The sequence below is a fragment of the Hyperolius riggenbachi genome, chromosome 11 (genome assembly GCF_040937935.1).
Source record: "Hyperolius riggenbachi isolate aHypRig1 chromosome 11, aHypRig1.pri, whole genome shotgun sequence".
NCBI lineage: Eukaryota > Metazoa > Chordata > Amphibia > Anura > Hyperoliidae > Hyperolius > Hyperolius riggenbachi.
Window position 1 is genome coordinate 172,060,032 of NC_090656.1, and position 505,836 is coordinate 172,565,867.

Below are 505,836 nucleotides of genomic sequence, written 5' to 3' on the forward strand. Positions count from 1 at the left end.
TTCAAGGATTCCAGAAACGTAGTGAATTGATCGTTTGTACCCTTCCATGTGAGAAAAACGTCATCCACATAGCGGTACCAGTGGCCTATTAAGGCCTTGAAGGGATTATTTTCACAGAGGATCACCTCACTCTCCCAACGCCACAAGAAAAGATTTGAGAAAGTAGGGGCCACCGGGGTACCCATGGCAACACCTGACCGCTGTGAGTACCATTTGTCACTGAAAAGGAAAGCGTTATGTGAGATGACAAAATACAAACAATCACATATGAATTGGACCCATCTCTCATCTTTTCCCTGGGACATTAAGATCTCTCCTATCACCTGGGTTCCCAATGTCTGTGGGATGCGGGTGTATAAATTTACCACATCAATGGAGGCCAACTGCACTCCCTCCCCAAGGTCCACTCCCTCTAGCTTCGCCAGGACATCCAATGTGTCAGCCAGGTGGGTCGTGACCTTCTTCAGGAAAGGTCTTAGAGTGTAATCTAGGTACCTCGACAGAGGTTCAGTGAGCGACCCCCTGGCTGACACAATCGGGCGCCCCGGGGGGCAGATGGGGTCCTTGTGGACCTTGGGGAGAATGTACCAGACCGGCTTGATGGGAAAATCCGGTAACAAGTCCCCACCCATCCGCTCAGAAATATAGCCAGCCTCCACCCCTCGTCTCAACAATGTCTGGAGAGCCGACTTAAACTGGCCTGTGGGGTCACTGGTTAGCCTCACATAGAACTGATCTGCACCCTGTAATTGTCTTAAAGCTTCCTTTACATAATATTCAGTTGACATGATGACAAGGTTACCACCCTTGTCAGCTTTTTTGAGTACCACACTTTTGTTCTCCCTTAGCCAGTCCAGAGCCTGCCTCTCCACTGGAGTAATGTTAGGTGGATCTTTGGGAAAAATCAAAGCCTGCATATCTGCTAATACTCGTTGGTTGAAAAGATCTACAACCGATCCCGATGTCGTGGAGAACTCCCTAACCGATTTGCATGCTCTGAACTCATCTCTGATAGTTGTGTCCACATTATCAGCCTCAAGCATGGCACTCTCTGCCAAAAGTTCTTGTAGATTGCTAAGGGCTTCAAGATCGGTCGTGCTGTCCAGGCTGGGAGCAAAGTATCCCAGATTGCTGATGGTGGTGTGACTATTGAGTCTAAATTCCATGGTTTCCCTATCCGATTTTTTCTTTTGCCACAACAAAATGTTAAGTTTCCGTATGCTCTTATACCAGTCAATTTCAAACCTAAATCTGTCAAAGGTTGCTGTAAGGGAAAAGGTTAAACCTTTCTTGAGCACCGACAAACACCCATCTGGCAGGGGAACCCCTGATAAGTTCAGTACCATATGGCCCCCTTTCGGTTTAGGACCCCCTGTACCCTCTTCTTGACTAGAATTCGACCCTGAATCTGTTGTCCAGTATCCCCTAGACTCTTTGTTGGTTTTCCTTCTCCTGCTTCTTTGTCGTTTAGCTGGTTGTCCCCAATCAAAGATTTTTCACTCCTTGAAATCTTGTTGATCCCGTTTGAATTTGCGCAATTTTCTTTCCTTGATATCGTCCTGTATCGGAACCAAACGATTTTCAATTTTGGATTCCAACTTCTGTAGACGTGCAGAATCAGACAGTTTCAAAAACTCCTCTTTCTTTTTTGATATTTCAGCCACAGTAGTGTGATATTCAACTTCCGTGCGTTTCAGGACAATTGCTTGCAGCCGTAGGGAATGATCTAGATGTTCTTGATCCCACTCTCCCACAAATTTGGTGTCGCTCCTGTATTCGCTCACTTCTCTGTAATTTCTGAATCCACGAGATGCAATTTGCTTGTCATTGTACCTCTGCAAGGAGGCAACTGTCCAGAAGAGTTTGACCTCCTTTTCTGACAATCGACTGAGATCCTGTTCCAAAACCTTCACCCCCACTGCTTTACTGGCATCAGAACCACTTGCTGTGTCAGTGAAAAAAGAGACCCAATCCGATCTACCTGCCAACAAGCGAGTGTTGCAAACATTGGCTGTTGCCTCCTGAGTGCCCGAAGTTCCCGGACTCTCTGCTTCAGCTTGTTGCATTTGTGCACAGTATGAAAACACAGGCAATTCAATTGGAAAAGACAGGAAAAAACTGGCACTAAATGCGGCAGTGATGGATGCCAGGTCACACTGGGCTTACTTGCAACGTGCTCCCATACAGTGTAAAGTCAAATTCTATCAAGGAGGAGAGAAGGGCACTGTTGCATAAAATCCCTTTATTGTGACCGGGTCGACACACAGGTACAGCAGTGGGGGGAGGAAAGTTGTCTGACAGCTGTTTCGCAAGGGTTAACCTTGCTTCATCAGAGACAATACGTGAAATGGAACAAGCAGTTTAAATACAGTAGCCATCACGCTTACCACCATGCCGTGCTCCTCTTGGAACGCACGCCGTTCAGGACAGCGGATCCGCCCACCTCCTACTCCACGTGGATGGCTCTAGCCCAATCAGCGAGCCGCAGGTCTCCCCGCTCTGTCATCCAATCCTAATAGTAGACGTCATTGGAGGGCGGCTTCCACCAGCCTATTGCGAACGAACGTACGTAATGCAGGCGTACTTACGTCTGCTCGTCACGTTGCCATGGTGACTTGCCGCTGTCTCCCAGCACATGCGCCCATACTACCCTCATATCCCTGTTGCGTCACAGCGGGTCTCCCAGCTTCAGTGACAACGCGGGATTTCTGTCATTGGGTTTCTGTCGCTGATGCTTCAGGGAGGCAGCGGCAATCCAGCGGATCATTAGGCCATCTGTGAACAATAATAAACATAATATTAGTTGCACATAATAAGAAAAACAAACATTAAAAACATCTCAGTGATTGACAGAAGTGGTCTAAACTGACCATGACAGCTACTCGCATCTATACATATGGATTCTATTCATACTTATTGAGAAAGCAGTGGCGCTCATTTCTATCATTTAGGCCTAGAGGTCCACAAGCATTCGTAATTGAGATTATTCTAGCTTCTTGTTGAAGTAATTTTTGTTCCCGATTGCCCCCTCTATGTGGGACCTCTACAGTCAGAATGCCAGTGAATCTTAGACAATTGGTATTCCCATTATGCTGCTCCCTAACATGTCTAATTAATCTGCCTGCTCCTACCCCAGTTTTTACTGAGTTACAGTGTTCCTGGAAACGGGTACACAGCATCCGGGTGGTCTGGCCAACATAAAAACTGCCGCACTTGCAAATGATGATGTATACAAGAAATTTGGTGCGGCAGTGGATGAATTCCTTAATTTGTAAATCTTGACCACCCACCCGGACGCTGCCTCCCGGCAGAAACTGATGACAATGTGTGCAATTTCCACACTTGAAGGCTCCTACTGGCACTGACTTCTGCAGCCAGTTCAACTCTCTCTGTTGTCCTCTGAACTCACTATTGGTGATAACATCGCCTATGGTTCGAGCCCTCCTAAAAGAAATAAGTGGTCTGGCGGTTACCAAATTAGATAAATGAGGATCATTGCGTAACACATGCCAATGTTTGTACACAATACTCTTAATACGCTCTGCCATGGGGGAATAATCAAAAACACAGGTGAATCTTTGTTAATCTTTTGATTTCTGTTGGGTTTTCATATCTGTCTGTTTTCTGCTCTTTTTAAGGATCAAGTTGCTCCTTTCTAGGGACTCAGCTTTCCTGTAAGCCACATTGACATTATTAAGGTCATATCCCCTACTAGTCAGTCTCACCGCCAATTCTTTTAAAAAATCACAACGTTTAGAGTTGTTTCTCTTAAGGCGGACAAACTGGCTGTAGGGGATAGATTTGATGGTATGGGCCGGATGATAACTAGTACTTAATAGTCCTGCATTAGTGGCAGTCGATTTTCTGTGGCCCCTGGTGAGCAGGCGTCCATCCTCCATGTACATCTCCAGATCCAGAAACTCCAGACGGTTGCCACCCAATATGCCTGTAAATTGCATATTGAACCTATTGGAGTTCAAGGATTCCAGAAACGTAGTGAATTGATCGTTTGTACCCTTCCATGTGAGAAAAACGTCATCCACATAGCGGTACCAGTGGCCTATTAAGGCCTTGAAGGGATTATTTTCACAGAGGATCACCTCACTCTCCCAACGCCACAAGAAAAGATTTGAGAAAGTAGGGGCCACCGGGGTACCCATGGCAACACCTGACCGCTGTGAGTACCATTTGTCACTGAAAAGGAAAGCGTTATGTGAGATGACAAAATACAAACAATCACATATGAATTGGACCCATCTCTCATCTTTTCCCTAGGACATTAAGATCTCTCCTATCACCTGGGTTCCCAATTTCTGTGGGATGCGGGTGTATAAATTTACCACATCAATGGAGGCCAACTGCACTCCCTCCCCAAGGTCCACTCCCTCTAGCTTCGCCAGGACATCCAAGGTGTCAGCCAGGTGGGTCGTGACCTTCTTCAGGAAAGGTCTTAGAGTGTAATCTAGGTACCTCGACAGAGGTTCAGTGAGCGACCCCCTGGCTGACACAATCGGGCGCCCCGGGGGGCAGATGGGGTCCTTGTGGACCTTGGGGAGAAAGTACCAGACCGGCTTGATGGGAAAATCCGGTAACAAGTCCCCACCCATCCGCTCAGAAATATAGCCAGCCTCCACCCCTCGTCTCAACAATGTCTGGAGAGCCGACTTAAACTGGCCTGTGGGGTCACTGGTTAGCCTCACATAGAACTGATCTGCACCCTGTAATTGTCTTAAAGCTTCCTTTACATAATATTCAGTTGACATGATGACAAGGTTACCACCCTTGTCAGCTTTTTTGAGTACCACACTTTTGTTCTCCCTTAGCCAGTCCAGAGCCTGCCTCTCCACTGGAGTAATGTTAGGTGGATCTTTGGGAAAAATCAAAGCCTGCATATCTGCTAATACTCGTTGGTTGAAAAGATCTACAACTGATCCCGATGTCGTGGAGAACTCCCTAACCGATTTGCATGCTCTGAACTCATCTCTGATAGTTGTGTCCACATTATCAGCCTCAAGCATGGCACTCTCTGCCAAAAGTTCTTGTAGATTGCTAAGGGCTTCAAGATCGGTCGTGCTGTCCAGGCTGGGAGCAAAGTATCCCAGATTGCTGATGGTGGTGTGACTATTGAGTCTAAATTCCATGGTTTCCCCATCCGATTTTTTCTTTTGCCACAACAAAATGTTAAGTTTCCGTATGCTCTTATACCAGTCAATTTCAAACCTAAATCTGTCAAAGGTTGCTGTAAGGGAAAAGGTTAAACCTTTCTTGAGCACCGACAAACACCCATCTGGCAGGGGAACCCCTGATAAGTTCAGTACTTGAAGGTCATCTGCTTTTTCAGTTAACAGGAAGGGATCTACTTCCGCTTGCGAGAGCCCCTCCCATATGTTCCCCTGCCCCAGGTAACTTTCCGCAGGTAAGCTTTCTTGTGGGTGGGTTCGACCGCCTCGTCCTCGTCGGACTCTTCTAAAGGGACCTCGACACATCTCGGGCTCTTAATGATGGGTTTAGGTGAAGGGCCCCCTTTCGGTTTAGGACCCCCTGTACCCTCTTCTTGACTAGAATTCGACCCTGAATCTGTTGTCCAGTATCCCCTAGACTCTTTGTTGGTTTTCCTTCTCCTGCTTCTTTGTCGTTTAGCTGGTTGTCCCCAATCAAAGATTTTTCACTCCTTGAAATCTTGTTGATCCCGTTTGAATTTGCGCAATTTTCTTTCCTTGATATCGTCCTGTATCGTCCTTGCATGGTCTGTGTGCTGAAACCTATTGGAAGGCAATTGGCGGTCTGGCCACCAGGGGCTCTGTGACAGGTAATATTTTGGCCACAAGATGGCCACCTTCATTTTTGTTTTCCCTCCTTGTACTTCTCACTAAGCAGAAGTACAAGGGGGATGCGGAAATTTTTCCGGGCAGAAAAACTGAAGCCTCATGTGTGAGCGCTTCGTTTTTTCTGCGGGGGACAGGGATCGGTGATCGGGAACCATGTTCCCGTTCACTGATCCCAGGGCTACCGGCGGACACCACGGGGACACGGGGGCGCGCCCGCGATCGCACGCGGGAGCGCATCAGAGCAGCCGCCCGGACGTGAGCTTCACATGCGGGCGGCGGAAATGGTTAAAGAGTACTTAAATTATAAATTACAATTTTCTTTAAACCTAATAATTTGTCAAGATAATCTAAATCACACATCATAAAGTATGATTTTCTCACCCCCATGGTCTGTATTCCGCATATGAGCTTTTTAAATCCCCACCCCCTGTCTGAAATCGGGCCCTGGCAATTTTTTTTCTTTAATTGCCACAGGCACAAAGGATGCTGGGGGAATATTGTCATGACTGCACCCTCATGTCCTGATGCCCAGCCCACACCCACTGTAAAAAAAAGATGTTCGGTAATCTGATCCAGGCAGGCAGACATCTGGAATAAGAATTATAGTATGCTGTCTCAGATTCCTTATCTTTATAATCACTCTGCTCTCATTATAAAGATGCTGGAGGGGAGGACACAATGCTGAGGGTGTTCTTGCAAGAAAACTCCAGTTGTTATCTATGCAAATTGCCATTGAGCTCCATGACTTTCAAAGTAGCAGAGAGCTGTGTTATCTTAACTGTATTGTTTTTTCTTTTGCAGAGACCAGTTCAGGACAGGTCAAAAGTTCACTGCCTGTTCTGTAAAAAACATTTAGAATGCTGAGCAGTGTGTAAACTGCAAATATTAGAGAATTATGCAATGTTATAAAAAAAAAAGCTGTATAACTGAAAATAAAAATATGAAAATTTTTTTTTGCTACTAATGTTCTAGTAATTATCCGTACTACACAACCAATTCATTATATCATAATTTTTTTTCCGCTTCAGTGTCTCTTTAAAGGGACTCCGAGCTCAGAAAAAAAAGGAAAGGTGTACTCACCAGGGGCTTTTTCCAGCCCAGTGCTGGTCGGGAGGTCCCACGCCGGCGTCCTGGCTCCTCTTCTTCACCCCGCTCCGGAATGGCTGACAGGCCGCAGCCCGGGCGACACTCTCCTGAGTGTCGGGCTGCTCCTTCCGCATATGACGCGGATTACGTCACACGCCGGCCGCCTCGAGTCATCACGGCGGCCGGCGTGAAAGTACTGCGCATGCGCGCTTTGTTCGCGCATGCGCAGTACTTTCACGCCGGCCGCCGTGATGACTCGAGGCGGCCGGCGTGTGACGTAATCCGCGTCATATGCGGAAGGAGCAGCCCGACACTCGGGAGAGTGTCGCCCGGGCTGCGGCCTGTCAGCCATTCCGGAGCGGGGTGAAGAAGAGGAGCCAGGACGCCGGCGTGGGACCTCCCGACCAGCACTGGGCTGGAAAAAGCCCCTGGTGAGTACACCTTTCCTTTTTTTTCTGAGCTCGGAGTCCCTTTAAGGAGAGAGATGGAGGTGCTACTAGCACTCTCACCTTGCAGCACTGTGTCCCTGGTTCGAATAGAATATCGTGCATCACTTATTTCAGTAATTCTAACTTAAAGGACCATTATCATGAAAAATTGTAAAATTTACAATATATGAAAGCACATAAATGAAAAGTACATTTCTCAGAGAGTAACATTTTCTATAAATTACTTTTCCCTGTGAGCTGTCACTTACAGTAGGTAGTAGAACTCTGACAGGTTTTGGATTAGCCCATCTCCTCGTGAGGGAATCTCAGGGTTTTCTCTATTTTTAAAAGCACTTAGGCTGGTTTCACAGTGGGATGTTAAAGTCCCACGTTACAGCAGCCAGTAACGCAGCCTAACTCACAGCACGGTAAAATCAATTGTGCTGTTCACAGTGCATACGTTGCGTTACATAGTAACGCAGCACGTTTAAACAAAATGCTGCATGCTGTACGTTATACTGTTTGCACATGCTCAGTAATGTTGGAGGGGGAGGTCTCCCCTCCTCCGCGGCCAGCCACATGGCTAATTAATATTCACTGCACTGTGTTGACTCATGGTGGAACTGTAGTGTAGTCCGGATCATGAACAAATCGTTCATTTGATCCGGATCTTTTTTTGTGAGTCGAATCATCCGGATCATCACAATGAAAGATTCGGTTCACAGTGGATGTCTGTCTGGAAGAAACAGGAACATACAGAATGTACAGTGCAGGGAAAGTCCTTGTCCTGCTAGTCATTTCACCCCCAGTCTGCTTACCTAGTAAAATGATTCAAATGATTTGGTTCAAAGATCCGGATCTTTTCAATGATCCGATTCAAATGATCCGAATCCTTAAAAAGATCCGGACTTCCTATCACTAACCTGGAGCGGCTGCTTTGAGAGCTGCATAACGCAGTTCAATCTGACGTCCAACTTCAACACCACCATGCGTTGCGTTAGGGGCACGTTATGTGACCATAACGTCCCCTAAAATGCAACGTCTTGGTGGGAAAGTAGCCTAAGTGAACTTCAGTTGCTCAGTCCAACTACCAGAATAGTGTGCAAATAGATGGGGGCAGCTTGCATCTTTGTATAGATCCTTTCCAGGGAGTGTCTTTGTAAAGAACAAATTAAATACTGTGAATCAACCATTAAGAGATGGACTAGTCAAAAACCTGTTGGTTCTGTCAGCTTTAGCTTTCTACTAACTACTGTAAGTGACAGCAACATAGGAGAAAGGTAATGTCATTTTACTCTGCAAGAAACACACCTCTTTTTTGCAAGTGTTTACATGTATTTTAAATTTTAAAGGGGCACTATGGCGAAAAATTGTAAAATTTAAAATATGTGCAAACATAGACAAATAAGTAGTACATTTTTTCCAGAGTAAAATGAGCCATAAATTACTTTTTTCCTATGTTGCTGTCACTTACAGTAGGTAGTAGAAATCTGACAGAAGTGACAGGTTTTGGACTAGTCCATCTCTTCATAGGGGTGGATTCTCAGCAAGGCTTTTATTCTGTATAAAGAAATTCCCTAAAAAAATGTAAACAATGATGCTGGCCAGCTTCCCTGCTCGCTACACAGTTTTTTGGCAGTTGGACAGAGCAACTGCCATTTACTAAGTGTTGGTTCTGTCAGATTTCTACTACCTACCGTAAGTGACAGCAACATAGGAGAAAAGTAATTTATGGCTCATTTTACTCTGGAAAAAATGTACTTCTTATCTGTATATGTCTGCACATATTTAACATTTTACAATTTTTCGCCATAGTGCCCCTTTACATTTTTTCACATTAGTGGTCTGAATATATGAAAAAGGAACCCTTTGCAAGTGATTTGTAATAATTAACCTGCTGGGCGGTCTGGACGAGCTCAGCTCGTCCAGTACCGCCGGAGCCTGCCGCTCAGGCCCTGCTGGGCCGATTTGGCTCAAATAAAAAGCAGCACACGCAGCCGGCACTTTGCCAGCCGCGTGTGCTGCCTGATCGCCGCCGCTCTGCGGCGATCCGCCGCGAGCAGCGGCGAAAGAGGGTCCCCCCAGCCGCCTGAGCCCAGCGTAGCCGGAACAAAAAGTTCCGGCCAGCGCTAAGGGCTGGATCGGAGGCGGCTGACGTCAGGACGTCGGCTGACGTCGATGATGTCACTCCGCTCGTCGCTATGGCGACGATCTAAGCAAAACAAGGAAGGCTGCTCATTGCGGCCTTCCTTGTTTATTCTGGGTGCCGGAGGCGATCGGAAGAACGCCTCCGGAGCGCCCTCTAGTGGGCTTTCATGCAGCCAACTTTCAGTTGGCTGCATGAGTTTTTTTTTTATTAAAAAAAAACCCTCCCGCAGCCTCCCTGGCGATCTTAATAGAACGCCAGGCAGGTTAACTGATTAGAGTCTGACACACTTTGAGCCTAGAATATAGAACATTTTCACAATATTCTAATGGTCTGAGATTTTGATTTTGGGGTTGTCACAAGCTGTAAGCCATAATCATCAAATAAAGGCTTGAAATATATCGCTTTGTATTTAATGAGTTTATAGTAGTTTCTACTTTTGAAAGTTTAGTAAGATTTACTAAAATAAATGAACTTTTGCATGCTATTCTAATTTTTCGTGTTTCGCTGTAGTTTTAGTACAGAAAGTCACCTACTTACAAACGTCTCGAGTCTACAGTATTTCAGAAATACAAGGTTGTCTTCATGTAAAAAATATGCAATACTGCTTTTTAGTACATAGTTTTGTTAAATGGTAGAGGGCGCTACAAACTGTTATAAGTAGTTTTAAGCACCTGCCTGGCGTTCTGATTCCCGCGGCCACATTTTTTGTGCATATTTTTTTTTTGATCATGTAGCTAGCCTAGCGCTAGCTACAAGATTACCCACCTCCCTGCTTCCTCCCTCCCACCCCTCCGATTGCCTCCGGCAATTCTGAACAGGATTTCCTTTAGGGCTTCCCCCGTCGCCATGGTGACGAACGGAGTGACGTCATCGACGTTGTGACGTCACAGGGAGTCCCGATCCACCCCTCAGCGCTGCCTGGCACTGATTGGCCAGGCAGTGCACGGGGTCTCGGGGGGGGGGGGGCCTGTGTTGCGGCGATCGGTTAGGACACGCAGCAAGCAAAGTGCTTGCTGCGTGTTTTTTTTTTTTTTTAAATGTTCAAATCGGCCCAGCGGGACATGAGCGGTGACCTCCGGTGTCTCTGGACGAGCTCAGCTCGTCCCGAACGCTGGGGAGGGTAAAAGCACATTACAAACAACCAATAAGCATAGTTTATACTATACTGTATGTCCAAAACTAAATCCTTTAGCCATGTTTCACCATGTTTAATACAGGACTCAACTTACAAACAAATTAAACTTACAATCTCCAGGAACGGAACCTGTTCATAAGTAGAGGACCGCCTGTATATAAAAAATAAACACGGTTAACAAAGCTGCTCATTGCAAACAGCCACTCCTTTGCTTGGCACCCCAGACCCAGTCAGTCCCCACCCATGCAACGTTGTCAAGCATTCTTTGCGCAGTCATTGGTTTGGATCATAGACCAATGGGGAGTCCCAGCGGGAGGATTTACTGGAGCTCCCTGCAAGAATTGAGTGCAAGGAGTGGAGACACAGTGGGTAGTCCCAGTAGGCAGCGGTGGTGCGGCACATGAACACAAAGGTGCGCACGGTGCTTGGCAGCGCTGCAGGAGCGGGTACCAACAGTGCCAGGTCCTAGCGGGGACTGGCAACCGGGAGGCGACACTTCAAGCAAGATTGAAGGGGGAGAAAGAAGACAGGAGAAAGAAATAACTGAAAAAGCTACAGATGAAAAAAAGGAGAATAAGGAACAAGTTTTTTTTTTTTTTTAATGATCTCAGTTTTGTTACACTAAATAAGTGAGTTGTCAAAAATGACTCCCTTTACCTATTTAAAAGATGGGCATCTGGGGTCTTTTTCGTAAAGGAAACTCCTAGATGACAAAAGAAGCTGGCAGGAGATGTGCGATAGACACTTTTCACTCTAAGCAGGGGAAAGGTTCTTGCCCATTTGCCTTCACTTTTCATGGAAAGCATCGCTAGAACCCAGCAATTAAACTGGCAATTGCATGGGGGTGGGGGGAACCACTCACTTATTGATTAAATCACCCAAGCAAGTTTATTTCTGTCTAGCCAGATGCTAAGTACAGTTGAATTAGGCCACTGTCCCATCACCTTATTTAAGAACTTGCCAGCACTTAACACTGGCAAGTTAGGGAATTGAATAGGACAAGTATTTGGGAAATATTATGCAGAGCTATATAGTATAAAGCAGGAAATGCCAGTGGATAATATGAACAGGTATCTTACACAAGTACATTTACCAAAAATTACAGTCGAGAATAAAGATACGCTGGATGCCCCGGTAACAGAAATAGAGTTTAAAGAGGCAGTAAATTTGCTTAAAATCGGTAAGAGTCTGGGTCCCGACGGCTTCACCTCGGAGTTCTATAAAGCATTCATAGAGGAGATAGCACCTGACTATTGTTCAATGATTAATAATCTGGATGAAAGTGAGACCTTTTCTAGAGAATCAAATCAGGCCACAATCACCCTAATACATAAAGAAGGTAAAGATCCCCTACAGTGTAGCAACTATCGTCCCATTTCGGTAATTAATATTGATGTTAAAATATATTCAAAAATTCTAACATTAAGACTGGAAAAGGTGTTAGATCAGCTACTGGGGAAGGAGCAGATGGGTTTTAGAAAATCGGGCAGACTATCGGATAATATTTCAGCAGCAATAAACTTTATATATAACGCAAAAATTCGTAATGAAGATGCCATCTTAGCGGCCATTGACGCTGAAAAGGCGTTTGATCGTATTTCAAGACCATTTATCTACACAACTTTAGAACACTATGGTATTGGTCCCATCTTTATCAAACGAATCAAAAATCTATATTTAAACCAAACAGCCAGAGTAAAAATCAACGGTACCTTGACACACTCCTTCCCTTTGGGGAACGGCGTGAGGCAGGGATGTCCAATCTCCCCGCTAATATTCAATTTAGGCATAGAAGTGTTAATACGCATGATCCATTCTGACAGGGAGATATCTGGGTGGCATATAGGTAACTATGAAAGTAAACTACTAGCATACGCGGACGACCTTCTTTTGACATTAACCAATCCCCTGACCTCTTTCGAAGAAGCAAATAAAATAATAACTGAATTTTCCAAATACTCGAACTATAAAGTAAACAATTCTAAAACTACAGTATTAAACATAAAAAGTCCCGCCGAAATATTGAGTACCCTACAACTAAGGTATGGCATTCATTATACCAATTCTCATATTAAATATCTCGGTATCAACTTATGTAGTGATTTCAATGATCTATTCAAACATAATTATACACCAGTGCAAAAAGATTGTGAGAAGATACTGAGTAAAATGAAAAATGCCCAATTTAATACAATTGGGAAAATCAACTTTATAAAAATGAAAATTCTTCCTAAAATAATATTTACAGTACAAAATTTGCCAATAAACATCCAAAGGAATTGGTATAATGTCTGGAACAATATATTTCAAAATTTCATATGGAGAACACCAAACCGCAGAATTTCATATAAGATAATAAGCAGGCATAAGAAATTGGGAGGAATGGGGGCACCAAATATTAAACGATATGCCCAATGTTTCCAATTGCAAAGAATTTTAGATCTCAGGATGTGCGACCCGAAGAGATTCTGGACAACATATGAAAGAAGTCTGTTTAATTACGATATGTTGGATTCATGGCACCCCCACACGGTAGCAAAACTCCTCCCTTCTATCAGCCATCCATTATTAGCACCTGCAATTAAAACCCACATGGAAGTTATAAGATCTATGTCAAAGAGCAATAAAATATCATTACTAACCACTCTACGCAATAACCCAGATTTTCAACCTGGCTTAACTTCGGGGTGGCTCAAGGAATGTGGGCTCCCTCGAGATGTTAGAATCCTAGACTTGGTTGGCCACAGAGATTCCACATTGAGGGAGATTTATAACATGGTCAGAATGGATAATGGGCTGTGGAGCTTCCAGGTTAGGAGCTACCTTTCCAAACATAAGGATAATATAAGTAAAACCATAAATATTTATGAAAAGTGTTTTCTTCATTCGAGGGTGGGGAAGGGAATGACAGCAAATTTATATTTTTTTCTTGACAGTTGTCAAACTGATCCTCTACCTAAGTTCTGTAGAAGCTGGGAACAAGACCTAAATCATATCCAAAACTTGGACTGGGGAGCAGTATTCCAGGAAATTTGGACCCCCAGCTATACCTCATTTCAACTTGTTAATTATAAACTCATGACGAGATGGTACTTCACACCCTCTAAGATGGCTAAATTTAAAGGCGGAAATGGGAACTGTTGGAGATGTCTTACTGCGTTTGGTTCACATATGCATATGTGGTGGTCGTGCCCGGTTATACAGAACTTTTGGAGAGAGATAGGAGATTTCATTAAACTTCCTTCCCCTTTTCATCCCAGTACCGCTCTGTTGAGTTGCATGGAACCTGACCGCTTTAGACATGCAAATAAACTAGTAATCCCTGCAGCAATTGTGGCCAGGAAACTTATAGCAAAATCCTGGAAGAACCCCGAAGCTCCCAGTATGGAAGAGTGGATATGGATGATGTCAGATTTTTTGCAAGGTGGCGAGGGCAGTGTAGAAGATGCTGGCACCAACAAACAAATGGAGGAATGGAAAATTGCATGGGAAAAAATAAGTAACATATAATATGTAGTTGAGTATTTGAAGTGGAGGGGATGAGGAGAAAAGAACCAAATAACCACTATATTACCAACTGAAATTGTAAGGATAAATGGATGGATGAATGTGCAGATGCATAGATATATGTTGAAGTATAGAAGGCACTTATATGAATGTGTATGAAAGGTGAAATAAGAGTAATTGCTTTGCTTCTCAGCTTAGATATGTGACCTGTTTGTGCATGAGGCCTGTCCCCTCCATTGGCTTGGTCCGGCCCTGATGGCTCATGCATGGAGGGCATGTCCATAAAATAAGTAGGTGGTCGGAAAGGGATATTAACCACTTAATGTTAAGATGGGTAGGTGGAGTTTGTTTTTTGCTGGTGCTGGTGCTTGTGTTTTTTTTTTTTTTTTCTTACTTTCTTTTTTCTCTCTCTTACTATAATTAGTTTGACCTGAGCCACTGGTGGAATATTTGATATATTGTAGTGATGATGGAGTGAGGGGGGGGGGAGGAGAGGAAAGAAAATCAAACTATGATGCAGACCTGAGACCCACGTATGATGGCTTCACAGCTGTCACATAGTCATATCTGGGTCACATACCGGCTGAGTTTGGAAAAAAAAAAAAAAAAAAATAAAGAAAAAAAAAAAAAAGGGAATTGCATAGGTCTCATTGGCCTCAAATCACTAAGCTTATCTCCTGTCTTTAATAACGTTTCTAGAGTTGTTACCATGGTGATAAGGCATGTAGTATTCAGGAAACATTTTACCTCAGGCAAACCTAAAGTTAACTCTTCTGTGTTTAAGTTAACTCTCCAATCCTTAAAATAACTCCAGAGTTAAAGACAGGCTGTTAATTAACTACATGTGAAAATAACTACAGAGGAGGTAAATTAAGTACAGAGGAGGTAACTTAACTACAGCGGAGGTAATTTAACTACAGAGGAGGTAACTTAAGGAATGAAGAGATAAGATAGCTCTCTCACTGTGTGGAGGTAAGTTTTCTCTTGCCTTATTATCTCCAGCATGATCTTAGTGAATTGAGGCCAAAGTGTATGCATTACAATTACCCATATCCTTTAGTGATGGTCATGTGTAGGAGAAATCATGGAGAAGCATGTGATCAGTTTGGTCAGGTGATAGACCAAACTCGCAAGGGCAGGGCTCTCTCCCCCTCTTGTGTCTTGAAAATTATTATACATTTTATTTATCATGTTACTTTTATCACTGTCATTACCAATACTGTATTTTGTATTCTATATTTTGTATCATTTTTTTGTCACTAATTATGTATCTTGTATATTGGTGTACACTATTGTCTATATCATTATGTAACCCATGTTCGTTTCTTACTTTGTACAGCACCACAGAATATGTTGGTTATAAATCAATTTAATAAAAATAATAATAGATATGTAAGTCTCCGATTTGATAGTCATTACTCATGATGATGTGCTAAAGCAGGATGTGATCACAGCAAATCAGAGCTTTGCAAATCTATCAGCTGATCAAACAAATCAAATGCTTCTCCACGAGTTCTCCTAGACACGACCATCACTAATCTTCTTTATTTTTTTCTGTAAAAGGTGTGTAGGTACTTTTACTTGGTTCTTTTATTGTAACTGATGTTTGAAATCAGTCTTCCATATAGATTAGTCTACGCATAAATGGCCTCATGAAAGGCAACCTTCGTTCATATGCAGATCATTTGTTTTAGCAAGATTGCGGTGTACCCAGGAAATGTTTCCTAACTGCAGCAGAGTGTGCCAGGTATGAGCTTATACAGCTGTATCTGTGGAAGCAGAACACATTATTCCATAGCCCGGTGCCAAGGTCACTACCTGATATAAGATGGATGGTTCCCACTCTAAATTTCTCATTGTGCCAACATGGAACGTCGTGTATTCCTGACTCTGCTCCTATCAGGTAAGGCTTCTAAAGTAAAATGTTTTAAGACATTCTACCAATAAATTAACGACTTTTTAACCACTGTTAACATTTTAGGTAAAGTATATTCTGAGAAATAACAGGGAAAAAATCGAGAAATAATCCAGTAAAAAAAAATAACAGTATATTAAAATGTAAATAGCACTGTAAAGGTGTCTATTGATAAGTTGTTGTTTATTTCAGGAGATGGTGGTCAAGCATGTGTACAGAGCAGGCTGTGAGAAGAACAGGAAGCCAATGGTGTTGCTTTCTTATGTTATAAGCTAGAGCAGGTCCACAACTGTAAATATTGGCGGCACATACGTTGTGCCAGGACTCCTGCTCAGACCCAAGGAGATTGATGCAAGGAATGTTCTAATAATCTGTTTTATTGCAGTTTTGATAGGATCTTGCCGATTTTTCTTCACCTCATGGTTCAAAAGCAATGCCATGAGAAAATGAGAACAAATTTGGATTAGTGCATCCTTCTGTTTTTATAAGTGAACACATAGGTGTAAATTGCACAAAACTTCTGTCATTATCAGTGTTACCAAGTGATTGATTGTCATTTGGGGATAGTGAAAACCACTCGATTGATCATAAATGAGTATCGCAGGAGGCGAGGGGAGCTGCTATAATGCCCCAGATGCATGAATAGACTACTGTGATCATAGTTTGCTAGACTTGCTGAGTCTGATTCCGTGTGGGGAGCAGGGCCGGATTTGTACTCTTTACCGCCCAAGGCCACTGTCACCAACTGCCCCCCTTCAGTATAGGTAGTGAGATGACCCCCTTTCCTCTAATATAGTTAGCCAGATGACCCTTACCCCCTTCCCTCTAGTATAGGTAGCCTGATTAACCCCCCTCCCCCCCAGTACAGGTAGCCAGATGACTCCCTTAATCCCTCACCCCCCCCCCCCCCCCCCCCGGCCTTTGCAGTATAGGTAGTTAGCTTGCCTTCACACTGCAGCAGCTATCAGTGCCACTCATTTCTCCGCTCGTCTCCAGTGCAGAAGCTTCCTCTTCCTTTCCGTCTTCAATGCTGCCCAAGTTCATATTCACCGGCCACAATGCAAAGGTGCACAGAGAGCAAGGTCGCTGCTGCACAGGTGGCTAGCAACAGAGTACCGTGGTCAGGCGCTCGCCTGATTTCCCTGCATGGCAGCATTTGCAAGCTTGCAAATGCTGCACCAGTTTAGCCTGCTGCTTTGGTGCCCGTGCTCCTGTGGTGCCCTAGGCCATGGCCTAGGTGGCCTTGGCCTAAATCCAACCCTGTTGGGGTGTGAGCACCTGTAGCCATTTTTTATGGAGAAATAAGCACACAAGTGATATTGAAGCACTGCCTGGAACACAAATTGCAGTGGTATATATCACCAAGACATTAAATCTTATATGTTACCAAATAGGACGTCTTTGGATCAGAATTGTTTTTCCAAAGCACACCACAGGCACGTAGAAAGTGGTGACTGACATTCAATCAATCTCTAACAGATTTACCTTGAAACACCTTGTTCTACTCAATATTTTTATTTAAAGTCAAAATGTATTAGTTTTATCATATAGATACAACATAGGGTGGACCCAGCAGTTATGGATCATTGGTTCCAACCCACAAAATGGTTACATCAACAACAACCAAAACAATAACGGAACACAATATCTGTCTGATGTTATTGCTAGTACAGACTTAGCATATAAATGACAGATTAGTCTAAATCTATATCATGAAGATCAAGCCATTTCGCACAGACTTTGTTGATTTTTTTAGGAATTTTCATTTGTTCGTAGACCTGTTTTATAATCCTGATATAAGCCTCCCAACCCTGTATTGTGGGAGGGTTTTCTTGATTCCACCTTAAAGAGACTCCATAACAAAAATTGCATCCTGTTTTTTATCATCCTACATGTTCCAAAAGCTATTCTAATGTGTTCTGGCTTACTGCAGCACTTTGTACTATCACAGTCTCTGTAATAAATCAATGTATCTTTCCCCTGTCAGACTTGTCAGCCTGTGTCTGGAAGGCTGCCAAGTTCTTCAGTGTTGTGGTTCTGCTATGAACTCCTCCTTTCTGGCCCCTCTATGCACACTGCCTGTGTGTTATTTAGATAAGAGAGAAGAGAGAAGCTGCTCTAATCAGCTGGATAAATCGTCCTCTGAGCTGGCTGGGCTTTCACATACTGAGGAATTACAAACAAGGGCAAAGCTGTTTGCAGGAAGAAAAGAGCAGCCTGAAACTTCAGTGCATGGGGGAAAGAAACACACAAATGATCTCTTGAGATTCAAAAGGAATGCTGTATACAGCCTGCTTATGTATGGATGTATTTTCTATGTGTGGACATACTGTACATCAACCTACTTCCTGTTTTGGTGGCCATTTTGTTTGTTTACAAATAAACTTTTTAAAACTGTTTTTAACCACTTTTAATGCGGCGAGGAGCGGCGAAATTGTGACAGAGGGTAATAGGAGATGTCCCCTAACGCACTGGTATGTTTACTTTTGAGCGATTTTAACAATACAGATTCTCTTTAAGACAATTACTTTCATGGCATAAAAGGCTAAGTTTCTGAATAGTAAACATTTTGCTTCTACCTTAACTGCATCATTAAAAGTACCTAGAAGATAGTTTCTGGGGGCATTTGGTATGGTGTGGCTAGGGTACATTTCTTGAGTCCAGGCAGATAGGACCTTTTTTCCAGAGCACACCACAGGCACTAAGCAAGTGGTGACTGACATTCAATTCACCTCTAACAGATTTACCATGAAACACCTTGTTCTACTCAATGTTAGATTCGATTCCAGATTTATTATCACCGGTGCCCCTCTTTAAAACAATGAAGAGTTCCCGCATAGCAACACAACGCATCGTCAGCTCCACAGCTGACAAGTGTGTGCAACCCAGTGATGTCACCCAAGGGGATCAGCTCCTGATCCCAGACCGACGACATCTGCCAAACCTGTATACGCACCTTAAAGAGACTCTGTAATAAAATGTTCAGCCTTATTTCTTCTATCCTATAAGTTCCTATACCTGTTCTAATGTGGTCTGTCTTACTGCTGCCTTTCCTAGTTGCACAGTGGCTGTATTATCTCTGTTATATAATCTAATCTTCTTTCCTTTGACGGCTTTGTCGGGCTCAGGCAGGAATGTGCTGCTCTGCTTGTGATAGGCAGAAGCTATACACACCCTCTCCACGCCCCCTGCAGGCTCTGTATGAGTCACAGACTGATCTTCTCTCAGCCTATCACATGCTGGTTAGCAGGCATGTTTTTTGTTTGTAAACACTGCCTAAAACTGTTAATTACAAGCCAGGATTGCAGCAGGGAGTGGCAGAAACAGCACAGAGGGGCCCAGGAGAACATAATGAATAGAATGGTATGCTCTTTATTGTAAGAATTTTAGAGTACAGATTCTCTTTAAGACTGGTCGCAAAATCAGGCAAACAAATGATATCTACCAGATTTACTTGGACTACACCTTGTTCTACTCAATATCAGAGTAGTTTCCAGATCTAATATCGATTACATTAGTACTGCTAGCTTTTAACTGGTCAATTAAAAGAGTGCCTTAATTTTTAGTGAACAGTGCCATCATTTTTAGCATCATTTTTAGTGAATATGTACATTTGATGTTTTTCAGCAAATTTAATATGGAATCAAATAAAAATATTAAGTGACGTTTGGATAATTTTAATTGAAAGTTTCTTTGACATATCAAAGATGCTAAAAATGACTTTTCTCCAATGTAAATACTGTCTTTGCCCCATAAAAGGTAATTTCTTGTATTATAGTCTCCATTATCTAAAGAAAATGAAATCTACTGTTAACAAGCTTGTGTACCAGACATACAGTATAGCATCAGTAATTGTTTCATCTCTCCACAGTGGCTGTCATGTCTGCACCACCTGAGCCCAGGAACCTCTGGCAGTTCCGTAAAATAATAAAGTGCACAATACCGGACAGCAAGCCACTGAATGAGTACAACGGATACGGGTGCTATTGCGGATTTGGGGGCTCCGGTAATCCCATGGATGAGCTGGATAAGTACGTTTTTATGACACTGGTGAAGTTTCTCCGTTACTGCACTTTATTCCTTCTTTACCCAAGTTCTGCGCTGACATGTCTGACAAACTATATAGCCTGTAATATGGGGTAGAGTCCTGCAAATGTCTCTTAAAGCACAACTGAAGTGAGAGGTAAATGGAGGCTGCCATACTTATGTCCTTTTAAACAATACTAGTTGTCTGGTTCCCTGCTGATCATCTGCCTCTAATACTTTAGCCATACCCCTGAACAGCATGCAGCAGATCAGGTGTTTCTGATACAGTTGTCAAATCTGACAAATTAGCTGCATACTTGTTTCTGGTGTGATTCAGACACTACTACAGCCAAATAGATCAGCAGGGCAGCCAGGCAACTGGTATTGTTTAAAAGGAAATAAATCTGGCAGCCTCCATATTCCTCTCACTTCAGTTGTACTTTAAATCTGAGCGCCAAGCAAAGTTTTTTCAAAGCTGACTGCATTCTAGTTTTAGAAACAAATGATAAGAAAAAAAAGTGTTCAAAAAAACCTCACCTCCAAAATCAAAAATATTGGTTGGCGAATCATTAGCAGACTTAAATACAACACACTTCACCAGTTATGCTGACTTCTTCAGGTAAATGAGTGTGACCATCTACAAAGACGATTTGTGTTTCTCTCTTGAGGATCCTCAGGACATTTTTCAACATTGCCAGAATATTTTAGCTGAAGAAGTCAGCTTGATGGGCAAAATGCTTTGTATTAGTCTGTTAGTGTTTCTCCAACAATAATGTTTGCTGAACTGTTGTGATATAGGTTTTTTAAAGTGGACCTGAACAGTGCACAGGACAGAAGGAAAACATACAGAATTGCACCCTAAGTCCTCCTCAGTTGTGTCTAATCACAAATTGTAATTTGATCAATCCCTCTGTCACATGACTGCCATGGCAGGGATGGCAGATAAGCTCACTGGAAAGCACAGGATGTGAACAATATGTCTGCTTCCATGAATCAGGAAGTAGAAACAGTGCACATGTATTTTAGAATTTGTATCAGCTGTAACAAAGAAATGTTTTTGTTTAAAGTTTAGAGACAAGGCTATTTAAGCAATAGTAGCTGCCTGGGCTCCGTGCTATTACGCATGTGCGGACGGGCTCGAGCTTCTAATGCGCTGCCATGAATGCGGAAGAGGAGCCGCGTGGCCCTGATGTGGAGGGCAGCTCAGCAACGGGGGGCTTCCAACAACCAAGGGAAGCCTCAATTGGATCCTAAGGCTTCCCTCTATTCATGGTATGTATCTGTTTTTTAACTTGAGCTTCGGCTCGGGTTTAAAGGTTATTATGCTGTTGCATATATTTTAAAGTAGAGAGGATGTTCTGAGTTCAGGTCTGCTTTATTTCTCAACACAGATTGTGTATAACTGAAAGATGGTGGTGTTCCCCTGTCCTCAAGGCCCACCAACAGTGCATGTTTTGTATATATCCACAGAGGTAGTAATCAGCTCTGCTGCAACACTAATTACCCCACCTGTGACTTTGTGTGGTTTCCTGCAAAACATGTACTATTGGTGAGCCTTGAGGACAAGGTTGGGGAACTCTGATGTACAGAATACATTTATATCCACAGTCCTGGAGTTTATATGTAAAAGAAACCTTTATTGAGGGGGATGTTAAATTTGCATCATTATTCGGTTTTAAAACATGCCATTTGCCTGGCTATCATGCAGGTCCTCTGATAGTAATATCTTCTCAGCCACTGGCCAGGAACATGTAAGCATATCAGATGTTATGACTCAAGTCTGGCTTTGAGGGCTGCATATTTGTTGCAGCGGTGTGTAGATTCAGAGCCCATTATGACACCTGGCATCGGCTTCTCAACTGCAATCTTGACCATGCTATACTCTTTGCAGTGGTGGTTTTGTCAGGTCTTGCTCCATAATTTGGAGAACCCTTAACCAATTCCTTGCAATTATACCCCCTACTAGAGGTCAACCCTTAACTTTGACCCCTTCCTCAGTCCTTACACCGTATCCTAACTGATATTCCTACATACACTAATCTACCCCCTAACACTGCTTATCAACACCTAGCCTCCCTATTAATATAAACCCCTTGCTGACACCTAAGACTAACCCCCAAACCTAAAACTAAGCTCCTTCTGATGGCTAAAGCCAACTCCAACATTCACCTATCCTAAAACATCAGTGTGGGTCTTTCAGCTGTGTAATTGTTAAATGCATGCACCATAATCAAGCCCTCCATAGCTAGAGCTCCAGCATATTGACAAGCTTGGGGAAGCTGTGAAATCCCTTGTTGCTGTTGCCCAAAGTAAGACTAGCATCTTATATGGGATATTAGGAAAAACAAAACACACCTCTATACCTAAAATATTGTTTGAAGCCCTAGTTGGCAATTTCATTAGGAGTGTTTAATCAGAGCGTGGGGAAAAAAGTAACTTTCGCCAGCTAACATGGCAATGCATACCCAAGCACCAATGCCCAGGTGAACAGCATCAACTTTATATGATTTGTTGTTGCACATGTATGAGTCAGGAACCATTGAAGTCAGAAGGTTACAATGATATTGATAGCCAAACAGTTATTATTTTGAAAAAGTAATGAGTGTATTCTTATGCCTACCACTAAGGGTCTCCTTTAACATAACCTGACTCCATACTTGACTTAAAACCAACTTACTAATATTAAATATTCACAAAAAGTAAAAATACATCAAAAAGCAAAGATATGAATACTTGTCATGTGGAATTAGAAACAATTGATGTATAGAACTATTGCTATCTCTACATTGTGCTAACAGAACTATTGTACTAGTCAATCAGATATGTGCAAACTTTGGACAAAGTAGATTTGCAAGAGCTCCTGGTCAGTTTGTACGAGAAGACCTGGATTTGGTCACCTTAATAAATACAGATCATCATTGAAAAATGCAATGACTTGCTGCTTTGTAGCATGGTTTGACTGTTAAGAACACAAACAAAGCACCAGTAAGGAGTGTATAAAAACCTAGTATAGATTGCTTCTAATCTTCTTCTATAGTGATTTTTAAAGACCTTAAAACAGCCCATGTAGTGATCCAGTGTCATATAATGATTTACACAATTTATGAACATCATTGCAGGGAAAATTGGACCTATTTCCAGAATGAATGCAACATAATTTCTTAATTTTCATCAGATTGTCAATTTAGTTATTACACACCTAGGACTCTTACATGATCTCTGCTTGAGTTCAAGTATTTCATATTCATCATTCACACAGAAAATTATAAGCAAAGCAAAACCGTAACATGCCATTCACAGCTAAAAGGGGGCCCTGGACATTCACAGGTTCTGGAAGAACTTCAAGGTTATGAGCTCGTTTGGGCAGGATCTATTTCTCCTCCTGTTTCCTAGCCTGAGCCAGATCACCCACTAACCAACCTAGGCAGGCACTTAGGGCTTAATGTGTGTACAGTGACCTGGGTATCATCTACCCTAAGACTCTGCCCTACATGATGTTGCCAAAAATGCCAGGTGCAAAGCATGGGGAGCCAAATATGCTACCTTACCTAGGGGCCCATGCCACCGGAAAGTGTACTTGAAGCAGTACAGCAATAAAGTGAAGCTGATCCTATATAGAAGTTAGAACGGTAACTGTACTTTTAAATAACAATATCTATTTCCTCCATCTTATTAGTACAGCAAAGTAGTCCACTCAGCCAAGCTCCAGGCAAACCCAACTGTTATGCTGCGAATACACGTTACGTTTTTCGCAGTCGATTCTCTCCACGATCTATTAGCCTTTTGATTCTTTGCTCGATTCTCGTATCTTCCGCTCGTTTTTCTTATCTTTTTTCCATTCACTTCTATGGGAAATTGAGCAGAACAGAATCAAGCGGAGAATTGGACATGTCGGAATTTTATCATTGAAGGCATCTATCGGAACGATTCTCCGCAAAAAAACCTAACGTGTATTCCCAGCATGAGAGCAGCGTTGGGTTTGCCCAGAGCTTAACAGAGGGGATTATGCTACTACACTAACAGGAAGGAGGAGGAGATGAATAACACTTGTTGTTTTATCTTAATATGTCGATGTTCAAAGTTTATACTTCATATGCATGTAATTCTGTAATTTTTACCTGTTATTATTCTCATTATTTATTCTATCATGCCAGTATTTTACAAACTAATAATAATAACTAGATTTTTTTCGTCCTTTGCTGTTCTTTATGTAAGGATGAAAAATGGTACGAAAACAACAAATATTGCAACACAGGGGTTCCTAGTAACAACCATTACATGCCTTGTAATTACTAATAACACTTCATACCCACCATAGTATGAACTGTGTACACATAGTTAAGGTTTTGTGGAGGTTTCCCTAGAACATTTTATTTTCTGTTCTTTGTTTCTGTACAGTTGCTGCCAGATTCATGATAACTGTTACGGTGGATACAGGAACATTAAAGACTGCACTCCCATATTTGATAATCCATACACAGAATCCTACTCATATAGCTGTACGGATAATGTTGCGACATGCGAAGGTAAGCCTTGTATTATGTTATCACAATTCCAACTGTGAAATAAAAATATGGATTTAGGAAATTAGAATGGGCTTAAACGGAATATAACCCAGCATTTCATCTTTGCTCTGAAACATTATTTACACTATTAAATGCAACCAGCATTTTATTTTTACTAGACCAGCATTGGAAGGGTTACACACAGAGCGTGAAAGTTCAGCGCAGTGAAATGTGGACACATCCGAAGTTGTAGATTACGTTATCTTGTGTTTAATTAAATGTATCAAGTGAGGAATGTGACACATTCTCTGACTGTGGAGAAGCAGCTCGACACAGACAGAGAGTCAAAGCATGTCTGCCTTCAATACATAATGAATAAAACCAGTTATTAATAAAATGCAGTCAGCTCACAAAGCAAAAAAAATGTACTTTTGGGAACCTATAATTCCTAAATGAATAACAATACTTATGCACAAATGCAAATATGATAACCGTATGGCATATACAAAGTAGGAAAACATGTTTTTATTGAATATTATATCAGGGTTTTAAACCACTTTAATACACAGATTTATGTCTATGTCATTAAAGGATACCAGAGCTGAATTAAGTAGGAGAAACGGGGGGAGCAGGCAAGGCATATACTGGCAGCTGTCCTGATGCCCACTACACCATTCTCCTTCCTGCCCCCTGATCCTACCTAAATGCCCCCCGGCAGCCTCTTGCCGGTCGCTGCATTTGGGCATTAGTGCGTAGACGCTGGTTGGACTGCCCGTCCTACAGCGTGTGGCCAGGAGCACACTGCGCATGCGTAAGATGCTCTAGGACGCGTGCAGCCTGGCCAGCACCTGCGCACTATTGCCTGACTCCAGCGACCTGGAAGAGGCTGCCGGAGGGCATTTAGGTAGCATCGGGGGGCAGAGAACGGGGAGGGGTGGGCATCAGGATAGTTGCCAGTATTTGCCTGCAACCCCCCCCCCCCCTTCCCCCACACCTTTTCCTCCTACTTAATTTGGCTCTGATATCTTTTAAGACAGGAGCAAATTAAGAGTACCTACAGTTGGACCAGAAGCAAAATATAATTTTCTACTGACTTTTCTGTAGCTTGTATAACGGAACTGCAGTATCATTTTATTCTTTCCCTGAGAATGCATCCCTGTCCTGGCAAGCTACACTGGAAATCATTACATTACAGTACAAGTAAACCCAGACGCTAAAACTCTGAAATCAATCATGTTGATTAGTGTAAATTATGACTATTAATTTAGGAAATTAACTTTTCTGAAGCTGTGCATGACTGCAACACCAAACCTCTTCATACAGTCTCCGAGGTGGGTTTGTCAAATCATATTAGGACACAGAGGCATGTTCTGTATACAATGACCTGCCTCTGTGTCCTTCCAGTGTGCCTCCAGCCCCCCCCCCCCTCCCAGGCTCTGCTGTCCCTATTAAAAAAAAGCGACAGGATAGCGACACACAGATTGTCGCTAGCCTGCTATTTACCTCTGCCTGTCATTCACCGCTCTCCCCCGCTTCCTGTATAGCGTGGCTCCCCGCCTGTGTCCTTTCCCTACCCGCCTCCGTAAGCTTCCTCCAATCGGCTTATGGAGACGAGGAGGGAAAGGACACAGGCGGGGAGCCGCGCTTTACAGGAGGCGAGGGAGTAGCGGTGAATGACAGGGAGAGGTAAATAGCAGGCTAGTGACAATCTGCGTTTCGCTAGCCTGGCGCTTTTTTAAATGGGAGACAGCAGAGTACGGGGGACTGGAGGCGCACTGGAAGGACAAAGAGGCAGGTCATTGCTTCTGTGTCCTAATATGATTTGACAAACCCACCTCGAGGTCTCTTTAAAGGAAATAAATACCTAAGAAGAGGGATTTCTCTGGAAGCTGTAGAGGCTTCCAAACGGCGTCCCCCATTGCTGCTTGCGGACTCCCCAAAGATTTCAAACAAGGGCTTGTCTGAAATCTTCAAACTGAGCACCTATGAGTCTCACCTCTGCTATCCCTTAGCCAGGTAGCAACAGCCAAGTGCTCCTCTTCTGCAGGTACACCACTCCTGCAAATCAACAACGTAATCCAATATGTAGAAGAAGGCACTCCACAGGCTCCAAACTTGCGTTTGACTTCTTTATTCGAGCAACAGCACACATGTTACGGGTACTCTGACCCTTCATCAGGAGTAACCACCCACCACCACACTGGTGGTGGTGGGTGGTTACACTTGTCTGAAATCTGACTGGGGCTGCGCTCCTTTTCAGGCTCAAGTACGGCTGTACTGTATCTGCCTGCCATCTGCCTTCCCTATTCTTCGGTAAGTATTTCCTTTTTGACCCGAGCTTTAGCTCAGGTTCACTTTAAGACCTCTACAGGCTTTTATGTCCTATTAGGGGAGACGTTGTCTTATGCAATTTCCCATCAGAATGACAGGTAATCTAAAAGGAAGTTGAATCATGTGTACATGTCCAAACTGCTGCCGATGGATAGCAGGATCCATCAGGAGCCAATCGGGCATGTCGGAAATAATTGGTTCAATCCCGTCGATCGTACGGGAAGTTGTATCGTGTGGACTAGTTCCCACCCCTTCACACAGAAACACGGTTTCTACTGTAATTCTGGGATTCTTAGAAAGTCGGGCAACTATTACTCTTCCTTCTTTATGTGTCACATGATCACACTTGACTGACCCAACATGCAGCTGCAGCCAGAGGGGAGAGAAAGTGAGCTGTACTGTAGTTGCAGGACCTGAACCGTTATCCTGTCCATTACTTTGCTTCTGAACACTATATTATTGTTTTTGTTTGTAAAGCACCAACATATTCCCTAGAGCTGTACAACATTCAAAGCATATTCACTTATAATCATGATTGCTGTTAGAATTTGCCTTGTTTAACTGTACGCTTAGCTGAGCTTTAAAATACAGGGTGGGTCATTTATATGGATACACCTTAATAAAATGGGAATGGTTGGTGATATTAACTTCCTGTTTGTGGCACATTAGTATATGTGAGGGGGGAAACGTTTCAAGATGGGTGGTGACCATGGCGGCCATTTTGAAGTCGGCCATTTTGAACCCAACTTTTGTTTTTTCAATAGGATGAGGGTCATGTGACATCAAACTTATTGGGAATTTCACAAAAGAAAAAAAACCAATGGTGTGCTTGGTTTTAACGTAACTTTATTCTTTCATGAGTTATTTACAAGTTTCTGACCACTTATAAAATGTGTTCAATGTGCTGCCTATTGTGTTGGATTGTTAATGCAACCCTCTTCTCCCACTCTTCACATACTTATAGCAACACAGAAGAAATGCTAGCACAGGCTTCCAGTATCCGTAGTTTCAGGTGAAGCACATCTCGTATCTTCACAGCATAGACAATTGCCTTCAGATGACCCCAAAGATAAGAGACCTTGAGGGCCATTCAACTGGCCCACGACGACCAATCCACTTTCCAGGAAACTGTTCATCTAGGAATGTTCGGACCTGACACCCATGATGTGGTGGTGCACCATCTTGTTGGAAAAACTCGGGGAACGTGCCAGCTTCAGTGCATAAAGAGGGAAACACATCATCATGTAGCAATTTTGCTTATCCAGTGGCCTTGAGGTTTCCATTGATGAAGAATGGCCTCACTATCTTTGTACCCCATATACCACACCATTGTTTTTTCAATAGGAAGAGGGTACGAGGTGTGCAGCACCTGAAACTACGGATACTGGAAGCCTGTGCTAGCATTTCTCCTGCGGTGTTGCTATCAGAGTGTAAAGAGTGGGAGAAGAGGGTTGCATTGACAATCCAACACAATGGGCAGCACATTGAACACATTTTATAAGTGGTCAAAAACTTGTAAATAACTCATGAAAGAATAAAGTTACGCTAAAACCAAGCACACCATTGTTTTTCTTGTGAAATTTCCAATAAGTTTGATGTGTCACATGACCATCTTCCTATTGAAACAACAAAAGTTGGATTCAAAATGGCCGACTTCAAAATGGCCGCCATGGTCCCCACCAATCTTGAAAAGTTCTCCCCTCCCATATACTAATGTGCCACAAACAGGAAGTTAATATCATCAACCATTCCCATTTTATTAAGGTGTATCCATATAAATGGCCCACCCTGTACATTAAATTCTAAGTAGAAGGAACAGCCATTCTCAGGACCCTCTCCTAATGGACAATGGAGTAGTAGAGTTTGCAAGGGCAGGGCTCTCTCATCCTTTTGTGGCTTGGGATTTGCTATATATTTTGTTAATCATGTTACAGTTTTCACGTCTACCAATTCTGTATTATGTACCATGTTCATACCATTGTCTGAATTACTATATACCCCATGTTTGTCCTTACGCTGTACAATGCCATGAAAAATGTTGGCGCTTTTTAAAATAATAATAATAAATGCATGGTCTACTGTGGTGTTGGTGTCAGGAGTTTATGCAGTGGAGGTAATATACTTGCATAGGTATAAGGAATGTTCTGTTCAATTCAAGGGAGTGTGAGATTGACCCTGGGCAATTTTTTCCCCTAGAGTTTAGAAAAACTCCAGGAAACCAGTTAGATACATAGAGGTGAAATATACCATATTAAATTGTAATTCTACCCTTCTTAACATCCGATACGATTGCGGAAATGAAATTGAAATATAGGAAAGGTCAATTAAATGCTAATAATTCCAAGTTGATAAAAATGTATGCTAATTTATGTAGCTTGGCTACGGACCAATCCTTTGCACAAAACATTGACTCAGAATTTCAGTATTTGCAGCTTATTGACAATCCAAAGCCTCTTGCATTGGAATAATATGGTGCTCTATATTCCAGGGAAACTCTGGCTAAACTTAAGATAAACCGTATCCAAGGACCCCAATCACTAGCTGATACTCCCTTTCCCATGCGAAATCTTTTCGTACAGGAGGACTGTATGGCTGTGTGATGCCAGCACGCCGCAGGCGAAGTACGAAGTTTTCTCGTACTGTGCCTGCGTAGGAACGCTCCCAGGGTTGTAAGCGGGAGCTGCGCAGGTGCAGTGGCGTTCGTCTCATTAGACAAAAAAAGGGAAAGTAAGCCATGGCGGGGCACATGAGGATGCTTGAGGACCGGCGTGGGCAGGACACTGCTGGGAGAAAGTTTTCTCGTGTGGTGTGAGCGGAAGCGAGGATATGAAGCCCCAGGTAAGTGTGGTAGAAGCCCTAGGTAAGTAAAAATTAAAAAACAAAAAAAACCAAAAAAAAAACCCACACATTAAAGAACTACTTTAATAACCCAATGACTTTCACATTCGGGCCCCACAGCTGTATACTGGAGGTGCTGGGTGATGGGAAGGGTTAAATGCATTATTAGACACTAAGCAAGGAGAAATTGTAGCTGCAGTACTGGCTACAAAGAGTAAATATCTAAGCACAGAGAGAAGGTGAATGAGTCAGGCGATGGCTCTGTGCTAGAGAAGCAACTCCCACACTGCTGATCGCAAGGAACTACAGGATCCAGCAAGCCAGATCTTCTAAATATATTTACTGCAAAAAGTGCAGACCTACTATGCAAAAAAAAGGTATGCAATACAATTTCATGCAAATTACATGTACAATAGAAAAATGGTAAGCTGAACAAGGCCTTTACCTGCTTGAAGGCTGTTAGCTCCTATATTGCTGTGGTCATTCATTCTACAGTTGTGGGGCTATCCCATTCCAACGTGTACGTTTTCAGTACCGTAAATAATGTAATTGTACCAAAAGAGGACTGTACCCATACATAGCTTCTCCAGCGTGAACAGAAGAAATGACAGATTAGCAAAGGTACTATAACATCTTAGTTTTACATTTGGCATGCATAGATATGACATGTCAAGGTTTTTTACATTTTGGCCAGAGTTTCTCTTACCTCACATACAGTGGTTGACGTCAAAAGTAGTAAATATTTTTTTACATGTGGCTCACAAGCCATTGGGAGGAAACACTGTTCATCCATATTGATGCTCATATAAGTCTAACCCTACCATTGTGTTATCTCACCATACAGCTGATAACAACCCATGTAAGATGTACATTTGTGAATGTGATAGGAAAGCTGCCCTCTGCTTCTCCAAGGCATCTTACAAGGAGGAATATAAGGACCTGGACAAGAAAAAATTCTGCCAGTAGCAACAGGACATCCCGCAGAAGACTATGATGATACCATTTGCATAGTAGACTGTCACTGCCAAAAGGCGTTTCTTGGAGATACATTATGTAACAAACTTCCTCTTCCTCTAGCAATAAATATTGGAAAATTAAATCATCCAGCAAACAGAGGTGTTGTGGTGTCATTGCTCATATCTGAACATACTATATTAGTAATTTTACTTACAGGCTACACCTAAGCTTATACACAACAATGTGTTGTCTTAAAGCAAACCTAAAGCAAAAAAAATTGCATCATACTGTCATAGTTTAGTTAGAATAACTAAACCTAGGTGTGTCTATGGTGCAGGGGCATCTCATGAAACTTTCTCCCTAAAATGACTCTATCTAAGCTAGACTGCCAACTTATGCTAGCCCCTGCTACAGTACACTAGACTTCACTTACCCATGTTACCCCACCAACTACACTACACTAACCCCTATGCCCACTAGCTATACTATACTAACCCCTGCTGCTATGCTACACTGCACTACACTACACTTCACTGTCCTCTGCTGCCTCCACCAACTACACTACACTAAACTTCACTAGCCCCTTACGTCCACCAGCTACAGATACTACACTATACCATTGTTTAACATCTCACCTGATCCTGCTGCCGAAATCCTCTCCTCTGTTTAGCTCCAGTCATCCACCCTCCTTCAGGATCCCAGCCACCACGATGCTCTTCACCACAGTCTCCTTTTGTGGGTTGCAGCCACGGCACATCCTTCCCTTGTCCACACACCACCGTCCTCCCTGGTTACAGTTCCCTACACTGAGTGACCTGCGGTGCATGAGCACTCCACGTCATGCATGACCCCAGCGTCATTGCACCATCAGGTCACACAATTTAGGGAACTGTAACTAGGAAGTGCCAGGACGCTGTAACTAGAAAGGATGGCCTGCACTTTGATTGGCCAAATAGGCTGCCTGTCACTTGACAGGAAACTTGACAGGCAGCCTATTGGACCAATCAAAGTGCGGGGATAATGTCCTTTAAAGTGATTGGACCCGCAGGGGCTCAGGGCAGGAAGGGTGGAGCTCTCGTCATTGCCAATTAGCAGGCATACGTTTGTAGTTGTTGCTGTGCTACTCTGATAAGACGTACCCACTCTGATAAGGCATGCTATTTGTTATAGTGAATCAAGCCCATTATCTCATAAGTTTAGCTTCAGGTTTGCTTTAAAGAGAACCCGAGGTGGGTTTGAAGAATCTTATCTGCATACAGAGGCTGGATCTGCCTATACCGCCCAGCCTCTGTTGCTATCCCAAACCCCCCTAAGGTCCCCCTGCACTCTGCAATCCCTCATAAATCACAGCCACGCTGCTGACAAACAGCTTGTCAGAGCTGGCTGTGTTTATCTCTATAGTGTCAGTCTGTTGCTCTCCCCGCCTTCTGCAGAACTCCAGTCCCCGCCTGCATCCCTTCCCTCCCTGCTGATTGGAGGGAAGGGACGGGGGCAGGGACCGGAGCTATGCAGGAGGCGGGGGAGCAGCTGAGACTGACACTACAGATGTAAACACATCCTCACAGCATGGCTGTGATTTATGAGAGATTGCAGAGTGCAGGGGGACCTTAGTGGGGTTTGGGATAGCAACAGAGGCTGGGCTGTATAGGCAGATCCAGCCTCTGTATGCAGATAACATTCTTTAAACACACCTCGGGTTCTCTTTAAAGTAAACCTTTGAATTTTCTAAAGTAAAAAATGTATACTTACCTCAGGAGGGAAAAGCTTCTGGATCCTAAAGAGGCTTCCTGCATCCTCCTTAGCCAGTCTGATTTATTCAAAAATAGAGAAACAAACCACTGGCACCAAAATGCAGCAGGGAGGACAAAAACCACAGATGGTCTTACCTGCAGCGTGCTCCACAAAACGTTCACGTTGCAGTCCAAAAAAGGTGAAAGAAGATGGGCATCAGCTGCATAAAAACCCTTTAGGGCCTGTCTCCACTACACGCAGATTGGATGCAGAATGGATGCAGAAAAACTGACTCCAATGAAAGCCTATGGGCCTGTTTCCACTAAACGCAATTTTTCTGATGCAGTTTTTCCCATAGGCATTCATTGGAGTCAGTTTTTCTGCATCCATTCTGCATCCAATCTGCGTGTAGTGGAAATAGGCCCTTATTGTGGTCGGGTAGACACAGTGTTTACAGCAGTGGGGGGAAAACACTGCGGTAACCACTGTGTCTACCCGACCACAATAAAGGGTTTTTATGCAGCTGATGCCCATCTTCTTTCACCTTTTTTGGACCTCAGCCAGCCTGATCCAGCGCTGAAACCTCCAAATAGTGGCCTCCTTGTGCACACGCACTAGCAGTTATCTGCTCAGGCTCTGGCATAAATAGCCAAGCCCTATAGGTCCGTGCTACTGTGCAGGTGGCTTGCACCGGTGCAGTATTGCAGTATTGCAGACCTGATCTGGTCTGGCTATTTCCAAAGAAAGCTAAGTGTGACCATGCTAGAGTGTCTGCGTGAGCTGTCAATAAGCTCTTTTTTTGGTTGTCCCAGCACTGGAACGGGAAGCCTCTTTAGGCTCTGCAGGATCCAAATGCTTCCCACTCCCCAGGTTAGTACACCCAGGGGCACTTTTTTTTGCACTACAGGTACACTTTAAAGAGAAAGCGTATTGAAAATAGCATAATGAATAACATTTCTTATTTTGTGTACAATATTCCTTAATAAATTGGCCAGTGTTTGCCCCTTGTAAATTATTTCCTCAACTTGATTTACATTCTGAAATTTATGATCGGTGGCGACATCTTTAGTCCTGTCAGGTGATCTCTGCAGAATGTTTGCTTACTGAGAGTTCCGAAGTCATTGCAAAGGATACCTGGTCTCCCAGAATGCCCGGGAGTGGGGGGTAGGAGAATGAATTCTGCATAGCTAATCAGCCTAGGCTAAACATTACTGGGAGGACAGGGCTACATTCAGTATACAGCAATATACAGGAAGTATGCTGAAACCAGGAAAAAAGTGGGTGTCATGAATAATATACTGCATTGTACTATATGTCACTACAGTGCCTCTGTAACTTCAGAAGTACATTTCCAATATGTGAACTGGAATTAAGATTATCATGACTATTTAATACAGTCAGCACAATAATGCATTTCATTTTTTTAGTAAGCCAAATATAAAAAATAAAAGTACCTGTGTTGGTGAATGAAGGATTCTGCTGCTCAGTGTGGAGAAACCACTTCCCACATGCAGGACTGATCCATACTAATGATGGATACTGGACTGTATAAAAAATAGTGGTCTAGCACACAACCCTTTATTGCACCCACTTTCATAGGAAAATGATCAGTAACCCACTTTAAGCTCAACACACACCATACAATCTTGGTTGTACATATTTACCAAATCTATGTAGTATAAGGGCCAACAGATAGAAAAAACCTTGAATGATTGATTGGATAAGCTCTAAAGGGGCTCATACACTGCTTGATTTAGGCCAGATTCTATAGAATCGATCTATCGATCACAAATCGATTCAATCAAATTCCCCATTCGATCGATTTGCGGCCGATTTTGACCGATTTGATCTATCTGACAGGATGGAATATCTAGGTGGATCTGTATAAGGGCCAACAGATTGAAAATACCTTGAATGATTGATTGGATAAGCTCTAAAGGGGCCCATACACTGGTTGATTTAAGCCAGATTCTATAGAATCGATCAATCGATCACAAATCGAATCTATCAAATTCCCCATTCGATCGATTTACGGCCAATTTTGATCGATTTGATCTATCTGACAGGATGGAAAATCTAGGTCTGGCAGCAGATCGATGGCCCATAGAGTTGCATTGGATCTAATGGTCCAATAATGCATTTAGATCGATTCCCAATAGATTTCATTCTGAAATCTATTGGAAATCTGTTCGAGTGTGTGCCACACATCAGATTCCTGTCAGATTGGACATGACAGGCATCTGACAGAAATCTATCTGATGGTCGAATCTTCTGTAAATCTATAAGTGTATGGCCACCTTTATACTACATGAAAGTGGTAAGATTGAACAACCAAGATTGTATGGTGTGTGTTGAACCTTAGAGTATGCTGAGGTTTTCTGCAGCCAGTATAGCAAATTACAATAAACAATCACATGATAATAAGAATGTTGGAGACTATTAACGACAAACTCATTGGTGGAAGGTGGTGGTGGTATATGTTCTCCTTGGTGCTATCTTATGCGTGGTACACACCATGCAATTTCCCATCAGATCGTCTAGTCGAATCGAGAGTTTCTGACGGGTCCGATAAGGTTTCCAATCGATTTTGTGCAGGAGTGATCGGAAAATCGATCGGAAACCTGACCGGACCTGTCAGAAATGATTGATTCAACGCATCAATTTGACAGGACATTGCATATTGTGTACCAGGAAGACACTGCAGCAAACCAAAAACTGCATACGCACCTTTTATATACAGTGGCTTGCAAAAGTATTCGGCCCCCTTGAAGTTTTCCACATTTTGTCACATTACTGCCACAAACATGCATCAATTTTATTGGAATTCCACGCGAAAGACCGATACAAAGTGGTGTACACGTGAGAAGTGGAACGAAAATCATACATCATTCCAAACATTTTTTACAAATAAATAACTGCAAAGTGGGGTGTGCGTAATTATTCAGCCCCCCTGAGTCAATACTTTGTAGAACCACCTTTTGCTGCAATTACAGCTGCCAGTCTTTTAGGGTATGTCTCTACCAGCTTTGCACATCTAGAGACTGAAATCCTTGCCCATTCTTCTTTGCAAAACAGCTCCAGCTCAGTCAGATTAGATGGACTGCATTTGTGAACAGTAGTTTTCAGATCTTGCTACAGATTCTCGATTGGATTTAGATCTGGACTTTGACTGGGCCATTCTAACACATGGATATGTTTTGTTTTAAACCATTCCATTGTTGCCCTGGCTTTATGTTTGGGGTCGTTGTCCTGCTGGAAGGTGAACCTCCACCCCAGTCTCAAGTCTTTTGCAGTCTCCAAAAGGTTTTCTTCCAAGTTTGCCCTGTATTTGGCTCCATCCATCTTCCCATCAACTCTGACCAGCTTCCCTGTCCCTGCTGAAGAGATGCACCCCCCGAGCATGATGCTGCCACCACCATATTTGACAGTGGGGATGGTGTGTTCAGAGTGATGTGCAGTGTTAGTTTTCCGCCACACATAGCGTTTTGCATTTTGGCCAAAAAGTTCCATTTTGGTCTCACCTGACCAGAGCACCTTCTTCCACATGGTTGCTGTGTCCCCCACATGGCTTGTGGCAAACTGCAAACCGGACTTCTTATGCTTTCTGTTAACAATGGCTTTCTTCTTGCCACTCTTCCATAAAGGCCAACTTTGTACAGTGCATGACTAATAGTTGTCCTATGGTCAGAGTCTCCCACCTGAGCTGTAGATCTCTGCAGCTCGTCCAGAGTCACCATGGGCCTCATGACTGCATTTCTGATCAGCACTCTCCTTGTTCGGCCTGTGAATTTAGGTGGACAGCCTTGTCTTGGTAGGTTTACAGTTGTGCCATACTCCTTCCATTTCTGAATGATCGCTTGAACAGTGCTCTGTGGGATGTTCAAGGCTTTGGAAATCTTTTTGTAGCCTAAGCCTGCTTTAAATTTCTCAATAACGTTATCCCTGACCTGTCTGGTGTGTTTTTTGGACTTTATGTTGTTGTTGCTCCCAATATTCTCTTAGACAACCTCTGAGGCCGTCACAGAGCAGCTGTATTTGTACTGACATTAGATTACACACAGGTGCACTGTATTTAGTCATTAGCACTCATCAGGCAATGTCTATAGGCAACTGACTGCACTCAGATCAAAGGGGTCCGAAAAATATGCACACCCCACTTTGCAGTTATTTATTTGTAAAAAATGTTTGGAATAATGTATGATTTTCGTTCCACTTCTCATGTGTACACCACTTTGTGTTGGTCTTTCGTGTGGAATTCCAATACAATTGATTCATGTTTGTGGCAGTAATGTGACAAAATGTGGAAAACTTCAAGGGGGCCGAATACTTTTGCAACCCACTGTATGTTGTCTGATAGGATCTAAGACGATCCTATGGGCAACACTGCGGGGAAATGAGCACATACAGAGGAGTTCCTCAACAAGCAGTGCAGGAGACACCTGTTCACATTCTGGATTCTCTGATTGGCTGCCTCGGCTGAGATTCGTCTAACTTGTGTACAAGGCTTGAAGGTGCGTACACACATACAATTTTAACTGGTTAATGATTTGGTCAAGTTTACCATATCCATGTAGTATGAGAGCTTGCCTACACAATCTGTTCATAGTATTCAAAATCAGTTGACCCTTATACAACATGGAGATATTAAGATTGGTTAATCAAAATTTGATGTGTGTTTGCATACACACATCCAATTTGATTCACCGATTTTACCACTTCCATGAAGTATGAGAGCTTACTTAAACAATCTGTTTATAGTATTATATATCTGTTGGACTTCATAATACATGGAGGCGATAACCATCTTGCACACTACATGCTATCCCGATTATTTGATTCCAATTGCTTCCTGAAATGACCTTGTGCTAGTTTTTGACCACTATTTGTCTCATTACTTGTACCTGATATTGTCTATTGTGTATAACCTTGGCTTGCTAATTACGATAATGCTCATACCTCTGACTGACCACTTGAGACCTCTGTATGATTCTGGACTGTTTTTGACTATGTTATTTGCCTGTTTCACAGCTCAGTGAGTACTCGAGTCCTCCAGGCCTTAGTCTCTATACTTTGTATGCTAAGTCATGGGGGCAACCTTAGTTGGGCAGATGCAACTTGTCTCCCATTCAAGCAGGGGCTAGGCTTTAGGTGAAGATTATGGTGTCTGATTGGGGCATAAGGACTGATGGAAGATGAGTTATCTGCCAGGACTTACACACTTGCAAGATTTCAAATGAAGTTAAACGGGAAGTAAAAAAACAAGGATTTCCCTCTATGGCACAAAGTTCCATACTTCAACTGACAAGAGTGGAGGCTTCCCACACCCTCCTCCGGCACTTGCACATCACAACTGCACTCTTCTTCATGCATGAGCACAGCTGTGCTTCAACCGCACAAGCACAGCCGCGTCTGCATAGTAGCACGGAGCTGTTCATGCAAGTGGCTATGGCTTACGCTACATGCATGGCCATGCTTGCGCAGGTGCAGTACAGCTGCTTGAAGAACAGTGCAGTTGTGAGCTTGAAATCTGAAGTTTGTGTCAAATAAAATCCCCGCATCAACATCGCAGAGAATTACCAAGTAATTATAGCCATGGATTTCATTCAATGCAAGAAAGGCATCCCTTTAAATGTAGATACAGGTACAATTTACCATAACTACTTCCTGTGGCAGGAATTCCACATTTCAACCACACTTCTTTAAAGAACCCCCAATACATAGGAAAAATGTTATGGCTAGAGCAGATCAATGATGGTCACTTCCTCACCACCTGATATTCTGCAGCCTTTCCATTCTCTACCCAACAGCTGCCTGTGACATGGTAAAGTCATGGGGAAGGCAAGGCCATCTGCATTCTTGGCCCCCGTCAATGGAAAGTCTATCAAGAATTCGGGATGTATTGCTGCAGTGGAGTTTGCAATTAGTCCCACCCTTCCATGATGTTTGCCATGTTACTGTTTCTTACAGAGGGGCTTTAACAAGGACTATAAAAAACAGGTATGAAATATAGGTGTAATTCATGTTTCTCAACTTGCTGATCAGTAAGTAATTGTATATCACCACGGATAGGCTGATAGATATAAGTCGACCTCACAACTTTTGGCCCAAAAAATAGGCCAAATGAGCTGCCATAGCCAAGCATGCAGTATGCACATTGGAGTGTGCCGGTGGATGCAGAGCACGCGTTGGGAGTGTGCCGATGGCTGCATAGCTACCTCTCTTTGCTCCATCTTGCATCTTCCTTTCTCCCCGGCAGCTTCTGAACTGGCCTCTAGAGCTCCAGGCCCATTGACATGTGACCGCAGTGAGCCTAGAGCTCTAGTGGCCAGTTTATAAGTTGCTGGGGAAAGACGAAGATGAAAGCTGGAGCGAGCAGAGGTAGCTATGCAACATGCGCTCTGCATAGAGGTGCCCTGCACATAATATATCACCTGCAGATACGTCGACACCTCCCACTTTACACCCAAAATGTTGGTGAAAAAAATCTGTGGTTATGTTTGACATATGGTAACTTCAGTCATCTGCTACACATACCCAAATCCCTCACTATGTACATTAATATAATGCATATGTATGTCTTCTTCCTGAGCTATGTATTGTGCCAAATCCAATTCCGGGCATAACCCCGTTATGCTTGGCGAAATAAACAATTCTGATTCTGAAATTAACACATCCAACTACAGAATGCTAAAACAAAATACAGCATTTATTTTGATAACTTCAAAACAATAAAAACTTTAAAAACTCTACAAAAAGTTAAATAAAATAACATTTATGTGGCTGGATACTTAAATCTAAGTAAGCTTAACATAACTTAAGGCGAACCTGTAACTTGAAAAAAAAATTAGATATTTACATAAGCAGAAGTAAGCCTCTGCATAGTCTAGAGCAGGCATGGGCAAACTTGGCCCTCCAGCTGTTAAGGAACTATAAATCCCACAATACATTTACCTTTATGAGTCATGACTGTGGCTGTCCGACTCCAGCAATGCATTGTGGGACTTGTAGTTCCTCAACAGCTGGAGGGCCAAGTTTGCCCATGCCTGGTCTAGAGGCTTCTCCATCCATCCCACCATTGCTGCACAGCATCCCTCTGAACATATTTGACCAGAGATCATTTGATATGTTCTTCTGACCATGCTCCCCTCTGTTTACAGCCCTACTGGGCAAGCATGAGTATGGTCACGCCTGTGCAGTAAGCCAAAGCCAGTCGCCCACAAACAAGAAGAGGGTCCCAGCCAGCATCTGTGGGGTCAAGAAGGACGTGGGAAGCTTCTGGACAATCCAGAGGTTTCCCTTTACTTGGGTAAGTATCTAACTTTTTTAAGTTACATGCTTTGCTGTAAGACCTTGATCAGTAATGCAATATACTTGCATTATTTCTTGACATCCTTTAAAATGCAGGTATGTCAGCAGAAGTATGTATAGTATAAAGTAACTGTTACACTGTACTTACACTAATAGTAAACAACCTACATTCTGCGCTGGTTGCTCCTTGAGTAATGCATTTTAAGGCTCAGACACACTATAAGTACTTTTTTTCTGAGCGCTTTTGGGCCCTCAGAGCTTTCTGGGAGCTTTGTAAAAAACACTCCCATTGACTTACATTATCTTACAAATCTCGGTAAAATCACAATCGCAGTAAAATCTTTTACTGCGATTTTAATGTGTTTTTTTAAAAAGCTCTCAGAAAGCTCTGAGGGCCAAAAAGCTCTCAGAAAAGCACTTCATGTGTCTGAGCCCTAAAACTTTCCTCATGGCAATAAAAGGTTTAATAGCCCTCTATATATTCTTAACTATTTCTGCTGTGGTTCTAATAAACACGTAAGCACCGAGTATGGGAAACGGGGAGCTGTTTAGTTATTCCTACAGTGTCAACAAGATAAAATAAAATGGATGTTGGCGTACAAATATGAACAGTAATAGAAGTGTGTTGTATTAGTGATCAGAGCCTCATTTTATGTAATTTTAAGTACACTTAGTCACACATCCACCACCACTTTAAGATTACTATTAAACAAACAATTCCCTGCCTCGATTTGGGTGTATTTTGGCCCTGAGATGAAATAAACTGACAACACTTCCCTGCTTCCAGTCAGGTGTGCTTGGCTTCCTGAGAGAAATAAACTGACAGCACTTTTAAAATCAGATTCAGGTGTGTTTGCCATCCTGAGAGGGACCACTTCTGTACTTCAATAAGGAGACAGGAATGGCCTGAAAAACAAAAACAAATAAAGTGTTGTCATCTGTTTATCACTTTAAGAGGATAGATGATGTAACAGATGTTTAATTTCTACTTTGCGGCTTTGGCAAAATGCAGCACAAATGATCAGCCTACAGAGAACTAGTGCTATGCAGAATTCGGAAGTTTTATAAGTAGTGCAGTGTGGAGTTTTGGGGTACACCCAGCCACACCCTAATCCCATTTAGTGTTTAGCACCGCACAAAGAAAGTTCTGAACTGGCACTGTGATGTCACAGGGAACTGAGGCCCTGTCTACAAAAGAAGACACCTGAAGACAATGAACAGGGAGCACAGATCATGTGGCAATTATTTTCCACTTAAAGTTCAGTTACGGTACAGCCTTCCTTTATAAAGATACATAATCATAGCATATTCTGTATATTGGCTGCCTCCATCGAAAGCTTAAAATATGCTCAGAATGAGAGATGTAGTGTTGTGAAATCACAAATTGTCAAGATTTTTTGCCATCCATCAGTTTTCCGCGTACGTCAAAAAAGGATGTCGGGAAAAAAGGGCGCGGGGTTTAAACGATAAGCATGAATAACGTTTAAAAACAAATTGTGCTATATTTCATTAAAAAATAATGTTTTATAAAGTTTTAAATCATTAAATAATGTGTATGAAATTGGCAATTGTGAAAACGTTAATCTACCCTGTTTCAAAAGTTAAACGTATAATAACGTTTTGTAAAAAATTAGTAAGTATTACTAAAATTTTACTAAAACTATACCTAACCCCACTCTCACACAGAACCCTCCCTGTACCTACCCCTAACCCCTAGACCCTCCTGGTGGTGCCTAAACCTAAGTCCCTCCTGGTAGTGCCTAAACCTAACACCCTCGTGGTGGTGCCTGAACCTAAGACCCCTGTGGTGGTGCCTAAACCTAAGACCCCCCTGGTGGTGCCTAAACCTAAGACCCCCCTGGTAGTGCCTAAACCTAAGACCCCCTGGTGGTGCCTAAACCTAAGACCCCCCTTTGTGATCGCTTTGTTGTGTGGAGAATAATGTTTTAAAAACAGTAAAGGATAAAATATATTACAATTTACATTTCATACTGATCTCTTTATTTTGTGAATAATAATGTTTTACAAACAGTAAGGGATAAAATTGTAATATGTTAATGACACTGATTGTGGGGAAATGTGGAAAACATAAATTAGCAAAAATGTAATGATAAAAAGTTATTTTAGGCGGGCGCCCTTTTTTCACGGTGGGCGCCCGTCAAACGATAATTAATATGGCAGTCTATGGCGGCGCCCTTTTTGTCCTCTTGCCTCACGCGCCCGAATTTACTGTTTCCCAGTTTTCCTGCCTGAGCAAAAATGGGAGAAATTGAAAGGCTAGTGACAACGCGGAAGAGCCGCCGCCATGACCCAGCGGCAGGCGGCTCTTTCCGCGCACGGACGCGCCACACACGGAGAGGCAGCCGCCTCCTCTCAGCATGAGGCGGCTGTCTCCGTGCAGGCGTCTGTGGAGCACGGAGAAACCGCTGCGTCCAACGTTAGTGCCCATACCCCCGCTGCGGAGACACCGCAGAGCGGGGCTGCTGTGGCTGGGACTCGTAGTCCCTCAGGTTTCAGAGTGACGCGCGCGCGCACTCAGGCAGGATTTATGACACTTAGTAAGGAGTCAGCTGACCAGGCTGGTCAGCTGACTCTAGCTCCACTTCTCATTGGTCCAGCACTTAGGGAGGTGCTGGGGGGACACCTGTGCATATAAACTGCTACCTGGTCATTCCTCTGGTGTCTGGCGTTGCGATCACATATGTGGGAGCACCCAGATCCGTAGTCAGATCCGCAAGTGTGCCGGGACCAGCTGGAGCTGTAATCCTACACTTAGCTAGATTCTGTTGATAGCTAAAGTACTAGTTTGATTGTGATTATCTGTTATGACCTATTGCCTGCTCGACCTTTTTCCTGAACTCTGATCTTGTACCTCGATATTTCTGATACTCTGTTGCCGAACCCCGGCTCGTTCCTAGACTCTGCTTCTGCCTCCTGATTTTGTACCCTGATATATCTGATATCCCGTTGCCGAACCCTGCCTGTACTTTGACTCTGCCTTTGCCTCCTGATCTTGTACTTTATCTGTCCGTGTGTGTACTACCTGGCTTGTCCGACCTCGAGAACCGACCTTACTGTTGGAGGCGGTTCCTCGTTCTGTTAGTGACCCTTCCGCCAGAGGGTTACTTTCAGTATATCCTTCCTGCTGGCAGCCTGACTCCTCCCGTCTTGGAGAGCTCAGGTTTGCGGAAGGAATCTGTACAGTACGCCTTGCTGTACTGAGGCCTAGTCCTCTAAGTGTTACTGTTACACTCTACTCAGGTGAACAGAGGTTAGCGAGTATATTGGATTATCGGTGATACTGCAGATCACTTATAATCTGGTATACATCTGTATTCCCCGTGATACTGCAGATCACCGGTAATCAGATCCTCTCTGTGCTTCACCGATCGTTACAGCTAGCTTTCTCCTTGTTCAGACCAGGGCTGTGGAGTCGGAGTCGGAGTCGTGGAGTCGGAGTCGTGGAGTCAGGCAATTTTGGGTGCCTGGAGTCGGAGTCGGGAAAAAATGCACCGACTCCGACTCCTAATGAATTTGTAATTGTAATTAAAATAGAAAATATGATAAAATGTTCTATTTCTCAGATAATAGTCATTAAAAATAATGTATAAATACAGTATATATACAGTAATAGCTGTCCACAAAAATGAAATAAACTAGAGATGGGACGACGAATCCGGCGAATCCCTCGAATATTGGGAAATATTCGAGATTCGTGGATTCGAATCCCGACGCCATTTTCCACTTTACGAATCCGCCGAATCCCGACGCTGCATCGCCGCGCATCCGCCGCTCGCACTCGTCCTCCTCCAACCCGCGCCTCCTCCGACCGCCCCGCGCCTCCTCCGCCCGGCCGCCCGCATACTTTGTATCAACTCACCCGTCCAGTGGAGCGCAGACAGAGCGGCAGACCTCTCGCTGACTTCCTGGTTCCCTCTAGTGACGGCTTTTACAATGACGTCATCAGTAAAAGCCGGTCCGGCCACTAGAGGGAACCGAGAAGTAAGGACGAGGTCTGCCGCTCTGCGCTCCACTGGACATGTGAGTTGATACTTATGCAGGGGTGAGCGAGGAGGCACGGGGGACGGAGGAGGCCATGGGGGTGAGCGGAGGAGGCACGGGGGGGGAGCGACACCTACCTACCTACCACTTTACCTACCTACCTGCCACTATACCTACCTAAAGGCCCCCTATACGTACCTACCTACCTACCGGGCACTATACCTACCTACCTACAGGCCCCTATACCTATCTAAAGGCCCCCTATACTACCTACCTACCACTATACCTACCTACCTACAGGCCCCTATACCTACCTAAAGGCCCCCTATATGTACCTACCTACCTAAAGGCCCCTATACCTACCTAAAGGCCTCTATACCTACCTACCTAAAGGCCCCCTATACGTGCCTACCTACCTAAAGGCCCCTATACCTACCTACCTAAAGGCCCCTATACCTACCTACCTACATACCTACCTATACTTAAGGCCTTATACCCTGCTACCTATACTGAAGGTCCCTTTAACTACCTACCTACCTACAGGACACTATACCTACCTACCTACCGGCCACTATACCTACCTACCTACCTACAGGCCACTATACCTACCTAAAGGCCCCCTATACGTACCTACCTACCTACCTACCTAAAGGCCCCTATACCTACCTACCTACCTAAAGGCCCCTATACTTACCTACCTACCTACCTACCTACCTAAAGGCCCCTATACCTACCTACAGGCCTCTATACCTACCTACCTACTTAAAGGCCCCCTATACGTGCCTACCTACCTAAAGGCCCCTATACCTACCTACCTAAAGGCCCCTATACCTACCTACCTACATACCTACCTATACTTAAGGCCCTATACCCTGCTACATATACTGAAGGTCCCTTTAACTACCTACCTACCTACAGGACACTATACCTACCTACCTACCGGCCACTATACTTACCTACCTACCTACAGGCCACTATACCTACCTAAAGGCCCCCTATACGTACCTACCTACCTACCTAAAGGCCCCTATACCTACCTACCTAAAGGCCCCTATACCTACCTACCTACATACCTACCTATACTTAAGGCCCTATACCCTGCTACCTATACTGAAGGTCCCTTTACCTACCTAAAGGCCCCTATACCTACCTACATACCTACCTATACTTAAGGCCTCTATATACCCTGTTACCTATACTGAAGGCCCTATACCCTGCTACCTATACTGAAGGTCCCTTTACCTACCTAAAGGCCCCTATACCTACCTACATACCTACCTATACTTAAGGCCTCTATATACCCTGCTACCTATACTGAAGGCCCATATACCCTGCTACCTATACTGAAGGCCCCTATACCCTGCTACCTATACTGAAGGCCTATATACCCTGCTACCTATACTGAAGGCCCATATACCCTGCTACCTATACTGAAGGCACATATACCCTGCTACCTATACTGAAGGCACATATACCCTGCTACCTATACTGAAGGCCCATATACCCTGCTACCTATACTGAAGGCACATATACTCTGCTACCTATACTGAAGGCACATATACCCTGCTACCTATCCTGAAGGCACATATACCCTGCTATCTATACTGAAGGCCCATATACCCTGCTACCTATACTGAAGGCCCATATACCCTGCTACCTATACTGAAGGCCCATATACCCTGCTACCTATACCGAAGGCCCATATACCCTGCTACCTATACTGAAGGCCCATATACCCTGCTACCTATACTGAAGGCACATATACCTTGCTACCTATACTGAAGGCCTATATACCCTGCTACCTATACTGAAGGCACATATACCCTGCTACCTATACTGAAGGCACATATACCCTGCTACCTATACTGAAGGCCCCTATACCCTGCTACCTATACTGAAGGCCCATATACCCTGCTACCTATACTGAAGGCACATATACCCTGCTACCTATACTGAAGGCACATATACCCTGCTATCTATACTGAAGGCCCATATACCCTGCTACCTATACTGAAGGCCTATATACCCTGCTACCTATACTGAAGGCCCATATACCCTGCTACCTATACTGAAGGCCCATATACCCTGCTACCTATACTGAAGGCCCATATACCCTGCTACCTATACTGAAGGCACATATACCTTGCTACCTATACTGAAGGCCTATATACCCTGCTACCTATACTGAAGGCACATATACCCTGCTATCTATACTGAAGGCCCCTATACCCTGCTACCTATACTGAAGGCCCCTATACCCTGCTACCTATACTGAAGGCCCATATACCCTGCTACCTATACTGAAGGCACATATACCCTGCTACCTATACTGAAGGCACATATACCCTGCTACCTATACTGAAGGCCTATATACCCTGCTACCTATACTGAAGGCCCATATACCTTTCTACCTATACTGAAGGCCCATATACCTTGCTACCTATACTGAAAGCTACCAATATTGAAGGCACCCATACCTAGCTAGCTATACTGAAGGCACCTTTACCTCGCTACCTATACTGCGGGCAACTATACCACGGATCGCACAATTCGTATGTGCAGGATTCGTTAGATTCGGGATTCGAAAGGTTCGAGATATTCGAGAACCTTTTTAGATTCGGATCCGGATTCGGATTCGAAGAAATTGTGGATTCGTCCCATCCCTAAAATAAGCCAATCAAAATTAGTTACTTGTGCTGCTTCAATAAAGCAGTTCCCGTATTTTTAAGGTCAGATATACATATCTGATTGTGACTGTACAGTATATATGATGTGTACACAAGAATCTCTTATATATACTAAATAACATCTATGCTGTAAGTATAAAGCCTAATGTGTAGCTGTGTCACTAATAGAGATGGTCAATGAGATGGAAATAATTGTGCACTGATGCTGATTTATGCAAATGTATGCACTCCCTTTGCTGATGAAATCAAAAATTTGATATGTTGTTAAAATTTGGTTTGGTGACTACAAATTAAAGGGTACCTGAGACAGATGAAAAGTAAAGTTTTATACATACCTGGGGCTTCCTCCAGCCCCCTTCAGGCTAATCAGTCCCTCGCTGTCCTCCACCACCCGAAACTTCTGCTATGAGTCCTGGTAATTCAGCCAGTCAGCGCTGTCCGGCCGCATGCCGCTCCCACAGCCAGGAACATTCTGCACCTGCGCAATAGTGCTGCACAGGTGTAGTATGCTCCTGGCGGCGGAGTGTGTGCATGCGCACAACGCCCGACTGGCTCAAGTACCTGGACTCATAGCAGAAGATCCAGGTGGTGGAGGAGGACAACGAGGGACTGATTATCCTGAAGGCGGCTGGAGGAAGCCCCAGGTATGTATAAAACTTTAATTTAATCTGTCTCAGGTTTACTTTGTTACACAGTAGTACTATACTCTACATATGCACTCCCCACAGAGCTGCAGGGAATCCACTGAGAATGCTGTGCACATTGAACACAGAGGTGTTGTCTGTCACCCATAAACCTTGTTCAGATTGTGCATGAAGAATGTGTAATAGAGGAAGAATCTCCTCATTCCCCTGCAGAGTACCTGCACATCATTCTTACATGTACCCACACTTACATTGCCTAGGGCCTGATAGATGTTCTTTGTTCCGGTTTGTACCTTTTACAAGTACTCTTACCAAGGACTAGTTTTAGTCTAAAGGGAATAAATATAGTAGTCTACATATCCTTCTCACTTCAGTTGTCTTGTAAAATTCCTAGGCGTTGGCGCTTAAGAGACGAATTTCATGTTATATACTTTTAATCAACAAACTTGTAATATGCAAATTAGAGGAGTCGGAGTCGAGGAGTCGGTGGAATACTAAACTGAGTCGGAGTCGGTGGATTTTTGGACCGACTCCACAGCCCTGGTTCAGACCTCTCCTTGTCAACTGATTCAGAGGCCCAAATGCAATTACCTTTTTCTCTTAGGTGATATTTTTAAACTTGACAATAAAATGCCTTTTAAGTCACCAGAAACAATATAATTTTGATTGGACTTTTTCACCTACGTTTTCAGTACGGTTTCAATTGAAAAGTGCTGAAAAGTTACTTTAAATAGAAGATGAAAAATTATCTCCTAGGAGAAAACACGGGAGAAAAAGAGAATTGGATATGGCATAAGAGGGAGTTGAAGATACACGTTTCTGACTCAGATAAAAATTAACGTTCCTTTTTTTCTTGGAGGAAGAGGAGGTGGTTTGAGATGATCTGCACTTTGTTATATTATTTGATACAGGGGAGCCTCTAGGCATAGGCAGTAAAGGCTTTTGCCTGGAGTACCATTGGTCCTGGGGGGCGCCATGTTGCTGGATTAAGCCATGCCCCTGATTAAGCCCCGCCCCCACGGGTGTTCTATTACTTCCTTCTAATGCATCTGCTTAGCGTAATTTGCAGGCAGCTGCCACTGTGTCCCTCTGTGCCTTATGCATCCTTTTTTCCCACTTTGTGTCTCCTTCTGTCTCCTTGTGCCTCCTTCATTCCCTTGTGCCATGTCTGACCCCGTTTGTCCTTCTGTCTTCCTTTATGCCTCCTGTTTCCCTTTGTGCCTCCTTCTGTCTTCATGTGCCTCCTTCAGTCCCCCTGTGCCACCTCTGCCTCCTTATGTCTCCTTGTGCCTTTCTTTTGCCTGCAGGCTCAGACGCCCCTGATTTGACATCACAAATACAGTCACTTGGAAGCAGAGACAGAGAGTTCTAACTAGCTAAGCAGGAAACACTACAATGGTTGTTCTGATTCTGCATTGCCTTTTATATTTTGGATGGTGTTAAATAATAGGATACCTGTGACCTCCAAGATGGACAGGGTCGGGGTTGTTTCACTACTTGCGCTTCATGGCATGTTTTATGTGACTCTGATGTATCCTCCTTCTAAAGCCGAAAGAAGGAATCATCAGGGTCACATGAAAAGTGCTGTGAAGGGCAAGTAGTGGACTCCCCCTGACCCTGTCCACTTGTTCAGTACTGATGGTGCTGAAGTGTGGTGTTCAGAAATATTCAGGTGTTCTGAATTGGATAAGCCAAATTCAAGCAAACACACTACCGCTGCGCTGAGCTTCACAGTCTTTGACTCAAAAAGGTATTAAGTTACTGTTGGTCTTTGGGTTGAGCACAGCCACACTATAGTGTATGAGGCCCTTGTTGTGATAATTTTTTTAAAGCAGAGGTCCTCAATAGAGATGGCTCGAACCTCCAATTTTAGGTTCGCGAACCTCGAATGCGAATCTCCACAAAAAGTTTGGTTCGCGCAAACCTTTTGAACCGCAATAGACTTCAATGGGGAGGCGAACTTCAAAAACTAGAAACATTTATGCTGGCCACAAAAGTAATGGAAAAGATGTTTCAAGGGGTCTAACATCTGAGTTTTTGCATGGAAGAATGGGATACACGCCAAAAGTCCCCGGGAAAAATCTGGATTTGACAAAAGGCAGCGTTTTAAGGGCAGAAATTACATTGCATGCTAAATTGGAGCCCTAAAGTGATTTATTCTCCTTAGCGTTTTGGACGAGCCAGGCTCGTCCAGAGACGCCGGAGGTGACCGCTCAGGCCCCGCTGGGCCGATTTGAATATTTCTTTTTTAAAACACGCAGCAAGCACTTTGCTACCCACTGTGATACAGGGCCCTCGAGGGCCGAGACCCCGTGCACTGCCTGCCCAATCAGAGCCAGGCAGCGCTGAGGGGTGGATCGGGTCTTTCTGTGACGTTACAACGTCGATGACGTCACGATGTGCGTCGCCACGGCGACGGGGGAAGCCCTACAGGAAATCCCGTTCAGAACGGGATTTCCGGACGGGCCATTGTGCTGGCGGCGATCGGAGGGGTGGGAGGGAGGGGGGAATCATGTAGCTAGCGCTAGGCTAGCTACATGAAAAATAAAAAAAAAATGTGCAAAAAACGTTCCCGCAGCCGCAGGAATCAGAACGCCAGGCAGGTTAAAACATCTTGCATGTGTTTACATCAATCAGGTAGTGTAATTAGTGTACTGCTTCACACTGACAGACCAAACTCACTGTGTAATGCAACGCACACAGCTGTTTGTGTAGTGACGGCCGTGCTGGACTGGTGCGCACCATGACGAGAGTGCAGGAGATGGCGGCATTCCAGCCCATATGGTCGGCGGGCTGAGGTAGCTCAATGACAGAACAGTGACTGTCCAGCTGATCGAATTTGGTCTGTCCACAATGAAGCAACTACCTTATTATCTTGGGTGTGACCCCCCCCCCCTCCCGAGACACTCATATAGCCAGCGGCGGTCATTGCTTCATTGTGATACGCAAGCCCCTTCACCGCAGCAAGGTAACGATCACGAAGGGGAATTGACACATGTACATGCCTTTTGTTTTGTTGTTGCAGCTGCAGTGCAGCCAGAAAAATTAGGCAGGCATGTACACGCACCAGAAAAATTATTATAGTGGCTACTGCTAGCAGCGGCCTTAAAAATTCAGGAATCTGCCTTAAGTCCTGGACCCTGTTGGTGGTGGCGGAGAAGGCAGTCAAACGGCCTGCAGGCAGAGATGCTGTGTGGGGGCCGACTTAGTCATGGGGCAGGCAGTCACTTGGCGTGCAGGCAGAGTCTTCGGGTGGGCAGTAGCCCTCCGGGATCCATGCCTCATTCATTTTGATAAAGGTGAGGTACTGAACACTTTTGTGACCTAGGCGACTTATCTTCTCAGTGACAATGCCTGCAGCTGCGCTGAAGGTCCTTTCTGACAGGACGCTTGAGGCAGGACAAGACAAAAGTTGGATGGCAAATTGTGACAGCTCTGGCCACAGGTCAAGCCTGCGCACCCAGTAGTCCAGGGGTTCATCGCTGCTCATAGTGTCTACATCCACACTTAAGGCCAGGTAGTCGGCTATCTGCCGGTCGAGGAGTTGGTGGAAGGTGGATCCGGAAGGTCTAAGGTGAGACGTTGGACTAAAGAATGTCCGCATGTCCTACATCACCATGAGATCGCTAGAGCGTCCTGTCCTTGCCTGCGTGGACATGGGAGGAGGAGGATCACTGGCAGTGGCACCTTTATTCCGTTGTGCTGTGACATCACCCTTAAACGCACCGTAAAGCATAGTTGCCAGCTTGTTCTGCAAGTGCTGCATCCTTTCTGCCTTCTGGTGATTTGGTAACATCTCTGCCACTTTGTGCCTATACCGAGGGTCTAGTAGCATGGCCACCCAGTACAGCTCATTCCCCTTGAGGTTTTTTTATACGGGGGTCCCTCAACAGGCTGGACAGCATGAAAGACGCCATCTGCACAAATTTGGATGCAGACGTACTATCCATCTCCTCTTGCTCTTCCTCAGTGATGTCAGCTAAGTTCTCCTCCGCCTCCCAGCCACGAACAATACCATGGGAAAGTTAAGCAGCACAAGCCCCCTGTGACACCTGCTGTGGTTGTTCTTCCGCCTCCTCCTCCAAAAAAACACCTTTCTCATCATCTGATTTCTCTTCCCCACATGACTCTTCCTCTTCCTCCTCCTCCCCCCTCTGTGCTGCCGCAGGTGTTGAGGAATCATCTTCTTCTGCTGAGAATTGATCCCCCAACTCTTCCTCCTGTTCCTGGTCACGCTCCTCCACAGCTTGATCCACCACTCTACACACGGCACGCTCCAGGAAGAAAGCATATGGGATCAAGTCGCTGATGGCACCGTCACTGCGACTCACCAGGTTTTTCACCTCCTCAAACGGCCGCATGAGCCTGCAGGCATTTCGCATGAGTGTCCAGTACTTCGGCCAGAACATCCCCATCTCCCCAGAGCATGTCCTTTGACTGTAGTTGTAGAGATACTGTTTGACGGATTTCTCCTGTTGTAGCAGGTGGTTGAACATCAGGAGCGTTGAATTCCAGCAAGTCGGGCTATTGCAAATCAAGCGTCTCACCGGAAAGTTGTTTCTCCGCTGAATGTCGGCAAAGCGTGGCATGGCCGTTTAAGACCGCCTGAAATGCCCCCACACCTTTCTGGACTGCTTCAGGACGTCCTGTAAGACTGGTTACTTAGACACAAATCTCTTGATTCAGCACATATGCCATGCAGGGTACATGTGTCAACTTTCCCAATTCAAAGCCGAGATTGCTGCCATTGTCACACACCACGTTGGCGTTGGTGCGGGGTCAGCCACTGATCCACCTGTTTGTTCAGAGCAGCCAGGAGAGCTGCTCCAAAATGACTCTCCGCTTTGAGGCAAGACATGTCTAAGATGGCGTGACACCGTCGTACCTGGCGTCTTCCCATTGCAGTTTGTGCCTTTTCTCCATGTGCCTTCATAAGGCACTTGTCCCTACGCGGCTGTTGGCCTTTCCACGGCTCAATTTTTGGTGGCAGAGAGAACAGATTGCATTGCTCTGATCTGAGGCAGACACACGAAAACATTTCCACACCGCTGAGCCCAGGGGTGTGGGCACTATGGTGGCATCACCAGTTGACATTGAAGGGCATGTTGGATGGCTGTCCATCGGTGGAGATACATGGCTCCGGACACTGCCACCAGCTGTTGCTGATGACGAGCTCCCCTGCTTCTTTCAGGAACTTGTCTCCTCCTACTCCTCTCATCCTCCCCAGATTCGCTTGCCTTAGACACCTCATAAACTGCACCAACAGCAGGTACTTCATCATCCTCCTCCTCACACCTTACGTCCATAGTGTCGCCTAACTCAGACATATGAGGTGGTGTAACTTGCTTAGCGCCTTCATCTTGTTGTAACAATAATGGCTGTAAATCAGTTAATTCCCCACCAATTAACTCCTGCGAAGTGTCAAATGCAACGGATGTGGTGCCTGTAGTAGCGCTGGTGGCTGCGGAAGATAAGATGTTCTGTGTTAAATAGTCAACCACGTCCTGACAATCTTGGGAGTTGATGGGATGTGCCTTCTTCAGAGCACTATACTTCAGGCCAGGGCCGCACAAAATCACGTCTGCACGACCTCAAACAGACCTGCCAGGTGGCCTCCCTCTGGGTCTGCCTCTGCCTGTTGTTTTGTTCATATCCGTGAAAGGTATGCACTGACATGACTAATACAATGTGCAGTCACACAGGTATGCAGTGACTGGTATTACAATACAATGAGCAGCTGTCACACAGGTGAAGTAAACAGGTATGCATGGACTGGTATATTACACAGTGTGCGGTCACACAGGTACTGTGAACAATTATGCAATGACTAGTATTAAAAATGTGCAGTAGTCACACACACACAGGTACCGTGAACAGGTGCAGTGACTGGTATATAACACTGCCTTGCGGTCAGGTAGGTAGTTGCACTACTGAACAGGTATGCAGTGATTGGTATTACAAATGTGCAGCGGTCACACACACAGGTACCATGAACAGGTGCAGCGACTGGTGGTATATAACACTGCGTGCGCTCACGTAGGTAGGTAGGTGCACTGAACAGGTGGGTATGCAGTGATTGGTATTACAAATGTGCAGCTGTCACACACACACAGGTACCGTGAACAGGTGCAGTGACACTGCGTGCGCTCACGTAGGTAGGTAGGTAGGTGCACTGAACAGGTGGGTATGCAGTGATTGGTATTACAAATGTGCAGCTGTCACACACACAGGTACCATGAACAGGTGCAGTGACACTGCGTGCGCTCCTGTAGGTAGGTAGGTGCACTGAACAGGTGGGTATGCAGTGATTGGTATTACAAATGTGCAGCTGTCACACACGCAGGTAGTCACTGAATGTGCTGGGCCTGGCTGTGGCACAGTAGGAATTACCAAGGGGCCAAGGTCCCAGCAGCTGCGACTGACTTACAGGGCTGTATATGCAACACAAATGTCTGTGGGACACACACACACACACACACACACACAATAGATCACAAGAAGAACATTAGCTCTCAAAAGAGCTGTTGAGGATGAGGAGTGTTTTTTAGCAATAAGTATCAGCAAGAATGAGCAACCTAACTAGCCTAACACAAGAGCCTAACTAAGCTTTTCCTATGTGAGCAGGTTCTCTCCCTTCTCTAATTTCTGCAGCTACACGAGTGAGTGAAAAGGCCGATGCTGCATGCGTTTTATAAGGGGGGGGGGGCTCCAGGAGGGAGTGTAGCCTGATTGGCTACCCTGTGTCTGCTGACTGTGATGTATAGGGTCAAAGTTGACCTTAATGATGTAGTATAGGGGGCGGGTCGAACTTGCATATAGTTTGCGGTTCACCGCGAACGCAAACCACCGAAGTTCGCACTAATAAATTTGCGGTCGGACCGTTCGGGCCATCTCTAGTCCTCAAGTTTCAAAAATGCCAAAAGATTAAGGCCCGTTTCACAAGGATGCATGCTGGCCGGTAAATGATGGCTGCAGCACTCCTTGTTTAAGCGACGTTCATTCAAATGAATGTGCAGCACTGGTACTGTCATTTGCACAAACCCCCTCGACCAACATGCCTCCATTTCCCCCTGCAGCAAGTGAAAAACGCTGTGCGCCAACAAAAAGTCGCCGAAAGATGCCAAATGCTTTTTTATGACCCCCTGATTGGCTCGCACCCCAATAGGCTGCCTTTGCCACCCATGCAGAGAGAGCATTGGTGCGCACCAGCGAGAGCAGTATGCACTGCATAGCATGCTTCAGTATGTATATCTACCTGTCCTAGCCCCGGCTTGCATCCTCTAGTGTCCTGTGCAGCTTCTTAACTGCCCCCTGACCATTAGAGCTCCAAGCTCACTGCCATGTAACCACAGTAAGCCTGGAGCTCTAGTGGCCAGTTTGGAAATCTGCCGGGGAAACTAGAGGATGCAAGCCAGAGCAAGAACTGGTAGCTACAGTATGCTGAAGCATGCTCCTTAGCACACTGTGCATATGTGGGCCCTTAGAAAATGTCACCTGCGGTATATCACCTCGGACAGGCCAACCCCGAGCTTTACACCCAAAATTTGGGTGTCAAAAGTCAGTCAATAGCAGTGATATACAGTAAATAACATGCACTCATTGGGCCTATTAGAGAACTGAAATAATGCAGAAAACCTCATCTGCTTGTTTTTTATCTGCTATTAGGTGGTGAAAGAGCGTAATACTCATCTGTATCATATCAGATCCTAGTAAGTATTGCTGGAACATAGGTGAAATGGGGATCAGGCAATAAAAGTCACATGTCCACACATGCAGAGACATGTAATTTGTAATAAATTCATCATGACATCCTAGATTTATGATAAAACAAAGCTGCAACAGGAGATGTAGAAGATGTGAGGTCCTATAATAGTATTCCGACAGGTTCTTTTTTATATCTGCTATGAGAAGAATGCAGTAGAAGTACCTGTAAGTGACTGAAGACCAAAAACTCTGGTTCTGAGATGGATAGTCTTCCTGGAATCTAAGACAAACGTCACAAACAACAACTTAGCAATTTATACACCTCTCTCTGAAAAATCTGCTGACAAGGAGAAAAAAAACACACAAATTAGCACGAAGTCGGATGTGTCAGACCACAAGCAAACACTGCCCTGATGTATGTGTGATGCACCAATAAACTGGCTTTTGGATTGAAACTTTGGAGTGTGGGAAGTGAAGTATGGTTTGGTGTTAGTCGAGAAGAAGAAATGTAGACAACTAACCAAGAAAGGTTGATTCGGGAAATACCTTTAATGACTAATGGTAAATGGTTAATGCAAGCTTTCAAAACCTTAAGTTTCTTTTTCAGGCATTATACAGAACTGGATCAGAACAGTGAGCCTGACCGTTATGATCCAGTTCTGTATAATGCCTGAAGAAGAAACTAAACATTTCAAAAGCTTGCCATTGACCATGTACCAGAAAGGCTCATGCACACATCCAACATAATGCAATAACAACCGCTCAACATGACCAACCACACAAAAAGTTGTTTACAGGGCATGTATGTACACACGCGCCAACCAACTAAACAACCAACTCACATAAATAGGCAGGCAAGCTAAACAACAAACTGCACAACCTGTCCTCATTCAAAGACAACAAAGTTGTTCAAAAGACTTGTGCACACGTGGCCAACCTGCATAATAGTTGGGCAGGTTGATCCACCGGTTGGATCTAGCAAACACATTTAATGCAGTAGAGGTAGTTTTAAAACTTTTCAGAACTCATTGGCCTCAGTTAACTAAGGGCGGTTCGTTAAAATGATTTTGGTCGGTAAAATACAGCTTTCAGTATACACATTTTTTTCAAATTCACTAAGATTTCCTCACATTCTGTAGAAGTTTGGTAACTCACCGAACATACATATTTCATTTTACTAAGCCCTGCTCAGTAAGTCTCACTTACCAGCTGTGGAGCAGGTCAGTGATGAGGCAGGACACTGTGTGCATGAACTCCCTACTAATTGAACATAATTGTTTTAATATACTGTATATAATATACTGTATGCAGTGTTCCATTTGGCTTGGGTATAGGCTACATTCCTGTGTTATCCTGTATCCTAGCTTTTTGGTAAATACAGCTGTTCACAGTGAGATCCCGTGCTCACCTCTATGATATTAAACATACAATTGTGATATGCGTGTCAGTTACAAACTGGCATTTTTTAAATAATTTAAGGGTCATTGTATTGGATTTTTTAAATAAATTTTGCAGTTTGAGCAGCAGATACTGGTTTGTTATTTCCTTTTGGTTTTTTTTCTATTGTCTAATACCAGTGCTGGTACCTGCAATAATACCTTACCCTGCTGTTATATACATTATTCCACCCCGAAATCCCTTTAACTTTTGTAACTGCCTGGCTCTCCGTAATGGCTGCCTGTCAATGTTACCACATGGAGAGTGTGAGTTACCGGCTGCTAAGAGCTGGAGAAAAATACTGAACACTTTTGTTTGATTTTCCGAATGCAGAAATCTTTTTGAATTGCAGTTTCTTGACATTTGTTGAGGCTTTTACCACACAAGTCGGTAATTTACCTCATTAGTCAGTAATTTCTATTTTTTGTGCGGTAATAGGTTTAGTGAATTGGCATTTCGGAAGGTGTTCAGTAAAATCAGCTGTTTTCTGCATTACCAAATGCAGTACTGCTTAGTGAATTGAGGCCATAGCATGCTAGATGGAGGGGGGCACCCTATAATAATTCACTTTTGATAAGTAGTCAAAGGCACAGTGCATAATCTATCCATACTAATCATTTATCCTACATTTTTACTCAGGATACCTTACTCAACAGAATTGCATTTGAAAGTCATTGTTTGCTTGTTTGCCTACACCCCAAATTTGTGTTATTTGTAAGACAGCTTGGATAATTCCTTGCACACAAGCTAGATGGTCCTTGGCCGAGACAGCCGGTCTGCACTGTCTCCACTGAGAATCTACCGTATGTACAGCCTCAGCCAAGCACATTGTTCCCCTCCTTACCCCTCCCACTGAAAGCTGCCCCATTGTGTGCCATGCCATTATCCCTGCTCCTAACTAATTAGGAACACAACTGTACAGCACTTGCCCCCAAATAGCAGCCTTCTTCAATAGAGGAAGCCCCCAGAGCAAGCATTACTAAGCGATGGATGAGCATGACATGGACGGAACAAAAGAAGCCTGGGGCAGGAGGTGATAGGCCAGCTCAGGTAAAGGTAAACACAGGAGGCAGGGCAGCCAGGTGAATTACAAAGCAGGGGCAACGGAGGTTGGTACTGGTTCTAGCAATCCAAAGTCCGCACAATCCTTTAAAGTTCAATGACTTTTATTCATGCAAAATGAATAAAAGTCGAGGCGCATGCGCGGCGATTTCAAGATGGCCGCTTAGGCTCCGAGCTCCAGCCCACGCCTCTGCTACTACAGGCCGCACGCAGCCGCCGCTCCGCTCCAGTAACGCGGCCAGCACGGGTCCAGCTCCAGGACACACACAGGCACAGATGGCCGCAAAAAATAACCCTAAAACTCCCCCGCAAACCGGCTCCATGGACCGTTTTCTCCGCCCTCCGCCTTCCCAAGATGGCGCTGGCCACGCTCCGGAATCCGCCGCTGCACAGTCATCCTTTCCTCCGCAACAAGCTGCGCACCTCACTGAGGAAAGCTCTGCCTCTCCAGACCTTACCCCACTCACCTCAGCAACACTGGAGATGGCTCTAGAGAGACATTATAGAGCCCTACAGGAATCGCTCCAGCAGGTAATCCTTGCAGCGGTGAAGGACCTTAAGGGGGACATAATTACACTAGCAGATCGCACCACCTCCCTGGAGGTGAAAATGGATGCTATGTCCCTTAAACAGCAGGACATGGAGGATGTGCAACGCTTAATCCAATCTGACCTCAAAGCAATAAGATCTACACAGGAGGACTTTGAGAACAGAGAGAGGCGGCAAAATATCCGCATTAAAGGTATGTCCATGTCTGTGACACCTGAAAAACTTCCCATGCACCTCCTAGAATTATATAAATCAATCGTCCCTGACCTCCCCGACGAAATGTGGAGGATGGACAGAGCACACCGTTCACTAGGTGAGAGGAGACCCACAGCCCAGCGCCCTAAAGATGTTATAATTAGGATGCACTATTATGAAGCTAAGGAAGCACTCCTAAGAGCCATCCGTAACACATCCACAATCTCCTTCAAAGGCGATGAACTTTCCATATATAACGACCTCTCCCTTATCACACTGACCAAGAGAAGAGCTTTCAGACCGATCACCCAACTTCTGAGAGATGCTAAGATTCAATACCAATGGGGATTCCCCTTTCGCTTAATGGTCAGCAGAAATGGTGCGCGCTTCTCAGTCTCAGACCTGGATGATGCACCCATGTTCCTTAAACAACTAGGCCTCCGCCTCCCTCATCCACCCAACCTACAACAAGATCTTACCCTGTCCCCGACATCGCCACCAAGAAAGATTCGTCACATGAATGACAGATCCAGAGGCTCTCTCCGCAGTCTCACCTACCCGGAGGCCTCTGAAGACATGGAAGCTCTTCCCACTTGATTAGCAGAATCCTGTCATGGCTTTTTCCTGATCCGGACACACACCATGTCCAGACGTAGATATCACTTTCATTATGTATTTCTTGTCTTCCCTCCCAACCTGTTCTAGTTTGTTATCTTAATTTTCAATGATATTTACCATCTGTGCCTAATTGTAATTGTTATTGTTACTGGCAATGCTTAATATATGACCCTTTTATCTGTTTTTGGCTATATAGCAGAGGAGATCTGGGCGACCCTCTTGGCTCACCCGCATGTACCTCAGGAGAGCTGCCACACTCTCCCATAGATTTTTTCTGGGATGGTGTCTTTTTTGGCAGTTCTTATCTCTGCAACTTGTTACAGTTGCCTCATCACTGTGCCACATATTTTACAGTGGCTGTTTCTTTAAAAATGTTTATCAACCGCTGTCTCATATAACTTATGTCTTATGGATTCTCACTCTCTCCCCACCTGTACTCCTACTTTCCCCCTCTAGACCGCATCGAATACTCTCGGACCTAATCTACACATTCATCTATACTATGACCAATGATTAATTTCTGTACACTAAACACCAAGGGCCTGAATATACCGCAAAAAAGGTCATCCTTACTACGAGACCTTAGAAAACTTAATGTAGACCTGGCTTTCCTGCAGGAGACCCACCTAACTTCTAGTGACTCCATACGGCTCACAAACAAACATTATCCAACTGCACACTTAGCATCAGGACCTAAAAAACGTGCTGGCCTTGCTATTTTGTGCCAGAAAGACCTCCCGCTTCAGATTGACAAGACTATAAGCGACCCACGAGGTCACTTTCTGATTTTGGTCAGATCCCTAGCGGGAAAGCCAGTCACATTGGCCAATGTATATGTACCTAACTCACAGCAAATCACTTTCCTCACTACATTTTTTGTCAAACTTTTTAAGGTACTAAAAGGCACCCTTCTCTTGGGTGGTGACTTCAACTTGGCTTTCTCATCCTCAAAGGACAGAAGTGTCTCTCACACCCCCTCCTCCCAAGCCTCTCATGATAGAAACTCACGCAAATTTAGAATTCTCCTCAGGAAATACAAACTCTTTGATCTATGGCGAATAGCTAATCCTACTATTGTAGAATACACCTTTTTCTCCCCTCCACACGCATCGCATTCTAGGATCGATTACTTTTTTGCTAATACCCCAGTTCTTCCCATCCTCATTTCCTCTAATATTATACCAATGGCCTGGTCTGATCACCATGCTGTCACTATTGAATTAGACTGGCTTTCTACACCTCACAAGCCCTTACATTGGAGGCTAAATGAGTCGCTTTTTAGAGACAAAACATTACTATCCAAATGTGCAGATGAACTCCAACACTTCTTTTCCACAAACCTGGACTCAGTATCCTCTTTCGGCTTGCTTTGGGAATCCCATAAAGCCTTTATAAGAGGTTTCTTCATTGCCGAGAGTTCTAAACGCAAACGTTTCTCTTCTCAGAAGCTGACTCAGCTCAACTCTTCCCTTACTAAGGCCTTCTCCACTTATAAAAGCTCTCCCACCCAAACCCACTTTTCCAACATCCAACGAATTAAATTAGATATTAAATCCCTCCAGACCTCTCAATTAGAAAAAAGTTTAAAGTGGACGAGGCAACTATTTTTTGAAAGAGGGAACAAACCTCACACTATCCTAGCCCGCAAACTAAATCCTAGGAGCTCCTACCAATCTGTCCATTCTTTAAAAGACCCCCAAGGCACCCTGCACCATGACCCCTCAAAGATTGCTCAAATCTTTACATCCTTTTACGAACAATTATATAACCTCCCAGACCCCTCTTCCTCACCCGAATATGACTTAAAAGTCCTATCATTCCTGACCCCACTTGACCTCCCGAAACTCACAGATCAGGAACGCTCTGCTCTCAACTCTCCTATAACCATAGATGAGATTACAGAAGTACTCAAAACCCTTCCCTCCTCTAAGTCCCCAGGTCCTGATGGCCTCCCTTACTCATACTATAAAAACTTCAGCTCCATCCTTGTCCCACACCTTGTATCTCTAGCTAATAAAATTATGAATGGGGACTCACCCCCTAATTCTATACTTTCCTCACTTCTTACAGTTATAGCAAAGGAAGGAAAGGATCCCCACCTACCACAAAGCTACCGCCCCATCTCCCTTCTTAACTCCGACCTTAAGATAATCACGAAAACTCTAGCCAATCGGCTCAATCCTATCCTCACTAGAATAATTGATAACGACCAAGTGGGTTTTATCATGGGGAGACAAGCAGGAGATAACACTCGTCGAGCTATAAACCTCATATCTATAATGAACAAATCAAACCTCCCCTCTGTGCTCCTTAGTTTAGATGCAGAGAAAGCTTTTGACAGGCTCTATTGGCCTTTTCTATTTCATGTCCTGAATCACCAGGGTTTCTCAGGTCCTTTCCTCTCCATGATAAAATGTATTTATTCATTCCCTTCAGCCTCAATAAAACTTCCCTTCGCCCCTCTTTCCTCATTCCAAATCCATAATGGCACTAGGCAGGGTTGCCCATTATCCCCTCTCCTATTTGCCCTAAGCATAGAGCCATTAGCCACAGCCATTAGAAAAAATACTAACATTAAAGGAATCTCCCTCGATAAACGTGAATACAAGATCTCACTGTTCGCTGATGACATACTCCTAACACTTTCTAGCCCACTTACAACTCTCCCGGCCTTACATGACACACTAAAAATTTTTGAATCCCTCTCAGGATTTAAACTCAACCAAGATAAAACCGAGGCTCTCCCCATTAAAATTCCCCCTCAACTCCTTGCTTCCCTACAATCTTTTTTCCCCTACAAATGGCAAACCCGCTCTTTAAAGTATCTAGGAGTCTACCTCACCCCCTCATATAAGTCACTCTACACGTCTAATTTTCCCTCCCTAATCCAAAAAATACTACAAGATCTGCACAAATGGACAGCTTATAAGATCTCTTGGTTAGGTCGCATATATGCCCTTAAGATGAATATTCTCCCCCGTCTCCTATATTTATTCGAGACTCTCCCTGTTCTAGTACCCACCTCACAACTGTCCGCCCTACAATCAGCTTTCTCTAAATTTATCTGGAATCACAGATCCCCGAGGGTCCTACAATCCATCCTTCTTTCGCCTAGGGACCAGGGAGGTCTAGGAGTCCCCCATCTACGGTTTTATTACCAAGCAGCACACCTGAGGCAACTAACAGAATGGTCCAATTTAAAAGTATTTACTAAATGGGGCCTTATAGAGGCGACTAGCATCCTCCCTATCTCACTTGCATCACTCTTATGGACACACCCCTCTCCAAAAATCAATGATCAAAACTTACTCCCCACCATCAAATTTACTCTACAAATCTGGAAATCCTCTGTCCATATTGCCAAGTTGAGGTCATCACCCTCCCCTCTCTGCCCAATTTTGGGAAATCCTCATTTTCCCCCTGGTCTCTCCAGACCTTTTATGACTAAATGGTACGGTTTGGGATACTTCAACCTTAATGACTGGCTCAACCCCCTCACAGGGAAGGTTCATCATAAATCACATCTGGAAGAAAAGATTCCCTTTACGCCCCAAACGACTATGCAATACAATCAAATTTCCCATTTTCTACAATCTCTACTAAAAAACTCAAGCCACACAAAATCTCAATTTGAGAGGATCTGTAGCCAAACTGGACACCAAAAAGGTCTGATATCCCAGATCTATGCCATTCTACATACAAGATCCGGAACACGGACCCCAAACCACCCCTATATGCACAAATGGGCAAACATAATACCATCCCCTATCACGTTAGAAGATTGGTCGGAAATATGGAACAATGCCAAGCACTCTTCACAATGTATCCAAATCCGAGAAAACATATATAAGATTATTTTTCACTGGTATCTTACACCTGATAAACTAGCAAAGATCTATCCGGGCTCATCAGACCTCTGTTGGAGAGGCTGTAATAATAAAGGAACTATAGACCACATTTTCTGGTCCTGTCCACTAATAGTTCCTTTTTGGTCCAAAGTTCAGGACCTTATCAAATCAACAACAGATCTTAGGGTACCTCTTGACCCCCTTTTTATGATTCTGGGTAGACCTTTGAAAAAAACTAATAAGTACACTAACCGCCTCATCACCCACATCCTAACTGCTGCTAGACTAGCCATAGCCTCTAACTGGAAAAAAATAGCCCCCCCAGATATCTCAGAGGTCATACACAAAACAGACTGGACCAAAAATATGGAACAACTTACAGCCTCCCTTAGAGATACTGAGTTAAACTTTCATAAAATATGGGACGCTTGGCCATACGCTTCACCTACTTATCACCCCCCCTGAAAGGCCACAGAATACCTCTTCTATGCCCTCTTACCCCTCACCACACAATTGTTCCCCCTATATTTGACATCACCACCCCCCCCTTCCCAAACCTCATGCCATCCCAGGCCCTTGGTGTCATAATATCAGATTGCCCTTTTAACATTCAATATGGTCCAGAGAAGTATCGATGTGGTCCTACACCTATAATCTTCTACTTAGGAGATATCTTTATCCCCTTCTACTCTCCTGTCTAACCTACTCTTCCATACGTTCTTCTCTCTTTTTCTGCGTATGCCCCCCCCCCCCCTTCTCTTCTTTCTCCCCACCGTTCTACAGAGGGCTCCCCTCCCCCCTTCCCTCCTTTTCAGCAGGTACTCCAAGAACACATAACTGGAAACACATGGACATTTCTCCCTCCAAAACCTCCAGCTCTCTATCTTGGACTTGTCTGAATCTATCTCACTGAGAATGGACTTGCCCTCAATTCTAAACTAAATTGGAGATTCTCCAAGAAAGCTACCGGTTATTATTCTGTTCTAGACTACACTTTATTCTTCATATACTGTATGCTATGGGTATTTACCTATCTGTAATCTTTCTATAACCACATGTTTGATTGTTCTACTTGACACTACTGTTATATGACTTGTGAGAACTCATTATTTTTCAAAATAAAAACAAGTATAACAAAAAAAAATGAATAAAAGTCATTAAACTTTAAAGGATTGTGTGAACCCTCTCTTGGACTGTGTATGTTTGTGTGCATGAGAACCTTCAAGAGGAACTGTAGTGAAAATAACGTAATAAATAACATTGCTTATTTTTTGACAATATTCATTTATACACTAGTCAGTGTTTGCCCATTGTAAAATCTTTCCTCACCTCAAATCCCCCATGAAGAGATGGACTAGTCCAAAACCTGTCACTTCTGTCAGATTTCTACTACCTACTGTAAGTGACAGCAACATAGGAGAAAAGTAATTTATAGCTCATTTTACTCTGGAAAAAACGCCATAGTGCCTCTTTAACTGCTGTCAAATGCAGCTCTGCGGGATGTTTGTTTCTGAGAATTCTGAAGCCAGTGAACATAATGCCTGATCTGCCAGAATTCTGCATAACTAAACATCACTGTGGGGGTGGGGCTACACACCAACATATAGCAATATATTGCTATAGATAATGTTTCTGATGCTGAGACAAGGAAAATTACCATAAAAAAGGGTATCCTGAATAATTTACTGCATTCTACTATATGTCATTGCAGTGCTTCTTTAAGAGTCTTATTCATGTTAGTTACCTGGGTGTGGTTTTTAAAATGATTCAGTCTTCTAAGCTAACTGCCATAAATGATTTGACTAATCAACAGGGAATTGCTATTAATTGATGCTATATTCTCCACTACCCATAATTTATATATTGCTTTATTTATTGTAAATGCATTCATAAAAATCAATTTAAAGGGGAACTGAAGAGAGATATATGGAGGCTGCCATGTTTATTTCCTTTTAAGCAATACCAGTTGCCTGGCAGCCCTGCTGATCCTCTGCCTCTAATACTATTAGCCATAGCCCCTGAACAAGCATGCAGCAGATCAGGTGTTTCAGACTTTAAAGTCCGATCTGACAAGACTATCTGCATGCTTGTTTCTGGTGTTATTCAGATACTACTGCAGAGAAATAGACCAGCAGGGCTGCCAGGCAACTGGTATTGAGTAAAAGGAAATAAATATGGCAGCCTCCGTATACCTCTTACTTCAGTTCCCCTTTAAAAGAAGAGCAAAAGATTGAAGCTTTTTTTTGTACAGCACAGTTAGGAACTCACCTGAATGGAATCAAATCCTTCTGGTGGGCATGTCCTAAAAATAACAAGACCTATAAGGTGAAGGCGTAACAGCGGTGGGCCTTAATTTCGCAAATGAGAAATTTTGCATCGAAATTCACATTTATGCATTGTAATCGTAATGCGAAATTTCAGGGAAAATTTTGTGCCAAATTTTGTGGTTACTAGCAAAGCCCCCATACAAGCTATTGCTACCAAAATGGCTACATATGTTAAGGAGAACATTGGGTACAAGTCAAAAAAATAATTTTTAAAAAGACATTGTAGTTTTTGAGAAAATAGATTTTACATATGCAAAGAAAATTGGTTTTTAAACTGTAATTTTTTAGTTTAACCCTCCTGGCGGTATGAAACATTCCGCCAGGAGGCAGCACAGCAGTTTTTTGTTTTTTTTTTCTTTTAAATCATGTAGCGAGCCCAGGGCTCGCTACATGAAAGCCGCTGCTCAGCGGCATCCCCCCGCCCGCTTCGATCGCCTTCGGCGATCTCCGATCAGGAAATCCCGTTCAAAGAACAGGATTTCCTGGAGGGCTTCCCCCGTCGCCATGGCGACGGGGCGGGATGACGTCAGCAACGTCGTGACGTCATTGGGAGTCCCGATCCACCCCTCAGCGCTGCCTGTCACTGATTGGCCAGGCAGCGCACGGGGTCGGGGGGGGTGGCGCCGATCGGTGTGCTGGCGCAGCTAGCAAAGTGCTAGCTGCGTCCAGCAAAAAAAAAATTATGTAAATCGGCCCAGCAGGGACTGAGCAGCACCCTCCGGCGGCTTACCCCGTGTCACACACGGGGTTACCGCCGAGGAAGTTAAAAAACATTTTTTCTTTGCATTTTTTAAAATTGATTTTCTTTGGAAAACTTTTTTTGCCTTGTACCCACTATTCTCCTTAACATATGTAGCAATTTTGGTGGCACTACCAAGTATGGAGTCTTTGCTATTTACTGCCAAAGTCGGCACGAAATTACGCAAAAATTACCAAACATTTTAGGCGAAATTACGAATCACGATACGAAATCAATTGAATTTGCAAATCGTAATTACGTATAAGCGTAAATGTAAAAATGTACGTGAAATTTCGCATAATCGTAATTAGCTGATTATGATCATCACTGGTAATGAAAATTATTACATTATGAAGCAAGTTTTGTAGATGGCTGCATAATACTTATCATTTCTCTGAATTCTCAAATCTTACAGTACATGTTCTGCAGCAATATACACTTCTACTTAATTTCCTTATGGATATGGCATTCTAGGTTTCTGCATCTGATCATGTTATAGAGGTATGACATTGGTATGCATGCATCCAATCATCTTGCTTCTGTCATGTTTCCAGTTCCATGTGACAGATGCAAGATGATTGGCTGCATGCACACCTTGATGTCACACCTGCAGAGCGATTGGTACCACTTACAGTGGAGCTTAGCAGACTAACACGGCGGGCATTGCTTTGGGAAACCGCAGTATTGGCTGAGAGCTCCAAACAAAATGGTAACTGATGCGGGCTGTTTATGTCCCGCCCGAGAAGGCATTGGATCCAATCAATAAGCAGTTGCTCTCTTTTTTGGTGTTCCAAATGAACGGTCATGCTGGATACTAGTTGGATGCCCACCTGGGATGTTTTATAATGCAATTGGCTGTAACTTGCAGGGAGATTATCTGGGATATTAAATGGAGCCCTTATTGGAGACAATGGTTTATTGGTAAAGAGGAAGCGTTCTGCAGACAGAGGGGCACTCTTCTTGTGTCCTAATAGGTAATAGATGCAGGAACACCTTTGGATGCACCCCCCACTTTTGGAGGAGAAAAAGTGCATCTTATGGTCCGAAAAATATGGTAGTTGTTTTACATGATATGTGCAGTGGCATAACAATAGGGGCTGCAACCTTTGCAGCCGTGGCCCACTAGGGCCCGGTCAGGGCCGTTGTGCGGGGCCGGAGGGGTCGCACTATGAGGAGAGAGCATGGGCACACATCGGCGGGGAGGGGGGACAGTCCCCCCCCTCACCTCGGGCTCTCCACTCAGCGATCTCCTCCAGCATCTATCAGCAGCAACAGGCGGCGGGCAGGAACACATACCTTTATGTATTCCACCGCCGGAGGTTCCCCTCTCTAAGTGTCTGAGGATACTTCCTGTTTAAACAGGAAGTTGCATGAGGCACTTTGCGATCAGACCTCCGCAGTGGATGGAGGTATGTGTTCCTGCCCGCTCTGCTGCCACTGATAGATGCTGCAGCAGAGCGCTGAGGGGAAAGCCCAAGGTGAGGGGGGGGGGGGGAGGGACTGTCCCCACCCACCCTTCCCACTGATGTGTGGCCAAGCTCTCCCCTCATGCTGCTACCCCTCCGGGCCTCCAAAACGCCCTGAGCGAGCCGGGAGGGGAAGGGGGGGGGGGGGCTTGCATTCAAATTTTTACAGGGGGGGCCCGGCGATTTCTGGTTACACCCCTGGATATGTGTAAATTTATTGTTTTCATAGTTGGTTACACCTTGGCATCCACCATTTAAAAAAAAACGGCTTGATTTACAACGCTGAACACACTGATGTGCATTTATCTTTAACAACTGTAACTAATCTACCGTTTAAAAGAAAATTTCTCTATTTCTATTGTATTCTCTTTATTCAGTAAAAAAGAAGAATTTACATTTATTAATTTATTTTTCACAATGTTCTACTTTACTTTTCTGTTAACACTATTTCCAGCCTATTCTATATATAAATGAAAGAGCAAGTGATAGATGAACATTAATTCAACTATATCACACAGCCATCCTATATTCTTTTTTTAACATAGTACTTTTATGTAGCAGCAGAATAATGGTAGCAATCTGCAATTCAAGTTTAACTTACTTTAAAAAAAAGTTGAAAGCAGTTTGAAACAAACAATAGTGCTGAGTTATACAGTACATACAGTATATATCCACATGTTATACAGTATGACAATGTGCAAGTGCCATAGATTCCATATGACAAATCCCCAAGCCATTATTGCACACTTGCATCCAGAAGGCCTCTAGGGCCCTTGCACTTGAGTTGTATATATACTGTATGCCAGGGTAAGATACTGAAGTTGTCCACTTCAGAATCTGGCCGACCAATACATGTGGCTACTGCAGTCAATGTGAGAAACGGCAGTGGGTTGATGTTCCTCTCATGCCTGCAGGGAGGAAATATACAAAGCAGCCTGTGCCGCGTGCACCTGCACTCTCTCCCTCCCTGCTAAGTCTGCGAGTGCGTAGTGTCTCCGGCTTTCATTGCAGCCTGTATTAAAGCAGCAAATACTGGCAACACAGGCTGCAATACAAGTCCACGGAGACACCACACACATGCACACACAGCAAGGAGAGAGGGAACACTGCAGGCACATTGGATGGGTTGCCCTGTATAGCTCTCCCCGCATGCAGAGGAGATGGAAGGACGCGAGGGGCAGGGAGCGGTTCCAGGGAATACAGATTTCCTTCTATCTTCTGCCAAACATGCTGAAACTGTGATGATCTTGACTTGTTTTGCACATTGGTGGAAATAGTAGAAGGAATAGCAGCAGCCATTGGATAAATGGCTCAAGGGTTTGTCAATTATTATTTAGTATTTATATAGCACTAACGACTTCTGCAGCGTTTGAGGATATTGTCTCACAGTCTACCATAGTAATATGTTTATGTATGTATCATGCAGTTTATGTATTCAGATCTAGGGCCAATTTAAGGGGAAACCAATAATACCTTATCTGTATGTTTTTGGGATGTGGGGGAAAACCGGTGTGCCCAGAGGAAACCCACGCAGACAGAGAACATACAAACACCTTGCATATAGTGCCCTAGCTGGGATTCGAACCGGGACCCAATGCTGCAAGGCAAGAGTACTAACTTTTACGCCACTGAGCTGCCCCTTGTTAAAGGGGCACTACAGCTAACAACTGTAAAATTTAAAATATGTGCAAACATGTACAAATAAGAAGTTCATTTTTTCCAGAGTAAAATGAGCCATAAATTACTTTTCTCCTATGTTACTATCACTTACAGTAGGTAGTAGGAATCTGACAGAAGTTACAGGTTTTGGAATAGTCCATCTCTTTGTAGGGGATTCTCAGGGATATATTTATTTTCAAAAGCACTTGAATGGCAGTTGCTCTGTCCAACTGCCAAAAATCTGTGTAGCGAGCAGGAAAGCTGGCCAGCATCATTGTTTAAATCCTTTTTAGAGAATATATTTATAAAGAATAAAAGCCTTTCTGAGAATCCCCTATGAAGAGTTGGATTAGTCCAAAACCTGTCACCTCTGTCAGATTTCTACTACCTACTGTAAGTGACAGCAACATAGGAGAAAAGTCATTTATGGCTCATTTTACTCTAGGAAAAATGTACTTCTTATTTGTATATGTTTGCACATATTTTAAATTTTACAGTTTTTCGCTGTAGTGCCTCTTTAATCTACATTTGTGCCACCATGAAGGGCTGAAAAACATTTTTTTCTGGACATAGTGGTGACTGAAAAAATGGTGAATAATTACACAATGTGCAATCACACGCCTATGCATGCGGCTGAGTAAATGGGTGAAATAGAGTTTTTGCCACATCAATGGATTGTCTAGGTTCACTGCTCATTGTAATTTTAGTAAATCAGGCTTAGCCTCTTTTTTTTGCAAGGAACATAAATAAAAACATATGAAAAGCTCAAAAACTAGAAATTAGTTACTTCAAGCACTGTTTACAAAGTATTAGTTTAAACTAAAGATAATGTGGAATTGGAATCACCTACCTGTTTGTTGGCTTGACTCCATCAATCTGCACTTTACCAGTATAAACATCTGCTACTAGAACACAGTAGTGCTGCTGAGGCAGAGATTATTATAGGGAAATATTATACTTGGAAGAGAGAAACAACTCAGTTTGTTTACAGTCAAATTGTTTACAAAGAAAATAAAGTGTATAAAGAACATAAAGGACTGCATGCTCTTAGGAGATGTTGCTTAAAGTGGTATAGTACTTAATAACTAAGTAAGCTTAAAATAACAAAAATAGGTGCCCTGGTTAAATAATGCAGTATAATGTACTTATTTGTCATCTTTTTTCATTACATATATTTTTATTCTTTTTATGTCACCCCCAATTTGCAAAGTGTAAGCTCTGACACTGTACTTATACGGACAGTAAATAGTCAACAGTCTGTGCTGGTCTCTACTTAAAGTGGTCTGAAAGTCAGCATTTCTACTTTGCTCTAAAAAATTTCTCACAGCTTTAAAGCTACTATACCAGAATTTTTTTTAGCAGAACATCACTGAAATGGTTAAACAAAGCACTTTGTCCTGCTATTCAGCTTCAAATCCACATCCAAATTGGAGAGAACAGTATCTTTGTTTACACTCCAATGTTGATACATGTGTGTGTAACAAGTAAAAACCACTTTTTGAGAAGCTGTCTCTGCTTCAGGCACAAAAATAGTTCAGAACAACTCATTAGAATATTTTAATATATAATAAAAAGCAGTTAGAATAAAATGCAATGGCAGCTTTCAGGGAAAGATAATCTACACTTTGAAAGCTTGTAACTTGTAGACAGACAATATTACTTATGCACAAAAGAAAATATGATAACTGTATGAATAATAAAAAGTAGAAAAACACATTTTTATTGAATGTTATGTCAGAGTTTCAGACCACTTTAAAGCGGACTTGAACTCAGGAGTCCTCTCTGCTCTAAAAGATACACAATAGCATAATAACCTTTAAACGGAAAACATTTCTTTGCTACAGCTGATACAAATTCTGAAACAAATAATTCTGCACTATTTCTACTTCCTGATTCATGGAATCAGATATATTGTTAACAGCCTGTGCTTTCAAATGAGCTTATGTACCATCTTTGCCGTGGCAGTCATGTGACGTGGGGGAGAGATCAGATTACAACTTGTCATTAGACACAAATTAGGGGAAATTAAACAGGCTAAACTCTCTAAATACATACCGGGTACATTCTATATGTTTTCCTTCTGTCCTATGCAAGAGTTCAGGTCCACTTTAAGTAATCTGGCTTAAACTTTCCTCACTGCCTGCACAACTCACTTTGTATACTCTGCAATTATCTGTCTATTCAAGTCCTCATAAAATATGTAAACACTGTGTATGGAGAAGGACTAATGCTGAGACATTTCTGCAACAAAAGCACTAGAAAACATGGCCCTTGTTCAATTCCTCTTTTCTCCTAATATTTCTCCTAGGACATACATTTTTCATCCACTGTTTAAAATAACTTTTCAGCACTCTGCAATTGAAAAGGTCCAAAAAGTTGATGAAAAAGTTCTGTCAAAATCATTGACATTATTTTATTATTTTCTTGCTTTCTGGTGGCTTAAAAGACATTTTATTGACAAGGGGCCATATGCAATTCACTTTTTCTCCTGAGTTTTCTCCTTGGTGATATTTTTAAACTTGTCAATAAAATGCCTTTTATGCCACCAGAAAGCAAGACAATACAAAAAAAAAATAAAAAAAAATTATAGTATTTTTTCATTTACATTTTGGTACTTTTTCAGTTGAAAAGTGCTGGAAATTTATTTTAAATAGAAGATGAAAAATTATCTCCTAGGAGAAAACTCAGGTGAAAAAGTCAATTGCATGTGGCCCTAGGTGTGAAAATATCACCTAGGAGTAAACTTAGGAGAAAAAGTGAATTGAATTAAATAAGGGCCATGTATGTTAAAGAAAAAGCAAAATAAGTGATAACCGTACAATATATTGAATATTGATGTGAATCTGATTTTATATTAGTAGCGGCATACTTGGATATGAATACACAATCACTTTAATAAGTGTGTCCTACATTGCTGGGAGATTTAGCAACCAACATTGTGCCAAATGAGCTACATCAGGACGTACAATTCGGAATATTCTAATCTAAGGGCATCTTCACCTGATGAAAATCTTGCTTTGTTATGCCCTTGCAGGTCAAGGATGCAACCCGCGCCACTGGGTTATTGAACACCTATAGCCTTAAACTGACATCACATTCAATAAAAATGTGTTTTCCTACTTTTATTATACAAACAGTTACCATATTTGCTTTTGTGCACAAGTAATATTGCCTGCTTACAAATGACAAGTTCCCAAAGTACAGTTTATCTGCTCTGAAATCTGCCATTGCATTTTTTTCATAGCTGCTGTATTTACTGTATATATTACAACCTATCTAGTGATCATTTCTCAGCTCTCTCTGAATCTCAGCTCAGTTCAGTTCTATTTCAGCAGGCTGCTGGCTGTATACTATTAGTAGCAAATGATCCCACTAGAACATCTTGGTCACTCTCCACAACTTAAAGGGAAACTGAGACAAAAAGCGTTTCAGGTTCCATACGTACCTGGGGCTTCCTTAAGCCCCCTTAGGGCTGCTCGTCCCTCACCATCTTCCTGGTTGGCCTACGGTCCCCAGCAATTTAGCCTGAAAGTTTGACCGAGTCGCACTTCGTCGTGCAGTACTACTGCGCAGGTGCAGATTGCTCCCAGGGATGGGAGCGTGACTGGGCGGGCCATGCTTGCGCGATGAAGTTTGACTCGGCCAGGTTTTCGAGCTGAATTGCCGGGGACCGGAGCCACCCGGGGAGACGGCGAGGGACAAGCGGCCGTAAGGAACCTGAAGCGCTTCTTGTCTCAGGTACACCGGTTAGGCGGCCGATACCGAAGTGGTTAAACAATGTGCACAAGAGATGGATGTCACACTTAATCAAGTACTATATGGACACCACATGCTCTACTTTAAGACAAAGGCTTGTAATTCACAGAATCAAAACCTGCTAACAGGAAATTACATTGGCAATAATGGTCTTAAAGGGAACCTGAGGTGAGTGACATATGGAGGCTGACATGAATTTACTTTTAAACAATGCACATTACCTAGCTGCCCTGCTTATTCACTGCCTCTAATACTTTCAGACTTAGACCCTAAGGGCCCTTTTACACGTAATGCATTGGTATGCGTTAGTAAACATTAGTAAGCCTTGGTACGCTTTTTGTTTTCCTCCGTAGCAGTGCATTGTGAAAAAACTTTCAGTTAAAACACGTATAGGCTATCATTCATAAAAGGCTGTGCGGTAAAAAAAATGTGGTCGGGAAAATACTGCATTTCTGTAACGATTGGTGTCAGCAACTCAGATTCTTCTGATTATTGGTGATCTGCAGTATCACCAATAATACAGATGCTATACCCGATTATGTGTGATCTGCAGAATCACCAATAATACTAGTATAGCTAGACACAGGACACCCAATGTGATATAGTGTTTGGTGCAACAGTAATCAGAGAAGTTATCTCCCGTGGGGCGGGAGATACAGATACTACTGCAGTCAAGGATTCCCTGAGGAGCAGGGAACCAGACTGCACTGTAGCCAGTGGACCCCTGAGGGGCAGGGTCCCACTGACTAGGCTGCAAAGAGGACCGTTGGTGGAATGAGTGATTATGATTAGGCTGCAGCCAGGGACTTCCCAAGGAGTAGGGAATCAGACTGTACTGCAGCCAGTGGACTCCTAGTGATAGAGACCACTGGCTGAGCTGCAAGATGGTCTCCTGAGGAGCAGGTGACCCTAAACCTGTGCTTGCAGCTGGTGAACACCTGAATAGCAAGTGTCACAGATAGTGCAGTAAGGCTGACCACCCAAGGGTTGGGTGACAGCCAGAAAGGTCAGACAAGCAGAGTCAGCAACACACGGACAGATAAAGTACAGAGACAGAAGACTGATTCGATATCCGGGTACAGGCAATGTCGGCAACAGGTAGTCAGATAGGTGAAGGTACCGAATCAGTGAGCAGGAGAGAGGTCAGGAAAGACAGAGATCATAACAGGTAACAGAATATAAATAACAATCCTGGTCTTAGGTGTGAGGTCCTTGATCTCAACACCTGGGAACTAGTCTTAACAGATAAACAGTAGCAATGTAGTAATCTCCTAGTCTTACGTGTGAGGTCCTTGGTCTCAACACCTGGGAACTAGTCTTAACAGATAAACAGTAGCAATGTAGTAATCTCCTAGTCTTAGGTGTGAGGTCCTTGGTCTCAACACCTGGGAACTAGTCTTAACAGATAAACAGTAGCAATGTAGTAATCTCCTTGTCTTAGGTGTGAGGTCTTTGGTCTCAACACCTGGGAACTAGTCTTAACAGATAAACAGTACTTTCAAGGTAACACCGGAATCTGACTAACTGTGAATTCCCAGCTCCGGCTGGTTCTAACACACTGTAAGATCTGACTGGGGTCTGAGTGCTTACACGTAAGTATCGCAACAGCAGACAACCTGCAACTGACAGGCAAGTCCTATATATACCTAGAGCGCTCCGCAGCGCCGCCCCAGTCACTCAGCCAATCCAGAACCTAGCTGAAGTCAGCTGATCGGCATGATCAGCTGACTCCCCTTCTGCTAGCATAAAGGTCCTGTCGCCTGGCGCGCGCGCGTGTAGCTCTCAATCTGTGTGCACTAGAAGGACCAGGCGAACCAGCAGCATGTTGCTGCGCGGCAGAAGCCGCCGGTTTGGAGGCGGAGATAGCCGCCATGCCGCTTGACCACGCGGCGGCATCTCCGCTATTCATTACAATTTGGTATTTTACACTTTTGTGTGCTAATACATAAAAAATTTCACAGCTGCGATAGAAGTGTGGGGGTTTACCGCTGTCAGTAACATCAGAAGAGTAGCTGCTTGTGTTGTTACATTGCTGTTCTAAGTGCAGAGAATGCATTACAATAAAAGACGCATCCCAACTTTCCTTTAGATGTACATGTTTTGTTATACTGCCTCTGCTTGCCCTGATTCTGCTCTGAATCTGTCTATTCGTCTTTCTTAACAATCTATTTAATTGATACAGCTTAGAAGAACTTCAAGAAACTTTACATATGGCAGGCTTTGTGATGTGAAATACACATCTTAAAAGCAGGAACCCAAGAGGTTAAACATAGCCTAATGCTGGGAATACACTGGTCGATTCTGGCCCCAATTGTTTTGCCCGCTCCATTCTCTTATCTTCCGCTCATTTTTCTTATCTTTTTTCAATTCACCTCAATGACAAATCGAGCGTCAAAACGATCGAACGGTGATCGGACATGTCGGAAATTATCTATCTAGCCATCTAATCAGCACAGAATCGAGCCGTGTATTCCCAGCATTAGGTATTCAGGGGAAGCCTTGTTTGTTCCACTCTCGCTGCTGCTGAAGCCGGGGGGGGGGGGGGGGGGGGGGGATCTCACTGCTTCTACTTGTGAGTCTCCATTAACAACACACAGTCCTGCTTAGACTTCACTCTTTTACCTCTCTTATCGCCTCTTCAAAGCAGGTGGTATGTTTCGTGCCATTACCGCCTGTTCTAATCTTTATGAATTGATATTCACTGACATGTGTTGAGGTAATTACCGCACAAGTCGGTAATTTATATCAATGCTGAATAATTTCAGCTTTTCATGTGGTAACTGCTTTTATGAACTGACATTTTGCTAGTGCTCTGTAAAGTCAGCTGTTTTCTGCATTACCGCATGCGATAAGGCTTTATGAATGATAGCCATAGTGGGAACTGAGTCATCATAGGAAAACATGGATATTACTTTGAAAATCAGTTATCTTTCAGTTATAACTGAGAGCAACTGATTAAGTGTAAAAGGACCCTAAACAAGCATGCAGATCAGGTGTTTCTGATAAAACTTCTTATCCCATTAAATACTGACACATCTAAGTTATACAGGTCCCAGGGCTATTCACACATAATCAGTGCCTAAAGGGCATCTAACTAGACACAAGGCATGTATAATTCATATGTGCCAGTATTTAACCACTTTACCCTCCGCGGTACGAATTTCTCCGTACCTTTTCTCCCCCCCCCCAAAAAAAAAGAAGGGACGAAGAAATCCGTACCTTCCACGCTACCACCGCCGCTCGTGCGCGCACTCCCGCTGCTCATGCACGCCGCCGCCCGCTCGCCCGGAGATCAATGAACGTGAAAATCCATTCCCGTTCATTGATCTAAGCCCCCGCAATGATCCGCTGCTTCTATTAGAAACACCGCGATCATTGTGATTTTCCCAGCCTCGTACTGCTTCCTGTAAACAAACTCACTGTGGCCATCTTGTGGCCAAATAGCAAAACTACACCCTAAAGCATTTTACATATACAAATACATTAGTTTTCCACAATAAATTAACTCATTACCTCCCACACTCCCCAATTTATTTATTTTTTGTAATTAAATTTATATATATATATATATATATATATATATATATATATATATATATATATATATATATATACACACACACACAATAAAAAATACATAAATAGTTACCTTAGGGACTGAACTTTTTAAATATTTATGCCAAGAGGGTATAACACTGTTACTTTATAAACTACGGGCTTGTAATTAGGGATGGATGCAAAACTGAATAAAATGCACCTTTATTTCCAAATAAAATATTGGCGCCAAACATTGTGATAGGGACATAATTTAAACGGTTTTATAACCGGGACAAATGGGCAAATACATTTCATGGGTTTTAATTACAGTAGCATGCATTATTTAAAAACTATAATGGCCAAAAACTGAAAAATAATATTTTTTTCACAAATTTTTTCCATTTTCCCATTAAAACATATTTAGAATACAATGATTCTTGGCATAATGTCCAACCTAAAGAAAGCCTAATTGGTGGCGAAAAAAACAAGATATAGTTAATTTTATTGTGATAAGTAATAATAAAGTTATAGACGAATGAATGGAAGGAGCGCTGAAAGGTGAAAATTGCTATGGTGTTCAAGGGGTAAAACCCCTCAGTGGTGAAGTGGTTAAAGGGATGAGGTGGCAACTCTGTTAGCTGCAAGCTTGTTTCAGGTGTGTGATTCAGACACTACTGACCAGAATGATCAGCAGGACTGCAAGGCAACTGCCATTGTTTAAAAGGAAATAAGTATGGCAGCCTCCTTACGTCTTTCAGCTTTGGTTCCTTTTAAGTGAAATATGTATACTAATCAGCATGATTACTTTGAGAATAGGTTGAGGTTGACCTCAATTTTGGGTTTTAGTTTGGCCCTGTACAGACCTTAGTGGCTGCCTTTTTTAGTTGTAATAATTAAGGTATAAGCCATAGGCAAACGCAGGGGGGGGGGGAGGGGGGATTACAGCTGCCCAGAATCCTCCCTCAGACCAGGGCTGGTGCAGTGTCTAGGGACAGGCACAAGTTGAGACACCAGGATATCTTTAGGTACCCTGCAGCTCACAGCACTGCCCCCTTTCTTCCCCAGGTACAGTTGACTTTGGATGTAGCAGCAGCGTGTGTACAGAGCATGGAGCAGCAGTGTGTGTACAGAGCATGGAGCAGCATGTGTGTACCGAGCATGGAGCAGCAGCGTGTGTACAGAGCATGGAGCAGCAGCGTGTGTACAGAGCATGGAGCAGCAATGTGTGTACAGAGCATGGAGCAGCAGTGTGTGTACAGAGCATGGAGCAGCAGCCTGTGCACAGAGCATGGAGCAGCAGCGTGTGTACAGAGCATGGAGCAGCAGCGTGTGTACAGAGCATGGAGAGGCAGCGTGTGTACAGAACATGGAGCAGCAGTGTGTGTACAGAGCATGGAGCAGCAGCGTGTGTACAGAGCATGGAGCAGCAGCGTGTGTACAGAGCATGGAGCAGCAGCGTGTGTACAGAGCATGGAGCAGCAGTGTGTGTACAGAGCATGGAGCAGCATGTGTGTACCGAGCATGGAGCAGCAGCGTGTGTACAGAGCATGGAGCAGCAGTGTGTATACAGAGCATGGAGCACTCTGGGGAACTTAACAGATTCAGGTATGAGCACAGCTCTGTTCCTTGCTGTGTGAATGCTTCACTTTCCCCTTCATTAGCAATGTCGGCTGTCCTCATTATTATCTGTATCCAAACTGCTCCTGATCGGACATTTAGGAAATAATTGCCAGATCCTGTCAGTCGGATGGTAAATTGCATTATGTGTACCTAACATGATCTCTTACCATATTACTATACTGTATTATGCGTGGCTGTATGAGACCTTCCAGTAACCCCCCTCCCCCCCCGCAGTAACCCCCCCGAAAATCCTGTGTTTGCTCTGTAAGCAATTGTAAACAAATAGGTCCCTTTTCACCTTTTTTGCCAAAGTTTTCTCCTAGGAGAATTTTTTTGCTTGCTGGGGGCTTAACAGGCATTTTATTGATTGATAAGGTGAGAAAGGCTATACGGCACAGCTCCCAAGCGTCCAGGGACAGTCCCTCTTTGGGTATCCCTGTCCCTCTTTCCTCCCCATTTGTCAATCTTTCAGGACTTTATCCCTCTTTCTATGTAAATATATGTATTTCTCTAATGTAAAATGTGTTTAATTGGCTCTAAACTTTAATCTCATCCTTGAAATTGATATATTTCTTATTTTCAAATGTTAATATGAAGAAAAATGAGCCAGGATAGAAAGGACCAGTGTGGTTTGTATGATAAAATAACATATTTTCTTATGAAATCTTTATGGGATGCGTGCCTAGGGGTGTGCCAGGGGCATTGTCAGGAGTGTGTAGGGGTGTGGCTTAAGTGTCCCTCTTTCTCATCTCAAAAAGCTGGGATGTATGATACTGACATATGTGGGTCACCAAGAGTGACCAAATGGTCAAAACAGAATGATGAGCAACTATTCTCTAAACATAGACCTACCAGTGACATAGTGATAGCAGTTGCTAGGCTGGTTGAGAAGTATAATCCCGTTCCATACTCTTCTTGCTGAATATCTGTATTTAGAAGAGGAATTTAAAAAGAATTGCGCAGCTCATAATGACACAGTACAGAAATGTAACACTCTCAGGGTACTGCTAAGAACAAAGAAACCCATTGCTTCCCCACTCTACAGTGGGGGTCCTCAGTAATAACAGTCAGTGTTTCCTATTGCACTATAGCTTGCATCGTATGACAAACTGATAACAGTCTGATGTGAAAAAATATTGAAATTTTAAGATTACATCGTAACATAATATTTCCCCAGCAGATGTCACTGCAAGACAAATCTAGAAAGTTCAAGTCTCTGCACAGATAAAACCTGAAAACTTAAAGGACCACTTGCGGAAAAAAATAGGCAGTTAAAGACAGAACCGACAGGTTTTGGACTAGGCCATCTCCTCATGGGGGATTCTCAGGGTTTTCTTTGTTTTCAACGCCATTTCCTGAATGACAGTTTAACTGCCAAAATAATAAGATACCAGCCAGCCTCCCTACTCCCTTGCACACTATTTTGTCAGTTAGACTTTGCAACTGCTGTTCAGGAAATGCTGTTGAAAACAAAGAAAACCCTGAGAATCCCTCATGAAGAGATGGACTGGCCCAAAACCTGTCAGTTCGGTGAGATTTTAACTGCCTACTTTTTTCAAGATAGTGGTCCTTTAAAAAATGCCTATATTTATACACAGATAAATGATAAAATAAAACTGAAAATGAATGAATGAATACTCTGCCAAAAATAGCAGTTATTTTTAAAACAATAAGTTTTAGTGGTGCAAAATCCTGTATCAGGATAAATGGATCCTGATGTAACGTATACTTTGCTCTAAATATTCACGAAGAGGATAGCGCTCACAGCAAAACCCTAGTATTAAGACAAGAATTAAGAATTAAGAGAACACCTGATCGCCTCCTCTTTTCTGTAGTAAAATTGTTTTATCAAGAGGTGGCACTCAAGGTGTGCATCATTTGGTAAAACAGCCGTTCATCTGGATAGTAGACCAATATCACACTAAGGGCTCGATTCACAAAGCGGTGCTAACCCAGTTAGAGACTTTAGGCATGATAACCATTGCACCACTCTGGTGAAAAGCCAGTTTAGGTGTGATAAGTTTAGGCATGATAAGTTTAGGTGTGATAAGTTTAGGCATGCTAAGTTTAGATAAGTTTAGATCGCTTGCAAAGTCCCGCACGCAAAGCAGCGCCATTAAACTGTATACGAAGTGCACCAGTCTTTGCTAGCGTAAAACTTTTGATCAGCTGTGCACTGTGGTGCTAACGCAGTTGGCGCTTAAACTTATCACACCTAAACTTATCACACCTAAACTTATCATGCCTAAACTTATCACACCTAAACTTATCACACCTAAACTTATCATGCCTAAACTGAGTTTAGGCATGATAAAGGGCTTTTCACCAGGGTGCTAACTGTTAGCACCGCTTTGTGAATCAGGCCCTAAATGTTCAAGAAATACTTAATAGTAACATAAAAATAGGAAAATAATTCATCACAAAGTCCCTATAATATAATAACTAAAAGTCCATGTGCATATGCCCTAAGAGATTGAAAGGGTTGGAAACCTGGATAGACAGATATTATTGAGGGATAAAGGAGTGGAAGAAGAAAAGGGTGAGTATGATCTGGCCTTTATTATAGGGTTTAACACCCAATATAGACAACTCCAGAATATAATTAAACAGCATTGGGGGATCCTGGAAACGGATCTGACACTCAGGAGCATTATCCCACCCCAACCAAAATTTATTTATTGGAAGGCCCAAAATTTAAAACAAATCCTCGCACCAAGCTGTGTGGAGCCTAAAAAGGCTCCGCGCATGCAGGGATGGCAAACAGCTGGTTTTTTTTCCCTGCAGAGGCTGTAAAGCCTGCAGGGAAGCTAATGGCATAAAAACAAACAGGGTGGTATCTTTTAGTAATGGTAAGAGCTTTAAAATCCAGGAATTTATTACCTGTAATGACAGGTTTGTCGTATACCTTGCCTGATGTAAATGTGGATGGCAGTACCGTATATTGGTAGAACCACACGTACCTTTAAGGAACGGATGGGGGAGCATGTCCGTAATATTGTGAAGGGATACCCTGATCATGATGGTCTGAACATAGACATTGATCTGGTATGCTTTCTGGGGGATTAGAAGTGTGATGTGTGTGCATGCACTCCAAACCCAGGTGGCCTAGTAAATCTAGAGACTTAATGTTTTTCCCCCTGTAAGGGCAAAAATTGGTATTAGTTACTGCAAATGGGGAGTTATGAAAAACCTAGCAGGGAGCTATGGAAGGAATAAGTGGGGTATAGGGCATGTATTATTTCTTGGGGGGTGTGGGGTGTTATATAATGACCTAGTGATATTGTAAAGGTGCTGGCATGCAGTCTTGCTCCGTGATATAAGATATATATGGGATGATGGTGGGTGGGTATAACAAATTATATAGGAATAGGGGGATGGTAGGGATTAAGTATGGGAATGAGATAGTCATTTTTTTGTATATGTGGTGGTGAGCAGAGTGCATGAACACACTTAATTGAAGTGTTTATAGGTTTAATGAAGCCAACCATTTTGTTTTTGGGATGTGGGTACCCCCCTTGCAGCATGGGGTATGTTTATATAAGTTTCCCCGATTGAGGGGGCAACTGTGAAACGCTAACAGTATAGGTAGACTATGGTTCACATAAGGATAGACTAACAGGCTGTTTTAGAATGTGTTTTTTAAAGAGTAACTGTCAGGCTGCAAAAGCTAATTTAAACCTCTATTCTCCTGTGTTAAACAGTTTAGAAGGAAGCCAAAAAGGCAATACTGCAGTTAAAAATCTCTCTTACTTTAGATGTTTGCTGACAGCAAGGCTCCGTATTCCCAGGCTCCTAAGGAGGACGCAAGCCGAATAACAGATACTGCAAAACATTCTGAGGCCCTCCTCTGGCTGCTAGTGAGGCTCAAGTTTCAACAGCATGTAACAGTCTAGCTCACAGCACTAATAAATCTCGGGCAGAGTACACTGCAGGAGTCCGCTATTGTTCCTAGCCACATGGCTAATTAATATTCACTGCACAGTAGTGTTATTCATTGCCAGCGTTTGTGAGAGTGGAATCATCAGGAAGCAGGCAGGACATGACGACACATTTGGCTTCATAGGAGACAAACATGAAACCTGCCATGAGCTGTCAGGAGCATCATTCTCTGCAAATACTATATAAAAATTATGTGAAGTACAAACGTGGACAGTGAAATGCAATGTAATGTAAGTACAGCCAATCTTTAGCTACTGATATATGTGTTTATTTTCTCTGAGACTTTATACCTAACAGCTCCTCTTTAAATTGCCCTCTAGATGGCGGCAGATTGGCAGGCTTTGGAGGGAAGTTAGGGAGGTTGCGCAGAGGGCGCGTCAATGGCCATAAGTATCCCCGCTGTACGCATCTGACTCCATGCCCCTGATGAGTCACTGAGTGACGAAATCGATAGGGCGGAGTCTGATGCGGAAGCGGGATCGTACACATCGTACACATCCAGGGTGAGCGGCGGGGAGGAGGCACGGGTGGCGTATCTGATCTCCGTGCGTGCGGCGGAGAAGGAAAGGGACACACATAGACGAGCCTGCCAGCCTGGCCACCTGAACGGGGGAGAGCCCGTATATAAATTACTCTGTGCGCTGATTTTACTTCTTGACATGTGAGTGCAATTGCTTTTTATTATTAAATGACTTTTAGCAGTATTACGCTATGTGGGTTTTTTTTTCACTGAGGTTTAAATAAGAAGGCTGCTTTATGCGAAGAGGTGTCTGACTTAACTCGTGATTCAACATACTGATCGAGAGGTGGGGGACGACCCGGGAACGGTCCCAAGGTGCATATAGACCATTGGTTGAGTGGACCACAAAGAGTGTTGGTGGAGGCAGGCCCATTTCTTGGGCAGTGCGGAGCGTGCTGCTGTTGGGAGGGGGACGCTGTAATGGAGGGGGGAGCCGGAGCCGCGGGGAGGGCAGCCCGACCTCTCCCTCTCTCTCCTCTCCCGGGCCGCCCTCCTTGCTCCCCCCTCCAGACTGCAGAGTAATGCGCAGGGAGCGCTGTATACAACATACCTCCCTGCGTTCCAAGCTTTCTCGCCGCCGGTCTCTTCCTCTCTGCCTATACGATCATACACACGCTGCTTCCGGCAGGGTGTGTATCATCGTATAGGCAGAGAGGAAGAGACCGGCGGCGAGAGAGCAGCGCTTGGAACGCAGGGAGGTATGTTGTATACAGCGCTCCCTGCGCATTACTCTGCAGTCTGAAGGGGGGAGCATGGAGGGCGGCCCGGGAGAGGAGAGAGAGGGAGAGGTCGGGCTGCCCTCCCCATAGCTCCGGCTCCCCCCTCCATTATAGGGGGACAGCTACCTATCTAACCTATACTGGGGGCACCTACCTAATCTAACCTATGCTGGGGGGCACCTACCTAATCTAACCTACACTGGGGGCACCTACCTAATCTAACCTACACTGGGGGGCAGCTACCTATCTAACCTACACTGGGGGGCAGCTACCTATCTAACCTACACTGGGGGACAGCTACCTATCTAACCTACACTGGGGGGCAGCTACCTATCTAATCTATACTGGGGGGCAGCTACCTAATCTAACCTACGCTGGGGGCAGCTCCCTATCTAACCTATACTGGGGGGCACCTACCTAATCTAACCTACACTGGGGGGCAGCTACCTAATCGAACCTATACTGGGGGGCACCTACCTAATCTAACCTATACTGGGGGGCACCTACCTAATCTAACCTACACTGGGGGGCAGCTACCTAATCTAACCTATACTGGGGGGCACCTACTTAATCTAACCTACACTGGGGGGCAGCTACCTATCTAACCTACACTGGGGGGCAGCTACCTATCTAACCTACACTGGGGGGCAGCTACCTATCTAATCTATACTGGGGGGCAGCTACCTAATCTAACCTACGCTGGGGGCAGCTCCCTATCTAACCTATACTGGGGGGCACCTACCTAATCTAACCTACACTGGGGGGCAGCTACCTAATCGAACCTATACTGGGGGGCACCTACCTAATCTAACCTACACTGGGGGGCAGATACCTATCTAACCTATACTGGGGTGCAGCTACCTATCTAACCTATACGGGGGGGGGGGGGGGGCAGCTACCTAATCTAACCTACGCTGGGGGGCAGCTACCTATCTAACCTACACTGGGGGGCACCTACCTAATCTAACCTACACTGGGGGGCAGCTACTAACTAACCTACACTGGGGGGCAGCTACCTATCTAACCTACACTGGGGGGCAGCTACCTAATCTAACCTACACTGGGGGGCAGCTACCATCTAACCTATACTGGGGGCACTTATCTAACCTGTATTGGGGGCACCTACCTAGCTAGCCTATACAGGTGGCAACTATACTGGCTACCTATATTGCAGGCACCTACCTAAATAACCTATACTGGGGGCACCTACCTATCTAACCTATGCTGGGGGCAACTATTCTGGCTACCTATATTAGAGGCACCCACCTAGCTACCCTTTACTGGGACACCTACCTACCTAACTTATACCGGGGGCGCCTGCCTATCTAACCTATACTGCCGGCAACTATACTGGCTACCTATACTGGAGGCACCTACCTGGCTAACCTATAGCGGGGGCAACTATACTGGCTCACCTATGCCTGGCTACCTATACTGGGGTACCTATTCTTGGCTACCTATACTGCGGGGACCTATACTATGTGCAACTAGACCTGGCTAACCTATACTGCGGGCACCCATACCTTGCTCGGGGGGGGGGGGGGGGGTGCAATTTTTACACCCTCGCCCTGGGTGCATTTTAACCTAGAAACTGCACTGGGTGGAGGGTCCACAATCAGGAGAATTAACATCTTTAACGCAGCATAGTCTCATGGAGAAGAAATTTTTCCTTGAAACCAACTTTAGGATTTTAGGGCATATGCACATGGACTTTTTTTTTTTGTTATTATATTATAGGGACTTTGTAATGAACTATTTTCCTATTTTTATGTTACTATTAACCACTTGCCGACCGCCCTCAGCCGATGGGCGGCGGCAAAGACTGGGCCTAAATGACCGCAATACGCCCATCGGCGGAGGCGGCTTAAGCGGCAATCGCGTCATTCGGAAGGGCCGGCGGGTTACTAGCACCCGGATCGCCGCACGTACATAGTATAATAGGCTTTGTAATGTATACAAAGCCTATTATACTGGCTGCCTCCTGCCCTGGTGGTCCCAGTGTCCGAGGGACCACCAGGGCAGGCTGCAGCCACCCTAGTCTGCACCAAGCACACTGATCCTGCCCCCCCCCCCTCCCTCTGATCACCCACCCACACCAATAGATCGCCTGCAGATCCGACGTCAGATCACCTCCCAAGTGCAGTGTTTACATCTGTTCTCTACCCTAAACACCCACTAATTACCCATCAATCACCCATCAATCACCCCCTATCACCACCTGTCACTGTTACCCATCAGATCAGACCCTAATCTGCCCCTTGCAGGCACCCAATCACCTGCCTACACGCTCAGATTGCCCTCAGACCCCCCCTTATCAATTCGCCAGTGCAATATTTACATCTGTTCTTCCCTGTAATAACCCACTGATCACCTGTCAATCACCTGTCAATCAATCACCCCCTGTCACTGCCACCCATCAATCACCCCTTGTCACTGCCACCCATCAATCAGCCCCTAACCTGCCCCTTGCGGGCAATCTGATCACCCACCCACACCAATAGATCGCCCGCAGATCCGACGTCAGATCACCTCCCAAGTGCAGTGTTTACATCTGTTCTCTACCCTAAACACCCACTAATTACCCATCAATCACCCATCAATCACCCCCTATCACCACCTGTCACTGTTACCCATCAGAATAGACCATAATCTGCCCCTTGCGGGCACCCAATCACTCGCCCCACACACTCAGATTGCCCTCAGACCCCCCCCCCCCCCCCTTATCAATTCGCCAGTGCAATATTTACATCTGTTCTTCCCTGTAATAACCTACTGATCACCTGTCAATCACCTATCAATCACCCCCTGTCACTGCCACCCATAAATCACCCCCTGTCACTGCCACCCATCAATCAGCCCCTAACCTGCCCCTTGCGGGCAATCTGATCACCCACCCACACCAATAGATCGCCCGCAGATCCGACATCAGATCGCCTCCCAAGTGCAGTGTTTACAACTGTTCTGCCATCTAATCACCCACTGATCACCCATCAATCAGCCCCTGTCACTGATACCCATCAGATTAGACCCTAATCTGCCCCTAGGGCACCCAATCACCCGCCCACACCCTCAGAATGCCCTTAGACCCCAGCCCTGATCACCTCGCCAGTGCATTGCTTGCATCTATTTCCCCCCTCTAATCACACCTTGAGACACCCATCAATCGCCTCCTGTCACCACCTGTCACCCCCTAGCACACCTACCCATCAGATCAGGCCCTAATTTGCCCCGTGTGGGCTCTTGATCACTCGGCCAAACCCTCAGACCCCCTTCCGATCACCTCCCCAGTGCATTGATTGTATCTATTTTCCCCTCTAACCACCCCCTGAGACACCCATCAATCACCTCCTGTCACCCCCCTAGCACTCCTATCCATCAGATCAGGCCCAATACAACCTGTCATCTAAGAGGCCACCCTGCTTATGACCGGTTCCACAAAATTTGCCCCTCATAGACCACCTGTCATGAAAATTTGCAGATGCTTATACCCCTGAACAGTCATTTTGAGAAATTTGGTTTCCCGACTACTCACGGTTTTGGGCCCGTAAAATGCCAGGGCAGTATAGGAACCCCACAAGTGACCCCATTTTAGAAAAAAGACACCCCAAGGTATTCTGTTAGGTGTAGGACGAGTTCCTAGAAGATTTTATTTTTTGTCAACAGTTAGCGGAAATTGATTTTTATTGTTTTTTTCACAAAATGTCATTTTTTACTAACTTGTGACAAAAAATAAAATCTTCTATGAACTCACCATACACCTAACGGAATACCTTGGGGTGTCTTCTTTCTAAAATGGGGTCACTTGTGGGGTTCCTATACTGCCCTGGCATTTTAGGGGCACTAAACCGTAAGGAGTAGTCTAGAAAACAAATGCCTCAAAATGACCTGTGAATAGGACGTTGGGCCCCTTAGCGCACCTAGGCTGCAAAAAAGTGTCACACATGTGGTATCGCCGTACTCAGGAGAAGTAATGTGTTTTGTGGTGTATTTTTACACATACCCATGCTGGGTGGGAGAAATCTCTCTGTAAATGGACAATTGTGTTTAAAAAAAATCAAAAATGTGTCATTTACAGAGATATTTCTCCCACCCAGCATGGTTATATGTAAAAATACACCACAAAACACATTATACTACTTCTCCTGAGTACGGCTATACCACATGTGTGACACTTTTTTGCACCCTAACTGCGCTAAGGGGCCTAAAGTCCAATGACTACCTTTAGGATTTCAAGGGTCATTTTGCGGCATTTGGTTTCCAGACTACTCATCACGGTTTAGGGCCCCTAAAATGCCAGGGCAGTATAGGAACCCCACAAGTGACCCCATTTTAGAAAGAAGACACCCCAAGGTATTCTGTTAGGTGTATGATGAGTTCATAGAAGATTTTATTTTTTGTCACAAGTTAGCGGAAATTGATTTGTATTGGTTTTTTTTTTCACAAAGTGTCATTTTCCGCTAACTTGTGACAAAAAAAAAAATCTTGCTTACTCAGGGGCTGTGGCTAAAAGTATTAGAGACTCAGGATCAGCAGGAGAGTCAGGCAATTGGTATTGTTTTAAAAGGAAAAATCCATATCCTTCTCTGTTTAGGTTCCCTTTAAGGGGGCTAGAGTGGTCAGACCTGGAGGGGTAGCTACCTCTGTGGATTTTTACAACACATGTATTGTTGGTAGGCCTTGAGGACAGCATTGAGAAACACCAGAATGATGAGGTAGTTAAAAATTGGCACATTCTAGTGCAACTAATTAATTTTCAATGATCAAATCAAAAGTTGCTGATTTGTAATGCAAACAACTGCTCCGCTATCACTTCAGTTTTCTTTGAAACTACCTTTATCAAGTTGTAGCTTGTTTAGACCGTAAATGGTTAATTGTGTTCATTTTCTTAACTATGTTAGCTGGCTATAATATGGTCTTACTGACCTTTTCAGCCATATTACATTGTTCAAAGGGACATGAGGAGTAAAGCACTAGGCTACATGTAAAAAAAACCTACAAAACCATACATTTAGATCATAATTATTACCTAGGAATTAAAATCAATTTCTAAATTAACACAAAGGTCAAGTAAACTTGCTTCAAATATACATGTCAATTCTTTTTTTTTTTTTTTTGAGACTTCTCTAAGTTTGTTTCATCCTGTCCAAAAATAAATCACTTCTTCTGTTACATAATCAGATAAAGAGCCTTGGATTGTCCTGAAAACCTAAAGGAACACTATTGAAGTTTACTTTTTTTCTAAACACCTTAAATAGGCAGTAGGGACTTTCTGATAACGTATAGTGGTAGTAAAAGAAAAAAAAACATCCTTCCCCTTATCAGACCTTCTAGAACAGGGCCGGCGCTACCATAGAGGCAAAGGGGGCAAATCCCCAGGGCCCCTGAGCACTGCATGGTCCCCCCAGGCATTCCCCTGACTTGTGCCCTCTAAGATCCCTGCACTGATTTGTCAAGAATAGCAAGTCACCTATCCAGACACGCTGCTTTATTCATGCTCCCTTTCCTCATCCCCACTGTCTGCCTTTTCTCCACGACCAGTTATTATGCAATGACAAGCACAGAGTCATGGAAAATAGGTAGCGGGGATGAAGACAAGGAGCATGATTGCAGCAGTGCGCAGGGATAGGTAAGTTGCTATTCTGACAAAAACAGTGCAGGGACCCTGGGGAACATAGTACGTTTGAAGAGGGTGAACTGGAGCAGTTTTTCACACAATGCATCTCAATCCCCATAGCCGTGTATGTCCCGACTATAGTGATTCGGATTTGAATTCACATCAGCACAGGTGCTGTATCCGTTTTGGGAACGGATGTGGCACACCAGGTACTAAATCCTCATATAGCTCTTTGCCAAATTGTATGCAAAAAAAAAAGTAAAAACTGTTGTGTTCACTAGTCACGAAGGCAAGATAACTGAAACTAGGTTTATTTACAGCCTTCAACTATCTACATTAAAGTGTTCCTCCGGACTAAAAATCTACTCAGCAGAACTGAAAAGGCTCGGTGTTTCTTTAACAGTTTCACAGCATCAGAACTTTGTTTTTCTTGCCAAAGCATAATTTGTAGCTGCATTTTTAGCTAAGCTCCACCCATCAAAGAAAAAAAAGCCCGGGCTTTTTTTCCCTGATGCTGTGCAGAGCATGATGGGATTTCCTATGTTGTTATTCACATTGCCTAGCAACTGGGAGAGGTGTTTAGGACACAGGACAGTTGGAACTGTCTCTCATGCTCCGTCACCTCCTTTCAACCAAAAAGATGGCTGCCATTATGAAATCACACATTTGCCTGTTCTTTTAAAACAGGGTGGGTAAGAGATTATAATACCTATCTAATTTAATTTACATATCTAATGTAACTTAATGACAGTATGTTTGTTTAGGCTGGAGTTCCTCTTTAAGCAATACTTTCCTCTGTCTCCACCATGTAGAGACAGGAACCAACAACCTACAACAGTACAGATAATCTTATCGGTTTTTATAAGTAGCATGGTGCCATCTACAGGCCAACTGTATGAACACCACAAAAAGTACCACAGTAAATTGGAAAGCTGTGAATGGGGTTTCTTCCTGCAACAACACAGGAAGTGGCGTACACCTACAACAACAGACTGCATAAATTATAGAAAAGGCTACAGTAACAAAATCAGCAGCGGAATATATATCTGGAGCTACTTAAAAAGTTTCTGTGAAGAAAGGTTTCAAAAGTTCCGTTCACCTTTAAATTATTTCCTTACTTCTGAACCAGCAGAAACAGATATAAGGATCGCAGTGAAATACCTTTTTTTTTGCCTACTATTACTATAGAAACTCTATTGCTGGATCCTCCTTGTCACCATAGCAACCCATTTTTGGCAGAATGGAACAGATGCTGTCTATGAAGTCTAACATATTATGAAAACACTAAATGCAGTAGGAAAATAAAATGAAGAAAAAAAAAAGAATTGGACCTCAGGCATAGTTCTGTCTTCCAAGTTTCTACAGCTGATGAGAAAACTAAATGGAGAATATTTTAACTTCTTCATGAGCCCTTATTAATGCAAAAGTATATACATATACGAGAAGTGGCAAAAAAAAAACAAGTGCAAGGCTGCATAGTACAACTCCTTAAAACCCTACTTTTAACATTCCTTCTCATAAATTACACTGGGGCTAATTACAATTGGTTCTTTACAAGTATGGTTTTATTTTCTTTTGAGTTTACTCAAGATCTTCCTCAGTCTTGTTCTTCTGGTATTTCCAGGTAGTAGAATAGTTAGTATTAGAGGATAGAGATAGTCAAAAAGTAAGATGCAAATAATGGCAACTTGCATGCAAACTCTGAGAAGTTTTAAATGGCACAATCCCAAGCTGCAGGCAATTCAAATAAAATTTGCATGTGAGTTGGAATTATTTGCGTCTCATTGACGATGTCTGTTGGAGAAGGCTGAAGGGTTTTGTTTAGGCAAACAGCAGTGATTATGGTTAGGGGTAGGCACAGAATTTTTAGATGAAAGATAGGGTTAGACCTAGGTTAGGTAGAGGTGAACCATTCATGTAGCAGCTCTAACAGGCCGGCATAAATGAAGAGTATCAAAAAGCAAAAGACTGGTGGAGGGGCATAAAAAGGATGCCAGGTAACTGGTATTAGTTTAAAAGAAATAAATATTACAGTCTCTATATCCCTTTCACTTCAATTGTCCTTTAAGGGCCTGAGCAAACTGACGCAGTTGTGTCCGCTTTTCCGTTACACATCAATGTTAGAGATACTGAAAGCCGGACAGAAGCGGATTCAACTGCATCAGTGGGCTCAGGCCCTAAAGGAAATAAACAAGGCAGCCCCCATGTACCTCTCAATATAGGCTCACTGTAAAAAAACCCATTTTTTATTCCTTTGATACAACATTAATGGCTCATTAACTAGTGTTACTATGAGTCCTCTACCATAGGACTGGTCATGCATGGTGATGGAATCAATCAATTCTGTGCTCAACTGGCTTAGCTGCCAAGGATTTGAATGTTTTCCATCTTCCTTTCTATTCCATGCTAGCTGTGAAAATGAAGGGATTCATCATTATGAAAATAGTTTTGATCAAAAACATCAAAAACAGTAGGAATGACTCCTTAAAAAATGCCAAAAACAACCACTTATAGCGTACAACAAATGGTAATGTGTATTGAAAGCTTAAGCGAGCTGCCAACTTTACTGCTAACCTTCTGGAGAGAAGCCGTTGCTGAGGATGTCCATCAGTGGCTGCAGCTGTCCCCGTCTGTCGCAGTAATACAGTCTCTGGTACACATCAGGGTCATGCAGTTTGGCAGTATATGTTTTGATTTCTTCAATCGCTTGCTGTGACAGAGCAGTCTGCCAATAGAAACACATCTAGATTCAACCAGTTCTGTGCAGGGAGGAGGAAGCTTTAGGGCTCGTTTCCACTATCGCGAATCCGCATGCGTCCAACGCATGCGGATTCGCACATGGTATGCAAGTGGATGGGCCTGTTTCCACTGTTGCATTGGTGATGTGCGTTTTTTTGAGCGGTGAAAAAACGCACAAAAGAGCCAACGAATTCGCCTGAGAGTGGAATGCATGCGAATCGCATGCAATGTATTTAATAGAGAAATCGCATGCGTTTTCCCCATGCGGTTTTTGCCGCAAATTCGCATAGGTACCGATGTAAATTCACACAGGCAGTGACATGGTTAAAATCGCATATACCCTCACCTATGCGAATTCGCATGCGAATTCGCGGCAAAAAACCGCATGGGGAATCGCATTCGTATGCGATTTCATCAGCGGTGGAATCCAGGCGATTCCGCACCGCAACAGTGGAAACGAGCCCTCAAGGGGGCCATTAGCGATTTAATGATTTCAGATCGCAGAAGTAATCCAAAAAACTGATTACATTAATCTGATCCAAATGGATAGCGGGAATTCGGCCACTAATGGGCATGACTGATAATTTATGATCGATTTCAAGCGATTGCTCAACCACAGGATTGTACACCTGTAGTGTTAGTTTCCACCATAGGTTGCACTTGCGGCATAAAAACGCAATGCTTTGAGCACATTTTTTGTATGTACTGCAAACCACATTTGTGTTGCATTCTTGCAAGTCTTGCACATTTTTATTTACTTATGTGTTTTGTTTGCGTTTTGCAGAGGAGATATCAATACCGTACAGGAATGATATTTGTATTTTAATGTTGAGGGTTTTAAAAGATAACTAAAGTGAGAAGAATATGGAGGCCACCATATATATATATTTACTTTTAAACAATACCAGTTGCCTGGCAGCTCTGCTGATCTATTTGGCAGCAGTAGCATCTAAGTAACACCAGAAACAAGCATGCAGCTAATCTTGTCAGATCGGACAATAATGTCAAAAACACCTGATCTGCATGTGCTTGTTCAGGGTCTATGGCTAAAAGTATTAGAGGCCGAGGATCAGCAGGATAGCCAGGTAACTGGTATTACTTAAAAGCAAATAAATATGGCAGCCTCCATATCCCTTTTGCTTCAGTTGTCCTTTAACTCATTGAGGACCGTACTGGACTCTGGGCTTTTTTTTATTCTTAAAGAGACTCCGTAACAAAAATTGCATCCTGTTTTTTATCATCCTACAAGTTCCAAAAGCTATTCTAATGTGTTCTGGCTTACTGCAGCACTTTATACTATCACTGTCTCTGTAATAAATCAATGTATCTTTCCCCTGTCAGACTTGTCGGCCTGTGTCTGGAAGGCTGCCAAGTTCTTCAGTGTTGTGGTTCTGCTATGAACTCCCCCTTCCAGGCCCCTCTCTGCACACTGCCTGTGTATTATTTAGATTAGAGCAGCTTCTCTCTTATCTTTTACAAGCTGGATAAATCGTCCTCTGAGCTGGCTGGGCTTTCACATACTGAGGAATTACAAACAAGGGCAAAGCTGTTTGCAGGAAGAAAAGAGCAGCCTGAAACTTCAGTGCATGAGAAAAGGGGGAAAGAAACACACAAATGATCTCTTGAGATTCAAAAGGAATGCTGTATACAGCCTGCTTGTGTATGGATGTATTTTCTATGTGTGGACATACTGTACATCAACCTACTTCCTGTTTTGGTGGCCATTTTGTTTGTTTACAAACAAACTTTTTAAAACTGTTTTTAACCACTTTTAATGCGGCGAGGAGCGGCGAAATTGTGACAGAGGGTAATAGGAGATGTCCCCTAACGCACTGGTATGTTTACTTTTGAGCGATTTTAACAATACAGATTCTCTTTAAACTTCCTGATCACTGTGATTGACTCACAGTTATCAGGAGCTAATAAAAAATGGCTTCTGACCGAGTTATGGAGCTCAGCTGTCTTTAGGCAGCAGAGTTTCGAGTGGACGGAAATGCACTATTCTGTCCCGTGCTCTGGATCGGGTGGTGTTAGAACTATGTTGCATCAGGCTTAGACAGGCACAAGTACGGCGTAGTTTTAACTGCATGTGGTCCTGAACTGGTGTCAAAGGCACTTCCACTGACTATAGCTGTAGTGCAGAAAGCATAACAATGCAACATATACTACACTGATGGTTTTAAAAAATGCTTTCAATAGTACTGAAAATAGTGTTTCTGCTTCTAAAATACTGAGTGCCTTTGGGTGCTTTTAGAAGCCATTTCAGAGCTTTTTGACACCTTCTGCTATGTTAAAGTGGACCTGAACTCTTGCGCAGGGAAGAAGGAAAACAGAGAGAAATGCACCCTGCATCTATTTAGAGAGTTTAGCCTGTTTATTCCCCCTCATCTGTGTCTATTCAGAAGTTGTAATTTGATTGTTCCCTGTGTCACCTGACTGCCATGGCAAGTAAGCAGAAGCTCATTTGAAAGCACAGGATGTTAACAATATGTCTGCTTCCATGAAAGCAGGAAGTGGAAACAGTGCAGATTTATTGTAAGATTTGTATCAGCTTTAACAAAGAAATGTTTTTCTTTAAAGGTAATTATGCTGTTGCGTTTTGAGTTCAGGTCCTCTTTAAGGTTCCCTTTACCATGATAAGTAGCTTTCATAGGTAGAGACTATACATCATTTTATCATTGGTAACATAGCACCATTGCCCTCAAAGCAAATGTAAATCAACAGTTTCTCTACTTATCCCCTAATTAATTCAAATATGTATATTGACCAGCTGGCTAGAGAGAGTGTTGAAAACTTCTTTACTGTAGCTAGCAATATTTGACTAACAAAAACATTTGTAGCAAGTATGCATTATGAATGCTATTCCTACTGAAAACCCAGTCCGATTAAATTACTTTTGTAATAATTTCCTATAAGAGCATAGTTAATGACTTCAACACATCTCAGTAATGCTTACATGTAAAAATATATTTTTACCTTTAAGAAATCAAATTTACAGCTTTGCCCCAACCCTCCTCGCCAATCCCCCCCCCCCCCCCCCCCAAAATGCTATTATTGTCTTACAGAAAAGTCATCATACTGAACAACTAGTGAGCAACCAGCGCCACTTTAAGGTAAGCTAGAAAAATAACACGTAAGCAGTTATAAAGTTGTAACTGAAGAATTACTTTATTACAATAGTAAATGTGGGTTCAAATCCACTTTAACAGATAGTGAAAAAAAAATCTACATGACACAGTGGAAGGTATCAAATAAAGCAAAAAAAACCTGGGTGTTTTAAAGTGGTAGATATCACTAAAGCAGCAAAGATATAACTAACAAGCACATGCTTTCATTAAAATATAAAACAATGACATGAAATTGTACCCATCTATTTAGGTCTGTATCTTGCAACTGCTGTTCCCACAGACGTGTTGATTAACATTTGTTCTAAAGAAACCAGCATCACCTTAATCAAGTGAATAAGTATGACATTGTCCATGACCAGTCACAGTAAGGCTGCGTCCACACTAGGTCCGGAAACGTATCCGTGGCTGCGTTTTTCAAACCTGATGAAAAACGGAGACCCGGATACTAATGTTTAAAATAGCAGCCAGCCTCACCCAAGTAAAAAACGGATCCGTCTGCGTTTGCGGGGATCCGTTTTCAAAACCTGAACGGAAGGTCCGGACCTGCTGCATTTTCACGCAACGGATCAGGACCACGGATACACGCAGGGGTAGTGAAAGCAATGAGAAAACGTATCTCCAGCTCCACATGCAAAAAACGGATGTGAAAACGGATAGCCTGAGCTTTATGATTGGCCCAAAAAATCCTCCCACTCCTTCCTAATGATAGAGACGTTTTCTGTCAGGGAAAAACCTGAACGGAAACTGATGCAAAACTGATGCACTTTCATCAGTTTGCAGTACGGTGGTACTTCCCCTAATCTTCCCCGGATCCGGACTGCAGTGTCCGTCCTGCATCTGTGTCTAGTGTGGACCTAGCCTAATATGGGTATAAATGTAACAGGATGCTTGCTGCAGTGCCATAGTGTTTAATATGATCCCTAGTATTTGCATAAACAGGAGCAGTATGCCATCACATGAATGCTATCAGCAACAATAACTCATTAACTAGACGGAAGTACACAAATCAGTGCTACAAAATACAAATTAAAGTGGTCTGAAACTCTAACATAACATTCAACAAAAATCTATTTTCCTACTTTGTATTACCCATTAAGTTACCCAATTTGCTTTTGTGCACAAGTAATATTGTCTGTTAACAAATTACAAGTTCCCAAAGTACAGTTTATCTGCTCTGAAAGCTGCCATTGCATTTTATTCAAGCTGCTTTTTTATTATATATTACAATCTTCTAGTGAGCTGTTCTGAACTGTGTGCATGCTTGAAGCAGAGAGAGCTTCACAGAGAGCTCATTTTCAGTTGTTACACACAATGTAACAACTGACAAATGTAAAAAAAAAACACTAGTATCCTAAGCTGAATGATCTTTCCATGGCAGTACAAAGTGCTGTGTTTAACTGTTTAAATGCTGTTCTGCTACTTTTTTATTTTTATTAGTAGCTTTAAAGCTGTAAAGAATCTTTTAGAGCAGCCCTGTCCAACTGGCAGCCCGCGGGCCGCATCCGGCCCGCCAGGCCTCCTGTTGCGGCCCGCTCCTCTCCCGAGATGCAGGCATGGCGTGCGCTATGGGCGCCATGCCTGCTCCCTCTTGTGTGGCCTCTCCTGTGTCCCCGCTGCCTCACAGCTCAGCTCAGACCTCACAGATCGCGGCGACAGGAGGCAGACAGAGCGCGCGCATAACACCCGCACGGAGTACGTCACATACGGAAGTGAAATCAATCACTTCCGCATGTGACGTTCTGCCGCGCGGGTGTTATGCGCGTGCTCTGCTTGTTTCAGTCGCCGCGATCTGTGAGGTCCTAGCTGCAGCGGAGCACAGGAGCGAGGCAATGGACGCTGACTGGGGGAAAACCTGTCACTGGGGGGGCACCTGTCACTTACTGGGGGGCACCTGTCACTATCTAACTGGGGGGGGGGCACCTGTCACTCTAACTGGGGGGGCACCTGTCACTCTAACTGGGGGGGCACCTGTCACTCTAACTGGGGGGGGCAACCTGTCACTCTAACTGGGGGGGCACCTGTCACTCTAACTGGGGGGGAACCTGTCACTCTAACTGGGGGGGAACCTGTCACTCTAACTGGGGAAGGCACCTGTCACTCTAACTGGGGGGGGGGCACCTGTCACTATCTAACTGGGGGGGGGGGGCACCTGTCACTAACTGGGGGGCACCTGTCACTCTAACTGGGGGGGCACCTGTCACTATCTAACTGGGGGGGCACCTGTCACTATCTAACTGGGGGGGAAACCAGTCACTAACTAGGGGGGGACCTGTCACTAACTGGGGGGGGACCTGTCACTATGTGACTGGGGGGGGGCACCTGTCACTATCTAACTGGGGGGGCACCTGTCACTATCTAACTGGGGGGGCACCTGTCACTATCTAACTGGGGGGACACCTGTCACTAACTGGGGGGACACCTGTCACTAACTGGGGGGACACCTGTCACTATCTAACTGGGGGGGCACCTGTCACTATCTAACTGGGGGGACACCTGTCACTAACTGGGGGGACACCTGTCACTAACTGGGGGGACACCTGTCACTATCTAACTGGGGGGACACCTGTCACTATCTAACTGGGGGGACACCTGTCACTATGTAACTGGGGGGGGCACCTGTCACTATCTAACTGGGGGGACACCTGTCACTAACTGGGGGGACACCTGTCATTATCTAACTGGGGGGGGCACCTGTCACTTACTGGGGGGACACCTGTCACTATCTAACTGGGGGGACACCTGTCACTATCTAACTGGGGGGACACCTGTCACTATCTAACTGGGGGGGCACCTGTTACTACCTCATCCGGCCACACCACAGCATCACCGCCAGCCCGGCCACAGCAGCACCGCAAGGCCATTCAGCCCACACATCATCACCAATCTGGCCGAAAACACTATTGCCAGGCCACCCAGACACAGCAGCCAGAGAGGAGAATAAAGAAGCCAGGTGAGAGGTGTCTACCATATTAAAGGGGCATTCTGCCTATTTATGTGAAATGCTCTCTATTTATGTGCCTCATAACTGCTGAATTTGTTGTGTTGGGGGCCTCATGATTGCTGAATTTGTCTTGTTGGGGGCCTCATTTGTTGGGGGCATCACGATTGCTGAATTTGCCTTGTTGGGGGCCTCAAGATTGCTGATTTTGTCTTGTTGGGAGCCTCATGATTTGTTGGGGGCCTCATGATTGCTGAATTTGTCTTGTTGGGGGCCTCATGATTGCTGAATTTGTCTTGTTGGGGGTCACATGATTGCGAACTGCGAGACTATGGAAAAGCTGAATCATCATCATGAGACAATAGCATTAAACCTTTTTTAGCTTTTTAAAACGGAAAATAAAACTGGGAATACATTTTTCAGGAGTAGGATGGATGAAATTGTTTATCTTCAGAGTTTATTTTCAACTTGGATTTTCCATAATGTTCATGTATGAGTTAAAACGTTTGTATGTAGTTTAAAATGCTGTTGCCACTTTGCGATAGATAAGTGACTTTTGGGTTGCAGTTTGGGCACTCGGCTTCCAAAAGGTTCACCACCACTGTCCTAATCTAATGTCCTACATTGCTAAGTTCATGTAAATTTGTCTCCACCCGTGGCCACACCCGCATTCTGGACCATGGCCACACCCAGTTTTCGGCGCGGCCTTGTGTTTTCTGGCACTTGTGAAAAGTGCTGCCAATCTAACTGTCCTTTAATTGCATTTTTTCGGGGGGGGGGGGGGGGGGGGGGGGGGATGGGGTGTCTGCGGCTCTAGCAAGAACCTTCGGCCCTCCACCATGGGGTCTGAAAAAAAAATGGCCCTCCATGCCCATGAAGATGGACAGCACTGTTTTAGAGCAAAGAAGATATGCTGAGTTTCATACCACTTTCAGAATATGCCTTGGGCTTCATGTGCAACATTTCAGTATAGCAAGCATCCAGTCATTCGCACACCAGGCACCCAGTACCAGAAATATTATCAGCTTCTATGCAGATACGTATCAAAATGTAAAGAGAACACTAATTGGGAGGGATATGGAGACTGCCATACGTACTTCCATCAATTCCAGTTGCCTGGCTGTCCTGCTGATCTTTCTGCAATCAGTAGTGCCTGAATCACACACCTAAAACAAGCATGTGGCTAATATGGTCAGACTTCAGTCTGAGAACATCTGATCTGCATGCTTACTCAGGGTCTCTGGATTAAAGAGGCAGAGACTCAGCAGGACAGCCCAGCAATGTAAATTGTTTATAAGGAAATATACAGGATCTTCTCAAAAAATTAGCATATTGTGATAAAGTTCATTATTTTCTGTAATGTACTGATAAACATTAGACTTTCATATATTTTAGATTCAAATACACACAACTGAAGTAGTTCAAGCCTTTTATTGTTTTAATATTGATGAATTTGGCATACAGCTCATAAAAACCCAAAATTCCTATCTCAAAAAATTAGCATATTTCATCCGACCAATAAAAGAAAAGTGTTTTAAAAACAAAAAAGTCAACCTTCAAATAATTATGTTCAGTTATGCACTCAATACTTGGTCGGGAATCCTTTTGCAGAAATGACTGCTTCAATGCGATGTGGCATAGAGACAATCAGCCTGTGGCACTGCTCAGGTGTTATGGAGGCCCAGGATGCTTCGATAGCGGCCTTAAGCTCATCCAGAGTGTTGAGTCTTGCGTCTCTCAACTTTCTCTTCACAATATCCCACAGATTCTCTATAGGGTTCAGGTCAGGAGAGTTGGCAGCCCAATTGAGCACAGTAATACCATGGTCAGTAAACCATTTACCAGTGGTTTTGGCACTGTGAGCAGGTGCCAGGTCGTGCTGAAAAATGAAATCTTCATCTCCATAAAGCTTTTCAGCAGATGGAAGCATGAACCCACTTTCGAACCAGAAACAGCGGCAGAAGCGCCTGACCTGGGCTACAGAGAAGCAGCACTGGACTGTTGCTCAGTGATCCAAAGTACTTTTTTCCGATGAAAGCAACTTTTACATGTCATTCGGAAATCAAGGTGCCAGAGTCTGGAGGAAGACTGGGGAGAGGGAAATGCCAAAATGCCTGAAGTCCAGTGTCAAGTACCCGCAGTCAGTGATGGTCTGGGGTGCCATGTCAGCTGCTGGTGTTGGTCCACTGTGTTTTATCAAGGGCAGGGTCAATGCAGCTAGCTATCAGGAGATTTTGGAGCACTTCATGCTTCCATCTGCTGAAAAGCTTTATGGAGATGAAGATTTCATTTTTCAGCACGACCTGGCACCTGCTCACAGTGCCAAAACCACTGGTAAATGGTTTACTGACCATGGTATTACTGTGCTCAATTGGCCTGCCAACTCTCCTGACCTGAACCCCATAGAGAATATGTGGGATATTGTGAAGATAAAGTTGAGAGACGCAAGACCCAACACTCTGGATGAGCTTAAGGCCGCTATTGAAGCATCCTGGGCCTCCATAACACCTGAGCAGTGCCACAGGCTGATTGCCTCCATGCCACGCCGCATTGAAGCAGTCATTTCTGCAAAAGGATTCCCAACTAAGTATTGAATGCATAACTGAACATAATTATTTGAAGGTTTACTTTTTTTGTTTTAAAAACACTTTTCTTTTATTGGTCGGATGAAATATGCTAATTTTTTGAGATAGGAATTTTGAGTTTTCATGAGCTGTATGCCAAAATCATCAATATTAAAACAATAAAAGGCTTGGACTACTTCAGTTGTGTGTATTTGAATCTAAAATATATGAAAGTTTAATGTTTATCAGTACATTACAAAAAATAATGAACTTTATCACAATATGCTAATTTTTTGAGAAGATCCTGTATATGTCAGCTACCATATCACCCTCACTTCAGTTTCCCTTTAAAGGGAACCTAAACTGAGAAGTATATGGATTTAAAATAATACTAGACTCTTCTGCTAATACTGTGTCTCTAATACTTTTAGCCACATCCCCTCAACAAGCATACAGATCAGGTGCTCTGACTGAAGTCAGACTGGATTAGCTACATGCTTGTTTCAGGTGTGTGATTCAGCCACTACTGCAGCTAAAGAGATCAGCAGGGCTGCCAAGCAACTTGCATTGTTTAAAAGAAAACATCCATATCCCACTCAGTTAAGATTCCCTTTAAAGAGACTCCGTAACAAAAATTGCATCCTGTTTTTTATCATCCTACAAGTTCCAAAAGCTATTCTAATGTGTTCTGGCTTACTGCAGCACGTTCTACTATCACCATCTCTGTAATAAATCAACTTATCTCTCTCTTGTCAGACTTGTCAGGCCTGTGTCTGGAAGGCTGCCAAGTTCTTCAGTGTTGTGGTTCTGCTATGAACTCCCCCTTCCAGGCCCCTCTCTGCACACTGCCTGTGTGATATTTAGATTAGAGCAGCTTCTCTCTGCTCTCTTATCTTTTACAAGCTGGATAAATCGTCCTCTGAGCTGGCTGGGCTTTCACATACTGAGGAATTACAAACAAGGGCAAAGCTGTTTGCAGGAAGAAAAGAGCAGCCTGAAACTTCAGTGCATGGGGGAAAGAAACACACAAATGATCTCTTGAGATTCAAAAGGAATGCTGTATACAGCCTGCTTGTGTATGGATGTATTTTCTATGTGTGGACATACTGTACATCAACCTACTTCCTGTTTTGGTGGCCATTTTGTTTGTTTATAAACAAACTTTTTAAAACTGTTTTTAACCACTTTTAATGCGGGGAGGAGCGGCGAAATTGTGTCAGAGGGTAATAGGAGATGTCCCCTAACGCATTGGTATGTTTACTTTTGTGCGATTTTAACAATACAGATTCTCTTTAAGGTGTTAGCAAATCCAGGAAAGAGTTTGGTTACAGGGAGTTGACTGTGAACATCTCTGGGTCTATAAGAAATAAGAAAGGGCCAGTCTTTATCAGTTAGGGTTGGAGGAAAGCATCAAATAAGAATAAGGTTAATAGTAGATCAAGACGTAGCTTAACCTCCTTGGCGGTATGGATGAGCTCAGCTTGTCCATAACCGCCGGAGGGTGCCGCTCAGGCCCTGCTGAGCCGATTTTAATAATTTCTTTTTAAAAACATGCAGCTAGCACTTTGCTAGCTGCGTGTGATTTACGATCGCCGCTGCTCGCCGCCGATCCGCCACTACCCGACGCGTAACACGGCGCCCCCCCCCCCCCCCCGGGTCCAAGACGTCACTCCGTTCGTTGCCATGGCGACGGGGGAAGCCCTAAAGGAAATCGTTCAGAACGGGATTTCCGGACAGGTCTTCGCGCCGGCGGCGATCGGAGGGGTGGGAGGGAATCTGCAGGGAGGGGGGAATCATGTAGCTAGCGCTAGGCTAGCTACATGATTTAAAAAAAAATAGTTCAAAAAATAGTGGGCAGCAGACACCCTGGTGAAATCAATAGAACGCCAGGGTGGTTAACCAGGCCCCTTTAGGACCAGAGAGTGCTGGTACAACAAAACAGCGCTAACCGATCAATCCCCGCCCATAACCCGCCGCTCTCACCGGTTACGCCGTTCTCTCATCGCCGCAGGTCCTTCTCTCTGACGTTGCTGTGACGGCAGAGCTCTGTGCACCGGTCAGGAGCCACTTTCATTGGCTTCTGACCTAGTCCATCAATGTGATTGGCTCACAGTGATCACACGGTCAGGAGCCAATGAAAGCGTCTCCTGATCAGCTCACAGAGCTCTGCCATCATATAGACGGCAGGGCGAGTGAACTGCGGCAGGAAGAGAGTGGCACGATTGGCGGTAGCGGCGGGAGCATACGGCGTGCTAGCTGAAATCCTGTCAGAGCCACGCAGCCACCTGCAGGACATAGATCTCAACCAAAGCGGTACGCATGTAGTTAGTAGCAGTAATCTGAGGAACTGGAACTGGAACCCTAACTGGAAACCCATGGCCAAATTTCAGTACTTTTGCTCCTGGTCCCCTGGATCATTCATTTGCTTTAAAAAATGTGACATTTCCTAAGCCTAGCACAGCTGCCAAGAGATCAGGAGATCCCCGGTGGCCATCTTAATGATGTCACTGTACAAAGCCATTGATTTTTTCATTGATAGCACTTAGATTGCATTTTCATATTGTACTCAATTTGCTGATCACAAGAACATTTGCAAGATAATGGAAATCGCTGTGGCATTTTTACTAACAAGTTTTGATTTTTCTTTCCCAAACACAGACATGCTACATATTTTTTCTGGGTAAAGTCGATGGGAGCTTAAGAAAACTGCATACCAAACATAGTGCTATACGATTTGACTGTCTAAATTTGATTTTTGCTAATTAATCGCCAGAAAAATGCAAATGCAAACTCACCATGAAAACTCACAATTGCAAGCAAATCATGCTAAAGCACTCCCATTGACTTGTATTAAAATTGCAGTAAAATTGCCTCAAAGTTGCCATAATCTTGAATTTTCGAAAAATCACGATTGTGACATTTGTGCTCAGATTTCATTGCAATTTTAATGCATGTCAATGGGAGTGTGTTTTTAAAAACAAAATTGGATCAAATGGATCAAAAAGCGCTCTGCAGTGTGTCTCAGCTCTAAAGGGAACCTAAAGTGAGAGGGATATGGGGATTGACATATGTAGTGTTAAATGATTTATTTATTTATGTATTTATATAGCGCCGACATATTACGCAACGCTGTACTGAGTATTGTCTTGTCCCTAACTGTCCCTCTGAGGGGCTCAATCTAGTCCTTACCATAGTCGTATGTCTATATCATGTAGTGCATGTATCATAGTCTAGGGCTAATTTAGGGAGAAGCCAATTAACTTATCTGTATGTTTTGGGATGTGGGAGGAAACCAGAGTGCCCAGAGGAAACCCATGCAGACACGGGGAGAACATACAAACTCCTTGCAGATGTTGAACTGGCTGGGATTCAAACCGGGGACCCAGCGCTATAAGACGAAAGCGCTAACCACTACGCCAAAATCCTACTAATCCTCTGTTTCTAATAATGTTAGCCATAGACCCTGAACAAGCATGCAGATCAGATGTTCCTAACAAAAATATGGCAAGATTAACTCATGGTTGTTTCAGGTATGTGATTGAGACACTACTGATGCCAGAATGATCAGCAGGACTGCCAGACAGCTGGCATTGTTAACCACACTTTGCTACCATAAGAATTATTTTATTCTAAATGTATTTTAACAGGAAAAATAACAAAAATTAAAAGTCAGTTTTCGGCTATTATAGCTTTAAAGTAATACATGCTACCATAATTTAAACCTACACATTTTATTTGCCCATTAGTCCCGGTTATTGCAACATTTAAAATATTTCCCTATTAAAATGTATGGTGCCAATATGTTATTTGGAAATAAAGGTACATTTTCTCAGTTTTGCATCCATCACTAATTACAAGCCCATATTTTTAAAATGAACAGTAATATACACTCTTGACATACATATAAAAAAAAAGTTCAGTCCCTAAGGTAACTATTTATGTTTTTTATTTTAACTGTCATTTTTTTTTTAATGCAAAACTTTTATATGGGTAATTATGGGAGAGTGTGGGAGGTAAGGGGTTAATTTTGAATGTAAGTGTAGGTCTTTTATTAACCCTTCTGGCGGTCTATTAAAAACTGCCAGGGGGCAGCGCAACAGTTTTAAAAAAAAAAATTTAAATCATGTAGCGAGCCTAGGGCTCGCTACATGATAGCCGCTGTGCAGCGGCATCCCCCCACCCGCTTCGATCAGGAAATCCCGTTCAAAGAACAGGATTTCCTGGAGGGCTTCCCCCGTCGCCATGGCGACGGGCGGGATGACGTCATCCACCCCTCAGCGCTGCCTGGCGCTAATAGGCCAGGCTGCGCAAGGGGTCTAGGGGGGGGGGGGGCACGGGCGAATAGCGGCGCGGCACGGGCGGATAGCGGCTAATCGGCGTGCTCACCTGGTTACCGCCAGGAAGGTTAAGAAAAATGTATGTGGGTGTAATTTTACTATTTGGCCACTAGATGACCTTGCGCATTATTTCCTAACACGTCCACGCATTACAGGAAGTAATGCGTGGACGTGTTACTTCCTTAGGGCTGGTGCACACCAGAGCGGTTCTGGAGCGTTTTTTAAAACGCATGCAGGGGGAAAACCGCTTAGCTAATAAAAGTGAATGGGATGGTGCACACCGGAGCGGTCCGTTTTTTCCAGAAACGCAAACTCGGGGGCTGCAGCATTTTTTTTAGATTTCTGAGGCGTTTCAGCCTCAATGTTAAAGCATAGGAAAGTGGAAAACCCGCTCTGAAAAACGCTAGATCAGAGCGGTTTTCCAGGTGTTTTTGTTACAGAAGCTGTTCAGTAACAGCTTTTACTGTAACAATATTTGTAATCTGCTACACAAAAATGCTCCAAAAAAGTCTCTAAACATGCTTAGAATCGCTCTGAAATCTGCTTCAAAAACCTCTAGCGTTTTGAGGATCTGCTAGCGGTTTTTGGTGTGCACTGGGCCTCAGTTACAATTGCCGCAGGCATCTCATTGATGCCGGCTATCATTGACACGGGGACTTAGATCAAAGAATGGGAACAGCGTTTCCATTAATTTATCCCCTTTCTAACAGGCGGCAGCAAGAACGCGGTTAGGAGCGAGCACAGGAGCACGTGGTAGCCATCCGCCACAATAGAAACTTATCTATGTCCCTGGTCAGGAACTGAAGTCCTGCAGGACGTAGATAATCTGTCTAAAACCATAAAACCACATAAGTGGCTAAAAGGAAATATATATGACATCCTCCACATACCTCTTGCTTCATGTTCCCTTAAAAGCACACTTGAAGTGAGAGGAATATGAAGACTGACATATTTATTTCCTTTTAAATAATGCAAATTTCTTGGCTGTCCTGCTGATCATCTGTCTCTAATATGTTTATCCATAGACCATAACAAGCACCAAGATCAGGTACTGCAGCCAAAGAGATCACTAGAAATCCCATGGATACTTTACAAATGAAATCATGTGAAACTTTTACTTGGACAAACATTTCAGAATATAAAGTTCCATAGTTCCAGGGTGTAATTGTATTTACCATGACAGTTGCCTGTAGCTCCATCTCCTGGCCATCTAGTTCAATCTTCTCATTAGTATTTGGCTTTAAAGTCATAGTTTCCTCCTCCTTGTGCTCCCCTACATCAAACATTCACACACAAGTCAGAATTGTTATAAATAGTTAGTACTATGCAATTCCTATAACTTTTACACGCACTCATAGATTTTGTCTTTTTACAACAGAACTTTATAGAAAATTTCAGTGACACTAGCAAGAGAATCGAGAAGGGACTTGAAATTCCACTTTGTTGCAAACGCAGATCAACCTAGATAGATTGGTTATGTAGATTATTTTACATGGTTCCAATATTAATGCTTTCAGTTATATATAGTTCCCCATTTTGGCACCACAAAATCAATTGCAACTTCCATGCTAGGCAATCCACAAGATGTCATTGCTCATAAGTTGTATTCAATGACAAAAACAAAACAAAAAACAATTCCCTGGCTCCAAAATAATTTTGTCATCACAGCTACCAAGAAAAGACTTTTCTCTCCAGACCATCCAGGATATAAACAAGCAGCTGATCACCAAAAAGCAGCCCAACAGCAAACATACAATAGGCAGGGCATTCCCAATAAGCAAATTGTGAGCATGCTGGCAAAAGCATTTAAAGACCGTTTGTGGTGCTCTCTCTCTCCCCCCCCCCTGCAAAAAAAAATGTATAAGGCACCATTGTGCCCTCCGCAAAAACGCCATCCGCCCCCCCCCCCCCAAATCAGTATTATACTCGTCAGTATAAATAGCCGGATTTGATGCCCCCTATTTGCAGAGCAGTGAGCAGAGTGCAGAGGAGAAGTGACATACCTCTTTGGGTTGATCTACCCGCTCCATCTCTATGATTACAGTGCCCTCTACTGTGACATAACGCACGTGATAAGAGAGGGTGCTGTAGTCATGGATACGAGGAGGCCTATGCTATTCTGTATATTATCAGGGGGCGCCGATAATCCGATTGCTGCTCTGTACTTCAGGGAGACCACCGTGGATTTCCATAAGTCCTGCTGCCAACCCCCTTATCACTGGTCAACGAGACCAACCAGCCTCCTCTTGGCTACGTTCAGTTCCCCATTACAGCTATTTTTTTTTTTACCAAAGAGCCTTAAGCCCTAAATAAACACATTTCCACTGCATATGCGCTTGATCACGGCCCCAGGCAAATGTCACTTTGGGCATCCTTTAATACATTTGGTACCCACTCAAGACTTGATATTTACAATATTTATAGTTACGTATTTGGTTGAGCATTGTTTAATTTGAACTCTTATCATTTTAACCAAGAAACTTATGTAGTGCTTTAAATCACCTTAAAAAATACTAATAAAAAAAGAACAAATGCTTTAAAACTATCTTACCTAGCTGGGAGAAATGAATGTTCTGTAGTTTCTTGACCTGATGCTGAAGGAGTTCCTTTACTATTATAGACAAAAACAGGTTGCATGCAAATTGAATGAACAGCACTTTAACTGGCAAAGTGTCCACATTGTTCAAATACAGCTATAAGTTTTTTTTGTTTTTTTTTTTACATTTTCTCACTTTTGCCACAAAAGTACCAGCTACAGTCTAATTAGAAGATAGCTTAATTAAAGCACCACACCTTTCTTGTCTCCAATGTTATAGGAATCTCAAAGGTGGTCTGGTCCCAGGGAAAATTGACTGTACGCCTCTCTTATAGCTCTGCTCAATGTCATCATGTGCTGATTACAGCCACTTGGCTCTGTCCCTGCTTGCTGACAGATCGGGGAACGAAGGAATGTAAAGTTTTTACTCAGGGGCATAACTGCAAATCATGGCCCCACCAGCAAAGTTTTGATAGCCCTCTCCTAATGTTATGCAAAAAGTGAAGACACCACCATGACCCCACCAAACTTATGACATAGTGGCCATCATTACTCTGACCACCCCTAATAAGTATGGTCACCATAACACTCTTTCTTCACACACAGACTGTATAACTATGTTCCATAAATATGCCTATATAGTCCCCTCAGTAGTGCTAGTCTCCCCCTAGAAATGTCCTCCCCTCCGCATATAGCTTTGTGTTGGCCATGCAGAGCAGTGTACTTTTAGATACTATCTTGGCATACTTCGCAGTCCGTCTTCTCCTCCCTGCCTTATTTTCCCACTGGCCCCCTTCTCCTACAGTCTGCACTTGTGTAATGTAAGAGGAGTATTGACCAGAGGTTGATGTAAGGAGAAAGTAGCCTCCAGGAGAACAATGAAGAAGGGTGGAGGCCCCCAAAAATAAATATTTCTCAGAGTATACGATATAAAGACATAAGTTAATGCATGAGGTATCTTACCTCTCTAGATGAACCAACCCAGAAAAACAAGGGTTGAGATTAGGTAAGCTTTATTCAAGCACAATTAAAAAAGACAACACGTTTCTTGGGTCTCTGCCCACTTCTTCAGGTCAATAAAGTGCCTTAAAGGGAACCTTAACTGAACGGGGGGTAAAGAGTTTTACTTACCTGGGGCTATTACCAGCCCCCTGCAGCAGTCCTGTGCCCTCGGCGCCGCTCTGGAATCCTCCGGTCCCCCGCTGTCACTTAGTTTCGTTTTTGACGACTCACCAGTCGCCGGCCGCCATGCGTATTATTGGACGCATTCACCAATGCAATTAGCGCTATTGCGGACCGCAATGCGTACAAAAATACGCGTTGCCGCATTCCGCACGCGTAGATATGCGGCAACGCGTATTGCATTGGTGAATGCGTCCAATAATATGCATGGCGGCCGGCGACTGGTGAGTCGTCAAAAATGAAACTAAGTGACAGCGGGGGACCGGAGGATTCCAGAGCGGCGCCGAGGGCACAGGACTGCTGCAGGGGGCTGGTAATAGCCCCTGGTAAGTAAAACTCTTTACCCCCCGTTCAGTTAAGGTTCCCTTTAAGGAATTCAGTTTGCAGCGTGTTGACAGAATCGCAACAGTCTTTTTCCAGTTTGCCATTATAATAAAATAACTTTCAAAACTTACTCAGTATTGTTTTCTCCATTCTTTCCTTTTCTAAAACAGCCTTAAGTTTTTGAATCTCCATTTCCTGTGATGCCACCTGCAATATTTAAAACTTATTTAAAGAGGATATAAAGAAAGAATTAAAAGTACCCCCCTACCTCTCGTGTCCCTTCCTTTCCCTCTAGATTGTAAGCCTTTGGGCAGGGTCCTCCTCCTTTTGTGTCCTACCTGATCATGCACCTCCATTACTGTGAACCCATGCTATGCATTTGAGTGAACCTAACTTGCCTAATCTCCATGCTCCCCTCCAGTGACTAAGCATTACCTGGTACTCATACAGTGCTGTGTGATCTGGTTTTTCTTGTATTCCTGTATTGTCATATTGCTGTATGTCACCCCTAAATATTGTCTGTAACCTATATTAATGTCCAGCGCTGCGTAATATGTTGGCGCTTTATAAATACAATAAATACATAAATAAAGTAGTAATTAATTTTTATGCTGGATACCAAGCAGTTTAAACCCTTCTTCTTCTTTTTTTTTTTGTGGCCCTGGGCTTCCGGTACCTCTTCCTGCCTGAATCTATACAATCTATATTTTTTGGATGCTGCTAAACTCAGGGGTAATTATTGGCTTTAGGGAAACCCTGTAATTTCCAGAGGAGCATTGGATGGTCCACCAAAATCATTAAAATGTAGAAAAGGCCAAATCTTGCTTCTATTCAAAAAAAAAAGTCTATTATTAAATAGTCATTGCAAAACATCAGTAAAGAAATGGAAAAACATTATTTGTTTTTTGTCAGGGTGTTATTGCCCAGCCGGATGTGAGGGCACATATCACATCTACAAACTCAGCCACCCTAACATACATGCAGGGATCCCATCCATACACCGCAATAGAGTTTCCACTTAGCTCCGCAAAAATCAAAACTTGAAGTCACTTGCTCCTAGCATATTGTGCAAAGACCATTCCTCCTCGATACCAAAGTTTCAGATAAAAACCTGCTATCTGCCAGGGGTTCCTCAATGGTCGTGGGGGGTTAACACAGCTTGGGGCCAGAAAATCTTTAAGATTTCTAGCCCGCCTATAAATAAACTTTGGGCATTCAGGGATATGGGTCTTCAATACTGAGTCCTGTTGCAGGATACCTCAGTGTTTTTAAAAAATGCTTCAACTTGTCTGTATTGTCGACTATAGCCTGTTAAGAATGAGAAGACAATGTGGTTATCACTACGGGCCCGTGGTTCAAAAGTAAGGGCTCTATTAATTTTCCCAATTTGATCTCGCTGGTGGTAAATCATAGGTGGGTCATAGCCCTACTCAATAAACCTCTCCGCCAGTTTATCTGACTGAGAGTAGTAGTCATCCAAATGGGAACAGTTCCTCCGGATATGGAGGAACTGTCCCCTTGGAATCCCCCTAATCCAGTTAGGATGATGACAACTACTGACTGGAGTCCACAGATCACAACCAGTTTTATGGATTTTCAGATCCAAAAAGACAATAAGGTCAGTGCTGCTAGTAGCTGTGAGTACAATACCCACCTCATTTCTATTAAGTATGGCTATATAATCATCAAAGTCCTGCCTGGGGCCCTCCCACGTGATCATGAGGTCATCGAAGTAACGTGACCATTGTAAAATGGGCTGAGAGTACGGTCTACTCAGAATCTCCTCCTCCCACACAACCATAAAAATATTGGCAAAGCTGGGAGCGTACCCCACACCCATTGCGCAACCGCGCTTCTGCAGGTAGTATGCTCCCGCATACATATACGAAAAAAAGTGCCTGACTCAACCAACCACCTTAATTCTCACTGCCCGCACCTCAAAAGTTTTAGAGGGAGCAACACCTAAACAAAAAATAGTGTACAAATAGAGGAAAAAATAGGCCAGTTGCTCATAGGTATTGTGAAAAAGTTATAAATAGGCTTTAATGGACAGGGCCTGACGGCAGAGTACGGTCGACTGAAGACTGATCTGTCAGCGAGAGAGGAGCAGACCATTCAAGCCAGCATATCCTATTGTGACATTGTTCAGATTTCATATCTGTTTTTTTAAGATAGATACCTGCTGCCCGCAGTCCGTGATCGTAGGGAGCAGTGTGTCCCCCGACACCTGCACCCCGCAAAGAACCTGCAGGGCATGCTTAGTATCTCTTAATAGATGAGGAATCAGTGCCACAGCAGGCTGTAGCATATCTTCGAGGTACAGCCCAAGTCAATGTGTGACAGACCCCATCCCACTGATGATCGGACGACCGGGGGGTCTGTCAGACTTTTGTGGATCTTGGGCATCTGATAAATGACAAGTACACGTGGTGCACTAGGCAACAGGTATTCATACTCCCTGTCATTTAAAAAGCCTGCCCGAAGACCACCCTTGAGCAGTTCCCTCAATTCATCCAGATAGCGTCTAATCGGAGTGTACATGTAACTCGATAGGAGCTGCCTATCCCCATAGAATCTTATGGACCTAGGCATTTTCTAACTTAAATTGATAAATACCATCTTGTGGTAGTTAATATTATTGCTGTGTGCAATATGCGAAGTTTTATAGCACTGATTTATTTTTGTACATCGATTACATTGTATCATTGATAATGATGTCTTTATGATTTTACTTATATATATGCATTTTGATGTGAACGGCGCGATAGAGTGGGTGTCCCAGCAGCTCTATGTGCGCACGCCAGCCCTTAAAAACACGCCGCTCTCCTAGTTCCGCAGCCCCTGAAAAGTTGCCATAGCGACGAAACACGTAGGGCGGAGCAACGGAGCTGCGCAACGTCTGCCGTCACTGGACACGGTGATTGGTCAACGTGCCTACACTGTTTGATCTAGCGGCGGTCTCCGTGGGTTTGCAAGCTGGGGTAACGTTTTGTTAGCCGATCCATCTAGCGCATATAGCTGTTTGGTATCCCCCAGTCCTGCACAGCTGCCTGCCATTACTTGTATTTTAGGCTTTGCCTGTTTTGAAACATTTTTTAATAAACTAAGGGATTAATCCCTTTAGCACTTTTACGCTATATGAAGCTTTTTCTTTACCTGGAGGTAACAGCAACATCCTATCTGGGAAGCAAGCCAGAAGTGGTTGGCGCAGAGGTCCAGAGATTGACGGAGAGGCTGGGGAGGTGGCCTATACCCCTGAGGCGAAGTCGGGCCCACTTAGGCTGTACATTATAGTGAGTCTCTCTACATTGGGGGAGGTATAGCCCCACTGATGTTATGTTGTTGCATTTGCTGATTATCATCTACTGGGTTTGAACACTGTTCTACAGCAGAGACTTTTTTGAGCGCTAACCCAATTAGTTCCTCTACTTCTTGGAGAATTGTTTCTGAAATATTCCTCATTATCTTCTAGCAGACAAATGAAACATACCTCTTGATTAACATTGTGAAGAGAAACAAAATCCTCAGCAGGACAGCTGGAGAGAGTTACTCCAGATTTTTAACATGACTGCTATACTAAAAAAAAAGCATATACCACAAAACGTTGCACCAAGCTAGTTATAATTAGCGTCATCAAAAAAAACCTCCCTCATATGGTTCTACAAGTACCCATGGTACTATGCTCTATCCTTTGCATTGCAAGTGTGTGTTGTGCTACCCTTACCGCAGGGTAATGATCTGATCTGAGGAACCCTCTCAGATTAGACCTGTATGAGGGATTGAATCCTTCCATACACTGTAGGCACTGTAGTGTAGGACCTGCCCTAAAAGAGTCTATCCTGAAGTGGTGGGCGAGCCTACAATGCTACTGCTGTAGTCGTAGTTATGTTGTAGTTACGACTAAGGACCCTGGGGGGTTGGAAACGGCTGTCATGTACCATTGCTGTGTTTTTTTTACTGACCCAATAAAGGATTACATTTTAAATGACAACAAATGAGTATGGAAAACTTTGCTTTGATTCCAAATACACAACAATTGCAGAATATGAAAAATGTACAGTACAATAAATAATACTGGGCAAAGGTGGGCATGGATTACAATCAGTAGGAATTTGGACCAGGAGTATAGCACAGATGTGACAAGAAGCTCAGCTAGACAGAAACTCTGGCAAAGTGCCAGCAACAGGTGGAAATGCAGGTGCATGAATAATGACAGCCTGAAGGCCACCTGCTGATGTTTAATAGAAGCACCCAACCTGTCCAGCACACAATGTTATCAAGTGAAACGGGGAGGTACAAATTCCCTAACTCCGACACAATAAGAAATACCACAGTACAAAATAACTGGGGGTTAAATAGCATAGAATGTAACTGCCTTCCTCACCTGCTTCCTTAGAGCCTTCATTTCTTGAAATACCCTTCTCATAAAGATGGCCTGAGCTTCGTGGGCAGCCAATGACTTCTGGCTCCTGAAAGTACAAACATTCATATACATCAGTGGTCCTCAAACTATGGCCCGTGGGCCGAATGCGCCCCCCTGAGGCTTTTTCACTGGCTCCCAAAGAAAAAATGTATAACTTATAGATGTGGCCCACTGCACCTTTAAATATCAGCAGCTCAGGTATATAATAGCAGTGCTGGCACCACCCATCCACAAACTGTAGGAGCCAGTGAGCAGTCATTCCCTGGCTTCCAATTCAATTTTGCATCAGGTGACACTGCTGTCAGTTGGACTGCTTTACTGTCTGGTGCACAAAGACGTTCTGCAGGCGCTGCATGACTGAATGGCTGCTGCTGGGAGTTCTCCTCCGGGCATGATTGGGGGAAATCAATACCTAGATTCAATGTAATGTTTTTCAACATCATTTTATGTATGTTCCGGCCCCACAGCAGTCTGAAGTATGTTGACCCGGCCCTTGACCGAAAAAGTTTGGGGGCCCCTTATATACATTCATCACTATAAAATACATTGCATTACAAGATCATAAGCTAAACAGAAGTTAATTATGGAACATTTAAATAATTCTTTACAACTTCGTTTACTATGATATATCCCACTATTTTATTTATGAATGTTTCCGGTGTTTATAGCGCTTTGGAGATGTAGTATTATTATTATTATTATAATAATTAGTATCATTATTATATTCCAATATACTGGCTATATTGGAGTGTAAACTGAGATTCTGTTTGCTCCTACAATGGCCCCCAAAGCAAAATCTAGGTTTATACTCAGGTTAAAAAAGTGGTCACCCCTCCCTCTCCCATAGCATGATCTTGGGTGACTAGTGACCACCCTCCCTCTCTCATAGCACATTCCCTGGTGTCTAGTGATCATCTTCCTTCTCCCATGATGTGTTCCCCATCTCCAAGTCTCCTTGCAGAGTGCAGGCAGCGGAGGTGGTGGAACAGTATTGTACCTAATTTGGAGCTAGACCAGGTCTCAGTGTCTTCTGCTGCGTCACATCTGACTTCTAATGTTTGTAGCTTGTGCTCTATTCCTGCACAAGCTACAAACACTAAAGGGTGAATTTAAAGGGACTCTGAGCAGTGCAGAAACTATGGAAAGATGCATATCATTTTAAAGCTCTCTTTCTCCTCTTTCCAATGATATATAAACCGCCGCCCTACGCCTTTTAGTTTTCGCTATTTACGCGGTTGAATTTGCCGCGCCCGCGATTTCAATCGCGAAAATAGAGAAAACTAAAAGGTGTAGGGTGATGATTTAGGTGCCGCCAGAAAGAGGATAAAGAGAGCTTTAAAATGATATCCATCTTTCCATAGTTACTTGTATTACACAGGACGACACTTTCCCCAGTGTCAGCAGCTCCATTCAGCAGAAAAAGTCGCCCTCTGTAATACAATGTAACTATGGAAAGATGGATATCATTTTAAAGCTCTCTTTCTCCTCTTTCTGGCGACACCTAAATCGTCACCCTACGCCTTTTAGTTTGCTCTATTTTCGTGATTAAATTCGCGGTCGCAGCAATTTCAATCGCGAAAATAGCGAAAACTAAAAGGCGTAGGGTGGCGGTTTATATATCATTGGAAAGAGGAGAAAGAGAGTTTTAAAATGATATGCATCTTTCCATTGTTTCAGCACTGCTCGGAGTCCCTTTAAGGTGAAGGAAGACAAAGAGTCCTGCTCAAGATCAGGTAAGATGCTGGTCCATTGCCTCCGCTACCTGTGCTCTGCAAGGGGACACTGTGAGGGAGGGGGGACCATTAAACACCAGGATACTTGGAGATGATTCCTGTGACTGCTAGACCTCAAGGTCACCTGAAGACAAGCAGAGAAACCAGGAGCCCAATGATCCAGTATCAAAGTAGAAATGTTGAAGTAGTAGTATTTTTATACTCACAAAGATGGGTTGCAAAGCCTTCCAAACACTGTATAAGCATGCGAGTTCTACAGGACTGCATGCAAGAACTGTCTTGTCACACTCCTCGGGATCTTTAGAGTTTAACAAAACTATAAAGCTACTACCTCCTATGGAGGTTAGGAATAAGTAACACAACAAGGGGGTATATACAATATACTAGCTGCAATCTTATACATTGAACAGGAGAAGCAAAGCTTATCTCTCCAGAAGAAAAACCCGTGTAACTGGAAATAGATTTTATTATAGCACAAAGTAAGACAACAGATTTCACAGGTGCTTGCCTGCTTCCTCAGGTCAGTTCAACAACAAATGCCTAAAATACAGATACTGTATATATGTATTTAAAAACTCCCATTTACATGCGTTGTCTTGCTTTGTGCAATAATAAAAATAATAAAATCCATTTACAGTTACACTGGTTATTCTTCTGGAGAGGTAAGCTTTGCCTCTCCTGTTCAATATGTAAGATTGCAGCTAGCATGTTGTATACACCAGGCACCTCCACTTTTGTTGTGTCACTAGACACCAGGTACGCTGTATGGGGCAGAGAGGGGGACCACCAGACACCATGGAACACTATACGGGGAAGGAAAGAGGGAAGGGGTCTAGACCACCAGAGAAGTGATAAGGGGATGTTAAATGTTGCAGCCAGGGTTTCCACACTAGGTTCATACTCGAGTCAAACAATTTTTCTGGTGTCTAAAGGAAAAACCAAGTAAGGGAAGTAAAAAACTGTGTAAACAGTGTTCACAGGTGTTGCGCTCCTCCTATTACTTATGTCCTTAAGCCTCTGATTACCGGTTCGCAACACTGTAATGTAGTTACTCAGCAATATATTAATCCAGACCCCTGGATACAGCCAGCATGCTCCTCCGTGTACCGCCTGTAGCTCCGCCCAACGCGTTTCGTCCGTAGACTCATCAGGAGCTCCTGATGAGTCTACGGACGAAACGCGTTGGGCGGAGCTACAGGGTGGCACACGGAGGAGCATGCAAGCTGTATCCAGGACGCTGGAATAATTTGTTATACGCTTTTACCTACATGGAATATGTGAGTGTATTTCTACTTTTTTACTGAATATTAAAGTTTTACTGCGCAATGGAAGTATTTGTTTAGTTTTAAAGGAGCATAAATTTGGCAAGTTGGTGATCAGCATACTAAGGAGAATCATAAAAATGCTTCCGGTTTTTGTTAATGGGCAGCAATTCAGTTTGGTGATCGGTTTGATTTACTAGTGGATCACACATACAGGGTGAGGTGCATGAGTGCTGTGCCAACACGGGGACTCGGTGAAGGTGCACAAAGTTATAAAGATACTGCACTATGTTGTGTTATTTCTCCCCATGCATATGAGGCAAAGGCTGGACCAGGATCAGAAGCTACTGCAGTCAAGGCATAAGGTGCTAGATCGTGTGGTTATATAAAGCAAGCGGATATTGCTGTTTGTAACCGAGCAGCCACCCCATCTGGCGAGATCAGGATCAGAAGCTACTGCAGCCAAGGAAGAACGAGGTTGATCGTGTGGCCATACAAAATAGGCGTATATTGCTGTTTGTAACTGAGCAGCCACCTCATCTGGTGAGCGCAATATTTGTCTATATAAGTGTGCTGCACTAGGTGGGGGTGCGTTGCACGGAAGGTGGAGGTTACAGAACGTTCTTGGCAGTATTACACTATATATTTTTTGTTGTTTTTTTCAATTTATGTATCCCCCCTGAGGGCTGCTCGCACAGAAACAATCGGGATCGGTTGGACTGGCTTGTATGCAGGAAGTGTGTGGGATAACTCCCCAGGATACCGTACAAGCGCTGACACTATTGAACTATTGCCAAGTAAGGGAAGTACCTGGTTTGCCAAGTACTATTGTTGTTAGTAGTAGGTTTACAGATGATTTCATGAGACCACTCTTCTAGTCCCGTTCCCCCCCCCCCCCCCCCCCTTAGACGGACTATTCATATGATTCAATCGTGTCTTGGCTAGGAAAAAAGGAAGTCTTTCAGACTTTCAACACTCACTCTTTAGGAAACTAAATTTAAGCTAAGTAGTTGACTGTATTCAATGTTGAAGTGTATCAATATTACTTTTAAATGCCTCCTTATAATTAGTTTAGACAATTTACTTTTACCTTCATATAGCTTTATTTTCAATTGTGTATGCATGGAAGAGCATAACATAAAAGCTGTATCAAAATTTCCATACTGTTAGAGCAGGGTTTCCAGCCTTTGTAAGCTCACAGCCTTGCTATTGCATCATTTAGGGGGGACATTTTTATATGCACTGTACCGGTTAATCCTTGGGAAGACATGCTCTCTATCACCAAAGGATATAGCCAGTTGCCCCCTCCCTTTGCCACTTTTCCAGACCAAGGGGTTGACATAAGTTGACATAACAGGGATGCAATGTAGTCACAACGGGACCTACCAGAACTCTTACTGGTAATTTTCTATCTAGTTCCTGCCACAGGGAATGTATTTTTTTCTTAAATATTTGATAATAAGAGGATTACTAGACTCTGTGCCCATCTTTTAGTTTTGTTTTTGTGTCTGAATTTGGGCTATGGAACATTGGCAACATTATTATCACAATTAGAAATCTGCTACGATCAGTATCTGCAATTGTTTAATATAAGTAAAGCAATCTATACTGGGAGATGGGAGAAATGTATTTATTTATTTATTTGTTGCTGTTTGGTAAAAACCTAGACTTTAAGGCCACATTCACAGAGGTCCATTGCAATGTAGTGTAAAGGCTGCTTTGCAATGCTGCTTAATGCACTGTAATGCACCAGCTATGCAACGTTCACAGTGTGGTGTGAGCGTTGCAATATGATGAGCTGCAGCATCGTAATGCACTGCATGCTGTGCATTACCACTAAAAGCACATGTTAACAGTAAAGTGAAGCATACTTTTCATTGACTGTATGCTTCACTGTACCCAAAGCAATGCGAGCATAGCATATAGCGCTGCTATCTGTTGCATTCCTGCTGTCACAGGGAACGCAATGGTCATGGTAAAAGTGGTCTGAATTCCTGAATTGACATGTGACATGATGAGAGAAACGAAGGTACATGTAGTACTAGCCTTACTAAGAAATTGTCTGAAGACCCCTTCTGTTTTCCAAGTGTTAAAATTTATCACATAGAAGCTAAAACATTTTCATCTGACTGAGAAAAGGCTGCAATAAGGTTTTAGCACTGAAAAGTTAAAAGGGTCATTTTTTTCTGTGTGATTCTGTGGGGCGAATAGCAATCAGTGTGTGATGGCTGGGGTGGGAGGGATGGGGGGCACACTTTGGTGTCTCAGCCTTTGGTGCTGGAGGACCTTGTCCCGGCTCTGTTTGTCATTTCTGCTGTTAACAATACAATATTAAAAATGGATCCCTTAAACTGAAAATTAAAATATGAGTCTCAGTTCTATGTCCTGTTTACCTTTCATAAAACACATACAATTAGATGTCTGATAAGTTTGTTTTCAATTCATGTTGGCTGTAATTCAGGGATAATGTATGTAGCAAAGAAAATCCCAGCTAAAAGCCATTTGTTTTATCTAGAATAACTATTTTAATAAGACATAAAACTAGCTGATTGATAAAGGTGACAACTGTAGCACTTTGAGCCTTATTTTCCATGTCCTCATCAAGTTCTTGGTATTTGGATTGTGTTAGAAGGACTGATATTGAGGGTGGCATTTTTCATGTTTTGACACAAATATCAGCATGCCTCTAACTGGCAGTAAATTCAAACCTTTAGATAAAAATAAACTGCAGACAGAGCTGACACTGGAGGTAGGATTTAGATATAAAATGTTTACCTTTCAAAAAAATATATAGCTAACTGAAGTTTTACATTGTTCTGAATGTCAAATGTACTTTTTTGAAAGTCTTTCAGAGAGCTGAAAATCGTGCTCCATCTCAAAGCTTCTGCTTAACAATATGGAGGCATCCTCCATCCCACAACTACACAGATCCGAAATGTCACTTACAGTATCAACTACTAAAGAAATCTTGAGGAGGAAACATAAGACCACATGTGAAATATTGCATTTCAGAGGGCAAATCAGCCACAGTTGATTAGAAGGCAGGTTTGTAATTACTGTATATTCTGGCATATAAGAATACTTTTTAACCCAGGAAAATCTGCTCAAACATCGGGGGTCTTATACGCTGGGTGTGGTCTTATGGGGCGGGTGCTGAAACTTCAGCGCCGGATTGAAGAATCTGCGGTTGCTGGTGGGGGGGGAGCTCAAAAACGTCCCCTGCCGCATCCCCACTGTATGCGGGGACCGTATGAAAGCAGCAAGGTACAAGTATGGTAGAAGAAAATCCACTCACCAGGATTCTAGGAAAGAAGTGACTTAACGCGGTCCCGATGACAAGGTGAGGGGGCACCTTACTGGGAAGGTGTAAGTGAAGGGTAGAGCAAGCTGCAGGCGTCCAGGACGCCCAGGGTATGGAAAAAAAGTGATAGAGCAGAGCTGTACCCAGAAAAACACGCCTCTTTCACCCATCTGGCCTGCCCTTGTATCCTAATACCATACCTCTTTCTCTGCCTCTCAGATCTTGCTCCTGAGGATTGCAGTGAAGCGTCACAGACGCACATGTGCGAGATCTGAGAGGCAGAGAAGGAGGTAATAGTGTACAAAAGAGGGCCAGACGGGTGAAAGAGGCAAGTTTGCGCTACCGCTCTGATAGTCTTGGAGACAGGGATAGCTGACCAATCCAAGCAGGCTTTGTATACAGCAACCAGCCAATCGCTGGTAAGGTACATCGATTGCCGTGATTGGCTGGTTGTTGTATACTGGGTACCACATACAGTACAGCACCAGTATCTGTACCTCTTTATACAGTATAGCACCAGTACATACAGTACAGTATACAAATGTCCAAGAGTCAAGAGGGGTAGTCTTATAGGGCAAAATTTATATTTTAGCTGGAAAAGTTGGGTGTCATCTTATTCGTATATACGTTATTATTATTATTATAATACCTGCATATAGCCCAAGAGCATTTTCCGCAGCACTTTACAGAGCAATTTATGACACTAGCTTCCCCTCAAAGGAGTTCATAATCTAACCTCCCTTACAGAGTCTAAGGCCAATTGGAGGAAAAAGTAAATAACCTACTGGTATGGTTTTGGGGTGAAGGAAAAAATTCGAAGAGAAAGAAGCCTGAAAGAACGCGACACATACACAAGGAAGGCATACTAATTCCATGAAGATATTTTTCTTTGTAGTGTGAGTTTTCTTCTCACTGGGATTGTAGATCTCTGCAGACAAATAAGTTCATCTGGGCACACGGTGCCAGCCGCATAGATGACCACACGGCTATAGCAGTGATGCTATAGTCCACGCCCCATGCACGGGTAATTCTGGGATCCAGCGATCGCCAGACCCTGAAGTGCTTTTCCCTCTGAGTTGCTATAACTCGGAGTGGGAATATTATTTAACGCCGCCCGGTATTTCAGCAGCAGCAGGGTGAGCTTTCATTCGGCTCACCCGTCACCAAGCTGATCGTGCAGCCAAGCATACATATTGTACACCTCTACAGATGGTGACCGCAGCCATAAAATTAAGAGACACTTGTTGCTTGGAAGGAAAGTCAAGGCAAGTTTGGACAAGATAATATATAAGGATAGAGATGTCACTTTACCAACAAAGATCAGGATAGTTAAAGCTATGGTCTTCCCAGTAGTAACATATGGCTTTGAAAGTTGGACTATAAATAAGGTCATAGATGGAAAAATTGATGCTTTTGAAATGTGGGTGTGGAGAAAGCTACCGAAAGTTCCCTGGACTGTCAAAAGATCCAACTAGTTAATACTTAAAGTGCACCCGCGCTCTTCCCCGCTCTATCACTTTGAGGGCAAAAAAAAAAAGATGAGGACAGAGGCCAAGATGGATAGACAGCATATGTGAAGCTATGAACATGCCTATGCAACAGCTGAAAGATGCAGTGATTGACAGAGACATTTGACGTTAAAAAGTACGTATGGTCACAAACACGACTCCGACTGAACTAATGAGGAGGAGAGTTTGAGTTTAGATGTGCATCACTTAATGTAATGGCTGCATGCCCTGCAAGTGGTTTGGTTTTGAAACAATAATGGCAAAATAGAACTCAGAAACACGATGATAACCATGCATTGCTTTTATTCTAAAGAAAGGAAGTATTTCAACTTTCTCTCTACCTGGCAAGTGTGCAGAAAAGCTCAGTGGAGGCATTGATTAGGAGACCTAGTATAGCCACCACACAGGAAGGACAGGTGTCTTTTAAGCATTAGCAGCTGAGGAAGGAAGAGGAAAGGAAAGCTATGGAGTTTGTGAAAAACACAGCAATCTTCAAAGATAAGCAGTGTATACATATTTGCTTGCTTGCTCTTACATTTGTGCTCACAATTGTTTTAGATTGCCATTGTGTTGGCATATAATATAGTTTGATAAACTTTTGTTTACTAAACCACATTTCACAAGTGTGATCTTTCTTTAGCGTTCACAGTAAATACATTTTAATCATAGCACAGAAAAAAACAAACCTAGGACTCTAGCACTGTAAGGCAAGAAAGGCAGGCCACTTTATCACTTTGCTGCAAAACTCTATACTTCTTCTTGGAAAGCATCTGTTAAGAAGAATAAGTACTGGCCAAATTATTGGATAGCTCAAGTCAGTATAATACTAGGTGTACATAAGGAAGAGGGAAGGAAGGAGGAGGAGAGGGGATTGAACTGAGGGCTGGAGATGCTATCAGCTTGCCTGTGTAATGTGACAAGCAGAGCATGGCTGCTGTCAGGGCCGGGCCGAGGCAGAGGTGAGAGAGGCTCCAGCCTCAGGGCACAGTGTAGGAGGGGGCCCACAACTCACTCAGCTATCATTCCCCTATTGTGTTTGAAGCAGAGAGAAATAAGAAAAGGGGATACACGGCAGTGACTACAAGCCATATAACTAGAGATTGAGGTGTTTTGGGCCCTGGGGTACTTCTTAGTCTAATAGCAATCAGTGTGTGACGGCTGGGGTGGGAGGGAGGAGGGGCGCATTTTGGTGTCTCAGCCTTGGGTGCTGGAGGGCCTTGTCCCGGCTCTGGCTGCTGTCATTGTATCACAGGAAGAACGAATCATATACAGTTGAAGCTTTTTGCAGCTAGTTAAATTTTAGATAAGATACAGTATATAGAAAAGTTACTTGTTATAGTTAGTTTTTCACCTCGGATCCGCTTTAAATACCAGTACAGCTCTCTGACACTAAAACAGGCGTTGGTAGGTTATGGGACTTCATATCAATAGAGTGCTTGGGGCCCCGTGTAAAACTCGCACCGGCCCCAAGCTCCTCAGCTACCCCACTAGACCCTGCTACTGCCTACATGAAGTTAGACCATCAGTATTCATTGACAAATCGAAGAGCAATGCTTATAAAATGGTGTGGGGCCATAGTTTGCTCACACTATGGTTGTAAAAAGACATGTAATTTTACACTGAGGCAGTCCCATAACGGTCTTCCCAATAGTTAATTCATTTTATTGACCTAAAGAGACACTGAAGCGTAAAAAAAAATTATGATATTTTGATTTGTATGTGTAGTACAGCTATGAAATAAACCATTAAGATCAGATACATCAGTCTAATTGTTTCCAGTACAGGAAGAGTTAAGAAACTCCAGTCATGGAGAGGGCTGTTATCTGACTTTTATTATCTCAAGTGTTATTCAACTATTTACTTTTCCTCTGCCAGAGGAGAGTTCATTAGTTCACAGACTGCTCTGAAAGAATCATTTTGAATGCTGAGTGTTGTGTAATCTGCACATATTAGAGAATGATGCAATGTTAGAAAAAACTATATACCTGAAAATAAAAATATGAGAATATTTTCTTTGCTGCTAAACTTCTAGTAATTATTCATAGTACACAACCAATTCATTATATCATATTTTTTTTTTCGCTTCAGTGTCTCTTTAAGGAGTATCTGCAACATAGGATTAATTAAATAAAAAGAACAGGAACCTACAAGACAATTTTGATTGTCCCTTGACATATGAGAGTGTGTAAACATTCTCACCACCTTCTCAGGACCTCTGCAGTAAGAGTAGGTTCACACTTGTTTTAAAAACGTATCCGTGGCTCAGTTTTTTGGCCCGGATCAAAAATGGAGCACTGGATACCAATGTTAAACATAGCATCCTTCTTCACTAAAAAAACTGGATTTGTCTGCGTTCAGGGGGATCCGTTTTAAAAACCTGAATGGACGGTCTGGATTTGGAGCATTTTCCCGGATCGTGATCGCTCCCGCATACACGGAGGGGTAGTAAAGGGCAATGTAAAAACTAATCCACCTCTACACAGGCAGTTTTGGACACAGAAACGGATCCGTTTCTGTATCACAACCTGTGGGTGAGGAGGGGGCCGCCATGCTGGAGGACAGGGGTGACAGCAGTTGAAAGGGAAGGGGGTTGCCCCTCCCTCCCTCACCTAGGTCCCCCGTCCTCGCTCCTCCTTCAGCTATTTGTGCAAAATTTGTTAAAATGTAAAGTATGCGACGAGCGGGGAGCTTTCCTTCTCTCCACTTCCTCTGCTTGCCGCATCACTTCCTGCAATGTCGCCCTCCGAAGTATAGAGGGAGACATTGCAGGAAGTCAAGCGGCGAGTGATGGAATGCAAGGAGAGAAGGTACGCTCCCTGCTTGCCGCATAATTTACATTTTAACATGTTTTGCACAAATAGCTGGAGGGGAGCGGGGACGGGGGACCCAGGGGATGGGGAACCCAGGTGAGGGGGGTGACCCCCCTCCCCACCGACCGCAGTCACCCCCGTTCTGGCTGCTTCCCCTCCAGTTCGGCGAAAAAGTGTGTGTTGGTTTGTGTGTAAGTGGGAGGGGGGGGGGGGGGAGAGATTCTGTTCCAATCTGTAAAATAAGCCAAAACCTGTAATCAATGTACAGTGGCGAAATCAGTAATTTAAAACAGTGGCTGGATGGTGTAGTGGTTAAGGGCACCGCCTTTGACATAGGGGACCAGGGTTAACGTAAGCCAGTATCTTACTATTCAGTAAGTAGTCATCAGGCAAGACTCCCTAAGACTGCAAGGTGGCCTACTAAGCATGCCCTTAGTGGCTGCAGCTCTCAAGCCCTTTGAGTCTCACAGTAGAAAAGTACTTTACAAATGTTAGAATTATTACTAATTAATAAAAAGTAGTAAAGGGAAAACACTTACCACCCCTTGAACAAATTTATTCAATCTAGCCCTGGACTAGCCAGACCCTGCCTATAGTTGGTGTTCCATGTATCATATTTTCAGAAATGCTGATTTATAGATGTGTTATATTCAGGGCCGGATTTAGGACTAGGCCGCCTAGGCAATGGCCTAGGGCAACCCAGGAGCAAGGGCACCAAAGCAGCAGACTAAACTGTTGCAGCATTTGCAAGCTTGCAAATGCTGCAATGCAGGAAGATCAGAGGAGCGCCTGACCGCCGTACTCTGCTGCTAGCGGCCTGTGCAGCATCCACCTTGCTCTCTGTGCACGATTGTATTGTGGCTGGCGGCTATGGACTTGGGCAGCATTGGAGACGGAGGGTAAGAGGAAGCTTCTGCACTGAAAATCAGTGGAGAAATGAGTGACACGGATGGCTGCTGCGGTGTGAAGGTGAGCTGTACTGAAAGGGGGGGGGGGGAGGGGAGGTAGGGATTAAGGGAGTCTTCTGGCTACCTATACTGAAGGGGGAGGGGTCATCAGTTTACCTATACCAAAGGGGGGCTGGCGACATAGGCCTTGGGCGGTAAAGAGTACAAATCCGGCCCTGGTTATATTATTGAGGAGCCTATGTTGTGTGTACTGTGTGGGGTATTATTGCTAAGGAATCAGGTGTTTTAAGTGTTCTGAATATAACGTGTTAAAATCAGTATAAATGATGATGATAAAATTGTACTAGATTTGTGGGAGGATTTAATACAAATTATAATTACCGTATGTGGTAATGAGTTGAAATTATGATCTGCAGTAATTGCTATGACCCAACACTTCGAATTGATTGATGTTTGAGATATGTATTTTTATAAATTATAATAAAGGGGTTTCTTGTTTTTCATATATTGAAGCACATCTGAAGCAAACAGGAATATGTGATAAAAGCCTACATAATCAGAGGCTGCCTGCAGTGAAACCTGTCTATATTATTAGCAGATCGAGAGACTGGAGCAAACGCAATAAGGCAATCAGTATGGCAAGCTGAACTTCTGAGCTTAGCATCTGGTCAGTCAATTCATCCATCACCTGAATGGAGAGGGATATGGAGGATGCTATATTTATCTCCTTTTAAACAATACCAGTTGCCTGTTTACGCTGCTGATCCTCTGCTTCTAATATTTTTAGCCATAGAACCTGAACAAGCCTGCAGATCCAGTTGTTTCTGACTGAATTCTGACTAGATTGGCTGCATGCTTGTTTTTAGTGTGAGTCCAGATACTACTGCAGCCAAAGAGATCAGCAGGATGCCAGGCAAAAGGTATTGGTTAAAAGAAAAAAAAAATATGTCTGTCTCCATATCCCTCTCAGTTTCAATGTCCTTTATCCCTCCTGGCGGTAACCCCAACCTAAACTCGGGGTAGCTGCCGCAGAGGATTTCTCTGCCCCGGGAGGGATTTTTCAAATTAAATTTGCTTTAGCCTTTGTAGCTAGCACTTCGCTAGCTACCATTGTCCCCCAAGTCCCTATGCTCTTTTTTTGATTCCCCCTGATCGTCGACCATTATACGACACCCCCCCCCCCACCGTATCGCACGATGGCGCAGCCTCTCCAATCAGCTCCAGGCTTCGCTATGGGGAGGATCGGGATTGCGCATGATGTCATGACGTCAGACGTCATGTCCGATCGTCGCCATAGCGACAACTGAAGCTCATTGGGGAGGCTGCGGCCCTCGCGGGATCGCGGCTAGGTACCTTATAGCGTGGCGATCGGGGGATCAGAAGGGTGCGGGGGACTTGGGGTACAATGGTAGCTAGCCTAGTGCTAGCTACAAAGGCTAAAGCACATTTAATTTAAAAAATTCCTCCTGCGGACGCAGCCCTAGAAACTGCGTACTGCCAGGAGGGTTAAAAGACCAACAGGGAGGCTTGAAAGATCAAGGGAAATTAAATTCTTCCTGACATTCTTGGCAACAAGGCAACTTTACATCTTATTCTCCAAGAAATGGCTCTGAAACAAAACCATGTTTTTAGTGAAGATAACCTTTGATTACCATATTTTTCACTCTATAAGATGTACTTTTTCTTCCCAAAAAGTGGTGCGAAAAAGTCTGTGCATCTTATGGACTGGATGATACACAATAAGCACAGCGGAAGCCCTTACCTCTCCAGCCGGCGCACTAGGAGGCTCCTCCATCTTGTGTATTTTGGATTATATCATCAATAGCGTCCTCTCTCTGTGACCTGGTGCATGAGTGCCGCCGGGTCATGGTGTGACAAGGCAAGTCAGGAGAAGACGCAAGATGACGGAGTATCGGAGTGCACCGGCTGATGAGGTGAAGGCTTTCACTGCGCTTATTACTCTGCAGTTGCGGTAGGGAACACTTAGCTTAGATGGAAGGGGAAGACCTAACAACAAGACCTAAAAACAAAGTTATGCGACAACTGAAGAAACACCATCTCATGAAAGGATGAAAACACCATACTTCTCTGTTTTACACTTATATTCTGTGTTTTTATCATCATGTACAGTTAGCACTGCTCGGGGTAACTACAGGGTCACTTCCACAAGCCACCTTTACATTAGTGATTGAGAGTTATTTTCCATGTTTGCTGCAATGAAGTTCTTCACTTTACTAGTATAACATACCCAAAATAACAAGGAAACCGCTAGTGTGTGATTGTACTAACCATTTTGTGATCTCTGCCTCCAAATCTTTAGCATCTGCACAAGCAGCTGGTCCTGGAAATAAAGAATCAAATACAAGATGTGATAGGATGACCAAGCCCAGAACAGATATTCCAAATCAGTTATTCATTATTTCTGTATTTAATGACTTCAAGATACATTCTGCATATTTCTCCTCTTCTGGACCCTCTTTACTTCACTGAACATACTAAGCTCTTTTCTGTCTTTGTTGGCTGCCCCCATATTCCCTGTAGCGCCGCAGTGTAGATATTGTATAAAGGCAGGAGGTTGTCAATGAGAAAGACTTTACCAGAAGGTGTAAAGGACCAGGAGAAAGTGGGGCAAACTGAACTGATTGGTAAAACAAGATACCTCACAGCTAGAGATGGTCAATGAACTGCTCGGAATTCTGGCCTGTATGCAAATGTATGCAACTTAGAATTAGTACTTGTACAAAGCAAACAGAGGCGCCAAAAGAATAAAAAAGACTAAAATACTTAAAATGAATAGAGGAGGCAGTGGTGGACTTTCCTCCTCCAAGCAGACACAGGAAACTGTTGATTTTGTCAAGAAAAAAAATTATTTACACACTCCAGGGTTTTGTGCAACGCGTTTCACAGGCATGATCCTGCTTCATCGGGCAATAAGGTAGGAGCATATAACATCTGCTGATTAGCAATACGGTGCCTCTGTTTGCTTTGTACAATAATTGAGTCCACCCTTGGTGGAGGGGTGTTACCCCCTTTTTACCTTATTTACGGAGAGCGACTTCTTAATCCTGAGTGGGGACAGGTCTAATTTCCCCACCTGCATTTACAGTGGTTGCCTTGGAGGTAACCCTGGTTTGTGAGTATTTTTACTTGCTTTACATATTTCATTTTTTACAGTACTTACTACACTATATTGGGCTCTCAGCGTCCCATTTTTGTATTTCTTTGCTACCAATGTTCTATTTCTTAGCTGTACTACGCATACAAACCATTATCTCATAAGTTTATTTTCGCTTCAGGTCTGCTTTAATAGTTGGCAGAGCAACCCTTGTTGACAAGCACAGCAATGAGGTTTCCCATAGTTGGTCACCAGGTTTGCGCATACATCAGAAGGAATGGCCAACTTCAGGTCCCTACACAGATTTTCCATAAACATAAATTATCTTAAGGGGCCCATACACTTAACGATTTTCCCGCCGATATACAGCAGATTCGATCACTGTGATCGAATCTGCTGTGAAATCGTTGCGCAAACGCTGACCGCACGATCGATTTCCGTCCGAAATGGAACGTTCCTGTCGATCCATCCGTGTGGAAGATTTCGCTCGATCGCCGGCGGGTCGGGAGTGCGTTGATAGCGGCGTTCGAATGTCCAACGACCGACGCTAGCGGCAATACATTACCTGCTCCGCCGGCGCGTTTTCCCGCTGTTACCGTTTCTCCTTCTCCGCTGGGTTCCGGCAGGCTTCACTTCTTCCTGTCCTAACAGAAAGTTTAAACAGTAGAGCGCCCTCTACTGTTTGAACTTCCCCGGACAGGAATTGAAGTGAAGCTGGAGCCCTGGAGCCGAAGACAGCGGAGACCGGGGGACTCGCGCCGGCCGGATCAGGTAATGTAAGGGGGGGGGGGGGGGGGGGGCGGCGGCAGCTTCAGCGTGAAATCGATTCACAATCTGTTTGCAGTAAAGTCAGCCATACGATCCCTCTCTGATCAGATTCAATCAGCGAGGGATCTATCTGTTGGTCGATCTGATGGCAAATCGACCAGTGTAGGGCCACCTTTACTCTGTTGTACTATTTATTACTGGTTCAGTTCAATGAGAAATATAAAATGTAAATGTAAATTACACTTGGTACAATACTTCATAAACGCTTACCAGCAGAAAATGGAGGAAAGTAACTCATAGTGGTCACATTTGTCCAATCTTGGTCAAGGGCTCTAAAAATAGAGAGAAAAGACACATAATGACACGGCACTAGTATATAAGAATCATTGATTTTATTTACTATTTCTAAAGATGACAATGATAACCAATGACTTTCTGCTATTTATGGGTCCATACCTACCTTCCATGGTGCGAGAAGTATGCTATCCATTCTGCTTACCACTGCAGCCTGGTAGCCAGAGTGGCTCAAAGCTCGTCAGCCCTCCCTGCCGTGGGTTTGGCTCTTGTTCTTTCCTTTTCCTCCATGTGTCTTCAATACAACAAACCTATCTGCTAGTTTTGCCTGGGTACTGTTTGTCGGCATGCTTCACTGAGAGGCACCACGTTTAAAGTCTATGTCCAAGGAAAAACTAAAAACCTTTAGGAAACAGTATCTCTAAATAGTGTAAAGTAAACATTGCTGGAATTTGTATCCCAGCAGCAAAACAGTTACGGTGGCCAGACATTATTTGATCATTAGATAGACCACTCTCTGATCGAGAGGGATCTATTGCCTGCCCACACACTGCACACTGAATTCAATAGATTTCAGCATTGAATTTATTGGAAATAGTCCTAGCACCACTCTCCAAGTATAAAAGTGTACCCCCCCATGCCCATGTGCAATGTTGATGGCTTACCTGTCTGCTTGTGTGACTCCTGGCCTCCTCATGTGTCCGGCGTTACCGCAAACACCAGTACCATGTGACACCAGCACATGTAGCAAATTTACCACATGCGCTGGTGTCACATGGTACAGATGCTCACGCTGTCTGGCATCACTGCAAGTGACTGCTCCAGTGATGTCACATGTGCCGGTGGTAATGTTACAGGTGCTCCCAGTGACAATAGAAAAAGATGCTGGGCACGGGAGGAGGCCAGAAGTCGCACCCGCATAACAGGTGAGCCTGCATTGCTGCACACAGACCTGGGGACACACACAAACACTTGGGGGAACACCAAAAAAAATTAAATAATGCACATTGCCTGGCAGTCTTGCTGATCCACTGCCTCTAATACTTTTAGTCATAGACCCTGAACAAGCATGCAGATCAGATCTTTCTGGTAAAAATATGACAAGATTAGCTGTATGATTGCTTCAGGTGTGTGATTCAGACACTACTGACCAGAAAGATCAGCAGGACTGCCAGGCAACTGGTTTTCTTTAAAAGGAAATAATTATGGCAGCCTCTATATGTCTCTCACTTTGGGTTCCTTTTAAAGTAAACCTGTGAGAAAAAAAGGAAGCGTTAGATACTTAACTCAGTAGAGGGAAGCCTCTAAAACCCACCGGTGCTCGCAAGGACCCTCTGTTTTTTTTTTAAGGCCACGCTTCCGTCCGTAAAAGCATGACCGCACTGTGCAGGCATAGTGACAGTCGATGTTTTCCTTTGTAAAATCTTCATCTAGATTTACATTGTTAAAATTATCAACGACAATGTTAACTTTACTGTGTACAGTGAAAACCAGAGAAGCGTGCACCTGCCGCAACTGAGGTGTTTATGGTGCCGAAGTACAGGTCACATCCCTTAGCATGACACAGAGTGAATGCCATTGCTGTAAATGCATCAAACCATGTGGAGAGACATGGGAAAGGAGGCGGGGGCACTAAGTGGATGAACGATGGCTGTTTTGCATCTTGACATATGCTTGGTCATGTATACAGTCCAGGCCGGAATTTATGCACTTCATAATTACATGTAGCAACAAAAATGAAATAAAAAGAAAACAGTATTGTATATTTTCTTACTTCCAGATATACACCTGTCTGTCTAGCACCCTGACTGCCTGTCTGTTTCAAAAGTATGCCTCTCTGTTTTCTGAACAGGACTCTGCATGACAGCTTGGTACCCAATTGGTTCTCTACTTTCTGTCATTTGTAGTGTAAGCTTCAGTGTGGCAATGTAAGACTCCGTGCCTCACCATGAACTCAGATGTACACCGGTGACACAGATGGTACACCACTCATTCATGACAGAAGATTTGTAATTTTATTACAGCTGAAGATAACATGCAAAATTAAAATTGCCTGCCCTTAAAGTGTAACTGTCGGGCATAAATCAAAAATCAATTCTTTATTTTTATCTGGTAAACAAGTAAAAAGGATGCTAATCAAGCAATCCAAAAGTTAAAATCTCTATTACTTTTATTTGTTTATAAATGATCATTCCCCAGTTTACCTGACTCTTATTTGGTACGTTGCCGCAAAAAGGAAGTTGCAGGGCATGCGGGGTTGTCTTTTTTTGCTTCTTTATTTCCCCTCAGACTTAACTAATGTACAGAAGCAAAAAAAGGACCACCCAGCATGCCCTGCAACTTCCTTTTTGCGGCAACGTACCAAATAAGAGTCAGGTAAACTGGGGAATGATCATTTATAAACAAATAAAAGTAATAGAGATTTTAACTTTTGGATTGCCTGATTAGCATCCTTATTACTTGTTTACCAGATAAAAATAAAGAATCGATTTTTGATTTTATGCCTGACAGTTACACTTTAAGTCAGTGGTTCTCATCTTACGTTAATTAAAGTACAGGGAACACACAATTCAGGAGGTCCTATACAAAGTAAATGATTACGGTAATAAAATAATTTTTGTGTTTACTTGTTAATTTTGGAGCGAAATCTGTTAAATGTATGGCTCGAGCATTCTGGAAAGCATAAGGCCAACATGGTCAATCAAGTGTGAGGCAGTAGCACCGTGCAATATTGCAAAGACCGACAAATGCAACGTTAAAGTGAGGTCATAGTTATGGGCGACTTCAACTATCCAGGCATTGATTGGGATATTTAAGCTACTCATTCTGGTTATAGTGGCAGATTTCTAACAGCACTACGGACAGTTCCTTGACTCAAATGGTAACTGAACCAACTAGGGGAAATGTGCTGCTGGATTTGGTCAGTTCAAATAGATCAGATAAAATATCGAATATGCAGGTTCAAGAACATTTGGGAAATAGTGATCACAACATGATTATGTTTGATCTGGTAATTGATAGGTTGTGGAGCAGCTGAATAACTATAACTATGAATTTTAGAAAAGCAAGGATCAATAAACTTAGGCATGCACTAAATTTGGTGGACTGGGATAATATACTTACTGCAAGGGAAGGACACTGAAGGGAAATGGCAAAATTATTGTCAATGAATATCGTAGTAAATATATCCCATAAGGAAACAAAACTTCTAGGAGTAAAAAAAAGACATCTATAAATGAATAGAAAAGTTAGAGATAAAATGAAGAGGAAAAGAATGCCTATAAGGCTTTGAGGACCCTTTTACACTTAATGCATTGCGATGAGTTGTGTTTAGTTGCGTCACGTCCCTTTTGCCAAAAGGGCATTAAGTGTAAAGGGGCACTAAAACAGGAGGGGACTAAGGCGGCATTATGCAATTATAAGGAGCGCAATAAACGTTGTAAATAAGAAATTAGGCTGGCAAAGACTGAAGCTGAACGCTCAGCATCAGTATGGGTTTACTAAGGACAGGTCTTGTTTGACTAAGATGATCACCTTTTATGAAGTGGTAAATGCTAGTGGGAAGGATACCGCCCCTTGGAAGATGTTGCCTGACGCAGCATCATGGGAGGTCTGCCCGGTCCCACCCCTACATTGCAGAGCAGCATAGCAGTGGTTAGATGGGCAGACCACTGCCTCTTCTATTGTTCATGTAGCTGCAGGGGTAGTTACACCAGAGCATTAGGCTACTTTCACACATTAGGCTTGATTCACTAAAGTGTGATAACTGCTATCACAGCAGTTATCACGCGAGCTGCCATTCGCAAAAGAACAGCGTTACTTTGCGTGATAATAGAAGGTTTGCATGTGATCACGTGCCATTTTCACGTGAAAAGTGCATGTGATCGCGTGCAAACCTTCGCTTAACAGGCGAAATAACGCTGCGCGCGGCAGCTCGAGTGATAACTGCTGTGATAAATGATCACACTTTAGTGAATCAAGCCCATACAGTGTTGCATGGCGTGGTGGTACACTCCCCCGCCGCAGTGGCCATTAGTCTCTATGAGACTGACCACACAACCCGTGGTGAAACGCAAGGTGGCGGAAGTGATTACTGTAATGCAGACTGTAGTGTGTTGCCAAGCAGTACTGTGCGGCAGGCATTTACTTTGGAGTCTATGGCCCTGCAACAATCTATTTAGATTGTTGCAATGGTGATGCAGCAAGCAGGGAGCCACTGTTTGAGGGGGCGGAGCTATGCATTTTACCCTGTCAGCGCCCTATGCCGCAGGGTAATGTGCAAGGGGAAATGGTGCAGTGCAATTGCCTTGCCCTGGGCTCTCATGCTGCAGGACAATCACACCCCACCATATGTGAAGCTAGCCTCAGAGTACATTATAATAGACGTCATAGCAGGATGAACAGTTTTTGTGCGAATTTCATACTTTTCATTACCTGAACCTGCTGTTCAAGATGATGTCATCACAAAAGTCGCAGCATGAAAACAGGTCAACAGCTCGGTTGTCTGCATGAGTCACAATAGCATCATAAAATCCCACAAAAGACGCATCTTTCAGCAGCTAGTAAAAGAAAAGTTCTTGGTTTACATCACAAGATACATGGATTTTACAGCACTGATACAGCTTGACACAGTATATCATTAAACTGAAATACCACTTTTATTTGATTTTGCTGAAAAAAAGAAATTTGATTCCCCTAAGTTCAGCTCTGTATCTTACAAGCATTCTGGCAAACATGATGTCAGCTTGCTTATCTCATATTTATGTGGATATACAAATACAGTACAATAATTTCAAACAGAAAATGTGAGATGGACGTGCAACAGCTTTAAACAATCATTTGTCTAACTCAAATATGCAAAAAGGGTAACAGGGCTCCTGCTCTATGCAGGTAATCCTATATACTAAAAGATGGTTGTAATTATGCACGGCATGAATGCAGCTGCTGCGCGTGCATCACTGACAACTGCACCTAAGTTGCGGCCTACCACCACCCACACTAAGCGAACTGAACCTTGGACTTGCCAATTGTATGTGGGGTGTTTGCTTTGCACCCGAGATTATGCACACGTCTGATACAGTAAGGTGTGTCACTCCAAACTCCCCTACTCTCACCGCCCACACTAAAGTCTGTGCTGCCACAGCCACCACTCACAATAAAGCCGGCACCGCCCACAGCTTAAACATGACCATCCCACATGGCCTGCATCGGGTCAGATATCTACAGGTTCCTTGTTTGCTGCTACGTATCTTTAATGCCAGCTGGCTCCTTTCTGCTTTCATGCTCTTCTCCTCCAACAGACAACAGTAGTACATATAACTGGGAACTTGCCCATGTGAGGCTGAATATGTGTTTTCCAGATGTCATTTAGTAATACTGGGGCATGCTAAGTTAAAAGGGGAGAGGTGGTAAGGAAGCTCTACCTGTCTTCTAGTGACTGGGGATATGTGAATGGACAAGAGCTAGGGAATGTTTTATCATGCTATCTATAGCTGGAAATAGAAAGCACAGAAGCACAGGGCAGGCCGAGACACACATGGACTGGAAGAGCTACTAAGAGACAGTTTAGTTCAGGGGTGGGCAAAGTTTTTGACTCGCGGGCCACACGGGATTCTCAAGTTTGACCAAGGGGCGGGACAAGAATACGTAGCAAAAAAATGGGTGTGGCCATGACAGGGCATGGGCAGAGTTAACTGTAATGTAACAGTGTAATGCAAAAACAGTGGGTCCGAGTTTCTACTAAAACAGTTAGGCAAAGTGTCCCAAAAGGTAATTAGACAACATTCCCCCACATTCCCCCTACCCGCTCTCTAAAGACAAAAACCCATATGCATAATAATGCAGTGTTTTCCAACCCCCCAGCTCCCCCGCAAAAAAAAACCCCACACATAAGAGAGCAGCATTTCCCCCATGATGTGGTGGAAGGGCAGATTGGCATCATGGATACGCAGACAATAAATCTGCAGACACTGCATGATGCTATTGTGCCAATATGGACCAAATTCTCTCATGAATGCCATGAAGAATTAAGGCAGTTCTGAGGGCACATGTGAAATGCACATACATTTCCCCACATATATGAAGTGCAGCAAATGTTACCTCAGACATAAATGCTTCCCTGGTGCCCTTGGTTCCCCTTCCACCCCCAAATAAAGCTTCCCTGGTGCCAGTGGTGCCCCTCTCACCCCTGCTGCACCATAGGTACTGAGCCCCCCCTAGTATAGGGGTGCCCAAAATATAGGCAGTCCCCCCAGTACACATAGCCAGGTGTGTCTGAAGGTTAGGCAGCCCCCCACCCATATAATAGCAAGATGTGGTTGGTATTAGACAGCCTCCCCCAGAATAGGTAGCCGGGTGGGCCCCCACATTAGGCAACCCCACATTATAGGCAGCTAGATGAGCCCCCAATATTAGGCAGCACCCCCAGTATACATAGCCAAGAGAGTCCCCCATATTAGGCAGTCATCAATTACAGGTAGCCACATGTCTCTCCTCATTAGGCAGCCCCCCATTGTAGGTAGCCACTTGTGCCCCCGCATTATGCAGTCCCCCATTAAAGGTAGCCACGTGTGCCCCTGCATTAGGCAGTCCCCCATTAAAGGTAGCCATGAGTGCCTGTGCATTAGGCAGTCCCCATTAAAGGTAGCCACATGTGCCCCTGCATTAGGCAGTCCCCCATTAAAGGTAGCCATGAGTGCCTGTGCATTAGGCAGTCCCCATTAAAGGTAGCCACATGTGCCCCTGCATTAGACAGCACCCATTGCAGGGAGTCAAACTCCCCCCTGCATTAGGCAGCCCCCATTATGGGTAGCCACGTGTGCCCCCACAGTAGGCAGCCCCACATTATAGGTACCCATGTGTTCCCCATATTAGCCAGTCCCCCATTATAGGTAGCCACATGTGCACCTACTTTAGGCAGCCATTTATTGTAGGGAGCTATTTGTCCCCCACTATTAGGCATCTTCCTCCCAAGCTATATGCAGAGTTGCGAGTGGAGCCTAATTGCAGTTACTCACCCACTTTCAGCTTCCGGGACCATAAAGCCATGCAATCAGCTCCGTCTCTATCGCCACAGTAGCGCCAAGTGACCCGAATGTACAGGCATCGGGTCATGTGATGCCGTTGTGACCATGGAGATTGGACGTTGTTCATGCGGCTGTAGGGAGATCAATGCTGGAGCTGCAAGCAGGTGAGTAATTGCATTTAAGTTCCACTCACAACTCTGCATATAGCTGGGGAGGGGAGAGGACGGAAGCAGAATCCGGCCCTGCATTGGCTGGCCCGGATGGAAATACTAAACGCGTCGGGTAAGGGTGAAAGGAGGCGCCAACAGGATAAAAGGTTACAAAAAGTTTAAAACATGGAAGTGGTGGAGGTGGACTCTTACCTACTCCAAAAGACACGACAAAAAGCACATGTTAACGTATAACAAATAAGTTTTTTTCATACCCTCCACAATTTTTGAAGGGTGTTTCATGGGCGTGACCCCACTTCCTTAGGCAGTCAGACAGGAGTATGCCGTCCAGGTCTATACCAAGCTCCTCTGCAGTTAGGCACACTGTGTTTGCAGCTGACCCTGTCCTTGCCAGCCATCAGTCAGGTGCTGGGTTGTGTCTGGTTGGAACAGATGCCCCAATGTATATATGTCTTCTCTCCTAGATTATGTATGTTGTCTTGTAAAGATATACTTTTTGCTTTGAAAAGGCCTGATGAAGGGTTAACAACCCGAAACGGACTAGCATCTTTGCCTGAAATGTACTGTTTCATCAAACAAAGCACATAGGCCCTGATTCACAAAGCGGTGATAACTCAGTTATCACGCCTAAAAGACTTTAGGCGTGATAAGCCGTGCAAAGCTGAGTTATCACCGATTTGTGCTGCTCTTCGCGCGAAGCTCCCGCGCGCAAAGTTTTGCGCGCGTAGCGCCCCGCGCTGCGCGCGCAAAGTCCCATAGGGCTCAATGGACACTGCGCGTGAAGCATGGTACACTGCGCGCGCAGCGCGGTGCGCTACGCGCGCAAAACTTTGCGCGTGGGAGATCGCGCGAGTCTCTTCTTATCACGCCTAAACTAAGTTTAGGCCTGATAAAGGGCTTTTCACAGGCGTGCAAACACTTTGCACCGCTTTGTGAATCAAGCCCATAGTGTCTACTGTCTGTCAAAATAGAATGATCTACTACATTTATACTATGAAGAACTTTTATTGACAAAATACAAAAGTTTTCTACATTTTAAAAAAAATTCTTTGGATAAAATAAAGTGTGTTATTGAACTTTGGAATCATTCAAAATACTGCTTTGTGGTTTCATCACATAAATAGATCATGCTCTACAGAAACCTGGTATTACTTTGAGCATGGTGGTGTGCTCAAGTGTGGATCTCCTTGTACCTACTTTATACTGAGAGCCTTTCTCTTATTGACTTACTCCCAATAATATTAAAAATAATAGTTCAAGACAGGCAAGATAATAATGCAGATTTATCAACACCAGTGCATGCAGAATGGAGAAAAAACATTTGGAAAAGTGAAAGTTTTCATGCCAGTTTTGCTGCTGTTTTTCTTTCAGCTGTAATAAATCCCCCTCAATTAACTTGGTTTTGATTCAGATTGGTAAATATGGAGTATGTGTGTGTATATATAATATAGTGTGTGTGTGTGTGTGCGTGCGTGCGTGCGTGTGTGTATAAGTGTGCATCGTGCTTACAAGCCTTGTTGTATTCTAGAGCCTAGTACACACAACCAATTTGATTGGCCGGTAACTGGCCAATTTTATCACATTCATGTAGTATGAGGGCTAAAAAAAAAGTCAATACTATGGTACAGGTTGCAGGTTAACTCTCATACTACATGTAAGTGGTAGAACAGGCCAATCAAAACTAGATATGTGTACTATACTTGCAATCCTAATTTTCTTATTAAATTTAGTGGGATGTGGGTGTCAAAAACACCCTCTAGTGAAAAGATACAGGAGCCAAAAGTGGGAGCCCAATGGTGTAGTATGTCAAAAACAATGGAACGTAATAAAAGTAAGACACTACTCACAAAGGTGGGTTGCAGGGGGGCAACCGACCACAGGAAGCAGGTGGAGACAACAAACCCGACTCCACTCGGGGTGGTCCCTGGGAACCTGGATGCGGTCGCTCTCCTTGGTAAAAGAAAGGGGACAGATATCCGCCGTGGTCGCAGCCACGTGTGGTCTGTACCCATCCCTCAGACGAGTAAGGTAAGGGGGTATTATTGCACAATAAGGGTATAAGAGGCGCCCTGGTGTAATAAAAGCATCTAAAAGCAGTTTCAAAATGGGAAATAAATTTGAGGTAGCTTACCTCAGTGACGCAAAAATCTTTGTATTTAACAAAGGTTTTTTATTAGTAGCACAGGCAACGCGTTTCGCGGGTACTTTGCTGCTGAGCTGGTGTAATGTAAGTAAGATAGCTGTTCCTGGCTGCACATGTCTGACTTAATTAAATTACACCATAGCTTTTATTAAAAATACGCTTTTAAATAAGACCTTAGCTGTTTATGTGCAAGTTCTGATTTACTAATGTTGACCATATAAGATGTGGCATGCACTTGATCTTGCAAACGATATCTCCCTAAAAGGAATGTCGATCATATGCTACATTAAGTATGTATTTAAGCAGGGAGTAATCCAAAATTGGAAAAGATAAGATAATTTTGACACATAAAAATGCATCTCCTCAAGCCTACAAGTTCTTGTACAGAAAGATCTGCCAAGCACCTTCACTCAGCATTAGCATGTCCTTCACAGTTGTACTGGTGAATCAGAAAGGACTTCTGGGTAGATCCCACACCTCCCGCCTGTGTGCCATACGCATCATCGTATTCTATCTCTTTGACCTGGAGGTAGGCCAGGAGCTAGAAGGCCCGGTCTTGTACCTAATGTCATTATGCAGAAAGCGCAGTTGAAGCTTAAATTTACATTATCTACCCCGACGATCATAGTGTCTCCTCCACTTCCTGTTTAGTTAGCAAGTGTCGTGATGCCAGCCAATCACCATGCGGGGACTAAAGCCGGGACTGATTGCCGGGAGCAGGTAATGAATAATTAGGCTTCTGCTGCGCATTCTGCATAATGGTACATTAGGTACAGGTTAGGTTAGGTACACTGGGAACTAGGGAACAGCCCCTGGAGATAATTAATACTTTAATTCCTCCCCCCCCCCCCCCATCATTTATAAACCTCCCCTAAATAAGGTTAACGATTCTTTTCAAATTCGGTCGTTTGCTGGTTACTCATTAAAAAAGATGGAATCTGTAGGGAAACCTTTATGTAGATTTGCTTGCTGTGGATATCTATCTATCTATCTATCTATCTATCTATCTATCTATCTATCATCTATCTATCTATCTATCTATCTATCTATCTATCTATCTATCTATCTATCTATCTATACAAGCTCTCCTGTCTTTTATTTTCTGTTACCCAAGTTGTATATGATGATTCCTGACATGTTTTGATTGCTTGAGATATATGTCAGACTTTGATACAAATAAAAAAACTTGCAATTCTCTACAATATTTACAATGAAGAAAAAAAACAAAACAGTAATGCTGCTTATTTGACTCTATAATGTTTATTTGGTGTTATCATACTGCAGCACTAGATGTCAGCAGAGGCTGTAAATATGTACTGCAAAAGTTAGTAAAGGTCTGGTACCTGGTATACATGAAGTAGACACTAAAAGAACTTACAACATTTGAATAGCATCGACATAAAAGTGTGTTTACAGGTATGGGGTAATCCAGATACATTTACCAGCTTTTCTAAAGACAAAAGTCCCGATGCGGAAGTGAATTAAAGAGATGGGACGCGGCTGCGGGCGGATGCCGCCATGGGAGAATCTGCAGCATGCTGCAGATTCTCGGATCGCTCCGCACCACATGCACGCAGTGTAAACTCTTCCACTGCCGGGCATGTGTTTCAGGACACCCGCGGTGTGATGCGGCTATGTAGTCGCATCGCACCGCTCCTAGTAGAAACGGGCCCTTAGCCTTTAATAAACAGACTGATGTATGTTCTTTTCTACAGGGCACTGTGATAAACCAAAATAAGTCTTCTATAACTTCTCTTGGAGCCATTTTTTTTTATTGTAAAAATCCAAACAGGGAATGTGGAATGCAGGTAACTTTACAGGAGGCAATATACTTTGCTTACCACCATGAGAAGACTGTGCAATGCTTTTACTGTGCAGCTCTCTTTTACAACTGTTCTAGGCTTTCATATTATCCTTCATCAGATTTTCAGATTTTGACTACAGATACTTCACACCTTCCTATTTTTGTGAACAAAACAAATTTTCACATTGTTCAGTGGCTAGAGCCCTCAGCTGATAGTGTTTTTACTGCTTTTTGTATTAACCCAACTGTGTACTATTTGGGGGGAGACTGATAATGCTTTTATAGCACATTTTAAAAGTGCAAAATGTAAATTCTTTCTTAGGAAGAATTTCTCCTTAAAAATGTTTCTAAAAACTATTTTGGGAACATAACGAGTTTATTACTTGGTCTCGCAGTAAGTGTGAAAATTTCACTTTCAATAGACAAATGCATTTTGGCGTCCATATTACAAATAATTAAGAACCATAGTTTTTGCTATATGTATTTTCTCTGTAGTATTTTTTATGAATGTTCTTTTATTTATTTATTTAAGTCTCATTTTAAATATAACATTATTTTATGATATTTATACACGTTTATATTTCTCTTTTGTAGTACACTTTTTTTTTCTTATGTAGCACAACATTATTCTCTATGAAGGTTTGATGCAAGGTGTAGAAAAAAGACGTATTATCTGGAAAATATAAAATATATTGGCAAATGTATTGGAACACCCCTCCAAATTACTGAAGGCAAGTGTTCCAATCACTTTCATGGCCACTGGTGTATAAAATCAAGCATCTACTACTTCTACAAACATTGCTAAAAAAACAGGAGTTCAGTGAATTCCAGCGTGGTACCGTTATAGGATGCCACCTGTGCAATAAGTCCATTTGTGAAATGTTCTTGCTACTATATATTCCACAGTCAACTGTTAGTGGCATTATAACAAAGTAGAAGCAATAGGGAACAACAGAGAAGTCAATGTATAGTGAGGGGTACACTGCGCATAAGTCGCCAACTTTCTGTCAGAAGTTAGAAGCTACAGACCGCCAATATTTTTGTATGTCCACACGATCTGTGTGTACAGAGCTACATGGAATAAGCTTCCATGACCGAGCAGTGCATCCATTGTGCAAGGCAAAGCTTTTGATGCAATGGTATAAAGCAGACCACCAATAGACCCCTGTTATGAACACTGTTGCGCACTGTTGCGCCCTGCTTTACCTGCTGATGTTACCATAAGTCACCAGCAGGTGGCTCTGCTATTTTTTTATGTATCTTCAGTTCCCAGTTTCATCACAAGATGGAGAATCTCAGCCTGGGCATCTGATCTACAAGTGTTCCCTTACAGTTAATTACATGGACTTCCTTTTTAAGACTTTCACACCCCTTGCAGCATTGCCAGAACTGCAGTTAGCTTGGCTTCTGTTGCTGGTTCACTTCCTGAAACTCTGCTCTGTACTCACTCATCCTGATCTGCTTGGGTAGGACTATGGCTTGCTATCGGACTTTGCCCTTGTTACCGGATCCTGTACTGCGATTATAGGAGTATCTGCTCTGTACTCACTTATCCTGATCTGCTTGGGTAGGACTATGGCTTGCTATCGGACTTTGCCCTTGTTACCGGATCCTGTACTGCGATTATATGAGTATCTGCTCTGTACTCACTTATCCTGATCTGCTTGGGTAGGACTATGGCTTGCTATCGGACTTTGCCCTTGTTACCGGATCCTGTACTGCGATTATATGAGTATCTGCTCTGTACTCACTTATCCTGATCTGCTTGGGTAGGACTATGGCTTGCTATCGGACTTTGCCCTTGTTACCGGATCCTGTACTGCGATTATATGAGTATCTGCTCTGTACTCACTTATCCTGATCTGCTTGGGTAGGACTATGGCTTGCTATCGGACTTTGCCCTTGTTACCGGATCCTGTACTGCGATTATATGAGTATCTGCTCTGTACTCACTTATCCTGATCTGCTTGGGTAGGACTATGGCTTGCTATCGGACTTTGCCCTTGTTACCGGATCCTGTACTGCGATTATATGAGTATCTGCTCTGTACTCACTTATCCTGATCTGCTTGGGTAGGACTATGGCTTGCTATCGGACTTTGCCCTTGTTACCGGATCCTGTACTGCGATTATATGAGTATCTGCTCTGTACTCACTTATCCTGATCTGCTTGTATATGACCTTGGCTTGCTACCTGATTTTGCTCCTCTCATCTGATTCGGAACTGCGATTGTATGAGTATTGTGACATTGTATATTTGTATATAGTTGGCTAGTCTGTGGACTATTTGTTGAGTGTTTGTGGGAGAGTTTATGGTTTATTTTCACTTATGTGTATAGCATGTTTCATTAAAAGCACAATTTCACTACATATTTGTGTCCAGACTTTTGTATATATCCTGCTAAAAGTGATCCCCAGATACTTTGTCTGTGGGAGCCGTAACAATTCCACAACAATGAAGATGTGTTCTCTGGAGTGATAACTCATGCTTCTCTGGCCAGTGATCTGATGGACGAGTTTGGGTTTGGAAAATGCCAAGAGAACAGTATTTGCCTGAAGGCATTGTGCCAACTGTAAAGTTTGGGAGAGGGGATTTATCTTGTGGAGTTGATTTGCAGGGGTTGGGCTTGACCCCCTAGTTCCAGTGGAAGAAACTTAGAAAGCTTTAGTATACCAAGACATTTTAGACTATTTCATGTTCCCAACTTTTTTGGGAACAGCGTGACGATGGCCCTTTCCTGTTCCAACACAACTGTGTACCATTGCACATAGCAAGGTCCATAAAGACATAGATGATTGAGTTTGGTGTAGAGGAACTTATCTGGCCTGCACATAGCTCTGACCTCAACTCAAAAGAAGATCTTTGGGATACGTTAGAATGGAGACTGCAAACCAAACCAACTCATCCAACATCAGTGCTTTACCTCGCAAATACTTCTAAATTCCCATAAACATACTCCTAAGTCTTGTGGAAAGCCCTCCCAGAAGAGTTGAAGCTGTTATATCTGCAGAGATTGGGTCAACTTCATTTTTTAAAGCTTATGGATTAAGAATGAGATGTCATTAATGTTAATGTGTACATAAAGGCAGGCGTTCCAGTACTTTTGGCAATATAGTGAATCTATACAGACAGAACTTAGTTTATTCATCATTATTAATTTTTGGAGACTTAAATGAAACCAGAGACAACGCATACTTACCGTTTTATACATACTTGGGGCTTCCTCCAGCACCATGAGCCCGGATCGTTCCCACGTCACCGTCCTCCATTGCCTGCAGCTCCAGTACCGGGTCCGGTAACTTCCTCCAGTCATGGCCAGTCTGCACAAGAGGAAGTGCGCTCTTTATGTATCTATCCAGCGGCCGCTGGAAAGATACTTAAAAAGCGCACTTCCTCTTGCGCAGACTGGCCCTGACTGGTCGGACTTACGGGACCCGATATCAGAGCTTCAGGCAGCGGTGTGGGAGCGATCCGTGTGCATGGGCTGGAGGAAGCCCCAGGTATGTATAAAACTTTCACTATTCTTCGTCTCTGGTACACTAAGAATGGGCTTCTTATAGTTATGCTCTGGTTCCTGCAATGGGTTATAAGAGGGTTGAAACTTCATTTTACTTGTGTAATTTAACCATTAAGGATTAATTAACTTATTAAAAAAAAAAAACTAAATTGGGTTGAAGCTTCATCTTACTTGTGCAATGTAATCATTAAAGATAAGTGGACTTATAAAACAAACCCTAAATTAGTCCTTTATTGCCAACAGTTCATTAATGTAATTTTAAGTCATTGCTGATTATGTCCCCTGAGAAGAGGTGAGAAACCTAGACTGCCAATACACACACAGCTTTGGGCCTGCCTGCTGCTCTGACAGCCTCCTCTACTCTCATATTCACTTCCACCTCTGTTCAACACTGATGGCTATTGCTTTGAGTGACAACATTAATCAAACACTTGTCATCTGTACATAGTGCTATCAGTAAACCAGTAAACCTTCCTTTCCTGTCTATGCTCACATAACTCACAATCAGAACAACAGGGTGGATCACTGAGACGAGAGTGAGGCTCTGTCCACACCAGGCTCAATTCAGTGGAATGAAAATGGATGGGTAAATGGATCCTATGTTAAGCATTGGATCCATTTACCTTGGCACTTAAAGTGGTTTGGAATGGAAGTGCAATAGAAGCAGAGCGGAGGCGGAACACAAAGTCCCAACGGATACCATTTTTCCAGACACGGAAGGGGAAGTAGATGCTGATAGCTGTAATAAAAGCTTAGGAGAACAGACCGTGTCAGTCCTCACTAGGCTGTTTACCGTACCACTCTATCAGCACGCAATACTGCTAGAAACCCTGGCAGGAGCATAGTGGCTCTTTATGTACAAAGTGTGGCTGTGGAAACTGGAAAGAAAAGCGATGCAAAAGTTAATCAGTTTTCAGTTACTTAATGAAACACACATTCTGATTGGCTGTTTGAGGAAATTGCTTTAATTGTATTTATTGTATTTACAATTTGGTCCCAATGAATCCCAGGGCTCTCCTTCAATTGAATCTTAACTGTGCTTGAATCTTGTCCAACCTTTAGTCAATATTAAAAGAAGTTGCTATTCATTTCTGTAAAGGAGTTGGCAACATTTATTACTGGTGTTCATAATCAAAAACAGAAAAACAATCCAATGTGATTTGATTTGATATCATCATTAGAGTTTTTCTTTAACATTCATCCTGCGGTTTTAATAGTACAGTATATTAATGCATATCTCCAGGGACCGGTCTCATTAGTTCAGCTCCAGTAAGAAAAATGGCCTTTTATGATGTTATGGAGCCTCCATGTCTCCTCCAATAACACGGCACATAATGCTTGTACTGCGTTATCAAACTCTGGATCACCAGGCTTGTTTCATCTTCCTTTGCATTATTTATTCCTGGAGAGATAGAGGACTGAGTAGAAAACAGATATATTTAAAGCGAAATCATAGAAACCAACCGTAATAATGTATTTTGCCACTCCACATCCACGATATCTCTTCCTTGTGGACAGCAGGGTGATCTCGATTATTTTCTCTCTGCCCTTACTGTAAGACAAGAAATTAATTTTTATCACGGTAAAGAAAAGGACAGAAATCATAACCATGATCTTTAGTTTGAATGTGGAAAGAGTTTAGAAACTCATATTTTTATTGCTATTTTATGTCATCATCTGCAAAAGTTTCCACCATTTCCTGTCCAGACAAGATACAGAAGACTGGCAGAGAACACTTAAAGTAACCAATGGAGGCTGCCATATTTATTTCCTTTTAAACAACACCAATTGTCTTGCAGTCTTGCTGATTTTTCTGGCCAGTAGTGTCTGAATCACACAACTGAAACAAGGTTAATCTTGTCAGATTTTTGTCAGAAACATTTAATCTGCATAGGTCAAAAAGTAGGGATAATAAAAATTGCACCCTGCAAAAAGAAAACACAGAGACAACAGGAGCCCAATTGGTGCAGTATGTCACAGTACCAGAAGTATGTAAAAATATATAAAATATGCGGATGGATTATACTCACAGAGGTGGGTTGCAGAAGGGCAACCAACCACTAGAAGCAGGTAGAGCTGTACAACCCCGACTCCACCCGGGTGACCAGACGGAGCTGGTAATGGTCGCACTCTTGATAAAAAGCATACCTCAAATGACTTAAACTGGTCAAAGAGGGATGATCCCCCTCCGAAAGGAGGGTGAAGGCACCTGATAAAGGAGAAAGTGGTGCCCAGAGAAGATAAAATGTGCTAAAAACAAATAAAATGAAAAAAAAGTGAGGTGGCTTACCTCAATGAAGAAAAATTTTAATAGAATTAAATTATTGCACTGACAACGCGTTTCGTGGGTACATACCCACTTCCTCAGGCCAAATAGCAGTGCCTAATAGTGCTTATAGCCTTATTTGAGAGGAGCCTTATTTGTGGCTACAAGCACTATTAGACATTGCTATTTGGCCTGAGGAAGTGGGTATGCACCCACGAAACGCGTTGTCAGTGCAATACAATTCTATCAAAATTTGTCTTCATTGAGGTAAGCCACCTCACTTTTTATCATTTTATTTGTTTTTAATGCATTTTATCTTCTCTGGGCACCTCTTTCCCCTTTATCTAATCTGCATGCTTGTTCAGGGTCTATGGCTAAAAGTATTAGAGGCAGAGGATCAGCAGGACAGCCAGGCAATGTGCATTGTTTAAAAGGAAAGAAATGTCAGCCTCCATACATCTCTCACCTTGGGTTCCCTTTTAAGAAAACATGAAGCAAAAATATACTGATGAGATAAGCAAACATATCTATAGTTCTAATCCTAAACAGACTTTCTTAGAATCTCATAGTTATACTTCGGGATGGTCAATGAGATTCAAATAATTTTATGATAACGTTATAGTAATTTATGCAGTTTAAAAATGGACTATTTGAATGCAGAAGTCGTACAAGCTGCATACATTTGCATATAATTAATACAAATGTTTATAACCTCATTGTCCATTACTACCCCAGTCATTTTTTGAATTTTAAGAACCAAACCATTAGTAAAAGCACTTGAAGATTGAATAAAGTCACTTAAAACGCAGAGTTCCCCTTTAAATAAAATGACCTATTCTACAGCTGATAGTGTTGTAAAAAATTAGATAGGTAGTTGATCCATTATAGGGGCAGCTCATAATTGTCTCAGCAATACATATGTTTATACCGTATATACGTGCATATAAGCCGACCCGTGTATAAGCCGAGGTACCCACGTTCCCCTTAGAAACCAGGAAAAAGTGATTGACTGATATAAGCCCCTCCCCAGTACAGCCCACTCCACAGTAGCCAGATGTGCCCCCAATACAAGTCATCCCCTGTCCTCATACCCAGATGTGCCACAAGGATGATACAGCTGTGTCTCAGGACACCACTACATTGCATCATAGATATGAGACACAGTGATTGCCACACAAGAAGAATCCCCGATCACTGCACTGCTGACACTTTGCTTGCATGCTCCGCAAGCCAGGGGACACAGGTAGTCTTGGACAGTGCACTCTGCCAACATATTGCAGGGGATGGGGACATGGACACAGCAGGGAGCCAGCTGGCAAGAGCAGGATTACTAGTGCAAGATCCTTACACTCCTCTGCCAGTAACAAAAATCTACTCCACCGTCTGTTTTGCTCCACTGACTCGCATATAAGCCGGGTAACTTTTCAGCAAATTTTTTGTGCTTGAAAATTAGGTTTATACAGGAGTATATACAGTAGTTGGTAATGATGTTCAAAGGTCAGTCTCCAGTAGATAACAATCAATTGAAAACCAATCATCTTCAATTCTGTCAAGAGATAATGCTGACCAATCGGAAATAGTACGCTCAACCACTGGTTTTGCAATAAAGGGGAGCAGAATCTAAGTGGAAAGTAGTTCAAGTGGATAGTGCACGGATGCCACCTGACGCGATTGATCTACAAGAGGAGTAGTGAGTATGGGGCTGATTCACATATCAGTATCAATATTAGTGTGCACACAGCGCATGGCAATATTACTCTTACTAACGGCAGTAAGTACAGCAAGTTTTAGTAGTAGCGTGACTCACGGTACTCCTATAGCCTGACTGATATTTGGTAACGCTGGTTAGTAACGTGCATTACCATAACTATTCGAGTACTCCAAGTATTGCTAATAGCGTAACTCACGGTATTTACCAGCGTCAGTAAGGGAAATATTGTTGTGCACTGTGTGTGAATGGTATTATTACCGCTGTTATGTGAATCAACCGCTATAGGAGCTACCGGCTGTTCTCTATCTGCACGAACTCCTCTTTATTTATTGCTAACACTAACCAGCCATTTTAGAATGCTCCAGCATTTTTGGAGCATTTTTTAAGATCCTTAATTTTAAAGGACCACTATTTCTAAAAAACAAAACTAAAAAATGATTTGCATTTGATTTGGCCATGTTAATTGTCATAGTAGCGGCTGTTAGTGAAGTAGTGAAGGCACGCTCCTACATAGCAATGAACATGATAAAGAGACTCTGTAACAACATTTTCAGCCTTATTTCTTCTATCCTATAAGTTCCTATACCTGTTCTAATGTGGTCTGTCCTAGTTGCACAGTGGCTGTATTATCTCTGTTATATAATCGAATCTTCTTTCCTTTGTCAGCTTTGTCGGCTCAGGCAGGAATGTGCTGCTCTGCTGTGATAGATAGAAGTTATACACACCCTCTCCACCCCCCCTCCAGGCTCTGTATGAGTCAAAGACTGAGCTTCTCTCAGCCTATCACATGCTGGTTAGCAGCCATGTTATATGTTTGTAAACACTGCCTAAAACTGGCAATTACAAGCCAGGATTGCAGCAGGGAGTGGCAGAAACCACAAAGAGGGGCCCAGGAGAACATAATGAATAGAATAGTATGCTTTTTATTGTAAGAATTTTAGAGTACAGATTCTCTTTAATTGTCATAGCAGCGACTGTTAGTGAAGTATTGCGGTAGGTCCACCTGCATTGAAAGTTATGCACATTGCTAAGGGAAGGCACGCTCCTACATAGCAGTGAGCTTTGCTATGTAAGGCATGCATAACGCGCACTACTGCACTTTAGCAGCGCAGCTTGATGAATCAGGCCCCATAAGTGCATGAGCACATTTAAAAGGTTGCATCTACTAATAATATATTCTAATACAAAAACTTGAACAGTAACCCTGGAAATCCTTATTTTAATTTGCCATATTGGTAAATGTCACATCTCACCAACCAAAATACATCCCAACTACAGTACATAAGAAAACTAAGGTCTTTTTGACACAGGCAGCTGATGGGGGTGCTTTTTGTTGCTTGTAGTCTGAGAACAAATACATAGAAACTCTGTATTTCATTGACGCACTTTCACACGAATGAATCACCACCACTATGTGGAAGCTGATGCATTATTCTAGTAATACTCAAATGTAAATAACATGTGCAAGTCTATAGATTCTTATTAAATCAGCTTATTGTTACAAATTGACCACCAAACATCCATACATAAAAACTTGCTGTCTTAAAAACAGAATACCCAATTCTATGTAAAAAGTGCTTTAACCTCCTTCACACCAGCATATGCCACCACTAGACCTACTACACACAAAGCAAAAAGAGGTTCCTGTATGCTCCATTTCCACTGTGTCTGCATTTGTATGCTGCAATGTAAAATTGCATCCAATCCCTCTAGCTGTGCGATGCATCGCTATAGGATTCACATGATGATGCAATTTTATGCTGCATGCAGTTAGATTTTCCCCATGCGCAAATTCAGAGGCTGCCTACTGATTCCAATAAGGTGAAAAATTGCATTCAAATTTGCATGTGGGGAATCGGGCCGGAATCACAGCAGTGGAAACGTAGCTCTAATCCACAGTTGCAACCAGTTGAAGGTTATCAAGAAGGATTTGCACTGTTCAGCCAATTGGCATAGCTAAGGAGCTTTGGGCCCCAGTGCAAGTTTTATATTGGGCCCCCCAAGCAGTCTATACATATCAATTCATATGATGCAACAAACCCTGCCAAGGACAACCACAGTGTCAGAGGTGCAAGAAAGGTATTAGTTTGCTAATGATAACCACTATTGAAAACATCCATAGAAGTGGCCATTACCAGCACAGTACAAATAAAGAGCTAATACTGCCATTGAGGTTGGCTGCAACCTCTGCATCCCCTATTGCTACGCCCCTGTGGACAACAAAATGTACATAAGCTTCAATTCAGCTGCTGAATCCCAACCACAACAGCCAGGTAAACTTGTAAATTGCATCCACAGGCCACAGTCACTACAACAGCAGCCAGTAACTTGTCGTAAAGCTGGATAGCATCAGTATATATGCTTATTATCAGCAGAGCCTAAGCTTGGAAGCAGGGAATTTGTTGTTTTCAGCTTCACCCCGTGGCCTTTTAATACAGCCAGGGGCGTAACTAGACTTAATAGGGCCCCCTGCAAAAATGATAGCATGGGGCCACTTTGGTCCCCAAACCCCCTGAGGGTCACGTGATCGGGAGCCGGTGAATGGCAGCAGAGTGTTCTGCTGTAAAGCAGTGTCTGGAAGCAGGACAAAAATTACACACTCTCCTGCACATGGTTTTTGTGAGCAAACAGGGAGGTTTTTTTTTTGCTAACTAGCTGCACTTGTGATTAGGGAGAGAGGAGGAGGGGCCCCCAAAGCCTCTGGGCCCCCCTGCGATGACATGGGTTGCAGGGGTGATTGCTACAACCATGAATACAGTTATTTTACCATACCATACCAACCCTGAATGGGAAATGTAAAGCCCAATCTCTGAAATTCATAACACAAAAATTACAAATGCAATCAATAGGCATTTTGCAATTACAAGTGTAAATGGGCCAATTGGGACATGACACTTCCCCCTTTGAACATTGCAGTTCTTTGTACGAGGTGAAAAGGGAGGATCAAGCAACTAGAAGAGCTCTTCCATGTTGGGTATTGCTGTAACACCCACGTCTGAGCACAGCTGTAGCTGCACTTGTCATGAGGTGGTTATGAGGCGGTTCTGCACTGCCTGGTAACTGCACCGTGTGTCAAGCACAGGGGCATCTCTAGCCATTTTTGTCACTCCAGGCGAGAAGACCTGAGGTGAGAATATTGACGTGGGATAATTAATTAAAGGTTTTTATGGCTAATTAGGAATATTAAAGGACAATTTTTGTGCTTGCGCTTTTATTTCAACTTAGCCCTGTGTGCAATTGGGCAAGGGTTAAATTAGTACCCCATACCCATTTAACCTGGGGTGGAGGCATCTGGGGGTCCCCTTGTTATAGAGAACCCATAGATGCACAATCTAGTCCCTACCATAGTCATATGTCTATGTATGTCCCCTGTAGTGTATGTATCATAGTCTAGGGCCAATTTAGGGGGAAGCCAATTAATTTATCTGTATGTTTTTGGGATGTGTGAGTAAACTGGAGACACGCAGACAGGTGGAGAACATACAAACTCCTTGCAGATGGTGATCCGGCTGGGATTCGAACTGGGGACCCAACACTGCACTGCTAACCACTGCACCACCGTGCTGCCCTACAGTCATAAACCATGTTTAAAAACATTTTTGATTGTAACTTTAAAATAGATTTGATCAAAAACTACAAGGTCTTTGTGGAAATAAAATCTCCTTGTTTCCACTATTCTCCTTAACATACCTAGCATATTGTAGTGATTATAGCATGTATGGCGGCTTTGCTATAAACCGCTAAGACGGCGCCATTGGAAACATTTGTGTTCAGATTCCCCAACCCAAAGAATTTGGACCTGTTTGAATGGATGGTCAATGAATCAAACAGGGGGCTATTCGACCAATGTTACTCATCTGTAAAAGCAATACGTTTTGAATCAGGATGATACTATTTATTGGATAGCTTGGCTAAGAAAAAGAGTAAGCTTTTGGCCAATGAGCATTCATCAGACTCTGTACCTGTATGCTGACAAGATGTTAGAAAACACAGCTTGCATACATTGAACATCAGAAGGGGTACATAGATTGGTTAGCAAATATAAAAATAAAAGTCATTCAGGTGACAAAGAAATGTCATTTTGAATCATAATTACAAATGTGTGGATGAGCAATCGCCATGACGAAACTTCCTAGAAAATGGATAAATTGGACCTGATACACTAAGGGCCTGTTTCCACTACACGCAGATTCTGGATGCAGAAAAACTGACTCCAATGAAGGCCTATGGGCCTTCTTCCACTAAATGCGATTTTTCTGTTGCAGATTTCCCTTAGGCATTCATTGGAATCAGTTTTCTGTATCCAGAATCCGCATGTAGTGGAAACAGGCCCTATCTTCAATCAAATATGTATGTTGTGTCTGTGATTGACAGACCACATTTGAATGGCAATTTTACTGTTACTAACGCCAGGGGAGCATCAGCAGTTAACCCATTAGCGCCACGTGTGTTAACTGATTACAGCGGTAACATGCATGGCACTAATGGGTTAATGGCCGGTGCTCCTCTGGCTTTAGTAAGGGTAAAATTGCCATGCTCTCTCTGTGCATGGCAATTTAACCATTGCATAGTGCATCAAGCCAAACATTTAGTGAAATAAAGATTGTGTCCCTTTAATTGATCCTTTTCAATATAAGATAGAAATTAAAAAAGAAAACACACTTTAGAATTTACATAAGTTATGTAAAAAAATGTGCAGCGACTCAGTGGCTTCTGGTGGGGAGAGTCAAAGTCTGTATAATTGTAACTCATTACTGTCTCTGCATAGCGTAATACTGAGCATGTACATTAAGTCATCCAAACTGTAATGTGCACATCACAGAAACTCTTATAGGAAATCTGTCACAGGAGAAACACACAGGTTGTCATTGCTAATGTATTTCTAACAATTTGCCAGGCCATAATACTGATCTTTCTGCTTAAAGACTATATTTACTTATAAATATGCTAAATCTTAATTGCCCTGAATCAATAATGCACTTAAAGGAAATGTAAAGTAAAAATATTTCCCTGGTTTAACTTACCTAGGTTTTCTTCTCGACCCCTGTAGTGTTTGAGGTCCCTCACCATCATTCTGCTCTCATCCCTGCATAAGCTGTAGCCGTTGGAAGCCTCCCTGATGGTGCTCCCATGGCCAGGAATATTCTGTGCTTGCGCATTTTGTAAAAAAATTGCAACTGGGCATGCACAGAACGGTATGGGAACGCAACCGAGAGGCCCGCGGCAGGGGCCGTGCATCCATAGTGGCCAGCATCAGGCCAGCTTTCCAAGGGCTACAGCTGCTACAGGGATGTGAGCGGATTGATGGTAAGGGACCAGAACGACTACAGGGGGCTAGAAGAAGCCCCAGGTAAGTTAAACTGGGGGAAACATTGTGATCTGGGTGACTATAGAAGAGTGGTGGAGGTAAGGGGTTAATTTTAATAATATATGTGTGTATTTTTATTTAAAAAAATGCATGCAGGTGTTATTTTACAATTTGGCCACAAGATGTCCCCCCACTTTATCTTCCTGTGCATACTGTTAGTCTGCTAACAGGAAGTAACGCGTGTATGTGTTATTTTCGTTTTATCAACGACCACGGCATTGCATTGATGCCCGTGGTCATTGATCACGGCACTTAGATCTGTGAATGGGAACTATGTTCCCATTCACTGATCTGTGCACTAAAGGGCGGCAACAAGGACGCACACAGGGGCCTGCAGCAGCGGTAGAGGAATATCTACGTCCTTTGGACTTCAGATTAAGTAATTTATGGCTCATTTCAGATGTAAATATCCTCACAAGATGCAGTAACTAGTAAATATACCCGTGTCAATGATTTTGCTGCCTGCAGAGATCTGTGAACCCCCTTCCTGTCTGATGTAGCAACGTTTTATCAGCAGTCTTTGCAACAAAAACATTTTATAAAGCTGCTACTGGTCTCATAGCTTTCCTTTACCTCCCTGCAACCCCCTTCACTGCTCTCTAGTAGGGAGGGCCAACAAGATGCAAAACTTCCAGTTTATAGATTATTATTCTGTATACAGCATTAAACATATCATTACCACTAAGGCTGATACAGGCCCTACAAGATGCCTTTGAATTTTAGTGGGACTAACGTAATCTCCCTTACCTAGGAATTAACCTCAATAAACAGAAACCTAAAACAAAACATTAATTATTTAATTATTATTATTTTTAATCTGATATAATTTAATTTATTTATTTTTCTATCAGATAATCCAACAATTAATTATTATTTATTTATTGATCTTTAATTTAATTATTTGGGTATTCTATATTCTAACCGAGTAGTTATATATATATATATATATATATATATATATATATATATATATTTAATTGGGACCGTCACTCTGTCACCCTTTGGACGGTGTAACATGAGCCTAGCCGTCATACATATGTATGTAACACTACACTACACGGGGTAGTGTTAAGGGTGGAAACGTTTTGCTATCCGTGCAGTGCGAAATTGTGATATTTTTTCTTGATTAGATGTTCCTTGATCAGATATTTAAGGAAAATGTTTTGTTTTAGGTTTCTGTTTATTGACCTGATGAAGCGGGCTGTGTCCTGTGAAACGCATTGTCTACAGTTTAACCCCTTTATTTTAATAAAGACTCCCTTTTCCACCTATGTGGGTCTTCTGATAAGGTAAGATACCTCTTTTTATTTTTAATTTATTTCTGATATTGGCTTTTTGATTAAGGGCGCCCCCACCGATTTGCCTCCGTGCTGTGTATATGGTTGTATTTAATTTGTATGGTTATTTTTGCATGCACAATCTGGGCTTGGTTAGAAGATGTCGTGAAACATGCTATAAAATCTGGTCCCCATGGATTAACTTTTAGGCCCAGAAAAAGGTACTTGGGCCAGGAAACTCTGATCAGCCACTTGGTACACTTCTACTAAACAACTGTTGTCTTAACCAAGAATGTCAAAACAGGAAGCTGGATTTACTTCAGACTAACCCACCACTACTTGTCCTTTCTTCTCTTTCTTTTATTCTTTCTCTTCCTTTTACTGCTTTGACCTCTCTCTTATGTTGTTTACATATTTCTCCATTCCAGTCTTTACAAGTTTACCACACTCTCTCTTGAGCTCCTAGAGATCCATAAAAGGTACAGTCCTTTTCAGGACTATTACTCCAACTTTCAATGATTTGTGACAGATTAAATGATGCCAACGATGCGTTAAACCCTATGAAAAGTAGAGATTGTTGTATTAAAGTGAACCTCTAGACTAAAAATCTACTCAGCAGCACTGAAGAGGCTTGGTGTTTCTTTAACAGTTTCACAGCATCAGAACTTTGTTTTTCTTACATAAGCCTTATTTTTAGCTGCACAAAAGCTTAAGCTCCGCCCCATCAAAGAAAACTGCCCGGGCTTTTTTCCCTGATGCTGTGCAAAGCATGATGGGATTTCCTATGTTGTTGTTGACGTTGCCTAGCAACTGGGAGGGGTGATCAGCACACAGGACAGTTGGAACTGTGTCTCATGTTCCCTGTCACCTCCTTTCAACCAAACAGATGGCTGCCCTCATGAAATCAAACATTTGCCTGTTCTTTTAAAATAAGGTGGGTAAGAGATTAGATTACCTATCTATTTTAACTACTTTCCTAACATGTCTTATAGTTACTAAGAAGCAAAAGTTTCTGCACTACTGTGTCAACAATTGTGTGCTAGGCCACTAAACAATATGTTGGCAAGCAAAGGAAGTAGGACCCCATAATAGCACCACACACTGGTATATGCAAAAGAGTGTACAAAATGTATTAATCCATCAAATAACACTATATCATAGATAAAATAATTTAAAAACATATCAGACACCTCATATCTGCAATAATTATCATATAATATGCAAATATCCTAAAATAGGGTATATATATATATATATATATATATATATATATATATATATATATATATATATATAATGTTAGTAATAATAATCACCTGGGGCGATCAATATAAGAGCCACCACAGGGATTGAACCTGGGTTCAGTACCTCTCATAAAACATACATGTAAACCATTAGTGCATGATAGAATGATATAGCACCCAAAGTTGTCAGTGAAAAATTGTATAAATTACACTCAAGAAAAAAATATATCAATCAAAGAATAGTGCAAAAGAACAAGACCATGAATACCATATGCGTATGGATGCTATATACCCTAAAGTGATATGATGCTGGGACCGCAGTGCAAAGCAATGTGAGGGAGGAGAAAAGCTTACGTGACCCTGGGTAGAGTGACCACAAGGTGTCCGACAAGCAAGGAAGCCCCCGGCAGACTACTCTACCGATATTGCGGCAGTCACACCGCTTTATCAAGAGAGGGAGATCCAACAGTAGAAAGGCGGAAGACGCCAGGAAATCTAGTGCCGCAAAATCATGTGATTCTCTCTAATATGCCGTCATTGTCTTCTGAGCAATGTCTTATAGTTATTTCTGCAAATACAGTATGTGCACTGGTAAATGGTTTAAATTGGATGTATAAATTCTATTCAAAATTTGTTTTGGTCTATTTTTGTTAAAATTCAATGCAATTAGTACCAAAACCGGTGCCTATTTATAAAGCATTAGAGAATTCATCCGTTTAACATGCCTCAAACCCTAGGTTCTCAACACATGGTAGGTATACCCCAGGGTATACTTTATTTGGGCATTGCAGGCACTTGAAGTTGTCAGTCAATCTATCATATTAAGTTTTGAGATAAAAAAAATAAAAATAAACCCTGAATGAATTAACCTGAATATGCATCAATGAATGTTTGAGAAGCATTTATGCACAATTATGAAGTACTCCTAAGTAATACCTGTGTGTCAAGGGGTACTTGAGATGATGTTACTCACAAAAGGCCAACACATTATTAATAAAGGGGTATATATGCTATAATAATAGGCACTGCCTTACACCACTGTACAGCATAGTGTGTGTGTAGAATTAATTCCTGGGTGCAAGCTCATGTTATACAATTAAAGGACTACTATCACAAATAAAACTGTAGCGGTTCAGAGCTGTCAGACTAATAATACCTTCTAATTTCTCAGAATAGCGGGCCTATAAATGAGTTGAAAAGATTGAAGTTTATTGAATTTAACCTCACAATTTAGCTCCATTTGTTTTGACCAATAGGAAAGCAAAGTCATTTCTCTGGCTCTCAGCCCCAATGTCTGTCCTTCAGTAATTTTAATTTTGGTATAATGAGTTATAAGGAGCTCTTCCAGAGCTTCTATAAAGTGGACCTGTACTCATCCTGCTTACTTACCTTTGTTGGTAAGTAGGCAGACTATCTTTTGGATATTTTTAGGTAAAATGGTGTAAAACTAGAGGAAAAAATCTCATACCTAATATAAGCTATTGCCCTGCGTGGCTCCTCCCCTGAAATTAGATTAATATAATCTCTAATGCAAAAATTAACATGGACACAGACCTAAAATGTTTCTTGGATTCTAAAAATATTCTGACCAAATCTGAATATCCCTTGAGGATCTTCCAACCCTGGTTCACGGCTTCATCACATATCACGGCTGGAGTACTGCAATGCCCTCTATGCAGGTTTTCCAAATAAAGACCTGCACCGCTGCAGCCAGCACAGAATGCTGCCGCAAGGCTGTTAGCAAGCCAACCACACCGTTACAACATAACACCAATCCTTTGCTCACTCTACAGATTACCCAAAAACTAAGAATTTGATGCAACAGTATAAACCTCCCACAACCTTGGATCAACTAACATGATCACCCCCTGACCCACAGAGTTAAATTCCAAACCTTTGGAGCCAGACCCTTCTGTCATGCTGCCCCTAGCCTCTAGGAAGCCTTGCCACACCCAATCAAGGCAGTTCCAGCCTGAAGGCATTTAAATCAAAACTGAAAAGCTTGGTTCAGTCTGGCATTTATGATCACATAATTATTTTTCTTTAACACATCACAAGCCGCAACTATGCACTGATCACTTACAGGTCCTTCTAAAAAAATTAGCATATTGTGATAAAGTTCATTATTTTCTGTAATGTACTGATAATCATTAGACTTTCATATATTTTAGATTCATTACACACAACTGAAGTAGTTCAAGCCTTTATTGTTTTAATATTGATGATTTTGGCATACAGCTCATGAAAACCCAAAATTCCTATCTCAAAAAAGTAGCATATCATGAAAAGGTTCTCTAAACGAGCTATTACCTAATCATCTGAATCAACTAATTAACTCTAAACACCTGCAAAAGATTCCTGAGGCTTTAAAAAAAAAAACAGCCTAGTTCATTACTCAAAATCACAATCATGGGTAAGACTGCCGACCTGACTGCTGTCCAGAAGGCCATCATTGACACTCTCAAGCAAGAGGGTAAGACACAGAAAGAAATTTCTGAACGAATAGGCTGTTCCCAGAGTGCTGTATCAAGGCACCTCAGTGGGAAGTCTGTGGGAAGGAAAAAGGGTGGCAGAAAACGCTGCACAACGAGAAGAGGTGACCGGACCCTGAGGAAGATTGTGGAGAAGGACCGATTCCAGACCTTGGGGGACCTGCGGAAGCAGTGGACTGAGTCTGTAGTAGAAACATCCAGAGCCACCGTGTACAGGCGTGTGCAGGAAATGGGCTACAGGTGCCTCATTCCCCAGGTCAAGCCACTTTTGAACCAGAAACAGCGGCAGAAGCGCCTGACCTGGGCTACAGAGAAACAGCACTGGACTGTTGCTCAGTGGTCCAAAGTACTTTTTTCGGATGAAAGCAACTTTTGCATGTCATTCGGAAATCAAGGTGCCAGAGTCTGGAGGAAGACTGGGGAGAGGGAAATGCCAAAATGCCTGAAGTCCAGTGTCAAGTACCCACAGTCAGTGATGGTCTGGGGTGCCATGTCAGCTGCTGGTGTTGGTCCACTGTGTTTTATCAAGGGCAGGGTCAATGCAGCTAGCTATCAGGCGATTTTGGAGCACTTCATGCTTCCATCTACTGAAAAGCTTTATGGAGATGAAGATTTCATTTTTCAGCACGACCTGGCACCTAAACCACTGGTAAATGGTTTACTGACCATGGTATTACTGTGCTCAATTGGCCTGCCAACTCTCCTGACCTGAACCCCATAGAGAATCTGTGGGATATTGTGAAGAGAAAGTTGAGAGACACAAGACCCAACACTCTGGATGAGCTTAAAGGGAAGGTTCAGGATGAGACAAAAAAAATAAAACTCAAAATCCACTTACCTGGGGCTTCCTCCAGCCCGTGGCAGACAGGATGTGCCCTCGGCACCGCTCCGCAGGCTCCTGGTGGTCTCCGATGGCCGACCCGACCTGGCCAGGCCGGCTGCCAGGTCGGGCTTCTTCTGCGCTCCAATCTGCGTTTCATGTGGGCGCGCTGACGTCGTCGGACGTCCTCCAGGCTGTATTGAGCAGGCTCAGTAGTTCTAAACCTGCGCAGTACTGCCCGGAGGACGTCCGATGACGTCAGCGCGCCCGCGTGAAACACAGATTGGAGCGCAGAAGAAGCCCGGCCTGGCAGCCAGCCTGGCCAGGTCGGGTCGGCCACCGGAGAAAACCGGGAGCCTGCGGAGCGGCGCCGAGGGCACATTCTGCCTGCCACGGGCTGGAGGAAGCCCCAGGTAAGTGGATTTTGAGTTTTATTTTTTTTGTCTCACCCTGAACCTTCCCTTTAAGGCCCGGTTCACATTAGCGGTCGCCGTCCGGAATCGCCGTGTCGGAGCCGGACCGCATGCAGAACGGACGGAACGGACGCACGGCATAGCAATGAAAGCCTATGCGTCCGTTCACATGCGTCCGTTTCGTCCGGACCGGATCCGGACTCCGGCATAAGACCCAACATGCGCTATTTTTTGGTCCGGCTCCTCCGGCAGCCATATCCGGAGCGGAGCCGGACTGCACCATCCGGCCAATACAAACCAATGAGAACCGGAGAGCGCACAACACACTGGCTAAAAATCCGGATGTTCTACCCCACTTACTATGCGTATTGTAGCGGCGATTTTGGATGGGGACACATGGGCAAGCATTTTGGAGTGGAGCAGCAGTGACTTTAAACGTGCTGGAGATGTTGGCAGTATGTCGGAGGTGGAGGTGAGTGCTAAACAGCGGAGGGCCTGATTCCACAGGTCCACCTTCTGCTGACCTCCCAGACCCCACCATTTTTATTGTATTTCTACTATCTTTTGCCAAAGGATCCGGATCGCATCCTGATGAACACCTGATGCAACCTGACCGGATCCGGATCAGAACCGTACGGTTCCGATCCGGATCCGGTCCGGATCCGGTCAGGTCATCTGGTCCGTTTGGCAGAGAACCGCAAGTGTGAACCGGGCCTTAGGCCGCTATCGAAGCATCCTGGGCCTCCATAACACCTGAGCAGTGCCACAGGCTGATTGCCTCCATGCCACGCCGCATTGAAGCATTCATTTCTGCAAAAGGATTCCCGACCAAGTATTGAGTGCATAACTGAACATCATTATTTGAAAGTTGACTTTTTTTATTTTAAAAACACTTTTCTTTTATTGGTCGGATGAAATATGCTAATTTTTTGAGATAGGAAATTTGGGTTTTCATGAGCTGTATGCCAAAATCATCAATATTAACACAATAAAAGGCTTGAACTACTTCAGTTGTGTGTAATGAATCTAAAATATATGAACGTCTAATGTTTATCAGTACATTACAGAAAATAATGAACTTTATCATAATATGCTAATTTTTTTTAGAAGGACCTGTATATGCTATGGGTCCTATGGGAGAAAAGTGCTTTACAAATGTTTTGTTGTTGTTTTTTTTTATTCAGCCATACATAGATGTAAGTACATCACACACAGCAGGCAGGCACGGGAGGAGGAAAATTGAGAAGAGGGTCAGAAAAGTGGCACAACAAGGGGCCAAATTCTTCAATAATTTCTGCATAGTAAGACTGCTTTTCTCACCATTATTTTGTGAATATAAAAATACTGTATGTTAAAAGGTCTTAGTTCAGGCTTGTGTTTTTTATGTATATTGTGCGGATGTATCATCATTTTCAATTCACAAAGTTTTTTGTATTGTACATAAACAATTTTTGCATTATTACTTTTTGAATACCTGGCTAGCTAGGCTCACACAACTGTCTTCCCATGCCAAAGTCACATTCACGAGCATTCACAAGCATTTTTTACCATCCGCCGCCATGATCCGAATTCGTGATCAAGAATCGATCACAGAACTCCAACACAGATTTCGGCCGTGGTTACTAGTATTCGGATCCCGGAAAAAATATCCGTGATTAAACACGCCGACTTTAGCCGTCAATAGCAAAGCCCCCTTACATGATATAAACACCAAATTTGCAGGATAAATTGTTTTTTCAAAAAGACCTTATACTTTTTGAGAAAATCGATTTTAAAGGTTCAAAGGAAATTTCAAAGGAATAAAGTATACATGTAAATGCGATAAATACATTAACTGTCATTTACTGCATTTAAATGTATACTATTTTCCTTTGAACCTTTTAAATCGTTTTTTTCCCACTGTTCTACTTAACATATCCTGCAAATCTGGTGTTTATAGCTTGTAAGGGGGCTTTGCTATTAACCACAGGTTTTGGCGGGATTTAATCACCATTACTTTTTCATTGGAAACTTTAAATTCGATTTTCTGAAAAACGAAAGTCTTTTTTAAAAAAAAAATTTAACCACTTGAGGGCCGCAGTGTGTTAAACCCCCCTAAAGACCAGGCCATTTTTCTGTAAATAGGCCACTGCAGCTTTAAGGCCTCGCTGCAGGGCTGCTCAACTCAGCACACAAGTGATCCTCCCCCCCATCTTCTCCCCACCAACAGAGCTCTCTATTTGTTGGGTCTGATCACTCCCTCAATGTTTTTTTATTTATTTTTTTGCAAATATTTATTTCGGTGTTTTTTTTTTTTTTTTTTTTTTTTTTTTAAATGTGTATTTTGTTATTTTTGTGTTACCCTCTCCCTTCTTCCCCTCACTAGCCAATCAGCGTGATCGGCTGTCATTGGCTGAAGCCTATAATGATATTCCATTGATATTCTGCTGAATGCCTTAAGCCCTTGCTAGTTTTTTGATATTCCTGTGATTATATATACAGATGATGAACAACCTATAGAGATATAAAAAAACACTGTAGGAGGCGCCCTTGTATCTTATAACAACTTGTAGTCAATAAATTGGTAAGTGTAGTGTGTCTTACCTGTTATGAAGGCACGTACACACATAAGTCAAATACAGTGCTGTGAGCCAGAAGTAGTGTAGCATGGCGCCCACGCTACACTACTTCTGGCTCACAGCACTGTATTTGACCTGAGGAAGCGACTTGTGGTCGCGAAACGCGTTGTCTACTTCGTTGTGCTACAATTAAATCCAATTTTATGACTTATGTGTGTACGTGCCTTCATAACAGGTAAGACACACTACACTTACCAATTTATTGACTACAAGTTGTTATAAGATACAAGGGCGCCTCCTACAGTGTTTTTTGATATCTAAAGTACCCCACCACGTGGGGGCTTACTTACTATAATTTATTATAGTAGTAGCTTTTGGGAGTAGCGACCGGTCAAGGCCGAGTGGAGACGGTACTTCTCCACATGTTTGGATAGTGGTTGCATGAATAGCAACCCAGAATTGTGAGTATAATTGTTATCATTTTTTAACCAATTGTCTCACACTACGATAATACACGATATTGGGCTCCCGGTGTCCCTGTGTTTTTTACCTCTTCTAACCTATAGAGATCTTTTTCTCTTTTTTAACAAAAAGAATTTTGTATTTGTGTCAATAAAGATTTTTGGATATTTTTGTACCAGAAGATTTGCAAGACTTTATGTTTTTTATACACTTTATAGTCCTTTCTATGAATACAATAGGCTGAAGCCTATGACAGCCGATTACTTCCTGCACTACAAAGGGGACAGCCATGTCACACGGCTATCCCAAGTACAGCGCTGCCTTAGATCACACTGTACAGCGATTTAAAGGGCGGTTTCACCGTTTCACAGTCTCCGAGCAGCAACTGCCGCTGGGAGACTGAAGGCGGAGCCGAGCTCCGCCTTCCAAGCGGAGATGCGTGCACATCGGCGCGTGCGATTTCCTGCTAGCCCCCTTGACAGCCGTTCACGTCAATCGGTGTGGGACGGTACTAGGGCTGCCGCTGTGTTCACGCCAATCGGCATTGAGCGGTCAGCAAGTAGTTAAGTTGTAGCCACTGATCACCTTTATAATCCATGCAATTTTGGTGATTGCAACATGTATGGGGGCTTTGCTATTAACGTTAAAGGAAATCTGGATCACGGGCCATGAACTCGGATTTTACAGGAAATCACGGCAAAAATCCAAAAATCCGAGTCGAATTCGTAAGTCCATTTCAACGAGTGGCGCAGAGAGCACACAGAGGCAAGTTACTAAGTAAGGAACATGCCTCTGTGTCCCATTTGTAATGAAGAAGTCCACCTGGAGACACTCAGATCCCTATTGCCAGCCTACACACATTGTTTACAAAAGACAGCAGTGTCCTGGAGAGGAGCAGCACAGTGGTGGGGAGGGAACATATTTGCAAATCAGTCATTCTCTTGTTTTATCAGTTTGGTATCATGCTCAATCTTGATAACAGACTCTGGCATCCTGGAATGAATTTCATTAAAAAGCTCTATTACATTTCATCCTGAGCAGTAATAGAAAAATAAATAAAAAGAAACTTCCTTTCTGATTTCTGGCCGATGGTCTACAGGAAAAGAAACACTCTACAGGTATACAGGTTCCCTAATTAGTAACAGATCCATTAATGGCCAATAATATGATTAGTCTACATGCCACCAAGGCTCACATGAGGTGACCTTGTGTATGCAGAATATAATTAATAAGTTAATTAAACATCTGTTCTATTGTTTGGGCTTCAAACCATGCGGAGATCAAACTCTACAGAATTTCAACTCCAGCTTTATCTAAAATCGACAAAGCAATAGCAATTAGGACCAGCAGCAAGAAGACACAACATGTTGCATCTGAGTGTGACCGCGGCTTCGATGAAATGTGACTCAAGCCTAAGGCTTTACTGTGGCCAGCTAAACGCTTGAGGTCGGGTAAGGAAAAAAAACTACATCTCAGGTACACTGTAAATGTGTTATTTTACTGGGGCTGCTTTAAGATGCATAACACCTGGTCAACATCACCTAGTCCTGTTACTCCCTTGCTAAATAATGCAGTTTTCCTCAAGGGAATGGGCAGACAAACATTTATAAAATGGAGCAAGGACTCGTGGCCTCATCAGACAACTATATCTGGGTGCATACAAAGAAAGAAATGCCTAGTGCTTTGGGTACTGGGTCATGCGGTAACGTTTTTCAGATAGTACAGTGGTGTGAAAAACTATTTGCCCCCCTCCTGATTTCTTATTCTTTTGCATGTTTGTCACACTTAAATGTTTCTGCTCATCAAAAACCGTTAACTATTAGTCAAAGATAACATAATTGAACACAAAATGCAGTTTTAATTGATGGTTTTTATTATTTAGTGAGAAAAAAAACTCCAAACCTACATGGAGCTGTGTGAAAAAGAAATTGCCCCCTGAACCTAATAACTGGTTGGGCCACCCTTAACAGCAATAACTGCAATCAAGCGTTTGCGATAACTTGCAACAAGTCTTTTACAGCGCTCTGGAGGAATTTTGGCCCACTCATCTTTGCAGAATTGTTGTAATTCAGCTTTATTTGAGGGTTTTCTAGCATGAACTGCCTTTTTAAGGTCATGCCACAACATCTCAATGGGATTCAGGTCAGGACTTTGACTAGGCCACTCCAAAGTCTTCATTTTGTTTTTCTTCAGCCATTCAGGTGGATTTGCTGGCGTGTTTTGGGTCATTGTCCTGCTGCAGCACCCAAGATCGCTTCAGCTTGAGTTGATGAACAGATGGCCGGACATTCTCCTTCAGGATTTTTTGGTAGACAGTAGAATTCATGGTTCCATCTATCACAGCAAGCCTTCCAGGTCCTGAAGCAGCAAAACAACCCCAGACCATCACACTACCACCACCATATTTTACTGTTGGTATGATGTTCTTTTGCTGAAATGCTGTGTTACTTCTACGCCAGATGTAACGGGACACGCACCTTCCAAAAAGTTCAACTTTTGGCTCGTCAGTCCATAAGGTATTTTCCCAAAAGTCTTGGCAATCATTGAGATGTTTTTTAGCAAAATTTAGATGAGCTTTAATGTTCTTTTTGCTTAAAAGTGGTTTGCGCCTTGGATATCTGCCATGCAGGCCGCTTTTGCCCAGTCTCTTTCTTATGGTGGAGTCGTGAACACTGACCTTAATTGAGGCAAGTGAGGCCTGCAGTTCTTTAGATGTTGTCCTGGGGTCTTTTGTCGCCTCTCAGATGAGTTTTCTCTGCGCTCTTGGGGTAATATTGGTTGGCCGGCCACTTCTGGGAAGGTTCATCACTGTTCCATGTTTTTGCCATTTGTGGATAATGGCTCTCACTGTGGTTCGCTGGAGTCCCAAAGCTTTAGAAATGGCTTTATAACCTTTACCAAACTGATAGATCTCAATTACAGTACTTTTGTTCTCATTTGTTCCTGAATTTCTTTGGATCTTGGCATGATGTCTAGCTTTTGAGGTGCTTTTAGTCTACTTCTCTGTGTCAGATAGCTCCTATTTAAGTGATTTCTTGATTGAAACAGGTGTGGCAGTAATCAGGCCTGGGGGTGACTACAGAAATTGAACTGAGGTGTGATAAACCACAGTTAAGTTATTTTTTAACAAGGGGGGCAATCACTTTTTCACACAGGGCCATGTAGATTTGGAGTTTTTTTTCTCACTAAATAAAAAAAACCATAATTTAAAACTGCATTTTGTGTTCAATTATGTTATCTTTGACTAATAGTTAACGGTTTTTGATGAGCAGAAACAGTTAAGTGTGACAAACATGCAAAAGAATAAGAAATCAGGAAGGGGGCAAATAGTTTTTCACACCACTGGTATACGGGCAATGTTAGTGATAGTCTACTATCACATAGTTACATAAGTCATCTTCCCTAACCTATTCCTCATCCTAACACTTCACTACCTTTACCTAAGACTAACCTCCCACCTACACCACCTAATACTAACCCTTCCCACCTAAGCCTAACCTAACACTAACTCCCCCCCACCTATGCCTAACACTAACCCCTCCCACCTATGCCTGACTCTATTCTGCTACATAATAGCTGAACTTCATGCACCACTTAGAGACCCCCACCACTACTCCTTCCCTTGTACTCCTTCCATCAGGTAGACATTTTAAGTCAATCCGTATACATACAAACTGACTGAAAAACAACTTTTTCCCATCTGCCATAATCTTCATAAACTGAATCTTCTCTGAAATAATTAACACTGTGTACAAATTATTAAAATTTTGAAATACCTGGCATCTTTGTATAATTCCTCTATTTCTACCTTTTTTTCTATCACTATGTTCCTTATATGCACCGTGGGGCTGTCATGAAAAGTAATTTCATTGTGTTGCACAATGACAATAAATTGCTTGAATCTTGACTCTTGGCGCTGGACACTGTTAGCTTGAGGCATCCACTGGGTTAAAAGTACACAGTCAGGGCCACCATGACATTGCAATCTATGGCAGTGTCATGTTACACATGCATAGTTTGCTTTTTTCAAGTGTGTCTCCTCTCTCTTCCCTTACCCTCCTCTGAACTCCTTGTCTCCTCCCTCACTGTTCATTCTAGCCCAACCCTGCATCTCAGCTACATGCTTCTGCTAGCTGCTCACACTATGATTTTTTGACCTATCCATTTGTTCATCGGTGTATGATCTGCACAGTTTGAATAAACTTCTTCACGATCTGCAGGGTGTCGTTTGGATCGAGTCACTGTCTGCCAATCTACCTAAGGCTGTGATTACACACATCTCAACACAACCGTGAGTTACAGAGATCACATTGTAGTGCTTAGACTGGAGAGGCAGAACAGTCAAAAAATCTGTGAAAGGATCTTAAAAGATCAGCTAAACATCTTTCAGAGGATTCTAGCCAGCTTGCATGTGTAGTGAGATGTATATGGACACTGGATTATAGCAAAATATATGTTCAAGCCTGCATACTCCAGCCAGCATGCAAATCTCAGCATAAGATGAATCAGCTTTCTGCACAGATTAATGAAGAAACTGTTTATGCAACTGTTCATGCTCATAGAATAGACTGTCTGCATTAATTCTGTCTACAAGTGAATCTAAGATCTATATGCATTCAAAGTTAACTTTGCAGAACCATTGCTAAACTGGACTCTTGCTCCCCCTCCCACTGATTGCCTAGGAAACCAGCTCCCTGAGCCAGAAGATTGATACATTTCTATGCAAACACCACCTTGTGAGGTCCCGTTCAGACTGCAGAACGCAGACCGCAACGCATGCGGACCGCAACGCGTACGAACGCACGCCATCCGCGTTCGTATGCGTTGCGTGGCTGATCCCATCACTGAAAAGTGAATGGGACAGCCATGCGTTTTTACAAAAAATCCGTGCAGCATGCGTTCCCGGACCGCACAGGTCCGGAACGCATGCAGTGTGAACATCAGACATTGCACTCTATGCAATGTCTGATGTCGTGCGTGTCGGCCACCTGCACGCGTTTCCAAAACGCGTCTGGAAACGCGTGCAGTGTGAACGGGGCCTGACTCTACCCTCTGCCTGACATCACAATGCACCAGCAAAGCAATGTACAAGCTGAAGAACCTAATGCACAGCAATAGCCTGAACTTCTTACAACTCAGGACACAGATCCTCAAAGACCCATAAAACTAAAACGTTCAGTGAAACCAACTTGGAAAGTTCAAGAGAACTATGAGGCTGACAAGGAGGAGCTGCTGTGTAGCATCAGCCACTTATGGTCTAAGACAATTGAATGTATGTCAGCTCTGTCTCAACCAACTCATGAGGTATTGCACCTAGAGCGCTGTTAAGCAATTGAATACTGCTTATGAGAACTATCAAAGACTGTCTGACAAATATGCTGATCTCTTAAAGCGGTACAACACAGAAAATTCCTTACAAGAACTAAGGGAATTGAATGAGCTCAATCTTGAAAGAGATGATTTAGTAATGCAAACAAGGGCAAAAACAGATGTAAAAATTGCACGTCTCTATGAATCCAGATCCCATCTCTCTACAACTTCTAAGCGCTCCACACGATCTTCAAAATCCACACGATCTTCCAAATCTGTAAGATCGACATCTTCCACTCTCAGCCAACAACTCATCAAAGCCCGCGCTGATGCTGAAGCTTCTAAAATCCAGGCAGCCTTTGCCCAAGAGAAGGCACAGATGGAAGCTGAGGCTGCACAGAAGAAGGCAGAGATGGAAGCTTTAGCTGCACAGAAGAAAGCAGAGATGGAAGCTGAGGCTGCATGGAAAAATGCACAGATGGAAGTTTTGGAAAAACAATTTGAGCACGCCAAAGATGTGGCAAGACTAAGAGTCTTAGAGCAAGCTGTAAGTGACAATGAAAGAGATGTCGGTAGCAATCACTTTGTTAAATCCTATGCATCAATTTCATCACAGACCTCGTCAAAACTCCATAGCTCTGTCATAGCAGCCAAAGCACTTAACCAAGGCGTTCTCTCTACATTTTCTGCTCCTACTCAAATGACAGAAACACGTACGGATAGAAAAGGCCTTCCACCACACTATCCCATCGACCTGTCACCTACTAACCAACCCACTAATTTACAGCTACAAACAAACACACCCTTGGATTGTACACCAGCTCCGGTGTTAAATGCCTTGGCACCATCTTATGTTCCCAAGTCACTCAAAATCACTGTACCTGCCACTACAACCAACCCTGTTCCGCCTGCAGTTGTATACCCAAAGTCTGAAAACACAGACATGTCGCAGTTTGCTAAGTACATCCTTCGCAGAGAACTCACTAGAACGGGCCTCACCATGTTTGATGACAAACCGGAAAATTACAGAGGCTGGAAATACACCTTTAAGGCCACAATCAGCGAGTTAGATATCACTGCTGCAGAGGAACTGGACCTACTCATCAGGTGGCTAGGTCCCCAGTCTGCTGAACGTATCAAGAGACTTAAAACAGTTTACACTTCCAATCCTGCTACAGGTCTCGACGCTGCATGGGACAGACTTGAACGCAGCTTTGGCAGTTCTGAAGCCATTGAAGATGCCTTACTCAAAAGGTTGCAAAGTTTTCCAAGGATTACAGCTAAAGACAATCTAAAGTTTCAAGAACTCAGTGATCTTCTACTAGAGCTCCAACTAGCTAAAGCTGACACCCGCCTACCTGGGCTTAGATACCTTGACACCCCTCGTGGCATCAACTCTATTGTCCTTAAGCTACCTTATGGCATCCAAGAAAAATGGGTTAGTCAGGGATCTACTTACAAGAAAAAGTATGGCGTTGCCTTTCCACCCTTTTCCTACTTCTGTAACTTCATAAAGGGAATTGCGGATACTAAGAATGATCCAAGTTTCTTCTACGGTGACTGTAATCCTCTCAGTCCACCATCTCCAGGACTTGAAAACACACACACAACACACAGAGACCGCAGGGGCCCAGTGTCAGTAAAAAGGACAGATGTTCAACCTGCTCCTGCTACAGTTCTTCAAAAGACTGGACAAAACAAGAAACTTGAGGATCCAAATCGTCAATGCTCCATACATAAGAAGCCACATTCACTTAAGAAGTGCATCGGTTTCAGAAAGAAACTGCTACAGGAACGTAAGGAACTTTTAAAGGAATTTGGAGTTTGTTTCAGATGCTGTGCCTCCACAGAACACCTTGCAAAGGACTGTAAGGCCATCATTAAATAGAAGGATTGTGGTAGTGATAACCACGTACAAGCCCTTCATCTGTACCAAAACAGTACTACTCTGGCATCCACAGACATTTCCCCCAGGGCAAAGCATGGCGGGGAGCATGCTGAACAAACAGCTACCTCCACCCCAGTGTCCTCAACATGCACTGAAGTCTGTGGAAAAGGACTTTGTGAGAAATCCTGTGCTAAGATATGCTTGGTTCATGTATACACAAAGGGCCAACCTGAAAGAGCCATAAGACTATACACCATTCTTGACGATCAGAGCAACCGATCTCTTGCAAGTACAAGGTTCTTTGATCTCTTAGGTATTGCAGGAGAAGCTCTACCTTATACCCAAAGTACTTGTGCAGGAATTACAGAAGTCTTGGGTAGAAGAGCCAGTGACCTTGTAGTTACTCCTCTCAATAGCAACTTGGAAACACCCTTGCCTACCATCCTCGAGTGTAATCAGATCCCAACCAACAAGGATGAGATTCCCACTCCTGAAGCTGCCTTGCACCATGATCACTTGAAGGACATAGCTGATCAAATACCAGCCTTCGATGAAAATGCTGATATCCTGTTGCTACTCGGGAGAGACATCCTAACGGTGCACAAGGTCCGCGATCAAATCGACAGTCCAAATGATGCACCTTATGCCCAACGTCTGGATCTAGGCTGGGTCATTATAGGCAACGTCTGCCTTAGCAATGCCAGGAAACCTCTCTCGGTTTCTTCCTTTAAAACACACATCCTGCCCAATGGACGTACTACTTACTTTCCACGACAACAACATTACTTTCATGTGAAAGAAAGGCTGTGTGGCAAAGGTACACGAGAGAGCATCTTACTAGAGGATGGCAAAGCATTTATCTTTCGGGATGACAACATTGGTAACACAGTGTTTGAGGTAACCACAAAAGACAATGAGTTAGCGGCCACAATAGAAGACAAAGAATTCTTGAGAACCATGAGTAAAGAGTTCTACCAAGATGATTCTAACAGCTGGGTGGCACCGCTACCATTCCGCACTCCAAGGAAGAGAATGCCAAATAATAGACAACATGTAGATTTGCGGTTCAACTCTTTAGAGTGCAACCTGAACCGGAAACCACAAATGAAGAAACATTTTGTTGACTTTATGCAGAAGGTGTTCGAGAGAGATCATGCTGAACCAGCACCCCCCCTTTCACAAGGAGAAGAATGCTGGTACCTTCCGTGTTTTGGGGTCTACCATCCTCGCAAGCCTGACCAGATTAGAGTGGTCTTTGACTCAAGTGCTCGTTATGAAGGCGTTTCTCTCAATGACAATCTTCTCTCTGGACCTAATCTGAACAACAACCTCCTAGGAGTCCTACTCCGCTTTAGACAAGAGCCAATTGCCATTATGGCAGACATTCAACAAATGTTTCATTGTTTCATCGTCCGTATAGATAACAGAAACTTCCTCAGATTCCGATGGTATCGCAACAATGATGTCAACGATGAGGTCATCGACTATCCGATGAAGGTTCATGTTTTTGGGAATAGTCCTTCCCCCGCAGTTGCCATTTACGGACTGAGAAAAACTGCCCAAGAGGGCGAACAAGAGTTTGGAACTGATGCACGTCAGTTTGTTGAAAGGAATTTCTACGTGGATGACGGTCTCAAGTCTCTACCAACAGCAGAAGAGGCCATTGACCGTCTCACCAGGACTCAGAACATGCTCGCTACTGCCAACCTCAGACTACATAAAATCATCTCCAACAGCAATGAGGTAATGGGAGCATTTCCTTCTGATGATCATGCTGTCAGTGCTAAGGAATTCCAACCAGAATCTGACCTTTCCCTCACACAGCGCAGCCTTGGGTTGCTGTGGGATGTAAAACAAGACATGTTCACATTTCAAACATCAGCCTGCGAAAAGCCCTTCACAAAAAGAGGAGTACTGTCTGCAGTGAATAGTATTTACGATCCCTTGGGATTCATAGCACCCTTTACCATTCAGGGTAAGATATTACTCAGACAACTCACGACAGCGAACACCGACTGGGATACTCCTTTACCCAAAGAAAAAGAGCAAAGGTGGGAATCCTGGAAGCAGTCCCTCCAGGCATTGAAACAGTTTAAGATATCACGCTCTTACACTCCTGTGTCCTTAAAGAATGCTACCAGACTGGAGATCCATGTCTTTTCCGATGCATCCATGGAAGCCATAGCTGCAATAGCCTATCTCCGAGTTGTACACTCCAACGGTGAAATAGATGTAGGATTCATCATGGGTAAAACCAAGTTAACTCCAAAGCCTGCACATACCATTCCAAGGCTCGAACTCTGTGCAGCCATGTTAGCTGTTGAAATTGCTGAGCTTATTGAGCATGAAACAGACTTTGACATTGATTCCTTTGACTTTTACACAGACAGCAAGATAGTGCTAGGATATCTACACAATCGAACAAGACAGTTTCATGTGTATGTTGGCAATCGTGTGGATCGTATTAGGAAATTCTCAACGCCAGAGCAATGGCACTATGTACCCACGGACCAGAACCCTGCTGACCTAGGCAGTCGCGCAGTGCCTGCTGCCGCCTTTCTGAATACATCATGGATAAATCCACCAGTACTCTTGAGCGAAGAATTCTTCTCAAATCCTGTAGAATCTACCTTTGAACTTATCCATCCAGAGTGTGATAAGGAAATCAAGGCCAGTGCAGTTACACTTAGCACCTCCGTGGAAGTAAAGACAAGACTGAAACCTCACCGATTTGAACGTTTTTCTAGGTGGTCTTCTGCTGTATGAGCAACTGCACGTCTTATTCACGTTGCTCATCACTTTGCAAGCAAAGAAGACACTAATCAAGAGTGTCGTAAGTGGCACATCTGTAAAGGCCTTCCCACCATTGCAGAGGTTGCTCAAGCAGAAAGAGTCATCATTCAATGTGTCCAACATGAAGTATATTCACAAGAGATCCACAACTTGTCAAAAGGACTAAATCTATCCAAAGATAGCCCTCTATACCAGTTGAATCTAACAATTGATCCAAACAAACTACTTCGAGTTGGTGGTCGCATTGCAAGGTCTAATGTGGTTAGCAAAGAGCAAAATCCTCTCATCATCCCTGGCCGTCACCACATTACTGCTCTGATAGTCAGACATTATCACGAGCAAGTTCAACACCAAGGCTGGCACTTCACAGAAGGAGCAGTGAGGGCTGCTGGTTTCTGGATAATCGGGATGAAAAGATGTATATCCTCCATACTGCATAAGTGTGTCAAGTGCCAAAGACTAAGAGGAAAGCATCTCAATCAACAGATGGCAGAGCTTCCAACAGACAGACTGAGTACCGAACCACCCTTCACCAATGTCGGTATTGACGTCTTTGGCCCCTGGAGCATAGTTACACGTAAGACTCGTGGTGGAGTTGTTAATAATAAACGTTGGGCTGTGCTATTCACCTGTTTGAGCATTTGTGCCGTGCACATTGAAGTTATACAATCAATGGACTCTTCTTGCTTCATTAATGCCTTCCGAAGATTTGTTTCCATTCGTGGACCTGTTAAGTTACTCAGATCTGACTGCGGGACAAATTTTACTGGAGCAGAGAAGATCGAGAACTTTTTCAATACCAACAAGTGTAAATGGGAATTCAACCCGCCTCATTCTTCCCATATGGGAGGCTCTTGGGAACGCATGATTGGGATTTCGAGAAAAATCCTGGACTCTATGTTGCTGGACCACAAATCTTCTCATCTCACACATGAAGTCTTGATCACCTTCCTTGCCGAGGTGTCTGCCATAATCAATGCGAGACCTCTTGTTTCCGTTTCCTCTGACCCAGAGTCTCCAGTATTGCTAACTCCAGCCACCCTTTTAACTCAAAAGATCGGAGTAGATAATATTCCTCCTCAGGCCTTTGATTGTACCAATGTTTACAAATACCAATGGAAAAGGGTTCAACATCTTGCTAATGCATTTTGGAGCCGTTGGAAGATGGGGTACCTTTGCAACCTTCAAAGTCGCAGAAAATGGCAAGTCAGTAAACCCGACCTGCAAATCGGGGACGTTGTTCTCCTCAAGGAAAAAGACACCCATCGTAACAATTGGCCTATCGGTCTTGTTACAAAGACTGTTCCAAGTAATGATGGCAAAGTGCGGAAAGCAGAAGTCAAAGTAATGAAGGAAGGTACTGCAAGACATTACTTCAGACCCATAAATGAACTGGTACTGCTTCTGCCTAAACAGAAAGACTTCTAACTCTGACTTTATAGTACAAAGGGAGGTAAGAAGGATTGGTGCTGTTGCTGCCTTCCCCTCTGAAGACAGACTTCCAAGACAACTTTGTTAAAGGGAGGTAAGAAGGATTGGTGCTGTTGCTGCCTTCCCCTCTGAAGACAGACCTTCAAAGCAACTGTGTTAAAGGGAGGTAAGAAGGATTGGTGCTGTTGCTGCCTTCCCCTCTGAAGTCATGTCTACACTTGAAAAAGTACTTCTACAAGTATTGTAGTAATGTTTTCCTGTTGCCTTTTTTGCTGTTTCTCTTGTTGCAGGTGTTCCAAGCAGGAAAACAACTATTATTTGAACTTGAACTTAAGTTACTATTGTTATTAGAAATCATAGATTTCGACGGGGAGTGTCATGTTACACATGCATAGTTTGCTTTTTTCAAGTGTGTCTCCTCTCTCTTCCCTTACCCTCCTCTGAACTCCTTGTCTCCTCCCTCACTGCTCATTCTAGCTCATTCTAGCCCAACCCTGCATCTCAGCTATATGCTTCTGCTAGCTGCTCACACTATGATTTTTTGACCTATCCATTTGTTCATCGGTGTATGATCTGCACAGTTTGAATAAACTTCTTCACGATCTGCAAGGTGTCGTTTGGATCGAGTCACTGTCCGCCAATCTACCTAAGGCTGCGATTACACACATCTCAACACAACCGTGAGTTACAGAGATCACATTGTAGTGCTTAGACTGGAGAGGCAGAACAGACAGCGTCCAATATAGCAAACAGCCTTGTGCCCAATTTATCTGCTTTGTTCTGGATGATACCCTATAATCAACAGAAAACTGAAATGTAAAACTTCACACCTTTATTTTTTCCCTAGGCTTATGCAGTGCACTAGGGGATACGATCTGCTAATGGAGAAAAGAGTTTTTACTATCTATTTAGGAAGCGGTCTTCACCGTAAGAGTGGTTAAAATGTGGAATATATTACCATGGGAAATCGCTATAGAAAATTCTGTATCTGCATTTAAAGGGAAATCCATTGAAGGAAATCCATTGGCTATAATGACTTAATACCTAGTGGAAAATGGCCCTTGCTACTCAGGAAAGACTTAAAACAAGCCACCTTTGCCACTGACATTAAATTGCTAGCAATGATAAAACATCTGTACAATGTAAACATCTATTTTTAGACTTGTACTTTAAGCAAATCTAAATTAAAAAAAATAAAAATTATGAGTTAAATAATTGAGTCTACAGTCCTAATCCTAAATTACAGCTCCCACTTTGAACTATTGCCCTTGCCTGAATTCAGAAGTGTTTATCTGCTATGCAAGAGTTTAATGGCTTGTAATTATGTAATTATCAGTGAGTTACCCTGCAGTATGACTGTGCAACTAAAGTCCAACTGAAGAGAAAGCCTTCAATTCAGTAAGATCTGTTCGGTAAAAAATAATAGGTCAATAAAATACAGCTTTTGGTATTGTAGCCTTTTTCCGGAATTGACTAAGATTTTCACACGTGTGGCAATAGTCCGATAATTCACCAAATAACACGGCTTCAATCCACTAAGACCTGTTCGGTAATAAGTAGAAGTCTAACCCGTTGTGGAGTAGGTCTCTATAGCAAGCTGTGTTTGCTCCAGTGATATTCTGCCATTTCTACCTAGTGTTGGGCTGATTTTTATGGTACAAATGGTCCGCCATGAGCCATTCATTTGCAAATTGCTGCTTCTAATACAGTAGTTACAACAGTAAAAGGCATCCCCATTTTATTAATTACATACACATGTTTATCTCATTATTGTCACTAGTCAGTTCATGACAAAACATATAACAAGGCACTGGAAAAAGGCCTGTCAATCACATAGTAGAGGCTATGAAAGGTATACGAAAGCAATGGATCTGCACCACCTGTGCTAAATCAGTGTGCTGATAATGGCCTCAACAATACAGTATATGCATAACATAGCACCAGTACCCCAAACAGGCCCAAAAAAGATTAGCACCACTGATACAAGTTGAAAAAAGTCAAAAATTAAATATCCAGAAATATCAATATTATACGCAATATATTAAAAAAAAACTTTAAAAAGTGTATTATAACCACCTGCCTGCATAATGACATATATTTGCATGTATAAAGTGCATGCTGCAAAAATCAAGGACACTGAACACTCATATGCTATGTAATGATAAATCTGGTCATGCAGTTCCAATAGGACCCTGCACTGACCATAGAACCCGGGTTCATAAGAAACCGCAAGGTGAACACTGTGATATAATATTAGAGTGCTTCTCTATATAAAGGTAAGTGGCCCAGAAAAGGCAGTGAAAATAAATGAACAGGAAACGTATGAGCGCAACTAATAATTCAAAACTAACAAAAGCTAGTGTATCATGGGATGGAGCAGTAAGGTGCAAAATGCACCAGCAATAGTAATGAGCAAGATACTTAGCCCTGATTGGTATGAGAGTCACTGGCAAGCTGAGGAGTGTCTGCAGGAACAGGGGTAGATCCACCGAGCGGGCCCGATATGTGTCACAGCAATGACGCCGCTTTCAAAGAGCCCAAGTGCCGGAGGCTATGAAAGGATTACCGGTAATAATAATAAATCATAAGTAACCAGTTGTGCTATTTGATACAAATGACTTGACTATATAATTAATGTTATAACTTCAGACAGAGGCTAGAGGAGGTGGTTGAAGAGCAAAGATACTATTTACTTCGCATGTGTAAGGCTTGGTGGTATAATTCTCTGCGTCAGTGTGTATGTCCCAGGCTAGAGGTCTCGCTCTTCACCTAGCTATCCCTGCCTGGCACACCACTAGCTGGCCCTAATTAGGACTTAGGTGAGCAAGGCATACAAGCTGACGTAGAAGGCAGATATACCACTAGGAACCACTACTGAGGCTAGTAACACAGTTTAGCAGTATCACATGCAAAGTTCAGGTAATAAGTAATCCAGGTATGACAAGTCTTCATGCAAAATTATTCAACAGCAATGGTGATTGATCTGAGTTATGAAATAGTCCAAGCAGACTTGCATGCAGTATAGTAACAGGTAATAATTGATGCAAGTTATGACACAGTTCCTTTTAGTCTGCATGCAAAGTTATGCAACAGATAGCAGAAGTTCCAGATGATATGTGACAGGTTTATGCGACACTATATGCACACTGTTAGTTGACTGATAAGCAGGGCTGTGGAGTCTGTACAAAAATCCACCGACTTCGACCCCTCTAATTTGCATATTACAATCTTGTTGATTGTAACATGAAATTCGTCTAACTGCCAACGCATAGGAATTTTAAAAGACAACTGAAGTGAGAAGGATATGGAGACTGCCATATTTATTCCCTTTAGTCATAGACTAAAACTAGTCCTTGGTAAGAGTACTTGTAAAAGGTACAGACCGGAACAAAGAACATCTATCAGGCCCTAGGCAATGTAACTGTGGGTACACGTAAGAGTGATGTGCAGGTACTCTGCAGGGGAATGAGGAGATTCTTCCTCTATTACACATTCTTCATGCACAATCTGAACCAGGTTTATGGGTGATAGACAGGGGTCTAGTCCTGGGATAAGAAGTGAGTGGACTCACTTGGAAAACCCCTGTGCCGCGCTACGCGCGGTGCGCCAGAATGGGCGTGGTCAAGCATACAGTGGGCGTGGTCATGGGTGGGGCCAAATATACATGACCTTAGCAGTGATGTAAAAAGTCTGCCGAGGAAGTTTAAGCTCTGCCGTAGTGTATCCCCCAAAAATAGATGTAATCTGTCAGCACTTCACCAAAAAGACACATAATCTGGTAGAAGTTCCTCCAAAATACAGATAATATGGCAGTGGTTCCCCCAAAATAGACAATGTGGCAGCAGCAGTTCCCCCAACATACGCATAATTTGGAAGCAGTTCCCCGAGATACGCGAAACCTGGCAGCGGAACACCCTAAATACACGTAACACCCAAAATACATATAATCTGGCTGCAGCGGTCCCCCAAACATACACAATCTGGCAGCAGTTCCCCAAAATATGCGTAATCTGGCAGCAGCCATTACCCTAACATACACATAATCTGGCAGATGTTACCCAAAATACATAACAGCGGTTCCACAAAATGCAGCAGTTCCCCCAAAATAGGTACCCCCAGCATAGGTAGCCAGGTCTATAGGTGTCACCAGTATAAGTAGCCATGGGTATAGTAGTCCCCAGTATATGTAGCCAGAGGTATAGTTGCCTAGTATATGTAGCCAGGGGTATATGTGCCCAGTATATGTAGCCAGGGGTATATGTGCCCAGTATATGTAGTCAGGGGTATATGTGCCCAGTATATGTAGTCAGGGGTATATGTGCCCAGTATATATAGCCAGTGAGATATGTGCCCAGTATATATAAGCAGGGGTATATGTAGCCAGGGGTATATGTGCCCAGTATATATAGCCAGTGGGATATGTGCCCAGTATATATAGGCAGAGGTATACGTGCCCAGTATATGTAGCCAGTGGGATATGTGACCAGTATATATAGGCAGGGGTATATGTGCCCAGTATATATAGCCAGGGGTATATGTGCCCAGTATATACAGCCAGTGGGATATGTGCCCAGTATATATAGGCAGAGGTATATGTGCCCAGTATATGTAGCCAGTGGGATATGTGCCCAGTATATATAGGCAGGGGTATATGTGCCCAGTATATATATATATATATATATATATATACTTGAACGTAATTGTAACAGCACCAATGGTCAGTCGATGTGCTTGAATCGGCTTTGGAGTCACAAGTTACAAGTCCATTAACTCCATCAGATTAGCACCATCTAAAATAGGTTTTTATTTAGTGATCTTCAGATAAAATACATCAGATTAAAATCCACATGTGGGTATGCCTACGATGACGCACAGGCGTTTCGGGCCGTTCTCAGTCCTTTCTCAAATCATGGCAGGCCCACAATGATCACAAACTACTCCTCACACACCTATAAGGTCCACAGGAGGACCACATAGAAGACTGCTAATTAGCACACATACATATTCATAAGTAACACAAAAGCACCAATTGCATCATGTTACATAAAAATGGTTATAACCAACCCACAAGTGAAATCCAGATCTCATATGATAGTACAAATTGCATACATGTAAGTTGGCTGCATGAGACACTCACCAAAATTCCCCTCATGTATAAAAACAGAATAGGGATATATGTATACACGGATCACCGTGTCTCCATATCAGTTTGCACAGTTAAATCCGCAACAGCCAATCAAAATAGAGCCTACTGCGTCCGCATGTAAGACTCCTAGAGAGGCGACCAATCACCAATCGCATTACAGATCTCCAGTATCCTGCACGGAAAAAGTATCCAATCCAGTGCCAGGGCTCATATCGCCCTATGCAAGACGCGGAGGAGAAACGGTTACCCTATAGGGAACCAATCACCTCCAGGCCGACGACGTCCGCTGGTCCAACAGGTCTGGGAGGAGCGTCTTCGCGCACAATCACACCCACCCGTTCACACGGACCAATCCCCAAAGCGCCGACAGCGTCCGCACTAACACCACAGCGGATACGCCTTAATGGCCGCGTCATACGCACTGAAGCATGTGACCATCCCTTAGCCAATAATGGACACGCCGACCACGTCCGCCAAAGAGCACCCGGAAGAACGGCATGATGTGTACCCCATGCGATGTAAACATCACATGGGTGTACATCAGCCATTGCCAGGACACACACGCGGTGTAGTCACCGCCCATATGTAAATTAGCCATGCAGGCATGCCGGAGATCCTCAGCCACCAGATATCGCCACCCCTATTTGTTTCTTCATCAAAGACAGTTACAATGCGGCAGGTGTAATAAAACATGTAAAGTCTCCATAACAATAAAGGGCAAAAGACTCTCACCCCACCGGATTGTCCCTCCCCTCATAGAAGAAACAGCTATCTGTGAGAAAAAGATAACACCAATAAGCAGAAACCACTTCAATCTAATTCATATCAGTGTAGCCAAATCGTAGTCTCTATTGAGACCCTTAGGTACAAGAGTATCAAGCTTGCTAATCCAATAGTTTTCCCTTAGTGCTAAAATTTTATTCCTGCCCCCCCCCCCCCCCCCCCCCCCCTACGCGGGATTGGGATCCCCTCAATCACCTTTACCCTTAATTGTGATAAAGAGTGTTGTTTCGTACAAAAATGATCAGAAACGGAAAGTTCCCGATTTTTATTCCTAATATTGGATTTGTGTGAAGCCACACGGTCTCTAAGGGGCTGGGTGGTTTTACCCACATAACCAAGCCCACATGGGCATTTAAGTAGATACACCACAAACCTTGAATCGCAGCTAAAGCTGCCTTTGATAGTGTATTTTGTCCCCCGGCTGGGGTGGGTAAAGGTATCCCCCTTCACCACATAGCTGCATAAGTGGCAACCCAGACATGGGAACAGTCCGTTTCTCTTAATGGAGTTAGCTCTTTCAGGGCCCAAATCATTCCTCACTATTTTATCTCTAAGAGATGGTGCCTTTTTATAGGACAATAAGGGCAGATCATGAAATTCTTTTACTGTAGGTAATCCTTGTTTTAACATAGGCCAATGTTTATTTATAATGTGCCCGATTTTATCCGATAACACATTATAAGTGGTAACGCATGGTATTCTCTCTGTCACCCCTAATCTAACACTACCCCTACTCCTACCAAAAGTAGCCGCCAATTTGAACCTGAAATCTGCCTGTAGACAGTTCGGAGGATATCCTCTCTGTAAAAATTTGTATCTCATTTCTTTTAGACGTAATGCTCTCATGTCTGGATCCCCAACAATCCTCTCTATCCTTTTGAATTGCCCTTTGGGTATATTAAATTTGATATGTGGGGGGTGAAAACTTGTAAAATGAAGGACGGAGTTCCTATCTGTCTCCTTCACATACAAGTCCGTCACCAGTCTGTCCCCCTTCCTTATCACCCAGGTATCCAAAAAATGTATTCTCTGCTGGTCAACATGGACCGTGAGTTCAATAGCCGGACATTTCCCATGCAGCGTGGACACAAAGGCATCTAGGCTCGAACGTGGCCCCTCCCAAATCAAAAAAATGTCATCAATATACCGTTTCCACATTACGGCATGTTTACAAAATAATACATCAGAATAAACAAAAGCCTCTTCATATAAACCCATATACAGGTTGGCATATGAGGGGGCCACGTTCGAGCCCATCGCCGTGCCCCTCCGCTGCATGTAGAATGTGGACTCAAACAAAAAATAGTTGCTTTTTAAAATCAACTCAAGCAACTGTAACACAAAACGTTTTTGCTTATGATCAAAATCTGAACAGGTCATTAGAAAAAAATCAACCGCTTCCAATCCCCCATCATGGGGAATCGCGGTATACAGACTACTCACGTCCATGATGTGTCCCCCAGGTTCTCGACTTTCGAGATAGCCGTTAGAAACTCCTGTGTGTCTTTCAAATAGGACTCCAAAATGACCACCATTGGCCTCAGGATCCTGTCAAGTAAAATCGAAATGTTAGTAAAAGTCGAGTCTATGCCCGATACGATCGGGCGACCAGGGGGGTTATGCAAATCCTTGTGGATTTTTGGGAGAATGTAAAGGATCGGAATCCGTGGGAAATCTTTACCCAAAAACTTTTTAACCAGTTCGCATTCAGTCGTTTTTCGCTTCATGCATCCGAACAATGTTCACCTCCCATTCATTAGCCTATAACTTTATTACTACTTATCACAATGAACTGATCTATATCTTGTTTTTTCCGCCACCAATTAGGCTTTCTTTGGGGGGTACATTTTACTAAGAGCCACTTTACTGTAAATGCATTTTAAAAGGAAGAATAAGAAGAAAACGGAAACAAATCATTATTTCTCACTTTTCGGCAATTATAGTTTTAAAATAATACATGCCTCCATAATTAAAACCCACGTATTGTATATGCCCATTTGTCCCGTTTATTACACCATTTAAAATATGTCCCTATCACAATGTATGGCGACAATATTTTATTTGGAAATAAAAGTGCATTTTTTCCGTTTTGCATTCATCACTATTTACAAGCTTATAATAAAAAAAAAAAAGAAATATTTCAATCTGACATAGATATTTAAAAAGTTTAGACCCTTAGGTAAATATTTGTGTTTTTTTTTTTTTTTTAATTGTAATGTTTTTTTTTTTTTTTAATTAAACATTTTATGTGGGTATTTTTGGGAGGGTGGGATTGAAATTGTATTTTTTTTGTAAATATATGTGTATTTTTATTTTTATTTAACCTTAAGATGTAGTTTACTTTTTGGCCACAAGATGGCAGCCATGAGTTGTTTACAGTGACGTCACTCTAAGCGTACCACGTACGCTTAGAGCGACATAGGAAGCAGAAAAAGCGTAGCTTCCGAGAGAAGCTGTCGCTTTTTCTGCGGGGGAGAGGAATCAGTGATCGGGCACCGTTGCCCGATTCACTGATTCACTGGCTAGCAAACCGCCGGCCGGGAGCGCGCGTGCACGCGCGCGATCGGCCCGCGTGGACGCGCAGGAGCGCACATGGCTTCCTGGACGTGAGTTTCACGTCCAGGAATGTCAAATAGTTAAGATCCCTATCAATGGTTCCCTGACTTTCTGCACCATCTAAGATCTTACTTATTTGGGATTACGGTTGGCAGTAGGGTCATAAGTGATCTTAGTGTACACCTGTTCATCATTTAGTTGTCTAAGAAATTCTTGTCTATATTGCACTGTATCCATAATGACCACGGCACCACCCTTATCAGCTGCTCTTATAGTGATTAATTTATTGGACGACAGAGACATAATAGCCCTCCGTTCCTGTAAAGAAAGGTTATTAGTGATGTTCTTAAGTTTTTTACATTCAAAATCTGCTCGCAATAACTTTATATCATCATTAACTTTTTCTATATACGAGTTGATCACTCCATGAGAGGATGGGGTGAAAGAGCTCACATTCCTCAATCCCCATTCTTTGAGTCTTAGACACTCTGTCTCAGCCCCCTGATTGTATTGAGGGTTATTAAAAAAACCATTGCTGAAAAAATATTTGAGCTTAAGGGTCCTGAAAAATTTCGTCAACTCCAAATCCAATGTAAAAAAATCTGGAAAGTTCGTAGGACAAAATGAAAGTCCTCGATTAAGAACTTGATGTTCAGCCTCATTTAACATGTATGTTGAGATGTTTACCACTAGGTCAACCGGGGTTATCTGCCTCTCCTGAGTTGCATCCGATAATCCCCTTTCCGTTCCCTCTGTTTCCTCCTTTGGTACCTTTTTCCTCCCCGCCGCTTGTGCTGTCGGACTGACCGGACAGGTCGTCCGTTGATGCTAAAAAATCTGACGACTGTTCTTCCCCTTCTTTTGGTATCCGGGGTTTAGGATTATCGGATGCAACTCAGGAGAGGCAGATAACCCCGGTTGACCTAGTGGTAAACATCTCAACATACATGTTAAATGAGGCTGAACATCAAGTTCTTAATCGAGGACTTTCATTTTGTCCTACGAACTTTCCAGATTTTTTTACATTGGATTTGGAGTTGACGAAATTTTTCAGGACCCTTAAGCTCAAATATTTTTTCAGCAATGGTTTTTTTAATAACCCTCAATACAATCAGGGGGCTGAGACAGAGTGTCTAAGACTCAAAGAATGGGGATTGAGGAATGTGAGCTCTTTCACCCCATCCTCTCATGGAGTGATCAACTCGTATATAGAAAAAGTTAATGATGATATAAAGTTATTGCGAGCAGATTTTGAATGTAAAAAACTTAAGAACATCACTAATAACCTTTCTTTACAGGAACGGAGGGCTATTATGTCTCTGTCGTCCAATAAATTAATCACTATAAGAGCAGCTGATAAGGGTGGTGCCGTGGTCATTATGGATACAGTGCAATATAGACAAGAATTTCTTAGACAACTAAATGATGAACAGGTGTACACTAAGATCACTTATGACCCTACTGCCAACCGTAATCCCAAATAAGTAAGATCTTAGATGGTGCAGAAAGTCAGGGAACCATTGATAGGGATCTTAAAAAGTTTTTGGGTAAAGATTTCCCACGGATTCCGATCCTTTACATTCTCCCAAAAATCCACAAGGATTTGCATAACCCCCCTGGTCGCCCGATCGTATCGGGCATAGACTCGACTTTTACTAACATTTCGATTTTACTTGACAGGATCCTGAGGCCAATGGTGGTCATTTTGGAGTCCTATTTGAAAGACACACAGGAGTTTCTAACGGCTATCTCGAAAGTCGAGAACCTGGGGGACACATCACTGCTGGTCACCATGGACGTGAGTAGTCTGTATACCGTGATTCCCCATGATAGGGAATTGGAAGCGGTTGATTTTTTTCTAATGACCTGTTCAGATTTTGATCATAAGCAAAAACGTTTTGTGTTACAGTTGCTTGAGTTGATTTTAAAAAGCAACTATTTTTTGTTTGAGTCCACATTCTACATGCAGCGGAGGGGCACGGCGATGGGCTCGAACGTGGCCCCCTCATATGCCAACCTGTATATGGGTTTATATGAAGAGGCTTTTGTTTATTCTGATGTATTATTTTGTAAACATGCCGTAATGTGGAAACGGTATATTGATGACATTTTTTTGATTTGGGAGGGGCCACGTTCGAGCCTAGATGCCTTTGTGTCCACGCTGCATGGGAAATGTCCAGGTATTGAACTCACGGTCCATGTTGACCAGCAGAGAATACATTTTTTGGATACCTGGGTGATAAGGAAGGGGGACAGACTGGTGACGGACTTGTATGTGAAGGAGACGGATAGGAACTCCGTCCTTCATTTTACAAGTTTTCACCCCCCAAATATCAAATTTAATATACCCAAAGGGCAATTCAAAAGGATAGATAGGATTGTTGGGGATACAGACATGAGAGCATTACGTCTAAAAGAAATGAGATACAAATTTTTACAGAGAGGATATCCTCCGAACTGTCTACAGGCAGATTTCAGGTTCAAATTGGGGGCTACTTTTGGTAGGAGTAGGGGTAGTGTTAGATTAGGGGTGACAGAGAGAATACCATGCGTTACCACTTATAATGTGTTATCGGATAAAATCGGGCACATTATAAATAAACATTGGCCTATGTTAAAACAAGGATTACGTACAGTAAAAGAATTTCATGATCTGCCCCTATTGTCCTATAAAAAGGCACCAGCTCTTAGAGATAAAATAGTGAGGAATGATTTGGGCCCTGAAAGAGCTAACTCCATTAAGAGAAACGGACTGTTCCCATGTCTGGGTTGCCACTTATGCAGCTATGTGGTGAAGGGGGATACCTTTACCCACCCCAGCCGGGGGACAAAATACACTATCAAAGGCAGCTTTAGCTGCGATTCAAGGTTTGTGGTGTATCTACTTAAATGCCCATGTGGGCTGGGTTATGTGGGTAAAACCACCCAGCCCCTTAGAGACCGTGTGGCTTCACACAAATCCAATATTAGGAATAAAAATCGGGAACTTTCCGTTTCTGATCATTTTTGTACGAAACAACACTCTTTATCACAATTAAGGGTACAGGTGATTGAGGGGATCCCAATCCCGCGTAGGGGGGGGGGACAGGAATAAAATTTTAGCACTAAGGGAAAACTATTGGATTAGCAAGCTTGATACTCTTGTACCTAAGGGTCTCAATAGAGACTACGATTTGGCTACACTGATATGAATTAGATTGGAGTGGTTTCCGCTTATTGGTGTTATCTTTTTCTCACAGATAGCTGTTTCTTCTATGAGGGGAGGGACAATCCGGTGGGGTGAGAGTCTTTTGCCCTTTATTGTTATGGAGACTTTACATGTTTTATTACACCTGCCGCATTGTCACTGTCTTTGATGAAGAAACAAATAGGGGTGGCGATATCTGGTGGCTGAGGATCTCCGGCATGCCTGCATGGCTAATTTACATATGGGCGGTGACTACACCGCGTGTGTGTCCTGGCAATGGCTGATGTACACCCATGTGATGTTTACATCGCATGGGGTACACATCATGCCGTTCTTCCGGGTGCTCTTTGGCGGACGTGGTCGGCGTGTCCATTATTGGCTAAGGGATGGTCACATGCTTCAGTGCGTATGACGCGTCCATTAAGGCGTATCCGCTGTGGTGTTAGTGCGGACGCTGTCGGCGCTTTGGGGATTGGTCCGTGTGAACGGGTGGGTGTGATTGTGCGCGAAGACGCTCCTCCCAGACCTGTTGGACCAGCGGACGTCGTCGGCCTAGTGGTGATTGGTTCCCTATAGGGTAACCGTTTCTCCTCCACGTCTTGCATAGGGCGATATGAGCCCTGGCACTGGATTGGATACTTTTTCCGTGCAGGATACTGGAGATCTGTAATGCGATTGGTGATTGGTCGCCTCTCTAGGAGTCTTACATGCGGACGCAGTAGGCTCTATTTTGATTGGCTGTTGCGGATTTAACTGTGCAAACTGATATGGAGACACGGTGATCCGTGTATACATATATCCCTATTCTGTTTTTATACATGAGGGGAATTTTGGTGAGTGTCTCATGCAGCCAACTTACATGTATGCAATTTGTACTATCATATGAGATCTGGATTTCACTTGTGGGTTGGTTATAACCATTTTTATGTAACATGATGCAATTGGTGCTTTTGTGTTACTTATGAATATGTATGTGTGCTAATTAGCAGTCTTCTATGTGGTCCTCCTGTGGACCTTATAGGTGTGTGAGGAGTAGTTTGTGATCATTGTGGGCCTGCCATGATTTGAGAAAGGACTGAGAACGGCCCGAAACGCCTGTGCGTCATCGTAGGTATACCCACATGTGGATTTTAATCTGATGTATTTTATCTGAAGATCACTAAATAAAAACCTATTTTAGATGGTGCTAATCTGATGGAGTTAACAGTATATATATATAGGCAGGGGTATATGTGCCCAGTATATATAGCCAGTGGGATATGTGCCCAGTATATATAGGCAGAGGTATATGTGCTCAGTATATGTAGCCAGTGGGATATGTGCCCAGTATATGTAGCCAGTGGGATATGTGCCCAGTATATGTAGCCAGTGGGATATGTGCCCAGTACATATAACCAGGGGTATATGTGCCCAGTATATATAACCAGGGGTATATGTGCCCAGTATATATAGCCAGTGGGATATGTGCCCAATATATATAGCCAGTGAGATATGTGCCCAGTATATATAGGCAGAGGTATATTTGCCCAGTATATATAGCCAGTGGGATATGTGCCCAGTATATATAGCCAGTGGGATATGTGCCCAGTATATATAGGCAGGGGTATATGTGCCCAGTATATATAGGCAGGGGTATATGTGCCCAGTATATATAGGCAGAGGTATATGTGCCCAGTATATGTAGCCAGTGGGATATGTGCCCAGTATATGTAGCCAGTGGGATAAGTGCCCAGTATATATAGGCAGAGGTATATGTGCGCAGTATATTTAGCCAGTGGGATATGTGCCCAGTATATATAGGCAGGGGTATATGTGCCCAGTATATATAGGCAGAGGTATATGTGCCCAGTATATATAGCCAGTGGGATATGTGCCCAGTATATATAGGCAGAGGTATATGTGCCCAGTATATGTAGCCAGTGGGATATGTGCCCAGTATATGTAGCCAGTGGGATATGTGCCCAGTATATGTAGCCAGTGGGATATGTGCCCAGTATATATAACCAGGGGTATATGTGCCCAGTATATATAGCCAGTGGGATATGTGCCCAATATATATAGGCAGAGGTATATGTGCCCAGTATATGTAGCCAGTGGGATATGTGCCCAGTATATATAACCAGGGGTATATGTGCCCAGTATATATAACCAGGGGTATATGTGCCCAGTATATATAGCCAGTGGGATATGTGCCCAATATATATAGCCAGTGGGATATGTGCCCAGTATATATAGGCAGGGGTATATGTGCCCAGTATATATAGGCAGGGGTATATGTGCCCAGTATATGTAGCCAGTGGGATATGTGCCCAGTATATGTAGCCAGTGGGATAAGTGCCCAGTATATATAGGCAGAGGTATATGTGCCCAGTATATTTAGCCAGTGGGATATGTGCCCAGTATATATAGGCAGGGGTATATGTGCCCAATATATATAGGCAGAGGTATATGTGCCCAGTATATATAGCCAGTGGGATATGTGCCCAGTATATATAGCCAGTGGGATATGTGCCCAGTATATATAGGCAGAGGTATATGTCCCAGTATATGTAGCCAGTGGGATATGTGCCCAGTATATATAGGCAGAGGTATATGTCCCCAGCTAGCCAGGTGTCCCCCAGCAGGAGGGGAGCAGCGCAGAGAAGGCGAGCTATGGGGACAGTGGGGAAGGGTGGACGACCCCCCCACCCACCCTCTCGCCTTCATGCTCCCCTTCCTGCCTCTCCCCTCCAGTGTTTTCATGTGTCGGGCCGGCGGCGAAAGTGGGCGGAGACTTACCACGTTCCAGTCGCAAGGGACGCTCCGCTCTGTGTGCGGCTAGTCTGGTCTTCTAGCCGCACACAGAGCGGAGTGTCCCTTGCGACTGGAACGCGGTAAGTCTCCACCCCCTTTCGCCGCCGGCCCGACACTTGAAAACACCGGAGGGGAGAGGCAGGAAGGGGAGCACGAAGGTGAGGGAAGGGCGGGAGACGTCCGCCCTTCCCCGCTGTCCCCATAGCTCGCCTTCTCTGCGCTGCTCCCCTCCACACAAGCCAGGGTGGACGGCATTTACTCTCTGGAAAAAGTAAGTGGACGCCGTCCACCCACGTCCACGCAGGACTCGACCCCTGGTGATAGACAACACCTCTGTGTTCAATGTGCACAACATTCTTAGTGGATTTCCTGCAGCTCTGTGGAGAGTGCATATGTAGAGTATAGTACTACTGTGTAACAAAATAAACCCGAGACAAATGAAATTAAAGTTTTATACATACCTGGGGCTTCCTCCAGCCCCCTTCAGGCTAATCAGTCCCTCGCTGTCCTCCTCCGCCACCTGGATCTTCTGCTATGAATCCAGGTAATTGAGCCAGTCTGGCGTAGTGCACATGCACACACTCCGCCGCCGGGAGCGTACTACACCTGCGCAGCACTATTGTGCAGGTGCAGAATGCTCCTGGCTGTAGGAGCGGCACGTGGCTGGACTGCGCTGACTGGCCTAATTAGCAGAAGATCCAGGTGGTGGAGGTGGACAGCGAGGGACTAATTGGCCTGAAGGGGGCTGGAAGAAGCCCCAGGTATGTATAAAACTTTTCTTTTCATCCGTCTCAGGTACCATTTAATTAGTAGTCACCAAACCAAATTTTAACAACATATCAAATTATTTGATTTCATGAGCAAAGAGAGTGTATACATTTGCATAAATCAGCATCAACGCAGAATTATTTCAATCTCATTGACCATCTCTATTAGTGACACGGCTACACATCAGGCTTTATTCTTACAGCATAGATGTTATTTAGTTTATATAAGAGATTCCTGTGTTCACATCATATATATACTGTACAGTCACAATCAGATATGTATATCTGACTTTAAAAATATGGGGACTGCTTTATTGAAGCAGCACAAGTAACTAATTTTGATTGGTTTATTTCATTTTTGTGGACTAAGCACGGCTATTACTGTATCAATTATTTATGATAACTATTATCTGAGAAATAGAATATTTTATCATATTTTCTATTTTAATTACAGTTTTTTCCCGACTCCGACTCCAGGCACCCAAAATTGCCCCGACTCTGACTCCACGACTCCTACTCCACAGCCCTGCTGATAAGGAAAGTAGACTTATACTTATCGTCCAGTTCAAGTGGCATGCAAGGAATATCCGGTAACAATCCAAGATCGATCTAGGCGGCAAGCAAGGACTTTCCAATAACAGGCAAGATCGGTCCAGGCAGCAAGCAGAGGTTAATGACAACAGAGTAGTCAAATACAAGCCAAGGTCAATATCCAGAATATCAGTAACAATTGAGTGCACACCCAGCAACTAGCCAAAGCTATGCGTATCACGGGCAATGACTGAGAGCACTCTGCAGGTTTAAATACAATACAGCATCCAATCAGTGGCCGGCTACACTCCGCACAACCAATCACACGGCAAGACCCTGCATAGGTGTCAGTTGTAGAATCAGCTGACACCGCTCTGTCAGCTGACAGGAGTCAACTGACTCCTGTTTACCTTTGCGGAGGGTGTACTGGGAAGGCGCCTTCCGCCTATCAGGATGTGCAGCCTGTGAGCCACCGGCAGCATCATCAGTGGGGAACAAGCGTCGAGAAGTGGCAGACTCTGATTGGGTCTCGGCGAAATCAGCGCCAACAGGTATATTCCTTATGGCATGTATCTTACTCTCTTTATTGACTTCACGTTGTCATTTCTGTTCTTACTTCATATTTTAAATTTTTTTCTTGTCATCCCCCCCCCCCCCCCCCCATGCCTCAAAATATTCTGTAGAGCTACACCTGACAGTTCTAAATATTTCTCCACCTGATCATGATAAATTCCAGACCGTAAATCAGGGAGAGTAAAGGGTTAGGAATAATTTTACAATGGAAATGGGCAATGTGCCCGGAATTGGGTTTGGCACATTACATAGCTCCGAGTAGAAACAGGAATGTAGATAGTACAACAAATCACAAGTAAAGCAGTAACATCAAAATACATAACAAAAGCAGCATTTCCACTAGACAGTCAACTTGGTTCAGTGACCGCGGCTTTAGGGTGGGAAGAAAGTGAGGGGAGTGGACACGGGAGGTGGAAGGGCATGGAGAGAGTTAAAGAGGTTTACCGCAGAGGAGAAGAAAGAGTAGTTATGCCTTGAAGTTCTGATGGAGATGGTCCAAAACCTGCAGCCTGATGGTAGCTGACTAAAGAAGCAGTGGCCAGGTGAAAGGGGTCATTGGCAATCCTCAACACTCTGGTGCGCAATCTGGAGTTGTGGAGGAGGTCCAGTGAGGGGAGGGATCTCCCTATGATCCTCTCCAAGGATCTATTGACCCTCTGTAGTTTGTATCTGTCCTTGGTGAAGGTGCCAGCATACCAGGCCAGCATAGAGGAACAGAGGACAGATTTAATGGTGGCGATGTAGAAACTCATCAGCAGCTCCTGAGCCATAAATTAGAATAGTCTCTGCTAGGCTTTCCTCTGGGTGATGACGATGTTTGACTTCCAGCTTAGGTCATTGGAGATGGTTGTACCCAGGAGGCGCACGCTGGTTACTCTTTCAACCTCTGTGCCATCCATGTATATTGGAGGAGGGTTGGGTTCCTGCTTCCGGAAGTCTACAACGGTTTTGGATGTGCTGAGGAATAGCCTGTTCTCACTTTACCGGCGGCACCAGTAGCATATTCTGTTGACCTCCTGACAGTAGGCCTGCTCATCATTCATAGGAAAAAAGTAATTTACAGTGCATTTTACTCTGGGACATATACTGTATACAGTGGCTTGCAAAAGTATTCGGCACCATTGAAGTTTTCCACATTTTGTCACATTACTGCCACGTCAAAGACCAATACAAAGTGGTGTACACATGAGAAGTGGAACGAAAAGCATACATTATTCCAAACATTTTTACAAATAAATAACTGCAAAGTGGGGTGTGCGTAATTATTCAGCACCCTTTGGTCTGAGTGCAGTCAGTTGCCCATAGACATTGCATGATGAGTGCTAATGACTAAATAGAGTACACCTGTGTGTAATCTAATGTCAGTACAAATACAGCTGCTCTGTGACGGCCTCAGAGGTTTTCTAAGAGAATATTGGGAGCAACAAAACCATGAAGTCCAAAGAACACACCAGACAGGTCAGGGATCAAGTTATTGAGAAATGTAAAGCAGGCTTAGGCTACAAAAAGATTTCCAAAGCCTTGAACTTACCAGGGAGCACTGTTCAAGTGATAATTCAGAAATGGAAGGAGTATGGCACAACTGTAAACCTACCAAGACAAGGCCAAACACCTAAACTCACAGGCCAAACAAGGAGAGCGCTGTTCAGAAATGCAGTCAAGAGGCCCATGGTGACTCTGGACGAGCTGCAGAGATCTACAGCTCAGGTGGGGGAATCTGTTCATAGGACAACTATTACCGGTAGTCATGCACTGTACAAAGTTGGCCTTTATGGAAGAGTGGCAAGAAGAAAGGCATTGTTAACAGTTTGCAGTTATTTATTTGTAAAAAAATGTTTGGAATAATGTATGATTTTCGTTCCACTTGTCACGTGTACACAATTTTGTATTGGTCTTTCACATGGAATTCCAATAAAATTGATTCATGTTTGTGGCAGTAATGTGACAAAATGTGGAAAACTTCAAGGGGGCCGAATACGTTTGCAAGCCACTGTACGTCTTTTATGTATGCATTTTAAATTTTTCTTGACAGTGGTCCTTTAAATGTTATGAAATATTTTTTGCCTAGGTTGTGGGGTAAATGATGGAGCTTAAAGTGTACCAGAGATGGGGACAACAAAAAATATATACATACCTGTGGCTTCCTCCAGCCCCTTTTAAGCTGCCTGGTCCCTCTCCATCCTCCCGGGCTCCTGTATCCTCCGCTAGCTGGCCTGGTAATTCTTTCAGTCAGAGCCAGTTGGCACATGCGCTGTCTGTCTGCGCAGGCGCACAACGCTCCCGTTGACAGGAGGATAAAGGGAAACCGTGCACACGGCCGGGCATGCGCAGTACACCCAGAGCGGGGGAAATATTGGGGCAGCTAGCAGAAGATCCAGGGGGGCTGAGACGATGGTGAGGGACCAAACAGTCTGAAGGGGGCTATTGGAAGCCCCAGGTATGTATTATTTTTTTGTATTCCCTCATTCCAGGCTACCTATAAAGGAAGTGTTATTTTACAAGCAACACATGATAAACTTGTTGTCAAAATTAAAAATAATGTGATTAGGTGATGTTAACATTTGCCCAACTGATCTATGTGAAGTGTGAGTTAGAGTGATGTGTCTACGTAAAGTCTATTTTGATTTTTTGGGGTGGGCAGTAGCATATATAACTTTCTCCTGCCAACAGCGATCACCAAGTACAAGTGTAGATGCTATATATAGCATAACAAGCTAAAAACTATGATATGACCAAGTCATTATAAAGATCTTACTCCCCTATACTATCCGTGTAAAATGGCCTATATCCCATTAAGCAAAATGTATCCTATCTCTTGAAAGCTGCCCCTGGCTAACAGCCTTGTGTGATCTTACTAAGAATTTATTCCAGTTTGGAACTCACAAGGGAGTTTACATCTGTGGTTGGCCCACTTTCTTGTAACTGTACATATCATAAATACAAGTGACATTTTTATAAGTACCAGCCAAAGCATGACAGCTCGTTGAATTGTGGGTATTGGAAGGTGGAGGTGAACAATGTAATAAGAAGTTTTCTCACAGATATTCACTTGAGTTGATTTTTTTCTTACAGAACAGCAGTTCAATTTGCCTCAACTGCAAAAAGCAGTAACATTGCTCGGCCTTGTTGGAAAGTAATGCTACATCTACAGCTCATTATTTTCAGATTCCCAAGTGATGGAACAAAAGGACTTTCCTGCTGTAGACCGTTACAGACCACAGGGATCGCTCTGCTGTTGGCGTGCGCAGGGAATTGTTGCAGTAAGAGAACTGCTCTACAGGTGGATTGAGTGGAAGAATTGGAGAGCATGAGGATAGATCTGCTAGTGGGTAGTCAGCATAGTGATCAAACCTAAAGGCTAACTTGCTTGTAGGGCAAATAGGATTTGATGGCGCAGAAGAATTATTCAACTTGTAATGTGCGTACTGAAAGGACGAAGTACAAGGACTGCTCTGATGACTGGACAGTTTGGATTGTGATGAAGTGAAGAGATGGGTCTGCTAGTCCGTTTCGGGTTATTAACCCTTCATCAGGCCTTTACAAAGCATAAAGTATATCTCTACACAATATCATGCACAGTCTAGAGAACGATACATATAGATATTGGGGTATCTGTTCCAACCAGACACAACCCGGCACCTGACTGATGGCTGGCATAGGAAAGCTCAGCTGCAAACACAGTGTACAGTGTGCCTGAATCAAACTATTTAAAATGTACTGTTTGATCAAAGCACAGTGTCTATGATCTATTGGAATATGTTTTTCTACATCTGTACTGTGAAGAATTTTTATTAAGAAACATAAAAAGTTTTTAACTTTTCTAAAAAAAAAAGGTTTTGGGATACAATAAAGTAAGATACTAAATTTTATGGCACTGGGATGTCTTGAAAACACAAAAATGTCTTGAAAACACCAGAAGAACGCTAAACACTCTATCCTTTGTCCCGCTAGGTAAATTGTACCAGTTCAATCCTCATGATTTATCACTTCTTTGCCTGTCCTAACAGTAATCCAGGTGAGACCACAAAACAGTAGTTTGATTTAACACCTGCTAGGCTGGCTGGCCACACACCTCCTTACCATGCTCCTGATGTTGGGAGCATACTGCGCATGCACAGTACACCGAAATTGCAACTCCCAGCAGTGGGAGCGGGATCAGCTGGTCCAAGGGACTTGTACCGGCGTTGTGAGCGCAGGATGCCTCAAGGGGGCTGCATGAAGCCCCAAGTAAGCTAAACTATTTTTTTTTATAACACTTAAAGCTAATGGGAGTCTTTAAAAAGAAAAAAAAAAGGAACCATATACTTACCTAAGGAGAGGGAAGGCTCTAGGTCCTAATGAGCCTTCCCTCTCCTCTCCTGATGCCCCTGGTGCAACCCTGTCTCCCCCATTTACATTCCCCGCCAGGGGGGACTTCAGAAGTCTTCGGGAACCAAATCCTCCCGAAGACAGGTGGCTCCATACGGTGCACGCGCGAGAGAGGGTGCTCACGCGTATGCAGTAAGGAGCGGCCCCGTCTTTGGGAGCACTCGAGCTCCCGATTACTTCTGAAGCCTCCCTTCGGTGGCAGAGAGAGCGGTATTTGACTAATTTTGTCAAATACTGCTATGGGGAAGCCAGCGCTGCTCCCTAGGTAAGTATCTGGCTTTTTTTTTTAAAGGTTCCCATTGACTTTAAGATTTCCTTTAAGGCGTTCCCTTCAAATCTCTGTTCTGTTCAAACATTTGTGAAATAGAATAATTAACCACTTCCCTAATAAAGGGTTTTCCCCCTTCTGGACCAGAGCAATTTTCACCTGTCAGCGCTCCTCCCATTCATTCGCTAAAAAACATTTTCACTACTTGTCACAACAAAATGATCTATAGCTTGTTTTTTTTTGCCACCAATTAGGCTTTCTATGGGTGGTACATTTAGCTAAGAATTATTTTATTCTAAATGCATTTTAACGGGAATAGTAAGAAAAAAATAGCTTTAAAATAATACATGCTACTGTGATTAAAACCCACTTACTTTATTTGTTCATTTGTCCCGGTTATTACAATGTTTAAATTATGTCCCTAGTATAATGTATGACGACAATATTTTATATGGAAATAAAGGTGTATTTTTTCAGTTTTGCATCCATCACTAATTACAAGCCCTTACTTACAAAAATAGTAGTACTATACCTACATGACACACATATTAAAAACGGTTTTTTTGGGGGGGGGGGGGACACTCAGGGAGAGTGGAGGAGGTAAGGGGTTAATTTTAATGGATTTTTTTGTATTATGTGTAATGTAATGTATGGAGAGTGTATTTTTACTATTTGGCCACTAAATGTCTCCCCACTGTATCTTCCTTGATGCGAACTGTTAGTTTGCTAACAGGAAGTTCTGTGTGTATGTTTTTCCTTTCTTATGTCAATGATATGGCATCTCATTAATGCCGGTGATCATTGATCACAGGCACTTAGGCTGATGGGCGTCGTGACCGGCGGGCGGCAACGACAACTCGCAGGAGTGTGCACAGTGGCTATTGCTGTGGGAGGCATATATCTATGCCCCTGTGCAGGAACTGAAGTCCTGTGGGACGTAGATATACTGCACAGATGACATAAGTGGTTAAAAAAAATTAACCTTCTCTTCGTAAGTTTATATGTTTGAAATGAATACAGGTCCACTTCACCGCACATGTAGTAAACCACTCCGTCTTCTGTGGCTGACAAGTCTAAGGCAGCCATTAGACCCACTGGTCGCTGAATAGACACACAAAAGAAATCCTATGTTTTCTCTTCATTGGTAGGAAATAATTGATGGTAAGTAAACATATGCAGCCTCAAGTTAATGCAGAACAATTTGTATAAGCATAGAGTGCATACTTCTTAGCAAGTTTCCGTATTCTACAGACGTGTGGGGTTTCTTCTGTGGGATCTTAAAGAGTGCATTAAGGGATTTAATAGGCTTTAAGAGGCCCAAGATAATGGCTTGGAGATACTTTATGGAAGTCAAGATGCAAAGTCTACAACATCAGAGTGGACGTTTAACTTATTTTCACATCTAAAATGTTCTAAGTTTTCGATAAACATCATACAACTTTCAAGTACATTTAAAGCTATTAGTTATCAGCCCCACCTTCATGCTCTGCTAAATGACTATGCAAGGGATTTTCCATTTACTGTAATGTGCATTATTATTGAGATGTCCCTTATGGCTGAAATAATATTCATTCCATTACTGGCGCTATGAACACAAGGATTTTTTTTTTAACACTATGATCTTTGAATGTGCATTTCTCACACAGCAGACATAGCTATTTTCAGTGTGGGATAAGGTTAGGTTCACACCAGAGCCAAAATCGGTTTTCTGCAACAGACATCAAGGTGCAAATAGACATGTGTCATATAAGATCCGCTCACACATGTCTATTTTGAATGTCTGGTATGTCTGTTAGGGAAGCACGATGCAAGGCCCTCTCTTGCACAACTTTTCCAGAAACCACATGGAACATGGACATTACATCTATGACTACTAAATACCCAGATAGCTCATAGAGACCCAGAACAACTAGGGAAGTATAAGTGTTCAAAAGAGTCCAAAAGCCCTCTTACTAAAGAGCAACGCTGGATATCATTTTGCCTTCTTAACCCTCTGGGGGATAATCCCGAGCTGAGCTCGGGGTAAGCCGCCACAGAGGATTTCTCAGGCCCTGGTGGGCCGATTTGCATACTTTTTTTTTTTGTTGCACGCAGCTAGCACTTTGCTAGCTGCGTGTATTTACCGATCGCCGCTGCTCCGCGCTGATTCGCCGCTACCCGCCATGCCGCGCCGCTCCTATCAGTGCCAGGCAGCGCTGAGGGGTGGATCGGGACTCCCTCTGACGTCACGACGTCGTTGACGTCGATGACATCATCCCGATCGTCGCCATGGCGACGGGGGAAGCCAAACAGGAAATCCCGTTCTGAACGGGATTTCCTGTTTGCTTTGATTGCCGGAGGCGATCGGAGGGGGTGGGGGATGCCGCTGCACAGCGGCTATCATGTAGCGAGCCCTGGGCTCGCTACATGATTTAAAAAATAAACATTTTTTAAAAATAGTGCTGCGCCACCTCCTGGGCGATATAATTGTATCCCCCAGGAGGTTAAGACAGGAGGTATTTGCTATAATTCAGCTTTAACCATTTATGTCGCGCAGACGTGAGCTTCACGTTCGCAGCGGCAGCTGCTACAGCCGCAGGGATGCGCTAGTCACGTCCCTGCAGTTTGCTGTGCTGTGCAGGCGATTGTGTCGGCAGATACCCGCGATCAGGATGTTGCCGGCAACAGGGGCGATTGGCTGCAGGGGACAAAAGACCCCTGCGCCAATCCATACATGTCCGCCGAGAATAAACACTGTTTTTGTTCAAAAGGAGTGTTTATTCTTAGATAGAGCCGCCGCACTTCCTTCCGCCGATGATTTCTGCCGCCCGATTGTTAGTTCCTATTCATTGATCTCCCCGCAGGACACCCGTGATGCAGGCTTCCATTGAAGCCTGCGTCACTTCCCTAGTAACAATGTAGTAACACATTGTTTCCTATGTAGTGTACTTGTACGCTACGTAGGATTTTGCTCAGCAGGCCAAATTGTGGCCAAATGGTAAAATTACATCTACTGACTTTAGGAAATAAAAAAATAATTATATTTATGTCAAGAGGGCATATTATTATAAATTTATGAGCTAAAAATGAGCGATGGATGTAAAACTGAAAAAATGTACCTTTAGTTCCAAATAAAATATTGTCACCATACATTATACTAGGGATATAATTTTAAAGTTGCAATAAACAGGACAAATGGGCAAATAAAATGTGTGGATTTTAATTACGGTAGCATGTGGAATTTTAAGCATCCTCTCAATGCTGTCCAGCGATGTCCAGTAAAAATGCTTGGGGCGAACCATTTTTACTCCTGGCAGAGTAACAGTTTTTTTTCTTTATTCCAGTAGTTGTAACTGTTATACAGTGAAGGTGTAACCACCTTTTTTTTAACTGACTTATGTCATCAGAAGGCGCCCAATGCATGTGTGGAGAGAAGTGCAGTTAGAGAACTAGTTGTAAGAGAAGGGCGTTTTGTCTGTATATACAAAGAAATTGAATGGTTGTTGTAAAGCAGTTTTATGCTAGGTACACACCATACAATTTTCTGGCAGATTTACCTGCCAGATCGATTTTTTTCCAACATGTCCAATTTGAATTTCGATCGATTTTCAGGTCGATTTCCATAGAAGTGAACAAAAATCGATCGAAATTCAGATTGGACATGTTGGAAAAAAAATCGATCTGGCAGGTAAATCTGCCAGTAAAATCTATGGTGTGTACCTAGCATTAGTAAAGTAATTACACCAGGGTAAATGAATGGAAAAAGGGTGTTTTATTGTGATGAATAGAGAAGAAAGCAGATCAGGTCCTCAATGCCCACCTGTTAAAGTAGTTATCAGCCTAAAATAAAAAAATGAGCCCCTTGCAGCCGACTGTCCCGCGCTGACCTCTCTGCTCCCTGCCGCTGTCCCGGTCTCGCTGCGCCTTCCTGAACCGCCGCTGTCAATTATCGCCATGTGGTCCTCGGCGCACTGCGCAGGTGCTGAACTACTGCGCCTGTGCAGTGCGCCATGGACCACGTGGCAATGATTGACAGTGGCAGTTCGTGCAGGCGCAGTAAGGCCGACCCTGCTGTCGGTCTCTGCACTGTGCGGGGAGCCTGGGACGGCGACAGAGAGGTCGGCGTTTAGTCGGCAGCAAGGGGCACATTTTTTTATTTTAGGCTGATAACTCCTTTAACAAGCCTTCTTCACTATCTATCTATCTATATGTTTATATATATACATATAAAATCATGTGTGTACGTTAGACAAATTAGACTGCAGCTGCGCGGCCCGTGCTTGATCCCGCGCGCGTCATCGAGAGCTTACTGCAAAGTCGCAGTACAAGAAAACTTTGTACTGCGCCTGCACAGTAAGCTCCTGATGACGTGCGCGGGAATGAGCACTATTCGTCTTCTTAGATGAATATCAGACCAGGACCGGCGGCGGAGAACGGCGGATCAGAGGAGTACGGCGTGGGACATTACAGCTGCAAGGGGCCGATAGAAGTCCCAGGTAAGTGTCTGTTTTTATTTTCAAACCCCGCCACAGAACCCCTTTAAGAAGTATTTGTCTCTAAAGAGTTAAGAAAGTCAAGTGGCAGGAGTAGAGCTGACTGATTATTCCCCTGACCCCAGGTAAGATCTGGTCACAGGGATATCTGCAGATCAGGAGGCTCTCTTTCCTATCTGTGTGCTCCCATCCAAGGTGGTCAGGCAGAAGCCCCCACTCTCTGTAATGCAGCCAAATTCACTTATCTCAGCTGTAATCACCCCCCCCCCCCTTTCCGGGTCGTCAGAATCCCCTGAATACCCTCTGACCTTGCAGAGTAGTGGGGCAGTGGAGATTCACACACACCAGACCCCTACACTCCAGAAACCACAACAGCGATTCATTGCACTCACTACACTGCATACACACATACACACACATCACAAGTCTCCAACTACCCCATGACAGAAACTCAGAGATTACACTACACTACAAAACACACACTCTCACCCTGACCTCACACGCCCTCCTGCATTCCAGAAACCACAAAAGCAACTCACTGCACTCACACACTCAATACACCACACAACATACACACCAGAAATTTTGAAGGCTGCAGCTAGTACACAGTGAGCACTATGCACTGTGTTCAGACTCACTGTCTCACTTGCTGGACACTGCCAGCAAGTTTCTATGCTGTGGTGCAGTGCATTGGTAACATGAGATGTACACAGCACTTGCAGGCTGATGAGCTGATTGCTCTCTCAGCCCTGATACAGTTCAGCACCTCCGGAGAGGAGGGGGGTAGGGAGGGGGACTGCTATAGGACACTCTTCCATCTTCCAGCACTGGTTTCCCAGCTTCTGAGTGACTGCAGTTCAGAGCTCAGCTCTGCCAGAAATCATCTCTCCAGCTCCTGCTGTCTCTTTCTCTGCCGCGCAAGGGCTTGTCCTGCAGAGATGACGAGCGAGCCTGGCTTTTTTTTTTTTTTTTTTAACAACTGTCAGACCCAGAAGGCTGTGCATCCTGAGGTTAATTAATAAACAGCCGCGGATGGGCATCTTGAGGTGGGCGGGGCTACTGTCTTAAAGTTACAATAACATTTTTTATTTGCATTTTTTTCCTGGAAAGACCAGTTTTTCCCTCATAAAGTGTATGTGTGCTATGCACTGGCAATGAGTTGTTAAGGATGTTACAGTACTTCTTTAATTATTCCCATTAAAATGCATTTAGAATAAAATAAATCTTAACATAATGTACCACCCAAAGAAAGCCTAATTTGTGGCGGAAAAAACAAGGTATAGATGATTTCTTTGTGATAAGTAGTGATTAAGTTATTGGGGAATGAAAGGGAGGAGCGTTGAAATGGTAAAAAGTACCCGCGGCCTGAAATGGTTAAGTGAGCAACTGTGGTGAGGCATCACCCCAAATAAGCCAGACATACATCCAGAACCGTTGGTGTATAGTGAGCCTATGGTGTATACATTTTACAGAACCACGTCCCAACAAGCAGAAAGCCTGTTTTGGACTTTCTGGTCCTCATCAGTGCACGGCATGGGCTGATATAACTCTATGGGATAGGGCTTGGACCAGTACTACAGAATACCCAGTATGTTAGGGAGAATAGAGAAAGAATAGTTGGAACAATTCCCCACCCCCACCCCCAAAAAATAAAATAATATATTACTGTGGCCAAGGGTAAATTTTATATAAACTTCAATGTTCTCCCCAGGCTCTTTTAGCTGGGTGCTCCACCCGACTAGTATTGGTGAGCGACTCACCTTCTTCTCTGTTGTAAGCAGAGTTGTGCAGAAAAGCGCTGTCCTTCCATTCTCTCATCTCGCCCCACCTGGCTACTTTTTCATGCCACCCGGCTGGAAAAGAATTTCTGGGGAGAACAATGAACTTGGACGGTGTCAGGTACTCCTCCCAAGCCTCTTTAACCCCTTGTCACCCATGCAAACTAGTAGAGCCAGAAATCGTTGCATGCGTGGGAATTCGTACCCTGAGCTATACCAGCTGGCATAGTCCATGATATGCAGGGTTTCTTGACAAGGGGCTTATACCTTCTCTGGTGCCGAGAAGGAGGTGTGGGTGTAGCCCCGGGGTGGGGGGGAGTTCATGGTGTCATTTGGGGGTCCCCTTTAACAGGGGGACTCCCAGATGCCCTTTACTTCCAGGTGAAGTAACTCAGTTTAGTTACGATTTCCATAATATAGCAGGCACCTGCTTTCCCACATTTTAATTTTTACAAGTTCCATCAATTCCACAGCAGGACAACCTTTTCCCACATAAGTTCTTCTGCTGTAAAATGGATGGAAATTTGTAAGAAGAACTACTGAAATGTGGGAAAGCAGGAGCCTGCTGTAGAATGCAAATTGTAAATGAGTGTGTCATAAGATATTTCCAATTTAAAACGAAGATTGTTCACAAGATGTCCTTTACTTACCTGGGGCTTTTTCCAGAATCCAGGTGACAGGTCCTGAAGTCTTGAAGTTCCCTCGTCATCCCGGTTCTCGTCCTTGATCTGCCGTGCGGCCCTGTAAACTGTACGCACTACTGCACATGTGTTGGCCGGAAACGGGGCACCTCGATCACACTCCCATAGAATGTTTTGTACAGGCGCAGAATGCACCCAGCCACAGGAGCGCGATCAAGTAGGCATACCGCCAGGTCAACGCATGGGCAGTAGTGCAAGACTCAGCTAAGTTGCACACTTTACCGGGCCTCACAGTGAATTACGGATGAGGACCAGGAGGTCAGCGAGGGAACTACAAGAATACGATGAATAAAATAATCTTTATTTGCAAGTCAGGTATCCTTGTGGCTAGATTTATACTTCGATGCATGGGGGGGGGGGGGGGGGTGCACAATTTCAGTGCTTGCTATAGGTGGTGTTTTCTCTAGATACGACTCTGTTTGTATACTATATATGGCATATAATAAGCAAAATACATTTGTATATAAAAAAATCAAATCTTAAGTGCTTTGATTTATTTCAAGGTACCCTCAATCTATAATTCACTGTAATAGAAGAATGCAGGCCCCACTATGCCAATCATAATGGTTGCAATGTTTTAAAAGCCAATTCTCTTATTGAGTTAGTAATCATACAAAGGCAAGAACTGTGCAGATTTTTAACAATGCAGTTTAATAGATTAGACATTTAATGTAAAGAGTTGCAGCTGCTCACAGAGGCACACTGACTACCTGTCAAATATCTGCTAAATGACAACTCTAACAGGGAGTAGAAGAGAAGTCAGGGGCGCTCCTCTGCAGACTGGAAAGCTTCCTATGTAGTGTCACTAGTGTTGTCCGGATCATGAACGATTCGGATCTTTTATCCGAATCTATTTTATGAGTCAATCATCCGAATCATCAAAATGAACGATTCGGATCGCAAAAGGGGCGTGGCCAGGAGCGACACGCCCCCTCTCAGCGGGCAGCGGGGTCCTGGAAGCCGGGATCGCTCTGTTGGATGGGAGGCAGCCTTGCACAGGTAGATGAGAGAGAGGGGACTTGGGTGCCACTGCCAGATATGTGTAGAGCACACATACTGGCTATAATCTGCTTCCCATTATAGGCTGGCTGTTCCGTAGTGCTGCACAGTGATCACATTGGAAGCTTTTGGCTCAGCACAGCTCAGTAACTTTGCAGACAGTGTGATTGAAAGGCAATATAATCCTCCTGCACTCGGCACTAAACAGCTGCACTTATCTTCTGGGAATGCTTTCTTTCACTGTGCGACCTTTTCTTTCAAAGTGTACAGATGAACATATAGGTGAAATATATGTAAAGCATATGACTTCAGCATGTGGGTATTACGTGCAAACATTTCTGCTCTCTGCTCGTCCCTCCTCCCTTCTCTGTCCACTCCCTGCCCTCTGTCCATCTTCTCCCCTTCTCTGTGTGTCCACCCCCCTCCCCTTCTCCTGTCCACAGACCTGCCCTGCTGTTCATTTCACCCCCGAATGCTTCCGGTAGTAAAATGATCCGAGATTCGGATCAAAGATCCGGATCTCTTCAATGATCCGATTCGAATCATCCGGATCATTGAAAAGATCCGAACTTCCCATCTCTAAGTGTCACCACAGGTGCTAGGTGTAAGGAGGGAGGAAGCAGGAAGCGGAGGCACACATGTAGAATCTATGATAAAGTTGCAGTACTGGAACAGCGCCCCCTAGACACTGGAGCCCAAGGCACATGATATGCTGTGCGACACCATAGATACACCACTGTACATGTGTTATACTATATTGTATTATGTTTAGTAAAGCACTAGCTGGTGACGCGCATAACACTTAGCGAAGAAGAAGAGTGTGCCATCTAGGATTGCATGATTATACCAATTATATTGTATTAATAATGTTGTACCAATCTAATTGCATGATTGGTCTAATCAGAGTTTATCAATGAAATTGCACGGCTGCACCAATCAGATCAAGGTTGCCACTAATCATCCAATCCTTTTCCATCCAATCTTACCATTTCTATGTAATATAAGTTAATATAATGGTTAATTTGCATATATTCAGCAGTGTTGCTCTGGGAGACATCTCAAGCTCACTCCAACCTGAATTATCGCAAATTCTTTCTGTTTTAGGAAAGCAAACTTTTGTTTTTATGTAACATAAGGAACTGCCTAAAGTATCTATTTTAATATATTTACTCAGCTTACTTTTCTACTACATAGGTTTGGTAGGAATGGATGAAAAACATTGTATCATTAGTGGATACCTTTAAGGTGCCCAATAATGTTACAATTTTTCCTTCAGATTCAATCTTTTAACGCATTTTTTATGATGGACTTGTATAGAAAACTGCGCCATTAGTGGCGCAAATCGATGTGATACGATTCTGTGGTCGATTGGAAAAGTAAAAATGATCAATCCCAAAGTTGGATTTACTGATCGAATCAGAATGTAAAACCTTCTTAAATCATTCTGCTTATGGGAACAAGCGATAATTGCCTTCCAATTAGTTACGATCATTCAAATCACATCAAGAGATTGCATCTGATGAAAAAATTGTACATTTAATGACCACCTTTAGACCAATAATACTGTACCAATCGAATTGTCGTCGGGAATCTGCGTTGCGACGCTGAGTAGCGGCGGTAGTAGTTCATTTACCCGAAGGGGAAACGCCGATTCCCGACGATAAAATGCACCGAGATGCGCCGTACGGCAACGCATCGAAACGCAGCGTCGGGTGTGAAAGGTAAAATGAAAGTCTATGGACTATCCTTTTACCTTGGTTAAAGCAAAGTATAGACTTTGCGTTAAAACGCCGAAAAGGGCTCTGGTGTGCAAGAGCCCTTATTAGAATCAGACAGCTTTTTACTTTTTTCTGCATTTCTTGCGCATTTACAATTCTTTTGTATTATGCCGCCAAATTAAAATTTGAAATAAAAAAAAAATATAATAATAATCAGGTACAGGGAACAAAAATGCAATCACAGCATGACAAAAAACAGCCCGATATCACAGTGACAAGTGTGGACCCTGCCTAGGCCTTGTTTCCATCTATGCGCTTCGGTCCGCTTCTGTCCGCTTTTTATCAGCACATTAATGTTACAGATTTTTAGGGCTTTTTTCCACTTAGTGCGCTAAGGACTCGTTCACATCATATGCGCTTACGTGCACATTTGATGTGCTGAAATGCTGGAACGGCAGAAGGGCCGTTCCATCTACTGCGCTGGCAGCAGTACGATGCGCTATGAAGCGATTGCGTACTGCTGCCTGCATTTTGCCTGCAAGCGCAGAGCTGATCCCATCACTGTCAATGGATGGGATCAGCAGCGCAGCGGGCAGCGCTAGCTAGATGTGAATGAGGCCTTATACATGTTGCTGAAAAGCGGACAGAGGAGCACAGATGGAAACAAGGCCTAAGGACTCGTTCACATCATACGCGCTTCCGTGCGCATATGGAAGCGCGTATGACGTGGTGACACGCAGGAACGGCAGAAGGGCATAGACAGCCCTTCTGCCGTTCACATCTACTGCACTGCGCAGCAGTATGATGCGCTATGATGTGCTTGCATACTGCTGCCTGGATATTGCCCGCAAGCGCAGAGCTGATCCCATCACTGTCTATGGATGGGATCAGCAGCCCAGCGGCGCAGATGAGGTGATCGTACACGTTGCGTTCTGATCGTACTGCCATCTGCCCTAAGTAGATGTAAACAAGGCCTTAGGCAGATGGCAGTGCCTTAGGCCTCGTTCACATCTACTTAGCGCAGATGGCAGTACGATCAGAACGCAAAGCGTACGATCACACCTCATCTGCGCCGCTACCCGGTGCGCTGCTGATCCCATCCATAGACATTGATGGGATCAGCTCTGCGCTTGCGGGCAAAATCCAGCCAGCAGAACGCAAGCACATCATAGCGCATCGTACTGCTGCGCAGTGCAGTAGATGTGAACGGCAGAAGGGCTGTCTATGCCATTCTGCCGTTCCTGCCTGTCACCACGTCATACGCGCTTCCAAATGCGCACGGAAGTGCGTATGATGTGAACGAGGCCTAAGGGCTATTTTTTACTAGGAAATGCATTCACAATCATCTCATTCGCACTGTAATGTGATCATATTGCTTCCTAATTTTCAATACTGATTTCAATTAAAACTGAGCTACTATACTCAATACTGTATATAGTATATGAGGATAATGATTGCGCTCGGGAGAAAACTGTGCCACAACTGAATAACACTAATGGAAATGGTCACCGCCATTTCCAATAATGTAACTGTATCCTGCGTTTTGCAATCGGAATCAGATGGCATAATGCAAGGTAGTGGAAAAGAGCCTCTTATCCACTGGGTGCAATCTGATCCAAAAATCAGCATGCACCCATTTTGCTTATTTACACATTAATCGCGGTGATGGTTTCCAACTAGTGGGATTCTTTTTACCCCAAATCGCCGACCTATATGATTTTTGTGCATTTGTGCTCGTAGCCAACTGATAGCACTGCAATCGGCAGGCAGTGGTAATGAACAGAAATGCAATTGCAGCTCGATTGTGTATGTGTTTCTTAGTGGAAAAGCAGACTAAACAATGCCTAAACAAAGGTAGTTCTAGTAAATACAGACTAAGGAGGGACTTAGGAGGGACTTAAGTGTATCTCTACTTCCCTAAAAAAATAAAAAATAAAATAAAATCCCATGGCCTCAACTCTATGATCTGAACATAGGTATTCTTTTTTTTTTTTAACCAATTGTGGAATTGAGGTTTATAACACTTTTACACAACCCATGCTTTTTTTTATCAGCTGTAGAACATCAACCAATCCATGAACGATATACAGGAGAGAAGAGCTTTCACATTTTCCAATCTTCCACATAAAGATACTGTGTAGTGCTTAGCATCATGATAGAAAAGCAATTCAGGCAATTTAAATGCACTTCATTTCTGTCTGGCTTACATTAACAGCTACAGGAAGAGTAAACTGGTGACAAATTAAGCACACAGCAACACTACCACTATAGTTCACAAGATGTACTGCGCAGCCAAAGCATTTACATTCACCACAATAAGAAGCATCTTGTAGATCTTCACTACAGAACCATTTCCATGGCAACAGGGCTGCATAGTAAAGGAATCAGTTCTATTTCTGGCAGATATGCCGCCACTTGTATCACACACACTGAGCAGAAAGTTCAGAACACGGATGCAGACTGTAGAAGAGGGATATAACACTGATGAATGCTGATAATGAAATCTAGTAGTGACTCCACAGAGGAACCACAGCTTAGGACCCAATTTAATGATATCTCTAATGGACCACATAAAAATAATTGAAGAAAAGAAATAATTTGCACAAATAGCTACAGTGTGTGCACAATTTAAAGGTGCCCATTAAAGGGAACCTTAACTCTCAAAAAAAAAAAATGAGTTTTACTTACCTGGGGCATCTACCAGCCCTCTGCAGCCATCCAGTGCCCTCCTAGTCACTCATGGCTCCTCTGGTCCCCCGCTGCCAGCTAGTTTCATTTTTGCCGACTGGGAGTTGGCCGGTCGCTATGCGTACTTTTTTATGCATTCCTTCTGGTACAGGAAGCTATTGCAGATATCAACAAGTACATTTTTACGCGTTACGGCATTACACCCGTAACACGTAAAAATGTACTTGTTGATGTCTGCAATAGCTTCCTGCACCAGCAGGAATGCGTAAAAACGTACGCATGGCGGCCGGCCGACTCCCAGTCGGCAAAAATGAAAATAGCTGGCAGCGGGGGACCAGAGGAGCCATGAGTGACTGTGAGGGCACAGGATGGCTGCAGGGGGCTGGAAGATGCCCCAGGTAAGTAAAACTCATGTTTTTTTTAGAGTTAAAGTTCCCTTTAAAGAGACTCTGAAGCGAGAATAAATCTTGCTTCAGAGCTCATAGTTAGCAGGGGCATGTGTGCCCCTGCTAAACCGCCGCTATCGCGCCGCTAAACGGGGGTCCCTTCACCCCCAATCCCCCCACTGCAACACTTGGTCGCAGACTTGGTCGCTCCTGGAGGCAGAGCTAACGGCTGCAGCCCTGCCTCCAGTCGCGTCTATCAGCGGTGCATCGCCGCCTCTCCCCCGCCCCTCTCAGTGAAGGAAGACTGAAAGGGGCGGGGGAGAGGCGGAGATACGCGCTGACAGACACGCGTGGGGCAGTGCTGCAGCGGTTAGCCCTGCCCCAACCAGGAAGCGCTCCCCGGCTGTACAGAGGAGATATGGGGGATCAGGGACCCCCGTTAAGCCGCGGGATAGCGGCATTTTAGCAGGGGCACACATGCCCCTGCTATCTATGAGGTCTGAAGCGAGATTTAATCTCGCTTCAGACTCTCTTTAAGGATAACATTTAACTGAACAATGAACCTCCCGATTCAATAAATGTGATCGGAATGAAACGATCAAAGCATTGATTGGGGCCATAATGCACCATAACTTCAAATGCACCCCAATGACCCATAACCATAACTCCAAACGCACCACAAATGGCCCATAACTCCAAACGCACTATAACTCCAAATGTACCACCAGAGCTGTGAGCAGAACTGTCCACTCCGGCTCGCTGCTGGAGATACAGCTCAAGTGGACAGAGCTTTAAAGCAAATCTGATGCAAAAATAAACTTATGATATAATGAATTGTATGTGTAGTAGAGATATCAAATAGAACATTAGTAGCAAAGAAAGGGTCTCATGTTGTTTTCCAGTACAGGAAGAGTTAAAACACTTGAGTTGTTGCCTATGCAAAGCAGCTTCTCTGATCTATTTGACCAACTTGGTTAAACTCGGCCCTGTATTCTAAATAGTTTAACGGGACCCTGAACAGCAGCTAAAATAAAAAATGTCACTTACCTGGGGCCTCCTCCAGCCCGCCGTAGGCTGCAAGGTCACACGGCGTCCTCCTGGCTCCTCTCCCGCGTCATCACGACGGCCGGCGTGACAGTCCTGCGCATGCACGGTTTTTTAACTCTAAACCGGGCATGCGCAGGACTGTTGTGCCGTCCGCCTTGATGATGCGTAGCGCCAGCGGGACCCGGAGAGGATCCAGGAGGACGCTGGGGAACCTCGCGGCCTACGGCAGACTGGAGGGAGCCCCAGGTAAGTGAATTTTTTTTATTTTAGCTACTATTCAGGGTCCCTTTAAATAGCCAAGAAACAGTCAGAGACAGCTTGAGATAAGGTTTTACTGCAGGGAAGTTCAAAAGGTCATTAGATCTGCTCTGTTTTATAGCTTAAAATACAGAGTGTGGTTTCTAAACTGCAAATATGACAGAATAAATAAAACTTTTATAACTGAAAATAAAAATATGAGACTCTTTTCTTTGCTGCAAATTTTCTATTAATTATCGCTTCGGTGTCACTTTAAGGACCTAATTTATCCAACTCATCTGCCAGTGACAGACAAAATCATCCCTGCAATCAGAGATCACGCCTGGCTTTCCTTACATAAGCTTCTTTTTGTAGAGGAGTTGCACTTTAGGCTCCATCCATACACTTAAAGTGGACCTGAACTCTTGCACAGTACAGAAGGAAAACATAGAAATGCACCTTGTATGTATTTAGAGAGTTTAGCCTGTCTAATTCCTCCTCATGTGTGACTAAGCACAAGTTGTAATTTGATCCCTCAACTGTGACGGCTGGCTGTGACGGCAGAGAGCTAATTGGTTAACACAATTGGCTCACGACGACCAATCCACTTGCTACATGATGATGTGTTTCCCTCTTTATGCACTGCAGCTGGCACGTTCCCTGAGTTTTTCCAGCAAGATGGTGCACCACCACATTATGGATGTCAGGTCCGAGCATTCCTAGTTGAACAGTTTCCTGGAAAGTGGATTGGTTGTCGTGGGCCAGTTGAATGGCCCCCAAGGTCTCCCGATCTGACCCCCTTAGACTTTTATCTTTGGGGTCATCTGAAGGCAATTGTCTATGCTGTGAAGATACGAGATGTGCAACACCTGAAACTACGGATACTGGAAGCCTGTGCTAGCATTTCTCCTGTGGTGTTGCTATCAGGGTATGAAGAGTGGGAGAAGAGGGTTGCATTGACAACCCAACACTAAGGGCAGCACATTTTATAAGTGGGCAGAAACTTGTAAATAACTCAAGAAAGAATAAAGTTACATTAAAACCAAGCACACCATTGTTTTTCTTGTGAAATTCCCAATAAGTTTGATGTGTCACATGACCCTCTTCCTATTGAAAAAACAAAAGTTGGATTCAAAATGGCCGACTTCAAAATGGCCACCATGTTCACCACCCATCTTGAAAAAAGTTTCCCCCCTCACATATACTAATGTGCCACAAACAGGAAGTTAATATCACCAACCATTCCCATTTTATTAAGGTGTATCCATATGAATGGCCCACCCTGTGCTATTATGTGGCGAGGGGTAAAGGGAACCTGATGTGAAAGAAATACATAGGCTGGCATCTTAATTCCTTTATAAAGAATACCAATTCCCTGGCTGTCATGCTGAGCTTTTGGCTGTAGTTGTTTTTGAGTCACGCACCTGCAACAAGCAGGTGAAATAAGCCGATTGTCACAGAATCTGATCTGAATGCTCATTCTAGGCCAGTGACCTAAAGAAAATCAGTCAGAAACCCCCCTTACCTCAAAAGAGGGAAGCCTCTGCACCCTAATGAGGCTTCCCCTGTCCTCCTCCGTCTTGGGGATCCAGCGCAGGCACAGTAGTGGCTTTCCAATGGTTTCCCAGGCGGAAATAGCCGAGCCCGTTCGGGTCCGCTCTACTAGGCAGGTGCGAGTCATGCCAATCAAGCTCGGCTATTACCTCCTGAGCCAATCTGAAAGCCGCTACTGTGCCTGTGCTGGAGCCGGGGAAGGTAAATATTACAGGCACACTGTGCCTGCGCCACAATCGACATCCTGGCTGACTGTGGTTGCTGTGGTTTCAGGGGCTTCCAGTGCTGGATTGCTGGGACAGAGGAGGATGGGGGAAGCCTCATTAGCATCCAGAGACTTCCCCCTCCCGAGGTAAGGGGTGGGGGGGGGGTAAGGGGGCGTTTCTTACAGTGTCTCTTTAAAGTATTAGACGCAGAACATCAGCACAAAAGTCAGGCAACCAGCATTGTTTATTTGAAAATGAAGATGGCAGATTCCATATTCCTCATGCCTCAGATTCCCTTTAACTTCTTTGTCTGTGTAAGGCTCCCTGCACACTGCATGCGAATCAGATTCTGATTCCGATTTTTGATCGGTTTTTACGTCCGATTCCGATTTTTAATCGTTACTGCATGCTGCGCTTTTCCCTCTGTTTTTCTGTTGAAAGCATTCAGGGAAAATCGGAATTGCAAATCGGAATCGCAAATCGGATTTGCAGTGTGCAGGGAGCCTTATAGTGTTTTATTGAACGATAGAGAAAAAAATCCTCGAACTGTTAGTAAATATAAGCTGTTAAGCGATAGCAGGCCATGAACAGCCACACCCTGCAAGGACTATTTTAAAGTGACACCAGGCCAGGTTTTCAGAATTAATAATACTCAAGCATGGGAAAAGCTTAGCAATACAGGTCCATTTTGTTACGCCTGGGTCACTTCTTAGGGTCATACAGGGTCAGAAGCCACTGATAGCAGGCTTTCCCATCTGTTAGCTAGATTTAAAATCAGAGCTTACAACGAAGGATTATGTCAGTATAAAATATAGAACAAAAATACATCGATAACTGAGTTCATATGCCTAAAGTTATTTGTTTCATGTAATAAGTACAGATTACAGCTTACAGATTCTCCTCAGGTAGTATGTGGCCGCAAGAACAGTCATGCAGCCACACCCTGGAGAAGATGGATGATAGCTTTTTGTTCCCGTCTTCAGAACTGTTTATGTCCCAATTGTTTAATCTTTTTTCATATTCTAATCTGTCTCTGCCTGTTGCTATGGGGATCCTGGCTCGCACCAGACATTTTAATCAATGTGGTGATAATGCATGTTATTTTTGGTAGTAGTTATGTCATTATATTTGTTGGCTTCAGCTACTATAGCTCAAGCTGGCTGTACGATGATCTGTTAACAGTATAGTGGAAGCACTCCTTTATATCGGAAGCAGTTTTGCATTGATGATCAGTATAATATAAAGAAATTAACATAATTTGATTATTAGCTTGTGTAAGCGAGACTGGAATGCCTATGAACAAGACACCTTTTGAGAAAAGCAGACAATTCTAGTCTATAATTTTCTAGGTAAAAAAGACATTGATTGGCTGGGTTGAATTTTCCAGTTTGTTGCTCTCTCCATGTGATAGCTCTGTTAGGGCCTGAGCCCACTAACGCAGTTGTGTCCGCTTCTGTCCGCTTTTCAGCATCTTTAACATTGATGTGTTGCTGAAAAGCGGACACAACTGCGTCAGTGGGTTCTGGCCCTCAGTGTTGTGTACTCACAGCAGTGTCATACAGCCCAAATGATACAAATTAAGTCTGTGCACCTATTTTGCTAACTATGGTTTATCATTTGGATCATTGGGTCATCCAATATCTATGTTCTGTTTCAACATTAAGAGAATGTATAGGGAGTTTTCCCCCTGTGATTGTTTTACTTATTTATTATGAGATGTAGTAGTAAAGTAGATTTAAAGAATAACTGTTGTGAAAGTAACAATGGATGAAATAGCTTTTTTTCCAATATTCATTTATAGATTATTTAGTCAATGCTTGCCCACTGCAAAATATTTCCTCTGTTGGATTTAACAACATTATTACCTAACCACTTCCTGGTATAAGTACAGTATATCTATGCCCGTATGCGTTCTCGATGACAGTCGCTAGTGCGGAGAATGGGAACAGTTGTACTTAAAGCCAATTAAAGTGCCTGTAATTAATGAAATGCCGGTGGTCATTGACAAAGTGAAAGCAAACACACATACACCATCATTCCTGTGTACAGTTAACAGTGCACAGGAAAAAAGTGGGAGGACATCTAATGGCCAAATAGTAAAGATACACCTACATACATTACATTAAATAAAATTGCTAATTAACTCCTACGCCCTACCCCCCGCCACACACACACACACACACACACACACACACACACACACACACACACACACACACACACACACACACACACACACACACACACACACACACACACACACACACACACACACACACACGTTAGTTACCAAGATAAAACACTGGTTAAAAAAAACCCATAAAGTTACCTTAGGGACTCAACTTTTTTAATATGTGTGTCATAAGCGCATGTTGCTGATATTTTTGAAGATAAGGGCTTGCAATTAGTGATATAGTTTAAATGAAAGCAAAACACTGTACTAGACATATAATTTAAACTTTGTAATAACCGGGACAAATGGGTTAATAAAATTGTGGGTTTTAACCACAGTAGCATGTTTGATTTTAAAACTATAATGGCTGAAAACTGAATGGGAGGAACACTGAAAAGTGAAAATTGCTCTGGTCCATACTAGAACACACCCGGTTGTGGTCAAGTGGTTAAACTGCAATATAGTAAAGCAATCACAAGATGTCACTGTCTGTATTTTCCGTTGATGATCTCTATGGGATTGTGATTTCCTTTATTCATTCTGCGTTCCTATTTTTTCTAAGTAAGCTGCATTACCTGATGATTACGTATGATTTATCTCTGCATGTTTTCTTCACTGAAGAGTTCTAAATTGTTATTCCGTGTGCCTGTCTGCGTTTCCCAACCACTCTTCTCCATCATTTCCTGATTTACTGTATTTTTTGGACTATAAGACTCACTCCCCCCCCCCCCCCCCACACACACACACACACAAAGTGGGGAAAATAGTCACTGCATCTTATAGTCTTATAGTCTAAATGCAAGAAGTTCCTGACTTGTGAACGCCTGCAAATACAAACCTCCAACCCGCCGCAATGTCGGGGATTCCTTGTACTGTGCCCTTGCAGAGGAAGACACAGGGGGACACAAAAGGGCATAGAGGAGGATACAAGAGGGATGCAGAGGCATAGAGAAGGACACAAGGAGGACAGAGGTGGACACATGGGGGACACAGGAAGACACAAGGGAGACAGAGGAGGACACAGGCAGGCACAAGAGGTACAAGGGGACATGAGGTACAAAGTGGACATAATCCACAAGATGCTACTTCCCGATGGATGTATCAGGGTTAGTATATATTTTTTCACGTTTTTTGACTTCTAATCCTAAGTGCGTCTCATGGTCAGGAGCGTCTTATAGTCCGAAAAATATAGGTGCATTCTGAAACTTATCACAGGTGGTGACATCTCCCATGCTTCAGCAACTAGTTGCCCATGGCAACCCACCAGCTCAGGACTCTTTCTACAGAACTGTTTTCCCTTAGGACTTTTAGACATTCCCGCACCATCTAGTGTCTGGAATGTGCTATGCAGTTTGTACATGTGAGCTCACTTCCTGCATTATGTTTTGAAAGTGCTTCACTTGCTGTTGCTCACTGCCTGAGCAACAGGTTTCCTGCGTCCTTGTTTCTAGAGAGACTTATACCCTTATGAACTGATTTCCTGGCTTTAGTCTTGGCAATACTCTGACTATCCGTTTGTCCTTCTTTCCTGTACGTCACTTGCCTTTGACTGATTTCTTAATAATAAACTTCTGGATTATCCCTGACTACGTCTCCTGTCTGTTGTACCTGGACATCACATTAGATTATCCAGTCACACTTAGCAGTTGCTTTTGGGCACAAACATCTGGTCTCCAGGGCTGCGCCCCTCCGGCCATACAGAGGATTCATGCTCCCCAGGTACGTGACAACATCTTTAGTCCTGCCAGGTGATCTGTACGGAATGTTCATTTGCTGACAGTTCTATTCAAAGAGGGAGATACTGCTTGCTTGGCAGTTGGAAAAAAACATTATTTCCCACAATGCAACAAGGTTCACAGACAGCAAACTGTCAGGACCATGGTCATGACATCACACTGTGGGAGGGGGTTCACCACAATATCAGCCACATAGACCCCCCTGATTATCTATTCAAGAAAAGGTAGAGATTTCTTGTGGGAAAGGGGGTATCAGATACTGATTGGCATGACGTTTAAAGTTCTTTAAGCATTTTTGAATCCGAAAATAAAGCACACGCCCTACCCCTTCACAGATATACAGCACCTCATGCAACATTCCACCAAATGCTCACACCTGGGAAGATGTATAGTGCACAAACCACCCATCCCCTACCTTTGGTGTTACAGGTAGGGGAGAACATACTGAGGCGCCGCCTGGTAACTTGGATCCTGTTTTCATGCCAATAGTTAAAAAAATCCGTAAAATAGTATTACAGATATTTTACATTAGCTTTATGTTTTAGAAACCTGTGTCTAATTTTGACCAAACATATACAGCGTAGAAGGGAATAATGGGACGCTGACTCTACTGAAGCCAAATGATCAGTACAACAAAGAAACATTTGCCATTTTGTAACAGCATCCTATATTTCTCTCTGCTCAGATACCCTATAACTGCACTGAGTTCCAATTCTCTAAGGTATTGCGTCTTAGTTTTACATGCAAACCCAAGTTAAAGAAATACAACAGTAATAACAACAATAAATCACCAAAGCAGGCGCAGAAATCTGCCATGTATATAAATTACAGCTGATCTGCTGAACTCACCCTCCAGATACTATTAGCATGCATGGAAACTATGTGGGGCTCACCACCAGAAACATAACTGGTCTTATCCAACATGTTAGAAATTGACTATAACAAGCCATTCATTGTGTAATGCGTTACATTTGAGTTATGATTTCTATATGGTAACTTTCAAACGTATTTCAAGATGTGCTTTCAGACTGGAAAAGGAAGACCCAGACCAGGCACGTGCTGACCTCTTAAATAGAATGTATACTACAGGCTGTGTTTACAGTGGTATAAGATATACTGTAAAGTTAGAGAGGAATTCTAACTATATCCCCTCATCGAGCTTCCCACCCCCGAAACCTCACACGCTGTGGTAGAAGCCCTCAATAGACCATCATTCTCTGCAGAATCCAATCCGTTATTATTGGGCAGAAAACATCTCTTTTATATGCATATGGTCTGGAAATGATAGTAGACAGATGTGTGTGATTTAAAAATACTGTTTGATTATAAGGAAATATGCAAATTCAAAGCAAGGGTATAGGTATATCTGTTGGGATTCTGGACCATAACAGCCCTTCATCAGACCTCCTCCTAAAATAACACCCACCCCCTTCCCCCTAACCCCTCTCCAAGGCCCTGCAAACTCCCTTCTAAGATAGCTAAAAGATATCAGAGATAGAACACCCAGGGAGTTGGGTGTATCACCATAACAGAACGTGAAAATGTGAGTAAATATTATACACACATTTTTCAAGTTGTTATTTTGCTGGACAACCACTTGTAGTATTTCAGAGGTAGAAAGCTTGAGATAACACCCTTACTGTATGAGATTGGAGTCAGGCTCACTCTCTCGATGCCACCCTTTGGCTCCAAAATGTGGGAAAAGAAAAAGGTGCTTGGAAAAAAGGGGAGCAAAGGCTAGTAGAATATCGCTTAAATAAGCAATATTCTAAAACTTGATTCCAATAGTAAAATATCAAAATATCAGTAATCTTTACCAACATTTTTCAAAGACTAAACTTAACTCTACTCTCACACAGAACCCTCCCTCTATCAATGCATCCCAGCTGGTGGCACCTAAACCTAACCAACCCCTCCCCCCCCCCCCCGTGGCTCCCAACCCTAACCCCCCTGGTGGTGCGGCAATAACAGTAAAGTTAGGCGCAGGAAGGCGCCTGATAACGTGTCTTCCCACTATGCAAATTGAGGTTTTGCATAGCAGGTGCTCTGCTATTTTATTGTACCAACTTTAGTGTCATTGCTGCAAATGATGACTTTTGATGCGTAACCTTAAGCCCCGCCCCCCTGGGTGTCCCCTAACCCCTGATAATGGGCCCTGATGCAGTAACTTGTGGTAATACTGCCATACACAGACAGCACACTGCAATATTACAATTACTTCTGTAGCAAGTACCGCACGTTATGCTATTAGTACGACTGTTCGCAACGTGCACATTACCGTAGCAACTGTTGCACTACTCAAGTACCATGAGTCATGCTAATACAATAAGTAGCAGTACTTGCTACAGAAGTAAGTGTAATATCACTGTGCATGGCAGTATTACCGCAAGTTACTGCATCAGGCCCATTAAACTGAGATTGTCAGCCATAAAATCAACTTCCATTTACCCACTGTTTTGTGTTTATTATGCAGCCTGCAACCTTACCCTGCACTGCAAGCACATCAATCTAATCAGTAATGTTTCTACTGTAATAAAACTTATCTCACTCAGCCGGGCTTTATTTAATACATTGCCTACGGAAGGAAGCTTGTCCTCACCCCTCTCACATTCCTGCTCCTCACCGATTGGCTGAGGGCAGTTCAGTGAGCTGCTGAAATATGATATATGCTGTGCTCACATGTGTTTACAAAGTACTCTAGATATGACAGTGCAGTTTCTAGGAGAAAAAAAGAGTAAAGGAGGAAATGACATAAGGATTGGCTTCAGTCAGAGGGAATAAAAATGGAAAATGCCAGGAACACTTTTCTCTTTATTTACTATATAAAATTCACTGAAATCAAAACATGGACAGTACAATACATATGTTATGTAAGTAGAACACGTATGTATCTAGTTAAATGTGTTGTTTTTTTCCTGGGATAGTATTGCTGTCCCTGCTGTTTTAAGCCTTGCGTGAACAAGGAAACGTTTTAAAAGAAAACATTTAGTTTAATTTATAAAAAAAAAGTAAAACAACTAAGTACCCATGTGCATGCGCACAGTGCTGTCAGAAGGGACATCATCGGAAATCACATTGCCCAGCCAACCCACATTTACAATGCGTCCCAGGTGGCACTGAATGGGGAAATGTGCATGTGTGTGAACTGTTACACTATACCTGTGAAGGGAGCCGTAGCCACACTATAAGCTTTTCAGCAGTGATGCTCGGATACCCCCCATCACGGATTCGACCAAATTCGGCCGTGGCTGAATCAAAATCCGGATAAGTCGTGATTTTGATCTGGATTTGAAATGGATTTACGGATTCGACTCAGATTATTGCCGTGATTGCCTCTAAAATCCGAGATCACGGCCGAGATCCGGATTTTCCTTTAACGTTAATAGCAAAGCCTCCATACATGCTACAATCACTAAAATTGCATGGATTATAGAGGTGATTAGTGGCTATAACGGTAAATTTTTTAAAAAAAAGACCTTATAGCTTCTGAGAAAATCTAATTTAAAGTTTTCAATGAAAAAGTATTCGTGATTAAATCCTGCCAAAACCCGCCGACTTTTAAAATCGATTTTCTCAAAAAGTATACGGTCTTTTTGAAAAAAATGTCTTTCCCCTTGTTCCCACTGTTCTACTTAACATATCCTGCAAATTTGGAGTTTATAGCATGTAAGGGGGCTTTGCTATTGACCTTTTTAAAGTCGGCTGGTGTAATCACGGATATTTCCTCCGCGGTTCCGAACACTAGTAACCAATGCCAAATCCGTGATTGAATTCCGTGATCAATTCTCAATCATGGAATCTGATCACGGCGGCGCATAGTAAAAAAAATGCTCTTGAACCACGGCTATTCCATGATCATGAGGTCATGATGAGCAACACTACTTTTCAGTGATATCTGCCAAAGTTTTGGGTGATAGCTGCCAAGCTAACCCTATGAATTGCAATGTGCTTCCTACTCTTAGTAAATGACCCACCAAGTCTCCTTCCTACCTCTCATCCTTTTCTGTGAACTGATCAGTTAGCAGGACCACAAAGCAAGCAGCCTTTTCACTTACTGGCCCTTTGGGTCTATTATGGGGAATGAGACAGCAGACTTATGATGAGAAATTATGAATGCTACCATTGCTTACCTCATTCCAAAGAGCTATGTACGGTAATTGCTTTGTTATATGAACAAATAAACTCTACTGAGATAACGGTCGGTGTTGTTACTGTTGAGGTGAGACAACATTGATCTCGTTTTTAAATGTTTAACAAGAAGAAGCATGGATTGAGCTCCACTAAATATCAATAAACGTCATTAAACATGTTCGGATGGTATAACCGTGTATGTAACAGGAGAGAGACCAGAAAGTCTGCACAATGTGAACGTAGATAATGTCCATTATTGAAACATTGTGTATCAGGGACAGTTGCTTAAAGAGGAACTCTACTGAAAATAACGTCATTATTTAGTCATTGTTTGCCTATTGTAAAATCTTTCCTCACCCTGATTTACATTCTGAAATTTATCACAGGTGGCGACAACTTTAGTGGCATCCTGTCAGGTGCATCTGTGCGGCATGTTTATTGACTGGGAGTTATGAAGCCAGTGAAAATAATACCTGATCTCCCAAAATGCTCTGGGAAGAGAATTCCACACAGATAAAAAGCCTAGGCTAAACGTCACTGGGAGGGTGGGGCTACATACCAATATACAGCAACATATAGGTATAGGAAGAGTTTCTAATGCTGAAACCAGGCTAATTAACGTAGAGGTGTGTATGCTGAATAAGTTGATACATTCTACTATATGTCATTACAGTGCCTCTTTAGGCTGGTTTCATACCTGGCCTTAGCATTGTGGTGTAATTCTCCTCCCCCTCACATCGCACCGAAAAGGAAAAAAATTGATTTAAATGACCCTGTGGCAGAGTGGGCCGACAGAGTCATAAGTATTAAGCTGACCCTTGCATGGCCTACGCACACTCTTCTCCACCACCCCTCCCCCAATGACAAGTGCAAGTCAAACCAAGAACAAAAAGTGGGCAATGTATGTGAAGTATAAAAATGTCAAGTTACAATTATGGCAAACACCATCTGTGTACTGCATTATCCATACAACACGTGCATTGACCACATTAGAAATTGCATATTCATTGCATTATCAATATGTACATATCATGTCCACGGTTCTGTCAGAACTACTTCCATTCCTGAACCCAGGGTCAAAGTGCATACAGTACAGAGTCAGAAACCTATATAACAACAAAGTGCTCCGTGCACGGGGGGGGGGGGGGGAGGCTGGAGACCTGGCACTGGCTGACTCTACTTTCGCTCCAGGAGACGCCCCAGCACCATGAGTGCACCAGGTTTAGAATATTTTTTACTCTAGTTTTCATCCTCTACACCTAGGTACGTCTCATGGTCAAGTCAGTCTTATGGTGCAAAAAATGTATAAATATAAATATATGTATAAATTATAAAGCTTCATGGTAGTATGAATACAAATGAATACACAAATGTCTCCTCCTAGACTGAGTATAGTGTAACCAGTTATGCACCAGAGCTGAAGTCACCCAGCCCTGAAGTCATACATCACCATCCACACCTACTAGGCCTAAAAGTGTGCACGCAAATCCAATTGTGATTCGACAATTTATATTGTAGGATATCCTATAGACTGGGGCCCATATGCATTTCATTTGTCTCGTAAGTTTTCTCCCAGGTGACACAATTTCATTTTCTCTGTAAAATAAAGTTTCAGCAACTCAGCACCAAAATTAGTAGAAAAAGTAGTATCAAAATGATTTAGTGTATTTTCTTGCTTGCTGGGGGTTTAAAAGACATTTTAATTACAAGGTGTGAAAATATTAAAGAGAAAAAGTGAATTGCATATGGGCCTGGGTGTCTAGTGGGCCTGGATAGTGTAATGGTTAAGGGCTCTGCCTCTGACACAGGAGACCTGGGTTCGAATCTCGGCTCTGCCTGTTCAGTAAGCCAGCACCTATTCAGTAGGAGACCTTGGGCAAGACTCCCTAACACTGCTACTGCCTATAGAGCGCGTCCTAGTGGCTGCAGCTCTGGCGCTTTGAGTCCGCCAGGAGAAAAGCGCGATATAAATGTTCTGTGTTTGTTTGTTGTTTATTTTTGACTAGCCTACTACATGAACTGTAAGTCCTATTCGCTAAGGTGTGGTTGTCAATTCACAATTTATGGGTTACATCTTGTGTAATATTAAGGCTTCTCAAGGCACAATCTGCGGCTTGCCAACTGATCCATAAACCTGGACTGAAAAAAAAAAGTCTTCTTGGAAGATAGAAACAACATGTAATGTGCTTTATGACCTACTCCAAGGATCTACTAGGACCTAGGATGAACAAAAGAAAACCATCTACACAGATTCACCTTGTTCTACTCATAGTTATTTGGGTTGAAAAAAGACATACGTCCATCGAGTTCAACCAGAGAACAAAGTACAACACCAGCCTGCTCCCTCACATATCCCTGTTGATCCAGAGGAAGGAGAAAAACCCTTACAAGGCATGGTCCAATTAGCCCCAAAGGGGAAAAAATTCCTTCCTGACTCCAGATGGCAATCAGATAAAATCCCTGGATCAACATCATTAGGCATTACCTAGTAATTGTAGCAATGGATATCTTTCAACACAAGTAAAGCATCTAAGCCCCCTTTAAATGCAGGTATAGAGTTTGCCATATCTACTTCCTGTGGCAATGCATTCCACATCTTAATCACTCTTACTGTAAAGAAACCTTTCCTAAATAACTGTCTAAAGCGGTTTTCCTCCATGTGCAGATCATGTCCTCTAGTCCTTTGAGAAGGCCTAGGGACAAAAAGCTCATCCGCCAAGCTTTTATATTGCCCTCTGACGTATGTATACATGTTAATTAGTTCCCCATTAAGGCGTCTTTTCTCTAGACTAAATAAACCCAGTTTATCTAACCTTTCTTGGTAATTGAGACCTTCTATCCCACGTATCAATTTTGTTTCTCGTCTCTGCACCTGCAGTAATTAGCCTATGGATCTAATCACAATCACTAGTTCAATTAGGAGTGGAAGGGTTCAGTTTGCACAGAGATTCATGTTAGTTCTTGTTTACTGTCTTGCTCTCACTTCTTTGCCTTTCATATTCTAGAGAAAACATGTATCCCGTGTACATATAATTTAACTGCTGGTTTGCTTTTTGTCTTATAAAGAGCAGTGGTATATGTTGATATAAGATTCTGTAGTATAAGTATAATTTGTCATTATTGCTGAATCTGTGAACTTTGCCAAGAAAGCAAATTCTGTACGGAAAGAGTTTGAAAAGTTAAGACTGTTACATAAAATAAATGATGAGCCAATTACATTGTGGGAAAGTGGAACAAATCACTAAACATCACATAACTTTAGCCCCGGGCTCAGATGATTATACTCTGTTATACTACAAAAAAACTAGATCATATTTTAACACCTGCATTCACCAATCTATACAATGGGATTTTGAAATGTATTAAATGTATTGAAATATTAAAGACCTGCAAGACCCTGATAACAAAACATAGAACTAATTATAGTTTCCTAAAAATTATAAACCAATTTACATAATTAAAGTGGAATGAAACCCAGAATTTCTTCTTTGCTCTAAAATATTATTTACAGCATATAATATACTAACACCATTTTTTTTTTTTAGTAAAGCAGCCTTCAAAGGGTTAAATCACAGGACTGTCTTTTTCTCCTGCAGGGGCAGCCGCTTCCGAGCTGGTGATAACCTTATCTTGTGTTTACATTCTTCACTTGATACAATTAAGTAAACATTCTCTGGTTGTGCAGAAACTTCTGCTAATGAGTCCTGAACTGAAAGTCCTTACTTTCAAAGTAAATAAACTGAACTTTGGGAACTTATAATTTCTAAATGAATAATAATACTTGTGCACAAAAGCAAATATGATAATTTTATGGGTTATAAAAAGTAGGAAAACACATTTTTATTGAATACTTTGTCAGAGTTTAAAACTGCTATAAGCATCTGAGGTGTGTATTTTAAACTCCTATAGATGAGAATACTTGAGATCCCATCTTTAATGCAGGGGAGGAACTGACCCTTGTATGAGGGATGAGAAAGGAGGAAGATGATAACAACTGAGAAAGGATGGGTTTTGGAAACAGTGGGTGGTGTCACATGCGTACTTTCTAATTTGTAAAGTTTTGAAAAGTTATTCTGTAGAGAGGATGCATAATTATCTCTAGGGAGATAACTCAGGAGAAAAGTTACCGTAATTTCATATGGACCAGTATGTTCTCAGCTTTGAAGGGATACTGTAGGGAGGTCTGGGGAAAATGAGTTGAACTTACCCGGGGCTTCTCATGGTCCCCCAAAGACATCCTGTGCCCACGCAGCCACTCACCGATGCTTCGGCCCCGCCTCCAGTTCACTTCTGGAATTTCAGACTTTAAAGTCTGAAAACCTCTGCGCCTGCGTTGCCGTGTCCTCGATCCCACTGATGTCACCAGGAGCATACTGCGCACACACAGACCTTACTGGGCTTGTGTTATACGCTCCTGGTGACATCAGCGGGATTGAGGACATGGCAACGCAGGCGCAGTGGTTTTCAGACTTTAAAGTCTGAAATTCTAGAAGTGAACCGGAGGCGGGGCCGGAGCATCGGCGAGTGGCTGCGCGGGCACAGGATGTCTGCGGGGGACCATTAGAAGCCTCGGGTAAGTTCAACTCATTTTCCCCCAACCTCCTACAGTATCCCTTTAAAGTACTTGCTAACCACTGATTGAGGCAGGCGTCAATTCTGTGACCACCTATTACTGCTGGCAGATATTGGGGACCACCTATGACTGCTGGCAGATATTAGGAGGCAACTATGAATGCTGATTGCTATGAGCTGGCTAACCAATATTGGAAGCCACATATGACTGCTGGAAGATATTATGAACCACTTATGAATGCTGCCAGATACTGGAAGCCACCGATGAGTGCTCACCAATATTTGGGATCACCTTTGATTCTTGGCCGATATTGGGAGCCACCTATGACTGCTAGGAGATATTGGGAACCACTTAGGAATGTTTTGAACCGGCGACATACACCCAAGTCTTTTGATCAGATGATCGCATGGGTTAAGGAATAAAAAATTATACCTAATAAACCCCCCAAAAAATCCCAAGCAAGATGCTAATCTTGATATTAGTTAGGGTTTCATTTGGGGAGATATGTGTATATTGGATGGATTCTAAGTAGAGTAACTTTGTATTAAGTCAAATCATTAGATAATTAATAAAAACATGAATATTTATTACAACATATTTAAAAAAACACGTATAATTGCATTTTTGATATTTTTACACAAATTATCACAACACACATGTATAAGATTTACATATTCTGCCACAGTAACAAACTCATCCAATATGGGTGACTTTTTCAAAGGAATGACGTTCCTCTTTTCCCACCTAGACCTAAACGGGTCTGCTAGATATATTTAGGGGACATTATTTATCTGTATATTATTCTATTTGAACATTTGTAATATATCTGCCGAGACAACAAACGATTATTCTCGATGCGTTTCGTGAACCATAAACCAAGTATTGTTCACTTCTCCAGGAGCATAGTTTTTTCCTGGCTGCTTGAAAATCATGCAAATATTTAATACCTATAGCCCCCCAAAAAATAAAAAAAATGTATATATAAATAAAGCGATTTCAGAGACTGTACTGGAGGTATCACGCAGATAGGTGAAAAGGTCTAGTGTAACAAGTGCAAATCCCAGTACTAGTGGGAAAAGCGTAGTCAGAAACAGGGCGAGGTCGTTCACGTGAGCAGATGGCTGTAGCACAGAAGGGCTAGGCAAAATTGTAGTCAAATAACAGGCAGAGTCATACACAGAAGTCAGATGTCAGTCGTATTGGAAGGATCAAACAGAAGCGAAGTCATGGACAGGCCGAGTCATACACAAATATAAGATGGCAGTAGTACAGAGGGGCTAGGCAGATACGAGGTCAAGAGGCTGGCAAAGGTCGGTACACAGAACAATATACAATATTACGAATAATACAATACTGACTGACTTGACTACATATACAGTGGCTTGCAAAAGTACTCGGCACCCCTTGAAGTTTTCCACATTTTGTCACATTACTGCCACAAACATGAATCAATTTTGTTGGAATTCCACGTGAAAGACCAATACCAAGTGGTGTACACGTGAGAAGTGGAACGAAAATCATACATGATTCCAAGCATTTTTTACAAATAAATAACTTGAAAGTGCGGTGTGCATAATTATTCAGCCCCCTGAGTCAATACTTTGTAGAACCACCTTTTGCTGCAATTACAGCAGCCAGTCTTTTAGGGTATGTCTCTACCAGCTTTGCACATCTAGAGACTGAAATCCTTGCCCATTCTTCTTTGCAAAACAGCTCCGGCTCAGTCAAATTAGATGGACAGCGTTTGTGAACAGCAGGTTTCAGATCTTGCCACAGATTCCTCGATTGGATTTAGATCTGGACTTTGACTGGGCTATTCTAACACATGGATATGTTTTGTTTTAAACCATTCCATTGTTGCCCTGGCTTTATGTTTAGGGTTGTTGTCCTGATGGAAGGTGAACCTCCGCCCCAGTCTCAAGTCTTTTGCAGACTCCAAGAGGTTTTCTTCCAAGATTGCCCTGTATTTGGCTTCATCTATCTTCCCATCAACTTTGACCAGCTTCCCTGTCCCTGCAGAAGAGAAGCAACCCCAGAGCATGATGCTGCCACCACGATATTTGACAGTGGGGATGGTGTGTTCTGAGTGATGTGCAGTGTTAGTTTTCTGCCACACATAGCGTTTTGCATTTTGGCCAAAAAGTTCCATTTTGGTCTCATCCGACCAGAGCACCTTCTTCCACATGTTTGCAGTGTCCCCTACATGGCTTGTGGCAAACTGCAAACGGGACTTCGTATGCTTTTCTGTTAACAATGGCTTTCTTCTTGTCACTCTTCCATAAGAGCCAACTTAGTGCAGTGCACGACTAATAGTTGTCCTATGGACAGATTCCCCCACCTGAGCTGTAGATCTCTGCAGCTCGTCCAGAGTCACCATGGGCCTCTTGACTGCATTTCTGATCAGCGCTCTCCTTGTTCGGCCTGTGAGTTTAGGTGGACAGCCTTGTCTTGGTAGGCTTACAGTTGTGCCATACTCCTTCCATTTCTGAATGATTGCTTGAACAGTGCTCCGTGGGATGTTCAAGGCTTTGGAAATCTGTTTGTAGCCTAAGCCTGATTTAAATTTCTCAATAACTTTATCTCTGGCCTGTCTGGTGTGTTCTTTGGACTTCATGGTGTTGTTGCTCCCAAGATTCTCTTAGACAACATCTGAGGCCGTCACAGAGCAGCTGTATTTGTACTGACATTAGAATACACACAGGTGCACTTTATTTAGTCATTAGCACTCATCAGGCAATGTCTATGGGCAACTGACTGCACTCAGACCAAAGGGGGCTGAATAATTACGCACACCCCACTTTGCAGTTATTGATTTGTAAAAAATGTTTGGAATCATGTATGATTTTCGTTCCACTTCTCACATGTACACCACTTTGTATTGGTCTTTCACGTGAAATCCCAATAAAATTGATTCATGTTTGTGGCAGTAATGTGACAAAATGTGGAAAACTTCAAGGGGGCCGAATACTTTTGCAAGCCACTGTATATTGCGCTGATGTGCAATATATGAAATGTAGCTCTCAAAACTCTCACTAGCTAAGGGCCAAGAATCAGCGAACTGATTAGTATCAAGGCCAGTGAGCAAATGACTCACTTGGCCTAATATACCCCAGAGGCAGAGCAAAGCCCGCCCCCAGAATGACAGCACCTACTGTCAGACACGCCTCCTAGGCCTATAAAGGCTGCTCTGCCCCGCGCGCGTCCTACTGGAAGGATTGCGCATGCTGATCCCCTGCCAGAGGGATGCCGGGGACGCCACCAGAAGACAAATGATCGGAAGTCCCACCACGCGTACGAGCACCGCCAGAGATGCCATGGGAGACGCCACTGGAAGGTAAGATTGTTACAGGAGGTATTCCTCAAACCTACACCACCACGTCATATTGTGAAGTTAACATGGGCAGAAATAACCAAATATGCTAGCCCATTATATCAATAAATGCAACACATGACCACAGTGGTTTACATACCATGTACCATACTTAGTGCAGTGAATAGGTAAACTTAAACAAAAAGTGAATAGCTTACACCACTAAAAAGATTCAGTGATTATAGAGATACCCAGATGTGTGGTAAATAGCACTGATTTTAAATACATTTGTTATTGACAAGGCCGCCATCAGAAATTTTGGGGCCCCTCACACATCATCAGGCCTGGACCCCCCTCCCTCGGCCCACCCACTGGTTGCTGTGCCCGCCCACTAGCCACCCCACCCCCGCGTGTCCGTGCGCGAAGAGCACTGCAGCGAAAAATGTGCATGGCGCCAACACATTATCCATTCTCTTTTGTTCCCCTCTTTTCTTCCTGTGCTTCTTTTGTCCCACTCTGTCTCACCTCAGTCTGTTCCTCTTTGTGTCCCTTTGTGTGACCTCATGTTCCCGTCTCATCTCTTTTCATCCTGTGCCTCATTTGTCCGCCTCTGTTCCCCCTGTGCCTCTTTTATCCCTTTGTGTTACCTTTTGTCCAGTTCTGTCTCAGCTCTTCCCCCTGCCCTAGCCAGGCATAGGTGCCATCAGTACAGGTAGCCAGGTATATGTTCCCCCAGTATAGGTGGCCTGGTATAGCTGGTGCCCCAGTATAGGAATTCAACTATAGATGGTTCCCCGGTATAGGTAGCCTGGTATGGGTGGTGCACCAGTATAGGTTAGTCAGGGACAGGTGCCCCCAGTATAGGTAGCAAGCTATAGGTGCCCCAGTATTGTTAGCCAGGTGGTGCCCTGAGTAAAGGTAGCCAAGTATAGGTGGTGCCCCAGTATAGGTAGCCAGGTATAGTTGGTGCCTCAGTATAGGTAGCTAGGTATAGGTGCTTCCAGCCCCAGTATAGATAGCCAGGTACAGGTGGTACCCTCAGTAAAGGTAGCCAAGTATAGGTGGTGCCCCAGTATAGGTAGCCAGGTATAGGTGGTGCCCCAGTATAGTTAAGCTAGGTATAGGTGGTTCTAGACCCAGTATAGGTAGCCAGGTATAGGTGATGGCCCAGTATAGGTAGCCTGTAGCCAGATATAGGTGGAGCCCCAGTATAGAAAGTCCGCTGTAGCGCAGGCTCACTCATCTGCTCCCCACGTTCAAGTGCTGATGTCACTCTTCTTTCAGTGCTGGAATGCGGTGTGCTGGTTAGTGAGCCACAGGCCCGCAGCCAGCACATGCGGCCCTTCCAGCTCATTGGGGGGACAGGGCCCCCAGAAGCCCTGGGCCCCTCACTGCAGTGTCAATTGTCTCCGCCTGATGGCTGCCCTGGTTATTGATCAATATTACTTTAATCCCAGGAACACGCAGACATTTTTATTTATAGGTTACAAAGTTAATCAATATGGTTTTATATTGCATATAAACTATTTTTGAATATTCCTCATCAAAGGATTATGTTCTTCCTACACTTAGGAATGTTGCCAGATACTGGAAGCCACCTATGACTGATCACCAATATTTAAGGTCCCCAATGATTGTTGGCTGATCTTGTGAGCCACCTATTACCGCTGGGAGAGATTGGGAACCGCTCATGAACGCTCTCAGATACTGGAAGCCACCTATGAGTGCTCACCAATATTTGGAGTCACCTATGACTGTTGGCTGATATTGGGAGCCATCTATGACTGATATTATTTAGTCAACATTTTATCATTGTAAAATCTTACCTCACCCCAATTTTTATTTGTTAATTTATCAGAAAATGTGAATCACTGTGGAATGTTTCCTTTTGTGAGCAGGAACATCATATGATCTCCCACAGTCCTCTTGGAGAGAAAGTTTCATTGCACTGTAGCCTAGGCTAAGCATCGCTGGGAAGATGGGGTTACATACTGATATACAACAATATATAGAAACTAGTAAAAAGGCCTGTGCCCACCTGTTAAAAAATGGGCACTAACTTACGGCCACAACCGCCCTCCTGCAACGTGCGCATGGACGCAACTCACGCACTCATGGTGGCGACCCTCGCACATGCCCACGACTCCCACCGCTGTCTGAAGTCTGCCCGGGTGTCGCACATACGTGCCAGGCACAGCGGACGGACACATGGACACAGGGATACAGGAGGACGCAGGAAGAGGGGTTTTATTATATAGAATAAGAAGCATTTCTGACACTGAAATCAGGATAATTAAGGTAAAATTGATATCCTGAATATTTTATTATGTTCTGCAAAAAGACATTACAAATACAAATGCAGCATAGTCCCTAAATATGAGATTGTGTCACTTTATCAGTACAATGGCTGTGTAATTGAAATGCTACTTAAAGTGAGATTCCAGAAGTAATTTTGAAAAACTACAGGACATAGATGCACACCAGCCTTCCTAAATACCCGCTCAGTCTGACATGTCCCCAGTCTTGATCTGAAGTTGGAAAAGCATTGTGCTAGGCACATACTTTTTCCAGCTGATGTCTTGTTTACTCTGTATTAGACTAAATGTAGCTGTGACCCTTTAAAAGTGGTTTCAGCAGCGTTTCACTATGGGTCGCAGCATAACAAAACATGTGGCTGTGTCTCCTGCTTCACATCAAGGAGGATTATTATTATTATTTATTTATAAAGCGCCAACATATTCCGTGGCGCTGTACAATGTAAGAAAACAAACAAGGGATACATAATGATACAGACAATGATACACATCAAATATGAACACTGATACAAGATACAGCACTGCTGATTACAATTTGATTTAACATGATGACTAAAATGTATAAATGTCTAACAGTTTGCAAGCAATTAAATTAATAACAGTCCATGACACAAAAGGGTGAGAGCCCTGCCCTTGCGAGCTTACAATCTAAAGGATGTGTGAATGCATCTCTCAATACTCTGCAGCAACTGTAATTTTACAGGATTTTATAGGAAAATGTACAATACATGTGTGCATATGCTTCTAAAATGCATTTATCCCACAGTAAAATGAAATGACAAGCTCTTGTTGGATTACTTGGGGGTGAGCACACTTGGCAACAGGGAACCTGAGGACAGCCTCTAGAATGTACTGTAAATCAGTGGCATACCTATGGGGGTGCAGCCAGGGTGGGCCGCTATGGGTGCCAGTGAGAGAGGAGTGCCAGGCCCGTCGCTAGGGACATGGAGTCAGGTGGGGGTCTTTTGGTAGAGACAGTCACGGCATAGCTGCATTTGATTAATCAAGCAGGAAGTTCATTAAACTTTATTATGCATTTAACCTGGGGGAGACAGAAGGAGAGCAAGTGCAGTCTGTACAGTGTTTGTGTACTGTGTGCATTGCATGTGTGTGTGTTATGAACTGTGCCTTGCGCAGTTGGCGTGACGGGAGTTCCAGTGGCAGATCTTACTGAACAGCCAGCAGGAGAATAGAGGAGATCCAGAGGACACTGCAGGACCTGACAGACTACTGCTGGTTGGAAGACATACCAGGTAAGTAAAAGTAAACAGTTTTGAGCACAGTTCAGGTATGCTGTAAAGAGGACCTCCAGTGAAATCAACTATAAGTTTAATGTAATCCATTGTGGCATTTATACTAGCAACGGCGGGTGCCAGTTCCGTATTATTTTGAAACTCTGCTCCTGATCTACAAACTGTGGCAGTTTTTGATCAAAATGTTCCCAAAGCCGTAGTCACTCCCACCTGTACCCCCGGCTCTGCAGCCACGGCCTACTAGGTGGCTGCCAAGCTCGGGGTGGGCCACAGCAAGGCAGGTGGCCACAGTTTCAGAAACACTTCGAATTAAAATGGCCACAGCAGTCTTGCCGATGAAAGGGGGGGGGGGAGGGGGGAAAGACGTACTTTAAAGTAGCATAGAATTACGGGTGATTGTGCGTTACTTTGCATGCCACCCAGCGATACTAATATAACTGTCACAGAGGATTCACTTCATATGTGTGTTGTAACATTTGCTGCTTTTTATGTGTGGAGGTTAGCATTTGCTGCATTTCATTTGTCGGAGGTAAAGCTTTGCTGCTTTTCCTATGTGGGGTCACATTTGCTGCATGTCATATGTTGGAAGTAACCCTTTCCGCTTTTCATATCTGGGCTCATGTTTGTTGCATTCAATATGTGTGGGGTAATGTTTGCTGCACTTATTATTTGATGGTCCTAATAGCTGCATTTGATATTTTGGAGTGATTGTTGCAGTGTTTGGTATTTTGGGGGCTCATGATTACTAAATGGCATGCTAATACATGAACCAAGAGAAACATGACAAAAAAATTGCCACTTCATTAGGTACATCTTGCTAGTAATGAGTAGAGTTGGGCCGAACCTCCGATTTTAGGTTCGCGAACCGGGTTCGCGAACTTTCACGGAAGGTTCGGTTCGCGTTAAAGTTCAATGGGGATGCGAACTTTGAAAAAAAAAAAATTATGCTGGCCACAAAAGTGATGGAAAAGATGTTTCAAGGGGTCTAACACCTGGAGGGGGGCATGGCGGAGTGGGATACACGCCAAAAGTCCCCGGGAAAAATCTGGATTTGACGCAAAGCAGCGTTTTAAGGGCAGAAATCACATTGAATGCTAAATGACAGGCCTAAAGTGCTTTAAAACATCTTGCATGTGTATACATCAATCAATCAAGGTATGCAGTGGTGGGTTCACAGAACAGGTATGCAGTGGCAGGTTCACTGAACAGGTATGCAGTGGCGGGTTCACTGAACAGGTATGCAGTGGTGGGTTCACTGAACAGGTATGCAGTGGTGGGTTCACTGAACAGGTATGCAGTGGTGGGTTCACAGAACAGGTATGCAGTGTTGGGTTCACTGAACAGGTATGCAGTGGTGGGTTCACAGAACAGGTATGCAGTGTTGGGTTCACTGAACAGGTATGCAGTGGTGGGTTTACAGTACAGGTATGCAGTGGTGGGTTCACAGAACAGGTATGCAGCCAGGAACAAGCTAAGCCTAACTAATCTTTCCCTATGAGAGACAGTCTGCGGAAGCTCGCCCTACTCTCACTAATGCAGGCACACGAGTGACCGTAATGGCCGCCGCTGCCTGCCTTATATAAGGGGGGTGGGGATCCAGGGGCTAGTGTAGCCTAATTGGCTACACTGGGCCTGCTGACTGTGATGTAGAGAGTCAAAGTTGACCCTCCATGTGCATTATGGGGCGAACCGAACTTCCGCAAAGGTTCGCCTGCGGGACGCGAACGCGAACCACTGAAGTTCGCATGGAACCGTTCGCAGGCGAACCGTTCGGCCCAACTCTAGTAATGAGTTGAACCCCTCTTTTCCTTTCGGAACTGCTTTAATTCTGTATGGTATTCCTCAGAGATTTTGGTCCATATTGTACAACAGCATCACCCAGGTTTATTGGCTGCACATTATGTGAATCTCCCAGGTTTTTTTCCTGGGGGTGGGGAGGGGCGGGCTAATGTCTTTTAGGGCCACTTTACCTGTGTTTTGGGAGGAAACTTTGCCCCACTGCCTTACACTTACACTTAGCTCCACCCACATTGTGTCATGGCCACTCCCAATTTTGCTGCAGCACACTACACTTGGCATGCCACCTCCGCCTGTAAATAATGAGCATCAAGGGTCAAATACCCTAGGTATGCCATTACTGTAAATGTAGATCTATAGGGCCTAACACATTAGGCATGCATAAGCCTTCTCGAGCAAAATAATTTTTATAAAATCATTAAAAATATATAGTTGTTTCCTGATTCTTGCTGAAAAGTATCTCAAGCAAACTTTTCGGCCAATGAGAAGCCCTGCCTCTATCAGGCAATCATGTTTTTCCCACAGTAATTTTTTTGTACAGGGATAACTAAATTGCCATAACAAGCTAAAATACAGTTAACAAAAATGTGAGGATTTAGCAAAAAATACAAATTACAAAAAGTACAGAAGCAGAATAAAATGAAGCCATTAGAGCTAATGGATAATATGTCCCCGAAGGAGGACTAAATGTTGCTTGGGCTTAAATTATTCATCAGCACTCATATTGCTTCTTGCTTGAGAAATTACATGATTGTTACTCATGTTGTCTAACTGAAATATAGCGCACAACTGTAATCCTCTGATGGTTCTAAGAAACAAATTAACAGCACTGTCCATTCACCTGACAGTGCTCTTTCTGCAACATAAACTGGATGAGAAAGCAGTGAAATGTATCTACCAACCACACACCTATGAATAGGGCTTATGAGGAGTAAAGCATGAGGAGCACGTTCCCATCACAGACACCTAACCCTGCATACCAGCAGTAGTTACAATCATCTGCGCTGATCTGTTCCCTTCCATCTGGCCTCTGCCCACACAGGATGCCACACTGGGAAAGTCTGCACACAAAGGTGGAGGTGCCATGAGTTGTTAAGATACTGCACTATGTTGTGCTTTTTTTCCCTATATAAGTGAAATTGGAGGGGTTTCCAGGATCAGAGGTTACTGCAGCCGAGGAAGAACATGCTTGACTGACTGGCTATATAAAAACAGGCCCGTATTGCTGTTTGTGACTGAGCAGCAATACCACCACTGGACTGATTTATTTGACTGTATTGCGGTGTGGCGAACCGATAAAACAGAGGTGCAGGAACATTCATTTTTTAAGGTGGAGTGCAACATCTGTGTGAACTTTTAGGGCTCGTTTCCACTATAGCGAATCCACATGCGTTGTCCGTATGCGGATTCGTACAGCCAATGCAAGTGGATGGTCCTATTACCACTTGTGCGTTGTGCGGAGCATTTTTGTGTGCGGGGAAAATCTGCACGGCAGAGCCGTCAGAATTTTCTCCTCGCACACCGCTATGCGAATCGCACGCCATGTATTTAATAGGAAAATCACATGCGTATTTGGCATGCGTTCTTCCCCGCAATTCCACATGCGATTCCGCATAGGATCACATGTTAATTTAAACAGGCAGTGACATGGTTAAATTCGCATATATACCCTTACCTATGCGGAATCGCATGCGATTGATCGCGGCAAAATCCACATGCGGAATCGCACCTGCTTTCGATTTAGTCCGCGTTGATTTCCCGACGATTCCGCAACGCAGTAGTGGAAACGGGCCCTTACGTCTTGAGGATATCCTGGGGACGGCAGAGGTCAGATGAAAGGGAACAGTTCAGCATAGATGCAATGAAGAGACGGGAATTCCCTTTGTGCATTTGTGCAGACATATAGTTCCGTGTCCAAAGGGATTCAAAGGATCGTCGAGATGCATTTACCTATTCTCACGACGGACAAATCCCTTCCAAACTTGATTAAGAAGAAGCCTCTGCATTCTTATAGGACATGGCCTAATCTAAGGTCCAGATTAGTGGAGGCAGATCCCTGGCGGAAATACGCCAAACCCCAAGTGACACTGTCCAGTAAAACAGGATGCTACAAGTGCTTTAAATGCAACGTGTGTTCAGCATTGAAAATGGGGGGGGGGTACTTTGTACATCCCCACACATATCAGAAATACTGCATAAAGCAGTATCTGAACTGTGATTCTGATTATGTAGTGTGCCTCTTAAAGTGTCCCTGTGGTCTTGCCTATGTGGGCAAGACCACGGGGCCATTCAAGAAAAGATTTCAGAGGCATCGTAGCAACATCAAGATGGCGCTTGAGGCAGAAGCAAAAGGTAAAAAACCTGATGCTACCAAACCTGTGGCACTCCATTTCTTGGAAGCCAAGCACACTGTGCACGGCCTGAGGGGGATGGCCATTGAGCAAGTGTTGGCTCCCAGAAGAGGGGGGGGGGGTGGATTGCAAAAAATGTTTATTGCAAAGAGAGGCGTTTTGGATTTTTACATTGAACACTGTGAAGCCGAGGGGCCTCAATAGTAATAATGGTCTGTCATGTTTTTTGGGTGAGCGATGAGGTAACCATGATTGTTATGTTATAATGTAGTTGCAACAGGTTGTTTTTTAAAAGTTTTTAATATATTTATTTTTTCTTATTTTTTAGGTGTTGTCACATTTACTTCACTGGTTGTGTGGTATTGACCTTCAGTACATCCCTTTTGACTAATATCCTTTTTTCATTAATCGTTTATGTTACATTGACACATATATTGTTCTGATAGGTTGCAGTCTATGCTGCTCCCAGTTTGCATTCCTGTCCGATTTGATTAATGGGAGGCACACTGTGCATGCTGTTCTGCACAGAGTGATCCCATGCGACCTGGCGGACATGTGTGCAGTCTTACTGCATCCCATGCGACGTTTTTGTTGCACTATTCCCAATCGTGAGTGCCGTTACCTTGGCAACAGTAAACATGCGGCGCGCATGCGCGGGACACTATGTGACGTCATTGTTGCACCTTCCCCGATTGTTATTGCCGCTACCTTGTCTATGTGTGGCGTGCAGGCGTGGGACACTATGAAACGTCATCGTCGCACCTTCCCCGATTGTGATTGCCGGTGGCAACAGTGAATGTGCTGCGCGGGACGTGCGCGATCACACAAGATTTAGTCTTTCCAGGGTACTTTACAAATGCTCAGTTCATGCCTGTTATCATTACAGTACAGGACATACTCATAGCTCCCAACTGTCCCTCTTGTGCAGGGACAGTCACTCTTTGGGAACCAAATCCCTCTGGCTCTGTCCCTCTTTCTTCCTCATTTGTCCCTCTTTCAAGACTAATGTACAGATTTGTGCTGATATATAGTTACATAGTTACATATAGTTACATAGTTATTTTGGTTGAAAAAAGACATACGTCCATCGAGTTCAACCAGTATAAAGTACAACACCAGCCTGCTCCCTCACATATCCCTGTTGATCCAGAGAAAGGCGAAAAAACCCTTACAAGGCATGGTCCAATTAGCCCCAAAAGGGAAAAGTTCCTTCCCGACTCCAGATGGCAATCAGATAAAATCCCTGGATCAACATCATTAGGCATAACCTAGTAATTGTAGCCATAGATGTCTTTCAACGCAAGGAAAGCATCTAAGCCCTCTTTAAATGCAGGTATATATATATATATTTCTACTGAAAATGTGTTAATCTGAATCTGACTTTATACCCACCAATTAAATTGATATATTTCTTATTTTCAAATGTTAAAATAAAGAAAAACTATTGATAATAGAAAGGTGTGGTTTGAATGATATAACTACATCTTTTGATTCTGAATTCTTTGTGATGTGCATGGTGAGGGGTGTGTTGGGGGTGTGATTAGAGGTGTGGCTTAATGGTGAGGGGTGTGAAGGGTGTCTTAAAGTATCCCTCTTTCTTATCTCAAAAAGTTGGGAGGTATGTATACTGCACTAGGGTGTATAAATGGTTTCTGTCTCAAACACTACTAGAAGATCCCAGAATAATAGATTCTCTAGTCTGAAGAACAATGGCAAATAGCTGTACAGAGTACCGCATAGTTGCATATTGAAAAAAGACATCTGTCCATCTGTCCATTCACACAGTGTATGAAAAGCAGAAGAGATGTCAGGAGAGGTATAAGGACATAAGCAAAGCACCAGTAAGGAAATTCATCCCAGCATAGCTGCGCATCACACAGGTTTACAGGACTGGTGTACAGCCAGCTCTGCAATACAAGCCTTCCAAGGTGTAGTGTACAGAGGGCAAAGGAAGCAGAATTGCTAACAACAATAACTCAATAGCTACACACCTTATAATATAAGGCAGCCTGTTATCTGCTTATACATTATTGCTGTTGCATTGTAAAAGTAATAATATTGTATAAGACATTCAAACGTCAACATAAAAAAAACGACTGAAATTTATAAAAACAAAAGAAGAAACTCTGAGCCTCTTACTTCCTCCTGCCCCACCTCCTTCTCCATGACCAACACATCTCCATGTTTACAGGTGCGTTTGTGCTATGACATCCAGGGCTGCTAGGCCATCAGAGCAATTCTGTAAAAATGTCCAAGTGGAGAAGGGACAGGACAGCCATCATGTGGAGATGATGGGTGCGGTCAAGCAGCAGAAAAGGAACAGGCACTTTCCACAGCGGAATTGGCAAGGCAAGGCGTGAATTCAGTAAAAATAAGAATGGCAGAATGATGCAGCATTTATGCAATGCTCAGGAACTGGAAGAGTACTGTAAACAAGGCTTGATCAAGTCCATTATAAAAAACTGAATTGCAGTCTGGTATAACATACAGTTAAAAACCCTTCCTAAAACCTTCTTGATTTTGTAGGTATCCAATCTGCCTTTGACCCAAACTAGTCACATCTATGTGAAAATCACAGTGGAAGCGGTCATCTTGCGTAATAATATAATATCCAGTTCGATCTGCTAACGTAATACTGATGCTTTTAGATTGTGTAGAAACCTATGCTTATAGCTTGTGCACAGAAGCTCTCTTAATGTGACCCGTAAGTGGGGGAAAGAAATAAAAGAGAACCTGTACTGAGTAAAAATATTTAAAATAAACACATGAGGTAACTTCAAATGAACATGACATAGTTACCTTGCCATCAGTTCCTCTCAGAAGCTCACTATTTTCTTCTGACAGTAATCCCTTCCAGTTCTGACAAAATTTTGTCAGAATTGAAATATATCAGTTGCTGTCAGTAAAATATCAGTTGCTGTCAGTTATAGCTGAGAGGAAAACTGATGTACCAGGTAATCTCCTTGTTTCCCTATGGCTCAAGTAGGCGATGTTACAGTTTAACTGTGTGCTGACCAGAAAGCTGTTATGGTGTAATGGCCATTTTCAAAATGGAAGACGGAAAATTCCCTTGATCACAGTGAACAAACAGGACTTGGGACAGGACAAAAACACTGAGGAGTAGACTACATGGAAGGTAAGTATGACTTGTGTATGCTTATTTTGACTTATAATTTTCAGTTCAGGTTTTCTTTAAGTTTTACTCACCTGGGGCTTTTTACAGCCTCTTGAAGTCTTGCAGGTCCCTCAGTTTCCACCAAGGCCTCTCCGTTTTGTACCTACAAAAGCTCGCCGTCTGGAACAGCCACGGGCTACTGGGTATGCATGGCCCCTGCCAAGCTCCACTTCGATTGAGCTCTTGTGTCAGGTGCATTCTATGTAAGCTCAGATGCAAGTTTTACGGACTATGCTTGCACCAAGGTATCACAACTGAGGAGGCATGCACATCCATGACAGTTCATGGGGTGACAGTGGATCAGAAGACAGGATCGGGAGGAAACAGAGGGACCTGCAAGACTACTAGGGGCTAGAAGAAGTCTCAGGTAGGTGAAACTTAGTAAAACCTAACTTTGTTCCCTCACTTAAGGTTCACTTTATGCTTTATCTGCAGTATCCAGTGATAAAACAAGATTTGCACAGTTCAGTGATTGGTCAGGCTGCAAGAGAAAATGAAACTTAGCCCATTAACCCTTTTAGGCACTTTAATTTTTGAAGAACAGTTTGCTCTCACCACTTAAAAGTGTTTTGCTCTCACTACTTACAATAGTGTCACCAATCTATTGGAGCAAAGGTTTGTGCTCTAGTTGTTTTAAATAATAAAATAAAAATTGGAAATATTTAATAACTGGTTGTTTTACTTAACTTAACACCATGTATCATCACTGGTATTAAGAAACGTGTTAAAATAAAGAGAAAGAGAAGGAGGGAGGGAAAGTAAATCACTGTCTAATAAGACAGGTATTTTGTGCTTGGCAGACATGCTGTTTCAGTAATAAGACTGATCTTAAACAAGCACTTTGGCAGTGAGTTTCATAGCAAAATGCCTTGTGGAGTTTACAGAATGACATAACATTAAGAGCATTAAGATAACTATGCAGTTCTGTGCAGCAGTTCCACACATGGAGGACAACCCTTCCAGTATAAACCCTTAGAACACAAAACAAACAAACTTGATCAATGTTCAGTATTTGCTTTTTGTTTCATTTTTTAAGCATGCGCTCCTGTCTTCTGATTTAACTCAGATGACATTTTTTTTCCATTCCTGGCCCCCTGCCTACACTATAGTTTATAATTACAATGCACTTCAGATATCCTGCGCACGTCCCTGTCTGAGTCAAAACACTGTGGGCTATTACATCTTGCTGAAAATATGTCTTTCTAGGAAATCTTTTATACTATAAAAAGACACTGCGTTGAAAAATAAATAAAAAAATATATTTTCAAGCATCTAAAACAGTTATTGTCTGGAAGAGCTTTAGTTTACTAGTCTATGGTATTGTCGGAATCCCCAAGTGGTATGGTTGTTTTATAACGAGCTAAAAGGAGGCATACGACTGGTTTAAAACTTGCCGGTTTATTAGAAATCACACAAATTTGCTCATTGATACATGCTAATCCCTCTCTGACTCCTAAGGTGGCCTAAATACTCTTTTCATGCAGTTCACGGACCTGTAGTGAGAAATGTTTCTAATAAATTCAGGGTTTTCTTAAATCTTCCACTATAGGCTACTGTAAATAATGAACTCTATATGTAGGAGGGATGATAAATAGAACATTAGTAGCATGAAAATGAGTGTCATATTTGTATTTTAAGTTTAATGGCTACATTTTAAGATTGCATCAGACTGTCACAGTTGCTCTTTAGAAATCACACTCTGGGCTTGATTCACAAAGCGGTGCTAACAGTTAGCATGCTGGTGAAAAGCCCTTTATCACGCCTAAACTCAGTTTAGGCGTGATAAGTTTAGGCATGATAAGTTTAGGTGTGATAAGTTTAGGTGTGATAAGTATAGCACTAACTGGGTTAGCACCGCAGTGTACAGCTGATCAAAAGTTTTGCGCTAGCAAAGTCTGGTGCACTTCGCATAGAGTTTAATGGCGCGGCTTTGCGTGCGGGACTTTGCGTGCGATCTAAACGTATCTAAACTTATCACGCCAAAACGTATCACACCTAAACTTATCACGCCTAAACTGGCTTTTCACCAGCGTGGTGCAATGGTTATCACACCTAAAGTCTCTAACTGGGTTAGCACCGCTTTGTGAATCAAGCCCTCTGCATTGTTAACCTCCTTAGCGGTATGATTATTTCAGATTTTGTCTAAAAGTGGTGCAATTTTTTCACAAGCTTTTAGAACATAAAAATCCTACTGGAAAATAGATCTGCGGCAGCCCTGGCCATTACACACCTTCCATGGATCCAGCTCGGGGTTACCGCTCTGAGCTGCGGATTTCGTGGGGTTACTGTTAAGAAGGTTAAAGTAAACCTGAAGTGAAAAAAAACCTTATGATATAATGAATTGTATGTGTAGTACGGATAATGAATAGAACATTAGTAGCAAAGACAGAGTCTCTTATTTTTATTTTTAGTTATATAGCTTTTTGTTTTATAACATTGCATCATATTTGCAGTTTACAAACTATATTTATATATTATAGTTATATATTTTAAAGTATATAACAGAGCAGAGCTAATGACCCTTTGAACTTTCCTGCGGTAAAACCTTATCTCAACCTGTCTCTCACTGTTTGTTTAAAATGTACATCTGGGAATATTAAAAAAAAAATCAGATTTACTTACCTGGGGCTTCCTCCAGCCCCTGGAACCTTATGTTTCCCTCACTGCAACTCCGCTCCAAGTTGGTCTCCCAAGGTCCCCTCTGTAGCAGCCAGCGACACAGCCAGATCGGCAGCGTCTGTATATGCATGAGCACATGGCTGCGTTGCTTACACTACCGTAACTAGGAACATTCTGCGCAGGCATGACCTAGCCGGATTGGCAGCTGCTACGGAGGGGACCCCGGGAGAACGGAGCTGCGGTGAGGGACACATAGGCTTCCAGGGGCTGGAGGAAGCCCCAGGTAAGTAAATCAGTTTTTTTTATATTGCTGGATGTATCCTTTAAGTGCTTCATAAAACACGCCTATCTTCGACCCAAGTTGGGTCGAAGAGCTCAGAGAAGCTCTTTTGCATAGATAACAAGTGAAATTTCTTAACTCTTCCTGTACTGAAAAGCAATGAGACTCTTTTCTTTGCTACTAATGTTCTGTTTCTTAGGTGTAGTACATATACAATTTATTATCTCATAAGTTTATTTTTGTTTCAGATTTGCTTGAAGCTGAAAAAAATAAATAAAAAGTAGTGACCCTTTCAACTAAATCGGCACTAAAATCTCACAATTTCTCGGCTGTTTTAGCCTCTGTTCACTTTTCAAGAATCCTAACTGAATTCCATAAGCTATGGACAAAATCTTTTGCATAGATAACAATTTTTTTTTTATGTATCTCATCAAGTCATATGTCACTTCAGGTACGCTTTTATGTTAGGAGCCTATACATAATGATAGCAAACTCCTAAGCATCAGAAAAATAGCATTACCGTATATACTCAAGTATAAGCCAACCCGAGTATAAGCAGACCCCCCAAAACTTTTGCCTTAAAATACAGTAAAAAAAAATGATTGACCCAAGTAAAACCCAAGAGTAGGAAAAGCAGCACCTACTGTGGGACCTCCTAGGGCTCTCTGATCGCTAACCTGTATAGAGTCAGCTTAACTTAGCTTCATCCATTTTGATTTGAAATTTTTTCGAGTAAATGTGAGCCTTTAGAAAATAAGTTTCACCAGGTCGGTGAAGTGCAGTGAAATATCATTACTGCAAAGATTACCGGTAATGTGATGCAGTATGTGTAGCTGTCACCACTTTGCAGATAGGATATGTAGATGGGATACTTTTTTTAATCGTAGATAGGAGGATGATGGAGTAGCAGGGGTAGAAAGGGATTTTACTTACACCAGAAAAACCGTAAAAGATAGACTCAGATCAACAGTAACTGAGGGCCATCAATATGACAGCAGTGTGACTTTTGTTCAACTTAAAGGCCCAGCAGCTATAATAGACTGATGCCGTGCATAAGAATTCAGATAGAGGGAGAGAGAGGCAGGAGAAGGGAACAGATACTGGCCATAATGTTTACTAAGGGATGATACTGGCTGCACTGCTTCATAAGGAAGGGTGGTGGGGGGGTATATACTGTCCGCACTGCTAGGGGCTGGGTCATGCAGTCATCTAAACCAGTAGTGTGGCATCTTGTTTAAATGCTGACAAATGCTTTTCTGCTAGGGAGCAAAAATAATTTGGCAAATTTCTAGTACTTCTCGTCGTTCAGTTGTTCTGTTGTGTTTTGAGGGGATCAGGAGGGCATGGAAGCACCGAGTGTAACCGATCCACCATACAAGACAACGTAATAGACATTTAAAAAGTGCTGTCCTTTCACAGCGAACACTCCGACTATTGTTTAAAGAGAACCTAAACTGAGGAGTTGGATTTTTCCTTTTAAAATAATACCAACTGGGGTTGACTTTCACATGAAGTTGACTTGCAGTCAAATATATAAAGTAGAAAAGTGGTGAACAATAACTGCCACTTTTATAAGACATGGACATCACTTTTGAAGGAAGTGATGATCACAAGATTCATTAGGTTGACTGCCACTTAATCGATCTCCAAAAAGTATTCAAGGCACCATTCAATCTGTGGATGCCCACTTTAGGTTAATTAGTAGTCTATCAAAGTCGGATCACAAGTGTAAAAAGAAAAATCTGAACATCCCTTCATAAAAATGGCGAACATCAAGGAGCAAGCTTATTTTTTTAGAAAGGTGAACAAAAAATTGTCAACCTGTAATTAGATCACAACTTCTTTATCCTGTTAATAGGCCCTTTAATGTACTGATTAAATTGAGCCACAAAAATGCCACATGCTCAAATGAATGTTTTTACTTCGTTTGAAAATAATGGCATGTGACTCACACTGTCCACATCAAAGTGGTTTAGAGTCCATTAGAGTCTGTTGAATTTACCAGATATTATTGAAAAATGGGGGTTGAGGTGGTTGAATTTGATCTAAATATTGTTTAAGGAAGAACTCCAGTGAAAATAATGTAATAAAAAAAGTGCTTCATTTTTACAATAATTATGTATAAATGAATTAGTCAGTGTTTGCCCATTGTAATATATTTTAAATCCCTGATGTACATTCTGATATTTATTACACGGTGACATTTTTACTGTTGGCAGGTGATGTAGCTGCTGCATGCTTTTTTGGCAGTTGTAAACAGCTGTAAAAAGCTATTTTCCACAATGCAACAAGTTTCACAGACAGGAAACTGCCAGGAGTACCACAGTCCTCAGAGTTTCTTGTGGGAGGGGTTTCACCACAATATCAGTCATACAGCACCCCCTGATGGTCTGTTTGTGAAAAGGAATAGATTTCTCATGTAAAAGGGGGTATCAGCTACTGATTGGGATAAAGTTCAATTCTTGGTCGGAGTTTCTCTTTAAAACTCAATTTGGGAGAGGTCATTATTTTTATTAGATAGTGGAAGGATCAAATAAATGTACAGCTTTGTACCAATTTGACTAGTACAAAGGCAGCAGATGCTGAAATCTGAAATCTATTGGTGCAAGGCAGTAAAGCAATTGCAACACCCCATTCAAACTGCATGGAAGTATTGATCGTCTACATCAAGCACCCACTGAAAAGTGTATAGCCACCTTAGGAAATGACTCATCACTCCTTTATCAGGAGCAGAAGTTTTAGAAAAGACAGCCTGCACCAGGCTTGTAGTGTGAACTAGCTTCAATGAAAATAAAGGAGTTTACCAAGTCCCTAGCACTCATAAACAGCCTCTAAAAACTAGGAATCACTTGTGATGTGAACTAGTGGCAAGAAGGCACGCTCTAAGTAGGCTTGAAAATGTGTCCATGTTTATCCCACATCACATGCCAATCCATATACATGTTACAGTTCTGATCCAGTGTCCCTCAATTATATGACCTGGCCTCTCAATTAGAACATACAGTATGTCTAGTTGAATTGTTTCCAACTCTGCTCAGGCCCCTGAACTTTTGGGCTTCTTGGATTGGACAGATCCAATTATCTTCCATTTGCTTTACTTAAAGGCACACTAACACAATCTAACCATGATAATACGATACCGAATCAAGCCGCAAAGGTGTGGCAGCAGACGACCAGGGCCCTGCCGTCCTGTACCTGGGAACATTTTATCCAACTTTGGCAGAACCCAAAATTGCTTGAGTTAAATAAACTTGAAAATACTTCTCTGAGGGCTGAAATGGGGGTGGTGTATCTGGAACAAATTATACAAAATACTAAATTGATCACATTCTTGAAATAACAAGATGGAATCCAGCACTGTCCAATACAGGCTTACTTTATTTTAACACGTTGCAGCAGAAACAAACAACTGTCCCTGACTGTAGCTCTGGAACTGAGTCTGCCATGAGAAAAGCGCAATATAAATGTTATTAGTCTTGTGAGCTCTCAGAGCTCAATTTCCTTTGGGAATTTCTCTTACTGGTACCTCCCTGCTGATGGAGAGTACTAAAGACGGACCAGTCAAAGACCATATACTCCTTGTCTTTTGAATACCAGACTCTTCCCACAATTGAAAAAGCTCAAGCTAAGTAGACGAGTTTGGGAGTTCAGATGAATAATGAGGAATAGAAAGAATGTTTACTAACGTCTCATTTTGGTTCACCCTTCCTCAGAGACAGACGTACACAATAATATGCTGTGTACCAAAGCTATCTCACCGAAGCCTGGCTCACTAAATATTCCCCAAATACCTCTAACATATGCCCCAAATGCTCTCTGCATAACCTCACCTTTTTACATCTATTATGAAGTTGTCCCTCCCTTGAAGATTTCTGGAAACAGGTGGTGGGATTCCTTCAAGATACAATGGGGTCAAAAGTCTCGTTAGAGCTCAAAATTTGTATCTGGAATATTGCCAAAGAGGATGTGCCCAAGTACGACAAGATGTTTATGGTAGAAACGTTCTTTGCTGCCAAACAAAGCCTAGCGGGGGTTATGCCCACTCTGTCCTTCCATTGATGACTGGAAGGCCAAAGTTAAAGCCACGTTGCCTTTCAAAAGATTGATTTATAAACATAGAAGACGTCCTCACAAATTCTCCTGTGTTTGGGATGGATGGATAACTAACCCAAATATTTAAAGGAAACATCAAGTCATATTTAACCACTTGCTGACCGCACGCTTATACCGTGCGTCGGCAAAGTGGCAGCTGCAGGACCAGCGACGCAGTACTGCGTCGCCAGCTGCAGGCTGATTAATCAGGAAGCAGCCGCTCGCGCGAGCGGCTGCTTCCTGTCAAATCACGGCGGGGGGCTCCGTGAATAGCCTGCGGGCCGCCGATGGCGGCTCGCAGGCTAAATGTAAACACAAGCGGAAATAATCCGCTTTGTTTACATTTGTACGGCGCTGCTGCGCAGCAGCGCCGTAAGGCAGATCGGCGATCCCCGGCCAATCAGCGGCCGGGGATCGCCGCCATGTGACAGGGGACGTCCTGTCACTGGCTGCACAGGACGGATAGCGTCCTGTGCAGCCCGGATCACCGGGGAGGGGACAGGTAGGAGAGGGAGGGGGGAATTTTGCCGCGGAGGGGGGCTTTGAGGTGCCCCCCCCCGCCAGCCACACGCAGGCAGAAGAGATCAGACCCCCCCTGCACATCATCCCCATAGGGGGGAAAAAAGGGGGGCAATCTGATCTCTCTGCCTGCACCCTGATCTGTGCTGGGGGCTGTAGAGCCCACCCAGCACAGATCACTAATAACCACGCTGGTCCTTAAGGGGGGGTAAAGGGTGGGTCATCAAGTGGTTAAAAAAAATGCAGTTTTACTTACTTGAGGCTTCTACTGCCCCCTGCAGTCACCCTGTGCCCGCGCCAGTACTTAATGATCCTTCGGTCCCCGCGACTCAGTTTCGCTGGAATTCCTGCTTAACAGGAAGTACAGCATGTATTAGTGGCTATGCAGAGGAGACCAGCAGTAAGTGAGCAGTGATTGGACTGGCAGGGAGGTGAGTTGCTGAATACGAGAGGCTTCCCTACGCTTACTCTGCAGCAGAGTGGGGAGCACGGAGGGTGGCCCCGGGGAGAGGAAGGGAGCGAGAAGTCAAGCCGCCCTCTCCACAGCTTAGTCCCAATGAGGCCACAGCTCCCACCTCCATCTTGGCGCCTCCCTTCCGCACAGCGCCCAAGGCGGTCACACGCCTGGCACGCCCCTAGAAATGGGGCTGGTCTGGACACCCCAAATGGAGTCAGGTTAATTGTCTCCACCTGCTTCAATTGGTTGGTTTTCCTTGCTGCAACCCACCACTTGTGAGTAGCCCTTTTTGTCTATTACTTCTAAATTACTGACAACTAACATACTATGCTATTTGGGCTCCTGTTGTCTCTGTGTCTTGTTTCCTTAGTGCAGTGATGGCTAACCTTGGCACTTCAGCTGTGGTGGAACTACAAGTCCCATGAGGCATTGCAATACTCTGACAGCTCTAAGCATAAGACGGGGAGGCAGAGGCATGATGAGATTTGTAGTTTTGTCACAGCTGGGGTGTCAAGACACTCCATCCTCTCAACTTCCCTCCTAGAGCTTAAAACTAAATCCCTATGCTTAATCCTATCCCCTCCCCCCTCCTTTCAGGTGCCTAAAACTAGCCTCCCCCATCTAATTCCTAACACTAGCACCCAAACAACCACTAGTTGTAGCTGATTGTCTATCATGGGCTACAAGTATTCCCTTTGTAGTAGCCGATTGCTGATAAGTAACACAGGCGGCTTGAGCCTCCCTAAAGACTCCCATCACCAACTTACTAGTCAAACCCACATGAGAGAGCTGTATTATTTTCTCCAGGGCATAAACTTATGCCACTACTGATGTAAGCCACGTCATTCTCCAGTGAAATATCCTCAAGTGACACATCAGTTGTATCTAACTTTGCCTCGGTTGGTTTGCCCTCTTAAAACAGAAGGAATTTACAATAATTCAGCTTTAACTGAACATCTGTGGTTACCCACAATGCACCGCTAATGCAAATGCCACATCAACCTCATGTGGCTCTGTAAAACTTAGACACCAGTAATTCTGGATGCTAGCCTGGCTTTCAGGGGCATAAAGAGATAATTTGCATATTCAGTAGTGGTGCATTTTGGGTAACCACAGATGTTCACTTATAGCTGAATTATTGCAAGTTTCCTTCTGTTTTAAGAATGCAAGCCAACCTAAGCATTGTTTTTTAGTAGGAGGGCTTTTTGGTCTCTTTTAGTCCCCTATACTCTCCTTGTGGTTTTGGGTCACCCCGAGCTGCTTGGTTACTGTGTTTAACTTTGCTTCCTGCTCTTGACCTCTGGGTAAATGGGTAAATGGAAAGGTGAACATAAAGATTCCAACTAAGTACACATACCTTACAGGAGTATGAGATTTAGTGAATTGATCATCCCATGCCATGTCTTTTGGGATTGTAGCATTACTTGGATCCAGCACTGTAAATACATGTACACAGCATCTTCACTTGCTATTTAGCTGGTGCCATTGCTGCTGATGTCCAGGAAGTGGATTCCTTCCATTGTGGTAAGTGTACCTTTTTTTGTTTGTTTTCTAAATGTATGATCTACAGTTTACATTTCTTTAGAGAATTCCGCTCGCAATTTATGAAAAACCAAAGCCACCAGCCTTTTATATAGAGTTCAAAAAGCACCTCTGAAAGCTCTGCAAAGCACAGTATTTACTTCCTAAACCATAAGGCATTTGTGGAATATATGTCCAAAAAAACAACACCATAATGCATTTTATTTTTGTTATAAGAATTTTTCCACTGCTCTTTTTTCACAAGTAATTCCACTCCACATTTATCAGTAGTTAATTTTAAAAAACAATCAGATCAGAGAAAGCATTTCCCAGTTAAAATGGTGGTATCAAACAGCCAGTGACTCAAGAGTTAGATATAATCAACTACAAGAGTCAGAAACAAGAGTCAAGTATAATTAACTCTGAGAGTCAGACACAAGAATAAAATATAATAATGCCAAAACTCAACCTAAGTAGCAAATGCAAAAGCACAACGGGCCATCATAAATATGCTCCTTTGAATTTACAATATGTCTAAAAATCAACTCAAAGAGTGAATTATATTTCAAAGTGGATATTTGCATCAGGGTTTAAACCTCAGTCATGTTATCCCTTTATACTATTTTATCCCAGTTTACTGGACAAGGTCCAATTCTCCAATACTAGCTATATGGGACATGCCCCCAACCGATGGGGCACCATTGGAACATTATGTCATTACATTTGGACAGAACTGATGTAGAGAGTCATGTGATTGCGTCATAGTATTAGAAAGAATGGGGAAGGGTTTTTAGAAAATATAATCATTGTGAGAAGTTACAGAACTGGAAGCAGTGGTTGTTAAAGGCCCGTATCCACCACGCAATTTTCCAGACAACTTTTCCGATGGCTGGCGATTCTTTTGATCGACAAACCGTCGTTTCCGTGATCTCGCAACATGGGTACAGACCCACTATCACGCGAACGACGTTTACCGCGCTGATAACGGCCATCACAGTGGATCAGATCTTTAAGATCCCCGAAGTACAGCAATCGATTGACTTCCCGTCGTGTTAAGTCGTGTAACGTCATGAGCAGGAAGAGAAATTGCTGAATGCTCGTTGTCAAGGGGACGTTGCTGGACCAGTTGGGTGGTGAGTATTCAGCTTAAGAGTTGTTGTTTTGAATGGTGTTTATTTTATGGCCTCATTGTCTGTTTATGTGATGTTAGTGTTTTTTGTTTTTTCCTCTTTGCTATGATTGTGATGTTGTGAGTCTACTGCTCTAGCATTACTGTTAATTGCTCTCTGTATTAGTGATCCCTGGGGCGGGTTAGTCCAGCCCCATCTGCATTATGCTCTTTTTATCTTGGGACCTTATACACAGTTTAAAACACAGGTTAAACCCCGAGTGATATTACGAGAGGAAATTAAATTTAAAATGTCAGTAATATAAACCAGCAAGTTTACAAAATACTAAGATAAATTGGTGGGAAATGGCAGAAGCAGAGAGCCAACCGCAACAACCGACCATATTATAGTTTATGACAACGCACTTTATAACAGGCACTGGAAAATAACAGATCTCAACAGCCAATTATGATCACACAATCAGCATTTTATTTAATAAAACCTTTTATAAGTTAGTTCAAATACAGTATATAAGATCTAATTCAAAACAAGAATATTCATTTACAGTAACTGCAACCGTCTGAAATTTTCTCAGGGTCAGCAATCAAAATGCATTGAAAAAAAATTGTAGCAAACGTGAATGATACAACCCTACTAGTCAGCCGCTAAACTAGAAACACGCAGGCATTTGAGAGGAGACAGAAAATTGTAATTGGGTGTGTTTGCAGAGAATCAAAGATTGGAAAACAGAAATTCAGTATCTCAGAATTTCCTTTAGGCATGCATATACCCATATGAATGAAAAACGTACTGCAAAAACCTAACATGGAAGTGGTAAAATTGGGTAATATTTGCCAATCAAAATTGGATATGCTTACCAGGGTTTGACTGTACCAAGCCCTTTGAAATTCATGGCAAATGATTCTTCGCTGCTGCTTCTTGAATAGAACTGAACAGAGTTCTTAAATATACTATGAGGCCCAGTTGACGGTGCTGAAATAAGTACAAGTGTAAGGGGAATTATACTCGTTTTATGAAAACATTAGGACCTTTTAAAAAACAGACTTGAAAGTGTATTATACCTAAAACTAAACCCCAAACAGCCTTTCTTGAGTACCTGCCCTTCTTATAGAACCAAAAGTCCTTGTTTCTACTTCACATATCCTTCTTTCAGATCTGATACACAAACCTGTGTAAACATATGCACTTGATGTCTTTAGTAAAAAAAATAATGAACTTTATTCCTACCTTCTTCAGTAATCTCTATGGCCTCTTTCCGATGGGAGGCTAAACTACTCGCCTGTCAGGCAATTCAGTGTCTGCTGGCCAGGAGCACCAAATTGGCAGCCCTTGTAGCACTACACATGTTAGCGCTTCACACACAGTGGTGTTACTTCCTGGCAGAGAAACATGACATTGCTTGAATTAAAAAATACAACTTTTGCCCAAGAATTCTTTGTAGTATGTGTGATTGATGGAGTGGTCAAGTGTGACTGGAGGTGTGGCAGGGGCGTGTTTTAAAGGTGTTCCGCTTTCATATGTGAAAAACGTGGGAAATATGCTGCTACTACTACTACACCTAGCTTGTTCCAAAGTCATACAATCTACACACCATTTTTAAATACTTCTTCATCTGTGGAACCCCATGCAAAGTCTCCCTTCTTTATGCTCTGTCACTACAGGATTATACTGACTTCTAAATCACATGGCTGGTTTATTTACTGCTACCCTTCCTAACATATCAGATTATAATGGTGGTTAGTTATGGGAACACCACAGATCTGTTTAATGTTTGCAGAAGATGCAGCAATTCCTAAAATGGTCCCTGACTTGTTCAGTATTAGTACAGCATTTCGTGTTCACTAGCCTTTAAGATACACAAACCTCCAGCAACTGTGAATTGTGGCTGAGTGATGGAATGAGAGCTTATCACAAACAGGCCGGTGAGGAAGACCAGGTCCTCGCAGTAATCCCTCTGCTGATGGATGGTCTTACACCGGGTGACTGAGCAAAGTCCCGTGTGGACAAAATAATATTAATATAGTGCTGAAGTCCTGAATTCATTATACACGGTTTATTCATTATTTATTTTATTCATCGTCATACAGCTGACAACTTCACTGCCCTTTACAAAATCAATAAAATCATTTGCATCTCTCCCTTGAGTAATTTGAGGATATAGGAGCATAGTTATAAAGCTCCATTTAAAATATTACAAGTAATTTCATCCAAAGAGCAAAGGTCCAAATGTTACTGAAAATCCAATACAACAAAGTTCCTGTTATCCGGAACTCAGACATCCGGAAGATTTAAATAACCAACATGTCTGAAATGAATAACGGGTGGAATTTATGCACCTTGCAGAGCACAAATAACTTACCGATCCTCCAGGTGCCATCTTCTACGCATCCATGCACAGCTCCCGGAGTTTCAACTCACCCAATGCGGACACAGAGATGCAAGAAAGCCGCTGGGAATTGCAGGACGTGTAGAAGACAGCGCCCGGAGGATCAGTTAGAGGATCAGTTAATTGTTTCTGCTGCTCCAGGAGGAAGGTTAGTGATATTTTAGCATTTAAAGGGGCACTACAGTGAAAAATTGTAAAATTTAAAATATGTGCTGACATATATAAATAATAAGTACATTTTTTCCAGAGTAAAATGAGACATAAATTATTTTTCTACTATGTTGCTGTCACTTACAGTAGGTAGTAGAAATCTGACAGAAGTGACAGGTTTTGGACTAGTCCATCTCTTCATAGGGGATTCTTAGCAAGGCTTATATTCTTTATAAAGATATTCCCTAAGAAGGATTTAAACAATAATACTGGCCAGCTTCCCTGCTCATTATACGGTTTTTTGGCAGCTGGACAGAGCAACTGCCATTCACTAAGTGCTTTTGAAAATAAATATATCCCTGATAATCCCCTATAAAGAGATGGAGTAGTCCAGAACATATCACTTCTGTCAGATTTCTACTACCTACTGTAAGTGACAGCAACATAGGAGAAAAGTAATTTATGGCTCAATTTACTCTGGAAAAAATGTACTTCTTATTTGTATATGTTTGCACATATTTTAAATTTTAGTTTTTCGCTGCAGTGCCCCTTTAAGCAACCGGCAAGCACATGTATCCAGCATCAGGCAATGCCCGCCTGTGCCGGACACCAGGGATGTTGCTGTATTTTCACCCTCAGTAGAGCAGAGCCTTTTCTCTGTGTGGATCACCTCGGCTGGAGGGATGCGCTCTTGCAAAAGGGAAAAAACCTGTGCATGACCACTTGCTTCAACTGGAAATGCAAAGACTCTACTCACCCATGCCCAATGCAGATGCACTCATTCAGGCAGTGCTCCCACTTGGAGATAAAAAGGGACTTGTAAACACTATGTTATGCTATCCGATTTTGCAGTGTGATTTTACTGGAATAGCCAATCAAATAATTTTGCCTGATGCATAATGTGATCACACGTGCATAGGTATGTAAAAAAATAAGATAGGTTCACACAAATGCAATCATATAGCAAAATAGCAAGAATGATATTGTATTTTGCATTTGCGCTTGCGTTTTGTAGTGTGAACAAGCCATTGAAGATACAATTAACTTTTATTCTTTTTCCAGCTCAACAAGACATGCTAATATCTTCAGCTGACAACCAGGTGTCTCTCACACTGTTGTCATGGAGATATCAACAGCCAAATGCGCTGCCAGACTAGCAACGTTTAACTCATTCTCAACATAAATGAAAATAATAGAGTTTAGATTGCTTTGTTTTCCATCCAACAAGAAAAATGTCAAAGGGTCAGGTGACCTAAATGATACATTTATTTTTACTATATAAGGAAAACAATATCATTCCCACATGCTACTAATGAAAATAATTATAAATGACTAGTCTAACTGTGTCAAAAGGCACCCTGGTAGGAGTAGTGACTGATAAATAATTACATGTATTAATATTGTATACTTGCTAGTCTATTACCCAAAATAGGAGGTAAATTACCTCCTCCATTTGTTTATTCATTATTGGTCACTCACCTTGGCAGGGCAACTATTACTATAAACAGAACAATAACTTAGCTGCATTGCTGGTGGGGTAATATGTGGTTTGTTGTGCACAGGAGGTGCTCTATAGCTGTGGAGTTTTCAGCAGTATGCGCAGGGCTGGCACTATCATATAGGCAAGGAGAGTCCGAAGGGGCCCCCAAGTGTCCTCCATCACCCCACTCAATGTAGCTCACAGCTGCAGGCTGCCCTGATAGGCTACGGAATTATGTGATAGGACAGGGCACTGGGAAGCAGGGAGAGGAGAACATACAATACCTGCTATGGGCTCTTGGCTTCATCTTCTTCTTACGGGGGGAGTTGGGGGAGAGCCAGTGCTTGCCATTAAAGTAAGGAGCAAAATGCGGCCATGGAATACTGTAAGTGGGGATGGGAGGAACTCCTAGTCTGCCAGTGAATGAGGGGGGGGGGGATTTGACAGAAACAAGGGGGACACTAATGCCACTTATAGGTGGGGTGTCAGTGGAGCCCCCAGGTTAATTTTGTCCCAGTGCCATGTCATAGCTAGAACCGGCCCTGAGTATGCAAGTAGAAAGTAGTCGAGAGCTTTCAAAGTGTGCATTAACCTCTGATTTACAATAGACAGAAATTTTGAATCAGGACGATACCATTTGTTGGCTAACTTATAGGTAAATATAAAACAAGCTTTCAAAGAAGGCTTATTGGCTGAAAGTTTACTTTTTATTTACCTTAAAGTTAACCAATAAATGGTATCATCCTGATTCAAAACGTCTTGCTACAACACTCTACTGCTTCTATTAACAATAGCCACAAATAAATTTGCACTTACAATGAAATAACGTTTTCTGTATGTGTAGGTGACCTCCAACCGTGATTCTCTTTCAGTCAACAGCATGGCAAGGGCTTGTTCCTGCAATGTTCCTTGAAAAAAAAGGGAGCTAGAGGGCAGGGCCACATTTTGAAGCGTGCCAATTACATCGCTCTTTGGCAATTACCATGATATGATTTGCATCTGAATTGAATGCGAAGTGTGCAGAAAATCTATTTAGGTGTTGCACACTGAGCTGGTGGTCATTTCAGATGCAGCCTTAGTGGTATGCGCTAGCGTTCTACTCGCTGTTCAACCAAATTTAAGTTACAAATTTTTTTTTGCTTAGATGCTCCCAAGGTTTTATATTTAAGTTAGGTCACTTGCCCAGAGGTTTGCCTCACCGTGGCGCAAGTGTCTAGTATAATATACTTTGCATGCAAACCATATTGGAAGCTAAAGTTCCTCCTAGTTTAATAAATGTTAGCACTTGTCTTGGATGCAGGGCATGCATTTTTCAGTCTGGCAGAGGCGGTGTATGCCTGTGCGATTAACCATTCAATTGCAACATGTGTTTAGGGATGCGCAGCCTCCCCCCCCCCCCCCCCACCTTTTCTTAACTTTGTACCTATGTAACTGTCAGGTTAGCTGCTCCCAGCCCCTCATCCTGAGTTTCCTGTTTGCATGACAAGTAGTAGCAGATTTGCATATGATTTGCATCTGAATTGAATGCGAAGTGTGCAGAAAATCTATTTAGGTGCTGCACACTGAGCTGGTGGTCATTTCAGATGCAGCCTTAGTGGTATGCGCTGGCATTCTCCTCGCTGTTCAACCAAATGTAAGTTACACATTTTTTTTGCTTAGCTGCTACCAAGGTTTTAAATTTAGGTTAGGTCACTTGCCCGGAGGTTTGCCTCACCGTGGCGCAAGTGTCTAGTATAATATACTTTGCATGCAAACCATATTGGAAGCTAATGTTCCTCCTAGTTTAATAAATGTTAGCACTTGTCTTGGATGCAGGGCATGCATTTTTCAGTCTGGCAGAGGCGGTGTATGCCTGTGCGAATAACCATTCAATTGCAACATGTGTTTAGGGATGTGCAGCCTCCCCCCCCCCCCCCCCACCCCCACCTTTCCTTAAGCAATTTTATGAATTTTCACTACAGTTCCTCTTTAAAAGGGAGAGGAAGTAGTTGGCTTACCTGTCCAGAAGAAAGAGCCAGTTGTTCCAAAGACTATTCTAGGCGAATTGCACAATATAAAAGACAACACATTTCCCGGGGATGCCCTACTTCTTCAGCTCAATGCAAAAATGTGCCTGGTGGCTTCAGTGGACAGGAATAGTAGAAGGATTCCTAGAGACTCAAGTTTGTGTCTTTAATAATCAGAGGATACCCATGAAACGCGTAGTGTTTTATATTGTGCAATAAACCTGCAACAACTGTCCCTTTCTTTTGGAGAGGCTAGTCAACTCCTTCCTCTCCTTTTTTTTCAAATATATTTGAAAGTTTTCAAAAATGTTCACCTCAACAGTAGACAATGGCCATTGTATTTAGATGAATAAAACCTAGTAGACACATAGCAGGACATGCATACTGTATTGGTACATGTGTTACAATGACCATCATTCCCCTTTCCCTCCCCATACCCAGAGATAGATTAAGATGTAATGGGGCCCTAGGCAAGGTAGTAGATGTGGGGCCTCCTTGTGCTCCTTTTGGTAAGATGAAGTAGAGAGAGGTCGAAAAAGGTGGCAGGTGGCCCCCTTGACACCCACTGGGCCCCAAGCACCTGCCTAGGTTGCCTGGTGGATGAGCCTGCTCTGCCCAAACCTCAGAGACCTTGTGTCCTACCCCTCTTCCCCTTCTCTCAAGAAAATAATATGGAACCTGACAGATATAGCCTAAAGCCTGTAAGCCTGTGTCCCCGGAAGTAAAAAGGGTTAACATTTTTTTTTAAGCAAAGCCAGAGTCAGGGGCTTGTCAAAATCCAAACTTGTAAAATGACCCTTCTAGCACTTGCTAAGATGATATTCAAAAGGGATGATGGCTAACCCTGCTTACCTTCATCCTAAGCAGCATAACAATTAGACAGACACAACATGGCACTATTTTGTACCACTTTGTTACACATCTTATTGGCATACACTAATATTCAATCCCAGACATGATCTACTACATGACCTCCCTTAATACAATGCGCAAGATCTGCATTCGCAAAAGAGCATTACACCTGATATTTAAGGTTTACATAGCCCTATGGATGAACAGAAGCTGAGACGTTCTGTGCTGCCCATTGGATATGTATGATCTAAACTGCCCAAGACCTTGAATTGGATGTTCCTCCAGCCCCTCCTCCTGCAAGTCTATTTTCCATTTCTTAAAATTAAGATTGGCATTTTTAGCCTCCTCTTGTCCCATGAGACAACAAGTGAAGTGAGATAAAGTTTTCAAGGGGCCATCTGGACTTATGAGGATATCAAAGGCATTTGGGAGAGCTACATCTGCGATACTGGCAACCTGTGATCTCACAAAGGATTGAATCTGCAAATAGGGCAGAAAATCAGCTTTAGACACTGAGGGCCATATGCAATTCAGCTTATCACCTGAGTTTTCTCCTAGGTGATCTTTTCACAACCTGTAAATAAAATGCCTTTTAACCACTTCACCACTGAGGGGTTTTACCCCCTGAGCACCAGAGCAACTTTCGCCTTTCAGCGCTCCTTCCATTCATTCATCTATAACTTTATCATTACTTATCGCAATGAAATGAACTATATCTTGTTCTTTCCGCCACCAATTAGGCTTTCTTTAGGTGGGACATTATGCCAAGAATTATTTTTTTCTAAATGTGTTTTAATGGGAAAATAGGAAAAATGTGGGGAAAAAATTAATTATTTTTCAGTTTTCGGCCATTATAGTTTTTAAATAATGCATGCTACTGTGATTAAAACCCATGAAACGTATTTGCCCTTTTGTCCCGGTTATAAAACCATTTAAATTATGTCCCTATCACAATGTTTGGCGCCAATATTTTATTTGGAAATAAAGGTGCATTTTTTTCAGTTTTGCGTCCATCCCTAATTACAAGCCCATAGTTTATAAAGTAACAGTGTTATACCCTCTTGACATAAATATTTAAAAAGTTCAGTCCCTAAGGTAACTATTTATGTATTTTTTTTAATTGTAAATTTTTTAATTTTTTTTTAATTACAAAAAAAAAAAAAAAATAGGGAGTGTGGGAGGTAATGAGTTAATTTTATGTGTAAAAGTCATTTATTTGTATGTGAAAAATGTGTAGGGTGTAGTTTACTATTTGGCCACAAGATGGCCACAGTAACTTTTTGTTTTAATGCGACCTCCAAGCTTCCTTCCGGAAGCTTGGAGGAAGTAGAAGGAGGCTGGACACGTGAGTTTCTTCTCACAATGATCGCGCTGCCCATAGGAGAGCAGCGGATCATTGCGGGGCTTAGATCAACGAACGGGAATGGATTTTCCCGTGCATTGATCTCTGGGCGAGCGGGCGGCGGCGTGTTTACTAGCGGCGGGCGGCGTGTTTACGAGCGGGAGCGCGGGCAGCGTCGGGAACGCGGAAAGTACGTGTTTCTCCGTCCCTGGTTTTTAAAGGATGGAAAAAGGGGCGGAGAAATACGTACGCGCGGGGGTAAAGTGGTTAAACTACCAGCAAGCAAACAAATACTGAAAATAATTTTGACGGTACATTTTCACCTTCTTTTTGGTACTTTTGCCATTGCAAATTGCTAAAAAGTTATTTTAAATAGAAGATGAAAAAAGTATCTCCTAGGAGAAAACTTTTTTAGGTGAAAGTGAATTGCATATGGGTCTGAGTATGTATTAATCAGGTCCCTGAAAGACATTCATGTGCCCGTATCCAAATGCAGATGTATCCAAATGACCCCAATATGAAAACTGTTTCTGGGAGGTAATGGGGGTTACTTCAAATTGTCATGCATTTGAAGTTTAGACAGTGAAGGCCCAGACATTTCCTAATTATCCCTCTATGTAATTATTGTATGTTTTGTCTAAGTCTCGGGGGAATATTGTTGGGTTTTCAGTGCAGGAGGCCAAGCAGGGACCAGGGCTTAGCAATCTCAGTCTCGAGGGCCAGGTTTGAGAATTTATCTATTGCCCTAGTCCAATCTTGGACGTGTTGCAGCAGTGCCACCAGGTTATAGCACCATATATTTTGCAAATTTAGCCCTCCCACATCTTTTACCATCTGGAGCTTCATAAAGGCAAGTCTAGGTTTCTTTCCCATTTAGAGAAACCTGGTAAAAAGCAGCCTCCAGCATCTGAATGTCCTTGTTACGAATGAGGAATGGGACTGTCTGCATCAGATAGAATAGTCTCCCCATTGTAGTAATTTTAAATAGGGCCTCTCTCCCAGCCAAACTTTTAGGTAATTTATCCCACATTTCCAGCTGTTCTCCTATCTGTTAGAAAAGAGGGGGTTAATTAAGGTTGTATAGTTGAGAGCGGTCTCTTACTTGCCCAGATATTTTACAGGTATGTGTTTCTTGCCGTGCACACTAGACAAAGACTAGCCAGCTTACATAGAGGCATCAACTCACTCTTAGCTTTGTTGAGTTCTAACTCTGACAAAAGGTAAAATTCTCTCAAAAACTTAAAGACCTGGGTTTTTTGGGACAGAGGGTCATTGAGGAACAAAAGGACATTGGCTGCAAAAAGTGCCTGCTGAGGTCCAACATCATTAACCCGGATCCCCCTGACATGTGTCTGTAACAAGGTAGTAAGTTGCCATTTTATATGATTTTGGATACACTCGAACATGCTCAAGAAGTGTTAAGATTCTTCTAACATTTGTGACTCCCTCATATAAATCTTACCTGATTATTATGGGACAGCATTATATTAGATAGCCTTTCAGTCAGGATTTTTGATATTCTCTTAACATCCTGGTTGACAAGGGAGATGGGCCTATAGGTAGCAGAATCACCTTTTGGGAGTAACTTAATATAGGCTGTTTTTCAAGTACCCGAGTATACAGTTTGCTTCATTATGTGATTAAATAGGTTAGTGAGGTGGTCCACAGCATCTTGTTTCAGGATTTTAAAGAACTCTGTATCCGTCAGGGCCAGATATTTATGACTGGCCAGCCCTGTTGTTACCCTCCTGAACTTCTTTAACACCATTCAGTACACTGAACTGCTCTACAGAAAGCCAGTGGAAAGGGAGGCTGCCAAAGACATCAGACAGCCTAGACCATGGGTGGCTAAACTTTTTCAGTCAAGGGCCATATCGCCATTCTTGAGAGTGCTGGGGACCAAACTAGCAAAATTAAACACAATTTTTGCTGATTGCCGTTAGGTATACTATACCTGTGACATTTTGCCAAAATATTTCCATAGGAACCCATATACCAAATGCAGTTAGCACAGTGGCAGCTGCTAGTCAGTGCCTGTTACTGCTGCTGGCCCCTGCGTATGGCACCGCAGCTATGGCCTGTTGGTTGCATGAATTAACAATGGTAAAGAGCTTTGGGGGCCACCAGAAATGGCTCGATGGGCCGCGTTTGGCTTTGGGCATGTCTGGCCTAGACAAATCAACATAATTGGTGTAATACAGCTCCTCAAATAATCATCAAAGAGGTTATTAATGTTTGGGGTTTGACTGAAGATTCCCATGTCTGTCTCTGAGACAAAAAGCCTGTTGGGTTGCTCCCCTCTGCCTTGCCATATTAGCTTGCAACTGTTATGCTTTCTCACAGAATGTGTGAAGAGTACGGGCTGTATAGGGCTTCTGTAATTTTGATTGTAATTTGAACCACAGGTCTCCTTTCATTTTTGCCTACTGCCACTTCTCCCTGTTCACAGCTAAGGGGGACTGTATAAATAATCTATACGACTCTCTGACTTTTTCAACTTCTAGCCTATATTTCTTATGGTCCTGTTTTTCCCCCCAACACATATGATATGGAGCAGCTTCCCAAGCCAGGATCAGATCATCTTGCTGTGCAAGATTTTCACAGGTGTATTCCTGCCATCAGCCTTTCAATTTGCTCTCAAAGTCCTTATTCCCAAAAAGTGTTATCGGGCAGCGCCACAAGATGTCCATGCCTCTGGGAAAGGAGATATACAGCTGCAGAATACTGGGGAGTGGTCATATATGATAAGGTCCTCTATCGCAGCTCTAACAATTCTAGTTGTAAGAGTGCCATGTAACAGGAACAAATCAATTCTAGAGAACGTTTCGTGTGTATGAGTAAAATGTGAACTCACGATCCAGGAGGTGTGTGAACCTCTGTCACGGACGATTGCGGGGACGCAGGCGCGTCCTGGAACCGCCCGTGAAGAAAAGAACGATCGCACTCGATTCCTGCATCGATTGCGCCTCAGATCAATAAAACCAAGATCTGATGTGCAGTATCCCTCTGCTTAGGAACAGCTGGGAAATCTGTCTTAGCTGAAATGACAGCCTGGGGGGAAGGTGTTAATTAGCTTGGACATATTCCCTGTGGAAGGCACAATTTCCCTTTTGGCTCTGGGAACCAGGTGACACTTAGCTGATCTCATGGAGATGTTAATTAACCAAAGGATGCCTAGGTGCAGCCAAGCAGGCTACGAATCCACGGGAGGTCTTGACACTCTGTTCTCTAGTAAAGATCAAAGGAAAGTCAGCTGTTAGCAGCTAGAACACAACCTCAGTCTCATGGCATAATCCATAACTTCCCAGATCTGTAATATTTCTGGGGTTCCTGAGATGGCCGCTTCACCAAACATGGGGGAAGTGTAGCATGAGCCCCGGTGCTGGTTCTGAGGAAGTTTCAGAACCTTCGGAGGTAAGGACTGCCAGCTAGGCAGTTTCAAAGCGCCCTGATGATACCACCCCTCATGTCTGGTATCAGGGCGCTGGGTAAATCGAGACAGACCTGAAAATGTTAATAAATCTGCCCTGACCTGTACGGTTCTGTGAGTTAGAGCCCATATATGGGTAGATATGATTTCTAGCCCCAGGATAAGGGGAGGGCTCATCTCATCTTTGAAGGGGGTGTATGGCTCCCCGCCCTCACTCCCTCCTACTGAAGCAGGGGCATAAGAATGGCTGAGGACCCAAACTCAGTGTCCTCCACACTGAACCATCTTGCACTCATCAGATGCCAGCTTGAGGATATGCTGGCATCCACCTGGTCTGAACTCTGAACTCTGGACTTTGAAACCAAGAACTTTATGATTCTTCCCACAATAAGGACATCTTTCCAGGAACTAAGTATTTTTCTCCCTTCTTTTATTTTTCATACTGGCTATTACTGTTTTAATAATTGTTGATTTTCATAATTGTCTGTATATATTAATTATTTATATTGCGTGAATAAACGACTTTCCCCAAGTCATTCACTGTTTCGCTACCCTGCTTATCAGCACACACAGAAATGATCCCGGGTCTCTGAAGATACGCTACTGTTTGTTTGTTGTTGGCTAGGCAGAATATCGTGTGTTTAACCGTTTTATTCGCAGGATTAGTCAGTCAGTTAGTCGGCCCCACGGTCCCATAGTAACCGCGGTGGTGGCGGTTTACTCTGAACCAGTAGGTGACGTTGTAATTACCCGTGTCTCACCGGCTCCCTTCTGAGTTGTCTGCAGCTAATTCTTAACGGTTCCTGCGCATTGACTGCGACCAGAGTTCGCACGATCTGTGCGCTGGCACCGTTTAGAAGGCTAAGTGCGGTCAGCCACTGAGGGTTCTTGTGACAACCTCCAAGAGCCTACTAGCCCGCAGACATCCATAAAAGGCCGTATATACCCCTTCCTCTAAGGCAGCTTCTTCAGGCTGCTCCCATCGTGCCACCCTTAGGGATCCATCCCCTCCAGAACCTCCAGGCACAGGAACACCTTCCCCCAGGCAGTCCTCCTGCTGAACGCTAGCTCCCCTGCCAGGTTAGCCCTCCTGCGGCACCCTAGCCCCTTGAACAGCACCATTCTCTGGCAGCTCACTCCAAACGTCCAAGTTTAACACGTGTCTCTATGTTCTACCTGCATGCTTCCCATTCTTGTACAAATGTAATCTATCTCAGTCTGTAAACGCTATGTTTGACATGTGTCCTACTGCCATTGCAATACGACCCACAAATAATTCTCGGCACGTGAATTGGCGAACTTAGCGAATAAAGGTGATTCTGATATACTTAACCCTATGCTATAATGCTTTTTTTTGGATTACTTCTATCTTCTGAGAGGTCCCACAAAAAGTTCATGTTGCCCCCAATAACAGTCAAGATCCTCTGCTCTGCCAAGATGTGACTCTGCAGATCAGTAAAGAAACAAGCATTATCTGTGAGTAAAAATAACACTGGTGGCGGCACCCTGAATGTGTACAAATATAAACACTATTTAATAAAAACAAGAGGTAGTGTGCCTTACCTCTTCTCAAGGACAAATCAATTTTAAATTAAAAAAAAAGTTTATTCGCTTAAGCACATAAGACAACGCATTTCATTGGCGTTAGCCCACTTCCACAGCTTAACTGGCATTGCTATAAGGCACTTGTGTTGACCTGAGGAAACTATCGATCAAACTTGTTGTGCAATAGATTCCCAGCAGAATTGATCAGATCTGCCAGTAACTGAACACGAAAATCAATGTATTTAGCCTGCTATACTCTATAGGTGGGAAGCAGTGTAAACAAAATATAAATATCAATCTTGTGGAGGTTATGATAGCAATGCATCTTCAGGTTAGTCCTATTACTTTTATTTTGTTTTCAATAATTATTTTTGTGGTTTATTTTTGTTTAGTACCACTAACTATTCAAAGAACTCTATACTGTATATTGTCTTGTATTTTTGGAAAACATGTATTAATTATGATATGGCCCACACTCGCTTTTTAGACTTATACATAATGCTGCACTATAGCTGTCAGTGCCAGGTAGAGTGAAACATCTCAAATTCCCTTTCTGAAGACAAAAATGCTTCCTATCTTAAGAAACATTTATATCTTCAGAAAGAACAATAATAATAAGCAGAAGATTTAGCTTGGCTTCACCATTCCGACCGTCCAGGAGGCTTGGTCATTTTTCCCTATTTCGTAGTTTAATACATATAGGCACATGTATGAACTAACAGAGCTTTTCGCAAAAACTGTTTTTTCCCTGAGTTCATCCTCTGCCCTGAATTGCTGACTCTGAAGTATAATGGCATCAATACAAGTATGCCAGTGGAATTATGTTTACATATAAATATATATAATCGTGCATCACAGATTACAAACACACAGCACATACTTCACGCAGTACAGTAAACACGCCATGAAACTTGGCACGGAAAGTGTTTATGCTGTAAAAAAAACCTGCTTTACGTCCATAATCTAAAATATCGATGTCCATTAGTCGGCATGATTAGCTGCTTTCTGACATAATATAACAAAATCGCAATTCTGCAGACAAGCAAAGCACTTAGGCACATTAGGTTTACCAGATGATGGTGTTTTCACCTTCACTGCTTTGTTAAAACATAACACCAGTGCAATGTGAAATGTGAAATGCAGGGTTTAGCCTGTGGTTTAGACAACAACTTAATTTTGAATATTCCTAAGGACTTGTACAAACATACAAGGCATGTCTCCCAGCAGAGATCGAGACTCAATCCCCTCGGGCAACAGTGCAGGACAGAGGCTGTGCAGACGTGATGAGGAGCACCACAAAGCGGGCAGGCTGAGTGGGGAGAACAATGCCCTCGGCCACCACTCGACCCAATCACTCCACCTGACTGATCGGTGGTGGATGCAACGAGAAGGATCAGGGGCCACTGTACCCATGCTGCATTCTTGGCAGTAGTGGTGGGCCAAAATTTAGCATATGCAAAATTTTGCATCGAAATTTGCAATTACGCATCATAATGCAACATTTCAGAGAAAATCTTAACTCATTTCATAAGTAATAGTAATATTTCATAATTTCGCGTCATTTTTCACAGAATTTTCGTGCAATTTTGCGAAATTTTGTGCCGACTTAGAGAATAGTGGGTACAAGTGAAAAAAAATAATTTTTCAAAAAGACTATAGTTTTTGAGAAAATCAATTTTAAAAATGCTAACAAAAATGTTTTTTTTAACTGTCATTTTTCAGTTTTAAAAACGATATTTTCTTTGCATTTTTAAAATCGATTTTCTCAAAAACGACAAGGTATTTTTGGAAAATTATTTTTTTGGAGTTGCACCCACTATTGTCCTTAACATATGTAGCAATGTTGGTGTCAATAGCATGTATGGGGTATGTATAATAGTGCATTGTTATTCACTGCTAAAGTCGGCATGAAATTATGTGATAATTACGTGAAATTTTACATGAAATTACGTATGACTATGCAAAATCAATTGAATTTACAAATCGTAATTACGTATAGGCATAATTGCGAATATTAATACAAAATTTTCCATAATCGTAATTAGCTGATTACGATCATCACTACTCAAAAGGATTTAGCACCTGATGAGTCGTAAGACGTAACGTGTAGGGCGGAGCAAGGGAAAGGAAGTAACCAGCAGCAGCAGGTGGAGACGTCCCCTGGCTTTTTTAACTCTGATATGCACATTTTATCACGTTTGTGAGTATAAAGGGGCCCATACACTCAGCCGATTTTCTGGCTGATCGATCGCAAATCGGTTGGCCAATCGACCGATCGATGGCCGATTTCGATGGCTTTCCATCGAACTGGCAGGGTGGAAAATTTAGGTCGATCTGATGAGATTGCTTATCATTTTGCATTGGCCTTAATGGAAATCTGATGGCAAAAAATGCCATCAGATCGAATTTCAATAGATTTCAAACTGAAATCTATTGGAATTCTATCCTGGTAAAAAATGTTCTAAAAACACATCAGATAGATCATCAGATGCATTTCTTATCTATCTGCTGCCAATCTGACGAGTGTATGGGCACCTTAAGTCTTGTTCTTATCCAATAAATCATTGGTTTTACACTATTGGAGGTATTTTAGTCCTAGATCTATACCGGAGTCTGTGTCACGATATGTAATAGGCTGAAGTTTGGGAACAAGCTGAAAGCGAGGACACACGTTTAAGCCAGGACAGCTGTCTGTAAGGGTGAGCAGCGACCCTAGAGGGTGAGCAGGAAAACGTGTGTTCTATGCTGTGGATGATATGGTTTTGTGAGGATTAACAGCACTATGATCTTTTAATTCCCTCTTTTTGAGATATGGATATACGAAGATTGTTGGAGGAGAATACATTTCTTACCTTTAAACGCAGTTGCTGTCTGTGAGGCAGGGCAGCCTTGCAGCAAGGTGAGCGTGCCAATCATTGGTCACTATAAAGGGTGACAGAGGCCCCAGGAAAGGGCTATGGGTCCCAACTCCTCCTTCCTTTCCCTTCAGAGGCAGAGTGAGCGCAGAAGAGCATTATGTAAAAATACTTACCTGCTGTTCTGTTGGGTCTACTCTTGAGTCCCAGCAGTATCACTCTGCTGCTACATGCCGGCTTCATATGCATGCAGGGTCGGACTGGGACACCAAGGGCCCACCAAGGAAGTTTCAGCCTGGGGCCCACCCCCCTATCCAGCTCCTCCCCCCCCCCCCCCATTTTGGGCTCACATACACATGTACTCTAGAAATTTTGCATGACTTTATGGTAGGGAATAGAATGTGAGCAATTCTGAGGACAGTCTCCAATAGGGATATGTCTAAACGCGAAACTAAATGGGTGTCACCATGCACTGGAACATCGGCGTGGTCATGATGAGTCATGGGCAGACTTAAAAAAAAAATACAAAACACAAAATAAGTAGCGGCGTTATTCACAGAGATTAGGTCCGACCAGATACATTGTATATTCAAGTAGTTACATGCCTCATGATAATTCATCAAGTAGTCAAATGGCAGCAGATACCCCCACAAAATGCAATCAGGTTGACGGCAGATACCCCCACACAATGCAATCAGGTTGGTGGCAGATACCCCCACAAAATGCAATCAGGTTGACGGCAGATACCCCCACACAATGCAATCAGGTTGACGGCAGATACCCCCACAAAATGCAATCAGGTTGACGGCAGATACCCCCACAAAATGCAATCAGGTTGACGGCAGATACCCCCACAAAATGCAATCAGTTTGGCGGCAGATACCCCCACAAAATGCAATCAGTTTGGCTGCAGATACCCCCACACAATGCAATCAGTTTGGCTGCAGATACCCCCACACAATGCAATCAGTTTGGCTGCAGATACCCCCACACAATGCAATCAGGTTGGCTGCAGATACCCCCACACAATGCAATCAGGTTGGTGGCAGAGATACCCCCACACAATGCAATCAGGTTGGTGGCAGAGATACCCCCACACAATGCAAGTCCCCCCCAGCTTGGAAGGGGGGCAGAGGGCACAGATCAGTGGGGAAGCCTCCCCCCCTCCCTCACCTAGGGCCCCCCCTTCTGCGCACCCCCCTCCTCGAGAAGTGCAGCCAGCAGCGAGCGGAGTATAGCTTACCAGCTTCAGATGATGCTATCTCCGCTCCGCATGCCGCTGCTGCCCGGCTGGTCTCTGTCTCCTGTAGTGACGCTGTCCAATCACGCTCTAGCAGGAAGTACTGCGAGAGCGTGATTGGACAGCGTCACACACTACAGTCAGAGACCAGCAGGGCAGCGGCATGCGGACTCGGAGCGGAGATAGCATCATCTCTGTAGCGATTCTCCGCTCGCTGCTGGCTGCACTTCTGGAGGAGGGGGGTGCGCGGAAGGGGGGGGCCCTAGGTGAGGGAGGGGGGGACGCTTTCTCCCCTCCCCGCCGCTCTGTGCCCAATTCCCCCCCTTCCAAGCTGTGCCCCCCTCCAGTGGCGTAGCTAGGGTGTTTGACACCCGGTGCGGATAATTTACCAACACCCCCCCCCCAAAAAAGCAAAGCGCGCAGCGACAAAAAAAATGGGTGTGGACATGACATCACATGGGTGGGGGGTAATTGTAATGTAACTGTAACAGTAAGGCAGTGGGCTAATATAGGTAGCAGAATTGTTTCCCTCAGCATAGGTTAGATAGGTAGGTGCCCCCAGTATAGGTTAGTTAGGTAGGTGCCTCCAATATAGGTAGCCAGTATAGTTGCCACCAGTAAAGGCTAGCAAGGTAGATGCCCCCAATACAGGTTACATAGGTAGCTGCCCCCAGTATAGGTTACATTGGTAGGTGCCTCCAGTATAGGTTAGATAGGTAGCTGCCCCCAGTATAGGTTAGATAGCTAGCAGGGTGAGAGGGCGGGCAGATAGCTAGCCGGGTGGGCAGATAGAAAAAAGGGGGAGGGGGAAGAAGTGGTGCGGTCATGGAAGAATTGGGTGTGGTCATGGACCAGAATGTGGGTGTAGTCATGGGTGGAGACAAATTTGCATGAATGGTGGGACATTAGATTAGGACAGTGGTGGCGAACCTTTTGAAGGCAGAGTGCCCAAACTGCAACCCAAAAGTCACTTATCTATTGCAAAGTGGCAACAGCAATTTAAACTAAATAAAAACGTTTTAACTCATACATGAACATTATGGAAAATCCAAGTTGAAAATAAACTGTGAAGATAAACAATTTCATCCATCCTACTCCTGAAAAATGTATTCTTTTTTTTTTTTTTTTTTTAGAACCTCCCAGTTTTATTTTCTGTTTTAAAAAGCTAAAAAGTAGCTATTGTCTCATATGATGATGATTCAGCTTTTTCCATAGTCTCGCAGTTAGCAATCATGTGACCCTCAACAAGACAAATTCAGCAATCATGAGGTCCCCCATCAAGACAAAATCAGCAATCATGAGGCCCCCAACAAGACAAATTCAGCAATCATGAGGCCCCCAACAAGACATTCAGTAACCATGAGGCCCCCAACAAGACAAATTCAGTAACCATGAGGCCCCCAACAAGACAAATTTAGCAGTCATGAGGCACATAAATAAACAGCATTTCACATAAATAGGCAGAATGCCCACTTAATATGGTAGACACCTCTCACCTGGCTTCTGAATTCTCCTCTACTGGCTGCTGTGCCAGGCAATACTGTTTTTGGCTGGATTGGGGATGATGTGTGGGCTGAAAGGCCTGGCGGTGATGCTGTGGCCGGCCTGGCGGTGATGCTGGGCTGTACTTGGCTGGTTGAAGTAAATGTTGGCCTGACTGTTGGTGGTGATGCTGTGGCCTTTTTGACAGTGATTCTGGGCTGGTTGGCTGGTGGTGATGCTGGGCTGGCCTGGATAGTTTAGGTAGTGACAGGGGCACCCTAGTTTAGGTAGCACCAGGAGCCTCCCAGCTTAGGTAGTGACAGGACCCCCAAGTTTAGGTAGCGACAGGAGCCCCCCCAGTTTAGTTAGTGACAGATACCCCCCAGTTTAGGTAGTGACAGGAGCCCCCAGTGTTTGTAGTGACAGGTGCCCCCCAGTTAAGGTAGTAACAGGTGCCCCCCAGGGTATGTAGTGACAGGAGCCCCCAGTGTTTGTAGTGACAGGTGCCCCCCAGGGTATGTAGTGACAGGAGCCCCCAGTTTAGGTAGTGACAGTGCCCCCCAGTTCAGGTAGTGACAGGTGCCCCCAGTTCAGGTATTGACAGGCGCCCCCCCAGTTCAGTTAGTGACAGGTACCCCCAGTTTAGGTATGACAGGAGCCCCCCAGTGTATGTAGTGACAGGAGCCCCTAGTTTAGGTAGTGACAGGGCCCCCCAGTATAGATAGACAGGTCTATAGGTGTCCCCAGTTTAAATAGCCAGATCTATAGGTGTCCTCAGTGGCAGCGGAGAGAGAAGAGAAGCGGTGGGGAAGGGAGGAAGTTTCCCCCTCCCCCTTCCCTCACCTTGGGGCTCCCCCTCTCTCGCTCCCCCCTTTAGAATTAAGTGATGCGGCAGGCAGCGCCGCTGTGCCTGCCGCTTCTTTTCTCTCTCCGCTGCCACCCCAGGGCGGGCGGGCCAGCCACGTCCGGGTAGCTAGGGGGGGGGCAGCAGCTAGCCAGGGGAGTGCGCATGCCCCATTTTGCCCTATGTAGGGACGCCCATGGCATGGTAGGCAGATAGGTAGCCGGGTAGGCAGTTATGTAGCCGGGTGGGAGGGTAGGCAGATAGGTAGCTGGGTGGGCAGTTAGGTAGCCGGGTGGGAGGGTAGGCAGTTAGGTAGCCAGGTGGGCAGATAGGTAGCTGGGTGGGCAGTTAGGTAGCCGGGTGGGCAGTTAGGTAGCCAGGTGGGAGGGTAGGCAGATAGGTAGCTGGGTGGGTAGATAGGTAGCTGGTTGGGTAGATAGGTAGCCGGTGGGTAGATAGGTAGCCGGGTGGGAGGGTAGGCAGATAGGTAGCTGTGTGGGTAGATAGGTAGCCGGGTGGGCAGTTAGGTAGCCAGGTGGGAGGGTAGGCAGTTAGGTAGCCGGGTGGGCAGATAGGTAGCTGGGTGGGTAGATAGGTATCCAGGTGGGCAGATAGGTAGCCGGGTGGGCAGATAGGTAGCCGGGTGGGAGGGTAGGCAGTTAGGTAGCCGGGTGGGAGGGTAAGCAGTTAGGTAGCTGGGTGGGTAGATAGGTAGCCGGGTGGGAGGGTAGGCAGTTAGGTAGCCGGGTGGGCAGTTAGGTAGCCGGGTGGGAGGGTAGGCAGAAGGGTAGCCGGGTGGGAGGGTAGGCAGTTAGGTAGCCGGGTGGGCAGTTAGGTAGCCGGGTGGGAAGGTAGGCAGATAGGTAGCTGGGTGGGTAGATAGGTAGCCGGGTGGGCAGCCAGTTAGATAGCCGGGTGGGTAGATAGGTAGCCGGGTGGGAGGGTAGGCAGTTAGGTAGCCGGGTGGGCAGTTAGGTAGCTGGGTGGGAGGGTAGGCAGAAGGGTAGCCGGGTGGGAGGGTAGGCAGTTAGGTAGCCGGGTGGGCAGTTAGGTAGCCGGGTGGGAGGGTAGGCAGTTAGGTAGCCGGGTGGGCAGTTAGGTAGCCGGGTGGGAGGGTAGGCAGAAGGGTAGCCGGGTGGGAATGTAGGCAGTTAGATAGCCGGGTGGGCAGTTAGGTAGCCGGGTGGGTAGCCAGTGGGGGCCCCGACTCCTATGCTCCCCCTCACCTGGGTGTCCCCCCTCCTTACAAGCCGCGGGGAGGGCAGCCCGACTGTTTTTTTTCCCTTAAAAAAAACTATTTTCCCCGGGGGGGCCCCCTCCTATCCTCACCTCGCTCGGAGGGCCCCCCTCCTGTTACGAGCGGCGGAAGAGCGGCGGGTACAGCAAACTTACGGCGAGGTAAAGCAGAAGATAGAAGTCCAGCTGCCTCCCAGTCGCTGCCTGTCTCCTTTGTAATTGCCGCGCACTAAACCAGGAAGCAGTGCGAGCGGCATAGAGGAGGAGACAGCGTAGCCCGGGAGGCAGCTGGACCTCTATCTTCTGCTATACCTCGCCGGAACTTTGCTGTACCCGCCGCTCTACTGCCGCTCGTAACAGGAGGGGGGCCCTACGAGGTGAGGGAGGGGGAGGATAGGAGGGGGCCCCCCCGGGGAAAATAGTTTTTTTTTAAGGGACATAAAAAAAAAAAAAACAGTCGGGCTGCCCTCCCCGGCTCTCCCCTCCAGCGCACCCCTTCTAGGGGCCCCCAGGAGGAGGGGCAGTCGGGGCCCACCGATGGGACCGTCGGTGGTTCGGCGGCTCTGTCCGAGCCTGTATGCATGTCATGTAATCCGGAGTCAGAGAGAGCAGCACAGTTCAAGTGGCTGCTGGGAGGAGAAGGAGATGCAATGCAGTGCGTAGAGAGCAGGTAAATATATGTACACAGTGCTCTGCTAAGCTACTTTGCATGTGGGAGGGGGAGAGGGAGGAGGACCGGGCCCCTATAGTTCCCCCCTCCCCTTACAATCGCAAGGGCGCTATTGTTACATCCCTGGCCCCAACTGACAGCTAAAAAGTGCTGTGCCAGAATTCAATTCTGAGTTGAGAATAGTTACGGGCCTTGGTACAGTAGCATGTTGGCTCTGTAGGATTTGATTCCCACAACAATTAAATGTTCCTGGCTCTTTCTTTATTTCAACTATTCTCCACCAAATAACACAAATCATTGACAGTGCACAGCATGGAACTTCCTGCTGTAACTAAAGGTGCATACACACATCAGACTATAGTCTTTGGAAACTGAAAGATCACAGACCAATCTTACCACCCTTCATGTAGTATGAGAGCCATACCTACACAGTCTTTTCTATGGAGCTGAACTCCCCATCAGAAAAAAATCTTTGCAAGATGCTGCACACAAAGATGCTGTACAGACACAAAAGATCAGTATCTGCAAAAGATCTGTTCCTGCCAAAAATCCATTCCTGCAAATTGCAATGATAGTCTATGAGATCTGCAGATCATCATACACACATGATTTAACTGACATTCATCTGCAGATCAGATCCACCAGGATGGTTTTTCAGATCTGCGGATGATTGCTTGATCTGCAGATGAATGTCAGTTAAATCATGTGTGTATGATGATCTGCAGATCTTTAGGGACTTGTAGAAGTAAATAGCTGTGAGAGATGTAAGGGTTGAAATACTTTTCTTATGGATAAGTCTAAGTAGATAAGAAAGGAGCTGCTGTATTGATAAATACCAATTCTAAGCATAACTTTCAAAACAGGTTTATTGAGAATTTAACGCTGTGCAAATTATATGAATGTCTGCTGGGGTATTCAAATTCTAGCAATTTGGGGATGGTGGACCTTAAAAATGTGTATTTTTTTCTTACTTTTTGCATCATGTGACCACACCTGAACTAAAGTCACAGAAAAGAAGAAACATGATTGCTCCTACAATTTGCCTTGTTCAGTTTTGCATTTAGACAAGACACAGAACATTCTGCACTTTGAGTCCACCAGGAGAGACTTCTGCTGTCCTCTTCAGCCTCAGGGATCCAGCGTTGGCAGCCCATGAATGGCACACACACACTCACACATCAATATTTACAATCTGCGCTCATATGCAGTCGCAGTACTCACTTCCCCTCGGGCTCCGGCGGAAACAGCCGAGCCTGATTGGGTATACTCTACTGCGCAGTCAACTCACACCTGCGCAATAGAGAGGACCAGATCAAGCTCAGCTATTTCCACCGGAGACCAAGGGGACACAAGTACTGTGCCTGCACAGGAGCGCCAACAAGCTTGTCTGTGGATTTTCGGGGGCTGCCAGAGCTGAATCTCCAAGGCTGAAGAGGACAGGGGAAGCCTCTTTAGGATCCAGAGGCTTCCCTTTCCCAAGGTAAGTACCCCCAGGTGCTCTTTTTCTCCTTATAGGTACATTCTAAGGCCCCTTTCACACATGCTAATTACATTGTGGTTCGATGTAGCTGATCCGACAGGTGACCTGATGAGATAAACATATACACAAATAGTACTAGCCCTTCTAAGAAATTATCTCAAATCTCTTTCTGTTTCCCAGTACAGCAAGAGTTAATAAAACTTGAGAACTATACAAACAAGCCTAACGAACAGCTTGTCGAATTCAGTCAAGGTCCCTGAAAAATAAATAAAAGCCTGTTATCTGTCAGGTAGAGGCAGATAAGGTTTTACTGCAAGAAAGTTTTAAGGGTCATTACGTCTAATACATTTTCAACTGTGACCGTCTGATGAAATCTTAAAATAAAGCATTACAACTGAAAATAACAATATGAGACTCTGTTCTGTCTATTCTACTAACATTCTATTTATCATCCATACTACACATACAATTAATTATCTCATATGTTTATTTTCACTTCAGATTCAATGTAATTGTTATAAGACAATAATCTATAATTTCCATTCCAAAAACCTTTAACATAGAAAAAAAACTTTTATTTAATGGTTTCCACACATCACCAAGAACAAAACTTTATTACAAATGCTACATTACAAAGTTTTGTTCTTGGTGATGTGTGATTTCGATGTAATGTGAAGTTTGTTTTTTTTACTGAACACTAAAACTAAACAGAGATGAGCAACTTGATATTCACCTGTCAGGGCAGCTCAGTGGTAAAGTAGCTGGCACTCTTACCTCATAGCACTAGAGTTCTAGGATTGATTCCTGGCTTGGATGCTATCTGCATGGGATTTGTTTGTTCTGCCTGTGTTTGCGTGAGTTTCCTCTCACATCATAGTGGTAGTTAAATTGGACTCCCTCTTGGGGGTGTAACTACAAACCATGGAGCTTCCCAGACAAAATGTGCCTCCAAACCCCCCAACGATCGCCTGTGCCCCTGTGGTGACCCAAAGTCATAAAAGAACAAGTACAGTCATCATAACTCCCCTATAAAGAGTACTGCCACCAAAACCTCCATCTTTCCCCTCGAAGTATGGCTACCATTCCCCTCTCCTCATAACAACCGTTCCACCTCACTCCCTTGCAACAAATGTGGCCAGCACACATATCCTCATTCCTTAGCAAGTGTGGCCAGCATAACTCTTCTCAAACCCAAGCATAAATGTGTCCTGTAGAAGCCCCTTCCCCCATTAGCAAGTTTGGTCAGCATAATTCCCTTTTTCCACACTATAACAAATGTGGCCAGTGTATCATCCTCACCCAAAATTACTAACCGGTTGTGGGAAATCTATTCCCCCCTCCCCAACACCACATGTGGCCAGAATAACTTTCCAACCCTTACAAACGTTTCCATCATAACTGCCCTACCCCATCAGCAGAGTATTAACTGATCCAGAGCCATGTCAGGTCCACTCTTCACTTCTCCACACTGCAGTACATTGCCACTACACTAATATGAATCAAAGCCCCGGCCAAAGCATCTTTGACTCTCCCAACTTGGCCTCCCATTGGTCCATTGATCGAGAGACTGCTGACAAGTCTCAGCAAGCTTTTGAAACTTATTTTTACTTTGTCAGGCATCATAGGCATTTTACATGAGACACATTGCAACTCACTATACAGCTATCCCCTCTGAGTTCAGCTTTAATCGTTATTACAAGCAGTTAACTACTTCATAATGTGAGTAGAGATAAGCAGTATCAGACATTTTTCTGCATCCTAAAAATACCATGAACAGTGCAGTTCTTGAATAGCTGCACACAAAGACACTGAAATATCAGATCACAAAGAAAGGCACTTTTATTCTCTGAGATGTTACAATCACAGACATTTTTGTCGCCTGCCTGAGAGACGCCAAGTTCACAAAAGCAACTGTTCAGTAAAAGCTTCTATCAGATCTGATTTGGTGTCATTAACGCTGTTTTAATTTATGCCGCCGTCCCTGAGGTTAAAATTAGACTGTAGGAAAATAAGCCTCCTTGGTGGGATGCGGCTTTCAAATTAAAATGAGTCTCTGGATGTTATTCAGCTTGATGAAAAGACCTCAGCTAATTTCCTCCTGACCGCCGCTCACCGCAAAAAAAAAAAAAAAATGAAGAGGAGCGCTGGGCTCCAAACACTTGGGACGCACAATATTTATAGCTCCTTAATCCCGTGAATGGATAGAATGATATTAAATATGGATTACCTTTGACTGTGCCACAGATAAAACAGGAGAGATGAAAAAACAAACCTTCACAATGAGAGACTGGGGAAAGGAGAAATCACAAACTGACATGAGATGTGTGATAAGCATCGGAAGCCCTATTCTAGGAAAGATCACCGATTCGCTATGGATGGACTTTATAATTCTTAATAGTAATTAATGATAGGGGTACAAAGAGATGATCCAGGGAGCAAGATATTTGCTTTGATATAATTTAATTTCAAGTGTGGGCTTACAGGCATTTCTTTGTAAGTGCACAACTGCAATTCCCTTCGACCGGTAGGGGTCAGGACTCGATCCCTCGGGCAACAGATCATGGCCGAGTTCTATACAAATGTATTGCTAGCCTGAAGGCTGGCGACGCGTCTATATAGGGAGGCAGAGGAACAAGCACGCCGATGGAGCGCCTTCCCACGGGCAGTGGGAGCCATTGATCTCTAACAGCACCCATGGAAAGCGCTGAAATCTTCAGCCTGGAAAAGGAACCCTTCAAACTTGACACAGCTGGAGGAGTAGAGAGGAGCACAGGTCTTCATAAGAGCTAGTGGAATTGTAGTGCTTACCTCTAAATGTTGCTCAACAAAATAGTACATTAATAATCCCATCATTTGTTAGCGTCATTTTAATTTGTGTTAATTATAATACTGTAGAGTCCAGGACACAGTCTTGAGGGAAGCACCAGTTGCCACAAAACAGTTCTTAGGTTACGCAGTGCCCACACCCACTGCTGACTTTCCCCGGAATCACAAAATACACGCACCTGTTATTGAGAACCAATTTATGCCAACTTGCCGATGCTTGTCTACCAATAAATCACAAGTTTTACTGCAGTAGTGCAGTAGTGCCAGGTTTCTTTTGTCTGTTGAAGTTGGAGTCTAGGATATAGCTCTTGGGTTCTTTGCAATTTCTATGAGCATCGTACAATTTGACCTTGTGGTCATTTTCCATTGTTTTGTCGCTGCTCAATGACAGTGTTTCTGTGTCCCAAAGAGCTAAAATATATAAATATATGCACTATTAAGCTTTTCTTTATCTATCCCCTGCTCTCAGAAGCCCTGTTCACTGCCTGGAAAGTGTTTTATGGCTGTAATTCCTTATCAGTGAGGGACACTATAGTCAGGCTGTGTACCAATTGGAGAGGAACTTTCAGTTGCATAGCTGAATTTTAAGCTTCAAGCAGAAAAAAAGAAAGGTAACACAGCATAGTTATTTGTATGCTTACCAGTGTACATACTGTACATTTCTATTTACATGTCACATTTCGCTTAACTGGTTCCAAATGACACTAGTTCAAATCAAAGCCCTATTTGGCTCAGCGTATCCGTTTTGGTGTAGTTTTCAACTTCCCCAGCACACGCTCACGTCGTTCTTATCACTCTCGACAATCCAGTGATTCTGAAGCAGAGCGTGATTACTTGTTAACTAACAAGTGCACAGACGAGAAAGGCCCCAGAAGGTATAACCATTCTCATGCTTTTTCAGTCTGTGAGCAAAACACAGATTGCATGAAATCCAAGTACAAGTCAAAGGAAGCTGCCAGTTTGGTCTGGGGTTTCCATATCTGCGCAGTGGGTATGCTGTCAATCACAGAATCATGGAAGTCAATAGAAAGCTCATAATGTGATTGACATCTAACATTCACCCATGACCCACCTACAGTGGGATGTGACTAAGTAACCCTTGGTAAACTGGAGGTTTTTTCTGTATATCAGATCGAGTTTTATAGGTACTTCACTTTTATCTTTACTTTTCACTTTTATTTTCTTGCACTGTAGCCTTGTTTATCTTACTTCTAATGGCAGCTTAGTTCAGTTTAGTAGTGCTGACTTCTGATTGCAAAGTCTCTACATCAAGTTCTGCAATTACAGGTATACTGATATTCTTGCTTTGTTGCTGCAACTAAGAGGACTAATGACATGAACGCCTTGTATTTCTGATTGAAGCCAATAAACTCCGTAACTACTTAAGCGCCTATGGCCTACATCAATCTGCTAAAAAGCTGGGTAAACCTCCAAGCTGATAAGAGACAAAGTGCGATCATTTAATCACTGGTGCCAACAGTAACTTAGAGCTCACCAAAAATTACAAAAGTCTGGGGCCCATATGCAATTCACTTTTTCTCCTGAGTGTTCTCCTAGGTGAAATTTTTACATATTCTATTTAAAATAACTTTTCAGCACTTTGTAATTGAAAAAGTACCAAAAAGTAGTTGAAGAAGTAGCATCAAAGTTATTTTGAGCGTTGTTTTGCTTGTTGGGGGTTTAAAAGGCATTTTATTGACAAGTTTGAAAATACCACCTACGAGAAAACTCGGGAGAAAATGTGAATTGTATATGGGGCTGTGTGTTTAATTGTTCTCACACTTTTTTATTATGTCCTGATGTGCAGAACTAGAACTGAAAGATGATATACTTTTTTTTTCCTCATAACTGTTTTAGGCATGGGATTTTTTTCCACATGTATGGTTGCGTTTGTAATTTTTGTATTATTTTTCCTACAAACTTTTGTGTACATTTTTAAGTGAAATTTTGTAATACGATTTTTCCTTGAATAACAATGAAGTTTATTTACGTGATAAGCTATCTAATTAACTTCACACTTGCATGCAATCTTTTGTGCAAAACAAATGGAGATGCAAATTTTCTGCATTCCCATTGACTTGCATTGAAATTGCACACAGAAAAAAAAAAGCACACCTGCCGTCCGAATTTTAAAGGGACTCCGAGCAGTGCAGAAACTATGGAAAGATGCATATCATTTTAAAACTCTCTTTCTCCTCTTTCCAATAATATATAAACCACCACCCTATGTCTTTTAGTTTTCGCTATTTTCGCGATTGAAATTGCCGCGGCCGCGATTTCGATCACGAAAAAAGAGAAAACTAAAAGGCGTAGGGCAACGATTTAGGTGTCGTCAGAAAGAGGAGAAAGAGAGCTTTAAAATGATATCCATCTTGCCATAGTTATATTGTATTACACAGGACGACACTTTCCAGAGTGTCAGCAGCTCCATTCTGCTGAATGCAGCTGCTGACTTTGACAAAAAGTCGCCCTGTGTAATACAAAATAACTATGGAAAGATGGATATCATTTTAAAGCTCTCTTTCTCCTCTTTCTGACGACACCAAAATCGTTGCCCTACGCCTTTTAGTTTTCTCTATTTTCGCGATCGAAATCGCGGCTGCGGCAATTTCAATCGCGAAAATAGCGAAAACTAAAAGGCGTAGGGTGGCGGTTTATATATCATTGGAAAGAGGAGAAAGAGAGCTTTAAAATGATGTGCATCTTTCCATAGTTTCTGCACTGCTCGGAGTCCCTTTAAATGCAGAAATCTATAAACTTGCACAAAATCATAAATACAATGTGATGCCTTGGAGATACATTTTATCTGCGGCAAACAAGTTTTTGCAATTTCACATTCATTATAACTGTATACATTTCACATTCATTATAACTGTATACATTTCACATTCATTATAACTGTATACCGTGGCTTAGAAAAAGCAGTGTTTAACCTGTACCTATCATAATTGACCTTCTAATGCTTTGACTTATTATTTACCAAAAAATCAGGATTATTAATTTATGGCTTTATTAACTGCCAGTTAACGTATGTTTATGGTACTATAATTTATGTATATGGCACTATAATTTTCAGATTCTGGGCTTAATCGGCAAATGTTTTCATTCACAATTTTTTCTGCCATTGATTTAAACACAATATTCTATTTTTATAGTTACATTTTATGTGGCGGAAATGAAAGGAAGCAGTGTACTAAATGTCTGCATATCTGTCTACATGTTACAGTTTAACTAAACACTCAGTTCTCTGGAGTATGAGTGTCCTTGGCTTGGTTTTATCACCATATGCTTCCTGAAGGGACCACCACAAAACAGGATAAAATAACACTTCAAAACGTGCTTCGTATTTGAAGAAGAGTTTTATTACTTTGCTGAAGTACTGCGGCTGCTTCATCAAAGCATTTTATAGAGCACCTTGTCAGCCATCATGTTGCAGGTAGTTTAAAGATCTCACTGACAATTAAAGGTGTAAATACAGCAATAAAGTCTTCATACTAATTAGTTAATTATTGCTAAAGGTGTGTAAATACGTCGGATTTGCGCAAACGACCTGTCGTTTGGACGGCAAATCGGGCGTGTGCACAGTCTGTCGTTCAATCCCATCACTAACTGTCTCTGAGAAGACCTCCCAATCTAATCTCTACAAAGGACATCCCTACAATGTTCCTATCATTGTAGAAAGCCTTTTTTTCAGGGGGGGGGGGGGGGGGGTAAAGTTAAGTTTACATTATTCGTAATGCTGAGCAGATCTGACTATAATGATTTACATTGCATTGAAGGACCCACAAGACACACGTGCCAATCAACTTGATGAACTGGTAAACAGCCCATCCTTTGGGAACTATCTCGAAACTTGACCTTTCTGAGTTCAAGGGCAAAATGTAAATAAACTTGCAAATACAAAAAATGGGAAGGAAGAGGGGGCATACCTCTGAACGATGACGAAAATTGAAAAGGTTTATTTGTATACACTGGTGATGCATTTCTTGGCCTCTTGCCCACTTCCTCAATGCACTGGTGATGCATTTCTTGGGCTCTTGCCCACTTCCTCAGGGCAATACAGGTGCCGACCAACAAAGGCGCTTTGGCTAGTTCAGTTGTCCCATTTGTGTCATCATTCAGAGGTAAGATACCTCATCCCTCTAATTTTATTTGTTTTTAATGTCATTTTATTTACATTTGGGCACCTTTTTCCCCCTTGTACTACATACCTTCCGTTTGAAGGAAACCTGGTCCGCAGTCTACCTGCATGCACCTGATCCCAAGAATTAACCTTTTCAGAGAGCGACCACACCTACGAACACCAGAATAATACGTGGAGACAGTTTGATTTTCTCCACCTGCATACTTGGTTGGTTGCCTCATTGCAACTCTCTTTTATAAGTATCATCTTTCACAACAAACTCTACTCCTTCTTGTTACATGTTTTTTTTTTCTCTCGAAGGTGTCCAGCCATCTTACCCTACCCACCTTAACCTTGGCATCCTCACCCAATCACACATGACATTTTTCTTGATATAAACACGTATATGTGTTTATATTATGTGATGAATACAGCATTATCTGTCTCTGTTTCATGGGAGCTGCCATCTAACTATCTGCAATCCTAAAAAGACAATACCTGCTGAACCTTTAATTTTGAGTAGTAATATCTGCACTTGCTTCAGATTCTAAAATCTAACTTATACTTCTAAGCGTTCATGACAACAGAGTGTTTACACAGGAAACATCCATATCCCTCTCAGTTTAGGTTCCGTTTAATCAGTACACTATCCAGCCACTACATTAGTTATGTTAATTTAAATAGACAGGCAATATAATCTCTTGCCCACCCTGTTTTAAAAGAACAGGCAAATACTTGTGATTTCATTGGAAAGAGCCATTTTTTTGGTTGAAAGAAGGTGACAGGGAGTATGAGACACAGTTCCAACTGTCCTGTGTCCTGATCACCCCTCTCAGCTGCGCGTACTAGGCAAGGAGAACAACAACATCAGAAATCCCATCATGGTTTGCACAGCATCAGAGGAAAAATGCCCAGGCAGATTTATTTGATGGGGTGGAGCTTAGCTTCTGTGCAGCTAAAAATGAAGCTTGGGTAAGAAAAACAATGTTCTGATGCTGTGAAACTTTTAAAGAAACACCAAGCCATTTCAGTGCTGCTGAGTAGATTTTTAGTCTGGAGGTTCACTTTAACATGCATTTATTTTATAAATCAACATAAAAAAATACCTACTGAAAACAGCACAGCTTGTGGATAAAAAGTGTTTGTGCTGTAGGAAGAGAGCTTAGCTGGTTGCCCCTCCCCCAGATATGAACACTATCAACATAGACCAGCACTATAACATTATACAACCCCAAATAGCTATTACTCAGATGAAGATGGATCAGTATGCTACCAGAAGAAACCTTAAGAAGAACTGCTGTGAAAATCTTAAAATTTAAAACACATACAAATAAGAAGTCAATTTTTCCCAGAGTAAAATGAGCCATAAATTACTTTTCTCCTATGTTGCTGTCACTTACAGTAATTAGTAGAAATCTGACATTACCGGGGGTTCTCAGGGTTGTCTTTATTATCAAAAGTACTTAGTGAATGGCAGTTGCTCTGTCCAACTGCCAGAATAGTGTACAGCGAGCAGGGAGGCTGACCGCCATCTTTGTATTAATCGTTTTCAGGGAATGTCTTTATAAAGAATAAAGGCCATGCTGAGAATACCCCATGAAAAGATAGACTAACCGAAAACCTGTTGGTAATGTCAGATTTCTACTACTCACTGTAAGTGACAGCAAGATAGGAGAAAAGCGCTTATAGTGTGTCTGAGCCCTAAAAGAGATAGTCCGCGGAGGAGAATCCATCCTCCAGAGACAAGATGGTGGCTGCACCTCATTGCCCAGCAGGCTCTAACTACGAGCATTCTGACAATGATTGGGAGACAGATATAAAACAAGTACAACATGGTGGTAAGAACCACTATGCACATTGACTATGGTAAGCTAGACACAAATCTTTACCTTCAGCGTTCAGACCACAACTGGGAACACACTGACAAAATCACTCATTGAACGGGGCCCTTTTCCAAGGGATGTGCCAAAAATAATGAAAACGTGGGCCTAGCTGACATACCGTATATCCCCACATATAGCCCTGCCAGCAGATAAGCCCTCTCCTGACTATTGGCCTAAAAAAATATGCCAAAAGCAATGACCCACCAATATGCCAACCCCCATGTGTCCTCGTAGCCCCATATGCAGATTTCGAATTGGAGTGTGCTGGTGGATGCAGAGCACGCGCTGAAGTGATAGCCATCATGTGGCCGCAGCAAGCTTGGATCTCTAGCAGCTAGTTCAGAAGCTGCCGGGGAGATGAGAGGATGCAAGCTGGAGGGAGGACAGGTAGCTATGCTGTCCCCGGCACGCTTCAACACCAGCTCTGCATGAAGAGCTGTATACATACCTCCTGCAGTATATAACTCGCACATAAGCTAACCCTTCCACCTTTGAGCCTGTTTTTTGGCCTCCAAAAGTTGGCTTATTTGTGGTTATGTATGGTAGGTCCTGAAAATTGCACATAGGCTATCATTCATAAAGCATTTCCGCATGCGGAAATTCTTAAAAAAGCTGACTTTACCGAACACTTAGCAAATTCTGCATTCATAAAGGCTCTTTCCGCATGAAAAGCTGACATTACCGAGCAGAGCGATAAATCACCGCCTTGTGCGGTGATCATCGTAAAAAATGTTAATTCATAAAGACTACCGCAAGCGGTGTGAGGTCGGGAAGTACCGCTCCCTTGCATGTGGCGATAACAATGTTAAGTTAATGGAGACACAGACCTCCCAGGCAGCTGCAGTAGAGCAGAACATGGAGAAATGTATCAACTCGGCTGCTTCCTGTGCTTCCGCAAGCCTACCGCCTGCCTACCGCCAGCCTAGTTCGGGGAATCTCCGCACTGCTATCGCAACTGTATACATTTTTATGAATGAGCAGCCAGAAGTCTAAAATACCGCCCACGGTGTTTTCCTGCTTGGATTTACGTTACCGACTACACTTTTATAAATGATAGCCATAGTGTACAGGTATTTCCATTGCAGGTGAATAATGGATTCCAAGCAGAGGCACCATGCCCTTATGATAATTATTATTTTTATATAGCACTGACTTCTTTGACAGTGCTTTACAGAGTACATAGTCATGTCACTGACTGTCCTCAGAGGAGCTCCAAATCTAACACCCCCTCCCCCACACACACACACTCAGTTAATATCTTATGCTCCTTTGTAGGCTGAGGCTAATTTTTTTTTCTAGCAGATAGATAGATAGATAGATAGATAGATAGATAGATAGATAGAATCAATTTGGAAAATGACTAAAGGTACCACACACTTATCGATTTTTCCCATCGATATCCAGCAGTTTCAATCACACTTATCGAATCAGGTAGAAATCATACATTGTCATACATTGGTCGATTATGCCGGATGGAAAATATCGATCGATTGGTAGACGGGTCGGGAGCAGCAACAGAGGCAGATTGACAGCCCATATCGTTGCGCTGCATCGAATAATGCAACGCTGAGGTTAAATCTAAGACAAAATCTAGAGTGTAGCAGTGATAGATCCGTGTCAGATCAGATTTGATCTGACAGGGATCTGATGGTTGAATCTGGTGCCCATCTATAAGTGCATGGCCACTTTAACAAACTAATCAATCAGCTTCTGAATTCAAGATAAAAGTCCTGCCCTCTCAAGTGGCTGCTCAATTTATTACATGACCTTCCTCATTGCCGTTACAAACACCATTTTTTTTTCCTTACAGCAGGGGCAGGTGTGGGGTTTGCATTGTAGCAATCCTGTCAATAGTTACATCCTGCCACTGCATTGCGTTACAACAACTGTACATCATTTTTATTTGTGAAATCTTGTTCTGTAATAACAACAACAAGGTTCATTCCCATGTATATAAAGTGTTCTGTGTTACTGACATTGCCTGGAGGGACAGGTGAGAAGGTTCTTTCTTCATAAGAAGATTCTCTTCTGTCAAAAATTGACTGTGATAAATGAGTCAGCACAATAATTGTCATCATCTTGCGCCAAACACAAAAATTAATAGAAAAAAATAAAAAATGGGGAAAAAAATCCCATGTGCAAAGTTTGATGTGAATAATGGATTAACAGACAGCCAGAAAAGGAAAAATCACACAAAGCATCCATATTCTGCTAGTTCTCCAAACTTGACATTGATGAATAGACCCTCAAGACACCGAAGGCAGAAAGATTAACATAAATGAGGTGGTGTGGAACAGGAGAAGATCAACAGAAACTGAATGGCTTTCCTGACAGAGGGAATTGGCATCATCTTCTGGAGAGGATCATTAATACAGAGCAGATGGTCCAGGGCTTGAATGAGGAGAGAAAAGTGAAGTGATGGCAATCTCTCAAATGCATATTTTTCATTTCACTCTATAAATAGCACAAACGGAAGAACGCCACCTCTAACAACGACAATAACGGGTGCACAACATGTTTGTTTTGCTATAGATGATAAAGGAAATGGCCATCCAAAGAAATCTGTTCCCAGTCTTAAAGTGCACCTGTCGCTAAACAAAGTACTGCAAACAAAGAAGTACAGAAGACAGACATTGCCTTTAGATCTCCTAGTGATAAAAGGAGTTGTTTTGCCTGGAAATATCCTTTATGGTGCCCATACACTGTACAAATTTTTTTTTTAATTTCAATTAGATAATTTCGTTTGATTATTACGTTAGACTAAATTCAAGGATTTTTCCAACATGTCTGATCAGATTTTTATCTAAAAAACTGGATAATATTTTTGGATCGAAAAAAAAAGATTATTTATGACTATCATTCGATTCGATTGTTTTGGTCCAAAAATGGGAAAATTGAATGTTTTTATTGCACCATGTACCATTAGAAGGCCTAAAATAAATTTTGTATGCTTCATTTGTGTTCCATGTCACCAGGACAACAATAGTATGACAAGTTTTGGTAATTTGCTATGATAACAGATGTTGGGCCTGATCCAATCCACTTTTCTCCTTAATTTCTTCCAGGAGATAATTTTTCATCCTCTGTTTAAAATAACTTTTCAGCGCTCTGCAATTGAAAAAGTACCAAAAAGTAGGTGAAATAGGTACTGCGGCTGCTGCAGTGCTGCTGCGCGCTTCGGCGCACTCCCGCGAGCCCCTGGTAGCCCGGAGATCAATGAATGGGAACATGGTTCCCGTTCATTGATCTAAGTCCCCAGCAAAAAAAACGACGGCTTCTCATCAGAGGCCGCGGTCTTCCGGGAAAAAAAAGTTTCCTGTCCTCTTAGTTCTTCTTGGAAGCAAGTTCTCCCCCAAATCTCACTGTGGCCATCTTGTGGCCAAATAGTAAAACTACATCTACTTACATGTTTTAATAAAATAAACCCACATAATTACATTTAAAATTGTGTTACTATCTCAGATTCCCACATTAATGTTTGCACAGAAAGCTCTTCAGGATATTACCTCAATAACGCATAAAACATCCTCATTGCACAAAATAGTGCGTCATACCCGGATGAGCACCAACTTCAATCAAAATTGTATATTAAAGTGTATCTGACCCAATATATTTCTACCTAAGGTAAGCAACGAGGTATGTTCATGCTTGATCCACATACCTCTGTGTATCTTCTAGCTAAATGATAGCCGCAGAGCAGCGGCATCGCCCTACCCTCTTCGATCGCCTCCGGCGATCAGGCCCGTCAGTAAATCCCGTTCTGAACGGGATTTCCATGAGGGCTTCCCCCGTCCCCCATGGCGACGGGCGCGATGACGTCACCGATGTCATCGACGTCGTGACGTCAGAGGAAGTCCCGATCCACCCCTCAGCGCTGCCTGGCACTGATTGGCCAGGCAGTGCACGGGGTCGGGGGGGGCACCCTCTGACGCAGTGGATAGCGGCGAATCGGCGGCGATCAAAGGTAACACGCAGCTAGCAAAGTGCTAGCTGTGTGTATTAAAAAAAAAATTATGCAAATCGGCCCAACGGGGCCTGAGAAATCCTCCTGCGCGGCTTACCCCATGTCCTGCACGGGGTTACCGTTGAGGAGGTTAAAGAATAACTATCAAATAATATGTTTTTCTCAGGATGCAATTAATACATAGGAGTGACTTTGCACTAAAATGTAGCTTTGAAAATAAATGAGTGGCTTCTTTCCACTTGCTACCGGTATATATATGTCTCCTAAAAGTACTGACAGCTCTTGACTGCGGAAGAGCCCTCCGCTTCACAGGGGATGCTGCTCTCTAAAGAATTGTGTGGCACAATCTAATTACTGGTCCCCTCACTGCATTCTGCAAGCCTTGTGGCCGCACAAATGCTGCACTGTGCATGCGAGTGAGCAGAGGCCTCTGATTGGGATTTTCAGATGCAAGCATCCACTCAGAGGACTCTGCTTGCGCACGTGTGCATTGCAGAATTTGTGTACATCAGAGGAGCGAGCTGGCTATCTAGCTGCAGAAGTGCAGCTTGTAGAGCGTGGTGGGGGGACCATTAATTAGATTGTGTTGCTCATTTCTTTACAAAGCGCTGTTCCCTGTGCAATGGTGGCCTCTTCAGCACTCAGACACCATCAGTATTTTAATGGGATAATGTTCTGTTACAGCAAGGGGAAAGACTCCACTAATTTAATTTTAAAGCTACATTCTTTTAGTACAAAATCTATTTTATTTAATAATGGCATCCTAAGAAGAATTTTTTATTCTTTTGATAGATGTCCTTTAAGAAGCTGCATTTCCTTTTTTTTTTCTTCCTTTTTTTGCTGTGACAAACTGTTGCTGTGTTTCCTGTCACATGATCATATACAAACAGCATTAAAGATGCATCAAATGCGGTTGATAATTCTAATATATGAGTATTCTCAGACTTACAGGGTAGAATTCTTGTAGGTGAGGGCAGCAACTACGCAGCATTCAATTCCAATATTGCTTACTATATTGGGTGAGTGTTTTCTCTGATGACGCCTCTCAATGACCATAGCCAAGAACTCTTTCATGGTCGACTGAAATTTCTCACTTTCTTTCCTGAAATGTAAAATCAGCAATACATAAGAACTCATACAGAGGAAGGAATTACAATATTTATAGTGTACCAGCGCTGATCAAAGCTAAAAGTTTTATACATACCTGGGGCTTCCTCCAGCCCCATCCGCTCGGATCGCTCCAACGCCGCTGTCCTCAGCCTTCTGCAGCTCCGGTAACGGGTCCCGTAACTGCAGCCAGTCGTAGCTAGTCTGAGCAAGAGAATTTCACTCTCTAAAGAGCGCACTTCTCTTACGATTTGCTTATGGATGATATAATTCCTTTAACCCTAAAACCCTCTCTAAAGATAAATACAAATTAAACTCTGGGTTAGTTATGACTAGTTAATCACTAGGAAAGACTAACAAAGTAGACAGCAAATTAGGGGATGGACAGTTGGGTGCCAAGGTGTGTGATGACACAGGAAACGGAGGTTCTGCTCACGTAGGAAGAGTAATCACGTTAAACATGAAGCACACATTGTGTTGCCACTAATGTCAGCTCATAAATAAGATGACTGTAGACTTGCTAGTCACTCATAGCATCAAAAAAATATGCACACAATTGTTATACACCTAACTCTCTTAGTCAGAATTAGTACTAGAATGTAAAAAATGTATGTTCAGAAATATAGAGACAGCTCTATTAGTGATAGGGATATAAAGGTTGCCTTATTAATTTCCTTTTAATGTAACCCAGTATCTTAAAAAAAAAAAAAAAAAAAAAGTATTTAAAAAAAAAAGTAACATACTTACACAAGTAGCGGGAAGCTTCTGGATGTTCCCTCGCTGTCAGCTGGGACCCTCTTTATCTCTTCATCTCTGGGGCACATTTCCCTCTATGTACGAGTACGGCTGCACTGCACAGGCGCCAAAAGGTTTGTGCCTACACAGTAGCACAGCAAAAAAAATGTGCAGGAGAGGCTCCATGCTGCTGCACAGACGTGGGGATTACTCTACGTTGGCGCAGTGTTGCAACTTGTACACGGAGGGGAGTGCGGCTGCAACCAATGTTCAACTTTAATTTCAAAAATTGTTTAGAGCATCTCAGTGCAGGAGAAGTGTAGGGAGACCAGGGAAGACTTTGGACGAACTAGAGGCTTCCCCCTACTGAAGTAAGTATATATATAACTTTTTAATGTTTAAAGAAAACCTGTAACGAGAAAAAGTTCCCCTGGGGGGTACTCACCTCGGGCGGGGGAAGCCTCCTGATCCGATCAAGGCTTCCCCCGTCCTCCTGTGTCCCACAGCGGTCTCTCTGTGCCCCTTACGAACAACGAGGATGTAAATATTTACCTTCCCGGCTTCAGCGCAGGCACAGTATCGGCTTTCCGCTCGGAGATAGGCGGAAATAGCCAATCACTGTCGGGCCGCTGTACTGCGCAGGCACAAGTTTCCTAGCTTGTCAGGCTTGTCGAGCCAGGATTGCCGGAGACTTCGGGGGAGCCAGCACTGGATTTCCTGCAGCTACAGGGAAGGGGGAAGTCTCTTTGGGACCCTAAGGCTTCCCCCTCCCAAGGTAAGTACCCCCCAGGGGATGTTTTTTTCAGTACAGGGTCTCTTTAAGAGGAGCTGTCAGCCATACTATCTCAGAAAAAAACACATACTGTATATCAGTATATATACATAAATACTTGCTCTAATTACATAACATACGTATTGCGCTGTCCACATTTTGGTTTTAGTGATTTTTCTATAGTAAAAAAAGAGAAAATCCTTGTTAAGATTTTCCATTTTGACTGTGTCTATCCTGAAGCCAATCCTGACATAATTTCCTCCCTACTCTGTCTGTGAATCATTGCCCGCCCTCCTCCAAGTCTTCAGACACTCCCACCCAGCTCTGCAGTAGAACATTCATTGTCTCAGCATGAGAACTATTTGCCAATCAGAGAGGAACAGAGGTGTGGGAGGGGAAAACAGGAGGGAAAGAGGCTTCAGCCAATCAGGCTGCATTAGTTATGTCTGAGGGAACAGTAAAGAAGAAAAAAAGAAAACCCAGCATGCCCTGCAACTTCCTTCGTGCTGCAGATGCACCAATTAAGAGCCAGGGGAACTGGGTAATGATGTTTTATTGAGAAAAAAAGTAAGAGTGATTTTTAACTTTTGGATTGCCTGGTTAGCATCCTTATTACTTGTTTACCAGATAAAAATAAATAATTGATTTTTGATTTTAGGCCTGACAGTTACACTTTAAGCCTAAAGGTACCCTTTAAAGGGATACTTAAGGCAGGGGAAAAAATGAGTTTAACTCACCTGGGGCTTCCCTCAGCCCCCTGCAGCTGATCGGTGCCCTCGCAGCCCCGTTCCAATGCTCCTGGTCCCGCCGGCGGTGACTTCCGGTTTCGCCGTCACCGGCCGACAGGGATGGGAATGCGAGTGATTCTTCGCGTTCCCAGCCACAATAGCACCCCCTATACTGCTATTGCGGCCTGACTTAAAGTTCCCTTTAAGCAATGCATATTGCTTGGCTGTCCCGACGACCACATCTTCTAATACTTTTAAAAATGCCAATGGACTGGCTGTCCTATTAATTTTTCTGGCTTGAGCAAAGAATGAATCACACTCCAAAAAACAAGCATGCGACTAACGTGTTCAAACTTAAATAAAATAATGCAGATCAGAAGTAGGGATGGCAACGCTTAGGAGAACTCCTGGAGAAGCATGTGCTCTGTTTGATCAGCTGATTTGTAAGGCTCTGATTTGCTGGTCATGGTCATGCATTAAACCAGAAAGTCATCGCAGAAAATCAGAACCTTACAAATCTGTAATTGTTTCTCCATGAGTTCACCTAAGCAATGCCATCCCTAATCAGGAGCGCTATTGACGGCATTAGCTGCATGCTTGTTTCTGGTGTGTAATCCATTCCCTGCTGAAGCCAGCAAAATTATTAGGACAGACAGTCAATTGGTATTGTTTAAAAGGAAATAAACATGGAAGCTTCCATATCCATCTCACTGCACGGTAACTTTAATTTAAGAATAAGAATATTCTTTTGCTTTCTGAAACACAGTCCTCAAACCAGGGGTCCCCAAACGTTTTGGGTCGAGGGCCGGGTCAACATACTTCAGACTGCTGGGGGGCCGGAGTATACATAAAATGATGTAGAAGTCTGAGCGCCAGACAGTGAAACATACCCAGGTGACAACCTGCAGTCCAATTAGACAGCAGTGTCACCTGATGTGGAATTTGATTGGAAACCAGCGAATTACTGCTTTCTGGCTCCATTCTATATGCAGACCACCACCAATATTTAAAGATGTAGCTGACTGCATCTATAATACATTTTTGTGTGTGGAGGGCAAGTAAAAAAGCCTCAGGGGGCCACATTCGGCCCGCAGGCCTTAGTTTGAGGACCACTGCCTCAAACTATGGGAAAGGCTGGACACTTGCTGACTCTCATGCTGTTGGCCACCAGTCCCCATCGGGGTGAAAGGCTGATTTGTTTACGTGGAGTGGATACAACACTTTCTGAAGATGGGCCAAGTTTTCTGCCCCTCCTACCCAAAACATCTCTCTGGTTGATGCCTGGGTATCAGATTGATCTGCATTGGTACGCTGTATGCCACACTTATTTTGTTTGTTTACTGTTTAAATAACCAAATATTTTCCCATGGTGTTTAGTAAATGTGTCCCTTGATGTGTATACATGCTGCATGTGAGTCATTTTGAAAGTATTGCAGCTAAAGAATCATTATTACAGCTTAAAAATTAGTATTTTTAAGAAGGAGATTAAGATGCCAGCCCCCGCAGTTCTATTGTGCTGGGTGTACGTATTAAAGGATTTCAAGAACAGAAGTTGAGTAAAGAAATGTTCCACGTGCATCCATTGTTACTGTGCTTGTGCGGACTTGGATGACATTTTCTATAAGCTAATTTGTGGACAAGAACAATGTGCAGACTCATGATGTGCCTGAAATGACATTATCTCAATACCAGAGCATGTAAGAGGGTAAGATGTAAAAGGGATACACTTCTGCTATTTACCTTAACTTCAGAAAAAGCTCACCCTTGGGGATGGAAGGCTAAAAATAAAATTGTGTTGTTTGTCAAATCCTAGTTAAAATGTGCGTGCTATATTTATAGGAACAAGGGTTCAGGGAAAAGGTAAGCTGGCAGAAAACAAAAAAGATAAATTAATCAATTAGTCATTTAAAAGCATTGCTTTTCTAGCTTAAATTGTACACAGATTCTGCTTGCTTGCCTTTGCTGGCAAGTAAACAGGATGTTTACAAGTAGTACACTCAAAATCTGGAGGTTGGAGGATGGGGGTGGTCATACTCAATCATATTTCCACCCCCCAATAAAAGGCGTAAAGGGCAATATATACAGTGTATATATTGCCCTCCACAAATGCAGAGCAGTACCGCAAATGCTATTTTCCTGCTTTTCAGTGCTGCCTGCATCCGCTGGCTGACCCACAAAGCTGCACAGCTCATGCGTGTTTCTGCACGTCATGTGACATGCAGGAACATCATGAGCCATCAATGTTGGTCATTTGTTTCTGGATGGGTGTGACCTCATTTTGTGGGTGGGTCTGGTGTTTTTTACCACCTTTTTATGGAGAAAAAAAATCTTCAGCACCATAGGGAACTTCTTGTACTGCGGTAGCTTAAAAAGAATGTCCAATAGGCCATAGAACATAACAAGCAGAGCTGCCTCAGAGAGCACTGAATTGTATTTCAACAAAACCTTACATTACTATAGTAAACAAGGGCTAAATGCAGACTTAAAGGTGCGGTAACCCAAGAAAATGAAGGTGTTGGCACTGCAGATCTAAAGAAAATTCTGCCCTTACCCATATAAAACCTAATTAAAACCTAACTGGAATCAAACTAAAAAAAATAATGTCACAATTCAGCTAGTCAAGAAAAAATTACTTTTTTTTTTCTTTTGCTTGAACAATACCAAATGTTATAGATAAGGTGACAAACAGATATAAGGAAATAAATAGTAACATAAGTTGGTAAATCGGGTTTTTTGGGGTTTTTTTTTGGGGGGGGGGGGGGCACTATAACCTTTTTTAGTCATGCATCTATAGTCCTTAGAAATAACATATCTGACTCTAGTCAACATCCTCTTTGATTAACTCATCTATTTAATCCTACTTTCAATAGAAAATCTGCCTTCAATAGAGACAGATCTGAGCAGTTAGGTTTAGCCTACTACCCTAAACTACTGTGATGCTTTTAATGGTGCGATCACAAGGACATGATGAGGTTAAGAGTTTCATATAACACCTACATGGTTTATCATATGTGCATTTTCACACACATGCTCTCCATCTATCACCCTCCAAATTGATATCCAAAAAATCAATCTTATCAGGAGTTCAGTTGCAACCATTGTTACTTCTCTCTTTAACCCGTGTCACTTTAGCGGTGATCATAGAAGTGTTTAGATAGCTGTTCTGGAGATGATGGGTTTTTGATAACATCAGGACTCAAGGGTGGTGTTGGAGGACTCCCAGTGTGAACCTATGGTAGATGCCTGTGTAGATATTGATGGTGGAGGGGTGAGATTATACCTCCCATCACATCCAGAGTGGCCGTACATCTATAATCTACCCTTCTTTGCAGCTATATGTTTTCTTGAGAATTGGTGATGTAAAACCTCCAGTTAAAGAGAACTTCTCTAACATCTGTTGCTAACTAATCTGGGTTTGCAGTTGTGGAGTATAAAACTAAGAATATATCTGAGGATTACACGCATACTAAGTTAACTGCATGTATGGATCTTCTGAACAACTAGTTACCTATTAAAGGGGCACAGGCAAATTTAGGAAGCATCTCCCACTGTGATATAAGTACAATAACAACAATACAATTTGTAAAACCCTTTTCTCCCATAGGACTCAAAGTGCATACATATGTCTCAGAAGAAATAATAATGTGCTCATAATTGCCAGACTTAACAGGTGTCCTTTCAGTTTGTACTTAAAATGCCTCCAAGGGTTGGCTGTCTTGATTGGGTGTGGCAAGGAGTTCCAAAGTGTATGGGGCAGCATGGCAGAAGGCTTGGGCTCCAAAAGTTTTGAGGTGGAGTTATTAGATTCTGTTGATCTGAGGTTCTGGGAGGTACAATACAATTTAACAAACCATTCTGGTCCTAAAATGTGAATTGAATGTTAGTAGGCCAACTTTGAAGATTTTCGATTTTATGGGTAGCCAGCGGAGTGAACAAAGGATCGGTGTTATGTAGCAATGGTGGGGATGGTTAGTCAACAGCCTTAGCAATGGCATTCTGTACTAGCTGCATAGAGGGCATTGCAATATATGACCTGCATAGAGGGCACTGCAATAGTCTAACCATGATGTGATGAAACCATGATCTATTGAGCTATGGTTGGAACATCCTCTGTAGGTATGAAGTATTTAATTTTAGCAAAGTTCCTTAGATGAAAAAAATAAATATTTCACAATAGCTGAAATTCGGTGCCTGAAGTTTAATTTCTCATCGGTCAGTACACCCAAGTTGTTTAAAAAGTCAGAGCTATTCAGGTATGAGCTCCCTTCCCTCAGAAGAGACTAATTCAGACTGGAGATGCTTTGCTGCCAAGCACTGACCTCCAATGACAAGAACCTCAGTTTTGTCACCATTTGAGTTTAAGCCAGTTGTCATTCATCCACTCCTGAAGCTCAGCTAAGCAAGCATATTTTTGGGGAGTGGGGTCTGCCAGGCCAAGTTTGAATAATAAATATAGCTGGGTGTTTTTAAGATATGCGCAACCGATAGCTATTTACTATACTGTTAAAAAAAATCTACCAGTGGCACAGCCTGGTTGAGCTAAGTTGGCCCTTACAAATGTATATTTATTGCAGATTTCACAATCCTATTAAATTATTATTAAAATTAGTGTCAGTGGTTTCTAATAATGTATTTCCTATGCTCAATATATTTATTGAAGATGCAGAGATGCACTTTGTTGGAATAAATGTAAAGTATACTGGATTTAGAGTGCGCACACAGTCTGATGGCCTCTGGCACAATCAAGTCTCTGTAAACGGGAAACTCCCAGGTTGGTGAAGGGCTGGTCACACCCCTATAGACATCCAATCAATGCAAAAGGACTCCAACAAACAACACTTTTCAGGAAGGATTTTAAATTTATTTCAGCTAATATAGATCTGGTTACCTAGCAACAAACCAGCACAACCTTTCAGGCTAGGTGCCCTTTATCAAGCCCTGGTTTGTTGCTCTATAACTGCAACTATAATTGCTGAAATAAATTGGAAATCATTCCCGAAAGGGTCAAGTTCAGTTGGAGTCGTTTTGTATTGATTGGATGTCTATAGGGGTGTGACAATCCCCTCATCAATCTAGGAGCTTCCCGTTTATAAAGATTTAATTGTTAATTGTGCCAGAGGCCAGCAGACTGTGTGCACATTCTAAATCCGGTATACTTCACATTTATTCCATGGTATACTGGACTTACACATGTCAATATGTACCATGTTTCCCTAAAAATAAGACAGGGTCTTATATTCATTTCTGCTTCAAAATATATGTTAGGGCTTATTTTCAGGGGATGTCTTATTTTTAACAACAATCCACATTTATTCTTGAACAAAAAAAAAAATTCAACATTTATGCAAATCCAGTCGTCATCCCCTTCTGAAACATCATTATTACTCTCATAACCCTGAATTCAAAGCCAGACCGAGGCAGAAGCGATAGAGGCTTCAGCCTCAGGGCGCAGTGTAGGAGGGGGTGCACACCTCATCCAGCTATCATTCCCCTACTTGTGTTTGAAGAAAAACGAAATAACAAAATAGGGCATACACAGCAGTGACTGCAAGCCAGATGACTAGAGATTTAGGTGTTTTGGGGGGGAGGGGGGCGGGGTGAAATCAGTGTATGATGGCTGGGGTGGGAGGGATGGGGGGGTGCATTTTGGTGTCACAGCCTTGAGTGCTGGAGGACCTTGTCCCGGCTCTGCCTGAATTCCATCATAAATCTCTTGTGACTCCATTGCCTGACTTTTTCTTTGTACTATGGGGAAGTTTGCTTTCCTTGGTGAAAGGTCTACAGTATCTGTCCTGCTGCATTCTATTGCCAATTGATTTTATTTTTTTAACACGTATACCAGAGCTGCCTATACACTATTTACATTGACTGTTTTATGAACTGTATCTAGGGTTTATTTTTGAAACAGGACTTATACTTTATTTCAAGCATTCCCAAAAATCCTGAAAATTCATGCTAGGGCTTATTTTTGGGGAAACAATACAAATTACCAGTTTTGCACAAGTATAGTATAGGGAGTATTTTATCTGCAAATTGTTCCTGATATTTTGGTACACAAACGGTTTAATAAGTTATGCCTGTTATCACAAGTCTGTCTTGTTAATACTGAATTTCTCTCACTCTCTTACTGGTTTTCTGTTTACACTTTGTACCAGGTGTGAAATATTGACCTATAATTTTGACTACTACTACAGTGTTTCCCCTAAAATAAGATTTCACCCAAAAATAAGCCCTAGCTTATATTTTAAGCATGTTAGAAATATAAGTCCTCCCCTGAAAATATGGGGAGGTGTGCAGTCTCTTATTGCTCCTCCCTTGTGGCTGCGCCACCCCTTCCATTCACGTATAACGGCTCCATTTTCATGGCTGATCGGCGCTGACTCATCTCCGCACAGGCTCCGTGATTGCGCTCTGTGATAATCAATGTGCGCCGGGGACACATTAGCACATGCAAACACATTCATTCCGACAGAGGGGAGCGCAGTCATGGAGCCAGTGTGGAGATGGGTCACAGCTATGAAAGCAGAGCCAATATATGCAAATAGAGGGGGACACAGCCACAATGGAGGTGCGGTAAGAGACTGCACACTTCCCACACCCTAATAAAGCGTCTACCCCTTTTTTTGGGGGGTGGATTAACATTAGACACTGTCTTGTATTTGGGGAAAAACAATGTCACACGCGCTCTAGTGGCCGGACCGCACAATGCCTTCCAATCGGTTTCAGCACACAGACCATGCAATCTGTGGTCACAATCGGTGCACGGAAACCGCTGGAAATTTGGCAGCAGACCGACTAGGAGGTAGCTTGTGAGTTTCGATAATACAATTCACACACTATTTCAGGGTATAACTGCCACCACCTCTGTTACCATGGGACAGAGGAGCCCACTGACTGGCTGACTCTAGACCTGCAAATAGAAAACAGTTAAACACACTCTATTGTATCTAGCTATCCACAATAGTAGCGACTCTTCAGAAGCCAGGGTTCAGATTTGTGTTGCTGAATAATAGGTGTAGCCGAACAAATAAATGACGTTAGCGTCGTTTATTATAAATACAATATAAATAAAATCAAGAATTATAGAGATAAATAATAGAGATAAATGGCTGCTGGGTGGTCCTCTGCCCAGCAGCAGGTCTAGTTGTAATCCAGATGATGTTAAGATGGAGGACTGAAGTCTGCCTGCTGGCAATGTGCTTTTGATGAAGCTGGTTTGGGGGGGTGGCAATGCCTACCCCCTCTGAATTAACCACCAATGACAGCACACCTCCTCCTAGGGGAATTTTGAGCTTAAATTGTAAAACACTGTAACTTATAAATGATAAATGTCATATTTAGGCGGACAGCGGATTCATAATTGTCAGAAAATACCGATTAATATGACATCTTGCATGAGTGCGTTAGGCTGTCCTGTCCCTAGGAAGGGTCGTACACCAATAACCGGACGGGTTATTGTTATGAATTTTATATCAGCACATTGGGCAGATTTTAACAAATAAGTCTATATGAATTTCATAGCTGTGCTCTACATGGTTTTCATTTAACAGACAGAAATCATAAACCACATGCATTTAAATCTGTTCCCCAGCAGTGCCACTGTGTCTGAGTTCTTCAGTGGACTCCTGTGGAGCTAGCTTCCTTTGGCCTCCCCTGGATGAAAGCCACCTTTTGGTGTGTTAATTATCATCTAAGCGTGACCAGTTAGAACAACCTTTGAGTTTTACACCAGGATTCCAGCTAGGGTTTCACACCTCTGGCTAATTAACAAGTCACAGGCAAAAGGCTTCATGAACATACTTCCTCTAGCAGCTATGAAAGCTAGATTTCCAAAAGAAGACCCCCCATGACATCAAATGTTGATCTCGCAATGCAACGACAATTGGTTCAGGCAACCGATTGCGATTTCTGGTCTCACGGCTCTTCCATGACAAACAGTATGGCTAAAACATGGTAGCCTAACTTCCTCTAATAAAGAGGATGCTTATTATTATTATCCCCTGGTAAGGTTGGGTGTAGAACTGCTTCTACAGAGAGGACCAAGGTTCTGCACGTACAGGAAAAAAGGCAAAACCCTTTCTGTACTCCCTGAAAGTGAATACAGTTAAAACTTCAGTTTTTTTTTTTTTTTTTAGGATTTCAGTAATTTGTAATAAACACATTATTTTCCCTTAAATGTTATCATGCTGTGCCTAATCTTTTAGAGTAGAGAGGAATTTCTGAGTTTAGATTAACTTTAACAATCATTGTATGGCTTATGTGACAAGTAGCATGTTTTCTATGGTGAAAGAAGAGGAACAGTGAGCAGGCAGTATCCCACAAATAGAAATACCAACAGCTGTTGGTCAAGGATACTGATGCAGAAGGATCCAATGTCAGATGACACCTGTTCACTAAGTAGATCGTCTCCAACACAATCACAAAGAACCAGTTCTGGTGAGGAAAGTATGCGGTGTGTGCTTACCTTAAAGCTAAATGTGCACACTGGATTAAACTCAGGTGAGGCGGCTGGAGCAGATAATGGCAGCCCATTCTAGTTAACATTGCCCCCCCCCCCCAAAGGAAACCGGAATGGTAACAAAGAGTCAGAGTCGACTAAATGAATGAAGAGGAGGAGGAGGCAGTTGTTAAGGACCAAATCCGACAGCAGTGCCCAGTGCCCCCTCCCATGATGGAGTGCCCCCCCCACGTTGTCTGCCTGCCAGAAGCCACTCTGTTGTGCACTGCATGTTGTCCAATTTGCTAGCCTATGCCTCAAACTTCCTCATCTGTGGGTATGAGGCTTTAGGCATATTAACATTAGCAACACTTCTAAAATAATATCTGAGGATGATCTTACACTTCTGAATCCGAGTCCTGCTCTTCCTCGCTCTCGGAATCACTGAACACAGCTGTAAACTTGCTCATACCCCTTCCATTACTTTCACCTTCAACAGGAGATGATTTCACATCAACGTCAGGCCAGAGATTGTCTTGGTACTCCTTCAGCACATCTACAATAAAACAAACAACATTTAAGAATAGAGGTTTTCCTTTTGTACTAGTTTACATCGGACCCTGTAAGCATGGACCTTTATTCCCCCATGCTGGTTTAAAGGTTAAGAGGAAAATGTCTATCCTTCTCTCTCTAGATGGCCTGCTGTGTCAAAACCCACAAATATTCCTATTACATAGTAAACAAAACTCTCTTTGAAAATTCATACTTGCGTTTCTGGCAGCTGATAGAGGTAAATTGGGTTTAGAGTAAACCCGGGGCAGTTTAATAAAAGAAAAAAAAGTGAGATACTTACCTAGGACTTTCGGTGTCCTCCTTACCCCCACCATTGCCACGCACGGACACTGTGAACATATCTGACAAGAGCTTGTCGGATATGTTATTATGGCCGCGCTCTCCGTCATGTATGAGCAGTGTCACTGACCTGGTGGCAGAGGAGACCGTTGTGCTGAGGGTAGCAACTCTTGCGGCTTGACACCCAGTACTTCTGGAGTGGGAACAGGAGCACTAGGGTGTGCAGGAAGCAGGAGTGCTCGCAGGATCCGATGAGGAGCTGAGCAGACGGGAACCGCGGCACTCCCCTGGCCGGAGTCGGGTGGTGCAAGGACTCAACGACCAGCGTGGACAGTAGCAAGGTAAATCCTAGGACAAGCAGGAGTCGACAACAGAGCGGGTTCTCAGACGGGCGGAGTTCGGCAACAGAGCGGGTAGTCGGAGCAGGCAGAGGTCGGCAACAGAGCGGGTAGTCGGACAGGCAGAGTTCGGCAACAGAGCGGGTAGTCAGGCAGGCAGGATTCATCAACAGGCGGGCAGTCAGACAAGCCGAGGTCAGGATTCCGGGGTAACACAAAGACAGACTATAAGTCACGGCACGGGAGTACACACACCTGCTGCAATACTACAGCAAGGAGGCAATGCACTCTCCAGACTTAAATAGGCCTCCTTGGCGCGCACAGCATGACGCGCCGCGCGCGCCTGCGCACCGCACACCACGCCGCGCGCGCATGCGCAGATGCGCGCACGCACGCGCACGCACGCGCGCACGCCCAGACGTGCACGCGCCCGCACGCGCAGCGCCCGCACACGCAAACGCCAGAACAGGAGATACACAGCAGTCATCCTTGTGCACACAACGCCACACAACGCCTACGCCAGCGCCCCCTGACGCCAACGCCTACGCCGTGCAACGCAGCGCACACTGGTGAGCACCGACAGGTCGCCCCGCCGAGACCCACCAGGACGACCGCCAGTATCCGTGCGTACTGGCCGCCTCCTCTGAACAGGTAACTGACCGTGACAATGCCCCCCCTCTAGAGGCAGCCTCCGGATGCCCTTAGTGCCTGGCTTCTCTGGGAAATCCTTATGAAACTGGTTAACCAGATGGGTGGCATGGACGTTGACTGCTGATTCCCAAGAACTCTCTTCAATGCCATATCCCTTCCACTTGATGAGATACTGGATTTGATTGTACCTTCTTCTGGCGTCCAAGATTGCTTCCACCTCATACTCCTCTTCTCCTTCCACTAAGATCGGTGGTGGTGGATTCATTGCTCTACCAGAAAAAGGGTCCATAGTGGTAGGTTTTAGTAATGCCGTATGAAATACAGGATGAATCTTAAGATTATCAGGGAGCTCCAGTTCAAAAGCCACCGGTCCTATCTTCCTTTTGATAGGAAATGGTCCAATGAACTTAGGACCCAGCTTCTTGGAAGGACAGGCCAACTTGAGATTTACAGTAGATAACCAGACTGGATCCCCCACTTTAAAGTCTGGACTGTCTCTTCTGTGACGATCAGCCTTCCTCTTGTAATTTTCCTGAGCTTGAGCCATGGTTTGTTGCAAGGTCAGGTTATTTTCCTGTAACGTCTTGATCAAACTGTCGGAAGCAGGTACTAATGTCTCTGAAAACATGTTTGGCAGAAATGACGGATGGAACCCATAATTTGCGAAAAATGGAGATTGTTGTGTACTTGAATGAATGGAATTGTTATAAGCGAATTCGGCTAATGGCAGGAGTTGGACCCAGTTGTCTTGTGTTGATGATAAGAAACATCTCAAGTACTGTTCTAATGTCTGGTTGGTGCGTTCTGTCTGGCCATTTGACTGTGGGTGATACGCAGATGAGAAGTGTAGCTGAATGTTCAGAGATTTGCACAAGGCTTTCCAAAACCGAGATGTGAACTGTGTCCCCCTGTCCGAGATGATGTCGGCTGGAACCCCATGGAGGCGCACAATTTCTTTAATAAAGACTTCAGCTGTCCTTTGCGCTGAAGGAGTACCTTCCATAGGTAAGAAGTGCGCCATCTTGGACAGACGATCAACAACCACAAAGATGGTATTACAGTTCTCTGATCTTGGCAATTCCACAATAAAATCCATAGAAATGGAGTGCCAGGGTCTGGGTGGTACTGGCAGTGGGTTAAGTAGACCCCAAGGTTTAAACTTTGATCCTTTAAATCGACAGCATACGGGACAGGCGGTTACGTATAACCTGCAATCTCTTTTAAGCTTGGGCCACCAGAATGAGCGTTGCACCAGATCCTGAGTCTTCGTGACACCAAAATGACCTGCCAGTACGTGATCATGACAGGATTCGAGGACTATGTGCCGCAATTCTTCTGGCACAAACATCCTGTTACCGAACCACCACAGGCCCTCCCTTTCTTCCAAAGAATCCTTGATGACTTCTGATGGGCCGGTTGATGCCTGACGGAGCTGGTTAATTAGGGCTGGTTGAATAATCAAGAAGTTCTGATCGGATAAGATTGTATCGGGTGTGCTCGGATTCTCATCTTCTGGAAACATACGGGATAAGGCGTCTGGTTTTGTGTTCTTTGAACCTGGTCTGTAGGTGATGTGGAATGTAAATCGTGAGAAGAAAAGAGCCCACCTGGCCTGCCTTGGATTCAACCTCTTGGCGGTCTTTAGGTATTCGAGGTTCCGGTGATCTGTAAAAATAAGTATAGGCTGGGCTGCCCCTTCCAGAAGGTATCTCCACTCCTCTAATGCGACCTTGATAGCCAGTAACTCTCTGTCCCCCACATCGTAATTCCTCTCCGCTTCAGACAGTTTTCTTGAATAGAATGCCACTGGATGTAGCAAAGCCCTGATTCCCTGTCTTTGTGATAGCACTGCCCCTACCGCAGAATCGGATGCGTCCACTTCTAACACAAAGGCCAGTGCCGGGTCCGGATGTCTGAGAACAGGAGCAGATGTGAAATGTTGCTTAAGCTTATCAAATGCCGCCTGAGCCTCTTCATTCCATATGAAGTGACTATTCTGCCGTGTGAGTTGAGTGATGGGAAGAATAATTGCGGAAAAGTTTTTAATAAATCTGCGATAGAAGTTGGCAAATCCCACAAACCTCTGAACTGCCTTTCGGTTAGAAGGAGCTGGCCAGTCCAGGATTGCCTGGATCTTCTGTGGATCCATCGTAAATCCTTCGTTTGAAATGATAAGTCCTAGGAACTGTATAACCTTCTTCTCAAACTCACACTTTTCGGCTTTAACGAACAGATTATGTTGTCTAAGGCGGGATAGTACCTGACAGACCTGATGGCGGTGCTCCTCCAATGAGGCTGAAAATACTAGGATATCGTCTAAATAAACTATTATAAATTGATCGATAAAGTCTCTCAACACGTCGTTTATAAAATACTGAAAGGTCGCCGGGGCGTTGCAGAGCCCAAATGGCATAACCAAATATTCGAAATGTCCATATCGTGACCTGAAGGCAGTTTTCCACTCGTCTCCGGCTCTTATTCTAACCAGATTATATGCTCCCCTTAAATCCAATTTGGAAAAAATTCTGGCTTCACGGAGCTTCTGGAAAAGTTCTGGAACCAGAGGTAGTGGGTAACGATTTTTGATAGTCACTTTATTAAGCTCCCGATAGTCTATGCAGGGTCTTAGTGTTTTGTCTTTCTTTTGAACAAAAAAGATTCCTGCTCCTGCTGGAGAGATGGAGGGCCTGATAAATCCTTTTTTAAGGTTCTCTTCAATATAAAGTTTAAGTGTTTCTTGTTCCGGGTCGGATAGGGGAAACATACGCCCAAACGGAATCCTGGATCCTGGAACTAAGTCAATCGGGCAATCATACGGTCGATGAGGGGGTAGACAATCTGCCCTTTTTTTATCAAAGACATCGAGGTACTCATGGTACTGGGATGGAACGATTTCTTGAAGTCTTTCTGACGTACATAACAGCGAGCCAGAAGTGATTGGGTTAGCAGGTAAACAGCAACTTCCACAGTAGACTGAATCGAAAGAGATGACTCCTGAGGACCAATTGATACGTGGGTTGTGTGCCTGAAGCCAGGGTAGTCCTAAGATTACCGGAAACATTGGTGAAGCTAGAAGGTCAAATTTAAGTAATTCATGGTGAGTATCGAGGAGAAAAGTGCTGGTGGGAACTGTTTCCATAGTGACTGGCCCTGAACAGACGGTTGATCCGTCAGCTAAGTGAATGTGAAGTGGTTCTTTGCGGGGCTGCATTGGAAACTGATGATGGGTGGCGAATGAAAGGTCCATGAAACAACTGCAGGCTCCGGAGTCAATGATGGCGGTGGTTCTAATGATTCTTCCTGGGAACTGAAATGAAACAGGAATGGTCAGATGATTGCTAAACTTGGGGAGGCAGCTAGAAGATAGACTTCTAGATGAATAAACCTTACCCATGGGTCGGACCGGGCACATCTTGATCAAGTGACCAGCAGCTCCCCAGTAAAAGCATAGGTTCCCTTGCCTTCTTCTGTTCTTTTCCTCGGCCGATACAGGAGAACGCATAACCCCTAACTGCATTGGTTCCTCCGGATCCATCGTTGTAGTAGGAGCTGCGCCAGAAGAAGAAGGAAAAGCAGGAACCCAGAGTGCACGGGAGGAGTTGCCTGCTGCTTTTTCCATTTGTCGCTCCCGTAGCCGACGATCAATCTGGATTGCCAGATCAATCAAGGCATCAAGAGTAGCTGGTATTCCCACCCGAGCCAGTTCATCTTTTAAGGTTTCAGATAGTCCAAGGCGGTACTGGTGTTTCAATGCACCCTCATTCCAGTCTGTATCCGCTGACCATCTGCGGAACTCGGAAGTGTACTCCTCTACTGGTCTTCGACCTTGACGTAATTTACTTAATCCTATTTCGGCTGTGGCCTGTCGCTGTGGGTCATCATATAATACTGCCATGTGGGTGAAAAAGGCTTCTGTTGATGCTAAAGCAGGGTGTTCTTGATCCATCAACCTGTGAGCCCAAGTCTGAGGATCTCCCTGGAGTAATGAAATAATAAAGCCCACCTTTACCTCCTCATGGGAAAAAGTACGTGGCTGCAGAGAGAAATAAAGCTGGCAGGCATGTTTAAAGGCTTGAAATTTCGATCTGTCTCCAGAAAACCGTTCCGGTATGGGAACTCGAGGTTCAGGGGCTAGTGGAGCAGGTACAGGAGCAAGGTTGCCTGCTGCTGGTGCTTGTGCTTGTGGTGCTACGGCAGGGGCAGGCGCCTGCCTGGGTGCAGCTGCTGCGAGGGTGTCCATGCGGCCTTCCAGCCGTTGGTGGCCTGCTTGGAGCTCCTTCAGGGCATCTGTCAGTGCGGCCATCTGATTACAGAGGGTGGTTAGAACCGTTGCTACCTCAGCGGTCTCCATTGTTGGCTGTAGTATTATGTCACTGACCTGGTAGCAGAGGAGACCGTTGTGCTGAGGGTAGCAACTCTTGCGGCTTGACACCCAGTACTTCTGGAGTGGGAACAGGAGCACTAGGGTGTGCAGGAAGCAGGAGTGCTCGCAGGATCCGATGAGGAGCTGAGCAGACGGGAACCGCGGCACTCCCCTGGCCGGAGTCGGGTGGTGCAAGGACTCAACGACCAGCGTGGACAGTAGCAAGGTAAATCCTAGGACAAGCAGGAGTCGACAACAGAGCGGGTTCTCAGACGGGCGGAGTTCGGCAACAGAGCGGGTAGTCGGAGCAGGCAGAGGTCGGCAACAGAGCGGGTAGTCGGACAGGCAGAGTTCGGCAACAGAGCGGGTAGTCAGGCAGGCAGGATTCATCAACAGGCGGGCAGTCAGACAAGCCGAGGTCAGGATTCCGGGGTAACACAAAGACAGACTATAAGTCACGGCACGGGAGTACACACACCTGCTGCAATACTACAGCAAGGAGGCAATGCACTCTCCAGACTTAAATAGGCCTCCTTGGCGCGCACAGCATGACGCGCCGCGCGCGCCTGCGCACCGCACACCACGCCGCGCGCGCATGCGCAGATGCGCGCACGCACGCGCACGCACGCGCGCACGCCCAGACGTGCACGCGCCCGCACGCGCAGCGCCCGCACACGCAAACGCCAGAACAGGAGATACACAGCAGTCATCCTTGTGCACACAACGCCACACAACGCCTACGCCAGCGCCCCCTGACGCCAACGCCTACGCCGTGCAACGCAGCGCACACTGGTGAGCACCGACAGGTCGCCCCGCCGAGACCCACCAGGACGACCGCCAGTATCCGTGCGTACTGGCCGCCTCCTCTGAACAGGTAACTGACCGTGACAAGCAGTAAGCCAAAGCCCATGTACGAAGGGGTGCGAAGTGTGGTCACAAACTTTCAGAGGGTCCTGTGCAGCAGCATTAGTCTTGAGGATGACATCAGAAGGCTTTGGGGGATCCAGAAGCTTCCATCTTCTTAGGAAATTAACCAACTTTTTATTTTCAAAACATCTTGGGCCTGATTCACAAAGCGGTGCTAACAGTTAGCACGCTGGTGAAAAGACTTATCACGCCTAAACTCAGTTTAGGCATGATAAGTTTAGGTGTGATAAGTTTAGGTGTGATAAGTTTAGGCATGATAAGTTTAGGTGTGATAAGTTTAGGCATGATAAGTTTAAGCACCAACTGCGTTAGCACCGCAGTGCACAGCTGATCAAAAGTTTTGCGCTAGCAAAGTCTGGTGCACTTCGCATAGAGTTTAATGGCGCTGCTTTGCGTGCGGGACTTTGCATGCTATCTACACTTATCTAAACTTAGCATGCCTAAACTTATCACACCTAAACTTATCACACCTAAACTTATCACGCCTAAGCTGGCTTTTCACCAGTGTGGTGCAAAGGTTATCATGCCTAAAGTCTTTTAGGCGTGATAACTGAGTTATCACCGCTTTGTGAATCAGGCCCCTTGTGTTCATGATTGTGTCTGATGAAAGTCTAGTGTGAGTGCAGGTGTCTATCAAAGTCCTTCACAACACCATTAGTGATTTATCGTGTTGGATCACAAAAGCTCAATTCTATGATTATTCTGTTGTTGGCACCACAGCAGGGCACCTCTCACTTATACTGCCCTCTACTAATCATCACAGAACAGAACTGTCTACTGAGCAAAAAGCTGAGAGTCTTGCCAGTACAGCAATTTCCCCTAAACTGTCACTTGAAATGGTCACTAACAATCATTTTGGGAAACAGTGTTTATGTCACGTAACTGATTTCCAGGTATAGTAGCCTGTGGCTTAATCTCTGCACATATAGGCAAATTACACAGACTGCAGGTCATGGAACAGTGAGTCCCAGGAGATATACTGACATAGCAGATTCAGGCAGTGGAGCGGAGCTTGCAGTTTCATAGAATCATGCGTATACTACTAGCAGCAATCATTATCTAAGGAGCATTTAAGGCACACATTTATGCACATTTTAGGATTTAAAAGTTGCATTACAAATGATATTGCAGTATAAGACTGCCTTGCTGTCAGTGGTGGTAGTCCCTGGCACTGAAACCCTTTCTTGTGTTCCTTCAGTCTGCTGTTCCCGGTCTCCTAGAGTGATGGCAGTAATGGTGTAAACGGGCAAAGCCAACCGTGATCCCTTCTGTTACCGTGTCTCTCTAGTAACTGGCAGCCAATGGATGAGCTGCCATCTCCTTAGGAGGCGTGGTTTCTGTCAGGACTGTAGTTGGTCCTGTCCTCCATGATGTCACACTTGTCACTACAGACAGGTAAAATTTCTCTTTTGGGTGGTGGGAAAGGGAAGGTGGAGACTGCAGCAGTTTACACAGCACTCCTGGTGACTACTGGCAGCCAGAACTTTTTATATTCACATTTTTGCATACTTACATTTCTATTAAATGCAGTTATATAAAAATCCACATGAACTAGGCCTTTAAATGCCATCTTAGCAAAAGAAACTGATGTCACAGGGTCCTAGGGCCCATTTCTAGTGGTATGGCGCTGTTCAAGACCCGGGTTACAGGGCCTCCTTCTCATACAATGCTACCAGCTCTAAACCACTGAGATAATGGATATTTATATAACAGGCCACTTTCAAGTACAGCAAAATAATAGCAGCATACATACCTTCAAAATTGCGAAGAAGAAGTATAGTCCTTGCCCCTCGTTCGCAAACAGTATCTCTTATATTCTCCACTCCAATATCAGGCAGGCAAACATCATAGAGAGTAATCACAGTGTTCAGTAAGTCCTGGTTGGATACCTGGACAACATAATGACATTACAGGTTACTGGCTTAATCTCCAGTTGTAGCTGCACCACCTGGTGACTGTGCAAGTTTCTCCCATCATTTATCACTGGCACAGCAAGGAAGATATATAAGCGTCACAAACCAAGGCAGCTTTTTCTGTTGTATACTAGGAACTTGCAGGAGTGATGACTGAAAACTCTTACATAGCCTGTCCGAAGTGCTATCCCTAATAAAACCACTTGTTTCCTTTATCGAGTGAAGTCTCCTTTTATAAGGTAGGCTGAAACTTACATATACTGTTAAACGTTTAATGTATGTAATATACACAACAAGGGCGCCTCCTACTCCCCTCGTTACTATTGTATAACTGTCTTTTCACAACAAATCCGATGTGAAAAACTTTTTCTGAAGGAGTTGCGACCACCCATCATAAAGACCGAGTGGGGACGGGCTTTCCCCACATGCTTAATCAAGTGGTTGCCTTTTCAGCAACCCACACTTGTGAGTATTATTACTCTTATTTTTAGACCATTTGCCCAAAGATAATACACCACAAGGGCTCCCGGTGTCTCTGTGGTTTTTTTTCGTTTACTGTACCCACTACAGCTGCCTCTTACATAGCTTATGGGTGGATAAACTGATATCATTATCAGAATATATTCAGCCCAACAGCAACATCTTATGATTAAATTGCATTTATGATTCCATTGCAGCTTGTATTTTCAAATGATTAATATGGATGCAGTAAATAAACGTCTTCTATTATGGTAGCAAATATGAAACTCTCAATAGTGTTAAACCATCAATTTCTGATATTAAAAGAATGAACGGCCTTATTTACTAAGCTTGCTAAGAATGATTTTCATTTAAATTGTAATAAACAGTGGGTTCTGATGTGGCATGGTAGGGGCACAAACCTACACACACACACACACACACACCTACACACACACCTACACACACACACACACCTACACACACAGACACACAGACACACACACCTACACACACACACACACACACACACACACACAGACACACAGACACACACACAGACACACACACACACACACACACAGTGCACACACACACACACACACACACACACACACACACACACACACCTACACACACACACACCTACACACACACACACACACACACACACACACACACCTACACACACACACACACAGACACACACACACACACACAGTGCACACACACACACACAGTGCACACACACACACACACACGCACGCACACACACACACACAGTGCACACACACACACACACACACACACACAGTGCACACACACACACACACACAGTGCACACACACACACACGCAGTGCACACACACGTACACACACAGTGCACACACACGTACACACACACACACACACACACACACACACACACACACACAGTGCACACACACACACACACACGCACACACACACACACAGTGCACACACACACACACACAGTGCACACACACACACACACAGTGCACACACACACACACACACAGTGCACACACACGTACACACACAGTGCACACACACGTACACACACACACACACACACACACACACACACACACACACACGTACACACACGTACACACACAGTGCACACACACGTACACACACACACACATACACACACACACACACAGTGCACACACACACACACACAGTGCACACACACACACACACACACACACACACACACACACACAGTGCACACACACGTACACACACAGTGCACACACACGTACACACACACACACACACACGTACACGTACACACACACACATACACATACACACACACAGCACACACACACACACACACACACACACACACACACACACACACACACACACACACACACGTACACACACGTACGCACACACACAGTGCACACACACACACAGTGCACACACACACACACAGTGCACACACACACACAGTGCACACACACACACAGTGCACACACACACACACACACACACACACACACAGTGCACACACAGTGCACACACACACACACACAGTGCACACACACACAGTGCACACACACACACACACACACACACACACACACACACACACACACACACACAGTGCACACACACACACACACACACACACACAGTGCACACACAGTGCACACACACCTATATAAATATATACGAATTTTTTTTTCTGAAAAATGTGTTTTATAGACTCTAAACTTTATTCTCATCCTCTAAACCAGGCATGGGCAAACTTGGCCCTCCAGCTGTTAAGGAACTACAAATCCCACAATGCGTTTGCCTTTATGAGTCATGACTGTGGCTGTCAGACTCATGCAATGTATTGTGGGACTTGTAGTTCCTCAACAGCTGGAGGGCCAAGTTTGCCCATGCCTGCTCTAAACTGATACATTTCTTATTTTCATTTGATAATATGCATGAAAATGAGTCAGGATAGAAAGGACCAGTGTGGTTTGAATTATAACACCCCCCCTCCCCTCATATTTTCTTATGAATTCTTTATGGTATACATGACTAAGGGTGTGCTGAGGGGATTATTAGGGGTGTGGCTTAAGTGTCCCTCTTTCTTATCTCAAAAAGTTGGGAGGTATTCCTCATACTACATAATAATGGAAAGACTGGACAAAAAAGATTGTATAATTACTAGTAACCTTTATGGTGATCCCAGTAGCCACAATAGTTGCACACGATTACAGTTAAGGCTAAACTTATAAGCCCCCAGGAATAATGGAACATTTTCCTAAACTTCTTCCCAATGTTTGCACTGATGAAAATTAATATAATCAAACATTCACCAGGGCTATTTAGTAGCTTTTGGTACAATTTGTAATATAAAATACATTTTTAGGCTTGCTTTTTATCAAATATAGTAAAAATGGGGTGGTCAAAAATATTGGCTCCATGTGAATGTTTGCTTTCAATACACACCCACAGTAATTAACCAACCAGCTTTGAAACCACACCTGTGCAGTAAATTGGCTTTTTAATCTTTATTGCATGCTGCATTTTTTGAACCATTTTTCTGTTGAATGTATTCAGGGAAAATCGGAATTGAAAATCGGAATCGGAACGGAATCACAAAACGGATTTGCAGTGTGCAGGGAGTAGTGTTGGGCGAACAGTGTTCGCCACTGTTCGGGTTCTGCAGAACATCACCCTGTTCGGGTGATGTTCGAGTTCGGCCGAACACCTGATGGTGTTCGGCCAAACTGTTCGGCCATATGGCCGAACTCAGAGCGCATGGCCGAACGTTACCCGAACGTTCGGCTAGCGCTGTGATTGGCCGAACGGGTCACGTGGTTCGGACCCGAACGCGCTCTGATTGGCCGAACGGGTCATGTGGTTCGGGTAAATAAATACCCGATCCACGTCATTTCTCCGCCATTTGTCTGTGGGTTTAGCTTTGGGTAGGCAGGCAGGGTAGTTCTCTCTCCAGCCAGGCTAGCCAGGGTCCCCTGGTCATTGTGTCGCTGCTGGGAATAGTAGTACACCGCTCAGCCACACTATATAGCATTGTGTTTACTGCCACTCTGTGTGTCTGCTGGGAACAGTAGTACACCACTCATCCTGTATAGCATTGTGCTCTGTGTCGCTGCTGGGAATAGTAGTACACCGCTCAGCCACACTATATAGCATTGTGTTTACTGCCACTCTGTCTCTCTCCTGGGAACAGTAGTACACCGCTCACCCTGTATAGCATTGTGCTCTGTGTAGCTGCTGGGAATAGTAGTACACCGCTCAGCCACACTATATAGCATTGTGTTTACTGCCACTCTGTGTCTCTGCTGGGAACAGTAGTACACCGCTCACCCTGTATAGCATTGTGCTCTGTGTAGCTGCTGGGAATAGTAGTACACCGCTCAGCCACACTATATAGCATTGTGTTTACTGACACTCTGTGTCTCTGCTGGGAACAGTAGTACACCGCTCACCCTGTATAGCATTGTGCTCTGTGTCGCTGCTGGGAATAGTAGTACACCGCTCAGCCACACTATATAGCATTGTGTTTACTGCCACTCTGTGTGTCTGCTGGGAACAGTAGTACACCGCTCACCCTGTATAGCATTGTGCTCTGTGTCGCTGCTGGGAATAGTAGTACACCGCTCACCCACCACTGTATAGCATTGTGCTCTGTGTCGCTGCTGGGAATAGTAGTACACCGCTCACCCACCACTGTATAGCATTGTGCTCTGTGTCGCTGCTGGGAATAGTAGTACACCGCTCACCCACCACTGTATAGCATTGTGCTCTGTGTCGCTGCTGGGAATAGTAGTACACCGCTCACCCACCACTGTATAGCATTGTGCTCTGTGTCGCTGCTGGGAATAGTAGTACACCGCTCACCCACCACTGTATAGCATTGTGCTCTGTGTCGCTGCTGGGAATAGTAGTACACCGCTCACCCGCCACTGTATAGCATTTCTGTACTGCCACTGTACTGCTGCCAGTCAGCGTGTACTTTTACGGATAAGTGAAATGAAGAAGAAATCCTGTGAAAGAGGGAGGGGCAAGGGAAGAGGTGTTCCCCCTGACGGTTCACGTACAGGCCACAGTGGAGAACCGAAGAAAACCCACTCAATACCGCCCATGTTGTCCAGGAAATCAACCCTCACAAATCCAAAAGAACAGGACCAGATAATTAATTGGATGACCTCTCAAGCGTCCAGCAGTGGGTTAAGCAGCACCAGCACATCACGCACGAGGTCCGAGTCCTCAGCCAGTTACAACAAGGAGCCAGTGGGCACAAAGCAGACACAACCGGCAGCAACACCACGCACACAACTGCCAAATAACCAGTCCGAAGAATTTCCTCAGGACACAATGGGGTATTCGCAGGAGCTATTCCCAGCCCAACAAACTTCCACCTTTCAAAGGTCAATGGAACTGCCAGAAATTTTGTGCCCGGATTCACAACCATTGACTGTGGGAAATGCACCGCGCACTGAAATGCAAGGCGAGTCCGAGGAGGACTCGGAAACCCAAATCCCAGAGCAAGTTGGGCAGGAGGGGTTTCAATTGCAGGAGGTCGGCCGAGAAGATCTTGAAGACGACGTTGGAGTGTGCTGCGCAGAGGTTGTTGTGGGGAGCTCTACTCCACGGCGGCGGCCCACAGTCACATATGACGAGTTTGAGGAGATGGAAGAGGAGAAGGAGGGTATGGACAATGTTGACAGAGACCCAGATTTTGTATGTGAAGGAGAACATCGCCGTCGTAGCAGCAGCACAGATGAGTCTGTTGAAGAACCCACTGCTGCACGAGTTCGACTTGTGCCACAAGGTAGGCGGCGCGAAATTTCAGGCACCACAAGCGTGGAAGTTCAAGTGAGACAAAAAATAGGCGCAAACAGAAATCGCCAGCAAGGCAGGTGCTCCAAAGTCTAGCCTTTCTTTGAAGACTGCAGTGAGGATGGTACCATGGTGATTTGCAAGGTGTGCAAGACCCGCCTGAGCAGGGGGAAACATATTAACAACCTCTCCACCACCTGCATGACCCGCCACATGGTATCCAAACATCCCACTCTGTGGCCGCCAGGACAGGGTACCAGCAGCAACACTGCCTCCCTTGGGGTCACCAGACTCACCACCAGACCCTCCTCAGCAGCAGCAGTAGCCCAGCCATTGCGTGGTTCACAACAACATTCACAAACATCAGACGACGCTGACACTGTCACTTTCCGGAATAGTGCTCTTGAGGTCTCCCAGTCATCAAACAGAACAACCAACAGCCGTTCAGTGTGCAGCCCTACGGTTCAGTTGTCTGTCTCGGAGATGCTTGAGCGCAAGAGGAAATTGCCAGCAAATGACCCCCGGGCCGTGGCAGTAACAGCCAGCATAGCCAAGCTTCTGGCCTGCGAAATGCTGCCATATCGAGTGGTGGAGACAAACAGCTTCAAGGGCATGATGTCAGTGGCCATCCCACGTTACGTGGTTCCCAGCCGCTACCACTTTGCGCGCTCTGCAGTACCTGAGTTGCATGAGCACGTGGTCAGCAAAATAACCCGAAGCTTGAAGAATGCCGTTGCCTGCAAGGTTCACCTCACCACTGACACCTGGACGAGTGCGTTCGGCCGGGGTCGATACATCTCCCTTACCGCGCACTGGGTGAACCTTGTGGAGCCTGGCAGCGATTCCTCACCTGCTACGGCGCGGGTGTTGCCCACGCCGCAAACAGCTGCACCGCCGTCCCTCCCACTGGATAACAACAGCAGCACCTACCTCTCTGACTCCTTCTCCTCCAACGCATCTCAAAGCTGTACCTAATCCGGAAACGCTAACCCAGCAGCAGTAGGATCGTGGAAGCAGTGCAGCACAGCTGTTGGCATGCGTCAGCAAGCGTTGCTGAAGCTGATCTGCCTTGGGGATAAGCAGCACACAGGGGAGGAAATTTGGAGGGGAATAAAGGAACAGACGGATTTGTAGCTGGCACCGCTGGACCTGAAACCGGGCATGGTTGTGTGTGATAATGGGAGTAATCTCATTCGCGCTTTAAGGTTGGCTAAGCTGACACACATACCTTGCCTGGCGCACGTGATGAACCTAGTAGTTCAGCGGTTCCTGAGGACATACCCAGGCGTGGCCGATCTTCTGTTGAAAGTGCGACGAGTGGCCAAACATTGTAGAAATTCCAGTACTGCTTCGGGGGCACTTGCCAAGATGCAAGAGCGCTTCAATCTCCCCCACCATCGCTTGCTGTTACGCGCTGGAATTCTACGCTGCACATGCTACCCCGCTTTTGCGAGCAGAAGAGTGCAGTGGTCCAGTACATGACGGCGCAGTACCGAGGCGCATCCGGACAGCTGCCAAGCTTCTGTGGATCCGATTGGGCCAACATGTTGGACCTCTGCCAAGTCCTCCAAAATTTTGAGCAATCCACGTTGCTTGTGAGCAGTGACAACTCTTCAGTCAGCATTACCATACCACTGCTGTGTTTACTGAAGAAGTCAATGTTGAAAATTAAGGAAACAGCCGTCATGATGCAACTGGGGGAATCTGAAGGAGAAAACGATCAGCGTGATGGTACCAACATCAGGCCATCCGCCTCAGGAAACGCTGGCCCCAGCAGCTATGACGAAGAAGAGGAGGAGGAACAGCTGGAGTTGGAGCAGGAATTTCCTGCCACCACTGACGAGGGCCAGAGCAGTGCACGTTGGACTTCCACAATTCAGCGCGAATGGTCAGCAAAAGCAGACCAGGAAGAAGGTGACGACTATGATGCATCACAACAACTATCACAACACTCACAAGAGGATGATGAGGATTCTGGCAGGACTCTGGCACACATGGCTCAATTCATGCTAGACTGCATTGAACGCGACCCACGCATTGTGCGCATTCTGGACAACACCAATTACTGGGTTTATACCCTTCTGGATCCACGGTACAAACACAATGTTCCAAAACTGCTTGAAGAAAGAGTCAGACAGGTCAAAATGGAAGAATACCAGCAGGCCCTTGTGGAGACTTTAGAGAGGAGATTGACATCCTCCCCCTCCTCTAGCCAGTTGTACGCCGACAGACTGACTTCCGCAAACCCCGGACGACCAGGAGGGCAGCAAACAACACAAGCCGCAGCTAGTGCCCAAAAGGGAATGGTATCGGCAGTGTCCTTGGAGTGGGAAAATTTTCTGACACCCATGCAGCAGCCCACAGAACAGCAAGCGTGCAGATCCACCTCCAACACCGATCGCCTGGAGAAGATGGTCAAGGACTACATGTCAGATGGCGTAGCTGTGTTGAACAATCCACCTGCACCCTTCAACTATTGGGTATCGAAGCTAGACACCTGGCACAAACTGGCAATGTACGCAATAGAGGTGCTGGCTTGCCCGGCAGCCAGCGTTATGTCGGAACGCTGTTTCAGTGCTGCCGGAGGCATCGTCACAGATCGGCGTATCCGCCTCTCCACAGAAAATGCAGACCGTCTGACTCAAATTAAAATGAATCAATCCTGGATTGGAAACGACTATGCAACACTCCTGGACCCCAACCAAGTAACATGAACAATGACCATCTGTGATGGGTTAGCGTTGCCGGTCCCTGTTTATGGAACCTCTTATCTTTATTACATTTATGACTGCATGGCGGCAAAAAGCATGCTATCCGCACGCTTCTTGTCCTCAAGCAAGGCCTGGGTTGTTGTGTCTGAAAGCGTGGCCTTCTCCTCCTGCGCCTCCTCCTGTTCCATCACGTGTGCTGCTGCTGGGTTAGCGTTTCCGGTCCCTGTTTATGGAACCTCTTATCTTTATTACATTTATGACTGCATGGCGGCAAAAAGCATGCTATCCGCACGCTTTTTGTCCTCATGCAAGGCCTGGGTTGTTGTGTCTCAAAGCGTGGCCTTCTCCTCCTGCGCCTCCTCCTGTTCCATCACGTGTGCTGCTGCTGGGTTAGCGTTTCCGGTCCCTGTTTATGGAACCTCTTATCTTTATTACATTTATGACTGCATGGCGGCAAAAAGCATGCTATCCGCACGCTTCTTGTCCTCATGCAAGGCCTGGGTTGTTGTGTCTGAAAGCGTGGCCTTCTCCTCCTGCGCCTCCTCCTGTTCCATCACGTGTGCTGCTGCTGGGTTAGCGTTTCCGGTCCCTGTTTATGGAACCTCTTATCTTTATTACAATTATGACTGCATGGCGGCAAAAAGCATGCTATCCGCACGCTTTTTTGTCCTCATGCAAGGCCTGGGTTGTTGTGTCTGAAAGCGTGGCCTTCTCCTCCTGCGCCTCCTCCTGTTCCATCACGTGTGCTGCTGCTGGGTTAGCGTTTCCGGTCCCTGTTTATGGAACCTCTTATCTTTATTACATTTATGGCTGCATGGCGGCAAAAAGCATGCTATCCGCACGCTTTTTGTCCTCATACAAGGCCTGGGTTGTTGTGTCTCAAAGCGTGGCCTTTTCCTCCTGCGCCTCCTCCTGTTCCATCACGTGTGCTGCTGCTGGGTTAGCGTTTCCGGTCCCTGTTTATGGAACCTCTTTATTACATTTATGACTGCATGGCGGCAAAAAGCATGCTATCCGCACGCTTTTTGTCCTCATGCAAGGCCTGGGTTGTTGTGTCTGAAAGCGTGGCCTTCTCCTCCTGCGCCTCCTCCTGTTCCATCACGTGTGCTGCTGCTGGGTTAGCGTTTCCGGTCCCTGTTTATGGAACCTCTTATCTTTATTACATTTATGACTGCATGGCGGCAAAAAGCATGCTATCCGCACGCTTCTTGTCCTCATGCAAGGCCTGGGTTGTTGTGTCTGAAAGCGTGGCCTTCTCCTCCTGCGCCTCCTCCTGTTCCATCACGTGTGCTGCTGCTGGGTTAGCGTTTCCGGTCCCTGTTTATGGAACCTCTTATCTTTATTACATTTATGACTGCATGGCGGCAAAAAGCATGCTATCCGCACGCTTTTTGTCCTCATGCAAGGCCTGGGTTGTTGTGTCAAAGCGTGGCCTTCTCCTCCTGCGCCTCCTCCTGTTCCATCACGTGTGCTGCTGCTGGGTTAGCGTTTCCGGTCCCTGTTTATGGAACCTCTTATCTTTATTACATTTATGACTGCATGGCGGCAAAAAGCATGCTATCCGCACGCTTTTTGTCCTCATGCAAGGCCTGGGTTGTTGTGTTTTAAAGCGTGGCCTTCTCCTCCTGCGCCTCCTCCTGTTCCATCACGTGTGCTGCTGCTGGGTTAGCGTTTCCGGTCCCTGTTTATGGAACCTCTTATCTTTATTACATTTATGACTGCATGGCGGCAAAAAGCATGCTATCCGCACGCTTTTTGTCCTCATGCAAGGCCTGGGTTGTTGTGTCTCAAAGCGTGGCCTTCTCCTCCTGCGCCTCCTCCTGTTCCATCACGTGTGCTGCTGCTGGGTTAGCGTTTCCGGTCCCTGTTTATGGAACCTCTTATCTTTATTACATTTATGACTGCATGGCGGCAAAAAGCATGCTATCCGCACGCTTCTTGTCCTCATGCAAGGCCTGGGTTGTTGTGTCTGAAAGCGTGGCCTTCTCCTCCTGCGCCTCCTCCTGTTCCATCACGTGTGCTGCTGCTGGGTTAGCGTTTCCGGTCCCTGTTTATGGAACCTCTTATCTTTATTACATTTATGACTGCATGGCGGCAAAAAGCATGCTATCCGCACACTTTTTGTCCTCATGCAAGGCCTGGGTTGTTGTGTGTCAAAGCGTGGCCTTCTCCTCCTGCGCCTCCTCCTGTTCCATCACGTGTGCTGCTGCTGGGTTAGCGTTTCCGGTCCCTGTTTATGGAACCTCTTATCTTTATTACATTTATGACTGCATGGCGACAAAAAGCATGCTATCCGCACGCTTCTTGTCCTCATGCAAGGTCTGGGTTGTTGTGTCTGAAAGCGTGGCCTTCTCCTCCTGCGCCTCCTCCTGTTCCATCACGTGTGCTGCTGCTGGGTTAGCGTTTCCGGTCCCTGTTTATGGAACCTCTTATCTTTATTACATTTATGACTGCATGGCGGCAAAATGCATGCTACCTGTGCAAAGAAAACAGACATTTCCCGCATTTTAAAGACAGTTTTCCCTTTGAAACTTTAAAATTGATCTTCTCAAAAACTATAAGCTCTTTTTGCTAATTTTTTTTTCCTCTTGTACCCACTCCCAAGGTGCACATACCCTGTAAATTTGGGGTATGTAGCATGTAAGGAGGCTTTACAATGCACGAAAGTTCGGGTCCCCATTGACTTCCATTATGTTCGGAGTTCGGCGCGTACACCCGAACATCGCAGCCATGTTCGGCGAACGTTCGCGAACCCGAACATCCAGGTGTTCGCCCAACACTAGCAGGGAGCCTTAGAGACCGGACTTTTTCTTTTTTCAGCATATCCCACAAATACGCAATTGAATGGAGATCTGGAGAAATTGGAGAGCAAAGAAAACATGACCGATCAGACCGGGTAATTTTCTTCACTTGCTTCATGATCCAGTTCTAACACTCACATGGTCACAGTGCTGTAGACACTCTTGTGACAGTAGATGGGGTCACATTGACACTCTGACACTATTCCATATGCAATGCTATGTGTGTTTTGTCTCCTTCCTCCTACGTTCAACATCCCATTTATAACCAATTTGTGCTGCTATAGCTCTTCTGTGGGAAGGAACCGGATAAGCTAGCCTTTGCTCCCCACATACATGAGCGAGCTTTTGGCGCTTATGACCCACTTGCTGCTTTACCTTCCTTAAAACATTTTTATTAGGTACAACGATTCCATACATCATGCACTCCTGCCAGTTTGGAGTTACTTCGAACAGTTACAATTTGACACTGAGATGCTTATGCTTCACCATTTTCTTATTTTATGAAATCACCTTCAAGAACTGATGGTTCACTGGTTGCCTAATGAATCCCACTCCTTGACAGAACTGCATTGTACTGCAGTGAATTATGTAATTACTTATTGTGGCTGATAAGCATACATTCCTAAAAGGGACATCATGTTTCATGTCATGACGCAGTTTAAATTTGCCAGTGGAACTTCAATGTTACTTTAATGTTACTCATTCCATCCTGGAAGATTGGCCAATGTATCTGATTCTACAAGAACACTTGATTACAGAAATAAAACTTGTAGTTTTACAGCTGAAGAAAGTCCTCATAAGTCTTGGCTTCAAAACGTCTAGAGAGAAGGTCAGCCCATCTATTATAAGTGATTTATTAGAATTTGATGAGAAACTGAATATAAAACGTGACCATCAAGTTTTCTCTTGAATGCAGTCCTTCTCCTTTGCATTTTCCTTATGGACCACTATTTCCTTATGGACCACTATGGCCCTTTATGTGCCACTGCGTCTACAAGGGCATGAACTGTTAATATGTACCTATCCAGAGAGGCAGCAGACAAAAATTAATGCACCAATGGCTAGTTTTTTTGTCTTTCATGGTATCGACAATCAATTTTGAAATATTGGATATTTATTAAAGTGGGGTTAAATTCCCTAAACCAAAATGTGAATAACTATTCTTAGGCACATAAAAGAACATTTGAAAGCATTCCTGTGTGGAAAAATGTGTGCTTTTCATTCAGATAGCAGTGCAAGTTTATGCTCTGCTAATCGGCATATGTACCAGTAATCATTGCTGGCTAGAAGCTCTCTGCATGGTCTCTTCACTCCGCTCCCCCTTCTCTTCTGCTGAAGTAACACGGTAGTTGCCACTATGATATGTCTATACAGTAGAGGAAGGAGCAAAAGATTACCCTGATCGACAATTATCGTATTTCGCGCCATATAAGACGCTCCGGAATATAAGACGCACCAAGGTTTAGAGGGCAAAAACCAGGGGAAAAAAAAAACCACCTTAACCTGGTGCGTCCATATTTCAGGTGCATCTTGTACATGAGCTACCCGAAATGGTGTCCTCATGTGTCCCAATATGTCCTCCTATGTCCCCATGTCATCCCCAAGTGTCTTGCTGTCACCCCCAAGTGTTTTGCTTTCACCCCCAAGTGTCCTGTTGTCTGCCCCCAGTGTCCTGCTGTTTGCCCCATGTGTCTGCCCCCAGTGTCCTGCTGTCACCCCCATGCGTCTGCCCCCAGTGTCCTGCTGTCACTCCCATGTGTCTGCCCCCAGTGTCCTGCTGTCACCCCCATGTGTCTGCCCCCAGTGCCTGCTGTCATCCCCATGTGTCTGCCCCCAGTGTCCTGCTGTCACCCCCATGTGTCTGCCCCCAGTGTCCTGCTGTCTGCCCCATGTGTCTGCCCCCAGTGTCCTGCTGTCACCCTCATGTATCTGCCCCCAGTGCCCTGCTGTCACCCCCATGTGTCTGCCCCCAGTGTCCTGCTGTCACCCCCATGTGTCTGCCCCCAAGGTCCTGCTGTCACCCCCATGTGTCTGCCCCCAGTGTCCTGCTGTCACCCCCATGTGTCTGCCCCCAGTGCCCTGCTGTCACTTCCATGTGTCTGCCCCCAGTGCCTGCTGTCACCCCCATGTGTCTGCCCCCAGTGTCCTGCTGTCTGCCCCTCCCCGTGCCTGCCCCCAGTGTCCTGCTGCCTGCCCCATGTGTCTGCCCCCAGTGTCCTGCTGTCACCCCCATGTATCGGCCCCCAATGCCCTGCTGTCACCCCCATGTGTCTGCCCCCAGTGTCTGCTGTCACCCCCATGTGTCTGCTCCCAGTGTCCTGCTGTCACCCCCATGTGTCTGGCCCCAGTGTCCTGCTGTCTGCCCCATGTGTCTGCCCCCAGTGTCCTGCTGTCACCCCCATGTGTCTGCCCCCAGTGTCCTGCTGTCACCCCCATGTGTCTGCCCCCAAGGTCCTGCTGTCACCCCCATGTGTCTGCCCCCAGGGTCCTGCTGTCACCCCCATGTATCTGCCCCCAATGCCCTCTTGTCACCCCCATGTGTCTGCCCCCAGTGTCTGCTGTCACCCCCATGTGTCCGCTGTGGCCATCTAATCCCCCGGCTGCGGCCATCTAATCCCCCCGCTGCGGCCATCTAATCCCCCCGCTGCCTGCCTTTACCCCCTCCTGTGTGGTTGGGTCCCCCCGTGTGAGCAGCGGAGCGCCGGCAGCAGCTTACCTCCTCCATCTTGCCTGCGGCGATAGAAGACATCCGGCTTCTGTAGGCGGCTTCCTCTAGTGCCGGCTTGTAATGACGCGTCATTGATGACGCGTCATTACAAGCCGGCACTAGAGGAAACCGCCCACAGAAGCCGGATGTCTTCATTCGCCACGGGCAAGATGGAGGAGGTAAGCTGCTGGCACTGCTCACACGGGGGGACTCGACCACACAGGAGGGGGTAGGGGCAGGCAGCGGCGGCGGGGGGATTAGATGGCCACAGCGGGACACACAGGCAGGAAATCCCCGATGACGGCGGGTCGCGGTTTGTATTGGCGGGCGTTCGTAAGTTGGGGATTCCCTGCCTTTGCCGTATAAGACGCAGGGACTTTTTCACCCCATTTTTTGGGGAGAAAAAGTGCTTCTTATACGGCGAAAAGTACGGTACTTCATTTGCTGATTAGCAGAGCAGTACAAACTTGTAATGCTTTCTGCATTGACAGTAAACATTTTTACACACAGTGAATGCCTTCAAATGTTCTCCTAAGGTAATAAGCATAGGTACTTAACCACTTAAGGACTGCAGTCATAAAACCCCTTAAGGACCAGAGCCTTTTTTTCCATTCGGACCACTGCAGCTTTCACGGTTTATTGCTCAGTCATACAACCTACCACCTAAATGAATTTTACCTCCTTTTCTTGTCACTAATACAGCTTTCTTTCGGTGCTATTTGATTGCTGCTGCGAGTTTTACTTTTTATTATATTCATCAAAAAAGACATGAATTTTGTCAAAAAAATGACTTTTTTAACTTTCTGTGCTGACATTTTTCAAATAAAGTAAAATTTCCTATACATTTGAGCGCGAAAGTTATTCTGCTACATGTCTTTGATAAAAAAAAAAACATTCAGTGTATATTTATTGGATTGGGTAAAAGTTATAGCGTTTACAAACTATGGTGCCAAAAGTGAATTTTCCTATTTTCAAGCATCTCTGACTTTTCTGCGCACCTGTCAGGTTTCATGAGGGGCTAAAATTCCAGGATAGTACAAATCCCCCCCAAATGACCCCATTTTGGAAAGAAGACATCCCAAAGTATTCAGTGAGAGGCATGGTGAGTTCATAGAAGATTTTATTTTTTGTCACAAGTTAGCGGAAAATGACACTTTGTAACAAAAAAAAAAAAAAAAAGTTTCCATTTCTTCTAACTTGCGACAAAAAAAAAAAGAAATCTGCCACGGACTCACTATGCTACTCTCTGAATACCTTGAAGTGACTACTTTCCAAAATGGGGTCATTTGTGGGGTGTGTTCACTGTCCTGGCATTTTGGGGGGTGCCTAATTGTAAGCACCCCTGTAAAGCCTAAAGATGCTCATTGGACTTTGGGCCCCTTAGCGCAGTTAGGCTGCAAAAAAGTGCCACACATGTGGTATTGCCGTACTCAGGAGAAGTAGTATAATGTGTTTTGGGGTGTATTTTTACACATACCCATGCTGGGTGGGAGAAATATCTCCGTAAATGACAATTGTTTTATTTTTTTTACACACAATTGTCAATTTATAGAGATATTTCTCCCACTCAGCATGGGTATGTGGAAAAATACACCCCAAAACACATTATACTACTTCTCCTGAGTACGGCGATACCACATGTGTGGCACTTTTTTGCACCCTAACTGCGCTAAGGGGCCCAAAGTCCAATGAGTACCTTTAGGATTTCACAGGTCATTTTGAGAAATTTCGTTTCAAGACTGCTCCTCACGGTTTAGGGCCCCTAAAATGCCAGGACAGTATAGGAATCCCACAAATTACCCCATTTTAGAAAGAAGACACCCCAAGGTATTCCATTAGGAGGATGGTGAGTTCATAGAAGATTTTTTTTTTTTGTCACAAGTTAGCGGAAATTGATTTGAATTGTTTTTTTTCACAAAGTGTCATTTTCTGCTAACTTGTGACAAAAATAAAATCTTCTATGAACTCACCATACTCCTAACGGAATACCTTGGGGTGTCTTCTTTCTAAAATGGGGTCATTTGTGGGGTTCCTATACTGCCCTGGCATTTTAGGGGCCCTAAACCGTGAGGAGTAGTCTTGAAACCAAATGTCGCAAAATGACCTGTGAAATCCTAAAGGTACTCATTGGACTTTGGGCCCCTTAGCGCACTTAGGGTGCAAAAAAGTGCCACACATGTGGTACCGCCGTACTCAGGAGAAGTAGTATAATGTGTTTTGGGGTGTATTTTTACACATACAGATGCTAGGTGGGAGAAATATCTCTGTAAATGACAATTATTTGATTTTTTTTACACACAATTGTCCATTTACAGAGAGATTTCTCCCACCCAGCATGGGTATGTATAAAAATACACCTCAAAACACATTATACTACTTCTTCTGAGTACGGCGATACCACATGTGTGACACTTTTTTGCAACCTAGGTGCGCTAAGGGGCCTAACGTCCTATTCACAGGTCATTTTGAGGCATTTGGATTCTAGACTACTCCTCACGGTTTAGGGCCCCTAAAATGCCAGGGCAGTATAGGAACCTCACAAGTGACCCCATTTTAGAAAGAAGACACCCCAAGGTATTCCGTTAGGGGTATGGTGAGTTCATAGAAGATTTTTTTTTTGTCACAAGTTAGCGGAAAATGACACTTTGTGAAAAAAAAACAATACATATCAATTTCCGCTAACTTGTGACAAAAAATAAAATCTTCTATGAACTCACCATACTCCTAACGGAATACCTTGGGGTGTCTTCTTTCTAGAATGGGGTCATTTGTGGGGTTCCAATACTGCCCTGGCATTTTAGGGGCCCTAAACCGTGAGGAGTAGTCTTGAACCCAAATGTCTCAAAATGACCTGTGAAATCCTAAAGGTACTCATTGGACTTTGGGCCCCTTAGCACAGTTAGGCTGCAAAAAAGTGTCACACGTGGTATCGCCGTACTCAGAAGAAGTAGTATAATGTGTTTTGTGGTGTATTTTTACATATAACCATGCTGGGTGGGAGAAATATCTCTGTAAATGACACATTTTTGATTTTTTTTACACACAATTGTCCATTTACAGAGAGATTTCTCCCACCCAGCATGGGTATGTGTAAAAATACACCACAAAACACATTATACTACTTCTCCTGAGTATGGCGATACTACATGTGTGACACTTTTTTGCAGCCTAGGTGCGCTAAGGGGCCCAACGTCCTATTCACAGGTCATTTTGAGGCATTTGTTTTCTAGACTACTCCCTACGGTTTAGGGCCCCTAAAATGCCAGGGCAGTATAGGAACCCCACAAGTGACCCCATTTTAGAAAGACGACACCCCAAGGTATTCCGTTAGGGGTATGGTGAGTTCATAGAAGATTTTATTTTTTGTCACAAGTTAGTGAAAAATGACACTTTGTGAAAAAAACAATAAAAATCCAATTTCCGCTAACTTTTGACAAAAAATAAAATCTTCTATGAACTCATCATACACCTAACAGAATACCTTGGGGTGTCTTCTTTCTAAAATGCCTTCGAGTAACAACAGTTAGCACACTTCTAGGACAGGTCTCACCTAGTTCCAGTTTGGCCAGCACAGCGTACTAGGCCGCGGTCAGCGTTTGTCCCTCTCTGCCGAGCCGGGGACCAAGCTCTCCTAGTCGGATGGGGCGGATATGACGTCACTCTCCCGCGCACTTTCTGGTGGTAGCTATGGATACGGGGACGCACGCTCGCATCACAGTGCTACTGCGAGCGGCGTCTATGGGTTGGGAGTTGCGGTAGTCTGGCGCAAGGAAACCGCTACCGGAAGATAATTAGGACTAAAAGTTTTTATTTAAAACAGACAACGCGTTTCACGGAGGATCAGCCTCCGCTTTTTCAAGTCTTGTATGTTTAACAGGACAGTTTCATTTTATACAGAGACCTCATAAAGAGTCAGCCAATCGGTTCTGTGTGGGGCGGGGATTGGGACCCTAGTGTGTATAATAGTGGGGAAGGACGTAGTCTTCCTAATAGAGGGTCTGGGGAGATAAGGTTATGCAGTATATCTCCTAAGGGGACACACTGGACAAATACAGTATTATATTAGATTCGACATATTCCTCCTCTATAGATAATTAGGGGATCAAGGAAGGTAGAGGGCCTTCCATGCCCTCACACAAGACCCACTAGCCGTAACATCATGTTTAAAGAGATACACATATATACAAAACACACACATTTCTACCTAAAAATTAATCCATTTCAATCATACCCAACACTTCATATGGCTCTAACCCCATCTACACAACTCAGATGTGCGACTATCTAGTCCCAGCCCTAGGTGTCACGGGTAGCACACAACAAGCCATGGGGGGGGGGGGGGGGGGGGGAAGGGACAGAAAGGTCCAGGGGTACAGATTAGAAAATAGTATATAAAAATCAATGTACTATGGGCTGGAGGTGGCCCATTTCTTCTAGACATTTATTAAGACCACCAGGTTCGAGGGTACCCAGTTTAAGGATCCAAAAGGACTCCCGTCTGCATAGGACCCTATATCGCTCATATTTATTTGGATGACAAACTTGTTCTATGATAGTGGCCCCCAACATGTTAAAATCTCTCTTATGAACTGCATTAAAGTGGCTCGATACCCCATGTTTGGGTTCCCCTTTCATAATATTAGATCTATGTTTGTTAAGTCTAGTGTGGAACTCTTGGGTAGTACGGCCTACATAAAAGAGGTTACATGGGCAACTGAGCATATATATAACGTGTGTACTCTGGCATGTAAGATGGCTTTTTATACTGTACTCTACTGAAGTGCCTGTCCTAAAGGTCGTTGTACCCCTGCCAATCGTTTTACAACAAAGACAGCGCTTAGACCTGCATGGATAGGATCCAGGCTTGGCTTGTGTCAGAAAATGCGTCTCAGGTTTGCTAGATGGATTCCTGGAGCTCAATCTACTAGGGGCTATGTGTCCCCTAATATTCTTGCTCCTTCTAAAAACTACCTGGGGTACAGACGGAAGGGCCTGCTTAAGAATGGGATCGCTCAACAGGACTGGCCAATATTTATTAAAGATGTTTTTGCACTCTTTGGCCTGTCCTGAAAAATTTACAACTATAGGCATACGTTTATTGATGGAATTTTGGTCGCTATTGGCCTGTTTCTTGGGCAGTAGGCAGTCTTGTTGTGTGAGAGTAGAAGCCCTCTCAAAGGCCGATTCTATCAAAGGAGTGGGGTAGTGTTTCTCCTGAAACCTTGTTCTCAATATTTCAGATTGCTTTATATAGTCCTCCTTATTAGTACAGTTTCGGCGAAGCCGTTTGAATTGACCAAATGGTACATTTTTTAACCAGGGTTTGTGATGTGCGCTATGATAATCAAGATAGCCATTTCGATCTGTGGGCTTGAAGTAATTCGTAGTGCTAATACTGGCATTTCTGGGATCGACTTTGATGTCTAGATCCAAGAAGTGTACCTGTAGATTATCTGTCTCCATTGTAAAGGATAGGCCTAAGTTGTTCCCGTTGAGATAGTCCCTATAACCATACAAGTCCTCTGTGGTACCCTCCCACACACATATTATGTCATCAATGAAACGGCGATGGAGCACGAGGCTCCCACGAAAGGGATTGTCAGGGGACCAGATGATTTGTTCCTCTAGCCAACCCATGTAGAGATTAGCGAAGGCCGGAGCGAACCTCGTCCCCATCGCCGTTCCCCGTAGCTGCAGGTAAAATGAGTCCAAAAAGGTGAAATAGTTGGTTTTCAAAATGAACTCTATAGAGTCCAATATAAACTGTTTTTGTACATCTGGCATCAAAGGATCCCCTTCTAGATAATACCCAATGGCTTTGAGTCCCAAATCATGGGGTATATTCGTGTAAAGGGCATTTACATCAAATGTGGCCCATCTATAGGTGGAGATGGACCATTTGATCTCTTTTATTACCTGTAATGTGTGTGTCGTATCTTTCAAATAAGCAGGGAGCTGACAGACAAACTTCTGGAGATGTAGGTCTATATAGTGGGAGAGGCCACTAGTGATCGAGTCTATCCCCGCGATTATAGGTCTACCAGGGGGATTTTTTGGGCACTTGTGCACTTTTGGCAGGTGATAAAAGAAAGGAGTTTTGGGTGCTTCAATATTTAGATAGTTATATTCTTCCATGTTCAGGACACCATTGGATAGGGCCTGGCTTATAAGGTCTCGGTATTTTCTCAAAAAAGGTTCAGTGGGGTCACTCGTAAGTTTTTTGTAGTATTGTGTGTCCCCCAAGAGTCGAAGAGCTTCTTGTATATATGTCTCCCTATCCTGAATGACCACCCCGCCCCCCTTATCCGTTTCTCTAATCACGATAGTATCATTATCCTTTAGCAGTTTGAGTGCTCTTTTTTCTTTCAGAGTGAGGTTCTGCTGGCGTATGGGTTTATTAGGGAGTTTAAGTAGATCGTTGGTCACTAATTGACAAAACGTCTCAACTTGGGGTCCTTTGTACTGTGTAGGGTTAAACTTGGATTTTCCCTTTAGGTTGGTAGCGATGGGTTTCATAAGAATCAATTCCATTAGATTGTCAGAAACCCAATTCCAGACTCCGCTGCTGGCAAGTGGCCAAACATTGGATAAAGATAGAAATACGCCAACAACTGAGGCCCAGATACATGCTCCCCCCACTCCTAATGGATTGATACAAACAAGATCCATTAATAGTATATCCAGCCCACCAGCAATAGATACTCCATGTAAGGTTTTTTTAGGGGGAGACAGGACGCCTATTCCACAACGAATAACCAGGAGTCGCATACCCATTCCCACATACCCATGCATCACGGAGTTCTTCAAAAAAGAGGGCCTAAAAAGACCCCGTTCAGAACTAGACCTCACAGAAGAGGCAAACGAGGAAATAAAGGAACCAAAGGAAAAGTGCCAACCGATAATGATGGAACCACTACAATAAGTTCTATTATTCCCATCTTTAATTTGTCCTCTTACAGTCTATCCACTAGTGAAACCTCTGTTCTCAATAAAGGGCTATCCTTCTGCCCTAATAGTAAGGCTAATATATACCAACTCTTGACTGATGTACACTCTTATATTCGCAAATTGTCCTTACAAAGATTTTTTGCAATAAAGAACAACAAAAGAGTTCCTGCTGATGGGGGTGGGGCAGATATGGAGGTGGTGGGCACAATTAGACCTACAGACTCCTTGACAGCCTCACCTGACAATCTAATGGAATTGATTCTTATGAAACCCATCGCTACCAACCTAAAGGGAAAATCCAAGTTTAACCCTACACAGTACAAAGGACCCCAAGTTGAGACGTTTTGTCAATTAGTGACCAACGATCTACTTAAACTCCCTAATAAACCCATACGCCAGCAGAACCTCACTCTGAAAGAAAAAAGAGCACTCAAACTGCTAAAGGATAATGATACTATCGTGATTAGAGAAACGGATAAGGGGGGCGGGGTGGTCATTCAGGATAGGGAGACATATATACAAGAAGCTCTTCGACTCTTGGGGGACACACAATACTACAAAAAACTTACGAGTGACCCCACTGAACCTTTTTTGAGAAAATACCGAGACCTTATAAGCCAGGCCCTATCCAATGGTGTCCTGAACATGGAAGAATATAACTATCTAAATATTGAAGCACCCAAAACTCCTTTCTTTTATCACCTGCCAAAAGTGCACAAGTGCCCAAAAAATCCCCCTGGTAGACCTATAATCGCGGGGATAGACTCGATCACTAGTGGCCTCTCCCACTATATAGACCTACATCTCCAGAAGTTTGTCTGTCAGCTCCCTGCTTATTTGAAAGATACGACACACACATTACAGGTAATAAAAGAGATCAAATGGTCCATCTCCACCTATAGATGGGCCACATTTGATGTAAATGCCCTTTACACGAATATACCCCATGATTTGGGACTCAAAGCCATTGGGTATTATCTAGAAGGGGATCCTTTGATGCCAGATGTACAAAAACAGTTTATATTGGACTCTATAGAGTTCATTTTGAAAACCAACTATTTCACCTTTTTGGACTCATTTTACCTGCAGCTACGGGGAACGGCGATGGGGACGAGGTTCGCTCCGGCCTTCGCTAATCTCTACATGGGTTGGCTAGAGGAACAAATCATCTGGTCCCCTGACAATCCCTTTCGTGGGAGCCTCGTGCTCCATCGCCGTTTCATTGATGACATAATATGTGTGTGGGAGGGTACCACAGAGGACTTGTATGGTTATAGGGACTATCTCAACGGGAACAACTTAGGCCTATCCTTTACAATGGAGACAGATAATCTACAGGTACACTTCTTGGATCTAGACATCAAAGTCGATCCCAGAAATGCCAGTATTAGCACTACGAATTACTTCAAGCCCACAGATCGAAATGGCTATCTTGATTATCATAGCGCACATCACAAACCCTGGTTAAAAAATGTACCATTTGGTCAATTCAAACGGCTTCGCCGAAACTGTACTAATAAGGAGGACTATATAAAGCAATCTGAAATATTGAGAACAAGGTTTCAGGAGAAACACTACCCCACTCCTTTGATAGAATCGGCCTTTGAGAGGGCTTCTACTCTCACACAACAAGACTGCCTACTGCCCAAGAAACAGGCCAATAGCGACCAAAATTCCATCAATAAACGTATGCCTATAGTTGTAAATTTTTCAGGACAGGCCAAAGAGTGCAAAAACATCTTTAATAAATATTGGCCAGTCCTGTTGAGCGATCCCATTCTTAAGCAGGCCCTTCCGTCTGTACCCCAGGTAGTTTTTAGAAGGAGCAAGAATATTAGGGGACACATAGCCCCTAGTAGATTGAGCTCCAGGAATCCATCTAGCAAACCTGAGACGCATTTTCTGACACAAGCCAAGCCTGGATCCTATCCATGCAGGTCTAAGCGCTGTCTTTGTTGTAAAACGATTGGCAGGGGTACAACGACCTTTAGGACAGGCACTTCAGTAGAGTACAGTATAAAAAGCCATCTTACATGCCAGAGTACACACGTTATATATATGCTCAGTTGCCCATGTAACCTCTTTTATGTAGGCCGTACTACCCAAGAGTTCCACACTAGACTTAACAAACATAGATCTAATATTATGAAAGGGGAACCCAAACATGGGGTATCGAGCCACTTTAATGCAGTTCATAAGAGAGATTTTAACATGTTGGGGGCCACTATCATAGAACAAGTTTGTCATCCAAATAAATATGAGCGATATAGGGTCCTATGCAGACGGGAGTCCTTTTGGATCCTTAAACTGGGTACCCTCGAACCTGGTGGTCTTAATAAATGTCTAGAAGAAATGGGCCACCTCCAGCCCATAGTACATTGATTTTTATATACTATTTTCTAATCTGTACCCCTGGACCTTTCTGTCCCTTCCCCCCCCCCCCCCCCCCCCATGGCTTGTTGTGTGCTACCCGTGACACCTAGGGCTGGGACTAGATAGTCGCACATCTGAGTTGTGTAGATGGGGTTAGAGCCATATGAAGTGTTGGGTATGATTGAAATGGATTAATTTTTAGGTAGAAATGTGTGTGTTTTGTATATATGTGTATCTCTTTAAACATGATGTTACGGCTAGTGGGTCTTGTGTGAGGGCATGGAAGGCCCTCTACCTTCCTTGATCCCCTAATTATCTATATAGGAGGAATATGTCGAATCTAATATAATACTGTATTTGTCCAGTGTGTCCCCTTAGGAGATATACTGCATAACCTTATCTCCCCAGACCCTCTATTAGGAAGACTACGTCCTTCCCCACTATTATACACACTAGGGTCCCAATCCCCGCCCCACACAGAACCGATTGGCTGACTCTTTATGAGGTCTCTGTATAAAATGAAACTGTCCTGTTAAACATACAAGACTTGAAAAAGCGGAGGCTGATCCTCCGTGAAACGCGTTGTCTGTTTTAAATAAAAACTTTTAGTCCTAATTATCTTCCGGTAGCGGTTTCCTTGCGCCAGACTACCGCAACTCCCAACCCATAGACGCCGCTCGCAGTAGCACTGTGATGCGAGCGTGCGTCCCCGTATCCATAGCTACCACCAGAAAGTGCGCGGGAGAGTGACGTCATATCCGCCCCATCCGACTAGGAGAGCTTGGTCCCCGGCTCGGCAGAGAGGGACAAACGCTGACCGCGGCCTAGTACGCTGTGCTGGCCAAACTGGAACTAGGTGAGACCTGTCCTAGAAGTGTGCTAACTGTTGTTACTCGAAGGCTTAGAGCGCCCCTCTTTTCTTTCTCTTCATTGTTTTAGTGGCAATCGGGAGCAGCCCAAGCCGAGAGTGGGTGGCCTGATCGCGCCCGAGGCTATCCACTGCCTCAAGTTCTTCTCTTCTTTCTAAAATGGGGTCACTTGTGGGGTTCCTATACTGCCCTGGCATTTTACGGGCCCAAAACTGTGAGTAGTCTGGAAACCAAATTTCTCAAAATGACTGTTCAGGGGTATAAGCATCTGCAAATTTTGATGACAGGTGGTCTATGAGGGGGCAAATTTTGTGGAAACGGTCATAAGCAGGGTGGCCTCTTAGATGACAGGATGAATTGGGCCTGATCTGATGGATAGGAGTGCTAGGGGGGTGACAGGAGGTGATTGATGGGTGTCTCAGGGGGCGGTTAGAGGGGAAAATAGATGCAATCAATGCACTGGGGAGGTGATCGGAAGGGGGTCTGAGGGGGATCTGAGGGTTTGGCCGAGTGATCAGGGCCCACACGGGGCAAATTAGGGCCTGATCTGATGGGTAGGTGTGCTAGGGGGTGACAGGAGGTGATTTATGGGTGTCTCAAGGTGTGATTAGAGGGGGGAAATAGATGCAAGCAATGCACTAGCGAGGTGATCAGGGCTGGGGTCTGAGGGCGTTCTGAGGTGTGGGCGGGTGATTGGGTGCCCGCAAGGGGCAGATTAGGGTCTAATCTGATGGGTAACAGTGACAGGTGGTGATAGGGGGTGATTGATGGGTAATTAGTGGGTGTTTAGAGGAGAGAAGAGATGTAAACACTGCACTTGGGAGGTGATCTGATGTCGGATCTGCGGGCGATCTATTGGTGTGGGTGGGTGATCAGATTGCCCGCAAGGGGCAGGTTAGGGGCTGATTGATGGGTGGCAGTGACAGGGGGTGATTGATGGGTGGCAGTGACAGGGGGTGATTGATGGGTGATTGACAGGTGATCAGTGGGTTATTACAGGGAATAACAGATGTAAATATTGCACTGGCGAATTGATAAGGGGGGGGTCTGAGGGCAATCTGAGCGTGTGGGCGGGTGATTGGGTGCCCGCAAGGGGCAGATTAGGGTCTAATCTGATGGGTAACAGTGACAGGTGGTGATAGGGGGTGATTGATGGGTAATTAGTGGGTGTTTAGAGGAGAGAATAGATGTAAACGATGGATTTGGGAGGTGATCTGATGTCGGATCTGCGGGCGATCTATTGGTGTGGGTGGGTGATCAGATTGCCCGCAAGGGGCAGGTTAGGGGCTGATTGATGGGTGGCAGTGACAGGGGGTGATTGATGGGTGGCAGTGACAGGGGGTGATTGACAGGTGATCAGTGGGTTAGTACAGGGAAGAACGGATGTAAATAATGCACTGGCGAATCGATAAGGGGGGGGGTTGAGGGCAATCTGAGCGTGTGGGCGGGCGATTGGGTGCCCGCAAGGGTCTAATCTGATGGGTAACAGTGACAGGTGGTGATAGGGGGTGATTGATGGGTGATTGATGGGTAATTAGTGGGTGTTTAGAGGAGAGAATAGATGTAAACGATGGATTTGGGAGGTGATCTGATGTCGGATCTGCGGGCGATTTATTGGTGTGGGTGGGTGATCAGATTGCCCGCAAGGGGCAGGTTAGGGGCTGATTGATGGGTGGCAGTGACAGGGGGTGATTGATGGGTGGCAGTGACAGGGGGTGATTGACAGGTGATCAGTGGGTTATTACAGGGAAGAACGGATGTAAATAATGCACTGGCGAATCGATAAGGGGGGGGGGGTTGAGGGCAATCTGAGCGTGAGGGCGGGCGATTGGGTGCCCGCAAGGGTCTAATCTGATGGGTAACAGTGACAGGTGGTGATAGGGGGTGATTGATGGGTGATTGATGGGTAATTAGTGGGTGTTTAGAGGAGAGAATAGATGTAAACGATGGATTTGGGAGGTGATCTGATGTCGGATCTGCGGGCGATCTATTGGTGTGGGTGGGTGATCAGATTGCCCGCAAGGGGCAGGTTAGGGGCTGATTGATGGGTGGCAGTGACAGGGGGTGATTGACGGGTGATTGATGGGTGATTGACGGGTGATTGACAGGTGATCAGGGGGGATAGATGCATACAGTACACAGGGGGGGGGAGGGTCTGGGGGGGTCTGGGGAGAATCTGAGGGGTGGGGGGGTGATCAGGAGGGAGCAGGGGGCAGTTTAGGGACTAAAAAAAAAAATAGCGTTGACAGATAGTGACAGGGAGTGATGGATGGGTGATTAGGGGGGTGATTGTGTGCAAATGGTGGTCTGGGGGGTGGGCAGGGGGGGGTCTGAGGGGTACTGTGGGCGATCAGGGGGCAGGGGGGGGCAGATCAGTGTGTTTGGGTGCAGACTAGGGTGGCTGCAGCCTGCCCTGGTGGTCCCTCGGACACTGGGACCACCAGGGCAGGAGGCAGCCTGTATAATACACTTTGTAAACATTACAAAGCGTATTATACGCTTCCTATCCGGGGATCGTCGGGTTAACAACCCGCCGGCGCTTCCGATTGGCCGGCGGGTTGACGTCGCGGGTGGGCGGAGCCTATTGCCGGTGGATGCGCGCGCATCCCAGCGCGCGATCCCCGGCCAGAGAGTGCCCCAGGACCTGACGCCAATCTGCGTTACGTGGTCCTGGGGCTGCCACTTTGCCGCCGCCAATATGAAGTAGGCGGTCGGCAAGTGGTTAAAGAAAACCTGAAGTGAAAATAAACTTACGATATAATGAATTGTGTTTGTAGTACAGCTAAGAAATAGAGCAATAGTAGCAGAGAAATTTTTCTCATGTTGTTTTCCAGTAAAAAAAAAAAAAAAAAAGCTAAGAAACTTCAATTGTTAAAAGACCTTCTTTGAACTCTCCGAGCTACAGTGCTGTTTTCTGAAGCAATTTAACATCAAAGAAACAGAGACAGATGTAGATAAATGATATATATGCTACTTGGTTTCCCAGTTCTACTTATGTAAATAACAGTCTTTTGTTGCAGTAACGCTATTTATTGTTTTTCCAACTTAAAGTATAACAAAGTAGAATCAAAGTTACAAGTTAAGGTTCGCTCCTCTAGTTTTATCTACTCTGACCAATTGCGTATCAATGCAGGTACTATATCTTAAGCAAGATGGTTACTTCTTACATCAAAATGGAGGCTTGGTGGAGTCTGATGTCTCTCTATGCTCCTGCTGGTGGAATCTCTAGAGCCTTATGGAAGCTTCTTCTGGGAATGGTTATGGAAGTTCTCTCTCATGGCTTAAATAGCCAAGAAATCCATTCATCACATACACACACCCACATGACCACCTCCAGCTCAGGTAACATTTCGCCCCCCCTGTCCTTGCCAGTTATGTCTTCTTTAGACCTCTAGGCGGCGCTGTAACCTCACTCATGAGGTCCTGTGATGTTGGTTGCCAGACTCCAGGGGGCACCCTGATCATACAGGTGTTTGGATCTGAAAGGTGACCCTCCCTTTATTGTCTCAGGCATACAGCAACTGTTGGAGTATTGTCCATCTGCTAAGAAGACTGTTCTCATTAGAACTTCCATTGTTCCCTCGGTTTTTATGGTTTTATCATCCAAGGGTCCCATTCTTTGAGATAGGATAACACCAGTTTCACTGGCTATTTAATCACTAGACCAGTTCTGATGGTTTCTGTTCCCAAGGATCAGATAATAGCAGTGATCTGAACGTCTCTTTGATCTAGTTTCTGTTAGGCCCAGTGCACACCAAAACCGCTAGCAGATCCGCAATACGCTAGCGGTTTTGGGAGCTGATTTCAGAGCGATTCTAGGTATGTTTAGAGAGGTTTTCTAAACATACCTAGCGGTTTTGCGTGCGTTTTTGTGTAGCAGATTACACATATTGTTACAGTAAAAGCTGTTACTGAACAGCTACTGTAACAAAAATGCCTGGCCAACCGCTCTGAACTAGCGTTTTTCAGAGCGGTTTGCGTTTTTTCCTATACTTTACATTGAGGACGAAACGCTTCCGAAAACCGCAAACGCGCAGCAGGAGGCGCGTTTGCGGCTTGGCAAAAACCGCAAACCGCCGGTGTGCACCATCCCATTGCAATACATTAGACAAGCGTTTTTAGAGGCGGATGCGGCCGGCGGATCGCTCCAAAAACCGCTCGGTGTGCACTGGGCCTAACACAGCAAGCTTGTTTTTATCTCTTAGCCTTCATTATGAGATGGTTTCACCATGTGTCACCTATGCCAATGTTCTGGATAGAAATCATATCCAACAATAAGGTTTTACTGCAGGGAAGTTCAAAGGGCCCTTTTTATAGTTTAAAATACAGAGTGCAGTTTTTAAATTGCAAATACGACAAAGTGATGCAATGTTATAAAACAAAAAGCTATATATCTGACAATAAAAATTAGACTTTTTTCTTTGCTACCAATGTTCTATTAATTATCCCTACTACACATACAGTTCATTATATCATAAGGTTTTCTTTCCCTTCAGTTTAAATTTTAGTTTAGTGAGTAAAATCCTATTTACAGATGGAAGCTCCTCACTTTGAGGTTGATTCACGAAACTGTGCTAACGCATAGAGCGGCCGTGCTATGCGTTTAGCGCGCAATGTAATGCGAGTGAAGGTGTACGCGCGTAAAGATAAAGGTTTTTGCGTGTGCTGTGTTCATGCGCGAAGAACTTTGTTAGCGCGCACGAAAATCTTTACGCGCATAACCCTTCATGCAAGTTACATTGCGCTCTAAACGCATAGCACGGCCATGCTATGCGCTAGCGCGGTTTCGTGAATCAACCCCTTTGTATTCAGATGGGGAAGGAGATTAATAAATATTCTAGTTAGGGTAGATATTAGGCCACAGCAAAAACAAATGTGCAAGGATCTTTGATGAATCCACAGAATGGGACTTTGATACACAGTGACCACGTGACCCAACCCACTCAGGACCATCACATTCCAGTCAGTAGAATTATCAGTCGGTACCCACAGGTGTAAAATCATCAAGTTTAGGGTAAACAGGCTGGACAAAGTGACTGTCATCTCACTTCTGTAGGTGCTTATAATATTAATAACAAATTGGACTGACTGGATCAGGTGGAGGAATGTAATCATGTTTTTCATGCAACCCTTTCTGTTCACAAAACATGTGATTGAATATTCAATGCAACTTCCAGAAAAAGACGTTTTTTTTTTCATTAACCAAAGGTTTTTATTGAGTTGTCAAATGCAGTAAAATGACATGCGATAAAAAAAATGCATGACATGAAACGTCAAGTAGTAAGCATTAACAGATTAGTAAAAGAAAAGAAATCTGCAACAAAATACTATAGAGTGAAAAAGTAACAGGGTGAGGCACACCAGTAGATTATTATTATTATTATTATTTATTTATAAAGCGCCAACATATTCCATGGCGCTGTACAATGTAAGAAAACAAACAAGGGACACATAATGATACAGACAATGATATACATGAAATATGAACACTGATACAAGATACAGCACTGCTGATTACAACTTGATTTAACATGATGACTAAAATGTATTTCTAACAGTGTGCAAGCAATTGAATTAATAACATTCCATGACACAAAAGGGTGAGAGCCCTGCCCTTGCGAGCTTACAATCTAAAGGAATGGGGTGGAAACAAGAGGTGGGGGAAGTATACAGTATATGTACAGGCAGTGCGTAATTAGGTTATTTAGTGGGTGCATGGCCTAAGCTAGAGAGTAGATGCAGAGGAACGTTCGAGGTTGATGTACATAAAGGATAATATTCTTAGATCAAATGGAGCGGGGTGCAGACAAGACACCTACGGCTTAGGCAGCAGAGAAGAGTTCTTAACTTAGTCAGCGTTCCCAAACATGAAGGAATTGAGCAGGACATTTTCTGGGACTATAAACAAGTTTTTTGTAGGGGAGGGAGGACTTAACTTTGAATTTCCAGTCATCCAACATGGGACAGACAGGGGACTTCCATCTAAAGGCCACGTAGTGCTTAACTGCAAACAGAGTTTCAATTAAAATGTTTTATCAAATTTAGATAAGCCCTCTTCAGTGATATTTAAAATACACAATTTAATGTCTAGAGTAGCGGGGGAGCCCAGCCAATCATGCAAAAAGTTTACAACCTGTTTCCAAAAGTTTGCTACAGGTGGACAATGCCACAGCATATGAAGAAAAGATGGACGCTAAAGTGCGCATTTGGGACAGCTGGGCGAGTCTGTCATGCCACAGGTAGAAACGATTCTTGGTGTAAAGATACAATCCTCCCATTCCTCCTCATCCACCTAAACGCCTTCTTTCACCCATTTCTCCATTGAACTTTCAACAACCTTCTGAGCTTGGTGTTGTATAAATACAGAGTATAAAGAACCAATGCGTGTGTTCAACTGGCCGATCCTTGATGCTCTCTTATATCAAAGAAATTCCTGTCAAAGTCAGCCCCTGTGGGAACTGGGCCTTGAGAGCATGGCATAATTGTAAATACATATAAACATGTTTGGCAGACAGGTGGTATGTTTGTTTAAGGTGAGATAAGGGGATAATCTGTGGTCCTTTAATAATCTGTCCCAGGTACACGATTCCCTTATCAGACTAAAGTGTAGTGTTGGTCAGCGTGGATAGCTCAGGTTATCGGGGGTTGTTCCAAAAAGGAGTGAAATGCTCCTATGAGGTTGGAGGGTTTTTAGGGCTCGATTCCACACTCGAGAGGCCTGGATTAATATAGAGTTAGTGGGGCTTTGCTGTGAAAGGATAAGCAGGGCAAAGGGAAGATTATGTGCTTTATCAGTGGCTGAAAAACCCAGAAGTTCTGGGGTGTGAGCAGATTGGTTGATAAACCAATTAGCCATGTGTTCAAGTTGCGAGGCTAAGTAGTATAACAAGGGGACAGGAAGGGCCAGCCCACCCGAACTAGTTGCAGAAAAAGAAATTAAGGAGTGTTAAAGAATAATTGCTTTGTACGTTAGAGCTCTGTTTTCTAGCAATTGGATGATAATAAAGCTTTCCTGTTTTTAGCCAAATTATTCTGTAGCCCTCCTTAGTTTCCTTTCTCTAGATACCCAGTAGCTGTAATTAGGAGCAATTACAAATGAATAATTCATGCCCCTAATATTGCAGACAGACTATTATCAAACCTGCTTCACCAACACTGCAGTGTGCGCAAAGAACTGCCCAAGATGCACAGCATACAATGACTAGACATAACCCCACACAGAGTCTTACTCTATGCTTACTTTAGCTACAGGAAAAAATAATTTCAGATTCAGAATCTGAAGTGTAGAACAATGCATCAGTGTTTTCAGGCCAGGGTACTATTAGCACTTTGCTGAAAGATTTTAATTTGTGTCTGGCACAGCTTTATAGATCAGTAAAGTAATGAGTGAAATACACTAGATTAGACATTCCTTTCAAGATCATTGATTCCCATGTTTTTGGGAAAGAAAAGAGACAACTGCTATGTTATGTACCTGTATCTGTTTTACAATTCTGGTGTTTTTTTTTTTTCTAATACTGTGTTTGTTAAAAAGCTCGCAGAACACTTCCCAGCCAAAGTAGTGACACTAAAGGGGCGTGCAGGTGCAATGGCTCGGTCGCACCATAGATACACAACGGTGCAGACCGGGGCCTAAAAGAATGCAAATGGGCTGAAAGAAGCCCCAGGTAAGTAATTCTCAACTTATTTTGACCATTTAAAGCAAAGGTGACCACACTTTTTCAGCTTGTGAGCTACTGAAAATTAGAAATTAAAAATAATCTACCAGTTAGAATCTACCTAAAGATGCAAGCCACAACTGCAGCACATACACAGCGGCTGTCCATCTGTGATTACCACAAGCCCCAACTACAGCACATGTACAGCGACTGCCCATCAGAGATTACCACAAGCCACAACTGCAGCACATACACAGCGGCTGTCCAGCTGTGATTACGACAAGCCACAACTGCAGCACATACACAGCGGCTGTCCATCTGTGATTACCACAAGCCCCAACTACAGCACATGTACAGCGACTGCCCATCAGAGATTACCACAAGCCACAACTGCAGCACATACACAGCGGCTGTCCAGCTGTGATTACCACAAGCCACAACTGCAGCACATACACAGCGGCTGTCCATCTGTGATTACCACAAGCCCCAACTACAGCACATGTACAGCGACTGCCCATCAGTGATTACCACAAGCCACAACTGCAGCACATGCACAGCGGCTGTCCAGCTGTGATTACCACAAGCAACAACTGCAGCACATGCACAGCGGCTGTCCATCTGTGATTACCACAAGCCCCAACTACAGCACATGTACAGCGACTGCCCATCAGTGATTACCACAAGCCACAACTGCAGCACATGCACAGCGGCTGTCCATCTGTGATTACCACAAGCCACAACTGCAGCACATACACAGCGGCTGTCCATCTGTGATTACCACAAGCCCCAACTACAGCACATGTACAGCGACTGCCCATCAGTGATTACCACAAGCCACAACTGCAGCACATGCACAGCGGCTGTCCAGCTGTGATTACCACAAGCCACAACTGCAGCACATACACAGCGGCTGTCCATCTGTGATTACCACAAGCCCCAACTACAGCACATGTACAGCGACTGCCCATCAGTGATTACCACAAGCCACAACTGCAGCACATGCACAGCGGCTGTCCAGCTGTGATTACCACAAGCAACAACTGCAGCACATGCACAGCGGCTGTCCATCTGTGATTACCACAAGCCCCAACTACAGCACATGTACAGCGACTGCCCATCAGTGATTACCACAAGCCACAACTGCAGCACATGCACAGCGGCTGTCCATCTGTGATTACCACAAGCCACAACTGCAGCACATACACAGCGGCTGTCCATCTGTGATTACCACAAGCCCCAACTACAGCACATGTACAGCGACTGCCCATCAGTGATTACCACAAGCCACAACTGCAGCACATGCACAGCGGCTGTCCAGCTGTGATTACCACAAGCAACAACTGCAGCACATGCACAGCGGCTGTCCATCTGTGATTACCACAAGCCCCAACTACAGCACATGTACAGCGACTGCCCATCAGTGATTACCACAAGCCACAACTGCAGCACATGCACAGCGGCTGTCCATCTGTGATTACCACAAGCAACAACTGCAGCACATGCACAGCGGCTGTCCATCTGTGATTACCACAAGCCCCAACTACAGCACATGTACAGCGACTGCCCATCAGTGATTACCACAAGCCACAACTGCAGCACATGCACAGCGGTTGTCCATCTGTGATTACCACAAGCAACAACTGCAGCACATGCACAGCGGCTGTCCATCTGTGATTACCACAAGCCCCAACTACAGCACATGTACAGCGACTGCCCATCAGTGATTACCACAAGCCACAACTGCAGCACATGCACAGCGGCTGTCCATCTGTGATTACCACAAGCCACAACTGCAGCACATGCACAGCGGCTGTCCATCTGTGATTACCACAAGCCCCAACTACAGCACATGCACAGCGACTGCCCATCAGAGATTACCACAAGCCACAACTGCAGCACATGCACAGCGGCAGTCCATCTATGATTACCACAAGCCCCAACTACAGCACATGTACAGCGACTGCCCATCAGAGATTACCACAAGCCACAACTGCAGCACATGCACAGCGGCTGTCCATCTGTGATTACCACAAGCTCCAACTACAGCACATGTACAGCGACTGCCCATCAGTGATTACCACAAGCCACAACTGCAGCACATGCACAGCGGCTGTCCATCTGTGATTACCACAAGCCCCAACTACAGCACATGTACAGCGACTGCCCATCAGAGATTACCACAAGCCACAACTGCAGCACATGCACAGCGGCTGTCCATCTGTGATTACCACAAGCTCCAACTACAGCACATGTACAGCGACTGCCCATCAGTGATTACCACAAGCCACAACTGCAGCACATGCACAGCGGCTGTCCATCTGTGATTACCACAAGCCACAACTGCAGCACATGCACAGCGGCTGTCCATCTGTGATTACCACAAGCCCCAACTACAGCACATGTACAGCGACTGCCCATCAGAGATTACCACAAGCCACAACTGCAGCACATGCACAGCGGCAGTCCATCTGTGATTACCACAAGCCCCAACTACAGCACATGTACAGCGACTGCCCATCAGTGATAACAACAAGCCACAACTGCAGCACATGCACAGCGGCTGTCCATCTGTGATTACCACAAGCCCCAACTACAGCACATGTACAGCGACTGCCCATCAGTGATAACAACAAGCCACAACTGCAGCACATGCATAGCGGCTGTCCATCTGTGATTACCACAAGCCACAACTGCAGCACATGCACAGCGGCTGTCCATCATGTATTGCCCCAAGCCACAACTGAAGTATGTTGCACAGCGGTGGTCCGTCAGTGATTATCACAAGCCACAACTGCAACACGTGCACAGCGGCAGTCCCTCAGTGATTACCACAAGCCACAACTGCAGCCCATGCACAGCGGCTGTCCATCTGTGATTACCCCAAGCCACAACTGCAGCACATGCACAGCAGTAGCCCATCAGTGATTACCACAAGCCACAACTGCAGCCCATGCACAACAGTAGCCCATCAGTGATTACCACAAGCCACAACTGCAGCACATGCACAGCAGTAGCCCATCAGTGATTACCACAAGCCACAACTGCAGCACATGCACAGCAGTAGCCCATCAGTGATAACCACAAGCCACACCTACAGTGAGATGAAAAACTATTTGCCCCCTTCCTGATTTCTTATTCTTTTGCATGTTTGTCACACTTAAATGTTTCTGCTCATCAAAAACCGTTAACTATTAGTCAAAGATAACATAATTGAACACAAAGTGCAGTTTTAAATGATGGTTTTTATTATTTACTGAGAAAAAAAACCTCCAAATTTACATGGCCCTGTGTGAAAAAGAAATTGCCCCCCTTGTTAAAAAATAACTTAACTGTGGTTTATCACACCTGAGTACAGTTTCTGTAGTCACCCGCAGGCCTGATTACTGCCACACCTGTTTCAATCAAGAAATCACTTAAATAGGAGCTATCTGACACAGAGAAGTAGACCAAAAGCACCTCAAAAGCTAGACATCATGCCAAGATCCAAAGAAATTCAGGAACAAATGAGAACAAAAGTAATTGAGATCTATCAGTTTGGTAAAGGTTCTAAAGCCATTTCTAAAGCTTTGGGACTCCAGCGAACCACAGTGAGAGCCATTATCCACAAATGGCAAAAACATGGAACAGTGATGAATCTTCCCAGGAGTGGCCAGCTGACCAAAATTACCCCAAGAGTGCAGAGAAAACTCATCCGAGAGGCTACAAAAGACCCCAGGACAACATCTAAAGATGCAGGCCTCACTTGCCTCAATTAAGGTCAGTGTTCACGACTCAACCATAAGAAAGAGACTGGGCAAAAACGGCCTGCATGGCAGATATCCAAGGCGCAAACCACTTTTAAGCAAAAAGAACATTAAGGCTCATCTCATTTTTGCTAAAAAAAACATCTCAATGATTGCCAAGACTTTTGGGAAAATACCTTGTGGAGTGGACCGACGAGACAAAAGTTGAACTTTTTGAAAGGTGCGTGTCCCGTTACATCTGGCATAGAAGTAACACAGCATTTCAGCAAAAGAACATCATAACAACAGTAAAATATGGTGGTGGTGGTGTGATGGTCTGGGGTTGTTTTGCTGCTTCAGGACCTGGAAGGCTTGCTGTGATAGATGGAACCATGATGTCTACTGTCTACCAAAAAATCCTGAAGGAGAATGTCCGGCCATCTGTTCGTCAACTCAAGCTGAAGCGATCTTGAGTGCTGCAGCAGGACAATGACCCAAAACACACCAGCAAATCCACCTCTGAATGGCTGAAGAAAAACAAAATAAAGACTTTCGAGTGGCCTAGTCAAAGTCTTCACCTGAATCCTATTGAGATGTTGTGGCATAACCTTAAAAAGGCAGTTCATGCTAGAAAACCCTCAAATAAAGCTGAATTACAACAATTCTGCAAGGATGAGTGGGCCAAAATTCCTCCAGAGCGCTGTATAGACTCGTTGCAAATTATCGCAAACGCTTGATTGCAGTTATTGCTGCTAAGGGTGGCCCCACCAGTTATTAGGTTCAGGGGGCAATTTCTTTTTCACACAGGGCCATGTAGGTTTTGAGTTTTTTTTTCTCACTAAATAATAAAAACCATCATTTAAAACTGCATTTTGTGTTCAATTATGTCATCTTTGACTAATAGTTAACGGTTTTTGATGAGCAGAAACATTTAAGTGTGAAAGAAATCAGGAAGGGGGCAAATAGTTTTTCACATCACTGTATTACACATGCACAGCAGCTGTCCATCAAAGATTAGCACAAGCCACAACTGCAGCACATGCACAGCCACTGTCCATCAGTGATTACCACAAGCCACAACCGCAGCACATGCACAGCTGCAGTCCATCAGTGATAACCTCAAGCCACAACTGCAGCACATGCACAGTGGTAGCCCATCAGTGACGACCACAAGCCACAACTACAGCAAATGATGTATTGTACTGTCCACATTTTAATTTCAGTGAATTTTATATAGTAAATAAAGAGCATTCCGTTCCTGGCATTTGCCATTTTGATTTCCTCTGACTGAAGACAATCTTGATGTCATTTCCTCCCTAACTTTTTCCCCTAGAATCTACACTAGCTAGCTTGCTTTGTAAACACATGAAAACACAGGCATAGATCCTATTTCAGCAGCACTGAACTGCCCTCAGCCAATCAGTAAGGAGCAGGAATGTGGGAGGGGAAATAACAAGCTTCCTTCTAGTCGGCAATGTACCAAATAATGCCAGTCTAACTGAGATAACATGTATTACACCAGAAACATTTCTGATTAGATTGGAGTACTTGCAATGCAGGGGGAAGTTCCAGGCTGCATAATGAACACAGTGCAGTGGGTAAATGGAATTTAATTTTGTGACTGACAATCCCTCTTTAAGGATGGATAATTTTTAAGGGAAGCAGGACTGAGGAATGTAAACCTTGGCGCTATGGATCTAGCTACAGAAGCAACTCATTATAAAGGCATCATACAGCAGTGCTGTTCAGTGTAATCTGATATGAAGAACATATGTTCTGTCACTGACTACAGAGAAGATCAAGCACATAGTTTCATTTAAATGCAAATCACCTCGTAAGATTTCTTTTTTTAATAAAATCAATGTCCAGACTTACATTCCTTTGTTCCTCTGGCATACAAAATAATTAGGTTTGCAGATTAATGTAAATCACTGTTGTCTCTGAGACAAAATCTAATTTGAATCAAGATACAAGCCTGTCCATAGGCAAGAATATCTCTTGATAACAAGAATGGATGATGTAGTTATTCACTAAGCCGTTTTGTAAAGGTAGACCAAGAATGTCCAACTCCAGTCATCGAGGGACATATCCATGTGTTTAGGAAGGACAGAGAAATTGATAAATGTGTTCTACTTGATGAACCACGCCTTTTTGATTCAGTCCCATCAATTGATTTAAAGTGTACCTGAGATCTCGTAATCAAAAGATTCTATAGTGACCCGGGATTTTCTCCAGCCCCATAAGCACCGATGCGTCCTTCACCCTCCTCCTGAGTGCCTCCATTCAGCCGCAATTAGTCCCAGTAATCTGCATATGTAGTTGTTTAAGCGCACATCCAAGTAATTCAAATAGTCCACATATGCAATATCTTGATTCAGTGTTTTTGACCTCCACCATAGACACCAGATAGCACACAGAATCACCAGATGTGTCGGCCACTGCTAGACTGGCCAACCGTGCACGAATCCAAGAAGCCTAGGTGCCTCAGGATCCTGGTGTCTCTTTGGGAATATGCCGCTGGATCACCTTCAATCTCCACTCCTTCCTTGCATAATACCTCAAAGGAATTACTTACATAGCGTGATTATGTAAGCAATTCCTTTGAGGTATTATGCAAGGAAAGGGTGGAGATTGAAGGTGATCCTAGCACATTCCCATCTGGTGAGTCTGTGTGCTATCGGGTGTAAATGGTGGAGGCAGGGGAGTAGCAATAGGGGGTGCAGAGGTAGCCACTGTATCGGGGCCCTCGTGCCAAAGGGGCCCCGAAGGCCCTCCCTCAATTACAGTATTAGCTCTCTATTGGTCCTGCGCTCATAATAATCACTTCTATAGATACTTTGAAACGTGGTAATCATTAACAAACTGCTCCCCATCCCCTTCTTGCACCTCTGACTCAGTAGTTGCCATTGGCAAGTTTTGGTGTGCCGAATCAATTGTTATGTATAGAGTGCTTGGGGAGGGGGGCCCCATTGTAAAACTTGCATCGGGGCCCACAGCTCCTTAGCTACGCCACTGGGTGGAGGTCAAAAACACTGAATCAAGATATTGCATATGTGGATTATTTGAAGTACTTGGATGTGCGCTGAAACAACTACATATGGACTTTAATAGGTTTGCCTAACCTGGTGGAAGCGCACTCCGTGTAATGTTGGACTGTTATTTATCAGCTATAGTGCTTTGATACATTTTTATACAAAGTCCCAGTAATCTGGTTTAGTCACGTCAGACGGCTCTCCTTCGCATGCGCTGAATTAGCAGCCAAGTGGCTCACCTCACAAGCGATTCCAGCGACAATCATCAGATCTCCTCCTCTTCTACGCAGCTGCCCCTAGTGTAGACTTCTGCTGATCATTTTACACAGTGGAGCAAGGGAAACATGCGGGAGACAGAGGACCACACAGGCAGGAAGTCCCAGACGTCACAACGGGTCTGCCGTTCATATCAGCGGGCAATCATAAGTTGGGGACTCCCTGTCTTTGGAATATAAGATGCAGGGACTTTTTCTCCCCATTTTTTGGGAGCCCTATATTCCTGAAAAAAGCTATTTTTTAAGTCACACAAATTCACAGAGGACATTGATTTAAATAAAAAGGTAAGTGGATTTTCCTAAGTTTATTCATTCATACATATAATTCTTTAACCTTTTTTTAGCTTTGTATAAAAGTGTTTTCACCCACCAAGGCTACAGATGGAAAGTACAGTCAAACATATGGCTTTTCCTAACTTGCCATCTACAGCAAGAGGCTTAGAGTAGGTGTTTTGTTCAGCGGTAAGAAAGTATAGTCACTAGGGTCTGTGTTACCAGGGATTAAAAGCGTCTGCTTTTGTTGTTCAGACAAATCCCAAAGACCTGGGTAGAATTCTTCTCATGTATGAAATACCTGAACACAGTGACACTGGTAATATGGAAATCTTCAACAATAGAAGGAGCAGTGGGAGATTTGACAGCAATGCTCACATATGCTAAGGAGCTCAAGCAAAGAAGGAAACATACTGTTGAGCATACATTCTATTAGCACAAAGAAAAAATGATATGGGGGCTGAGCGTCAACATGGACTAATTGTCAAAAATGACATAGTTTCAGAAAGTAAAAATAATTACTTTGTTCCAACAAAGCACCGTAGGCTCTATTTATCGAAATGTATAAAGGAAAGTTGGTTCTGCATTCCTATAGCAAGCAGCCTTGAAAAAGTTCTAGTGTTCCAGAATAGAGAAATATAAGAAAACACACGACTGTTTGCAAAGGGCAGGAGAAAACATTTCTCCTTCATAGCTATGTACATAACATCTAACTCGTGGCAATGTGACACTAATGCAGGGAGATGACACAGATCAGATCCTCTGTCTAGTAAAGGCTCATGTACTCAAAGAGGAACTTTGCTGATTAAAATCATTACTGTAATTAAAATTGTGTTTTTTTGAAGATTCTTTATTTAAAGTATTTTACATTATACAGAAAAAGATATACAGTGGCAGCAAATAACATTACATCTTTCCGGTAAAACCATTAGAAACACAGTAGCTTAGCAGCCATCCAGCGCCACATTTGAACAAATGTGCATGGAAAAATATAAGAGCACCGGGAACACTTATCGTAATAACATTACAAGTGATATCGTAGCAAGAGTCAAAATATAGTATATAGAGCAAAACCAATTATAATTGACGCATAGCTGCCCCTATGTGGCATATGGCCAGAACCAGTGCTACAGCTACACATAATGCTAAGGGCTCGTTTCCACTATCGCGAATTCGCATGCGTCCAATGCATGCGGATTCGCACATGGTATGCAAGTGGATGGGCCTGTTTCCACTGTTGCGTTGGTGATGTGCGTTTTTTTCAGCGGTGAAAAAACGCACAAAAGAGCCAACGATGTCGCCTGAGAGTGGAATGCATGCGAATCGCATGCAATGTATTTAATAGGTAAATCGCATGCGTTTTCCCCATGCGTTTTTTGCCGCGAATTCGCATAGGTACGATGTAAATTCACACAGGCAGTGACATGGTTAAAATCGCATATACCCTCACCTATGCGAATTCGCATGCGAATTCGCGGCAAAAACCGCATGTGGAATCGCATCCGCATGCGATTTCATCAGCGGTGGAATCCAGGCGAATCTGCACCGCATGGGTATGTATGGGCGGAGCGTAACCGTAACCCCGAAGCAGCAAATATAGCCAACTATGACCATTAAATGATAAATGCAGCAACAGCTACCCCAGACACCAGAAAATAAACGCAATGTGGGCAACATTTCAGCAGAAAATAAATGCAACTTGAGTCACATGTCAGCAGAAAGTAAACGCAATTTGGGCCACATGTCAGCAGATAATAAATGCAACTTGAGCCACATGTCAGCAGATAATAAACGCAATTGGGCCACATGTCAGCAGATAATAAACGCAATTAGGCCACATGTCAGCAGATAATGCAATTTGAGCCACATGTCAGCAGATAACGCAATTTGAGCCACGTCAGCAGATAATGCAATTTGAGCCCCATTTCAGAAAAAAAAAAAAAAGCATTTACTCACCTGACAGAGAAGTCTTCTCTTCCAACAGGCCTCTGGCGCGCAGCTCCCCCGCACTTCTTGCTCCTCCAATCTCCCGCGCTGGCAGTCAGGCAGAGCGGGGCTACGGGAAGATGGCGCCCGAAGCCCTGTACTGGAGACACAAATAGTCTCCAGAGCAGGGCTTCAGCAGCCATCTTCCCGTAGCCCTGCTCTGTACTGAGAACTGGCTGACGCGGGCCGTGCAAGGCGTCAGTACAGGCAACAGTGTGACGTCATGACGACGTCACGGAGCCTCCAAGGCCCTTAAAAACATGAGGCCCCAAGCGGCTGCTTGGTCTGCTTGGTGCCTCGCGGCGCCCCTGCTCTCAACTGTGCTTTTTTTTCATAGGGACAGTCCCTTTATCGGCCCAAATGTCTCAGTCCATATTTCCCCCTTAGTGGTCCATCATCTTTTTATCTAATGTACACATTTATATATATAAAAAAAGTATTTATCTTCAATGTCTATATATTGTGCCGATGCTGAACTTTATGTCCAACTTAAGTTCATATGTAATTTAAAGGAAGCCTAAACCGAAAAAAATACAAATACATTTTACGCGTTGCAAGTGCACTTGTAATGCGTAAAAATGTACATGTTAATGTCTGCGATAGTTTCCTGCACCAGCGGGAATGCGTAAAAAGGTACGCATGGCGGCTGGCCCACTCTCACTCGGCAATATCGAAACTAGCTGGCAGCGGGGGACCAGAAGAGCCATGAGTGACTGCGAGGGCACAAGATGGCTGCATGGGGCTGGTAGAAGCCCCAGGTAAGGCCCGGTTCACATTAGCGGTTGCTATCCGGAATCGCCGTGCCGGAGCCGTGCCGGAGCCGGACCGCATGCGGACCGGAGGAAACGGACGCACGGCATAGCAATGAAAGTCTATGCGACCGTTCACATGCGTCCGTTTTTCGTCCGGACCGGAGCCGGACTCCGGCGTCCGTTCCAACATGCGCTATTTTTTGCTCCGGCTGGTCCGGCTGACGTATCCGGACCGGAGCCGGAATGTTGCATCCGGCCAATGGAAACCAATGAGAACCGGAGAGCGCACAACACACTGGCTATAAAAACCGGATGTTATACCACACTTCCTATGCTGACTCTATGGTATGGTGGCCATTTTGGATGGGGACCACATGGCACCAGCGTTCACAGAGTGGAGCAGCAGTGACTTCATGCTGGAGCTCTTTGGCAGCAACATGTCTGACGATATGTCTGATAACGAGGGGGTGAGGCCCTACACATCAGAAGACCTCATCCTACAGGTGCAGCAGGTACCAGCCCTGTGGGACAAGGGGGATGCGGACCACAGCAACATCAAAAAATGCAGAGGCCTGTGGAAAAAAATTGCCAAGCTGTATGTGGAGGACTTTGAGAACTTGAGCAAGAGACAGCAAGGCACAGAGGGTATGTTGACTAGAAGTTTTTGGGGGGGCTTGTGGTTAGCTTGTGATGTATTCCACTTTTGCTATGGATTTGTGTCACCCACGTGTTGCCCACCCACCTGTTCCCCACCCACCTGTACCCCACCTGTGATGTATCCCACCCACCTGTGATGTATCCCACCCACCTGTACCCCACCTGTGATGTATCCCACCCACCTGTGATGTATCTCACCCACCTGTGATGTATCCCACCCACCTGTACCCCACCTGTGATGTATCCCACCCACCTGTGATGTATCCCACCCACCTGTATCCCACCTGTGATGTATCCCACCCACCAGTGATGTATCCCACCCACCTGTACCCCACCTGTGATGTATCCCACCCACCTGTACCCCACCTGTGATGTATCCCACCCACCTGTGATGTATCCCACCCACCTGTACCCCACCTGTGATGTATCCCACCCACCTGTACCCCACCTGTGATGTATCCCACCCACCTGTGATGTATCCCACCCACCTGTACCCCACCTGTGATGTATCCCACCCACCTGTACCCCACCTGTGATGTATCCCACCCACCTGTGATGTATCCCACCCACCTGTACCCCACCTGTGATGTATCCCACCCACCTGTACCCCACCTGTGATGTATCCCACCCACCTGTGATGTATCCCACCCACCTGTATCCCACCTGTGATGTATCCCACCCACCTGTGATGTATCCCACCCACCTGTACCCCACCTGTGATGTATCCCACCCACCTGTGATGTATCCCACCCACCTGTACCCCACCTGTGATGTATCCCACCCACCTGTGATGTATCCCACCCACCTGTACCCCACCTGTGATGTATCCCACCCACCTGTGATGTCTCCCACCCACCTGCGATGTACCCCACCTGTGCACATAAAACATAAACAATGACCAATTATTAAACATCAATTTATTGTAAAAAATTAAGACATTTAAAATCACTTAAAAACTTGAAACTCCAAAATAAACACATTTCAACAAAACATATTAAAAACCAAACATTCACCCTCGTCCTGGTGGTGTGGTAAAATAAAGTCTCAGTTGGTCCCTGTTCCGCAGTGACACTACCCTTGGCCTGGTTGCATACCTCCGCAGGGGCATTAGTGGAAGCACATTCGGGGGTTCCGGAGTCTCTCTTTCCTCCTGCCGCACAAAGTTGTGGAGGATGCATGCTGCCTTCACCACGACAACTGCGTTGCCCGGTTTCAGCAGCATGGGCGTGTGGAACACCCTCCACTTTGACACCAGGATCCCAAATGTGCACTCCACCATTCTCCTTGCACGGCTCAACCGAGCATTGAAGTGTAGCTGGCTGGCATCAAGTCCCCTGTCTGGGTACGGACGCATTACATGGTCGGACAGGGCGAAGGCCTCGTCCCCCACAAACACATAGGGGTAGGCCAGTGCCCTTGTCCCAGGCCAGGGTCTGTCACGGGGGAGACGCAGTCTGCCTTCCTCCATCAGCCGGCAAAGGGTCGTACGCTGGAAAATTCCAGAGTCATTGGAACTACCGTACGACCCCACGTCCACGTACACAAACTTGTAGTCCGCATCTGCCACTGCCATTAGAACAATGCTAAAGTATTTTTTATAGTTGAAATAATGGCTGCCACTCCCCACGGGTTTCTGAATCCGGATGTGTTTCCCATCCAGTGCGCCAACACAATTAGGAAACTTGCACTTGGTCCAGAAGCCCTGGGCGATCTCCTCCCATTTCGTGGTGTCTGGCACAGGCATGTATCTGGCCCTCAGTCGCATCCAAAGGATCCTCGAAGTCCTCACGACGATGCCTGCCACCGTGCTCTTCCCAATACGAAATGTGACATGTAGCGATGTATATGTTTGTCCAGTTGCGATGTACCTACAAGAGAAATAATCGAAATCAATTTTTCATGTCGTTACAGGAGAAAGGTTCAAGACAAGGTGGCGCAATATACGTGATGCATACGTGAAATGGCTACGGAAGAAAAAACTTGCCGAACGAAGTGGCAGTGGCGGGGGAAAGCGACAAAAAGACTACCAATTTGCCAAGCAATTGTCTTTCATCAATGCAAGCCTGGAACCTAGACTGTAAGTACCACTACTGTGGGCAGGAACTGAGAGCTCATTTTTTAGCAGACAACTACCGTGCCTTCGGCCATGTATTGCTATAAACTGGCCTCAATTCCCATGGCTAGCGAACTTTTCTCACAAGCTTTATCAAATGTTTGGTAGAAACGGTTGATAAAGTGTTTGCTAGTGTTTGCTAGCTCTGTGAATTGACGCCACATGCTGTTTGGCACACCAATAAATATTGTTTTTATCTACAGGACTGAAGACAATTTGGAGCAAGAGGAACCGACCCAGGAGGCACGGTTCAGCAGTGAGGAGAGCTTGGTGGATGATGACGTCGCCGATGTAACCTATTTCCCCGAGGAGAGGAGTAGGAGGAGGGAGTCCTTAGCTATCCCAGCTCTCTCCTTTGATGATGACTTGGTAGAAGAGAGCTTGGATGTTGAGGTTGCAGGACCGAGTGTGGAAGAAGCTGCACCTCCACAATCGACCGCTATGGGAGCTCCAGGGGAACAAGAACAAAGTGAGGAGCACCAAGAGACTGCAGCACAACCAGCGCGCAGGGTAACCCCGACACAGGCCAGAGGACGGGAAGATGCTGCCACACCACCAGTGAGGACCACCCCACCAGTGAGGCGTCGAGGTACCCTCCCCCCAACAAGGAGAGAGACAGAGTCCGAGATGTCCGGGGCTGTCTCCGGACTTCTCGGGATTCTTCAGAGCCACCAAACTCTCATAACCCGGCAGTTGCAAGATGAGGACAGGGGCCATATCATGGAGCAGTACAAGTCCCACATCACTTCACTGCAATGTGAGCTCGACGCTGTACATGGGCACTACAGGGACGAGCTTAAAATGATGCATGAGATGCACAGAGGAGAAATCGACCAACTGCGTGCGCAGCATCATCAGTCGGTGGGCCAGCTGCAGAACATGATGCAGCAAATGCATCAACAAAGCAAGGAACTACTGAAATTGCAGGCACACCCGTGTTTTCACACTGTGATGTCTCTAATACCATATTTGGAATAGATGCCTTCCCAAAACATGATGGCGTGCCATTCCACTTTGCTGGAGGTGATCAAACAACACATGGACACGCCATTATTGCAACCACCAATTTTTAGACCCCCACAACCAACAGCGGTGCCCACCTGGCAATCATCACAGATGTACACCGGCTACAGAGGCAGTCAATATGGGCCACCGCTGTCAGGGTCCAGCTCATCCACGACCAGCACCCAAGAGAGTCCAGATTTCCAGGCAGCAACTCCCACCTTTTCTAGTAGTGGTGCCGATCAAATTTGAAAAAAAAAGTCAAATTGTTCCTGGACATGCTCCTCTGAATACCTCCGATCCTCGGAGGAAGGATACCATCCCAGGGCTTTTTAGCCCAACCTTTTCCCTGCCCCATCTCCTTCAACCAAGGTTCAGAGGTGTTCAGATGACCATGTCAGGGAACTTTTGTTTTTGCTGGACTTGAACTTTAGGGCCTGGTGTCCCCGAAAGACACTACCTGGGTCACAACCTTGTGCCTGTTGCACTGCACCTGTAGTCCTGCACCTGTGCCTTTGATTCCTCTTGTTCCTTACTTTGTTGTTCCTAATCACTTGCACAAGACCCTTGGAGCCATGGGTGAAGGACACCTTCACTGGTCGGTGAGAGGCCTAGCCTTTTCACTGACCTGTGTCCTTCATCCATGGCTCAGAGGGTCATGTGCCAGTGGTTAGGTTTTTAAAGCACTTCAATTTTAGGGCCTGGTGTCCCCGAAAGACACTACCTGGGTCACAACCTTGTGCCTGTTGCACTGCACCTGTAGTCCTGCACCTGTGCCTTTGATTCCTCTTGTTCCTTACTTTGTTGTTCCTAATCACTTGCACAAGACCCTTGGAGCCATGGGTGAAGGACACCTTGACTGGTCGGTGAGAGGCCTAGCCTTTTCACTGACCTGTGTCCTTCATCCATGGCTCAGAGGGTCATGTGCCAGTGGTTAGGTTTTAGAAGCACTAAAAATTTAGGGCCTGGTGTCCCCGAAAGACACTACCTGTAGTCCTGCTCCTCTGCCATCGGTTCCTCTTGCTCCTCACTTTGTTCTTGTTCCTAATCACTTGCACAAGACCCTTGAAACCATGGATGAAGGACACCTACACTGGTCGGTGAGAGGCCTAGCCTTTTCACTGACCTGTGTCCTTCATCCATGGCTCAGAGGGTCATGTGCCAGTGGTTAGGTTTTTAAAGCACTTCAATTTATTAGGGCCTGGTGTCCCCGAAAGACACTACCTGGGTCACAACCTTGTGCCTGTTGCACTGCACCTGTAGTCATGCACCTCTGCCATCGGTTCCTCTTGCTCCTCACTTTGTTCTTGTTCCTATCCACTTGCACAAGACCCTTGGAGCCATGGATGAAGGACACCTTGACTGGTCGGTGAGAGGCCTAGCCTTTTCACTGACCTGTGTCCTTTATCCATGGCTCAGAGGGTCCTGTGCCAGTGGTTAGGTTTTAGAAGCACTAAAAATGTAGGGCCTGGTGTCCCTGAAAGACACTACCTGTAGTCCTGCTTCTCTGCCATCGGTTCCTCTTGCTCCTCACTTTGTTCTTGTTCCTAATCACTTGCACAAGACCCTTGGAGCCATGGATTAAGGGCACCTACACTGGTCGGTGAGAGGCCTAGCCTTTTCACTGACCTGTGTCCTTCATCCATGGCTCAGAGGGTCCTGTGCCAGTGGTTAGGTTTTTGAAGCACTTTAATATTAGGGACTGGTGTCCCCGAAAGACACTTGGGCAGCTATGCCCTGCAACTCTTCCAGCACAAAGTTGGTGGTTGGTGTTCCTTAAAACTGACCGGGCTATACCATAGATATGTTATTTTTTGTCTTCCATGTTGGAAGAATGTTTCCATGTTGGAAAGTGGTTGTTTTTGCAATAAAAACATTTGTTTTTACATACCTCAGTGTGATGAGTAGTTGTTCTTGTGGTGTGACTGCTCTCCTGAACGTGGTATCCTTCTTCCTAAGGTCATCCTTCACCATCTCCAAAAGGGTATCAAACCTGTCAGGAGATGGAAAGGAAGAAGCTGTAAAGTATGTTGTGGGACAAGGTGTTGGGTGGAGGATGGGGGAGGTGTGTTTACAGAGGTTTGGGAGTGTTGTGGAGGGTGGGGGTGTAGTGTATAGCTAGGTATACAGGGGTGTGGGGGTCAGGGTGGTGTGTTTAGCTAGGTATACAGGGATGAGGTGTTGTGGGGGTGAGGGTGGGGTGTTTAGGAATGGTGGGGGTTGGTGTATTTAGGCCTAGATACTTACAGGGTAATAGACATCCGAGTGTAGCTGTAGAACTTCTGTGGGTGTCGTCTGAGGTCCCGGTAGAGGGCCTGGAACTCTCCCTTCCTCTGCCTCCTGGCTAGTAGAGGGTGCACCCACCATCTCCTGCGAGGAGCACGCCTTCTCCCCACATAGTAGTAGGTAAACAACAGGAAGGAGAGAATTCCCAGGTAATAAGCGTAAAAAATGACTGGATCCATGGTCCCAACTGCTGTCTCTGTATCCAAGGATGGTCTCCACACGTCCAGCTGTCTCCAACAATGACCCCAGAGCTTCTGCTGACCTCCCAGAACCCCAGGTATTTATACAGGTTGTTATCTCTTTAAGAATCCGGAACCGGACCGCAACCGTGTTCATACCGCACGGAAACCGTATGCAACCGGACCGGATCCGGACCGGATCCGGACAGGAACCGTACGGTTCAGGTCCGATCCGGCTCCGGTGCGGTCCGGACATCCGGTGCGGTTTTTGCAAAACCGCAAGTGTGAACGGGGCCTAAGTGAAACTCATTTTTTTTTCCGGTTTAGGTTTCCTTTAAAAAAATAAAATTACAATTATTCCTAGAACTCGCGGCTAAGAGTGTGACTAGATACTTGCTACAGGACATGTCGTTTGCCCCACATTTTTTCATGTGTTCAAGTGTGTAAGTATGAAAGCGATCCTAGTGGATACCTACAAATGAAGCTGGTGGTAACACTGCAATGAGTGCTGTCATTGATGGGGCTGTTCTGAGATCTAACTTGACCCCAAACTCAGATCAATCTCCATCTCCAGATCTAGCTACTTGCTCCCCTCTCTTGATTGAGGAGCTGAATCATTTCTATGATTTGCCCAGGGGCTGTGAATGGGGTATGGTCATTGTCTGGAAGAAGGCATTAAGACCAGGGAGTTCCATCAAATTCAGGAACCTGCTGTAGCCCAGGAAAGCCGAGCTTGCAACAGTGAAGAGTGTTGCTAAGGTGGAAGAAATACACAGCATGTTGCCCCACCTTTGGGTTTCTTTGTACCATTCTAGTATAGGATCTCTTTAAAGGTCTGATACTGCATTATTTTATAATGTGCCCAATTACATTCTGGTGCATACTAGACAAGACAAGACAAAGGTCATTTATATCACACTTTTCTCCTCAAAGCACCAGAGTTGCAGCCACTAGGGCACGCTCTATAGGTGGCAGAAGTGTTAGGTAGTCTTGCCCTAGGTCTCCTTAGTCCTTACTGAATAGATGCAGGCTTACTGAATAGGAAGAGCAAATAATCAAAACCAGGATGTGCAAGTGAGACATAAAAAAAATGTTGATGTGTTCATGTGTCTGCTTACTGGATTATCCTACATAACTTTGTTTATGTTCGGATTATTATTATAAGAGAAATCATGTAAATTATATTGATTGGACAGTGGCTAGTCTGATTTCCCTACATCCTGTGTCTTTAATATGCCATACACAAACCGCATGGGGTGCACATGTTGGGGTCTGGTTGAACTTGATCTTGACGTAGTCAATTCATTATAGTACGTTTGAGGAAAAACATGCATTAAACAAGTGGCTGGAGAAGGGTGAGCAAAAACAACCTGAAATACGTTTGTTTGATTTAATCAACTATTTTAGTTGATTAAAATGATATGGGGATAAAGAAAAAGCATTCCTACAAAAAATGAGTTCCCCTAACAAATAAGTATGTTCTAAAGGGGTATTTCAGCTGTCATCAGCTATCGCAGGGAGTAAAAATTGACTTTTGTAAAGAGGTATGAGTAGTAATAATATTAAGGGTTTATTCTCACTGTGAAACACAAACACACAAGAAAATGCATTGTACTTTTGTATGCGTTTCTATGTGCACTTTTCAGACACTCTCTGGGCGTAAGCATAGATTTCTCCAAACCTACATACTTCATTCAGCACTAATAGTGTCTTCCCATGTGTGCAAGCTATGCATGTTATGTGCAGTAATGTATCATAAAAGATGCTGGCTCTTGAATTGTGCACTGATGTCAACAGCCCATAGGAAACAGCTTCCTCAATTACCAAAAAGAGTTTCAAATTTGAATCATCACACCACAGGACAGGACCGTTTCCACTTCATCTCAGTACATCCTAAATGTGCTCCGGTGCAGAGAAGGTAGGGGATTTCTGGATCATGTTTACATATGTTTTTCCTTTGCATGGTAGGATTTTAACTTGCACCTGTGAATGCAGCTATTAACTATATTAAGATTAAATGTTTTTTTCAGAAGTATGTTACCCAGCCAATTTAGTGATTCCCACTAAAAAAACCTCTGTCTTGTTTTAAAGCGGACTTGAACTCAGAACTTCCTCTCTGCTCTAAAAGATATACAACAGCATAATAACCTTGAAAGAAAAACATTTCTTTGTTACAGCTGATACAAACCCTGCAATAAATCTGCAGTGTATCTATTTCCTACTTTCATGAAAGCAGACATATTAACATACTGTGCTTTCAAATTAGCCTCTCTGCCATGGCAGTCAGCTGACAGCTGAGGGATCAAATTACAACTTGTGATTAGGCACAGATGAGGGACAAACTCTCTAAATACATACAGGGTGCATTTCTCTGTTTTCCTTCTGTCCTGTTCAGGTCCATTTTAATGCAGTTCTGCTTGCCTGAAGGGGCATTGATTACAGCCATCCAATATTGGCGTCCGTGCCTAGTTACTTGCATCCAGATGTTGCTGCTGCACCCTAGTCTCACACCTACAACTCTGTCTAATCAGCAGACTTTATCCTATAATAATGGAAGACCCAACTTTGCCTGGTTATGTATTTGCCTGTTGTTGGCTCCACTTACTTTTTCTAACCTTAACACAGACACCCAATGACCAAGTTTGTGAGCCTTCGAGTTCCTCTGTATCAATTATTAAAATTTTCCCATATCATAAATCTGATGGGCTGTTTGTGGCTCCACCCCTTTTATGAATTTGAACCCCAGTTGCTCAATGATTGATTGTACCAGGTTCGAGGCCTCTTCTATTAACAGTGTAAGAATGGTAACAATTTAAATATTCACCTTGAAAATCAATAGGTGAATATTGATTGGTTGTTGTAGGCCCCACCCACTTTCATGAATATTAATCCCAGTCACCCAATCACCAACTGTCCGAGGTTTAAGAACCCTGCCATTAAAAGTGTAAGAAGCAGGGCCGGGCCGAGGCATAGGCTGGAGAGGCTCCAGCCTCAGGGCGCAGTGTAGGAGAGGGCGCACAATTCATTCAGCTGTCATCCCTACTTGTGTATGAAGCAGAAAGAAATAAGAAAAGGGGATACATAGCAGTGACTGCACGCCAGATAACTAGATATTAGGGTGTTGGGGAGGTTGTGGGCCCTGTGGCCCTCTTAGTCTGATAGCAATCAGTGTGTGACAGCTGGGGTGGGAGGGATGGAGGGGCGCATTTTGGTGTCTCAGCCTTGGGTGTTGGAGGACCTTGTCCCGGTTCTGGTAAGAAGGGATGCAGTTTACATTTTGTCTGTGAAATGTTTTTTTGCTTCCTAGCGCCCAAGGTCATGGCCTTTGCGGCCTTGCCTCAATTCCTGCCATGTTGAAGTGCTTTAACTTACAGGAGAACTATGCAGAACAGCAATATAGCCATCATGATCCTGCACGCACAGCTATCGGCATTAAAAAGTATTTTGCTTTTACTTTTTTATTTTTACCTGTACAATTAGAATTTAGAGAGGAAAGCATCAGGCATACAACCAAATTATGAGCCCCTGAAAGGCTTGCCCTGCTGCGTCTCTATTTAGCAATGAATACTGTCACAGCTCTTAGTTGTATGTGAGCATGTTATATTTTTATGCTTTTGCCCTGTCTGACTTTTCAGAAAACTCTGATTAGCAGCATGCTTATTAAGTACATTATGAAGAGAAATGGCATTATGCTAATTTATCTTTATTAGCTAGCTGTATGGGGGCAGGTAATACTCATAACGGCTTCATCCTTTCAATCACACAGTCAGAGGGAAGGAAACAGACTACAGGATTCATAAAAAACAATGACAAGCAAAAAGCCTGTGGCTTGTGCCTTAACTACAATGGCCTCGATTCATAAAGCAGTCCCGCATGCGGAAATGCTGAAAACAGCTAATTTTACCGAACACTGAACAAAATGTGTATTCATAAAGGCTGTTTCTGCATGCGGAGCTGACATTCCGGAGCAGAGTGATAAATCACCGCCTTATGCGGCGATTCTAGGCAGAAATGTAACAAAATGTCCATTCATAAAAATTAGAGCAAGCGGTATGCGGACGGGAAATACCGCTTGCTCGGATGTAGCGATAAGCGTGCGGAGTACATGTAAGTCAATGGGACAGACCTCCCAAGCAGCAGCAAAGAGAGCAGCGCACGGAGGAACACCGCCAGCTCCTGTGTTTCCGCAAGGCTCCCGATAGCCTACCGCCTGCCTACAGCGGGAAATCTCTGCTATCGCAACAGGCAACATTTTATGAATGACCACCCAGAAGTCTGAAATACCGAGCGCGGAGTTTCCCCGCACGGATTTACTTCACCGAACACATTTTTATGAATCAAGGCCATTGTGTCAATTGTGACTGTTACAAGTCAAGACGAGGAAATGAATCCACAGAATTTCACAAATCATTTAAAGATACCCAAGACAAATAGTGGCGAGGCGCAGAGTAATGGATGCAGAAACTCAGAGCAACCATGTTCCACTCAGTTCATTAACAGCAATCACTCTATCTTTAACTTACGGTGATGTAAAAGAGATTGGTACCCTTTCTGATTTTATTGTGCCGTATATTTTTCACATTAAGTGGTTTCTGATATTTAAAGTGGTGACCCTTGGGTCAAAACCAGATACATCTACATATACTTAGAAGAGGGAAGACTCTGTATCCTCCAGAGGCTTCCCCTGTCCTCCTTGCCCTTACCTGAAGATCCAGACCAGGCTCCTCTTCATGCACTAGCACAGCCACACTGCACCTGTGTGAGCACGGCCATGCTGGAGCAGTAGCATGGAGACAATCGTGCACAAGGTGCGGCTGTACTTTCACATGTCCAGTAGTGCAATGGTTGTGCATGAGGAGGAGTGTGGCCCGGATCTGAAATCTAACAAGCTCTTGTAGGATTTTTTGACTGGTCTGCGAGCGGCAATGGTGCTCCGGAGGACCACTTGGAAAGCCTCTACAGCAGTGTTCCCCAGCCCTGTCCTCAAGGCCCACCAACAGTGCATGTTTTGTGAACATCCACAGAGGTAGATGATAAGTTCTGCTGAGACACTAATTACCCACCCTGTGCATACTTGTGGTTTTCTGAAAAACATGTACTGTTGGTGGGCCTTGCGGATAGGGTTGGGAAACTGTGCTCTACAGGATCCAGAGGCTTCCCTCTTCTTATGCAAGTATCCTTTTTGTGACCCAAGTTTTGCCTCAGGCACACTTTAAAGCAAACCAAAACTGTAGTTTCCCTATTCTGTAAAAGCAATGGTTAACCATTTTGTCAGGCTTGGTTGGATCTGTATCCACTGCAATGCATTTTGACAAAACAGGCTGCAAACTCTAAATGGGCGGGATAAGGATTGCAGTCACAGTACCCAGTTGCCTTTGAGTCTGATTGCACTAATTTTTCTGGACAGCGGACTGTGATGCCATTGATCTGTTGAATGGAACACCTCCATCAGCAGATGGCAGCAGACAGATGTAGGCAGTACAATAAGCCTAAAGCCTCGTACACATGCTAAATGAAACTTGGCTAAGGTAACTTATAATGACCACCTGTGCCATAAGTTTACTTTGTGTACAATGCCCACCTATGACATACAACACCTGGGCCAATGAACAGCCTGTCAGATAGACTTGGTCAAGCACTGGCCAAGAGCACTGTTCTCCTCATTTGCCCTGCCTGCCACCTATGTTCCCCGTGCGCTGCTCCATCAGCCCCCCTCCCCCCTTCCCTTGTACAGCTTCTGCCCTGCAGTGTTAAAATATATACAACACTCTGCTTGAATAAACTAAAAACAAAAACAGAGTGTCCACATGGTGGGGCGCTTATGCACATATGCATATAAACACAGCTCAGCAAGAGTCCTGACCAAAATCGTCTCAGGTATTCCTTTAAGTTTTATCTGGACAGTTAATTACTCAGGCAGGCCTTGATAGATGAAATGCCGCCACCACACCCTGAAGATGGAGCACTCACCCTTATATATTGACCCTCTACTAGATGTGGTCCTCAGCGCCTGCGGGGCAATTTTCAGGCCTCCCCCTGCCTGCCATAAACTCTCTGAGTTGACCTCTACACAGCTCTGAAGCCAGTCTCAGTGCACAATTCACCTCAAATTATAAGCCAAAAATGTATTAAAATTAAGATTGAACACTCACATATCGTCTTCTTTGAAAACAGGCTTTACCCGATCGTAGGCCGTCTGGCTGGCTTCTGGTGCGCTGCGCAGGGGGAGGCCTCAAAATTGCCCAGAAAGCGCTGATGACCTAATCTAGTAGAGGGTCAATTTATAGGGGTGAGTACTCCTTCTTCAGGGTGCGGTGGTGGTATTCCATCTATCAAGGCTTATCTGAGTTACGAACTGTTTGGATACAACTTAAAGTGATACCTGAAACCATTTTGGACAGGACTCTTGCTCGGCTGTGTTTATATGCATATGTGCGCTTTGAGATATTAGTATGCAATGTTGTCCAAGGGTTGAGCCCTGATCCCTGCAGGGCAACATGCCTCAAGGCTTAGGACGGTTTTACATCTATTTTTTGCATTGCGGTGGAGATACAATGCTCCTGACACATTCCACCGCAAAAAATGACAAACATATGACCCTGCGGCAGAATGCACTGAAAGGGTCATATGCATAGCGCTACCCCCCGCTCAGTGACGTTCTCCCTGCTGGACAGGAAGTACCCCACTGGGATTCCCGTTGGTCTGCACATGTGCGCTGCAACACACCATGCTCCATCATTTACACTACGGGCGTCGCCCAAAGACTTGCATTACCCCATTACCGCGCATTAAGCAAAGTGCTTGCGGGCCCTTGGGGCAAAATAGGCTAACGCAACGCGGTTTTACTCTGCTAGTGTAAAAGGGGCCAAAGAGGCACTGTTAACCTTTTTTGTAAGGGCCATGTTTCCTCATCCTGCAGATTCATGAGTAGCTTGGAGAGATTATGATCCCTCATTCTGTGAGACCTATTGTACCCCTTCCTGTAAAAGCTATGGTCCTCCATGTAATGCATCACAAAACCGTATACTTTCCAAAACACAGACGTCAATGCTATGCAAATATTCCAGGTCTGTTTTATGTTACAGAAATGGGTGAACAGGAGAACACATGTGAATATCTTTTTCTACCAGAGAATTCAGGCCGCCCCATTAACAGAGATCTAAAACACATTGAAAGAGAAATATGTACATTTAAAATAGCTGCTTTAGCGCCTCACTATGTGTGTTTTGTCTTGTCCACATAGATGCTCAGGTTTGTTCTCCAGCTATAAAAGAGCTATGCCAGCTTAAAAGGAGACATCACTAATAAAACCTGCACTTCCACACCTACAGAAACACGACAGCTACATAAAACTGACAAAGCACTGAGCTAATGATGTACGGTGCTAGTATTGCCTCATTGCTTAGGTGAAGTAGGCATATTTCAAAAGACCAGTAAAGCTATGTAGAATTCAAGAGCCAGTTAAACAACTGCAAGATACTAGCTAAGTATGTTCACAACCATATTAGGAATACATCCACAGCACAATACAGCATGAAGACTGAATGTAACAAGTTAGTTTATAGTTAGCTACCGCCTACTGTGTTCAACAAGGCAAAATTATACAGACGAATCTAATAAACACACAGTAAAAATATGGCTTTACGGTATCTGCTTGGCTTGTACTCTAAAAGGCTAATTTACTAAGCTGTCTCCTAATTTACCAAGATATCTCCTAATTTACCAAGACATCTCCTAATTTACCAAGGCATCTCCATTGTTGAAGTCCAATGATTCAGCAACCTGGAATAGATTTAAAAAAAATTCTGTCGCCACAATAAACGATAGTTAAAGATTGAGACTCAGCTGTCGTATTGACAAATGGAAGTGCTGTAAAGGTTAGAAAAGCCCTACAGGGGCGCTGTTGCAATGGGATGGAACGCAGGACCAGGAAATAAATAGATGTGGAGCGTGGATCCTGGCAACATAAGTATTTTCACCCGCTCTCACTCTGCATGAACCCCCTCCCCTTGCTAGCTATACTGGGGCATCTATACCTGGCTATCTATGCTGGAGGCACCTATACCTGGCTATCTATACTGGGGGCACCTATACCTGGCTCTCTATACTGAAGGCACCTATACCTAGCAATCTATACTGGGGGAACCTATACCTTGCTATCTATACTGGGGGCACCTATGCCTGGTTAACCTATACTGGGGGCACCTATACTTGGCTACCTATACAGATATACTGCGGCACCTATACCAAGCTACCGATACTGGAGGCACCTATACCAGGCTACCTATACTGGGTCATCTATACCTGGCTACCTATACTTGGGGCACCTATACCAGGCTACCTATACAGATATACTGCGGCACCTATACCAAGCTACCGATACTGGAGGCACCTATACCAGGCTACCTATACTGGGTCATCTATACCTGGCTACCTATACTGGGGGCACCTATACCAGGCTACCTATACTGGATCACCTATATCAGGCTACTTATAAAGGGAACACTTATACCAGGTTACCTATACTGGGGGCACCTATACCTGGCTACCTATACTGGGGGCACCTATACCAGGCTACCTATACTGGGGGAACCTATGCCAGGCTATCTATACTGGAGGCATCGATACCTGGCTACCTATACAGAGGGCCCCTATACCAGGCTACCTATACTGGGGGCACCTATACCTAGCTACCCTTACTGGAGGCACATTTGGTCAACAATCCTAGGTAAGGGGCTTATACTTATTGGTCATCTGACTACCTATACTGGGGGTGAGGTAGCCTACATCTGGCTATATAATGCTGTTGATGTTCACTGTTTGTGAATTACACAGCTGCTAAATTAAGTTGGCCCTGCCCATGACCCGTCATTACCATGCCCACTTTCCAGTGCATGGGCACAACCAATTTTTTCCACAGCACTGGATACAGCACTTGCATACTGCATAGCACACTCAATTAAAAAAAAAAAAAAAAAAACCTTGGACTTGCATACTGCATAGCACACTCAATAAAAAAAAAAAAAAACCTTGGAGCCATCCCGGGGAATACATATGTAATTTTAAATGCTGCAAAGACCAAAGAAAGCACTTTGGACTTTCAGTGCTGAAGAGTATGTACTGGAATCATAAAAAACATACAATACTGACATTTCAGCAAAATGTTAGATTTAGTGTTTGTAACCAGCAGGTGGCGCTCCAAATCACTTTGTTCAGACTGCAAAGTCTTACTTTACTGCTGTTATCCTGACAAACTATATTTTGGATTAATTTTTCACTTTCACTCAATAATCTCAGTCCCAATGAGGCACTTCTTTGCCTTGCTTGCTCAGCATAATTTTATGCTGCCTATAAAATACAGGTACAATTATTTATTTTGTTCTCTCAGCCTTTGTGAAGCTATTGCCACTGCCATACAAACTCTCTGTTTTTTTTCTAACCACATATTCTAAAAACCCATTATTAGAACTCATCACATCATCATATGAGGCTGATACTACTTCCCAAACTAGATAAAGTCAGTGCAAATACAGCTGTGTTCTTGTGTATACATATAATGCGGTGCTGGAGGACTGATGGTGCAATACAAACCTAATCTGCTGCTTTAATGGGTACATTAAAGGGTACTTAATAACTAAACTGTACAGCATTTCAAAGACGATAATACAGAATAAATATAAAAAAAAAAGGCTAGATTACCATTCCATAACATCCTGTGCAGCAGTGAATAGCTAACTGAAGGTTACAACAACTTCCTGTTTACACCAGTTCTGACCTCTTGAAGCTGAGATCTACTTTCTACACTTAGGGCTGGTGCACACCGAGCGGCTTTTTGGGCGTTTTCAGATCCGCTTGCGGCTGCGGATCTGCTTAATCAATGTATCTCAATGGGGTGGTGCACACCAGAGCGGCAGGCGTTTTGCAGAAACGAAAAATGCCTGGGTGAGGCATTTTTTGGATTGCGGATGCGTTTCTGCCTCAATGTTAAGTATAGGAAAAACGCAAACCGCTCTGAAAAACGGCACTTCAGAGCGGTTTTGCAGGCGTTTTTGTTACAGAAGCTGTCCAGTAACAGCTTTACTGTAACAATATATGAAATCTACTATACTGAAAACCGCAGCAGCAATCCGCAAAACGCTAGCAAAACGCCTCATAAAAATAAAAAAAAGCGTTTAAAAATCTGCTAGCGTTTTGCGGATCTGCTAGCGTTTTTTGGTGTGCACCAGGCCAGAGGCCTTGTTTCCATCTGTCCGCTTCTATCCGCTTTTTATCAGCACATCAATGTTACAGATTGATACATGTTGCTGAAAAGCGGACAGAAGCGGACAGAAGCGCATAGATGGAAACGAGGCCTAAAAATGGAAATCCAATGAATATTTCACTTTTTACCGATCCTCTGCTTGTATAATGTTATAATTACATGCCCTTTATTTTTCATCTAAACCTTTACCGAAGCTTCATGCCCACCGACTTCTAAAGTGTAGCATTCTCTCTACCAGGGGCGTTGCTAGGATCTTAAGAGATTCGAGGCACTTCAGCCTAAAAATGGGTGTAGCCTACACCAGATTGTGGGTGTGGTCATGGGTGGAGCCAAAATTACTTGAACTTAACAGCGGTCTAAGTAAGCCTGCCCAGCAAAATGTTGGCTGAAGCTCCCATCTCTTAATAAAAAAATGCAGCATATCAGATAAATAGGCAGTGCCACTTAAACATAAGTAGGCAGAGTTACCTGGGTTCTGTGCTGGCTGGACTGGCTTACTGCTGAGCGAGCTGGCCTGCTGCCAGTCCCCCCATAGCATTCCCCGACCTTCTAGTGGACCCCGTCCTATGCTCCCATGGACCTACCATTGAGGCACCACAGCTCCCTGCATGCTCCCATGAAGGTGGTGCCTCTGTGGAGCATGCTGGGTATTGTAGTGCCATGCTGGGTGCTGTGGTGCCTCTACTCTGCCTGGGGACATCCGGGCACCCCAGAATAGATAAGGGGCACATGCCACTGATCTTTGGGGCTAGCAACGCCCCTGCTCTCTACTAGAGATGGACAAGGGGTGGGGAAATATTTACTGGATTTCTGCTTTAAACTATAAAAGACACCATAAAATGAGGCAATTATGGAATGTAATTCTAGGGGTCGTTCATGCTTGCCCTAGTGCTTTTATGCATGCCATTCTTTGCACGCATGATTCTGCAGCTGAGATTTTTGTATTTTTTTTTTTTGTACAAACGTTCATGCATGTTTTTGTGATTTTTTTTATATACCTTTGTTTACATCATTTCGCATTTCAAATTTTCCATAAATATCAATTAAGTTAATTTACATGAAAATCTAGTTAACTTAAAAATCTCATGCAAAACCTAAATTTTTGTGCAAATTCTGTGTTTCTATTGAATTGCATTGCATGCCTAAAACTGATTTTGCTTCTACTCCAATACACTGCTTTTGTTGACCTTGCAGAAATGGCTCAACAGCATCAGCTCCACCCTCGTACACTATGCACTCATAATGATCTATACATAATATATATCAGTTGGATCGTGTACTAATTATGGGCTTCGCCTTTGATGTGGGAGACCAGAGTTTGAATCATAACAAGAGCCAGTACATATTCAGTAAAGAGCACTTGTGCAAGATACCCTAATGCTTCAGGGTGGCTTGCTGCGCCTTCTCTGAGTGGCTGCAGCTCTCAAGCGCTTTAAGTCTGCAAAAAAGCGTTATATAAAATGTTGTAAGTGCGCCTATAGGGAAAAAAGTGCCCCATTGGGTACTCACCTCAGGAGGTAGAAGTCTCTGGATCCAATAGACTTTCCCTATCCTCCTCCACTGGCCCATTCCAGCGGTGGGACCCCTGAAAAAACATAAAAGTAACATAGACCCACTCGGGCTTTGGTAGAAAAATCTGAGCCTGATAAGGTCCTGGCTACTGTGCAAGTCTGAGTTGTCTGTGCCTGCGCAGTAGCATGGACCCAATTGGGCACAGCTTTTTTTCGGTGGAGCCCGAGCAGGTCTATGCTACTGTGTAGGCACTGTGCAGCCGTGCTTCGGGGTCTCATCAGGGGATTGGCCTGGCTGTGGAGGATGGGGAAGCCTCTCTAGGATCCAGATGCTTCCCCCTACCAAGGTGTATGGGCCTTTAAACCTGGGTCATGAATTGAGCCCACCTCTTTCTCCATTACTAAGCTGTTCCCATTGGCCAGTGGTCACCATCTCCAGTCATGTGATAAAAGTGACTGATTAGTGGGTACCAGCTTCACTTAAAGTAGAACAAATTTTCCTGTGAGATGTAAACCTCATGTAGGGCTCAGAGTGGAGAGTATGTGTGCTTAGTAACTTATAGCAACTAGTATTTGTGCTTAGTAACGTATAGTAACTAGTATTTGTGCTTGTTACTTATAGCAACTAGTATTTGTGCTTGTTATTTATAGCAACTAGTCATATTTTCTGCGTCAGTTGCACATCAGTTCTCTAAAATGACATAATAATAAACAAAAGCATGTCAGAAGAACCAACAGTCATTTTCCCATACACATACAAAGACAAATGCAGGGCACATAGCCCATCAGAGATTGAAAACATGAATAAGAAAATCTAGAGATCTAAAGCGTCATATGCATGCTAATACAAAACTCAGCTGAGATGATCTCAATCAATTAGAAATCGATTATGTGCAGGTGTCAGGCACACATTGTTTGGCATTTACCTTAAAGTTGCTTAGGTTTCCTTTCAAGTGAACCCAAGGTGAAAATAAACTGAGGTAACCAATTGTATGTATCCTCCTACTCTTAAAAATTATTATTATTTTTTAGAATCCTGTAGTTTTATTTTCCGTAACTGGAAAAAAAGGCACAGGAGCCCTTGCAGAAAAAAAGGCACAGCCATTAGCACTCATTATGAAAGCTGTGATTTGCAGCAAGGAAGGGAAATTTGGGCGCATGGAGGAGCCTGATAAAATTGCGGGCACCGATGCCTGCCAATATGCAAAACACAGCGGTTGCAAGTCAAAGGTTTGCTAAAGGGAGGGGGGGGGGTAGGTTAAGAGGGGTTGGTTAAGTGTTAGGTGCCAAGTGGGGAGAAGGGATGGGTTAAGTGCTAGGCACAACCTGGGGGGTTAAGGCATAGGTAGATGAAGGGTTAAGGCTTTTTGCACACAGGGACGTTACAGGCGCACGTTAGTGCAGCCTGTAACGCTCCCCCAACGCACAGCAATGTAACACAAGTGGGCTGTTCACACTGCCCACGTTGCGTTACATTGTAACGCAGCAAAGTGCTGCATGCTGTGCGTTCTACGCGGCTAAGACGCGTTAGACTGTTTGCACATGCTCAGTCACGTTGGGGAGGAGGGGAGAGCGGCCGGGCACATGGCTAATTAATATTCACTGCACTCAGTGACGTCCAGTGTTTACTTCCTGGAGCGGCCGCTCTGTGCAACGATTGGCCGGGCGGGACCACGTGATGCCGCATGCATCCAAGAGTACGCATCACGGACGCCAGAGTGAGCTGCACAACGCGGCTCACTCCGACGTCCACACCAGAGAAAACCAGGCGTTGCGTTAGGGGCACGTTATGTGCCCTATAACGTCCCCTAAACGCAACGTCCTGGTGTGTAACTAGCCTAAAGGTAAAGATTACTGATATGTTACTATTGGAATTAAGTAGCAGAATATCTGGAATTTTACTGATATTCTACTATTCTGTGTATCACCCAAAAAAAAATAAAAAAATAAAGTTTAATGTTTATTGTCTCTTCTTAAAGGGAACCTTAACTGGGAAGGATATGGATTTTTCCTTTTAAAATAATACCAGTTGCCTGACTCTCCTGCTGATCATGTGTATCCAATAATTTTAGCCACAGCCCATCAACAAGCATGCAGATCAGATGCTCTGACTGAAGTCAGACTGGATTAGCTACATGCTTGTTTCAGGTTTGTGATTCAGCCACTACTGCAGTGAAAGCGATCAGCAGGACTACCAGGCAACTGCTATTGTTTAAAAGGAAACATCCATATTCCTCTCAGTTATGGTTCCCTTTAAAGGATACCACAACTGACATGTGGCATAATGAGATAGACATGGGTATGTACAGTGCCTAGCACACAAATAACTATGCTGTGTTCCTTTTTTTCTTTCTCTTCCTGAAAGAGGTAAATATCAGGTATGTAAGTGGCTGACTCAGTCCTGACTCAGACAGGAAGTGACTACAGTGTAATCCTCATTGATAAGAATTTCCCCCTTTTTTATCTCTTTCTTGCTCTCAGAAGCCATTTTCTTCTAGGAAAGTGTATTATAGTTGGAATTTCTTATCAGTGAAGGTCACACTGTAGTCACTTCCTGTCTGAGTCAGGACTGAGTCAGCCACTTACATACCTGATATTTACCTCTTTCAGGCAGAGAAAGAAAAAAAGGAACACAGCATAGTTATTTGTGTGCTAGGCACTGTACATACCCATGTCTATCTCATTATGCCACATGTCAGTTGTGGTATCCTTTAAGTATCCCGGAGCTAAAATACATGAACTTTTGACTTGTTTTATCTATCCCCTGCAATGTATGGGGAGGGGGGCACTAGACACGAGAGAACTGTATGGGGAGGGAGGGCCACTGGAGATCAGAGAACTGTATAGGGGAGAGAAGAGGACCACTAGACACAGGGAAACTGTTTAAAGGGAAGGAGGGGGCCACTAGACACCAGAGAACTGTATAGGAGAGGGAGGGGGCCACTAGACACCAGTGAACTATATAGCGAGGGAGGGGTGAGTCAAGCAAAAACGGAGCTGGAAATTTCGGGGCGCACCAAGTGCCGTCATGGGCTGTAATGGGAATTACGGCTATAGTGGCACTCAGGCACTAATTTGGACGCTGTCAAGAGACGGAGCCCAAATTATGACGAATTGTGTTTTACCCCACAGTCCACAGTGACCTGGAGGGGGAATTGTAATTAACGTTGCCAGGACTTTTGCAGGAGTAAGGTATGGTTTTCAGCTTCATCCTGTGACAAATTTCCAAGAGCCTTACATGTACCCTGGAGGGAGGCCACTAGATACTAGAGAACTGTATAGGGAACACATTAGACACCGAAAAGAGGCATAAGGGAGGGAGGTGGCCACTAGACATCAAGGTTGGCCCGCAAAGTGGGCCCAGTTTTTATTTCTTCCCTCTGTGTATTTGAGTTTTACACCCCTGCTTTAAAGAAAATCTGAAACTAAAAAAGTTCCCCTGGGGGGTACTCACCTCAGGTGGGGGAAGCCTTCGGATCCTATCGAGGCTTCCCCTGTCCTCCTGTGTCCCACAGTGGTGGCGATAAAGCTCCCCGAACAGCCGGGATGTAAATATTTACCTTCACGGCTCCAGCGCAGGTGCAGTATCGGCTCTCTGCTCGGAGATAGGTTGAAATAGCCGATCTCTGTCGGTCAGGCGCAAGTGTCCTGCGCCTGCGTAGTAGAGCGGACCCGACAGAGATCGGCTATATCCAAACAGAAAACCACAACAGCGCCTCTGCTGGAGCCAGAAAAGGTAAAGATTGCACAGCCTGACAAATTGTCGGCTGCGCGTTCCGTGGGCTGCAGCGAGACTGCCATGGGACACAGGAGGACGGGGGAAGCCTCATTAGGATCCAGTGGCTTCCCGCTACCGAGGTGAGTACCCGCCAGGGGAACTTTTTTACGTTACAGAGTCTCTTTTTATAGGAATACTATCGATACCCAAGTGTTCTAAAATGACAATGTACAAATAATGTCTAAGTAGCTGTGTAAACATTTTCCTACTTTTCATGTTAAATATCAGAGGCAAAAGCTGTAATTTATTGAGGGTAGGATTTAGCTATATTGGGACAAATCAATTGCAGAAGGGGTGTCTGCTTCAATGCACAGCCAGAGTTGCATATCAGACTACAGAAAGCAAATATCAAACATATCAAACTCTGAAAGCAAAAACAATATGAAAAAGCTGTAACAATTAGTTACATTTCCTCTGCTCTCTTCAGACACTTCAGTCAGAAACAGAGCTCCCAACAGCTGCAGCTCCTGTGTCTGTCTCTCTCTGTCACACACAGAGCTACACATAGAGTTAACTGATCAAGTGTGAGGGGAATTTCCCCTCTCCTCATGGCTCAGTCAGGCCAGTTTTGGCGTCAGTAAACTTTGAATGTATTTTGCTAGCAGTAAACAAAGAAGTTGCTACTAAAATGTATACACCAGTACTTAGCAGCACTTCCCAAACAATTCCTGTGTCAATTGAAAAAAATATGTGAATCGATAGTATTCCTTTAGGGCCCTTTTCCACTACTGCATTTGCGATGGCTGAATCGCAAAACCGCAAACCGCTAGTGATTTTTCAAATCACTACAGTTTGCTTTTAACATAGGAATCGCGGTAGGTCATTTCCACTACCGTGATTCGTTTTTGACCTGATTGCGAGGCGGAGCGATTATTGCAGCGATTTTGCTATGCAGTGCATAGCATAGCAAAATCGCGATTGCAAACGTCGGGAAATCGCCGGTCATTTTTTACCTTTTGCGATTCAGCAATCGCTAGCGTTCAGCGCGAACTCTAGCGACTGCTAGTGGAAAAGGGCCCTTGAGGTCTTCTAAGTCACCAGGTCAGCTTAGTGATCAGATGGTAATGAAAATCTCTTGGTGCTGTCTTTTAAGACAAAATAAGGGTAAAGAGGCACCAAGGTAAAATAAATTTAGGTTAAAATCAAATAAAACATAGAAAAATTAGATTGCTTACCTCAATGACGACAGTCAGATAAGACAATAAGATTTATTATGTACAAGCAACACGTTTCACAGGTCACAGCCCACTTACGCAGGCAAGTACAACTGCCTACAATCATCAAATACATAAAGATCAATACTACCTCTAGAGTACTATATACACATATCTATTTATACATAAATCAATAAAAAATAGTAATAAATATCAAAAACACGTATAGGATAACATTTTTTTGTCAAAGTAAAATGATCATATTGACAACACTAAAATATGCATATAGCCAAGTTCCTTATGAATTTTAAGAAAAATTCATAAGGAACTTGGCTATTACTGCATCTGCATATTTTAGTGTGACCTACAGAATATTATCATTTTACTATTACTACAAAATCTCATCCTGTATGTGTTTTTGATATTTATTACCATTTTCTATTGATTTATGTATAAATAGATATGTGCATATAGTAGGGATGATTAATGATATGCAAATACTTCCGAGTTTATGCAAATGTATGTACATTTTTATTCAGATATATGGAGCTTAAAACTGGACCAATCAATTTTAACCTCAAACTACAAAAAATAAACTCGGAAGTATTTGCATATCCTTGATCATCCCTAGTATATAGTACCTTAGAGGTGGTTTTGAGATATATATATTTGATGATTGTAGACACTTGTATTTGTCTGAGGAAGCATGCTCAGACCCTTGAAACGCGTTGACTGTGCATAATAAATCTTATTGTCTTATCTGACTGCCGTCATTGAGGTAAGCCACCTCATTTTTCTACATTTTATTAAAAACCTAATTTTATCTTTACCTGGGTGCCTCTTTACCATTATTACACCGCATTATACCACCATCCCATTGAGGTTGGAGGGGCTTTCTCTAAAGTCACATGGTGGATGCCATTGTGACATCCAGTTGTTTTTGACCTAAGAGAGCGACCATATCCAGTCCCATTGGGAAACCCTGAGCTGAGTCAGGGTCATTGTCTCCACCTTCCTCAAGTGGTTGGTTGCCCCTGTTGCAACCCACATTTGTGAGCAGCTTCTTTTTTATTTGATACACTAATAATTAGCTACTAACGTGCTGCACTATTTGGGCTTCCATTGTTTATGTGTATTTTTTGTTCAGGCTGTCAAGACACCCCACTCCTCTACTGTCTTTTAAAGGGATACTGTAGGGGGGTCGGGGGAAAATGAGCTGAACTTACCCGGGGCTTCTAATGGTCCCCCGCAGACATCCTGTGCCCGCGCAGCCGCTCACCGATGCTCCGGCCCCGCCTCTGGTTCACTTCTGAAATTTCTGACTTTAAAGTCAGAAAACCACTGCGCCTGCGTTGCCGTGTCCTCAATCCCGCTGATGTCATCAAGAGCGCACAGTGCAGGCCCAGTATGGTCTGTGTCTGCGCAGTACACTCCTGGTGACATCAGCGGGAGCGAGGACACGGCAACGCAGGCGCAGTGGTTTTCTGACTTTAAAGTCAGAAATTCCAGAAGTGAACCGGAGGCGGGGCCGGAGCATTGGGGAGTGGCTGCGCCAACACAGGATGTCTGCGGGGGACCATTAGAAGCCCCGGGTAAGTTCAGCTCATTTTCCCCCAACCCCCCTACAGTATCCCTTTAAGAGTTCATTGGTAAAACTATGAATTACTGAAACTCTGCTGATAAATGCTGGCATGTGCTCTGGTCCTCTTAAACAGATTTAGATCAAAATGGGATGGTAATATTTATAGACTTTGCACCGGACTACACTACAGATCTACATGTGCTTCACTTAAATGAATTTGTAATTATACTTCCTACGCCCACAGGCATTCAGTGCTCTGCCATATGTGCATCTTACAGACTGACTTTACTCACATTTCTAAATGTAAATGAATGAAGCACCATGGTTAGATAATGGCAGGGCTCCCATCTGTATAACATATCTATTAATCTTAAATACTTAAAGCTCCCAGTGACTCCCTGATACAAAATACTCAATGTAAACCCAAAGCAAACCAATTAATGAGGCCTTTGATAATGTCAGATCTTTGCTGCATGGTGAATTATTCATCCTAAGTAAACACCCTGAAGCATTGGATGAAGTTTAAGTTGGCAGATTATTCTATATCAAAGGAAAATGGAGAAGTTTCAAATCTCTTTGTGAAACTGGATCTGCATCAGGGAAACATTTTCTGAAATGTTTCTGCACATGACAAACCCCTAGAACAGAAATGATCACAACCCAGTAATGTTAGAAAAACGTTATTGAACAGGCTTAGCTGCAGTTTTCTCGAAAGAAAAAATACAGCATGATTTGGAGAAATATTAGGTAGTGAGAGCGGGCACACCCAGTATCGGGTGGCAAGAAAGTTTACCAGTATAGGTAGCCAGAGCCCCCCCAGCATAGGTGGTAAGAGATGGTGCCTCCTGTATAGCTAACCAGAGAGCCCCCCAGTATAGGAAGCCATAGAGCCCAAGTATATGTAACCCCTGGGCTCCCAAGAATAGGTAGCTAGAGATCCTGCACCCAATATATAGGTAGCCAGAGAGCCTCCCCCGGTACAGGAAATCAGAGATCTTCCCCCAAGATAGGTGGCCAGAGAGCCCCCCAGTATATGTAACCAATAAATAGGTAGCAAGGGAGCCCCCCCCCCAAAAAAAATAGTTATCCAGAGATCCCCCCGATAAAGGAAACCAGAGATCCCCCCAGGATAGGTGGCTAGAGAGCCCCCGGTATATGTAACCAATAAATGGGTAACAAGGGAGCCCCCCCCCCAGTATAGGTAGCCAGAGAGCCCCCCGGTACAAAAAAAACAGAGAACCCCCCCCCCCAAGATAGGTGGCCAGAGAGCTCCCCTGTTGATGTGGTCAGAGAATGTCACCCACAATGCAGAGTGCGCAGCAGAGGGGTGATCAGACCAGGTTTGGGGGCAGAGCTTTATGGTGGTTCCTGCGCCCTTCCGAGAAGACTATTGTGGTGCTCTGAGCAATTGGCTCGGGGCAAAAGCCGGCCTTTTAAAAAGAGCGATATTTGGGAAAATCTCACTCGAAATTTCACTGGTTTCAAGGGGCGTTAGTGAACAAGACTTTGCTTCTTTGATTATTTTATTAGAAAAATGTCCATAAGTTACTCTGAAGATCTGAGTGTGAGGATCCGCTTGGCTGCCTGCGCAGGCAGGCAGCTTTTTGACCACTGTTCAGGTCTGCATTCTGCAGGTCTCTGGAAGAGAGACCTTTTGTCAGTTTTGCAGCTTGCTGCTGAGGAATTTGCATACGTTTGTCATGCAGATTGCCTAGCCACATCCTTTGTAGGCTTGCTCTATAAATACCAAGTGATATCACAGACCTGGGCTGGTCATAAAGGTTAGTCCTGTGAAACACTCCTGGAGTGTCAGCCTTGCTCTTTGTTTAAAGATTAGCTTAGAGTAATTCCTGGGACTGCACTAGGCAGGTTCCCTAGTGCAGTTAGGATTGCATATCTGTTTTGTTTGTCTGTTGCGATTGTCCTGTCCCAGCGGTGGTCGACAGGAAGTCGTTCTGATCTTTGTTCTTGGAGTATAGCTGGAGCAGCGGTTGCTACCAGCTATCTCATCTGATCTGTCTTGCCTGGATCGCACTCGCCTTGCGCTAGTGCCGTGGATCCGTCTGATCTCCATCTCTCTTGCTGTACTTGGATCGCACTTGCTCTGGCGGAAAGAGCAGAGGATCCAGCTCGCTCTGTTTCTATAATTGGATCGCACTCGCTCTGGCGGAAAGAGCAGTGGATCGTATCTCTCACTTATTCCTGTTTTCGTGTATCTGTCATGTCTGCTACGAACGCTTGCTGGAGCTCGGTGAGGTAAATAAACGCGTGCACTGTTGCGAATGAGTGCGGTGTTCGCGTTTAGTTAGCGTTTGTTATTTTCCTTATCTTCTCATTGTATGATTTGCTGTGCCTTTGCTACTCTCGTGCTCTGCCTTGCTGTAGCCTTGTGTCACCTCTGGCAATCGCCTCTCTCGCGATTGCGTTCCTACTTCATATCTGCTGTTGTATGTGCACCGTCGCGGGTTGGCGACTAGATTGGGGCACATACATACATTCTGTCCCTGTGCTCATTCTCTTCCGCAACCGCTTCTCTTGCGATTGCGTTCTCACTTGGTTTCTTCTGTTGTGTGTCCACCGTCGCAGGTTGGCGGCTAGATTGGTGGACGTACATACATTCCTCATCTGTGCTTATTCGGTCTTGTGTCGCTGTTAGCAATCGCCATCTCTGGCGATTGCCTTCTCACTTTATCTTCATGGTTGTGTGTTCATCGTCGCAGGGTGGCGACTAGATTGGTGGACACACATACCCTCTGTCGCTTTGATCTCTCTCTTTCAGGGCTATCTTGCCCTGCGTTTCTTCCCTTCGTACAATTCCTGTCTGGCGTCTGTGGCAGGGCAGAGGAGCTGTTCCTCTGTACTCCACAACTCCACCTGTCGACAGGAATTTCCCTCTACAGGTGCATTGCACCTTTTGCTGGGTCCCCTCAAATTATACGCTTGTGGAGGATTTCCGCAGTGTCAGCGCACGTCTGGTGCGCTGATCACGGAGAGAATTCCACAATCGTTACACTGAGGCTGGGAGTAGAGAAACTTGGTGACCGTGACACCATAATTGCATATTTTACTATGTTCTTTTATTTGCCTTCCTGTTGTCACGATTTTCTTTTGCAATATTTAGAAATGTAATCTATCCTTCAAGCCTTTGAAGTCAATTTAGGGTTAGCTTGGCCCATTATTCTTTTTTCCTTCTTATTAGACAGGCTTGGTTTATTTGGTCTTTGGTGTATTTAGGGGTTTTAAGGTAGTTTTTGCTAAAATGTTTGAATCAGGATGATACTATTATCTGGCTAACTTTAAAGGAACTCTAGCATGCTGACATAAACATGTGTATGCACAATTCCAATCCTTCTTAGATTCTTAGATTAGATTCTTAGATTCTTCTTAGAGCCTGTTCTCCTTTTTCCAATTTTTCCATGTAAGGGGTTAATTCTCAATTTGTCTTCTTTATTTTTAAAAACACTTACTGAATGTCAGTTTGTCGGTTGCTTGGATCCAGAAAGCGTCTGGACCATCCAGAGGCTTCCAACCACTGAGATAAGTATCTATGTGTGAACACAGCCATAAAAACACATGCAAAATTGATGTCAAACAGGACTGGACTGGACACCTTTTTATGTGTAAACGAAGGCTTACACATCTACACAATTCAATGAATATCACAATTTTATAAAAAAAAAATCAAGTTATGTCTATGTTGGGAGGGGAGACATCTTAGTTTTGGAGGGGGGGGGGGGGGGGGGAGGCACCCAAAGTTTTGCGGGAAGCCCAGTAATTTCTAGTTATGCCTCTACCACCCTCGCTTACATTGTTTTGAAATTTAATTGAGAACTAAGCTTTCTTACCTAACATTATAGATAAATTGTGCATGCTTCAATACTCCCAAGACACAAAATTTGTATGTGTACTGTAATGAATGTTAATCCCCATTTAACTGTACTATCTTTCCTTTGAGGCAGTTGGAGCTGTCCGTAGCTGGACTGTTATACATTCTTGTACCGCGCACATTGGCAAGCTCTCCTGAGTCTGGCATGTGTGGTCTACAAGACGCTCAGTGATAATCCACACAATAGAAGCTTTACTGAGCAGTCCAGAATACTGTTAGCCAGTGGCTTTGTTGATTACATGTAATTACAAAGAGGCGTGCTTATAAATATTCAAAGCAAAAAGTTGCCAACTTTATAGTCCCTTTAGTGTTGCTGAGTGGATTCAAGTAATTTATAATGCTTCAAAATTGCTCCAAAGTGTCCCTCTCATTAGCTATTTCACAATTATGCATTAATGCTGCAAAGATACATATATTTAAATAGGAAATTTTAATTATAAAGTTTGAAAGGCATTTGCCAGTAGTTTTTTAAGTATAGAACCATCAGTATCCTTCTGCCATTTTGTTTATGTTATCACTAACAGTTCTGATGTTACTCACTGAGCAGTATGGACAAAGTTTTGGTTCAAAGCAGGGGAGAGGATTACTGCTCAGGTATTGCACTCCTTTCTCTTTCTCATCCTTATAATGCGGGGGGGGGGGGGGGGGGTTCATGTGACTGATTACTAACCAGGTGTCAGATACCAGCAAGTCATTTGTTTTACACTGTGAACAGCAACATGAGGGGTCCAAAGTACCCCCTAAACAGTTCACATTGCAGCTACCTGGTGCAGAGGAGCCTGTCCCACATTCCTCTATTGTCACTGCTTTTTATGAAAATAAGAAGAGAGGACTCTTTGCATTGACCCTAGACCACAGTAGTGAATAATATTTGCATATTTATGTAAACTATGGGTTGGCAAATTCGATCCTTTACATCTAGAGAGAAATGATTACCACTAAAATGAGTGAGCCGGGCCACGCTGCCACAGAAAGGTTACCTCTCTCTACTAGTCTACTATGCTACTTACGGTTACCACTTGTACCTGTGTATTGGTTACCACTACCTGTGTATTGATGTCTATACACAGGCCACCCGGCCTGAAGCCTTTATTTCAGTGGATGTGCTGGATGACTATACACTTACTCAACTGGCTGATTAGACAAAGTGAATATCTGGAGCATTTTAGAGGATCTGGTCCATCGTTTTAGTCTATACTTTATGATAATGTTCTTATTGCCTCTCTTTGCAACATTTGAACTGAAACTGTTTGCCTCTAAAGAATCCGTTTTTGGAAACAGACGCTTTGTCATTGACCAGAAGAGGTAGGAAAGAATGTAACTGAGCAGAAGGTAGGGAGTAAAAGGGGGTTACTGATCATAAGGTGTGGCCACTAAAAAGTATGGGTGGGGTGGGAAGAAGGGTGCCACTTACAAGCAGAAAGGGAGAGAGTTGCTATTGACCGGCATAAGGGAAGGAGAAATATGCCGATGAGCAGCATGGAGGGAGGAGATGAGAGACATTCATCTTGATGGACTGATGTATTTTTTTAACCAAACTATTTTACTGTGTTATCAGCTATTAGGTAAAGAAGGGAGACACTAACCAGTAGGGTTGTAGGGGAGAAGAAAACTGATCAGGTGTGGTGGAGAGGGGTGCCACTGACCTTCAGCATTGATGGGACAAGGGATCCACTGACCTGCAACTGTTGGAAGGTAAGCTGACAATGATCAGCAGTTGTGGGGAGGTGAAATGGGTGTCACTGACCAGCCAGTTGGGGGGAGAGAGTAGAGAAGGGTACCAGTGACTGGCATGAGTTGGGGTGGGATAGAAGCAGTGGCGTACCTATCATAAGGTTGCAGGTGCTAACAGCCCCATGGGTAGCCATGGCTAGGGGTGCCGCTGTGGTGCTCAGCCACTGAGTTCTTCTACCTTGGACCTTTTTTTCATAGTTCGGGTAACATTCGGGAAAATAACAGCAGGCAGTGCATGGGATTATACTATGTCCTGCACTAGATGTAGCACCCATCCCCCTTCTCGTCCCGCAGGCAATGTGTTTTCTTGCTCTCTTCACACATCCTGCAGTGAGTGAATGTGCAGAGCAGCAGAGTGAGTAGAGAGAATGATTGCTGTGCTGCAGCTGGGACATTAGCAGGGAGAGGTGGCAGGATGTGTTCAGTGCTTTAGAAGTTGCCTGTCATTAGTAGCTATGTGCACTGGTTGCTGTAATACCAGAGTGCCCTGTACTATTTATTACAGTATTTAAACTGATCAGAGTAATTAATCAATAATGCAGGGCAGTCTGCTGTTGCAGAAGCCAGTGATACAGGTGCTGACAGCCAACTTCTGTAGTGAAGCAAGCACCAGGAAATTTAGATTAGCTTGACTGAAGGTAATCATATCTTCTCAGCTCCCCCTCCCACCCTGTTGTCTTCCCTATAAACTTTTCCTATTTTCAGATTTCAGTGGCTTTTTAACAGCATGTCCCTGCCAAACAGCACTAGTGATGTCTGCAGTCCTGATGAGAGTCCTTCCTGCCATTTCTCCTCTGCCACCGGGCTCTCTGTCTTGTGCCTCTACCTCTTATTCCCCCCCTCCCCTCATATGCATCCCACTCTTTAATATGTCCCCCTTTTCTGTCTGTCCTCAGAGCAGCTCACAAGCTAATCATACCATAGTCCTAGTCTAATGTCCTACTATATTATTATTGGGGGAGGTGGGGTTGTCTGTAAATAATTAGCACCGGGTGTAAAATTCCCTAGGTACGCCTCTGGATAGAAGGTTGCCACAGACCAACAGGGGTGGGGTGCCACTGAGCAGCTAGAAGAGGTGAGAACAGGGCCACCGTCCAAAAGAAGTGGGTATAATCAGGGTGCCCCTAATAAGCAAGCATGGAGGAACAGGGTGTCAGGGACTAGGGTGCGTGGGAAGAGTACTACACAGTGGTGGTAAGGGGAGAAGGGTGCCACTGACCAGTAGGGGTGGGGACGAAGTAGGGTGCCACCAAGCAGATAGATGGGTAAAGGGAGCCACTGATCCTCAGTAGTGGATGTAAAAGGGGGCCACTGATCAGTAGATGGGGTTAAGAAGGGTGACAGTGCCCTTTGCTGCCAGCACCACATCACTGTTTCCCACATCAGCGGGTTTTGAGAAGGGACATGGTCATGAGGAGACACTGACTGAACAGGAGGAGGGAGAAACATTCCAGCAGCAGAGATGCTCCACTCTGCACTGGGGGGATCTATAGGGGGTAGTTTGAGCTGTGAGCCTCATGGAGACAGCAAGAACCTGTGGTATGTCACTCATGCTCTAGTCTACACAGTTACCTGCAGGAGCAGACACTTTGGGCATGCTTATACACATAGTGTGTGGTATCATATTGCTACGGTCTTCTTTAATAGTTATAATGAGAGGGGTATCCCCTGATGATGCTAGATAGCGAAACCGGTCAGGTGGGAGACAAGCAGCACCTCACAGGAATGTTATTTATTGCTCGCATTCTACTATTGGGGTATCTTTGTTTTTGGGGACCCCGGATGTAGGTTCTTTTGGATTTTATTTTTCTATTGTACATTTTACTATTAGAGACAGTCTACACTTTGATGTGTTTCTATGGTGTGTAGGGATAAAATACCCACTAAGATGGCCTAATAATGATTGAATGTTAACCTGAAGAGGAGAAATTACAAAGCTGCCAGTGGTTCTGAACAGCCATTTGTGTGAGTCTGGCAGAGTCAGTTGTATAGAGCAGATACAAGCTGTATTCTACTGAGTGTTCACTATCGCAATGGAGTGGAGATGATGTCATTATTCAGATTTACTTAATAACTTAGGATAGATCGCATTCCCACTAAAGTGGCCTCTTATTGATTGAATGTTAACCTGGGGAGGAGAAATCACAAAGCTGCCAGTGGTCCTGAGAATCGTGACATGGTGTAAAGGCAAGGTATCTGATGCCAAGGGAGTAACAGTAGCCTCCCTGAGTGGCCACCTCCCTCTTTCATCCGGCCATATGCAGAGTGGTGCGAGCAGAAGGTACAACTCATCTGTCAGTGCTGAAAAGAACTTCAGCATGTCTTCTCCACATCGCACAGTTCAGCGTTTCCTCTCTATATCGTCCTCAAGAGGCTCTTCTATTTACTGTGCTGCTGGAGGAGTCAGAGAGGAGACACTGTGACTGTACAATGTAGAAAAGACATGCTGAAAGTTCTTGTAGGCGCTGACAGATGAGTTTTTCTGGGGGATAGCATATCTGGCTATCTATACTGGGGGAAGATACCTAATCCTGAATGGTACATCTGGCTATCCTTACTGGGAGGAAGCTACTTAATACTGGGGGGCACATCTGGCTATCTATACTAGGGGGGGCCTACCTAATACTGGGGGGGACATCTGGCTACATAAACTGGGCAAGAGGTCTTCCAAATATTCAGGGCACATCTGCTACCTGTATTGGGGGCAGGTACAATTCGGGGGGTGGGTACTTTGGAATCTCCGCCTCTTAGTGCAGGATAACCTTGTTTTGGCCATGCCTCACGCTCTAGCAACCTTATAATTTGGGTTGTCAGTGGCTGGTAAGCCTTCCTCTTATCCGTGGTTTAGGGTGCACCTCACTGATTTGCCATGCTTGGGTGCTGTGTACCATCTCGTGCGCTGCAATACTGAGATTGATAAGTATCAGTTTTACCAGAGTAAATTTAATTTGTAAGATTATACAATCATAATGTTATAAAATTTCAATGAACGGGTAAAATTAGTTACATAATCAGCCCATATAACTGGTTCTCATGCGATGAAAAGAGTGAGTGTCAAGAGCCATTTGTGTGAGTCTGGCAGAGTCGGTTGTATAATACCCCTAATACAGATAAAAGCTGTATTCCACTGAGTGTTCACTATGGTAATGGAGTGGAGATGATGTCATTATTCACATTTACTTAATAACTCATGAAGCTGAAATTGCTCTGGACCCAGCCTCACTCCCGTCACTATATCTGGCCTCTTTCCGCAACTTCCCATGGAGATTTAAGACACAGAAAACTGATCATTAAAATGTGAGTTCTAATCTTAATTCTGATTGAGGCCCGGCTCCCCTGTGAATGTGCCATATTGATCACATTTCCTTTTAATTCCTGTGCCAGCTGATGCAATCACTTTGATTTCTCCTGTGAATCGCAGTGGCAAGGGATTCAAACTTTCTAATGAACTTTGTTTTCTGCAGGAAAAAGAAACGCAGAGGCAAACATTTTAAACAGCAACTAGTTAGAAAATATGTTTTCTCTGTATGAAGAGAGAAGCAGCCATCAGCATCCTTATCTGGAATGAGTTAAATTGTCTCTGCTATCAAATAGACAATTGTTGAAGGCAGCTGTTCTCTACTGCAGGTCACAGAATATAGTTTGTTGGCCATTTCATAAGGTGTACAGTGAATTGTCTGCAGCAAGGCACATTCCAGAAGTTCATGATTTCTACTAGATCAGCCACCGGATCATTAGAACCACCTAGCCACACAAAGTGCCATCTAATAAGAGGGATTATACAGCAGACCAAATCAGCAGCTGCCTCTGGCTGAAGCCAGCACATAAAACAGTATGGAGTCTCTATGTAAGGCTCCCTAATGATCCTGGTTGCCTGTGGAACGTGTCCTAAGTGGCTGCAGCCCTGAACCGCTTTGAGTCCACCAGGAGAAAAGCACAATATAAATGTTATATTTCTTGTCTCTCTGCACCCAGGGCCAAGACATCTACTTGGTTTCTGGTACCTCTTTAAGAACTGCCATAAAGTAAGAGTAAAGCTGCACCCAAGGATGTGTGCACAGCCATTACTAACTTGAATCTATGACATCTACAAATGGCAGAAAAGGCATCAGAAGCACTAAAAGTTCATTATTCTGCAGTAGCTGCTAATATGACAAGCAGGAGGCCTCAACTTGTTGACCCACTGACAAGTACTTCTGTGAAGGTGAGACATGACTGAGGCACTGAAATAGTCAGAGCTAAAGTAAACACCATGTTTTTTTTAAACTTGATATGGGTTTTAACCTCCCTGGCGTTATGATTATTTCCAGATTTTAGTGTCTGAAAGCAGCGCAATTTTCTCACAAGCTTTTAGACCCTAAAAATCATACCGCTAGATAGATCTGCGGTATATCTGCACATTAAACGCCTCCCCTGAATCCAGATTGGGGTTACTGCTCTGAGCTGCGGATTTCCGGCCGGAGTCTGACTCTGCATTACCACTAAGGAGGGTAAATTCAGATACAAAATACACTACCAGACGTATTTAGTGTCACTAAGTCTCAGAGTGTGTGTGTGTGTGTGTGTGTGTGTGTGTGTGTGTGTGTGTGTGTGTGTGTGTGTGTGTGTGTGTGTGTGTGTGTGTGTGTGTGTGTGTGTGGTGTGTGTGTGTGTGTGTGTGTGTGTGGTGTGTGTGTGTGTGTGTGGTGTGTGTGTGTGGTGTGTGTGTGTGGTGTGTGTATGGTGTGTGTGTGGTGTGTGTGTGTGTGTGTGGTGTGTGTGTGGTGTGTGTGTGTGTGTGTGTGTGTGTGTGTGTGGTGTGTGTGTATGTGTGTGGTGTGTGTGTGGTGTGTGTGTGAAGACTAAAGATCCAGAGTAAGGACGGGCTTTCCTCACCAGCTGCTACACTGTGGTTGCTGGTCTTGCAACCTATTCTTGTGTGTATTCTGCACATAAATGTTGTTGAGTGTCCCATACCCTCGACATGCTACACTATCAGAGTCTCCTGGTGTCCCTGTCTCATTTCTTGTCTCCTTGGAAAGGCCCCCGGACTCCATTGGTACTACCTCTTTTACCCCCGACTACACATCATTTACCCCCTTGCAATGCACCCCCTATTACTAGAAGCCACAGAGTCAGTGAAGAACATGGCATGCTTACTTCACAGCATCTTCAGCACTGGTAAATCTTTGGCTTTGCTTAGCCATGCCATGCACAGCTATAAGGATTCGGGTGCGTGCTGCCATCCAGAACTGCCTATGGCAGTGTTTCCTTGTCTGATTCACCTGTGAGGAAGCGTTGCATATTCAGCATGCATTCGGACTTGGAAACAAGCTGATTTCTTGTCCGGGGGGCTCTGGGACTGGTCGGGTGGTGAGGAATTGCAGAATTCTGGAACCGACGAGCCAGCTAGGGAATCACTATCCCGAGTCCCCGGGGAGTTGCGATCTGCTCTGCCACGTAGTGAATCCGCCATGTCTCCGGCCTCTTGCTGCATCAGATAATGAACAGGGCAGCATTGATTTTGTACCTGCTTGCATGTGATATAAGACTTGTGTAAGCATTATTTCTGGACTTAAAGGGAACCTAAACTGAGAAGGATATGGATTTTTCCTTTTAAAATAATACCAGTTGCCTGACTCTCCTGCTCATCCTGTGTCTCTAATACTTTTAGCCACAGCCCCTCAACAAGCATGCAGATCAGGTGCTCTGACCAAAGCCAGACTGGATTAGCTGCATGCTTGTTTCAGGTGTGTTATTCAGCCACCACTGCAGCCAAAGAGATCAGCAGGACTAACAAGCAACTGGTATTGTTTAAAAGGAAACATCCACATCCCTCTCAGTTTAGGATCCCTTTAAAGAGACTCTGAAGCGCGAATAAATCTCGCTTCAAAGCTCATAGTTAGCAGGGGCATGTGTGCCCCTGCTAAAACGCCGCTATCCTGCGGCTAAACGGGGGTCCCTTCACCCCCAAGCCCACCCCCGCAAAACTTGGTCCTAGACTTAGTCGTAAATTTTCTCTTCCTGGAGGCAGGGCTAACGGCTGCAGCCCTGCCTCTCATCGCGTCTATCAGACTCGCATCGCCGCCTCTCCCCCACCCCTCTCAGTGAAGGAAGACTGAGAGGGGTGGGGGAGAGGCGGAGGTACGCATCTGATAGACGCGCGGGAGGCAGGGCTGCGGCGGTTAGCCCCGCCCCAATGCGGAAGCGCTCCCCGGCTGTATGGAGGGGATTTGGGGGTGAAGGGACCCCCGTTAAGCCGAGGGATAGCTGCGTTTTAGCAGGGGCACACATGTCCCTGCTATCTATGAGGTCTGAAGCGAGATTTATTCTTGCTTCAGACTCTCTTTAAGTGTTTTAATCCCAATGAGTGATAATAAGGAACTGTCTGCTATCGGTTTTCTTGTAGTCTGCAGGTTTTCTAATTACTTAAAGGATACCTGACCAGAAGCAAAACTATCTAAGGTACTTGCAGACTTATGTTCATGCTGCATCCACATACTTCTGTGCGTTGTCCGTTGTCTCAGTAACCACTCCCAGAAAAAATGCTTGAGTAAAATTTTTGAACAGGAAAGGGCTGGCTTGCTGTTAAGCTCCCTCCTACTACCCTCCCATTCCCGCCTCTTCTTCACTGCATTCACTCCCCTAAAGGAGGCGGGGAACAGGGGACAATGGGATGGTGATAGGCAGGAACAACGCAGCCAGTCTGCCTCGTCCTGTCTTAAAATTGTACTTTAGCTAAACGTCAAATATTTCAAGGAGTAATTACAGGAAACAGGAAGGGGGGTGGTAGAAGAGGAACGGAAAATGCACAGTGGTATGTGTATGAATACCCCCCTGTGCTTTGCCTTGGATAAGGTATACTTTAAATCTCTCATTGTTGTATACTGTATAAGCACCAGGCATTAGTTCTTTAATTTTGGAAAAGTTATTGAGTGCTAAATACATAAAGCATTTATCAAATTATCCTAGATGAATAATTTCCCCAAATTCACAATCATAGCATCATACTAATAAGTTTATGAAATGAACTCCAATAGGAGGGACTTCTAAGCAAATAAGCGTAGAATATGGTTGGAAACTAGAGGCAAAAATTACAGATGGCTTCTGGTAAGGATTTTGTGGCCCCAACAGCAGAAAACCTTTTGCCCCCTCCCCCCCCCCCCATTCAGGGACCCCTTATCCTATTATAATAATAAGTAGCCAAAGGTGACCCCCCACAAAAAATGTAAGCCTCCAGTATAGGTAGGTAGCCAAAGGTGCACCCCCCCCCCCAGTATATTTAGCCACACCCAGTATAGGTAACCAAGATGTCTCTTCAGTATAGATAGCCACCCCCAGCACAGGTAGCCAAAAGAACCCAACCCTCACCCCCAATACATGTCATTGGTGTCAGTGTGGTATGTAGCTTCCTGTAGCCTTTCCCTATCTCCAACACTCACAGACCTACAGGTCAACGACCTGAAGAGAGCAGAGCAGCGCACAGTAACTGTGCTGAACATCTCAGATGCAGGAAATGAGCAATGACCTCACTTCCGCATCTGAAGTGTACTCTGTGGTCACTGGGCCTCTGATTTGAGGTCGGAGTGTAAGTGACAGTGAGGCAGCGGTAACTTTACAAGTCACAGACAGGGCACCCCTGGAAGGCCCCTTCTGGGGATAAGGCCCCAAGTGACTGCTTCGTTTGTCAGAGCCAAGCAGCACCCCTGAGCACAGATATTCCCCACACCTGGGGCCAAGTTGGCCAATTGTTCGAAGCAGTTTACTGCAGGAGGATGAATCAGTTTCATTCTATTTCGATATGAAGATAGGTACTTTTAATGCAAAAAAAAAAAATGTACTTTGCAGTCATATATGGGAACAACTGCAAAACGGTAGTAGCCAGGATAATGTTTTCACAGGTTTGCTTTGCATTAAGCGATTTGGACATTGTTACTAGATTGACTTTACTAAATGCCGGTCTGCTTCCTTTATCTAACGAGACTATCTAGCTACAGTTACATGGTGTCACTGACAGATTTTACTTGTACAAAGCTTGTCCTTAACAGTAGAAAATTCAGCTTCTGTACGAGCCTGCTTCAAATTAAAGTATTAACAACAGCAATGGTACGGATGAACATGCATAAGATGTTAGACGTCTAAATGGAATAACGTTATTTGGGCAAACAGACTGGAGTAACGGTATGAAAGTCTCTTTATTTTTACAGCCGTGGAAAAGTTGCAGACAGAGCAGGCTCAGTTCTGGGAGTTCAGAGGAGCCTTTGATATGTTGGATGTCTAAATTTAACCATATAAAACAGAAATGTCTACCCTGCACTGTGTACTTAGCGGATCCACAGCCCAGCTCAACCCATCTGCACAGTTAAACAAAGCCAGACCCACAATTACTGACTACCACACTGCCGAGCATTGCTTACAAATTATAACCAAATAGTTGCTCTCAAATTAGAAAGAAGGCCTCTTTTCACAGCAACCCCAAATACCAAGTTAGAGATACTGTTTTCAGACACATGATTATGTGTATTATAAGAACATCATACATAACATGTTCATTTTAGCTTTAGATGGGGATCTAAAATATTGACAAGTTTATATCATTTTGCCACCAGAGGAAAAAGTAACATGACCTTTATTTCTTTAACAGACTGTCAAATACAGGCATTGGCGAAAACATGAATGCACGCTCTCATACTACTAATATCACAGCAGTATTTTATTTTCACGCAGGAACAGCTGTTAAAGAATTCTAAATTATCATTGTTTCTAAAAATAACACTGTGTCATGTGGGCAGGAGTCTAATCAGCTGCCTGAGGTTATCCACTTTAGATTTTAGGACATGAATTGTTCCTCCTGAGCATTCTAACATGTGAACGCCCCCATCGTCACCGTGCATGCACACATTTAAAAGTGAATAATTGTTGCTGTAGCAAATCGCAGCAATAAAAAAGAATAAAATTGTTTATTCAAAAATAAAGTGTCTCTCCTCCCGTAGTAGAGTGTTAACCCCTACCTTACTAATTAACCCCTTGTGTCACCTATATTCGTGGACACCTGTAATGGCTGCTACCCATAACAATTGGACGTGATCGCTAGGACACAGTTTGGAGTCCCAATGCTGTATAGATGCATTAAAATGTTATTGCCTAGCAATGCATCTATACAGCATTGGAGTCCCCAAACTGTGCACCCTAGCGATCGCATACAATCGCTACAGAGACACAGACTGGCGATAGTGGTACGCTACATACCCAAATGGTGATGAAATATAGCAAATATGGTATAATTTTAGCTGAGACAAGCCAAATAATACATTTTGAGGTGTTTTATAAACAGAAAGGTAAAAACTTTAAAAAAATGGTATTTTCTGCAATAATACCTATTTTTCCCCAGTAAAATGCCTATATAATTAAACATTTTTTTGAAAAATAATATCACCCAAAGAAAGCCTAAAAAAACCAAACAATATATCGTTAGCATATGTAAGTTATTGCTGTATCAATAGTGACACGGTCAGGAATCTTATGGTATGTATACACATGCAATGACCGTCGGCCAAAATTGCAGATAATTACCATTTCAGCCAATGATCGTCATGTGTGTACAGTGAAAAAATATTTTTTTGTTTTTTTATGTGTGTACAGTGGCCGCCAACTGATCTTGCTCAAGCATCGGGTGTTGTTACAGATTCGTCTTGTTAGACCCTTAACATCTCTCAAAGCCCGAGCATGACCGATCACAATGCTATTTTCAAACAACCCCCCCCTACACACACACAAACACACACACAATTGATGGAAGCTGCTCCGTTGCCCGCCGAATGTCGTCCTTTCACCAGCTTCCATAGCAGCAGAACACATTGCTAGCCTCAAAGCTAGGAATGTGTCTGTACAACATCGTTCCCTCCATAGCAACAGTACACATGAATAGCCTCAAGGCTAGGAATGTGTCAGTACAACATTGTTACCCGAGGGATCGTGTGTGTGTGTGTGTGTGTGTCAAACACTAGCAGTAATAGGGTAAGGAGTTAAAAGACTTCTTTGATTATTCACCGGGGAAAAGGGGAGACTAATGGTTTACATTGTCACCGAAGCAGGCTCACATATGCCTCTCCCCCCCCCCCCCCACTACTGCCAACTTCACTGAGCATAAAAGCAGCAAAGAGCCCTGTGTTGACAGCAGTGTATTGCAGGAGGTGGGGGAGAATGCTCCACACTCTCCCCTCCCTTTGCATGGTAAGGTGCCATAGTAGTTTGCATAAGCAAAGATGACCACTGTTTCTTTCTCTTCATTAGTTGTACATAACAATACATTTAAACCCAGCAGTGCTTTTGTAATGACAAAAACACTGCTGCATTTTGTGATAACAATTGATACCTGCTTCCTGCAGGTCAAAAATGTGTCCTTACAGTGTACCTGTAGTGAAAAAAAATGCCCAAGAGAGGTACCTACCTTGGGAGGGGTAAGCCTCTGGATCCTAAAAAGGCTTCCCCATCCTCCTCAGCAGAAGATCCAGCGCTGGCTCCCCAGAAAATCTTTGTCAGCATGCACACATGCGCACTAGCGGCTGTCCTCTTGGGCACACGTGTAAATAGCCGAGCTTGATTAGGTCCGCTCTACTGCGCAGGCGCAAGACTTCTACCGGGAAAAAATTTTTTTTATTGCTGTTAGTGATTCTGAACACTGTTGGTTCACTCAATCAAGCCAACAACCTACTGAGAAATGTGCAAGGCAAAGCAGTCATTCATGCCAGCATACATTAAAAACTTCCCTGCTCAGCTCAATTGAAACCAGTGGGTGCCTATAACACTTGTGCGCTCACCCTTCACATCGAAGGGTATGTAAAACAACCTCTGCTTTTTGGAAATGTATTGGCATGTCACCTGGCTTTATGTGAGCTGGGGGTATATCATTTTTGTTGTGCCACAGTTTCTCTTACAGAAATTTTACATCCTTGCATCTCCCAGGCCTGGAGCCCAGTTGAGTGCTTTCAGCTGCGCTTTAGGATTGTCGACAAGCCCAAAAAGCACTAGGCTGATGAACGTCAATGGTGGTGAACCCACACTCGTAATTCTGATTTGGCCAAATTACAGTCGTGGGTCCTTGGAGCAATTGCGTTCCAATGCAAAAGATATTAGCTCTGCAAAATTGCTTTTGAATCGCTTCTCAAAAGCAATTTTGCAGCGACCTTTTAAGTGATTTTAAATAGAGTTTAAACTACTTGCCGGGACTCCCAAGCTCTGGCTTCCAGTACATAGCTCCGCCCCCTAGTACAAGAGGTCATCGTTGCCTCACTAACTGGAGATAGAGAAGCACCTATGACCTCTTGAGCTAGAGGGCGATGCTACATGCCGGAAGGTGGCGGAAATTAACCTCAGGAGACGCAGTAAGTATTTCAAACTTAATTTACACAGGAGACTGGGAAACAAAAACATTTTCTTTGTTTTCTGAGTAGATAATTTAGTTTGATTATTCCGTTAGATCGAATATAAAGATTTTTCCAGCATGTCCGATCAGATTTTTCTCGAAAAAACTGGATAATCATTCAAATTTCTTGATCGAGAAAAAAATATTTTCGCCTTTCATTCGATTCGATCATTTAAATCGAATAAACAGGAAAATCGAACGTTTTTATTGTATCGTGTATGGGCACCATAAGAGTAGATTTTACAATGTTTCTGATTATCTTAAAAATTGTGCGGGAAAACTAGTCGGGGATTGCTGCACAAGTGTAGGAGTGATGTCCAGACCTCACAGTTGTTCCAAATACAGGAAATGACAGTATATGTCACCAGCAAGGATACCAACCACAATAACAAACTCAGAGTGATTTGAACCCTTTTAACAACAACTTACTACCTAAAGCTAGAAAATCCAATCTAAACTAAATATAGACAGAGGAACACACTATCAGTACTGCATACCTCCCAACATTTTGAGATAAGAAAGAGGGACACTTAAGCCACACCCCTAATCACGCCCCCAACACACCACTATTCACGCATACCATAAAGATTTCATAGGAAAAATATGTTGTTTTATAATTCTCACTTCACTGATTCTTTCTATCCTGGTTAATTTTCCTTCATATTAACGTTGGAAAATAAGAAATATATCAATTTAAAGGAAGAACATAAAGTTTAAAGTCAATTAAACACATTTTCAGTAGAAAAGTACATATATTTACACAGATCTGTAGATGAGTCCTGAAAGAGGGACACATGAGGAAGAAAGAGGGAAGAGGGACAGGGGCCCAATAAGGGACTGTCCCTCCGAAAGTGGGATAGTTGGGAGAGGGTTTATGCCTGGGCTCCTTGGATGGCTGCTGTCACAGCAGCCATCCAAGGCATATACCCTCTGACGAAGGGAAACCCCCGAAACGGCGCTGTCAGGGTATTAACCCTTTTGGGATAACCTTGTACACTATTTATCCTTTTATTTACTCTGGCTATTGACTGTTTGTTGTTTACCATACTGATTGTACATATGGATAATTGTTGTTCAGCATTTATTGGCTAAAAGCTAACAGACAAGGTTTATTATCCCATGGGGCACATGATTTGCTCCCATTATTTGGGTATACTCATACTGTAATACTTTGTATATTTGTGGCTCAAGCCAAACTTTGTTCACTTTTTCTAAAAATACAAAACTTTATGCATTTTGATCTCAGTGTTGGTGTGCAAGTCATTTTATTTATTTTTTCTTGTATGTGTAGGGCCATTGAGGTGGTCCGGTTTACTGACTTTTTGCACCCATTCGCTACCTATACTCTGTACCTGCATGGCAGATGTGTGAAATAGGTGTGCAAACCTTTCTCATTGAAAGAATATTATTTAACGCCACCAGGACTTTTGCAGGAGCAGGGTGAGCTGTTTTACAGTTTTACCCTGCTCTCAAATCTTCCGGCGGATTAAGCATATGTATGCCGAGGGATTGGGGTACATCTGGCTACCATACTGGTGTGTGTGTGTGTGTGTGAAGGGGGGGGGGTTACATTATTTAATGTAAGGGGGAGGCCCAGGTCCAAATAATTGTATACTGTGATACCGTCAAACCTTGGTATTTTTTTTAGACAGTTATACTGTGAATTTTCATAGCATTGCAACCCTAACTGTACTTTAAGTGAGATTTATGCTTCCAGTGCAAGCTGTTGTGTGATTACTGCATGCAAATCCCTTTATATTGAGCTCTGTACATTTTGATCAAGTTTAGACACTGTCTGTGTTCGCTTGCTGAAGCATTGAAGAGAAAAAATGACAGCCAATGATTGACTGAATTATGATACAGTACTACGGTATAGTTTTTGTGCTTGGGTATGACACTTCTGATATAGTAAACTACTTGGCCTGATCCATAAGAGTTTACTATAAATGGATTCTACAGTATTACTAGGAAGCACTTTGCCTTTTCAAAATAGTGAAGCTTTATTTCTGTGTGAAAGAATCCTAATCAGAGAGGACTCTACAAGCTGGACAATGAACTACAGATATGCAGAAATAATATGTGCTGTACAAATGCACAATCCTGAATCCAGCATCAGCAAAGTGGGTTAAGGGGCATCATGGAAGCAGGAGGTGCTGCTTGTGGGATAAAGTGATTATCTGTAAAATCATGCTTAACTAGCTGTATTATACCAGTAAGCAAGAGACATGCAGAGCAACCATTATCCTAAAATACATCAGCATTCTGCTTTGATTTGGCACAGGACCTGTATGTGCTCTGGCAGGTAATCTCACAGAGCCTCCATTCCAGAGAGATTTAGCAGCGTCTGCCCTGCCATCCTGCAGCTATATATTTTACAGAAAGCTCCACTGGCAGAGGCTAGGAAAACATCATTAGCTAACTTGGAAGCCATCCTGTAAAACAGTGTATGCCTCACAGAGTGTTCACTGTCCAGTTTAACTTTACTACCCACAAGCTAACACATTCCAACCCAAGGAACAAATACAGCCTAGCTAGTAAATATCAGGCAAGTGGCTCAGTTTTGCACATACAGTGAGAAGATGCAATCAGAACAGTGAGCCTCCTGTCTAAACAGAGCAATCTGGAATATCCAAAACAGCCAATCATATTCTTCCTTTCATTTAGCTATGTTGCCTTTTTGACCATTTTTCTTTTTACGTAAGAGTAGCAATAGCCATAGCAGTTTCTATCAGGCCTTGGTGTAAGGGGGGCATCTTCTCTCTCATTTTCCTCTGCCAGCCTTCTGTTAGGGGCATGGTGAAAGAGAGCTGTATTATTATTATTATTATTATTATTATGTATTTATATAGCACTTTCAAATAGATCTTGTAGTTTTTTGAGAAAATTGATTTTAAAAATGCAAAGGAAAAAATGTTTTTTAAACTCAAAAAAAATAACACAATATAAAGAACAGAGGCACCATTTCAGGATAAAATAGTTAAAACATGTTTAAAATAGAGAGGTAATGGTGGACTTACTTCCCCCAAGAAAACACAATAGTGTGAATTCACTGAAAAAAAATCTTTATTTAAAGTACTCCACAATTTTATGCAATGCATTTCGTGGGTGTCATCTCGTCTCCTCAGGCAACAGTAGGAGCTTTTTGTGGTCAAAGTAAGCCAAAGCGCATACACTTTTTTCCTTTCTACGGAGAGCAACAACCTTAACCACTTAACAACCGCCTAACGCCGATAGGCGTCGGCAGGTCGTTAGTGGTATAGCATGGAAACGGCCTTTCTATGCCGGTTCACGGAGGGTGTCTCCGTGAACAGTGTGTGAGCCGCCGATCGCGGCTCGGACGGATAATGTAAACACGCGGGCAAGAAATCCCAGCTGTTTACATCATACGCCGCTGCTGCGCAGCAGCGTCGTAAGGCAGATCGGCGATCCCCGGCCTCTGATTGGCCGGAGATCGCCGGCATCTGATAGGCAAAAGCCTATCCTAGGATGCGCAGGACGGATATCCGTCCCGCGCATTACACAGCGTAAGGGAGAGGGAGGTAAGCAGAGGGAGGGCGGGAATGGCTGTGGAGGGGGGCTTTGAAGAGCCCCCCCCCCCCCTACTCAGTAATAGCCGGCGGGCTATTACTGAGTCCCCCCCCAGCAGGACATCCCCCTAGTGGGGAAAAAGGGGGGGGGGGGGAAGTCTGATCGCCCAGCCACAATCCTGTAGAGCCCACGCAGCACCGATCATTAGAAAATCCCCTGGTCCTTAAGTGGTTTGCGAGTATAATTGCATATACTTATAGTATCCTAGTTGACTGAATCGATATACTACACTACATTGGGCTCTCAATTTATTTTTCCTTCAGAAAAATGACAGTTTAAAACCATCTTTCCCTAGCATATTTAAAATCAAATTTTTCAAAAACTAATGTGTTTGTTGTCAAATAGAACAAGTTTATTTACATATTCCAGTGTACAATGCACGTTTAGAGCAATAAAAGGAAGGGTCTCACCCAGTTTCTTCTGCTGTAATTCATCAATATCCCATGCGGAGATCTCTACGTTTACTTATATCACCACCTCCCCTTAGTGACAACTGTCCATAAAGCTTCCATGGTTGCTCTCCGTGTGGTTGAGCTAGAAGCGGCTCCTGCCGCCAACATCAGCCGGCGATCAAGCAAGTTCTCCGCTCCAGCGCACGTCTGCTGGGCCCAGCCACTTTTGGCATCCGAGGTTGGCATTGCAACACCGCGCCACTCATGCAGTATCTGACCTGTGCACTACATCATGCGCTCCACAGTCCGATGACGTAGCGCCGCCCACTGACTACAATGCAAGGTGTTTTGCGAGTTTGATCCTGCTTCTGTCAACAGAGGTGCCTGGCTCTTCTACTTCATATAACTGCCACAAACATGAATCAATTTTATTGGAATTCTATGTGAAAGACCAATACAAAGTGGTGTACACGTCAGAAGTGGAACGAAAATCATACATGATTCCAAACATTAAAAAAAAAAAGAAATAACTGTAAAGTGGAGTTTGCGTAATTATCCGGCCCCCTGAGTCAATACTTTGTAGAACCACCTTTTGCTGCAATTACAGCTGCCAGTCTTTTAGGGTATGACTCTACCAGCTTTGCACAACTAGAGACTGAAATCCTTGCCCATTCTTCTTTGCAAAACAGTTCCAGTTCAGTCAGATTAGATGGACAGCGTTTGTGAACAGCAGTTTTCAGATCTTTCCACAGATTCTTGATTGGATTTAGATCTGGACTTTGACTGGGCCATTCTAACACATGGATATGTTTTGTTTTAAACCATTCCATTGTTGCCCTGGCTTTATGTTTAGGGTCATTGTCCTGCTGGAAGGTGAACCTCCGCACCAGTCTCAAGTCTTTTGCAGACTCCAAGAGGTTTTCTTCCAAGATTGCCCTGTATTTAGCTCCATCCATCTTCCCATCAACTCTGACCAGCTTCCCTGTCCCTGCTGAAGAGAAGCACCCCCTGAGCATGATGCTACCACCATCATATTTGACAGTGGGGATGGTGTGTTCAGAGTGATGTGCAGTGTTAGTTTTCCGCCACACATAGCATTTTGCATTTTGTCCAAAAAGTTTCATTTTGGTCTCATCTGACCAGAGCACCTTCTTCCACATATTTGCTGTGTCCTCCACATGGCTTGTGGCAAACTACAAATGGGACTTCTTATGCTTTTCTGTTAACAATGGCTTTCTTCACTCTTCCATAAAGGCCAACTTTGTGCAGTGCATGACTAATAGTTGTCCTATGGACAGATTCCCCCACCTGAGCTGTAGATCTCTGCAGCTCGTCCAGAGTCACCATGGGCCTCTTGACTGCATTTCTGATCAGCGCTCTCCTTGTTCGGCCTGTGAGTTTAGGTGGACTGCCTTGTCCTGGTAGGTTTACAGTTGTGCCATACGCCTTCCATTTCTGAATGATCGCTTGAACAGTGCTCCGTGGGATGTTCAAGGCTTTGGAAATCTTTTTGTAGCCTAAGTCTGCTTTAAATTTCTCAATAACTTTATCCCTGACCTGTCTGGTGTGTTCTTTGGACTTCATGGTGTTATTGCTCCCAATATTCTTTTAGATAACCTCTGAGGCCGCCACCGAGCAGCTGTATTTGTACTGACATTAGATTACACACAGGTGCACTCTATCTAGTAATTAGCACTCATCAGGCAATGTCTATGGGCAACTGACTGCACTCAGACCAAAGGGGGCTGAATAATTACGCACACCCCACTTTGCGTTATTTATTTGTAAAAAATGTTTGGAATCATGTATGATTTTCGTTACACTTCTCACGTGTACACCACTTTGTATTGGTCTTTCACGTGGCATTCCAATAAAATTTATTCATGTTTGTGGCAGTAATGTGAGAACATGTGGAAAACTTCAAGGGGGCCAAATACTTTTGCAAACCACTGTAAGTCAATTCTTTGTGATAACTGGTGATAAAGTTATTGGCGAATGAATGGGAGGTGAAAATTGCTCTGATGCACAAGGTGAAAAATACCCGCGGGCTGAAATGGTTAATGTATTCACCATTAATCTTCTTGTGTTTCTCTACCATTTGACTTTATCTCAGTGCTCATGAACTATATGTACAGTGTTGATCGCATGAGAATGTAAATTGCCCAAAAAACTCATATCCATAGGGTAGGGGCAGGTGGCATTGCTTGAGAGTGCCTACATCTGATTGCCCCATGAAATTTTTGCTATGGGGCCCCATGATCTCTAGCTATGCCACTGCTACATTATGTATAACCACCAGGAGTGACAGCTATAGGCTAGTGCTGAAGTAGACAGCATTACCACTGCAGTGATGTGTTGTTTTTTTCTTTTCAAGAAAAAAAAATGGAGATTCTCTGCATGACTGGATGCCTGAAGTGAACACAGACTCACTTTAATGTTCTTCACTGTACCTTTTCTTTAGTAACTCCCCCCACTGACCCGCTCACTGTTCTCCACGCAATGGAGCTGCTGATATTGTTATCTCATGAAATGATGGCCAGGAACAGTTCTTCCAATTTCCAGTCCCAGCAAACATCCTATTCCTCTTATCTCTGAATGAAGAAAGAGACGTGCCTGGCTTTGCAATTGCACATGAAGCACTACCAAATAAAAAATTGTAGTCAGCAAATCTTGTCATACATTGTGGTTAAAGCACACATCAAAATAATCGTGCCACAGTTATTCTGACGCCTGTTTACGGGGGTGTGACCAACATAAAGAGCAAAAAAATGATAGCGAAACATATTTCTTATGCACAGTTTGCTTGGATTCAGTAATAAAGGCAACTTCCAAAGAAAGGGAAGTATAACAATGTGTAGGAACAATGTCTACAGGAAATAAATAGCAATTTTTATAAAGATGTAGATCACTTCTTAAACTGTGGATACATTTTATCGTGGCCCCTGGGTGTGTGCAGAACACCTGCATTTGTCATTACAAATGAGCAAGACTGAACCAGGTACTAAAATACTGTTAATAAATATAAAGAAAAGATAAAGCCAGGGTGTAGTATACAAAAATATTACTTTTTATTCATAATTGGCACAATATTTTATATACAATATTTAAAAAAATGTAAAAATCCCAATCAATATTTACTGTGCCTAAAGCCTGTATTCCGCTCATTAATTCTCCAGGATGGATTGATACTTTTTTCACCCCAGGCCAACTTTTTCTTCCATATGCAGCAACCCCCCACTCCCATTTCATGTACGGCCCCTCTTCCATGAGTAATATCCAGTACAGCTGTGCATAAGCAGCTTCATGCTACTGGGCATGTATTCGCACATTAGACCATATTCGCACATTTGACCATTTTCGCACATGAGACATAAAACCGTACTCATACACAGAAAGAAGCGGAGCTACAAAAGCATATCCAACAAGCTCTCATCAGATATGTTTAGAGGGAAGTGTATGACCTGGAAACAGTGGGCACAGTGGGATTCAGTGCCCTCAAGGGGAATCTGAGGAAACCTGGGAGAGGGCCATAAATAGACCTTCACCCCCCTACAGGGCCTGCAAGTCAGTCAAACCATTTCCTGTACAACTGGGCTTGGGATTGACCAATTCCAGAGAATGGTTGAACATGAGGTAAAGGCTCTGGTATATCCAAAAGGCACTCAAGCGTAACAGAAGCCGAGAACAGAGCTATGAAGTAGCTGAGGGCCAGACCGAACCTTATAGTGAAGAAAGCAGATAAGGATGGCTCCATAGTCATCTTGTCTGCACACCAGTATAGGGAGGAAGCTCTCAGACAGCTGCAGGATAAGACCCCCTCTCTGGCCGGTGATTTGCTACTGGAGTAAGCACGTAAACAAGTCTGGTACTATCTGCCAAAGGTCCACAAGTCCCGGTCCAATCCACCCGGACGCTCGATCGGGCATTGGATAGATAACAGAATAATTTTCCAAGTATCGGAATCATCTTCTTAGGCAGTTAGTTGAGCACGTTCCCTCACATATGTCTGACAGTCTAAGTGTTGGAGGGTGTGGAGGGTTATGAGTGGTTTGGGAGACATGCTGTCAATAGAAGTGGAGAGCTTGTGCAGTCACATCCCTAAAGAGGCAGGTGTCAGCGTGGTTCAGCGTGCTTTTTAAGGTGAACGGCAGGTTGACTACATGTGCAAATGTTTAGATTTCGTTTTGCGACATAGTTACATAGTTATTTGGGTTTAAAAAATACATATGTCCATCGAGTTCAACCACATCCATAGTGCATTCTTGTTTGATTGCAACTAGTTCTGGCAGATGTCACATCAGTCGTATGTGCCTATGCAAATCTGTTCCTGGAATCCTGGGAAGAGGATTTCATTCACAGTCCTGACAACACTTTCAGGACCTAAAATAGGAAATGGCCCAGATACATAGATGATGTCCTGGTGTTCTGGATGGCCTGCACAAACTGGCGTTTCTCGATTTGGAGCTCGATGTTTGCAAGAGCTGCTTGGGGCTACCAGAAGAAACCTACTGCTTCAAATTCATTACTTCGAAAACACAGTTTCTATATACTCCATGTGACTTCCTCTGTTTGCGGAGGAACAATTCCTGTTCACAAGATTTTGTTTCACAAGCCTTCAACTTGAAGGAAAAACTGCCAGCCAGCAGGTATGATGCACTAGCACTGGACCAAGCAATGTCTAGAGCCTCTGGGAAAGAAAGGTCTTATCTTGTTAAAATGAAGGGAGCCTGTAAATCTAAGGAGACTGATAACAGGCTGCCAATAACTTTCAAATACACAAATGGGTAGAGCAACAAATCTTGGTCAGGGATTGTGGACTTCTAAGCCAGGATCCGGGTTTGAAGGGCAAAGTCCAGGACACGGCTTTACTGGCTTTCAGAATGGCCCCCACTTGGGTGATCTGGTGATCTTGAGTGAATTTAGCTGTAGGAAATCACTCAAGTCACTCAATTGGCTGCAACATAGTGTAACCACAAGAGCAACCACTGCTCAGTATACAACCAAATGGCGACAGGTAAATTTTTCCACTTGGGTCTCGTGAAGCGAGTGGTACACATCTTTATTAAATGCCAGGTATGGTATGTGGTTTATGCACTGTGGTGTACCAGTGGCAGGTACTACATTGGGCAGACCACCAGAGCACTGAAAACGAGAGACACAAATTTAACCTATAAAAAAGATAGTGTCCAACACTTTCTTTCTATACAATGTTTATATTCACTTATCATCCCGAGTGCTATTGAAATTGGAATGGTTGTTTGGCCTTAGTTGGGCTTTAACTAAACAACCGCTGTGCAAATTCCTCCTCATGCTAAGCAGGTAAATAATGGAATGCCATGCCTCGCCTCTGCAGATCAGTGTTGTTATGATTGTGTGTGCTGTCTTTAAATCATCTATTTTCTTGTAAGAGCTAATGAGGAAATTGTAAGCTTCTGCCTGCTTTAAATCATGCATAATGAATTTTTAGGAGCTGAGTAACAGATTAAATTCTGCCTGCAGATGATGTTCGTGACTCTGATAGCTACTAGCGTTACCAGAATACGAAGGCAACTTTCTCAAGGTGCAGTGATGTGTGGCTGATCTATCTTGGAACTATACATTTATTATCCTTTGGAAATGTCGCATTATCAATAATTAGCGAGTGCACAGGATGTACTGAAAACAAGTGGGCATCAGAGATAAAAACAGGTCTTTCTGTAACGTGTGATCTTGCCGAAACACAAAACAAAAACACCTGACTATGCTAAAGAGCTGTATTGTATATTTCAAAGTTGCTGAATAAGCTGCAAGCAGGCCATGTTCTGCACCAAGGAAAGTATGCATTTAAAAAAACAAACAACAAAAAAAGAGAATGTGGTGCCCCTTCAGAGACATGAAAACTCAATTTAAAGAGGAACTTTACCCAAGGATTGAACTTCATCCCAATCAGTAGCTGATACCCCTCTTCCCACGAGAAATCTTTACCTTTTCTTGAATAGATTATTAGGGGGGTCTCTATGGCTGAAATTGCGGTGAACCCCCCCACCCCACACACACATCATGGTCCTGACAGTTTGCTGTCTGTGAACCTCATTGCATTGTGGGAAATAACAGCTTTTTCCACCTGTCGAGTAAGCAATATCTCCTTCTGTGTATAGAACTCTCAGTAACGAACATTCCGTACAGATCACCTGGCAGAATTAAAGATGTCCGCAAAAGTGATACTTTTCAGAATGTAGATCAGGGAGACGAAAGATTTTACAATCAGCAAACACTGAATAAATAATCTATACGTTAATATTGTAAAAAATAAGCAATTTTATTATTTATGTTATTTTCCCTACAGTTCCTCTTTAACAAACATGGTGAGTATGCTGGTCTCTCCAGCTCGGTTTCCTATTTCTTTTAGTACTGTTAAATGTTATGGGAGCACTTAGGATAACCTCCTTGCCTTTTTTGGGGGGATTTTCGATAATGAGGGTTGATGGTACTACCCAACACTCTGGTGATGGAACAATCAGATGAACTCAACCACCAACAACTTTTGTGAAGTGCTTTTCTCCAATAGGACTCAAGGCACATGGGTTGTCTCAGACCAGTAAGGTGGGATTATGTGACAGAGGTAGAAAACTTTATTTTTACATAATTGCCAGACTAAACACATGGTCATTCAATCTAGATTTAAACACATTAAGGGATGGAGCTGTCCTAACTGGTTGTAGTAAGGTGTTTAAAATAATAGGGGTAGTATGACAGAATTCTCTGATTTCAAAGGTTTAGAGGTGGATTCTGGGAATGAACAAGAGAATAAATCCTGTTGACCGGAGGTTGTGGAGGTGCAGTGCAATTATAACAATTCCTTCAGATAGCCAGGGCCTAAATTGTGTAAGGAATTCAATGATAGCAGGTTAACGCTTAAGAGTCAGACTAATGAAGACAAAAAACACGGACACCGGGAGCCCGCTATTGCGTAATATTGTTATGCAATGGGTCAAGGTTGTAACAATCATAGATATACTCACAAACGTGGGTTGCTTCCAGAGGCAACCACTCAAATGCGCATATGGGGAAGTACCGCCCACTTCAGACAACGCGTTTCGCGACCTATGTCACTTCTTTAGGTCAAATAGTGTGCCAGCAATGGTCCGCATCAGAGCGTGGGTGCCCACACTCTGATGTGGACCATTGATGGCACACTATTTGACCTGAAGACGCGACCTATGTGCTTAAAGAGAACCAGAGCTGAAGAAGGTAAAATATTTTATACATACCTGGGGTTTCCTCCAGCCCCATAAGCCTAGATCCCTCCCACGGCGTCGTCCTCCACTGCCTGTATTCGACGGTACCAGGTCCAGTACTTTCGGCCAGTCAGCGGAAGCATGCGGCCAATTTTCCGCATCACTGGTGCTCTCTCCTTATCCTTACGCGTGCGGCGCCTTACTACGCAGCCGCATGCGTAAGGGTATGGAGGGAGCCTCTGTGTAGGCGGACAATTGGTCGTGTCCGCCGGAAGTGTCGGGATCCGGTACCGGCGATAGAGGAAGTGGATGATTGCAGCGTGGGAGCGATCCGGGCTTATGGGGCTGTAGGAAGCCCCAGGTATGTATGAAATCTTTTTATTTTTTTTACTGTCCTTCCTCTCTGGTTCCCTTTAAAGGGGCGATTCACACAAAATAAACATATCAGTCGATAGTTTGCAGAGAATAAATGCTCTACCTGATAATTTTGCCACTCTGGTGTGCCTTTTTGAGTGTTTTTTAACCATTATTGCTCCAGGAAAAATCCAATATGGCCGCTGGCTCATATCCCTTCTGCTTCCAGGTTATGAGCTGTTCTGGATGTGCTGTCTAGGCTCTATGAAACTATAGTCAATCAGGGCTGCTGCTGCAGGCTTTCATCTGTGTGCTTTCAACTTTATTATTCTGGTATGCTGTGTGGCTGCCTGTAGGAAGTGTCTCTCATAGAAATGAAACTGCATACAGTAGATAATAATGATGACTGGCTGCACAGTGCACACAGCCACACTTGTCTGTTTCAGAGCTTCTTTCTACAGGAGCAGCCCCTCCCATGTCATCAGCTCTGAGTATGTAAAGCAGGAAAGCTGAGCCAGGAGGGGGCAGGCTTGGGCTTGAAAAGTCTCCACAGAAGAATGACTCAGCTATAATGATTCCAGGTCAAACCTAGACTGAACGCTCAGTCTGGGATTCTTATCACAGCTGATAACAGACAGATTAAGCAGAGAAGAATAAAACTAAAAGCAGGGTAGGTGTTTACTGTTATGTTCCCACTGATAAATGTAATAAAATACATGAGGGTGCTTCGTCTCTGGTTCTCTTTAATAAACGGTGAACCTTTTTTTTTAATTAAAGAACATCTGTAATGAAAAAAAACTCCCCTGGGTGGTAATTACCTCGGGTAAGAGGAAGCCTCCGGATCCTATTGAGGCTTCCCCGTCCTCCTTGGTCTCACGGCGGCGGAGAAAATCCTGACGGAGCGGCAGCGATGTAAATATTTTCCTTTTGGCTCCAGCGCAGGCGCAGTATCCGCTCTTCCCACGGAGATAGGTAAAAATAGCCAATCTCCGTCGGGCCGCTCTACTGCGCAGGCGCAAGTCTCCTGCGCCTGCTCAGTAGAGCGGACCCGACGGATATTGGCTATTTTCGCCTATCTCCATCAGAAGAGCCTCAACAGCGCCCCCGCTGGAGCCCGGAAAGGTAAATATTGCACAGGCTGTCGGATTTGCCGCCTGTGTGTTCCGGGGGCTGCAACGAGACTGCCGTGGGACACAGGAGGACGGGGGAAGCCTCAATAGGGTCCAGAGGCATCCCCCTACTGAGGTGAGTACCCCCCAGGAGAACTTTTTTTCAGTACAGGTTTTCTTTAAAGTTTCTGTAAATCTTCTTACAAGGTAAGATTTGGAATTCTTTCCTGACTCCACAACAAAGTATTTTGACATCAAATTACTTTTTGACATATTCTATTACTTTTGGGCACCTCCTACAAGTGTTTTTAGTTTCTCTATATCACCCTACCTAGTGGGATGCTCGCCACCACAACTTGTGTGTGGTGCGCACTTTTGCTTGGATTCTGTACATTTTACAAGGTAAGATTTGGAATTCTTACCCAACTCTACAACAAAGTATTTTGACATCAATTTACTTTTTGACATATTCTATAACTTTTGGGGGCCTCTTACATGTGTTTTTAGTAACGCTTAAGAGGATTTTCCTTTCCACACTGTGAAATATTTTAATTAAATAAAAACATAAACCTGTCTTTAGAAATAATTAAAATCCAAAATCAACGTCCATGTCTACCTCCCTGCATTTTTTTTCTACGTCATTTCAGGGATGGATTTACCATAAGGCACTGTAGGTACGTGCCTAGATGCGCCAGATGATGGAAAGGAGGCTCACTCCCCTAGCGCTTCCCTTCCTTCTTCCCTATGCAGAGTCCCGAGCAGAGTGTAAATGAGAGGTTACTCACCCAGCTCTCTGCATTCCACTGACGAGACATCCACTCAGTCGGGGGTACCTCAAGTTACTTAATACTGAGGTTCTTCTAGCTATCTAATACTTGGGGGCACCTCTAACTACTTAATAATGAGGGTACCTCTGGCTACCTAATGCTAAGGGACACCTGTAGCTATGACGGGAAAGGGAAGTAAGGGAGAAGTCACAGCTGGGCTAGCCAGCACACTTGCGGTTTCGGTTTGGTGGGGGTTTGTAGGTTCATAGAGGGCAAAGTCTAGTGTGTCAGGACATCTGTGCCTGTAGGCTCCAGTGATGTAAATCCGGGCCTGTGTCATTTCCTTGTTTTATTGACAAGCCGTCATCATCACTCTTCTCACCCCTGACACAAGCTGACCAGAAGACAAAAGGTGACATATCATATAAGGAATATTTCACTAGTCAAGATCAAAGACTAAAGAGAATCATCAGCAGAAAATGCAACTACGCTGGCTGCAGGGTTCCAGGCCAGCTTTAGAGGGAACATGAAGCGAGCAGTATATAGAGGTTGTCATATTTATTTCCTTTTAAACAGTACCAGTTGCCTGGTAGCCCTGCTGATCCATTTGGCTGCAGTATTGCCTGGATAACCCCAGAAACAAGCATGCTGCTAATCCTGTTAGATCTGACAATCTGGCCCCATACCTTGAGAAAGGCCGTGATTGGCCGAAACATGTCGGTAAGCGGAGCTACGGACGCCAAACTTTCCCAGCTAATGGTCCCATGTTGATCCCTGCTGTTAGCTCACATGTGGGTAGATCACAGGGCACGCACATCTTAAACGGGGATCCCCTCACTTAAGTGCAGCTGGCCAGGAGGCACACCAAGCTGTGAGTACGTAAACAGGCATCTGTGATGGCTATATGAGTTGCGGTGGGCGGAAGATCAGGGGCGCTTAGCCAAGCCAAGCACTCACAGCCAAACCCTCTGCTTCATTTTTTGCTAAGTGCTGCAGCACTATTTTTGCACTGCTGAATTGCTTGCAAGCTGAATGCTGAAGTGTATTCAAAAAGCATCTGTGTGATATCTGTTGTCCTGGAATCTTGGACACATTCAATTGCTCTATCCTGCGCTATGAACACTCTGCTAACTAACTGCAAGCTTTGCATGCTGCTGTGTTTGAACTTTCTTCCTTGGAATACAGGATTATAACAAAGTGATGTGAATCTGGACCTTTTATTGAACTGACCCGCAGTAGGGCTATAGGGATAGGTGTAGCTCAGTGTGGCCACTAGCAGAAGTATATTCATGTTCAGTCATAGTGCATTTGCAGCTATCTGTTTAATCCAGCTTGTGGGTGTCTGCTCTGCTGACTGTATGTGAGTGAGGATGTGTGTTAACCCTTTGATGCATGATGTGAGAGTTTGTGTAGCCGTATGGGATTTGTTTTTAAACAGTTTTTATTCATTGGTGATTATCTGTCACAATATGGGCTGTCAATAAAGTTTTTGCATTTTTGGAATTTTGAGGTCTTTTTACCTTCTGTCATTCCATTATTATTATTATATCAACTAAGACCCATAGCCTTCGAATGTACTGATGGTTTGAGGTGCTTCGCCACCCACCCAGGCATTATTAGCAAATATTCCTGTACTGAGGACTCCTTGTTTCCCCATTTTTCAGATCTAACAATAATGATCTGTTTCATGCTTGTTCAGGGTGTGTGGCTAAAAGTATTAGAGGCAGGGGATCAGATGGACAGCCAGGCAACTGGTATTGCTTAAAAGGAAATAAATATGGCAACTTCCTTGTACCTCTTGCTTCAGGTTCCCTTTAAAACAGGTTGTGACCAGTGTAAGTGGAAACTTGTCAGTTCTTCAAATAGGCTAGAAAATTAAAAAAGAACATTGGCGAAGAAGACACAGATGAAGAACATGGAAAATAGATGTGGCTCACAAAGCTGGTATTTAATATAAATGTTTTAAAACCAAATATTTTTGTTTTAGTTAATTAATTGTTTTTTTTTTTTTCGTAGGATAGATTTTTTTAATACTTTGCAACTTTTCACGGGAATAAGAAAGGCGTCAGGAAATTAACCTTTTTAAAGAGACACTGAAGCGGAAAAAAATTATGATATAATGAATTGGTTGTGTAGTATGGTTAATTACTAGAACATTAGTAGCAAAAAAAATATTCTCATATTTCTATTTTCAGTTACATAGTGTTTTTGATAACATTGCATCATTCTCTAATATTTGCAGTTTACACACTACTCAGCACTCTAAATTATTTTACAGAGCAGACCAGTGAACTACTGACCTGTCCTCTGGAGAGAAAAAAAAAATTACAATGACTGAAAGTTGAGATAACAAGCTTCAGAAGACAGAGCTCTCTGCAACTTTGAAAGTCGTGGAGCTCAATGGCTCTTTTGCATAGATAACAACTGGAGTTTCTTAACTCTTCCTGTACTGGAAACAATATTAGACTTACCGTATTTTTCGGACCATAAGACGCACTTTTTCTCCCCCAAACATGGGGGGAAAATGTGCCTGCGTCTTATGGTCCAAATGCTGCCCAATGCCAGGTGTCCTTCCACTGGAAATCCCCGCGGTAATGTGTCCTTCCGCATCCCGCCCCCCTTGTCCTCCTCTATTCTGTACCTGTGATTGTCCCATCCCTCTGTCCTCATCTATTTTGTCCCTGCGGCTGTCCCGATCCCTCTGACTCTATGCCGTGTGGAGTGTGCAAGTGGCTTACCGCTGCAGCCTAGTGATGGTCAGCGGTGAGCCTCCAGGGAAAAGCCGCGTGGTTGTCCGGGCACGCTGAAGACATATCCATCCCTTCACTTCTGCTGGCGTAAAAGATCCGGGCTTACCGCTGCAGGCTAGGGATGATCAGCGGTAAGCCTATGGGGAAAAGCCGCGTGGGTGTCCGGGAACGCTGAAGACATATCCATCCCTTCACTTCTGCTGGCGTAAAATATCCGGGCTTACCGCTGCAGGCTAAGGATGATCAGCGGTAAGCCTATGGGGAAAAGCCGCGTGGGTGTCCGTGCACGCTGCCTAATGTTTTCTACCGTCACTTCCGCTTACATCATCAAGGCGGAAGTGACGGTAGAAAAACATTAGGCAGCATGCACGGACACCCACGCGGCTTTTCCCCATAGGCTTACCGCTGATCATCCTTAGCCTGCAGCGGTAAGCCCGGATCTTTTACGTCTGCAGAAGGGATGGATATGTCTTCAGCGTGCCCGGACACCCACGCGGCTTTTCCCTGGAGGCTCACCACTGATCATCACTAGGCTGCAGCGGTAAGCCACTTGCACACTCCATACAGGGCATAGAGACAGGGGGTCGGGACAGCCGCAGGGACAAAATAGATGAGGATAGAGGGATGGGACACAAGGGACAAGATAGATGAGGACAGGGGATAATGGGGACAGAATAGAGGAGGTCAGGACAGCAGCAGGATACATGGGGTCAAGATAGAAGAGGACAGGGGGGCAGGACATGGGGACAAGATAGAGGGTGTCACAGGAGCCCTCAGTGGCTGACCGCACTTAGCCTTCTAAACGGTGCCAGCACACAGATCGTGCGAACTCTGGTCGCAGTCAATGCGCAGGAACCGTTAAGAATTAGCCGCAGACAACTCAGAAGGGAGCCTGTGAGACACGGGTAATTACAACGTCACCTACTGGTTCAGAGTAAACTGCCACCACCGCGGTTACTATGGGACCGTGGGGCCCACTAACTGACTGACTAATCCTGCGAATAAAACGGTTAAACACACGATATTCTGTCTAGCCAACGACAAACAAACAGTAGCGTATCTTCAGAGACCTGGGATCATTTCTGTGTGTGCTGATAAGCAGGGTAGCGAAACAGTGAATGACTTGGGAAAAGTCGTTTATTCACGCAATATAAATAATTAATATATACAGACAATTATGAAAATCAACAATTATTAAAACAGTAATAGCCAGTATGAAAAATAAAAGAAGGGAGAAAAATACTTAGTTCCTGGAAAGATGTCCTTATTGTGGGAAGAATCATAAAGTCCTTGGTTTCAAAGTCCAGAGTTCAGAGTTCAGACCAGGTGGATACCAGCATATCCTCAAGCTGGCATCTGATGAGTGCAAGATGGTTCAGTGTGGAGGACCCTGAGTTTGGGTCCTCAGCCATTCTTATGCCCCTGCTTCAGTAGGAGGGAGTGAGGGCGGGGAGCTATACACCTCCTTCAAAGATGAGATGAGCCCTCCTCTTGTACTGGGGCTAGAAATCATATCTACCCATATATGGGCTCTATCTCACAGAACCGTACAGGTCAGGGCAGATTTACTAATATTTTCAGATCTGCCTCGATGTACCCAGCAGTCTGATACCAAACATGAGGGGTGGGACCCCTGTGGTACCATTAGGGCACTGTTGGACTGCCTAACGGGCAGTCTTTACCTCAGAAGGTTCTGAAATGTTCTCAGAACCAACGCCAGGCAGGGCCCTACCTGCTCTGTTAGTTTGGAGGGTCTGCCAGCCTGGCAACACAGAAAATATGATACATATAGCAATTTATGGAATATGAGAGACCCCTGGGATTTATACCAGGTCATTCCCAGGCAAAGGTTCTTTGAAGTTGGCAGCAGCAAGCCACATGTCGGCTCCCTGCTGGGAAAAGGAGTCGGAGTGTCTGAGTTTCCTCACTCTAAATTGGTTCTGTCATGGTGTTTGTCACCTTATACCTGATGGATGGGCCATCAGCACAGCTTGAAGCCAGGGACTCTCTGGGCCCAGGCTCATTAGCATATCAAAAGAGCCATCCTGCAGTTAAGGTGATGCTATTCCTCTGCTAAGAAAGGACTGCAGACCTCCTACACAATAAATCCAGATTCTATCGATTTGAAGCGCAATCGACGCAGAGAATCGAGTGCGATCGCTTTTCTTCACGGGCGGTTACAGGACGCGCCTGCGGCCCCGCAACCGTCCGTGACAGCCCTCCCTGGGGAGAAGGCAGATAGACATTCATCAGCAAGATGTGTGTCGTTGCCGCTAACCTGCGAGATCTGATCTAGTTCCCCGTTGGCGCTCTGGGGTCGGCTGCCCGCTGCGGGTCGGCCAACCTGGCTGACGGGTCTCGGGTTGCCGGTGCGGCGGGAAAACCTATTGGAGCCTGTGGCTCGGTTCCCCTGGACCGGTCGCAGTCTGCTACCCTCAGGGTTGACCCGACATGGACCGTTCTGGACAGGGCGTTTGCGCCACTGCAGTCGGACGTGGTGTCTGCCGGGACTGCTGACAACGGGCAGTGGGTTGGTTAGGTCAACAGCCAGCCCACGCAGGGTTCCCCTGCCAAGTGGCTGTGGACCCAAGGGAACCCCGCGGGAATCCCTGGACCTTCCCAGCTCCTGACAGACGGCACATGCCCTGCAGTAGTTTGCTACATCCCTGTTCATCCGGGGCCAATAATACTGTTTCCGAATACCGGCAAGTGTCTTGCGGACACCCGAGTGCCCTGTCAGAGGATTACCATGTGCGGATTTCAGCACATGTCCCCTGAACGCACTCGGGACCACAAGCCATTTGGTATTCGCGTGTGATCTACCGGTAGGGGGCTGTACAGACTCACTGTACAGTCTCCCACCTTCCCAGTACACCTTGAAAGCGGCCCCGTCTGCGAGGGGCTCAGCGGCTTGCTGCCGGAGCACCTCCAGGTTTGGGTCACTTTGTAGTGCGGCTGAGAATACGGCGCTGTCAGTTTCAGCCAACTGGCTCATGTCACACGAGGCCAGCGGCTGAAAGGTCTCATCCCTGCGGTCAGAGGAGGGGGAGGAGGCCGGAACCCCCTCCACCTGTTCTGAGCTCGGGTTCCGAGCAGTGCAGCTGCGCGGTATGGCTAGCACAGGTACACTGTCAGAATGGCACATATTGGCATTACCTACATCATTGTCACAAGCATTTATAACAGTAACAGGAACGTTTTCATCACAGACAGTTTGTACAGTAAACTCAGGTACAGTTACAGCATCATCACAACAGACAGTCTGTACATCAAACTCAGGTGCCTTTGAAGCAGGCACTATTGAACCTGGTACCCTTGAACTGGGCACATTCAACCCACCTCCCCCTGGTGCTCCCCCAAGTGTATAAAGTACCTGGTGGTGGGTGGAGAGTCCGTCTCCTTCCGTGAGCGACAAGGCGGTCGTGGCAGGTTCATAGTAGGACACAAGCTTGCCCAAATCAGTCCCTAGCAACACAGGGACTGGGAGATCCTTCATAACCCCAACAACCCTTTCGTGGACCCCTCCCACTCCCCAATCCAGCTTCACTCTGGCGTGGGCTATGTGGAAAAGGGTGCCCTCTACTCCAGTAAGGGCAAGGGATCGGCTGGAGCTGATGCTCTCCTTTGGCACAAGATGTGAGTGAACTAACGTGATGTCAGCTCCGGTGTCTCGAAATCCGGTGACAACTTTGCCGTTCACTCTAACAAGTTGCTACTGGTCGGTTCGGTCGCGGATTTCCTTTCCGCGGGCAAACAGGACAAAATCGGATGATCCAGGCTGTGGTTCGCTGGCGGGCTGCCTCTGCTGTGGACAGTCGAATTTCATGTGTCCGGGCTGGCGGCAGTAGTGACAGGTGACCTCTCCAGGCGCTGCAGGCCTGGGTGCAGCAGCTGCGCTGGGTGGCCTCTGTGGCGGATGGCTCACAGGGGCAGGAGGGTCTGCCGAGGTATTGGGCTGACCTCCTCTCCAGCTGGATGGGACAGTTCTGCGTGTATCAGCCACCCGGGTAGTTGCAAAAGTCTCAGCAAGGTCTGCAGCGACAGTGGCTGAAGCCGGCCTGCGTTCTAGCACAAACTGGCGTACATCAGCAGGGCAAATGTTCAGAAATTGTTCGAGGACTATCAAGTCCTCCAGGACGCCATAAGACCCTTTGGTGAGGCCTAGAGTCCACTGCCGTAGTGTGGTGAGCAAGCTGCTGGCCACATCTCGGTACGAATCAGAAGACTTTTTCTGCCAGGCCCTGAACTTTTTCCGATAGGCTTCTGGCGTCAGCTGGTACTTAGTAATGATAGCGTCTTTGATAGCAGCATAATCATTATCCTTCTCCGCAGGCAATTCTGCGAAGGCATCAAGCGCTTTGTAGCGCAGCAAAGGTGTCAGATGTCTGGCCCACTGGTCTTGGGACAGACGATACTGACGGCATGCTTTTTCAAAAGACCGCAAAAACAAGTCAATGTCTGTGTCTTTTTCAATATTAGCGAATTTAAATTTTGCACTTACGGGTGCTGCAGCTCCTTCAGCAGGGAGGCTGGGCGGTGAACTCCGGCTGGCCTGTTGAACCTTTGCCATGTTGAGCTCATGCTGTCGTCTCTCCCGCGCCTCTGCGGCATCCCTCTCCGCGTGGCGTTCAGCAGCAGCAGCAGCAGCTTTGCGTTCTGCAGATTGGCGCTCCTCACGCATGTACTGCAGGTACTTGTCCAGGTCAGTCTCCATCAGCTTTTGTAATGCCTGCTGCATTACCGGGTCAGTACAAACGGACAGTCCAGTACTGGCCGGTTCCAGGCGAGTACTTTCAGAAACTCTGGGATTGGGGTCCACACTGACATTCTCCGGCGTAACTGTTGATGCAGGGCCCTCAGGATGCACAACCTCTGTACGGTCAGGAGTCTCAGTCTCTGGTTCCCCTCGATTGTCAGATGGGCTGGTATCCACTTCAGCGGACACTCCCGGCTCCCGCAGTTGCTGGGTATCCCATTGAAACAATTCCGTTACCAGGTCCTGTTGTTTCTTGCGGCCGACCTCAATGCCTCTCTCTTGGCAAAGATTTTGCAGGTCCGCCAGGCCCATTTTCTTGTAGTTCCCGGACATTTCCATGCCAAATAAAATAAAACTTTTGGGGAGGGGTACTGGCTACACAGTCTCTCTGTATATATAAAAAATATATTGCCTTCCAGCTACACCAACGAATTAGTTCGTTTCTCGATAGCGCTAGCGCTATCGTAGATACTTTCAGCACAACACAGGTCCCAACCGCTGCCTAACACTGTCACAGGAGCCCTCAGTGGCTGACCGCACTTAGCCTTCTAAACGGTGCCAGCACACAGATCGTGCGAACTCTGGTCGCAGTCAATGCGCAGGAACCGTTAAGAATTAGCCGCAGACAACTCAGAAGGGAGCCTGTGAGACACGGGTAATTACAACGTCACCTACTGGTTCAGAGTAAACTGCCACCACCGCGGTTACTATGGGACCGTGGGGCCCACTAACTGACTGACTAATCCTGCGAATAAAACGGTTAAACACACGATATTCTGTCTAGCCAACGACAAACAAACAGTAGCGTATCTTCAGAGACCCGGGATCATTTCTGTGTGTGCTGATAAGCAGGGTAGCGAAACAGTGAATGACTTGGGAAAAGTCGTTTATTCACGCAATATAAATAATTAATATATACAGACAATTATGAAAATCAACAATTATTAAAACAGTAATAGCCAGTATGAAAAATAAAAGAAGGGAGAAAAATACTTAGTTCCTGGAAAGATGTCCTTATTGTGGGAAGAATCATAAAGTCCTTGGTTTCAAAGTCCAGAGTTCAGAGTTCAGACCAGGTGGATACCAGCATATCCTCAAGCTGGCATCTGATGAGTGCAAGATGGTTCAGTGTGGAGGACCCTGAGTTTGGGTCCTCAGCCATTCTTATGCCCCTGCTTCAGTAGGAGGGAGTGAGGGCGGGGAGCTATACACCTCCTTCAAAGATGAGATGAGCCCTCCTCTTGTACTGGGGCTAGAAATCATATCTACCCATATATGGGCTCTATCTCACAGAACCGTACAGGTCAGGGCAGATTTACTAATATTTTCAGATCTGCCTCGATGTACCCAGCAGTCTGATACCAAACATGAGGGGTGGGACCCCTGTGGTACCATTAGGGCACTGTTGGACTGCCTAACGGGCAGTCTTTACCTCAGAAGGTTCTGAAATGTTCTCAGAACCAACGCCAGGCAGGGCCCTACCTGCTCTGTTAGTTTGGAGGGTCTGCCAGCCTGGCAACACAGAAAATATGATACATATAGCAATTTATGGAATATGAGAGACCCCTGGGATTTATACCAGGTCATTCCCAGGCAAAGGTTCTTTGAAGTTGGCAGCAGCAAGCCACATGTCGGCTCCCTGCTGGGAAAAGGAGTCGGAGTGTCTGAGTTTCCTCACTCTAAATTGGTTCTGTCATGGTGTTTGTCACCTTATACCTGATGGATGGGCCATCAGCACAGCTTGAAGCCAGGGACTCTCTGGGCCCAGGCTCATTAGCATATCAAAAGAGCCATCCTGCAGTTAAGGTGATGCTATTCCTCTGCTAAGAAAGGACTGCAGACCTCCTACACAATAAATCCAGATTCTATCGATTTGAAGCGCAATCGACGCAGAGAATCGAGTGCGATCGCTTTTCTTCACGGGCGGTTACAGGACGCGCCTGCGGCCCCGCAACCGTCCGTGACAGAGGGGGACAGGACAGCTGCAGAACACAGGGGACATGATAGAGGAGGACGGGATGGGGCAGCAGCGGGGACACAGGGGGATAAACAAGAACATAAGGGGGACAGAGGATGACACAAGGAAGACACTAAAGGTACAAATGGGGCACAGGAACACAAGAGGTATATTGGGGAACATAATTGGCGAGGGGAAAAGATCCACAAGACGCCCCTGTACCATGGATGCACCATGTTTAGTATTTTTTTTCCCCCTGGTTTTTGTTCTCTAAACCTTGGTGCGTCTTATGGTCCGAAAAATACGGTATGTCTCTGCTCCTAATGTTTTATTTATTAGCTGTACTACAAATACAAACCATTATATCATAATTGTTTATCGCTTCAATGTCTCTAACTTTTTCACCTGAATAGAGGTTGCAATAATGTCATTTTACAAGATTGGTTACGCCTGCCTACTGTCTGAAGGACCAGAAGCGAGGAATGGATTATTGTACTTCAATTGATTTTCTCTTGTTCAAAACATGCATGCTGGCCATGGTCTGGCCAACAGATGGGGTCATGCTGGATTTTGCCAGCTCATAAGCCAACCTGCTTGTTTAACAAATTACCAAGTCGAGGAGAGGCCATATTAAAACAATTATTAAAACATTTGCGTATTAACATGATATTTAAGGTTACAGCAATGTGTTGTGCTATGATATCTATCGACTTTCCTTGTGTCTATTGTACAAATGTTAAATGGAGCCTGAACCATGTGGGGCTCATGTGTCTGCTTCTAACAGGATATAGTCAGATAACACACAGAAGAGAGGCGTTCTCTGTTGCCACCATTGATGGTTGAAGACATGCTTCCTGAGCAAGGAGGGAAGTGCGTGCAAGTTTGAGCCATAGGAAAAGTCTCTTCCTTGGCGGGACAGTTGTCTGAGCAAGACTTTACGATGATTATTTAAAGATAAGTAATTCATTAGTGTTTTCTTATTATTGTAAAGATTGTATGTAAATGTTTTCCTAATTCCTATTTGTGTTTGCAATTCTGAAATATTGCTTTAGCTTTTGTTTTGCATTATCTTAAATATTTTGCTTTAGTAAAATCAAGTTTCTTGCAACAAGGGTGTGCTTCTTAAGCAATTACAGTATACTAAACTAATTTTGCAATCTGAGCAATACAATTGGGTGCTCGTCCGGGTTACTCTGATTGCTAACTGATTTGCCAACTTGTCGCTGGAATTGACTTTGAAATGTTTCTAAGCAAATAACTGAAAAATAAAGTGCAGGACTGTTGTAAGCTGCCTGAGTGGCTGACATAGTGCATGGATACCAGTAGCAAAGGAACAAGCCAAAAATGCCTCTCCTTTTGATGTAAAAGGTTTAGATAATGTTAGAGATGATTTTGAAGACTTTAGTTTTAAGAAATATAAGTTGAAAACAAAGTGTGCAAGTCTGTGGCTGATATACGTTGGAAGTTCCTTTATGCTCTCCATACAGAGGATAGCAAGAGAGAGAATTTCAGATGTGAATTGGATGTATTCAAAAGACAGTGCCATGGGTCAATATAATGAATGGAAAGTACTGTTAGAAGGAAAGCATACTATGGTTGTGTCTGAATGTCCAGAGAGGGACATTAGATGCAGGCAGGATGAGGTATAGAATGGGGCTAAATATTACTTTGTTAAGCCAGGGTCAGGTAATGAGGAAAACTCTTTTAACCTGACTAGAGGTATAGATAGACATGATGTTCAGAATGTAGAGGTGGAGCAGATAAAATCTCTCATCACCAGAGGAAAAAAGCTCCGCTGGACGGTTTTACAAAAATCCTAAGGTCTTCTGAGCTGTACAAGTTGCAGAGCTCTGTAAGTCCTTGTTTCCATTTATGCGCCTATGTCCGCTTTTCAGCAACATGTATCAATCTGTAACATTGATGTGTTGATAAAAAGCGGACAGATGGAAACAAGGCTTATGGCCTCCCCACACCAAGTTTGCTTAAAGAGAATCTGTATTGTTAAAATCGCACAAAAGTAAACATACCAGTGCGTTAGGGGACATCTCCTATTACCCTCTGACACAATTTCGCCGCTCCTCGCCGCATTAAAAGTGGTTAAAAACAGTTTTAAAAAGTTTGTTTATAAACAAACAAAATGGCCACCAAAACAGGAAGTAGGTTGATGTACAGTATGTCCACACAGAGAAAATACATCCATACACAAGCAGGCTGTATACAGCCTTCCTTTTGAATCTCAAGAGATTATTTGTGTGTTTCTTTCCCCCCGTTCTCATGCACTGAAGTTTCAGGCTGCTTGTTTCTTCCTGCAAACAGCTTTGCCCTTGTCTGTAATTCCTAAGTATGTGAAAGCCCAGCCAGCTCAGAGGACGATTTATCCAGCTTGTAAAAGATAAGAGAGAAGAGAGAAGCTGCTCTAATCCTAAATAACACACAGGCAGTGTGCATACAGGGGCCTGGAAGGGGGAGTTCATAGCAGAACCACAACACTGAAGAACTTGGCAGTCTTCCAGACACAGGCTGACAAGTCTGACAAGAGAGAGACAAGTTGATTTATTACAGAGATGGTGATAGTAGAACGTGCTGCAGTAAGCTAGACCACATTAGAATAGCTTTTTGAACTTGTAGGATGATAAAAAACAGGATGCAATTTTTGTTACGGAGTCTCTTTAAGAGGTGGAAGAAGCTGCAGAATTTCTTCCAAATCAGCATTGTATCAGATGTTTTGCATGTGGCAGATTAGGTCACATAACAAGATTTTGTTCTGCAGTGGGTAACTGTGTGCAGCATCAAATAGAGGAACAGGTGGTACCAGAACCACAAAGCGAGATATAAAGGTGCACTCTCAATGCTGGGGTATAAAGAACAGAGAGCTGAATCAAGTTAGATTCAGATGGACATCCTATGAAATGAGAGCATTACAGAAGCAGCAGTTCATTGTGCTAAAAATAACTAATCACAGATCATGTAATTTATGTGGTTCTAAGAACAGATCATCTGCCGTGTTATTTCCTGTTCAAAGGCTGACCGGCGTTGTGTCTATTGTGGCAATGTTAAAATTTACCTGAACCATGTGGGGCTCATGTGTCTGTTTCTAACAACAACAAAATGTCTGTTGCTGGGCTAGGAGTAGGTGTGGCTGAGGTTACCTGAGGAGGAGTTGGCTAGAATATATAGTCTGGTAACACAGAGGAGAGAGGCGCTCTCTGTTGCCACCACCTATGGTTGGAGACATGCTTCCTCTGAAATCTTTCTCCCTCAGCAGCCCATACATTGTAGAGACTAGACAAGCAGGACTAATTAGGCCTGTGCATAGGAGCTCAGGCATCAAATGCAGCTGGAGGTGGGTGGCGGGCACTGTGAGAGGGCAAGCGACAGCCGTTTCGCTTGGTCACGCTGTGCACCACTGACTTCTGGCTACAGACATAATCTCCTCCTTTATTTTATAAACATGAACTCTGCAGATAATGTCCCTAGTGCGAGCAGGGTCAAGACTCAGCTGATGCCTGTTCTCTATATCATCAGAAGAATGTGGTTGTGAGATTGTGAAATTTGAAAAAGCATAGCAGCATGGTGCTCATCTCCTCAAGCTTACAGTGCATTTTTTCCACAGTTTCCTCCAGATCTTTTACCCTGGTACCAATAAGGGAAATATCAGATTTAAGTGAGTGCATCTCCGATCTATGAGGGTTCTCCAGTCTATAAATATTTTTCTCCATGTCTTTAGTTGCGGAAATGGAGCACAGATAGTCCTTGATATCTCTTATATCAAGGAATACCTAGATGACCCTGAGTGGGATCTGCTATGGTTGGGCAGGGGATTTGTCAAATGAAGGAAATGCTTCCTCTGGCTGCCAGGTGAGCAGGCTGGCAGCCAGCATCTAAGATCTTTGGGGATGTTGCTAGTGAAAGTTCTGACCCAGTGTCAGAAGAGTGGCTCTGAGAGCCCGGAGTGGTCTGATGACTTACTGGGCTTGGAGAGAGTCTTGGGCCCAGAGGAGCGAGAGTCAAGTGTTGCGCCACCACTAGGCACATGCTCGCTGTGGAGGACGCTCGTTTGCTCTAGATGTGAACTGCCTGGAGCGATGTCAGGAGGATGTCAGGAGGATTTAAGATGGCCACTCCTGGGTTTTGAATACCCCATCTTCGAATGGTAGGTTGCATCGAGGGCAAGGAGTGGCCCCGTGTTATGCACTCATGTGCCTGCCGCCATCTTGGAAACCTGAGGAGGCCCCGGAGTCCTGACTCTCTCTGGAAAAGAAAGCCTGTATTCTGCCTTTTTTTCTCTGCAGGAGGTTGTGCAGCAGATATGTGTCTCTTTTTCTGAGGCATTGTTGTTATTTTTTTTTTTATTATTATTTATATAGTGTCAACATCTTCTGTAGCACTCTACAAAGTGCTAAACAAATATTGGGGAACATATATACATGAGAAGTTCAAGACGTACGATCATGACAATCCAGCGTTACAAGTACAAATACATACATACCTAATGTGTGGTTTGAGATATCACTAGAATTGGCATCCATATAATATACAACAAAACAAGAACCAATAGGAGGAGGTCCCTGCCCTTGAGAGCTTATAATCTAGGGGGACATGTGGGGGATGAGACAGGGGCGTCTGATCCACCAGGCCGACCAAACGGTCGCCTGGGGCACCGTTAGAGGGGGGGGAGCCATGGGGGTGAGGGATCGTGCCCCCCCCCACATGGTGAATTGGCTTGCGGCGTCTAATAGACACCGTGCCAATTCACTCCCTTCAGAGTCTACTGGCAGGCAGAGCAGGGCTACGGCTTCGAGCGCCATCTTCCCGTAGCCCTGCTCTCTTCCCGTCAGCGTGGCGGGAGTTTCGTAGCCGCTGGCTGCAGGACAGTGATCGGGGAGCTGCGCACTGGGAAAGGAGTCTTCTGCCGTTGAGTAAATTTTTTTTTTACAGGTGGCCAGTATTTTCTGGTGAAATGCTTACCACATTACAATTATTTTCTGGTGAAATGCTTCCCACATTACGATTATTTTCTGATGAAACATTGTTGCATTACAATTATATTCTGGTGAAAGATTGCAGCATTACGCTTATTTTCTAGTGAAACATTGCTGCGCTACAATTATTTTCTGGTGAAATGCTGCCCACATTACGATTATTGTCTGATGAAACATTGCTGCATTACGTTTATGTTCTGGTGAAAGATTGCAGCATTACGATTATTTTCTGATAAAACATTTCTGCATTACGATTATTTTCTGGTGAAAGATTTCCACATTACGATTATTTTACGGTGAAACGCTGCCCACATTACTATTATTTTATGGTGAAACATTGCAGCATTACGATTATTTTCTGGTGAAATTTTGACGCAACACGATTATTTTATGGGGAAACATTGCCACATTATGATTATTTTATGGTGAAACATTGCCGCATTACCATTATTTTATGGTGAAACATTGCCGCATTACAATTATTTTATGGTGAAACATTGCCGCATTACGATTATTTTCATGGTGGGGAACCACGGGGTGGGATAGTTTGGCCACAGGTTTTCTCACCTGGAGTGACAAAATGGTTAGAGCAGGGCTGCCCAATAGGTCGATCGCGATCTACCGGTAGATCGCGACCGCCTTCTTGGTAGGCCGCCGCGTCTCGTAAATGTTTGTTGCGACCAGCAGCTCATAATGTTTAGCTGCTGGCCAATAAGGATGCAGGCGAGGCGAGAGGGAGGAGAGAGGCGGCGCGGCCGCTACGTCATGGCTGGGGGCGGCGACGGGCAGCCTGCAACGTGCGTGCTTGTAACGTGCCCGGCGCCGCCCCCAGCCATGACGTAGCGGCCGCGCCGCCTCTCTCTTCGCCGCCGCTTCTCTCCTTCATCCCATTGGCCTGCCAGAGTCTCTCCTCGCCGCCTCTTCTCTGCCTGCCTGCTAACCTACGCTGCAGGTACATATGCCTGGAGGGCTGATATACCTGGCTAACCTACAATGGGGGCCCATATACCTTGCTAACCTACACTGGGGGCCCATATCCCTGGCTAACCTACACTGGGGGCCCATATACCTGGCTAACCTACACTGAGGGACCATATACCTGGCTAACCTACACTGGGGGCCCATATACCTGGCTAACCTACACTGGGGGCCCATATACCTGGCTAACTACACTGAGGGCCAATATACCTGGCTAACCTACACTGGGGGCCCATATACCTGGCTAACTACACTGAGGGACCATATACCTGGCTAACTACACTGAGGCCCCATATTTCTGGCTAACTACACTGAGGGCCCATATACCTGGCTAACTACGCTGAGGGCCCATATACCTGGCTAACTACACTGAGGGCCCATATACCTGGCTAACCTACACTGGGGGCCCATATACCTGGCTAACCTACACTGGGGGCCCATATACCTGGCTAACCTACACTGGGGGCCCATATACCTGGCTAACCTACACTGAGGGCCCATATACCTGGCTAACCTACACTGAGGGCCCATATACCTGGCTAACTACACTGAGGGCCCATATACCTGGCTAACTACACTGAGGGCCCATATACCTGGCTAACTACACTGAGGGCCCATATACCTGGCTAACTACACTGAGGGCCCATATACCTGGCTAACCTACACTGAGGGCCCATATACCTGGCTAACCTACACTGGGGACCCATATACCTGGCTAACCTACACTGGGGACCCATATACCTGGCTAACCAACACTGGGGGCCCATATACCTGGCTAACCTACACTGGGGGCCCATATAACAATAACAATAATATTTATATAGCGCTTTTCTCCCTGGGGACTCAAAGCGCTGTGACCCTGCATTATGCAGTCTCAAAGGCTAGGGAAAAGAGGTGAGTTTTTAGCCTTTTTTTAAAGCTGTCCAGAGAAGGAGCCTCTCGTACTGATTGTGGAAGTGAGTTCCATAGAGTAGGGGCTGCATAGGAAAAGGCCCGAGCACCAAATGTTAAGTGTATCCTGGGAATAACCAGCTTCATCTTGTTGGCAGAGCGGAGGGTGCGTGGAGGGGCATAAAGTTCCAATAGATCCGCTATGTATTTGGGTCCCATGTGGTGTAGAGCCTTGAATGTCAGCAGGCAGATCTTAAAATTGATTCTCCATTTTACTGGCAACCAGTGAAGAGTTTGCAGTACTGGGGTGATGTGTGAGCTGCGGGGGGCATTGGCTAGGAGTCTGGCTGCAGCATTCTGTACTAGCTGTAAGGGGCGCAGAACCTTATCTGTAGATCCGATTAACAGGGCGTTGCAGTAGTCTAGGCGGGAGGATACAAATGCGTGAACCAGGGCAGGTAGGTCTTCAGCTGGGATAAGGTGTTTTATTTTCGCTATATTTCTTAGATGGAAGAAGGAAGACTTGACGACAGCTGATACCTGCTGTCTGAGTTTTAGATTTCCATCCAGGATCACCCCAAGGTTTCGCACAGAGTCTTTATACTGTACAGTATCTCCCCCAATTGCTAGTTTGAGGTGGTGAGCGTTTTGAACTTTATCCATCATGTGTGGACCACCTACCACCAACACCTCTGTTTTGTCAGAGTTCAGCCTCAGCCAGCTGGTGTTCATCCAATTTTGTAAATCCACTAGACACGCATTTATGGATGCTGATGGGTCTTGGGTGCCAGGCTTGAAGGACAGATACAGTTGTGTGTCATCTGCATAACAATGGTATCCTAAACCATAGTTCTGGATTATTTTGCCCAGTGGGAGCATGTAGACTGCAAAGAGTAATGGTGATAGTACAGAACCCTGTGGAACTCCATAGGCAAGTGGCACTGGATTAGAGTAGTGTGTGCCCAGACATACTTGCTGTGTCCTGCCAGATAGGAAGGTCTGAAACCAGCTAAGAACAGTACCCCTTAGGCCACAGTAATTCTTCAGTTGCTGGATTAGTATTTCATGATCCACAGTATCAAATGCTGCTGACAAGTCAAGAAGAATCAGAATTGAGCAATCACCCTTGTCCCTTGCAGTAAGTAGATCATTCATTACTCGGACTAATGCTGTTTCAGTGCTGTGCCTTTTCCTGAATCCTGACTGAAAAGTATCAAAGATGTTGTTATCTGTAAGGCCCGGTTCACACTTGCGGTGGCCCTCCGGAATCGCCGTGCCGGAGCCGCACCGCCTGCAGAACGGACGGAACGGACGCACGGCATAGCAATTAAAGCCTATGCGTCCGTTCACATGGGTCCGTTCTGCAGAACCGGAGCCGGACCGGATCCGGCCTCCGGCCTCCGTTCCAACATGCGCTATTTTTTCATCCGGCCCCTCCGGCAGCCGTATCCGGGGCGGAGCCGGACTGCACCATCCGGCCAATACAAACAAATGGGAACCGGAGGCCGCACAACACACTGGCTGAGAAATCCGGATGTTCTACCCCACTTCCTATGCGGATTGTTGCAGCGATATTGGCTGGGGACACATGGGCAAGCATTTTGGAGTGGAGCAGCACGAGCTGGAGGTGTTGGCAGGATGTTGGCAGCATGTCGGAGGTGGAGGTGAGTGCTAAACAGCAGAGGGCCTGATTCCACAGGTCCCCCTTCTGCTGACCTCCCAGACCCCAACATTTATTTTTTTTTTTACGTAACTTTGCCAAACGGATCCGGATCGCATCCTGATTACCACCTGATGCAACCTGACCGGATCCGGATCGGATCCGGATCAGAACCGTACGGTTCCGATCCAGATCCGGTCCGGATCCGGTCAGGTCATCCGGTCCGTTTGGCAAACAACCGCTAATGTGAACCGGGCCTAAGCCTGGCTTCTAGCTGGTTGGCGACTGCTTTCTCGATAACTTTTGATAGGAATGGTAAGTTCGCCACAGGTCTGTAGTTGGTTACAGAATCAGGATCTAGTGATGGTTTCTTCAGGAGGGGTTTTATGATTGCTTTCTTTAGTTCTTCTGGGAAAAGTCCACTTTGCAAGGAGCACTGAGTGATTTTGTGAAGTGCTGGCCTGAACAGCGCTGGGCACTGCATTAAGGATCCAGTTGGGCCAGGATCCAGGTCGCAGGTAGTGGGGCGGAGACTTTGAATGAGAATTCCAAAATCTTCTACACTCAGAGTGTCAAAGACTTGCCATGGTGGTACGGTAGTAGGCATATGCAACGGCCACTGGCTAACCTACACTGGGGGCCCATATACCTGGCTAACTACACTGAGGGCCCATATACCTGGCTAACTACACTGAGGGACCATATACCTGGCTAACTACACTGAGGCCCCATATTTCTGGCTAACTACACTGAGAGCCCATATACCTGGCTAACTACACTGAGGGCCCAATTACCTGGCTAACTACACTGAGGGCCCATATACCTGGCTAACCTACACTGGGGGCCCATATACCTGGCTAACCTACACTGGGGGCCCATATACCTGGCTAACCTACACTGAGGGCCCATATACCTGGCTAACCTACACTGAGGGCCCATATACCTGGCTAACCTACACTGGGGGCCCATATACCTGGCTAACCTACACTGGGGGCCCATATACCTGGCTAACCTACACTGAGGGCCCATATACCTGGCTAACCTACACTGAGGGCCCATATACCTGGCTAACTACACTGAGGGCCCATATACCTGGCTAACCTACACTGAGTGCCCCTATACCTGGCTAACCTACACTGGGGACCCATATACCTGGCTAACCTACACTGAGTGCCCCTATACCTGGCTAACCTACACTGGGGACCCATATACCTGGCTAACCTACACTGAGGGCCCATATACCTGGCTAACCAACACTGGGGGCCCATATACCTGGCTAACCTACACTGGGGGCCCATATACCTGGCTAACCTACACTGGGGGCCCATATACCTGGCTAATCTACACTGAGGGCCCATATACCTGGCTAGCCTACACTGGGGGCCCATATACCTGGCTAACCTACACTGGGGGCCCATATACCTGGCTAACTACACTGAGGGACCATATATCTGGCTAACTACACTGAGGCCCCATATTTCTGGCTAACTACACTGAGGGCCCATATACCTGGCTAACTACACTGAGGGCCCAATTACCTGGCTAACTACACTGAGGGCCCATATACCTGGCTAACCTACACTGGGGGCCCATATACCTGGCTAACCTACACTGAGGGCCCATATACCTGGCTAACTACACTGAGGGCCCATATACCTGGCTAACCTACACTGAGTGCCCATATACCTGGCTAACCTACACTGGGGACCCATATACCTGGCTAACCTACACTGGGGACCCATATACCTGGCTAACCAACACTGGGGGCCCATATACCTGGCTAACCTACACTGGGGGCCCATATACCTGGCAAATCTACACTGAGGGCCCATATACCTGGCTAACCTATACTGAGGGCATGTAACCTATGCTGCAGGCACATATACCTGGCTAACCTACGCAAGGGGGGGGGGGGCGTGCTTAGCATTTAAACCGTTGGTAGATCTCCTGGCCTCGGCAAATTTTAAAGTAGCTCGCGAGCCGAAAAAGTGTGGGCACCCCTGGGTTAGAGGCACCCCTGTAATGAGAAGATGGTCCCCTGCTGGGATCAGTTGTGCTGTGGGAACGGACGGAGCTCAGAAGCTGTGCAGCCTCACTCGCCCATCACAAGCCAAGCCCCTTTAATGCCTGGTACACACCATGCAATTTCCCATCAGATAGATGGGTCGATAGATCATTTCCAACAGGTCTGATCGGATTTCCATTCTTTTTTCTGTTCACTTCTATGCAAATCGATCAGAAGAACGATTGCAAATCAGATCGGACCTGTCGGAAATTATCTATGAATTATCTATTCGACCCATCTATCTGATGGGAAATTGCATGGTGTGTACCAGGCTTAAGTTTTACAAACATTTTTCCTGACAAAATCTAAAGCTACTAAAAAACAGCTAGCGATCACTGCAGCCATCATTAGGGCTGAAACCTATAGTGATGTCGGAGTCATTAATGAATCAAATATTAAAATATGACTCAGGTTGTGGGCCCACTTACAGCCTTTTTTCCCTTTTGTTAAATAAATGCACGATCAAGATTTTTACCGTATATGTATGCTAGGTTTTGCATGACAAGTAAGCTTTAATATTCAGTGGATGAAATTGGGAAGACCATGAATACCAATATCTAGGAATGACTGTGTAGGCGGCCTGAACAGCAGCAAAGCATAAATGTTAAATAGTTCAAGTTTCAGATGTAAAACATGGAGCAGCCACTGTATAATGAATGAGCTGCTTTTAAAAGGTTGAAGAATTAAAGTAGAAACAAAAAGATGACTTTTCAATACAGTAATGTGTTTTCTTTTCAAAGAAAAGTTGTCTGATATGAACTATTTATTTAACATTTAAACATTTATTTTAACTCTCATATGTCCCATATTAAATGAAAAGGAACATGCACATAAACATTCTGGGATGTCTAGTAGAAGAGCTTCAGGCTTGGAAACCCAGTTTCCAGAAAAAAAGGAAACAAAAAAAGAGCATCAGGAGCACCAATAGTGTAGTATTTCTACGCAATGGGCAGCATAGAAAGAAAGAAATAGTACTCACAAATGTGGGTTGTTATAGGCAACCACAGATTCAGGCATGTGGAGAATTCCATCTCCTTGCGGATACATGACTGACGGGCCCCGGTCGGGTTGCACTCCAAAAAGGACCACTGGATTCAGTCGCAGAGATGACCCCTGCGACAGGGATTAGACAATACTGGATGGGAGGAGGTGCCCCAAATTTACAATACACCAGATGAAACTGAACACAGACACTGTCTTGTATTGACCTGAAGAAGCACACTGGTCCCACGAAACATGTTGTCTATTATTTGATGTCTAGTAAAAATTCTTAAGTTCCTACCGGTAATTTAAGGCAAGACTGTTCCTACTTTCTTACCACCACTCACTACACCAGTGTATCATATGCTTAGGACGCCTTCTCCCATCCACTTGGATGGCTGGGTCTTGTCTATACAAAGTAGGCTAAGGTGGCTTCATGCTGATTTATGAAAATGTTGATGCAAATATATGCAGCTTGAAAATGGACAAATCAGTTTAAACCTAGGTGGGACTTGATTGTTCCATTTTCAAGCTGCATATTTTTGCATAAAAAAATTACAGAAATCTGCATGAACTCAGAAATATTTGCATTTCATTTATCATCCCTAGTGGCTGAGTCTAAAAAACAGCGGCGAGACTAGGAGTATTCTTCAGTTACTTGAAATGACAACAAAATCATATGGTCAGTACAGAATCTGCATGAAAAGGAAAGTGGGGCATCTACATATAAGAGAGGACATCACTAGCCCCACAAATGAGATTTTACTATACACATCAAAGGTTGAAATTAGACCTACAGTCTGAAATGCAAAACATTTGGGCCCATATGCAATTCATTTTTTTCTCCTGTGTTTTCTCCTAGGTGACATATTTAAAATTGTCAATAAAATGCATTTTAAATCACCAGCAAGCAAGAAAATACTCAAAATAATTTTGACAGCATTTTTGCACCTACCGGTACATTTTTGGTACCTTTCCAATTGCAGAGTGCTGAAAATGTACTTAAAATGGAAGATGAAAAATTATCTCCCAGGAGAAAAAGTTAATTGCATATGGGCCTTGGTATTTACGCGGGCAACAAACCCAGAATAATAACTGCACTACCAGCCAAGGATCTTGCGGGGTGTCTTGTGGCTGCATAGTAAGTTGATTACAATATTGCGCAAGGGAATGGAGCAGACATTGTACGTCTGCCTCAACTTCTTAGGGCCTTTTTCCACTGCACAGCTGAATCGCAAAATCGCAAATCGCTAGTGATTTTTAAATCGCTTGGGTTGCTACTTTATCATAGAAATCATGAGAAGTATTTTCCACTACAGTGATTCGATTTGCAAATCGCAATCGCTTTCTGGAGCAATTTTAAGAGGGAGAATAAAATACAAATGAAAAATCGCAATCGCATAACAAAATTAATGAAAAAGTGCAATTGCTGGCGTTTGTGATTACGATTGCTAGTGGAAAAAGGCCCTAGAGAGATGAGATGGCATGATCTTTCTATGAACATGTGAGAGGGCATTAAAATGCCTCTTGTAGTTCTTGCTTCCATCTGAAAATGCAGATGGACTTTGTGCCTAGCTGTTCAGTCCCATATGGCTGCTGGAAAATGGCTGGATAGAGTACGTGTTAAAGACACCACCTTTGGCACAGGAGACCAGAGCTCATATGCAATTCAGTTTTTCTCTCGTTGATATTTTTAAACTTGTCAATAATATGCCTTTTTTGTTACTACAAAGCAAGAAAATACTCAAAATTATTTTGCTAGTACTTTTTACCTACTTTTTGGTACTTTTCTAGTTGAAAAGTTCTGGAAAGTTATTTTAAATTAAAGATGAAAAATTATCTCCTAGGAGAAAGCTCAGGTGAAAAAAAGGGAATTGTATATGGTCCCAGGTCTTGAATCCTGGCTGGAGTCATTTACCCATTCAGTAAAGAGTCCTTGGGTGAGGGTGCCTAACGTTCCAGGGTGGCTTACTGAGCATGCCTTTAGTGGCTGCAGCTCTAAACAACTGGGTTGCTAGTGCACATTCAAAGCCCACTAAGACCAATGATGGACAGGCAGTATGGGCGCGTATACTTTCAGACCCAACTGACAATGATAGACTGACATGGGCTGCAGTGGGGGAGGGAGGACACATGATGCACTAGGGGAAGGCACTTTGAAGGGGAGGGATATCCTGCAATGGGTTGTTGTAAGGAATCTGCATGACGCCACCGGCCCTGCCGCTGACTCACATAATGCTGCCGGCCATGCCGCTGACTCACATAATGCTGCCGGCCCTGCCGCTGACTCACATAACGCTGCCAGCCCTGCCGCTGACTCACGAGCTGCGCTGCCAGCCCTGCCGCTGACTCACGAGCTGCGCAGGCCGGCAGGCGGGGGGCGCATTCTCAGTGCACTCTCCGCCGAAGTAAACAGTAGCCACGTGTCTGCCTGCATGTCAGCTGACCAGCTGACATGCTGAGCTTCTATAGGTTGTTTTCAGTTCTGTTTGTTACTGATTGGTTAGTCCTTGTATTTAAGCATGGTGAGCGCCCCCAGACATCGCCCGTGATAGCATTTAGCTTTGGCTTGTTGCTGGGTATGCGCTCACAAAATGTTTGATTATTGTTGCCGTCTCTGCTTTGTATCTTTGACCACATTTAACTATAGCTGGATTCCCTGTTGCCGACTCTGCTTTGTATTACTATCTGTCAGTCTGTATGCTACATCTACCTGCATGGTTATTGTAGTTCTGTGTTAGGTAGGAGTTTTGTGCAGGTGTTACGGGCTGGGCTATAGGTCAGTCATATGGGCATAGACTACAATACACACACTACACGATATAGACATATGACTATGGTAGGGACTAGATTGTGAGCTCCTTCGAGGGACAGTTAGTGACAAGACTATATATACTCTGTACAGCACTGCGGAAGATGTCGGCGCTATCTAAATACTAAATAATAATAACAATAATACAGCCTGACCTATAGTCATTGACCAGATAAGCCTGACAGTTGTATTATTATGCATTTTTCTCACTGCTGCATTGGGGGGTTTCATTGATAAGGACCATTGAGAACTAATAGTACAAAGTGATAGCTGACGCCATAGGCAGGATGTGTGCCATAGGTGCACACTTTCCTTTTTTTTAGCCCACTGACATCATTAGGAGGCATTATTAACTCATAAGCATCTTTAAACTAAATATTTTGTTTGAAGATGCTGCACCTATTTTAAAATTTACGTTTAACTTTATTTGGCTGCTAAAAGGTTAATAATATATTTCATATGTGGGTTGATTGCTGCATATCCTAATTGGTATAATTGCTGTATTTTATATATGGGGTGATTGCTGTTTTTCCTATCCTTGGTAATGGCTACATTTAAGATGTGGTGTAATAGCATAATATCATATGTGGGGCAATGTCTGCATTTCATATGCGGAGTAGTGATTGCTGCATTTGTATCATAGGGCTGTAACTTTTATGCAGGGGTTTACCAAGATCTAAAAATGTTCATAAACCTAGGGATTTGTAACTGAAAATGCAAAAAGCTTAATTCCAACTTTCAGAGCCAACCATACAAACACATTCTTTCATTGGATAACAAGAACATTTAATTTTTAATAATATTAAGCTTATCGAAAGGTGGTCTTTTTCCAACTATTTCTCTTGCTTACCCACGTTATAATATGCACACCACACCCACCCATCAAAACAACCCCAGACACTCACTCGATTCTTCCTAAAGTTTAGCAAAGACATCACACTAAGGAACCTAACTGAAGGTCTGTTGGCTTGGCTCCTGATACAGGGCCGCTGTTTAGCCTGACACATTGAGTTAGGGTGTGGTGCTCATTCTGATCAACCCTGCCCTTTAAAGTCAGAGGAGATGTGACTGTTACATACAATAACTTCCTTTTGCACTCTGACAAGCAGTGGGCGGCATGGCTATTACGTGGTCACTGTAGAGGGGTGTCTAGCAAGTGCCATTAGATGTTCTGGAACGTAGTGGCATTGGGCAATGGGGTTCAAGAACTGTGGAGAAGAAGATTGATTGGAAAGTTAAACCCATAAACGAGAATATGGTTAAGGAAAGGTGTGTGTGTGTGCGAGTGCGTGTGTTGTTTTGGAATGTGGCTTTAAATAAGAAAATGGCTATTGTTCAATGATAAGTGTAAAATTAATGTACAACAAATGTGGAGTTACAGTTTAATCCTTCTTCTCCAGCCTCCCTAATGAGCCTTTAGGAAAATCTTACTAACTCTACCTTAAGCTTCAAGGTACAAGAACCTATTTACATCTCATACATACTGATGAGGAGACGTCCCAGTTGTTTGATGAAGCTAGTCCATATTTAGTATTCCTGGAAACTTTGGCTAACAATTTAATCAGCTGTTCAAAGAGACTGGTTTATTTTTGGTAGCTTTTCAAACTAGCCACATGCAAAGTCATTTAAGGCTTGGATGTACTTAACCTTCCCAGCGTTCAATTTCCCCAGGATTTCTGTGCAAACAGTGATAAAATATATTTTTAAAACTTTTTTTTCCCTGTAACTTGCCAAAATGTGTCAAGCAAGGGTCTAGTATACAGTGCAGGAGAGTATTGATGTGTATGCATGTTTATACTGTTCACAGCATGTTTTTTTGAACGGACATTTCTGTCCATACCGCTAGGGAGGTTAACGTGAGAGCAAAACCTCTGACCAATAATTTATGATTATGGACCAGTGATAGCATGCCAAAAGGTTCCCGGTCAAGCATTTATGTTTATGGACGTGTTAGGAGATGCCCCCACAAAGCGGTAATACACTGTTAAAGCTATGGATGTCAGGCTCCTATCACAAACTCCTCCTGCTGTCCTGTGGTATCCTTTCTTATATAATAGAACTTGGTCTTTCTTTCCTGCTAAACCTAGAATCAGGCCTCCCAATTGATTTCAGCTCGAAATCTCTCAGGAATCGGCCTTGCGATGCCACATCTGCTACCTCGCTGCCCCCGAACTGTCTCCCCAATGTAAACTAATCCCCCCCCCCCAGTGTAGTATAGTTTACCTGTCCATCGCTGGCTCAGTCCACATACACGCGCCCCACGTGGTTGCCAGCATATACATGGGCGTGTGTCTGACGTCACACACGTGCCCAGGTTACACCAGCAACCATGTGGGGCGCTTGTATGCAGAGGGAGCCCGGAGCCAACGATGGACAGGTTAGGTATACTGCACTGGGGAGGAACATTTTACTTTGGGTGTGGGGGGACAGCACCATCGTGTTCATCCCAGTATCGCACGCCATTACCTTTGCGCACCCGATAGAGCAAGTCGCCCCTACATCTCTTTCATCTGATCTGATTAGAATAATTGAATTAGATGGTCGATCGGCTGCCAAGTTGCCTGATGTATGGCCACCTTTACAGTCCACATAAACCAGTCTGACGTTCATGTTTTTGCATTGCACCAGCACTTTAGATTAGCCCAATTTTAACACAATAAAAGCTAAGTTTTATCTTTTTTAAGTGGGCTTGTTAAAGCATATCTGCAAAAAAAAAAAAAAAATGCCGCCTGAAATTGTGGGTGCATGGTGAAGCCGAAATACAGCTAACCCTGCAGTAGGACATTTCCTGGCGGCCTTAAAGGACACCTGAGGCGAAAATAAACTACTAAAATAAATGATTGTATCTATCTTCCTTCTCCTAAAAATGATTTAAGCAATTCCATAGTTTTATTTAATGTTTAAATCTACTTTTTAAGTTTAAACTGTTTTATTGTTTTTGCTCAATGACACATTCATTGAAGTATGCCAGAGCTATCTATGAACTATCCAGTTCCGCCTATCTGGACGAGCTTCCTCGTCCAGATAGGCACTGCTGATGCCGGCGGCTGGTGCGCGCGATTGGGCGCGCCCCCGCCGCCCGCCGCTAGCCCCCCGGTCAGTGAATGGGAATATTATTCCCATTCACCGATCTAACTTCCCCGCAGAAATACCAACGCTTTCTCTCCAGAGAGCGCGGTATTTCTGCCCCCAGGAAACTTCTCCCCAGCATTTTAGTTCCTGGATGCGAGATCGTTCGCATCCAGGACTTTTTTCACTGTGGCCATCTTGTGGCCAAATACTAAACTGCACCCACATACATTTTTAATAAAAAAAAAAATATATTATTTTACATTTAAAATTAGCAATTTCCCTCCCACACCAAAATCTACCCACATACATTTTTTTAATTACGGTAACAAAAAAAAAAAAAAAAACAATTAAAAAAACAAACAAAACATAAATAGTTACCCAAGGGTCTGAACTTTTTAAATATGCATGTCAAGAGAATATGTTATTATATTATTTAAAATTATAAGCTTAAAAATAGTGATGGACGCAAATTGAAAAAATGCACCTTTCTTTCTAAATAAAATATTGGCGCCATAAATTGTGATAGGGACATCATTTAAAGGAATACTATCGATTGAAACAACTTTTTTTTTAATACTCTATATTAGTGTACACATTACCGCTAGTGCTAGGGGCACTTTATTTATTCACCCAGGTCTCTCTCTCGCTATCCCTGCTTAAAAATTCATTTCTCACACAGCTCATAGTAGTTTGGGTCACCCTGAGCTGCTTGGTTACTCTGTCACACAGCTCACAAATGTATTTCACTCTGTCACTCACAGCATGCAGCAGACATGAGGAGAAATAGGCTGATCTGAGGTGGTAACAGGTAACTAAATGAGCTGGAATATTGCTGGAATATAACAAGCTATAACACTAGTATGTGTTTACCCTCAGACTGGCTGCCTGCTTGAGGTGATTCACTCCAGGCTGCATCCACTTTACAAGCTGCTGAGAGGGGCAGACCACTGTCTACAATTAGCATTATTAGTATCTTTATCAGTCAAGAGAAGCAAAGATAATAAACACACATTGCTAGAATCTTTAACCCCTTACCACCATATCAACAAGATTCTTTCAGCAAGGTGATAATTAAACAATAAACTGAGGAGTTGATAGCAACTCCCCTTTGCAGAGACATGGTCTAGCCCTCTGGGAGCTCAGTATTAGATACATTTTGTATCCAACACTGACGCCAAAACTGACGGAGGATTTTACAGCTGAGAGGAACAGCTGTGTGAGGAATCAAATTGCTCCTAGTACTTGCCCTAATGTGTGCTACAACATACAGCATTTAAAAATAAATGCATACATCGATAGTATTCCTTTAAACGGTGTAATAACCGGGACAGATGGGCAAATAAAATACGGGAGTTTTAATTACGGTAGCGTATATTAATTTCAAATTATAATGGCCAAAAACTGAGAAATAATGAATTTTTTTCATTTCTTTCTTAATCTTTCTGTTAAAATAGATTTAGAAAAAAATAATTCTTAGCAAAATGTACTACCCAAAGGAAGCCTAATTAGTGGCGGAAAAAACAAGATATAGATCAATTCATTGTGATAAGTAGCAATAAAGTTATAGGCGAATGAATGGGAGGTGAACGTTGCTCGGATGCATGAGATTTTCGGCACTGCGGCGCTGAACCGGCTATTGACACTTTTTATCTCTTTTCTGCTCTCAGAAGCCATTTTCTGCTAAAACACTTTAGTTGGAATTTCTTATCAGTGAGGGTCACACTGTAGTCACTTACTGTCTGAGGGCCCGTTTCCACTTGTGCCGCATGCGTCTGCAAGACACGCGGCGTCACTTCCTGGTGTGCGGATACACAGATGAATCCCATCAGCACGGCTATGGGATTCGCAGCCTCCCACAGAGAAACGGATAGAAATTTCGGCCGAATCGCTAGCGCAAGCAATTCGGCCGGTGGCGCCATTGTACCCTATGGCAGAGTTTACTTGCGCAATTTTCCTGCGGGAAAACTCTGCAGATTCGGCGCGGAAACCACGCCAGTGGAAAGGGCCCTTAGTCAGGACTGAGTCAGCCACTTATCTGATATTTAACTCTTTCAGACAGAGTAAGAAAAACACAGCATAGTTATTTGTGTGCTAGGTACTGTACATACACATGTCTATCTCATTATGTCACGTCACCTCAGGTATCCTTTAATTACTATTCCCCCTCCAAGCCGCCATGGACTCAGGAGAAAGATGCAAATCGGCAGCCAGCTATTGATGGTGGCTAAATTTCACTGTATTTTTCGAAATTTGGGCTCCATCTTTTGCCACCGCCCAAATTACCTTCCGAGTGGCGCAATAGCCGTGATTCACATTACAGCCTATGGCAGCGTCCAGTGGTGCCCAAATGACCGATGCCTTTTTGCTCGATTTGTTGTTACCGGTAAGTCGTGTGGACGTTGTTGTTACTATTGATAAATGTTATATAACATTTTAAACAAAAGTTAAAGCTTTTCTTTAATTTAACAGATCTTCTGTACTCCTGTGACATGTTCAGAAATACAGAACAGTTATACAGCCAGCGGCTTGCTAAATTATCCGTAGCTTTGCTCACACAGAAATGCATTTACATGAACAGCTGCTAACAAACACCTGGGCTTTCACTGTAAAATCCAGTGTCTGCTTTTAGAAAACCATCGACTGCTTGTCATAGATTACCAGGGGTCTCATTTCAAATGTATAATGACAACAGTGTCCAATGATTATTTATAAAACAGATTTCATTTTTAAATACAATAAAAAAGTATTTTTTTTATTAATTGAGTCTCATTGTGGTTTAGGTAGAGCCTTTCTAACACCAATCACACCCTATTAAATCCTGCATGTGAAATACGAAGTAGGTGAAGCTTAGCCATGTGAAACAAAGTATGTGGCATTGGCGTCTGGACTACTGCTAAAGTACCAGGGAGTATTTGAATACAGCAGGAACAGAAAAGATCCTTTAGGCAAGGTTTACAGTGGTCAGTTGCATAACAAACATGTTATAATGCGTTATAATGTGTGAAATGGAGACTGGACATAGACTATAATGATATAAAGCCTGCATGCAGCGAGTTAGAATAATGCGATCAGTTACAATGCAGTACATAGAATAGTATGGGCAGTGAGTTGACATGCAGAATTATTCTGCAATGCAAATGACCACTGTGAACAGGGCCTTAAAGGACCACTATCACGAAAAAATAAGGCACTTAAAATCTAACAGTCCATCTCCTCATGGGGGATTCTCAGGGTTTTCTTTGTTTTCAACAGCATTACCTGAACAGCAGTTGCAAAGTCTAAATGACATAATAGTGTGCAAGTGATTAGGGAGGCTGGCTGGTGTCTTACTATTTTGGCAGTTAAACTTCTGTTCAGGAAATGCTTTTGAAAACAAAGAAAACCCTAAGAATACCCTGTGAGGAGATGGACTGGCCCAAAACCTGTCGGTTCTGTCAGATTTTAACTGGCTACGTTTTTCACGATAGTGGTCCTTTAATGGTTGGCTCACATGTATCAGCAGCCAGCATAACGGCACCTGTGGCAGACTACCGGCACCAGATAGGCCATGAGGAAGGAAGGTGTGCGAACATAGCAGGTGGTGTAGTGAATTGCACTCCAAAAAAATGGGTGGGTCCCTGGTTAGAATCTGGGCAGAATACAATTTGCATAAAGTTTGTATGATTTCCCCCTTATTTGTGCAGGTTTCATCCAGGCACTCAGGTTTCCTCCCACCACAGTCCAAAAACATACAGTTAGTTTAATTGGCTTTCCTCAAAGATTGGCCTAAGAGTACGATAAAAGCATACGACTAAGGTAGACTGATAGTGGCAAGATTATATAGAAGATATCAGTGGTATATTATTGTTATTTAGTATTTATAAAGCGCCAACACCTTCCACAGCGCTGTACAGAGTATGTTGTCTTGTCACTTTACCTTCCCAAGCCTAATTAAAGGAGCTCACAACCATATCCCTACTATAGTCATATGTCTGTATATATATATATATATATATATATATATATATATATATATATATATATATATATATATATATATATATATATATATACATACATATATATACACAGTGGGTTGCCAAAGTATTTGTCCCCCTTGAAGTTTTCCCAGCTTTTTCATATTACTGCCACAAACATGAATCAATTTTATTGGAATTTCACATGAAAGACCAACACAAAGTGGTGTACACGTGAGAAATGGAACGAAAATCATACAGGATTCCAAACATTTTTTACAAATAAATAACTGCAAAGTGGTGTGTGCATAATTATTCGCCCCCCTTTGATCTGAGTGCAGTCAGTTGCCTATAGACATTGCCTGATGAGTGCTAATGACTAAATAGAGTGCACCTGTGTGTAATCTAATGTCAGTACAAATACAGCTGCTCTGTAAGGGCCTCAGAGGTTGTCTAAGAGAATATTGGGAGCAACAACACCGTGAAGTCCAAAGAACACACAAGACAGGTCAGGGATCAAGTTATTGAGAAATTTAAAGCAGGCTTAGGCTACAAAAAGATTTCCAAAGCCTTGAACATCCCACGGAGCACTGTTCAAGCGATCATTCAGAAATGGAAGAAGTATGGCACAACTGTAAACCTACCAAGACAAGGCCATCCACCTAAACTCACAGGCCGAACAAGGAGAGCGCTGATCAGAAATGCAGTCAAGAGGCCCATGGTGACTCTGGACGAGCTGCAGAGATCTACAGCTCAGGTGGGAGACTCTGTCCATAGGACAACTATTAGTCATGCACTGTACAAAGTTGGCCATTATGGAAGAGTGGCAAGAAGAAAGGCATTGTTAACAGAAAGATAAGAAGTCCCATTTGCAGTTTGCCACAAGCCATGTGGGGGACACAGCAACCATGTGGAAAAAGGTGCTCTGGTCAGATGAGACCAAAATTGAGCTTTTTGGCCAAAATGCAAAACGCTGTGTGTGGTGGAAAACTAACACTGCACATCACTCTGAACACACCATCCCCACTGTCAAATATGGTGGTGGCAGCATCATGCTTTGGGTGTGCATCTCTTCAACAGGGACAGGGAAGCTGGTCAGAGTTGATGGGAAGATGGATGGAGCCAAATACAGGGCAAACTTGGAAGAAAACCTCTTGGAGACTGCAAAAGACGTGAGACTGGGGCGGAGGTTCACCTTCCAGCAGGACAATGACCCTAAACATAAAGCCAGGGCAACAATGGAATGGTTTAAAACAAAACATATCTATGTGTTAGAATGGCCCAAAGCCCAGATCTAAATCCAATCGAGAATCTGTGGCAAGATCTGAAAACTGCTGTTCACAAACGTTGTCCATCTAATCTGACTGAGCTGGAGCTTTTTTGCAAAGAAGAATGGGCAAGGATTTCAGTCTCTAGATGTGCAAAGCTGGTAGACATACCCTAAAAGACTGGCAGCTGTAATTGCAGCAAAAGGTGGTTCTACAAAGTATTGACTCAGGGGGGCCGAATAATTACGCACACCCCACTTTGCAGTTATTTATTTGTAAAAAATGTTTGGAATCATGTATGATTTTCGATCCACTTCTCACGTGTACACCACTTTGTATTGGTCTTTCACGTGGAATTCCAATAAAATTGATGCATGTTTGTGGCAGTAATGTGCCAAAATGTGGAAAACTTCAAGGGGGCCGAATACTTTTGCAAGCCACTGTATATACAGTATATATATATATATATATATGTATATATATATATATATATATATAGGATATATCGTGTAGTGTATGTTTAGTAGTCTGAGGACAATTAAGGGGGAGGCTAATTAACTTATATGTATTTATTTGGGATGTGGGAGGAAACTGGAGAACCCCGACAGACACGGGGAGAACATACAAATTCTGTGCCCTGGATGAGATTCAAGCTGAGATTCAAACCGGGGACCCAGCACTGCATGGCGAGAGTGCTAACCACTACACCACCATGCTGCCCGTACAAAATAAATAACTTAGTAAAAAAACATCCCAAAGATATTTGCTGTAGTACTCAGCACATATTAAAGAGGTGTTGGAAAGAAAGAGCATTATGCATCAATAATGAAAAAGTTTTATTGCTATAGCTGCGTACTGCTTTTGCCTGAGTCTCTGGTACAGGGCTATGCTTGTCTGCTGTGCTGAAATGTCATCAAGCAGCTTGAACTGTGTAATGCTATGAGCTTCCAGCCATGTCTGTCTGCTAAAATGTATTGCATGCAAATAACATGAGCTCTTGCATATGCTGGGCAAAATGGACGAAGCTTTATTTTTATGCCTGGAGCCTCAATACTTTTCACCTAAAACAATGCCAAGGTCATTAGTGAATAGAATTAAAACTATTTCAGGTCAGCACTAAATGAGATGGTGTACAGTATATGAAGTACAGATCTATGATCCGGCTCAGTTGGAACTACAGTATGTTGGTTTGATAATTGCATTGCTATTGTCATTTTGATTCATGCTGCACTGTGAGCATTTTTTAATGATTTTAGTAATGTGTTATTTTTCACAAGGGATTACTAGTTATATTTACAGGGAATCAAGCTAATAAGCATTCAGGCTTAAAAAAGCAGTATCTGCACAGGCCTCCTTAGGGCTCTTTCACATTAGGGCAGATTTTCTGCGTTTCAACGCAAAGGGTAAAGTTTGCGTTACCCAAGGTGAAATGAAAGTCCATAGACTTTCATTTTAGCTTTCACATATAACGCAGCCTTTTTGTGCGTTGCGTTACACTGCACCCAGACGCAGTTTTTCGGCCAACGCTAGCTTTATGCGTTACAATGTTAGTCAATGTAAAACGCACACTATGCGCGTTTTTAATCCGTTAACGCAGGCAATCAGTCCCAGAATGCAACAGAGGAACAATGTAGAAAGTTGAAAACTAAAAGAAAAAAAAATTACCTGCGTTTTTCTATGTGCTGTAACGCATTGAAAACGGATTAAAAACGCACACTCACTGCAGTGCAACGCATATCAAAACGCATACAACAAAACGTATGCTTTGAGCGTTCTCCAACACCAGCTCTGATGTGAAAGAGCCCTTATTGACTTTTGTTTTTGGAATAGTCTTGCAAAAGTTCTACTACTTTCTGTGTTTAGCCTAGACCCCAGCCTGCTACCTTTGACCTTCTCCTGCCATACTGTAACATTGTGTTTCTGCCAGCTATCTGTGACACTATCCTGCCAGCATTTCAACCCAGATACAAGCCTGTCCCTTTGTACCGTGTCCTACCAGCCTGTTCACCCGGATCATAGCCTATCAACTTTGACCTTGCCCTGCCAGTCTGTCTGTCTGTCCTGAGTCCAGGCAGTTACCCTCAGTTTCGCTCTGCCTGCATGTCAGCCTGGACCTCAACCTTCCATATTCACTCTGACTTTATCTTGCCAACCTGTGTGTCCTGACTTTAGCTAGTTACCTTGGCCCTTGCCAGTCCAGATTTTGGCTTGTTACCCTCAGTCCAGTTCCTCACAGCTTCCGCCGTCCCCTGTCAAGTACTGGCAACTTGTATCCCACTCTCCACACTGCAGGGTTCCCTCTCCTTTTCTTTTTGTCAACAATATGGAAAACCTTGTGGTCATTTGCCTTAAAGAAGTCCACTGATTATTAAGGGTAGCGGACCATCAAGCCTTGCAGGATGCATTGGTGAAGACCAGAAGTGGCTTTGACTCTACCCTCATGCTGAGATCAACAGGGCTTTGGCAGCTACAGCATACTCACTTTTTAATCTTCTAGTACAGTGCGACCTGACACTGACCGAAAATGATGGTGGCTAATAGCCTGTAAGTGACTTGCTGGCACACTGAATTTGGCAGAGGGATTTTTTTTTAAATGCCAATATGGGAGATACATGATCATTTTTGTGAGGAGTTTTGGGAGTACAATTTTATTGCTTTATCTTTCCTTTACTCAAACTGATTTTCCTCCGCCTAACAGTGACACTTTACTTATTCCCCACCTCACCCCAGGTAGTCAAATAATTAAATGTGTGCCTCCCACTCCCTTTCCTGATGAATGCTGAGTACTACCCCTTTCTATTGACATAAACCAAGCCTCATCCTCAATGTTTTAAAATAAATACTGAAAATACTACAGTAACCCACAAATATACTGGCATACTTGCATGTTTATGATGTATTAGGCTGATATAAACTCTATTGAGATATTACAGTTATCATTTCAAACATTTGATGTCCAGGGCTACATTATCCAAGGGACCTTTTATATTGTATCATGTACATCGGCATCTAATTTATCATGCACCAAAAAAATGCCCAAATCGTCAAACACAAATTATAGAATGTTATGTTAACAAACCAAAGAAGAATGATTCATCCAAAAATCCTTGGGTAGGGGATAAGCATCATCAAATATTTATATTGTGAACATGTTTTTTGACATGATGGGTCAACTTTAACCTTTTCCGGACTGCCGTATGTAAATCCTATGCCGCACTTGTGGCCGTCTAAGCCTGATGCGGCGTGGGATTTTCGCCACCTGTCATTTTTGCTCCCGACGCGATCGTGCACACCTGAGAGGGGAGATTAAGCCCTCAGTGATCAGGAGCCATCTGGATTGGCTCCTGATCACATTATCACTACGATTGCCAGCGGATCATAGTGATCATTATTACAGCAGCGGAGGTAGAAGGGGAAGAAGAGTATCCACCTACCTTCCTGACGTTACTCCGGCGATCGTCGCTCCCCTCCGCTCTGGACGGCATCCTTGCTCGCTCTGATGTAAGTGTCAGGTACCGGCTTGATGACATCATCAAGCTGCGACCCAGAACTTATCGGCAGTGCGAGCGGAGACACCGGCCAGAGGGTAGGGGTCTACAGCAGCCGGTCCCCAAAGGGTTAAAGAGGAACTGTAGTGAAAATAAACAAATTCATTAAATTGCTTATTTTTGGACAATATTCATTTATTTAGTCACTATTGTAAATTCTTTCCTAACCCTGATCTACAATTTTAACTTTATCACAGTTGGCGACTTTTTTAGTCCTGTCCAGCTCTGCGGAAATGACTGGGTATCCTGAATAATTTACTATATTCTACTATATGTCATTACAGTGCCTCTTTAAGAGCATTGGGGGCTGTGCAGTGCAATTGTATGTATTTCTTCAACTTCAGTTTCCAGCATGAATCCATGTTTCTATAAAGAGTGGCTGTAATTTCCCAAGCACAGGTGCCTTATTATGTATAGAGAACGGCATTTTCTGATAGTTTGGCTTTTCCTGAATACAATTTTCTTATTACTGTTGAATGGCCCCCTCCAGCTGTAGCCATAATCACTCCAGCCTGTGTTTCATTCCTTGTACTAATGTACAGAGGGCAAGATTTATGGCTGTTGAGTTTAACAGACTGGAGTCAGTAACAAAGATCATGCATTACCCTGCTTGAGCCTGCTATGCACAATTTATAGGCCATGTGCAGTGAGTACATTACTGGCCGGGGCGGTTGTTTAATACACTGAGCTCTGTTAGTGCGCCAGCCATTTCTCCACACTAGATTTCAGAGATATTCTCGTATCTAGAGATAAAGAAATATTAATGGTTTCGTCTGTTTACATCTATTACATTTGAATAGTACATAATAGCAATAGTGAACACACAGCATACATATACTAAAGATGTCTACAAAAACGGTGACAGATATTGCTGCTAGTAGAATATCGGAAATATTACCAAAATATTACTATTCTACTAAAACATTGGTGATCTTAACCGTTTTTTTACTATAGTTTAACCCTACTCTCACACAGAACCCTCCCTCTACCAATACCTAAAACTTAACCCTCCACCTACCGATGTATAACCCTTAAACTCTCCCGGGGTGCCTAACCCTTCACCTTCTCCCCTGTGGTGTCTAAGCCTTAAAGAGACACTCCGACCAAGAATTTAACTTTATCCCAGTCAGTAGCTGATACCCCCTTTTACATGAATAATCTATTCCTTTTCACAAACAGACCATCAGGGGGCTTTGTATGGCTGATATTGTGGTGAACCCCTCCCACAAAGAAATTCTGAGTACGTACTCTTGGCAGTTTCCTGTCTGTGAACCCTGTTGCATTGTGGGAAATAGCTGTTTACAGCTGCTTCCAACTGCCAAAACAGCAAGCAGCAGCTACATCACTTGCCAGCAGTAAAAATGTCCCCATGTGATAAAATGTCAGAATATAAATCAGGGATTTAAAATATTTTACAATGGGCAAACACTGACTAAATCATTTATACATAATTATTGTAAAAATGTAGCACTTTTTTATTACATTATTTTCACTGAAGTTCCTCTTTAAACCTCCCCTCCCCCAAGCTGTAGGTGCCTGGAAATTTCCACTATGTGATTTTCATATTAAGACTTCCTATTACTGTTGTATGAATTTCGATGATTTTCGTATTCAGACTTCCTATTGCTATCGTTATATGAATTTTCCTATAATTCTCATATTAACTTCCCTTACGGTGCATTTCTGTCTGGAACTATGAGTCAAAAGCGGTACATTTTTTCAAGATTTTTAGACCTACAATTCTTAAGTCATAACTCACCAAAATATATCAGAATAAAAGCCTGGTAGACATTCTGCATATTAATAAAAGACTGGACCACAAAATTGTTGAAATAATTACATTTATGAATAAAGGCAGGCAGGCTGAGAGTAGTCAAAATCCAGGTAAAATTCGGTAACAGTAAGGCAGAAGAATATATATATACATACATATACACACACATATATACAGGTTTTTCTTTTTTCGTGTAAAAGACAGTTGAGGGGCACTTTAAAAGCTTGTTCCGCCCCCTGCCCCGATGACACTAAAGCTCCTCCTTTGTCATTGGCTGCCGGGTCCCAGATGGAAGAAGAGAGGGCATAGGGGTCCCGGCAGCCATAGAGAACACTGATAGCCAGGGGAAGGTGGGAGAAGCCTGGCTGGCAGGTTCCACAATCAGAGCGGGGAGATGGGGATCCCGGCAGCCGAAGATGCGGCATATCGCAGAGGAGAAGCCTGGCCGCCGGGTCCCCGCAAGCAGAGGGGAAAGACGGGGATCCCGGCGGCAGAAATCGAGGCAGATAGTTTGGGGGAGAAGCCTGGGCCCCGCTGCACAGCGCTAATCGTGCACGGGACCCAGGCAGCCAATAGGAGCGGCGGATTTGGCCAGCCTGACCTGAGCTCGGGATTACCTCTTCCAGCTCCTAAAACTGAGCCCGAGCTCAGGTCAGGATTACCGCCAGGGAGGTTAAAGTGTACCTGAGGCGACGTGACATAATGAGATAAATGTGTATGTACAGTGCTAAACACATGTCCATTTCTTATTTTGCTGCCTGAAAGAGTTAATTTTTGACTGCTTCTCTCTTGTGAGTACCTTGTCAGGAATATAGAAAACCTCACTGATAAGTAGATTACAGCCATAAAAGTTTTCCTGGCAGAATACAACTTCTGAGGGCATTGGAGAGATAGAAAAGGGTCAATAGTTCATGTATTTAACTCTGGGACATTTAATATACTGCCATTAAGCAGAGGCAACCAAACATTAAGTCTACTTTGTAAATGTTTAAATATAAAATAAAATCATAGGATATTTAAAAAAAAGGTCATTTTAAGGAGTAGGAGGACAGATCCAATCGTTTACCTCATCATTTTATTTTCACCTCGGGCTCACTTTAAAGAGAACCCGAGGCGGTTCGTGAGGGGGCAGATGGGACACAGAGGCATGCTCTTTGCCTCATGACATGCCTGCTTCCCCCCGTGCTGCGCTATGGCCCCCTGAAATTAGCAACATTATCTTAAGTTAGAACTTCCATGAACATTTTACCCCCACCTCTTATTTCGAGCACTCATACTGAAGTGAACCTGTGTCAACCTTGACAGTAGTCCATCAGATGAGAGAAGCCACGCAACCAGTCAATTAAAGGACACCTAAACTGAGGGGTATATGGAGGCTGCTATATTTATTTCCATTTAAACAATTGCAGTTGCCAAGAATCCTGCTGATGTTTCACACAACAGTTGTCCCTAAAACACACACCTGATACAAGCATGTGGCAAATCCAATACAGACAAATATGACAACGTTTTGAGCGATCCACAAAGAAAACATTTTAAACTAAAATTTAAAGGCCAGCCCAGTAGGGAGTCTAGATAGCACTGGAAGTGCACACTGGTTGAACCCGACTGATAAATAGAGAGACAGTGTATACAACATGCCCACTGCGTCGATCCCAATCTACCAGTAGATCGCGAAGGATTCAGAATCTGAATCATTTTGACAAGTATAAATGGGGGTTTGTTCCCGGAATTGGTTTTGACTCATGCAGGTTCTGAAAAGATGGGGGGAATAATGTCTGAAAGTCAAGAGCCGAGGCTGCCATACTACAGCGCCACCAGTCGCACTTGGCAATCATCTGTCATCCCTAAGAAGACATGGGGGAAGGGGAAAAGAGGGAGGTGAAGGTTCAGCAGTAATGGCCCAGTTCTTCATGAAAGAAATCTGCGGAGATGGCTGACGCTGCTGAGGACTCCAATTGCTGGGTAGATCCCAGCCATCGTTTTAAAATAGTATGCCAAATGCTGACTGTGCAACGCTGGCGTACCATAACAGTGGATCTTTCTGACTGGCGTGGGGTTCTATCACTTGGATGGTTGGCCTCGCCTTCGTTTTCTTTAGGTGATATTATTTGCTATATACCTATACAGTGGCTTGCAATAATATTCGGCCCCCCTTGAAGTTTTCCACATTTTGTCATTTACTGCCACAAACATGAATCAATTTTATTGGAATTCCACATGAAAGACCAATACAAAGTGGTGTACACGTGAGAAGTGGAACGAAAATTATACATGATTCCAAACATTTTTTGACAAATAAATAACTGCGAAGTGGGGTGTGCGTAATTATTCAGCCCCGAGTTAATACTTTGTAGAACCACCTTTTGCTGCCATATGTCTCTACCAGCTTTGCACATCTAGAGACTGAAATCCTTGCCCATTCTCCTTTGCAAAACAGCTCCAGCTCAGTCAGATTAGATGGACAGCGTTTGTCAACAGCAGTTTTCAGATCTCGCCACAGATTCTCGATTAGATTTAGATCTGGACTTTGACTGGGCCATTCCAACACATGGATATGTTTTGTTGTAAACCATTCCATTGTTGCCCTAGCTTTAGTTTTAGGGTCGTCGTCCTGCTGGAAGGTGAACCTCCGCCCCAGTCTCAAGTCTTTTGCCGACTCCAAGAGGTTTTCTTCCTAGATTGCACTGTATTTGGCTCCATCCATCTTCCCATCAATTCTGACCAGCTTCCTTGTCCCTGCTGAAGAGAAGCACCCCCAGAGCATGATGCTGCCACCACAATATTTGACAGAGGGGATGGTGTGTTCAGAGTGATGTGCAGTGTTAGTTTTCCGCCACACATAGCGTTTTGCATTTTGGCCAAAAAGTTCAATTTTGGTCTCATTTGACCAGAGCACCTTCCTCCACATGTTTACTGTGTCCCCCACATGGCTTGTGGCAAACTGCAAATGGGACTTCTTATGCTTTTCTGTTAACAATGGCTTTCTTCTTGCCACTCTTCCATAATGGTCAACTTTGTGCAGTGCATGACTAATAGTTGTCCTATGGACAGAGTCTCCCACCTGAGATGCAGATCTCTGCATCTCATCCAGAGTCACCATGGGCCTCTTGGCTGCATTTCTGATCAGCGCTCTCCTTGTTCGGCCTGTGAGTTTAGGTGGACGGCCTTGTCTTGGTAGGTTTACAGTTGTGCCATACTCCATTTCTGAAGATTTCCATTTCCATTTCTGAAGATCGCTTGAACAGTGCTCCGTGGGATGTTCAAGGCTTTGGAAATGTTTTTGTAGCCTAAGCCTGCTTTAAATTTCTCAATAACTTTATCCCTGACCTGTCTGATGTCTTCTTTGGACTTCATGGTGTTGTTGCTCCCGAAATTCTCTTGGACAACCTCTGAGGCCCTCACAGAGCAGCTGTATTTGTACTGACATTAGATTACACACAGGTGCACTCTATTTAGTCATTAGCATTCATCAGGCAATGTCTATGGGCAACTGACTGCACTGCATGTGCAAAGCTGGTAGAGACATATTGCAGCAAAAGGTGGTTCTACAAAGTATTAACTCACGGGGCTGAATAATTACGCACACCCCACTTTGCAGTTATTTATTTGTAAAAAAAAAACGTTTGGAATTATGTATGATTTTTGTTCCACTTCTCACGTGTACACCACTTTGTATTGGTCTTTCATGTGAAATTCCAATAAAATTGATTCATGTCTGTGGCAGTAATATGACAAAATGTGGAAAACTTCAAAGGGGCCGAATACTCACCAATACTTTTGCAAGCCACTGTATTTACCTATTGCTGTTACCAATTGACATTAGTCCTGCAAGCATTGTAATTCGCCTCCAATCGAGAATATGTGGCAAGATCTGAAAACTGCTGTTCACAAACCCTGTCCATCTAATCTGATTAAGCTGGAGCTGTTTTGCAAAGAAGAATGGGCAAGGATTTCAGCCTCTAGATGTGCAAAGCTGGCAGAGACATACCCTAAAAGACTGGCAGCTGTAATTGCAGCAAAATGTGGTTCTACAAAGTATTGACTCAGGGGGCTGAATAATTACGCACACCCAACTTTTTTTTTTTTTTAAATGTTTGGAATCGTATGATTTTTGTTCCACTTCTCACGTGTACAACACTTTGTATTGCCAGAAAAAAATGCATACCAGAGAGCACTGCATATAATAAAAGTAAAAAAAATAAGGCAGATGTGCATATCTAGAGTATACACTAAATACAAAGAGAAAGATCTCACAATGCACCAACTTAGCCACAAAATGTTATATTTGTTTATTAATCAATCAATCATAGTAATTATGAAAATCACATATAACAACATCAAGAAAAAGGCACAGGATAAGGAAGACAAACAGATGTAATATAAAAACACCCTATAATAAGGGTAGGGTGGCTGCGGAAAACCAGTAGTACAACAAAAAAAAAAAAATATATATATATATATATATATATATATATATATATATATATAATGTGCCAAGGGGTAAGCAGCACAAACCAAATTTTTTTATGCAATTCTATGCAAAGCATGCACGCAGCGCTGGAGGTCCCCAAGCTCCACAAGAAATATATGATTACAGAGGGGCTGCAGCACACAACAGGAAAACAGTGACAGGGGCTCTTGGTTACGCTTTAACGCACTTAAGCTCACCAACTGCGCCAAAGTGTCCCCAATCTGGTGAGTCCTACTCTACCATGCAAAATGCCAGTTTTTATACGCAGTCTAGTGGGAACTAAACCAAAAACCCAAGAGTCAACTAAATGGGAAAAAAGGAAGTTAAAAACACCTTACCTTTCACTAGCTACCAAATGAACTCTCTGAACATGTGCAATGCACTCATTTATATGCTTAGTTTAGTTGACTCTTGGGTTTTTGGTTTAGTTCCCACTAGACTGCGTATAAAAACTGGCATTTTGCATGGTAGAGTAGGACTCACCAGATTGGGGACACTTTGGCGCAGTTGGTGAGCTTAAGTGCGTTAAAGCGTAACCAAGAGCCCCTGTCACTGTTTTCCTGTTGTGTGCTGCAGCCCCTCTGTAATCATATATTTCTTGTGGAGCTTGGGGACCTCCTGTGCTGCGTGCATGCTTTGCATAGAATTGCATAAAAAAATTTGGTTTGTGCTGCTTACCCCTTGGCACATTATATATATATATATATATATATATATATATATATATATATATATATATATATATAATTTTTTTTTTGTTGTACTACTGGTTTTCCGCAGCCACCCTACCCTTATTATAGGGTGTTTTTATATTACATCTGTTTGTCTTCCTTATCCTGTGCCTTTTTCTTGATGTTGTTATATGTGATTTTCATAATTACTATGATTGATTGATTAATAAACAAATATAACATTTTGTGGCTAAGTTGGTGCATTGTGAGATCTTTCTCTTTGTATTTAGTGTATACTCTAGATATGCACATCTGCCTTATTTTTTTTACTTTTATTATATGCAGTGCTCTCTGGTATGCATTTTTTTCTGGCAATACAAAGTGTTGTACACGTGAGAAGTGGAACAAAAATCATACGATTCCAAACATTTAAAAAAAAAAAAAAGTTGGGTGTGCGTAATTATTCAGCCCCCTGAGTCAATACTTTGTAGAACCACATTTTGCTGCAATTACAGCTGCCAGTCTTTTAGGGTATGTCTCTGCCAGCTTTGCACATCTAGAGGCTGAAATCCTTGCCCATTCTTCTTTGCAAAACAGCTCCAGCTTAATCAGATTAGATGGACAGGGTTTGTGAACAGCAGTTTTCAGATCTTGCCACATATTCTCGATTGGATTTAGATCTGGACTTTGACTTGGCCATACACATGGATATGTTTTGTTTTAAACCATTCCATTGTTGCCCTGGCTTTATGTTTAGGGTCGTTGTCCTGCTGGAAGGTGAACCTCCGCCCCAGTCTCAAGTCTTTTGCAGACTCCAAGAGGTTTTCTTCCAAGATTGCCCTGTATTTAGTTCCATCCATCTTCCCATCAACTCTGACCAGCTTCCCTGTCCCTACTGAAGAAAAGCACCCCCAGAGCATGATGCTGCCATCACCATATTTGCCAGTGGGGATGGTGTGTTCAGAGTGATGTGCAGTGTTCGTTTTCCGTCACACATTTTGTTTTGCATTTTGGCCAAAAAGTTCCATTTTGGTTTCATCTGACCAGAGCACCTTCTTCCACATGTTTTCTGTGTCCCCACATAGCTTGTGGCAAACTGCAAATGGGACTGCTTATGCTTTTCTGTTAACAATGGCTTTCTTCTTGCCACTCTTCCATAAAGGCCAACTTTGTGCAGTACGACTAATAGTTGTCCTATGGACAGATTCCCCCACCTGAGCTGTAGATCTCTGCAGCTCATCCAGAGTCACCATGGGCCTTTTGACTGCATTCTGATCGGCGCTCTCCTTGTTCGGCCTGTGAGTTTAGGTGGACGGCCTATATATAGGCCTACGGCGTATATATATATATATATATATATATATACACATACACACACACACACACAATGAGTGGAATACTTTGTGGTCTGGTCTGGTCTGACCTGTAAGATCTGTGACTCAGAGTGACACCATCCTAATGATTCAGACTTGACTCACTACCCATCCGAATTCAGTTTAACAAGCATTTTCCTTTTGTGTATTTATAATTGCTTTTAATGCACTGCGCGGGTCACATTTACTGACTTTTAACACAGTGATTTCATTTTTCTCATTAGTTTGCAACAGTTTAATAAATTGTCTTGCAGAACAGAAAAGGAGAAAATTAAGATGCAAATAGGTTCTTTGCAGCAAGTCATGCCATCTTGCAAAGACTGAAATGATGCTGACATTTTTTTTATATATTTCTCGTATTTTCTTAGTTCTGCCATTTCTGGCTATCATATACTATATCACATAAATTGGCAAATACAATGAATAATTTGCCAGGCAGAGCTTTAAGCTGCCCACAGTTCTGAAGGGATGGACAGGCATGATCTGACCATCATAAGCACAAAGTTCAGTTGACTGTCATGGTTTATGGCTCAGAAAATGGATAAATGGCCAGCCTCTGAAAGCATCACGTGGATCCAGTCTAGTCACATGCCAGATGAGTATCCAGAGATTCTAGGATGGGTATGACGCCCCCTAGAGAGAATCAGAGAGACCAGGAGCCCAATGGTGTAGTACCGTTAGGTATAGGAGCAAGGTGTAATATATAACAATATACTCTCAAACATAGGTTGTAATCCTTGCAACCACCATATGCGCTGGCGGGAGAACTAACCATCCCCTCTGGGTTATCCAGGCGAAGCTGGATGCTGAGCAGCCGCTCTCCTGGAAAACTTTATAGTTGAAAACTGCGAAGTTAAAAAACCTCCACACGCCCCACCCACCCCACCACCACAGGCTAGTGATGCATCTGTCAGCCTCGGCTCTCAATTTCGCCTAAGAGGTTGGGTACCAATCAACACTGGCAACACTGATCCTGTGTGTATAGAGACATACTTGTCATCTTTCTCCTACTTTCACAGTACTGTATTGACATTTATGGACATAGTTGGATTAAGCAGATCCTAGGGCACCACTAGACCACTAACTCTGTGATTGTCACGGTGATATCAGAGCCAAAGAAATCTATCCCCTGTTCCAGCTGATCACATGGTTTTCCAGAGTTCTCAGAGATATAAGCATCACTAACTACTTTTAGAAATACAGTAAGTGATCTTTGAACACTATGTACCAGAAACATACTTTTCAGCTTCCCTGTGTGTAGCAGTTAGAAGTTAGTTTTAGTGTAAGAAAAGCTGAATACAGGTCACATGACCATAGTTGTGGGGTAAAGAAGATGTACGGCATTTGCAGATTTAAGTAGTTATCGTCATTACTATTCATTACTAGTTATAGCGTTTCTACATTTCCACAGTTCATGTTGCGCCTCAGAGGAACTAGGAGCTCGTAATCTAATGCCCCTACCATAGTCAGAGGTAAATTTCAGGGTGAAGCCTTCTACCATAGTGCTTTGGGTAGTAAGAGGAAGCCAGAGTGGTAATAGGAAAGTCATGCAAGAACAGGAAGCATGCAAATTACATGCAAATATACACTATTTAGTAAGTGCAGGTGGGTTCACATAAAAAAAAATGAGAATGATTGCAAATTGTTCATTTTAAAGCAGGGCAGGCACCAGAGAAATAATTCTGGTCATCTGATTTAGGAGATAGGGTAATTTAAATATCTCCAACCCTCCCACCATCTGTAATTCATGTAGATTATAGTTATATATGGAGATATAAACATAGCTGACCTTGCATTTAGTTACAGTTGTCTCATTAAATAACGCCATGCAACTCACCTGGGTTCCTCAGGGCCCAATAAATGTAACAGTAATTTAAATCCACATAAAAACTTCTACTGTCACACGATTACATCACATCAGTTTCCCACTTGAATTCAATGGAGCTGCATACTTTAAAGCCATAGGAACTCCCAGATGAATGCAGAACGTAAGGTCACAAAAAAGCAATGGCAAGCAAACACCATGCACATGTAGGTGCAAGAGACTGTGGTGCAGACAAGGGGTATTTGCAAAAAATTGTTAACGTTAACACCCCCTCCTCCCCCAACCCTCACAAGCAAGCTTTTTGTCAAACTCCCTATGACTATTCACAGCCTTCTGCAAACACGAGTTTGGTTCTTGGTGGTTGTTGTAGTCAGCTGGGAAGTGGTAACTGTGCCTCTTTAAAACCATTTGTGTAAATGGGCCCTAAATAAACCCAGAGGTGCTGAGCCTTCAGAGAATGGTTCTCAGACACTGCCATATATATGTATTGCCTGAAGAACCAGCTTTTTCTTGTATAACGCGTTGCAAAGCAAAGTGGAGTTGTACCCAGTAGTAGAAGTTGCTTTTTGTCTTTGAATGAGGCCACTTGAGTCCTTCCTGGGACAATAAGGCCACCACTACCTATTTTAGTCTATTTTATACTCGTTGAAGCCTCTGTTTTATCGATTATACTAGGGCCCCAAATAAAGTGTTCCTTGACCTACTAATTTCTGCATAGTATAGAAGGCTACTTTACAGGCTGTAAAGCAAGACAATAGTTAAATTGGAACTCCAGTGAAAATGATGTAATTAAAAAAAAAAAAAACCTTCATTTTTACAATAATTATGTATAAATGATTTGGTCAGTGTTTGCCCATTGTAAAATCTTTCCTCTCCCTGATTTGCATTCTGACATTTATCACACGGTGACATTTTTACTGCTGACAGGAGATGCTGCTTGCTTTTCTTGGCAGTTGGAAATAGCTGTAAACAGTAAAACAGCTGTTATTTCCCACAATGCAATGAGGTTCACAGACAGGAAACTGCCAGGACCATAGTCCTCAGTTTCCTGTGGGAGGGGTTTCACCACAATATCAGCCATGCAGAGCCCCTTGATGATCCCTTTGTGAAAAGGAATGGATTTCTCATGGAAAAGGGGGTATCAGCTACTGATTGGGATGAAGTTCAATTCTTGGTCATGGTTTCTCTTTAAACGTTTCCAACAACGTCCCATTATTTTTTAGCAAGTGTAAACTGCTATTATAATGATGATGCTCTGAGGAATCCAGACGAATTGCCTGGAGTCTTCCTTTAAGACCTCCATGACAAACGGCTTTTGGAATAACGGTCCTGCACAGTCAGTAGGCTGTAAGATTTGTCAACTCTGCTTTGTAGTTTCGAAATGGATGAGCGAGTACATTGTAACTTCTCTGTGAAGAATTTTTAGCAATATAATTACACAGTACAAGGCTTCCAGCTGCTTGATTACAGGACAGATGATGTGTGCTACAAATGTTTTGGGTCACTGACCTGCTCTAAAAGCCTTCTCAGTATGTACATAATAACAGACATATGTTTCAACGACAGCCATAAAATTATAGAACGCCTTATAGGTCATTTGGGGAATAACAGTGTTAGTGACTGTTCACCACACAAAATGTCAGATGACCTGTAATCTGGTGCGGCTGGCTTAGCCAGGGTTATATTTATGCTATGGTTACAATGACATCACGTTTGGGACACATACATTTACAGGGCTTTATCCCCAGTATGTGACTAATAACATAAAAATGAATTTGCTGATGCATATTAAAAAAAGAATTCAGACGAGACCGAAAGTAGAAAAACGTCACTTTGATTTTGCATCATGGAAGGGATAAATTTGTCTGGTGCATTAAATTAGCTGTAAAATCAGAATTCTACAGTATTCAAGTGCATGAAAATCACTCTAAAACCTGTCAGTTTGGCCAAATGCTGACAGGACTGCATTATTCAGTTAATCTGAAAATGTCATACTGAGGCACAGCAACATGAACAGTAGAGCAATCACATTACATTCAAAAAAGAAAATTCCTGCCAAAACTGTAGTTTAAAAAATTGTCAGCTTGCAAAGGCAGGCTTCCCTCCCTCTGTGTTTCCTAATTCTGTTGTGCTTTATCAAATGAACATGTATTATTGGCATTTTTGGTCATGTTTCAAACTAAAGTAAACCTGAGACGAGGGTGACAACAGGATGTTTACTTACCTGGGGCTTCTTTCAGCCCCCTGTAGCCTGTCAGCTCCCTCTGTCTCCTCCTAGTCCACTCGGTTTTGCTGCAGCCAGTCAAATTAAAGTGAACCAGAGACAAAGCACCCTCATGTATTTTACTATATACTGTATGTCAGTGCAAACATTAGAGAAAACACCTCCCTGCACTCTGTTTCATTCTTTACTACTCAATCTGCCTGTTAACAGCCCTGATAAAATCCCAGACTGAGCATTCAGTCTGGATTTGCCCAGGAATCATTATAGCTGAGTCATTATAGCAGAGCCAGAAGGGGGCAGGCTTGGGTTTGAAAATAAATCAGAGAAGACAGACTCAGCTATAATGATTCCTGAGCAAAGCCAGACTGAATGCTCAGTCGGGGATTTTATCAGGGCTGATAACAAGCAGGCTGTGCAGTGAAGGATGAAACAGAGAGTGGGGTAGGTGTTTTCTCTAATGTTCCCACTGATATATATGGTAAAATATATGAGGGTGCTTTGTCTCTGGTTCACTTTAAGGCTACTGCTCATTAGCTGTTCCAGGACAGCACATGTGCAGTAGCCATCAATTCGAATTGGGAACAGCACGGTGGTCCAGTGGATATCTCCCTCGTCCTGCAGCACTGGGTCCCTGGTTCGCATCCTAGCCTGGGCATTAACTGCTCTGAGTTTGCATGTTCTCGTCTGCGTGGGTTTCCTCCAGACAACCGGGTTTCCTCCCACACAGAGGAATCATCCCTAAGGCAAGCCTAGGCAGTTGCCTAGGGCCTGGATAGAGTCTAGGGTCATTCTCACCACTCTTTCGTTGCTGCAGCCGCTTGCTCTGCTGCCATGCGGACAGCAGAGCTCTGTATCTCGGTCAGTCACAGTAATCACTGTTTACAAAGGGAAAGGACAGCTCTGGTCCTTAAGAGCTACAGGCATCCGGTCCCAAAGTGGTTAAACATCAACCATGTATATAAATAATTACTTTTGCAGCAAAGCAGGAGTTCATGGACAATCTGTACTCCCAAAAGACAGGTCCGAGTAAAAAAAAAAAAATATAATAAAAATCTACTTGCCAGGGGCTGGAGGTAGCCCCGGGTAAGTAGATTATTATTTTTTTTAACTCGGATGTTTCCTCGAGAGAGTACTACTGCCGTGGTTGCAAACAAGTGGACTTTGCACATACTTTGCACTTCCAATTAATTGGAATAAAATGTAAAAAAAAGACATGTGCAGCATAGGACTATGTCTATGGCAAATTAATAGCGTAAGTGGCATTTCCCTTCAACTGGACCTGTAGCCAGACGAACGTGGAGGATGCAAACTCTATTCCTTTCTAAAAAAAAAAAAAAAAAAAAAAAAGCTAGTTGCCTACTGTCATGCTTAAAATTTGGGTACAGCAGAGTCACATTGGAACAGGCATGGAGCCAGTGGAGTCAGATATGATAAGAATACAGGATGTGCGTTCTGGGTAGATCCTGGTAGTCAGCAGCACAACAATCAGACATCTAAAATTGTTGTAAAGGAGAACTGTAGTGAGAGGTATATAGAGGCTGCCATATTGATTTCCTCTTAAGCAATACCAGTTGCCTGGTTATCCTGCTGATCCTCTGCCTCTAATACTTTTTTCCCTAGACGCTGAACAAGCATGCAGCTTGTCAGGTGTTTCTGACATTTTTGTCAGATCTGACAAGATTAGCTGCATGCTTGTTTCTGGTTTGATTCTGCAGGCAGATAGCTCAGCAGGGCTGCCAGGTAACTGGTATTGCTTAAAAGGAAATATTATAAGGAAATCAATATGGCAGCCTCCATGTACCTCTCACTACAGTTCTCCTTTAAGGCGGGGGGAGATCAAAGCCTCCATATACCATCCAGTATTGAGTTAATTTGAATCGTTATACAAGCATAGAGGGCAGGGGCGTAACAATAAATCATTGCCCCCCTCCCCAGTGAAACTTTGGATTGACAGCAACAGCGGGCAGGGAAGCTGACTCACCTCATTCATGTCCCATGCCACATCCACTTTTCTCTGGAGAGCCTCACTCTACTTCCTGAGATAATCAGGAAGTAGAGTGAAGCACTGCCAAGAAGAGCAGACGTCGCATGGAACGCAAGAGGTGAGTCCACTTTCCCTGCCATCTGCTGTCATTACTGGAGGGGGAGCGCTGAAGGGGGAGCCCGAGGTGAGGGAGGGGGGAGTCTGGCCCCCTCTCAGCTGCTCCCCCTTCCTGCGCCCCCTCCTGCCCCTAAAAAAAGAGTCCTAGTAGGGCCCCAGAGCCGCGGGCCCCTCTCAGGCTTCTTACCCTAAGGGCCCCACCGTGGCTGTATCCCTTGCAGGGGCAATTGTTATGCCCCTGGTAGAGGGAGGAGGCAGTCAGCACTACCACTGAGGATAAGGGATAATTGGTGAGAGTACATAAGCCGGCAAAACTTCTAGCAATGTGCTCTGAGATAAAACATGATCAGAGATGTGGCGGGCAGCAACAGAATCCCAGCACTAAACAGTCCTTTATTCACAGCAATGCAAGTTTGCAATACATCAATGCATGGTGAACATATCAGCACTGAGAGACAGTAGGTGAAGGGTAAATAGGGAAAGTTCAGAACAGAGCAAGATGCCTTAATACTTCAACCCAGATAAGTGTTTCTTACCAGGGAGTCGACCAGTCACACCCGTATCCACCAAAGGTGTAGCAAAGTCCAAGTAAGAATAACGACCGGGTCTCGACCTGGATTTAAGGCCTCATTGGCCAATTTTTATTGCATGTACCACAGTGCAAAGTAGTGCTACTTTGCACTGTGGTACATGCAATAAAAATTGGCCAATCAGGCCTTAAATCCAGGTCGAGACCCGGTCGTTATTCTTACTTAAATAGGGAAAGTTGACTGACCTGCTAGGAGGGGAGAGGGAGCAAAATGGACTGAAGTTCGAAGCACTCTGGGTCTATGAGCTTCTATACAGTCAAATCTTGATATGTTCCCTTACCTTAGAAATGAGTCTCAGCCACGCAGAGTTACCTCTTATTAGTTATCAGAGAAAGTCATGCTATAGTTTGACTGCAGAGACACTGTGATTTAGAGCCCTGAGTTTTTAACCCATACAGTGAGAAGGAGAAAAAAAGAGAAACACAGCCTAGTTCTAGCTAGAAGTGGGATTGCACACTCATGTTTATGTCATCATGTCACATGTGACTTCAGGTTCAGCTTCAATGGAAAGTATGACAAACCTTTGGCAGCTGATAAAACAAACATTTCCGCAAGGCTTCAGATCATACTGTATATGTTAGGGGAATCTTCATGAAGGCATATCATTGACTGTAGAGAACTGCATTAGCAAATGTAGTGCACTGAGCAATCCTGTAGTTGATCACTAGATAGTCACCGATGGTAAGGGTGTACAGTCTATCGCTTCAACACTCAAACAGCATTAGTTGCTCTAACTCTTAGTGCTCCTGAGCCCTGGTTGCTTCTTGAATTTAGAATGACTTCATGGTTGGAAAGTCTTGTCCCATACTTTTAGCCTGACCATAACCCTCCTACTATATCCTACTAGCACTGAAGCCAGAGGTCAAATGAGGTGTGTGTGTGTGTGGGGGGGGGGGGGGGGGGGGCAGGAAAGGAGAGGTGAATGGGCCACATTTTACTGCATATTAGTATATACCAGTATATATTGTCATTCAACTTAGGGAGCCATCTAAAGCTCAGAATGCATATTAGCGACAGCAGCCAGTTTTACCATCTATTGCTTTTACAACAATCTCTATAGTGCAGTTAAGAAGCCTAGAATGTATTTTTCCATGGGGATATATTTTTTCTCCCCTATGACCAGAAAACATCTAAAAAGACAGAATGAACTCTGGCTAGACTCTCTGTACAGACATCACCTTTACAATGTGTTACTTACATTTGGAATGATGGTAGATTTCTGTTTTATGAGGTCATTAAAATCCAATGCCATTGGAAAAGCACTGAATGTGAGTTGCTTTGTGGCTCCATGCTTCTGTCTTGTAAAGGTCTGAGATGGAAGGGTACAAAACATCCATTCAGACGTCATCATCATTTCTGATTTCAGCACTGTCAGGCCCTACAAAACAAGAAACGAAGCAAAAACTGGTTAACATAATAGTACAGCAGCACAACAGTACAGTGAGCACTGAGTGCGGCATAAAATTCAGATTTATATACAAAGGAACATCCCTGTTAGACTTACTACTGGTAACAATATTTCTACAAGTTCTCTAGCATGGATCCTTGAAATGAGAGTATGTCAACTCCATTCCTGGAATCAAAGAAGAGTACACACATACTGTATATAAATACTGCCACCTCCCCTCATGCATTAGTTATAGTGACAACCAACACCTGGACACCGTTTGTGATGCCACATAAAACAGACAGACCCTCTGTCCTCCAGGAAGGCCCCGTTACATGAGAGAGAAAAGACAAGACAAGACTTACTTCAGGGAGTGACTCCTATCTGCAAGACCTTTGTACCAATGAACATATTCTGTGCTAATAGAAGATCCACTATGTAATGCTTGACAAGGGTTTAAGGAGAGGCCCAGGTAGTTGCTTCTCTCTCATCCCAGGAGGTGAACAGCCCACTCCAGGAGGTGGACAGTAATGTAGTGCAATGAGCCAAAAGTCTGGTTGGATGTCTTTGCCCGGACTTTCTGTAACACAAGATAATGCACCCTATTAGCCATCTGACTCTAGTCTAGTATCTACTTCCAGCATAATTGGCAAAAAATGTGCACGGGTCTCCTCCAATTTTTCATTCTCTCAAAATAAATTAAAATTGTCCTTCTAAAATGAAAATTCCCTTCCACCTTATTATTGGGATCTTGGCAAAAAGAAAGTAGCACAATGTCTTTTGATCTATAACACAAAAAGCTGACCTTTGGTCAGTAAGCAGGGTCTGGCCTGAAAATAACAACAACAAATAACAACAACAAATAACATTTGTAAAGCGCTTTTCTTCCGTGGGACTCAAAGCGCATAAGCATGGCTCAGACCAACGTGGTACAGAGGAAGAAATTTTATAAATCTGGAAATGCCAGGCTAAACAGGTGGCTTTTCAGTCTGGATTTGAATAGCTCCAGGGATGGTGCTGTCTTTACTGGGTGTGGTAGGGAGTTCCAGAGAGTAGGGGCAGCATGGCAGAAGGCTCTATCTCCAGATTTTTTGAGGTGCACTCTGGGAGTGACCAAGTTTACAGAACTTGCTGATCTGAGGTTGTGAGAGGTGTGGTGCAGCTTCAGCAGGTCCTTCATGTATCCAGGGCCCAGATTGTGCAGGGATTTGAATGTCAGCAGTCCAATCTTGAAGAGTATTCTCCATTCTACTGGTAGCCAGTGCAGTGAGCGAAGGGTCGGTGTAATGTGACAGTGGCGAGGCTGGTTTGTTAGCAATCTGGCAGCAGAATTCTGCACTAATTGCAGGCGACGCAGGTCCTTTTTGGGGAGGCCAACATAAAGGGCATTGCAGTAGTCCAGCCGTGATGTGATGAAGGCGTGGACTAGTGTTGGAAGATCCTCTGGGGGAATCAGATGTTTAATCTTTGCAATGTTCTTCAGATGAAAGAAGGAAGATTTAACTACAGATGAAATTTGGTTTCTGAAACTCAATTCCTCATCGATTAGTACGCCAAGGCTGCGCACAAGGTTGGGGCTGTTTATGTCTGAATTCCCAATCCTGATTGGTGTTGCTTTAGGATAGAGCTGTTTTGATGGTGGGCACTGGCCTTGGACAAACAGGACCTCAGTTTTGTCAGCATTCAGTTTCAACCAGTTATCATTCATCCACGCCTGTAGCTCAGCTAAGCAAGAGTTTATTTTTGGGGTAGGGTCTGTTCCACCAGGTTTGAAGGACAGGTATAGCTGTGTGTCATCGGCGTAGCAGTGGTACGTCAGGCCATGTTGTTGGATAAGTGTGCCGAGTGGCAACATGTAGATTGCAAACAGCAGAGGGGATAGGATTGATCCTTGTGGCACTCCGAATTGTAGAGGTGCAGGTTTGGACATTATAGGTCCTAGGGACACTGGAGGACTGATCCACTGATGCCACAGTACTCCTGCAGTCTGTTAAGCAGGATTTCATGGTCAACTGTATCAAAAGCCGCTGAGAGATCCAACAGGATTAGGATGGAGCATTCCCCTCTGTCCCTTGCCATGAGCAGATCGTTGCAGACTTGGATGAGGGCTGTTTCACAGCTGTGGTGTTTCTTAAAGCCAGATTGTAGAGGGTCCAGGATGTTGTTTACTGACAGCCTGGTTTCAAGTTGCAGATAGACAGCCTTTTCAATAACTTTACCTAAGAAGGGGAGGTTGGAGACAGGTCGGTAGCTGCTCATAGCAGCTGGATCCATGGAAGGTTTTTTAAGAAGGGGCTTGATGATTCCTTCTCTTAGAGAGGTAGGAAACCTCCCTGCTTGCAGAGAGCAATTTACTATTTTGTGAAATGCTGGACCAAGCAGGTCAGGGCATTTTAGCATATGTTTAGTTGGTCCAGGGTCCAGGTCACAGGTTGTCTGGCGGAGGCGACGGAGGATGTCTGAGATCTCTTCCTCACTAATACTTTTGAAGTCAGTCCAGGGTGTTAGGTTGTTTTTGCAGCTATTTCCAGGAGTTGCATGAGTCTTGGGTGCTGTGGATTGAATGAGAGACCGAATAGAGGATACTTTGTCAGCAAAGTAGCAAGCAAATTTCTCACATAGCTCCTTTGAGGGAGTTATAGTAGGTTTTAGACAGGATGGATTACATAGTCTATCAACTGTGCGGAATAGTTGGGCTGGTCTGTTGGCGGCCTTTGCGATCTCCTGTGATAGGTAGAAGGATTTTTTCTTGGTGATTGCATTTTGGTAGCTTTCCAGGTGAGAGACAAGGGTGTGTTTATCTTTTGAATTCTGGGATTTCCGCCACTTCCTTTCTAGTCTGCGCACTTCTTTCTTCATGTCCTTTAGTGAGCTGTCAAACCACCGTGCATGGTGAAGTGGTGTAGACCGTTTAATGCGAACTGGAGCAAGGGCGTCATAGGCAGATGACACTGCATGGTTGTACATCAGGACCATGGAGTCTGGGTCTGCGCAATGATTGGTTAATGTGTCGAAGTTGAGGGTATTCTGAACGTGCTGGGGTGAGACATCTTTCAGTGAACGGTATTTTATGAGTTCTTTCCCTCTGTGTTTTATCGCTGGTGCTGTCAGAGAGAAGTGGATGGTGTGGTGGTCTGACCATACCACTGGGTTTATATTCATGTGTGATATTAAAAGTCCGGAATGAAATATAAGATCCAGGGTGTGCCCCTTCTTGTGGGTGGGGAGGTTGACAGCCTGAGAGAGACCCAGTTTATTCATTATGAGAAGTAGTTCACTTCCTAGGTGGGAGTCGTGATCATCCACCCATGCATTGAAGTCTCCCAGGATGATCCATCTAGGGTGTTCCACTGTTAGGCAGGATAAGAGTTCAGATATTTCCTTAAGAAAGGCTGGACCATTTTTGTCAGGGAACAGTGTTGTCAGGGAACAGTGTCGGGAATGGGTTCTTAATAGATAGGCATTGCATATCCCTGACCATTCTTGATGTAGTGATTGCTCTCAGGACACCACCTTACATTTTAGCAACCTATTATGTGCCTCCTCTAAGGGTTTAAGATGTGACTGAGTTAATCTCTCTAAAAGAGATCCTGGGTGGTGAAATTTTACACAAAATGGTCTGTTCCTCTCCAAAGACCTGAGAAATCTAGAAATTAAATCTAGCTTTTAATGGCCAGAAAAACAGAAAGTGTTGCTACCTGCACATTTGGGGTGCTTAAGGCTAAGCCTTTGTCCACTCCATCCAGTAAAAACTCCAGAACCAAAAGGGACAAAGGAATCCTGAAAGTCTTTTCTCTGTCTTCAAGATGAAAAGGTTCTCCAACCTTTGAGGTAAACTAGGGCATTTATAACCTTTTTTGAACAACCTTTTTTTTCTGAGAAGTTTGATCTCAGAATCCAGGTAATCAAAATTAAGAAGTCTGGATTTTGATGTCTGAACCTCCCCTTAATCAGAAAGTTTTTGTGTGCACCTGACTGTGGAACTCATTTCATTTTTTCCAGTATCAATATTGTTCCTTGATAAAATTAGCAGTATCAGGTGTGTTAACCTGTAAGCACTTTTGGCAAGTGGAAAGGAAACTTATCATTGCAAGCCTCATACCATTTTTAGTTGAAGCAGAATTGTGATATATCACTAGTTTTAATTCGCCCTGCCGTTGCAGCAGCGCTCTGGGCAAGCTGAAGCAGTGCAGAGGACAATATTGATTGCTCCATATCTCCAAATAAAGCATCCCACTGTGAGGACTCAGTTGCCTTATAAGCCACGGAGTGGCCACCCCACCTAAAAGAATATACCAGTTATAATACAGAACCACCATTTATAGTGCTGGTAAAACTTTCTCTTAAGAAAATAAGGGAGTTTTACTTGTCTGCAGGGCAGTCTGTGCACTAGAAAATACCTCCCTTCCTCAGCCAAGCCACAGTCCCCAGGACTACTGATGCTTTATACCACTCCACAGCCAGCCTGAAACACTATGGGGATATGGACGGCTTATTCTATTATTATTTACTGTATTTATAATATATAATAATATAATTAGGCTCTGCCCACCAGTGGTTATGGTTAGATTATGTTTATGAATGTACCTGCATGAGGAAGACACACCCATGGCAGAGGAGATTAGTCATGGTGGTCAGAACATGGCAGGAGAGAAGGCAATGATCAGTGACAGTAGAGCAGGATAGTGCAGGAGGTAGAGGAGATCAGTCATGGAGGTCAGAACATGGCAGGAGAGAAGGCAGTGATCAGTGACAAGAGCAGGATAGTACAGGCAGGAGGCACCGGAGATCACTAATGGTGGTCTAAACATAACAGAAGGCAGTAATCAGTGATATTAGAGTAGGATAGTACAGGAGGCAGTGGGTCAGTCATGGTTGAATTAAAACAGGAGGCAGTGGTGAATAGTAACTGTAATACATTTGTGATAAATAGTAGAGATGGGGATGTGTGGAAAGTGAGACTATACAAAAGTAAATTACGGGGATAGCAAATTCAGAAAAGTTTTCATTCGAGTGGAAAAGTTCAAACAAGACTGTATCACAGCAGAAATGTGGAGCTGCATGAAAGACACGGGGACAACCACAAAAGAAGCAACATGCAACAGACTTTATTGATGACTCAATAATGGAAAAAAAATTGTTTTGAGTCTCGTATGAGGCATGTTGCTCAGCAGGGATCGGAACCTGATTCTTCGGGCAACATTGCATAACTAGCCTAGAGACTAACAGTATGTTCTGTTGCTATGCAGGGAGATGGGGGGGGGGGGCCAAGGCCAATAGAGTGTCGCAGGACATCACGTGGAAGGCGGAGTGAGAGGACAATGCTCTTGGCCGGACATCGGCATCACAGGCCGCTAGTCACGTAGCAAAAAACTTTCATGGGGCCCCCAGATGGAGGCATTCTCAAAAAATGTCACCTGCCCCTACCCTATGGATATGAGAGTTAATTGGGCATCCCCATGCAATCAACACTGCACACATGGGCAGTGAGACAAAGTCAGAGGGTGGAGAAACACAAGGAAGTTAATGGTGAATACAAAAGTACCACCTGTGCCGCCCAATGCTCCAGGGCCCCATAGCAGATACCATGGCTGCTATGGCTATTGCTACGCCCCTGCAGGCCACTGTACAAACCCTAGATTCTCGGTGTACCTGAGATGAGAAAGATGTTAAGTGTTGTGCATATCTGCATAATCTATAAGGTCTACAGACAATGTGGATCCTTATTGTGCCCGGCCTCCATGGGCACTGCTGCCACTATCACCCCTGTTGTTAGATCCAGTGGGAGCTCAAGGGCACAAGCTCCATCCACTCCACATGCCCTCTCTGCTTGCAATCCTGCACGGCTGTACATAGCTGCTGTTGCTGGGAGCATCTTGGGCATATGTGGTTATGAATGTTTCTGAACCACACATGCCCAGGACACTCTCAGTCGAGGCACATGCATGGCATCAGGGTGGAACTAGTCAGATATGCGAGCGGGTGCTTACAGCAGGAAGACGGAAGGGGAGACTGAGCACAATAACTTGCAAAACAGTGTCTGGAGACCATATAACATTTTCCCCACTTGAGGTTTACATTAATGTTCATCACTATGGCAGGATAGCGGTTATGGGTAAAGTATTGTAAATACAGCGTGTTTTTTTCACAAACTATGCACTACATATTCAGTTATGTTCAGATTTGTTTAAAAATGTTTCATTTAAAGGGAACCCTGGGGTGGCAGCAGAGAGAGAAAAGGGAGCATGTGGACAGCGGTGGGGAAGGGGGGGGGGGAAGTCTCCCCCCCTTCCCTCACATTTGGGGCTCCCCCTCTCTCTCGCTCCCCCCTTTGGAAAGTAGCGGTGCGGGTGGCAGTGGCGGGACACTTACGCTATCCTCCGGCGCGAGTGACTCTCTCTCTGTGCGCAGCTGCGCTGGTCTGGACTAGACCAGAGCAGCGGCACACAGATACAGAGCTCACTCGCGCCGGAAGATAGAGTAAGTGTCCCGCCGCTGCTGTACGCACCGCTGAACCTGGGAGGTCCCTGTCACTACCTAACCTGGGGGGCGCCTGTCACTACCTAAACTGGGGGTCACTGTCACTAACTAACCTGGGGGGCTCCTGTCACTACATACACAGGGGGGTCCCAGTCACTACCTAACCTGGGGGGTCCCTGTCACTACCTAAACTGGGAGGTCCCTGTCACTACCTAAACTGGGGGTCCCTGTCACTACCTAAACTGGGGGCTCCTGTCACTACATACACTGGGGGGTCCCTGTCACTACCTAAACTGGGGGGCACTTGTTGCTACATACACTGGGGGGTCCCTGTCACTACCTAAACTGGGGGCACCTGTCACCACATACACTGGGGGTTCCCTGTCACTACCTAAACTGGGGGGCACCTGTAACCATATACACTGAGGGGTCCCTGTCACTACCTGAACTGGAGGGCACCTGTCACTACATACACTGGGGGGCTCCTGTCACTACCTGAACTGGGGGGCTCCTATCGCTACCTAAATTGGGGGGCCCTGTCACTACCTAAACTGGGAGGCTCCTGGTGCTACCTAAACACCGCCAGCCAGGCCACAGCATCACTGCCAGGCCTTTCAGCCTACACATCATCCCCAATCTAGCCAAAAACAGTATTGCCAGGCACAGCAGCCAGTAGAGGAGAATTCAGAAGCCAGGTGAGAGGTGTCTACCATATTAAGGGGGCATTCTGCCTATTTATGTGAAATGCTGTCTATTTATGTGCCTCATGACTGCTGAATTTGTCTTGTTGGGGGCCTCATGGTTACTGAATTTGTCTTGTTGGGGGCCTCATGGTTATTGAATTTGTCTTGTTGGGGGGCCTCACGATGGCTGAATTTGTCTTGTTGGGGGCCTCATGATTTGTTGGGGGCCTCAAGATTGCGGAATTTGTCTTGTTGGGGGCCTCATGATTGATGAATTTGTTTTGATGGGGCCTCATGATTCCTGAATTTGTCTTGTTGGGGGTCACATGATTGCTAACTGCGAGACTATGGGAAAAGCTGAATCATCATCATATGAGACAATAGCATTAAACCTACTTTTTTAGCTTTTCAAAACAGAAAATAAAACTGGATTTTCCATAATGTTCATGTATGAGTTAAAACGTTTGTACAGTATTTAGTTTAAATTGCTGTTGGCACTTTGCGATAGATAAGTGACTTTTGGGTTGCAGTTTGGGCACTCGACCTCCAAAAGGTTCGCCACCACTGTCCTAAGTTAATATCCCACTATTGCTAAGTTCATGTAAATTTGTCTCCACCCGCCCCCCATTTTTTGCGTGCTATGCGCGCCACACAAAGTGCCTCCAAAGTACCCCCCAGAAAATGTTCTGCAGACACCCATGGATACTAGCCTTACTAAGAAATGAGTCCCTGTTTTCCAGTACAATGTTATGCAAAAGATCTTCTCTAAGCTATTCAACCAACTTGATCAAAGTCAGTCCCATTTTTCTAAAGAGCTTAAAGTGGAGCTGTCAGTCATACTATTTCAGAAAAAAACGCACATATATAAGTAATAAATATTTGCTCTACTTACACTGCCACGTTTTGATTTTAGTGATTTTTCTACAGTAAAAAAAGAGAAAATCCTTCTTAGCATTTCTCATTTTAACTGTGGCTATTTAAAAGCCAATCCTGGTACTTCCGGTTCCGGCGCCTACATGAGAGGAGGGAAGTAAAGGAGCTCCGCTAAGACCTCCGTGCCTCCACACCCACCCGCTGCCGAACAAGCACCGAGAGCAACACTCGGACATTCCCAAACCCCTGTAGCACCGGAGAGCCAATGGACAAATACCTGACAAGATCCGCTCGCAGAGATAAGAGAAGCCGCCGAGACGGGAAGGCTTCCAACATGGCGTCGGATAGATCTGAGCACAGCCCGAGCCCAGAGAAACACTCCCCAAGAAATTGGGACACAGACAGCATCGATGATGAGGGGTCCCAGAGCGCACTTCGGAGTGGGGACTATCGGGCCATAGCCAAGGAAGTGGCCAAATACATCACCCCAGACCTGCAGGCTATTGTAGAGGGAGCGGTGAAGAAGTCCCTGGGACACGTGACCCGCCAGATACAGGAGCATGCTGGCAGACTAGGGGAGGCTGAAAAGCGTATAATAACGCTGGAAACAGATCTAGATGCAGCCACTAGACAGCTGGAAGACTCCCGAAAGCAAAACAGAATATTCTATGACCGCCTGGAGGACATGGAGAATCGCTCCCGCAGGAATAATTTGCGCATAGTGGGGCTGTCCGAAAAACACAAGATGGCGGACATCGATGACTTCTGCGAGAAAACACTGCCAGAGCTGCTGGGTGTTCAGGAGACCTGCCATGCGGAAAGAGCGCATAGAGTGGGACCGGCGAAAGAAGGAGGAGGGAAAAAACCACCAAGACTGGTAATGGTCCGATATTTGGACTACAAAGTCAAACAGAAACTACTCACAGCGTTCAAAACCCGGCAGGAGCCCCTTATGTATGAGGAAAGGCGTATCATGATCTTTAATGACTACTCCCTGGAGGTTTCAAAACGCAGGCAGCAATTCAACGCAGTATGCGCGGAACTAGTAAAGAGAAAAGTCAGATTTGCCCTGATGTATCCAGCCACTCTGCGAGTTACGGCAAAGGACGAGGAAACGTACATTTTCAAGAAACCAGAGGATGCGGAAAAGTTCTTGCAACACCCTACGGCATTCCGCACCCCGACCCGCACCCCAAATCCTAGTCTTTCTGGAAGCCCTCAAGCTGCGGACACCTGAAAATAACAGAGGTCGGTGAGTCAGCTAACTTTAAAATATTTTATGGTTCTCCCTGTTGGAGGTGGTTAAAATTTAGAAGCAACCAGGACGTGAAGCATGGCAGACGGATTATAAGTTTAAGTTCACGGACAAATGGAGGACGGAGGTTTTGAGAGGATTAAGAGCCCAGGACTTCGGCTCGGATACTTGTGTGGGGAAGAAGTGAAGTCTGGAAAAGTAGGGTACAGAGCCCAGAGGAAGAGCTTTGGGATGAGGCAGGATAGGCCTCGATACTGTAAGAACGGGAGGATAGGAGGGGGGGGGGAGGGGGGGGGGAATTCAAGAGATCACTTCATGCTCAGGGACAGGTTGACATTTGGTTTGTTTGTCTGATTTGTTGGGTCCTAATGCTGTGTGAGAAGTGGATGACGAGGTGCCTTCCTGATGGGTATGACAATCTGCAACGTAGCATACATCTTCAGATCGAGCTATGACAATTAAAATTGTAACCTGGAATGTCAAAGGCCTGAGGTCTCCATGTAAGAGATCCCAGATACTGCGACACCTTAAAAAATTACGGGCGGATGTAGCCTTATTGCAGGAAACACATCTGAGAAGCGGGGAGGCTAAATTTATGCGTAAACAATGGGTAGCGGAATGTTATGAGTCACCAGCACTAGATCGAAAAGCGGGAGTCATTACCCTGATCAGCAAGGCACTTCGAGCTAAGACTGAGTTAGTATATTCTGATAAAGAGGGTCGAGTACTGGGAGTGAGACTCCAACTGCCAGGTGATATGTTCACTATTTTTAATGTATATGGACCCAATACAGGGTCAGCCCAATTTTTCCAGAGCATCCAGTGGCAGATCAGCACAAACACGTTTAATAACCTTATAATGGGGGGGGACTGGAATGAGGTGCCACACCCAATAGAAGACAGATCAGGGACTAGACAGAGTGCATTGATATCCTCTCCCAAAAAATCACCCCTGCACCAATTCCAATCGGCCCTTCAGCTCACTGACACATGGAGATTTTTGCACCCGTATGATAGGGAATATTCCTTTTACTCCAGAGTACATGATTCCTTTTCCAGGCTGGATTGCATCTTTGCTGATGAACGGCTAATAGGCAGAATAAACGGAGCAGAAATAGAGGATCTGATAATATCGGATCACTCTCCAGTAACGTTGGAACTTCATGAACAAATACAAAGGGGGACTGATGTGCTCTGGAGATTTCCCTCCATTTTATATGGGGATGAGAGCTTCCATTCACTATTGAAAACATGGTGGTTGGAATTCAGGGAGGATAATGTGGGACATAGGGGGACCCCCCATCTATTCTGGGACACAGCTAAAGCAGTGCTGAGAGGCAGAATAATCGCATATATGGCCACAAAAAAAAAGAAAACAAATAAGTTATATGCGGATGCAGTCCTGCGCGTCCGGGAGACATTTTGCGCCTACAAGGCAACTCCTAATGATACGACGAGGGAGTTATGGCAGAAAACAAAAGCTAGCTCTGATCGCTGGTTTAGAGAGAGGGAAGCTTTATCAAAATCTTATAACGAACTAAGATTTCATAAACACGGCAGCAAGGCAGGACGCTTACTGGCCCGCATGGCACGAGGACATTTTACTCCCTTAGAAATACACGCCCTGAAAGATGAGATGGGAAACCTAGTGAGCCATCCCAAGCAGATAAATCAGGTATTTTTTCGATTCTATGAATCCCTCTACTCAGACACAGAGCAATCAGGTGATAAAGTAATGGATGAGACCTTGGCCCGCCTCAGACTCCCAAAGTTAACCCAGGAGGAGCTAGAGGGGTTAAATGCAGATGTGACAGAGCAGGAAATAAAAGGAATGATAAAAACACTCGCCAATCATAAAGCCCCAGGGCCTGACGGCCTTCCAGGCGAATTTTATAAAATCCTAAGCTCCGAAGTGGCGCCTACACTAAGCCAGGTGTATAATAAAACACTAAGGGGGGAGGGCATTCTAGAAACGGGAAATGAGGCTTACATCAAACTCATTTTAAAGCCTGGGAAGGACCAGCAAGCCCCAGGCTCCTACCGGCCAGTGTCACTAATAAATCAAGACATTAAGCTCTTATCCAAGATTATGGCAGATAGGCTGGCGGAGCTGATGCCAAAACTAATCAATGCAGAACAAGTGGGTTTTATCAGGGGTAGAGCAGCGGTCACTAATATTAGAAAGGTGATCACAGTATTAGAACAGGTGAAAGCCTATCCTAAAACACACAAAAATAGCGCGCTGGTAGCCTTTGACGCAGAAAAGGCATTTGATGCTGTAAGCTGGAAATGGTTAGACAAAGTCCTACAAAAAATGGGATTCCAAGGAGCTTTTATAAATATGTTCCACATGATGTATAACAAGCCTCATGCCCGAATAAGTACACCTGGCTTTCTGTCGCACCCACTTCATTTGAAAAGGGGGACAAGACAAGGGTGCCCCCTGTCACCCCTCCTTTTTAACTTGGCTCTAGAGCCTATGGCTAGAATGCTAAACAATAAGTTAGAAGGAATGCGGATAGGAAAAGTAACGCTAGTACAGGCACTGTTCGCGGATGATCTCTTATTGTTTCTGTCCGACCCAAAATCCCAGCTACCACAAGCCTTGGAGATAATAAGAGAGGTAGGTCAGCACTCAGGCTTTAAAATCAACACAGGAAAGACCGAAATGCTTATGCTTTCAAAATTTGCAAACCTTAATGAAGTCAGAGGTTTAGGTGTACAGTTAGCAAGAGACAGAATACGGTATCTGGGGATAGAGATAGGAAGGGACCCTAGCTCCCTATACACACGAAATTTTACCCCATTGATAAAAGATATAATAACCCAGCTGCAAGGATGGCATGGAATTCCATTAGGGGTAGCAGGAAGAGCAACGTTAGCTAAGATGGTCAGTTTTGGGAGGCTGTTATATCCCATGCAGGTTATCCCCCTACTCCTGAAGCACGCAGATGTGAGGGCACTAAATGGGGCCTTTACTAAATTTCTTTGGAGGGGCAAACACACACGTATCGCACTCAATAGACTACAGCTGCCGAAAGAGCTGGGAGGGCTGGGATTCCCGAATATAAGAAAATACAATCTAGCTTGCATGTTCCGCCACGTCAGAGATTGGGTCGCAGACACTGCACACTTTTCCAATATAACACTTGAGAAACAAATAGCTGAACCCTGGGAACTAACAGGATTACTCCATGCGAACTGGGCCTCTCTGCCGGTTCGCATTAAGCATAATGCAATTTATAGAGACACCCTGGTCACATGGCGAGAAGTCCGGAAACTGTATCGGCTACCCTGGAGAATCTCAAAATATATGCCATTAGAGGGCAACCCCGGGTTTTCCCCGGGATCTATGCACAAAAATTATATAGAGTGGGCAGCACAGGGCATTACAAAACTGGGAAACCTACTGGACCTCAGAAAACATAGATTTCTCACCTTTAAGGAGCTGATACAGCAGTACGGAATCTCGAGAAGGGACTTCCTGATATATGGCCAAATTCAATCCTATATAAAAACCAATCTAAGAAATATACAAGCAATAGCAGACATACTCCCCTTTGACACTTTTTTAAAGCCCAAAGGGGAAAAGGTCTCCCTATCTGACATCCAAAGGGGGTTATCTAGTGTGGGAATGGCAGACAAAGCCTCTAACAACATGAAGGGCTGGGTAAAGTATTTCCAGGTACCCCACATTGAGCAAAGAATCATTGAAGGAAACAACAATGTCCGTCAAACTATTGTAAGTGAGAAATGGAGAGAATCCCATCTAATGATGATGTATCAGGCCAAGTATGCATTTAACATAAAATATAATCCCCCAAAGCCAGGATACATAAACTATTGCCCGAAGTGCTCCCTCCCACAAGCAAATATGGTACATTGCATATGGGACTGCCCTGCTATCCAGAGGTTTTGGGACAATGTGGTGGACTTTGTGAACAAACTGGTAAAGAGCTCTATAGCAAAGGACCCCCTTTTGCTATTATTCAATGCGACCCATAAAGAGGGACCAAATGAGAAACCCCAACATCTCCAGGATATTGTTCATATCACTCTCCTAGCTGCTAGGAAATCCATATACAACAAATGGATCTACACTTCGGCTCCATCACTCTGGGATGTACAGGAAGAAATGAGCCACCTAATGCGAATGGAAAAACTGGAGGCTAGCATGAACAAGGAGAAAGGAACAAAAAAGTTTTTCTCTAGATGGAAGCCATTTCTCCTAACCACCATGACAACGCCTGAGCTACAACAGCTGGTGGCCCCTTTCAAATATACTTCATGGTACGCAAATGCAGATCTAACAGGATCCCTGGGTCGATTAAAAGTAATAGGAACTGATGACTATTAGAATGGATCTTATGGTTTGGACAACAGGCCAAGAAAGTGGATCCTTAATCTTGGGACATTCATGAGCATGGAGTGATCGAAGGGGTGGGAGGGGAGGGTAAAAGGGAGGGGGGGGATGCAGGGGAAAGGGTGGGGGGAGAGGGGAGGGAAGGGTGAGAACTGCGGCTACTGTTATCTTTTCTTGTTGAACCATTCTATTTGTCAAAATTGGTTTAAAGTGAAAAATGAATAAAACATTTTGAAAAAAAAAAAAAAAAGCCAATCCTGATGTAATTTCCTCCCTTATTCTCCCCTGCCTGACTGTGTATGCATTGCCTGCCCTCCACTATAGAAAGTGCATTGCCTCAGCATGAGAAATATTGGCCAATCAGAGAGGAACAGAGGTGTGTGAGGAAAAAACACGAGGGAAAGAGGCTTCAGCCAATCAGGCTGCATTAGTTACGTCTGAGGGAAAAGTAGAGAAGTAAAAAAGGACAACCCAGCATGCCCTGCAACTTCCTTTGTGCGTACCAAATTTGTGTGTACCAAATAAGAGTCAGGTAAACTGGGGAATGATCATTTATCAACAAGAAAAATAATAGTGATTTTAACCTTTGGATTGCCTGGTTAGCATACTTATTACTTGTTTACCAGATAAAAATAAAGAATTGATTTTTTATTTTATGCCCAACAGTTACACTTTAAACAGCAAAGAAAAGAGTAAGGGCCCTTTTCCACTAGCGGCGTTTGCGATGCTGAATCGCAAAATCACAAACCGCTAGTGATTTTTTAATCGCTACGGTTTGTACATTAACATGGGAATCGCGGTAGGCAATTTCCACTACCGCGATTCGTTTTTTTGCCAAACCATCGCGCCGCGGAGCGATCTTTGCCGCGATTTTGCTATGCAGTACAGTGCATAGCAAAATCGTGATCGCAATCGCCGGAGGTTTCCTGCTTTTTGCGATTCAGCAATCGCTAGCGTTCAGCGTTAACGCTAGCGACTGCTAGTGGAAAAGGGCCCTTACAGACACCTTGAGATAAGATTTTACTGCATGGAAGTTCAAAGGGTCATTTCATCTGCTTTGTTTTACAGTTTAAAAGACAGAGACCCATATGCAATTCACTTTTTCACCTTAGTTTTCTCCTAGGTGATATTTTCAAAATCGTCAATAAAATGCCCTTTAAAGAGAGTCTGAAGCGAGAATAAATCTCGCTTCAGACCTCATAGATAGCAGGGGCATGTGTGCCCCTGCTAAACCGCCGCTATCTCGCCGCTAAACTGGGGTCCCTTCACCCCCAAATCCCCTCGGTGCAGCGGGGGAGCGCTTCCTAGTTGGGGCAGGGCTAACCGCCGCAGCCCTGCCCCACGCGCGTCTGTCAGCGCGTATCTCCGCCTCTCCCCCGCCCCTCTCAGTCTTCCTTCACTGAGAGGGGCGGGGAGAGGCGGCGATGCGCCGCTGATAGACGCGGCTGGAGGCAGGGCTGCAGCCGTTAGCCCTGCCTCCAGGAGCGATCAAGTCTGCGACCAAGTGTCGCAGTGGGGGGTTTGGGGGTGAAGGGACCCCCGTTTATCGGCGCGATAGCGGCGGTTTAGCAGGGGCACACATGCCCCTGCTAACTATGAGCTCTGAAGCGAGATTTATTCTCGCTTCAGAGTCTCTTTAAGGGTTTCATCTTCAAGTCTGCTCCATTTTCCTGAGAAGGCTGTGTGAGTATGCTTTGTCATGGGGAATAGTGACACAGAAACAGATTCGACATATTGAGCTTAAAGTTTGAAAAGTGTGATCAAAGAAAAATATCCCTGCTTCGCCCACAATGAACTTCTGGCTGTTATTGTTATATTGTACAATAAACCTGAAGTGAAAACAAATCAAGGCATGGTTGTTATGCATACAGAATTACAATAAATAATTCCGTTAGCACACTTTCATACTTTGAAGATCTAGTTCAGCCACGGCTCTATATCTTTTTAACATTATTTTGAATACATTATGCATAAAAAGGTTTGTAGAAAAAAAACAACAGTTTTTGCAAAACAAAAGAGCAAACTAACCTCTCCAGCATTTCAGAGATACTTAGGGCTCGATTCACAAAGTGGTGCTAACCCAGTTAGAGACTTTAGGCGTGATAACCATTGCACCACGCTGGTGAAAAGCCAGTTTAGGCGTGATAAGTTTAGGTGTGATAAGTTTAGGTGGGATAAGTTTTATCACGCCTAAACTTATCACGCCTAAACTTATCACGCCTAAACTTATCATGCCTAAACTTATCATGCCTAAACTGAGTTTAGGCGTGATAAAGGGTTTTTCACCAGCGTGCTAACTGTTAGCACCGCTTTGTGAATCAGGCCCTTAAAGACTTGCAGTTGCCCGGTTACAGCCAGTAGAGCCTGAAACACTCCACCTTTAGTCAAACTGACATAAGGCAGGGTTCACACTTGACTGCTCAGCATGGGAATTCAAACTAGTACATATAACCAATGTAAGTCAATTGGCTCATTCACATCCAAAGCCTTTTTTTTTGCATGCAAGGAAAAATAAGTACGGTACCACCTGCAGCATAATTTTTGAATATCTTTTGAATAAGAAATATATAAAAAAAAAGTGCATTTGTGCATAGAAATACATATATATATACGCCTCGTAGGCTATTGTTTAGCGATTTGCATTCCCTTAAACCGCTTTATAAAAACACATCAACATAAATATACCTACAAAACAGCAGGAAGTGGTCTGATAGTATATACATATCAACGGACACATGCCATTTTCTGCTAGGAAAGTGTTTTATAGTTGGAATTTCTTATCAGTGAGGGTCACACTGTAGTCACTTCCTGTCTGAGTCAGGACTGAGTCAGCAAATTACATACCTGATATTTAACTCTTTCAGGCAGAGAAAGAAAAAAAGGAACACAGCATAGTTATTTGTGTGCTAGGCACTGTACATATACGGTACATGTCTATCTCATCATGTCACATGTCACTTTGGGTATCCTTTAAAACACTGAAGTTTACAAGCTGCTTTCACTTTCCTAGGAGCACTGAAAGAATTAAGCCTAAGGCAGGGAACACACTTGACTGTTTCGTGTGCGTTTTCTGCACAGAAAAACTGAGAACTCATGTTAATCATTGTGCTAGTGCACACTTACTGTGTTGTTCACATGCAGAAAAAAAACTGACATTCTGCATCCTGATTCTGCACATTTTGGCAGTTTCCTCTATCATTTACATCAGCTGCTGTGAAAAAACGCGCGCGTTTTCCTGCATGGAAACACACTTGGTGTGCAGAAAAAGTATGCAGGAGGAAAACGCGCGCAGAAAACTGAAAGTCAAGTGTGTTCCCTGCCTAAGTGTTTACTTTACCAGCAGGGAAGTCGGAGTCATTTTTGGGTACCTAACCTGGAGTCAGAGGTGTCATAAACTGAGGCGTCGGTGGAGTCAAATGAGTTTTGTACTGACACCACAGCCCTGTCAGCAACTAAATGTGAAATAAAGCATTTTCATTGTATGCAGTGCAATAGTCGAAACCACTTTAATCGGCTTTGACTGAGCTCTGTCCCAACCTTGGCCTGACTGTCATTTACACTTATCTGCTGCATACCCTGACCTCCGGCTTGTTGTCTGATTTTGCTGCAGTTCCGAAGCACTACCTTATCCAACCCTCCCTACACACTAGTCTGCACTTGCAGTCTGCTCTTTGACTCATGATCTCCTGTTCTGTCACTAGTAAGGTAATCCCAGTTGGCGGAGACCTGGTGGTATTTGCAGCAAAGCAGCCCATTGCCCATTAGGGGTGGTGGGTGACCCACTGTAGATGGTGGACGCACTGGTGGTTAGCAATAGCCACTTAGACTCCACACTGCCTACCACTGGTCCCCAGGGTCAACAGAGTACCAGAAAATTGTAAGAATATCACAAGGGATGAAAAAATGGGATGTGGTTTAATCAACTGCAGTGGCTTCAGACAGCAAGCACTACCCACATGTCTCATAACAGAAATCTAAAGACATCAGTCTCCTACACAGCATGGATTATAGTTACTAAAGATCTATGTAGTAGATGGTGAGTACGGTCCCATGACTGTACGGGAATAAAGTACAAAAAGAGAAATCCAGCATGCACAGTCAGTATGTATGGAGTTCTAATATTTGGCAGTGTGGAAGCAGAGGTTTTATTAAAGCTTGTAACTATTTGAATTCACATTGCAGTAACAATGGAGCAGCATCAGCAGTGCTGGTACCAGTGGCAATGAAAAAGACTAGTGCAATCGTTCATTTTTACTTTTATGAAGTTCTCATGAATAAATCAGCACATACTTCTAAAAAAGAAGCCGCAGAAATGTATTCAGTCTAATGATTCCTTACTGGTGTCTTGCTGTTCATCATTCATCAGAGTTCACAACAGGCCCTCAATCTGGCTAACTGATAAGCAGCTGCACTGTGAAATTCTTCAATGAGGTCATCGAAAAGGACAAAAATAAGGGAAAAAAAACGTGCTTCTACTTCCCACCACTCTACCCTTAAGGCCTCGTTCAGACTATACGCGCTGCCGTGCGCATTTTGGCAGCGCGTATAGTGTGCGACACGCAAGAACGGTAGAAGGGCATAGACAGCCCTTCTACCGTTCCCATCATATGCGCTGCGTGGCAGCGCAATTGCGCTATCGCGTACTGCACGCATTTTTGTGAATCGCAGCGCAGATCCCATTCATTGTAATGAATGGGATCTGCAGCGCAGCGCATAGGAGCGCAGATGGCGTGCGATCGGACGCGTTACGTTCCGATCGCACAGCCATCTGCGCTAAATGATGTGAACGAGGCCTAAAGGATACACAAGGCGACATGTGACATGATGAGATGGACATGTGTATATACAGTGCCAAGCACACAAATAACTATGCTGTGCTCCTGATTTCCTTTCTCTGCCTGAAAGAGTTAAAAATTAGGTATGCAAGCGATAGTTTCTGTCCAGGTCAGGACCAGTTCGGACTTTAGCAGTAACCCTCAATGGTAACGAATTACAGTCATAAAACACTTTTCTGGCAGAAAATGGCTTCTGAGAGCAGGAAAGAGATTAAAAAAAAGGGTCAATAGTGCATAGATTTTAGTTCTGGCATACTTCAAAGAATGTGTCATTGAGCAGAGGCAATGAAACAGTAAAAAATAAATTTAAAGTGACACTGAGGCGGAAAAAAATGTATGATATAATGAATTGTATGTGTAGTACGGATATTTAATAGAACATTAGTAGCAAAGAAAAAAGTTATAGTATTAGTTTCAGTTATATAGCTTTTATTTTATAACATTGCATCATTCTGTCACACTTGCAGTTTGCAAACCACACTCTGTATTTTAAAATATAAAACAGAGCAGAACTAATGACCCTTTGAACTTGTCTGCAGTAAAACCTTAAAAAACTAGAAGCAGTGAGAGACAGGTTGAGATAAGTGCTGCAGAAAACAGGTCTGTCTTCTGCCCCAGTTGGGTAGAAGAGCTCAGAGAAGCATGTACCACTGTATGGAAAGGGTAGGGTGCATATGCCCAAGCAGCAGCTACTGCTAGTAATTCAGTCCATATAGAAGAAAAATTGCATCAAGCAAGGTGATCCATTATGGTGGACTGCAATAAAGGGGCCTCCTCCACTGCAGTCCACCATAATGGATCACCTTGCTTGATGCGTGATGTCATGGCAGAGGCGTAGCTTAAAGGGGAACTTCAGCCTAAACAAACATACTGTCATTAAGTTACATTAGTTATGTTAATTAGAATAGATAGGCAATATAATCTCTTACCGACCCCCGTTTTAAAAAAACAGGCGAATGTTTGTGATTCATGGAGGCTGCCATCTTTGTCATGGGGGCAGCCATCTTTTTGGTTGAAAGGAGGTGACAGGGAGCAGGAGACACAGTTCCAACTGTCCTGTGTCCTGATTACCCCTCCCAGCTGCACACGCTAGGCTTCAAATGTCAAATTCAAAATGTAAAAAAAAAAAAAAAAAAAAAAAATGCACCAAAACAGCAGAACGAGAACACCAACATCAGAAATCCCATCATGCTTTGCACAGCATCAGGGGAAAAATGCCCGGGCAGTTTTTTTCTGTGCAGCTAAAAATGAGGCTTGTATAAGAGAAAAAAAAGTTCTGATGCTGTGAAACTGTTAAAGAAACACCAGGCCTTTTCAGGGCTGCTGAGTCAATTTTTAGTCTGGAGGTTCACTTTAATTTTCAGTGCCCAGGGACAAAGACAGTATTTGCGCCCCCTCTGGACAAAATGGATGTGGGCACACATCAAAAATCACCCCATTCAGATAGCCAGATGCGCCATAACTTTAGTTAGCCAGATGTGCCCCCTTCACCCTGTTTAGATAGCCAGATGTGCCCCCTTTAGCCTTATTCTGCTGCTGTTACCGCTTCTGCAGAGGGAGGGAGAGAAGCAGTGGACCTTTGGGCAGCCAGCAAGCCATCTCTCATGCATGTGGGGGTGCAATGGCCATGCTGAGTGCCCTCACAGTGCTGCACCCGGGGACATATGTCCCCCCTTGTCCACCCATAGCTACTCCTCTGTGTCATGGGACACCTATGCTCACTTTCTGGCAAAGAAGATAAATCATTATTTTGTGCAAGGCAAATATTAAAGAGGCACTGTAGTGAGTAGAAGGTAGTAAATTATTTAAGATAACCATTTTTACATTAATTTTCCTAGTTTCAGCATCAGAAAGAATATTGCTGTAGATTGATGTGTAATCAAGCCCTCAACGTGATGTCACAGCCTAGGCTTTTTATTATGCAGAATTATTCTCCCAGTGCACTCTGGGACATACTAGAACAGGCACAATGACAGGAAACTAAATTAATCAGAGGGATGGAAGGTCTTACTAATGCTGGGGATACACGGTGCGTTTTCTTCTTATCAATCGAGCTGCTGATGGCTCCATTGATAATTTCCGACAGGTCCGATCACCGCGTGGATCGATTCCCCGCTCGATACCTGCGGGCGGACAATAGCGGAAATCGAGCGGAAGATAAGGAAGTGCCCGCGGGCATGAGCAGGAATCGATCCGGGCGGCAGCAGGGGACGAGCGGGGAAGCGGCGGGAGTCGATCGGGCGGCTAATCGAGTCGCCGGATCTTTTTTTTCACAAATCAATTTTATTTTGAACAAGAAAAAAGAGACATTACAGAAGAAGGCACAGTGCTCCCACAACAGGAGATATACAGGTAATGAAGTTAGGCGGCAAAGCAACAATACATAACTTGAAGTATAGATTAACAGCAGAGTGATTGCCTTAATAAACCTTTAATGTAACGAATACGTTGTATATGACCACTGCTTTCAGGAGCTCATAATAGCTGCACGCAGGTTCATTTGTGGTTGGAGTACCGCGCCAAGAGAGCGAGAGGAGATAGAAGGAGAAATAGCTAGAAGAGGGAAGGAGAGGTAGGGATAACGAACAGAGGGAAGGGGTAAGTAAGGAGGCAGGGAAGAGAAGGGAAGACTCCGGGCTCACCCCCATCACCACCCAGACCGCGCCAGCAACCAGTTAGTTATTGGCATTGGATACATGAAGATTAAAGTGTGAGATTGGATCCAGCCGTCATAACGTTATTATACCATGGTGCCCATATTTTATGGAACCGTTGTGGACAATTGCAATTCTTATATGTCATTTGGTATAGAGGAAGAGCGATATTGATTGTACGCTTCCAGTGATTAATAGATGGATTGTTATTACCTTTCCAGACTCTTAGAATTTCTTTTCTTCCATAGAAACATAGTATGCGGATTAAAAATTGTACGTATTTGCTACAGGTTTGTTCTTCAAATAGACCCAGAAGGGCTAGTTTGGGTGTGCAGTCAAAGTGTGATTCCAAAATTTCATTTATAGTGTCAAAAATGGCTGTCCAAAAAGTCTGAATTCTAGCACAGCTCCAAAACATGTGTAAGAATGTACCATCTTCGGTTGTGCATTTTTGACATAACACACTGTTGGATATACATATATTATGCATTCGTACCGGAGTGAGATATGTTCTATGCAAAAATTTTACCTGGATCAGTCTATCTCTGGCTGAAATAGGAGTTCTAACGAAGTCTTCAAGTATATCCTCCCAGTCTGTGTCGTCTATGCCCTGAATATCTAGGTTCCACTTTTCTTGGGATCTAAGAAGTTTTTCGTTATTTTTAGCTAATAAGACTGAATAAATAACTTAGAGGGGTTTATCTAATTGTTGTGTCAAAAGTGTGTTCTCTAGGGTATTGACTGTCAGTTCTGGTGCAGAGTCGCCGGATCTTACCGTGTATTCCCAGCATAAGACATTTGGACAAACTGAGCTAAATTAGCTTGGAACAAAAGATGGCTAAGAGGTGACCTAGCTTACAAGTATAAATACATCAGAGGACAATACATGAGCTTGGCAGGTAAGCTTTTGCAACGTTCAAGGGGGCAGGTGTGTATGGAAGAAAAAAGTTTATGCCTTCTATTCAAGGGGTTCTGTACAGTAGGAGTGGTTAACATGTAGAATATTTTACCACAATAAGTAGACATGGCAAATTCTGTACAGTATCTGCATTTAAAGAGGGCATGGATGCTTTCTTTGCATTAAAGGCCACCCATGCATATAGTTACTTGGTAATTCCGGGTAGTGATGATCTAGGGATTGTATCTGCCATCTGGAGCTGTGGAAGGTATTTTTTCCCTTTTAAGTAGTGTTCATGTGTTCGGTTTCTCTAAATTCGGAACTTTGTTCTGAATTCTTACGATCAGAACCTGCATGCGGACAGCAGCAGGGGGTGTTAACTCACCCTTTAGCTGCCTGGGCCTGCTGTGCTCTATATCCCATTTCACATCAATTCAATACTTCCTCCTTTCGGCTATGAAGGAGGAAGTATCTGAGGGCTGGAATGTGACAAAGAGGTGCCGACAAGGGTGAGTTAACACTAACTCACCTAATTGGCTAAAGTCTTGTAAGGGTTTTTTACCTTCCTTTTGATCAATATATATGTGCACCAGTATTGCTCCAGTTGTTATTTTGGTTGAACTTAATGAACAGATGCATTTTTTTACCTAACTAACCACTAAGTAACTATGTAATAAATGTTGTAATCAAACTTCCATTTCTATTGCACTGCAATGATCCTTCAAATACGGAGTGACATACCAAATGCTCGAATTCATTAAAGGACACCTGAAGTGAGTGGGGTATTTATTACCTTTTAAACAATGCACATTGCCTGCCTGTCCTCTTGATCCTCTGTCTCAAGTACTTTTAGTCATAGACCCTAAAGAAGCATGCAGATCATGATGTTTCTGACTGAAGTCTGACTACATTAGCTGCATGCTTGTTTCATGTGGGAGATTCAGGGCTCGTTTCCACTATTGCGGTGCGGAATCGCCTGGATTCCACCGCTAATGAATCGCATGTGAATGCGATTCCCAATGCGTTTTTGTGCCGCGAATTCGCATGCGAATTTGCATAGGTGAGGGTATATGCGATTTTAACCATGTCACTGCCTGTGTGAATTTACATTCGTACCTATGCGAATTCGCGGCAAAAAAACGCATGGGGAAACCGCATGTGATTTCCCTATTAAATACATTGCATACGATTCGCATGCATTCCACTCGCAGGCGAATTCTGCGGCTCTTTTGTGCGTTTTTTCACCGCTGAAAAAAAACGCACCTCAACAACGCTACAGTGGAAACAGGCCCATCCACTTGCATTGCATGTGCGAATCCGCATGCTTTGGACGCATGCGGATTTACGATAGTGGAAACGAGCCCTCAGTCACTATTGATGCCAGAAAGATTAGCAGAACGCCAGGCAACCGGTATTGTTTACAAGGAAATAAATCAGGCAGGTATCCTTTAAATAAGGTAAAAACCTTTGTAAATTGACAAAGTTTTGGAAAACTGACTGAACTATCACCGCATATGGTAAAACTGCACATTACATTTCCATGGAACACATCTAATTGAGGCCAAAGCGTCTTGCAAGCTACAGTATTTATACACTTCCTCAGGTCAATCTAGACCTATATTCCAAAAGCTAAACAATATAAAAAGAATGTCTCAAATCTATACGTAATACAATTAAATAGAATAGTTATAGCAATGTACAAACAATACAAAAGCACAGATGTACTACTAGATAGTATATACAGGAAGTTAGAACCAGTTAAGAACAATAACAGTTTTGGCTGCCGCCATTCAGGTCCTCTACCACTGCTACCACCATCGATTGGCTCCACTGCCTGGGACAAGCACTGTTATACAGATGGAAGCCCTGGCAGAAGCATCATAGATTGCAACAGACCATTGGGAACCCTCCCTCAAACCAGGAAGGATTCTCTGAGTAATCTACCACTAAGTGAACCAATGGGAATCCTCTCTGGTTTAATAGAGCATTCAATTCCCATTGGTCTCTCACAATCCTATAGAAGCCTGATGCTTCTTCCGGGGCTCTGATCTGTATACTGGAGCTTCTCCCCTGCAGTGGATCTCGGTGGCAGCAGCAGCTGTAGACCCAAAGGCAGAAATAACCAAAGACAAAAGACAGACCAAAGACAAAATGACAGAAGACAGGTGAGTCTAGAATGTAAAGTATGTGAAACAAAAGCCTAGTGAGAACAATCCCGTAGGCTTTAATTGATTCATAACTTTATCACTGCTAAATGATCTATCATGCTTTTTGCCACAAATTAGGCTATTTGTGGGCAATAATTGTTTTCAGTGATTACTGTATTTTCTAGGCATTTTGTAGGGAAAAAAAACATTATGAGCCATATCCTATTCAAGGTGATAAGTAGCTTGCAGATGCGAGCTACTTATCACCTTGCCATCGCGCGAGGATTGACGGCAAATCCTATTGCCCATATCCTTCGCGCGATGGCCGATCGTTAGGAAGCATTACTCAGGCGAAAGCCTGAGCGATGCTCCCTTTTACCGAGTGATGGGGAGTGAGGTTTACGCTGTGGTGCTGTCCATCACTGCACTCGCCCGCCGAACATCGCCGCCATCTTCCGCCGCAGCATCTGGGGGTCTCCTATAATAAGGAGACCTCCAGAGCTCCCCGTCAGGTCGCCGCACACTTTAGAAGCCCCCACGCAGCTCCCCTGTCATTATAAATACCCCCGCCGATCACCCGACGCCTCTCGCCGTAAAATACGTCACGTAATTACAGTGTATCTAACACTGTAATTACTGTCCGCATAGGAGCCCGGGCAAAGCATCTTTGAATCTGCAGCCGGGGCTCCCTATTGGTCCGCTGCCTGAACCAATAAAATGGCTCAGACAGCGGACCAATGGGGAGCCCGGCTGCAGATTCAAAGATGCTTTGCCCGGGCTCCTATGCGGAAAGTAATTACAGTGTTAGATACTGTACACTGTAATTACGTGACGGATTTTGCGGCGAGAGGCATCGGGTGATCGGCAGAGGTATTTATAATGACAGGGGAGCCTTAGCAGAGCTGCGTGAGGGCTTCTAAAGTGTGCGGCGACCCGACGGGGAGCTCTGGGGGTCTCCTTATTAAAGGAGACCCCCAGATGCTGCGGCGGCGACGTGCGTTAGCTGGTTTAGACCTGCTTTTTGCAGGTCTAAGCTAACGCTCATGTCTGCCGGGAAGCATCGCTTCCCGGAGACATGATAAGGGTAATTGGATTCCGTGTTAAGAATTCGCTGGGCGATTATATCGCCCAAGCGAGTTCTATTCCGCCTGGGGGGGGGTCTAAAGTTTAGTAAGATTAGGCGAAGCCCCCATCGCCTAAGTAAAGAACTCAACAGTGCTTAGCGCTGGCGAGTTCAGCAATAGAATATGGCCCTATTTCTCTAATTCCATCCTTTAGGTTTTAAAATAAAAATTGTTACTATACGTAAACCCCACACATTTTATCTCCGAAGTGTAAGCTCCCCCATGAACGAGCAGCTGGAGCGCGCGCACTCGCCGCTGATTAACAGGATGCACAGGTACATTCTTGTAGCATTAGAAATGCTCAAACTGGGAATTTTTATGCGTCCAGTTTGAGATAACAGGTTACCGTATTATTCGGACTATAAGATGCTCCTGACCATAAGACGCACCTAGGTTTAGAGGACAAAAAACGGGGGAAAATATATATACTAAACCTGATGCGTCCATGGTGAAGGGGTATCTTGTGGATTATGCCCCTTGTACCTCTCCCTGCATCCTCCTCTGTCCCCCTTGTATCCGCCTGTGTCCCCCTTGTATCCTCCTCTATTCCCCACATGTGTCTTCCTTGTGTTCTGCTCTATGCCTCATTGTGTCCCCCTGTGTCCTCCGTTTCTCCCCCCTCTGCATGGGCAAAGTGCAGGGAGTCCCCGACATTGTGGCGGGTTGGAGGCTCGTACAGTGGGATGCGAAAGTTTGGGCAACCTTGTTAATCATCATGATTTTCCTGTATAAATCGTTGGTTGTTACGCTAAAAATGTCAGTTAAATATATCATATAGGAGAGACACACAGTGATATTTGAGAAAAAACAAGAAATCTAATGGATTCACAGTACGTGTGCAATAATTGTTTAAACAAAATTAGGCAGATGCATAAATTTGGGCACTGCTGTCATTTTATTGATTCCAAAACCTTTAGAACTAATTACTAAAACTCATATTGGCTTGGTAAGCTCAGTGACCCCTGACCTACATACACAGGTGAATCCAATTTTGAGAAAGTGTATTTAAGGGGATCAATTGAAAGTTTACCTCCTCTTTTAATTTTCTCTGCAGAGTAGCAACATGGGGGTCTCAAAACAACTCTTAAATGAGCTGAAGACAAAGATTGTTCACCATAATGGTTTAGGGGAAGGATACAGAAAGTTGTCTCTGTCTCAGAGATTTTAGCTGTCTCTTTCCACAGTTAGAAACATATTGAGTAAATGGAAGACCACAGGCTCAGTTCAAATTAAGGCTCGAAGTGGCACACCAAGAAAAATCTCAGATAAACAGAAGCGACGAATGGTGAAAACAGTCAGAGTCAACCCACAGACCAGCAACAAAGACCTACAACATCATCTTGCTGCAGATGGAGTTACTGTGCATCTTTCAACCATTCAGCGAACTTTACACAAGGAGATGCTGTATGCAAGAGTGTTGCAGAGGAAGCCTTTTCTCCGCCCACCGCACAAACAGAGTCGCTTGAGGTAAGCACATTTTGACAAGCCAGCTTCATTTTGGAATAAGGTGCTGTGGATTGATGAAACTGAAATTGAGTTATTTGGGCATAACAAGGGGCATGGAGGAAAAACAACACAGCATCCCAAGAAAAACACCTGCTACCTATAGTAAAATATGGTGGTGGTTCCATCATGCTGTGGGGTTGTGTGGCCAGTGCAGGGACTGGGAATCTTGTCAAAGTTGTGGGACGCATGGATTCCACTCAGTATCAGCAGATTCTGGAGACCAATGTCCAGGAATCAGAGACAAAACTGAAGCTGCGTCGGGGCAGGATCTTTCAACAAGACCACAACCCTAAACACTGCTCAAAATCCACTAAGGCATTCATGCAGAGGAACAAGTACAACGTTCTGGAATGGTAATCACATTCCCCAGACCTGAATATAATTGAAAATCTGTGGAGTGAGTTAAAGAGAGCTGTCCATGCTCGGAAGCCATCAAACCTGAATGAACTAGGTCCATGGAATGGTCAAAAATACCTTCAACCAGAATACAGACTCTCATTAGAACCTACAGGAAGCATTTAGAGGCTGTAATTTCTGCAAAAGGAGAATCTACTAAATATTGATTTCATTTCTTTTTTTTTTTTTTTTTGGTGCCCAAATTTGTGCACCTGCCTAATTTTGTTTAAACAATTGTTGCACATTTTCTGTAAATCCAATAAACTTAATTTCACTTCTCAAATATTACTGTGTGTGTCTCCTATATGATATATTTAACTGACATTTTTTATCATAACAACCAACGATTTATACAGGAAAATCATGATGATTAACAAGGTTGCCCACACTTTCACATCCAACTGTACAACAGAGGGATGGTAAGAAGTAGGCATTACCCTCCCAATAATTAGACTTCTTCCCAAGTCCCATTTGTAGATTAATAAAATTTCACAATTACCATTTCTGCGTGAGCCTTAGCTAGGCTGAATTGTGGTAAGAAAACAGCATTGTAGTTCACAGAGAGCCTATTTACACTTTTACAAGAAGATGCCATAAAGGTACAAAAATATAAACTGTGGATGTTATGGTGGGACTACTGCTACAAGACTTGACATTTATCATATATATAGCCTCTTTAATTCCCTAACCACTTCACACCGAAGCGGTTTTTACCCTAAGGGCTCTTTCACACTAGAGGCTGCGGTAGAAAAGGCTGAAACTCAGCCTTTTGCTTAACGCCAATACATAGCGTTTTCAAAGCGTTCTACAGCTCATATGAAAACGTCCTTTTTTTTTTCTTTTATAAAAATAAGTGAACAGGTCAGCTGTAAAACGCTTTGAAAACGCTGAAGTTGGCGTTTTCCATTGACTATCATTGAAACGCCAACAGCCAACTTCGGCTGTAAACAGCCCTGAAAAAGCTCCTGGGAGCGTTGAAACGCAACGCTCCAAAACGCCGAGTTAGATGTGAAAGGTAAAATGAAAGTCTATGGACTTTCATTTTACCTTGGAAAACGGCAACTTCGGCTGTGGCGTTAAAACGCCGAAAAAAAGAGCGATTTTCACCTTTCAGTGCTCATCCCTTTCATTTGCCAATAGCTTAATCACTACTAATCACAATGAAATGATCTATAGCTTGTTTTTTTCACCACCTATTAGGCTTTTTGGGGTTTATATTTGTTTTCAGTAATTACTTTATTATTTTCTATTCATTTTAAAGGGAAAAACAAGGAAAAAATACACTATTTTTCCAATCATCCTCTATAGTTATAATATAAACACTGCTACTGTACATAAAACTCACATTTTATCTGCCTATTTGTCCTGGTTATCACGAGATTTTAATTATGTCCCTAGTACAAAGCATGGTGACAATACATTATTTGGAAATAAAGGTGTGTTTTTTCTATGTTTTCTTTCCTCACTAATCTCACGTGCACGGGAACGCACACACGCACAGTGGCAGCAGCGCTGTTTGACTTACAAAAACGTCCGGTAGGCCATTAAGAGGCTCTAGCAGGACATTTTTATAAGTCTGGTTGTCATTAACCTCCCTGGCGTTCTATTAAGATCGCCAGGGAGGCTGCGGGAGGGTTTTTTTTTAATAAAAAAAAAACTGTTTCATGCAGCCAACTGAAAGTTGGCTGCATGAAAGCCCACTAGAGGGCGCTCCGGAGACGTTCTTCCGATCGCCTCCGGCGCCCAGAATAAACAAGGAAGGCCGCAATGAGCGGCCTTCCTTGTTTTGCTTACATCGTCGCCATAGCGACGAGCGGAGTGACGTCATGGACGTCAGCCGACGTCCTGACGTCAGCCGCCTCCGATCCAGCCCTTAGCGCTGGCTGGAACTTTTGTTCCGGCTGCGCAGGGCTCGGGCGGCTAGGGGGACCCTCTTTCGCCGCTGCTCGCGGCGGATCGCCGCAGAGCGGCGGCGATCAGGCAGCACACGCGGCTGGCAAAGTGCCGGCTGCGTGTGCTGCTTTTTATTTTGTAAAAATCGGCCCAGCAGGGCCTGAGCGGCGACCTCCGGCGGTGATGGACGGATATATTCGTCCATACCGCTGAGGAGGTTAAGTGGTTAAAGGACCTCTGTCGCAAAAATCGTAAAATTTAAAATACATGTAAATATATACAGATAAGAAGTATGTTTCTTCCAGAGTAAAATGAGCCATAAATTACTTTTCTCCTATGTTGCTGTCACTTATATTATTATAGTATTAGAAATCTGACATTACCGACAGATTTTGGACTAGCCCATCTTCTCATAGGGGTTTTCTTAAAGAGACTCCGTAACAAAAATTGCATCCTGTTTTTTATCATCCTCCAAGTTCCAAAAGCTATTCTAATGTGTTCTGGCTTACTGCAGCACGTTCTACTATCACCATCTCTGTAATAAATCAACTTATCTCTCTCTTGTCAGACTTGTCAGGCCTGTGTCTGGAAGGCTGCCAAGTTCTTCAGTGTTGTGGTTCTGTGATGCATCTCCCACATCCAGGCCCCTCTCTGCACACTGCCTGTGTATTATTTAGATTAGAGCAGCTTCTCTCTTCTCTTTTACAAGCTGGATAAATCCTCCTCTGAGCTGGCTGGGCTTTCACATACAGATAAATTACATACAGGCAGAGCTGTCTGCACTCTGCAGGAAGACACAGCCTGACACTTCAGTGGAAGATAGCTGCAGGGGGAAAGAAACACACAAATGATCGCTTGAGATTCAAAAGGAAGGCTGTATACAGCCTGCTTGTGTATGGATGTATTTTCTATGTGTGGACATACTGTACATCAATCTACTTCCTGTTTTGGTGGCCATTATGTTTGTTTATAAACAAACTTTTTAAAACTGTTTTTAACCACTTTTAATGCGGCAAGGAGCGGCAAAATTGTGACAGAGGGTAATAGGAGATGTCCCCTAACGCACTGGTATGTTTACTTTTGTGCGATTTTAACAATACAGATTCTCTTTAAGGGTTTTCTTTATTTTTAAAAGCACTTAGTGAATGGCAGTTCCTCCGTCCAACTGCCAAAATAGTGTACAGCGAGCAGGGAGGCTGGCCAGCACCTTTATGTAAATCTTTTTCAGGGAATGTCTTTATAAAGAATAAAGGCCATGCTGAGAATCCCTATGGAGAGATGGACAAACCCAAAAACTGTTGGTAATACCAGATTTCTACTACTGACTAGGGGCCATATGCAATTAACTTTTTCACCTGAATTTTCTCCCAGGAGATAATTTTTCATATTTGATTTAAAATAACTTCCCAGTACTTTTCAACTAAAAAAGTGCCAAAAAGTAGGTGAAAAGGTACTATCAAAATTATTTTGAGTATTTTCTTGCTTTCGGGTGGCTTAAAAGGCATTTTATTGACAAGTTTAAAAATATCACCTAGGAGAAAACTCAGGAGAAAAGGTTAATTGCATATGGGCCTATAAGTGACAGCAACATAGGAAAAAGTAATGTATGGTTTATTTTACTCTGGAAGAAATGTACTTCTTATTTGTTTGTGTTTTAAATTTTAAGATTTTCGCAACAGTTCCTCTTTAAACTACACATGCAGAGTAGACTTTTGTCACCTGAAATCATTATTTATGAACATTTCAGGTAATTTCTGTCTTACATGTGTACAGGGGTACCTTGATGCTGGCTCCTTCCAGTGAGTAGTATGGTATGAGAATCCTTACCAACTACTACTGTAATAGGCTGCTTCTATAAGCCTAAAGCTGGCCACACACGATACAATAATGATCAGATTTTACGGGAATTCGATTAATATGATCCTTTTTTTTATTCAGCTGAAAAATCCAATCGGATTTCCCGTTTTTTCGATTTTTATCGATCCGGAATGCTGGAAATTTTTCTTAAAATTTTCTAAAGATTGTATGGTGTGTGTTAGATTGGCAACTTATTAATATACACACCCTAGCAATCTTCTCAGACTTTCCAATCCTTTTTATCATAATTGGGGAAAAATTGAACGTATGTGTGTGGTACATTGGTCAGATTTTTGAAATTTTACAACCAGTCAGAAAAATTGATTGCAATTCTTGAATTGAACAGATATTTGAAAAATTGTATGGTGTGTGGCCACCTTAAAAGTCAGCCAGTATATAATGACTCCATAATCATGGACAGAAACCTGTCTGGAAACAGGGAGGCCCTTTATTTTTCCACATGAAAGATGTGAATGCTGTGGATGAGTGCAGAAGCCACTCAACCCAGTAATGAATGCATACCACATACCTGGATAGAGAAAATGCAGTGGAAGGTAAGCTGCTGATTTTTAAGCTGGGTGTGGGGTTTGGAAGTGGCAAGTGGAACATCTGGGACATACCACTGAGTGCCTTCTATTGTATTGTCCCTATGTGTTGAAGAAGTATGTGTGAGGCGTTCAATATTAGGGACAAGGCTTCTGCACACATCCTGAATGTTAACATTTTTCATATGGAGGAACGGATGACCTCGCAGTTCCCACACTGGTTTTGGTCCTTATTTTTGGATCCTTGGAACTATTATATTTGCCCTCATTTATACATGTTTACAATTCTCATCAATGGCCTCTGAGAAAGAGCTTTCAGCCACTGCTGCAAAAAACGCACCGAGGTTTAGAAGACAAAAACCAGGGGGAAAAATGTACCGGTATATACTAAACCTGGTATAGGACATATAAACTGCACAGAATTTTTCCGACAGTTCCAGACATGTATACATGGAGTGAAGAGATTAAACCATCCGGCACTGCATGTCCAGGTTTAGCATATTAATCATTTATTGTGTCCATTAGTCCGATCACACAGACAAATCCATCAATAGTACATATGCATTGACATACCCTTCCTGTTCCTAGCTGTGGGGTAGTGTGGGAGCAGCGGTCTGCCTGACAGCTGTTTCGCTCTGGACTGAGCTTCTTCTGAGGCTCAGTGCACGCATAAGGTGAATACCCTGATTCCTCCTGGTTCAACTGTCACCTCTAACTTAGTCCCATGACCGCAGTGCCAGTCTGCTTTGTTTTTTCTTTGGTCTTTTGAAGTTCCAGACATGTGTTGGCGTTGCCAAAATGCCATTGATAACTTACTCCACATGGCCTTGAAATGTCCCCAACTCTAATGCTAGGTACACATGATGAAATTTTCTGGCAGATTTCCTGCCAGATCGATTATTTCTAACCGGTATGATCTGATTTCCAATCGATTTTCTTATCAATTTACCATAGAAGTGAATAGAAAATCGATCAGCAGGTTGAAAATAATAAATCTGGCAGGAAATCTGCCAGAAAATCTCATTGTGTACCTAGCATAAGTATTTTGGACTCAAGTCCACCAGATCATTTGTCAAATCGATGGCCAAAATCTACCCTATCTGCCCGAGACTTGTCTGCTCCATTGTTCCTCAAAGCCAGTTCAGAGATACAAAAAGTCGATCACCTTGTTATCAATACAGCTGTCCTCTGGAAGACCACCTCTTCCCCTACGCTCAAAGTTTCCTAGGAAGGAGGGACTCAGATAGGTTGAAGAAGCGATCTAAATAGACAGTGACCTCTTTGCCCAACTCTGCCCAACTTTGCTCTTTGCCCAACTCTGGGCAGTCTGTTGTGAATTCCAGGATTCCCTGGAATATAAATCTGTAATGTAGCCTTCCCCCTGAATTGCTGTATTGAAACCACTGCTATTGCTATAATTATTGTTTCTTGTATTATTTGCAAACTAGACAAGACAAGACAAATAACATTTATATCGCGCTTTTCTCCTGGCGGACTCAAACCGCCAGAGCTGCAGCCACTAGGACGTGCTCTATAGGCAGTAGCAGTGTTAGGGAGACTTGCCTAAGGTCTCCTACTGAATAGGTGCTGGCTTACTGAACAGGCAGAGCCGAGATTCGAACCCTGGTCTCCTGTGTCAGAGGCAGAGCCCTTAACCAGATTACACCATCCAGCCACCACACACCATCCAGCCACCAGCAAACTATTTCTATTTATACAATATTGCTTGTCACTTCTTTGCTATATGTTAGACATCAATAAAATTTTATTGAACCAGAAAAAATATGGCAGCCTCCATAGTTTTCACACTTCAGTTGTCCTTCCACTTCCTGCAAAACAAACATTTTAAAATGTAATTGTTTGCACTTTTCAGTGCAAAACAGACATTTTAAAACAATCTGTATTGCAGGAGAAAGGATCACAATACATCCGCGGGTGCCATGGTGGGCAGGTACGTACGTGCACGTGCCCGCATGCACGCGGCCCCTTTTCGACGCTTATGGGTAGTCAGGAAGTAGTTAAGGCTTGGTTCCCACCAGACCAGATCTCTGATGGCCAGCGGGAGTGAACAAGTGCAGTGTATGCTCCGATGATCTTTTGTGGTCCAGTTGGAATCTAGAGCAACGGAAATAACAACTATAAAACACTTTCCTAGCAGAAAATGGCTTCTGAGAGCAGGAAATAGATAAGAAGGGTCAATAGTTCATAGATTTTAGCTCTAGCATACTTCAATGAATGTGTCATTGAGCAAAAACAAAGTAAAAATGTAAAAAGTAGATTTAAATATAAAATAAAACTGTGGAATATCTTAAAAAACATTTTTAGGAGAAAGAGGATGGATACAATTGTTTATTTAATTTGTTTTGTTTTTTTCACCTCGGGTGTCCTTTAAATGCTCTACTTTTCTTTTTAGAAACCCGTTTCTCAAAGGTTCACAGTGTTGCATGGCGGTGCTGCGTAACAATGCAATGCGCTACCATACCACAACCTGTTTTACTGCAACGCTACCGGTGCACTGTGGACATCTCATAGGAAGTGTATTTCAGTGCGTAAAGCCATGTTACAAAGTGGCTATAAACCACCACAACACACCACCGTGAATGAAGCCTATGGGTTAGGGCCCACAGGAGCTGTTTGAATCAGGCTTTGCAATCGCCAGCATTTCAAAAAGCTCAAGGCTGATAAAAGTCAATGGCAGTGATTCCACAGGAGCAATTGTGATCACCTCACCTCAATTCACAAGTGCGGGTCCTGCAGCATTTTTGTAGCGTTTGCGCCTTAATATAAAGTATAGGAGCGCTTCTACTCAAAAACACACACAAAAAAGGAAATCGCAACTCGCTGTAAAAACAGCTAACATTGCTGCTGGAAATCGCTCTATAAAACGCAGCAAAATCGCTAACAGAAAGCGATCAGCGATTGTGACTTCTAATGGGCTCCAACCCTAACAGCACTTTGCGCCAGTGTTTGAGACACGTTATGTGAGCGAGCAATTGACAGATGTTGCATACAGCCAGTCATCCAAAATGTCCAGAGATTACAACAAAACAGCAATCATGCAGTATGGAGTGAAACACGACCCAGTCGACCATTACAAACCAGTATATTAGAGGATAGTCAGTGACTGGGTGACTGAAGACCAACCAAAATGCTTTCCAGGTAGAAGAAAATATTTCATTCACTTCATTCCTAACAGTACCTAAAAGTGAATTAAAACTAGCACAGAACTTTATTGCAAACGCTTGTGTGAGAGAGATAAAGAAGGAAAGAATTTCCTTCATACTAAAATAAGGTAATTGGGCCAAATCTGCTGTAAGTGCAGTAAGGCCTGCAAGCGGCTAGTGAGGGGACATGCCCCTCCATAGCAAGGCTGTCAGAGCAGCACAGATCATCGTGTCTCACCTCTCTTCCTTCTACCCTTCTCTCCCTGTTCTAGCAGCGCCCCTCTCTCTGTCGCCGTGGAAACCGGCTTACAACTTCTGGTCTACTCTCCAAGCATGCTGGGAAACGTAGTCCCTGTATAACTGCAGGTTCTGTGATTAGCCGTGACTGTAGAGCTGTTTGTGTGGCTGCTGGAAAGTGGCTTCTGCTAGTGTGTAGAGCAGAAGCACTGTGGCCGGATATGAATGCTAACAAATCCTAGTTTAGTTTATTACATTTCTACCTTTATGCTGGGAATACACGAAACGTTTTTTGGGTCGATTTACCATTCGATCGTGTTTTGATTCGTTTTTATGCTTGATTTCCTGCTTGATTTTCATATCTTTTGCTATCAATTTTTATTCACTTCTATAAGAAATCAAGTGGTAAAACGATTGAAAGTGAGATCGGACATGTCTGAAATTATCGAATCATCTATCTGCCTAAAAAACGCATGTTGTATTCCCATGGCTTGTGGCAATCTTTATTACTGTAGTTGTACATAATCCCCCCTCAAAGTGTTGTGGCACCCCCAGACCTCGCATCGCACCACAACAGCAAAAATTAGATTTAGAAATCCTTGCGGCAGAGTGCGACGATAGGGTCATATCTGCAGAGCGACACCCGAACACCCCCCCGTACAGTGCGCACATGCTCCCCGGTCACCCATCACCGCCTCTTGTCCAGTGACGTACTCCCTGATAGACAGGAAGTAGGTCACCGGGAATTGCGGCTTCCCCGTCGTATTTGCGTTGTTCCATGCATGTGCACTGCCACCGCCAACAAACATTTTTTGCATAACCCTTTGACATCCAATCATTCAGTCACAGCAGAAGTCGCATTGTAATGCGCTGTTAACTTTGCGGCAGGTCAGTGGCGCATCGGAAGCATGCAACACGGTTAGTGTACACGGCACTATACGCTTTCTTTGTTGTTGCGTTACCCTGCATGTAGAAAGGGTAATGCAACGCAAACAAAGTGCCCAAGTGTAAAAGGGGCCTTAAAGAGAACCCGAGGTGGGTTTGAAGAATATTATCTGCATACAGAGGCTGTATCTGCCTATACAGCCCAGCCTCTGTTGCTATCCCAAACCCCCCTAAGGTCCCCCTGCACTCTGCAATCCCTCATAAATCACAGCCACGCTGCTGACAAACAGCTTGTGACAAACAGCTTGTCAGAGCTGGCTGTGTTTATCTCTATAGTGTCAGTCTGCTGCTCTCCCCGCCTCCTGCAGAACTCCAGTCCCCGCCTGCATCCCTTCCCTCCCTGCTGATTGGAGGGAAGGGACGGGGGCAGGGACCGGAGCTATGCAGGAGGCGGGGGAGCAGCTGAGACTGACACTACAGATGTAAACAGAGCCTCTCAGCACGGCTGTGATTTATGAGGGATTGCAGAGTGCAGGGGGACCTTAGTGGGGTTTGGGATAGCAACAGAGGCTGGGCTGTATAGGCAGATCCAGCCTCTGTATGCAGATAACATTCTTTAAACACACCTCGGGTTCTCTTTTTTAAGGTTTTACACCTATTTTTTTGTGTTGCAGTGGAGATGCGATGCACCTCGTGCATCTCACCGCAACACCAAACATGACAAACATATAACCCTGTGGCAAAGTTTACTGACAGCGCCATATGCATTGCGCCACCCCCGCTCAGTGATTTTTCTCCCTGCTGGGCAGAAAGTACATCACTGGGATTCCTGTCGGTCTGCGCATGCGCGACTCACCGTGCTGCATTGTTCACACATAGCGCGTTGCCCATAGACTTCCATTACCCCAAGCACTATGCATTAAGTAGGGGCTTGCGATAACGCACTGTTGCCCTTGCGTTGGCTCAGATACTTCCGCCGCACCACAAGGAACTGCAATAAGTGTCAAAGTCTCCACAGACTTTCATTGATTTTGCAGGCCCCTTCCAGCACAATATTGTAACTTCACACAGGTTAGCCTGCTAGTGTAAAAGGGGCCTGAACGATCAGTTTGTGATAATTGCAAATGGTCAGAATCAGAGTCCCATCAGAATGAATAATTTTTATAGTGTGATTAACTATTGTATTATTCTAATAACCAAATTGTTTTGTCATATAATTGCAATCTTAAAAGTGAACCTAAACTGAGTAAAATTATTTAAAGGGAACCAGAACCAAGTAAAATTACCGTATTTTAAATAAACACATGATGTACCTGCAAATGAATATTACACACTTACCTCGCCGTCAGTTCCTCTCATAAGCTCGCCTGTTTCTTCTACCAACAACCCTCTGAACATAATTAGCAAGGGATTGTCATGTAGAATATTGTTGCGTGGCTGCGCTCCCATCTGTGTACGAGCACAGCTGCACTGTGTAGGCACACGACGGCCTGTGCAGTAGCATGAAAGTTGCTCATGCATGTTTTTTCCTCCATGCACGAGCGGCTCCATACTAATGCGCAGGCATGGGTTGTCAGTAAACCTGTACATGGAATGCGGCCACAAAGAAGAAGAGGTGAGCAGTGGTGGGCTCAAGAAGGATCAGAGAAGCCTCTGGAGAATCCAAAGGCTCCCTCTACTGAGGTATCTTTTTTTTGTTTTTAGAAAGTCACAGCTTTGCTTTACAGCCTTAACCTCCCTAGCGTTCTGGACAAGCTGAGCTCGTCCAGAGACGCTAGAGGGCGCCGCTCAGGCCCTAGTGGGCCGATTTTGATAATTTTTTTTCAAACACGCAGCTAGCACTTTGCTAGCTGCGTGTTTGCTCCGATCACCGCCACTCGCCGCCGATCCGCCTCTACCTGATGCAAAATAGGCCCCCCCCCCACAGACCCCGTGCGCAGCCTGGCCAATCGCCGCCAGGCTGCGCTTTGGGGTGGATCGGGAGTCCCTGTGACGTCACGAGGTCGATGACGTCACTCCGTTCGTCGCCATGGCGACAGGGGAAGCCCTAAAGGAAATCCCGTTCAGAACGGGATTTCCGGACGGGTCTTCACACCGGCGGCGATTGGAGGGTACGGGCGGACGCCGCAGGGAGGGGGGGAAGCATGTAGCTAGCGCTAGGCTAGCTACATGTTAAAAAAAAATAAGGTGAAAAAACCCCTACTAGATCTTTCATTAGTGGTATAGGCAGGTAAGAGACTATGCCATTATTAACACAATTTACATAGAGTGCCTTGTGAAAGTATTCACACCTTTTGTCTTTTTTTACCTCTTTTGTTACAGTCTGTAATTTGAATGTTTCTTAATGTAAACTCAAATTAAAAAAAGAGTTTCAATACCTGGGGCTTCTACCAGCCCCCTGCAGCCAGGGCCGGAGCTACCATAGGAAAAATGGGCAATTGCCCCAGGGCCCCAGAGCCTGTAGGGGCCCCCAAGGTGTCCCTCCCCATCTTAACTGTTGCTCCCCAGGGACTCTGCAGAGTCTGTTAAGTTAGGAGTTGATTGGGGGAGGGACAGTAGCCAGCTCAGGGGCCCAGGAGGGAAATTTGGCTGCAACAAAGGGCCTCTAATGATGCTTTTTGGTCGGGGGTGTCTGTTGGGGGGCCCTCAGGCTAATTTTGCCCTAGGGCCCAATCGTTACTTGAACCGGCCCTGCCTGCAGCCACCCTGTGCCCGCTCCGTCACTAACGATCCTTCGGTTCCCCGCAGCTCTTTAGTCTCGTTTTGCAGGGAGAGCGGGCGTAAGCTACTAGCGCTCACTATGCTGCATTACCCGCCGCATAGCTTGCGCTCCTGAGGGTAATTACATGCACTATGCAGCCAGTAACGCACGTAGCACGCAGCCACTTACATTTAAAGGGATACTGTAGGGGGTCGGGGGAAAATGACCTGAACTTACCCAGGGCTTCTAATGGTCCCCCGCAGACATCCGGTGCACGCGCAGCCGCTCACCGATGCTCCGGCCCAGCCTCCGGTTCACTTCTGGAATTTCTGACTATAAAGTCAGAAAACCATTGCGCCTGCGTTGCCGTGTGCTCGATCCCGCTGATGTCATCAAATGCGCACAGCGCAGGCCCAGTATGGTCTGTGTCTGCGCAGTACACTCCTGGTGACATCAGCGGGAGCGAGGACACGGCAACGCAGGCGCAGTGGTTTTCTGACTTTAAAGTCAGAAATTCCAGAAGTGAACCGGAGGCGGGGCTGGAGCATTGGGGAGTGGCTGCGCCAACACAGGATGTCTGCGGGGGACCATTAGAAGCCCCGGGTAAGTTCAGCTCATTTTCCCCCGACCCCCCCTACAGTATCCCTTTAAGGCAGGCTGCTGAAATAGCGCGAGTAACACAAGGTAACTCACGCTATTTCTATTAGTGAATCAACCCGAATGACTGTTCGTGCCCAACCCAGCAATGTACTTCCACTACAAACAAACAAAAGAAGGCTGCGCTCAAACCAATAAGAATTCAAAAAGATTCAGTCTTTGCCTCCAGTTAGTGCTGCTCCATGCACTTGTGGGAAATCAAGTCAATATCTATAGGAACAAAAAGGTATAGGTAATGCGCTCTCTGGTGCATTAACTTCCTTTAATCGCTTCAATAAAATATTAAAATACACTTACAAGATGATGTCCAATTACAGGCATATCACAAATCCAACAGACATGTTCCCTCCACTGATCCAGATGGCGAGACACCTCACGGGCTCCAACCACGCTATGGCCAGTAGCGGGGACTATCGTTCTGTGCGCCGGCGGTGTCCATCAGGGGGTGGATGGTGACTCTGTAATGTACTTCCACTACAAGCAATCTTAATCTTGCTCAACATGTACTTACAATTTGAATCCTTTTTACAATTTGCTAAAAGCTATGTCTCATCACCCTGCACTTCCTGTAATAAGAAACTATTCCTCATTCCTCCTTTATAAAGGCAGTGGGGCAAGTGTGGGAAGCATAGTAGGTATACAGAGGCTCCAAAAGAATAAAAGTATCTAAAAAGTTTAAAACATGAGGAGGCAGTGGTTTTGGGACACAAAAATTGCCAGATTGTTTGTCAAATAGAGCAAGTTCATTTATATACTCCAGGGGACAATGCAACATGTTTCGCAGGTTTGATCGCGCTTCATCAGGCAATAACAACGGAGTAATTGCATACAGTGGTTTTCAAAAGTATTCGGCCCGCTTGAAGTTTTCCACATTTTGTCCTATTACTGCCACAAACATGAATCAAAATACGTTGCATTGTAGTCAGTGGTCATCGGACTGTGGAGCGCATGATCTAGTGCACAGGTCAGATACTGCATGAGTGGCGCGGTGTTGCAATGCCAACCTCGGATGCCAAACGTGGCTGGGCCCAGCAGACGTGTGGAGGAGCAGAGGACCTGCTTGATTGCCAGCTAATGTTGGCGGCAGGAGCCGCTTCGAGCTCAAGCACACGGAGAGCAACCATGGAAGCTTTATGGACAGTTGTCACTAAGGCGAAGTGGTGATATAAGCAAACTTAGAGATCTCCGCATGGGATATTGATGAATTACAGCAGAAGAAACTGGGTGAGACCCTTCCTTTTATTGCCCTAAACGTGCATTGTACCCTGGAGTATATAAATAAACTTGTTCTATTTGACAACAAACACATTTGCAATGTTTGTGTCTGCTTGGAGGAGGTAAGTCCACCACTGCCTCCTCATTTTTTAAAACTTTTAAGTTATTTTTTAACCTTTTGGCGCCTCTGTATCCATACTACGCTTTATCAAGTCCACCCCTGGTTGAGGGGTGTTACTCCTTTTTTTACAGACTAAATCTTCAATTCATCAAGCATTACTGCATTAGTTAATGCTGAAAACAGCTGATTTTTCTGAGCATTTTGTAAAATGTCAATTTATCAAGGCTGTTACCGCATGGCAAGCTGAAATTACAAAGCAGTGAGATAAATTACCTACTTGTGCGGTAAACGTCTCAACAAATGTCAGCAAATGTCAATTCATGAAGATTACAGCATGCGGTAAAGCCCAGTATCATGTTCGATGATTACTGGCAGCTTTGAAGTGTTGAAAACAGTGCTGAGACTGTACAGGAGCTGTGGCTCACAGAATCAGATAGGGATTGCCTATGACTGACAGGAACAGTGAGCCAATAGAAACAGCCTCTGTCTCCTGCAAATCCTGCTGATTGGATGCTGATAGGATGCAATACTTTCTCGATAGGGTAAAGCTTTTCTATCCCCTAGACAGTGGAGAAGAGAGATCGGAACAAAAGAAGTTTCCCCTGCAGCCCTTCAGATATTAAATCCTTTAGGTTCCTGTTTGAAGATGCAGAGAAGCTAGTGGGGAAATCACCAAAGCATGGCATGTGTAATGTCTCTTAGGAAGTTCATCTAAGCTGTGGTAATTAAATAAAATGTTAAGAAAGACTAATAGACAGATTTAGAGCAAGCAGAGGGAGTATAACAAACATGCACTGTACATTCTAAAGGCATGTCAGGGATGCATTTTACTATTGTAATGCCCTCACTGCATGGAACTGCTTGTATCAACAGAGAAACTCTTCTGCTGTTACCGAACAGGTTTTTGTGAATTGAAGCCATGGGTTACAGTAAATTACGTGTACTGCACCTGTGAAAATCTTGATGAATTAGTAAAAAAAAAGTCTAAAATACCGAATGCAGTATTTTCCCGACTTTTTTTTTTATTGAACAGCGGTTGATGAATTGAAGCCTATGCAGGGATTGCGAACTTAGTTACGGCTGAGCTGTAGTGCGGGTCACAAAGAGAATCTCTCAGCATCAGAAAGAAGATATGGACTAGATCATATTATCTATGCTCACAGGGAAAGACTGACTGTTGCCCTCTCCCAGCATGCAGAAGATGATGAGATATGGGAGTGTATGCACTAAACTGTGGCAAGCAGAATAACTTACGTAAAGTCTTACCTCACAGTGAACAGCGCAGAAAACAATACACTACATGCAATGCATTACGCTCTACTCATCGTACGTAAGCAGTGGCGTAGCTAAGGAGCTGTGGGCCCCGACGCAAGTTTTACAGTGGGGCCCCCCAAGCACTCTATGCATAATTGATATGGCACACCAAAACCTGGCAATGGCAACCACAGTGTCAGAGGTGCAAGAAGGGAATGGGGAACAGTTTGTTAATGATTACCACTATTCAAAGTATCTATAGAAGTGATTATTGTGAGCACAGGATCAATAGAGAGCTAATACTGTAGTTGAGGGAGGGCCCTTCGGGCCCCTATGGCCCAAGGGCCCAGATGCGGTTGCAACCTCTGCAACCCCTATTGCTACGCCCCTGTACGTAAGACTTTACGCATGTTATTCTGCTTAATGCAGTTTAGTGCATACGCCCCATGGAGAGGCGCACTCCATGGAGACAGCAACTAGAGAACTGATTGATCCAATAAAACGGCACTTTTGCCTCAGCAGGAAAAGGAATTACAAAAACCAACCAGCCAAGTCCTTTCAATATATTTATTTAATAATTGAGAGAGATACACTGCATAAAACCTTTTACATTGTTAATAAATGCACGCTTCCTATCATATGCATTAACAGGTTGGAAGGCTAAACTAGGGCTTTAAAAGCTTGTGATATATTTATAACACTAGAAAAGCTGTATTTATAACATACAATTCTCTAATTCTAGTCGATGACCCCTACTTCTACAGTGCTGTTTTTGGGCCACCTGCAAATGTTAATATGTCCGCACTGTCGCTTCCGTGTCACTTACTCTTTGCTAGGTAACTCCCAAGAACACAACCTTTCCAGCCTCATGTCCCTCTTAATGAATGGACTACAGTTTCGGGGAGGTAGAGCTGGGAACATCACGTTCTCATCTACATCTGCCAGGTGAATGACAGTGTGCACAAGTAGTACAGTAATCCCACTCCAAGTTGTAGCAACTCGGGGGGGGGGGGGGGGGGGGCCTGTTAATTCGGGTTCCGGCTATAGACAGCACCCGAATTATAATTACGTGGCCGCGGACTAGCATTGCAGCTAAAACTGCACCAATACCAAGCAATATGCCATAATGACATGGATGAGCGAGTTTGGTGTGGAAAATGTAAATAGCTGGCACAAAGCCATATCTTCAACCCAACAGAACACCTTTGGAATGAATTAGGAGACTGTGAGCCAAGCTTTCTCGTGCCCCATGACCTTCTGGAAGAATAGGTAAAAATTCCCATAAAGACACTCCTAAACCTTGAGCTAAGCCCTCCTCGAAGAGTTAATGCAAACCTGCTAATTTCAAGTACTTACCTCAGGAGGGGGAAGCCTCTGAATCCTAGACGGGCTGTTCCCGTCCTCCTCAGCTATTCCAATCCACGTGGCCGCACTGTATCTACGCAGTAGCATGGACCCAAGCAAGCTTGTCTTTTTCTGCCGGCGCCCAAGCAGGTCTGTTCTGCTGCACATGCGCGAGCTGCGATTTTCACAGGTCTCTGCGCTGGTGGAGGAGGGTGGGGGAGACCACTTCAGAAACGAGGCTTCCCTCTTCCAAGTTGAGTACCCTGTAGGGGCACTTTTTTTTCCCTACAGGTGCACAAAAACTGTTATAACTACAAAGGGTGGGTTAACTCCATAAATAAAGCTTAGGGATTAAAATTGGGATGTCATTAAAGTTCACGTGTGTGTAAAGGTAGGCATCCCAACACTTTTTACAACATGGAGCATGTGTCCTTCAAATCTTGCTAAAAAGTACATATTTTGAAATCATACACAGTCAGGGCCTGCCTTGGGTTTTGCAACGTGCTGAGCGAAACTAGACTTTGGTGCCCCCACCCGGATTTGGACCGCTTCTGCCAACAAAGATCACAATGCTACTACCAAGAACAGTGTTCTCGGGGTCGGAAGTGGCAGGTGTTAGGTAGCCGGGTATGCCCCTAGATATTAGTATTAAATAGTCAGATATGCCCCTAATAGTATTAGGTAGCCAGATGTGTTCCCAGTATTAGGTAGTCCATCCCAGTATAGGTAGCCAGATGTGCTTGCATAATTAGCCCCCTAGTATTGGTAGCCAGATGTGCCCCCAAGATCCCAGTATAAATAGCAGATGTGCCTCCTCTCTGTATAGGTAGCAAGATGTGCCCCAGTGTTAGGTAGCCCCCCCTCCCACATAGGTAGCCAGTTGTACATCAGTATTAAATAGCCCCCCCCCCCCCATAGGTAGCCAGATGTGCCCCCAGTATAAATCACCCTCCCAGTATAGACAGGTATTAGGTAGTCCCTCCATAAAGATAACTATTTGTGCCCCCGTATTAAGTAGACCCCCCCCCCAGTATAGGTGGCCAGATGTGTCCCCCCAGCATTAATTACCCCATCCCCAATATTAGGTTGGCCCCATATACCAGTATGTGCCACCATCACCAGCATTTAATTGTTTCACTAAGCATAGGTAACAAAAAAGCCCCCTAACAATTCCCCCCCCCCTCCCATGCAGAGTACCATGCTGAGGCACAGCAGCTTGGTACTCTGTGTCCAGGGGTGGTGGTTCTCTATAAGCTGCGTGTCCAGTGTCCCCAGTACACAATATACTATTAGACTGGTCTATAGACTTCTGTCAATATGCACATTACACCCTCCTACCCAGATAAACTGTTCAGCGCATATACTAGGATTTTCAAAGCTTATCTCCTGATGGATGTGGTGCATGCAAGTGTAAGCTTTAGCTCTACACTTACCTCCACACTGACTATCACAGACTTCTCTATTAAAACCCACAAGCTCCAGAAAAATAATTTTAGTTTAGATAAAGTTGTATTAGATAAATCCCCCAAACCACTGTTGTTTAGTGTAGAAGTAGCAGTCATATGACTTCTCCTATCAGTCACTTTAAAACCTCTCACTTCCATCTGGTCCAGTTACTCCACCTATTTTGCTGCACCAGAGCTAAAGAAGATCTTTAGTCAAAACTGAAATTCTGAGAGGGAGGATAACATGACGACAGGTTTACTGGTGATAGACATGCACAACATTCTCAGGATTCACAACAGCTCTGCATGGAGCACATATGTAGTGTATAGAGCTACTGTATAACTTAATTTGTAGTCACCAACCCCACAGTAAATAACATATCAATTTAATTGATTTCATGAGCAAAGGGAGAATTGGACCTGGAGCTGACAATAGTTACATGCGTTAAAGAGAATCTGAAGCCAATTAAAAAAAAAACATACCTAAGGAGATCAGCATACGGATAAAGTTTGGTTCGCTCACCTTGAGTCAAATGCAGTATCTGCGTTTATTGCATAAGTTAGCACAGGCTTGACAATTGTTTCGGGGCTACAAGGGGTCCCCTTCTTCAGGAAAGTGCAAACATACTGCATGTTTGCACTTTTCTGAAGAAGGGGACCTCTTGTGGCCCCGAAACAATTGTCAAGCTTGTGCATACAATAAACGCAGAAACTGCATTTGACTCAAGGTGTGCAAACCAAACTTTATCCATATGCTGTTGATGTTAGGGTGATGTAGCCCGGCTTCCAGGATCATCACCCGACACTTGGGCAAGGTGTGCCACTCCAATGCTGTGTGGTTGCACTTACCTAAGGTGAGGTAAGACCCTGGGTCCTAATGAGCCTTCCCATTCCTCTCATGGTCCTCGCATTCGAGCGCTGTCTCCGCCGTTCACATCTCCTGCCGTGGGGGCTTCGGAAGTCTTCAGGGGAGCCTGAGTGATCGCAAAGAAGGATGGCTCCGTACTGCCCATGCACGAGAGAGCGTGCTCGTGCATGCACACTACAGAGCCACCTGACTTTGGGAGCACTGGGGTTCCTAAAGACATCCAAAGCTTGAAAATATACCAATCAGATCCTGCAAACGTGGTATTGGGTCCATTTTCAACCTGCATAAATTTGCATACAGAATTTGCATCAACACATAATTATCTGCATCTCATTTACCATCCCTTCTAGTGACACAACTACTCATCTGTCTTTATTCTTACAGCCAAGATACTATTTATTATATATAAAATATTTTTGTGTACATTTGTAATATCTGAGGCAGCTGCAGCGAACAGCACCGCCGCCGCAGCTGCCTCCATGCGGCCATCCGTCTGCTCGGCGTCCAGGACGCCGAGGAGGAACGTTGTTTTAGTCAGGAGCTCGCCTTAGCGCCTTTATGCGGGGAGGAAGCCAGTCATCTGACCTACTGGTCGGCTGATGTCAGGGGAGTACCACGGCGCCCAGGATTGGCTGATGCGGAGGGGCGTGCCAGTGGGATCTCCTCTGCTTCATAAGCCTCCGGGCTCCATTGTTGCCTTGCCTGTTGTCGTGAGTACTTGCGTGTGAGCGCGCAGACCTTAGGTAGTTCCCTGGTGTTGATGCTACGGATTTCACACCAAGTTTAGGAATTACAGTCTTGCTATTCTTATTGTGTTTAGACTAGTTCCAGGGTGTGGATGCCAAGGATTTCACACCCAGGATAGGATATTACTTTTGTATTGATCTCCTGTGTACGACTCTGGCTAGCACTCTGAATCTGCTTTCTGATCTTGTACTTCTGCCCATCTGTCTACCTGTTGCTGAACCTCTGCCTGATTACCGATTACTCTCTCGTCTCACGATTCTGTACCGATACGTACCTTCCTGTTGCTGAACCTCTGCCTGATTACCGATTACTCTCTCGTCTCACGATTCTGTACCGATACGTACCTTCCTGTTGCTGAACCTCTGCCTGATTACTGATTACTCTCTTGTCTCACGATCTTGAACCTATACTTGCCTCTCTGTTACCAAACCTTGTCTGCCTGACCATTCTACTCACCAGTGGGCCCTCGCCACTGGTGAGGGACTAGTTACACCAGCTCCTCTGGTGGAACAGTTTTCTTAAAGTTGCAGTACAGCCTTGTTACCTGCTCTTATAGGATATCTGTCATTGTAGTATTATTGTGTCTCTTAGCCTACGGTACAGTCTGAATCACCCGCCCCACGGGTGGTCTCGTGCCTGCAGTATTATCTGACTCACCAGCTCCTCGGGAGATTCAGCCTCTTCGTTATTGTACTCTCCAGCCTGCAGGAGCTAGTACGCTAATGCACGCATAGGGTACTGATAGTTCCTCACCAGCCCCTCTGGTGAGGTCTTGTCAAACTATTAAAAGTTACTGTTGCACCCAAACACTTACACTTTGCTAGTTGTCCAGAGGTTAGTCATACTTGTATTATTGGTGATTCTGCAGATCACTAATAATCAGGTATACGTCTGTATTGTTGGTGATACTGCAGATCATCAATAATCAGATACTCTCTGTGTGCTGACACCGCAGTTACAACATATCACATATACAGTCACAGCTACATATTTATATCTGATCTTTAAAAATATGGTGCCTGCTTTATTGCAGCATCATAAGTAACATGTTTTTTGATTGGTGTATTATCTCCTATTTGTGGCCCAAGCACTGCACTTATTTTTTAATTTAATTATAGTTTAAATGTATTATGAGTCTGAAAATGCTTTCCTACTCCGACTCCAGGCACCCAAAAATTGTTCCAACTCCATGACTCCAACTCCTCAGCCCAGCCATTGCAACGCATTACAGGGTAACTTAGAAGACTTGGAAGTTCAGTATAAGAACAGCAATGTCAAAGTCATAGTTATCCCTGGAGGCATTCCTGAATGTGTTGTTTCATTATTTCAGCAGAGTCCAGGGGCTCTTATATCCTGCTCCCAACTCTTGTGTGAAACTCAAACGTAACACTCGTAGACAGTATACAGTTATGGACGGAAGACAAGTGACCCACCCATGGCCACATGTGAATTCCCCAAGATGTATTGCTCCATTTATATAATACTGTTCTTCTGCAGTACTTCTGTGGCCCCCTACTACTGTCCCCAGGCTCCTTTCACCTTCATATACTTACCCCTTTTTTTAGCTAAGCACTGGAACTCAGAGCTGCGACAAGGTCCTCCATCACCCAAGGCTGAGACACCAAAGTGCGCCTCTCCATCCCTCCCAACCCAGCCGTCACTCACTGATTGCTAATAGACTGAGAGGTGCCGCAGAGCCCCCAACACCGTAATCTATAGTTATCTGGCTTGCAGTCACTGCCATGTAGCCTCTTTTCTTATTTCTCTCTGCTTCAAACACAATAAATAGGGGAATGATTGCTGAGTTGTGCGCCCCCTTCAACACTGTGTCCTGAGGCTGGAGCCTCTCTTGCCTCCGCCTCGACCTGGCCCTGCTGGAACTATATCATAAATATTGATCCAGAAAAGGGCACCTGCTACAATGTGTTCTTATTTTAATAATCAATTGTGCAAAATATACAAACATTTGCAAAAACTTTTCTGGGGCCACAAATATGCCCTTCATCAAGCAACAGTATATATATATATATATATATATATATATATATATATATATATATATATATATATATATACTTTTTTACTTTGCTTCTTAGCAGGCAGTGCCCTGCAGCTACTGCTACCCCAAGATTTGTTGGCACTGGAACAGCTGTCACGTAAAAGGTAGGGATGCTCGCTGGATTCCGCGGAATTGTTAATTCCATGATTCCGGCCGGAATTATGTCAATTCCGATTCCGGCAGTCGGAACAGAATTGCTAAACCTCTCAAACGGAATTCCGCTGACATTTTTTTCTTTTCGCGGAATTTTCCGGAAAATCTCTCTCTCTCCTCCTCCCACACTACATGCTAAAGCCTAGCATGTACCATTATGATCAATCCAATAGAAAAAGTAGCATGATTAAGGATTTGTACTTTTTTAAAAGCCAGCTTACACACCTTGGCTGGGATTTGAATCCAGGTCTCAGTGTGTAGTAGGTATCTGACTTACCCCCTAGACCACCAACCACACTGCATGCTAAAGCCAGCCTAGCATGTACCATTATGATCAATCCAATAAACTGCAATTCCCTACTGGATGAAGAGAGAGAGAGAGATAGAGAAAGAGAGAGAGAGAGAGAGAGAGAGAGAGAGAGAGAGAGAGAGAGAGAATTTATCATTGACGGAATCCGTGATTTCCGGCGGGACAGAATTTTCAGGTTCCGATCATCCCTGGTGAAAGGCTCTCTGGCATTATTTGATTCTTCAGTGTACTTTTTGCTTACTATTAACCATGAAGGGAGCATCTGAATGCCAGTGACATGTCATGGTCCACTGTGATTGGCTGGCTTTGCTGCTGTTAGGGTAAATGACTGTTAGCACAAATGACCCCCACCCCACCTGAACACACACACTCACACACACACCTGAGCCATGAAAAAAAAACAATGTCGTGTGACTACTAAGGTGGTCCCAGAAAGCTCTGAGGACTCCCCACAATTGGTACATTCCCAGCAAAAACAGGACTTTTGGCCAAAATGGCTTATCATTTCCAAAACAGACTCCCACTGTGCTGTGATCAATTGTGCTGCATTTTGTCACAGGGATGGCAGGATGAATGGCAGTATGAAAAAAATCACAGTACTTTGCAACAAAGGATGATATGCATATTCAGCAGTGATGCATCAGGGAGACATCATATGCTCACTCCAACCTGAATAATCACAAATACCTTCAGGAGAGTAAACTATTGTTTTGTAGTACCCTAGGCGGTAAAGAACTCGCTTAGGTGATATAATCACCCGGTGAGTTATTTTCCCCAATTCAACTTCAATCACTTCCCTGTGAAGCGATGCTTCCCATCAAAAATAGGCAAGAACATTCCACCTGCTCTAAGCGGGTGAAAAGCCTCTACGGCCTATGTCCTGCTGGCTTCTTTAGGCATCTGGAAGCTTCCTTTAGGGCTCTTTCACACCAGAGCCCTTTTCGCGCGTTTCAACGCAAAGGCAATTCTTTGCGTTAATCAAGGTAAAACGAAAGTCCATAGACTTTAATTTTACCTTTCACACCCGACGCTGCAGTTCGGTGCGTTGCGGTTCGACGCAGCCGGAAGCGTCGATCCGCCCGGAGCTGACGTTTTCCATCGGGTTCAATGAATAGTTACCGCCGCTGATTGTGTCGCACCGCAGATTCCCGACCACACGCCGCAGGGCCGTTTCCTGCACGCGTTGATAGATGTGAAAGAGGCCTTACTAAGGAAACCCCAGATTGCCTTTTTTGAATCTTTACCTATTTACAGTAAAAAAAAAAAATCTCACCACCACCTGTCGTTCTGTCACTGTAACCGCCCATTTCACTACACCGTTTGCCGCTCCTTGTTTGGCCAGCTCTCTGGTTAACCCTTTGGGGGCCGGCTGCCTAACCCCCCTTAAAGTGAACCTGAGGTGAGAGGGATATGAAGGCTGCCATATTAAGCAATGCCAGTTGCCTGGCTGTCCTGCTGATCCTCCGCCTTTAAAGAGACTCCGTAACAAAAATTGCATCCTGTTTTTTTATCAACCTACAAGTTCCAAAAGCTTTTCTAATCTGTTCTGGCTTACTGCAGCACTTTCTACTATGACAGTCTCTGTAATAAATCAATGTATCTTTCCCCTGTCAGACTTGTCGGCCTGTGTCTGGAAGGCTGCCAAGTTCTTCAGTGTTGTGGTTCTGATATGAACTCCCCCTTCCAGGCCCCTCTATGCACACTGCCTGTGTATTATTTAGATTAGAGCAGCTTCTCTCTTCTCTCTTATCTTTTACAAGCTGGATAAATCGTCCTCTGAGCTGGCTGGGCTTTCACATACTGAGGAAATACAAACAAGGGCAAAGCTGTTTGCAGGAAGAAAAGAGCAGCCTGAAACTTCAGTGCATGAGAACTGCAGGGGGAGAGAAACACACAAATGATCTCTTGAGATTCAAAAGGAAGGCTGTATACAGCCTGCTTGTGTATGGATGTATTTTCTATGTGTGGACATACTGTACATCAACCTACTTCCTGTTTTGGTGGCCATTTTGTTTGTTTATAAACAAACTTTTTAAAACTGTTTTTAACCACTTTTAATGCGGCGAGGAGCGGCGAAATTGTGACAGAGGGTAATAGGAGATGTCCCCTAACGCACTGGTATGTTTACTTTTGTGCGATTTTAACAATACAGATTCTCTTTAATACTTATAATCATAGACCCTGAACAAGCATGCAGCAGATCGGGTGTTTCTGACATTATTGTCAGATCTGATGAGATTAGCTGCATGCTTGTTTCTGGTGTGATCAGCAACAGGTATTATTAGAAAGGAAATAAATATGGCAGCCTCCAGATACCTCTCACCTCGGGTTCACTTTAAGGACCAGGCCATTTCACATGCAGGGGGGCATTTTGGGGGGTCAGGCTGCCGGATCAATGGCTCCTGATCACTGAGGGGAAATGTCAGTTGTTATATGACAGCTTAATCTCCCCTCACTGGTGTGCACGATTGCGTCGGGGGGTGGCCACACACCATACAATTTTTTAAATATCTGTTCAATTTAAGAATTGCAGTCAATTTTTCTGACTGTTACTTTTCAAAAATATGACCAATGTACCCCACACGTGTGGTACATTTTTCCCCAATTATGATAAATATGATTGGAAACTCTGAGAAAATTGCTAGGGTGTGTATATTAATAAATTGACAATCAAACACACGCCATACAAAAAAAATGAAGAAAAATTTCCAGCATTCCAGATCGATAAAAATAAAAAAAAATGGGAAATCCAATTGGATTTTTCAGTCGAATGAAAAAAAAAAGCTTTCAATTTTTTCGGGAGATCCGATCATATTTATCGAATTGCCGTAAAATTGGATCCTTTTATTGTATAGTGTGTGGCCACCTTAAGGCAGCGACAAGTGCGGCATAGGATTTACTACATGCAGTCCCCAAAAGGTTAATCTGTTTGCGGAGCCCCAAGAAAAGCATCTCTGAGCCTCCCAGCAGAGCTCCCATTGACCTTGAGATCTAACCAATGACAATCCTCTTGGAGGAGCATTTTCATTGGACAGTTTAAAGGACCAATGAAAATCCTTCTCAGAGGGGACTGTCATTGGTTCAATCTCATGTCCAATGGAAAGCCACAGCGGGAGGCAAGCAGTGTACCCGGAGAGGGTACAGAAGGAGCAGCGTGTGACATCTGTTGGCAGCAAATGGTGGAGTGAGACTGGTGGTCCTGGCGGCCGCGACGAGACAACAAATGGTTGCCAGAGTGGTGACCAGCAATGGGGACCAGCAGCCGAGGGCCCTTTGATCAAGATTTAAGGGAAAAGAAGAAAGAAGAAGTAAAAGAAGAAACTGTATGCCTATTACAGTCAGAGGAAAGTGAGCTCTTTCCAGCCTATGATAGACATATATGCAAATATTATCCATCAATACACAGTACTGTAATGTCAATAATGGGAGATCCCATGCACCAGTGTGTTCATTGGAGCTCATCTGCTATTAAGTATGGATTGAGGTTGTATAGCAGTTTTATTTCTATTCTCTTTATCAGAGTTGGTTTCGTTGCCATCACTTTTAGGATAAAGTACGTAGAGACTGTGAGGGAAGCAGAATGGGCCTGATTTACAAAGCTTTTCTATTAAATTATATTACCTTACTTATTTGCTCACAATTATCTCTTCCAAAAAGGAATCGTAAGTGAAAAAAAACATATGATATAATGATTTGTATGTGTAGGACAGCAAAGAAATAGAACATTAGTAGCACAGATATGAGTCTTATATTGTTTCCAGTACAGGAAGAGTTAACGTCACTTGTTATCTATGCAAAAGAGCTTCTCTGAGCTCTCCGACCATACTTGGTCAGCTACAGTGCTGTTTTCTGAAGCCTGTCTCTCACTGTTTCTTGTTTCGTAAGGTTTTTGTAATGCTGGGGAGTCATACTTTCTGACCACCCAGCACAACAAGGCTAAGAGCTGGATAATGGAAGAGGCTACACAGGCTACACAGGCTGTCCAGAGCAACTGCAGCTCTGAGCTTCCGATATCGCTACAAATAAAACACAATGGCAGCGCACTGCGATGTTGCGCTGCCTTAGCGATAGCAAGCATTCAGACAGGTACAAGACAGGACTATAGATTGGAGCGTAACTAGTAGCAACCGCAGCTCACAGTCACGTCCACAGAAGCAGAGCACGCAGGCTAACGAAAGTCACCAGCAAGCATCCACACGGGCAAGACTACAGGAAAGAACGTAACTAATAGCAACACAACTATGCTAGCTAAGCACGGGTGGTCACGATAAGCGCAACCTACCAAAATGTGCTAAACTGACTAGCTAACACAGTAACTGAGAAATCTCCGTAGCTCGAATAAAGAAAATAAAAAACGACTCAAATAATGGATAAATATATATTAGCAAGTCTGCATATATATTTATCAAGAACTAGCTAAGCACAAGTAATGGTGATTAACAAGACAGACAACAGACAGACGGAATGCTCAGCCAATCTAGTCGCTGTTTCAGGGACGGCGACATTCACACTGAGATGGACAAGACTAACAGGTAGGAGTGAACTAATGGCAACCGCTGCTATAGTTCGTCCTCAAGAACAAGGCTAAAAGGAATACTACCAGTCACCAACGTGGTGCTGGCAGAATCTAACTATCAGGATCAGAAGTATTTCACTGAGCCCTCGCATTTACAATAACAACTTTTACAGCTTAGAGCCATAGACCCAACAACAACTCAGAGAGCTGAATGCTATGATGGGCAAGGTCTAAAAGGGGAGGCAGACTTTTATGCTGGCATCAGCCAATGGATGCAAGCATGCAAATCTCCACACAGCTGAATGGTAATCATTCAATCCTGAGCTGGCTTAATTACCATTTGCTAGCTGAAAGACTATCATAACAAATGCATGCAGTCCTATGCAACAACATGCATGCAGGAAATCCAGGGCTAACTGGCTGCA

General features: G+C 44.0%; 2 protein-coding genes across 13 annotated transcripts in view; one reads left to right on the forward strand and one right to left on the reverse strand.

The window, feature by feature from the left end:
* LOC137537650 (phospholipase A2, minor isoenzyme-like) overlaps positions 1-30,861 on the forward strand; it is a 76,220-nt gene extending 45,359 nt beyond the window's left edge. Inside the window, exons 1-5 of one of the 3 annotated variants that reach the window (XM_068259558.1) lie at positions 8,988-9,040; positions 15,868-16,036; positions 19,920-20,079; positions 24,473-24,600; positions 30,593-30,861. In XM_068259558.1, the coding sequence (XP_068115659.1) occupies positions 16,000-16,036; positions 19,920-20,079; positions 24,473-24,600; positions 30,593-30,714 (447 nt within the window). In that variant the 5' untranslated portion in view covers positions 8,988-9,040; positions 15,868-15,999 and the 3' untranslated portion in view covers positions 30,715-30,861. Of the gene's footprint in view, positions 1-8,987; positions 9,041-15,867; positions 16,037-19,919; positions 20,080-24,472; positions 24,601-30,592 lie in introns of those variants that run through there. The other 2 variants (XM_068259559.1, XM_068259560.1) reach the window with 2 other exon arrangements.
* Positions 30,862-39,121: 8,260 nt separating this feature from the next.
* Positions 39,122-487,236, reverse strand: LOC137538200 (uncharacterized). 10 transcript variants are annotated; one of them, XM_068260234.1, is made up of 21 exons: positions 487,138-487,231; positions 485,772-485,850; positions 452,038-452,217; positions 303,596-303,731; positions 295,114-295,267; positions 283,882-284,034; positions 180,321-180,425; positions 144,380-144,467; positions 132,691-132,815; positions 128,233-128,294; positions 126,369-126,420; positions 112,519-112,603; positions 108,266-108,341; positions 106,644-106,703; positions 105,268-105,365; positions 90,961-91,111; positions 78,447-78,520; positions 69,532-69,605; positions 64,759-64,792; positions 55,005-55,061; positions 39,122-40,650 (listed from the first exon to the last, which is right to left on the reverse strand). In XM_068260234.1, the coding sequence occupies exons 3-21, from the start codon at positions 452,191-452,193 to the stop codon at positions 40,588-40,590; spliced, it is 1,803 nt and encodes a 600-aa protein (XP_068116335.1). In that variant the 5' UTR covers positions 452,194-452,217; positions 485,772-485,850; positions 487,138-487,231; the 3' UTR covers positions 39,122-40,587. The 10 variants fall into 10 exon arrangements, 8 of the variants coding, with proteins under 8 accessions (XP_068116335.1, XP_068116336.1, XP_068116333.1 ...); XM_068260235.1 differs by lacking the exon at positions 485,772-485,850 and having other exon boundaries at positions 69,532-69,602; positions 487,138-487,236; XM_068260232.1 differs by lacking the exon at positions 485,772-485,850 and having other exon boundaries at positions 487,138-487,236.
* Positions 487,237-505,836: the final 18,600 nt, after the last annotated feature.

What these genes read in the sequence shown, in the direction of transcription:
- LOC137538200 (XM_068260232.1), bottom strand. Translation starts at nt 452,193, where the DNA reads ATGATGATGACGTCTGAATGGATGTTTTGTACCCTTCCATCTCAGACC. An exon ending in CAGGACTCGGATTCAGAAGT is followed by an intron (nt 284,035 to 295,113) that starts GTAAGATCATCC and finishes TTTACATTTCAG; the next exon opens with GAAAGAAAGTGAGAAATTTC. An exon ending in AGCTACAGGCAACTGTCATG is followed by an intron (nt 91,112 to 105,267) that starts GTAAATACAATT and finishes TTCTATTGGCAG; the next exon opens with ACTGCTCTGTCACAGCAAGC.